This window comes from Rhodnius prolixus, unplaced genomic scaffold (genome assembly GCF_049639745.1).
Source record: "Rhodnius prolixus isolate KJV_2025 unplaced genomic scaffold, Rpr scaffold_1, whole genome shotgun sequence".
NCBI classification, from domain to species: domain Eukaryota; kingdom Metazoa; phylum Arthropoda; class Insecta; order Hemiptera; family Reduviidae; genus Rhodnius; species Rhodnius prolixus.
In genome coordinates, this window is record NW_027411581.1 from 19,903,882 (window position 1) to 20,430,273 (window position 526,392).

At 32.5% G+C, this 526,392-nt stretch overlaps 8 protein-coding genes, 7 long non-coding RNA genes and 1 other non-coding gene across 43 annotated transcripts; 8 read left to right on the forward strand and 8 right to left on the reverse strand.

Moving 5' to 3' along the window:
* The first annotated feature begins 3,102 nt into the window (after positions 1-3,102).
* Positions 3,103-84,626, forward strand: LOC141447237 (cardioacceleratory peptide receptor-like). The gene is made up of 11 exons (XM_074114557.1): positions 3,103-3,374; positions 69,648-69,746; positions 73,219-73,354; positions 73,445-73,548; positions 77,656-77,749; positions 77,899-77,994; positions 79,126-79,314; positions 83,191-83,298; positions 83,720-83,900; positions 83,972-84,137; positions 84,234-84,626. Exons 2-10 carry the CDS (start codon positions 69,657-69,659, stop codon positions 84,096-84,098), a joined length of 1,125 nt encoding a protein of 374 aa, XP_073970658.1. The 5' UTR covers positions 3,103-3,374; positions 69,648-69,656; the 3' UTR covers positions 84,099-84,137; positions 84,234-84,626.
* Positions 84,627-85,225: 599 nt separating this feature from the next.
* Positions 85,226-144,843, reverse strand: Zasp66 (PDZ_signaling and DUF4749 domain-containing protein Zasp66). 13 transcript variants are annotated; one of them, XM_074114582.1, is made up of 12 exons: positions 144,825-144,843; positions 121,853-122,007; positions 115,141-115,289; positions 113,451-113,667; positions 92,781-92,933; positions 91,147-91,197; positions 90,363-90,454; positions 89,609-89,653; positions 87,653-87,779; positions 86,770-86,793; positions 86,628-86,669; positions 85,226-86,016 (listed from the first exon to the last, which is right to left on the reverse strand). In XM_074114582.1, the coding sequence occupies exons 2-12, from the start codon at positions 121,964-121,966 to the stop codon at positions 85,924-85,926; spliced, it is 1,107 nt and encodes a 368-aa protein (XP_073970683.1). In that variant the 5' UTR covers positions 121,967-122,007; positions 144,825-144,843; the 3' UTR covers positions 85,226-85,923. The 13 variants fall into 13 exon arrangements, with proteins under 13 accessions (XP_073970683.1, XP_073970690.1, XP_073970668.1 ...); XM_074114589.1 differs by lacking the exon at positions 144,825-144,843 and adding an exon at positions 132,831-133,103; XM_074114567.1 differs by lacking the exon at positions 144,825-144,843 and adding an exon at positions 132,761-133,102.
* Positions 118,442-121,025, reverse strand: LOC141447282 (uncharacterized). The gene is made up of 3 exons (XR_012454244.1): positions 120,936-121,025; positions 120,778-120,862; positions 118,442-119,312 (listed from the first exon to the last, which is right to left on the reverse strand). It is a non-coding gene; the product is annotated as an uncharacterized lncRNA (long non-coding RNA).
* Positions 121,107-139,483, forward strand: LOC141447281 (uncharacterized). Its single transcript, XR_012454243.1, has 3 exons — positions 121,107-121,323; positions 138,119-138,298; positions 138,782-139,483. It is a non-coding gene; the product is annotated as an uncharacterized lncRNA (long non-coding RNA).
* On the reverse strand, positions 138,821-142,741 carry LOC141447231 (uncharacterized). The gene is made up of 2 exons (XM_074114546.1): positions 141,010-142,741; positions 138,821-139,483 (listed from the first exon to the last, which is right to left on the reverse strand). The coding sequence occupies exons 1-2, from the start codon at positions 142,504-142,506 to the stop codon at positions 138,917-138,919; spliced, it is 2,064 nt and encodes a 687-aa protein (XP_073970647.1). The 5' UTR covers positions 142,507-142,741; the 3' UTR covers positions 138,821-138,916.
* A 638-nt stretch (positions 144,844-145,481) lies between the features above and the next one.
* Positions 145,482-169,252, forward strand: MICU1 (Mitochondrial calcium uptake 1). 5 transcript variants are annotated; one of them, XM_074114832.1, is made up of 16 exons: positions 145,482-145,656; positions 145,795-145,858; positions 145,991-146,098; positions 147,709-147,863; positions 148,506-148,653; positions 152,953-153,124; positions 153,510-153,547; positions 159,127-159,241; positions 165,472-165,632; positions 165,710-165,739; positions 166,074-166,190; positions 166,263-166,387; positions 167,962-168,089; positions 168,271-168,360; positions 168,511-168,668; positions 168,801-169,252. In XM_074114832.1, the coding sequence occupies exons 2-15, from the start codon at positions 145,841-145,843 to the stop codon at positions 168,660-168,662; spliced, it is 1,557 nt and encodes a 518-aa protein (XP_073970933.1). In that variant the 5' UTR covers positions 145,482-145,656; positions 145,795-145,840; the 3' UTR covers positions 168,663-168,668; positions 168,801-169,252. The 5 variants fall into 5 exon arrangements, with proteins under 5 accessions (XP_073970933.1, XP_073970938.1, XP_073970923.1 ...); XM_074114837.1 differs by lacking the exons at positions 145,482-145,656; positions 152,953-153,124 and adding an exon at positions 149,351-149,510 and having other exon boundaries at positions 145,663-145,858; XM_074114822.1 differs by lacking the exon at positions 145,482-145,656 and having other exon boundaries at positions 145,663-145,858.
* On the reverse strand, positions 160,335-164,036 carry LOC141447385 (carbohydrate sulfotransferase 11-like). Its single transcript, XM_074114904.1, has 4 exons — positions 163,684-164,036; positions 161,995-162,211; positions 160,785-161,164; positions 160,335-160,699 (listed from the first exon to the last, which is right to left on the reverse strand). The coding sequence occupies exons 1-4, from the start codon at positions 163,861-163,863 to the stop codon at positions 160,451-160,453; spliced, it is 1,026 nt and encodes a 341-aa protein (XP_073971005.1). The 5' UTR covers positions 163,864-164,036; the 3' UTR covers positions 160,335-160,450.
* LOC141447436 (uncharacterized) lies at positions 168,802-173,459 on the reverse strand. The gene is made up of 2 exons (XR_012454320.1): positions 173,189-173,459; positions 168,802-169,438 (listed from the first exon to the last, which is right to left on the reverse strand). It is a non-coding gene; the product is annotated as an uncharacterized lncRNA (long non-coding RNA).
* On the forward strand, positions 172,672-320,751 carry LOC141447286 (protein FAM13B). Of its 8 annotated transcripts, none has more exons than XM_074114700.1 (18): positions 172,673-172,855; positions 287,222-287,881; positions 292,623-292,823; positions 296,396-296,515; positions 298,647-298,821; positions 298,917-299,129; positions 299,237-299,495; positions 302,566-302,694; positions 304,705-304,834; positions 306,189-306,398; positions 313,081-313,224; positions 313,913-314,050; positions 314,132-314,253; positions 314,843-314,982; positions 315,452-315,537; positions 316,168-316,383; positions 317,017-317,222; positions 318,431-320,751. In XM_074114700.1, the coding sequence occupies exons 3-18, from the start codon at positions 292,740-292,742 to the stop codon at positions 318,639-318,641; spliced, it is 2,583 nt and encodes an 860-aa protein (XP_073970801.1). In that variant the 5' UTR covers positions 172,673-172,855; positions 287,222-287,881; positions 292,623-292,739; the 3' UTR covers positions 318,642-320,751. The 8 variants fall into 8 exon arrangements, with proteins under 8 accessions (XP_073970847.1, XP_073970801.1, XP_073970829.1 ...); XM_074114728.1 differs by lacking the exon at positions 292,623-292,823 and adding an exon at positions 296,088-296,170; XM_074114708.1 differs by lacking the exon at positions 172,673-172,855 and adding an exon at positions 217,149-217,329.
* Positions 176,023-177,650, reverse strand: LOC141447438 (uncharacterized). The gene is made up of 2 exons (XR_012454323.1): positions 177,208-177,650; positions 176,023-177,107 (listed from the first exon to the last, which is right to left on the reverse strand). It is a non-coding gene; the product is annotated as an uncharacterized lncRNA (long non-coding RNA).
* LOC141446369 (U6 spliceosomal RNA) lies at positions 265,089-265,191 on the forward strand. The gene has a single exon (XR_012453666.1). It is a non-coding gene; the product is annotated as a U6 spliceosomal RNA (small nuclear RNA).
* On the reverse strand, positions 320,034-326,437 carry LOC141447431 (uncharacterized). Its single transcript, XR_012454319.1, has 4 exons — positions 326,306-326,437; positions 326,080-326,205; positions 323,309-323,444; positions 320,034-321,488 (listed from the first exon to the last, which is right to left on the reverse strand). It is a non-coding gene; the product is annotated as an uncharacterized lncRNA (long non-coding RNA).
* On the forward strand, positions 323,676-350,478 carry Papss (3'-phosphoadenosine 5'-phosphosulfate synthase). 2 transcript variants are annotated; one of them, XM_074114766.1, is made up of 11 exons: positions 323,676-323,834; positions 336,869-336,983; positions 342,437-342,672; positions 342,765-342,903; positions 342,996-343,114; positions 346,722-346,925; positions 347,009-347,236; positions 348,262-348,459; positions 348,531-348,737; positions 348,826-349,102; positions 349,835-350,478. In XM_074114766.1, exons 1-11 carry the CDS (start codon positions 323,793-323,795, stop codon positions 349,924-349,926), a joined length of 1,857 nt encoding a protein of 618 aa, XP_073970867.1. In that variant the 5' UTR covers positions 323,676-323,792; the 3' UTR covers positions 349,927-350,478. The 2 variants fall into 2 exon arrangements, with proteins under 2 accessions (XP_073970867.1, XP_073970859.1); XM_074114758.1 differs by lacking the exon at positions 323,676-323,834 and adding an exon at positions 332,170-332,466.
* LOC141447421 (uncharacterized) lies at positions 323,843-329,418 on the forward strand. 2 transcript variants are annotated; one of them, XR_012454310.1, is made up of 5 exons: positions 323,843-324,036; positions 324,196-324,396; positions 325,569-326,701; positions 326,772-327,045; positions 328,330-329,418. It is a non-coding gene; the product is annotated as an uncharacterized lncRNA (long non-coding RNA). The 2 variants fall into 2 exon arrangements; XR_012454312.1 differs by lacking the exons at positions 325,569-326,701; positions 326,772-327,045; positions 328,330-329,418 and adding an exon at positions 325,405-325,555 and having other exon boundaries at positions 323,869-324,036.
* LOC141447415 (uncharacterized) lies at positions 342,764-348,376 on the reverse strand. Its single transcript, XR_012454307.1, has 3 exons — positions 348,236-348,376; positions 345,705-348,126; positions 342,764-344,424 (listed from the first exon to the last, which is right to left on the reverse strand). It is a non-coding gene; the product is annotated as an uncharacterized lncRNA (long non-coding RNA).
* An 11,898-nt stretch (positions 350,479-362,376) lies between the features above and the next one.
* On the forward strand, positions 362,377-489,276 carry vg (transcription factor vestigial). 3 transcript variants are annotated; one of them, XM_074133701.1, is made up of 7 exons: positions 362,517-363,424; positions 389,038-389,121; positions 418,354-418,540; positions 426,760-426,933; positions 459,997-460,174; positions 472,592-472,770; positions 488,434-489,276. In XM_074133701.1, the coding sequence occupies exons 1-7, from the start codon at positions 363,299-363,301 to the stop codon at positions 488,481-488,483; spliced, it is 978 nt and encodes a 325-aa protein (XP_073989802.1). In that variant the 5' UTR covers positions 362,517-363,298; the 3' UTR covers positions 488,484-489,276. The 3 variants fall into 3 exon arrangements, with proteins under 3 accessions (XP_073989819.1, XP_073989811.1, XP_073989802.1); XM_074133718.1 differs by lacking the exon at positions 426,760-426,933 and having other exon boundaries at positions 362,377-363,424; XM_074133710.1 differs by lacking the exon at positions 389,038-389,121 and having other exon boundaries at positions 362,499-363,424.
* Positions 489,277-526,392: the final 37,116 nt, after the last annotated feature.

The window sequence follows — 526,392 nt, forward strand, 5'->3', positions numbered from 1 at the left end:
GTTCCGTTTCCCTCCACTGCCCCAGCACTTCGTGTAAAGTAGAATGATGAGTGAGGCTTTCTACGAAATCTTAGATTATGTCAGGGATCATTAGTATTGTAACTATTATTGTATTAAAACGATGGACACAAGATTAAGAATGTTTTATTTGTATTACCAGCTGAAATACAAATCATAGTTAATTAAACTAATTCAAAATATATGTTTTCTGTTTTATGAGTTAATGTACACTTTTGTTGCTATCTTTTCGCCATGTATAAGCTTTATGAAAGATTCACTAGAAAACTATTAAACAGAAATAGTGAACATACAATTGGCAGTAAGTGCAGTAAGAGTAATAACCTTTTTCTTGCTTCTGATTATTATTTGCAATTTCAGATCTATTTCAGAGCAATAAATTTAGAACTTTTCTCATTATTTCTTTCGACAATCTTTCTGTAGGAAATCTTTCAAACAATCTGTCTAATATGTACGATGAAAACAGATGTTAATTAAATAAATAAATAATGTTAATTTCAAACCAGCTGTAGACAATTTTCAACTAGATACTTGAATAGAATAAATTACATTACCCACTATTTCTGAATTTTCCTTGTATTAAAATCACTTCACTTTAAAACTCTTGACTAATCATCTTCTCAAAAAGTACATTTTAGTAGATATTGACTGGAATAATTTTTAATAACTAAATTTACGATGAAAAGTAAATGTAGTTAAGTGCAAATCAAGTTCCATGGAATTTTAGGAAATATTTAAGTTCCAAGTTTATCGTTTATGTACTTATTTCTCTTTATTTCTCTTGACATTTGTTTACTTATGAAAGAGAAAAGTTTTACAGCCTTGTTATAGAAGTTTGTTTTGTATTTTTAATGATTTGCTTTGCTAGGTTTACTTTTCTTATTAGAAGTTCAGTAAGTCGCTCCTTTCTAGACAAGTGAAACCTTAACATCTGCTACTAACAAATTACAATTACATTTTGGTCTAACTTGGGCGGAAAAATGGCGAAACACACAGGAGTGGCAGGATGCTGTCACATTTACACTCCAACGGTGATCCTGTTCTCCAGGCTTCTTGAATAACAATTATCTTCTTTTCACAGAACGCAACCTTAGGCTGTTCATTGAAAAAAACCACTCACGTGAAATCCACACCAAAAACTTAAAAGACAAGAAATGTATGACAAACTTCTTTATCGACTTCACGGAAGATTTTTTTAAATTATCAATGAAACTGAAGAGACTAATGTACAATACAAATTATCAAACCTATGTTGACTTACTAGAGCGATGAGTTACGGTCAAATCAACAAACATAAGAACTATTTATACCTGGCAATCTAAGTTACTGCTACAGATAGTTGATGCTGCTTTTTACGTCACAAAACTTATTCTTCGTAACTATTGAGTAGTTTTTCTCCTGAAATTCTTCACGTCTTATCCTGAATTATTCAATGATTGAATATTTGTTTTCATACTCATTTTAAATTTCCAAATAAAGAAAAGAAAAAAGTTCAGTAAAATTTAGTAATGATTAAATAGATAAATAAATAAATCTAAAGAAAATAGAACAAAGATAGTTACTTGATGTCTTTGGGCGCTAATTATTAAGACAACATGACTGAAGTTCGTCTGATTTATTTTTAACAATGCTATCTTTGAGAACGGAAGGAACTAAAGAGTCGCTATCAACTAACCCAGTTAAAATGTAAATATATGTGCAATTACTAAAACAAATTCATTGCTGTAAAGTTATATAAAGAAAATAGGAAGTTCCGCCTCTCTAATTTGTATTTTTAGAACGAAAGGAGCAATATTTAATGGATTCAAGTTCTCGCTATTTTACGTTTACTATAATTTTGTGAAATTCCAACACTAATTGTTTGTTCAGCTCAGTTTAGAGCGCATTAGCTAGCATTGAAGAGTTGGACTAACTTCCTAGTTTGTTAGTCACTTGTTTTCCAGTAACTCCTTGTTATGAGGTTATTCGTAAATTGTGCTAGGACTATTAAAGTCGCTTCTGAATATTTCTCTATATTATGCAAATGTCGATTCAGATGTCGCTTCGCAACTTGCATATTTCTAGCTGTTTTAACACCACATCGCATCTCAAATAGCTTTCTAACATGAAGTAGATTTCTTTTATACAAAATTTGGGGCATTTCTTATAGGCTTATTGAATTAGATTAGAGGGTTGGCGGATAAGCCTAGGCCACCGCGTCCCAAAAGTGTATTATGGCTACGGTTCGTCACAGCACCTCCGATACTGTCTGAAGAACTTAGAAATCTGATGAGAGGATAGAGTGCTGGGGCAACCATTTATGGATGAGCAGATTCGTTTTCAGATTAAGCAAAAGACGAAAGGAATATTGAATCTTATGGAGGATGCAGCGCAAGACTTTAGTTGGGAAGGAATGGATTCTTTGTAAATTGAATTCTTACTAAAAATGGAACAGTATTTTATAGATAAATTTGTACTTGAAAAATCATTTCGACATTAGAGGCACTCTTAAGATTTAATCCAAATAACTAGTTTTAAATGATTTTTTTAACTAGTGGTGCATGATTTTATGATAACTTCTTCAAAAGGATCGTCCACTCTGCTGGAGTGAAATGTGTGAATGACTGATAGTTTTAAAGTAAGCTTAACAATAATGAAATATGAAGCTTTTAACTTTTAATTTTTTTGGTATAAGGAGCTTTGGGGCCTTCTTTGTACGATACCGCCCTCAAGGGCTCCCAGAAAGAGAAAATCTAGAAGCAGCAAACTTAGGACTTGCTTAAATACACTAAATAATATAGTAATCGACGGCTAAGAAATTTGCATGTACGTGAAACAATGTCTCCACTTATTTTAAACCATGTTTCCAAAAAGGAAGAAATAAAGACCATTTTTCCACCAATGCATGAATATATAATTAGTGGGTAATCTTAAATTTTAATTTTGTTCATGCACATAGCGAAAATGAATGAAAAGAATGTTCCAGAAATTGCAGGAAACAATATTTTGAAAATAAATTCAAGAAAATGAAAGAACCAAATCTGAAACAGGAAATGTATCCTCCCTACCATCCTACAGCCCAGAAGACTATTCTTGAGCCTCCTCTTGTGTGGAGACGGTCATAGTGGTGGGGCATTTCACTGTGTTAGGTTGGCAGCACGCTGCGGCCCGCCAGCCCTTGTGGCAGGAAAATTCAAAATCAGTCTGCCACAAGAAGGAGTGTTGTTCGGTGTATCGAGCGAGTGCTTCATTCCATCGCGGCTCGGCTTTTTTTTTATTTTGTTTTTGTTTTATTTTTATTTATTGAAATAAATACACTCTTAAGGACGATGTCTTCGTTCTGAATAAAAGTGATTTCTTATTTTGTATCTGCTTAGGTAATTTAATTTTTATTATTAGTTTAATTAATGCTGTAAGTATGAATCTAATTATTTCTATGTAATTTATGGTCTTCAAATTTCAGGAAGATATGAATGAAAACATTAACTGACTAAGCTTATTTTAAATAATGTCCTTTAGAACATGCAAAACAAGCATATTTTATTTCGGCACCTCCAGAAGTAGATTTTTATTATAGTAATTATTTGAATGAATCAGGAGCTTTTTTTTTTCTTTTCTTGATCAATTTTATAAAATATTAACTATTAAAAAATTATGTTTAAGGATTTGTCGATGGAATCTCAAAAAACATTGTTTAATTAGACGTTTCTTAAAATATATTCGCCAATAAATGAAATTATATATTTTTTTTTTTAATGTTAAATTTACAGATATTTTATTGTTTTAATTTTTACCATTTTTGAAAACTTCGAAAATGTTTTCCATTATTGTTTATAATTATCCTTAAAAGTTCACTCCAAAAGGGGACATTTTCCAACAGTCACCTGCCAATTTTTATTCTTTTCACGCATTTTGACGAAAAATATCACACTTGAAAGATTTGTCATTGATGAAAGATATGCTGGCCAAAGCTATTTATTAAGTACTAAATAATATTTTCTTCAAAATAAAACATAAATTTTTTTTTTTTTTTTGCGCATCAACAGCTGAGGTTATTAGCGCCCGGAGCTTTTTCCAGTGCACTGCCGGCCTCCGGACAGTGTTCTCTCGTTACAGACAACACTGTCCATCACCGGACAGTGAGCTGTAAGAAGCTCCTAGGAAGAGAAAATCTAAGGGTCAGCTGCTGGATTCGAACCCGGGACCTCCGCGTGGGAGTCCAGTATGCTAACCTCATAGCTAATCCCTTCCCTCATAAAATTTATTATTATTATTCTTAATTTTAGGCGGGCTGAGGGCTAAACTTTACCGATTACAATAACGAGACGGTGGCAGTTAGCTTAACGTACACTCCTTTTAATTTTATATTAACTTGATTTAATAAAACCCAACGTCTTGTTTGGAAACCGTACCTATTCCAACAATACATCCAAGCTTTGCGAGACTTAGTACGACTAAGTTTGAACAAATTTAATGAAGTTACAGTTGGAAGTTATGTGAGCATTTCCCGTTTATCGTTAACTTTACTTCCGGGTTATTAAGTTTTTGATTAAAAAGATAAGATATTACTTGAGGAGTGTTTTCAAATTAATAAATAGATATTTTTGTTTAATAAATCGGCAGCTATGTCTCGGAGACCGGCTTTTAATGGTATCTTTTACAAATAATTTTGAATGATTTAAAACAATGAAGACAGTAATTGTTGCTTAAATAAGATACTTTCTATATTATTAGTAAATTTTGTAACCACTAATTTATAGTATAATTTTGGGGTTATTAGGCGCTTAATTTTTTTTGTGTGAAGCCACTCTATCTGTGAAAATATAGCATTACATTATTATACAGATTTAAACTGAACAAAAAATATGAAGGTCTATTTTTTTTGTTTTTTTTTTAACATATTTTTATTCCTAAACATAGAATCCGATCAGTTCTCTCAGGTATTATTCAGTTCCAAAAAGTACCACACAGAGTAATTTCCCTTGCAAGCTTTCAAATTATTTATTAAAAAAACTATTTTAGTGTATTTTTAAATATTTTTTTCCCTAGTTTTGTTTTGGATAAAAGTTATGAATAATTATGAACGTAAAATTATTACTTAGCTGTGCGGTGAATGGCCATCCAAAAAAAATCAAGATTTGAATAATTCAGCGATAATGGAATATAATTTATATTTTCTTATTTTCATAATCGATTATTTTATTTAAACATTTTATGAATAAATACATAATGAACTAAATATTAGGACATAAATACTTTCGATTTTTCTCAAAAAACTTGAAATTAATCAAAGGTTTTCTTGATGAGAAAGTTAAATTTTAAAATAGAATAACATTGCGTTTAAATTTATGAAATAGTTATTTTCTTTTAAATGATTATTAATGATATGAAATGCATTATTGAAAACAATTCAAAAAAATATTTTTTTTTTTGAAAACTGAGTGCTAGAAGGAAACTGCGATTGTTTTAAGATATTGGTGTAATTAGATCTTGACGTCGAGCTTCATCGAGCTGCTTAAAAAGAGTTAACACGATAGTAGTTCACAATAAACACGAACTTCAGCAAAATTGCTAATTTATTCAAATCAGGATCCGAACATTATCCACTTATTTATTTTCAAACAATATATGTTACGCTTCTGTTCGGCAGCCGAGCATTTAGTGGTGAGACTCGCAAAACTAAAATGTATTTTAGTACTGTATTCGATTCTCGGGATTAACCTCGGGATTTAATGTAAAGAATAAAAAGAAATTTATAGTAAAGGATTTTAGCCATCCGCCCACGACACCTGATCGGTAGTTGGACTTAAGACCTGCCTAAAATAATAGGCATTACTTTACTTTGGTCATGTACTTATACAGAATTCATTACTGAGAGCATCCAATTTTGTTTTAACAGGTATTTTAAAAGAATTGGCCATTCTCAATTTTTGTTTTCTTATTTAATAATTTTAACTTTTCCCCCTGGAAACGTGCGAACTGCCGCTTCTTTACCGAATACAAATCGTATCTGATCGATTCGTGTTAAAAATGCTAAGCACCAACATTAGAATTTACAACCACATCTGCCAATTTAACTCTACAGTTCTTACAAACAAACACTGGTCCAAGAAAAAAGCACCTCCTTACACAGAGGAGCTTCATAAGAATTTCGGCCTATAGAGAAGATCGTGTACATAGCTCATAACCATAAATTGCCCATGTTTACGATGAAGTACAAACATTTATTGAATAAAATAAGCGTTAATACCACATTCGAACTGAACAAAATACCTGAAGGAATGAGGGAGTTGGCGCTGACAGATTACATTTCTAATCATTATCCGAACGCATACTGTTTATAAACAGACGGATCGAAAATTGGTAACAAAGTCGAGAGTGCTGTATATGATCCTTGCCGCAACCGTTTTATAACCACTAAGTTATGTGACGAGGCATCTATTTATACGGCAGAATGTCACTGAAATATATGTGCTCCTAGTCAGAGAAAAAGTTTCTAATTCTAAGTGATAGCTTGAGTGCACTGCATAGATTAACAAACCCGCAAGGACTCTGTAAGATGAATCATATTATTGCGGAAATAGTAGAGCGTATAGCACTTCTTAAAGAGGAGAACTTTTACGTTCACTTTCTTTGGGTAAGAGGACATAGCGGTGATAAAGGGAATGAAGTAGTGGATTCACTCGCTAAAGATGCCACTGAAAATGGAGGATTTGAAGAGTACAAAGTTCCAATGTCGGATTTAAGAGGAAGAATAACCATCACCGCATTACAAATGTGGCAAACAGACTACAGTAATAGTACGAAGGGTCAATTTTACAAGCGTATGGTGAACCAATTGCCTAAAAGACCTTGGTATAAGGTCTTGGCATGAACAAAAGATTGGTTACTACAATTAGTAGATTGAGAGCGAACCATGCAGTCTGCGGGTCGTACCTACAGCGAATCGGTAAACGAGCTACTCCGTTGTGCGAAAAGTGTAAGGAGGAGGAAGATTTTAAACATGTCGTCTTGGAATGCCCACTTTATAAGAAAGAAAGAGATGAGCTGTTCAGCTCGCTGTACAAAAATTTGAGTGCGCCATTTAGATACGAAGACATGATCTTTTCTAATAATGTCTACGCCCTGAAACCTGTTGAAGATTTGATTAACAAAGATCTTATAGCAAATTTTCAGTTTTTTAAGTTCATCACTTTCAGAACCTTTGTGGAAACGATTGCAGACGATTTTCTTTTATAAGTTAGGAATCTCGGTCGCACGTAAACCTTCAAATTTTTTGCGACGTAAACTATCTCAGAAAAAAAAAGAGTTCTAATGATATCGTGTCTAATACGGCGGGCCGCTATTTGCCAATCTGATCTTGTTAATGCAAATCTTTTCTCGGAAAACGCCTTCGACTTTCTTCCACTTGCAAGTTTGCAACAATTTTAGATGCAAGCGACATATATTTCATTAGTGAATAGATCATTTTGCTGTTCTAAAGTTTGAGAACGTGTGGTTCTTATATGTACTTCATTTTAAGGACTATTTAACCTTCCAAGCAGACAACTTGATCTCTCTCTGTTTTACATTCCTCGTTATTATGATGAGTTTATTTTTTGCATTTATTTTTTTATTTATTAATGACCCAGATGCTTACAGTTAGAAAATAATTTTATTCTGATCATTAAGGTAGTCCGCGGTCGCCCCAGTTTGTCTTAAATGACGGTATACTAAGTTTTGGAAAGTAATACCACATAAAAAAAAGTATTTTTTATAATATTTCAGTACAAATCTTGCACTCTGCGCATCAAAAGAGTATAAACTGGCACTGAACGTATGGAAATGAAAAATGAATGCACATAATAACGGCAAAAATGAACGACAGGTTTCAAACTAACGTCAAACATGCATAAAAAAGAAAGAAACTGCATTTGCAAATCCGTATACTTGACATATTGAAAGTTGTTGAAGAATATGTAGATAAAAATAACTAGAAAATAAAGTACAAGATAAGGTGCACCAACATTCTACTGGCATGTAATTAGTTATTTCAAGGAAGTGGAAGGCGTAGACTACTGTGGTGTTTAAACTTATTGTAGTACATGTTACTGTTTTGACGTATTATTAACTTTAATTTTTAAGAATAAAATTTAATATCCCGCTGCAGTTATGGCATCTTTATGACAACAAAGTTAAGGTGGACAATTTAATACAACGCGTCCAGTTAGCCAAAAAGGATCACCTCGCCGGACGGAAATTAAAACAAAAAAAAAAGCAATTAATTTCGGATTTCTATAAAAAAAAAAAATAGAGCTACCTTCTGCGTACAATCTCAATTTTGTATTTTAGCTCTTGAGTGATATTCAATTATAACAGCATAGAAACCTAGCCAACGTTAAGATCTCTGCTTATTTCTTCAATACGGTCTTTATTAAAGATTTTAACAACTTGTCAAGTCCAGCCATACCTAATCTTCTTTTTTTATACTCAAGTGGCGATACTTGAAGACCAACAATCAATTCAGACTACACCGCTAATCGGATTCTCTTTTAATTATCTACTCGTATACTCATTTTATATAAAGTCAATTTATTTGTTCCTCTCTTTTCAACTAATTTATAAAAATATTACCTTTATTAAATAAATAATAAAACTTAATTTAATTTATTTATGCCTATTTATTTCTACAGTAAAACTGTGATCCTTTTCTTGCTTTTTTGTTTCTATTATGGTCACAAATATATAAATTACTCAGGAGAACTTGTTATCCTTCTGTAGTGGAGACAACGGAACTCTAATTGATGGAGCGAGGTGGGCGGACTGCTCTTGTATTCTGAACAGTTACAGTTTTTTTTTTATTTTTTTTTTTTTTTATAAATCAACGAGAGATTTAATGAGTTGTTTTTGGGCATTTGTAGGCGGAATTAACTTTAAATTTTTTTAAAAAAATCTGAAAAAATAAAGGTAAGTAATATTTTTTGAGGAGGAATAGTTTAAAGAGAAAAGTGAAATATTGTTCTAAATATCTTCTTTGGGTTCCTGTTGCTTCAAATCTGAAATAAATTATCTAATAACTTTAACAAATATTTCAAAACAAAACTTAATATGGATTTCAATTTACTTAGTTGCCACTTTAGTGCTGATATTTAAATTAAAATTAAAAAAAATTGTAATCCCAAAATAGAAACGCGCGCTTTGCATTCAAAAAATTTTCCCAATAGACCTAACCGGTCGTTTGCTATTTTCAAAGTTACGTTCTCGATAACACTTTTTCTGTGAAATCGTCCAAATAAATTTCTGTGCCTAATTCTGTGTTGGTAGGACAGCTTTTTATACCACTGTAAGACACAAGTTCACCAGTCTAAAGTGGGAAGAAATGGAAGGGATATCATTCGCCTTCATCTCTTACCTCTAAGTAAGCAAAGGGGGAGAACTCTAACGTCACGATAAATTACGAATCACCAATTCAGCGCGACAAAAGTTCACAACACTTCGCTATTCAGTATCCGCTCGAACAATCACGCTAAGTGTATCGCTTGCTTTACAATCATTAATTTATGTTTAGTATTATATTCATAATTAAGTCCTAAATTGGGTTAGCTCTGTATTTTTATTAATATATTAGAATATAGTATTGTTTAGTTACCATTTTAAGTGTTTAAAATTGTTTTAATTTCTTTACGAATCAAACATTAATGATTGCTAATCATTAATTATTGGGTTTATTAACGTTAACATAAAAAAATGATAACCGTCCTAAAATGAATTAGTGCAATTTGTATTAAGCAATGAATGGTAAGGTTAATTATCGTAACTTTATACCAATGATTGCATACAATTAAATCATTTAAAAATTATCCAATTTTTAATCATAGGTATAACAACTTCTAAGAAAGAACTATACTTCATGTAGTGTGTTCTTGAATTTCAATAATTTCTCTTTTCTCGATTAATGAATTGATTGTCTGACCCTGAGTGTATTGTGCCAATCTTTAGGGTGCAGAAGTTTTCGTAGTTAGACTGGGTTGTCCGCAGCAATGCCGATATCTTCATAAAGAAATGTAGAATGCAGTGCAAATAGTATTTGAGTTTATACAAACAAGTGCCCACTTGTCTATATTGAATGTTGAATAACTTCAAAATGGCTGGATATGATTGAATATTGTTCATGATTCTTTTTAACCTTTCGTAGTACTCATGGTCTCCTAAATAATGAATTTCCATGGACCACTCTACGTAGGTTTACATATAAGTGGTTACTTGATATCCATGATTATTTAGGGAGAGGTTGTAATAAAACTTTGCTGAGTGTTTCACCTGAAATTGTTATTTATTGAGATTGTTGTTGTATTGCAATTTCGAACTTATTCTCTCTGCGTTCAGTTTTGTTAAAGTGATCTCCATCTAGGGATCAATTCGAATAGAATTCACTGCCATGCAAATGTGTGGAAGTAAAATAATATAATTTTTACGCTCTATTCCACCCATTGCTTCCTCTTGAAAACGTATTTGACTTGAACTCTTTCAGCAGTGCTGACGGTGGGTGGATATCAATTTTTATATTCACGCTTTTCATACTAGAGATAATCGCATTGAGTTACACAGAAAGGATTTATTTGAGCTTCTAGCGCGTGCTTTGACATTCGTGAAAGCATAGTTACGTTGCAGCAATCTGATGGTGCCCAGGATGAAAAACATTGCTTAAAATTACTTTCAAGATTTTTTTTAAAAAAAATATTCTATATTTACAACGCACTAAAGCGCAAAAAGTATTCTAGATTAAATTATATATGCAGATACAGAATATACGAGGTGTGTTCAAAAAGTAACGGGAATTTTCGTTTTTTGAAAAAAATATTTATTTATTCATCTACATTAATATTGTCGCCTTCAAAGTAGTCCCCTTCGCATACAATACACTTGTGCCAGCGCTTTTTCCAATCCTCGAAACACTTCTGAAACTCGATCTTTGTGATAGCTTTCAGCTCTTTCAGCGATTTGCTTTTAATGTCATCTATGCTTGTAAAACGACGGCCTTTTAATGTTCTCTTTATGTTTGGAAATAGAAAAAAGTCACATGGAGCCATGTCTGGCGAATATGGAGGCTGGGGCATCGTTAAAGTTTTGTTTTTGGCCAAAAATTCACGAACAAGCAATGAAGTGTGAGCAGGTGCATTATCGTGGTGCAAAATCCATGAATTGTTTTGCCACAAATCCGGGCGTTTTTTTCGGATTGCTTCACGCAAACGGCGTTGAACTTGTAGGTAGTACTCCTTATTGATTGTTTGACCTTGTGGCAAGAATTCATGATGCACTATGCCATTAAAATCGAAGAACACAGTGAGCATAACCTTCACATTCGACCGCACTTGACGAGCCTTTTTCGGTCTTGGCGATCCAGAATGCCTCCACTGGGACGATTGAGCCTTAGTTTCGACATCATATCCGTAAACCCATGTTTCGTCACCTGTTATAAAACGTTTCAGTAGATCCGCATCGTTGTCGACTTCATTGAGTGACTCTTGAGCAACTTCCATTCTCCGCTGTTTTTGTTCGAAATTCAACAATTTTGGAACAAATTTTGCTGCCACACGTTTCATACCCAAAACATCCGAAAAAATTTCATGGCATGAGCCAATTGATATGGCAACATCATCAGCGACTTCTCTGATTGTGATTCGGCGATCGTTCATAACCATTTCTTTCACTTTTTTTACGTTTTCATCGGTTGTTGATGTGCTTGGACGTCCAGGTCGTTCGTCATCTTCAACGTTTTCGCGGCCATCTTGGAAACGCTTATACCACTCGTAAATCCTTGTTTTACTCATAGCAGACTCACCATATGCCTTTATTAACATTTCACACACTTTATTTCATTTTTTACGCAAAATTTAATACAAATTCTTTGATCCATTTTTTTTAACAAACAAAAATCGCCAAGCTCGAAAAACACGTCTAACCTTAACGGCTGCCACTTAAGAAGTAAACAATGAATATTACTGAAAATTTTATCGTACTTCAGGGGCATGTGTACCAACATAATAAAAAAAAAAATTTTACAATCAGACTCTCCAAACCCGCGAAATTTAAAAATTCCCGTTACTTTTTGAACACACCTCGTATATGCAAACACTTCTCACTGTACTTGTTGTAGGAGATCTCAAGGCCATTTAAGCTTGAGGTATTTGGAGGAGTGTCTGGGAGGGTTCGGTTTCTGGTTAAGGAGTATATGGAGATTTTTATGGAGTGAAATGAAATTGGATTTTTGGTTGCTGTGGATAGTAAGTTTTGAAACAAAATATGGAACTCTAACTGTGGTAAGAAGTTTTTTGGAATGAAAAGGTAGGAACACTTAGCTCAATGTTCAGGTGGGTTTTGAGACCGAGATGTAAACTAGTAAACTCAGTATAGAAATTTGAAAATTTTCAACTGCTAACGGAATCAGCAATCAGTTAATAATCAGACATAATATGACAGCGAAGGAGAAATCACGCACATCCTTCCGAGGAGCTGTAACTCCACATTATTTCAGAAAACTCTAGCAAAAACACTACCCGATTTCACTGTCGATAAGAGATGGCTTGGTCTCAGTCGTCGAGAGAGAGATTATCTCTAGGATGAATACTAAGAAAAGTTAGTGGATTCAAGAACTGTGATGAATTGCGAGATTGGATTTTGCGATAACATTAACAGCATTGGAGCTGGAGATCGGAAAGGATCATTATGATGGATACTTGAAAAAGAGAATTAGTTATAAGACAGAGTATTTTGGAATAATGGAATTAGATGAACACAATAATCTCAAGTTCATAAATCCAATTGGTTTTCAAAATAGATTAAATAGAAGCACTTTGTTCTAAATTTTTAGTTTCAAACAATTGCCTAGTATTCGCTTGGGTCCTTCATTTCGGATTTGTTGTCAAGAAGTCTGATTAACAGTTTAAAGCGTTTTTACAGCTCCTGACATTTCAGGCAGGTTTGAGAATCACACGCAGACGTATCGTAGAAATGATATGCGGAAGACGAACTCTTATGTTGGTAAATTGGAGCATTGGTTATTTTCCGAATTGGAAAAGAAATTGCTTCACAATTTGGTTCATCACTTATTCGCTATCTCTTAAACCATGTCTCCATTATCAAGAATTAATTTTATGAGCTCGCTGGCGTTTTTCTTTTTCTTTTTTCGTCATCCCTAATAAAACAATAGAATTGTTGTTCTAGTCAGATCGATTTGTCCTAAGCCAGAAAGGGCACATTTAAATTGGATTAATTTATTATTCTCTTCGCTTACTTACCCGTTGAGTCAGTATTGATGGAATCTAAACTTTTCATAATGAGACAATCTCACATTCAATGTCCTCCAGACGTTTGCTTGTTCCCTTTTCAGTAGCTCTAAGATAAGTAGCTGTTTTAAAGCAGAAATGATCAACTACAAAAAGAAAATTTGTTTAGAATTTAAAAAATAATGTTTGGAAAGTTAATCAAATAAAAAAATTGATTAAGTATAAAATCAGAAATTTATTTTTAAAAATTTTACGGTCATTTAGTAAATCCATTAAATACATAAATAGGTTATAAAATGTTTATTTAAAATAAAAATATAAAATACTCTGGCCAGATGGGGTGTTCACTCAGTCGTGACAACATCTTAATACATAAAACTGATTCCTATCTTTAAGAATATGCTACTACCTACATTCCAATACAACGTTATATATGCTTGTGTGTGTTTATAATATATATATATATATAAATACAATCCTTTATTGGTATAGTTCACTTCGTATATGTTACTTTTATCTCACCTATTTGGGTACATTTCCGTGACAGTTCTTAGTTTAGCTATAACTTTTAACTTTCTCATCTCCCGAAACAACTAGAAGAACAATGAACCTAGAAAACATCAAATAAAGTGATATTTACGCAAAATAATTATAAGTTAATTAAAAAAAATTATGTATTTGGAAAAGTACAAAAAATTAAAAAAAAAAAAAATCACACTAAAAAGAAGGTTTTGAAATTTCCTGTTTAAAAAAAGGAAGCGAGAGGATGGTTTGGCAGAGATGTTCTCTGAGAAAAGAGAAGAGAACAGACCAGAATGAAAGAAGACTGCGAAAATTTAACTTGACGCGGTTAAAAAAATAAGTGTGAATCATGTCTATTTATCAAATTATCATAAGACATTAAACAATTAGATTATTATTTTTAATTAGATAAATGGCTCTGTTTTATTTTAACTAAGAGAAATAGTATCATTTAAATCCAAAGAAAATTAGGGAGAGAAAGAGGTTAATCATAAAATAATTATTTAATTTTTGTTAGTATTGGCGAAAAGTGAATATTTATTTATTTTTTATAATTATATTTACACTTTGGTTTGAATATTTATTGTTAGAAAAATGCATCATAACAGCAATCATTATTCGACTTATTTCCTCTTTGTATATTTGTGCGAACAAGTCAATTCGAAAATTCGACTCGGTCCCAAGCTACTTTTACCTAAGGAAATATAATAACTTAAACTAAGATTGCCAAAGATAACAATTTCAAATACTATTGGTACTCCCAGTTGAAATATAATTTGGACTCGTTTTGGTGCTCAACATTTTCTTGAACCTGGTAGTAACTCCTGTCAGACTAAAGAAATTTCTAATGTTTTGGAAAAAGTAAGAAACCACAATCTCTCAGTTGACATATCTTCTGCTTTGAACTCTAGTATTCATCCTTTATATAGGAAAGTCAGTAACTTGGGTAAAAGAGAATGGTATTTAGAATATAGAGGTAGTATTTTGAAGCAGAGGGTTGTAAGTCAACTGATGCTAGGCCATCCTGATAACTGTCGTGTGATCTTTAAAGACAGTTTTTTCAGATTCAATGTGGACAATCACTGGTATCTGCTGCAATTTAGGTGCCCCAGACACTTTATATCATTTTCTGTTGGTATGCCCATCATTTAGATCTGCCAGGAACGAATATTTATCAGAATTTATTAAAGTTGAGCACGATAACGAGGAAAATTTTCTTAATTTATTAGCTATAGACAGTCTCACTAAATTTAATAACTTGTACTACTATGTGGTATCCGCTTTAAAAATTAGAGAATTCATTATTAGTATTGAAAATTAAAGAGCATTTTGTTATTTTTCTTTATAAATTTTAGTTCTTTTAGTTGTCTTTTATTTTGTTTATTTTGTCTTTAGTTTATGTATGAAATAATTTCATTTTTAGTTTTCTGTTATTTTGTACTAATACTCCATTTGTATAGGGTAGTACCCTAAGAACAAATAAAAAATTATTATTATTATTATAACTTAAACTCGACTCATATCAGCTGCTACCAAAAATAATTGATTCAAGTTTATCGTTACACAAGAAATAAATCTTTCAAACATGGCGATTAAGCCATCCAAGAAGTTTATAACTTCCCGAGAGACTGATTTAGTATTTCTGATAAATTTCTAGCACTTAAAGCTCACACACATCATTCACTTAAATTTTTTTTCCTTATCTTATTTTTTTGCGGTGGGAGAGAGAGAGGAGTCCGTATTTTTTTCGTAAATTGGTGCGAGTAGTTTCAAAATCTCGGTTTGAATACAATCAGTTGATAAAAGGTGACCGTTCTCTCCCTTTGAACTTGCTTTTCCAAACTTTAACACAAATAATCCGAACATTCGAAAAGCTTACTGTTTAAAGTTGGCAAAACTTTAATTGGTACTATGATGGACAGAGACAAAACTCAATTCTCTCTACCAATTTATGAATCGTACCGAACAGCGAGCTGGAAGGTGCGCCTAGGAAGTGAAAATACCAGGGCCAGCAGTTAGATTTGTACACTCTACCTAGCATTTTAACTAAATTTATAATTTGAATCATCGAACCATCAACTTTTCAAAATAGTAAAGTGAAAATAATTTATTACTTCTTATTAAAAATAGTTCAATATTTATGGTTTAAGGCGCCAACTTTAGTTTAAAGTTGCTTCGTAAATAGTAAAGTTATATTGTTGGTGTCCGTACTAAGTTGTTTATCGATTACAGAACTTTATTGTGGTGTAGAGATACTTTGTTAGATCAGAGATCTATGTGCCCATCACTAGACAACTTACTGACGATTAGATCATTTAACTAAGTTGAAAAAGTTATTTATTATGAAAAAAAAAACAACATCAAACTCTAAAAATTTTTACGGCAACTCGTTTTCTTTCATTAGAAATTTACCAATGAATTATGATTTTATAACCTACCAGATGATTTCTGATTTAGGAGCAATAGGCTATAAAAGCGGACCAACTTTAGAATTTTAACTTAACAGCTATATTCAGTTTTCAAACAATTTTTTATTTTTTTATTGGATGTGTTTCGAGGTACATGTTTTGAGGTCCTGAGTTTTGAATGTGTTTTTTCTCTCAATCGTTCTTCTCTCTCTAGATCGCATGCGCTCATTGGGTGGTGAATATTATACGAATATTATATCGTATTCTACTGGAAGATAGTCGGATCTCCGTTTTAAATTTTTCTGTTTTTTGTACTTATTCCGAAAAACGGCTCTGTGCTTCTTTTATTTCTAGCATGATACTGTCCAAAATATTTTCGAACATTTAGTTGAGTTTTAGTTGAAATTTGGCAGTTAATACGATGTTTTCGACTTATCTAATCTCTCGATTTCGAGACAAACGTTTCTTCCTTCCCGCAATGCTTGAGTATATCCGTTGAAACCTTTACTTTCGACTGAATCTTTTTCTTAAGTTCTGTTTCTTATTTTTGAAATTAATTACACACCCGGAACTTTAATTTTTTTTTTTTTTTTTATTTAAAATGATCATGCTTTTCGGCATATTTTACATTCCGCTTGAAGTTTGTCGGGTCACCGATTTATAGTTTTCTATTATTTTTTTTTTAACTTTTTACGAAAAACGGCTCGGTGTTTTTTCTTATTTAAAGCATGATCCTGTACCAATTATTTTAGAAATTTCTCATGAAGTTTTTATCCATTACTCCTCAAGTGAGAAAATCCTTGACGTAGTCTTGATGGAAACCGCCTAAATGGAGCCTGAAAGATCCAACTAGAAACCTAAATATAAGTTGGATTACCGATTAACATAAAACCACTACATTTTGTCGCACAATGCTGTTACATTGCAAAGTTACGTCAAAGTAAGTATATTAAAAGCTTTGCTTAATTCCATGTTCTGAATAGAGAAGTTTGTTTGTTGTAACATCTTTATTTTTGTATAATCAAAATAGGTGGTAAAATTATTTTATAACTGTACAATCTCCCGACATTTACTTTAAAAATATCTTAATAAATTTAATTTTAATTATAAACAAATGTAATGTTTACTTCTAAGATATTCTTACTGAATTATTATAGATATCACTTCTTTATTAACTGCTACCGGAGAATCTCAGTAACGCTCTCCCCAGACACATTCTGCATGAATTTTTTTGTCTTAGGTTTCCGTACTCAAATTTCCGTGTGTCTAATCATCCAGATTAAGAGACTTATATCGTAATATACCACCGAAACCAAATCTTCAGTTTCTTTCAGAATTTAATTAAATCTGAACATTCTATTGCAACACTTCACGGAAATTCTGTCAAAACTGTAAGAATAACTGCTTATCTATTGCATATCGTGGTTCTGTAATTATGGAGCAGTCGAGGATCCGGAATCATAGATAATTTAATTAAAATCAGCTTCATCATTCTTCCGCTTTTTCGAACTAATTCATCTACTTTATCATTGAGTCGTGAAATTTGACTAAACTGATGGTCAAATTAGGGAGGAAATTCGTTTTAGAATTAAACGAAAATATCTTATGCAACCAACATAATTTAAAAACAGATTCAAAGTACGTAAATAAATTTGAAAAAAAGAATCAAAGTTGGACATTAATGATTGTATTTTGCAATTATAAACTAAAAAAAACATGTTGCCTTGTCGATATGAACTTAAAGTAGACGAAAATCTTGTATAAAACACTAAATTTATAAAAATTATTAATTTAAATAAACAGAAATAAATAAGTAATATATGTATTTATTTATTCTTAATTTACAACTGCAGACCTATAATGCTCGGCAACTTTAAATGTGTAAAAGAATCCTCATCAGACTAGTGGTGAATCTCCAAATAGTATTTGGTTATTTATATCCATCGCCGAGGCAATCGTACGGCTTTATTTATTTCAGACGTCACACGGGGTTGTCGGAAAGTGAAAGAGATGAAAGCTGATGGATTAGTAGGTTAGACTGATCGGAGAGATGAGAATGAAAATGAAAAAAAATTAAATATATTTTTAAATAAATGCTATTAAATACAAAATTTAGATCATCAACTTTAGAATATTGACTTTCAAGAGTTCCTGTTACTTGATTTTCAAAGAACGCTGAGTAAAGCACAAAACGGTCATCATCAATGTCCTAGAAATTCCCCAAAGAATCAGATTATAGTATTAGATAACTCAGATAACTTGCTCCTAAATAAAATATCATTGAGCGAACTTATTTATTAATTGTCTTAATATTGAGACCACGACTGAATGATACCTTCCACAAAACATATAAGAAAAATAGAAAAAATCCAGCTTTAAATAAAAAAATATCGTCGCTACCACGCCAAAACCACCAATCTGGCCAATTTGGCCATTTTCACCTAAATACAGATTTTTGCTTAACTTTTGGTCAACTTCACTCTGCCAAAGACGCGAATCTGCAGCACTAGTCGATGTTGCTGGAATCGTAACGCATATTTTCACGAGTCTGTAGAAAACTACAGGATCACCACGCCAATTCACGAATATCCCACTTTCACGAATTTGTCAGAAAAAATTCGTTTTTTTCCCTGTAGACCGCGCTGGTCTTCAGCTTTAATAATAATATTATTAAGAACTCTTCCAAGTTTGAAAACAATAAGGCATGAGCCTGGCCATACAGATATGGAGTGTGATTCTATCCACTCTAAGGATGAAAGGAAAGCCAAACATGTGCCTGTGTATGTACCTCTGAGGGCTGAGCCCAAATAATAAGAGGTGCAAGATTTAAACCAGTGCCATTCTGCGTTCACATTATGCAGTTCAATGATTTTCATGATTGTTGTTCCATGGAGAAAAGTATGTTGTTTGGAATTCCGCAAAGAACAAGATGGAAAAATTGAATTGTTCTATAAAACTGATCATAAGGATGAATTTGTATCAGTTACCATGAAAAGACGCAAAGGAAGAGTTAACAACAAAGAACCGAATCTTCTCAAGGCCTATGATAGGCAGCTTTTTATCTCTAGTGCTAAATTGAAAGATCTGATGAAAAAGTGCCAGGATCTGACAATACCCAAAAAAGTACCACCAATTCTATACAAATTTGAAGGCATCAGATTTTCAGAGGGATAATTTGCCGGAACCTGATGCAAGTGAAGAGTCGGAATATGACGACTAACAATTAGTGTTTAGGTACTGTACATTAATCTTGATTTGAATAAACAACATTTTGAATTCTAACTAACAACAATGGTTTAAATAGTTAGTTCCATTTTACTTTATCAATTCCTTACGAATGTGTTTCCTTCTCAAAAATCACAATGCCAAAATCACGAAAGTGCATTTAAGCCCTAATATTTGTTGTTTTAAAGTAAACATTACGAACGAAAATAACATCATGAAAAGCTATTCTTTCGAATAAAAAATATATAAAAAAAATGACGTTTCAAATTTGAAACCCTGATTTTTCACAGATAAAAGAATCTTTAAATGTGTTTTACTCAAAACTTACTTTTTGCAGTTTCGTGGTTTTGGCGAGGTACCGACGATATGTTCATTATGCAAGAGAAATTACAGTAAGAGAAAACCCGTGAGAATGGTTCTCAGTAAATTTTGAAATGATGGCGAGAAGAATCTGATGAAAATAAAATTTACAATTATGTGGGTAATTATATTTTCATATAAATCATATTTAATGTTTAAAACACAACTTCATGACCCAGGGAAGGAAACAATTTAGAAAGTATTAAAATAAATAAAACATTTAAAAATTGAAGCCTTATTATTAGCGATCGTAAAACTTGTAATGAAATTATTATTTACTATATATACATATGTATAAAAAAAGAAGAAGATTATTTACTACATAAATTGTTAGATAAAGATTTTAAAGGAGGATGATCAGTTAAGGATTGAATTTTATGAGGGCAGTTCCAACAGTCAAAGAATGTTGAGCAAAAAAAAAAAATATTTACAATGAAATTCTGTTTGGTAAACTAGGGCCTGTCAGAATAAAATTTCTTTATTTCACACTGACAAATATTTATCTATATATTGGCACAACGCCAGATATATTATTATTATAAATTTAGTTTTTTCTACTTTATTATATTTATGGCTGTGAATATTACTTTCTATGAATTGCCTACTTGCTTATAAAATATTCACGATAAATTGCAATAATGTTTTGATTTTTAAATAAAATCTGTTCTTTATTTATTTTACAGAATGCATTTTTTTTTGCTAATTTATAATCTCTTGAAAATAAACAAAATAGTTTTATTTTCTAACGTATTTTAGGAATTTTCAAAAGAGATTTGAGAATAATGTTATGATCAGTTTTATACTTTTTTCTAATAGTTTTGGGGGCCTACCAATTTATGTTTCAAATTTAATCAGGTCACTTACATTTGCCACCAGAAACTTAGTTTATTTTTAGTCAGCTCAGAAATACTAATTAAGCATGTATCTGAGGAAGTGGAGAACATTCTATCGCTGTGGCAACTGACGACTATTTCTTAAGCAGAGGTCATGGCGATCTTAAAGTGTTGCTGGCTGGAGATAACTAGAGAACAAAACGTTTGCGAAGAAAGAATTTTCTTAGACTTTCAAGCTCCTTAGAAAGCCATAGAGGAACCAGTTTATTCATCAAAACTGGTACAGTAATGTACAAGAAGTAATTATTGATTTAAGTCAAAAGAAAGCAGTGAGCTTTTTCTGGGTTCCAGGACATCAAGGTAGCTTAAGTTAAGAAAAGGATTTTGAGCTGGCGAAGGTGGAGGTTCTTCTCAATCCTTTGAAGGGCCAGATCCAGTGTTCCTTGGCGCCTTGTTGGGTTGCCAGAATTAAAAAGTGGGAACTAGAAGAAGTGGACAGGAGATTTCACCAATTTAACTCTAGAGCCAAAACGAAGAGATGTATTTATAAAGATTGTTAGATCTAAGACAATTACTTGAGTTTGTCAAATGGCGCTGGAAAGATTTAAGATACATTGTGGCGCTGATTTCCGTACATACACCAGCACAGTGTCATCTGTCTGGAATTAATGAGGAGCACAGTAGAGCCGGTGGCGCACTCACTACCTGGAAGAATGCTGCATTTTTTTATTTTTTTATTTTTTTGCAATACAGACTAAGGATCTTCGGAATGTAGGAGATTTAGAGAACAAGTTTATGCATCTGTTTCTGACGAATCTGAGAAGGTACAGTAACGAGATTGGTAGATTTAAGAGAAACCATGAGAAGATTTAATGTGGGAGTTATGACTGCCAATCTGGTAGAAAGGAGTCCGGTCGTGGCCTAGCTTCTATTTCTAAGGGTAAATAATAATATGGAGACGGCATAGGGTTATAGAGTTTCGCAACGATTTGGTTACACTTCTAGATCTAGAAAGATATATCAATAATAGTAATACATCAATGAATTTAATTCAGTCACTACAGTGTTTTAATGAGCAAAATCATGTCCAGAAATCAGCGCCACAATGTAACTTAAATTTTTCCAGCGCTATTGGTTTCAGGGAACATTCAACAACGCGGCACAATGTTTTATAAGTAATTAATACAACTCGCATTAGATTTCTTCGAGAACATTCTTAAAATAAGAACAATTTCAAGATAAGGTTAGAGGACACCTGCAATTACATGATTCATAATTCGTAATAAGCCAATAATCTGCGGTAAGTATAAGTGATATAGATCGGTACAACCCTTCATTTTTGGTGTGATCTTGCAAAAAAAGGTCATTCTAAACAATTCAGACTTTATCTATCAACAATTGATAAATTGTATCAATGAATCTTCAAATGCTGAAAACCCGATGAAAGCTTGTAGACGACTATCTTTACCTGGTTTTCAATCTAACGAAGACAATACTTTAATGAGTCTGAGTCTCAGAGATCAGGTTTCACAGCTTCATCTCCTTGAAATGTTCATTAAATTATGAATCTAAATCGAGAAATGCCAATTTTTGAATCGAGCCACTTTTATTGGATTGGTAATGGTATGTGCTAGACACCATTAGTCTTCATCAATGTGTTTAAAAAACGCAAAGGGTCGACCTGAAATTAAATGGACATCTGATCACGTCGCTGCTACTTTTTAACGCAAAAACTTATCAACTCCACTAAAGCGTTATTCAGAACTCCATGCTACAGCGTATCACTTAGTGCTTTTTTTTTTGGAGATTGTTGGTATCCTTAAGAAAATGAATCATATAAAGATCCCTATCCTTTGGCAAGAATGGCCAACATCTGTTTTTTAGATTTTCCTTTTAAGTATCGAGTTATTTGCAAGCCCAGTGGAAAATCAAATGCTAAAAACAAACATTATTTTCATATACTTTCAATCGCGCATTTATGTTTTTCACTGTTAATAACTCGCATTTACAAACACCATGTTTTATATGTTTGATGACAACACTGTAGAAGGTTTTCGATCAATGACGATTCATTTGATTTTTTTTAACAATCTAAACACGATGCGTTTATACTAATAGAAGATCAGATAAGGAGTCATTTTTGTGTCAGATTGCCAAAACACTTCCCCATTAAACAAAGTGAACAGATCTTGCATGTGCAAATGATATTATCCTATACGCCATGAAATTGTGAGGATTGTGGAAAAGAAAATCGATACATGAGCTGAAAATAAAGCAGAATTGCGTAAGAACAGTCTGTAATTTGAAACTCATACTTCTATTGTGTTCTGTATCCTGTGTGGGTGAGTACTTGGGTTAGCGCAGTAACTACCCCAGATGTACGTATCACTTGTTTCCTGCAAGACCGCCACTCAAAGGAGACTAAATAATTATCTATGACGCTCAGAATTTTGGTTTTTGACCTTTCTCCAAAAAGTGTGCACATGATTTTGCAAGTTAATTATTTTGAACTGCTAATGCAGACATCTAAAAATCTAAATCAAATGCTATTTCAATCCAATCTTTTTAAGTTTTTGATTTAAGTAATAAAGCAACATCTTTAAACTAGAATTATAATAATTTCTATTACTGCTAATAAAGGTTATAAACATTAAAGTACAAGTTACAACAAAAGCTCTGAGTGTATATAGTGTATGTATAAGAAATAGTTGAATTTGGAAACTTATTCAGAGTTACTAAGTATATTCAAATATGAATTTATTATGGTAAGTTATATAATTTTTCTTTTCTTTTCTTTATAAAAGGGAACCATTGTGAATTTTATTTTAAAACTAGATTTTCAGCTAGAACCTTTGTATTTTTAATTTTTTTTTGTTTAAACCTTCATTATTTAAGAAAAAGTTGTAGTTTACCAAACAAGTTAAAAGCGTAAGTTTTTTTAATTAAATTTTATTGTTTGTTAACAACTCTGTTGTAACGACGCAATGTCTTATGCAATAAATAAATACTAAGTATCTTAGAGTATTACCTATCCTGTCTATTACCTATCCTAACAAAACTGAAGTGGCAGTGTCCCTGATTACTCATGGGTGTAGATCAGTATGTTAGCTAAATGTAGACACCTCCAAATAATGTTTCTATTGAGAATGAGTAGTTCATAATTGTTCTTTTCCGTCAGAACAAGAAAGTTATTTGGTGAAAAGCTGCAGGATTCTCAGGATAAAACTGAATGTAAATATTGACGAGTGGGTTTTATCGGCAAAGGCCAGAGTTTAATCGATTCACTAACCGAACTAAATGTAAATAATTTTCCGACTGTGTTAGCCAAAGAATGGTGTTTCATATATTTTTTGTTGCCTTTAGTCTTACTATTGAAATTTAACCAAGTGAAAAGAAAGAATGAAATAGTTGTTACAAATGGCCGATTGTAAAAATATATTGTTGTTGTCGTAAAGTTGGAGGCCAAGTAAAGAATTATTGTGGATCAGGAACCATTAGCGGCCAAGCATGTAAACATTAAAGAGAAAGACCAACCTTAACAAACATATAGTAGGGTGGCCATGCTGACCCTATAACCTGTTTCCCTCACAAACCACCGTTTTTGTGCTGGGAAGAAGAATAACCACAGTAACTACATTTATATCTGTCCACAGACAACTTTATCAATTCCTAAACTTTGTCCTGCACATATCATTACACATAACTTGCCAAAATTAGTTCTTTTTAGGTGAAGGCTATATACGATAGCAACTATATCCTTGTATTTTTACCTGCTCTCTCTAGCTAAGGAAATTATTGCGATCATTTTTGATTTCGGGTTACCGCCAGAAGTAACCATTTTGAGGTGCTCTGAGTAAGTGTAAGTGGTGTGTATTGTGTGGGTGAACAAAAGGCCTGACAGCAATCTAATTATCCCAATTGCCTAAATGGATGCTCCGCTTTACTGTGATCATTATTGATTTGTTGATATTTCCGTAAAAGTGGCTCCGTCAGTTTTCTTTAAACTATGTACAATCGTACTCAGGGAGGTCTAAAACCTTTTCACCAGGAAAATTCTATCAAGGGAGAAGGAAGTGATTAGGCTTTCCTCTTTCATTAGAATATATTGTACGGTTTTGGGTAACCATACGAGGGATGCTGCTTAGTAAATATATTGTATCTTGCTGACATTTTGAGTTTGTTTGAACATTTTTTAGCCACAAGTTTCATTTTACTGAATGCATTATTATTATTATTATTTTATTTTATTTTTTAAATGATTTAAGGCGCGTCAACATCTAAGGTTATTGGCGCCCGGGGCTTTTTTTTAGTTATTGGCGCTGACGGCCTCTGGACAGTGTTCTTTGGTTACAGACAACACTGTCCACCACCGGGCCGTGAGCTGTAAGAAGCACCTAGGAAGAGAAAATCTAAGGGCCAGCAGCTGGATTCGAACCCGGGACCTCCGCGTGGGAATCCAATACGCTAACTGCGTAGCTAATCCCTTCCCTTACTTTTATTATTATTATTATCATTATTATCATTTAGCTACAATTATTTTCTTTATTCTTGTGTCACTAGTGGTGGTCTACAACTTTTTTCTTATATAAGCATTTGCAATACAGTTCGAGTGAAGGGGGTCTCTTTTAAAAGGAAGTAGCTGTTATTTCCTCTAAATTACCATTTCAGTACATGTACCACTCTACGTGTTATACACTCAACAGCAAAAAAAACCGGACACTCAGATTTGGTCTCATAATTTTGTTAAATACGCTAATCTTTTTAATTTATGGTAAGAATTGGTTTATTTATAAGTTATTTACACAAAATCTGCCACAAATGACTAATTTTTATTAATTATTAAAACAATATTATAAAATAAAGAAAAAATAAGAAATTAACACATTTTTTTTAAAACTTTATTCTTCATTTTTATCAGGTTTTCTGACAAGGGATGTTCTTCTAATAGCGGGTATTTCTCCCGGTTTCTGTCTACGGTGAAGGGCCCTAATCCTGTCAGGCATAGAAATTAAATTTTGGACGTACTCCACCGGCAGAGCATCCCATTCTTCACGAAGAGCAATTTGGAGCTGATTTAAGTCACTAGGAGGAGGATGACGATGTCTAACACGCCTTCCTAAATTATCCCATAAATGTTCTATGGGATTCATATCGGGAGTTCGTGCAGGCCAGTCCAGAACTGTGATTCCCACTTGCTCCAAGTATTCGGTAACAATTCTGGCGGTATGTGGGCGAGCATTATCCTGAATCAAAATGAATTGGTCACCAATAAATGGAGCCAACGGGATCACAGCCTCTAGGAGCATTTCCTCAATGTACCTCCGAGCAGTCAGAGCCCCCATTAACAATGAAAATCAGTTCAGTACGGGCGTGGAAATTGATTCCACCCCAAACCATAACTGATCTCCTTTCGAAAGGTCGTGACTCGCGAAGAGTACATTGAGCAAATCGCTCCCTTGATCGTCTCCACACTCTGTCTCGATCGTCTGAGTGGTATAGACCAATGCGAGACTCATCTGTGAATAAAACTGTTCCCCATTGCTCTACAGTCCAATGAAAATGCTGGTCAGCAAATAATCGCCTTTCTCTACCATGCCTTTCCAGGAGTTGGGGCCCTGTCGCGGGGCGCCTTGCTTCCAGTCCACGCTCCCTCAGTCTCCGCCGTACTGTGTCCGAGCTAACACGCGTATTTCGCGCCACTAACAGCCTGTCCCGAACCTCAGGAGCAGTTAAATGGCGGTCTCTCAATACTGAGAGCGTGTTAAATCGATCGTCAACTTCAGTTGTGGCCCTTGGTCGGCCACTGCCAGCCCTCCGTTCATAACTGCCAGTCTCCCGGAAACGCCGGAGTGCATCATTAATGGCGGACTTCGCTACTCCAAGGGTTTCTGCGATAGATCGGACGCTCTGGCCTTCTCTTGCCAAGGCATCAGCTCGGGCTACGTCTACATTCGAAAGAACCATTATTTTGGACCAAAATAAAAAAAATCACGTCTATTAATGACAGAAAGGCGCGGTTAATAAATTGAAGATCTTTAAAGGTGCGAAAACCTGCTTACAGTTTAGAAGAGTTCCGTCAGGTAAAGCAGCCTCAAGACAAATAAGCCACATCTGAGTCTTATCTCATGCCCTACTAATTCTGAAGGGACTAAGACCCTACATTCTCTGTAATAACCAGATTACCCACAAAAACAAACACATCACTGATAATCAGCTTTTAATATAAAAAATATTAAGTGTCCGGTTTTTTTTGCTGTTGAGTGTATTATAAAGGTCTGGATTAAATTCTGAATTTACATTTAAAAAAAATCCAAAATTACCGAATGTATCGCGTTACTCAATGTATTTTTCGCTTTTCTCAGTTTTTTTTTTTAATTTCCTTAAAAAATTTCTCTAAATATTTAACATATATGAAAAGTTTTTATTTGAATATCTTTTCTGGCCAAATTCATTTTGGCCCTTTCAGGATGTGTTTAAATGTTTCTACAAGTCAATAACTCCAGCTTTATAGTCAAGAGATTGACTAGTGAGTGTTTATAGTAGAATCTTTCTTTAAGTAACAAACAATTGTCATTAAAATGATTCGCTTAGAAGATGCTTTTGAAATATGCATTTCTGAAGAGACGTGAGAGAGATATTTCTTGAGATAACACTACTACTTTGTTCCTGAAGTAGATGAATCATTGCAATCACAGGATTATAAATAGTTTGTTCTTTCTTTAGTAAAAAAATTCTGTATTTTTAAGACACCCACTTTGTCAGAGATCGCATGATACTTCCAACTCGTTCTGTTTAGCTACCGTTCTTGCATCCTGTATTTACATTTCTTTCAAATGAAAACACTGAATTGTTTGATCAATCTTTGAAAGCTAGAATCGAAAACCTTTTCAACAATTTTATTTATATTTCTTTCAATGTTACAATGAAATACATACTCGCTGGAAGACATGTTCAATTGAAACCTAATAGCCAGGATTTATTTGTGCAGGTTCTAACTGATTAAACCACCCTTTTTTCAACCACTTCAAGAGAAATTACTTCTCTAGTAGCTAGCCACCATAGAAGAAGCCCATCACTAAATAAATGGCAAGTTACAGGCGAATCGATTAAAAGGTACTGGAACTTTACACCAATAGGTTTCTGCGTTTGACGGGACGTATTCGACATGCCTTTCATCCAGGTCTTGCAGCTTTTACTATCAGAATCAGTTCCGAAGTAACCATTCTTATGGCATTGTCTCTAGAGGGCAAACGAAAACAAATTTATTATTTATTTTAACATGTTCATAAACCTAAGGACAAGATCTCTTATCGAACCCACTCTAACCAACTGCTCGGTTACTCGGCTGTGTATTTTCTATGTGCATTGATAGTTGAGCATATTCTGCGATACTTTTGGCTAAAACAGATTAAGAAAAACTACTTGTTCGTAAGTTATGCAGATCTAAAAGAAAATTAGTCTCTTGGTAGCTGGGAATGCAATGAATAAAGAAGTCAGGCATCCTTGTGGTAGACTGAGCTTTTATGTACATGACAGCATGAAAATAAACATCCATTTTTCAGCTTCTTTATCTTTTAAGTAAATTTATCATCTTTTCTTGGTCGGAAATTGAGCAAAAGGTTAAGGCTGAACTGTCCATGTACTCTTTACTACCTGTCGTTCTTTAAAACATGAAATTTTACTAACAAATGTTCTTAGAGATTTTATTGAAGAAATTCCAACAAAACCGCTGCTATGTTCATGGCTCATTCTGACTTCAGATCTCGTATTCAATATCAGCTGTATATTTCCTATGTTACAATATGCATACGTATAATCCGATTAACTAACAGAAAGTGCCTTTCTTTCATTAAATTTATATTGTACTATATCTGATGTCGTTGATAGATACTAAATATTGTTTTATATCTTTATGCATTATGCATGCGGTTGTTTTTATCTATCCAATAAAACTAGATAAAAAAAACCAAAAACTTATTTATAAATTTATCTCCTAATCCTTTGAAAAATTATTGGTTTTAAAAAATATCATAAGAAATTTTAAGAATATTTATTGTGATGTATAATTTTTGTTTTATAACAATATTGGCCAAACTCAATAGAAAACAAAACTTTTCCTTTTCACTATTAATTTTTTCTTTCTCTTTTAGGCGGCAGAAAATATGGTAATCATGTCAAATTTCCAGAATTAATGGTTAAATCTTTTTTTTGAGATTCCTGCGTAAAAAGAAGAAGAACAACAATGGTTTTTACAAATTGGACAATACGTGTGCTTACCTGTGGAGTTGTTTGCCAGCTAGACTCAAAAACAAAAACATAAAATTGCAGAAAGTACAAATTTGATATTTGATCCAGGGGTGTGCCACCATCGCATCGAACAATAAGCTTTTGTACAAAAGCCGTCAATCGATTTTACTGAGAGAACGATTGGCTTCCTTCCATTATGTAATTTTAATGAAATATATAACATCACCTGCTAAACATTATTAAAGATTAAATAAGGAACTGAGATCCCAATTTGGAAGAAAATTACTAGCTGATCGAAATTGCCGTTTCACTAAAGACTTTATTTTTGTTTTAATTTTTAGTTAGTTGTTTGAAAAATTGTTCCTTTCAAAGGAACATAATATCTTTAACAGAAGATGTATAATATTAAAGTTAACTTTTTTTGTTAATGCAAATTGTAAGTTTCAAAAAAATTAATTAAATAAACAACACGAGTGCGGACTACATGACGTCTAGTGTGTGCATCGGACACAGAGATTTGTTTTATTTCTGCTGATAGAACTCAGCAGAAGTCTCTCTAAAAGTCTCTTTGACTTTCTTAAAAAAAAAAAAGAAAAAATAAGAGTTATATTAAAATTCATAAAATATAGCGACACCTGAGTTGAAGTGAAAGTTATATTTTTGACAGATAACTTTTTCAATTATCTAACGTCACTTTTCTTCAAGTAGTGTCAGAGGGGCTTAAATCTTTAGTCTTCGAGGAAGATAAAATTAAGCTTAATCTGTATTAATTTTGGAACAGCCAATTATCGCGTCACGTACCTTTAGACCTCTATTTCCAGACTATTTATAAGAGTTTAAAATTCAAGTCTCCTCTTTCTTAAACCCCCTATTTCTATTCAACCCATTAATATACTGTTAACTAATATTTAAAGTTGAAGAAAATATTACTCGAATACCTTGTGGCTACTCAAGATCTTTCTCATCTCAAAAAAATGTTCGGATACTCCTTTGTACAGAAAATTCATTTAAGACATCATGCAACAAACTAAAGCAGACTTTCGTAACGCGATGTTTTCTCTTTAACAGTACAGGAAAAAAAACAGCATGCAGAATACTAGGAGACTGTTGGAATTAAGAAACATCAATTAAAAATATGTCCTAAAAAATGAGCTAATTCTTAGTTTAATCTACTCTTCAAAAATTAGTAGCGCTGAAAATGCGAACTAACTAGAGGTGCGTTCTGTTCGTATTATTTAAATATTTGTTGTTAAAATATTTGTTCCAAAATATAATTACCTGTAATCTAACACTTGTTGAGTATAACAGTAATTTAGAAGTTAATTTCGAATCTTAGATCTCTAAAATGGAACATATTACCATGTTTTTCGCCGATTTCCGTCTAACGGCTGCTTTCATCAATGATTTAATTGACTCTGTTCCAGAATGTACTTGGTCACTCTTAAAATGCGCACTTTAAGTTCATTTTAAAATTTGCTAACAAATTTCAGTTATGTTTGAAAAATAAGTGAGAAAAATAATGATAAAAAAAGGAATGTCTAAATTAATAATTTTTAATACTTCGATGGGTCTGATAAGCCCAAAATAAGCATCCATATTATTATTGTGAAATCTTAAAAGTATTTCCTTGTAACAAAGACCTTTATTTTTTCAATAACAATTACATTGTAAGGAGTACTTCAGAAGAGGAGAGATCGTTCTGTAGGATAGCAGTGAACTTTGGCAACTGCATTATTTCTACAGAAAAAAAAAAAAAATCATATTAAGACGAACCTACCCAAACTTTTTCTCATCTTTAAGAGACAGCTTTTTAAATTGTATAAAGGTAAACGTGAATATACACTTTCAAATATTGAAGTGGATTTTCATTTTTTATTAAGTTGAAAGAAGAAAGCTGTGAATTCAGTTTGGAATTTTCTGAATTAATGACGGGTAACTTCTTTGTTATTTATGTTTAGGATGGCTAGTAAATTTGTTTCTTACTATAAAAGATTTATTTCTGCAAAATTTTTATAAAACAAAAGAGTTATTGTATTCTACTAATGTTTTAATGATTGTTCTACTAAAATGATTTGACTTTTATTGTCAATTGAACTTATTGCATTATGAAAAAGAAGAAAACAAAGTACATGATTAGTCTCTCAATGTATGTCAGCTTAAAGATAGAATAAATCTTGTATTTTACCAGCTATGTACTTAATTAGTCTACTCAATACTCAGAACTTAAAGCACGAACCTCTTTATGTTAATGCTGTGTTAATCACCAAAAGAAGAAGTCTTATTGTCTTAATTTATTTATTTTTACTTGAAAGAAATAGCAGAATATTCGTATAACTAATTTTAAGATATTTTTGGAATAGTCTATTTTTACCGAGCCAAATAGGCTTTGCTAACTGGGAAATAGTAAAGTGGCAACAGTACGCCAATTTGTATTGATTTCTATTTGACCGCACAGGAAGTCAACACCCTTATTACTCTGTTTTATCTAAAAGGAATATCTCTTTCTTTCTGCTATCAGCAGTAGACAATGGTCGAACTTTCCTAAAAATAGTACTGTATCAAATAAAAGATACATTTAAACTGATAGGAAATAAATTTGTTTGGTAACCATGCCAATATCTTAAATTATTTTGTTTTCAACATTATTATCTCATCTTAGCTTAGCAATTATTAAGTTCCAGCAAAGTAAATTCAATTTTGCATTTCAGTAAAAACTCGAGTTATATTCTTGGAGAAGAGCCGAATGGAGATATTGTCACGCGGGTTTATCACATTCGACTGATTGTGCTGCTATCGGTTGCTCAGTTCTTGTACCAATATTTAATGATGCCGGTTTTAATTCTGGACAGATAAGTTGTAAAAATAACTGAATCACTACTTAAATTACTAAACGTAATACAACTAATTAAACGAGCAATTCAACTAAGTAAAAATCTATATGTTCTGTGAAATAATTATCTAGTACATGAGTAAGAAATAGTAGACTAAGTCTATCTAGAATCCGATTGATACTCTTGATAGATGAAAGGTCTGGGCATTGAATACTGCCTTCTTTAATAAACTTAATTAACGTCCAGCAGACCGTTTCACTTCACTAACCCACAAATAGTAAAAGGGAAGTCTACGGCATTACTGCGAATAACCAAGTATTCTTTGTGGAGATTTTACAGACGCTAGCTTTGAAAGGTTTATAGCACTTTAGTTGTGATTAGCTAATATTCTTTCACTGCTTTTAATACAAATTAAAAAAAAAATCTGGTGTGAAATCCACTCTCGCGGGATCTAACAATTTTATTCGTATTAACATTTTAAATTTTAACAAATTCACCAGTGTTACAGAGTAGTAGACGCCATAGCTTCCACTCTGGACCGGAAACAATATTGCTGAGGAGCCTTTCTCGACGTTGCTCAGGCCTTTGATCGAGTCTGGCACCCAGGACTATTGTGGAAGTTAAAGAAAGCTCTTCTATCACCTTATTACTTGATTATACTATCATTTCTTACCGACCGCTTCTTTAAGGTAAGTTGTGGATCTGCCTCTTCCGACTACTCTCTGGCACGGGCTGGTGTACCTCAAGGTAGTATTCTCGGACCGCTTCTCTATACTGTGTACACATCTGACCTGCCAACTGACTCAAACACACTGCTCTGCACTTACGCTGACGATACTGCTATTCTCTCTTCTAACTCAGACGCCACAACAGCTACCTCTCATCTACAATCTCACCTACACAAACTAGAACCCTGGGCCAAAAAGTGAAGAGTCAAACTCAATACTCGCGAACAGATAACTTTTACTCTGCATCGTAATTCTTGTCCCCCTGTAAGTTTTAACTCAATTCCTCTTCCTTCGACTAACTTAGTTCGCTACCTTGGGATGTACATCGACAAAAGACTAACGTGGAATCCGCACTCTAAACTGAAAAGACTTGAACTCAACCGACGAAACAAATTACTGTTACGACTAATTGGCAGACAATCTAAGCTACCACTGGAACATAAACGACTAATATACAATAGCGTACTTAAACCTATCTGGACTTACGGACTTGAACTGTGGGGTTCACCCAAACTTTCCAATTTACAAAAAATACAGTCCTTCCAATCAAAAATTCTCCGTTAGATTACGAATTCTCTATTTTATATCTCTAACTCTGCCCTCCACATAACTGACGAATCTAAATCTAAATATAGAAAATTCTCTCTTCCATTCTGTAAAAATCCTCTTGTTCAAAATCTTGCCTCTAAAACGATTTCAGATCGTCCTCCACGACGATTGAAGCGCTGTTGGCCTCGTGACCAGCTTCAGTAGTAGTAGTGTAACAAACTCCAGCAAGGGTGTTTTCGGTCGGCAGCTTCTCTCCTCAAGCTGATCCAGCCATGACGTCTTCTTTTATCATATTCACTAGTTACATTTTATTCTTTTTGTAGATTGTGAATAACAAATAAATTAAAAAAAAAAAAAGTAACATATTTTTAATAATTTTATATTTAATCTCTACCAACATTAGGCAGTATTTACAATCGTACCTTACCTGAAATCTAAAAACAGTACATCTTATTCCAACGCTGTCCTAAAACTAACTTTTCTGGAAAATTGATAAAAATGAAAACTATAACCTTGAATAAAGACGTATTTCCAACCAACTTTTCTTGTAAACTCGATTAGAAAAGCCATGCAATCTCCCTTCGCAGTAAACTAGAAATACGGTCTTACATTTCAGGAAAAATGACGTTTTTGAGGGAATCTAACACCATCTTTTTTAGAGTATCCTTAATAGAGTTTTACGGGGATACTGTATACATAAAAATGGTAGAGCTACGTGATATGCAAGTAGCAAAACTAGTTTTGGAACAAAATGGTTCCAGATAGTTTTGAGAAAATCTCAAAATACTGGAAAAAACTCTTCGTCAAGTTGTACTTTGGGTCAACGGATTTTCTTTAAATTTGGAAATCTAGTTCTGCATTATATTATTAATATAATTATACAGGTGGCAAAGAGGTACAATTTACAGAAATGGCACTTTATAAAAATGCAAGCCCAAGTTTTAATAGAAGTTATGGGTCTATGCAAATTTCAACGGTATTTCAGGTTTTTTAACCAGTAAATAGGTTCTTTCGGTTGAGACCAATTTTTACCGAAATCTTGTTCAATCATTTTTGGTGGTACCCAAAAGAAATGACGGATTTCGACTTTATAAGATCATAATGTTTTTGAGTTAAGCTGAATAAATATACTCACATGATGAAGTCTGCACGTTTATAAATCTTCTTTTTGTAGTGATGTGACAGTCATATTATTGTTTAGACATTTATCTTTCGAACAAATCGATTGATCTGTCTCCTTACTTTAAATTCATAATGTGTCCCGTCCCTTCATCCTTGCACATGGATATTTTTCTTATCAGGCTTTTGGTAAACTTATATGTAATCAGGGTAACATCGGATGACTTCTTTGTATCTATTTCGGCCAAACATAATCATGACAGTGAAAGTGTATCCTTTGTTTTTGAATATAGAATTACCAGATTAATCTTCATAAAACAACCACTTTAATTTTAACTCCAACTTTAATAATCGGTTCTGTTTACAGATAGTTATTGTGTTTCACGTTATTAGATAATGTTAAGAATAAAGAATTATGGATTATTGAGGGAAATCATTAAATCGTATTAAACATTTCAGTACCCCGGAGGTACACAACTCTAAGTCCAATTTTAAATTTTTTACAAGAGAGCAAATGAAAGAGTTTTTTCTTACTTGTAAGCCCACGGGAGTTATTTCGCTTAAATCTTTGGTCGATAATAAGTAACATAGATGCACCATAAGTGATGATGGTTGGGTAATACAAAAAGAAATATTGTATTAGAAACATAAAAAAAAAATTGAAAAAATGGATAGTGTTGTGTACCTCCGGGCTACTGATATAATGAAAGGTAGAAAAGGGTAGAAATATTTGCTAAACACATTTTAATATTCTATTTAAAGCAATAATTCCGAAAATCCATCATTCTATAAACTGTGCAAATCAAGTCCGCAAGGCGAGAATTTGGATCCCACGATATTAAAGTAATTGAGGGAAAAGTCTTTGAAATGTATGTAAACAATAATTAAATATGTAATCAATTTTATATAACATAACTTTGTAATTATTTATGTATTCCTGCCCCTCACCATTCATTCTTATTACACTATTTTAAAAGTATACCAAATTTTTGTACAGAATAATCGCATGAATGTTGCAAAACTAAAACGATGATGACGTAAGATAATGTCCACATAAATTCCTTAAAAGTTAAAACAATGGGTGGCCATAAGTTAAATCAGAAAATATTTATGAATAAAATATTCTATGTAAATTAGTTGTTTAGAACAAATCCTGGCAAGCGGCATTTCGTAAAGGAAAATCACTATTTATAGGTTTTTGGAGGAGAATTTTACTCTTTTATAGATTGAAATAAGAGTGCTTGTTGCAATATTTAAAAAATGTATATTAATTTTTTTATAAAAATACCAAACTTACTAAATAATTGTACTAATCCACTAGATATGTTAAATGGTTATTAGATTAAGGCTGCATTTTAAAAAAACGGCAGTCCAATTATTGTTCCTTTAATTCAGATTTTAATAAATTGTTGTTTCTAACTAACTTCCCATTTTTCTTTCTAACTGTGCAACGGACGAGGAAGTTAGTACTGATTCTTCCATTCCAACTAATTGAACACTTCCTTTAAAGCTAAATATTTCCTTTCTCTATCTATTATTGGCTTAGGCGATTTATTATTTTCAAAATAAATTACTTGGAAATAAAAAGAAGACAACAGAATAAAAAAATTGCTATTATAAAAGACATTGCATTTAACTGGCGATTCGTGTTGCATCAGATCCTCATAAGATAGGCTAGAAAGCCCAAAGGTACCAAATCTCATTGGAACAAAGTAAATCGGACAGTTAACAGACATTTAGTTAATAGTTTTCCTCCGACAGACTGCAATCTGACAACACCTAAAGAAGTCGACAGCTTCTCCATTCTCTATCTCTTTCTAGAAGAAACAAAACTACTTCTATACTTGACGGTATAACTAATGTACTGCTAGAACATCTACCTCGTGAAGGTTTAGTTCAGATAACTAAGTTTTTTAATAGAATGAATTAACAGAGCTATTTGACAGTGGACATTATCTAAGACTTTAGTTATCCGTTTACCTGGTTAACCTGCGTCCTCCCTTAGCAGCTACCTCGCAAAAGAAAATCCTCAAAGTCTAGAAACTCTGTCTTATCCTGTCTCCACCGAAGATTCTCAAAGCTCTGTTTACGTCTTGTTTTATTTGCTATTTACATTATATATCCACCTCTATAACCGAATATATCAACTTCTAATTCGCTGACGATCTCTCGCTATACTCTACCTCTTACAGGACTAAAACAATAGTCAACCAACTTCTTGAAGGACTTTTGAAAATTTCCAAATCCTGTCATAAATGGAAACTGCGCATCGTGAACGATAAAACTGATGTTCACTTGGTGCAGACCGAACATTACACGTTCCTAGAAAAGTGGAACTTATAATCTACCATTATCTTAAATACTAAAGCACGCTGCTTAAATCCAAATTCAACTTCATGGCACCCATAAATGACAGACCAGGCGCCGGTAAAAAGAAAAAAGGCTTTTTTAAAAAAAAAAAAAAAAAAAAAAATCTCTTCCAGAAGATCCAATATGTCTTCCTAAACTGAATTCAACCTTTTAAATCAGTCATCCGACCTTCGCCAGTCCTTCCTGGAGTTCCCTCTATAAATCGTACCTTTTTAAACCTCAAATTGCCCAAATTAAATTTCTCGTCTTGGCTAGAAACTTTTTTCGCTATGAACCTTCATGACATTACGGACACCACTAATTAAACTTAGTCTAATCGAATTGCACACCTAAGCCAGGGCAAATCTAAATCCTCTCATATCAATCCATCATCTATTATTATAAAAACATAATAAGAGCTTATCTCATAATACATAATTTTTATTTTTTTATCAATATAATGTTTTGTTTCTGTTACACATTTTTCCCTCGAATACTAACTGATTTATTGTAATAGTCAATTTAAATATCTGTCGGGAGCGAATAATTTATTTGTACTTCCAGACTTCAGTAAATATGCTTGAATAATTGAAATAAATCTTTATCTATCTGCCTGGTTAGAAAGTTAATATTTCCGGATTACAAAATTAATATTAATATTTCAACTTAAGTACGTGGACTTCCTAAAAGATCTAATTATATTACAAAATAAATAAATAATATTGCACAAGATCAGAGTAGATCTAATAGTGATAGATTCAAATCTTAATGAATAAATGTGCTACATTATATTTTTAGAAAAAGCTACAATTCAAGTAGTAGTAGTCGAACAGCAAACAACAAAATTTTGCCTATGTGAGGAATGATGATGGCAAAGATGAGTCTTTTTCTTACCTCATTTTACGCAATGAAAGTATCTTGAAATCGCTCAGAAAAATCGACAGAACATTTACGTAATAAAGTGGCATTTTCCTCATCTGATTTTTCTTCATTTTTATAACCTAAATATTTAAAAAAAAAGAAAGTCATCGACGATGTCGAGATTATCCGGTTCTTTCGTAACTCAATTTCTTTCGACTTTTTTTCCTGGATTTTTTTTTATGGAAAACTTAAACTTATATTGAACTAGAAGGAAAAAAAAAACATGAAAAACTGAACATTTCACTGATGTTGGATACAAAAATCTTCTATTTTAGAGCATTTTAAGCATCAAATTTCGTGATTGATGAGGAGTGGAGACTATCCATTGTGAGACAAGTCAGACCGGTTAAAGAGGAAGTGAAGCCCGTACCAGAGGTGATACTTGCGTGCTAACATTTAAACAGCTAACCTCACAGCATCCACAGATTGTACTGGAATCATTTATTTGTTTAACGTTTCTCTCAACAAGATAATAAACAAACTTGATATTTATATAGGCGGTACTGTTCCATAAATTTGTCGTTTGGCGTTTCTATTCCACCACCAAATATTCAATTAATTTACATTCACAGAGCTAAGTGAAAGTACTTAATTAAATAATCTCAACATAGTCAGCATCTTAAACTGAAGCAATCTAACCTAGAAGCCAAGTCATGTCATTAATACACGTACATTGTTATTTCTAAATAGTTCCGTTTCTAACAGTTAAATAAGAAAATTGTATTTATCTTTTACATTGTTGTATTTTCTGTCACAATTTTTTGTATTTTTATTTATTTATTTTTTGTATTTGACGCATTAACATCCTGATGCGCCCGGAGCTTTTTTTAGTGCACTGCCAGTCTCCGGACCGTTTTCTCTCATTAAAAACAACACTGTCCACCATTAGGGAGTGTGCTGTAAGAAGTTCTTCGGGAGAGAAAATCTAAGGGCCTGCAGCTGGTTTCGAACCCGGGAACTCCATTTTGGATTCGTATATGTTAATCACTGAGCTGATTACTACCGTAATTTCATATAATAAATAGGTATTAATAGGCGAAATAGGAAGAACCACATTACAGAAAAAATATCGCGGTTTCTGGCGAGTTTTCTGTAAAATGTTTAAAAGCATTTTTTAATTGCTTTATTGCGGTAAGTGAAAACCGGGAGTAATCGCACTCAACGTTTCCACATTCGCACAACGCCATCATACCTTACAAAGCCCAAATTATGATTTTATTTCACTACAATTGAGAAGTGACGTTTTTACTGATTACTGTTGGACCAATGTTGTTTCTAAATGGAGAAAAACATTTTGTGTCGAAATTGCCCGCAATACAGATCGCGCTACAAATAAATAAGTTGTATAGCCGTAATAACTTTTTGTCTGTAACGAGAGAACGCTATACATGTACAGTAACATGAAAATTAAAAAAGGCTACAAGCACTAATGAACTTACAATTATTATTATTTTTCGTTTTTAACCAGCCAAATTTATGGAATTATTTGTAAATATTTTCTAGGTTTTCTCTGCAAAGCAATTTAATAAAATTCCATTGCTCTATTTCATTACAATTATTTTACGAGAATTAAGGTGATTGAAAATGCACTTGTAGAATTAATTGGAATAAAAGAAGAATTTCAGAGTTCATCTATTCTAGGCACGTACTACTTGTTATGGACCAAGAGAGCTTTAAATTTGTCAATGAACTTACAAGTGCACAGAATATGCATCTAGAATGTTGACAGTCTTGGAAAGAAAAGTCATTTTTTGTATCAACACAATTTCTTCACAGCAATTTTGTTTGGTAAGATACAATGAATTCACGCACATCAATAAACTACCAGGAAATAGTTTGTTCCTTTCCTTAGCAAATAAAAAGTGTAAATATTGAATATTGTATTTTTTATTTGCTTAAAATATTCAATATTTCATTGAAAATATAAGGAAAGCAAATAAAAATTGAATCCTATGAATTTTCCTCATGATTATTTATATACTTATTATTTATTTACATCATAAACTCATTTTCCGCATGTTCGTTGATTACACGAATATATTGAGATTCCACTTGAAAATATGTTACATTTATCTGTCCAATCTGAATCATTTGGCTTATTTATTTCTAAACAAAAATTGGGTAATAATTTCAACAATGATAACAAGGAAGGGATTTAGCTGGTTTCGAGCCCAACCTGCCTTAGGATTTTTTCCTTCTAAAACCGCTACTATAAGCTTTATTACTTTAAAAAAAAAAACAATCATTCAACACAGAGCGCTGTATATAAAAAAAGAATTTTTCGTAAAAATTTGTCTCTTAAAATTGATATAAACGGCGTTTCTGGAAAAAGTAAACGGTGGAGCTATGATTTTAAAATGTTATAAATAATAAATCATCAAACATGAAGCTGTGCCGACTAATGTTAGATGCATTTATATCAATTTTAAGCCGCATTACAATGCCGAGTACCAACATTTATTTGCAATTTAGGAACAAATGTTTGAAAAATTATATTTTTCTAGAAACATTGTCCATTAGCATCCTTTCAAAGTCTTTATGAGAGTAAATCGCTAGTATGGCTTTCATCAGAAGTCTTGATGAGAAAATTTTACGCAAGAAACGTAAAATCTCTTCCAAAAGTAGAACGATTAGATCTGGTGGGAATCTTAGAAAATTAAAAAGAGATTGTGACCTCATCGACCGTCTTTTGCTCTAATAATCGTCAAATGAGTCACGGCTGAGTTAATTAAAGCAAAAGATAATCATTTCAACATGATGTATCAATTAAATTTTTTAAATAAAAATTTTTGAAATGCTAGAGTTGCATAATTAAAGAATCAAAATGACATTTTTTCCCCCAAGTTGAAAGATGCTACAAAAAAACTCTGTTCGTAGTTTAATCCTTTAATCCGTAGAGATGAGACTATATATGCGGATTAGGTTCTAAGGTAAGGACCCGCTGGAAACAATTTCATTTAAATTTTTTTCTTTCTCCCTCTGAGTCAAATTAACGTGAAAATAATTAAATTTGCCTAAATATTACACAAAAATGTATTATTCCATTTAGTTCGAGTATAAATTGCTTCAAATGGCCTTAGCAACCAAAATAACGTTCTTAACCTCTTTAAGCGATAAGTACTCCACACAGTAATAATATCTGGAGGTGACATTTGGGCATGTGCAGAAGGCTGCGAAAAGCGCTAGCCTTTGGCTTAATTCTTTTAAAAAAGCTTCGTTTATTCACAAAGCACGTTTTCTAAAATTATTATTATTATTATTATTATTACCAAAGATAAACTTGTAACCTGAAATATAGGTTGATCTAAAAGACTTTTAAAAGCATTTAACTATTTACAAAAAATATTTTAGGTAGGCCCAGCCTTGGAGTCTAAAAGTACGCTTATGCTTTTACTGCAGCAATTATTGACAAGTTTTACTTAATTTTCTGGATAATAAATAAGTTTTAACAAGTCAGAACTGTTTGTTACTTTCCTACTAATGCATCGTTTTACTGCACCATATAATAAACGCACAAATGCATTTTAAAAAGTTATTTTGGGGTTCATGGAGGAAAACCTTCGCTCAGCTTGGAGCTGATAGTTTTTGTTAAGAAATGAGCGAAACATTCATCTCTGTACACTTACAACTAAATCACTTCATTAAAACTTAGTAGTTTTTAGCGCTATCAGGATTAACTCATCTTTTCGTGGTTTAGCTCCACTGATTCCTCCACAGTGGACAAAATAGAATTATTAGAGTGTAAGTTGCTGATATCGAGAATAAAACCAGCAAACAAACCGATTCATCCTATTAAACTGGCTCATCCAAATAACTGTCACATTCAGCTATCTCTTTTCCTATAAATAGTTTTAACAATAAATAAACAGAACTAAAAAAAATATATCATTATGAAGATCAAATTTCTTCTATTTTCTAAATTGGAAACCAATAATTTTGTGGTGAAATAAATATGTTGCAATGGCCTGATATATTTTATTTACCTGCGATTTTGTTTATATTTAGAATTTATTAATGTTGTTGGCATTTATGCGTCTAGTTTCTCCAAAGTTGGAACTGATGGCTGAATATTTAGACGCCTCAAATTATCAGATAAGAATCCAATTAATATAAAGAGAAATGTGACCACCGAAACCTCCCTAATAGCAAGTTTAATAAGTAAAATGTTTATACATTTAACACTTAAAAGTTTTAATATTTCCTAAATTCAAGATAAAAATACATAACAATGGTAGATTTTAAAAAAATGTAATGTCCACGACAACGTTACTCCATTAACCCACTATTTTATGTTGACAGTAATTACTTGATGTAAAGGGATTTATTTGTTGATAAAATGCCAAGTGAATATCCTAAACTTTAAAAATCAAACAATGAAAGATCACAGATAACAGAACGTTTTATTTGAAGCGTTCAACTATTTTGAATGTGAAGATGTAGAATATGAAGATTTTACAACATTAAATGGGTAATTAGTGAAAGTTTTGAGTGGAAGAAAGAGAGACCAACCTACTCTTAGAGCTGGACAGCAGTTTTTCAGTCAATTAGTGTTTTTAAGTCCCAATCTTTGTCTAGAAAAGTACTTTAGTGTAGCTGTCATGAACAATTTTCGAAATAGAATTCCCAACAGCTAAATTAAACTTCATTGCTTAAAAAAGGAATATTTAAACATCTAATTAGATTTAAATTCAAACCACAATTATTTCTTTCTCTATTTGAATAATTCTCCAATTTAGTTTGCTCTTTTTAGATACTCTGATCATAAGTCACAAATAAGATTCAATGATGTTTGTATTGAAAGAACATAAACTGGCCGGTAAGCCAAAAATCCGGTAATAGTAACAAATGTTTCCGAAGGGTAAGGTAGTACTTAATAAATTTATAAAGCGACTATCAAATCATTTAATAGCAAATCTATTAGTTTCTTAACTAGCAGGAAGCGGCAAGTCGAAGAATTACGGACCTCATCAATAAAATCAATAGAACAGAGGAAAACGTTTGGACAAGATGTTACATTAATAAGTTAGTGCGATCTTTAACCAATGGATACTCTTCAACTTGTATTGATTGGAAAATAAATAATTCATATAATTATTACTTATTGATGTAAAAACTCATTCCAGTGAGAAACTTACCAATTTAAACTGTAATGAAGGCATTACCATCTTGTGCACTTGTTAAAATTGACATTTGCAAGTTTTGTTTTTTTTTAAGATACTTCGCAAACCTAATTTTGGCCACTTAATGGTCATATTAAGTTAATTTTCTTTTCGCCAATTTATGCTACAATCAGCGTATTGGTGCTGTTAGTAACAACGGTGAACAGTAGAAGGGAGTTAAATTTAAAAAGTTGTAAAAGACTGCGAGTGTATTGGTTAATGATGGGAGGATGTTAGACTAAACACAAGGCTTATTATACATTGTTTATTGCGCCTTTTTTTTATTTCTAGACATCCTAGTTCACGTTACTAATGGTAATAAATCAATCACAATTAAAGCTAACATGTACCACATAAGACCCGCATTAGTATACAACAGGTAAACAAACTATCATAGTTATAGGCACCGAAAATTATTTCCAAAGAGAAGCCACTTCTTAAGATTGGAAACGGGACGGGACCTGTGCCCCACGGCACCGCAGCCACTAGAGGCTTATTGTGCCTTCCCCTTTTGAGTCTAGTAGTTGAAACCTCCCCTTCTGAAAAGGTTGAGGACTTTCCCTACTAGTTCTTTTTGCGCTACAATCTCCTTTGGTCTCAACGTTCCAAAGGTTTCATAGCGCAACCGCTCGATTGCAACACAATCGAACAACAGGTGAGAGGCCGTCTCCTCCTCTACCTGACACAGTCTGCACAGCGGTTCCGAGCTAATAAGCCCCACCTTGTACAGGATGTTTCCTGAACCTACCATGCTCCGTGAATAGGCCTGTAATCAGAGTAATCTGATTCCTACCCAAACACAGACTCTCTTTGGCTCTTTGTTTACACAGCCAAGGCATCATAGTCTTGCTGTGTTTAACCCCAGGACACATCACCCAACTCTTCTCGTGCTCCCTCCAGATCCAATCTCTAAGAGCCACACGAGCCGAACCCTTGGTGATCCCCAGGACAGGCTCCGGGCCAATGAAAGGAGTGTTGGCTCCATTCCTGGCCAGTAGATCAGCTGTCTCATTCCCCTTAATCCCCACATGACCCGGCACCCATTCTAACCGAACTTTATTTCTAAGATCCATCCGCAGGTTTTCCTCAGCATGTCAAGGTAAGAGTTTTTTTTGCTTGCACAGATTTTACAATTTTGTTACTCATGAAGAGCAAATTTTATTATATTTTCAAAATTGGTAGAATAATTACAAATTACTAAATTTGGGAAGGAACCCTACTGAACGATATAAAAGCCATAAAGGTTGCATTTTAGTAACTTTAAGGGAAAGGGAATGCTAGAGTTTGCTCACGGGTGCACAAGTCCCAACTAGTTGCATACCTCAACTACCTTGGCAGGTCTTACGTGTATTGCAGTTTAAGTGTTTGCTGCGTTTTAGTAATGTTAGGCACGTGGGACAACCACAAGGAAATTGTAAAATTGAATAAAACCTTTGAAATAAGGAAGTCAATAAATCCATCCGTCCAAGATCTGCCAATGTGTTTTTATTTATAAAAACTTCCTTGGTGATAGTTGTACTATTTTTGTAAATAAATTAATGGAATTATTATTAAACGAGTTTATCTGGTTAATTTTTATCGAAGTGTAGTGATAACCGGATATCCTGTACAAGAGAACATTCTTTCCTGTTAATGTTAAATAAATAGTTCTTATCTTTGCAGAAACGAAAATAAAATATAATGGCTGTCACTAACAGATTGGACTGCTCCATTCAACCTTTACCTTGTCTGGCTGCATCTATTATTTCCAAATCCTTTGGGTCTTCAGTTTTCTCTGATTCTAACTCCAAGATTGCTCTTGACAATAGTGTAAATGAACGCTATTTTTGGATAGACAACTTAAACTTCATTGCTTCAGTACCCTTTTTTGGTTAATTCGATTTAGTTAATTGATTTTTATAAATAGAATACGATCCTTTTAAGTGGCCTTACTTTCTCTTGTTGAATTAATTAATTCAGCATCTCTGCTATTCGAACCTTGTAAGGAATATCCACAAATTAATTTCATCAACACTAGTTAATATATGGTTTGGCTGACCCAGTTTTCTGAAAAGATGATTTTATTCTCGATTAAGAGGAGCTTCCTTCTTTGTCACTTATTTTAAATAGCATAGACTGTAAGAGCTCTGAGCCAATTATTATTTATTTCCAAGATGAAAATTTGAGAGACAATGGAGTTTCCTCCTAAAACAACTGTCCTTTAAAGAAGTCGCAGTTTGAAAAGAAAAATTGTAGAACTCTTTTTTTTTTGGAAATAGATTGCTAAATCCCAAGGGACAAATGATTAGCAATTTTAGTCATAATTTTGAATATATCAGTAAACAGTCAGGAAAGAAGACACCAAAATTCAGCATTAAAGTAAAACAAATCATAATTGTTAATAAGCTCTTAAGATAAACTTCAGGTCTTTTAAAAGCTTGGCAATCAAAACCTACTGTACAAATAATAAATCTAAGCAGTTTTTATGATTATATTTGCAATATCCAGCATCAGTGTAAAAAATGTTTGGTATTTTAACTTGCCCTTTAGTAATCTCTTTTCTTCAAATACAATTTTTAGTAAAAATTATTTTAAATAGTTAATTTGATCCTTCATAACATGGTCAGTGCACTGCTGGCCTCCGGACAGTGTTCTCTCGATTCAGACATCACTGTCCATCACCGGACAGTGAGCTGTAAGAATAGATGCTAGATGCTTCAATTTTTTTTTAAATACTATAATTTATGTTTTTAGATAATTGCAACTGTTAAGGACACAGAAATATTCAGCCTTTACTCATCTTCAATTACATTTAATATAAACTTATAGCTAACCTTTTTTTTTCATCTAGGAACATCTCATAGTAAATTTCAAACTTGTGAGCAAGAAAAACGAAATTATTTGTTGAATAAGTTGGTTGAATAATATGCATAATTTTTAAATTTACGGCGCTCTATCTTGTAGTCTACATATTGTGCAACTTCAAATCTTAACGTACCACTTTGGGCGTGGTAATATTGGCACTACTACCTTCTGATTGGACAGGGCTTTATCCCAATCTCCATGCTGAACAGGTTACTGGTTTCTTTTTTACGTAACATTTAATAAGAGAGATATAGAATTACAATATGGCAGTGTAAACCATAGTACACCTAGATCCTTCATTAATACTTTTTTTAAGGGCTTATATCTGCTTACTGTTATTATCATAGATAGTAAATTAAAAAGGGAATGCAGAAAAACCAAAGTTATAACGTCCTAGAAGATCAGCTGTGGCACCCTTAATTGTAAAGTACAGACTGTAAAGCACAAAACTAATAATTACACTGGGATGATTTTTATTACTATTTTTCATTATTTATTTTATAGCAGCTGCTGATTGATTCAAGCTTTCCATCTTAGCAGCCAAGTTAAAGATGAAGAAACACAGGCTACCTCAGGCCGATTCTTTAATGTGCATCTGATAGCTCTGTAGCAAAATCTGATGTAAACTCTGAGTCGTCTTTCCATCACTTCCACACTGCCCTACACGTACAGTTTTTCACACTCCAATTTTTAAAACATATTTAGTTATTACTAAACATTATTTAGATAATAAAACGGAATTAATCTTCAGGAATAATTTAACATTTAACATTTCAGAATCTTCGAAAAGGAACTTTGTAAAAACATTTATTGATGTACATGTATTTTCGAAGTTAGGAGCAGAAAGAATTTTCGGAAAAACATCAGAGAAAGATTTTCTTTTAAGTGATGATTTCCCTAACTGTATTTTCTCAAACTTGAAATTTTAAAAACCCATTTAAACCCTCGTTTATAAAGTTTAAAAACTGAATTTTTGTAAAATTCCATTTTACTGAAATTGCAGAACAAATTTTTGTTTCTCCAAGAAGTGCTCTTATTACTAATTTCCGTGGAAAAGAATTACAAACAAAACCTTACTCTTAAAAACCTCCTTTTTTTGGACTCAGGGGACCGCAAAACGAATATTTGTAGCGAAAAACATGAGAAAGTCTAACATCAACCTTTTTTTATTGTGTATACAATTGTAATTAAAGTGTCGGTCATATCAACATAAAATATTATTTGGCTTCTCTTAGAAGTTGTAGTCAAAGAGGCCACAAAAACATCATCAAACATCATTTGTTTACCATTTTGTTTGCAAAATTAGCACACGAACGACCATTTCATAGAAAATATTGAATGTTGCATGTGATCTTGTAAAAGATAGTAGAATAACAGAATGAATGTAAAGTACAGTTGCAATACTTGGGAAATTTCAATTGGAGTTCTTTTCTATTTTCCATTGGATATACATTTTCTAGGTATTGTTTTCTGTTCTCTATGCAAATTACTAAAGTTTTACTTTCTAGACTTGTAGGTTGTTTGAAAGATATTCCATATCTATGCTGCCTTCCCTTTTTTTTTTTTTGTTCATTTTATATCGTTGTTCTATAATCAAATAACGTTTTATTTGAGCATACTTTGATCGCTTGAAACCTGAGTTTGTGTGCGCAATATCGTGCTGCAATCATCATTAGCCCACATTTTTTCTCGAGCCGAATGAATCGAGTAACCATCTGGCTTCCACCCGCAACAAGTTCATCAGCGAGGCAAGTTGCCATTTACAAGATTGTACCTGTACATCCTGTTTATCTAACACATCTAGCGGAAAACATCAATTAATTAATTTTATTTATAAGCTACAATGAGATTTAAGTCTTTTGTCTAACCTAACAGTTATAAATATTTTACATCGATGAAATATATCTAGTTAAATAATGATGATTATAGCATTATAATACTTTAAACCTCTTCTAGTTCATTGTATTATTTATAGACAGTTTTGCTGTAGCGAGGGTACACTATTCGGAGGCTAGCAGTGTACTCAAAAATTCTCTGTTCGCCAAAGACATCAAACTTTTTGTTTTTATACTTTAATCAGGAGGAATTTATTTACATCCAAGTGTTAACATTACAATTCTTAATAAAGCTGTAATTAAGAAAACAATATTTAACCCTTCAAGAGATTAAATTATTAAAACTTGGGATTAAGTTAATAACTAAAATCTATTTTCTTAATGAATTTAATGAAATCCGCAAATTTTTGTCTTGTCATTATTTTACATTATTTTTTTTATGGTGAATTTGTTTTCAGATAGGACAAAATTTCTGAAACCACTTTGAGTGCACATTTTTTAGCGAGATACAATCAAAAATTATGCTGCTTCTTTAGTTCTGTTACCGAATTTGAGGCGCGTCAATTGGCATTTTCTCGTTTCTACAACATTGCCCATCATTTATAAGTTATAAATTCATAAGTCCTTTAACATCCAAATCTCGTCTACACATGCTAAAGAAAAAGTCAAAAATAACGCCATAAATAGAAATATTGACCCACTATTGGGTTCTAGGTTAAACTTTTAAAATCAAGCATGAACTTTTAAACATTTGAGTAATTCCTTTCAACATATTAAAAGGGCGTCTGTTTGCCTGCCCAAAGAGAAACATTGGTTTGAAGCTGATATTGAATAAAATCACCAGGTTAATAAGGGTTTCATGTTTCTAAATACTTAATGCATCCTGACTTGAAGTCCCACAATCGCAGTCTCTCCGTGATTTAACAGAGAACATTAATTAATTGCATAGTACGTGACACGGCATCCATTTAAGATGGCATGAGACAATTGAGATGATAGTCAAGTATTAGACGATGCACTGCTGAAGCAAGTACTAAATTGGCGAGGTAAATTTAAAGCTTTCCAATTATTTGCCAATTCAAAGTAGAATTGTTTAATAGACTAATGTGTAAACTAAAATATTTGGAACAAAGTTATGTACATGTTTAGTTCAGAACAAATACAACTTCATATTTACTACTTGAAAATAAGAAAAGAAAATATTAATGATAAAGAGACTCAATGTTATATGCAGCAGTGTCTCAAAAATTACGTTTTTAAGAGTGGCTAATGCGTTAGTTCATTTGGGGCCAGAATGTAAACGTTACATCTAACAGCTTTGCTTTACTGGTTCGTGTTGTAACACATTTCACAGCTGAAACATTTAATTCAGCCAGTCATCTTTGATAAAACATTTTGTTAATATTTTTTAATAAAACGTGTTTTTTCCCTCATAATTGACGAATGTAAGAACATTAGTTTGTAACAACAATATCTATAAAGTTTAATCTCATTTTAATTATAAAACTGATTTAACTGCGATTTTTACTAGCAACAATTCCCTGACCACGCCTCGTTAACTAAAAGTACTTGTTACAGAACATAGATCGGGTGAACATGACGCCCTAGTTTTCCACAGCTGGTCAGGCTCTTTTTGCTGACACTCTCTGCCTTGCCACTCAAGGATTCCGTCGCTCTGAAGATTGGACCATAATGGAATCAAGTTAGGTGTTAACTCTTAGTAATTCCATTAGCCACCAGTTCTAGGTCATTTGTTGCTTTAAATGACCTGCCAGTATTTTCAGGACCACCAGTTTAATCGTTATTCGGCTCGTGAAATCGTTATTCAGCTCGTGAAATTGTTATTCAGATCGGAAAAAGTGAAAACAATAATCTGGTATGAACAATTACAATCATAAATTCTAATTCTATACTTTCAACAAACTCTTATATTTAAATAGTTTTACTAATGAAGTTCAATAGTTTGTAAAACCTACATTGATCGGAATATAGGGAAACCTATCGTTCCTCATCCACAAGTGTTCTGATCTGATTTCAAACGTAAATTATTTCATAGAAACTGTCGCTTTTAAAACTGTACAGTTGTATAAGGGTTGATCGTCAAAAACTGCACGAAAAAGCGTAATGTAGAAAAACACCCAACTTTGACAATTTTTTTTTCTTCTTTTCTATAAATGATAAAATTCTAAAATTTTTCTTTAAAATATTAGTAAAATCTTCGTTTATAAAAATTATTTTGTCGCCTCTATGCAGATTAACAAGTTATTTAGAAAAACTATGTCAAAAATGAGCAAAAACGGCATTTTCAAAAACTGCAGTACTTGTTCTTCTTCTTACTTTTTTTGTAATCAACGTAGTGCCTAAAAGCTTCAACCGATTTTCATGAATGAGGTGTCATTCGATTTGGAATTTTATGTGAAAGTGCCTTTTAGGGGTCTTGACGCTGTACATCGAATGGAAGAGGAGTTAGCCCCATGTATGTAAGGCCCCTTTTAACATTTATTACTAATAATGTAAATTTTCTCCCGTTTTTGATAAAATTTGGAAGGATAATGGGGTTAGGGTCCCCCTACGTTTTAACGTTTTAAAGTGCTGTCCTGCATTACTAATGGGAAGTATTGCAATCGTTCAAGTTACCGACGCGTGAACTGATTTTCATAAATGAATTGTGTTTTATTTATGTAAATATGGCTTTTTAGGGTCATAAATATACTTTAGGAACGGAGTTAGCCTCCACGTAAAAAGGACCCCTCTTAAACTATTAGTAAATAATAACTCTGTAAAGTTTCGCCATATTTTAATAAAATTTGGTATGATGCAGAAGTAGCAGGGGAATTATTGCAGTTGTAAATCAACCTAATTATTCTAGATATCCTAATATTTATTTATCATTAGATATATTCAAGGTTGTTCAAATCGTGGAACAAAAAGAAAAATCTATCCAAAAAGAACAAAGATCGTCTTAAGAAAAACTTCCAGTTTAAAAAGTTAAGTGTAAGTGTTGATTAATCTTGATTTAAAGATTGATTTCCTAATGATAAGCTAAAAATATATTAACTTTTGAGGGAGAAAAAATAGATTGATTCAGATGGATGAGAAAAAGTTATTATTTTATTTCGCTAAGAATTTGTGCTTTTTCATGGCGTTAATATAACGCTCAGAAAACGTGTCATTAAAATTCAGGTTATGAATTAACATTTTCTTATCAAAAGTAACATTTTAATACGGAATTGCAAAAAATTATAAGATAACCACCGAAAAATGGATTCATCCTTTTTAGCGGCATTTATTACAATTAGCCTCGAGGGAGAAAGAATTCTATTATATCATCTTGTTTACAATTTTTATTATATATTTGTAATCATTTCATATTTATTCATTAAAAAATCACTTTTTCATATATTTTCAATGTTTTAAATTACGAAAATATATAATTTTTTCACTTTTCGTTTAGTAAAATCAAGTATTTTGATTTGGATGTATTATGATGCATTTCCGCAGAATACTTGAGGAGATTTGAATAATATTAGAATTACTAAAATAGAACGACTTGGATAAATAGATGAACTATGTAATTTTAGATAAGCTGTCGGTTAGTAGTTAAGATTGATGCGTTATTCTTAGAAACACGAGCCACAAAATAGTGTGAGATTTCATTTGAGGCGTATAAAACTCGTCTTTAAGTTCTTATTTTGGACTTGATTAGAACCAATGTATTGGGGATGTTCATTACATCCGCTTCAAATAACTATGCGGGCATGTGGGCATTTTCTAGTTAAATTTGCATCACTTTATTCTGTCACAGTTGTGCACATAATGAGGCTTTTAGTGGTGAATGCTTTTTTACATTTCAATAAAAATATATATTTTTTTTTGAAACACTTTAAATGATGAGGGGATGATGATTAATGGCTGAAAGCTTTTCAAGGGCAGTTGTGAGCGTACTGTGTGGTCATGTGACACATCATTCACCCCACTGAAAGGGCTGAAAGATTTTAGTAGTCCATCTTCCCCGTAAAGAAACCAAGCTCCAAAAATATTTTATTTTAACCTCTCTAAAGTGTTAGTGCTGTCAATTTTTTGTTTTTTACTTTTTATTTGACATCCAAAAATACATTACCTTATTTCACAAAGACAATTTATCATTTAAAATAGAAACAATTTAGAATCGCTGCTAAAGGATTAGAGCTATTGAAGATTATAGATTACCATTAGTTTCTACAATTTGAACATTATGATTTTCACAATAGAACGCTAATGGTAAAATGATTAAACTTTTAAAATTAATGAATAATCATTTCTAAAAAATAATCTCATTATTTAAACCCAATTGGGAATAAATAATCTAATAATCTTCGTAAGAGAATATAATTAAAGATATAATATACGAGTAATAATTAGTTCCTTAATTGTATTGTTTAACTTTGAATAATGTTCACTACAAAGGAAATTTATTACATGAATCTGAAATTATGTGATGGCTTGCAGTGTTAAAATTTCCCACTTGCTAATATTTTAGATTAAGCTAGAAAGTAATTAAAGAGCTTTGCACAGATAGAATTTAGTCGCTACAAGTTTGATGGTGTCTTAAGTTATTTACCATTATAAGTGAAATCTTATTTTGAAACTGATCAGAAGTTGTTCATAGTAAATGCACTTATTTAAAGTACTTGAGGCATGGAAACAACGTTGATCGATGGCATCAAAAGTGTTCTGAATGCAATGCAATCTGCGAGCAGAGGTATTTTGTTGCAGATATCACCAAACATGTACTAAAGTCGTTCTCAGTTGAAGAAATTCTGTGGGTTCGAATCAGTGTCTTCTGCGTTGGATTGTTATATTTTCTATTTACTCACAAAGTTGCCTAATATGCCAGTTTTTGTGTTTTGAAATTGTTACTTTCTTAGAAAAAATGTTTTTAAACGCATGACCTTTTTTTTATATATGTATAAGTCTACTTCATGTTCTACATAGTTATGTACATAACAACTAACTTTATTTTCAATAACCAGAACAATTTGTAGTATCTTTGCACCATTATCTTATTCTCAGAAAAATAAATCTCTATTTGTGAGCGCCATCAATAACCTGTGAAGGCTATCAAAGATGTGCTTGAAATTGAACTTAAAGTGAGCACGCAATTCAGTAAACAGTAGAGGTAATCAATTCGGAATCTGGTGAAATTTCCCAAGAGGATTTTTAGGGAAGAATAGTAGAAGGTGACGTCGGCGAGGGTTCCGCATCAACCTCCAGGAAAACAGTTCGAGAATATTATCCCCAAGACCGCATTTCTGTTGTTCTATCATCTGTAATGATTCTATACCAGATGAATTTCGATGAAGGAGTAAAAAGATTGAATTATTTTTCATAAAATTGCTTCTGGTTTACTCGTCGTGAAATAGTATTCAGAACAAATAGTTAATAACTTAAAATTATTAATTCTCTTTTTAAATAAAATTTAATAAAGTAAAGAAAGCCTATTTCTTCAGGAGGGGCTTAACGTACAACTAGCAATTTCCAAAATTTAATATTATAGTGCATTAAGTAATGCTGAATAAATTTAATAGCAGCACAATGATGAATTGGATTGTAGGTACAACTCTACTAATAAAATATTTCAACATTTCTGAACATAATTAGTAAATTATGGGGTTTATTCAATTGGTTTTCCTTACTTCTTCTTTTCTCTGGTCGATAATTTAAATTCAAAATTTAAAAAATTGAAATATGGAACTAAAATGCTAATTACTTTATTTTCTTATTTGCTTATTATTTCTTATTATTTAATTTTTATTTTGTTTGACTATTTTATGTTGTTTATTTAAATACTTATTCTATTTTTTATATTATTGCCAGACGAACTCTCTACTGAGAATCTTTGATCAAATACAAAATTCTAAACTAAACACTAGGCATATTCTAAATTCTGGGTAATACACAAGGTTTTAGACTTTTGTGATTTCTTGATTCAATATTTAGTTACATTGATGGGTATTCTTGCAGGAAGAATTAATTTAACCTAAGTTCTTTTCTGCAAACATTTTACCAGCGCCAGCTTGTTCTTTCTAGTTTAAATCTCGTTTTAAGCAAGTAATAAGCTATGTACATGGACCGCTTGTGGCCGATAATCAGCTACAATTTAAATAGCCCAGTTTAAACCACTTTAAGTGCCTTCGGCGAGCCAAGTTTGAGAGATTACAAAAAAAAAAAAACAGCAGAGGTAATTTTTTGCTCACAATGAAATTATTTGAAAATTAAATCCTGCAAGTATTTTGCTGTTTGTAATACTTGAAAGTTTCTCATATTTACATTTTTATTAATCTTCACTCACATGAACATTGCAGCTAAAAATTCAGAATGCAGTAAGCGTAAACAAATTTAGGAAATTTCATTTATAATTTAACAGTTTTGAACGGCATTTCGTTGAATAGTTTTAGTGGATGGTGAAGCTAAAGCACCTACCACACGTGTATCCCAGCCCATCCTTATCATGGGACGGCCATCGTGACTGGCAAATTAGGACCCGAACGGAACTAACACTCAAAAATAGAAATAACCGGCCGTATGAGATTGTACAGTCACGATTTCATTTTTTATTTTCTAATTTTTATATTATTACTGAATGTGTTAAAAAGATATAATGATAAAAATAAAACATATAATTATAAATTTCGTCAAAATATAAAACAGAAATCAGGGTTTGAAAAACATTTACAACTGTCAAACTGGACGTTTTGAAGAGCTAAAAGATAATAATAAGAAAGGGCTTTAACATTCACAAAAGATTTGGTAGATTCATGGATCCAGCCACAAAGTCAAAGTTAAAGAACAAGACCTTATTCAATTTTTGGGAATTTCTCCAAAATAACAACTAGGATTTCTATAAACTTCATATATAGATACAAATAGATAAATTGCTTTAACTTTTATTTTAAAATCAGCTGGGTGCTAAAATAGTGAATATACGCGAATATTTTTGCTCCTCGTTAAATACTTATTTAAAGTAATTTTGATTGGATTTTAGTATATATTTTGTGTTATAAAACATTTGTTAACTATAGTTTTTTACTTCTGTGTTTATATATTTAGTTTATTAGTGTTATTGCCAGTTTACTTATTCCATTAACTTTACATGACTTTTCTTTTCTTTCCTCTGACTTCTCTTCTCTTTCCTTCTTTTCAATAAACTTAAAAAGATACTTTATTCTTCGTTATAATTATCTTTCGCCTAGATCTTTGCAAACAATTTGCTCAGTGAAGAGAGAAGTGATTCTTTAGAAAGGTTAGGTAATTATACAGTTTTTTACAAAATAATATAAACAATAAAATAAAGTGTAGAAATCCCATATTCGGCCAGCTTAGACAATGGCTCTAAGTGACACCGATATGGGGGGAGTTTTTACCTCAGGGGACGAATCTACTACCTCCTCAGTGAACAAACCAAAACGGTCTTCAGAGATGGCCAAGCTCTCACCTGGGAAAGGAAAACTAAAGAAGCAAAGTAAGAAGACTGTTCCGGTCCCCTCGCCGCCACTAACTCGTCAGAGAGGCGTATTGTCTCAGTCAACCTCCCTACAACAAATTTCATTTCCTCAACAGCAGCAGCAACAAAATGTACAGTATGTATCCGATTTTGCCACCCACAATAAATTTAGCGTCTTGCCAGAGATTAGCGATCCATCCACCAGTGATAATAAGCCACCCCCTATACACGTGTACAAAATCAATAATTTTGTGATGTTGAATGACCATCTGAAGAACTTAATAGGAGCCAATAATTATTCGTGCAAGTCTCGTTTGGACAATATACTGGTAACTACCCAAAATATTGAGGCCTACAGGAAAGTTGTCCACTATCTGAATGATCAAAAAATTGAGTATCACACTTATCAGCTCAAGAAAGATAAAGCATTCCGAGTGGTTCTGCGACACCTGCACTACACAGTTCCTCCAGAGATGATTAAAGAAGAACTTCAACAAATAGGGTTCAACGTAAGAAACGTAACAAACATCCGACACCCTGTCCACAAAAATCCGCTGCCTCTATTTTATGTTGACTTAGAGCCAGATACCCACAATAAAAATATATTCAACGTCACTGGGCTACTCAATACAATAATCAAGGTAGAAGAACCCTACAAAACTAAAGAAATAGCGCAGTGCAAGAGATGTCAGCAATACGGACACACGCGGGCTTACTGTCACGTAGCCCCGAGATGCGTTAAATGCGATGGTCCTCATCTATGGGAAAACTGCAGCAAATCTCCTGATACACCTCCCACATGCGCCCTATGCTCTGGAGCTCACTCATCTGCCTTCCAAGGCTGTGAAGTTCACAAAGAGCTTCAAAGAGTTCGTCGAGAAAGAGAGATTGCCCGAGGTCACCTACCTTCTAGAGGCCATCACCCTCAGCCTCCTCAAACGTCTGCTTTCAAGGATTTCCCGGCTCTCCCGCAAACAGCGCGCCAACGACCTCAGCAACCACATAATCGGCCTCAATTGCAACAGCAGTCACACCTTCAGCAGCAATCACAACCACAGCAGCAGCCCTTCAACCAACCAGCTACCAGAGGACTCTCTTATTCGGAGATCACGAGGTCTTATTCTCCGTACTCACCTCTTCCTTCTCAACCTCCATCTACACAACCCGACATAACGACAGTTCTCAACTCATTTTTCCAAAGGTTCGAATCCCTCCTTACTCCACTCGTTAATCTTCTAAACACTTTAGTTAGTCAACTACTTCCTCGTCTCAACCCTTGACTTCTCCAACTCAACAATCCTTAACCATCCTACTTTGGAACGCCAATGGGTTGAACTCCCACAGAGACGAACTTGACGCATTCTTACACGACAAACGTATTGACATAGCTTTACTTACTGAAACCCATTTTACTAGTAGATCAAACTTTTACATCACTGACTACAAAACATACAGGACTGACCATCCCGATGACACGGCCCACGGTGGTGCGGCAATCCTAATTCGCAATACTCTCTCACATCATAACCTTCCTCCATCATCTACTGACTATCTCCAATCATGCAGTATCTCCTTATCCGCTCATCCTCATAACTTTAATCTCGCAGCTGTCTATTGCCCTCCAAACAAATCCATATCTCAACAACAGTTTGTTTCATTTTTCAAAACACTTGGTCCCAGATTCCTGTCCGGTGGAGACTACAACGCCAAGCACCAACAATGGGGATGCCGCACAACAAATCCACGTGGCCATACTCTACTAAATGTTCTTCACGCCCGAAATTACAGCGTAATATCACCGGATCATCCTACGTACTGGCCTACATCTCTATCTAAGCTCCCTGATATCCTAGATATTTTTGTCACTTATCGGATGTCTCAATACTATGAAATCTCACTCTAACTGAACCTTCCTCAGATCATAGCCCCGTACTGATTACTCTCAACATAAATCCTTTTCTTAGTACTCCTAAACCATATGTGGCCCGGTCGACTGGAAGAAATTTCAATCTAAATTAGAGGACTCATTAAATCTACAAACTGTACTTAAAACAAGTGAAGACATAGACAACGCTGTACAACATTTCACAACATCAATACAAAATTCCATTTATCAATCTGCATCACATACCAGAAAACAACATAATCACACTACTAATTTACCACTATACATAAGACAACTCATCACAGATAAGAGACGAGCACGAGCCGTATGGCAGCGCTCCCGCTATCCCTCAGACAAACAAATCTTTAACAAACTTACTCATCTACTCAGGACTGAACTACAGCTCTTAAAAAATGAACGTTTTGAAAACTATACACTATCACTGACTACCGAAGACAAATCTCTCTGGACCGCTTCAAAAAGAATCCTCCGCTACAAACCAGTACCCTCCCCACTTCGACGTAGCGATGGATCATGGGCTACTTCCGATGGTGATAAAGCTGCTCTCTTTTCTTCTCATTTTTTAAATGCATTCACTCCACATTCTGACATTATCGACTCACAATTCCAAAAATCTCTCCTACAAGATCTGGACACACCTCTTCCTCTCTCACTCCCACCCAAACCATTTTCACCTTCTGAGGTTCAGTACGTCATAAATCATCTTTCACGTAAGAAAGCGCCTGGATTTGATCTCATTACACCAACCATTCTCTGCAATCTTCCCAAAAAAGCCATGGTATTTCTGACTTCCATATACAACGCAATTCTCCGAACAACCTACTTCCCCGTCTTGTGGAAGTATTCCGTAATCCGTCCTATCCCAAAACCTAAAAAACCTCATCAACATCCTTCGTCTTACCGTCCAGTTAGTTTATTACCTGTACTAGGAAAAATTTTCGAAAAACTTCTTCTCAAACAAATCCTTCCTATCCTCGAAAACTCTTATGTGATCCCAGATCATCAGTTTGGATTTAGACGTAACCACTCTACTATTCAGCAATGTCATCGAGTAGTGGACATAATTGCATCCTCTCTTGAAAAGAAAGAATGTTGTTCAGGGGCTTTCCTTGATGTGCAGCAGGCCTTCGATAGAGTATGGCACACTGGCCTCTTGTGGAAGCTTAAAAATATTTTACCTGCCACGTTTTATTTAATCATAAAATCTTACTTGTCCGACAGGTACTTCAGAGTGCAAATAGGATCTTCTTTCTCCCCACTTAAGCATATCGACGCTGGAGTTCCACAGGGCAGCATTCTGGGTCCTATTCTCTACTCCATTTACACTTCAGACATACCAACAGATACTAACACTACACTTCTCACATACGCAGATGACACCGCCTTACTGTCCACTAATCATGATCCTGTACTTGCTCACAGAAATCTGCAGTCACATCTCTCCTCCTTAGAACAGTGGTTCAAGAGATGGGCTATTAAACTTAATGAAACCAAGTCTCAAAATATCACCTTTACTCTTCGTCGCATTACTCTTCCTCCAGTCATCTATAACCTAACACCTCTACCAGTAGTAAACGTTGCCCGCTACCTTGGGCTTTACTTAGACCGAAGACTTTCTTGGAACCCCCACACTAGACTTAAAAGAACAGAACTGAACAGACGCTATCGACTACTTAAAAGACTCTTAGACAACAGATCAAAACTCTCTCTGGACAACAAAAGACTAATTTATACAGCTATTTTAAAACCCATCTGGGCGTATGGAATAGAGCTGTGGGGTTCAACCAAACGCTCCAATCTTCAAAGGATTCAATCTCTACAATCTAAAATTCTTCGAACTATTGTAAACGCTCCTTTTTATGTCTCCAACCTGACTATACACACTGACCTTAACATTCCTTTTGTCACACAAGTCGCTAAAACAAGATACAGAAAACTCCACTTCAGCCTGCAATCTCATATAAATCCTCTAGCTAAAAATCTTTCTTCTAGAACCCTTCCTGACAACCCGACAAGACGCCTTAAGAGACAGTGGCCTCGTGATCTCCTCTCAAGTGAAGAGAGCGACTAATAGCCTGTTTTGGAGTGTTACCACTGGGTAACTTCTCCACTCGTATTCTTCTGTTATTTGTTGTTACTGTTATCACTGTTACTTATAGCGCTAACGCGCTGATTGTAGCAAAAATAAACGCAAAAAAAAAAAAAACTTTTATTTTCTTTCTTCATAAAAATATATCTTGTTTTTTTGTAAATAAATTCATTCTAGGGCGTTTTGGAGAGAGAGATTGAAAAGACTGGGGAAGACTTACATTTCAGTGAATTAAAAGGTTTTATATCCTATTTAATGTTGGTGTGAATTTAAAATGTCTCAAACGTTCTCGAAACAGCTACCAGGTGTTTGAAGAAAATTTGTCACGCCAGTGTTCATATTTTTTGAATTTTAATCTCCTGAAATCGCTTCTTTGACACGACACGATGGTACTGGATAAATTAGAAACAAAAGAAGGGTCAATAAGTCCAAACCAATGGCGCTCTTTATAAACAACAGAAAAATTGCTTTAAGTCTTTCAACAACTCAGTACTGAGTAAATATTTCATCCAGAAAAGGCTTTGAAAAGTACAAATGTCAAAACCAGCTCAACTCTCCTTCCTCAAACTGAATCTAAATCTTACTTCCGCCAATCTATACGAGTATGTCTTTTAGAGATGCCGTGTTTGTAAAACATTTTCCTTCTAGATGTTAGATTTCTTACGTTATAATCTTGTAACGGATGAAATAAATTTTAGTTTTCAGATTCCCCCAACAAGTGGGGATTTCTGCAACTCAGAAATAATATGCTGCCTAATGTCCAACAAATTAAAAGTAAATAAATTGATTAAGAATTAATTAAATCATGAATGTTTAGAGTAATGCTGGCTCCGAATAGTTTTAGATTTAATTGAATTATATAAATATATAAATGTAATTTATCTACTTTAAAGGTCCCTTGAAGTTAACATTAGGACTTACAGAAAGTATTGTCGTCTTCAAGAACGTGTACTTAATAGTTGTTGCAAAATTTACCTTAAACTATAAAAAAAAACATTCTTGGCATCAAACAATAGGTTGTTTAAAAAAAAAAGTTTATTACTTATTTCCAAAAAAGGAATTATAAGTTATAACTAAAAAGTAAATGGAAAAGTGATTTATTAACTTACAAGAATCTAATAAAACGTAAGCTACGATTATATTGCATTCAATTTCTCTTTTTAAGGCTTTAGTAGGCTTCTTTCTAGATTTTTATAGCTCTAATAGTTCCCTAAATATGGAAACTTCCTGAGGCAAAAAGAAACAGCGTATTTCTTGAAAAGGCCTTGCCAATAGGTTTTATAGGCTTATAACCTAGCTACAAGACCTTATACATAAAATTCATATTTATTATATATTTATATATATAATCCCTGCTTCTGAACTATAATAAAACATGAATTGGTAACAACCAATTTATATCTGCTCAAATAGGCAACCTGAACTTACAAAAACTGTATACCAGTTTTCATTTATTTATATATTTTTGTTTAATAATTTTATTGTAACCTACAAATACAGTGCGATTGCCTCAGCAACAAGTAAAATCACGAAGAGACATGTGGCATGTGATTCTCATTGGCTATCATATTTGTCAACAATTTAAGTTAAATATAAAATATTTAGTTTTAAAATCTCAATTTTCTGAAAAATGCAATTTATCTGATCGTTGGGTAGGTACATCGCACGATTTAAAATACACTTACTTACTTATCTATCTAACTGTCCGACTTTTACCTCAAGAGGCAGTAGTTCCTAAATCATCAGTCAGTAAAATCTCTTTAGAACTTCCAATAGTAAGATAGCTTAAAAAGGTAGATGCTGCCTGTCAATCTACGGGCGAAGAATAAAGGAGAAATAAGCCGCTCAATCTCGGGTTTCACTAACCTGCCGGTAACTAGATCAAACTAACTTATTCTTCGTTAATCGCTGGCTAATTTTTAATGATTTCACTACCACTGCGAAATCGAAGAATTAATCCCATTGTCCTTTGGTAGGCTTTTAAGCTAACTCAATGAAAGCAAAGTAAAAATCTAAATTAATCTGTAATCAATGGTGGAGAATAAAAGGCATTTAGTTCTGAAAAAAAAAAACTAATTAAAAAATTGATTCATTACCCTAATTTGATGAATTTAAAAAATAAAATGTGAGAGAAAATTAACGGCTAGCTAATAAAGAAGTTTCATTAATTATTACTGGCTAAAGAACAAAAGCCTTTCAAAACTAGCCATCATTGTGATTAATAGCAACTTTAGATCGTCTTCTCATCATTAGGGCGATTATAGAAAAGAAGATAGATGTTTGTAACTTAAAAAGCTGTTGCCTAACTTCAAGACGAGGTTTCTTCTAATACTTTATGTTACTCATTACTCGACAACCTAGCTTTAACGGGTACAACTTTAAGCAAACAAATTTAGTACTTTTACTTATAGAAGCTCCTCCAGGATTCGAAAATTGTATTACATTTTGATTAGAGGAACTAAAGTTAATCGAACAAGTTCAGATTATAGGTATGATGTGTATTCGTGAATATATTCCTCTACTCGACCAATGCATTCATTGTAATAGTGATACTTTATCAGTTCAGCTCTTCTAAAATTGCATTAAATAAATTTCCAATCATAATGCATCAATTTGCTTCTTTTTCTATTATTTTTGTTCACGTCTGTTGTCTCATTCTTTTCTTTGAATTTTGTCTGTAATGTGGTTTTGCAATTGTTGCGGGTAATCTTATGTACATTTAGTTGGAATATTTATTGTGAGGGAACCAGTCTTTGATTCTCGTTTATACATTATTTTGTTGTTAATGTTCTGGAGAAAGTTATGTTTTTGACGATTCTAAAAGGTTAGTCAACATTGACCGAGAGAACGTTTAGTTATAGGATACATGCATGAATTTTTATGTTACGTCTGGACTCGTGGAAAATTGAGTGCCTCTGAAAGTGTATCGTAACTTACTATTACATTTTCCAAATGTAGTGTCCTGTGTAATTTTGGTTATAAGAATTCATGGGCAGCCGTTTTTAATAAACTCCATGTTTCTGCCTTACTGAATCTACGGTTACCAGTTTCGTTATTTGATGAATGAGGTTTTTATGCTATATTGTATTTGCGTGTTGGTTTACTTCTCTTTTGTTGTGGTTCAGCCGTAGCTACCAACAAACATTTTCATGGCTGATCTGATGGGGACAACTCAACGCTTTAAATTTGCACTTTTTTTTTTTTTTAATTTGGCATTATTTCAAAGAAAGCCTTTCAAAATCATTTCAAAAAATCTTCTTTTCTAGAATAATGTCAATATTCCTCTTACATTGTGTCTTTCTAACAATTTCACTGTGTTAGACAATGTTATGTATGACGAGAGGAGGCCAGATGCAGAGGCTACAGATGTTAATGACCTCGAGAACTGGCGTTGGTTAATCTAAAAGAACAAAAACGAAAGAAAATAGTAAATTCGTTTAAGATTGTCAGGATGAGTTAACAATTAAATTTTGACCTTTTAGCGGTTGCGGTTTTCCAAACCTGAAGTGATTGATGATGTTTAAAACCTACGACTTATAGCTACAGCAAGTGAACAAAAAAACACTTAAAGATTTAAATATGATTAAATCAAATAGAAAGAGTGCTCACTAAGTTTTATTTCCATCCCGAAGTGTTTAAGTACAATGGGAACTCGGATGACAGTCATTAGTATTCATATCGCCTTGCCGTCAATTGCTTCTTAGTAAATTCAAAGTTATTGACTCTATAACACCGACTATGAAGAGAAGACATTTACTACATGCTCATAACCACGTCAATTAAATTTATTACCTTCATAGTAAATAACTGAGGATTGTACTATAAATTCTTATACTTACAAATTATTATGTAATAAGAAGACAGAAAATAGTTTTTATAACATAGTAATAATAAATTAGTTTTATGACTAGTTTAAAATGTAATAAAATAGTACAAAAGATAGACAATAATGGCTTTAAGCAATAGTCATGGCAATTAAATTGCAATATTCTTTACTACTTACACATGTAGAACAAGTTTATCGCCTGTATCGTGTGCCCAAGTGATTAGAATCTGAAAAGATGTAATCCACTTGTTGCAAGTGAGAGTATTGTATCTTTGTTGCATGATACAAAATCAGGCAAAGCTATTCTTGATTTGTCGTATTTTACTGGGTATCTCTGTTGCCTGACATAGCCGGTGATACTGGAGAGTGATACTGATCTTTTGTCAAGTACAATTTTTTCACTTCATTTTCATAAAAACAGCTGTAATGTATGCAACTCAGCAATAGATGTAGTTGGTTATATGTTGAATATTATTCAACATTCCTTAGAAAACAAATTAATCGCAAGACACTTCGTTGGTGGACGTCAAAATCACATTTGATTAGAGAACAGCGGTTACAGTGTTACTGCTCGCTAGCAGATTTACATTTTCAGTCTATCAGTGAACTGTAAAAATAAATTCGCTAGAATATATACGAGTGACTTCTAATACTTATATTAATTGGAGCGCGAATTTCTCGGCAGGACACCACACTACATATCGAAAAACTGTTCCTGCCTAGGACAGATTGACGCTAATCCCCGTCCATGGTTTTTTGTTTGAAAATTGTTATTAAAATGTTCCGGATGAGAGAACACTGCACAGTTTCATGATGTTTGTGGATTTCAATTAACTCGATTCACTGATCATTCCTTTACTCCATACTTTAGAATTTCAAACTACTGAATGTTCTTATAAAAAGCAATAATTTCTAATAAAAAAATATGTTATTAAATGTTATGATAAGACAAAACAGTAACAGTAGTAGAAACAAATAATGTAATACTAAAATAATTATTAGTGACAATAAAAATAAAATTGTAAAGCAAAAATAAACATATTTATTTATTTAAATTAATTTGTTTTAATTTTTTCATTTTATTAACCGAGACTCAATAGATTGCAGATTATAGAGTTTAAATTAGGAATAATAATAGTATAGCATAATTTATGGAAAATTCTTAAAAACTTGTCCACACTAAAAATGCCTTGTTTGTATAAATTCTTTGATGTTTGGTAAAGTCATCTAAATGAACAGAATGCACTGATACGTAGGCTAACTTACAGAATAAATCACATGTACCGTATCCTCTTGTACATCTATTACAATGATAAATACTGTGATACAAGGAAGCAAAAAATTATCTAGGCTGCATCTGTAGTACACTTTCAAGTTCCCGTTGTGTAGATAGGAAACACTTGACCCATTTGGTGTGCTAAAGTATCAAGTGTAAGGGACATCTTTAAGAACTTAGGCTATCGTACAGATTTCCATTGTAATGGAACCTCTTTGGAAGTAGAAGCTATGTTTAAATCTAAACAGAAATTGCAAAACAATAAAATAAAAAGACAGAATAAGTAATATAAATAGTTGGAAGTTTATTCATCAAAATTTTGCCAGCTTTAATTTTAGGTTCATAGAACAAGAAAGAAAGAAGAGCTTTTGTTCACGTGGAGTAAATAAATTATATTTAAAGAATCACAACACACTTTAAAAAATCATCTTTAAAATCTTTTACTGTGGAGATCAAATTGGGTTTTGAAGTTGTTATTTGCGAGTTAATTTCTTTTAGAATATATTATTTCTAACCGAGAGGATAGAAATGCTTTTCTGCGTTCAGAAGGGTTTGACAAGGTCCAAATATGTTGCTATAAATAATTACTATTCTTTTCGAGTGAAACGATTTTCCTGATTTTTAAAAACGGATTCAATCGATAAATTGCTTCACATAGAAATAAATAATTACAGATATCGGCGAACAAGACTGTTCCAGAGCTACTTCCATTGGAAACAGATTTCCAAAAAAGTTTCCTTGGATCTAGAAAGTTTACAAGTTTGGAGAGTTTTAGTCCTTGAAGTGTTGCCCATCTCTTTCTCGCCGCCAGACACAAACTCTTGCATGCTAGTTTATCATATTTATGAGCTATTAAACTTAAACTGACTTAAAGTAAACCATGTTTTAGGGTGATATATAATACTGTAAGATGCTAGTAAATTGTTTTACGGTGTGTGCTATCCAGTATAAAGATAATGGTAAATCTAAATTGTTAATTTTTGAAGTTCAGCAAGATTCATTTTTTAAAACCCGTAACTGCTTACTTAGTTGTTGGACAAGAGGATTAGGATGGAGAGCTAGGAGGCTGTGAAAGTTGCAGAGTAATTTAAAAACAAAAACCTAGCTTGTTTTTTTTTTTTTCTATACTGGGCTATGTCGACCAAATCGAGAGTAGTGCAATGTAAAGTGAGTGGTTTTTATGGTTAGAGTGCTACCGCCAGATCTAAAAGGTTCCATAATGTATGGAAGACAGGGTACTATTCAGAATGCTTACCAGACTGCTGCAGAAGAACATAATTGCAAGTAGGGCTTTTCCTCGTGACAAAGTAATCACTACAAACAGACTACAACTGAAAGCCATTTGGAAGCTTACTTCAGCACTCCCGTTAGACTGCAGTAAATATCCCCGATTCAAAATTTCTGAAAGCTTTCTTGGGCCAATCAGTCAGCTTCTTCATTACTTAGCACGTCCGCATTTTCTAGGAAAACAACTGTATACTTAGCAACTTATTCCATGTGATTCACTGTACACTACAAGGTAACGCTGCTGTTCGCTGATTATTTGAGCGGTTAAGAAAGTACCTATAAAAAATAAAATAATTTCCCTGCATCAATGATCTTTTTTGGTAAGAACTGAACGATCATCAATTCAAGGTCTTTTGCAGCGCTGAGTTCTAATCCTGAAGACGAACTACGATTCTATTTCTGTCAATAGAAATTTAAAGTAAAGAATGTCCGTCCCTTCAAAACAAAACAATTACCATCATTGCACATTTTTTTTAAACTCCGAATTCATAAACTTATATTAGGGAAGGGATTAGCTATGAGGTTAGCATACTGGACTCCCACGCGGAGGTCCCGGGTTCGAATCCAGCAGCTGACCCTTAGATTTTCTCTTCCTAGGAGCTTCTTACAGCTCACTGTCCGGTGATGGACAGTGTTGTCTGTAACGAGAGAACACTGTCCGGAGGCCGGCAGTGCACTGGAAAAAGCTCCGGGCGCTAATGACCTCAGCTGTTGATGCGCCAAAAAAAAAAAAAAAAAAAAAAAAAAAAAAAAAAAAAAAAAAAAAAAAAACTTATATCCATTATTTAGAATAAATCTTTACTAAAAAAGTGAATTACAGAGTATAAAAAAAGTTTTAGGTAGTTCGTACAACATAAACTGGTTCTGTCTTTCCCGAACAGTAAAACTAGCATTTTCTTTGATCAACCATTTTAATCACCTTTAAATTAATTTTTCCTCTAAAAGATATGCGACCTTCACTCAAAGCAGATTAGATTTCGTGGAGGTTGGCCAGAAACTTGGCTCATTAAATGAGCTTACAACAAATAGTTCGCTTTTCATCACAAGATTTAATGATTAGGTAAATTTCCCATAACATTGATTAATTTCTAGAGTTAGAACTCGCTTTGGCGGTAAGTTTAGTAAAATTAGATCGATACAGAGTAAACTATGTGCATCTCCTGCTAAACTTAAATCGTTCCAGTTTTTGTACACAACCGCCAAAGAAGTGTTCCAATAAATACACCTTTATTCAAGAAAGGTCTTTTATCAATAAATATTGTAATTAAAAGCAATAATGTGACAAAAAATCCACTTACAGAACCTATTTTATCTATTTTATTTACATATCAATTTTTATAGATTGTTCTGAATTGCAATTGATACCCTAGGCTGAGTACAAACCTAGGAATCGCTGGTGGTATGAATTTTATCTTTTTTAGGCGCTTGTAGAGCATTTTTGATCCTTCCATTCTTATCAACAATGAAGCATATCCTTCCTTTCAATGTTAACTCTCTAACTTTATCTACAAAGTTGTTAGTACGTAACCAGCTCAGCCTTTGGGTACCCCATTGGGGTGTGTGTAAAAAAAAAAAAAATTATGACCTAATTATTGGAAAAAGAACAACCAATGAAGTACTACTTTAAATGTGAGTATCTGGGAGTAAATGACAGTGAAAAAAGGTGAAGAATATTCAACTACCGAATAGTCAAGAAGATTACTTGAAGGCAAACAAAAAAGTATTCATAAATAAAAAAGTAATAAGTACAGGCACTAAAGTAATTAACTTTATTAATAAATCTTATTTCCGATTTTAACTTACGCTGGTGAATCACTCGGCTTAACATAAAAATAACGTAGCCAACTCCAGACTTGTTGAGAGTTTCCTCTTCAAGCATTGAAACACTTGATAATCAAATCACAATTTATTAACTGAGGAAGTGATGTCATTGATACCTCAGACTCAATAACTGTGATCGCTTGGTCATTTGATAAGGATCGATGTAAACAGGTCTTCTGGACTGCTCAGAAGCGAGAATGGAGGACCAGTTAGAAACAGAGCAAGATCACGAGCAGACGGTAACACTATAAAAGAAGATTCTGTTAAAAAGTAGAGTGATAAAGATCGTTTGAAGATTGAAAAATTCGTGGAAGAAGACATCACGATAGCTTGATTTATTAAAGGTTAATATTAATAAGAAGATAATGAAAGAAAATACTGTAATGGTTATGGTGGTTAATGAAGTCGAACATTTAAAATGTTTGTTAACATCTGTCTTAACCTGACATTCCTCCGCAGCAAGTTAAACTGGATTAAAGCTAACATTGTTTTTTAATAATCTATTAACCACTAATGAAAAGTACAATTTCAAACTATACAGCTCAGATAATTATAAAATCTCTAAAAAGGGTTTGTCCAAAAGAATGAAAATTGAACAAAATGGAACATTAATCCATTTGGGCGACCGTAAATGTCGATGACAATCAGGAGGATGTAATTTTTAGAGAGAGTAGACAAAATAATAATAATGTAAATGGAATGTTATTTAATTTTTTAAAATAATAAATCTGCTCTTCATAAATTATGACATAAGTAGCAACATTTAAATGCGTGGCTCACTTTTGTTAGGTGCTATTTTAATAGGTGTTAACATGGGCCAGTGCACAGTTTATGCAGATTTAGTACAATTATACCAGTCACTCAAATACTAAAAACGCTTCATTTCATATTTCAAACTAAAATTACTTTATACAAAAAACATGTAGATCTTTCAATTGTTATTAATTGAAGGATTCAATCATTAAGAATCCATTCATCTTTGTTAAAATTTAAAACATTTTTATTTTTAAGTTGAACAACACATGGTTGGTTCTGCAAAGTTAGTGATTTCAATTGACATAGCATTCGTGTTTTTGATAATCTGATCGGATTTAATTAGTTTCATCCATCTTCAGGGATAAAATCATCAAATTTGAGTAGAGAAATTTTATTTCTACTTATAAAACTTCAGTAAAGAATATAATGTAAGCTAATTTTTCAAAAAGAAACTCCTAAGAAAAATTGCTGAGTCTGGTTGATTTTTCTTTCAAATCATTTTGATAAAGTGGTTATATGAAAGAAGCTTTTATTCGAAATCAAATGTCTTTATTTGTACTTGGATGATTCAAACACTGCAGATGTATGAATAAAAAGTAGTAGGAATATATTCCTAGAGTGGTAATTTTTCTGTTACATGTATTCAAGTATTTCTACTTTTTTTACCTGAAAATGCCCTCAGTACGAAAGTCATCAAAGTACGACTTTAATGGTTACAATCAGTGTCATAAGGCTTAGATTACAGAGACTCCTTAATTTGAAGATCCTTTTAAGGAAGATCGGATAAGAGGGCCCCCAGATCATTATCAGAAATAGATATTTCTAAATGCTACAAATTTTAGGATTCATAACTAGTAATGATAATGAGCTGGACAATCTGATTAATAAGCGAAAGAAATGCAGCATCTCAGTTTATAGGATCAGAGCTGCTCTTAAATTAGGAGGGCACTAAAATTTTGAATCTAAAATTTTACGCTAGAGAGGAATAAGAATATTGCCTATTGAGTATCATCTAATAAAATAACCATCCGATTTTGTCTTTTAATGTTATAAAGCAGAAATCTCCTAATTTGTTTATGCTCCATAGAAAACATGCTGCGTTTATAGTGCAGCTAAAATTTTAAAGAAACAATGCTCTCAAATTCTTAGCAAACCTTTTTTTTAATAAACAGCATTTCTCTAAAAATAGAAAATAATGACATAAAAATTCATTCAAAAGCTAATTAATTATTTAATGGCAATGTTTTTTGTTTTATTTATTTCAAATAAATTCATTATTTTCTCTTAAAAAAAAAAAAAACATACTTCAAAGTGATACCGCTCGAGAGCTCCTGCTATGTGAACAAATTGGTATAGCTGCTTTCTTACTTTTTTTTTTTTAGCTAATGATCCTTGTTAGCGTAGAATGTGCCATAGATCAAGTATTCTTTGTAGTGCGTCCCAGTTAATTACAGCAAAACTGCGCAGTATTTCGCTAATTATTACAGTTAATGATAAAATTGAAGTCATTAATGGTGTACAGAAATCTATTTAATAAAACAGAATAACAAGTTAGAATTATCTTTAATTTTTCTATTTTATGGTTATTTTGTTCGCATTCAGCAGGAACAAACATGTGTATAGACTGTGTGCTAAAAAATTTTAATCGCTTCTGGTGGAGACAGAGCTGGGACGAAAATTGCATATTTGGGGGAAGTATGCATTTAGGGGTCCATCTATACTACATAAATCACTAACTATTTTAAAATACAATCAAAAGCAATAATTGGACTTTTTTTTATTTTAAATTCAGCACGTTAAATTAAAGAATGATAAACTGACATCGCCTTAAATTGTCGCATAAGTTACAGTAAATTGTATCCATATTCAGCCTAGTCCTCAATTAATCTGTAAAAATAATTTCAAATCATTCTGCCATTTTTTTTGCTTGACTATCTAAGTTATTTTTATTTTATATTCTATTATTTTTTGTTCAGCGTGACTTCAATTAATATCTGTTTCTTAATTTCAGCACTGGATAATGGACTGGGTTATAAGAGATAATTACTCAAATCCAGCAGCTAACATTACTAACACTACAGATGAAATAAATTCCTTCTATTTTTACCAGGTAATTTAACTTTCTTTAAAATACTATTATATTACTGTTATTAATGGTTGCCTCTGTTCACAGTTTTTTGAAGTAGCAGTAGATTTAAAAACCCAGAAACTGTAATTATTTTACAAGCTTTGTAAGTAGGAAGTCTAAACTTCAAGAAAAAAAAGTGGGGAATCGATCTCTTGAGATAGATGAAAGCTAAAATCTCATCAGCATTAAAGAAAAAAAAATTGGTCGAAGTGACGTTTAAAATCAAGGACAAAACTCTAGGCTATTAAATTATTATAATGGCGGAGGATACGGGACAAAAAAGGCGTTTGTGGTCTTTAAGGACGTGTGTTTATCCACATGGTTTTGGAAAGATGAAATGTATAACGCAACATTCTTTTCATTAGAGTTTAGAAAATACAGATCCTTCTAAAACTAAACTAGAAAATCTTGTGTTTTTTCTTTGCCAAAGTTGACATTAAAATGATGTTATATTAAAAGCAGTTTGTGTTTTTTTTAATTCTTAAATCTAATTACTTTTGTCTCTGGTATTTTATTTGTGTTGACAAGATAATAGAGAGGGAGATTGTAATATTTTAAAATGGAAATAAGCTAACTTTGCTCCAGTCCAAAACTTTCTATCTGACATTCACAGAGATGTAATATGACAGTCTCTAATAAGCATTTTCTTATCAGAATTCACCAATTTTGTGAAAACACAATTATTATAAAAAAATAGGTTCTGGAGACGTAAGCAATTTTTTTATAACCTGCTTCTAATAAGTGGATCTCTCGTAATGCTGGTGTAAGCTTCATTCACTTTTTAATTACACCTGAAAAAAAACATTAATTCGACTTACGGCCTGTTTAAGTGTGCAAAAAAGAAAAAGAAGCTGTAGTTTAATAATAAATTCAATAAAAATCTCAAAAACACATTGCCCTTGGACATTTAGCAACTAACTTTTCTATGGGAACTCCATAAATAAAACGGACCTTCAAGATAAATCTTTTTTTTAAGGCATTATTTTAAAAAATAACTTGCGAGTTATTTCTCACAATATTTTGACAATATATTAATGGCATAAAATAAGATCTTTGCTTGCAATAAACGTTTGTTGATTTATAGAAAATTATTTATTTTTAGTATCATCCGTGCATACATTATATCTTGTTTGTCAGAATCTATTTTGCAGATTATGATTGACTTGTATGTTACTAGTGAATCTCCCCCATCATTGATTCTACTTCTGCCTCAACAGAATTTTAGTTATATCTTGCTTGCTTCTTATTCATGTCTTTGTTTTCAAACTCAGTTAAAGATGTTGACTCGGATAGTGACGCCAGCCTACTGTTGAATAAACCATATTAGATCCTCTTGCAGTAGGCTTTCTACATTTTATTGCATCTTTTTGTTGTCTTCTTAAAAGAGGAGGCAAATAACTAGTCCTTGTTACCTACTTATGAAGGAAATGAATAAAATTTTTAAAAAATAAATTGTTCTCCTTGTTTAGTTGGAGTATACCTTCCTATAATTTACAACTCAAATACATCTCGTGATCTTATCAGTTTACTATTAAAATAATTTAAACTGTTCGAAAAAATATTTTATGTGAAAATTTTATCTTGTAGAACCACCAAAACTGTGCCATGTTTCAGAAGTTTATATTTTGGTTTCCTGTTTGGAAATCTACTGTCACAAGTCGTTCTTCAAATCAATTTTTTGTGTAAGTTGAAATTCATGTTCATTGAAGTCCAATGCAATCACAATACACTACCCAACTCCGGACAGCGTTCTCGCTTTACAAATAATACAGTTGAAGGAAGAGAAAATTAAAGGAGAGAATTCGACATTGAGTTGGAATGAAGATATATCCACTTTCTGAAAGTACATCCAATTAGTTGGCCTATCTATTTTGATGATTTTACTGAAAGTTGTAGTTATCCTTAACCAAAATTAGCGAGGTCTACTTTAAATTAGATTCTAATTTTTATGATTTCTATATAGCAGAGTGTCATAAGTTATATTTTTCACTTCATATAACGCTATTCCACTTTTAAATTGTGGTTTCAATTTTAGCGCAATCTCCTGTTCTATAGACACTACTAAAATAAATGATTATTTATTCCAATCATTCCAATATATTGATAAATTTCCTAGACTTCAGTAGTAATGAAAAAGTTATCCAAACGAAAATAGTTATAGCAGTTATCAGCAGAACTTTAATCCTCCAACTGGTCCTTATGGTTTTCAAATTCTTTCTGAACTCGGAATTATAGAAATGTTATTAATATAATTAAACCTTTTTGCGTAAGAAGTAAGATGTAAATTCTAGTGAAGACATAGAATAACCTAAAAAGTCAGTTTTCCAGAGAAAATGTTTGATAGACTTTTTATGGGTCAGTAACATTATTAATTAAACAAGACAAAATCTTTGGAGTATTTTCTGTGCACTTGGCGCAAAAATGAAATTGTCTCAGGTGCTGAAATCAAAGTGTACCTTGTGATCGTGTAGAAAATAGAATTATTGATGTCCATTACCGAGATAACAGTGAAGTATTTATTAGTGCCCTTCAGATTTAAATAAAGATTCAACAAATAGTAATGAAGAGTAGTTATGAAGTGGAAAATACTTTGAATTGGCTTTTTGGATAGGTTTGAGAGCAAGAGGATGGGGTTATCAACTTGTCAAATACATATATAGAATGGCGTGCGAAATGGGAGGATAGTGCCATTCGGGTACAATTTTCTTCACTAATGAGTTGTTGGCCTTCAGCAGTTTCATCTACGCGAACTGTTCGCTGTTGTTTGGATGTGTAATGTAATACGCTTGTTAGCGAAAGAATAATTTTTATTTTTTTGATTGAACTAAAAAAAAAAGAATAATCTTTAGTGGAGCTTTCTGTGATTCCTTTTGTGAGATAGTGGTAGATTTGAAACTATTTTTGTATAACTAAACCGATGATGGCAAAGATGTAAGTGCAAGTAGAATTTCTTTGATTCTTATACAATCACAAATAGTTGAACATCGAAGGATCTAAAGTAGAACAGTATCACATATTTAATCCGGCTATGCAGGATATTTATAATACATTTTAAATAAAATACTTTTAAGAAAAAAATATAAGGAGTTAAGGTGAACGAACACCACGAACAATTTTTAAGAAGTCATGGAAAAGTTGTTTGTCTAATAAAATTTTCGCCGTTGAAAAAGAAGCATCACTTATTTTCATCTTGTATTTTCTTCACAACCTGGAGGGTCTGTTGCTGTTAAATGCTTAGGTTTACTGTCCTAACCTGGAGCGAAAGAGTTATTTGCAAAATCGAAGCTAGAGCCATTACTCCAATGGACCAATCGGGAAACTAAGATAGTCTCTAGTTAGCAAGAGTTAATCTAATAGAGCGTGCCTAAATGATAGTACTCAACTGTCAACGCTACAAATCTAATAATTACCTAACAAGGTGTTTAATGATTAACACAGTCAAATGTTGTTACAGACAGAACAATTTACAGTATTATGGCTACTGTTTGCAGCGATTGTTTTGGGAAATTCAGCCGTACTACTTGCTTTATTATTCAATAAAAGTAGCAAATCAAGAATGAACTTCTTTATAATGCACTTAGCATTTGCAGGTAATTAATCATTGATTAACATTGTTGGTAATCACCTAAATCTTTCAGTTACAGCTTCAAAAATATTATTAAACTAAATTTATTTTGTAGATTTATCAGTTGGACTGATCAGCGTATTGACAGATATTATCTGGAGGATCACGGTTGAATGGAAAGCTGGAAATGTTGTTTGCAAAGTTGTTAGATTTATGCAGGTAGTTCATTTATTTTCATTTTACTAATTATAAATTTCTCAGCTTTTTTTTTTTTTTAATTTCTGAAGTATCCCTACCAACTTAGATACTTCATATGTTATAATGGTCTAAATGACAAATTCATCACGGACTGAGCATGTTCTCCTTCAGAAATTCAAGTGTACACAAAAGGGAAAAATTAAAAATAAAATCTATATTAAATTAAATAATTTTGAGGAAGAGATCACTTACGAATTCGTTACGAACTCAATAGGATTGTTGACATTTTATCTGCTTGCAGGTTTTTTAGTTTGCACGTTATAACTTCAGGATGTAATGGGTTTGCCATTCTTTTTAAACTTTTAGTGGTTTTAAACCTTTAAATAAAGTTGCAGCTGAATAACAAATGACCAAAAATTTATTAAACTGAACTAAGCCCAACACGAATCCTTCAGTAAGCTTTAGATAACAAATTAAGGTTGAAATACAAGGAAACAATTATTAACTGATCAAATAATGAGTTAATGTCATCTTTTCATGAAGTTCGTATACTATGTACTCCAACCAAACCCACCATAGGCGAGGTTCTTTCTTCCGCAGCACTTATAGCAGAGAGCTTTTTTAATTTAGGAGAAATTTAGAGCTAGACTGTATTTTTCCTTAATAAAAATAGATGTGCGTGGCAGGACGCAGATCTATCCCTGGTAATACATTTCTCTTAGACTGATTTCTAATCAATAAAGAAGACGAACTCCTCAAATAAAATCTTCATGATCTAGGGTGTGGATTTGCCTTCATCACATTTGTCTGTTTCGACAGCCAGTAGGCTTTTTCCAGGCAAAATAGACTACAAGTAATTATTGTCGGAATGTAATCGAAAACCGCTCAATGGTTCATTCTTTGGCGAATGGTGGTTGCATTTATTATACCAAACTTGTCAGTATAATATGTGTTAATTAATATGTGTCAGTATAATGCTAATCAGCAGTCTCTAACTAAGACAAAATCGTCTTGCATGTTTGCAAGCAATCAATAGTAAAGATAGTCTTCCTCCACTTTTTATAAGTACTTAAGGGAAGAACATGAATGTATCCAGGAAAAGTAAAGGTCCTGTTACAAGGGCAAACCTGGATCATACCAAACTGTAAGAAAAGCTACTTAAAAGTGAGGCTTTCATTGTGGGCAGGTTGGTTGTTCTAACAACAACATGTTCTTAGATGATGACATACATTAATTAAAAAAATAAATTACACACTAAAAAATTATTTTGCTTTGCATAAGCACCAGTGTGAAATATCTCACCAATTGAAGCACTTTCAGTCGTAACCCAAAGAAGTGCGATATCTATAACCAATGGTCCTGCCACAGGCTATGAAAGACATTAAAACCGAATGGGGAATACAAAAGAGCAAAACATATGCAGTTCAATTATTATTTACAAAATAAATGTTAAAAAAAAAAATGACCGTGGCAAATGGTTAACATAAATCAGGAGCTCTACTTCAATACTTTTGTCAGCCGTTAAATTTTCCAATTATTTATAATTAAAATTATCTATTTCGTGAAGTTTTATTGTTGATATTATTTTAGGTGAGTTATTATGCATACAAAGATTTTTTTTTTTCTTCTTAACAGCAATAAATTCTAAGTTAATCTATTTTGGCTCCTCGACTGTAGGGTTATTAAATCCTTTCAAGTCAATAATTTACAAAATTTAATTTGTCTAAATTTCGATACATTGATATATGTATAATAGCGTTGCCATTAGATCCGAATGGACATAGTTTCGCATACATGGAAAGACGATTTTTTTAAGGCCTAACTCAGCAAAACAGATTCCCTAAAACTGCTGTTCAGCAACCCTGCCTAGTTTGAAATCTATCCTCTCATTTGATAAACCTTGAAATAAAAATCTACGGATTCAATTCATGGAGATCTTTAGAAACTTTAGAAACATTTCTTCCACTAAAAACGCTTTAGTTTTTTCAGTACAAATAAGTAATATGTATTTTATAACTTAATAGGTTCTTATGTGAAAATTTATTTATACTTATAGATAAAATTTTGGAAGCCTAAACAATTATTTGATTGTAAAAACAATTTAATAACTTCCAGTAAGTTTCGAAATTGAAGAATCCTTTAGGTGCTTTCAATTACTACAAAATATTATTTTCCTTTGTAGTCCTGTTTCTGTAATTTTTCTATTTTCACCACATTGTTTAGGATGTAACAACACACATTTAAAAACATTTTTTGCTAGGTCACTAGATATATATTTACATTTTCAATAAAAACGTTTTTAAAAAATTGAAGGCGAGTTAGTATTCGTGCTACAAGTAATTCTGTGTTCACACAGAAAGGAGTAGAAAAGAATGCATAGGTATCTAACTTTCTAATTAACGAGCTTCTTCTCGTACCAAGAAGACATTGCCATTAATCTGAGGTAAGATATTAATTTTACATGAGTCTCTAGATATAGAAAACGGTAACTATCTATATGAAGGTCCACTATATCCCTTATGAATGGAACAGAGTTGGTCGTGTTGTTGGTTGGGCTCTTTTAGGTAATTGGTCCATCTATTGTAGTTTTTTTACTCTTTCGGTTACTTAGCGTTAAACCATCACCATTTATAATATGTAAGATTAATCACTTAATTAGTGGTTACAATTTAATTTAAGGCTCAAACTAAAACACATCAATTTAGGTTGTAAAAAAATTACATTTGTGAACACAGTAAAAATGTTTTAATTTATTCTGGGGCCCAAAAATGTGGAACTATTCTTCAATATCAATCCCAAAATATAATTTCTTTTATTTGTCACTATAAATTCACAAAGAATGAATCTAATAGAGCATAGCTATCATTTACCAATGTCCCATAATAATTCTTTTTGACGAGCAATATACTTTGTATGTGATTTATTCATTGGAAACGTTGATGACTTTTTTAATCGGAGGGAGCAAAATTAAAAACTACCAACCATTTTTCTCCTTAATTTATACTTTTAAAAAACATAACAAAAAATATGAAATGAAAATGTGTAAAATTAAAAATAAATGTTCGAGAATCAGAAACACCTAAAGATTAGTTCGGGTTTATCCCGTTAGTCAGTTTATTTGATTTCGATAACTGAGCAAGTCCAGTTTTTTCTCTTTTTCTTTCTTTTTTAATTTATTTTTATACCTTGTTCTTTGTATAATTTTTTAATTTATCAAGAAATAAAAAAATTTAATCATTTTGAAATAAACTAAAATGGTAATGAATATTAATATATGAATGTTTGCAGAAATTAGGTGTGTTTCTGCTTTCAGTTTATGTGAGAATGCAAATTAGATAAAATAAAGCGACTGTCAGGCAAAAAAAAAAAACTGAAATAGACTTAGAATTTTACTTTGTTTTAATGCAATAAGAACTGCTTGAAAATGCTTTCTTGTAAATTTCTCTACAAGATCTAAATGGATTTTTTTTTTTTTTTTGCAGCCAGTATTTAATTTATTTAAGGATTTGATTTTGGATTAGATTCGAAAATGCTTATATTATTGTTTAGAAGGTGACTTTTAACACGATAGCTTAGAATTAGAGAACGGTACATTCAATTTTGATCATCAAATGACTTAATATTGCGTTTCTCTCATACGTGGGAGGTTGTACCGTTTTATAAAAGAACGTTATGGCATATTTTTCATTTTTTTTTTATTTGGAACTACAAAGTCTAAAACTTCTCCGATGTTATCCATATCATGCACTTGCTCCTAAATTAAGTAATCGCTCTTCAGCCTCTCACTCTCATTTTCAAAACTATCCCATTCTTTCTGCCGAGACTTTCCTCTTCGTGTAAGGCCCCCTCATAAGTAGCCCCGTAGTAGTACTCCACCTTTCACAGTGATCACACGTAGGCCACCCTTCGAACATGACTATTCCAAGTCTTTATATCGACTTCAAGTAAGTGTCTCCTTGGACAGATTTCTTTCCGAATTCATATTTTAACTTTGTCGAGATTGAAGAAGAGTCTTGATAAATAAGTAAATGTTTCTGAACTATCATTTTACACCACTTATACATATTTTTCAGCACATGTTTTAGCAAGTTATTCATGTAAATGCAAAATAATAGTAATAATTTCCAGGCAGTCGTCACATATTCGTCTACATATGTTTTGGTCGCACTGAGTTTAGATCGTCTGGATGCAATTACAAGGCCAATGAATTTCTCAGGCAGCTGTAAGTACATTATTTGAAACATTTATGAGAAAAGAATGCCAAAAAAAAAAATCTGATGCAGGACCACAAGTGAGAAGAAGTACTGTTTTTGAAATGATGTTATAGAAAAATAATTTTACCTTTACGTTTTCCCAGATTTCATTTTTCAGGGAGGCGTGCAAGATTATTAGTGGGATTCTCCTGGACTCTGAGTGCTTTCTTTTCATCTCCGATATTAATTTTGTACGAAGAACGATTGATACAAGGTAATAAAAATACGATGTTGAAATATGTTTAAATTTACTTTCCGCTGATTCTGGGAGCAGTGTAAACTTGTTTAATTCAACTTTTTGTTTGTAGCAAAAGAAAGGTGTGTAAATATTTCTGGATAAGTGTGCAAAAATAAATATTTTGGACTCCTACAACAATTAAGGATGTTTTAAAATTAATATCAAACATTTGCTGCATGTACTAATAAAACAGAATTTCTTGACAACCGCGTTTTGTTAGACTTCCATTTAAATTTGCTTTACGAAAATGCCGAAAATTCCACACAAATCTTTTTTGGTAAAATAGGTTACGCAGTAACTACAAAAACTGTTCATTAAAAATTCTTTTTTTTATCAGTGAAGCGTTGAAAGGAAGCCAACTCTATTGTTAGTCGTGATGTAAAAAAAAAGAAGCTTTTTCTGTTATCTCGGACATCTCAGTTAACTGAGGTAACTCAGTTCAGCCAAGTGCCAAAATCTTCTTGAGTCTGTCTGAGCTTTCGAAGCTTCATGTGATTCAGCAGTGGGAACGACGGTATTGGATACCTTCAAACTGTCTCTTAATATTTCTTGTTTTTAGTCCTAACTTGCATCTCTTACCAGTGAAGGTCAGCAATGCTAATAAAAACAAGGGTCTGTAGAAAATAGCGTCCCTAGTTTGTCGACAAACGATCCATTTGCTTTGTTTAAAATTTGTCCTCCGCCTTTTAGACTTTTTTTTGGTTGGCACTTATTTTGGAATTGTCACAGTATCCCTCAATAACAAAAAGATCTAGCTAGTTATTCGTTTCATAATATAAGTGAAAGTAGCGTTTGAATAGTGGACATGATACAATAAATTTGTAAAAGTTTTATATATATTTTAAAACAATCGTAATATATCCCAACAACTAATTTACCTTATTCGAAGGAATCCACTAATCGATGATTGCACATTTAGAAAAACTCCAGTAAATATTAGAAAAAAATACTAAATTATCTTTTTTGTCATAAAGAGTACTAGTTGGATTTGATTCCTGAAATAAATAAAAGTTCGTAAAAAGATTCAATTTTCAAATAGTTAAATCCTTATGTTTCAAAATGTTTATATCACAAATAAGTAGATTATTCAAATTTCTCTATGTACAGGGAGTTTCCAGTGTTGGATAGAACTAGGCTCGACACTGAAATGGCAAATTTACATGAGTCTTGTGGCAGTGTCATTGTTTCTAGTACCTGCATTAGTTATTACTGCTTGTTATACGGTGATTGTTTACACTATATGGACTAAGAGCATTCATATCTCTCGAGACAGCCAACAGTCAACGCCATTAAAAAGTAAGTGGTCAATTAGGTACCTTTCGCATTAATTTACTGAATCACACAATCCTTTATTTGAGAAATATTTGATGCTGTATAAAATAATTTAATTTAAAAAAAAAGAGACATCATTTAAAAAGAAAGAATCGCATTCAAAATGTAATTTGTGTATTTAGCCGCCGGCCAGTTACTGTTCTGATAGAAAGCTGATGTAAACTATTGATTTCGCTAAACTTATTGGTTCACATTGCTTTTAGTGTAGGCGCCGTTTTGATCGGGATGGTCCTATTTTGATTTTGTTCCGGTTACTTGACAAAAATAGAAAATTTGTCTTATACAAGGCTATACGCAAAACTGATAAAATAGAAATTATAGAATATATTTTCAGCCTGCCAAGCTCATGTAAGCTCTAATTGAAAGAATCATTCTCAGAAATGAATAGCATATGACTTGATGAATGAGGTGTGAATGTTTGGGTTCCATCCGTCGACGGTGAGTTATCACTTTGATAGGTGGTGTTTTCCAGCGTCGGTAACACTTTAGAAATTTGTGGTTTTCCTAGTCATGCCTTTTTTTATAGTTACTTCCAGCTTCCAGTGAATTCGTCCTTTCATTCCGTTTGGATCATGGTTCATTTCAAGGCGATGCACAGTTTTTAATTTTGTAAAAATTGTAGGTTATGCATTAAGTCTTACTAGTGCCCATGCATCAGAGATAAGGCGCCCATGCCAGCAATTATCTAAATGTAGACTTGTGAAACAGCCTAGAGCAATAAGTTTCATAGGTTTCCGACAGTTAATTAGAAGAGAGAATAGTCTGTGAGTTCCTGTCCTAATTTCAGTGTGGGTGCACTAGTCTACGTTAATCGCTTGTTAAATTTAAGAGGAAGTAAAAATTATTTAATACTTCGAAATTGTTGATTTTTTGGTAATAAGATCACTAATTTCAGTTATAGAATATAGTTAGGAGGCGTTCCTTTCTGTTTTGAATAAAACTCTTGAATTTTTTCCGGTTAATGTGACGAAGCAATAACTTGTTTTGAATGGGGATTTTCCTTTATATTTCATTTTATTATTTTTAGCTAAAACTATTGTGTAGAGTTCTTTTATTGGGTTTCTAATGATTATTAATACTTGCACCAGCCGAACTCACTTTTTTGATCTGTTGTTCTAATAACAAATAAACTGCTAGTATTGCAATGCGCTGAGTATTTGAAGCGCATTGAGTATTTGAAAAGTACGAGTTAGCTTAAGCACAATATTTTACGTTTTTAACTAAATCGCCTTCGCTAGTCGAGGAGACTACTATCGTTGCTGCTATTTTGTTTAGTGGCAGTTGTTCAGTAACTTCTGGACAGCATTCCGCAATCATTTTGCACTCGCAACACACTTTGTTGAAAACAAATGTTTGTTGTAGTAAGTACTACTTTCCGTTTGGCACACCACGAAGTTTTCAGTTTATTGTGGAACATGCATTTTCTTACTTACTTACTTAATCCCCTACCTTATCTAACCTTAAAGTGTAAGAGGTACTTGCATTTTTAAGGAACTTATTTTAACGTCTAGTGCAGTTATTTTTTGTTATAAAATTCTGAAGCAGTGGTTTTTGTCCTGTGCTTCGGTATTCACATTATTAGTGGTATTTTTTATAAAATTACATCTCGTAGTTGTAATGTATTACAACCGAAACAGATCTATTGAGCCCTACTCTAATAGGACCACTTATTCTATAAAATTTCCAAGTGATAAATCCACTCACCCAATTTCTCTTGGAATGATCTAGGAAAGGCGGCTGAAGCTAGCAATAATATCCAAAATTATCTGAAGAAAATTAAATTAAAAGAAACTTGCTGGATCTTGATAAGTTGTATTACTCTTTAACAACTGGTAACTACCAGGGCTGTCCAATAAATCCCAGAAAGAAACCGGCCATTGGGAATAACTGTTATCTGAAGCCTGTACACCCCTCTCCAAAGATTCTGTGATGGCTTCACCACATGTATGAAACCGCCACATTAACGAAGTTTTGGAAAAAAGGAGCTACTATTCAGGGGTCACTTCTCTACGGCAAAATAAAACTGGAGGGTGCTAATTCAAATCCAGCTTTTTAATGAGTTGACTATTTTTAAAATTCACAGCACCTATCAAGAAATAACATATCAGAGAGCCATGCCACCCTGGTTGCAGATTTCTGCGACTTCTTCATCACTGCAGTCATCTATGTATGGTTTTTTACCATCGATTTTTATCCTTAAGTTTCCTTGCTACTTCATTATTTTCTGCTTCTCTTTAAATATCATTAATTAATTCGCATCCCAAAGTTAAACTCTGTTCTTAATTCCCAACAAACTTAAAGGAGTAAATACTCTTTTCTAAACCCTTAAATCATAATTAAATATCTGTCTTTTATTTTGTAATTTTTCTTTATTTTTTCTTACAAACTCGAATTCTGATTTATTCTGATTCAACATCAATAATTGCCATCTGACGTCGGTAGTATAATAAAGGGTGCCTTATATTTTTTAGAACCTCTCTCTGTAAAATTTCAAGCTTTACAAAGCAATTTGTATACTGCTTGCCCTCAATTTTTGATTGCTTTCTTCTTGGTTATTACTAAAAAATGGTTCTTCCGTCTAGAAAACTATTTAAATCAGCAACTAAATATTTTGTGCTCCACGTGCACACTATTTAGGTCTTGTATGTCCAGTTAGTTCGAAAAGAGAGAATTAGTAACTATTAATAGAGTATTCTTTTTGAAAGTATCAAACGGAAGTTGAAAGTCATTTGGTAATTTTAACTAATCGTGTCCATATATCGTATAACCATTTCTTTTATGTTTTCGGTTTTTTTGTTCTCTCTGCCTTTGTACATCTTTTATTTAGTTTCCTTATGTTCGAGTCATTAAAGTTAATATAACCATCGGATGGTTTTAGAAAACTCAAAATAAATGCTATTCTATTTATCATTGCAGCTATTCTTATAAAATAATTTATTTTCTATTTGTATTAATGTTTTCCTAGTTTGCAACATTTTTAAATACCATAGCTTTACACTTTCTACGGAGTGAATTAGGTTAGCAAATTTTGACTGACTTTTAAACGTCAGTTCTTTCTGTCTGACAGTTTGGGGTCCAGTTTGATAAAGTGAAAGGTTGAAATATTTATCTAATAAACTGGTAAAATTGCGTTTCCGCTCATAAAATATTTAGAAGCAAATAAGTCTTTTTTTGTAAATTAATAATTAATTTTTGGTTAATCAATTTTGATTAACTATCTATGTGCGCTGCGGACTATTTCGTTTTTAAGAGTATTTCAATAAGTTCTGGTAACTCCTGTTTACAGTCCTCGTACTGAACCTAGGTTTTCACGGGAAGTTTATCTTTTGAAGTTCAAAAAAACACGGAATACAAGAATAAGAAGAAAGGCGAAATTAGTGGCTTGGTGGGAATGAAGTGTTCAAGAAAGTTATTTTGGAAAATGTAACTTAGTAACAATTGTTCACTCAAAAGCTAATGAACTGAAAATTCTATATTACGTTAAGATGTTACTTACGAGTATTAAAGAGATTAAAAAAAAAAGAGCTTAGCTTGGAATTCATCAACTAAAAACCTATAGCAAATTTGAAATGTTAACATATTGTATATATCACTTTAATGTGAAGCATGCCTTTGTAAAAGTAAAATTTACATGAACGGCAAGCAAACCTCTAAGTTGAATTTTATGGTTTTCTTCATACACAGGGGCAGACACCTTTTAGAGAATTTCCACTGAAATGAAATTTTTACAATTGAAAACTGCACTAATAAATAAACCTTTAACATTATTAAAGTTTTCAATAATTTCTATTTTATTTTTACGTTTGGTGTAAATTACTATTAATTCAAATTTAATTACAGATGGTGGAGATAAAGGAGATGACAATGATATCAGAAGAGCAAGTTCCAGAGGAATCATTCCGAGAGCTAAAATTAAAACTGTTAAAATGACCTTTGTTATAGTATTCGGTAAGAAATAACTGATACTTAATCAGGATCAAGCTAGCTAAGTTTGATGGCTTAAATTTAATTTAATTTATGTCAAATATAACTAAAAATATTCATATTATATAAGTTTATATGAACTCATAAATCATATTTAAATAAAGTACACCTTTTTTTAAAAATATCAAACCCTTTTAATTAGTTAGTTCTCTGCGAGACCCGAAAAGCTAAGATGTATTGTGGTACTGGGTTCGATTCCCGATCTAGGCTCTTGTCTTTATTTAATGGTTAATAATAGAAATTTACAGAAAAGTATGTTTGCCATGCAAACCCAAACCATGCATTTTTTAATTTATATCAATGAAGGACCACGAATTGTTCTGATTGCCCAAAACATTTTATTTTAAAATTAAACTGTTTAAAATTTAATTAATTTTTGTTACAGTATTCATTTTATGCTGGAGCCCATATATAGTTTTTGATTTGCTACAAGTATTTGGTTATGTTCCAAGAACTCAAACAAATATCGCAGTAGCCACGTTTATTCAAAGTCTTGCACCTCTCAATTCAGCAGCTAATCCAGTAATCTACTGTTTATTTTCAACCCATATTTGTAGGGCTCTAAGGTGAATTTTTGAAAGAATTTATTGTTTGGCGATCCATTATAAACTTTAGTAATTATGTTAATTGTTTACAGTAAATTACCTCCATTTTCTTGGATCTGTTGCTGTTTTGCTAACAGAGGAGCTGAATCAAGCAGTATAATTGACACCGTTACTTCAACGTTACGCAGAGCCACTATTCGTAACCAAGATAATCTCTAAATGGTTCAAAAATAAATAAATTGTTCAAATATGTTTCATGTAAGTAATAATTCTTAATAATAACTTAGAATTTGAGTTATTAAGGAGAAATTTAAGTTTCATCTCTGAACAAAACAAAAATCTTGAATTTTACAGCCCTTTCTTCAGGTGCTTATGATCCTCATACATTCTCTTTAAAATGCATTCAAGAGAATATTTCTGTGTAATTTTACGGTGAATGTTCCACATGTGTAATTTATTTATTAAAGAGAGAAAAAAAGCCAAACTTTTTGTATTGTAATTATATAAATATCATTGTACGTACCTTAATACATATGAATTAAAAAATTTTAATACCTACCTATTAAGGTAGTTATACATAATACCTATGTATTAAGGTAATTAATATATTTCTATTTTATTTATTAATAATTTATTTAAAGATTGATTGATCTTTTTTAATATATTTTTTTGATAAAAGACTTTATTTTGTTAAATGTAATAATAATTTATTTTATTGTATATGTCCTCTAGAATCATTAAAGGTAATTGTAAAAATTAATTGTATTAATATTTCCTAAAAATTTTTATTTCAGGGAAATAGTATTTTTTTATTATTATTATTTTTAAGATATCTTTGTCGCAATTATTTCATTTGTCTAAAAAGAAAATGTGTATTTTAAATATTTTCTGAGAGTTCATCTCAGAGTTTTTCTTGGATTTGGAATTTAGTAAAGTAGTAATACCGATCACCAATCTTAGGATCACTGAATAAATTCCATATTTATCGTTAAAAAATCTTTAACAAAAATATTTTTTGTATTTATAACTTACTAAGTGTCAAAGTAGAATTATAAGCACAAAGAACTTCACAATGATTTTCAATTCTACATTATATCTGATAGCTAAATCGGCTATCAACTTGCCTAATAATCCTAAAGATACTACTTATAGTCGCTAAACTGGCATAGTCCAGCGTTTGTCTGGGGCAATTAAAACCTCAAGAAAAGGTGGAAAAATCTCTAATTCATTCGGCCTACCCCTCAATGTCAGAGATTCCAAGAAATTAGGAATCTTAAAAAATAAGACTGTGCCTGAAACATAAACAACCATATAAGTCTTCTGGGAATGAACTATAATGACAAGGATGTTTCATAATATATTATTTATTAATTAAAATAAATATTTATATAATATACACAATGAACAATTTACAATTTTGAATGAAAGACGTGTCTGTGTTAAAACATTCCAGAATATCTCCGTATTTTCTTTTCACAAATACACCAAATGTTCCCTTATATACAGTTAATTAGTGAAGTAATGAAAATGAATCATTTAAAGTACCTTTAAAGGAAAATATTATATTTTAATAGTGCAAAAACGAGATTTTAAAAATTGTAAATATTTTAGCTTTTAATGATAAAAGACAAAAAAAAAAAAATTGCTTAAAAACAGTAATCTTTGAATAGAGATTTAAATATTTAATTTCACTTATGACTAGAATACGCACTCTCCTTAAATAAAATCTACCACTAAAAGAAACGTAAATTTAAGGCAGAACCTGTTAAATTTACATTAATATATTTTTTTTTATTAATAAAATTATTAAGACAATAAATAAATATTCGGAATAAATTAGATTTTGACCGCAACAATTTAATCGTTTTCAATTTCTTTAATTTCGAATTGATCGAAGTTTACTCAGAAAATGTTTCGAGTAATTATGGTAACTTAATTTACAGTAGACGCTTTTACATTATTAGTCTCCAATGAAGATGCACTTTTTGGAGTAATGACTCCAAATGAAATTTAAATCAAGTATCCAATGACTTAATTTCAGCATTTAGTAAACTCCTTCACTTTGTACCATGTGCATTAAACGCTTGAATGTGTTGCTCTGCTGAATATCTTCATGTGAAGTTCCAATAGAGTTTACCTAAATACAAAATAAAAAAAATGTATATATAGTTCCAGGGGCCTAACATTTAATTACAAGATTACATATTTTGTTATCCACTAGAACAAAATATTCAGGTGCAATCAAGTATTTATTTATGATCAAAATTTACCAATAAAGTAAAATACAAATTTAAGAGCCAAATAGAATTTTACTACAAAATGCACATTGGATTAAGATAATCCAAAGGAATCCTCAACCATCACTTGAGCATTCTGATCAAAGATCTTGCAAACTAATACATTATCTGTTATGAATGCACTTATTTATTAAAATTTTAAAAGTAGGGCCTGTTTGGACTACAGCTTTAAGTTTTGGCTACAGCTTGATTCTGTATAGCCATATTCCTTTTAGTATTTATTTAATTTAGACGAAATCGAATAAGGCATCCCAAAAAATATGATTACTAAAAAGAAATCTCAAGAAATTCAAATTTAATTCCATTAATAACAGCCTCTGGTGTGAAACTTAGTTTTGTCTCAAAAAATTAATAGCAACAATTCAGAAATCTGAAAATGGTTGTGTCAGTTTAAAAGAGGTCCGAATAAAGCTGATACCTTTTGTCATCACATATATTAACTATCACTTACATTATGTGATCCCGGAACTGGATGTGGTACTGCTTTCGGCTGCTGAAAAAAATACAGTTCAGGTATTAGTGACACAAATTTTCAATTCATACAATACAATGTTATAAGTTAACTGAGATTTGTCTGTCTATGTAAAACTTACGGGATTTGGTATGGGTATTATTCTCTGTAAAAAGAAGAAATAAAATAAAAAAAGGCAAAATAAAAATGTTAAGCAAAATAAAAAATTGAAACAAATGAACATGAAAAATACAAAAATAACTCTAGGATGAGGATATGGGTGGGATATGATGAAAAGATATGAAAAGGACAGTCTGTACTGTAGTTTGATTTTTAAAATACTATTTCAAACCCAAAGATGCTCAAAACCCATTGATATATGTATCTCACATTCACCACTTATGCAAATCAGTATAAGTTATTGTCGGAACAAGAACTCGCAACAGCAATTTTATATAGAGGCTCAGCTTATTTTAGAGCATAATTTTTTAGCAGCAAAGACTTCTTTTAATTATATAACTAAACACAAATTAAAAAGGTGTGTAGCATTTTAAGATTCCGAAAGAAGGATGAAACCGGGCGGTGACCACAATGAAGAAATGAAGCAGACCACTCACATACATAACAAAGACTATGGAATTATTTGTCTTAATTACTTCTCAAGTTAACGTTGTCATGAAGTAAAAATAGTTGCCAAAATTAAATTTGAATAAAATTTAATTGTTTTACCCTCCAGTAATTAGTGGAGGAAAATTTCGTATTTTCAAATTAGTCAATGGTCTTAAATTAGTTTGTATTAGTGTTGTAAACAATTTAGGTCAAACTCTTTTGAGAATTGACATTAACATAATGAAATTGCTGAATGCTAACATTAATAAAACATTTTTTGAAAACAGTTTTCAAATTCACAAAATTTTATTTAAAGTAAATATGAACCGGACAGAACATAAACGTGAAACAGCACAATTTATGGATAGAATAATCGCATAACAAATTTCACATTTGGTTAATACTCATTACTTTACCTTAACTGGTGCAAACACTTTAGATGGTACAGGTGTAACTTCTTGTACATAATCACCCAATTCCTGATCTTGAAGAGCTTTGTATGTTTCGGATTTTGCTGGATCGTAAACTACTGTCTTCTTATAACTATGAATGATAAAAACACAAAAGATATTTGAATGAAATAAAAATGTGTTTGCTGACATACGTCTTCATGTGCACCTAGAATAATGTTTGAAATTAAAATGGTATTCACGAATGAAGATTTGCTAATCTGAGCTAAGTTACATTTTTGGATAAAGTTTCGTTGTTAAATATGCATGCGAAAAGATATTTTTTAAGATTTGTTGTTGACTAATTCAGTTTTTTAAATTTTTTTTAGTAATGAATTAGCACCCACCAGCACTTACAACTTTGAATTATTACATGCCCTGAACACTAGAAACGATGCTAGATTAATACAATAAGAATAATATTCCAAAATAATTTCTTGTCTGTATTCATTAGGCAAGAGAAGTTTATAAATACAATGTTTATGTTAGGTAAAAGCAAAATATAAAAGAAAAAATAAGTGAATGGAATTAAATTAAAATAAAAATATCTCTGGTAACAGAAGTTTTTATTTCACTTTTTTCAATACAAATTCATATTTGCTTTTATTATTATTATTAAAATAATCAAGACAATCAATCACATGTCATTCATTTAATGGTTTCATGCACTTTGACTCCATGAACAATGCACATGCACATTCTTTGTCACTATTTTATAACATACTTCATCAGCTTCCAGTTTGATTAAAGATCAATTTACTATCGTATTTATGAAGTGATCAATAATAACTAAATACAATATAAATTACAGATATAAGTCCCCTAAATTGTTAGAAAGATTAATAAGCGCTCTTCCACAAGAAGTAGTAAGAGTAAAGAAAGATATACAAAATACAATTAGTTGAGTTATTATCTGCACTAAATTAATAAGCCCGAAAAGCATTAGACAAATGCATCTGTTTAAGTGGCTTCAACAATGCAAGAATAGAGCATACATTATTTAGCAACTATATTTTATATAATTACTTTTTAATGATATTTGTTGCGGTAAATAATATCTCAAGACCAAGTATAGCCTCTTCATATTGAATAAATTTTCAAATGAAAGTTTATCAGTTCTGTATGAAATTTTAGCATGAAGTATTTTCTTGGAACACTCAAATCGAATACAGACAATGCCAAATAAAAAATTATGCACATGAGCCAAGACTCCACGCAAAAAATCTCGTATCATTAATCATAAAGGAATCTAAACAATGTTTATCAAACTTAAAACTTCATTATTTTATCGGTACAAGAATTAAGACTGTCTTATATTCATTTTTACACTCTGTGTTCCAATTTTTATTAACATCTCTCTATATTTCCTATAATTTATAGGCAACGAAGTGTATAAAGGCATGATCAGAGGATCTTCTATTAAGCTAAAAATTCATGTGAGTAAGCTTCAAACCTACCAAAAATAAGAAGCAGGAATACACTATTCGAAAAACCGTGGTATTTATGGTAAATAGCAATAACCTTGAATAGACTGTCTATGTAATATTGAAATTCATTCCTTTACTTTGACTTGAATTTTAAACAAAACCAGAAAATAAAAGCGAGGAATGTGGCAAGTGAGTAACTGTTTAGACAGTAATTTTACTAATGAAATATGAAAGTAGGAATTTGACTTATTGTGTGTATAGTTTGCAATACTTCTGGGACTAAATTATGACAATATGATATTATATAACTAATAAAATTTTCATGCTTCGTTTCTCAAAAATGAATTCATAAATCAAGACGCCAAAAGCGTACTAGCTCTTTTACACTTCATAAGGATTCATTTTAGCTTAAATGACATGCATAACTGAAGAAAAATATTTGTTAAACTCGTATTTTTATCAGGCATTTGTTGAGTCTCAGCTTTATGGTACTTGCCTAAGTCTTATATTAGGTTGTACCAGAATTGGTGAAGGTGAAGGCCTTAAAAAATAAAAGAAAGCATAAAAAATAATGTTAGTTAAGAAAAAGAAAAACAAATTAATCTTAAGCGAAATACATTCTTCTATCTCCATAAACATCAAAGAAGACTCTGTGAAGAATTAAAGCAAGGAGTAATGTGCCCTAAATAAATGATAATTTCAATTTAACTTAGTCAATGGAGACAGAATAAATAATTATTATATTTATGTTAAAATTAAAAAGCATTAAGTATTAAGTAAAAAGCATGAAAAGTTGTTAGGGTTTACTCCCTAGTAATTAATTCATTTTAAGGATAACTTAAACTAATATTAATTTTGCTTCTGCTGAGATTGAATTTTGAAATGTTTATACAATTATTAATACTGAATCAAATTAAATAAATTGGAGTATGCCATTTAAAGGATAATTTAAACAAACTCTATTGCTAATTAGAAGAAGTATTTGGTTTATTTATTTTATACATTTAGGCCTTAAGTCTTTTTTATTTAATGCTGACCTTCAGTCAGTGCTCTCCATTACAACAATGTCTGTCTCTAAGACATAGTGAGTTGTAAGTGATTTTAAGAAGAAAAAAAAAGCAGATGGGATTGAATCCGTTACCTCCGCATGGTAGTCCAGTGCACTGTTACTGAACTAATTTCTATTCTAGTAATTTATCTAAATTATTAAAATTTAACTGATTTAATTCTCCATAATAAACATTACTTACGGTATTGCACTTCCTGTCTGAGCATTAATTGAGTCGACAATATTTTGTTCCGAATACATTCCAATTGGTGAATTGAACTGCTTGTGGACCACCTAAACATTGTTATACGTGTGTTATTTTTTATACTTAAATATTTATGTGTTACGTATTATTAAATTCCATATAACACTTTTTCACAGTCGGTTAAATATTTCATCAGTACAAAATAGTTGGGTCATTTGGATTAACTGCAAATTTCTCCCGTTTCAACCCCCAATTAAAATTCACTTCTGATCTGTAGAGGAATTTGTCATTAAATGTTAATGCCTGAGGTTATGTCAAAAATATAAATTATTAAATGTTAATAGTTAGAAAAATCACATTTTCTTCTCTATTTGTCTGAAAACCATAGATATAAGTGAACTGGGAAAAAAACACAAATGATTTACAATTTTCATCAATGCTCATGCTTTTGCATTAAAGAATTAGAGCTTTTGAAAACCAGCCAAAGTCTGTCAAAAAAAGAAATAGAGCTCATTTAATCATTATTCACTGTTAAATATAGTTTAGTGAGCAAGTTTCATCTTGCTATTAGTGGATTTTATTATTTTTACTTTTTTTTTTTTTTTTTTTTTACATTTCCAGAACGCAAAATGTTAAATCTCTTTTCCGAACGACTTAGTCCAGATAAGATTTCTCTTGACTTGTTTTTTTTTTTTTTACTTTCATGCAAAATAAACCTAAATTTTTAGGTATTTATTTCTAAAATCTTTTAATAATAGAAATTTCTTTTTCTCTTCATAACCTGCATGCCAGGTGTAGTTTCTTCAACTTTCTGCAAGACTGAATCTGCAACCTGTTAATTGAATCGATAATAATTATCTAAAATAATCTAAATTTGAATAAATAAAAAAATCAAAATAAAAGAACTAAAAGGAGAGAATATCTCTACAAAATAAATGGAGCAAACAGTGAAATGTTATGGAATGCTGAAGATATTCTTTTTACATTTTCTAACCACTGATACAGCCACATGGACTGGCTTGCTTAGTCAAACTTTCAGCACTTCTGCAATACAGCCCACTTCACTTTAATTTCTGGCAATAATAATGACAAGTTTATTCTGCCATTTCATGGCGATTTTATTTACATTTTAGGCCTTATCCTAAGATTGTATTTTAAATAATTTTAACACATTATGACGAGTGGTTAAAAATGTTGAGCCAATCGATTTAATTGGAAACTTTCAACTTTTTCAGAAATGGCTCTAAATCAGACAGTGGATTTGCAATCTTTTTAATAAAAAGAGCATGTTGTAGCGTGTTTTATTGAGAGTAGTACTTTTCGCTGGACGGAGAATAATTTTTCTCCACAGCATTTCCAGAAAACTGAGTGACATATTTATTTTGAACTGTTTCACGGTTTTAATATTTTGTATGAACTTAATTAGTTGCAACTGTTTAATGGCTACAGTTGGAATCGATAGTTGTAAGATTCATCATTGTCTTCAAGGCCCAAGAGATCTGGGAGCCATCGAACTAGTGATGTAATGTGCTAAGTGAAAAAGTTATTAAAGATTTTTGTGACTTTCACTATTCTCCATCAGGACATCCTAGGCCCTGATCTGTAACTCTTTCTTTTGCTGAGCCTCGGAATTTTTCAATTCTGTATTCTAAGTAAGTTTCCCAGTCACTGCTATTCAAGCAACTTTCTCAAGTTAAGGGTCCAAGTTTTAATTGACTTCTACAGTACTTTTGCATAGTTTTTTCTTTTATTCTTCTGTAGCTTGTCTTGCTTGCGAAGCATTTTGATGATTTTCCTGATGATGCTGCAGGGAAGAAAAGTACTCAACCTGTGCTGTTTCTGGACTAATTTACTTCTGATTTTTTTAGCGCAATTTTTGGCAGTGTAAAATAGTTGCTCTCCAAAAGCCTCCATTCTCCAATTTATTTATCCCAGTTGCATCCACTCTTCCTGAAGTGTCCCTTGCAAAAGTATGGATTTATTAGCTTTAGAAAATGTCTTTTCATGAATATAATCACTCTTGAAATACAACACATCTATGGAAGACACAGCTTAAAAAACATAGATGAAAGTTAAAGAATTGCTGGATGTAATTCTTTCTGCTGAAAAAAAGACAAAATTTGAGGGAAAACCTAAAATCTGCAGCTACCTCTAGAAGGTATCATTCAAGAAGAAATTAAAAACTTATAATAATCTTTTAACATTTATCATTCATACTATTACATTTTATACGTACGATCTGAGAAATGTTTTAAGTTTATATTTGTTGGAATTATTCTTGGCTGCCCACAGAATAAAGTGACGCTTTAAATCAAGCAAGCTAATGTAAGCGGTAAAAAGTTTGCTCTTCTTAATGAATGAATTCAAATCTGTCGCGAATGACAAGAAATTAGCTATTAAAAAATCTAAACTGACCTTCTGTTTCATGACAATATCCTGTGGAAGAAGTGGATGAGGAGGCGCCTGTCTAAACATTGGATTTGGATGATGTCTCAAATATGATTCAGTTGGCCCAAAATCTTTCTTGACTTTCGCTCCGGGTAGCACAAGCGGTGTCGTTCTGTAGGGCTGAAATTGCGTATTTTACTCATTACTAATTTCATTTTAAACTACTGTTTAAATAATAAAAATAAAAATAGTACTTCAAACGTATTTTTATATGTTTATTTATTCATTTACTCTGAAAAGATGAAAATTAATGACTTCTTGAGAAGCCATGGTCGACGTAGTAACTCCCGACTAGCTATAAATAAGTATCGTCCACATACAAACGGTTGACAGTGATTCCTTTCATTTGGATCGGATGTTTTTTGTAAGTTAAACTTTTTGTTTTTCTCTCTTTGGCAAAATTGAGTGGATTATTCAATCTATAAATAGTAAATAAATAAATGCAATGTTCACTTTTTTGGTATTGGTCAAGGCCAATACCCTTTGCACTCCTTATGGTCGAGCAGTTATAAAAAGAAATAAATAATAATTTACTTCGGTAACAAAATTACGTTCAAAGAGAAATATGTGCCACAATAAAGAAGAAAATTCAACAGAAAGATTTTTCTCTAGCTACGAGGCCACCACTATCCTTGGACTTTCTTAGTTCACTGATCAATCATGACAGTATTGTCTCTAATCGTAGAACATTGACCTGAGGGCAGAATGCACTGAAAAAGGCTTCTGGCGCTAATGGCCACAGCCAATATTCTCTGAATCTATAAAATATCGGCAAGGAGAAAGGGACTTTGTATACGACAAAAAAGAGGCGCTGCGCAGTTGAACTGAAAAGGCTCCAGTAAATCACCAAATGTTGATGTTTTGCAAAAAAATATTAGGGAAACCCAAGGTCAGGATCGATTGCCATATTGTTTCGATGAATCTCAATAAAACGGAAAATTGTTGCACAGATGCCTCGGTTCATCAGACGCAATTAGAATGTCTTCTAACATGGAAAAAGTAGGATCAGACGTCGTACATAATTTTTGGTGGAAAATTCGCCCATTAAGAGGTGTCTTCTGTTTTCTTAAATATTATAGAACACCTGGAGACATAAGCATAAATTTTCACGCTTGGCATCTCATATTCGAAGTTTAATGGCGGGCATTCAAAGCATCCGGGACAATGTCAACTGGACACATGCTTCTGTACACTTTATAAACAGCTCGACTTATGTATTGCGAATAGGATTTACAAACATGCAGAAAGGAATAATTTCATTTCAATGGTGGAGCAAGACAGCGAAAATGGCTTCAAGGAATTGCTTTTAACTGACGTAATCCGTGTGGAACATGCCTAAATGCTAGATCTCAACCACCACATGACTCTTAGATTATATCAGAAAGTTTACAATTCTGTCCCGCATTCTAGTTAGGTTCCACTCAGTAGCTAGGAAAGGCTGGAGGACTGGTTAAGCATTCATGAAGTATGTTCATTAAGTTATTTTTTATTTAAATATTATTTTAACGAATTTATACCTCCCATACTTTTGGCCGCAAGGTATAAGTTTGTTAATGATAATATAACAATAAATAGTCCAATCATTGCTTTGAACCGGTTGATTGTCCCAAGTTATAGGAACCACTTCGCAATCACCATTTCTTAAGTACTTAACTATTTGAAAACTAGAACACAGCCATTAAATATAATAGTTATTTTTTTATGTCTATCAGCAGTTAGAAATAATTTTAAATGAATAATCATTAAATCGCGAATTCAGCGATTACATAACTTAGAACAGATGCACTGTTCTAATTAAGATTTTTTCCATAAATGTTGGTCGCATTGTACCTTCAACACTGATTTTCAGAATACTGTTATTCTATCAATTTTTTTTTTATGCTTGAGGCCAGGCTCAGTTAATTCTGATTCTAAATAGAACAAGGTTTTTGAATTCAAAGTTAGGTACCACTTGTAGCATGGAAAAAAAATAATATTTATGATGGGACAAGCACTAAAAGAACTTCATCCATGTTCGGAGCGTTCTCAGAGCATATCTCACTTGCAGTTGTTTGAATATAATAGAAAAATAATTTTAAAAAAGTAATGGAAACGTTACAGAACTTATATTCTCCGGTAATCACTTTTGGTGAATAGATAGTGACGTTCTTTATGAACTACAATCAATATGGTGCACTTTGCATCTTTAAATAATAAATAATTTATGAGAAATTAATCTTGAGTTGATTAAAACTAAGTTCATCCCTAATTACTTAGATTTGTAAATATATTTGTCAAGTATTATTTATATCAGAAACTGGACATAAATTTAACAGCCCGCTAATAACTCAGCGCTGTAAAGTTTTGGAAGAAAAGACTAAAAATAATGTGATTGTTTTAAAAAATATTATTTCATCTTCAATAAAATAGGTAGAAAATCAAAACTAATATTAATATCTTAAAGATTGTTTCAAAATATGTTAACATCCGTGCCAAACTATAGGTTTCTTAATTAATGATTGTACAGGGCATAAAGGCATTTCTTTTTTTTTTTTAATTTTTACATAGTGCCATTGGCAAAGTTTATACACGATCTATCTATAGCTAGTGACGCCTACAGACCCACCTGGCCTACTAACCCTTTCTCAACATTACGCAAGTTCAACCCCCCTTTTGACTATAAATTCAATTTTTTTTTAAAAATAAATAAATCAATGGAGTATTCGATCAGTTTCTTATTTTGATTGATAGTGTTAGTGATGAATGGATAGATGTAAAGGTTGTTCAGTTCTTGAAAGACTATTTACTAACTTTTCATTTGAACAATGTTTATAATATCTCAACAAGAAGAGCAGCATATTTATCAAATATTGGCAAAAGCAAGAAAACTTTCTTAACTCGCACACTAAACAAAACAATCTGTTTTTAAAACGTATTCAGGTAAATTCTCACCCATAACAGAGTGGAATCCGATTCATCTTCTAGAAATTCCCTCCTAAACAGTGTAGCCATAGTAACTGGGTAATTCTTGCACTTGTCCGGCTAGTTAGGTTCACAAACTGCAATATATCTGAAGAGCAGCTACCGACATTCGGTACTACCCCACTCACAAAAACTTGGATCCCCACTACTTTTAACAAACATCATCCAATTTTGGACCATTCAGTTCTTTCTTTGAAATCACTATTCACTACCCCAAGTTCCTTCCACTCCCCTTACGTAGGCTGTTTTAATTTTGGTTAAATTTTATTTTTAGATATTCGAAAAACTTTCTGAGAAAGCGAAAAAAAATCAACGCTTTTAGCCAAATAATAGTAAGGTTATTAGGAAATTTAAGTTTGTCATTAATTCAAAAGAAAGATATTTATCAAAATAATTCTCCGAAGAATGGGGAAAATTTGTTTGATCGACTCAGTATGCTAGCAAAATACCTAGTATTAAATCAATTGAATGCACAAACATTTCATTGAAAAAGTTACCGCAGCAATCTACTTTGGAATGCGTAAAATAAATTAATTTAACAAGTATCTTAATGGAGAGAATTGCTGCGCAAACCAAATGTTTCCCATCAGATGTATTATTACACATAACAATCCAACCAACCTCAGAAGTGCTCCAACTATCATGTTTTGTCCTTGTAACATAGATTTAGTCGAGTTCAAAGACAAGATATTTGACTTAGACTAGTTACTAAAAATCACTTCTTTTTTTTGTTGAAAAAGGATATTTCAGTTGAAACCTCAATTTTAAAAAAGATCGAATACATCTTGTTACTAAGATTTGTAACTCTTAACACGTTTAATTATTACCAAGATCAACCAGCTTAATCTGAAAAACTGAAAAATTACCTTCCATTAAAGCCTAACCACAACCTTCGCCCATAGCTGCGCTAAAACGAAATTTTCTGAGAAAAAAAAAATCAAATAAAAATTAGAGATCTTATAAATCTATAAAATGTTACAGATCGTTTATGTAGAACATCGACGATAATTCTCAAAAATTTTATCAAGTAATCTACAAAAACTAAAATCTGGACCAAATGAACATAAGTTAAAATCCATTTTTTTTTTCTATTTAAAACAAAATTTGTTCTAACATCCATCAGTCATCTCTATGTCAGCATTCTTGCTCATTAATCATCGCCAAGTCTACAAACCGTAAAATAATTTTGTACAATTCTCTAGTTCTAAATATTAATCAAGTACACCTCGGCAACGTGCTCTATTTATAAAATATAGTACACTTCGTATGGATTGGTGTTCATATTTAGTTTTTACCTCACGATGATTGTCTCAAAGTCTTTCAATAAGTTTTCACTCTATCATTCTACTTCTCTAACACAAATTATATTCTTAGATCAACACAAAGTGCAGCAGCTTTATATAACGTATTACTGAGGTTTTAGTAATCTTTTTTTAAAAATATGTATTTAAATTTGTGAGGGATAATTGCACGTTAAATGCTCGACAATATAAACTCTTCTTTTTTTTAAGGTAGTCTTTCTTAGAGTTTCCAGAAAATATATGAGCTCTACTTTGAGTTGTTTATTGATGAAATGTTAGAAATAAAAGCTGTTTTACAATCTTACCACAAACCAGAACTTGGTTTCCCTCATCAATTTTCTCTTGTAATTTACATTTATGCTTTCATAAAACTGTCAAGGATTAAGAAAATTCTTCTTTCTGGATGAAAATAATGGTCAATTAACAGATTCAGTAACCAGAATTCATTAACCAGATCCGCATTGGGATCTTTTTATTCCCCAATAGTTAATAGAAACAAATTAAACCACTTCAACCTTCACTACCAACCTAAACTCCAGATTATAGCTTTGTAAACATAGCAGAAAATTGGGCCCGGAATGTGTTTTTTTTACAAACAACTCTTGATCAAATAAATAATTGATTGAATTAAAAATAACATTCTTAACAAACAAAACTAACATGATTATTAACATTTAAATCTAAAATAAAAATAAAACTTTCAAAATAAATCACTAAGAAACGTTTTTTAAAAAAAGTCCTAGATAGAAATACTGCCATGTATTTTTAACTCCGGCAAGGTTTGGAATTTACAAAAGAAAGTTTTCTTTAAAGATTTTATTTTATATATTTTGTTAGTTGCGTTACGGTAACTTCGTAATAGCTTAGTGACTCAGCTCGAAAGAAGACACTTCTTTTATCAACAGTTTAGGAAAATTGTATGATGTAAACACACTTTTTCTTGCAATGGATTTTTAATAACATACTTTCACTATTAATTCCTCTAGCTCCTAGTTCCTTGCTCTAGCCAGGGTGCAGAGACTGGCCTGCCTGTTGATTACGGGGGCCTTTAGATGTGACCCTACTGCCTGGGCATCACCAAAGGTGCAGTTCGTATGGCTCTCAGAAATTTGATCTGGATAGAACATGAAAAGAACTGAGTGATGTGACCTGGGTTCAATCACAGCAAGACTATGATGCCTTAGCTGTGTAAACAAAGAGCCAATGAGACACTGTGCTTGGGTAAAGATGGTAGGTTTAGGAAGCATTTGTACAAGGTGGGGCTTATTAGCTTGGAACCGTTGTGCAGACTGTTTCAGGAAGAGGAGGAGACACGCCCTCTCACCTGAGGTTCGATTTTGTTGCAATCGAGCGGTTGCACTATGAAACCTTTGGAACTTTGGGACCAAAAGAGATAGTAGCGCTAGAAAAGAACTAGTAGGGAAAGTCCTCAACCTCGTTGGAATGGGAGGTTTCATCTTCTAGATTCAAAGGGGAAGGTACAATAAGCCTTTTTTGGCTGCGGTGCCGTGGGGCATTGGACCCGTCTCGCTAAGTTTAATCTAATCTAATCTACTATTGAATAGCAAGCAGAATCACACTTCTGTTTTGACGTGTGAGTTGCTTGAGGTTGTAAATCCATAGGTACCTCTCAAAAAAAAAAAAAAAGAAAAAAAAATGCGTAAGAAAATGTGCCCATATTTAGTTGAGAAAATGATGTAGGGAAATTAAAGAACATTTTAAACCAGTTTTTCGAAAAAATCGAGAGAAAATTAATACAATTGCATCAGTAATCTCAAAATTTCAGGGGAAAAGATTTCGGTAGGAGTACTCGAAGTTTTCTGTTCTTTTACATTGGTTATTTGTCGTATGAAGATTAAAGACAGTCATCGAAAATTTAAAACTATTGCACAAAATAATAATACAGCCATTAACGATTAACCAGACTAGACGAAGTTCTATGTTTTAGACGGTAATAGTACAAACTTCTGCTTTTTGCGCTTTTATTATTGTAAAGGAATTCCAATTGTAGCCCAAAGAGAAAAAGCCAAGATTTTTCTTACAATACAAACAAACAAAGAAAGCAATAAAGGTTCAATTACTCAAGTACTGTTTTCTTTACTAGGAACAGATACAAACAATTTTGTTCCCATTACTCTCAAAAGAGCAATCAACAAAATCAAAGTATAATTCTTTATCATTTGAATATATTTTTTTCTTTAAATTTCTCTATGAAAATATCAGCAAATTAGAATATGTTTATTTGACTGCATGAACATACGAGGGTCATTCAATAAGTAACGAGACAAATTACTACTGCTCAAAAACAGCTAAATTGATCCGTATGAAACTTTCAGGACATAAAGTTGACAACCTGGCGATGACATCTGATCAGCTGTTCAATTATATTTTGTAAACATAACCTCAAATTTAACCAAAGTTTTGTACTGATTCAATAAACTGTTTTTGAGCAATAATAATTTGTCTCGTTACTTATTGAATGACCCTCGTAGTTTTGGTGGCCTAAGAAATGACTTTAAATTCCAAAAAATATCTTTTAACCCTCGTATTTTTTATTTTCTCTGTTTTATAGTAAAGTAAAGTAATTGCCTATTTTTTTCAGGCGGGCTTCATGTCCAGCTACCAATTAGGTATCGTGGACGGAGGCGACTAGCAAACATACTTTACTGTAAATTTCTTTTATTAACCATTAAATAAAATCCAAGGCCTAAGACCGGGAATCGAACCTAGTACCACAATACATATTAGCTTTACAGGTTTCGCCTCTAACCACTCGACCTACCCTGGCTCTGTTTTATATAAATATATGGTAACTTTTCAGTTGCATTGCAATATATGATTAGTCACAATAAGGACTAACTCTTGCCTCCAATGAGCGGTGGCTTGAAATATGCCACTGCAGGTTTTTAAAGGAGAGAACCTCCTCATGAGAGTGCAGTGAAGTAACTGAAGCGGACACCATTTCTCAGGAGCCGACTTGGCACTGAATTGTACTGAATCTTTTTTTGTTATAACAAATCCCGCTTACTTTAAATTAATAAGCAAATTTTCGACTGTTAGTCAGTTGTTCCAAACAAATACTACCAAGATTTGAACTGATTTTAGATCGGATAAATCAAGGGACCAAGGCTTGTCCTTGCAGTGCGCGGCCAATCTCAAACAATGATTGGTTCAAAGAAGGTTAAAGATTTAACAACAAATAATTAAATAGTGACTCGAAAAAATTTAAATTCACAGTAAAAGTGAAGTAATCGCCTATTGTTTTCAGGTGGGGCTTAATGTCAAACTACCAATTAGGTGTCGTGGACAGAGGTGGAAGGTCATACGTTACTATTAACATTTTTTCTAGCAAATAAAAAGTAGTCATACGCGGGATTCGAAATGGGGATCTCCCATTTACAAAGCCACACTCTTGACCACTAGACCAAAATCCACTCCTGAACGGACTGCACCAGCCAGGAGCTTACTTTTTAGCTACGAGGGATATTACTGCATTCTCTATGACGCTTTGCTAACACCGAAATCAGTGAAATCTACTGAACGGTTTGCGTAAATTTGGAAATCTATTTAACCGAACGGATACCGAAAACTTTATAATTGATCGATTACTTAGTGCACTCGAGTGGTGTATGTTTCTTAGGGTGGCGATCAAGTGCCTGCCTATTCCCGATATCAACAAGCTATCTGAAAAGACTTTAAAATCTGTTCCCAAAATCGGCTATCTGTTTTCACAAACTTCCCATATTGATTCAAACCAAATGTGCCTAAACGTGAGTTCAGGAGGTGGTCAGGTAGGGCAGCTGAATGGTTCTTGAAAAATTAATATTATAAAAACAAATAAAAGCAAAATGAAGAAGTTAAAAAAAATAATAATTTCTATCTGGAGCAAAACTGAAAAATCAATCATTTGTTGGCATTGAAGGAAGTAAAAAGAGTTACGAATTGAAATTACGATTCGATTCGTATCTGTAATTACACTAATTCGACCATAGACCTACCTTTTGCGCTGTCTTTATATTACATGTGAAAAGAATCGTACTACAAAACAAATTTACGAGCCTGAAATTTTCACAGTTTAATGCATTAACCTAATGAGGAAATTATTCAAGTTGTGAAAAAAAGATATCAACTAAAGGCGACGTTTTTGGTACAAAGGTAAAGTGATCATCAATGTGGTAAACAATCAAATTAAATTTTTGTGAAGATCTTTTTAAAAATAATTATCAATCTCTGTCTAGTCTAGATGAGGAAGTAGAGCATTGGACCTTCGCTAGAACTGCCAAAATTTACACCATAAGGTTAGAAAGATTTCGAAATAAGAAGTACTATTAGGTATCTGAAGCAGATAGCTTTAGAACAGAAACCTGACTTCTGTCCTTTGAGTACGGAGTTGCTGATGTAAAAAAAAGTACCCAGCATCCTTTGTAGAACTAGACGTTCTTAGGGAGCGATTACTGCGAAGATCGTAACCTGCGCTATAATCTTATTAGTCGTTGCTAAGTCCTGTTTTTACATGTAGAAATTGTCAAAGAATGTCGATGAGAAATTACTTGGGTGAATTTTGGCTGCTGAAGGACAAAAAGGTATGCCCTTAAAAAAGTTTTCTCCTCCCCTTAATATTGGAAGCTGGTGATGCCCATGCCAGAGTAGATAAATAAAGATATGATTCGGATTATTATTAGTTCTGTGTTACGTAAATTATCTTAAAAGAAAAAAAAATTGATGTAGAAGCAATGCCAAGGCTACCAACCATCGGTCTATAGCCGTCAGCTGACATTTCATAGACAGCCGACAATGGATCAACTGAGCTTATCCGAAACAGAGTTATTTGCAAATTATCTTCTTAACACAATAGTGGCCAAAAATATTGGCACCTTGCCAATCTGCTGCACATTCCTTACTCTGTTAAGTAATATTCTAGAATGAAAATCTTATGGAAATGGATAGCATGAAATGTGGCTGATATCTGCACATTTATTCTTAAATTTTTAAATAGCCTACTAAAAAATAAAAAAAAAAGAAAGAGTTGTTTAACTGTAACCAGAATTGTAAACATAAGACAGCTAATTTTGTAATAGTTCCTAAAATGCCAGATACGTCATCCTTATCCGATTATTCTCTGCACTGCATACTTGGGCGATACTAATTATACATAATTTCTTTGATGGCGGACCACTTAATTCATTTGTAGGCAATTGGTATATGTAAAGTAAAGGATGTCTATTTTCTCAACGGGCTTTACCAACCAACTACCAAATTTGGTGTCATGCACGGAGGCGGAGCTTATTTTACAATAAATCTCTACCGGAAATCGATCAAAGCTAAAATTTATTAATCTAATTTTGCAATTTTGCTTATTCCTATTAAGAAGGAAGTTAAGCAATCGGGTCCTATTGCAGAAATTGATGTTTCATAGAAAATATGTATTTTGAGGTCAACGAAAGACGGAAAAAAATTGTTTAGTCGAATTAATGGGTTATGTATGAGTGTGTAAACATTATTGGTGGAAAACTTGAAATTGAAGAAAGCTTAAACTTTCAAATCTGTTAGCTTCGCTCATAGGACCCACTGATACTTTACAATAAAAAAATTTCTTATTAAACACTTTTGACGAAAGTCTTCATGTCGAACCTTTCGAAGTACTTTTTGGTAAAAAATTCAGTGATTTAAAATTTTTCCAGTATTTATGAAGGCGGAGAAAACAGGAAGGAAGAAGGAAATATAATGTGAGCCATGGTTCCTGCAGTATTTTGTAAAATTAACACTCGTAAGAAATAGTAATAAAGCTAATAAAGAGAGTACATTAGGTTGTAACAAATTACTTCAGATTATGGTGTAGAGATTGGGTCAACTAAAAATAAAAATTATTCTCTGAATGATGAAACGTATTTAAAAACACAATTTGACGAAACGTTAGTTCTTAAGTAAGAAACTTTATTCTTTACAGTGATTTATTTATTTCTTGCCCAACAATAATGAGTGGTTGGATATCTCTAAGGAATACATTAATTTAGCTAATGCCTGTAGATTCATATTGATTGGGGTCAGCTTAAAAACCTGAAAAACTGAAAAAAGAAGACTGAAAAACAATTGCGATTTGCCAAAATATAGATACATTCCAAGAATCTTAGAAACACAAGGTAGATATGCTTCTCAGTTACCAGATTATCTCTTTTTATTGTTTGAAATGAATAATTAGAAAATCTTTTGCTATAAGCAAACTTTTGTAATCGTCCTGTGATAATTGATATTATAATTCGGGAAGCCGTCCTTCACTTTAAAGATCATGGTGGAGGGATTATTGTATAAGGGTCTAAGTCAAAGATTTCAACTCGTTAGGAGCTTACATGGATCCGCTGGTCGTAGTGGCGAAGATAGTAGTACTGTGAGGAGGCAACGTTGCCAAGATGGAAGTCAACTACATGCCAAAGAAGTTCAGCTTCAGGATGCTTAGTGATCATGCAGTTGGTTTTGTCATCTATTGATGGAAATTGGTTAAAAAAGAAAACCAAATAGATGACCGTCCATTAAGATTTTATACAATACATAATGAATGTGGATTAAACTTCTAAAGAATGATCAAGACAGACATTTGGAGCGATTGGAGCGAGAGTAATGAAACAACTTTGTGACTAATAAACATAAAATTTGAAAACATGGTTTGCTTCTTCGTTACTTGGAGTAAGGAGTGAGTAAGAGTTAATGCAGACAAGTAAGATGTATCCCGATTGCATCACGAACATTTCTTCACCAAATGTTTCTATTTTCTGAAGGTTCTTAATAAATGTTCATAATAAAACCTATTTAAATTCGTTGCAATAAGTTTATTAAAGGGAGAATTTAGAACGTAATTAGGACGATTTTTTTTATGAATTGTGAACGTATGCAATAAATTTACGAAAATTAGTTGAAAACTGAGTATATATTTAATAGAGCCATGTGTACGCAAGCAGCCAGCACATTGCTACTCTTATACCCTGTCCTAAAATAGCTTCACTGAACAGTGTTGATGCAATGATGTGGTGGGTGTGGTCTATAAATTTGTTTGCACTTTAAATATTAAATCTTTTAATTAACTAACTCTCTGAAAATAAATTTAGATGTTGCTCAAAATAATTCAATTAAAATCTCAACAAAACTATTAAATTGAAATAAACTGCTCCCAATTTTGTGGCAGGGTATCATTAATTCTGGTATTATTCAGATCGCATAATTGTGAAGAATAACATCTATATTAGTGTTACTATTTGAGGGTTAAAAGTTTTAAAACTTATTTGTGTAATTAATAATTCTTTTTAAAGTTACTGCAATGATTAAAATTAGCACTTTTTGAACAAATATATTATACTGTGATGTACACACTGCGGAATAGTGATACCTAGCGTTTTCTTTATCTTTATTTCTATCGCAGTTCTCTCAAATTCTATCACAAATTATAATTTCACATATCATTTTGTCCGATGAAAATTTTCTAAACAATCTACCTCTGCATTATTCGTCTCCTTATGCCTTGTTCTTGGAATAAACTTGTAAATACTAATGCATTTTTGTTATTCTAGATACAATAGTTGTTCATAGTGCTTTATTTGGACCCATCTGAACCCAGTTTTCAATGGTTGATGCAAGTACGTTATCAATGGAAGTGCTGCTATCATTTTCTTGAGTGGATAATTGCGATACAAGATCAGATTATTTAGAAGGTTTTTGCAATAGAAACATGCATAAATAGACCGTGTTTGTTCAATCTCACTAAATTCAAACAGTATTACGCGCTTTTTCTTCTTTATGCAGACTTTTAAGAACAAGTTTTTGAAAATTCCAGTCTGCTAGAATAGTTGTGTTTTTCTTTGCATTCTTCTCGATACACTGATGTAGATGTGATTAATCCAAACATTTGCTAATTTTAGTGGAACAATTACATATAATAAATAAAAAATTATAACAAACTTTTCATCTCATGTCTTTAAACAGCATTGAAAAATAAAAAACTTTTACCTGGGAACTTTTCAGAGAACAATCTGAAAACGAAATAAAAATCGCAGAATAGTAAACCAGTACTTGCAAGTTAGTACAAATTAGCAAAAAGTTGAACACGAGCGAAAAAGAATAACTCTAGACTAAATAAAATATGATTTATTGAATACAATAATTTACATAAAACGTAGTCGATTGGATGGAAAAGACCGAGGATATGCATTTTATAGTTAATAGAGAATGGAGAATTTTTATTTATTTCATGAAATAGAAATAAAAGAGTTTTGTTTAGGATTAATTATATTTGTTACTTTGGACTAGACTCGCACATTACGTGAGGCAAATTCAATTAACCTAAACGACCAAGAATAGTTCGTACATAAATAGTCCGACCAAAAGGCTGCTTTCGATTGTTTATAATTAACTTTTGATTCAGACAATTATTTCCTCAATGAAATATCTTGCAGATTTTTTTTATAAAGTAGGAAAATTTTTGCAAATTTATGTTAGTAGTAGTGTAAAGGCGAGCTCTGGAAATGTTAACAAATATTAAAGATTTAAAACCTGAGGAGCTTGTTTAGTATCACCCCATTGGTACAAATAAATGAGGCCAAAACTGACCACGTGACAACTTAACAATGAACTTTCTTTAATAGAATCCATTAAAAGTTCTTACAATCTTTAAATATTGTTCAAGGGAGTAGCCTATCCCAGCACCCTATACCTGAATATCCTTGCAATATACTTCTTTTAATATTCACATTAAATAAGAAAAAACCTTATACAAGTTATGAAGTTGTATTTCAATATTTAATTAATCAATTATCTTAAAGTCCTTAAAGAATTAGTTTTATCTTGGGTCAAAATTTAAAACCAAATTAGTTTGAAATGGGGCGTTCCTATTCGGCTAAACACAGTCTGCCAGATATAAACATCCTCAGTTAAGTCAAACACAAAATGTTACTAAATAAAACAAAAAATACAAGGCAACAGATTGTACACATTTTTTAACAAAGCATTAAACGCAAATAACGTTCAGTAAATAAAGAATCATAATTTAAATAAAATATATCTGTAATAAATGCTATTATAGTAAAAAATGGTCAAGGATTTTTAATTTAAAAAAATTTATAGTTTTCTTAATATTAGAATTGACACAGTTATTTCTTCACTAATTTGTCCTTTAAAATTTTGGCAATGAATTGTGAAACGTATCGTTTTATAGCAAAGAATTCAATTTTTTTGTTATAATAATACTAACAAACGGTTAAAATGAAAATTCTATTAAAACTTTATTTGATCTAGTCAGAGCCAATATTTACATTTGCTGAATAAATTTACAACCACCAGTTGCGGGAATAGTGAACGCGCATTCGAAGACCTAGTTTCTATTTCTAGATTCCAGAAACGGGTCAGCGTTCGTTCTCTTGATAGACTGATATATTTTTATGTTATGATTGTGACATGCATCTGTTTTTCACGCTCAGTAAACTGTTAGTTTTAACTCTTTTTTTTTATAGCTAACTAATGTTTTAGTGTAAACAATTGTAATATTTAAAAATAAGTGAATCTAAAATAATTAATGATTTTTGGAAATAGTTGCTTAAAATATTTTGTGTTCTGGAGCTTTTATTAAACATATTTATAAAGTGCGCCTCAACGCTTCCAAAGAGATTCCTGTATTTTTTATTTCATCACTTCATACTTACGTTTTCAGTGAAGTTATTCCCTAAAAGAGCTCAGCGTGTACGATTTTAATAGAAACTCAAGCAGTATGAATGGAGAAGCACAATTCAAATTGGCGAAGGTGGAAAATTTACATCAGCGTGTGCTTACTCAAAGGGAGTATATTTCAGTCAGTATTCAGGCCAACAAAAATAACATTATACAAAATAAGTACAATCAGGTTCTAAAAACTATTCTGCAATTACTTTGAACTTAAATTATTTTAAAAACGAATCTTACCTCAATAATTTTACTTCAAAATTGTTTTATTCACCACTCGTCAGATCTCTTTTTCTTAAACCTAAATCTAAAGAGTCGCCAGATTTAGTTTTTACGAATTTTCGGGCAAATCTTAACTCAAAAAGCAATGTAGGAATTTTTAAAATAGAGAAGTGCAATGTCCAGACTTTCTTTAGAAATCTTTTAAGTAATTAGGTATCAGATTTGTTTGCAATCTGCGAATAAATCCCTTACTTTCCTACTGAGAAGTCCAAAAAAGAAGTGCTGCAATGAATTTTCATCGCCTCTTTACTTGTTCAAACGAGACCGCACATATACCTACCCGGTCATGCATTGCACCTGTCTTTACTGAAGGCCATAATCACAAAGAATTTGGAAGAAAAATGTTCGATATGATAGGAAATCTTTAAACCTTGCTTTGTGCGCTCAAATGAGAGGGATTTTTTTTTTGTATTCAAATAACCAGATCTATCAGCACATGGACTGATTGTGTTTATCTATTTAAAATGCCGCTTTCTGCGGGGCCATCTGTACGCAACCAGCTTACATAGTTCTGGAAGATGTTAAGCAATTCCTAATTGATTTTATTTTGATAACAACCAATTTTTTCAAAAAAGTTGTAATTCCCATTTCTGACAAAGGAATTCCTTGCTTCGAGTTCAAATTATTTTTTTGCCTAATGATAAGAATTTCTCTTCTGAAACTTGTGCTTAAGATATTAACTAGCTTGAAAGCCCATTCAAGATAGCCAAAATTTTGAGTTTATAATTAGTCTACTAAAAATGGGCTTTATTAAAACTCCGATGGACAGTTGCTTAAAGGTAGATCGTCAAAAACTGAACGAAAAAGCGTAACGTTAAAAAACACCAAACTTGACACATTTTTCTCTTGTTCATAAAATATAAAATTCTCAAATTTTCTATAAAATATAGAGTATATCCTAGTTTTTAAGTTTGATTTTTTTTACAACAACGCAGATTCAATAGTTTTGAAGAAAAAAGATGCAAAAATTGAGGAAAAATGGCATTTAAAAAAATTGTTCTTCATGCTGTTGTTTCTTTTTTTTGTAAACAACGTAGCGCCTAAACGCGCGGACCGATTTTCATAAATGAGATGTCACGAGATGAAAAAAAAAATCCATAAGAAAGGTCTCATGCACAAAGCACAGATAAGAATTCTATCCCCAACATGGCAATCTGGGAACAGTACCTAGTTAAAGATTTTCATTTATTTCACTGTTTACTTATTGTCAGCAATATCTAACTGTTGCACTGCATAAAAAATAAAAGAAAAATACTAAACTAGGTAGAAAAGAAAAATCCATAAACGTAAAATCAAAAGTAAACACGTCAGGAAATGTTTACATTCCACGCAATCTCCTGTGGATGTGGTTAAAATTAAATTCATCGAATCTATTTCAAAAATAAATTCTATTTCTACTTGTTTATTGAACTTTGCCCTCTTACCTATGCCCACCACCGAACCTGAACGAGATTTTCAAACATGAGATTCCAGATATATTATTAATGATCTAGTCTGGGAATTTTTTATTTTAATGTAGATTTTTTGTTTTATTTATGCTATTTAACTGGTTAAAAAATGAAAAATAATCTCATTGTACAATACAAACAATAGAAAACAGTTAATTCTCTTTAATTAATTTAGTTAATAACTCTTTTCACATCACTAAACAAAATATAAACTGAATTTCATGAAGGTGGACACCATTAAGCGAGGAGATAGTTGCTGCTTCAATTTACTCCATAAGTTTGTTTTCAAATTAAGCCTCATTCGAGAACATTTCAAAATTTGGAAGACCAAAATTAATTAAATCTAATGTAAGCCCGAAACATTTACGGATCAGAGTGCGAACAATCTGACTGTCAACATCAACACAATCTTACCTCACTAAAGAGGTTAATGACAATCTCCTGTAACAGGCGGCTAGTAAGGAAAGCTCATATATAACGAAATCTGTTAGATAAGATTTAACTCCATGGAAAAGACATAAAAAGACCTCCATCTTAAAAGTTTACTCGACAGACATGTTTCACTTTTACTAAATATTATTGGAACAAGTTGGACTTTAACTCTTGGGAACTGAAGCATTAAAGTGACAGAACATTAAATGAACACAAGCCGCACAGAACTAAACATTTTCTGCAATCCACGGAATAACCCTATAATATTACAAACACTATTTTACACACTGCCCTAAACTTTCCAATCGTAAGAGTCTTTAACACAAAAACTATTTTAAATATTTCACAATAAATTGGCCATCTTTAAATCGTACTTACACACCATCCAGCCCACTCTAACCAACCCAAGGAATCCTACCAGACCTTTTAAAATGTCACTGGTAACGAGACCTCTTGTCGGGGGAAAAGGAATAACCTGATCATTCTGATCATGCAAATTATTCTGCATTAAGACAACGGTTTCCAATTAAATTAATTGGAATCGCCTAAATTATGCTTTATGTTAATAGATATTCCAATGAAACAGGCTTAAAATTCCAAGATTAACTGACTGAACTTTTAAACATATCAGTTGTGGCGCAAATATAAGGTCTACATCCTTCTTTGGTTCACAAGTTGGGATGTAAATAATGTTCACGATGCAGCCCTCAACTGATAGAACAAATTTAAGGAGAAGTAGGCAGAGAACCAGCCCAACGGTAAATACGCAATTTTAAATAAACACCACCATTAATGGCACTCGATGAAAAACTTATTTTCCAACTGTTACAGCTAAATTTGTAAGGAGGAAAAGTGAAGTACCAATGAGATAAAAAGGCAGAACCGAAAATAAAAATGAATAGATAAGATTTGAAGGCTACATGTTTTAAAAGATGGACGGTGAACACAAGATACGAGAGTAGAGTTTTTCTTTTAAAAATTTTGCTAAAATTTAGTTATTAAGACTAGAGAGAACAGTCAAAAATATTTAATTTATGATATTCACATTATATGTAGGTACTTTAGGGTTTGCACTCATGGGAACAGACAATGTTTGCACCAAGTCTAATGTAGGTACTTAAAATATTATTCTGGAAACCTTAAAAATTGTAGCCTTTAAACTACTCCTATTTATTAGCATGATTTGAATTAAAAAAATTCGTAATTTTGGCGATTCATAATAATTTAATTCGACTCATTGATTTTAATACAGTCATTCATTCTTCTGATTTCTCTCAAATTACTGTTAATCATGCCTAAACTGACTTCTAACTTTATGCTGTGCTTAATTTTGTTTATAGATTATTTGCAACAATTAAACTACAACTACAGTGAAGAAATTAAATCAATAGTTACGATCTTGCCAGAGCAAAGACCTCTAATAGAAGGATTCACTTTCTTTTTTTAAAAAATCAAATTCATAATTTTGTACACTAATGATAAATGAAAACTAATCAGTTATTTGTTAAATACTTACCAAAATATTATTTACTTCAACCTTTTACACTTTCACTTCATCTTTTAAACCCTGATCATATGCTTTAATATTAATTATCAAGGTAAAGGAAACGTTAGATAAATAATTGTAAATTCTCTCTCCAAAAAATGAAATAAAAAAAATCGCTTCGGAAAATACACACCCGAATGTAATATAAGCCCTACTTAAAAATTAGGTGAATAGTTAACGAACTAAGAAATACAAATTTTCAAAAATAGAAGAGTATTACAAATATTCCGATTTGTTCTCAAATGGGACTTTACTAAACTTTTTTCGACTGTTGTTAATGTCTATAAAAAACATTGATAAGTTTCTTTGTCTTTTAGAGCTAACACTTTTTGTTTTACACTCAGGTCCTTGGGTTAATGGTCACTCTTCCAAGCAAACATTAGTGATGCAATGTAAGTGCCAATTAGCGATTGAATAACAATTAGCCATTGCAGGAAGAAAGATCGAGTAATGATCAACAACCACTGTTTTTCTGGTTTTTTTCCCATCCTCTGAGATGAGTTTCATATGAAGAAAGTATTTTTGAGAGTAAAACCTAAAACATTGGTGTGTTATGTCACGTTCATATGCAGTTCATTTTATGGAAGATTAATTTTGTTCCATCTTGAATGAAATTTAGCTCATTAAAAATATAAGCCGCAAAAAACTTTTCAATTCTAAACTTGGGAGATTTGAAACTGAGATGAAATGAGAAGAATGTTGAAAAGAGACACCCTATTTTTATATTACTGAAAGCTGGGTATTTTGGGGAGGTTACTATACCCAATAATAGCACATACATCTAAACTAAATTGGCAAGCTACGCTACTGCCACTGCCTCGTCTCTACATATTAATATCTGCAAACTATTTTATAGTATTTGAGGGTGAGGCTATCTAGTAAAACCTGAGCGAAAATCTGTCAGAAATCCTTTAAATATTTTCATTAGGATATTATTAATTATTTAAAAAAAACGGAAACCCCAAAATTTTATTTACGCCTCTGTTACAGTGTTAAGCTTTATTTATTTATTATTTACAAAATTTTTTTTTTAAAAAAAACCCTGAGGACAAATATATTCTTGAATGTGGTATTAATCCTGAAGTGCTCCTCAAAAAGCAGGCTTTTTTATTTACTATTTTACAAGAATTTGGTAGTTTAGAGGTTACTTATTATTCAAATATGTTACTAGCTTTGATTTATTGAATTCTTTCATGCTCTTAAGAACGCAAGTTTTGTGTTTGCCAGTATTTGAGATAAGAATATTGTTTCTTTTATAACCGTCTCAGTTCCCTAACGTTACGTCCAACGTTTGTAACTGGCATGAATCTATGAAAATCCAAAATATTTTTGGCACAATACATTTGAGATAAAATCTATTTCGAAGGATTAGAGCGTTAAAATCTAAATTTATGAACTCCTAATAAGATTTGTGTATTAATAATCTATTCTCCATGTTCCCAGTCCCGCCGCCAATGTAAGGAAACCTGTGGTATTAAAGTCATTCCTGACTGAAAACTATCGCCCTCTGCATCTGCATTATGAGTCCTCTATCCTGCCTTAGTTCGCACAAGTCTTCTTCGCGAGAGCAAGGGATCACTCCGAACACCAACATCTCCATTGGCACTATTACCACTCTTATATTGAGAGGCAGTTTCTTGGATGAGCCCCAGGTACTTTCGCCACTTCTTCATGTAAACCGGTTTGTTATGCCATTTGTCTGTGTCACTTTTCTGACGATTAAGACAGTGCAATTCCAGCACACTTTCTTTCGGCCTCCACGATTCCGGGGCAGGAAAATTCTAATAATATTGCAGTCTATTTTCTAAAAGCTCCAGCTTTTTATAATTATTTATTATATTTTTGTTATTAACGCCTCGTCAACACCCGAGGTCATTGGCACCTAGAAATTTCTTAATTCATTTCCGGCCTTCAGATAGTATTACCCCGTTCCAGAAAACACTATCCATCACAGAAGAGTGGACTGTAACAAGCACCCAGGAAGAGAAAATCTAAGCTTAGTTCTGGTTTTCAGTACAAGGACTAACTGAATGAGTTTGGCCCAGGATGCCTGAGCATCTATTTACCTCATACAAGGTTGTGAGCAATGCCCATCCTTAAGTTAAAAAACGTCATAAATCAAGGTTTTCAATATGAAGTCCATTTTTCTAACATATGACTCTGCAACACCGATCTGATTTGTAAACAGTTTTTATACTTAAATGAGTACATTTAAATTTTACATGTTTCCTAAACATTTTATTTGAACTATTATTTAGTTCTAAATTTAATCATAATTTCTTTTGCTTGAAAAACAGAAGCAAAAATAATGTTATAGACTCCATTGTTCCCTTTGTACTTGTTATGGCACTACCCCAACTGTTTTGATTTTAAACATTGAACCTTTGCCAAATATTATTGCATAATATCAACAGCCAGGTAAATATAGGAAAACAAAGTTTATTTTCTAATTTACTTAACCTTAAAGAAGTAATAGTAAATACCGAAAAGAATTTGTTTACAAGCAACTTGATATTGATTTTAAATAAGCTGTTTTTGGTGTATAAGTTTACTGCTAATATCAACGTTAACTACCACAAAGTTGGGCTCAAAAACTTTGAATTTGTGACTATTAAACTTAAAAATATTGTAAGATGTTTTTAAAAAGATTCTTTTTTAATGAGAAACAACCATGTTTCGGTTAACTACAACCAGTTTTGACATCGTTTTGATGAATTTTATTTATTTTTTTTACTTATATTAACATAAAAGCTCACAAAAAATGGTATTATTATTTCTACAGAAGTGAGCAACGCTACAAACGGAGCCAAAGCATAGGTTTGTGGATTTGATATTGACAGATAAAATAATTTTACGGGTAATTGCAGAGTTCATGAAGAGGCGCAAGTACAGAAGCGCACTTTGTAGTAGATTTGGATCCTTCAGTAGTTTAAATATCAAACGAAAACAAACTTGCAAGAAGACTCACCTGTTCAGTAACGGCTACCAGCTCTTCTTCTAGCTCTTGTCTGTGAGGCGATACTACTGACGAACTGCGGGAATGAGGAGATAGAAGCGCTGAGTTTATAGAATTTGGACCAATTTGGTCATAATAGTGTTCTGACAATGACCCTATTGATCGAGGAAGTCCCATTGGATCTACACTGCTATCACGGCTAGAACGGGCACTGTATTCGCCTCCTTGCCTGAAACATGAAGAACGAATATTACGATAATGGTACCATGGCCGTCTGAAACTACACTTCAAAAAAAATCTATAGAAGGTTCTAACAGTTCGTTACGTTCCAGTTATAAATTATATTAGTATTTTTGTCACCATACTTGTTTTTTAATACCATAGAGGTCAGTTTCTCTATTTCCCTAAGAAGTACTGAAGATTCAAGCTGTGATGTATTACTAGAATAAACTGTTCCTCTCTCATTTCTAAACTCATTGAAATGAGTATCTCAAAAATTTGAAAAAAAAAAGTGGTAGTATTTTGTCTTAAATAACCTTGGACTTAAGACTGTCATTCGCAGACTACTAGGCAATCTGTTCATCTATAGTAGCATTGTGCAGGTTGCTGTACCTCGTAAAAATATGTATATTAACTCGAGTTAATGACAGTTCCAAACGAAATGAAAAATGCAACCATTTATCTCAAGAGTAATTAACATTTTTTAAATATTGACTCTTGTATAATTGACAAGATGAGCTGCAGTTAATTTTAACAACTTTCAAAGCTTACCTTTTTTAGTCAAGTCACGCAATATTTTTTAAACAAATTAAACCTATTTCTAGTCAAAAAAATTCTTTTAAACTGAATGAAAATAAGATTTAATAAGATAATTTATATAGGGTTAGCCTAACTTAATCTTTAGTGCATTATCTTTTTTTTTGCTTCGAATAATAAATGAGATTCAGAAAGCAAGATTCGCACTGTAAAAGAAATGCATATAAATAACAGATCTGATCTGCAACAGTTCTGTATCACTGTTTACATAACTTCTATAAATTGATTTGCAGTTTTCATTTCTGAATCTCATTCTCATCAGTGGAGGTGCTCTCAAAAGTGGCAATTTCAGCATCAACGACTTATCCAATCCGTTATAAGCCTCCAAAGGTTTGAAGGAAAATTCTAACGTAGGGAGTTCCCGCCGGTTGATTGAATGATCGTAAACTGTACCTTTTTCATGGCTAACCACCAGGTTGTTGTTGACCTGGTCAGAAAGATTGTAAAGAAATTAGACCATTAAGTGAGAAGTGAGTTAAAGATACAGGATTTTAAAACGAAAGATATGGCTTCCATAAAAAAAGGTACCTGAAGATTGATAGTGACATAAAAAAGAAGAAAGATTCTTTCAATGAAATTAGAGGATGAAGTTGGAAAAATGGTTAGAAGGGTTTTCCGAATAGAAGATTGGAACGTAGAGAACTCTACAGTCCTCACTTCATGTGAATCGAATACTGAATAAACATAAATGTGAACTATGTGCTTGTTGTGTACAAAGGCTGTTTGCACTGAAGGTGGCTGAAAATAAAACTTAACTGTGGCTACCAAATTGAAAAAGCCTCTCGCTGAAAAAAAAGCTCTGAATTTTTCTATTAAGCTAATATATTCAGGCAGAACTAAGCTTTCATCACAATTAAGTTTTGTAATCATTTTTCTACATAATAACCTATAAATGACGAGGCGAATTGTGTTTCCAGCATTCTTGAACATTGCCTGTGCATCTTGATGTCTGATATCTCTGGCATCATAATCACCTATCTGCAATATTTCATCCCCTGGTTTGACATTGCCCTCAGCTGGTGTACCAGCAACTGCCTGAAATTATACATCATCATTTATTTTTATGATACTGACAAAAACAAAAGGCTACGGGAGCCAATGATCTCAGATGTAGACGCACCTTAAATTTAAAAAAAAAATTGGCTTTTCTAAGAGCGATAGAAAAAGGGGAAACAGATGAAATTTGATTTGCCAATGTGTTTGAACTATACTTAATAGAGAATATATTAATATATGTAATTATATTTTCATTACAGGAATACCGTTGACAATAACTATTAATGTACGAGGGTCGTTTGAAAAGTCCGTGCAAAGTCAGAGAGATAGCACTACTGGCGCGTATCGAGGTTATGTTTAGTTAGTAGCATCTCTTGGAAGAACACACACCAAGTTTCAGCCAGATCGGTCTATTTCTTTGTGTTTGGCATTCGTTTGAATCGAGGAAGTCGAGTGATTTTCAAAAAATGGACGAAAAAGAATTTCGTGTGTTGATTAAACACTACTTTATGAAAGGCAAAACGCCTGAGGAGACTAAAGAGAAGCTTGATAAACATTATGGTGACTCTGCACCTTCGATTAGAACAGTTTATAAGTGGTTTCAAAATTTTCGGAGTGGCCATATGGGCACAAGTGACGCTGAACGTTCTGGACGCCCTGTTGAGGTTACTACTCCAGAAATCATTGATAAAATCCATGATATGGTGATGGATGACAGAAGAGTGAAGGTGCGTGAGATTGCTAGTGCTGTGGGCATCTCGAATGAACGGGTACATAATATTTTGCATCAACATTTGGACATGACAAAGCTATCCGCAAGATGGGTGCCGCGATTGCTCACGCTTGACCAAAAACGAAATCGTGTGAAGTGTTGCAAGGACGGTTTGCAGCTGTTCCAGAAGAATCCGCAGGACTTTAAGCGTCGTTTCGTCACTGTGGATGAAACATGGATACATCACTACACTCCTGAGATCAAAGAACAATCTAAACAATGTGTTACCAAGGGGGAATCTGCGCCAAAAGAGGCGAAGACCGTTCCTTCGGCCGAAAAGATTATGGCGACTGTCTTTTGGGATTCGCAAGGAATAATCCTCATCGACTATCTGGATAAGGGTAAAACTATTACAGGTGCATATTATTCATCGTTATTGGACCGTTTGAAAACCGAGCTGCAAGAAAAACGCCCACGATTGGCCCACAAAAAAGTCCTTTTCCATCACGACAACGCACCAGCTCACACCTCAGCAGTTGTGGTCGCAAAATTAATGGAAATAGGGTTCCAACTCGTTTCACATCCCCCCTATTCTCCAGACTTGGCTCCCTCGGACTACTATTTGTTCCCCAATATTAGGAAATGGCTGGCGGGAAAAAGATTTTATTCAAATGAGGAGGTGATTGCAGAAACGAATGGCTATTTTTCAGACTTGGACAAATCCTATTATTCGGAAGGGATCAACAAACTAGAGCAGCGTTGGACGAAGTGTATAAGCCTAAAAGGAGACTATGTGAAAAATAAAAAAGGTTTACCCCAAAATAGTTTTTATTTTTGCACGGACTTTTCAAACGACCCTCGTAACGTAAAAATAAATTTCTTCAGATAATTGGTTACATGAACAGCCTAACTAAGAACACCTTACTCCCATCAATTTAATCAAGAACAGGTCAATAACACAAATGGTGGCCACTTATAATACAAGGAAGTATGATAATCTGTGTCACTTTCGTAGGCCTACACATGTTCTAAAATTATACATACTTAACGTGCTTGTTCCAATTTGACTATAGTAATAGTGATGGAGTTTAGATTAATGAAATGCACAATGAACTTTTCACATTATCATGTAACTTAATTCAAGTGAACACATCCTTCATCATTAATATTCACACCCACTTTAGAAAATTTAACAAAAATATTCATGAAAACTGATACGTTTGTGTGTGTGTGAGTGTTGTCATCAAAATAGCTAATAATATTTTACTGGGATGCCCTATATTTAACATTGGATACTAAAACCAGTGAACACTCGTGTTTCTCTTTTCTTTTCTTTTTAATATAACCTAGAAGAAATATACTGAAGTTATTAATTAGGTTTTAGTTATTGATGGTGCACAAGTCAATTGTGCTTGTTCTTAAGATTTATTTCTGGTTCTGCCACTGGGTAGGCGCTCATAAATCAAGTATACATATATTTCTCTTGCCTAATGCATTCAAGTAATTTGTTCTATTCTTTATTTTCACTTATTTATATTAGACAGAAAAGTCAGTTACCAGTAAATTGATTCGAAAACGAATTCTTTTATGGTAAAACATTCGTGATACTTGTGTTTAAAATGTGGGTTCTATACTGAATGTAACCTTTTTGGCGGTGTGAAGAGAAGATATTAGAAAAGAGATTCGGGATAGTGAGCTATCGGAGGCTGGAAACAGAACTTTATTATAACTCATTGACAATAAGTGTGTGAAGGTTACTGTGAGCTGTGAACTATAATTAAATATTCTTAACATTATTTGGTGAAATATGGATTTTAAATTGGATTTAGGATTTTTAGTCATCCTAAAATTTTCAATTAACATGGTTTGAAAAATATTTTGTTAACATACCTTTGATTTGATTTAAAAACGGTGTTGGGTATTTTGATTTTCGTTCTTAGTATCAACTAGCAATCAACTGGTTTAACCACAAACGTCTTGCTACTGGGGAATAAATATACCGATAAAATACCATGTATGTTGAAAAATCTGCGGAATAAATGTGCACACAAATGTGTGTGAGAGATTCACATTTGTTTGTTTTTTATTTCTTTGTTGTCCAAAAGGGATTGTGTAGTGGTTTGAGCGTTGATTTGTAAGTGGGAGATTCCCTGTTGAAGTCCAGCATGTCATGTGTAAATTAGAAACTTTGTAAAGAGTAAAGTACAGATGTGAAACCATCACCGTCCAAGACAAAATTGGCAGCTGGGCGCGTTTAGCCTCATCGGAAAAAATGACTCACTTCCACCTAATTTTTTGTATTTCTTGAAACATGGCGTCTGTATCAAATTTATGTAATCCAGTTTTCACCAGAATAACCGTTTCAAGGTTCCAATGAGTTCGACATTTTCTAGAAAAAGGTCTGTCTGCACTTTGGTCAAGACTAAGGAATAACTCACAATCTAAAGGTACCAAATATTCAATTCAATTTTCTAAACTTCCATAAATATTGAGAAAAAAGAGAAAGCGTTCAAATGAAAGAATTTTATTTGCTAGTCACAAATTTTGGATTGAAGACAAAATATTTAGGCAGTATTACTCATCATGTAAACAGGGTCACAGTACAGAAATTCACCATTTTACACTTATTCAATCCCTTCTCATTAAATCTAGTGTGCCAACTAGTCAAAAAGTGTTTATAGTTTGTTTTATGTTGGCTGCCAAACTTTATGTTGCTTTTTTCTTTACACAAATACAGTTTGATGGCAGCTCTGATTATAAATATAATTAAATCAGAGAGATTAATCGGTATTCTTTAACTTTCAGTGTATTGTATCCCATCTTAAAATTGAAAAATAAACAAAGCGAGAAAATTTATTGCTTCAGTAAGTAGAGATCTGTGTTTGTTTAAAATGATAAAAGATGATTAAATCGCAGATTATTTTATAAAAAACTTTTTGAGTACGCTGGCCGTAGAGAGGCAGGTGGAAGTTTTAGTTAGAAAGAATTATTTGGATAAATAAAACTTAAAGTTGGTGCTCTACGAAATCGAGTCTATTCATAGCATTTGCGTGGCTCAATGGTACCGCACTTTTCTTTAGCCGGGATCCAACAATTTATGCCGGAGAGTTTCCAAGTTTGGAGAATCTCTCTTGGAGAATCAGTCCTGATAATCACATATTCCTTAAGAGATTTCATGCATACAACAAGTAAATTCCTTATTCTCCAGTAATATCTGCAAGACTCAAAACACGGTAGTAATGTCTCTTTATGGGAACATTAAGAGCAATAACTGATGCAATAGTTCATGCTGAAAATAATTGTTTTATCTTTAATATACTGATGGTTGGAGTTAATTTTGTGAAACCAATCTGAAAATGAAACATATTTTCGGTTACTTACTTTATTTAACAAAAGTTTGTTTTTAACAGACTTTGGTTCAATGAATTGAAATTCTTAGGTTCATTTGAAAATAAGAAGCACTTCATCAAAATTATGCCTACAGCGGACTCCAATGAACATGGTGATAATTTTTAACACCAAGACAGAAAAAAGAAGCATCGACTAGTTAACGAATGGCGCACTGTTCTTTCCAGCCTATTTAGCTTCCCGCTTGGTTTCTATTTATATTCTATTTTAGCTTCAGAAAGCTTTTTAACATGTTGCGAAATAGCACTTTACTTTTTTATTGTTTCAGCCAGCGAGTTTGTTATCGAAAGAGATTTTTTATTTCCATTTTTAATTTTTTGTGTTGAACTGAAATTTTACTGAATTCATCCCTTAAACGAAATGTTTGAAATTTATTTATTTACAAGTCCAAGTGTTTGATGTTAACTTCCTTTAATATAGTCTATATTATAGACTAAACAAAACAAAATAATAGAATTTGCCTGAAGTTAAATCTTAGGCTAAGATTCAAAGCATATTTACAAATTTAAAAAAAAAAAATTAAAACCTTAACGTGTAAGTTATAGCGAGCAAGACGTGCTTTAATCTTTAATGTTTATATCTTTCAAAGACACAGCATCGTGTCTTTGTTATATTCCAAATATATATTCTAATATGTAATATAAAATAATATCGGGCGTAAATTTAGGTATATATTAGTTTCTTTCCGCTGACGGTCTTTGACCGTGGCAGTTGTCTTTATAATTTATTTTGTATACCCAGAAGTGTATTTTATTTATAACTTTATTTTAATAAATAAAGACTATATAATAAAAAAAATATTAGTTTCTTACTGCAACAGTTAAGATATAAGTTTCTGTTCAGGAGAGGGAAAAGACTGCCTCACTGATCTATCGGAGACTGAGCTAATATACTCGTATTTAGTAAATGCTAGCATGCAATCAAGTAGTAACCCAAGGTATTAAATCATTTTTAAAATATTTAGAGCAGAGAACATTGAAAAATTTGAAAAGTAAACTACCATAAGACTTTTATGTTTGAGATTATTTCGAAAATGAATCCAACGAATTTCTTTAAATTTTAGTAGGTTTTCCTCTCTGTGATAAAATTCCACAACATGACGCATTTTACAGGTTGCATTTATTAATTGGTTAATTTTTTATTTTGTGGGCGTTTTATAAAATGTTTCCTATTATTATTACTTCATATTTCCTCTAAAGTTTGTAAATACTGCACATAACATACATATGGCTCTATATCTCTGACGAAAACATATTGCTAGAAAAATAGTTTTAGGGCACTTCCTTTAGGGAAGCGAGGATATCAGGCACAAATAACATTTATATTAATGGTCAAACATAGCTACAGTTTTTTTTAAATACAGTTTATTTAGGATATTCTAAAAAAATAAATAAAATCAATTCTTACACTGAACTGGTATATTTTCGCCAAATAGTGAACACAAACTACACTTCCCTTTCATTCATGAAGGAGGAATCAATAATAACATTTCCTATAAATAGCGGTAGCAATTATTATTATTTAAAAAGAAAAAAGTAACTTTAGTGTAATAACTGTTTATTTACCAGAAACACAAAAAGCCCGAAATCTGAGTCGCAAAAATTGGAACGAATCCAAATGTGTTTCCAGCATGACACATCGCCAAATGGACTAGTATATGAATTTATTTAAATAGAAAATTAAACAAATATAAATAGTAATGCTTACAAAATATACGGTTTTGTGTAAACATTTCTTAAATACATGAAAGAACTACGTAGTATATCTAAGTCAGAGAGATGCATCTGTTTCTATTTACTTTCAATTTCCAATCATAAAAATAAAAATTTCTTAGTGCAGATTTTAGATTTTTAACCGCAAACGAGCATTTTGAAAAGGAGAGAATGATTTTTACAGAGTATTTGGAGTGAGTGCAACAATGATTGAAGAAGCATCTGATGAAGGATATCAAAGGTAATTGAAACGTAGTTATATACTAAAATTTGGCTTTCACAAAAAAAGGCTTCTTGAGGCTATTACCAATAAAACATTTTTTTGAAAATAAAGGATAATCTTAAAAGGCGGATTCAATGGAACTGCTAAGAAGGTTAGGTAGCAAAGTGTTTTCATAAGTCGGAGGTTTAGAATTCAAAACCAGCTCCCCATTGAGTTTCTCTAATCTTGTTTCCAAATTAAGGAAAAGTCTGTTTTGAGATAATAAGAGAGATAGTGCATTTATGATAATACAGGCCTCCATTGACCTCAGACGTTGTTCCCTGTAATATAATAATAATAATATCTCTTGTAAGTGTCTCTTACAGCACAATGTTCAGTGTCGGACAGTGTTGCCTACAAGGAAACGTTGCAGGCAGTGCAATGTACGAAGGTTCCGCGCTCAAATGCCTTCAGAAGGCCAACGAGCTCAGTTGTTGACGCGACTTAAATAATAATAATAATATTTACAGAGAATTGCTAAAACTAAAAATAATTTAATACTACTTACCCTAGTTATGACAATTGGCTTGTCAAGATCGCAACCACCAACCAGTCTAATACCCCAGGGTTGGCTGGCGCCGTCCCGATGTAATGTCACCGAGTACCCTTGGCGAGCTGGCATCACAACTCACCTAGTGTAATGTGCCCTTAATAATTTTCTATCTGCAACAATAAACATACAGCTTAAGGCATGACTCAAACTCTAAATTCACCCGCATATACATTCTCTCATATACAAATAGATTTAAATATATTCTACATTACGCTGATTCATATTACCGAAATACGACTAAAAATTAATTGAGAAAGGCTGGTTAGTATAATATTCCGTCCAAAAAAAAAAAAAAACTTGTAGCCTAAGGTGGCTTTGAAAAAATGCCATTTTTTTTCATTCGCTTTTTTGATTTTAATTTACAAGAAAAAAATTTTCAACACAATGCTCAAAGTTTTTGAAATTAAGATATTATTAGTCAGAATATGTTATAATTACTGTCGAACTAAACAGCATCAAATAAATAAAACTAGAACAATATTATTCTGAAGTTTTAATATAATATTCTACTTTTTCAAGTGGTCAACCAACTAATGTAAAACTTTCAAACAAGCTTATAACTCTTGGATAACTAATTAATTATGAAGTGTCATAAGTTTGCGTTCTTCAGGTATTAAGTAACTTCTACACTTACAGGATGATTGAATGAAGAAATGAGCAATGAGTCAAGTTGTTAAGAATAAAAAAATTAAAACCACAAGATCAAAAATAAATTATACAACAATAAAAATAAAATCCATTCATCATCCATCATTAGAAATTGATCAATCAATTAGATAAGAGAACTAATCTTTGCTGATGTTTCCGTATCACCTTGCAGAATAATTTTCAGAAACAAAATCACTTAGAAACAGAAAGATGGAAATACCATTTTGAAATTAAAGCTTGGCATGAATTGAATTTCGTAGACGAAACAGTAAATTGTTATCACTTTATTTGTCATACTTCGATTGCCCTCTTTGTGTCTGACCGGTAATATGATTTTCGTCCATATTCAGAGATATATTTGTGAGGCTCTAAAAGCAGATTCGAAGCCAGAACTCCAGCGAGCTATAAATGTAGTTAGTTCATCATTGCCGATCCAACTACATCAAAAGAAAGGAAATATTTGAAAGTATAATTCTAAATAAAATTACTTTTTATATAATAAGCGTATCAATATTTGGAACAGCTGATAACTTTCTTGTTTACATTTAACGCGCATACCTTCTACAGCTGTAATTGACGCCCGTTGCCTTCTCTGCGAATTGAAGGTTACTAGAATGTTGTTTAATTTACAAATACTATTATTATTTGAACATCAAAATATTAAACATATTTATTCTCTTTAAAAGTTTTTTGTATTAGTCTCGGGTGATCTAACAGATCGCTGATCATTTTAAGTTATTATTCCAAAATAGAAAAGCAATTTGCTGCGTTCTCTTCTATCCGTTTAACCAGGGTTAAAAAGAGTAATAATGAAGTTACAATAATTTTACTGCCCGGAAATAGGCAGTGAACTAAAAATGTCTACTGGCACAATGACCTCTGATGTTTACACGCCTTAAATTAGAGAACTTAATAATAATTGAAAATTTATTGTTTGGCTATTAACTAACATTTAGCTTCGACCAAGATCGTAAGCATTCTTCTATACATACATACACTGGGCCAAAAAAGTCTGTGAACACTAACCTAAATTTTATTACTTTTATTATTATCTTATTAGAAACTTCTTTTATTTTCAAATGAAATATACTATTCGATAGAGAGAAACCAGAATTTTTCATTTTATATTCAATCTTTTATTTTTGTTCAACAGGAATATCACAATTAAATGTTTAACAAAACAACACCCCAAACGAATGCAAAAAAAGTCTGTGAACACTTTGCAGAAATAAATCATTCTTACACATTGTACGTGAATTATAAATTTTAAAAACTTGTAGGACCTCCTATGTTCCTAATCACTTCCAACAAGCGAGCTTTCATCGATCCTAATAATTTTGTGGTCGTCAATGTTGGAATTTTATCCCACTCTTCTAAAATAGCGTTTTTTAGTTGTTCACGGTTTCTTATTCCTCGTTTATTTATTTCGCGGCTGATTTCATCCCACAAATGTTCTATTGGGTTAAAGTCTGGCAATTGTGGAGGGGTGTTTAGGCGCCAGAGTGTATTATTTAAAAGCCATTCCCGAGTTTTTAGTGCGGTATGTTTCGGGTCATTGTCTTGTTGGAAGACAAACGTTCCCTCCAACCCTAATTTTTTTGAATTTTCTTTTAAATTGCGTCTTAATATATCCACATACACATATTGGTCCATCATACCATTAATTAGATCTAACTTGCCCACTCCTTTAGCACTCATGCACCCCACACCAGAATGTTGCCTCCCCCATGCTTAAAAGTAGGCTTCATATTTTTCATTTTCATAGCTTCATTTCTTTTTCGCCACACTTTTTGTCGTCAATCAGACCCACATACATTGAATTTCGACTCATCTGAAAAGATTACGGTTTCCCAGAAACTAGAAAGCTTAGAAACATATTCTTTCGCGAAATCCAATCGGCGGTTACTATTTATTTTATTGATTAAAGGTTTTTTCCTCGGGACTCGACCGCAATAATCGTATTCATGTAATTTATTTCTAATTGTCTGTGGTGTTACGCTTACACATAACCACTTGATAATTCTTGACTGATTTTTTGAGCGCTTGTCCTGGGTTCTTCTCGAACAGACTTCAGAATTTGCAGTTTATGAAAGGAATTAAGTTTTGGTGGCCGTCCACTGCGTGGCCTACTAATCACATTTCCGTACTTTTTAATTATATTATGCACCGTTGAAGGGTTTTTTTGAACTATCTTCCCTATTTCTCGAATACTTTTTCTTTCATTTCGCAACGTCACAATAAGTTCTCGAATTGGTCTGGGAACTTCCATATTAGTGGTTAAATATGTACTAATTAGATTATTTATTCACAAAACTGACTGTAGTGGTTTCTACAATACAATAGAGAACTTTGAAACTTTATTCAATCGTTTTTCTGTTTGTTATCTTAATGTTTTTACATATTTATACAGCTGTTCACAGACTTTTTTTGCATTCGTTTGGGGTGTTGTTTTGTTAAACATTTAATTGTGATATTCCTGCTGAACAAAAATAAAAGATTGAATATAAAATGAAAAACTCTGGTTTCTGTCTATCGAATAGTATATTTCATTTGAAAATAAAAGAAGTTTCTAATAAGATAATAATAAAAGTAATAAAATTTAGGTTAGTGTTCACAGACTTTTTTGGCCCAGTGTACATATATTCCACTTATGTTCCTTATTCGTTCCCAGGTTTTTGAAAAATATTAGTGATTTTCAAAATTTTATATATGTAAATCATTGAGGCTAAGCTAAATAAATTACTCAATCTTTTGCATTAGATTTCGTACCATAAGAGCTCTACCGTTCACATTCGACAATGGAAAATGTGTATCCAACCTCCCTTGAACTCATTATATTTTTATTCCTTGAATGTTATTTATATATTTCTATCAATGTAAATTTATATTGGTTTATTACCTCTTATTGGGCTATACAACTTTTTATTCTTTAAACGTTATTAAAGAAATCGACTGATTATAAAACAAGCGATCTGTGACATCTCAGAACTGGCTTAACTGTAGAAGTATATTGTTCGAGCTAATGAACAAGTAGTGAACAATAGAGTAGATTAATAAAGATTGTAACGAACATTGGATCTGTATTATGAACTTGTCGGCTGTTTGCAATGCTGAGAAATTTTCTTTATCTCCAATTTCTGAGAACTCGTATTGATCAAATCTATTTTCCTTGAACTTCTAATCATGTATTGATGTTAATTAATGAAGTAATTTTAAAGGTGCCAGGGGTATGAAAATAAGGAGTGGAAGATTGCGCAGTGTAGTTAAGTTTATTAATGATTAATGATTGATTAAAAAAGTAAAAGCAAATTTGTGAAAAGATTGATTTTCACTTCTAAGGTTTCCATTAGCCAAGGCTTTGTTTCGTGAGCTTTGATCATTTAATTAACTTTTTTTGCCTTTCCTTTCATTTATAATTAAACGAAAAGTTATTCTATTCTCTCTTCTGGCAAGTGTTTAGGGATGTTTACGATTCCAGTAGGATGCTCCAAAATACAAAAGAAAACACAACCGGTGAGCATTATATGCGAAATTTCTTTCCGCTTTATTGCACTTTGGTTTACTTAGCATTGTGACGGTGAGTGACTGATCACAGCGTGTACAGTTACACACTTCTAATATAGTACTTCTGGCGTCTTCAGTACACTACCTGTTTTTCGTAGTTCAGACTTTCCCAGATTTCTGGCACAATTTCTCTTCAGAGGAAACCTCTGTCTGAGTCTACATGACCCTCATATCTGTGATCAAAGTTTTGCCAACATTGTTATACCAGCTTTTTTGATGTAAGAGATGCTGCAATTCCTCGTTCGTTCTTTGCATCTATGTAGTACACCCTTTGCAAAGCCAGAAGTCTCCTTCACCTTGGAGACCATCCTTGTTTCTAAACTGTAGCTGAGTACAGGTTTGATCTTTTAGACGACAGCTTTAGTATTTTTGCGGGCCAGCTTATTCCTCAGCTGTCATCTTAATTTCATTATCACCTATTTCCCTGTATTACTCACCTTTTAATTTTCTGGGATACCTTATTATTCCTTGTAGCTAGCAATATCAAATGGATGAAAGCATCTACCTGTTATATATTTAGTACTCCCTCAGTAGTATTTCATCGTTGGACAGTTCTTGCTGCACGTAAGCGTTTGGTGTTACTTTCATTGAAGTACAATCCTACTTTCTCGGCTGTCTTCAACAGCCCAAGAAATACTCCCATCTTTTCCTTTAAATGGCCTCCTAATAATATCCGCCTCGAATGCGATTGTCATAACCTGAAAAGACCCATTAAATATTGTGCCGCTCCGCTGAATATTTGCTTCCTGCATTACCTGTTTTAGCACTGAAGAAGAGACCTTATACGTATATTTCCTTACCTCACTATTTATGATTTAAGGCAAAACTATTCTAATCCCCCTAAAATGTTACTAATCCCTAGGAAATAAATGTTTATCTAATAAAAAGGATTCAATGATAAATTTGATAAACTACTTTTCTTGCCGCAACTAATCCTGTCAAACTGTGTTCCATTGGAGTTTGAAAGGATGTAAATTTTTTCTTAGTAAAATTTGATACTTTTGAAAACAAATTCAACATCTTGTAGGGTTTCATTTGCAGCATTAACAAATCTTAATGATTAAATGAATAGAAAACAAAACATACGAGCAGAAATTAAAAAGTTAGCAAGCATTCGGTAAAAATTATTCGAAAACTTCATTTGTTATGGTTAATGAAAATCAATAATAAAATATTTCTAAAGAATATTGTATGTAAATAAGGGAAAAGAGAAAGTTGTTTTTGAATAATATTAGGAACTAAATATAAACTTTGGAAATGTGCCTCACGATTAATTGGATGTAAAAAACTATCAAGACTTGAATTGCTTGTAAGCACTGCAGAACTAATTATTAATAACAGATTAGGAATCAGAAAAATAGTATCATATTTGTTAGTCTAATAACTCAAATACTAAATATGATAGAGAAGTTAGATTTATTTTTTACCGAATATTATTTTAAAAAATTATTTAAAATGCTCTATTAGAAGATCATTTCAAATCGTAATGAAATGGATTTTGTAACATTCAAACAAAGTGTTTACTCGTTGAACTGATAAAGTCAATAATAATGAAATATTAGTTTCCTATTAATGGTACACCAATCTTGGCTCAAAACTCTTTTATTATTGGCACATATTATTTTCTCTGGCCGAATTTTATTTTAAGTTTGAGATATGTGGAAGTGAGTTATGGTACTAATTTCTCAATTTATCAAGAAACGGTTAAATTCAATGTGTTAATTTATTTAAATTCAATATTTTTTAACGGAAAAAAGTTCACATAAGTAAATAAAAATATAATTTTTATTTATAAACGTTTATCAAGGTCAATTCAGATGATTAAATTAGTTTCAGAGGAAGTATTTTTAATTATTTTAAGAATGGACTAGGTGTTAAGAAAAATATTGTTGTTATGTTGGCTGTTGTTGGCGGTCTTATTGTTCTTGTATGCGTTTGCTATGTGTGTTCTTCTGCTCATCTCTAATACACGTGTTCTGTGTAAAAACTGTTCTTATTAAACCCCATTAAATTCATAACAGGTTATGGGCCCAGTTATTCTAAATTAAAATGTATATTAGTGTTACGGTTTACGTGATTAATTTAATAATTTCAAATAGTGCAGGTTATAAAAATGTCAGTGCTTACTTTGCCTGTGCCTATACTCTCAGCGAATAATTTCACGAACTGGAAATTTAGAATGAATGCAATTCTTGAAAAAGAACAGTTAGTTGACGTTTTAGAAAGTGACCCTCCAACTGATGCAGTAGCAAAGAAAATTTTTCTCATTAACGATGCAAAAGCAAAAGCCATCATAATTCAAGGTATTTCCGATAAACATCTTGACATTATTCAAGATTCTAAAACATCAAAAGAAATGCTTCAAGCTTTAAAAGATGTATTTGCGAGGTCTAGTTCTTTTTCTAAACTAACCTTATGGAGGAAGCTAGTAAACTTAAAAAGTGAGAGGTTTGAAAATTTGGAAGACCATTTTCTTAATTTTGATAAAATTATCAGAGAACTGAGTGATTTAGGTTCCACGCTGAACGAAAGTGATAAAATATGTCATTTGCTTCTTTCACTTCCAGAAGATTATGATACTGTGGTCACTGCTTTGGAAACTGTTGAAAAAATAAAAATGGATTTTGTGAAGGCACGTCTGTTGGATCATGAACTAAAAATTAAGTCTCAAGATATTTCTGAGACAGGCCTTAAAGCTCAAAATAATGGCTGTTTTAGATGTGGGGATAGTTCACACTTCCAGGCGAACTGTCCAAAAATGGTCCAGGGAAGCAACCAAACAAGAGGACGTGGATCAAACAGTAGAGGGTACCAATCATACCACAGAGCCAGAAGGACCCGAGGTAGCAATTTTCCTTCACGGCAGAGTCAAGGAAGAAAATTTACAGAAAGGGATAGCCATGCAAATCATGCTCAAAGTGAGAGTGAAGTTGATTTATTTACAACTGAAAGTTGTAATTCAGGCATGATCTTCGAAGAAAAATCTTTTATCTATGACAGCGGCGCTTCAAATCATTTTGTCAGAGGAGAGTTAAAACGTTTCATGAAAAACATTACAGAATTAGAAAATACAGTAAAAATAGTTCAAGCGGATGGCCAGCTATTGACAGCAAATGAAAAAGGGAAGTTGAGCCTTTATTGCCAGGGACAAAAATTCGTTATCGAAGCATTAATCGTTCCTGGTATGAAGCACAATCTTTTGTCTTCTTCAAAAATTGCTAGCCGTGGGGCGAAAATAGTCACTGATAAATCAGGTACAACTGTTTTCATTAAAAATAAACCTGTACTCTTCTTCAAGCCCAAAAATGGTCTTTTCCTTTTTGAAGCGGATAAATTTAATGAAGAGTGCTTTGTTGCTGCCAATGAAGGAGATCTTTGGCATAAAAGAATGGGGCACATCTCAATTGATGGGCTAACACAATTGAATTTACCTACTCCGCACAAATTATGCGAATCTTGTATAGAAGGCAAGGCAAAGAGGCAACCCTTTTATGAGAACAAAAAGCGTGCAACAGAAATAGGAAGTCTTATTTCAAGCGATTTAGTTGGTCCCATCACACCGAGTACACTCAATGGCGAAAAATATTTCCAGGTAATATTAGATGATTATTCCCACTTTGTAGTTGTTAAATTGCTGAAAAATAAGAGCGAAGCAGCTAGAAACTTGATATCATACATTAAAGAAATAAAAACTCAGTTCGGTTTAAGCGTCTGGCGCATAAGATTAGACAATGGTGGGGAAGCGAAATCGAAGTATTTTTTAAACTTTGTGGAAAGAAATGGCATTCGAATGGAATATACTATAAGTCATTCTCCTCAAATGAATGGCAGATGTGAGAGAATGAATGGGGTTCTACTCTCAAAATTAAGAACTAAATTAATTGATTCTGGGGTTCCCAAATATTTGTGGGGAGAGGCACTAAAATGTACTGTTTATGAAACAAATAGGTCACCAACTTCAGTTTTGCCTAGAGGTAAAACTCCCTCGGATCTGTGGAATGGGCGAAATGATCTGTCCAAATTGAAAATATTCGGATGTAGAGCATGGCATACTGTGACACCTAAGCCTGGGAAATTGGAACCCCGAGCAGTTCGTGCGGTAATGGTCGGTTACTGTGGAGGTGGCTACAGATTGTGGTTACCAAAGGAAAGGAAAATAATAAAGTCAAGAGATGTCAAATTTGATGAGTCAATCATGGTATACAAAGATAATAATATGGTCAAGGAAAATGGACAAGACACTATCGTTCCAATTCAAGGGGTAGAAAATAATCCAGTAATAAAGATTAATGAAGAGGGTGAACAAGTAGTGCAGAATGACTTACAAATGGGTTCTATGGATAAAAATGCAGAAGATGAAATAGTTACTACAAACAGGAAAAAGAAAAAACCTGGATATCTGGATGACTATGAGCTGTACACAGCTTACTGTTTTCTATTGTCAACTAATGAAGAACCAAAAACGTTTGAAGAGGCCATGGAATCAGAAGAATGGAAAAGTGCAATACATTCAGAATTAGAGTCTCACGAGAAACTTGGAACTTGGACCCCCGGAAAATTACCTGAAGGAATGAAAGCTATTGAAACACGTTGGGTGTTTAAAATCAAAGAAGATGGAACCAAGAAGGCGAGACTTGTGGCTCGTGGATTTCAAGTTCCTCAAGAAGAATGGGAATTCTCCTACGCACCAGTATGTAGGATCCCAACTGTTCGACTCTTGTTATCAGTAGCAGTCCAGTATAGCTGGATTTTGACTCAAATTGATGTACCCACCGCCTTCCTGAATGGAGATTTAGATACAGAGGTCTATATTAAAACACCTAAAGGTTTAAAATGTCAAGAAAATACTCTCATTCTTAATAGATCTCTATATGGTCTCCGCTCCGCTCCAAAATGTTGGAACAATAAATTTTCATCCGTAATGAAAAATCTTGGATTTACACGATCTGATTATGATTATTGTCTTTACTATAAAGATAATATATACTTAGTTCTTTTCGTTGATGATGCGATACTGGCTGGGACGGAGGAGAATGTGAATTCATTATTGAAAGATCTACAGAAGAATTTTAATACAAAAAACTTAGGTTGTCCTAAATCGTTTTTAGGAATGGAAATTAATCATGTTAGAAATGGTTTACACTTGTCTCAAACTAAAATGATAGATCGTTTGACAAAAGAGTTTGGCATGGAGGTGTGTAGGACAATCTCAACACCTACAGGAGGCTTAGAAGGTATGAGTGATGCTGATTGGGGAGCTGATCAAAATGACTCTAGAAGAAGTGTCAGTGGATTCATATGCTTTCATGCTGGAAACCCTATCGCATGGTACTCAAAGAAGCAGAGATGTGTTGCTCAATCAACAATGGAGGCTGAATACATCGCGGCAGGGTTCGCTGCTCAAGAGTTAGTGAATCTTCGTGGTGTGTTAAGTGATTTGAGTCAAGTGAAAAGAGCAAGCAGTGAGGTGATATGTGAAAAAGTGTTAAAATCTGTTAAAGATGTGTTTAATGAGAAAGGACAAGAGCCTGATGAAATGAAAGCAGTTCTTAAAATAGATAACGCTAGTGCGATATCTTTAGCAAATACATTTTCAAATACCAAACGTGGCAAACACATAGAAATAAAATTTCATTTCATCAAACATCTGTGCCTAAATAATGTTATTAAAATTGACTATGTTTGTTCAAAAGAAAATATAGCTGATCTATTTACCAAAGCTCTAGGAGCCGAAAAATTTGAAACTCTTAGAAACTCTCTGCTCACTAATTGATTTTTTTTTAACATTTAATATCTTGTTAATTATTTTAGTTTATGTGGATGTTGTATTATTAGTATTCAATTCGATGTTTCTTATTGTAGTCATTAAGTAACTACATCTCATTGAGAGAGGGTGTTAAGAAAAATATTGTTGTTATGTTGGCTGTTGTTGGCGGTCTTATTGTTCTTGTATGCGTTTGCTATGTGTGTTCTTCTGCTCATCTCTAATACACGTGTTCTGTGTAAAAACTGTTCTTATTAAACCCCATTAAATTCATAACACTAGGTATATAACTAAAACATATTACGTTAAAATGTCTGCAACCATTAAACTGCCTAGGTCTGCCAGAATTAAAACTTTTGAGAAATAAAAGTAAACTAAAGTAAAGTAATGACTATTTTTTCAGGCAGGCTTTACGTCTATCTACCGATTAGGTGTCGCGGACGGAGGCTGATAGCATACATTTTTTACTACAAATTTCTTTTATTAAATATTAAATAAAATCCAAGGCCTAAGACCGGCGGGAATCGAACCCAGTACCACAAGACATATTAGCTTTGTAGGAGAAACATTTCAAGTTGTAGAAGTTCTCTTAATAATAGTGAGATAAGAATATTTGCAGCTCAAATTCGAGTAATTATGAAAGTGACAAGATCGCTTTATGATAGTATTGATGAACAGTAAAAGGTTAGTTTGGAAAGTGTCAAGCGGTTATTTTCTGGTTTTCCAATGCATTTTGTCAGTGCTGATTGGAAAAGATAAGACAATCAATTATTAATATTACATTAGAACAAGCAGTTAATGTAGTAAGTAGCACACAAGTAACATAATTTTGTAGGAAACAAAGCATTATAAAAATTGTATGGTTTCTTATTCAAAGAAATACTGACTGAATGAAGATTGTATAGTATAGAAAAAAATATATTCAAGTCGAATTTATGGTTGTTTGTTGCAATGCACCTTGGGTCCAAGAAGAGTCCACACTAAGCACTGAGAAACAAAACTGGCCAATCACGTAGTGGTCTAACCGTCAGGTCCTACATTCGTTCTACTACCCTCTATAAATAAACAAGTAACATTAAACCATCCCTCCAATAATTATAGTACATCCGATCCAAATAGACTAAATTTCATCAATTGTTACTTAAAATTGGTTAATAATATGCCTAATTTTTTTTTTTTTAATTAGGAAAACCCCATTAAATTCATAATCTTTTCAGAACGGACAGTATTTCGCAAGTCCAGACCTGGGTCGACAGAAATAGTGCTCCCCCTCCCACTGCACCAGCTGACCGTACCTAGACCCTCATAGAGGGGATATTGTTCATCTCTACAATGGGTCAACAGTTAGTAACACATTTATTAGCAAGCAAATTATCACACTTTTACCTTCCCATCATCCATCTAAAAATAAATGAACTGGCAAATCTGAAACATTGATGACAAATTAAAAATAGATATGAATTCTACTCTTAATCCTTGTAGCTTTTAGCAGACCCAATAGCAAGATTGCTGCATCCGTGAAAAAGGTCACTGACTATTGAATCGCTTTTGATTGCCCATTTTAAACAATAGTTGGATGTTATTTTGAAATAATTTTAAGTCTTCATGTTTGCAAAAATCTGTTTAAATTCTTCTTTTAGCCAGGAATCGTTGGCATATTAGTTACTCAGCTGGAGCAATATCCTAATCATCAATTTTGAAAATAAATCGATTAAGCATTGATTGGGTGAATAGATGTCGAATTAACATGAGTACATCTATTATCTTCGAACCGAAATAAATCACTTAAAGATGCTGACGGGGGACTATGTTCTGGAAGTGGAAAAGACAGGGGGGCAAATGTAGGGCTCTACGTTGTTGCGTTGAGTAGCTCTTGAAACTGGGAAACTGCATAATGTAGCAGGCACTTGCCAAAGAATGCAGAGATCCCCAAATTGGTTGAGCCTTACAAGAAAAGAATTAAATTCTGTGTGAGTGACTGGAGCAACGTTAGTTTAATTAGCGCGGGATTTGAGCAGGAGCCGCCAAAGAGTACTGCAAATACTTTTGTAACGATATTTTTTATTTAAGGCGCGTCAATATCGAGGTCAATGGCGCATGGAGACTTCTTTCAGTACACTGCCCGCCTTATGCACTTTCGTTGCACCTTACTGTTGCTACTAATAGATGGCCGTAAACTTATAGCTCAAATGGATGAGACAGCAAGTGTAAAGTAAGACGGTAGCGAAATTAAAATCGAAACCTGTACACCAAACTGATTAGTTTACCTCTGATATTGAATGAAAGTCCAAAACTGGTCAGGGATACATTAAACATGCTTAACTACGTATAAAATCAAAGATATTATCTAGCAAAGCAGACCTAACCACATTTTCAAAAGAAAAATGGTATTTTGGGTTATTGAAAATCCTTCAAACTCGGTAATTTAGTCACAATGATACCTCTTTTTTAATATTTAAGAAACAGGGTCTTAAATTGTACCTAAATAATACTTTAGAGGAAGCCTACCAACATTCTTCTTCTAGAAGTGCCCAAAATAGAATCGTTCTGGAAAAAATAGTCTACACGAAGTTATAGGTGTGTAAAATTTAAAAAGAAAATCGTTTGGACTTTTTTTTTAAAAAAAAGTGTAAAATCCCTAAATGAGATTGCTAAGTTGAATACCGTTATAGTCGTTTCTCCTAGTACAGGGGTCGGCTAATGCGAGCCGTCAAAATTGTGTGGCTCTTCAGTCTCTCCAAAATAAATTGTATATTTTAATTTTATTGAAACAAATAAAATTTTCATTTTTTAAATTAAAGATATCTTTTCAAAAAGAATTTTAAATTTGATAGGTTACAAACTGAAAAGAATAATATTAAAATTAAGTAAGGAGAAATGGCTCTCTACTTAAAATAGGTTGCCGACCCCTGCCACAGTATAAACAAACCTAAATGTTAAATATAATTCTCCTGCAATTTTTGTGGACTACACCAATTTTTTTCCAAAGTACACTTTTTTTTTTTTTTGGTCAGAGAGAACTTCAAAACTGATGTGTCTGGTGAAAACACGTTTTTGAAAATTTGGCAAATACAATACTATTCTCATCACCGAGAGTATTTATTATTCATAAATAATAAGAATCGTTAAATATAAAGAATAACTCGTTCACCAAGTGTTCCACTATCAACCTACCTGTTGCACTCTGAAAGAGTAAATATAGTTAGTGTAACTACGCAATTAAAAATTATCACTGCCAAATCTAATTCGCAAGAGACAACGTTAGATATGATTGCAGCCATAATCTAGTTATATTTACTTGTCATTCTTCTTATCATAACAATACCAGTTTTCTAATCATTTACTATTGCTATTTGAAGTGCCGTACAAACCTAGAACAATTTAGACTGACAAAAACATTTAACTAAACTGATTATTCATTTTATTTATTCCAAACAGGATATTATCTTACTTCTACTTGAATGAAATAAATCAATTTAATGCCAAACAAGTTCAACTTGTACACTTACTGCACATCATTTTCCTACGAACTGTCCTACCGGACAGTTTTAATAATAGATACAGCCATTTCAATCTAAACTATTAAGGCACATTCACATTATTGTCGCACGAATTCGTTCCAAATCTTACTCTATTAAACTACCCTACGTACACCGAAACTATTAAAAACCAAACATAAAGCGAATTTCAATTACAAAGAATAGGACCCTCCGGCGTTTGAGAAGCTAGGAGGAAATCTTATGATCGGAAGCTGGAGTTGAAACTAAAATCTTCGCGAAGGAATCTAGTATGTTAACACCGATTTAATCCTTTCTCTAGCAAAAGTTAATTGTCTGGTCCGTTATTGGAACACAAATTAAATATCAACATGTGAACAGTGATTTACTTTTTTATTTAGTTATGTTGATCACTTCAAAGATGGACTGAAAGATAGACAGTCTCTCTCGCTTATCCACACACGTATATATCTAAATAAAACTACTATTTTGGATTAAGAGTAATTACCTCAAAACGGACTTTTTCGGAGTGAACTCAATTTTGAAACTTTCGACTCAATCCAATACTTTCCTTATCTAATATAGTAACAGAAAGTAAAAATGAATTAACTACTTAGAGACAGGAAAACAAATTAATTAATTTCCTCCCTCAAATAAATGCGAAAGTGTATTAGTAGCGAGGCAAATTTTTGATGTGGATGTTGGTAATATGTTGAGATGGTACCTTATGAAAAAGAGATATATTACAGAAAACTAGTGATAAATTACAGAAAAAAGTGGGCTGTTTCCTTACAAGGCAGTGAGAAGTGAAAACTTCGTTAAAAATTTGGTAAACTAATCAGCTAAATGATGACATAGTATGTGGTGTTCAATCAGGTAAAGCTAAATAAAACACCTGAGAGCATTTAAAGTATTGCAATACTGCAAGATTTAATGATGATTTAAGGCGCCTATGTTGAAATGTTGCTACGGTTATTGGCGCCCGGAGCTTTTTCCAGTGCACTGCCGGCCTCCGGACAGTGTTCTCTCGTTACAGACAACACTGTCCATCACCGGACAGTGAGCTGTAAGAAGCTCCTAGGAAGAGAAAATCTAAGGGTCAGCAGCTAATCCCTTCCCTCAAGATTTAAGTAGCCCAGCCTCGCAGAGGATACCTATGTAGGTTCTGGAAAAGCACTGCACTTATTGCAAAAGGGATACTTAAGAGAAGTATCCATGTTAGTTGCCTCTCAGCAGACTCTTAAGTCCAATTAAACAAAAAGGGCTGGAAAAGATTCTCTAATTAGTGGTTGCCATAATAGGCCCTCTGGGTCACGTTGGCTGGACCTTTCTGTCAAACCTGTATGGAATTTAATTTTATCTTTATGCACATAGGTATTAATATTAATATCAATATATAAGATTTGAATTCCAAAGTTCAAATTAAAAAAAAATATATGCTTTGCTAAAAATAATTGCGATACAAAATTTATCGTATCATTATTACATACATTGCTTTGCTTTTCTAAATAATAACTATACATATTATTCGCTAAACGTTCTAGCGTTTTGCACATGTTGGCAACATAAGATGTCTTATGTCTAATACTTGGCACCTTCTATTGTCCTCTTAACACATAACTGGTTCAAAATGATTCCACTACAGCCCTGAACTTTAATAGTAATGCTATTAATAATATTTACAAAATAAATTACATAATTGGGAAAACACTATGATAAATAATTATATTAAGCTCCTCAGATGTTAAATCCTTATAAAAAGATAATAATTAAGAAATTACTATTATTAAAAGTCGTTTGTTTCATTTTTAATAAAGGACAAAAACTTTATGTACCGAAAAGAAAGAGAAATTATAGCCAGTTTCAGTCAATTAATTAGTATAAGGTAAAAACCTAATTTTTATAAACTTACTATTAAACAAATTATTCATTCAAAATAACCTTTGGCTTAAAATACTTTTTATTAAAATTTGAAAGATAAATGATCGCCATTTTTCGCAATAATACTATTTGCTAAGCCGAGCTTTCGACGCTCAGGACTAGTTCAACTTCAGGGCTTGAACTACAGTAACTAGAGTTGTAATTTTTTTAACAAGATGTATGATAAAGGTGTCTGTCTACTTCAGGATTAAATATCTACATAAAAACCAAAGTAAATTTTTACTTAGTGTATATTTTCAGAGACATGCACTTCTCCCTCAGTTATAATCATTGAAAATAAAATTTGGGAAAAATATGAAACTGAAATTGGAGTAGAGCAACAGAAGCCTGTAGACTTTATTAAATGTTATGATCATAAACTTCTAATAAATGAAGTTTTTCAGTTTAAAGAAGCCGAAATTAGGTACCATATCCTCTTTTTCTTAAATTAATTATATTTTATTCTGGAATAAATGTTGGGCAAGTTTTTTTTTTCTCATATTAGTTCATACTAAATTCAGGGCGAAAAGTATAGAAACCTTCTTAAGCTAAAAGGAAGAAAAATTGGGCTCTAATACGTTTTTTTATTTTTTTAGAAAAATAATAAAATAAATATAAAAAAATTGTAATAAAGACAAAATTAAAACATTTAGCTTAATCATGATCATAGTTAGATGGAATCTATTGAACGTTTATCACAAAACTATGTTTAAAAGGATAGTAGCTTATTAAATTAATTTTTTTTTTCCATTGTATGAGGTATTGTAAAAGAAATAATTATTTCTAACTTTTTAGACATTCAAAAGCCTTAAATTGTTTTTGTTTCAGTCCCGGTAGCTTAGGTAGCAGCACATACAAAATCAAAATAGCACTGAGGGCTCAATAGAGATATGTAATTTCATGATTAAAGAAATCAGTTCTTCAAAGATAAATTCTAGAGTAACATTTATTACATTAAATCAAGTATTCAGGAGCTTCATGAGCATGGGCATATGCATTGATTCCTATGTGAGTGTAATAGATAAAATATGAAATTAAAATTACTTTTTTGTAGGTGTGATACCTATATATCTTTCCGTGAAATCCAACACGAAATTGATGAGAACAATATTTTGATTACCTTTTCACTCTATAATCATAGATGCTCATACAAAAATACATTTTTCTTTTTTTTAAAAGATATTGGAACGTTTTCGTCAATTAGAATTCATCTTTTCATTCATCTCAACTTTGAATATTTGCTGCGAAACCAAGTTTCGAAAATTTGAACACGAACGATGATGATTTTGTTGTGAAAACTTATTTTAACGAGTTCTGGGTCCCAAATGAAATGAGACTATTCTTATTAAGTTACGAGTGTTTAGCTTAAACTATTAAGGGTAATCATAAGAACTGAACAAATATTATAAATATTATAAAATATTATATTCATTTTCCAAGATAGGTTTTCTAATTTTTTACAAATTGTTTTTAACAATTATTTTATTACAGGATTTCTTCCCCAATACTTGAAACAATAATCAAACAAAAAAGAATTGCAACAAAATTTATTTAATAAAAACATTTTAAAACATACAAGTGATGAATATGTTTTACTATAAATGACCAGTAAGTAGAAACATATTATTAAATTTTTTTCCACTGCGTTTGTGCATTGCTCTTTTCAGGCCGCTTAGATTGCTTGTACAGAGCAAAAGGTGTGGTATAATCAAATTCCATAGAGTCTTCAGTGATGGTACTGCTCTGTCCACTCATACTACCTGTGACAGAACTACCAAGTTCAAGTGTTTTACGATTAAATGATACTAATACACGCCCTTCATCTTCGTTCTTCTTCTCCTTATCCTCTGGCGTGTACATAGATATATAATATTGCCCTTTGGTTTTATGTAAATGTAATGTAGGTTTTGTAGCGTCTTCTTGTTCATCTTCTTTTGATAATGGTTTAGCGCGTTTTCGTTTATTTTTTACATCACCTTCCTCTTCAGATTCATCATCTTCATCCTCATCCAGGTCTGAATCATCTTCTTCATCTTCTTCATTATCATTTCCTGCTTCATCCTCTTCTTCCATTTCTTCATCAAGGCTTTCTTCCTCTTCAAACTGCTTGTTCTGTGTGTTCAGATTTCTACTCGCTTTCATAGTTGCGAATGTGTTAGCTCTGATAGCACCAGGCCTCCAACCAAGATCTGGCTGAAATAAATCATGTAATGGTGAGGTGTGGGATAAATGAGATTTTCAGGTAGCATTCATTAATCGTTAATTTCTTCTCACACATTAGCTGGGAAGACTCTAGGGAAGCCAGTAGGTGGTGTAATATCATTGAAAATACTGCTCGGATGACATCAAAAAGCAACTTGACAAAAATGAAATCCCCTGTTTTAATTTACAAATCTTACCTTGCTTTATATATACAGGGTGATCCATTTAAAACGCACCAACTTTTACAAAGTAAACTAATTTGTTTTTGTTTTTTTTTTTTGGTCCAGTTTTCAAATTTTCCAACTCCGATGCTGTATCTTCATTTTTGGCGGAGTTGCCAAATGACTGCAGATGTCTGCACAAGCGGGATTCAAACTGGGGATCTCCTACTTACAAAGCCATGCTCTTGACCACTAGACCAACACCCGCTCCTCCCTGGCAAGATATTCTTACCTTAATCATAGGTCAAGAAGTCTTTCATACGAAGTGCATTAAAATGATGTGATGATAGCTTTTATTTGATGATAAAACAAATTTATCCTGATTCTCCCTCAACCATTACATAACACTACATTCATTAAAATCTTAAATTATTATTATTTTAGTTTTTTGCGTCACAAATAACAGTTTTTGCAGTCAGAAGACTTTCCAAAACGTGTATTTCTGGTGGAAAATTAATATTGAAAACCGATCGCAAATAGGTAAAATTGTAAATTTGATCTTAAATATCTCGACAAATATTAGGGATATCGAAACACGTTCAACGTCATTTTTCACAATATTTTATGTAGTTTTCATAATCATTGTCAAAACCAGTGGTCTTTATGAAACCCCGATCAGTTTTTTGGCCGTAACTCCGCCATAAATGAAGTTACAGCATCGGGAGTGAACAATTTGAAAACTAGACAAAAAAAACATATAGTTTACTTCGTGGGTTTTTTCGGAATTCCGCTTTCCTAAAAAGTTATTAGCGATTGGTGCGTTTTAAATTGATCACCCTGTATATACAACTGCTGGTTTTTTGAAGCCTCTGGTTTATACCTTTAATTCCCCCAAAAAAACTTGAAATAGCAAAGTAAAGACCCAGCGTCTAGTGTAATGCTAGATCTAGGTTAAAGAAATTCTAAAGATCTTTTTGCGAAAATTTATGGAAACCCAGAAAAGATTAGGTCACAGTTTCAATTAAAGGATTTTCTTGAAATTTAGGATTTGGCAAACTTTTGTCTGAAAGAGTATTTATAATCTTCAATTTAATATAAAAATTGATACCCAGATTGTCAAAGAAATCGATATTTAAGAGATAGGAATGGAAACTCACTGTACAACAAAATGATTCTCTGACATCCATTTTTTAAGAACTGTTGGTAATTTACCTAACAAAATTAATATGTATACATTAATATCGGCCAGCACCCTCACATGCGTTCTATAACCATCTCCATTCTACATGCACATATTTTAAATTGCCAATATTTTAATGAAAAACTTGTAAATTTATATGTATTTAATATGTTTACCTTTATTTGGCCAGCACCCTCACATAAGTTCCATAACCATCCCATTCTACTTGGTACTCGTATAAAAGGTAAACAACAAGTTGCATGACCCACTGTCGTTCCAGGATACATTCCTTTTGTAAAATCACTTTCTATGAGGTTTGTTCCTTGTTTATTTACTAATTCGTCAATCTTTTTTAAGCTGTCCCTTTTTAATGACGGTTTTTCTATATATTCTTTCTTCTCACTCTTGCTTTTCTTTGATTGTTTATCACTTTTATACTTTTTACGTTCAGACTTTTCACTTTTAGACAATTTAGGTTTAGAAATTTCACGTTCAGTCTTTTTACTTTTAATATTTTTACTTTTTTCATCCTCGTCGACCAACGCAGTATCACGGGATTCTTGTTTACTTGACGAAGGTTTTTTGTCAACCACTAATTTATTCACATTTTTACTTTTTGATTTAGTAGATTCAAGTTTGGTATCTGAACTGACCTTTTTAGTAACTGAACCACTTTTCTGTAAAGAGTCTTTTCTATTACTATTATCCTTTTCTTTTTTCTTGCTTTCTACATTCTTTTTTTCTTTTTTTTTCTGGCCGCCCTTTATATTCTTGTCTTTGCTGTCTGTTTTCTTTTTTACTGTGATTGTTTCTGGTTTTTTATGTTTCTTCATTACTTTGTCATCACCACCTCTGGTTTCTACTTTACCACTTTTATCATCTGCTTTAATTTTCTCTTTCTTTTTTTCACTTTCTTGTTTGCTCTTACTTTCTACACAACAACAACACACTTCCTCTTTGGCCTTTACTCTTTCACTCGATTTAGTAGGTTTCTTTGGTGCTCTTGATTTACCCACTTCTTTTTCTTGTGCTTTAGAGCCGTCTTTCATATCTTCTTTGCTCAGAATTTGTGCCATTTTCACTTCTGTCGGCGGTTTTGGACATTTATAATTCGTGGGTGCTAAATTTTTCATTAACTCATTGCATTCACATTTTACGAAAAGCCTTGTAGTTTCGGGTTTGATTAATGGCAAAGGTACTTTTGGACAAGTACAAATAGTTTCTTCTTCATCTACTTTCCATAAGTTAGGCTGTATAAGTGGTGAAGGTTGTGTGATATTGCTTGTAGGCCCTAAAGGATGTGTGTAGCCTAAACACTGTTGGTTACCACCTATCTGGCCCATTGTGTTTGGTATTGTTTTACATTGGCAAGTACATGCACATTCTTTTTTATAATTTTCACTAAAAGGGGGTAGTTTTGGTTGGGTAAAATCCGGATTGGGTGTAAAAGAGATAGGCCCTATAGGTTGAATACTAGCCTTATATGGATGGTCGTCCTTCTTGCGCCATGGAACCGGCAATTGAAATATATTTTCTTTCTCAAGTGGGACATTGTAATCGTTCTTTTGCTGTGAATTTTCTTCAGCAGTTAATATTGGACATAGTTTGGATACATCATTATTTTCTAATGAGTTACCCCATTTTTTCAGTTGTTCCTGATTTTTCTCAATCATCTTCTCGCAATTAAGATTCTCTTACATTTAGATTGTTTTATTATATTACAACACTGGCGGACAATATATGTTTGATTAAATTCGTAAAAGTGCTAGATTTTTATTTGCCCTTTAAACACAATGAAGACAGTTTAGAAATATTTACTTTAATCTCATGAACATCACAGTTTTAGTTTTAAATTCTAAACGAAAATTTTGGTTAATCAAATAATTTTATAGTAAAAACATCTAATAAAAATTAATTTGATAAATGCGTCATATGTTTAATTAATCAGGTAAAAAAAAATACTCGTGCAGTAGTTTCATTCAACACTGTAGACAGAAGAGACTGTATAAACATCTAATACTACTAGTATGTCCTGAATAAAGAGTTAGGTACGATTTTTAAGAAGATTAACCAGTGTAGCTTAATTATGACGGTCGAGGCTCCAAATCTTCGTTGCATTATCTTTGTTGGTGTTTAATCTGTCTAAGATAAATCCCCGAAGGATAGAAACACAATAAAAAAGTTGAATCCAATCACAATTAGCCGCCAAAAAAAAAAAAAAACTCTGCTCTGAATGTTGTTTAATATCTTTCTGCTTGCAGCCTCAGGGGTTATGAGGAAGAAAAGGTTCAAAATGAAATGTAAACAGCGTTAGTGGTGAAAATCCGAGAATACTTGGTGGCCACATGGTTCTCTTTCCTCAGAGGTTTTTATTCGCCCACTTATTCGTTAATAAATGTGCCGTAGTTTAGTGGTGACATCTAGGCACTCAAGTTCCCCAATTCGCAACAAGATGTTGATGTTGAAATCAAGCTAGTTAAATTAGAAATTTATGATGCTATTTAACAGATCAGTGTTATTAAAAAAGTCTGATGAGTTATATGTACCAAAATGTGTAAAGCACTTAGTGAGCTGGTCCATATTTAATTTGTAAATATATTACATTACAATATCCTTTGTTTAATGTGCAGATATTCTAATACGTATATTTATCATTTTCAACACCACCATAGGGCAACTGCAGTTCTTTTGAACATCGTTTTCTTTCAGTACCTCAATCTATACCATGCTAGAGCATCTCTTTCTTGTTAAGAAAACACTTTTAGGTAGCATTCAATTATATTAGGAATTCTGAATTCAGTGAGAATTCAATTATAGCATGTTGAAACGTGATGAGAAACGCCTGAATAAAGCTAAAAATTTAGGGCAACAGAAAAGACACAGCAACAAGCACAAAGATCATACTGTGCATTACTATTCTAGTGCTAGTGACGTTTAGGACTCTTAGCAGAGCGACCAACTAATTGATGTGGTCCTGACGGAGCGTCAGACAAAAGTGATTTTCGCCATCCAAGTAAATACTAAACAATAGTTTAAACCCTGCAAATGGAGACCTAAGAAGGGCAAACAGCGCGTTTTAAACAGCCAGCTTGACCAGTACCCGATAAGCTTTAGTCATCTCGGTTCTGGTCTTTGGGTTGCTTAGTTTCCTTTATTTATCTAATAATTTTTTGTTATATTTTTTTGAAAAATACAATACATTATCTTTGTATATAATTAAATAAAAATTGTGACGTTGGTGAATCTAGTGTAGTATATTTTATTTTAAGAAATAGATAAGAAGATTTTTTTAGGATTTCATTTCAACACATAGTCTACAGAGGTCGTTAATACTAGTAATGAGGCACATCTAAATAAGATTCCAATATAATGGCACCTCATTCATGAAAATCGGTTCACGCGTTTAGGTGCTATGTAGTTTACAAAAAAGGTAACAACAACAAGAACAAAAACAAAAACATCTGAAAATGCCGTTTTTGCTCATTTTCGGCGTTTTTCTCGAAGTCTATTTAATCTACATTGTTGCAAAAAAATTACACTTATAAAAGAGGATTTGTCCTTTATTTTAAAGAAAATATTTGGGAATTTTATCTTTTACAGTAAAAGAGAAAAAAAAGTATCAAAGTTGGGTGTTTTTCAAAGGTACGCTTTTTTGTGCAGTTTTTGACGATCAACCCTTATACAACTGTCCTACGGAACAGTTTTAAATTCATGAACTTTATAAAAAAAGTTGTAACTTGTTTCCTACTTCACAACGCTTTTAGTTTTATAATTAGCTAAACCTAAATAGTACATACAAAATTATTTGATATAGTTTGTAAATTATTAGCTGATTAATGTAAACCACAAATTTCCATACTGAAAGTAATAACTGATTTCAACAATACATCAAAATATTTTAATTTTGTTAATTAGTACTGCACAATACATGTGACATACTCGTATATTTGAGGAATAATATGAAAAAACTTTTTAGACTTATAAAACTTACAAAAACAATTCAGTAGGTATGCTGCAGTCCTTAGGTATCTTCGTCAGCACCGCACCAGCTACATACGAACTCTTGAAGCAATTATGAAATATGGAGCATTATAAAAAATAGTTATCTTTTAAAGTACTCACATCATTATAAGAAGTCTAAACTTCAAAATTTTCATTTGTCTTAATTAAAATTTGGAAGATATTGACGTAGAAGTTTATTTAATTTGAACTGACCAACCTAAAGAATTAAAACTTGTTTTATGTTATTTATTAGACGACCTTTCTATCTCAGAACGTTCATGAACAAAAGAAAAAGAGAGGGCGCGAGAAAAGATTTATTTTAGAAAAGTGCATACTAATGCGACCTAGCGGCAATACTTAGAACTACGTTAAACTAGTTTAATAAATTGCTGCTAGATAGCATGCAATTTGCTTAATGTTTCGTGGCCTGTAGAACAAGATTATCGCAAATTAAAAGTTATATTAAATAAAACTTAAGCTAAATATATTCCAGTTTTAGTTAATATGGAGCATTATAAAAAGTTATCTTTTTACATTTTTAATGACTTTAACCTACGAATTAGCCGTATGTCTACCGTAGTATTATTAACTTGGACAGGTAGACTGGCCATCTCTCTCTCAGGTATTGCTCTTTTTCACATTTCCTCCTTCGACGGGAAAAGATATCCATACCATCTCAAAAGTATCGGTACCCACTAATGTATAATGTATAAAGTTTCTTGTATACGATACCTGGTATAGAAAGATGGTTATCGATACTGGTATCGTATTGGAAGTTTTGGATCTTCCCTACCTTTTACCCTTCACCAATACCTAACCAAGTAAGAAACCCGTCAAGAGAGTATTCGTTAAGAATTCTGTAATCAGTAAACTGCTTCTCCTTAGTTCTTTTATATTGTTTCCATCAGGCGGTAAGGTTAGAAGTACCTAATCAAAACATAATTTCTTTTCCTATACAGTGTATTATTCTTTGCGTTTGGAAAGATGCCAGTAATTTTATATTGAATGTTGAAGCCACAAAAGGTATGTTTAACAATATATCTTGATGTTCTGCTATACTTAGAGTAAACTTTTGTTTATTCCATAGTGCGCAAACAAAACTAATTGAAAGGTAATTTTTTCTGTCTTATTACTAAAGTATATATTTCTTTCAAGCATAAAATGATCCTCAAAACAATATTTCCTTTGGCGATTAGCAGATATTTAAGGAGAAATTTACACGGAGTAAGAAATTGTTCTGTGTTAGCGCCATCTTATACAATAGTTAGTATCTATTAAGCTATTTATTGCTGTTACTAATTGTAGTAGTAAATTTAGACCTTCAAAAAAATTAGTTCATGGTTAGGTGAAGTGATTAGGATTGTATGCAGTATACTACGTATTAGGTAAATTCTCTAACCTTGGTTAGCTTCATTGCTTGAAAAGTTTTTAAATATCCACCTTTATTTCAATACATTAATTCTTGAAGAGAGAGTTGTCTCCTCTGTTTTGAAAGAAGATATTAAGAAGTTGAGATAAAGTTTGATAACACCCTTTTTCTTTAGTTAGTAGATGAAGTATATCTTTTTGTGTACTGTTCTTTTATTGGTGGAGGGGAAAAAAAATACGTTAAAGAATGGCCCAATGCATGTGGGTATATGAATTTATAATCATAATGCTCACTAAAGAAAGAAGCTTTAAACCAACCACATTAAATTTCACAGTACCCTTAATCAGGAACTTTATTAAATATTTTTGTAAAGTTACGGTCGTCTAAAAAAATCCAACGTTCACGAGAATGTGTAAACAATAGTTATAATAAATTGGATTAATTTGTTTCATACGATTTTCTCCCGCATACCTCCTGGCTTTGTACATTTAAAAAGCTTAAGGTAAGAGTGAACCGATTTGGACCCTCCTTTTAGGGATATCACGATCTTCGACGATGAACCTTCAAAACCTAAGTCATCCAGAGACATAGCAGAGCTGGCTCAACCTCCTGTGTGGCCTTCCGCATAAGCCTAAATTTCAGGAGTACGCTTCCCCTACCAGTCCAAACTCAAAACTGGATCTTGTTACCTCATTTCCTTGACACCAATATCGCCATGAAAATGAAGGAAGTTGCTTGGGCGAAGTGAGTTGAATTGCTCGGCGTTCTTCTAGATCTATAGCGCCCTACTACATTCCCTTCAATCCAAGATATCAAAGAAATCTCTTTTCATAAAAGAGAGTAGTCCATTCTGTTAAGTGTATTTCCCGTTGAGAAATTTTCTTAAAACTAAATATATAAGATGAAAATGGGTTAGGCCCGCAGTGTTGAATAATATTTTTGTTTTTATTAGTGGAAGCACGCATATTTCTTGTATCCCTGAACTGTTTTGGACTTTCATCCATTATCATAATTGGTATATAAGTGGTAAACCATTCACAGCAATGTGGTTATGGTTAAGAGAAATGCTGCATCACAACCAATCTTAGAATATATTTGAACGCATTTATGGAGAAATGTTTGATAAAAAAAACTTCATTTAGTAAAGTAATACTTCTGATCCAAGAGTTAGGTAACCTGGGGGTTGTAAGCAATGTTTTTCCTGCGATCAATGTTTTTTCTCTTTTGAAATACTAAACACTTCTTCGAAATCAGAATCCTCAGAACATACGTTTCCAGTGAGGGTACAATATAAAAGTTTAACACGGTCACAATACTTCCTCTTGCTCAGTAGATTAGAAAGGGAAAAAATGATATTTAATGCATATATTTCTCTGTCCATAAATGAATTACTACGAACTACGTAGTCGATTCTTCATAAAGTTTTAGTAAAACGCTTAAAAAAAAGAGAGAGAAAAAAAAGTTATTTTATTTAGTTAATTTATAAATTGTCCACTTTTTTCAGCTTTTTTCTAGTTTAAATAACAGAGCAGATCAGAAACATCAAATTCGTACCTACAAAAATATTAGCCATGGGCGTCCCGATGATCCAAAAGGTACCAAAATTTGGATGGTAGTTATTGGGACTCTGTTTTTAGGCTGCTTCATAAATTGGAAAGAGTAAGTAATGGCTAATAGAAATTATAAATGATATTTGAAAATAATTTATCCTAATTTTTTTTTTAATTTATCGTCTATTCATTTTGTAAATTAAAAGTACTTGTTCGCTACATGTGGTTTTGCTGGGATTGGATGGACAAACCTTTTTCGGTGCCCACCCTTTTTCAAGACTCTCTGCAAAAATTATTTGTTATGTTTCACTGATTGTCAAAACATGTGCGATAATGAAGGAACGCATGTACATAACACAAGGCTTGGGCTCCATGAAATTATTATGCTGGCTTGACGGAAAAATTCTCAAGTATATTCTCTTATTTAAAAAATCTCTAGATGTTCAAAGCTATAAAGCTTGGAACGTACGATCATTAATGATCGATTTTGTTTCTAATAGGCGCCACGGTAGCCGAGAGGTTAGAGGCGAGACCTGCGATGCTAATATGTATTGTGGTACTGGGTTCGATTCCCGGTCTGTAGGCCTTGGATTTTATTTAATGGTTAATAAAAGAAATTTACAGTAAATGTTTGCTAGTCGCCTCCGTCTACGACATCTGACTGGTAGATGGACGTTAAGCCCCGCCTGAAAAAATAGGCGATTACTTTACTTACTACTTTACTTGTTTCTAATATAAATTTTATTTATAGAATTAAAGATGATCTTTTTCCCCCTGTGAAAGCAGCTGAAATAATTGAAAGACCAGAAGTTAGGGTGGATGGTAATGATCTAGACGAAGAGAATGCTAAGAAAAAGAAAAAGAAGGAAAAAGACAAAGTGGGGTTTAGAGACAGGAAGGTAATTTTTTGCTATCTAAATCAATGAATTGGTTAAGAGTTTCAAATTTATTTTGCTGCAGAATGACCCAACACAGTATATAGTAATAAAAAGATTTATCGTTAAAAACCATATTTGATAATGTGCACATTGAGTTTAAATTGTCACCACTCACTTTTAAAAATTAAAATAAAAAATGTTATGTTCAGATACTTCTTTTTTTTTCATTGTGATTAGTGTTAGTATAATGATTTTAAAAAATTAAAGGAAATTGCCATTTCTAAATTTTCTTTAAAGGAGGTGGTGAAGGATCCGAAACTTATAATCGTAAAAAAAAAAATATTAGAAAAAAAAGAACGTACCGTTTTAATCTCAGTCGTTTTAAGGCTGTTCTTATGTAAATTGCTTTGGAAGATATCCATGAAACAAAAAATTAATAGGTAGACGTTTTGTGAATGTAAACGAATGTCTTTCATCACAGTTTACAAAAAATAATAATAATAAATAAATAAATAAATAAAATTGTGTCGCCTCAATGGTTAAAAAATTATCGAATATTTATTTCAGCATTTGAAGTCCGAATAAGAGTCAAACTCTTATCTCCCAAGTGATTTTTTTTTTTTAATAGCTTTAATTTTTGTTATTAATGCATTAATCACAACTTTTCATTAATCATACTGGTAAGAAAAGAAACATTTATTGGTTATTTGAATTGTAGATAATTGAATATGAAAATAGAATCAGGATGTTTTCTACTCCCGATAAAATATTCAGATATTTCGCAACAGTAAAAATAATAACACCTCAAGGGACTGAAATTTATATGACGCCATTTGACTTATTAAGATCTATAACACCAGGTGTTAAACAACCAGACGGTAATGTAAACTGGTTTTTATTTTTTCATTATGACGGAATTAAATATTTCTGGTACTAAGATCTCTTTCATTCAATTAATACTTCTAACTTGATTTTTTGAATGAGGTAAATTAACAAATTTTCTAATCAACGCTTATTACAAACGGTGGCTGTTTTGAAAACACTCGTTTTATAAAAATATCCTTGAGGATTAATCTATGGTATTACTTTTTTTAAGCATATGATTGTTTATTTAGTGGTAAAGTGTTGCTCACATTTTTAAATTAACTGTATTTACAACAGACCTTTTATTATGGCTCAGTTCTTTATGAAAATTTTGCAACCTCTCCCCAAAGATATAACAATGCACCGCCATCTTTTAAGATCTTACTTGTTCCAGTTTCAGCATCCTCTTCAGTCCAAATATCTAAGAAATCTCTGGGCACAAATGGGTTTCTGGGAGCGTATGCCCTCCTGCACATGGTAACTTCACAAGTTTCTAACTTTCCCTTGATAATGTATCGCAGTCAGTTAGTACCTCTTGAAGAAGAAACAAGTCATTTGCAGAATTGTCTTTACTCAAGCTGTGGCACAGGTCTGTTTCGGTAACAATTCTCAAACCAGGTTGGCTAGTCTAGAGCGTAGCTATTCAAACCTTCTTTTCCCACTTCATAACCATCGCTTAACCCGAATAAGATTTGGTCTCCATGAAATGGGGTTTTGAGCCTTGCCTTGCCTTGACGTCAGTCACCTCATATCTCTCTAAGTGCCCTGACACTTGATAAGGTAACAGTGCTATCTCTGGCCAAGACTTTGAGTTTATTAAGGCATTCCCAAACTATCCTCTAGCTGATAACACAGGAGTTTAGCGCTTTGATGGTAGCTTGGCTGTCGGAGATGATTATAAAGATTTAATTCTTAATTTTATGCTATATTAGGAAATCTAGTTGCATTACTTTATTATAATTCTCAGATTCTGTTCAGCTTGGACGTATTGCTCTTGAATAATTTTTCCTCTTGTGTGGGGTATGTGAACATATCGAACAGGCGATAGAAGACTCTAAATCGTTACGTTTGCCAGTAGATGGTGTAAAATATCATTGAAAATACTGCTCGGATATGGCACCAATAAGCTATTTCCCCTTTTTTACAAGTTTACAAATCTTATCTTGCCGTAAGATATAAACATTTAATTGCTGGTTTTTTGAAGCCTCTAGTATATACCTTTGATACTCTCAAAAATGTAGCCGATCAGTTGTAGGCAGGGCCCGTAAAACTAACATGTACGTATTTTGATTCTGGTTCAATTCTCATTCTAGGGCCTAGATTTTATTTAATGGTTAATAAAAGGATTTATAGTGAAGAAAGTTTGTACATTTCCATCCACGACACTGAATCAGCAGTTGGACGTAAAGCCCACCCGAAATGATATAGCATAGCTGTACCTTCTTTTTACTTCATTATAATTTGTTATAGCTATAACCTTTGTTATAGAGGCATTCACAAAATGTGTCTAAACGCAGTAGTGTGTCCATAAAACCAACAAAAACCTATGATGAGAATCAGAATATTAATTTGCCTTTTGAAATGGGAAACTGTTGCTATTTACTAATTCAAAATTAAAATTCAATTATTGCACTAGAACTAATTTTCAGAACTAATCTGATTGAACTTAATGCTAAGGCACCAGTTTTATCTAAGGCAGCGGTTCCCAACCTGGGGTACGCGAAAGATTGTTTAGAGGTACGCAAAAAAAAAGTTATTATGGCGGAAGATATAAAAATTGTACAGATATATTATAATGAGAAAAAAATTATACAATAAATGATTCCTTCAACTTAATTACAAAATTATTATAATAAAACTGAATAACATATAAATTGACAAGAATTAAGTACTCATTCGATACTGCAGAATTTTTTTAAAAGTAAATATATTTGTATATCAAAAATTATTAAATGATTTCTTGAAAATGTAAAAATTCAAAAAAATGTTACTTTAGTTTTGACTAATATTACACATGGCCCGCATATAATTTACTTCTCCTTTATTAACGTTTTGCTGTTTCAATTTACGACCCCTGCTATAGTTATTGGTTTGAAATGTTCACCTATTCATAAATGATTTTTTTAATGGGAACATATCATAAGTATACGAGTATGTTATTTACAAAACACATTATATTCACATTGTTTTGCTGTTAATTTAAAGTTACAATACGTAAAATCAAGAATACGATTATTTATTTTACATACATATAAGTTAGGGGTACACACTAAGGAAACAATCAGGTAAAGGGGTACACTAATGAAAAAAGATTGGGAACCGCTGATCTAAGGTAAAAAATAACAGACCTCCATGATGCAAATTGTAGGCAAAATTTTTGATTGTGAATAGAGATACTTGCAAGCTTTGATATTGAAGCATGATTGATAGAATAACATGCAATTAAATTGAATGTAACATTTTCTTGCATTCGAAGTTATAATTCAATCAGTTTAATCAAATTAATTATTCTTCTATAATCGAACTGAAGATATTTCGGTTCAGTGTACCCTAAAGTACGATTGACAAACAATGAATGCAACCAATGAATTTACTAGATGGATAGATAATATATACACATTGACGTGAAAAAAGTGTTTAAACTTTTTTAAAATTAGTTTAAATTAGGCATTTAAACAAAATAAAATTTCCGGTGTGAAGTCTGTTTGTTTCATCTATTTCACAAAAGGAATTATTTCGCTATTTCCTATAAGAGAATTATAATTAGATTAAAAGAGCTGCCAAGACGGTCGAGCGGTTTGAGCAGAGGCTTGCAAAACTAAGAAGTATTATGGTCGATTCCATACGTGGAAATAATCAGTAGAGAACAAAAAAAAGGGTGTTTTTAATTTTTATTTTTTCTAATTTTGTGATTTTTTTTTTATTCATTTACTCAAAAATTGTTTTTAAGAATTAGGTAATTAAAAATTATTTTGTATGTCTTATTTTTACAACCAAACCTATTTTGGGTATGCACAACAATAATTAACCTATTTACATTAAAAATGTGCTTTCTTTTTTTTTTTTTTTTTTAATGAGACATGGTCTTTCTCAGAGACGATTAAACTGCAGTAAGACAGTAACACCACAATCAGTTTTGGCAATCAGCGCCTAGCTTCCTTTAAGAGGAATTGTATTTGTTGTCACACAATTTGTTTGCTCAGATACTCATATTAATCGTTGCCTTGGATAGGTCGTTTCAGTTCCTCTTTTTATGCATTTTCATATTTAATAGAATCTAATTTCACAGTGATTGTTTAATCATTATTTTTTCTTATTTACGTTTTTAGTTTTTATTTGTTAGAAAATGAAGTTATTTCACTAGTCGGTTATGTGACAGTATTTAAATAAAATGGTACATGCAATACCGTTAAAGAAAAAAAAAAAAATGGACATTTTTTTCTTCTTTTGTAACAGATAATTGAATATGAGAATCGAATCAGGCACTTTTCAACTCCTGATAAGGTGTTTCGCTACTTTGCCACTCTTCAAGTTACCCATACTCATGGGTCAAGTGAATCCCATGAGGTTTTTATGACTCCAGATGATTTTCTGCGATCTATGACCCCTGGAATTAAACAGCCAGATGGTAAATTCTTAAACTGAATAATCTATTTTCGATACTTTTTTTTTTTTTGTTAGATTGTTTGTTCACTTTTTATAAATTAATTCGTTGGTTCCTTTGTTCATTTTCTTAAAGTTTATGTAAATATTGTGTATGATTTTTCAATCCAATTCCACCTTAAAAGCCAGTTTTGCTCGAAATTCCTGATTGATAATCCTTTTTTATGGTTCCTCTTATATTTCTTTTTACATTATTATAGCAAAAATTTTATACAAGAATGTCCTTTAGCTTTATTTTGCATGAATCGTTTAGATTGCAATATATGTATGTATATAATGTACTCGTATTTTATTTAGATTTTTAAGTTACTATATAATAATTTCTTTTAAAGCAAAATTTCTATTTTCAGGTTTGGGATTAGATCAATACAAGAGGTATGACCCAAAGGTGAGTGGGAAAGTAACTAGTCACAATAACGAAATAAAGTATTCCTTTTGTTGTAACTTAGGCACCTTCTTAACCATTTTTTGCATTCCCTCACGAAAGTTCATTGTTTTATTCTTAACATCAATTTAACCATTAGTGAATAACAGTGTATATATATTAATAAATTTAAATCTAAAATTTAGAAATAACAATCCTGCTTTTTAATAAAAAATATGTTCTTTTCACATTTCTCTTTTTTTCACGATTTCTATTATTTGAAAAATAAAATTAATAAGAAAATGGGAATTTCTTATTTGCTATAATAAGGTAATTTACAATTTTTTCTGTACTTTGCATTTTTCTCAGTTGTTTATTTTTCTGGAGTTTTGGTTCAGATTATTGCACTAACTGTAAAGATAGCCTTTCTTGAATGTTTTTTTTTATTATTAATATTTAATTCATAAGTTCAACTAGAGTTCCATTAGATCTGCCCCAAAAGAATTAGTGACAAATTGTAGACTGCAGACAGGGCAAGAATAATTTTCAAGCAAGATCCGGTGTAAACTATACACTTATGTTATTGCCCCCTTTGGAAACCAAAGCCATTATGAGCTGAGCGTTGGATACCTTGTGGTGTGTTCAAAATTTCTTACACATTTTTACGTTATTGCTAAGTGAGCAAGGCATTTCATTTTATATTGGGCTGCCGTGAAGGAAAAATGTTTTAATTTTTTTCTCTTTTTTTTGTATAGTGAATCTGCAGATTGTATTAAAGAAATCAGATTGTATTAGACGAATGCTGGGTACATTGCATAACGGATTGATTTATAAAATGTTGTAAATTCAACAAATAGAAATCTGTACATGTATTACCTAAATAAATAGATGAATACTTGATTATTGGAGCATAATATTGTTTTAGGGATAAAATAAAAAAGTAGTGCTATTAAGAACTAACTATTGTCAGGCACAAGCATTCTTTGTTTTCTTCATTCAAACTCAAGCAATTTACAGATCGTATTGGCTTAGTTTTAATTGCAATACGTCAGTATCTTTGTAATAATAACTTCATATTTTTATGTACATTATTTTATTATATTTAATTTATGAACAACCTTCGAAATTATAGCCCAGGCAAGATCAACTGATGTTTGCTGAAATCTTGTTTTAATATAAGATTAGTAAATATCTACTTTCAAATTCGCGTACTTAGCTTTTGGGTTTGCTAATTACAACGTTCAGGGAAAGATATGAAGAATAGAAAGAAGTAGGTTCGCATCCTCAATAAAACAAATCACTGAGTATTATATCCACAAACTCTTATAAAATCTTTAAAGAACAATTTTCGAGTTATGTGGTGGTGTTTATGTTTTAGTGTCTTGCGATTGGTAGGATTTCTCATTAAAACATCGCTGTAAGATCGGCATTCTGTTATTTTTATGGTGCTCTTTTTTTATATATAGATACTTTTTCAACTTATTTCCAAGCAAAGATTAAATAATTCATGCTCTTAGCGAATTTTAATTATTTGAGCCACGTAAATGATGTTTGCTACAAGTAAAAAATAAATTTAAATCAAAATATATATATATTTTTTTTAAAAATAGTTGTTGAACGATCTACTGGCTCAACCTAATCTAAACGAATGTACCGATTAAGAATGTTGCTATCGTTTTCGCAGTACAAAAAAAAAGAAAAGATATTTAAATACAATTTGATAACTTCCACTCTAACGAGTTTTTTTGTTGTAGTGCCAACTTAATTCCACTGTTTGTTAAAATTGTCAGCTAAATGTTTGTAAATTTAGTCAAGCTCAGAAATTGCAAAAACTATTTGTGTGACAATGTTACAACAGTTTTAGCTGTATTTTATAATTTTGTTCAGTCTCTTTTCTCCTAACATTATTCGCAAATTTTTACAACAATTTCATTAGTTTTTTGTTATTATTTTGTTTTTTCGATTCGAATTTTTTAATCAGCTATTTTACATATTTTCAAAAATGTGCAGAAATTATTCTGAGAAGCAGACTAAAGGTTACTTAAAGAACAGCAAAGGCTTCAATCCAAAATCTTGTAGTCAAAGTATATGGAATAATGGGAGGTTTTTCTATTGGCATATTTTTATTAAGAGTGAAATGAGATTAGGCTCATGTCATCTTTTTAGAACACTTTTTTCTATTTTGTTTTTTTTATTCTCTCATTTTTTTACGAATGTTCGTAGAGTAAATAGCAAAAAAAAAGTCGAAGGTACTTTTTTTAAATTCCCTATAATCTAACTCATGTCAAGTGCATTTCAGAAGTTCCCTTCTCCTACACTTCTGTTTTTCTTCTTCTTGTGTGACGCCATTCATTTTTTGTCTCTTGTTACAGAACCATGCTGAGGTATTTATTTCATTATAATTTGAATTCAAAGGAAAAAACACTTTTTTTCTTGTTCTATCTGCATGTTTTATAATTATTTTTGCATGTTTCAATTCCATTTATTTAAAATTCTATTAAAACTATTCTTTACCAAAATATTCCAATTTAGTTGATCTTGTTTTTATGTTTATGTTTTTTGTAGACCATTAGGTTGTTAGGAATTGAAAAATTTAGCAGCAAATTATTCCTTCACTAAGCAGAATTTTGCTTCGAAGCTTTTAAACTGCCACTTGGAATAGCGTAGCTATGTGATGATAAGGCGATTCTGTCAGTTTGCTATAGCTCTTACTAGATTTATTATTTTCATTTTAAATTTAGGTTCGTGTAATGATGGCCATGCCTGCTCTCCATTAATATAAAAATTTAATTTGGAAATATTTTTTTTATGATGTAAAATGCTTAGAAGTCATGTATGATTGCTGTAAACGTCAGAATTCTTAATGGGATAAATCACAAACAAACCGAAAGTGGGGGGGATTAATAGCATTTAGAAAGAAAGGGGTTAGTTAAATCATGGTGCAATGGATGCAGGTCGAGGAAGTCTTGGTTTCTGTTGATTTTTACTTCTTAGGAGCTTGTTGAATAGCCTGCAGCCATGTAGTGTCTGTAACGAGCGGAGTACATCTGAAGGCCAGACATGCTCCAGACACAATGACCTAAGATGTTAACGTGTCTTAATTGTTTTATTTCTATTTAAGAAAAAAAAAAGAGCACTCAGTTTTGATTATGGGCTTACAGACGATTTTAAATAAATTTAATATAAGAAGGGAATCACTACAAAGTTTGTCCAAACATATATGTTATATTTTGAAAATAATTTATATAATAAAATATTTTGAGGAGATCTTAAGTTGAACATACAGTATTCGTTGTCAGTTTTAGATGGTCACTTCTTTTTTACCGACTTCTGATTTTGTGATGAACAAAGTAAACATTTAAAAAAAAGAGCTAAAAAAAGTAAAACCATTTAAGCACTCAGGATTTAAAAAAATTCAAAACATACGTCATCATTATTTTATTTTTCTTCGTAATTTTTTAACCCCAAATTTAGGAATTTTATCACCCTGAAAAATAAGGATGTTGACGCCAACCCTTGGTAACTTTGAAGCACTATCCTTTTTTTTTCAATACAGATCTACCATCTATTGATAAAATTAAAATATTCATATAAAAATATTTTGGGATTTAATGTAATTTAAAAGCTGAATCGTAATCGAGTCCTCTTTTATTTTATTTTATTTTTATTCCTCAAACAATAGAACTGTTTTGACAAAATAATGAGAGTTTTCTTATGAGTTAAGATCTATAACATTTTATATGCTTCAATTTGTACTAGCTGGATAACTAGGCACAATATTTTAAGACAAGTTGTTTTTAAATTATATATTATATTTCGATACATATGTTTACCATAGTTGTAGATCCTTGCTTCAAAATTAAGCAACAATATATTCACAAAAGTATTTTAATAATAGAATGAGAGTAAGTTTGTCCGAAATTTTTTAATTAATATAAGAAAAAATAAAATATTTAAAGTTGCATGAAATAGAAACACTTAAATAAATAAATCATAGATGGAGAGGGCTAAAACAATCACATAGAAAATTTATACATATATATAATTGTTTTTATTTTGCATGGTATTCCTTTTGAACTTGCACCTAATTTTTTTTTTACTTAAAAATTCTGAACGAGTTATACTCTTTCTGCTACAACATGAAGACATTTTAATATTCTTATCAGATTAGTGTGTTAAAAAACATAAGTTAAAAAGCCGCACTATTGGTAAATATTTTTAAATATTGTGCATTTTAGAAAATTAAATTTCAGTATTGCAATAAAAATATGGACAGTTTGATAGCTACCAGCTTTAGCTTATATGGGATCACAAGGTGCTAAAATCCTTCACAATTCATAAATTCAGCTTGCTTACGATGTGATGCTCGGTTGTTTGTGTTGGGAATCATTTTAATGATTCTTTACATAACTAGATAACGATGTTTAAAAAGTCTTGTATTATTTGAAGAAGCTATCATTAGATTTTATACTATAGCATCTCTGTTAAATAAGTTGTTATTATTGTTTATCATCTACGGTGTTATTCATCGTCCTCGATTTTTGCCGGAATTTTGAAACTCACTGATTATAAATTTATCATAATGAGATGATATTATAATGACAGTTCATGCTTCTTGTACTAAAGTGTTCGAAATTAACGTATCAATTTTTAAATGTTGGCTTTATTTTAGTAATTTTTTGCTAATTTGCTGCAGTGATTAAATTAGATCTCGTTAGAAGGAAGGGCTGCACTACTGCGTAGTCAGTAACAATCAAATAGTGGAGGCACAAACAGTGCTAATATTTTGTATTAATTTTTTTTTTATGTATAAGTATTTTTTAAATATAAAAAATATATTTTAAAAATAGATAATTTTCTAAAATAGTTCCAATGTTCTTCCAGTTACCTACACTTATTTATGGGCACAACGGGCTGAGTTTTCATTTCCTTAAAAACCCCACATTTATAAGTATTAAATTAACTTTTGCTTTCAAAACCCTATTTGTAAATGGTTAATTTTTTGATATTTGACTGTTTTAAAGGAATGTTCCGACCTCATAGATTACTACCGCTTGTCTCATCTTAACGAAAAGACAGGATTATCTAACTATGTTTTAAGAAAAGCAACCATCTTTGCATATTCGTTATTGATTTCGATTTTGTCTTTAAATTTTGCATTTTGGAGAGATGAGAGTTGAATAAACAAAATATAGACTGCAAAGTAGTTGCTATTTTTTTGTTTTATTTTTAAATCAGGACATCCTGCATAGTTAAAACGCTCGAAATATGTTAAAAGAAATCAATGTGCCACGAGATTAAGAATTAAAAAGAACTTAGCGGCGAATCGCCAAGTAATTTTCGATATATATGTAAATGCATTCTTTTTCTCATTAACCTTTACATTACTTCTTGCCTATTTGTTTATAAAACCATTAAATTTCTATCTATTATTATCTGTTTCCATTGTTTGTCATCATCTTTAATTATACTAAAACTTATTATTCCGTTTTCTAGATGTTATAATGTTTATAATTTCAATACCTATTACATTAGATGTCAGATTTTTTTTTTTACTTTCAATATTTTATTTATTTTTGGTAATTATTATTCTAATTTTACAGAATGTTCACATGAAGTTGGAATTGGCACTAGATGAAGATAGTATCTTCTACAAATTGGGAAGTTCAGGCTTAATCACTTTTTCTGACTATATATTTCTACTTACAGTTCTCTCAAGTAAGTGAATATATTTATTCTTTTTTATTGTTTAAGATTACCTTATTTTTCTAAGGAGGTAGTTATCAGGCTTATCTTCTCTGGGGTCTGGGGCATTAAAAAAAACTTTTTATGTTTAAAATACTGACATAAAATCAATCATTCCATTTTAAAGGAGGTATTCTTGAATTACATCAGTAACTTAATGGTCAGCCCATTTCGATTCTGAAGTTTACCTATTTATTTCTCTAGATTTTTATTAACAGAATGTAAAATCTTACTTCTAACATGATCACGTTAAAATTATAAATTTTGCTTCTAAGTTATTATAATTAGACATCGAGAATAATACTTATTACGTTGCCTAATGACAAGTGTCTTTTAGAATGACCAAAAGTTTAATTTGATAGGAAAAGAAAGTAAAGCAAACTTTCAAAAGTTAATTTGAGTTGCTTTACTTAATTCATTGCCAAGCTTGCTTGCTTCCTTAATTTAATCGTTGATTGATATCATCAAATTTATTATTCGCACTTAAATGCACCATGTTAGGAAGGTGAATGAACATTCGAAATCAGAAGAAACATGTTTCACCGATAAAATCAACTTTATTGTTCAGTATTATTCAAAACAATTCAAATTTTCGCATTCTTCGCTTAAAGCAAAAAAAAAAAAATTCTGTAAAAAGTGGCAAAATGTTACTATAAAAAATAGAATAATATGAAAAAATACAAAATTTGTGAAACAATTTAAGCTTAAAACTTTATTCTTTTCAAAATTTTAGAATTTATTCATTCATACTTATTTCTATCTTTCTCATGTTGAGCCTCTTGATGCCTAAAGTTTTGCTTAAGTTAGACGTTTTACACTACTATTTTATTGTTAATAAGTATTAAATATTAAATTTCAATTAATAATTTACAATTTATATATTCATATTTAAATATGTGTTTAAGTTCGGTTTGTATCAAGCGTTAAGCCACAGGCCAGCTGTGAAAGGTTAACGATTAAAATTGTTTATATTTAAATAAAATTCTCATTAGATTCAATCGTCCGATGCAGTGTGAAATTAATTTTTATTTGGAGATTGAAATTTCATTTCTATCTGGTGCATAAATTGTTCTTATCAAATTTCATTCTCTACTCCAAGCACTTAACCGAAATAAATGTCAGTAGAATAAACTTTGCTTGCTTTCATTTGTTTTCAATAACTTTTAGTTAAATTAACAATTTTTAGTAACGAATGTAGTTGTAGTATTTTGTAGCATTATATTGGAACATTTCGTAGTCAACACTGTAAATTTCTACTAATTTGTTAAGCAATTTAAAATCTAATTCTGAATAATATAATTCCAAATAATCGCTAGTATGTTCAACTTTTTTATGTGCTAAATATTGTAACTTTACTTTAGCAGTATTTAGTATATCTTCAATTCCTGCTCTTTTTATTATATATTCTTGGTCTTCTAGTAACGTTTCCAGCTAAAAACATACATTTAAAAAAATAATAATAATTTATACATATGAAATGATAAAAAAAAAAAGACATTGAAACTTACCAACCTACCTTGGCTATTACAGTGAAGTTCACTGTACATGGAGCGCAACATTTATATAATGGAGTCCATGGTTTTTCATCTATATTCGATTCAATAACATATTTTACAAACTGTTTAAATGTCAAGTCATTTATTGACAGATTTCCATCATCAAAAGTGTGCTTTTTAATTTTATTAATTAACTCGGAATTATATTTATCTTTTAGTGATGATTTTAAACTTTGATAAATTGATAGCAATCTTTCTAAAGGTTCTCTTACGATTAGAAATGATAGAGAAGAGTGTAAAACTGCATTTAACTGCGATAGTGTTGGCCTTGGAAAACGTGATCGTAACAGTTTTAATGGATTATACGTGCCTTTTCTTAAATAACTTTCTTCATAGCCACCTACAATGAACGTTTTCAAATGAAAAATATTTTGTTAACTATTGGATTGTTTAAATATTAGATTTTCTGTTCCTAGAGGCCTCTGTAGCATTTCATTGTGGGGGACGGTAAGCAGATGTCTGTAACGAGATACTCAAAAAGTAGACTTTACATTTTCAATGCTTGCAGAATAACTTACAAGCCTCTAAACTTAACCTAATACACTGGTTATAACCTAAATGTATCATTATCATTCCATACTTAGCGATCCTATTTGACCAGCCTAATATAGTTATCTAGTTAACCTTATTTTGAGTCTACTGATGGTTGACTTCCTTCAGTATGACTGAACTGAATTCTGCTTAAGGATTTCTCTATAAAATCTCTTTTCTATACACTGATTCTAGAAAAACATTCTTCCTTTAGATAAAGTTTTGATGCAGGAGAGTAAGTTGAATAATATTTAATTCACAGATTTATAAGCTCTAAATAGCTACTCTGTCCAATAACTTCAATAACAATTTGTTTTTAATGCTGACGGGACATATTTTCCAATTTGTACAGTTTATACTGAAATTAGAATTTAAAATGTACAGTCATATCGAAAATTGCAGGCTCTGTCTGGCACTGGCATCTGCCTGCATTTTTTTTTGCGACCAAACTTGGGATACATACATTTGGGTATATTGAAAAACGGAGTAGAACCGTTTTTCTTACTTTTAAGAGAAATTATTACGATCATTAAGTGATCAAAAATTGAATTAATCATTTTTGAGCTCTACCTTTAGGTACTTATCAATCATATTCATGGACTCAAAATAAAAACAAAATTAACGCTAGAATATGGATACCTAAAATATTAAAATAATAAATCCATGTAGAACTTGCCGCTTTAAACACTTTACACCAAACTAACGAATGATGAGCGTCGACTACAAATTCCCATGTATTTGGTAATATGTTTTCATATTTATATGTTTGACATGTGGTATAGATTTGTTCTCTTCTAAGTGCCATCTCTTCCTCTATTGCATATAAGTCTACGCCATTTTCTTCTATTTGCCTCATCTGGAAAGTAAAAGGTAATATTATAAAACATGGACTATTCATGTCAAATTTACTTTTAAATTTAGCTCCCCAAAACTTTCAATAACTGCAATTAAACAAAATCTCCGGGATATGTTTCAAATGAAATTAATAGATCAACATATATTAAAAGTCTATTCAAATTATTTTACAATTCTTCAAATTTGTAATTTTTGTTACATATAACTCCTGTTAATATTAAGTAAAAAAAGAAGTTATCGCCTATTTTGTCAGACAGAGCTTAACTTCAAAGTTCCAAATTAAATGTCGGATGTCTGGAAGCTCTTAATTAACTATTAACATTTTTGTAACGATTAAGGAAGTAGCCGTACGCAGGATTCGCACTGGGAATCTCCTTCAAACTAGTCTTCTCCCCATCTATTATTTTGTTTTTGTTTTGGCGCATCGACAGCAACGGTCTTCAGCGCCCTAGATCTAGTTGATCCTTGTTCTAGAGCCACTCTAGCTACTATCTCATGAAACTTCTACCCGCAATATCTTATCCAACAAGGCAGGGTGAAGCATAAGGTGATAGGGTATTTTCCTGACATCCCCTCTTAATTTATCGCATTAGTCGATGAGAGGGGTCTTGGAATCTGCGAAGGCGCTAATGACCTGAGAAGCTGTTGCGCCCCAAAAAAAATTAACTCTATGATTTAACGATGTCCTGTGAAGACATGACACATTTACATACAGACCTATCCGTGCACTTTTTTTTTACTAAGTGGTTTTCAAAATGGATATTTTCGATTAGCTCTTAAAATCTCCAAACATTACCGGATTTTGTTCTTATGAGGGGTAAAAATAAGCTAACAAATTAGCTTACGAACATATTTTGTTAACAGAAATTCACGTAAGAGGGATGCAATAATTTTTTGTTTGCAGTATGCTCAAAAATATCGCTAAAACCATTTTTAAAGTTTTTCTTCTTTACAGATTTAATCTTAGCTAATTTTGTGCCTCACATTCCCTCAAAATTGCCATTTCATGCTGCATAGTACAGATTCTCCAACCAATCAGAGAAAGTTTCAAGAAAACCCGAACCATTTTTTCTGGTTCAATAATTTTCTTCGAACTTTGAACACTTATATTACCGTACGTTATAAATATTAGAAGAAGGTCGGTCGTGCGTTACATTTTTTTGATCGGATTCACTATCACGCACGCACAGGATTAAAAGATTGCTGTACAGACTAATGTGTGTTAAGTAATACCCACAAATAATCTGCCTTTCAGCCTTGATAGTGTACCACGCTTATTAAATAATCAAAGACATATTTTAAAGCCTTAACATAACTTAATCATAACTTAATTTTATAAATGTAACACAATCTTCTCTACGTAAAACCACTATCAGTAACTACATTGATTACCGCTAATCTACTATGAAATTAAATGTATGTGGAGATTTTGTTTACAAAAGCGTAGAATATAATAGTAAAAACTTTACTTACAATTTTTGAAGTAATATTACGATTCTTGCTAGTAGTCGGCCTTTTAACATTTCGAGAAGGCATAGAGTGTATTGCAACGTAAATATATATTGCAGTAAATAACATAAATAACAAAAATTTCGTCAATGAACCCAGTCGTGAAAGATAATTCGAATAGATTTGTGATAATGAATAGTACATTTTGTGTAATATTCGTGGACAATTTTTTTTTTTTAAGGGGAATTATCAAAAAACAAAATAATAAAGAACGAAAACAACTATTTTTTACAATATTCTGCTAAATAGCATTTTTGATTTTTTTTTCTTTTAGGTAAGTTCAACCCATGTTTCGAAAGGGCGTAGGCTAGGTTATATCCTAAAATGCAGTGGATCAATAAGTTCCAGTTGTGGCATCTAAATGTTAAAAGTTCATACTCTGATAACAAACATTTATTTAGAATTTTGATACCCCTTTACTTTTTTTGATTATTATTATTTTTTTTTATAGATCATTTACTAATTGTTGAAAGTTTTCTGACTCAGAAAAAAATAGTAGCAATTTACTATTTTTTTAATTTAGCCTCATTTATTTTAAATCATCTCTTTCTGAAAGATTCAATCACTTCGCCACTTATCCTCAAAGGTGTTATTTAGTAATAGGCATGGATAGATTTATTTTTATTTATTTATCATTTTATAAATTTCAATCACAACGGCTTAATATGTTTTAAAATTGTATGATTAAGAACACCGAGGTGAAGAACCGTGTCTTCATTTTAGGTATATTTTAGGGATCTGGCAGAATATGCGTTTTAAATATTTTTGTTTTTTTCCTCAGAAAAAGACATAAAAATAAAGTGTCTCTGTGGCCTCCAGCAAAGCTGGGAAGTAACTGGATTTGCAACCGCGATCTGCTCCTCTCCCAATAAATAGGATTTAGTAACAAACTTGGTTTTTTGTTTTAATTTTTTAATTCAAAGAACATAATTATTTGATTTTAACGCGATCTCACAGTTTTAGCGAAATTGATAAGGTTCTATTAGCCTAGTAAATATTATGGTTTTGATACAATTATACAGAACACTTGAACTTCAATTTCGCTGAACTATTGAATGTCGCTACACTCCGCTACCATTATTGAATGGTTTTGTATGAGAAGACAATTCAATGTCATTCCATGTATTAATGGTGTGGAACTATTTTGTACAAATTGGAGGCGTGTATTTTTTGTGTAAATTTTATTTTATATTAATTGTCTATAAAGAACTTCTTTTTTTTGTAAGCTTTGAACGCGCCTTTGCTTTTATGAATTAAATAAGAGTAAATAAATTATGCAGACCACAACAGATTGAGTAGCATCATATTATTGTATTTGGGACACTAGTGCTCAGCATTATGAACAGAGCGTTTTCATACCAATTTCGTAATGCTTCTCCGGACAGATGAACGATTCCTAATTAATTTCAGTAATATTCAGGTAAAGCATGTTAAATCCTAAGAATTCAGCTTTAAAGCTGTTTCAAAACATTTGCTGGTAATTAACATGTAATTACATTGTAGTAAAAAGAATTTCGTTGAGAAATCTATATTTTTATCTTGCAAATTGCTAATGAATTTGTGATTTTTTATTTCTTTAATTTTCCTCTTCACTTTATTTTAATTTTATTTTAATAAGCATTGCAATCAGTCTATAGAAAAGTTTTTTAAAGACGAATGAATGTATGGTAACTTCTCATCTTTTAAGAAATCTTATTGTTTCCCTTTTTTAAAACTACTTTTCGTAAAAAAAATAATAATAATAATTTTCAGCTTCAAGAAGGCATTTTGAAATAGCCTTTCGTATGTTCGATTTGAATGGAGATGGTGATGTGGATTGTGAAGAATTTGAAAAAGTGGCTACGCTAATTAGACTGCAGACAAGTATAGGCAGTAGGCATAGAGATCATGCTAACACCGGGAACACGTTTAAGGTGAATTTTTAAGCGATAGTAGAGCTGTATTTTAAATTATTTCTAGGATTTATAGCTAATACTGAATTTTAAATTAGCTAAAACAAAATTCTGCAGGAAAGTTGTCTGTAAGTAATTCTATCCAGTAGAGGCTACAAAGCTTTCTCATCTATTTTAATAAATCATAGCATCTCTCATACATTTTAATTGTTAACGGATAATGTTAAACTTTAATTGATTGTCCTTTGTTACCGTTACAAATAATTTTCAATTCAGCTACTTGCGGCTTTCTTTAGGATGTAGAGGAAATGGATGAACTGTATAAATGACAAATTAATTTAAATAAGAAACATAATTCCTATCGATATTATGTTTCTTAAATGGTTTGGAAGTGATTGTGATTACCAATATAATAATGTTTTGTATCGCATTTTGGTACAATTAATACGGTAATGTCTTTAGGGCGTCAATTCAGCTCTCACAACTTATTTCTTTGGCCCTAAGTTGGATCAAAAACTGACAATTGAAAAATTTCTTGAATTTCAAAATCAATTACAAACGGAAATACTAAGTTTGGAGGTAATTTATACATTCTTAATTTTTATAATCTATTATTTTAAAAATTTATTGACTATAATTTCTAAATTACAGTTCATGAGGAAAAATCCTGACGAAAATGGTAACATTTCAGAAGCTGATTTTACTGAACTTCTGTTAGCGTATGCTGGCTATCCACCCAAGAAAAAGTCAAAAATGCTTAAACGTGTTAAGAAAATGTAAGTTTGTTATAAATTGTTTAAATTTAAATTGGAATACGGAAAATGAATAGTATTGGCTGGCCCTGCATTCACTCAATACGATAATAAGATCTCCAAATATTTGTATTAGATAACATGCAAGGTTTATGAGGTTTAAGATCATAAGAACCTTTATCACTTAAACATTTTTGTACCTTTATAATCTAAGCATGTCTTTGAAAAAAAAAAAAAACAATAAGCCAATTGCTCTGCTGATTAGCAATAAACTGTTTAAATTACCGTTTGGACGAAGAATATTACTTCTACAATCCGTTTCACTAACATTATGCGAAATTTAAAATTAAAAAAGTTAATAGTTTCTTATGCATCAGCATGAGCTTTCGACATCAACCGTGATGTTTATATTAGTAGCTTATTTAGTAACAATGATTGTGAAGTTTACGAATTGCTGGGGAAAATTTTGATATTTAATTTTCCGCAAATATCTAGCTAAATGCGGTTTTTAAAGTGCGCATATTTAGTATTTGCATCTCACTTACTTACACTTTTTTAACCGGTATCTAGTTTCTCTAACTTATAGTTCATCTTTCGTTGATTGGTAAAGATTGCAGTGAATGCATGTGTTTCTAATACTCGACCTCCCCATAGGTAAAGTAATGCCTACTTTTTCAGGCGGCCTTTACGTTCAATTACCAAATTAGGTGTCGTGGACGGAGGCGATTAGCAAACCTACTTTTATGTAAATTCTTTTATTAACCATTAAATAAAATCCAAGGCCTAAGACCGGGAATCGAACCCAGTACCACTATACATATTAGCTTTGCAGGTCTCGCCTCTAACCGCTCGGCGCCTCCCCATAGTTGTACTAGCTAAACAACGTTTTGCCAACCTTATGCAAGTACTCCCTGCATATTCCATGATTAGACCTCATAATATGTATCTAATATATACATTATGTTAATATGCATTGCGTTCAATTTTTGCACACTATTTCCTTTATACCATTGTTTATGTGCTGCAACTGGAAATAATTATTTATTGAATCCATCTTTTTATGAGTCTCCGTCTATTTATTCTGCCTCGCAATCACTCCTTCTAGGTTAAGGTGCACCAAACTTTTGAAGGCTGAATTTGGATTTTTAAAATTACTTTATTGAAAGCTGCTTTGGCTAATGAAGCTATCATCACTGCGTTTCCTCGAGTCCCACAATGATCCTTAATGCAAAAAAAAAAAAATAAATACGCTCTTTGGTCTTGCATCCCTAATTTAAAAAAATAATTGGATTGTATTTGTAATTAGATTATTTTTTCATCACGTAGGTTCCAATTTTCAATAAAAGAAAGTGCGTTTTTGGTATCATTGATATCGGTAAAATTATTCTGCTTCGTCTTTTTTTACTGCTAATCCCTCAGTATTGAAGATTATAAAAGAGGAACTATCTAGCGCTTGCTGTTGACATTTGCTCTAGTGCTCGATTAAAATTGGAAAGAGTGGTCATTGGCAGTGCAGTACAGAACAGTTAGAATTCTAATAGGTAACAAGAGCTATCTGCCATATTTATGAATCACGAATCTGTCGACCTTTATTTCAGGTTTAAAGAAAGTAGCAAAGGTGTGAGCAAAGAAGATTATTTGAAATTTTTTCACTTTCTCAATAATATCAATGATGTTGATACTGCTCTAACGTTTTATCATATTGCTGGAGCTTCTATTGACAGAGGTAATCAAACTAATTCATTCATCTGCCCACGTGAACCGCACATTTAAAGTTTTTAATTCAAGAGCTTTTCTGTTATTACTTAGCTACAGTAATTTTATAAGTACCACGTGTATTACCAGTTTTTCTTATAAATAAAATTGGTTTATAATGGAAGTAAATTTGTTTCACTATTTTGTTTCAGCAACCTTGAAACATGTGGCAAAAACTGTTGCCCACGTAGATCTCAGTGACCATGTGATTGCTGTAGTTTTCACCATATTCGACGAAAATTGTTAGTATCAAGTAAATCATTCCCAAATGCAACGAAAGTTACCTTTACTACTCTTATACTTCTGTCTTTATTGGATTCCTCTCTGAAATATTAATTTTACTTTTATTGATATTTATTTTATATTTGATTTATATCTTTTAATTTTTTTAGTGGATGATCAGTTGAGCAACAGAGAATTTATAGCAGTTATGAAAAACAGATTGCTACGTGGCCTAGAAAAGCCTAAGGATACAGGCTTTGTAAAACTTATACAATCATTAGCTAAATGCGCTAGAGAAAATAGACCAACTTTATTCGATTAAAGTTTAGTAAGTATTGTTTTATTTGGTAATTAACTGTTTATTGTTGTTTTATAAACATTATGCGCAAAAATCATTGTCAGAAAATAATTTTATTTTAGTAAACACAGATAAAAATATATGACCTCCAATTCTTTACAGGATTACTATACATTTTTATAGAATTTTCTCTCTGAGTTCAAAAAAAAAAAAGAACGGCAGTAAATAAACATGAAGCTACAAATTATGACCTTCCCTCGTTAATAAACAAATTTTACTAGCTCCTTAGTTTGTACTATTGTACTTAAATGGGTTTTTGTTGCCAAATAACATCAGTTAATTTAATTATTTATCATTGTTATGTACATAAAACATTGTTATGTTATTATATATTTAATTTTACTAAGTGTATTATTTATTTTGGTTATAATTTTTTTGTTTGTAAATTATATGTAGAAATTAAGCCTTCCTAAAATAGAAATAATAAATTAATTATCAATTAGCTATTTTTACTTTTTAAACAATTGTTAGCTGATAATTTCATAATCTTTCGATACCTATTTATCCATAACTTGTAATAATCAAAATACTTATTAAACACTTAAATACCAAAATGGTCATTTTTATTTTTTAAAATATCCTAATTCATAATTGAGTGATGATGAAATGTGTTTATGTTTTATGGTTTTTTCATTGAGGTCCAACATCTAAGCTATTGGCATCTAGAAATCCTTTTCGGCGCACTGCCGATCTCCGGGCAATATTCGTTACAGACGTTATCAACTTGGTGTAAGAGGTTCCTGGGAAGAGAATTAATATTTTTAAGTTCGAAATTATAAATCAACTCCAAGACTTTTTTAAATTCAACTATTATTATAATCCTAATTTCAAAATTATTTGGGTAGATAGTTAACAAACTAATGCCTTTTATCATCACTTGTCCAGCAATTAAACTTAAAGTACTAATTTACGAATTCCACAGAATTCAAAAATATTTTTCTATGTGTAAATAAAGATTATAGATTTACAACTGTGCATTTTATCTTTGTCTGAACGAAAGCAGTGGAACCATTTTCCAGAAAATTTCAAATTCTCGAAATCTATTCTATTATTAAATTGGAAAATTTCCTGCCAACTTACCTGTTTTCCTTATCATAGATTTTGTTTTAATTATTTTAATGTACCTTAAAAAGCTATCGGAACCGAACATTGTCTGATATGTCACTTTAGAGGAATGCTAATGATTGTATTTCTTTGAAAATAATTTACTGCGGAAGGTTTCCAATAAAAGTTATTATCCCTTAATTGTAAAACTTGTGTACAAAAAAAAAAAAATCCGAGAAATTCGGAAAAAACTGATAAATCCATTCTGAAAAGTTGCTTTTCTGTTGTTGGGTTTAACTTCAACCAAAATCCTGGGGAATGTTTTCAAAATTGAAGCCTTGGAGAGGAAGTAATATAACCTTTTTTTAATGCGGAAATAATTATAGTATTTTTAAAGTCGTATGTTTTGTGAATAATTCGCGCTCAACTAGAATTCGTTTTCCGAACACTTCATGTCTTAATATTAAAAATTATCAAAAATTATTTTACGTTAATACTCTTCTCTGTTTTATGAATTTTAATTTTTTGGTAATGTTACTTGAATGCCTTAATCACTGCCATAATAACCATTGTGATTGCAATCTTACTATATTGTTCATTGGGTACTTTGCCTTACGTTTTATAAATTTATAAATATGATTCGTTTTTTGAAAAGTATTTCATAAAAAGTATTTCTGGTTATAAGCATTTATTGTTCGCTTAGATATTTTATGAGCTGAGATAATAGTATTTGAAAAGCAACTATTGTGCAAGGTAAAAATGATAACACCCAAGTGCTTTTATCAATAGGAAAAAAAACCTAAACTAACTGTATTCAACTTTTTATAGATAAAATCCGAGATGCAAATTCTCAAATAAAATCAAACTTTATTTTTTAATAAAGATCAATTATAAATATTTGTAATGTATTTATGAAATACGTTTTAAGAAAAGTAAGGTGATGTGGCTGGAAGTATGTGTGCAGAAAGGAGGTAACGCTTTATTACTTTACTACGTGTATTTTGAGATTGTTTTTTGAAGATATAAGAAAGAATCGTGTGAAAGTAGTTTAAAAAAAGCTAAGTAAAGCAGTTTAATGATGGTAATACCGAATACGGTATTTCCATTTAATGCTTGTTGTCCTATTTGTATATTTTCTAGTTATAGAAGTCTCTTCTCCCATTGCCTACTCCGTATTTTTATTTCTCTCAGTACTAACTATTTAAATCCTACTACTTTCAGCCGAAAGCACTTTCTTTCTGTGATAATAATATTGTTTATTTTGCTTCATTATAGTTACGTCCAGGACTCTGATGAGAGGCTAAACACCGCCTGGTAAAGGCCACATTACTTGAATTTCTCACACAAATTTTAAAGTGTCCATAGAATCTAGTTACAATTACAAAATGCTTAGTATATATTAAACCTGTTGATTTTATGAATAATTAGGCGGCGGCTGATAAGAACAAGGACCAGTATTTTATCCTAGACTAACCTTAGTTTGACACATTGGCTGGGGTAAGGCTGACGAAAGGTTCAACTAAAACCACACCAAATCGTACTTACACAAAAGTTTACAGATAGTTCTAAATGTAACTATGGTTGCAGAGAAAAATGGCTATGTCATACACTCCTTAACTGCAACAATGTAGTAAACACACATAAAAGTTCTGTTTCCAATTTCCAAATTCGACGATTTCCTCCTAGTGACAAAACTACATTAGTTAGCATGAGAACGGAGGCGCTACTTTGCATGCATAAATTCGTCTAAGGGATTAAAATAAAATAGAGGCAGCTAGTGGAATGCATTTTGGTTTTCCCGTTGTCTTAATTTTTTTTATCTACCAGGATCACATACAAACTTAGTGCTGTTTTTACTTAAATAGAAAATAATGTTAAAGCTATAAAAATAATTCACTAGCAAGATCATCAGCTCTCAAGACGCATTTATTCTGCTAGGGAGTTCAAAAAGTTGTAGAGATTTTCGAATAAATGAAGGACCATGAAACATTAAAGGTTTGACCAATTCAGGCTGGTATTCTACCAAACAATTAATGGTTCGTCGCAAAGAAACTGAAGGATAATTTACTGCCTATATATTAGTTTTTTCCAGCCCTACAAAAAAAGTATTTGTTTGTGTTAAGACAAATAAAGATAGGAAATCATTTATTAAACAACAGTATTAGTGTCTCATTTTTTAGAGAACAAACTGTTCTCTCGTTATAGTCCACTGAGACAGCGCTGTCTATCACCGGTCATTGAGGTGAAGCGGCGACCCTTAGAAAGATCGATAATTTTTTTTTTTTATGCGCTTATGGTCAAATCTTTATTGGTACCTTAAACTTGCATAGCTAAAGATTTTTGAAACAACAAGGGAATATTTTTCTGCAATATGGACATAGCCAATTACAAGAGAATTAGTGTCGTCAGTGAGATTTACATGAATCTTGTTGCTTGCTTACTGAAGTTTTTCATTTTTGCAGGTTTAGTGAAGTGGTTATGAGCGCGTACTAGGAAGATAGAAATCCCTATTCGTGGTCCGAGTGTCATTACTTTTTTATATTGGAAAAATCTCCATAGCAAAGTTCGAGGTTCCTCCCCCCTGTACCCTACATCTAATTAGGTAGATAGACTTTTCAAGCCTCGCTTGAAATAATGAACGGTCTCTTTAGTAACGTAATTTTTAAAGAAACAAATATTAATATTATATTTTTTGGAGTATAATATTGTTCATACAATTACAAATTGACAGTCTAATTGTCACTCTCTCAATGGGCCTAAAAATCATTCCGGTAATTTGAATATCCTACTTTTGTATAATTTCTGTTTTGTTTTTAATGTTTTTTCGGCAAATTTTATTTTTACGTTAATGCTCAATTAGATTTTTCTATATTATTTTTCGGGGAAATTTATTGCTAACTGACACATTGTTGGTAACTCTCATTCCTATGTAACCCGGCTGACTAGGCTAGAAGATTCTTTCGGGAAGCAGTAAGATTTTACTGATTACAACTGTAAATGTCGTGTACTTTAAGAAGTTCAATAATTTGCTGATCGTCATGTATAAGTCTAATTAACTATTAATTTTGAAACACTATTAAATCGTTAGGTTAATTGTGTAACTTGTTTTTGAGGTAAGTCATCTGAACCTTTCACTTTTTCCTTCACTCTATTTTAATTTTTTTTATTTGTCACTTTGAATATGTGTTGAATAATATTAATTTGATAACTGTATTATTCCTAATTTCTCCATTTTATTAGTGCATGAAACCTTGTTTCTTGAAACTTAAGAAATCATTCTGGCCTTTTTTTTTTGGAAACCCTGAACAAAATATCGGAAGAATACTAGGCAGCTAGAACAAAGTTCAAATAGTTATTGAATTAAAAAAAAAAAATAGCTAACGGTTCAATTCAACTTCCAAGTAGCTACATTAATATTTTTTTAAACAAATACGAATGCACTTTACTTCAGAAGAATTGCTGCCATCAGATTATTGTGCGCATGTTTCTGAATATATCTTTGGTTTGCCTTTTGATTTTAGATGTCTATTTCAAATTTTATCTTTATTTCCATAAGAGCACTTATCTTTTTGTTTTTTTCAATGATGTAAAAACGATTTATTGTAGGTTACCTTTCTAATTGTTGATTAAGGCACCCTCTACTCAAAAGGTGCTTGAGATGAATCTATTTCTAGATTTTTTTTTATTATAAAACAAAACAAATCCCATGATAAAGCTTTTCTTTTCAATTATAAACTTGAGATAAGCCTTATAAATAATTATTAATGTTCCCTTGTTTTTGTTGTGATATTTTTTTTAATTGCATATTTATATGTAGAGTACTTATTCTTTTTCATTTTTTTTTTTAAATATTGATTAAATAAAAGGTATATATATATTATAGATTCTTTTTTGTGCTAAGTATTGAAATTTACTGTAAGAAAACTTCTAAGTCCCTAGTTTTACATTGATTTCAATCTAAAAATTGATAAGCTTAAAAAAATTTTTCACTTTCTCTTTTCCTTAGAAAAAAAATATATTTACTTTCTTAAACAAATTGATTTCCTTTGCTGCCCACTGAAATTCAGACTTCAAAGATCTCAGACATTGAGATTGCATGCATACCCTTCAAAAAATTGTAATCAACTAAGAAATTTAAGAAAAATGGTGGCAACCTTAACACAACATTTCTGATGAGGTTATTGATCCTACTGAAATCCTATGCTAATTTAATATATTTTTGTTTAGAGGGTCAGAAATAGTTTTATTTTTATAAAATATACTAAAATTATATTCATAATTCGCCAAGTTCTCAAAAAAATTAACTGCAATAAAAATTGTTTTTTTTTTTGTAAATGGCCTGGAGTATTAGATGCTTTTTCTTTAGTAAAAAGGCTCAAATCAGTATTGATAAATTTAAGGAGAAACATTTTTTAATATTCCTGCCTGATATTTTATCGCAATGAATGTAATTATCTCAATTATTTCTTTTAAATGGGCGGTAACTTTCAGGGTAATTTTACAATCGTTTGATGAACTTTCATATTCGCCAAGTTACAGAATTCAATATATTCATCATGTTAACATTAATTGATATCTTTTAAATTACTATACTGGTAAAATCATTTTTCTAAATATTTATTATTAATGGACTGTATTGTTCCATTCACCTTCAGAAAAATGCAGATAGTTTTACTTTTGTAAAAGAAATTCAATTACAGTTAGCTTTTATTGAAACTCTTATCGTTACTGATCAGTATTGGTTGATCATGCCTCCTGCATCGGTTGGTTTGCTCTTATTTTTCCGTAATTTATTTCATTTCTATAGCTTGGTGTGAATTTGTCCTCTCATGATTGGTGGGTCTATTTCTGTAAATATTCTATTATAATAATTAAATTGAAGTTAAAATAATAGTTAAAAATGATATTAAGTAAATTATTTCACCGCCTTATTTGTAACTTTATGATCAGCATTTTAATTAAAGCTGTATGTAGTCTTACAACAGTTAATTATATTTATGATTCAGGTTTCTTATGACCGTATTAATAGATAAGAAAAAAGGTTTTGAAAATATTTATAATGAATTTTGTTGATCGCAGTGTTCAAGAAGAGGTTAGGCAATAATTCAATGTTAAATCTAATCATTTAAGTTTTTTAAGGAAATTTCTTGAACGAGATCTTTTTCTTGGCCTTTTAGAGGTATTTTGAATATCGCACACCGCTCTAAGAGAGAGCACACGTGCTTGCCACGTTTGCTGCTTTCAAGGAATATGCTACTTCTTTCACATGAAGGAATTTTGTATAGAATGTTTTGTATATTGGGATGTATTTTTTTTAAAAAATAACTGCGAGAGAAAATGTTTTGAAAGTTTATCTCTGGATTCCATTTCGGATTTAGGTGTACACATTTCAGTTAAAATTAGCTAAACTAAAGTTAGGTACAAAAGTTACATCTAAATTTTAAATTGTTACCTTATATTGATATATGTATATGAAGGATAGGTAGACATTTTTTGTCTTCAGCGTTATTTATGGTTCTACCAATTACATACATGAAGGAGGGTTTTGTGTTGCTAAGAAGATTCTGTGTTTGAGTACCTCCATCTGAATGTAACTCTAATAAATTGATGTTTAAAAAAAAATTAATATTTACATTTGTAAATCAACCTTTATTTGAAAAAAGTGACTTAGAAAATTTGATTAAGAATATTTCTCGTTGGCTTCTCTAGACTGGGAATCGAACCAATACCATAATACATGGTAGTTTTAAAAATAAGTCGTATGTTTGTTTGCTTTCTATTTTTCCAATCGTAAGGATTATTTGGATTTTCAATTGAATAAAATTGTAAAAGTACAGGAAGTAACAACATCAATAATATCTCTACTATTACAAGAAAGAACTCTAGAATTATTCCATTGTTATTTCCATTATTAGTGTTTTTTACAATTTTGAATTTCCACTCAACTCAACATACGTTATTTTTATCACATGGCAATTAATATCAGTAATTAAACAACAATATAACAATCCTCTGAATTTCGCTTGCTATCTCTCACCCCTCAGTCTTTTCTAAATCGACGTCCCGAACGAGTGACACTTACTGTCTCTCTGGCAAATCTCCCTGTGCCACTTCCGCATCTTCTCCTCCTCTCGTTCGGTCGACTTGCCGATGATGCTCAAAACCATCTGAACCTGCCTTTAGTATCTGATCTACGTGCCGCTTCAAAAGCCGATCACCTTCCATTTCCTTTAACAAGTATACCCTATCGCCTAATTTTTCTTCTATTTGTGTTTTTCTCCCAACTCCAGTGAGCTGGATCGCTGAAGTCGCGGGCATACACTATGTCCCCTATCGCAAACTCCGTGCTGCAATGTCCTTTATAATTTTTGATTTTTCTTGTACTGGGATGCTTATTGTTTGTGTGCTTGTAAAGCATTCCAACGCGTACGAAGCTCTCTTCCAAACATTAGTTTTGCCAGGGTTTCTCCCGTAGTGGAATGCTCCGACGTTCTGTAGTGGTACAAGTACCGAGAAGTCTCTAAGTTTGTCTTTCCTTTGCTCCCGATCATTAGTTTCTTTATTCCGAGTTTGAAAGATTTTACAGAATTTTCTTGATCGTACGTGCCTTATTCCATTAATCGAGCAAAAATCTTGAAATGCCTGACTAGTGAATTGTGGGCCATTATCAGTAACTAAAACTTTTGGAATACCAAACCTAGCCATAGTTTCTCGTATCTTTTGAATGGTAGCGTTTGAATCAATGCTGCCACCCATAAGGAACACTTCGGGCCATTAATATCAAAAACATCTTCCCATAATCGACAGAGGATATGACCCATCTAGTCTTAAGCATTTATTTTGGACTCTTTGTTACTTCCCGTAGTTGGTACGACAAGTTTTGGACCACACAGTGATTGCATATAAGAGTATTGGGACGGATTTGTGTAGTATTTGGATGTAATTAACTTTTTAGTTGTACCTAAATATTAGATTTTGTTCTCAGGTGTTGGCTTCACTCATGAACACTTCTAATCTTGTGATCTTATATCTTATCACTCATTATTTTACAAAAACTTAGAGGTTTTCGCCTATTGGACTTGGAGTTTGAATTGTCTATCGGTCAATTGATATTGACTTGATTATAGAGAAAATGATTTCTATGCCTAGTAACCAATCTATCGGTTAGGTAAACACATCCACTAACTAGAGTTTTAGTTTCAGTATCTTTTCTTGAAAACAGAATATCCCAGGTAAGACTTAACGTACAGCACTAGAGGACACATTCTCGCAGTATTTCCCCTAGGGGCAATCAGAGTCCCCCTAACTTCACAATCTTGATATTCCAGAACCTTACTCTTCAGCTAAGTTCAATGATAGCTTCCTCTAACAAAGTTAATGACCAGTGTATTACTGATTTGAAAACAAACTGTAGAAGTACTATTATCAAACTGGTTCCAAAAATGGAAACTAAAGTTATACGTACCCTTCTAAAACCGAAATAACCAGGAACTCCCTGGAAACAATAGGCTCAAGGAGTGTGCTACCTTGGCGTTATCCTTGATCACAATTCACCTGGAGGCTGCACTACAGCACAAAACTTCAACTAGCATACAACGCGACTGAAACAATAATACCCATTAATTAGTCTAGATTACAGCTAGCAACACGCTGCCGAAAAGGCAATAAACTTTTCAGAATAATGCACGACAAATCGCACTGAATGCCCCCTTGGTTTACCAGGAACACACAGGTACCCTGAGGACTCGACATTCAAGGCCATTCGCACTCTCATGACCAAACTAACTGACAACTTCTTCCTTTACCCTTCACACACGGCATCTCATTACCACCTTGGCGAGCCTACAGTTACAAGAAAACAGAATCCAAGTCCGTCTTAAAGCCTACGAAGAAGTGAACTCCATTTAGAATATGTAACAATATACAAGGTGATCCATTTAAAACGCACCAATCGTTAATAACTTTTTAGGAAAGTGGAATTTCAAGAAAATTCCGGAAGTAAACTATGTTTTTTTTGTTCAGTTTTCTAATTTTCTACCCCCGATGCTGTATCTTTATTTTTGGCGGAGTTACGGCCAAAAACCTGATTGGGTTTTCATAAGGACCACTGATTTTGACAATGATGGTCCAAACTATACAAAAAGCTGTGAAAAATGACGTTGACCCCGTTTCGAAATCCCTAATATTAGTCGAGACATTTAAGATCAAAGTTACAATTTTATCTATTCGTGAAAGGTTTTCGATATTAATTTTCCACCAGAGATACACGTTTTGGGAGGTCCTCTGACTTCAAAAAATGTTATTTGTGACGAAAAGTAAAAAAAAAATAATAATAATAATTTAAAGAGGGAAAGGATTAGCTATGTGGTTAGCATACTGGACTCCCACGCGGAGGTCCCGGGTTCGAATCCAGCAGTTGACCCTTAGATTTTCTCTTCCTAGGAGCTTCTTACAGCTCACTGTCTGGTGATGGACAGTGTTGTCTGTAACGAGAGAACACTGTCCGGAGGCCGGCAGTGCACTGGAAAAAGCTCCGGGCGCTAATAACCTCAGCTGTTGATGCGCCAAAAAAAAAAAAAAAAAACAGTCAGAGCACCTCCCAAAACGTGTATCACTGGTGGAAAATTAATATCGAAAACCGTTCACGAATAGATAAAATTGTAACTTTGATCTTAAATGTCTCGACTAATATTAGGGATATCGAAACGGGGTTAACATCATTTTTCATAGTTTGGATAATCATTGTCAAAACCAGTGGTCTTTATGAAAACCCAATCGGGTTTTTGGCCGTAAATCCGCCAGAAATAATGATACAGCATCGGGGGTGGAAAATTTGAAAACTAGACCCAAAAAAAACATATAGTTTACTTTGTGGATTTTTTTGTAATTCCGCTTTCCTAAAAAGTAATTAGCGATTGGTGCGTTTTAAATGGATCACCCGTATAAGTATAGCTCTTATTTAATGTTGCTCACTTAATTGTTGTCAGTGGTGGCTCAAAGAGTACTGTAAAGTGAACAATCTGTGGCTGAGAATGAGAATGTGATGATGAGTTTTAGCTATGGTTACCTCTAAACCCATACACTGCCATTTTTGCACTTCCCCTGTGTAATGTTAACTCTTACGAGGTGTGTTCAAAAAGTAACGGGAATTTTCGTTTTTTGAAAAAAATATTTATTTATTCATCTACATTAATATTGTCGCCTTCAAAGTAGTCCCCTTCGCATACAATACACTTGTGCCAGCGCTTTTTCCAATCCTCGAAACACTTCTGAAACTCGATCTTTGTGATAGCTTTCAGCTCTTTCAGCGATTCGCTTTTAATGTCATCTACGCTTGTAAAACGACGGCCTTTTAATGTTCTCTTTATGTTTGGAAATAGAAAAAAGTCACATGGAGCCATGTCTGGCGAATATGGAGGCTGGGGCATCGTTAAAGTTTTGTTTTTGGCCAAAAATTCACGAACAAGCAATGAAGTGTGAGCAGGTGCATTATCGTGGTGCAAAATCCATGAATTGTTTTGCCACAAATCCGGGCGTTTTTTTCGGATTGCTTCACGCAAACGGCGTTGAACTTGTAGGTAGTACTCCTTATTGATTGTTTGACCTTGTGGCAAGAATTCATGATGCACTATGCCATTAAAATCGAAGAACACAGTGAGCATAACCTTCACATTCGACCGCACTTGTCGAGCCTTTTTCGGTCTTGGCGATCCAGAATGCCTCCACTGGGACGATTGAGCCTTAGTTTCGACATCATATCCGTAAACCCATGTTTCGTCACCTGTTATAACACGTTTCAGTAGATCCGCATCGTTGTCGACTTCATTGAGTGACTCTTGAGCAACTCCATTCTCCGCTGTTTTTGTTCGAAATTCAACAATTTTGGAACAAATTTTGCTGCCACACGTTTCATACCCAAAACATCCGAAAAAATTTCATGGCATGAGCCAATTGATATGGCAACATCATCAGCGACTTCTCTGATTGTGATTCGGCGATCGTTCATAACCATTTCTTTCACTTTTTTCACGTTTTCATCGGTTGTTGATGTGCTTGGACGTCCAAGTCGTTCGTCATCTTCAACGTTTTCGCGGCCATCTTGGAAACGCTTATACCACTCGTAAATCCTTGTTTTACTCATAGCAGACTCACCATATGCCTTTATTAACATTTCACACACTTTATTACACTTTATTTCATTTTTTACGCAAAATTTAATACAAATTCTTTGATCCATTTTTTTTAACAAACAAAAATCGCCAAGCTCGAAAAACACGTCTAACCTTAACGGCTGCCACTTAAGAAGTAAACAATGAATATTACTGAAAATTTTATCGTACTTCAGGGGCATGTGTACCAACATAATAAAAAAAAATTTTTACAATCAGACTCTCCAAACCCGCGAAATTTAAAAATTCCCGTTACTTTTTGAACACACCTCGTATAATGTAATATTGGCAGGCGTGTTGTTTGACCATGGTTTTTGTCGGTAGGTTTTGTTTGTTTGTTTCGCTAGAACGCTAAGATCCTTAAATAATTGGCTAGTCCACTTCCGCTGTAGGTTTTCATGAACAGTTAGAGAAAATATTAACTAAAAATACAAATAAAATACTGCAACTAAAATGTAGGGTGTACAATTTTTTGTTTGCATTAGTGTGTCCATTTTGTTAAATTTATTTAGCAAAATTTTACAAAAAAATACAAATGTTGAAACTAATAAACAAGAATTGTTTTTCATACGTTACGTTTGTTTATTATTTTTATCTTTTTCAGTTTATAGCTGGTTAGTTTAGTTTGGTTAGTGGAGAAAGATACACAATTAGTGGAGAATACTATTGTTTATGATAACGACTTGGAGTGGGAGAAGAGCACTGTTGTAGGCAGAGCCCACCATCCTTTTTTGTTATTATTTCTGCAGAGAGAAGTTTCAGCCTTGAGTTAGGTTGGCCTTGACCATGACTCTTTGCAACTTTCCTCCACACTTCCTCTGCATCCTCCATTGAATGCTCTTCACTATGTCCTTATATTCCTTTTTTTATGCTAACATACCCACATACCACCTTTCCGCCTTTTATATCGCCCCATCTTTATGCCCTCACCCTTCTCCTCTCCTTGGTAAAGAGTTGTGCCTTTAACCAGAACCAATTCAGCTATAACTATTGAATTTCTCTTTTACAAAGAATAAATTATGTTTTGAGCAATGTAATTATTAGTATCGTTACATTTTTTGTTCTTTTGTGCTCTGCCCGTATATGCTATAGCAACTATGTCTTCTGATTAAGATTAAATCTTCTTATCACCCTCTTAATTAGTATTGCGATTGGGTCATTTAATTATCTGTTCGTAACTCAAAGACTAAAAATGGTAGGAAAAGTTGGTATTAAAGATTCACTTAGATGCTACCCGAGTGTATCAGGACAAGGTAATAGTTAAAATGAGCCAACAGAAAGTATCAATTCCTGATTTTTTGTTGAAAATGGCTCCAACAAATTTTAAAGTAGATCTATTTCTTTTATTCATACATTTTTCCAGTTCAATTCAATTAGTGGCACTTCCGGGAAGATGGTGTCTGTTGGGCTTCCTGTAAAGTATCATTTTTGCTTATTCTACTTACTCTCTAGTCAACAGTGTAATAATAAGAATCGAATGTGATAGCAATTTTTCAAATTTTAAATAAATGACTCAACCGAAGTACCACTCAAGGAATAAATGTTTCACTATTTTGAGATATTATCGGAAACTCTTCTAATTAGATATACACTGTGTTCATTTTAAGACGGCTCAAATGCATTTCATGCTTAAACGGTTGATCTGAGCAAAAAAAATGGTAGAGGTAAAATTTGTTGCCCGTCACCTCTAGTTTCAGAATATGTGACTTGATTTTAGATTGCTGCCCGCATACGCGGTTGACGCGCGACCAAAAGTGAGGGTTCGCAGTTGACCCCCCATTTTCATATACACACTTTTAAAGAGTATAAAATGTTATGAAAGAAACCGGAAACCGCTTTAAAATTCTTTAAAATTAAAGGTGCTAGGCCCATTTCAAAATCTGGTATTTATTAATCATATTTCAATTTTTTAACTTGTTATCAAAGAGAAAGAAGAGCACGCGATAGGTCATTTTTATGTATTTTTTCATCCCCATTCTACTAAGAATATTGCCAAGGCAGTAAAGCTAGTATTTTTCTTAATATAGGGGGAAATAAGTCGTTTTCCGAGTGATTTTTCTAAGAAAAATCAAATGTAAGAGCTTTAGATGTTCTCAAACATACACAAAATGGCTAAAAATTAATTTTACATCTGTTACAAACAAGAAGGTTTAATAATTATTTGGTAATTTTGGGAGAGTTGCGTTTAATTGCTAAAGAAATTGGAAACCTCCTGCCACATATTTAAGTGATCAATTATCTTTCATGTAAAGGATTATACTTGTTCCTTAATTTATCAAATAATGCACTTTACTCAACTTGTGAAGCATGTACTGTGCCTTCAAAGGTGCTTCCTCAGATACAGAGAGCAGTTGATAATCTCCTGGCCTAACCTGGCTTGCGAGCCAGAGGACTCATTACTCTTTAAAAGTGTGTATATAAAAATGGGGGGGTCAACTGCGAATTCTCACTTTTGGTCGCGCGTCAGCCGCGTATGCGCGCTGGAATCTAAAATCAAGTCACATATTCTGAAACTAGAGGTGATGGGCAACAAATTTTTCCTTGCTCAGATCAACCGTTTAAGCATGAAATGCATTTGAGCCGTCTTATAATGAACACCCTGTATATATATTTTAAATTAAGCAATTTCCCGGAAAATTCAATTAAGGTTGAATGTGATAAAAGTGCTGGTTCGGTCCCCTTTTAATGTTCGTTAACAACTCTTGTGCACTAACTGCTAACGGAAGTTAAATCGACTTTTAAGGGAACCGGAAGAATGTCTTTCTACTCAATGGATTGTTCAATTTCTCAGAAATTCTTCTAATTTCCTTTAAAAAATTTCCTTCACATTTTTACGTACATAAATTTATACATTTTTATCATTTTTGTGATAAAGTTCGAAGGTCATACTTGACCGAAAGTGTCAAATGTAATTTCTTTTTTTCTTCTTGCAAATTATTATTATTTTTTTGATGGTATACTGGTGACGTCAATGTTTCTTTTCACATTATTTTTGGTAGATGTTTGGTTTTCTGTTAATTAAATAAGTCATTTTAATTTCTGTGAACATAAAATAATTTTGAACTTTTTAATTTTGTGTACGTAAATATTAAAATCATTACTGTAGTATTTCATTATACTTAGTTGTTGAACTGAATATGATAGTAATTGAATTCTTGTTTTCATTTTGTTTTATACAGATAGAGTGAGTCTTGAAATCACGTTTTTCATTTTAACTTTTATTGCTGTCCCACTTGTGGGGGAATAATTTAATAAAAGCTTCATGCTAGAGAAGGCCGCTGTCTAGAGATGCCATTGCTTATAATGATATTTGTATATTAATCTCTTTTAACTCTTTTGTTTAAAATTCTCAGAGATTCGCAGTTATGACTTTTTTTGGGTAGGGGGTGGAGAAAGAGAACTGTTTATTAATTTTGAAGATTTTGTAATCCTGTGATCCTGCTTTTTAAAATATTTTTGATATTCCACCCAATTATTTTGTGTATGAGGGGCTAAAAGAAATTTCATTTTAATGAGTATAAGTTTAAAAATTCAATTTTTTTAAACTAACTTTCCTGAATCAGGAAGAATTTCTGAGGGTTATTTTGCTTATTAATCTTTTAATTCATAGTTAAATTCGCTTGCGTTTTGAATGTAAGCAGAAAATTTCTTTTTATTGACATTAACCTAGAAAGGAAATCACGTATTGCGCTGGGCAATCGTGATTTATAGACACATAGTAAGGCACATATTGCCACAATGTCTCCGTATAATGTAAATCTATTTGAATTTCTAGAATATTTAGACGTTAAGACAAAAGTTAATATTCTTTTCCAACCGGAAGAAACAGTTGAATCCTTACGACTATATTCAGTTTCCTGATTTTGCTCAATTCAATATGATTTAAATAGATTTTTTTTTTTCTTATACTGATGCCACGATGAATTCACCCTGTATCACAATGTGTGATTGGCTCTTGCTCTTGGGGGTTGATGTCGAGGAGTACAGCTGCGAAAAGAATCACTTTTCTAAGACTTTAGTGGCTAGCGCTAAACTAACCTTGAAAATTACAGTAACTAACTACGGTAAACTAAATTTAGACCTTTTCTATACCTCCTCCCTGTACTTTCTCCTCACATTGATTCGGTAACTTCACACAGAAACCTTCAAACTCATCTCTTTTCTCTTGAGGAATAGTTTTGAAAAATGGAAAATCAAGTTAAATGAAACAAAATCTCAAAATATTACTTTTACTCTCCGCCGCATCACTCTTCCTCCGGATCTTCTATGACTCAGTTCCAATTCCTCCTGCCAATGTTGTCCGTTATCTTGGGCTGTATTTAGACAAAAGACTGACTTGGAACCCTCACACACGACTTAAACGAACTGAAGTTAACAGGCGTTATCGGCTGCTTAAGAGACTACTAGACCAACGTTCAAAACTTTCACTTAATAACAAACGACTGATTTATAATTCTATACTAAAACCCGCCTGGACGTACGGTATTGGAACTGTGGGGTTCAACGAAACGCTCCAATCTTCAACGAATTCATTCTCTTCAGTCTAAAAATTCTACGCACTATCGTTAAACAGCTTTATTTTACGTTTCAAATCTAACCATCCACACAGACCTGGAAATTCCGTTTGTAGGTCAGGTTGCACGAACTCGCTATAAAAGTTTTCATCCAGAACTTGCACTCTCATTCCAATCCTCTTGTCCGCCATTTATCATCTCATCACCATCCAGATCATCCTTCCAGACGATTAAAACGCCATTGGCCTCGCTATTTTCTCTCTTCTGAAGAGAGTAGCTAATCCTGGAGACGACTTAGGGAGTTTTATCACTGCGGTAACTTTTCCCCTCAATTACTGAGTTTGTAGTGGTCAGTTATTGTCATTGTTACTTATGGCGTATCTAGGCGCTGGTGTAACATAACAAATATATTAAAAAAAGAAGACCTTTTCTAAAAGAATTTGCTAAACAGATGTAAGAATGCGTCCTCAGTGAGTGAATGCAATGCCTGGTTGACCATTCACTCTAATGCCTTGGACATCTTCTATTGTTGTGAGTCTAACCTGGCTTTTACCTTTTAAAAAACCACTGTTTCCCCAATTTTTTTGAATTTCCTACTTCTGTGACACTACAGCTGGCTAATGATAATCATTTTTGTACTCCGTTCAAAGATCCAGAAAGTGTCATTTTAGGTCTCGTGCTTTCAAGCTATAGATTTGGAGTGAGCATTGCAAATTTTGCTGTATTTGATTCTCTAGAATCTGACCCAATTTGGTACAAATAAAGATATGATCGTGATAAATTATTTAATTTTTTACCTACCTACATCGGATTTATGGGAACGGTAACAATAATATATCACCTTATAGCGTTGTTAATGCATTACCCACAAAATATAATTCCTCTCCATCTAACATTTACCTTTTTAGTGCAAAAAGAGCACATGCTAGCTTCAGCTGCGCAGTTATGGGGCCGAACCGGCCGGCCGGCGAGTCCCCCTCCGAACTGGAACTAGCGCCCTTTCCTAAATCTACCTCCTCCTTTTCCCCTTCAATCAACCTTACACTAACCTATCGCTTTTATACGTCATTTTCTGACCTTGAGTGTAGCTGTACTGTACACACTTGATTATTTTTTATTTCTTATGCTTTTTTTTTTATTGCTTCTTTTTTTTTAATATTTGTTTACTAAAATAATTTATGAATGATAAAACATTCTGCGCAAAAGTTATTTTTGGGATGATAAATATTTTTGATATTTTTATATTTTTTGATGAAAATAAAAGTTAAAAGAAGTTGAAACTTCGAATTTAACAATTAAAACTACTGATCGTTTTGACAATCTAATTTGGTAGTTAAAACTTCATTTAAAAATGGCTCGAGTTTAAGGGCTGTAAAAAATGTTTAAGCTGTTTACTGCTCGTTTTTTTTAATGACCTGATTTTAGATGGCTTCAAATATTTCTTGGCAACAAAAACTAAATGTCCATCCTTAAAATAAAGATTAGTTAATATAACATCTCAGTGTTAGTTTATAATGTGAATGAATTTATTCAATAAAACATTAGTTGTTAGGACATTTTAGTTGATTTAAACATGCACGAATATTCTGGATTTGTCGACGATCTTCCTCTTCACGACACGCGTGAGACTTCAATTGTGTGCGTATGTGAAAGAAATTTGAGATTTATTGCAAATCATTAGAAACGTTTAGCTGATACTTAATTTTTTTGAATTTTATTTATTATTTATATTACAATTTAAATTGAATCTTTTTACGATCTCAGATTTGGTGGTTTTCTTTAAACAAGGATAGTTAATTTTTAAATAAGTTAAGTATTCAAAATTGGCGAGGAATCGGTCCAAATAAAAAACAACAACTCATCTTTTTGCCAGTAACCAGTGTTCTGTGAACCTACTAACTCAACCAACCCGCATAGACACGCCCTGAAGAAGGCAATATATTTGTCTAAACTTTAGCAAAAAGACGAGTTGTTGTTGTTTTTATTTGGACCGATTCCTCGCCAATTTTGAATCCTTAATTCAATAATTTACGGTCACGAAACCAATATACGAGGGTCGTTTGAAAAGTCCGTACAAAGTCAGAGAGATAGCACCACTGGCGCGTATCGAGGTTATGTTTAGTTAGTAGCATCTCTTGGAAGAACACCCACCAAGTTTCAGCCAGATCGGTCTATTTCTTTGTGTTTGGCATTCGTTTGAATCGAGGAAGTAGAGTGATTTTCAAAAAATGGACGAAAAAGAATTTCGTGTGTTGGTTAAACACTACTTTATGAAAGGCAAAACGCCTCAGGAGACTAAAGAGAAGCTTGATAAACATTATGGTGACTCTGCACCTTCGATTAGAACAGTTTATAAGTGGTTTCAAAATTTTCGGAGTGGCCATATGGGCACAAGTGACGCTGAACGTTCTGGACGCCCTGTTGAGGTTACTACTCCAGAAATCATTGATAAAATCCATGATATGGTGATGGATGACAGAAGAGTGAAGGTGCGTGAGATTGCTAGTGCTGTGGGCATCTCGAATAAACGGGTACATAATATTTTGCATCAACATTTGGACATGACAAAGCTATCCGCAAGATGGGTGCCGCGATTGCTCACGCTTGACCAAAAACGAAATCGTGTGAAGTGTTGCAAGGACAGTTTGCAGCTGTTTCAGAAGAATCCGCATGACCTTAAGCGTCGTTTCGTCACTGTGGATGAAATATGGATACATCACTACACTCCTGAGACCAAAGAACAATCTAAACAATGGGTTACCAAGGGGGAATCTGCGCCAAAAAAGGTGAAGACCGTTCCTTCGGCCGGAAAGATTATGACGACTGTCTTTTGGGATTCGCAAGGAATAATCCTCATCGACTATCTGGAAAAGGGTAAAACTATTACAGGTGCATATTATTCATCGTTATTGGACCGTTTGAAAACCGAGCTGCAAGAAAAACGCCCACAATTGGCCCACAAAAAAGTCCTTTTCCATCACGACAACGCACCAGCTCACACCTCAGCAGTTGTGGTCGCAAAATTAATGGAAATAGGGTTCCAACTCGTTTCACATCCCCCCTATTCTCCAGACTTGGCTCCCTCGGACTACTATTTGTTCCCCAATATGAAGAAATGGCTGGCGGGAAAAAGATTTTATTCAAACGAGGAGGTGATTTCAGAAACGAATGGCTATTTTTCAGACTTGGACAAATCCTATTATTCGGAAGGGATCAACAAACTAGAGCAGCGTTGGACGAAGTGTATAAGCCTAAAAGGAGACTATGTTGAAAAATAAAAAAGGTTTACCCCAAAAAATTAAGTAGTGTTTATTTTTGCTTTTTTGACTTTTCAAACGACCCTCGTATACAGGGTGTATGCGGAGGAGTGGTCGAGACTTCGGGAGGTGATTCAGCAGCTCCAATACAACAAAAAATATTCTATTCACTCTGGCCCGATTCTCAATAGTGTCCCAAGATATTTGCATTTTTAACTTTTCCGTCGATATTTACGTTTTTCACCATAAAAATGGCCGTAGCTTTTCTATCATTTATCCTATAACAAATCTGCTTATTCCAAACGAAAGAGCATTAAATTTCCTACAAAATTTTGCTCAATACAGAGCCTCGAAACGTTTCTTATAAACCACGAAATTTTTTCTTTAATGTCTAAAAAATTCTTTCTCGATGATTTTTGTTAAAATTTTCAACCGCATTTTTTCAATGATTAATGAATCAAGGAGTCACATAATTTCAGAAAAAGTTTCGTATTTATTGAGGTTCAAGACCATATGGATTGTTTTGGTTTTTAATAAAACTCTACCCCGAACAGAGGGGTGTAAATGCAGAAAACTGGGATTTTACGTAACTGACTTTTCACTACTAATTTACTCAAATGTCAATTTTTTTGGCGAAGGAACAATGATAGAATAGGATAGAATAGTTATAGGATAAAGGATAGAAAAGTTACGGCCGTTTTTATGGTGAAAAACGCAAATATCGACGGAAAAGTTAAAAATGCAAATATCTTGGACACTATTGAGAATCGCTTCCGAAGTTTCGACCACTCCCCCGTATACACCCTGTATATTCATATATTTAAATACGCTTTAAGTAGAATCTGAATAATAAAAGGCGTTGAATGGCCGGAGGTTACTTTACAAAATTACCTCGCCAAAATACTGGGTTCGAATCCAGCTACCGGCTTTTTCTAGTAGCATTCCTACATCTCATTTTTAATTGATAACCGTAAAAAAGGCTGTGAAAGCCAATTACCTCAGATGTTGATGTGCCATAAATTAAATAAATAAACTGATATTTGTAATTGTTAATACAAATACTAATCGAAGGCCTTATTCAAAATGAATAGTACAATTTAGAATGAACTAATTTATTCAGACTTCATGTTTATTAATCGAATAAAAGTTTCACTTATAGTTTGGCTTCATTATTTAACAACAACTGGTCAGAACTGGTTTTAATGAAAATTCCAATATTGATTAGTTGAGGCTAGAGCTAATAATAAATTGATTACTACTTGAAAGTATTATCTCACAATTGTTACTATTTGTTCTTATCTTTATTACAGGACAATGTTTACAACAATCCTAATTTCCGTAATGAAACTATAATGGAAAGGATTTATAAAAAGTTTCTTTTTAAATTCACTCATTTTTCAGTTCATTACAACTTCTGAAGTAGCGGTAAAGTAGCGTTCGAATTGGCTAATGTTTAATGTATTATTTACTAGATACTGTTGCCAACAGGGTTGGCAAGTGCTTTTATACAGATATATATATGATTTCTTTTCTTTTTGACTAATTTAAGGCGCTACTATATCTGTGGTCCAATGGCGCCCGAAGTCTTCTCTTTCCGCACACTGTCTGCCTCTAGAAAATATATCAGCAAAGTTTAAAAAGTCATTATATAAACATAATGAAGAAAATTTATTCGGTTATTATGCAATATTCTTTATCATTCAGTCATTAAATTTCTGTAACTTGTTGTTGTAGTAATGTTTGGAAAAAGAATAAGAAAAGATTACTACAATTATTACTCATAGTTTATAAATGAAACAAGATAGAAAACATGTTTGGTATACGTACATATAGTTTTCTAGGTTTAGATTTGTTTACACTATGTATGGTCATCGTAATGTGACTCAATAAATCTTATTTAATTTCTACTTCTTGGAAATTAGCATTTGGCACAGAGCTCCTCTACTCCTAGCATAAAAAAACATAGCTTATCTATGAATCATTCAACTCATAATATCTGGTTACAGATATGAAAGCAAGTTGATATTCATTTTTATAATCATTATGCGATATTTACTAACATTGATTTTGATATTTTATTGTTTACTGTGTTGTTAATTATGTTTTGTTTGATTATAAATATCACTTTATTTATTAATGAGGATTACTTTAGAAAACTTTATACTGTTAACCTCTTTTAATTAGATTATGGAGCCTAGAGATATGATTTTGATTTTATTTCAGTAAAATTTAATTTTTAATTTATTGAACTTAATTTAAAAAAAGCAAACAAAATCAATTTAAATGGTTTCTATTCTATTATACAGACTTCACTTCTTTTAAAGGCAACATTACAATCTACAATTTGAGGCTTCTCAGTGGTATCAACATTTACAATCGCCTCAAGATATTTCTGACCAGATATTTGCTTGATGTTTGTAAACCGATTATAATTAATTTAACTACAAGCATTTCTTAAAATGCCGTTTTTGTTTTTTTTTGCACATTTTTAGCTCTTTTTGTCCACGATATGTTTTAACTGCGTCGATGCTAAAAATTTCACTTATAAATGAGGATATATTTTCTTGATCTTAAAGTTAATTTTGGAATTTTATGTTTTATAGGGAATGAGGAACAAAAGATCAAAGTTGGGCGTTTTTCAGCATTACGCTTTTTCGTGCAGCAATTTGGACGATCAGCATTTTTTAAAACTGTCTTACCGGACAGTTCTAATATTTATGTAATTTTATAGAATTAATGGAGTAATGGAAATGTTATTTGCAAAACTCCTTTTGGTTGACTTGGAATGTTTTTGAAAAATCCAACGGTGGCTAGAGGGAATTTTTAATATTAAATTTTCTGAACCTGATGGTTAATTTTTGTATAAATTTCCTCAGAAAGTAAACAGTGATGGTGGTTAACTTCAGAAAGTTTTACGTAAGAAAGGAATTGATATCGAAAGAAAAATTATAGTAAAAATGATTTTATTGTAGAATAGTCTGGTTACATATTTAGAAAACCTGTGAAATAGAACATACAGTAGATATTACTGTATGAAGATGGAAACTGCGAACTGTCTGGTGAAAGCTGAGGAAGATGCGCGCGCAGTAATATAAATGGAAAAAAGTTTCGCATTTTTTAAAATCTACGGTGAAAAACTATCAACAACCAATTTTTGCTGCTGAATTTCCACAGTTTTAACGGAAACGATTTTGTTAACAATCAGAATTATGACTAAATTCCCCAATTTCTTCGATTTATGTTACATTATTTGGTTGTGGAAATTCAAGAAATTTGAAATGAGACTATTTTTTTGCAATCTCTCGAAACTGCTTAAATGAATTACTGTTTGAATTTGGAGCAATTAGTGTGAAATATTGTTGTAACCGAAATCTTAGTAACCTTTTTTTCTAGCCTAAAGGCTTTTAAAGAGAAATTTTCCTATTATTATTTGGGGAAAGGATTGGCTGAATGGTTAGCAGACTGGATTCTCAACGCAGAGATTGCTGGTTCGAATCCAGCTGCCGGTCTTTAGATTTTTTTCTTCTTAGGAGTTCCTTACAGCTCATTTGGTCCGATGATGGGCATTGTTCTTTGGTACTGAGGAACACTTCTTGAGGCTGGTAGTGCACTGAAAAAAAAAAGCTCTGAGCTTCAGTTTCTTCAGTTGATGCGCTTAAAAAATTAAACAAAAAATAAATAGAAAAACTGAGTAATACATTGGAGTAATTGGAGTACATTGGAGTTTAGTGTAAAGTGGTTTTACTTATTATTGTAAAGTGTTTAAAGTATGCACATATTTCACACCGTTCTCTTCCATTAATTTGATGTATACACAGGGTATGTAGTATGGGAGGTAATAAAAAGGCTATTGGATATACAGCGAGTAGTTTTGTGCCAATCTTTAGGTCATTCAACTTGTAAACCTCGCCAAGATATGTATATTTCGTAATGTGTGTTGTATGCTAGGCGTTCAGCGAGTGAATGTATAGTTGTGTCCATGTGTGAGTGTGTGTAAGAACATCGTCCTTAGAAGTGAAAATCATACTAGTTCCCCCACCTGCTCCGTCTATGTTACATAGATAACAGGCCCAATCCTAATTACTTTACCTTCACTTCTAAGTCACAGCCTATCTTACTTATTTTATTATTTACAAGTCGAATGTATTATTGCTATTTTAATGTATTTATGATCAGTTTAATTCCGGCAGCATTTATTAATTTTGTTGGATATGTTTTATAGTTTTAAGTATCCATTTTGATGGAAACTTTATTGAAAACTGTTCCTATGGTATTCGAAATACCCTCCATCAGTTCTATTTCATATCATAACTTCTACTAGTTGATAAAATAAGGATTTAATTTACTCATTCAATATTGTATAATTACTATTATATATATATATATTTTTTTAATGGTTTAAGGCGCGTCAACATCTAAGGTTATTGGTGCCTGGAGCTTTTTTCAGTGCACTGCCGGCCTCCGGACAACACTGTCCATCATTGGAGCTGTAAGAAGCTCCTAGGAAGAGAAAAATCTAAGGGGCCAGCAGCTGGATTCGAACCCGGGACCTCCGCGTGGGAGTCCAGTACGCTAACCGCATAGCTAATCCCTTCCCCCTACTATTATAATTATTATTATTTGTGTCCAATATCATTAATAAAACTCCGTACGATATCCAAGCCCGCGGCAGTAGAGGTTGGTTGAAGGAAGGAGTGGAGAGAACTCACTAGCACAGGGAGCATCGTGACTCTCATTCACTGGATGGGTGAAGCGCATCGGTTACAAACCTTATGGCGATCCCCAAAGAGGAATTTGGCCATCGTAGCTCTGCAGAAGGAGGCTGACTGGCCAGTGATATGACTTTAATGACTCAATCCTTGTTCTCTACTCACCATAATAGGAGGGAGTAGGAAACGAAAAGGCAAAAAACTCGAGGACGTGATTTAGTTGCGGACTCTTATAATATCGGGTAGGGATTGATAGCTATCTTCGTGGATACAGTTCTTAGTCATATAAAAGCAGGAGCTAGATCGGTTAATAAAATGAAAGGAGACGTGTATTAGAGGTACCACCCTGATGCTGAATTCAAATCTTTACTTTATAGGATGAAAAAATAAATGACAATTTTCATCTGCCGAGGCTGGTAGGGATTAGGTCATCTTCAGGGCTAGTTTACAAAGTAGGTAATATCTTTACATTACAGGGTTGGTGTGTCTTCTGTCTTGTCTGTTCATTGACTCTATCTGTCTGTCCATGAATAGACTAGATAGAAGACAACACCAATCCTGTAATGTAAAAATATTACTTTGTAAACTAGCCCTGAAGATTACCTTGTCCCTAGGTCAAAAGCTCGGCAGGATAAATGTATCACGACTGAAAAGTGGCATTTATTTTTTCTCCCTACTGAAACTATGGATCAGTCACCAAAAATAATAAACAGCTTAACATTATATCTAATAAGGCGCCACGGTAGCCGAGCGGTTAGAGGCGAGACCTGTAAAGCTAAATATGTATTGTGGTACTGGGTTCGATTCCCGGTCTTATGCCTTGGATTTAATTTAATGGTTATTAAAAAAAGAAATTTACAGTAAAGTATGTTTGCTAGTCGCCTCCGCCCACGATACCTAATTGGTAGATGGACGTTAAGCCCCGCCTGAAAAAAATAGGCAATACTTTACTTTTTCTTTTTTACTTAACATTATCTCTAATAATTCTAGTGTAATCTGATATAAACCCTTTCTATCATTCACAGTTCAATACCTTACTCTAAACTCAGTTGTAAATAAAAACGGGCGAAAGGGAACCATTCTGCTTACGTAAGAGACATATTGAATTTAAGAACATGCCTGTCCTAACTCTCAAACTGTTCTGAAATGACCTTCGTTACAAAAGAACAATTACTCACCGGTTGCTGATAATTGCTTCAAATAATAGGTAGTTAAAAGCTTGTTTTTATTGAGTTAATTACAGGTCATTGTTCCTATTCGCTCACGACCTTCCCAATAAAATATAGACAAAAACTTATCTGATGTTAAATTATTTAAAACTTTTTTATTTTACATTCAAATAGAAGTACTAGAAGTTCCAGTTTCCTTGTAGTGCACCATCATGGTTAGAGGGGACTTGTAGTTCTGCAGTTCAATGTGTTGACAGTTGTTGAGAAGTATGTTGTCTCCAACCCCAAAACTGTGGTGAGATCAAAAAAACATGGCCAGCTCCTAGTTAGCAATGTCGTTGAGATAGTTCCGAAATAATTACAAAAAAAGCGTACCGTCAGTTAAGGCAATACGGAATCAAATCATAAGATGATTCCCTAGGAGTGAATGAAAGCGCTAGTTCACTATCAGTGAACAAGTTCATCCGAGTCATCTGAAATGGTCAGTTCTCTTTCTTAATTTTGCCATAAACTAACCAAAACCAAAAAACAAACTATCAGTTCTACCTTCCACTTAAATAGTTGAAAATAATAAGATATTTTTGTTTTGTTTTCCAAGTAAAATTAAAATAAGTGCTGAAAAGAGGTGACAATCTCAGCCATATTGATATTAATCTAGGATTCACTTTAGTTTTATTTTGGGTGAATCATCGTAGTGAACATGAGAAGTGAACAAAAGTTGAACAGTTTCTCCAGCATCACTTCATACTGGATGTACACTTTCGACTATTTACGAAATACGCCTGCTTGGGCTAGAATAGATTAAGATATTATTTACTAAGTTCAGCTCACTGCAGCAGATGTTTTAGGCCACCTGCTTATTTGTATTAAACAAAAAATAAAATAATGTCTCTTAAATGAATGTTTTAAAGTTTAGACAAGAAATATTTACAATTAAATGATTTTTTTTGCTTTTTTTGCTTTTATTTGTGCTACAATCAGCGCGTTGGCTCTATAAGTAATAATGATAACAGAGGAAGAAATGAAGCAAACGAGTGGAGAAGTTACCCAGTGGTAACACTCCAAAACATTAGACTGTTAGTCACTCTCTTCACTAGAGATGAGAATATGAGGCCACTGTTTTTTAATGCGTCTTGTCGGGTTATCAGTAGGAGTTCTAGAAGAAAGATTTTGAGCTAGAGGATTTATATGAGATTGCAGGTTGAAGTGGAATTTTCTGTATCGTGTTTTAGCGACTTGTGTGTCAAAAGGAATGTTAAGGTCAGTGTGTATAGTCAGGTTGGAGACATAAAATGGAGCGTTTACAATAGTTCGAAGTATTTTAGATTGAAGGGATTGAATCTTTGGAGATTGGAGCGTTTGGTTGAACCTCACAGCTCTATTCCATACGCTGGTTGGTTTTTAAAATATTAGTATAAATCAATATTTTGTTGTCTAGAGATAGTTTAGATCTATCGTCTAAGAGTCTTTTAAGTAGTCGATAGCGTCTGTTTTCTTCTGTTCTTTATGTCTTTTAAGGGGTTAATGAAAAAATCAATTAAAAAAAAAAGAACAACGAATCACCCGTAGTGAACGCCAAAATGAAGAATCAAAAGTTGCATAATGTTAGCAGAATTCCAGAATCAATAGTTTGGAAAAATACATACAATTATTGTCTGATAGAACAAGAGATTTTTGTAACAGTCACAATAAAATGCATTGTTTAAGAACTTATAAGAATGTAAGCTTTGACAAAAAACATATTTGTTCTGTTTACATTTTTATTAAATTCACTGCGAATGTAATCTGATACGAACAGCCTAAAACTTTCTATTCTTGCTTGAGTTATGCGGGCTAGTCTAACCAGTTTCTAGTTTACTAGTCGACTCTAAACGGTCACCAAACTGTCGGAACAAAACATGGCAATACGGTCCATCTCTTTCTACTGTTTTGTTCTTTCATCATAAAACAGTAGTTTTCTTATAAAGTTAACGCAAGATTTATTATCTATGATTTCTTGCCGAAAAGGAGATTGAGTCTTCTGGGCGGATTACAGATGAAGTCATATCTGACATAACAGTTTCCTATGTACATTTTTTTGGGTTTTCTGATTTCTTTTTTAAAATATAAGACATTTACTTTACTTTATTTTAAAATATAGACATTTAAGTTTACTTTTTTATTATTTTATATATCAATTTAATTAATTTTATAAATCTTTCTTTTTCGTTTCTTAAATTACGCAATTAATATTTCAAAATATTTAACATTGTTATTTTAGAAATTATTTTTTCGTGATATTCATTTGTTTCCGGTTTCTCTTTATATTTAACTGAATTCCATCATAAGTGATTTATTCTGGGAATATTACTTTAGCCCAGTCATATTAGGTAAAAAAAGGAGTAAATCTCGGAATGAAAGAGCTATTTAATATTTATAATATTTTTGTAACTGTATAAAACGCACGATGTTCTGAATTACACAGTTGACCTAACGTTACTATACATACGGTTATGCGACTCCCACTCTTTGCGCTGTATCTCAAGAACGGTTGATTGTATGAAAAATTGCATAGAACCAAATTTGTAGAGAATTTTATGTTCTACAACTTTTGTAATAACTTTAAATATCATTTAGAGCAAAGAAAACAAGATATTTACAAAAAAAACTGATTTTAGTGACCTTTGGCTACTGATTTCCGGTGACACGGCCACCTAGATTCTAAACCAATTCATAAAATTCTAAAACAAAGATTTGTACAAGTTTATAGCTTATTATCTTCCATTGCGAGATTAAATTTTAATTTGATTGGGTTAATTAACGAAGGGTTGTTTCAAAAGTACGGAAATTTCTATTTAAAAAAGTAGATTGTCAGGTGTTTAATTACAGAGGAAGATACTTCGGCAATGGCTAGCGAAAGTCATAATTATAATTTTTTTTTTTAAATTAGTGCTCTACATTTCGGATACTGTTGGTGCCCCTCATCAGGAGCTTCTTAAACTCTCTGAACGATTAAAATAACTCAGTAACTTTAACTTGAATCATTCTTCAAGGAAAGTTCTATTAAGCTTAATCATTTCCGGAATGAAAGTATAATTTCAGCGTAATTATAACTTTACAAACTAATATAGCGGTGAACATATTTCTATTCTGTATCAGTTGGTAGCTTTGAGTTTTTTAGAGAGCAAAAATCGTGTAAGTTGTTACACCTGATCATGTTTAGCTCATTCTTTTGCACAGTAAATGTTATTTTCAATAGCATTATCAATATTGTTTTAAAGTTTTGAAGATTAGTTCGTTAATGTGAGTAGAATAGGCTCGTAAATATATCGAATGGTAAATCGAAGGCGTAAGTTCACAATGAATGCTACTGTATTGTCATTAATTCTAACTGGGATGTATATTTGCAAACTAGTGGGCGTTTCAAGTATTTCGACATTCCACAAAACATCATGTTCTCTATACGTGTTTTGTTTTTTTAATTCTTCGACTTCATAAAATTCAGTACAATTCGCCTTTTAAGTTAATTGCAGCTAATAATTTTCTTTTATTAATTTTCTAGGTGAGAATGATTTTGACTGTTTTTTTTTTTATATATTTTTTAAAGACCTTAAATATCTTCTCTCTTATTTGTGTGTTTGGGAACATTATTTTACCCATTTTATGAGTTTAAAGGAAATGATTTTGAAGTTATTTCGCTATGAGAGTGGGAATTATAAAGTAAATTCTAATTATTTTATTTATTGTGTTGAGTTTCAAGTTTTTTACTGCGGTGCATTTCCAATATTGCAATTCTTGAAATTATCTATTAATTCAATAGATGTATGTTTTAAATACTGTTCATTTGCTGACAAGTTTGAAGAAGCTTTGACAATAATTTTTGTTTACCATAAAAATTATTTGAAAATAAATAACCTTTAAAAGAATACCAGTTTGATATTTTTAAAGAAATATGGGAGATCATTTGCTCATAAAAAAAAATGAAATAAAAAACCTATTATAAATAAAATAGGTAATAAAATGCAGTGTGACGTATTAATGAAGCCGGTGGCAACATTGCAACGAGAGAAAGTTTTACAAATTCCATATTTAGACTTCGGCATTTATCCAATTTATTTTATTTCTTAGTGTTTTTATTATTCCGCTCGGCATCTTCCAGCTGTTTTATCATCACATTGTGTCTGTTGGTAGGACTGTTTTATATTATACTCGTACTTTGATAGCCGGCCATGTTCTTGTTTGTGTATTTGAAATACTTGATTTTTTTTTGTAAACGTTGATTGATTGGTTAATTGTTGGTTGTTAATTGATTGTTGTGACGTTAATTGATTGTTAGATTCAGAATTACTAACTACATTCTTTTTTTTTCTCATTTATTTGTCATTAACAGCTCTAAAATAATTGGACATAGTAAAAAGCGTGTAGAATTAGCCTCCATAGACGAGAGTTACTCCATTTGAAGTCCATTAGCGTTTCCGTCGGCTCCGTGGATTATGATTAGAGGGTAAAAGTATAGTTCTGGTAGCTTTAAGTAAATCAATCGTTTCTATTGTAGAGCTAGTCATGATCGTCTTTTGTGCTTTATAGCGAGTTATTTGTCTATAAATAACCCTTAGTAGCCTACGCTGTCAGAAATGTTTTAGATATTTCATCAGTTTTTATTCGCCACTTTTTAATCAGCCTTCTAGATCCTGCAATACCACAAATTTAAATTTTTAATTATAAGTTAATTTCGTTTAAATATTATATACAGTTTGTGACTTCCCTTTTCTGCCACTTTACTTATAAACCTTTACTTATTCTGGTGTTAATTTAAGGGATAATTTTTTCTGAAATTAGTTTTCAGAAAACTATCAGATAACTTACTGAATCTCAAATCCGCGAGAATGGTGAGCGATATAGAGATCAACATTCAGCTACGTAATTATAAAAGTGTTTGGAAATAAGCCCTTTTCACCTGATGAAGTTATTAACCAGTAAGGAGTGTTTGACGTGTATACACGTCAAACCAAATCTCTATATTGTGGTGCGTTCGACGTTTATACTCGTTGTGAAAAATATAAAATTGCTATAACTATAAAAATTCGAAATTTTAATAAAATAAAATGTGGTTTTTTTTTAAAAACTAAATTCCACGCTTAACTGGTTATAATTGTAATTGGCAAAAAATTATAATTTGAATTTTAACTCCACTCAAATCTATACAGTCATTACAACCCTCTGATCCACAACATGTCTATTGCAAAAAAATAAAAAAAAGAAAGTTATTTTTCTCATTTATAATTAATATGAATTAGTTTTTAAATATTGTCTTTTTAGTTATTTAAACCAACCCCACAATGAAGTGTGTGACCCGGACTTTAGGGAGATTATTTTTATTATTTTCTACATTTGTTGTAGCCCACCCATCAGAACATTCTCCCAGTGATGTAAAACATTAAAATACACCTCTTTAAGACTGAAAATTATTGATAATGGATAAAATCAGCGATCGCAAACGTTTAACATTGAATTCATTTTAGGCCATTACTTTTACTTTTACTCAATGATCATCGCGAAAACATTTCTGAAGAAAGGAATAAGTGATATGTATTCAAAGGAAATGAAAATAATAATACGTTTCATGCAGAATGTATTTCCGTGCAGTTATGCATCATTCAATAACAACAGCGTTCATGGACTTCGATTAAAATGTCTACGTGACTACTTCAAAATGCTCTGTTCATATAAGTAAATATTTTAGATTTGTTTTCTTCCGCTGTAGGAATTTAATTATTTCTTTACTAAGAAGTAATTAGAGGCTCGTTCATGCATCTTAACCAGCTATCTCTTTTTATTTCTTGTTGTAATTGACTATCTTGTAAATAGTAGCTTAAGGCAAATCCTTGAAAATCTTTATTAATTTTTTTTAATAAATAAAAAATACTTCCTGATTTAAATATAATTTTAGTTTTATTAGAGATATATTTCAGCCGCAAGGAGTAATAAAAGTAAAACAATCCTCCATTTTTCAGACGCTCTGAATGTCCTCCTCTACGAAATTATGTTATAAATTCGAGGACGGTGGGCACATGAAGCTCATTATTGTTAATAAATGAATAAAATATAGCCGTAAGCTGGATCTACCTTTTTGTTCCTTCTCCAAAAATTGACATACGAGTAAATTAATAGTTTGAAATCAGCGAAAAGTCGGTTAAGCAACATCCTAGTTTTCTGCATTTACACTTACACCCCTCTGTTCGGGGTAGGGTTTTATTAAAAACTAAACAAAAAATCCAAATAACCTTGAAGCTCAAATAAATACACAACTTTTTTCTGGAATTGGGTGACACCTTGATTCATTAATCATTGAAATAGTCATCGAGTACGAATTTTTCAGGCATTAAAGTAAAAATTTCATTGTTTATAAGAAACGTTTTGAGGTTCTGGGTTTAGCAGATTTATAGGAAATTTAATGCTCTTTCGTTTGGAATAAGCAGATTTGTTGTAGGATAAAGGATAGAAAAGTTACGGCCGTTTTTAGGGTGAAAAAACAAGAATATCGACGGAAAAGTTAAAAATGCAAATATCTTGGACACTATTAAGAATCGGGCCAAAGTGAATAGAATATTTTTTGTTGCATTTGAGCTGCTGAATCACCTCCCGAAGTTTCGACCACTCCTTCGTGTACATAGATATAAACAAATTATCTTTCTCCTCTATATCTTTAAGGAGGTACATTTTGAATTTATATACACAATAAGCGCGACTCGTTGAATAGTTTTATTCATAGTAAAGTGATACAATTAAAAAAAAAATAGTTGATGACTCTAAAGAGTTTGCCAATTATACAAAGTTTTAGAACACTTGGTACAGCAAAAATTATAGCTGAGTTATTAAAGGGAGAGAACATCCGGCGGATGTTCCAGCCTGATGCTCAATAGCTTCAAGTTCTGATGATGCAGCATTGCCAAGCTTCAATTCATTTCCTCAATTCTCTCTTTCAACTAATCATTTACACTCCTGATAGTTTACTTTCGCATATATTTTGGTGGATACGACTTGAATTCTCCATCAAGAGAGCCGAGGTAATTCTGTTCCTGCGCTAGTCAGATTGATAATGGTACCTATTCCGGGTTACCTTTTATTTAACCAGTTAAGCGCGTTACACATCAAACCAAATCTCTATTACGGTGCGTTCGACGTGTATACTCGTTGTGAAAAATATAAAATTGCCATTAACTACAAATACTAGAAATTTTAATAAAATACAATAAGAATATTATTTGGTGGGATGTTTCCTTTATCTTACCAATAGAACTGCTAAGTATTTTATACGGAGGGGGATGGTGGGAGTCAGCCAAATAATAAGTGGTTAGTACTTTTTTGGTCTCCGCATTAGAGATTGGGAATTACGCACACAAATAGAAGCTCTCAACCCTTGTGCAATGCTGTTATTACCTTAGATAGAGGTTCAGATCTCAGTTCGAGCATGATTTCATTTTGCACAGAATTCAAAGCTCTTTTCTTCCTTGTAAAAGCTCTTGCGTCCCTAGTTGACAAAGCAATGTATACACGTGAAGAGGGGCAAGATTTTGAAATGCACAGAATGCTCTGTAATCAGAAGCCTCAGAGATTGCAGAAAAAGTGCTTGCAGTGACTAACGTTTGGTTGTTTTGCCCTGCGTTCGACGTGTATACCACGTCATTGTCTGATTTTAATTCCGCACACTGTGGGGGTTTTTAAAATTAAATTCCACACTTAACTGGTTGAATACAAGCTCTTCAACATGTGAGGTTATCTCTCTGACTTTGAAGCTTTCCGCAGCAGAGTACACGGCTCAACATGGTGCTGGTAAGAGAATACTCTAATGCCAGAAGAAGCTGGATTTAACCCTGTCTTGCTAGGTTCCTGAAGCTACTAATTTAGCCTGTTCCATCCTTCTTGTCCAAGTTAATTCTTTTTCCGCCAAATTTCTTTTAAGTCTAACAATTTTTCTTTGGAGTTCCTTGGAAATACTAATCCTCCCCACCTTGCTGATGGACCGTTAGTTACCTTGGACTCCTTCTATACTTAAGTTCAGTCTGTAATTAGCCATTAGTTGTTCTACATTTGTGTTTCATTTTTAAACAATCTCCTAACCTAATTCGTTTGGTTGTTTTGGATCTTTGCCTGGCAAATCGAAACACTTTTTTTATTATTCGCTTCATTGCCTTAGTAATTTTACTTGCTAGTACTGTAATGCAGCGTTCCACAATCTTTCTCCAACCCGCACTATGATATTTATAAGACTTCTTTAAATTTAAAAATATGGAATGGAACCAAATTTCTAAAGACAATTTCTAAATAGATTTCTGAAGACTTCCAAGAAGGCAGCCAGCAGCAGTTAGAGATAATCACTTCCCTCACCCCTCTTCAATTCCCGAACAGAGGATATGTCCCCCTCAAAGCAGCGGTTATAGAGTCGGTCAGGTAGGCAATTTGAAGAGAGACAAGGAATGAAAAATCATCTGTAAAGTCTATTATTTTTCGCATTTTAATTTTTTTTTTTTAATATCCTTTTTAATGTGATTTACACCTGTACCTTCAGGGTACAATAAGTAAATGTGATGAATGTATATGTAGATAACGTGGCAGACGTGAATGACGGTCATCCAGTGATGGCCGCCATTAGTCACCCAGTTGGTCACGGGGCCAACGGCGCCTCAGCCGTCTTCGAGGATTGGAGGGTAGCGTAGTTGAAGACAAGTTTGCAGCTAAGGGTTGGGCTAAAATGAGAGTTTTTGATGAAAATTTTTATATCGAATTTTGGCAAGTTCGGAGATGAGTGGAATTTGGAGTTCTGTATGTATTGTGTGGTTGCTAACATAGAATGGAGCGTCTACTACACGGCGGAGTATTTTGGATTGGAGTGTTTGCAGTCTATTGATGTTGGATTTTTTAGCTGTTATTTTAAAAATTGAAAATATATTTTTTCATTTTATTAAATTAATTATTTTAATTTCCGTCGGTAGGTCCAGGTTGCAGGAACTCGCTATAAAAGTTTTCATCAGAACTTGCACTCTCATTCCAATCCTCTTGTCCGCCATTTATCATCTCATCACCACCCAGATTATCCTCCCAGACGATTGAAACGACAGTGGCCTCGCGATTTTCTCTCTTCTGAAGGGATTGCCCGTCAATTAGTGAGTTTGTAGTGGTGTCAGTTATTGTCATTGTTACTTATGGCGTATCTAGCGCTGGTGTAACTTATTAAATAAATTTTGAAAAAAAAAAATTATTTTAAAAACCAAGAAAGTGACAAATGGATTACGTTACTCCGCTAAGCTCTATGATAAAATTACTTTTATTAGTACGACCTTTCTATACCACAAAGCAGGCGAGTAATGCGTGATAGCTGCTCGTGAAAATCAGGCGTATGTTTACTAAAAGTAAATTTCTAATTATTTCCTCCAAAATTATTTCAAATACCAACTTTATAAATATGCTTGTAGTTATGTAGTAATTGCCGGAAATTGGTCGTCAAAGTTATTTTACGCTGGAGTTATTTACTCAATGCGATTTATAGTGCAAATAATTACAGATTGACCTATATTTTTTGTTTTATCAATTACTAGTTAAGTAAACAAATTGAAGGACAATATTGATGGGCTGTTTGTGAGTTGGAATATTGATGACAAGTTGGCTAGACGAATGGGACAGACGAACAAACAATATTGTGTTGACAGTTTGTACACCTCCTGAAACTTCCGGCTGGTTGCACTACAGTTAATCAATACTAACCAAAGATTCAGTCGGTTTTCCTTCCTCACCCTTCTGGCTCCCTTACAGTCCTGTCTAACTCCCCCAGTTAACTTATTGCCTACCAACTTTTGTTTTCTTAATTCTCCAGGGTATAAGATCAGATAACCATTTCACTTTCTCGTACCGTAGCCGTTAAGAGGGAGTCGTTGCGATGGTGTCAGATTTTTGATTTCAACTCTCCCCCTCCCCAAAATGTGTTAAATTGTCCTGTATTGTGTCCGTGCAAGTGAATGCTAGTCTGTCTACTTGGAGTACGGAGTAAGCATTACTAAAAAATTAAAAAAAAGTAATAGCTGGAAGTTGATATTTGATTGCTGGTTTTGCTGCCATTATTAGAACCCGGCTAAATAAACTTTTCCGAAAGAGAATTGCATAAACGGAAGTTACACTTAACTGAACGGATGTTACACTATTGTTAGATATTCCGAAAGTGGGCCAAGACGCTTTTCTCTATACTGGATTACTTACGTTGATCTAGAATTAGGGGAGAGGGGGCACATTTGAACAGAATTTACATTTTCCGTTGCAGAGTGCACAGAATCGTATTATTGAACCTTTTTATTTTGTTTTCTACAACTTTCAAGTCTTCTTAACAGATCTATATCAATAAATAGTTGGTACTTTACATACATGTCTATATTTTTTTAATTTATTAAAATTGTTGTGTCAAATGTTAATATCTGCCCCACTGGTGGGGTAGCTTTGAACACAATATAAAGTAGAAATCTAACTTCTATCAGTTATTTCTCTCACTACTACATTACTTTCTCTTTTAAACCACTGAAATCTAGTTCAAAAATCAAGAATGACTCAGTTCGGGATGTTGTATCCGAAGTAATGGGTTTAGGAAGTTTGAACAAAATATTCAGTTTTCTTGCGCTTCTTAATGTAGGTTCAGGGACCACTTTCCCCTTCTCTGCGATTAAACAAAAAAAAAAAGTCACAAACTTACAGGTCGGTAGGGCACATTTTAGCTGTGAAGTTGAAATGTGGCCCCTCTCCTTCCATAAAAGATAATATAATATCCAACACTTTTTGCAAGCAAATAGACTTTTGTAAATACTAGATTTAAAAATACGACTTCCAAATGGTAATATGGACTGACAATACTTACACCTTGTCCACTTCAATCTTCACAATACACTTCCAAAGCTGTAACAAAAAATTTTACTCCCACTTTACAAAATATAACAATTCTGACTTTACAAACAATGAAAACGGAAGGGAAACTCTGTCAATTATACAACAGGTCTACCACAACATATGGAGAAAATTACCAATCATAAATGTTTTAAATATTTGGCGAGAAATTAAAACTGTTCAAAGGTGCCTCCCTCTCTTCTATAAAGAAATGCCTATTTTTTTCAGGCTAGCTTTACATCCAACCACAATATTAGATGTCGTGGACAGACTTACATCTATAAGTTTCGTTTTAATCATATTTCTATAGAAAGATCTGTATGTAGCAGTTCCGGAAGTGGTTGAAGAAACGGCGCTCTCTGGTTACACTTTAATGCAATCATGTACGGTTTTAGTTACAGCGTAATCGGATCATATAAATTCAAATTTAGAACATTAAGATTTTTATCAAGAGAAAAACGTCGTGGTGCATACACCAAATTTTTCAACCCAAATTTTAAGTCTAAATTAATATTACTGGAAATATTCATGAATTAAAGAAAGTTTAAAATAGAATCTAAATTTGTTTATTATAACTATTTAAATCTAGAATTTGGGTATCCTATAGTTGCAGAAGTTTCAATGTGATTGATTGACATAGAAGATAAATTTACATCTTCAAAGATAACAAAACTATGAGTTCGTGCCAACATTTCTGTTCATTATTTGTGGTGTCCTCATTTTTCTATTTGTTTCTTTCTTATTTGAAATCCCTCATATCGCACACAGAATCTACAGCCATCATTCATCCATTTTTTTTGGCGCTCGTTCCTCACGATTATGTGATCTCTGACAGTAATTATAATTTATGAGAATTATGAACAATTTAAGCATTTATTGCATTAGTCCTTAAAGCTTAGAGCATTAATCACATAGTATTATTTAGATTTAGTATTTATTTATTTAGTCTTATTTGGTCTAAAATTCTGCGCAAAATCTGTTCAAGGGAGCTAGTTGTTGATTTTATCTACAATTTCTTTGAAATATTTTAAATTTAAAGCGGTGTTTTGTATTTATTTGTTGTATTTTTATTTCAAATATTAAAAATTTGTTACACATTTAATTATAATTAATATAAGAAAACTTGCAAAAACTGTAAAGTCGATTTTGAAAAATGATATTTCCGGTTGATCAATTTGATTATTTTATTCAAATATAGAATTTTCGGATCATATTTAATCTTAATTAATATTTAATGGTAAGTCCATAACAAAGAGTAAACTGACATTCTACCGGACTGACCCACCACCCCCCTCCCCCAAAAGTACCCTTAATCGAAGTATTTCAGAAAAATGTTTCCTTTAAAAGTTATAGAACTATTTGTGAGCTATAATTATACCAAGTTTAAAGAAAATCGAACCATCAGTTTTTTTGAAAAAGTTAAAAAAGTGAAAAATCTATTCAGTACAGTGGTACATCCGGTGGCCCTATTTTGACCAAAAATTTATTGTCGCTTCCGCAGGTCTAACTTGAACGAAATATCAAATTTGACCTTTCTACGATTTTCCGTTCTTGAGATATAGCGGAAAAACTCTGTACGGAGCTGTAAATTCAATCCAAACCTATGCCATCAAGGCACGATGGGTTAGACGGGCCAAAATTCTAAGAATTACTGGATCTCTAACCCATCCAGCCTTAGCCGTGATTTTTTATATCGCAATTCTCTCTCTTCTCTTTAACAAGCCGAGTGCCATCGGTTTTTGTCGGCTATTTTCGGCTCTGTTGGCCATAACTTTATTTCCAATTTAATTTTTAACATCTAAAGGGCACACTCACACGACTTTCTCTTACCACTACCTGTTTTAGAAGGGTTTTCTGGTTAACCAGAATTTTTACCGGAAGTAGTCTCTTTAAATTAGACAATACATTCTAACGGAACTGTTTTAGAATAAATTCATTAAGCACACTCACACGACTTTCTCTTACCACTACCTGTTTTAGTAGGGTTTTCTTGTTAACCAGAATTTTTACCGGAAGTAGTCTCTTTAAATTAGACAATACATTCTAATGGAATTTTTTTAGAATAAATTCATTAAGCACACTCACACGACTTTCTCTTACCACTACCTGTTTTAGTAGGGTTTTCTGGTTAACCAGAATTTTTACCGGAAGTAGTCTCTTTAAATTACACTATACATTCTAACGGAACTGTTTTAGAATAAATTCATTAAGCACACTCACACGACTTTCTCTTACCACTACCTGTTTTGGTAGGGTTTTCTTGTTAACCAGAATTTTTACCGGAAGTAGTCTCTTTAAATTAGACAATACATTCTAATGGAATTTTTTTAGAATAAATTCATTATGCACACTCACACGACTTTCTCTTACCATTACATATTTTAGTAGGGTTTTCTTGTTAACCAGAATTTTTACCGGAAGTAGTCTCTTTAAATTACACAATACATTCAAACGGAACTATTTTAGAATAAATCTAATGAGCACACTCATACGACTTTCTCTTACCACTACCTGTTTTAGTTGGGTTTTCTTGTAGTAAAATTGATACCAGAAGTGCTATTGCCTATTAGCATTTCTTGACGTTTTTAACTCTCATTTTCGGGGGAAGTACAAATTAATTGATATTTTGTATAAATGTCAATCAAATGGCAATGTGGAAGGTAAATTGGTGTTATATTTTATAAGATTTAATCAGTGATAATTGTGTTCGTTTCCAACGTTAAGTGTTTATGTAAAATATTGAAAACACAAATGTATTGCTTAATTCTTGAATTTGATGAGATAGTCACTTGACTTAAAGTGAGTGACACCATTACTGAAGTATCCACTTTCAAAAATTTCAAATAATTACTCTTATTACCATTACTTCTTCTTCTCTTTTTTTTTAAGTAGCCATTATATTTTGCACTGCTTCTGTTATAAGGTATTCGGGATAGTGAATGTTCTTTGTGGAGAACTTTCCAGATTCAATGTCTGTAGCGTAGGCGTTTTGCTATTTAGTAACCTACTGCTTCTGTTTGCGAATCGTGGAGTCGTCTGTGTTGTTTATAAAGTTATCAGAACTTATTTCTATTTCCTTAGTTGCCTTTTAAGGAAGAAGTTTACATTCAAATCACGCGGGAACGAATGGGAAGTACAAATATTTTGCTGCAACAAATATCTATATTTTCGTATTAAATAAGAATAAATAACTCCTTTTTGCCCATTTCTGGCAAATTCCCTTAACTTGAATTGAATATTGCTGATAAACTTAAGCTTGATCCCATGTTTAATGCAAAATATAGTGTACTTATTTCCAAACAACACATTATTAGAAATCTTGAAGCATAAGGTAAATCAAAGTGCTTCAAACAGATTTTGACTAAAAATAGATGATAATTTTTCTATCAACTTGGATTGTTGAAACTGTCATGAAAAAAGATAACAGTACTTTAAACATAACCTTCTTTTTATATTGGTAATATTATAATGTTAACATTCACCAATAGATTTTACTAACTTTTCAGGCCAATTAACCATGGCAACCAGATTAGGTGCGCCATTGCTGTTATGATTTTTTTTGCGTTAAATATTTTAATTCAGCAGCAGCCATGTTTATAAGGTTTATTGACTATAACACATGTGTTTTTGACTAGGTCACAGGAATACACACGTGTGTCCTAGGATGACCTTGGCCTAATTTCGGCCAAGCTTTCCTTCCTTGTTTCAGTTCCACTATTGCAAACTATTTCTTGTCCTTCCTCTGTATCCTTTTATCTTAAAACCAGTGACCTTTAACTTTATTAATAATTAGTCTAAACGCTCTGATTGCCAGTATCATTTTTACCTTCCCATTAAAATTATTAAAGTAAATAGTTAATAATAATTTTAATAATTAACATTATTTCTTGTTTTTTTCTAAGAAAATTGAACGTTTCTATTTTACGCCGTAATCCTTTTTTACTGTTTCATTAATCCTGGCGCTTACATCTTGATCTTTCCTTTTTTGTCTTGACTACGTTCACAAATCCAAGTAGTTCTGATTGAAATGTTTGTCTCTCAGTACTTTTGAACACTTTTTCAGGATTTCGATCGCCTCTTGAATTTATTATCTCTCTCTCCTTACACTTTTTACCGTCCTTTGTGCATTCTCTACTTCTTTCCCAGTTCGTGAAGGTATATCCCAGGGATGTATGTCTCCTTGGCCTGTATACTTCCCTATACGCACACTGATTAAATTTTTGTGTTATCTTTTTGTTATTTTTTAATTACTTTTTCTTTTTTTTGCTGCAGTATGTTTTTCTAATTTGATCATGTTTTTATTTTAGCCCAAAATGTTTAGTGAGAAATTTTATTTATTTGTATGATTCGAGTTTTGTGAGTTTTCCCTTCTGTTTAACCTTTAGTATTATCTTTTTTCTTATGTTTTCTCTTTCACGCCTATTTTCTTTGGCAGTAAATTAATTAATTTCAGTTAGTGAATTACAGAATCAATCTATAACTTAATTGAAGACCTACTGTATCGGGTTCAACGGGTTGTTTTCTCTACTGAATATTTTTCATATTTCTTTGTTTCACTAGGATCAATATACACTATATTTCTTTGCGGCTAGGTGGGTTAATAACTGTCCCACCTTTTGCTTAGCTTTTGCTGCATGGTGGGATATATTTTAACCCACCTCGAAAAGTTGAAGTTATTCATACATACAGCTTAATACGAAAGTTTTTCATTCAGTTGGTAGTGCTATGCACCAATGGTAAATGCGAAAATAAGTGAAATAATTTTTATATTTATTATAAACTTGACCGATAGTAAAAAATGGTGGCACCGCATACTTACTGTTCTATTATTTGGATGCAGCTGTTGTTAATTCATATATTGTTTATAAAAAATTGGGTCAAAACATGGAACTTAAACATTTCAAGGAACAGTACGCTGAAGGACAGTGCTGTACTGTCTGCAAAGTTCCGCTTTGTTTTGGTAAAAAGTTGTGTTTGAATGAACATCATATAAAGTATTAGCTGCATAGTGGTATTATACAATACCAGTGTCCCTCACTAAAAAAGGACTATTGAAATGTTATTAATTTTTTCTTTTCTTTTTTTCTGTATTTTGAGAGTAATGATTATTTGAGAGGGATGATTACATGTGTAAGATAATGGAAATGAATGTTTATTTCCATTTTTTTATAATAAAAGAAATTCTGTGCAACTAGGGCTTTTATTTTCTTTAAAATCGTGTGCCTCAAAGAGACATTATAGTTATATATGATGTACGTCTGTAATTATATATTTTATTGTTTAATTAGTGATAAGGTTCTGATAAGACCAAATTGGGGCACTCAAAATTTTGCAGTGATAGTAATCACCACATAGAAAATATACCGACACTCACTGGGAAGTAAAAATCAGATCTTGAATCTGACTCGTCTTTTAAGTGAAGATAAATATAAAGATGGAAAATAAAATGGCTAACTGAAAAACTGTGTTTTATTAAAGGCTACTGACCAATTGGTGTGGAGAGAAAATTGCTAGTGCATAGAATACGTTAGCGCTGAGCGTTAGTGGCCACTACCCGCAAAACAGCGATGTATTGCGGTACTAGGTTCCATTAGCGGTCTTGGCCAAGCATTTTATTTAAGGTGATTTGGGTAATATTGTAAGTTGTTATGTTGGGAATCTCCGACCTCTGTCTCTAATCGATAGTTGGACGTAAGTAAAGTCTGCCTGAAGTTAGAATACATCGATAGTTTACTTTTTCCTACTTTTTTTTTACTTTTTTGCCTTTTTTTCTCTTATTCCATTTTCATCAATCACCGTCCCTTATGAGTAGCTCAGTTTTTATACTTCTGTAACGGATTTTCATAGAATAATAAAGCTAATTGTAAATTATATTCAAAGTTTTATTATCTGTAATAAGTTCAATAAAATAAGATACATAAACAATAATATATCGTAACGAATTTGCTTGCCATCTTGATAGCAGTCTTAATTAAGTTTGATTGTTACGGTTTGGTACTGTTAACACAGTGATTATCCATTGCACTCTTTGTTTTGATTATTAATTGGTGTCAGATGGAAATTGCAGATAATTGAGTGTTCTAAGAAAGAGTTCAAGATCGCCAGCTTATAAAGTAGAATACAAATTTCTTTGAAGGTTATTTCTTTGAACTTTTACCGAACTATTTTAAAGCATTAGCGTCTCATATTTAGAACATATATTACAGGGGTGGCCAAGCTCCTTTGATAGTCCGAGCCATTTTTTTTTCAAAATTTGAAATTTTTCGCGAGCCGCAATTAAGTACGTATTTAAAAGGTATGCAAAAAAGGTATTAATTTTTTTTTTTTAATTTATTTTGTAATTTACAATCTGTATAAATATATACAATAAGTAAATATGAAGAGTATGATGAACTGGTGCGGGAAGAGCAGGAGGAAAGAAGCAACACAACGGTAGCACTCTCTACAGGAGAGAGGAGAATGTGAGGAAGAGAGAGGAGAGATAGGAGAATAATTACGTTTAGTTCTTCAAACTGTAAGGAAGTCGCAGGGCCACTGGCGATTCAGTCGTCGAGGAGTATTGTTAGGGATGTCAGAGGAGGCGAGAGACTGCACAAGAGGATTTGAGCAAGTAGAGAGATCCTTATACAGATCTGGTTTCTGGTTTCGCTACCTTGGGCTCTACATAGACAAAAGACTCACGTGGAACCCACATAATAGACTTAAAAGGACGAGCAATGACGAAACGTGCGAAACTGTTTTACAGTCTACTTGGACGACGCTCCAAATTACCCATTGAACTCAAACGCTTAATATACAGTACTATTCTCACACCTATGTGGACTTACGGACTAGAGCTGTGGGGTTCAGCCAAACCTACAAACGTGCGGAATTTAAATATTAAAAATTAAACACATTTATTTTATTTCTCTTGATAATTTTTTAAAATTTGGACGATCACGCCACTATTTATGTCCGTTCGCGCAGTTTTCGATGAGTCATATCATTCTTAACTTGGACTGAAATGAAATTTGTTACAACGTTGCGCTTAGTCTTTCATATTTTGTTGTCTAGTAATTTAAAAGACATTTTGAAACACATACGGAACGATAATAATTTTTTAAAATATATAATAACACAAAAATGAAAAGGGAACTCGGGTACATTTATCGAGAGCCACAAATAATCCTTCAAAGAGCCGCATGTGACTTGCGAGCCGCAGGTTGGCCCCCCCTGATATATTATCTCAGCGGGTTGTGGCTCGGATATGTCTCGGCAATCAAGTAATTTTTTTTTTTTTTTAAGTAGTTTGAGTAGACCAAATATTTGACTACCCTCGCATAATCAAATAGATTTTATTGGAATTTCGAATTTTCATTTATATTGGCAAGAACGTGTGCAGTTAACCAGTTAACCTTTTAATTTATTTTTACCATATCTGCTTTTAATTTAATATTGAATATTTTTATGTACAGTCTTTTACATTTTATTACCTAATTTTAAGTGACCAAGCTTATTTGGCCGCTGAAACTTATATTAATTTTTTGTTTTAAAGAATATCTGTAAGACTGATCACCTTGCTGCGTTTACGTAAGCAGGACGATGTAGTTGTAAACATTTAGTTTCAACGTGCAAACTGATTTTTATTTGTGTACACAGCAAATCATACTAAATTAATCATTAGGATAGCTTACACCTGATGTTAACAGCTCTTTGTCAGGATTCTTTGGGCGATAGAAAAGGAATGTCAAAAAATAACAATAAACGTTTCCGGTCCTGCTATTTCCGCCTTTGATTCATTCTACGTACAATCTTTTCTATTTAGTTTGTTAAATTTATTCATCTAAAAAAAGGTGAATTGGTTTAATAATTAGTTATCTGATATTTAACATGAAAATATGAGTGCTCTCGAGTAAATATAACCTCTTACAATGTGTCATTATGTTTAGAGAAAAACCTGCAATTATCGTTCTCACTCGAGACAGACTTCTCCAGTATTTTTTTTTTTTTGGCGCATCAACAGCTGAGGTTATTAGCGCCCGGAGCTTTTTCCAGTGCACTGCCGGCCTCCGGACAGTGTTCTCTCGTTACAGACAACACTTTCCATCACCGGACAGTGAGCTGTAAGAAGCTCATAGGAAGAGAAAATCTAAGGGTCAGCTGCTGGATTCGAACCCGGGACCTCCGCGTGGGAGTCCAGTATGCTAACCTCATAGCTAATCCCTTCCCTACTTCTCCAGTATTAAATAAAATCGGATTTATCATCATCGGAAAGCCATGAATTTTGAGAAATATTTATTATTAACAAATTCAATAATGAAATCTTTATTATATTATTTTATTATCTGTATTTAAATTTGTACAAACCGTTACAGAGGAGTTCACAGAATAACATGATTTTAAAACTTTAAAACAAAAATTTCTTAAAATGTAGTAGAAAATACAAAAAAGAAATAACAAAAATTTATTTTTAAAATACGCAGTGTAATGGATTTAAACTTAAAGTAAATAATGAAACTAAGTAAGCAAACTCGTACTTGAGGCATTACAGGAAATGAAGGAAATAGTAAACAATTTTAAAAATAAGGAAAAATAGAGAACTTGAATACTGTTAAACTCTGAGAAGGTGAGAGAAAACAGAGCTAAACATTTACAATAATAATAAAGAAAAAGATCTAGACATTCAAAAGATAACCTACAAAACATTGAAGGTTATAACAGCTCTAAAAGACAATAATGATATTTATGCTAAATTAAATCAAATTTTTCAATGAATATTTTAAAGTGTCTAATTGAGAATTTTTCTTTTAATTGCATTTATTGTGTTATGAAATCTGTGATATTGTACCAAAGTTGTAAACAAACAATCCAGTCCAAAGTTCTATGGAAGTTGTAATCGTCTTATTTTTGTGAAGAGCAAAGCCCGGGCACTATGATGTAGACTTCATGAATTCTGTGAAATAATAATTGTTAACTATAGTAAATATTTATTGTAAAATAAGTTATTGATTATTTAATGTAAATGTTATTTATTTCTACATTTTATTTATTCTTTTTTTTTTATTCTACAAAAATAAATTTATCAGGCCTAACGGCCTAACCTAGGATTTTCATAACGAGACACAAGCAGCTTAATCGCGGAATAGGTGGTATTCAAGTAAAAACTAGTTCTTAAGAATTTTTGCGTACAAAATAAAAATAAAATTAATAAGACAGGAAACGGAAAACAATGTTGTTTTTATACTATTTGTTTAGTTCTTGTTTTTATTTACTTAGTCTAACTAAGTTGTTAAACATTCCAGTAAACTTGTTTTCACAATTTTAAGAGGCTAAATATAAGCATTCACTTTCATTCAATATACTATTTAAGGTGGGCCTTTTTATTCATCACCAATCGCTGACATTAACACGTGTGACATCGCACTTAAATGTAACTTATTAATAATCAACAAAGATGTCGTTGTAATCTATTTAAACATTTCATAGAATGTGACAAACTGACACTATTTTTATAGACTGTCTGAATTTACTAATTTTGATAATGTTTAATTTTATCCCTTCCCTTTCATTACTCTGTTTGATTATTGTATATTTAAGTAAAGTAATTGCCAATTTTTTGAGGCGGGCTTTACGTCCAACTACCCAATTAGGTGTCGTGAGTTACAGCATTGTTCACACGAGCCTGACACCTCAAGCTGACTCCGCAGAATAACACTTATTTTTCCTACATTACTCTCTCCTACAATTTTATTCATGTCGAACATTCCGAGCTGTTGAAATGTAATTTTTCGGCCATAGATCTGGCTTCTGGCTTTCACCAGATTGAAGAAGAACTAGAATCGGTCCCAAAAAAACCGCCTTCTCCACTGAAACTGGTCACTACGAATTTTGTCGCTTGCCCTTTGGATAAAAAAACGGACCACCAACCTTCTAAAGAGCAATGAACATAGTTTTCTCTAGACTACCAAATGTTTTAGTTTATATGGACGACATAATCATTTTCTCGGACAGCTTAGACGAACATTTAAAAACAGAATTCCATAAACTCAAACAACACAATTTGAAAATACATCTCGACAAGACAGAATTCTTCAAACGTGAGCTTTTATACTTAGGCCATCTCATTTCTGAGGATGGAATCCGACCAAATCCTCTAAAGTTAGAAGCAATTAAAATTTTTCCAATCCCAAAGACGACCAAATAAATCAAACAGTTTTTAGGTTTAACAGGTTATTACAGAAAGATGATAAAAAAATTATGCAAAAATCTGTAAACCTCTTACTTCGGCACTGAGAAAAGACGCCAAAATAGACCCAGAAAACAAAGAATACAAACATGCATTTGAAAAACTTAAACTTTTACTCCAATATAGTCCAATACTTCAACTCCCAGACTTCACCTATAATTGTATTCATGTCGAACACTCCGAGCTCTTACAATCTAATTTTCCAGTTAAATAATTTTTTTTAAAAGCTCTTTGGCTCTTTCAAATATCATAACTGTGGACGGAAGCGACTAGCGAACATACTTGACTGTAAATTTCTTTTATTAACCATTAAATAAAATCCAAGGCCTAAGACCGGGAATCGAACCCAGTACCACCAATACATATTAGCTTCACAGATCTTGCCTCTATCCGCTCGGCTACCTTATTGTAGATATAATTTTAGCCGGTTATGTAGTGTAAAAGTGTTATTCAGTTGTTAACTGTATAATTTTTGGAATATTTTTGGGTGCAGTAATTAATTATTTGAAGTACTAAAAGTTTACTTTTTGAGGTCTTTGATAATATTAGGCCATAATTTACTCAAAACCAGTCGTAAGTTGGTAACATGCAAACGATTTCTTTTTCTAGTTACCAGTGTTGCCACAACACTTAATCCACGTTTACACGAATACGATGATGAGAATGCTGTCAAAAATTGTTAAACAATCAATCACAATCCAGGGTACAATTATTGCAGTATTGGCTGTAGTAGCCCCAAATTAACGAAAAAACGAAGTGAAAACCAACGAAATAATCGATATAGTGCAGTTGTTAGGTTTTAACTTTAGCTTAAAATATTAGGAGAACACAAATCAGCTATCTCGCCTTCCTAAAACCGCTTCAACACCCCCTAATTTTTCCTGGGCCCTTTACCGCCCCTCTGTAGTCCTCCAGAGCCCATTAGGGGGGGCTTTATCACCCACTTTCAGAAAGACTGGTCTAGTCGTTTGGGAAAATAGATCAATTTTTAGGATATACAGGGTGTCCCAAGCTATATGGATAACGACTTTTTCTCGGAAACTAAGATAGCTAGAAAAAAAAAACTAAAAAATACGTGTCCCCTTAGTTTTTTGTTAGACATCCAAATTTAATTTGTAAATTTTTTTCGGTGCTTCCAGAAGCGAGATACAGACACCAACTTCATTTTTTCAAATGGGAAGGTGTGGTTTTTATTTCAGAAATAGATTCCTCTATTTTTTTTAAGAAAAATTTACTTGAACGGTTTTTTTCTGTGAGCGATATTTTACAAGTTATGAATGAAAACATGATTCTTATAAGAAATTTCAAAATGATATTATAACGGTTTTTTGAATGAATAAGATAAAAAGTACTATTTTATTATAAATTTTACTCCTCATTAATATTACAGATCATGCTCGAAATGGCCTCCACCGTTAGAGATGCTAGACATGCTCTTTCCTGCCAATTGTCCCTTACTGCCAAAGAAATAGATTCGGCTTTAACCGAATTACAGACATCTTTGCTTTATTTCATCTACAGATGCAATCCCGACTTGATTCTGATACACCTAGATTTAGAAATGCTTTTAGATAAGCAGAAATAAGGAAAGAAAGAAAAAAAGTTATGAATAATCACCTTGTTTTTCAGGTATCCCCAAAGGAAATAGTCCATAGGTGTCAAATCCGGTGAACGAGGTGGCGACTGAATCGCCCCCCGTGTCGATATAACACCATCAGGCATGTAAAGAGATATCTCGATAGGCAATTTGATGGGCATGTTAGATCGACACGGGGGACGATTCAGTGGCCACCTCGTACACCGGATTTGACACCTACTTTTTTAGTTTTTTTTCTAGCTATCTTAGTTTCCGAGAAAAAGTCGTTATCCATATAGCTTGGGACACCCTGTATATAAAAAACGCTGGGGGGTTTGAGCTAACGCTCGAGGACCGCCCATAAAAGAAAAATAAATATAAAAATATATAAAAACGCCTTTTTATAAAAAATTATTTACCATTATTAGGTGTGTGCTTCAAGTTTAGAAATTAATTTTCTTATTGAAGAATAAATAGTAAATTTAATGAATTTTGATTGTACCAAGATGATCTATGATTTCGCATTTATTTAGTCAAGTGAATATTATAAATATGTATCGCAGCCTAATGTATGATCATGCAGAAAATAAGGATTACGAAATCGTTTAGTTCAAAAAGATTCAAATTAATCTTTTAAAATATTTTTGAATTTGAAAATTATTATCATGTATGGAAAAAGAAATGCACTATTTTAGACTTACGCTGTTAGTTTATTGTTATTGCTTTTTTCTTTTTTTTACGTAACTTTAGCAGATGGGAATTGTGCGTAGTATAGTTGGCTCCCTTCACCACCTCTCTCGGCCTCCAGTTCAGCGGAGAAGCCCCGCCTCCTGGTAGCCTAGTGTTGGTTACCAAAGCCGGGACGCTTGCCTGTCTTCTTTTAACAAGTTTAGTTAGTGCGAGCTCGCCGGCTTGTATTTAACAACACTGTGTGTATTTATTTGGTTCTTGTGTTGCTCTACTATTCCACCGAATATGGCAAATTAAAAGTGCTCTATTTTTAATTTTATTAAAACAGTTTTCTACTCTTTAATTAATTTTATAATTTTTTGGGGGAATTATTAAGGTAAAATATAGTTTTATTATATTTTAATTTCATGTTTTGTTGTCGCATATTTTGAGGCTTATTCTTTATTTTAAGTGGCTTAAATGGCTTTGTCAAGGTTCATTTGTTGCAGGTAAAAAACAATTAATTAACAAAAAAGAAATAACCATTAAATAAAGTACTAAGAGAAACATGGCGAAATTGAATAAAAAATTGCATATCTATAGTAGTAAGAAAAACTTACTCTTATCGCTATTTACCTAATAACTTTATTTGAAAGTAATAATAATAAGGAAAAGGATAATAATAATAATAAAGTTCAATGCTTTTAAAAGTGTGGAACTTATGAGCAAGGAGTTGTGTTTAAATACGAGTACACATAAAAAAATAATATAGAGCGTACAAAACTAAAATTAATTAATATATCATAAATAAGTAGTCTTAAAGAAAATTAATGATTTTTTTTTTTTTTAAAGAGCCACAAAATATATATTTTGTAAATTAATTTTCTTAAAAATAGGAGATTGAAGTGAAGATGACCTACTGTCATAAGTGCATACATATGTCCAAGATAATGGAGTGACACTGCTGGGTGCTCCTCCAATCGTATATTTTCATCGTTATTTTTTTAATCATTTATCACATTTACTTGTTGCAACAATCTTGTTGCAGTTGTAAATTCAGTAAAAGATTAAAAAAATTGGGAATTTTAATTCCCTAATTATTTAATTAATATTTATATTATACAGGTAATAAGTTAGCACATTACACTTGGAAGTCTACAGGAAATCTAAACCTGCCTTCTCTCTCCTAAAACTGCCTTTTTTAAGGAACTAGTTTCGAATAATAGTTCTAGGCCTACAAGTGTGCAAAGGAGCTTACAATGTTTCTAAACAAAAATACGTTCGAACCATATTTGAGAATACATAATTAGAAAAAGAAGAAACTGAAAAATTGGCATTTTCGATTGGCTAATTAGGTTCTAGAAGCTAATTTTGACTGGGTCTCATTGTGGTACCTGATCTTGTGTATCTTTTTCGACCCAGGGTATCTCAAAATAGATAATTTTTTGGGAAAACTCAAAAATCTGTGTAATATCTGCAAGATTGCTTCTTTTTTTTTTTGAGTTTCTTAATACTGAGATTTTCTTTAACCAAATATTTATATTAATTTCAGCTTCCAACTGGATTTATCCCGGATATCCGTTCAGTCCGTAACCGTGGAGGCTTTCTCGGACGCCATCTATCCACTTTTCCTGGGGTCTGCCTTTTTCTTCCTCTTCCTTCGGCTTCCCAGTCTAGGATTTCTTCCAGCCATTCTTTTTATATGGCCGTTACCATCAAAGTTACTTTCCCTCCAACTTCAGTCGTACATTATTTTTGAAATGTTAATTTTCTTTATTATTTCATGGTTTCAAGCCTTGATACACTCGCTGCCCTTCTCCAGTAAACCATTTCGGTGCCTAGAAGCTTTCTTCTTTAAAGCCTTATTCAAGGTCAAAGTTTCAGCAGCATACAGATTATTGTAATACGGGGTTCAATATGTGCCGATTACTCTTTTTTGCAAAACATCATTTTTGCTTGAAGCATTCTTATTGATGACAGTGCCCAAGTATTTGAATTGCTCTAACCTTGCTTGGTTTTCTCCATTTGTTGTCGACACATACTCAGTTTTTACTAAATTTATACCTCATTTACTCTATTAATATGCCCATCATGTATTCCACGTCCTCTTGATCTTGGTCTATTATCACTTGGTCACCTGCAAACTGCAAGCTAAGGAGATTTAGTTCGTATATAAAAAGTAAAGTAATTGATACCTCATTATTTTTTTTTATAGTTTTACTCTTAACATACGCACGCATTCATTCACCCATGCACAGCCATTAAATAGCAAAAAACATAATAATTGAAGTGTATCAAATTACATCCATGTATAGCTCAATTAAAGCGTGCGAACGTGTACATAGGAACGTACCGCTTTTGCTCCGTCATTGGGAAAGATGTAGCTCGTACAATCTAGTTTTTTTATTAATTTTGTTTTATGTTCAAAACCTTATCATTCTTTTATGATGATTAATGAAAAAGTATTTGGCACTAAAGGGAAAAGAGAACAAACAATAAAAACCCAAGACATAAAAAATCAAATTTACGGTTTATTGACAATATTGTCAATGAAGCGTGTTGAGGTACCACATGTCCAAGTAACTTGTTAGCAGGTGAATTACTGGACCCATAAATTTCAGCTCCATTCAGTTTGCATAGGTTTTACCGCAAGGATCCTGTATTATATAAGATAATATTTGATACATTTTAAGTATTTTTATTGCTTAAAAACGCAATGAATTTGAGGGTCATTTCAATTGATTAAAATAATACTAAAAAAAAAAGAAGCTATTTTAAAAGCGAGGAAAGTAGAAGTTAAAAAAATTATGTCCAATAATTTTCTATTAAATTGTCCTCACTACCACACTGTGCAATCCATTTAGCTCTTGTTAAACTTAATAAATACTGAGCTGGCTTTGTGGCCATTGTTTCATTAATTTAGCTAAATAGAACTTTAGCTAGTTAAATAATGATTAATTAATAATTTTAGTTATTTACGATTGTGGGAAGATGGAGTTTTTCACTCATCGAGTCCCTGGTTTAGCCAACCAATAAGAGCGTACGTAAGAGAGGGTAAATGGACGAAGAATTAAAAAAAAAAAATACCCTTAATGTGCAACATTAAATTTTTGTCGCAATCATTTCAAGAAATTTGGAAGTAAAACTCTAAACTTCAATGGAAAAGAATAACCGCTGAATATTAGATAGGTTAAACTAAGGATTCAAGATTGGCGAGGAATCGGTCAAATAAAACAACTCGTCTTTTTGCCAACGTTACGACAAATATATTGTCTTCTTCAGGGGCTGGATATTACAAATACAAAAATACAAACAATTTAGAGAATCAGTAACATAGAAAATCAGTAAAAAAACAGTAATATAAAAATAAAATACAATAATTATAAAGAATTTATTGTATTTTACTCTGTATTTTATTACTGTTCTTTTACTGTTTTTCTGTGTTACTGATTCTCTAAATTGTATATATTTTTGTATTTGTAATATCCAGCCCCTGAAAAAGACAATATATTGTCGAAACGTTGGCAAAAAGACGAATTGTTTTTTATTTGACCGATTTCTCGCCAATCTTGAATTCTTAGTTTAATAATTTACGGTTTTTATTTATGTTATTCATATTAGATAGGTTATTTAGAATTTTGGATTAACTTTTGCTTTAGAAGTGTCAAAATCCGGAAATAAATTCAAAATTGCTAAGCTTTATTGCAATAATAATAAAGCCATTAATTTCCAAAAAAATAAAATCAATAAATACTATAATAAATTGCTTTCTATAAATATGAAAAATAAAAGACAAATACATCGGGTCCAAAAGACCCATCCATGGGATTGTTGCCTACAATAATATACTTAAACATCTAAAAAATTGTTTTTAACTTTTTTTTAAGGTATATTTATATTTTAATCGAAATTTATAGAATTTTAATTATACGAGGTGTGTTCAAAAAATAAGGTGAATTTTCATTTTTCTCAAAAAATATTTATTTATTCATCGATTTTTATTTGGTCTCCTTCAAAGTAGTCCCCCTCAGATATAATACATTTGTGCCAGCGTTTTTTCCAATCCTCGAAACAGTTCTGATATGCACTTTTTGGTATGTCCTTGAGCTCTCTCAGCGATTCGGTTTTTATCTCCTCAATCGTCGCAAAACGCCGTCCTTTCATGGGTCTCTTCAATCTTGGGAACAGGAAAAAGTCACAGGGCGCCAAATCTGGTGAATACGGTGGCTGAGGCATGATAATGTCATTCAACAATTCCTGAGCGATGCTCATGCGACGGTTTTTTTTTTTTATCAAAATTCAGCAATTTTGGAACGAACTTCGCTGCCACACGCTTCATGCCCAAAATTTCAGAAAAAATTGCATGACATGTGCCAACCGATATGCCGACATCCTCAGCAACTTCTCTAATTGTGATTCGACGAGTCTTCATAACAATTTTCTTTACTTTCTTAACATTTTCATCGGTTGTTGATGTACTGGGGCGTCCAGGGCGAGCGTCGTCATTCGCATCTTCTCGACCTTCTGTGAAAAGCTTGTAACACTTGTAAACCTTTTTTTGACCCAGAGTACTCTCACCGTACGCCACTGTCAACATTTCAAGTGTTTTTGAGCACTTAATTCCATTTTTTACACAAAATTTGATGCAAATTCGTTGATCCATTTTTGTCGACAGAAGAAAATCGCCGAACTCGCAAAACACTTGCCTTATTTATGCCTCTCACAAACAAACTAAACATGCTATAGAGCTACAACTTTGAAAATATGTTCGAGACAAGTGTACCAACATAAAAAAAAAAAACATTCGTAATTCGAATGTACGTAGCCCGCGAAATTTGAAAATTCACCTTATTTATTGAACACACCTCGTAATTAAAAAAATCATGGTGTTTGTTGTAATTAAAATAGAAAATTGTTCTAATTACTATCGTGTCAAATGTTCCAAATTTAAATTCTTTAGCAGTGTTCTGCTAGATGGCTCTGATTCAAAAAATTTAGCATTTTCGAATTTACGAATTTGTTACGGGTCCAATCGATCTGGTTAAATTCCCTCTTTGAAATCTCCTCCTATACTTGCTGAATACGAAATTACAAAGTTGCGTTCATTTACTATATTTGAGTTTTATGTTAATATAAACGTGTAGTGGAATTGTTTTAGACAATAATAAAGATAAGAATTTTATTTTTTAATATAAAATAATGATAAATGATTGTGTGTCTGAATGCAAAATTGTTTTTTGTAATAGGATCTATTGAAATTGAAGAAGCAAATATTTTTGATGAATCAGCAGCGTCCACTCCCCAGTTTTCTGTATTGTAATCAATTCCTTAAAATGTTTAGTTTCTGTTTACAATACAAACAAGTTGAAGTTGTTTATATTAGATTAAAAGGGCAGTTTAGCGCATTTTGAATTGAACTTTTCGAAGCGTTTTCTTCATTCATTACATTTTAAGAAAACCATATTGTATTTTTTTTTTAATTAATTTTTTATTGTTTAATGACAATAAGAAACGTTCTGGATTAGAACTCGGACGTTCACATTTCATGTTAAAAATGGCATTCGTTGAATCCCATCAATGCCGAGGACACTAGTGGTTTGGTAATCCTTATACTACAAGCTTGCACTATTTCGGGTAACCTCCTTACTTTCGTAACGACGTAAAGCTCTCTTTACAAATTCATTTTTACGATCGCTTCGTGGTGTTTTCTGTGACCTAAAGTGCAGTTCGTAAAAGCTTACTATTAATGTTAATCCAATTAGAAGAGTCTAAAAATAAAAAAAAACATTGTCAGGTGTCCGCATCTAAGTCGTATTTAAATGACAAAATATCTAACGGTCTGACTTCAAAACTTAATTTTTTTTTTTAATAAAACTTGAAAATCGAGCCGCCTTATGCTAATTTAGTTGCCTTAACCTTATTTATCATTTGATTTAATTATAAAATCATATTGCGAGTTGGAGATTTTTACTATTCTGAATTTTAGAAAAAACAGGAATAAATATAAATATTTTTAGTCCAAAAGCGTAGATCAACAATCAGAATAAATCATTTTTGATAATTTTGTATTCTTACAAGAAAGTTATAAAAAAACGATAATAATAAATAGAGTTCATTAATAACAAAATAAGTAGAATCATTTCAAGCTTTGTTTTGTGAGTAAATACGCAGATTGTTATACGATGGAAGTAATAATTCACTCAGGGAATCGATATTCTGACTCACAGTGTTCTTATCAAATCGTTTCAATGATTGTGTCTCACCATTTCTCATAGTAGTTTTCACTTGGCAATTAATTAGATAGACAATTATTCTTGTGATGGTCTTTTCTTTATGCAATTTATTAATGTGAATGAGAAAAGTTATTCTCCTTGATTGGTTTATAATCCCTGGGTGCATTGCTGGTGTAATTTAGAATCCATTGTTTGCGTCTTTTTTTTTTTTTTTACGCAACCAAAACGTGTTCCTATTGGCTCGCATATATTTCTCTTGATTCCTTATTTAATTAATTTAAGGTGCACCAATATTGGGAGGCCAATGGTGCCTGAAGATCTTATTGTGCACTGCCTGCCTTTGGACGGTGTACAATTTATGGTTTACAACCTATTTAGTATCATATCAAGTGTTATTGAAAACCTAACTGCACATCACTTCCAATATTGGCGATTGTTAACCACATTTGGTTGGCTATAAAAATAATTTAGGGTAAATCCATTCAGTTACAGAGAACTAATCCCATCTGGAACTACTAGATTATAGTTAAATTACAGTTAAAAGTAAAAGTAACAATTTTTTCTAACAAATAAAAAGTTGTCATATGTGGGATTCGAACTGGGGATCTCTCAATTACAAAGCCACTCTCTTGACCACTAGACCAACACTCGCCCCTTTTTAATTGGAATATAATCAGATGAAAGCTGATAAATATAAAATAGGAATTCAGAAATTTAAAAAACTAAATACTGAAGTTAAACGGAGATTGTTAAGTAGAAGATAGAAAAAAGTTTTAGTGGATTTGTATTTTAATTTCCCTTGGGGGATTTTTGCCCTAGCAGATAAGCCAAACAAAGAAAGCAAAGCATGGACAAAGCAATACATGGACACCAGAGTCCTAAAGTTCAATCGGTAACCGCGCTATATCTATGAAAGTGTGTCTAACCATTATAATTGTTCATTTAGTTCTTTGTTTTATGAAATTCGTCTTATTCTAGTCCATTAAATTGGTCATTTGAAATTTCTTAAAATTTATATTGTGAGTTCTTAGGTGTTATAATTCTAATTCTTTTAATAGATTCCGCTCAGGTCTAACTAGAGTCTTAAAAGGAGCCTCTTTGTCAGAACTCCTAAAAACACTTACATGTTAATGTTTGCAATCAGGCTAAGAATGTGGGAGTTGCCCTCACAAAAAATTCTTGTATTCTCCGTGCAAACTCAAATTCCAAAAATTTACAAGACCCATAGTTACTTCTAACTGAGAGAATACCGAAAGGAATAACAATAGAGACAATATTTAGTGAGCGGTAGATTTCGCCATTAGTGGTAACCACCATCAAAAACAGCGAGCTAGAACTCCACCGGCATTGTACATATGTGGGGCCGGCCGGTGGGATAGCCTTGGTCCACAGTAGAAATGTCCTTCAACGAGCCTCCTGTTTGTAAACACCTACCACCTCCACCACTTTTTACTTTCCTTCTATTATTTATTTTTATTCAAATGTTATCTTTTGTTGTATTCATTTTTCAAACAATTGTTATTAATTTAAGTTGTAATTCTCAATGAATTCAATTTTTTTTTTTTTTTTTTTTTTTTTATATTGCTTCTCTCAGAAAAAACTCATTTATAGTGAATGTCCGTCTATCCCTTATAGCCGTGATAAGTAACTAATTAAAAATTATTCAAGTATTCTATAAACATTTACTCAGTTCTTGCTTAAAAATATTCCTTTTATGATAACTCTTCCCTTTGTTTTATTTATAACAATATTATGTAATACCTTCGACAAAACTCCAATTAGCTATTTTTTCTTTCTAACTGTATGCATACAAAACGAGAATGTGGCTATTTTAGTCAGAACGTTTGCAGCGGTGACATCATGAAATCATTAAAAAGAGAGGCCGCTCCTCGTATCCATTCGTGCTGAATTGCGGAAGTTTTTCCATTTCCATTTTTTTGTTTTCCATTTTTGGATTTGCTGTCTATAGCTTTCTTTTTTTGTTTTAACAATAGTGGTTAAAGTATACAATTCAACAGATATTATAGTATAAAAAGTTTATTGTACTATGTACTTCTTTATATCGGAATCTCATGTTCGATGGCTATACCTCTGCTATCTGTTTACCAGATCAATGATTCTCCTAGTGAATCCCACATTGCTCAGTTTAATTAATGACTTCTATTTGTACAAATTTGTGACAATAATTCCCTTACGAGTTTCATTTAATGAGTTACTGATCCTATAAAACTGTGACAAAATTTAAAAAAAGGTTCCAGGCTGGGATTAAAGAAGATTCATGCTCCACAAGTAGGAAAAGAACATGGTTGAATATGGATTAGAGTCATCACTAAGGAACGGATTTTTATGTATTTAAAAATGCCAAATATTTAACTAAAATATGCATTTATTTTCGTCAATTATGTGGAAAATATGTGATTTTCTTAAAATATTTTCTGGAATATTTAAGTAAAATGGACATTTTTTTTATGAAAATGGATTTTTTTTGGGGGGGGGGGGCAAGTTATAATTATTTATACAAGAAAAGAATATTTTTACAATTTATAATAATTTATTAGGAACAAAATAATTTGTTTTTACAACTTATAATGATTTATACAACAAAGAACATTTTTACTATTTATAAAAAGATGTGTTAAATTTTCAATTTTGAAAACTTCACTCTTCGAAATTGTTTGCAACCACATGAAATTTCAAATGTTGGAACGTAAAGTGACGACGATCTGGGCGTAAGATGGACTTGTAACGACTAAAAGATCGTTCAACATCTACAGATGTTATAGGTGCCTTGCTGAAAGAAGTTATCTCGTTGGCTGTAAAGGGTACACGATGTTCTGAGGTGACTTCTGTTCCACTGATAATATCAGAAATCTGTCAGATGGTCTCCCACCCTTTGTTCTTGCTCAGTACTTCTACCAGTTTTGATCTGATCAGATCTCCCTTACTCCCTGGTATTCCTTCCACCTTTTCGATGACTTTTTTAACGTTGGACACGTTTTCTGTCAGTCGAACATTTTGGGACTCAAGTTGGGTAATGGCTTGTGCAAGAAATACGCAATTGTCAGAAATGAATGCAAGGTCGTTCCTTAAATTAGGTTTCTCGAATAAAGACTTGGCTGTATTTATCGCTACTGCTTCGTCTTCGAGATGTGAAAGGACATTCTTGATTTTATTGTAGTTTTCATAGTAATACTGAGCTGCTTCCAGCCAAGTACCCCATCTTGTCAATATTGGTTCTGGTGGAAGGCACAAGTCTGGATAGAGATCTTTTAGCATTTTAATGCGACTTGGTGCTTTTAAAAACACTTTTTTAACCACTGTGATTCACAGTCTGTGGTTCACAGTTCCTGTCAACCACCTCCCAATTATGAAAATATGCCCAAAATGAAAAATACGTACATATTTTGATTAAATATGTAGAAATATTTATTTATTTTAATCAAATATGTATAAATATGCGATAACATCCAAATATGTGGAAATATGTGAAATAAAAGTAGACTCAAACGGCTTAAAAAGTGTCAGTATGAATACTTCTAGTTGAAAAACGTCTGTAAATTGCCTAGAAAAAAATATGTAAATACATACGAATCCGTTCCCTAGTCATCACAATCAACTTACCTGGTAAAAATTTCAATTAAAGTGATTTGTGTGTCTAAAAGTGAAATAAATGTCAGCTATTACACCAAAAAAGCTGAAAAACCGCTGTAATTAAAGCCATATTTCTGGTTGTTTTTATTTAGGAAACCCTAATTTTCTAAGGCGACAAATCGAAAAATCATAATACGAAATTTAAATTTTTCTGAGACACTCTTGACGCACGCGCACCATTTAAGCTAAGAGTATATCTTGAATTAATTATTATTTTAATACATTATCCACTTCTTATGAAACAATTTCTTTATTAATAAAATTAAATGTGTAATAGGTATTTTATTTATCCCGAATGGTATACATAATTTCGTACTATTTCATGTTACAATTTACTTGATCAAATTCTATTCAACTTGTTTTGTTATAATAGGCTGAAAATTATTACGTCAGGTGTTTCCGTATGACGTAACAATACAATACAATGTACGTTAAGCTTTAACATTATCTGTTTAGTCTTCTGTTAGACAGGCAAGAGTTTGATTCTTTTACTATGTTGCAAGACCAACCAATTATATCGATACCAGTTTTGCTTTTGTTTTTTCAATTTAAGGCGCGTCTATATCATTTTTGTTAAGTCTCGTCATATGTTATTAACCACCTTAAGTGCTTTCTGTGGTGATGTCAACTCTTTACTGAAGTATATTCTTTGAAACTTCAGATGAATTGCGGAGTTTCGTATTCAGGGGACCTCAGAAAGTTTTTATTTTTGCTCAGAAGTCAAATTCGCAAATCTGCAAACAGAGAACTTTTCCTCAAGAAATTATGGAGAAAAAGCAGACATAGAAGATATAAGAATATTTACAAAAATTAAGAAGTTCTAATGAAATACACATTATAGACATCATAAAACAGTTTAGGGACGTTTAGGATGGGACAAGAGTATGCAGGATAAAAGGACGAAAATACCTGAAGCTGGAGAAGAAAGTTGGAGCAGGATATGTTTAATTATTTTGTGTTTGTCGGGAATGAATGGGAGGCTATATCGTGGCAGAGTCAGGATGACAATCTAGACTGGAAAGTAGTTTCTACAGCCTGGTTTTTGGATAAAGAATTGTACGGGGATTATATAAGCTATCTTATGGAGTGAGTTGATGCTAGTACTTCAAGAAGGTCACTCGCAAATCTAAGAAATTCTTTCTGTGTTGTCTGAAGGTTGTCGATGTTACTATTCAAGGTGCGTAGAAATCGGGCGGCAAACTTGGTAATGCCAATGCATAGGGAAGGGATTAGCTATGAGGTTAGCATACTGGACTCCCACGCGGAGGTCCCGGGTTCGAATCCAGCAGCTGACCCTTAGATTTTCTCTTCCTAGGAGCTTCTTACAGCTCACTGTCCGGTGATGGACAGTGTTGTCTGTAACGAGAGAACACTGTCCGGAGGCCGGCAGTGCACTGGAAAAAGCTCCGGGCGCTAATGACCTCAGCTGTTGATGCGCCAAAAAAAAAAAAAAAAAAAAAAAAAAAAAAAAAAAAAAAAAAAAAAAATGCCAATGCATGGAAATAATCTTGATTTGTCAGTATAATATTTCTAAACTTATTCATCTTCAGATATTTTGGAATATTCGTGACTCAAAGACCAGAATCACTACTTTTCTCTACAAGTCAGTCGTATTTACGATTAAAACACCTGGTTTAAGGAAAAAAAAAGGCTACTGAAAATGTATATGTCGCAGTTGGTATGCGAATCCATACATACATACTTGGGTAAGAGATAGTTTTAGTCACGGCTTGGCTGAAGTATAGCCGGCCGGTGAGAGACTTCGTGTCTGTTTAATATCTCCCCACCACTGGGTGCTGCACCCCCTACAGACTGATATAACAGGCCTGCCGAATCTCTCCTCTCGTGACCTTATTTGGTCGGCCAAGGTCATCCCCACATACTTCATTTTTTTTTACTTGACATATTCATGCTGTTAGTAGAAAGATGATTTGTAAAGTAGTATCTTTTTTATTTTTATTACTTTTTTTTTGTGTATACAGAGAAATTTTGTAATACTTTTTATTCAGTTTCCATCACAACAGCCATTTATATTGCTAGAGCTCAGTTATTGATTGAATTAGGGCATGTGATACAGTGGGCAGTGGGCTGTGTGAACGCACATGAATTTCTTTGTCTACTATCCTAAAAATCCTAACTGTTAGATTTCCTTTCAACTCCTAAGTTTGGGTCCTATTTTGATTTTGACGGAAACCTTGATGTGGCAACCTCAGCGAAATATCTACGAAATTCGTACTGTCTGCGATTTTCGATTTGGACTTTGAAGTGGCTCCCATCCCACACACACACACACAAACAAAAAATTCGTAAAAAATCACTTTTTTGGGCTCCAGGCTTCTCAAAATGGAAATTCTCGGTAAAAATTCACTTTCGAAAATTTGGTTCAGTCGAAATACTTGACGTTACTAGAAAAGGAAGTTCAAAGAACTTATCGTTGATTTTTCAACAATCATATTAGGTGTGTTATCTTTACATTGAGATGCTTCATGATTATTCCCACATTTTTGACTTCTTACATTCCCTTTACGTTTGTCTTTAAAGTGACCAAATCGTAAACACTGTTTGCATTGTATGACATTCTGAATGTAATTGTGGACCTCGCATCGTACGTAATGTATGTTATATACACGTATTGTGGTTACTGCTGCCCCCTAACCGAGAACAAAAGCGACTGAGTGGGTACAATTTTGTCTCTTTCTTATCTCTGTCTACTACTTTTCGCTTTAATCGTCTGATTTCTATTAGCTGGTATTCAACCCCTAATGGACCTCTTATCCTTTATCTCCTCTTCTGTCAGATCCGTATCTACACCCTTTCTCTGCAATAAATATCTGGGTATGTAGACTTTGAAACCCTTTCTCTTTAGAATCGCGGAACTCAATAATCTGTTGGCAGAAACACCATTGTTCATCTCTACTCTCAATCTGTTTATGCCAAGCTTTTTAATTCCGTCGATACTTTTGGAAATGTCTACGTGTTTTTTCGTGAAGTAATTTTCCAACTGACATTGAGTGCACCCTCGAAATCCCTTTTTTATCCTTATTAGTGCTTTCCACAATAACGTAAAAGGGTCCCAAATCCGTACTTTGGTATTCCATATTTATATGGTACGCATTTGTACTTTTGTTAGTCACATTTGTGTAAATTTGTCCATCACTTACCTTGCTTCCTTCTTGGTTGGAGCTTACCTGAGCCAGTTTCATAGCTACCTCCATATCCGGCGGTTCGCCCAACATGTTTCTACTGAGACCAATCCGCTGTCCGTCCCTTTACGTTTTCCAGTCATGTTTACCACCTTCTTGACTGACTTATAAGGCATAATTGTGATTTTTAATGATATTTTTGAATTTCCAAAAAAAATGCTTTCTTATGGTTGCTAGTGTTACCACAGTAACTGTTGTTCCTATTTCTGTTCAGTTTCTGGTTTTCATCTAACATGCAGATATAGAAAGTTTCTATCATGCAGTAGTGCCATCGAGGAGTAAAAAGTAGAACCAACCACATTTTCAGAAAAAAGAGAGAGAAAAAAGAGCATTTCAACACTTAATTTCATGAGTTGACCCCAGCGCATTCTCCCAGTTGAATGAGATGGAAAAATACCTGCGGTTACATTTTTTCTACATCCTAACTTATTATGTGAACATGAATATGGCATAAGTACTGATATTGAACATTTCTAGTTTCTATCTAAATGAAAAAGTACAATAAGTTTTTAAAAATATTTTTATTTTAGTCACTTAAAGTCCCTTAAAAAAATATTGTTGATTTTATCCGTCATAGCGCGTACGTAGACATTTATTGGTTTATGGAAATCTGAAACCGGTCAGGGATCGAATAAATTTGCAGGCTACAATCGATAAAATCAAACGATATCCTCCACTGCGGACCTAACCTAACCTAACCACATTTCCCCAAAAGTAATGTTATAGTTATTGGACCGATTCAAAAGAACTCAAGGTCCATTTTTTTGCTTTTTGCACTGTGATGCATTTTTATTTTTTTTGTTAGTTTAACCAATGAAACCGCAAACTTGGAAATATTATTGGCCATCTCCGTTGAATTTTGAATTTTATATTAACAGAAAGGAAGTGAGTTAACGTGACTCTAAGATGACACAAAAGGAAGTCACGCAATTCTCAATTATATCCATGCTCCCAATTTTGCGTTATTAATCAGACATTAATAAAGTCAATCATATAGAATTTCTCAGCCGATCAATTTTTATATTTCTTTTCCTAAGGTTAAGGTAAGGGAGCATTATATCTGGGGATTTCCAGCTGTTACCAGACATGGCTACATGTGCTGAACCAATTAGTGTTATCTTGGTTAAAGAGAGCTGTGTACATAGTTTAATCTTGTCTGATTATCAAAGGGTGTAGGCGTTGTTCCACCTATCATATGTGGAGTTTATTTCTATTGCTGATAATTGTGGTTTGACACAGAGCCTTTAAGAAGTGGCCAAGATTAGATAAGAGAGCAATAAATCGTACAGATTTAGAACACGTCCAAAAAAAAAAAAATGGTCTATCTTAATTTGTGAGATTAATCTGTGTGCATTACACAAATCATTTGGTTCGTCAACATTATTATAGAGAGGTGTAGATTTCCTTAAGGCTTCCAAGGCTAAGCCTACCAAGTCTATCTAAATATTTTTTTTTGGAAAAAAATTCTTACACTATCTGCAGCATCCGAATGCAGCTTTGATAAAAAAAATCTCATTTTGGATTACGTACTTTACGTATAACAAAATCCTGAATGTTCAAGAATTATGCCAAAGGCTGGCGTTTTCGCAGCCTCTTGCAGTTACGCTATTGTCCAATTTAGTTTTGATTACTGCCTGTGTTGAGAGCCGAAGTCCAGCAAAGCAAATTAGTTCTTATTTAATTGTATGACGCAGATCTTGGAATTAATTTTAAACAAATATTTAACAGATTACTTTTAACCGGTTGGATAAATTATGGCTCGAAACGAGAGTTTGGCCTTCTCTATACTCGCAAACGTCTGCCATCACTCGATAAACAGAATCTTGACTCGTCACTGAACAATACAAACTCCCAGTTTTGGACTCCCTCAGCCTAGTGCTTACCCACTCCAATATCTTGCTCTTCTGTGCTAGAGTCCAAAGTGGGCCTTCTAACAGGGAGAAACCAAACTTTCTCAATAGATTTCTCAATCGTTAATCAGATACTTTTTTAATTACATATTCTGATAATTCATCAAATACCTACGGGAGAAAAATTAAAAAAAATTAAAACATAAGCATAAATAACAAGTGATGGATAGTAAGAAATTGATCAATCAGAATGTAGAATCGAAAATGTAAAATGTAGGCGGTTTTTATAGAGCCAATAAGAAGCCTTGCCAATGTTAGCTAGCCACGCCCATATGAAAATAGGCCACACCTGTGTTAATGATTTCATCGCTGGACAACTTTTATAAAAATGGGGGCCATATGTAGTTTTTTTTTTTCTTTCAGAATTCGTAGTTTGTCAAAAAGTATTGTTAAAAATAGCGAGCGTGATGAATTGCTAAATTGATAAATTTTATCGTTTATTTCTTTTGGTTAATTATTTGGGGTCTGTATTTTGATTTACCAAGATAAAACTCAGTTTAAATTATAAACATTTTAGGTGTATATATCTGTAACTATTATTTCTAATAATTTTTCAAAAAAACCATAAAAAATTAGTTTTAGGCCAGTTTTCTTAGAAGATGCGGCTTAATTTCCCTCTAAAGTATAATTTCGGGGTAACTAACGGTTTTACAAACCATTTCATTTTACTAATAATTAAAATTTTAATTATTAAACAATTAAGAAAATGCGTAAGTTAGAAACATGAGAATGTTATGGAAACTGTCTGGCCAAATTTTTATATTTTTCCTCCCTTTAATTTTTATTGATGAATTTGACAAATCCTATTTCTGGCAAAATCAAGGGGAATCGTGAATACTGATTGGGTAATGATGAAATGGGTAAAGTAATGGAGAATTGAACAGATTTCCAGTTTGTTTGAAACAGCCTCTAACAAACACTTTTACTGCCGTTAATGACGTCCTTTCAGCCCAGCCAATAGAATAAATTTATAAGATTGGAATTGGATACAGAAATAACTTGCGCTACCGCTTCATGGAGCTCTCCGGCTGTTTATCGCGGGCGCTGATTATTTATAACTTTGTATCTGTTTATTTTTAGACTTGAGAGAATTATAAATGTTTTTGTTGATTTTAAATGAGTTTGGGAAATTGAAACTAGGTTAATGGTGTACTAAAGAGAAGAAAAATTACGAGTCAGCAGTATATTCTCTTGATGTACATTAGAATGTCGTTTTGACGGGGTGTTAGGGTGGGGTGAAATAGGTGTCAAATCATTGGATCTAGTCGGGAGGGCCAATATTGATCCCAATAGAATATAGGTCTTCGTTGCATAATTTGTTTAACTTATAATTTCCTAGCGAGGAAATAATTTATGCTGGGACGATCTCTTTTGCCTCTGATTTATCCTTTAGCTTTTTGATTTTGAGCTTATTCATTTTTTTGCTTCCTCCTTCTAGGTAAGAATGTACTGCGAACGTTCAGAAAAATACGAAAAAATGACCTATCGCGTGCACTTCTTTCTCTTTGATAACAAATTAAAAAATTGAAATATGATTAATAAATACCAGATTTTGAAATGGCCTAGCACCTTTAATTTTTAAGGATATCGAATTGCGGTTTCCGGTTTTTTTTCATAACTTTGTATACTCTTTAAAACTATGTATATGAAAATGGGGGTCAACTGCGAACCCTCACTTTTGGTCGCGCGTCAGCCGCGTATGCGGGCAGAAATTTAAAATCAAGTCACATATTCTGAAACTAGAGGTGACAGGCAACAAATTTTTCTTCTTCCATTTTTTGCTCAGATCAACCGTTTAAGCATGAAATGCATTTGAGCCGTCTTAAAATGAACACCCTGTATGTTACAAAAGAGAATTAAATCATTTGGTGTAAACTTTGGAATGTAAAGGAATCTGTATGCATCACTTTGTTTTTTTTTTCACTTTTTTGAGATGGTTCAAAAAAAAGATGGCTTCCTTTATTTTTTTTAAACCTTACAATTTACATTTATGATTTATGGTTTCTTTAATGTTTTATTCTGGTATAATGTTCATTTTTACTTATCCATCTGGATAATGTTATAAAAATCATAACTTGAAATCATATACGTAAGTTAGAACCTTGTCAACTATAGTACAGGGAGCGTTTAAGCTAAATGTAATTTAATTTCTTGTTTTTTGAAGAATAACAGTTATATTCTGGTGTTAGGATAGATGCTATTGATTTGAGATACTGTAAACAAGGCGCTCTACTTCTCTTGTTTAGTACAAAATGTATGCTATCTATTGCGAAATCACTGAGCAGTTAAAGTGATCGTAAAGTTGTCCATGTATAAATACTTAAGTGTTAAATATAGGTTAAGCTTTAAATTTTTAACTACTTAAATGCCTTGGTAGTACTGGAAAGATAATTAGAAACAAATTTAAGTAAAAAACATAGGTTTTCACATAGTACTATGGATAATTTGTTGTTTAACGATAGACAGGACCAGTTGTCTAATATTCTTTTATATAGCCGCTTATCTCTGTTGTTAAGCTTCATTCTTTTTAGTTAAATATGAGGTACCATTTCAGTTATTTTGTTGGTAAATAAGAATCCAAGGTGGGCGGAGAACATTGTTTGGAAGAATAGATTAAAGAAAAGAATGAAACGTTAGGAACATGACGATTTTTTTGAAACTTAGTCGTTTAATAAACCTTCACATTCAATTTTTTTTTTTAAAATGAAAGTCTTAATTGAGGAGATTGAGTTCTTTTAGAAAGATTTTTATTTATGATCTCTTGGTCGCATTCATGGACTCTACACATCACGCACATCTATGGATTTTAAATATTAAATTTTCGGATTGTGGGAATAAAGTAGAATGATTTCAGTTCTCGTTAAAGGGAAAATAGAATGTTTTCATGAATGCTCAGTAGTTCAGCAAATTGGCATTACTGTCAAAGATTATCCCAGAATCACAAATCCTCCAATTAATTTTTTACATGATGAGCTACTAAAAATGGAAATATTAGCAATAATTACTGCTAGGAATTCGTGGTTGAAAACCTACGATTAGAAGTTATGGTTTTAGTTAAATGAATGTCACCAAATTTTAACTAAAATTAATTTACTTATGTATTTTTCTGTTTCAGGTTAGAAAAGTGCATTATAAACTTTAGTACAAAAAAAATATTACGTAAGTCTGTCATTTCTGTAAATTACTTGATAATCCAGTTAGCCAAATTTTACATATTTCTAAATTATATAAGTTTCTTTTTTGTTGATTCTCTCTTAAGGTTTTGTTGTTTTCATCGAGTAATGAAACTTTTTAACTGGGATTCGAATCTTCTTCTGGCTCTTTGATAATAGAATATTTCTTTATGTATTATCATTTGTATATAATTACATTCTGTAAAAAAACAGTATTTTTATTTTGTTGCTCTAATTATATAAAAACACAATAAACAATCAATATTATGTAATATTAATAATTATTGTTCACGGTCGAATTAATAATATTAAATGAAAGCATTTGTTATTCCGTATACTTTCGTTAACTAAATAATATTGATTTATTTCGAATACAGTTAAAAAAATAATAATAATTCAGAAGAATTGGAACAAAATGAATTGTCAATTGTTATCTAATCATAGTTGGCTATCTTGACATTATCTTTATTCTCAATAACAAGTTCATTCAGGTTTTATTGTTATGAGAATGGCCTACAGTTTATTTATTTATTTTTTCTTTTTTTTAACCATAAACTTATCTCTATCTAATTTACTGACACGCCGTCTTGGGAGAAATCGATGTCATCCTATTTGTGTGATTGTTTTAAATCTGAAGAAGAAGAAGAAGAAGAAGAATCAAAGTTATAGCTAGAAGAGCTAAAGGCAATGCTATGCATTCTCGGTACCAGTTACGGTGTAGCTTGGTGTTAGGCCGCTCAATGTGTCACACAGGTTTCTGTGTAAACCGTATTGGCTGCCAAGGTTAGAAAATGCCATTTCTTTGCGTGACTCTTTGTTATATCATTCCCCAGTTCATTTTCGTGTTTTATTTCTTTTCCATTATCATTTCTTTTCTCTTTACATGCAACTATATGCAAGATTAGCTTGTTCAATGCAAATACCATTAAGTTTTATAATTATTTGTTTAATCAAATGAACCTTTCATTTAATCAATTTTGAAATGATGATCAGATTTGTTCTTTAAGTTTACCTCATTATTTCCATTAGCAAAAGATGAAATACATGTATTGTCCTTTAATAAGTAGTTGTGGGACGTTTAAGATGAAACAAGGAATGATATTCTCGGAAAAGGAGATAAAAATCCTGCAGCTAGTGGAGAAAATTTGAATAGGATGTATTTAATTCTTTTGTGCCTATAGGGAATGTAAAGATCGTAGGAGGCTTCTTTATTGCGACATATTTAGGATTGGTTAGGATGACAATCTAGAATTGAAAGGAGCTTCAGCAGATAGTTTTGGATATGGGAGGGTACGTGAATTATGGAAGATATCTCATAGAGGGTGTCGATTCTAGTACGTCGAAGAGAGTCAGTCACAAGTCAGAATTTGGTCCTGTGTTGTCTGGAGTTTCTTGTTGTTACCACTTCTAGTCATGCTCCGTCGGATCAGAAGTAGAATAACTCTGTAGAGGAGAAGTTTGTCCCGTACATTCCATCTTCCAGTCTCGTGAAAGTAAAGGAAATAGTAGTCTTGTAGTCTTTTTCCAGAATTCGCTTTGTCCTGAACGTGATTAATGAGGGTCAGTTCGTTGTTCAATTGTTAAGCCAAGTTGCTTGACCAAAGGATCGGAGTATGTTGTGTCTAATTTGTCTGTTGAGAAAGGGTCTGCATTTAGTAAAGAGTATGGCGTTAGTCTTCTCATGGTTTATTTTGATTTACCATTTTAGTTTGTCTCATGGTAAAGTAAGTCTGTTAGTGATGGTATCGATTCCCGATAATGTCGTGTATAAGCCACATCATTAATATGAGCAAAGTTAGGGAGAGGATTTATGTAGGATAACCTTGCGAGTTTTAAAGAGTTTAAGGCTTACAAATTATTTAGAAGTTGTCATTGAAGATAACTCAGGATGATGAAGAAATGAAACGAAGAATTAACGGTACCAATTCTGTTAATTAAGGACACGAAACTCCTTTTATGCCTACAGCGTGCCCAGACCATCTCTATTATATCCTTCATTTCCTGCTCCTACTACATTTCTACTTGATTCCGCAGTTAGAGCACCATTGATGTAGAAGAATGACATTTCTTAGTCATATTGCGCCTTGAATCATTTAATACACTTCTTGGTTGGTTGGAGAGGTCTCTAATGTTGAATTTGCTCGAATGGAGGTAGTGTAGTAAAAAATTTATAGTTTTATCACTTTATTTTAATTGCATTAAAAGCCAAGCAATTTAATTTATCATATCACGCTATGTTTGAAATTATCTTCCTTTGCATAGTTCTGTATTTGCGTCGTTAAATTTAAGGAACATTCTGGATGGAAAGGAGTTACGAAATATCGATAAGTGAAACCTTATCATCCACAAATAGCTGTTCCACTGGAAGGAGTTGCAAACTTATTGACTCCTAACAATTGAAGTGAGTTCTTTCTCTCGTTTTACAACATATCTTGCCAAGGTCATCTTACCATTAAATATTTTCTAAACTAAATAAACGCCATGTTATATAAATAATAATTGTGCGGTTACGATGTATTATCTTATCGAATGTAGTTTCCTTCACGCTAGATAGTTGTTTAAACGGCTGTAATATTTTTACAATTTTTATTATTGAAGTAATGTTTACATTATTACATTTTACAAAACACGAATAATTAGTAAAATATTTGTTTTTTATCATTATTTATTTTATTTTTATTTAAAGATGCCCTGACCAGAAGTGAGAAGCACCTGGAGTTTTGTTTCCAGTGCACTGTTGACCTACAATTATTCTCTAAGCTAAAGATAACTCTGTACATCTCCGGATAATAAGAAGTTGTAAGCTGTTCCTACGAGAACAGAAAATCTAAAGATTCATTTGAACTCCAACTAGGGATCCGTGTTTTAGGGTTTGGGAAACGCCGGGAAAAGGGAGAAGTAGAAAAATAATTTTTTAACAATTTTGCCAAATTTCCAACCACTTTCGTAATATTGGAAAGTCAAAATTTATTTCATCTTAAACAATATTAGTAAAATTTAACAAAGATTCCAAGGTACCACCTTAGTAACATTGAATTTTAATTTTGGGCAATTTTACCAGTTTTATGATGGGTTTGTGATAAGATTAGAAGAAAAATACCAGCTAAATTAAAATAATTTTTTTAATAAATTAATTAGATTCATATTTTCTGCAATGAAACTGCTATTCCAATAAAACTAACAAATTTATGATCTTTGCTGAACTATTAATTGTTGAATAAATGCCTTTTTTCCAAGGTTATGAACGTCGTTAGAACTTAGCAGAATTAATTGTTCTTTTCAACATCATTGCTTAAAAATGTGTTCACTTCCTAATTTTCCGTATTTCTGAACAAAAATTAAATAAATAACATTCTTGTGCCTTCTAGATTTGCACGTTTCTGCGTAGGAATTTTGCATTTTTGTCCAAACAGTTGCAACTTGAATTTTTTGTTTTGCTATACAGTTCTAAACAGTTAGCTCAATTGGAAAACAAAGTAAGAACAAAAAAAAAGATATATATTTTCATTTTTATTATATATAGTAAAAGTATGTGAATTATAGGTTGGCAAATAAGTCCGTTCGGTTTTTGAGGGTGGAAAAAGTAACAATTTTTTTGATACACGGATTAAATTTTAATCAATTATATATTGACCATTCTTATTGATTACTTCTTGCCATCTTTCCATCAACTTCATTATACCACGTTCGTAGAACGTCTGTGACTTATCGTCGAAAAACCAATCAAAATGTTTTTTGACAGTCTTCTCATTATCGAAAGTTCATGGAGTTCTGCAACTATCAGAATAAATGATAATCAGAAGGTGCTAGGCTCGGTGAATACGAAGGATGAGGCAAAACATCCCAGCAGTTTATTCCGAGTGGTCAATGACGTATGCGGTCTGGCGTTGTCGTGGTGGGAGACGACACCTTTGCGATTTGCCAATTCTGGACGTTTTGTGCAGATTGTATGGTCCAATTTGGTTAACTGTCAATTGTTTTGCCTGACGGTAACAGCTCGTAATAGATGATACCTTTATAATCCCACCATACGGAGAGCATACTCTTCTTCGGATGCAATTCCACCTTCGAGCTTGTTTGCGGCGGCTCGCTGCAGTGATTCCATGATCTTTGACGCACTAAATTACCAGTAGACGATCCATTTTTCATCTCCTGTTACCATCCGCTTTAAAAATGGGTCGTTTTCTTGACGTTTCCGCAGCGAAAACGAAAATGGATATGCGAGTGGCTAAGTTGGCCTCAGTTAATTCAGCGGTACCCAAACATTGAGCCGAGAAACGTATCCCAGCCGGCGCAAATGATTTTCGGCGCTTGTATGGGATATATTAAGTGCACTTGCTATCTCTCTCACCGATATGCATGGATCTTTATCGATTACGCTCTTGACATCATCTGAATTAATCTCGGTCGAGTGACCGGAGCGGGGCATCATTAATGGCGAAATCTCCAGAACGGAATTTGGCAAACCATTTTTGGCATACGCGTTCTGTTAAGGCATCATCACCATAAACACAACATATCTTTTTATGAGCCTCTGCAGCTCGTTTAAGCAAAATATAACGAAAATGCACTTTATTTTCATCCATCTTTACAGCTACGCAGCAAGCACAATAGTAATTTTTGTTAAACCGAAATCCATAGAAAGGTTAAGCTTAACATAATCTTTCAAATGAACAATCGAGTTGTGCGCTTGCGCCGAAAATAAAAAAAGAAAATCGGAATGAATCTGTACCAAAATAAAAACCGAACGAACTTATTTGCCAACTCGATAGATTTAATGTGCATTGTCTTTCTGACGGAAATCACAAAACTATTAGATGACCTGTATTCACACTGCCTTATTGAACTGGCTATTTTCAAACTAAATATTTCTTATGAGAAATAGATAGCGTAGAGAAAAAAACAACAACTTGTGCTTTTAGACAGAGAATTTACTTAAGTTATTTGTAAACAGTTCCATCAAGATAAATCATCCCGGCTAAAAACAGATTTTTCTCTTTGACCTTCATCTCGCTGCTCTATTTAATTCACCTTTTTTTATTTATTTTTATCTTTCCCATTTAATGCAGAAAAAAGATACTTAGCACAAACCAGTCTTCTAAGCTGCTATTATAAACTGTAACGTCTTATTTTTGCTTTGATCGAGATATTCTTAATAAATTTAATTCTCTTCATATTTTCTATTCTTAATTTTCGTTATCAAGAAGTATTGGAATAAAGGATTGCCAACATTACCTTTATTTGTTTGGCCATTTGATGACGTAACGTATATTCTCCTCTCTACTCTCTCTTTCTGTTCCAAACATTAATGATGAATAACTTCGACTTGACATTGTACTCAATAAATTAATCTCATACTGTTTGACAAATACTCGAGTCTATAGTACAGTACTCTGGAATTATATTTTTTTATTTATACTTTTATTTGAGATCCATTCTCTAATTTGCCTCCACTTTTCATCATTTTGAAACATCATTGAATGGTGGTCTGAGGCTACTGAAGATAGAATAATTAAATATTATTTTAAATGTTGCTTTGTATAAATGATTCCTGATAAGATTGTCCCTTTAGCAGAGAGTACAGAGGTAATTTACTTGAAACATTTCACAGATCTTAATGACTCAAAATCCAAATTAGTCCAGCACAAAGAGAAGTTCAGTTTACATGAAGATTTACCTTTTTTTTTATTTTCACATGAAAACCCCCCCCAAAAAAAGCGAACAAGCTTTATATTCTTCTAAACTTTATTGTTATTCCAATTGTTTGTCGAGGATTGCCATTAATAACCAACAAATAACAATTGTTTAATATACTCGTAAATTAACTTCACTCTGAATTCATAATAAGAGTTACGTGTTAAAAATAAATTGGGTTTAAATAAGCGCAAATTTTAATGAGATGGGTTTAAAAATAACTTTTACAATGTTTTAATCTATTAAGATTTTTTTACAAGATTCATTCTAATTTTATACTTTTTATTATCTTGTTTTGTCTGTAGTGATATTAAAAAAGGCCTTGTAATGTGTGGTACCTGTAGTAAAATGGAGCTTAATCATTATCATGTTTTCTTGATGCGGTATTATATAACATTTCTTTAGTGATGGACTACACTTTTTTTCTAAAGTTTTAAAACTTTTTTTGCAGTTAAGTTCTTGTTTAAAACATTTTTATGGTCACCTAAACATTTTTAAAGGTAGTTTAATAAGTGTAATTGTATTATTGTATCAGGTAGATTCTTGTATTTTTTTATTAGTTTAATAATAAATAAATACAAAAACAGTGGCAACAGTAAAACTGAGATTGGTTGGGAACCTTTAATTTAAAGATTTAGGCTGCAATCACTAATTGAAGTGGTCCGCTTAATTTTTTTCACAAAATTTTTCAGGAAAGAATACGAGGTGTGGCTATTAAATAACGAGACTATTGCTGTAAAACATTTTATTTTAAATTTATACATATTTAGTTATTATCACCTTCAATATACACCCCTCCTCTATCCCTACAACGCTCCATGCGAATTTACCATTGTTCGAAACGGTGCTAGAAGTCTGAGCTCCTGCATGACGCGTGCCACTTTTTCTTTCGAAGCTTCAACGGACTGAAATCGTGTTCCCCTTTTAATGCCGATTTGACTTTGGGGCACAGATAAAAGTCACATGGGGCCAGATCAGGCGAATAAGGCGGATGGCCTAAAACGGGGATGTTGTACTTGGCTAGAAACGTCTTGACAGACCAATGCAGTGTGAGCCGGCGCGTTGTCTTGATGGAGAACTCATGACTTGTTCTTCCACAAATCGGGTCGTTTTTTCCTTACTCTTTCACGGAGTTGAGCAAGCACTTCACGGTAGTAATGTTGCATTATTATAATCGATATTTTCAACCGTTTTGGACGTGGAAGGGCGACCTGGGTGGTCATCATCTCCGACGTCTTCTCGGCCATCTTGGAAACGCTTGAACCACTCAAAAATTTGCGCACGTGATTAACATTCATCGCCATAAACTTCTTTATATAATGAAAGATAAGTTTCAGTAGCGGTTCTACCTAGTTTCATGTGAAATTTCGCGACAATTCGTTGCTCTACTACATGTGTAGTATCATGTTTGCAGTAAAACGAAACTAACACCTCTTACAGAAACGACGGTTCCGGTCAGACAGATTTCTCTACAAGCACGTGAGACGCTGCATTCGAAAGAGAAGGCTTTACGCTGCACAGCTGTCGGTCGTTAGGATTTGGCGTATGCATAGTTCTTCTGTAGCAGCATCAGCCTCGTTATTTAATAGCCACACCTCGTGCTTATAATATATATATCTGTATGTTTATACGAAAGAAAACTGCGAGCCTCCAGTAGAACTCTGAAGTCTGAACTAGTAAATACCATTCCTTTACTATAACTTATATCCCGCAGTTTTGAAAATTGCAATTGATATCTTGAGCACCAACTTTTACCCAAGCAGTACGATTTCTGAATATACTTATCAAGATTTGGGGCAAAGCCTTGACGCAAGGATTCTTGGTCTTCGGTCCCATGAGATAGGCCGTTCTCAACAATTTGCGTAGAAGTTGTTGCTCCATGTTTCTTTCTTTCTTTTAAAGAAGATATTGGAATTTTCGAATACTACCTGTAATGATTCTTCTGAATCTATTTCTCGTATAATGTGATGGTGTAAATCAATAAACTGCTTAGTTCGAGAATTGAATGTTTAGAGTTAGAAATACTACGAGTATGACTATAAAAGTATGCAAATGAATGCAAATATATATGTGACGGTCAGCAATTCATTGACTATGACGCACTTGTAACAGAAAACTTTTCTGGATTCCTCAACTCCATTCCTGGTGTTTGCTTAAACTCAGAGACATGTGCTTGTAATATTTTTTTCTCTAGCCTGAGGAACCTATTGCAATCTTATAGAATTTTGTATTTTGATTTTCTACCGGAAAATATATGGTTTTAAGGAAATTCTCTCTTTCCCTATGCGGAAGCGGAATAAAATATCGACAACTAGGGGACTCATTTGTAACTTAGCGATCAAGACCCTTTAACTGGAATTACAATTTCAATGAGTACAATTTAACATTATGAATTTTGTTAGTAAAAAGAATTAAATATGTTTTAAATTGTTGGGGTTTGTAAAAATGTTTACGTTATAACCTTGAGAATTGTGAGAGTATAACAGCAATTTTGTTTCTGCTACAATAAAGTGTTGAAGTTTATTTTTGTTATTGCCATTGTCTCTTGGGTAAACATACGATATTTTAGGCCCACTGTTGGTAGTAAACAGAAACGAAATCAGGTCAGCCTACTTTCTTAAAAGGGTCGACTGTAAGTGGGATGGTACATTGTCGAATATATATCGGACTTTATGTAACAACCCTAAGCTTCTTAACAAAACTTCCACTTCACAAAATTGTTGTTTGGCAATTACTGATATTGAAGAATCTTGTCCTTTTTTGTTTTTATTACAACGGAGACATTTTTTCATTATACTTAAACCTACATTTTCATGTACAATAAGAGTTGTTTATTAAAATATGCATCTTTTTTTGGTAATTAAGGGAGAAAGAAAAATTACAAAATCAATACGCACATTACTGGGCAGAGTCACGCCACTCGTAGTCCGCCATATTGCTGTCATTATTACTAACTGATTTTTAAACTAAAACAATTTTGGTGAACTTGGTATGTTTCCACGGTCTATGATGGTAGCTATTCAAAGAAGCTATTAGCTTCCTAAATTACTGCAAAATACTGTCCAAAGTTTACAAATGACTTTTTTCTTTGTCTTTCTTCTTCTTTAATTTAAACTGCGACAACATTTAAGGTCATTGGCGCCTAGAACTTATTTTAGTGCACTGCCAGACCCTGGACTGTGTTCTCTAGTTACAAGGAAATCTTTCCATCACCGAATAATGAACTGTAAAAGATTCGAATCTCTGGAATCTCCACATGGGATTCCAGTTTCGATTTAATTGAGCTAAATCATTCCCTACAAATGGCTCCTAAACTAGAGCTCAGCTTCATAAAGTTTATAAACTGTTCTATACACAGTTTTTGAGAATGGTCTATCTTTCATTGGATCCACATCAGGTTGCGAAATAGTGCAATAATAATAAATGGTAGCGCTAGATCTGTATTTCAACAAGTTACTTATCATGGCCACGACATGCGATCAAAACATCTACTCAAATTGGCACTAAAAACAGACGAACATTGACAATTTAGTAGATCAGAAGTTATTTTTAAGATTATTACAATATGAGAAGCAATGCAAACAGACATGTCTCTGTTCAAATCTGAACTTACTCCCAGTACAGCTTCAGCTGGAATTTATAATGAAAATGCTGGAAATATATAAAGTATGAGACATTACTGACTTCAAGAGAACTATAAATAATTTTCTAATTGAAAACTGGTTTTATCATTTAATTAAATACTTCATAAATAAATGGCGCATTGAACATTTTAAAGCAGAAGTGTCCTGTTAAGTAAACTAAGTTAAGATGATGTTGTGGAAGTTTGCGTATATATAGAATAATATCTCGTCTTAATTATTCAATTATTTAGTTGTTTGTATGACAAGCCTATTTATAGTATTCCATAAGGCTATCTAGTCCATAAAGACAAATAAGTCGATAAAATAAGGGAACAGTCGAGTTCAAAAACGAAAAATCGCAAGAAGTATCATGCTTGCCATGCTTGTGAGTTATAATACTATTGTTATTATTTTGTAATTTTCATTATTCTTGAATAGAGGAGAAGGTGGTAATATGGGACGGGGTTGGAATTTAGGACACCCCTGTTTTTGTGAAACCAGTAGTGCTATCTGTTAGTTTTTGGGTGGTGCCCAAACTAGCAAACTGGTGCCTTTGGTGACTCTTTGGGGTAGGCTTTGTCTGCTGCAGAAGGCAGCGCGTCAATAGAGTGACAACTTTGTCCGAGAGAGGACCGTGTTGATTTTGTCAATGCTAAAAAGTTCTCTTAAGGTTGATTTTCCTCTGCTTTTGGTTATTACCGAGGAAAGTTAGAATAATGTCCCTTAGACATTCAAAATGTAGAAAGTAGAGAGTTTTAAATGCTGGTATTATGGATTTCAAATATGAATGTATATTGGAAAGAAAATGAGGTTATATTGTACGCGGTGTATGGTGGTATTATGGGACAGCGTTGTCCCATGTAACAACCTCGTTAATCGTCTGCCGAACAAGTGTGAAAAGTGGCACTGAGAACGATACTAGGGTCTTATAAATTTGTTTTTTTATCTATAGGGTACTTACTATAAAGGGCCTAAAAAGATCATTTCAAAGATGTCTTGATCTTTCTCTAAGAAAACTGATTACATCTTAATTTTTGTACTAATGTACGATAATTGTGTAAAATATAGTTTTGTGGCGTATTTAAGGCTTATTTTTACAATTCATGGAGAAACGAGAACATTAACTATAATTATTATGTGTGTCCCATATTACGACCACACTTTCTGAAAACCCAATATGGCACTACGACAGACTTTTTCAGTGTAACTACAGACTCCTTGCTGTAATCCACTCAGGACTCTAAATTTACCAAGACAAATAATGTATGTCTATGATTTTACTTCAGAGTACAGTAGTGTTCAAAGTATGCAAGGTAAAAAAAAAGACTGTCCAATATTACCATCTTCTTCTCTATATATATTTTTATAAATGAAAACAAATTTCTTTAAAAGGATTTGCAACGATTTGTAAATCCATGTAACTGTGCATTTACATTGCAAAGTTTTTAGTCACTCTTTCATTTCTTTCTTTTAACTTTTGTATCTGTTAGTATGTTTCAAGGATTGTTGGTAAGATGAAGCGCGCATTGAGTCTATCAATTTAATCAAGCAAAACAGAGCGTAATTTCTACTTACGAGTAAGATTTAAATTTAAAAATTACACTCTGGTTGTAAAATGAAAATTAGTTCTTATTAAATAGTTTTAGACAGATATTAAGGCTTTAAATAAAAACGAAATTTTAACAGGTTCATAAGCGACCTACCCCGATAAAGATTACCAAATTGCGCTAATTGATTCCTGGATAGTGTAAATTCAATTTTGTCTTTTAAAAGTCCCATTGAAATTAGAGATATTTTAAATTCTTTTTAACTGATACCATAGCCTTTAATTTTCTAAATTACTTTTAGGTAAATTCATTTATTATCCTTGGATTTCAAAGAAGTCAAAAAGATTGAGTTAACAACAATAAAATTTGCTTCTGGTATAAAATATATTTGAAATTAAATGAAGGACGACAATTTGAAATGCTAATCTGAACAATCGTAATAAAACATAAATAACTCTGATATTTGATTAACATTCATTTCACGTTCGATTCATTGTTGTGGTTGAATAGGTCTTATCTGTGATATATGTTATACCTACGTAAAAATTTTACATTTCAGAAATTAAATTATAATTAGAAAAGTTCTTGTCACTTTTCCAGAAAAATTTGTTTTAATATCAACTTTAACTGTATTTAATATTTGTAAATAGTCAGTAAATTTATCGCCAATTTTGAATTCTTTTATTATTATTACTATTTTTTCTTTTAACAAGGTCGCACTTTGTTCCTGCCTATTACTAATAACTAAACATGTACCTGCCTTCTACAGAACATAATAATAAAAACTTTCTTACCTAATGTAAATAATGTATGCTTTTGGTACAAATGTTTACATTAATTTATGTAATTTCCTTGAATTATTATATTTCCGCGATGCTTGTAACTTATAATACTATTGTTATGATTTTGTAATTTTCCTTATTTCTTGAATATATTTATATTTGTAAATGAAAACAAATTTCTTTAAAAGGATTTGCAACGATTTGTAAATCTATGTAACTGTGCATTATGAACGTTGCATTACATTGCAAAGTTTTTAGTCACTCTTTTCCTTCCTTTAATTATATTATATAGTTCATTGAAGAGAAAAAGAAATATTTCTCAAACTTCTCTTCAAATAAAAATAGAATTAAATAATACTACTTATTCAATTATTTGTTGAGCAATGGCCAACCACTTGAATCAAGTACATTAATTTATCTCAAGATCGATTTCTAAGAAAAATAACGTGAAAGTAATTCTGTTAGACTGTGAATTCATTTTACTTTAAAAATCTCCATTACGAGTCATTCCATGTCAAATCAACACAAAAAAGACCATTTTTGACCTCACCAAATTTGGCACATGTGTACTATTGGTATAGACTTGGAAAAATATGAAATTTTACTGAGATATGTCAACGGGTTTATGAGTTACAGGGCTGGCTGTAAAGTTGCCATAAATGGGCTGAAAAACAGGGAACACCGGTTGTTTGAGTTACTGTAGAAGCTTTCCTAATTGAGCTACAGACTTGGGATTGGTGTCATTTTACAGCATATATAATGCCCTTTCCTGTGATATGAGACACCATATGGGTTAGGATAAAGTTTGTTAAATTTAAATTTTAAATTTTTTAAAAAGTACATATTTTAAAATTTTAAAATTAATTTCATGAATAGCTAGTAGTGTTATGAATCACTGGGCAAAATATTAATTAGGGACGACAATGGCTTCATTGTTAAAAAAATTTAAGACTGATGCTCCTTTTCATGGAAAATATATTTTAATAAAATTAAAGTAATAAATAAATTGAAAATAGTAATAATGAATCAATGAATCATAATTAATAATTATTAAGATTTAAAATATTGATTTTGAAATCATTTTTAGAATTAATAATTATGATTACAGTAATTATTCATATTAATTAGAATATATTATTTTAATGAAATTATGCAGTTAATCACATTATACAAAAATAATTCAATTCAATATCTTTGTTCAAGAACAGTCTTCTTTGGCTGAGATAACAGCCTCTTTAAGTTGGTTTAAGTCGGCAAAGGGCCTTGTGATGGCGTAGGGGGTTCGGTAAAGAGACTGGCAGCTCGTGCCAGTTTGCAACGATTCTATGGAAATCAAATCCAAACTTCACTACAACTTTTTGAGTGGGAGTAGAAAACATCACCAACATAGACATTGCATATTCAACCCAGGAAGACTATGTTGAATCTGAGTGTTTTTTTAAAAAATCGGTTTGCTCAAGCATTGGCTAGTAAAGGAACACAGCAATACCATGCTTCCATTCCCAGAAGTAAATCCAAAATATTGGTTAAAAACTTTTCTATGAACTCAGAAGCTTGCGAAAGGGAAGTTTCAAAATTCCCTGATAAACTAAAATTAGCCGACATATCAGGTTATATCAGTGTAGTCTATAAAGAAACTGGATATGTTTTAGAGAAAAATGAAGAACTTGATGAAGTAAATGTAACTTTTCTTCATCCAGCTGGACCCTCTAAATCATCTCGTATCCAAGAAATGCTGATATTCTTTGGGTCTCAGTAGTGGATGTTTTGATAAAAATTGATCCTGTGACTCTGACTGAAAGAACTTACATATGTCCTTCTAGAAAGTGATGCATGTCAAACAAATGAAGCCTTTTCAAGCTTAAAATAATAAAGAGATCCTATTACTTAACAGTATGTTTTACTTTGGACTTATTAGTGGAATTATTTTTTATTAACATGAATTCAGAGTTGAATTAATCGGATTGGAGCTTTAGTCTTAATTTTTTTTTAACAATGAAGCCATTGTCGTCCCAAATTAATATTTTGCCCAGTGATTCATAACACTACTAGCTATTCATGGAATTAATTTTAAAATATGTACTTTTTAAAAAATTTAAAATTTAAATTTTAAATTTAACAAACTTTATTTATCCTAACCCATATGGTGTCGCATATCGCAGGAAAGGGCATTATATATGCTGTAAAATGACACCAATCCCAAGTCTGTGGCTCAATTAGGAAAGCTTCTACAGTAATTAAAAAACACGGGGTTCCCTGTTTTTCAGCCCATTTTTGGCAACTTTACAGCCCTGTAACTCATAAACAAGTTGACATATCACAGTAAAATTTCATATTTTTCCAAGTCTATACCAATAGTACACATGAGCCAAATTTCAAGAAAATCCGAGATGGTGAGGTTCAGACTCCGTGTTGATTTGACATGGGTCCATTTTATTAAACACCTAGTTGCATCCGCAATGATTTCATCTGCACATCATGATGTTCTCTTTCATTCTGATCAGTGTAGCAGTTTCATTCAAATTTAGAGAATGGTTCCATCAAGTTGGTGTTAAAAAAAAAAAAATGACATTTACTGATATAAAACGTCTGTTACTTTTGACATTTACATGAGTTGTGGTGACAAAATGATTGAGAGGTGCTTTAAAAGGAAATTCTCCACATAAACCTGAAGTTGAATGTAAATACGACACAGGTCAAAATAAATAAATAATAAGACTATAATAAATAAGAGTGTTAGTGAATTTTTTAAAATCAACCAAATTAGGATTGTCCAACCAGGAGCTTAAGCAGCTAAAATGACTTGTCTTGTAGTGGTATCGTTAAAATGATTTTAAAAAAATTCTTATTTATATTTAATGAGTTAATATTGATTTTGATACCGTAATTTAATTGTAGTTTTTTTCTTAAATGTTCTGTTAAACTTCAATGAACCAGGTACTCCAAATTTCACAGGCAATGGGGAAAAAAGCTCAGATCAGAAATGTTTGGAGAACCATTACTGTGGAGGTTAAGCCCATACCATGGGCTCTGGTACCTAGTTAAAAAAAAATTGTCATATATTTATTTACTTCTACTAAAATACTCAAAAACTTATTGTCTAGTACAAGGGTAGGACAGAAGTATAATGAAAAGGATGTTTGCCTGGTCCCAGAACCTACCCTATGGTGCTTCCCGAAGAGCGTAGGAAAATGCCCCAGTGAAGACAACAAAGCGTTCGATTTAGAAGTCGTATCTGTTGATAGGTAAAAATCTCAAGCTAGAGGTGGAAAAGTTCATTAGTTTGCAATGACATCACTCCAGCAAGTCTTGGAGGATCGAGGACTCTAGAAGGACCAAGCTAAAATGAATAAACATGCATCTCTTGGGCAACGCGATTACCGTATGTAGAATTGATAGCAAGAAAAAGGAACTGCACTAAACGTCTCCTCTTATCAGAGAGTAGGGTGGGTTTGGCTGGGAGATTAGCCCTTTAACCTCCTTTACTCTATGTCCCTTTAACCTTCACCCTTGAATCCCTTTCCATACGCCTACTCAAACAGATGGGACAGGAGAAGGGCTTCAACTAGGGGGGGCGCAGAACAAATCTCAGGGTTGCGGTGAAATAGGCTAACTAGCCAACCTCCATAAAATCTTACATTAAAACTATATGGTAGTGTAGATCGTTTAGAACAGCGGTTCCCAATCTTTTTTCATTAGTGTACCCCTATACCTGATTGTTTCCTTAGTGTGTACCCCTAACTTATATGTATGTAAAATAAATAATCGTATTCTTGATTTTACGTATTGTAACTTTAAATTAACAGCAAAACAATCTGAATATAATGTGTCTTGTAAAGAACATATACATATGATATGTTCCTATTAAAAAATCATTTATGAATAGGTGAACATTTCAAACCAATAACTATAGCAGGGGTCGTAAATTGAAAAGCAAAACGTTAATAAAGGAGAAGTAAATTATATGCGGGCCATGTGTAATATTAGTCAAAACTAAAGTAACATTTTTTCAAATTTTTACATTTTCAAGAAATCATTCAATAATTTTTGATATACAAATATATTTATTTAAAAAAAAAAAAATACTGCAGTATCGAATGAGTACTTAATTCTTGTCAATTTATATGTTATTCAGTTTTATTATAATAACTTTGTAATTAAGTTGTAGGAATCATTTATTATATAATTTTTTCCTCATTAATAATATATCTGTACAATTTTTATATCTTCCGCCATAATAACTTTTTTTTTGCGTGCCCCTGAACAATCTTTCGCGCACCCCTAGGGGTACGCGTACCCCAGGTTGGGAACCGCTGGTCTAGAGTCTAGACCTACCATTGTATCATATTTACGAGGATTAAATGAATTGATAATATTCCGATTTTGCCATAATTCCGAAGAATATTCCCCACTGTGAGTATGAAAAAGTCTTATCGAGTTTATCTCCAGATCTTTTTAGTCTTTTAAACGACCGCTTTATTATGTAATATCAGTGAAATTAACGATCATGCGTAGATAATTTTGAAAATGGTTTCTTGAATTATCCTCACGTTCAGTAATGTAATGATTTTAATCTATAGCCAATTTGTGCCTTATCAACAATGTGGCTGTAATAGGCATTAGCCTTGTACAAAACTAGAACTTTTCTTCATTTTATCTTCTAACCATTTACTATAATTGATAGTTAAATTTTGAGCCAATTATTTTAATAGTGAGCGAAATAAAATAGTTTACATTGACCCTTTCTAACATCCATTTAACCTTTAAATTATTACTTTAATATATTTCTGTTGACAAGTGTCCATTGTCTCGCGCCACCGTCATATTGATCCATGAGTTCTATAAATCTATCAGTTTATATTGATTATAATTTAAGAAACTATTTTAGAATAAACAAAACAGTACTAGCGTGTTAGGGGCAAATAGAGTTCATTCCAAATCCGTGGGTAGTTGACAAAATGGCTAACAAAATTGTTCGAGATAATCACTTTTTCCAAGCTGCTTTCTTTAAAATTTCTACTTATCCAAATTCTCAAGACAAATATTTAACACTTTCAAATAAATTTATGATAAATATTATCCTGCCTACACAATTTGATTATTCCAGAAAAATTATTAACCTTTGTTAATTTTTTATAATTATATTTAAATATAGGTAGGTTTATATTTAAAAAAATTATATAGGTAGATTGAATTATTCAGTCAGAAGACAAATTTAGATTGTAATTTTACTGAACATAGCTAGCCACAAATGATTATTAACCAATCATAGTTGAGAATTCAGGTGTGGCATTTATAGGTGGTTTGTTTTACCAATCAAAAGCTAGGATGTATTAAGACCACGCCTACTTCAAATAAACCACTCCCCTTTCAGTAAAAACTTAGTAAAGTGATTGCATAATAAATAATCACATCAAAATTAACTTTTAAAAGGGGTGGAAGGAAATGAAATAGAATATAATGTTAAATATTTTAAGTTTGTGTGAACTTCATCTGACTTCCTCTTACTAACGATTTCGAAAATGAGTTTTCTGAATTAGAATTGTAATAATGGCGGCATGACAAAGTCATGTGTGTTCACGCCATATTTTTATTTATTTTTGCAAAGAGACTTTTGCTCTAATGATGACATTAAGACAATAATTGTATGCTACCATCACGTTACTAGCCCTGTTATTTTTTATTTCTTACTAGCGGTTACATTCTCTCTTAAATTATAGTGCTAGACAATAATTACGATGTTTAACACTTGGATATCTTTCAGCGGAAGAAGGCAAGTTAATTTCCTTCCAATAGCTTCCTTTCTCCGTACTAATCTGTGCGTACAACAGTGAATTCACATTGCTCACCGCAAAACTTGTTCGTGCAGGTTCAAGGACGTTCTGTTGCTTTCTCCTTGTACAGGAAGTAAAAACAGTTAGCCAATATTTTCTTCGTAACGGTGAAAATTGAATTTAATCATTTTATTAGCAATTATTTTGTCATTGTTTTTAATGAATGCTGTCGTTCAAAAACTTTTTATTAATAAAACTTCATTTATTTATTTTTTTTTTATTATAACTTTTACTTTCTTTTGGTTGGATGAAAGTTGAAGATCGTATAGATCAGCGATTCCCCAACCTTTTTTGGCTCGCGTACCACTTGGTAGTACATCATGCTAAATTGTACCACTTCGTAAAGATGATTGTATTTCGTGAAATTTGTTATTCCGAGTGTGCAATTTTATTATCATCTTTATTTGTATAGAGATACAATGTACGAGTATCTATTACAAAGGAGTTCAAGTTCATGTTCACTTTATAAATTCTGTAATGTGTAAGATCTTAGTTTTAAAACTTTTTTAAATAATTAAAAATTGCGTACATTTTTTCTCTTCAAAATTATTAATTAATTTACAGAATTCTTCTTTAGGATTATTATATTTGTACCCAAATCTTCTAAATTAATTTCTTTCAAGCATTCAACTACCTGTAAGTACCAATTAAATTTAATGTTACTTGGATAGAGCTTACTCATTACAATCAAGTCTCTTTAAGCAGATATTTACACAGATATAATTTAAGTTCAGTCACATAATAATTCTATTAAATTTTCTTAAACTTTTCTTGATAATGATGTAGCTTTTCCTAAATTTTCTTTATAGAAGGGGATTTAAAATCCAATTATCATTTGTGTTTTCGTGTTTAGGAAAATACTCCATGACATTTTAATCCTGTTAAATGTGCTAATTATATTTTCTCGTAAATCTTGAGATAGACCATTCTTATTACTGTACATATTAACAACTTTACTGTATAATATTATTAATTAAAATAATTTTTATGTATTGTAGGAAAAAACGTTTCAATGATATTTTTATGCTTGAATTTTTTTTTCCAATTTTTAATGTCCGTCATTATTGATTATTTTTCGCGTACCATAGGTTAGGAAAACGCTGGTATAGAACAATGCATTCGAGTTGTATCCGAAGTCTCTCCATCTCTTTTCCTTGTGAATGTGTTTTGCAAAACGTTTTTCAAGTGCATCTAAATTATTGTACCTCAAGTGAAGAAAAAGTGGGGTGTAGAGGTAATTTTAAGTTCCATGGCCTCATCTCCCACTCACATTCCTCCCACGTCACATGTTTTATTAATATGATCTTGTATTGAATGATTAGATTCTGTGGAGTTATCCAAACTACTCAGCTCCATTACAACTGTGAGCAGAATCATAGCGCGCCTAGACCCAAAGCCGGGATGAATATTCAATTTTATATCAGTAAAACTTCTCCTAACGAACCTCTCCGAATAGCGTATCTATCAGTCTTCAAGTACAGTTCAAGAGAACATGGCTAACCAATAAAATTTTAAATTAAGCTGAAAAGTTTAACCAACATTTTTCAAGTTCTTGATATAAATGCAGTGTTATGGCATAGGAAACTGTTTTTGGATATGATTTGTTAATTTCTCGTCAAGTATTCTTCTTAGAAATGTAAAGCATCGTTGAATGATAGTTTATACGAGGAGCTGGAGGCCTACCCAATTCCTGGGCCTGCCTTCGGACTTTATGTGTCCCAAATATAACTTTGACAAGCCTTTCAAAGTCTGTATTGGAGACCGGGAGGCTTGGAGACGTGGACCCCCCAGTTGCGGGAGATTCGATGTGGTACATGGATGGCTCCAAGGCCGAAGAGGGTGAGGGAGCGGGAGTGTACGGGGCGAAGCCGAAATGTAACTTTTCGGTTAGCCTAGGAAAACTAGCTACAGTTTTTCAGGCTGAGCTAGCTGCAATTAGGTTCGAGATTAAAGGGCGAGGAATTATGAATTCTAAGGCCGTAATTTTCTCGGATAGTCAGGCTGCTCTTCGAGCTATTAGTTCCTACCAGGTCAATTCAAGGCTGGTTTGGGACTGTCTGGGTGCCCTGAAGCAAATTAGTGACAAGAATAAGGTCTTTCTGGTTTGAGTACTTGGTCATTCAGGACATAAGGAAAACGAAGTGGCAGATTTATTGGCCCGGGAAGCTCTGCGGCACAATTCGTTGGCCTGGAGCCCTGTTTTGGGGTTTCGAAATGTGTTAAGTCTGCAGTCATTAACTTATGGGTGCAGAGTAGGGCCAGGAGTGGTGGCTTGCCATTGTTCATTAACGGCTATTCGCCGAGGCCGTGGGGCTAAAAGGATGATTGTAGGCCTATTAACTGGCCACTACAGGCTCAGAAAACACATGCATCGCATGGGCCTGGCAGATGATAGCCTTTGTAGGTTCTGTCAGGAAGAAGAGGAAACGTCACTGCACGTGTTGTGTCAGTGTGAGGGGCTTCTATGGCTAAGGATGTTACTTCTCTGGGAGGAAAAACCAAGGCCCGTGAGCTTTACCCAGGAGCCGCTCTCCAGCATTAAGAGTTTGATTAAAAGGACAGGTCTGGAGGGCTAGTTCTAAAGTCGGGGAGCCACAATAGATCCGAAGTGGTCACAGTGGCGTAGGCCTTGAGGCCGCTCTAATTTAATCCATTCTATCCGTGAAAGATTCGATTTCAATTAAAGCCAAGTTCCTGTCATACCCAAATAATGTCAAAATTCTGGAAGAACTACCACCTTGACCATATTTCACACCCAAAAATCAAAGAATCACATTTATAAAGCAAGAAAGTGAAACACTTATAAAGCATATTGGCGAACTGTTCGCTGATAAGTAAAGAGAACTATTCTTGCTGACTAATCTAAAAACATATCTTTTTCAACCAATAATTGAAATCCAATTCTCATTTAAATTTAGCGTTGTAGACCTTGAGAGAGTACAGTTCCACTTTTTCCGGCCATCTATGAAGACCATTTTACAAAATCCTGTTTTTAATGTTACTATTTCCGTTTACAATCAGCGTAGGTTATTTATGCAGTGTAATTACATTTCTAAGAATTCCAATTTTTTTTTTTTTTTAAATAAAATTGCTAGTTGCCGGTAATTTTGTCGCAGTGCGCCACGTTTCCATTCAAGTATATTATAGTTTCCTACTGGGGCAAAGGGTCATCAACCTCGTTGCATTGCATACTCATATTGTGAGGTTTCCTTTTCATTTAACCTTCTTCTTAATTTATTCTCTCGTTTTGATTGCCATTATTTACTAAATTGTAAAAAAGTTAATAGTTTCATTTTCTTTAGCTGTGATTTTCTTTTAGTGAAGTCCAGACCTCTTTAGATAATTAACTGTCTCCCGTTAATAGCTAGTAAATTTTGTTATAATTACTTGATTAGTTCCTTAATTTCTTTTTATGATAAAAATGTTAATTATTTCTACTAGATCTAATTACTAGAGAGTTAATTTTTTTCTGAAAAAAAGTGTTTTTGTTACCTTCAAAATAATCGTTACTACTTTTTGATCTTCCATAATCAATCAATTTGTCAATAGACTTTCTCTTGAAGAAAAGATCAGACCACATCGAGTTGGAAATTTTTAATTTGAACAAATTTTATTTAATTCATTGTCCACCTAAAAACAGGTCTACTTAGACAAAACCGGCTACTACAATAAGTGTTTTCTAGATTATGATCGATTGCTAGTTCTTTCGCTAGTATGTAACTATGAATTTAAGCTGTGATCACATTTCAAATCATTAAAAATACTGGTAGTCCTCGGGTTTCGACGGTTTTGAGTTACGACATTTCGTGGTTACGACTCCCATTTACAGTACAGTATGTACTATGAAAAGCCCGTGAACTGCTATAGAGTTTTGGTGTGCAGCGGCTTGGGACCGTCATTAACATCGTTGTCAAGATCACTTTTTGCCCTTCATTATGGCTCCCAAACGTAAGACAGACTCTTCTGATGGCAGTGCATTGAAGAAAAGGGAGGCCATCACCATGGAAGTGAAATTAGATATCGTAAAGTACACTACTGTTTTTTTATTACTGTCTCATTTCATTATTAAACGTAAAGTATTTTATATGTGTTTTTTGATAATCATGTAGGGTACTGTGTTAGGATAGGCTAAGTGCTTACAGCCCTGTACTGTTATTATGGTAGTACAGTACTGTACTGTACGTATATGGTACAGTAAACGGTTTACGATGTCGCATAGGAACGGATCAACATCGTAAGTCGAGGACTACCTGTATACCATTTCTTTTGTAACTAATAGATGGACTGCATCTATTTTCTTTCGGAAGTCCGTGAAATTGGTGCTAAGATGGATTACATTGTCAAAATAACATAATTGGGAAGACAATGTGTACAGGTTTTTTTTGTGAGTCTTATTGCCGGAACAACAATTCTAGTAATTTCCTTAACTTTTTTATCTCGCCAAATGCGGTTTCAGAAAAATGATCCTATAACTTCTGCCACTTCTCTAGAGGTCTCTACCCATCTCCTCGCCATATCCTCAGCCTGTCCATCATTGTTTCCTGACCATCTTAACTTTCTTCTTCCTTTAGGCGTCCTGTGTACGTAGAGTTTGGATTTATCTTTTATCTTCCAACGTTCTGATAACTAAATATTTTCTTTTCTTGTGCTCATTTCTTCTGTAGTATACAGTTCTTCCTGCCATTATTTGGACGATCTCGTTTCTTCTTATCTTCTATCGAAAATAAGTCTTTCCAGTATTAGAAATATACTTTCTCCCCAAATGAGTACTCTACACATAGTAAGGGTGGATTATGAAAAAGAGAATTTTTGTTATAAAAAATTTAATTATACAAACGATAAACTAGAGCATGTAATTATCGAAACGATAAACTAGTAGTAATATCTGAATTCGACCTTGATTACTTTATTTCAATTAGTGTTGAATAATTTTTTTTTCTTTTTATTAATTTTATCAATATTTCATATCGAATGAATAAAAAAAAAAAATCAATATTGCATATTAAATGAAGACTGAACAGAAAATTAAAGTAATAACCCTCGATAGAACTAGAATTTATAACCAAATTTTGATTAAATCTAAATTGATACAAACAGTCTCCTCTTACTTTCTTGTACTTTGTACTACCTGAGTAATGGTTTTAAATTTTCGATTTTGAATTAATACCGAAAAGATCCGCTTTAAGGACAGCTAAGTTAGAAAAAGTTGTGTTTACCAAAATCGAGTGTAATCAAGTGAATGTGAAATCTAGTTCAAAAAACAATAAATCGCTATATTTCGAAAATTAGCGATGAAAATTGTTAAATGAGTAGCACTTTACTGAAAGGAGTTGTTCATTTTTTATTTTTTTTTTTGAAGATTTTTCTTAAAAATATCCACCACGATTATGTCTAATGTTTTTATGTTATAAATTCAGGACGTACATGTCACCGAAAATTTGCTCTTAGAGAAAATACAAGAAATTCCTCGGCTGAAAGTTCCCTTAATTGAACTAGTTTGCAAAAATTACAAATATTAGATCTACTTTTGAGGAGGGGTGATGAATATACCAGCTTAAAAGCAAATCTTAGAGGCCTTTTTCGAGAAATCCTGAAAATACGTATTGCTGACAATTACGAGTCAGTTTTCTGCCATTTGTTGATCTCTTGTCAGACTTGTTCAAATCCCTTTAAAGGCTAACTAGTAAATGAAGAAGGCTCCACCCACGGATATTTCTTTATTTACCTCAACTCATCACTTAGCCCCCTGACCTCATCCACCTTAGCGGTATAGAAGTCTTTACTTCCGATAAACAAGTTCGTTTATCTAAATTTAGAATTTTAGATTTCCCCAAGCTTGGTGTAATTTATCTGTAATTATCTCCTTGACTACCAAGTTATTGTTTTATTGTAATTATTAACTTCCTTGATCTGTGAAGTTCTTGGTGTTATTGGCCTCATTACATACGTTTTATTCATTATTGTTCTTTATATATTCATTATTTATCGATAATTTTTTTGTCGATTCTATCTTAGATTTACCTTGGAGTAGAATGAAACAATTTTATTAAATATAAATACTTTTTTTTTATATGACTACATTTTTTTTTGCCTCTTATTATTTATCTATATTATTTATTTGTTTTGTTTGTAGGCTGATGTAAAATTAGAAATATATAATCATTCTGTCTAAACAAATTACATTAAACATTGAACGTCATCGATATTCTTTTACCACAATTTAGCGTAATCTCAGTATTACTGAAATATCTCAGGTTAATATAATAGTTATCTCAGAAGCGTTTATTCACAAATTATTCGTAAGATCCATCGCTGTTAAGTCCTACTTCTCTAGTACACACTTAACTTCACGGTCTGCTCAGTGGCAGAAGACTTGGGATCTTATTATTTATATTGCGATAGCAGAGAACTCACTGCTCTTTTGGCTTAGTACAATGGAATTCTCCAGCGCAAAAGGAAGTTCGTAACTACACTGCTTCCGGCTGATGACCGGTTCAATTTTTGAAGGGATGCTAGTCTGTTATATTGAGAGCAGTCGTCAATGAAGACTCAGTGGTTGTCTGTTTTTTGATTTCTCTTCATTTGCCGTCCTTGGAGCTAAGATCTAGCAGAAGTGGCTCTGGAACATCCTATCCGTCTGGCCTCTGCTGTTACCGGGGTACTTTTGTCCAGGTAACCTCTACTGTGGTTCTGCTGGTCATGAATTCTTGTATCTACCTGTTCTTGACCGAGTACACATGCTACCTTTTTTCAGTATTTTTTTTTGGTAGCAAATTCTACTCTTAAAGAATGTGTGAATTAATAAATAAGCAAGTGATCAATTTTGTGGAGAGTTGTAGAGGAGCTGCATCTTTGATGTATCTCGAAAGTGCTCTTTAGTAATTGTAAGATCACATTAACGTTAAGTACCAATTAACGTCAAGAAGTGATAGTTGAGAGGGTTTTTTCTTGTTTGGAAGAAATCGCCAATCAAATGTTTTAGAATCACGGTGAGAAAAAGTGATTTGTACCTCTATTATTTAGTAAACCACTCCAAAGTTGTCAAAAATGGTTTTAGAAATTTAATTTGGGAATTTGAAGTGACAATTACTTTTTTTTGGCCTTGCACTCCCTGATGCGGCTCCCCAATTGAATGATGTCATATCTAGATTCTCAGATAAGATGTAATTCAAATTAATAGTTAGCTAAATTAAAGTGGATAGCCCACAAAAGTAATTTAAAAAAATAAAATTTGTCACTTCACCATACTAAGCAAAATATCACGTCACATTTATCAAAATTTTTGGATTTCATTACCTGACTACTTGATCAAACATTATTCTTGGAAGCCTTTATTCCATTTTATTATCGTTATGCTTGTTTACTTAAAAAGAAACTAAGAAGTTTCAAAGCAGAAAATTTGGCCAAACAACTTTAAATGGCTACGAAAGGAAGGCATTGAAGTGCGGAGTTTTGCTTTTCATAAAAACAGATTAAATTAATCTAATATTCAAATTATTCTTTACCATTTTTGCAATACAATACTTTTTACAATTTTCTAAGTATTAAACTAATTTGTAAAACAAACAAAAATTGCCATTTAATATAAGTGAATCACTTTTTATCCTTTCGCTGAGAACAGATTGTCTTTACCCGTGTCTTAAAATCCATTATTTTCATTTCTGGGGAAATTTTGCAAATTATTTATTCTTTAAGTATTAACAGAAGTTAAAAGAAAACTCGTGAAGCCAATTTGTATAATGGTTTAAAGGTTTTCATTCGAACTTTTGTGCGTTAGATGGACATAGAATTATTTCTAAATGGTATATCAATTTAAGCAGCCCGCGCGGTTCTTCTAAAAGGAAAACACAGATATGCAGTGGTAAAACCAAGGGGTTTTCTTTGCATTGAGCCTCAAAAGCATGCATTTCCGAGAAAACTCATTTTCAAAATGCGCCTTAAAAAAAGAGTAAAATTAAAAAACTAGAGTGAACATTTTGATCTTTTTTTAATTCAATTTTAGTGGTTTCCAAACTTGTCTCATAAAAACGGTGTAAAACCAATTTTCCAAGTCCGTACATTACATTGAAATTGAACTTTAGAGTGAAGAATTACACATCCAAGGGAACCCCTGAATCAAATTCCAGAATAAATTCTCTAGTGAGTTCCAAAAATCCATTCAATAAAATGATACTCGTTCGTGGAATTTTCCCCTAAACTCGAAATTTTGAACATTTAAACTTCCCTTTACAATAAATAAAAATGGTAAGAGTATTTAAACCAGTGGTTGATTGGTAATACCGGTTGAAGAATTATGATCGCTGTGTTAACGTCATGTCCGCTTGTGGTGGTTCCTAATCCAAATAATATAAATTGACCAGTTAGTACAAATTAAAAAATAACACGCGAAAGGGGAGGGATTAGCTATGTGGTTAGCGTACTCGATTCCCACGCTGAGGTCCCGGGTTCGAATCCAGCTGCTAACCCTTAGATTTTCTCTTCCTAGGAGCTTCTTACAGCTCACTGTCCGGTGATGGACAGTGTTGTCTGTAACGAGAGAACACTGTCCGGAGGCCGGCAGTGCACTGGAAAAAGCTCCGGGCGCTAATGACCTCAGCTGTTGATGCGCCAAAAAAAAAAAAAAAACGCGAAATAGCTTTTCCAATTAATTTAAACGTCCCCACATGTGTTTAAAAGGGTTCCATTAAAGTTGATTAATGGTTATATTGGAACAGTTTTTTAATTAATCTCTTTCTACAAATTACAATTTACAAAATTTGTTTGAGGCCATATTTTACACGTATTACATCAGAAGGGTCAGAATTTTATATTTTAATTCATTCATTTTTTAGTTAATTTATTGCTACAAAGTTAAAATTTGGATTCGGGAAATTTGAGAACATGGAGTGGTATTACTGACTTAGAAATTAAAATTAACCACAGTAATCAATTATTTACCTTTAATTTTGTTTCAGCATTAAATAATATCAGTGACGTAACATTTGTATTTGGTTTCTTTCGTTCATAAAGTAAGGTTATCTATGTTCGTGTAGTTGTGATAAATCACGCCTGTCTAGGCATAGTTGTCTTATGATTAAATTTGCAGTCCCAGTCCATTCGGGCCCTGTGATCTTTAGCATGTCTTTAGCCAGAGTGGTTTCCTAACGAAGCCTTAAAAAGTGAATTATTTTATACAAAACGTGTAAAACTTGTAAACTTTTACTGGAACAACTCTCATATAAAACAACGGTAAGTAACTACAGTAAATTGAAGTTAACATGTAAAAGTTTTAATTGTTGCTAAGAACAGAAACATGGAATTTTATGAACAAATTAATTTCCTGTATTTTTTGGAAATGTACATGAAGAAACAACAACGAAATTGTTAATAAAAACTGTTGTAGCTGATTTCTTGATAAAACTGAAGGGCCGGATCCACTCTTGTCGCGCTATAATAAGTTTGACTTTCAGTTTCTCGTTACCTCGAGTCATGATTTAAAAAAACAGTAATATTTTGTTTTATATTTTAAAATTAATTGTCTATCTATTTTTCCTTTCACTGTATTGAGAGGCACCAATTCTCGCATGGATAACTTAAAGCCACATTTTTTCAAAGTTGGATAAGATATTAATTTATCGATAAAAAAAAAAAAAAAAAAATCTACCAATAAACCCGCATGTAATTATTAATTTGAATACCTTTTCATTAGAAGCCAGTCAGTGTGAACAGTGTTTCTAATTCAAGGTCTGTTGAGATAACATTCCATTGAGGAATGTTTAAATAAACACGCTCTGGGAAATTAAATGAATTTTAATCATTGATCTAAGCCGTTATAAATGTTTCTGGGAACTTTGAATTTAATACTAAAAAAGAAGTTATTTTTAATTTTATTAATGTTCATTATAATAAATGAGACTCTTCAAGTGACGCCACAGCCCCTTAAAACCGCGTTACCCCTAAGAAAAACGTTCAGTAACAATAGGGATAACAAGTCTAAAAGAAAACCTTCCAAACTATTATCTAGACAAGTACGAAATCTCGACAAAAAGTAGTCTACTGTAAAGGGCATTTTCCTATTTCCAACTTCCAAGGCGATTGTGATCCTTCCTGATTAAAGAAGGTTCTCCGTTACTGACGATGTCTGAATTCCTGGGTGGTGAAGGTCCTAAAGACTTTCTGATTAAATCTACATTAGGTTACTATTATTAGACTACCTACGAGGTCTGTAAATTAAGTAATGAGACTGATTTTTTAAAAAAAAAAATTATTCAAAAAGAATTACAATTCTATATTGTCACCTTCAAAATAACTTCCTTCTGAAGCCACACAGCGCAGGAGACGTTTCTTCCACTCCTCATAGCAGTGCTCGAACTCCGATACTGGAATAGCCTTCAGCTGGTCGGTTACAGCCGTTTAAATGTTTTCGACTGTCCCAAAATGAGTTCCCTTGAGGTGATTTTTCAACTTCGGCAAGAGAAAAAAAGTCACAAGGACTCAAGTCAGGGCGAATAAGGAGGCTGAGGAGCCACAGGAATGTTTTTACTGGCCAAAAACTCGTTTATTGAAATTGCTGTGTGACAAGAAGCATTATCGTCATGCAACACCCACTTGTTCTTGATGTTTGGTCTCACACGAATGACCCTTTTTCAAAGATTTTCAAGAACCTCACAGTAAAAGTTTTGATTGACCGTTTGACCTTGAGGTAGAAACTCTTTGTGGACGATTCCGTGGATATCGAAAAGTGGGTGTTGCATCACGGTGTTGCTCCTTGTCACACAGCAATTTCAATAAACGAGTTTTTGGCCAGTAAAAATATTCCTGTGGCTCCTCAGCCTCCTTATTCGCCTGACTTGAGTCCTTGTGAATTTTTTCTCTTCCCGAAGTTGAAATATCACCTCAAGGGAACTCATTTTGGGACAGTCGAAAACATTGGGACTGTAACCGACCAGCTGAAGGCTATTCCAGTATCGGAGTTCGAGCACTGCTATGTGGAGTGGAAGAAACGTCTCCAGCGCTGTGTGGCTTTAGAAGGAAGTTATTTTGAAGGTGACAATTTAGAATTGTAATTCTTTTTGAATAAAAAAATCAGTCTCATTACTTAATTTACAGACCTCGTATGCTAGTAGAATTAGCTCGTAAATGTCGAATAAAGCCAGAAATTAGTGATTTTTTTAAAAATATTGATGAAATGACAATGCTTTGGACATCCTAATACTTAAAGGAATAAAGATATAATTTAACAAGCTAGTTTTTATCTAAATTGTGTGACTGCCGTTATCGTTTATGTCATACCTTTTATTTTTATTTTTACATTTATGATTTATTATCCTATTATATCATATAAATGTGTGAATCAAATACATCATTTCTGACAGATAGTCACTTAGGAAAACATTATCCTTCGAAATTACCAATAAAGGTTCAGCCAGAATTATGTATAATTAGTCTAAATAATTAACTAACTGGAAAAGCAAATAGAAAATTTTGAACCAATAATATTTAGGTACATATCTTTTGATCTCTGGCCATTTGTTTTCAAGTGTTTGCAATGGGAACAGATAGCAGGATGTTACGTACTGGTTATCGACAGTTTTTAGTAACTTTAACATTCCAAGTTTATGGCTGGCCTTCAAACAAATTAGTGTGAATTGACCAAATTTTTTTTAAGGAATTCACTTGTTTGTTTAGTCGTATTAAAAAAAAGGTAGGGGGTTTTGAGAATGACTGGTTACACTCTAGCGGAAACAGTACCCTTTAAATGTTCTAAATCCATTCGAAACATGAAGTAATTGGCCTGAAATTGTTATTTGAGTAGTTTTTATAAAAATTTTGTAATTTTTTTTGTTGGTATCCTAGTAAAGTTTTTTGAACTTTATTATTTTGAAAATCTTCAATCGGAATATATTTGCATGTTTTTTTTATTTTTCCACAAACTACATTGATTGCACCTTATCTTCTTTAGAATGGCAGCATTCCAGGAAAAAGTTGCACTTCATTTTCTAGTAGAAAATCTCTTATAAACTAGGAAAAGAGGCTTTACATTCACGCCATCATGCGCATTGAGCTTGAAAATTTACTTAAACCGCCTCCGCATTAGTTGACGAAATCTTACCGAGAACTCTGGATGTCAAAGAAGAATTTGCGCTTTTCTGGACGTCCCAGAAAGTTATCTAGCCTTTTGATAATACCTTCCATTAGACGGGAATAAAAGTGATTAACGCAACATCCAGGTGAATGAATGCATTGCTATCCATTGGAGTTATCGAAGAATTGCTGGGCCGACGAACCATCAGACTCGGTATAACTAAAGACTTTATCACCCCTAAAGAGGAGTCTCAAAGTTTACGAAGGCCTTTTCTAATTGATAGATCTCTATGTATTCGGTGAGGCGTCAGCGAATGATATTGTCACTTCTGCTAGGTGTAAGTTGAAAGGAACCCTCTAAGAAATGATACAGCATGGGCTAGATTTACTAGTAAATGTGTTCTTCCGTGGGATTGAAGGTTAATTCATCTAAAACCAAAGTATTGTACCGTTTACTAGGAATTTATTATTGTAACGATTCAGAGAAGATTAGCACAGTCTCTGCGCAAGGATGACCATCCATTAGCTCAGTGGCAACTGTCTTTCCATAAGCATTTCCACCGCAAATACCAATTACGAAATGGTTTGACTTGTTGACCAGCGCAGTTGTACCATGTTGGTCTACCAGCTGTATAAATTGTCCTTCTGTTTGATCAAAGTGCTGATTCTGAAGAAGTTACCACAGATGTTGCACTGTTGAAACATAGAAGCCAGACGCGGGCTCTTGCAGGTGACTACTTAGCCCCACATGACTAGGGGCTGTTTCAACTCTTTGCAAACGATGTTAACTCATATCTGCAACCATAACGGGTTGAGTTGTTACAATTTGAAATCAGTGAAGGTAGATAGGTTAATGAGTCCCGTACAAGTCCAATCTTTCCAGCTTCGTCTTTTTCTTTGACGCTTGATCTGTACTAGCAAGTGTTTCCATTAGAATCGTTTCTTCCCTCTGGCACAGATAGCCGTGGCGAATCAATATGGGAAACAGATCGCTTTCCCAAACAAATTCTAATCAATAATATTGGCAATAAAAAGCACCTGAAACTTGACACAATTTTAAGGTAAATCAGATATCTTTATTAATTTTCCATTATTTTTTAAGTTATTCCAAACTTGAAATCTTATCTTTTTCTTAAAAATGGGAATCACAAGACGCTTAACGGATAATATTCTCTTCCACTTGAAGAAAAGTCATCTTATTTTCCTTTTAGTTACTTAGCTAAAAAAGTTTTTAAAAACAATTATTCCAATTTTAACATTTTATTAAGTTGACGCAATATACGATGCGAAATTCATTGTTTGATTGATTAAAAGCTTATTACTGGATTCGAAATAAACTTGCTTCGTATCGGTCCCATGGTAGCATCGATTCGAATTGTCAAAATAAAATTTTCCTCTCGTACACTTCACTATGTACAATTGGTGAAAACCGCTTTTCCTGACTCTGGGAACCTTCTTTTGTAATAGAGGAATAAGAAAATAAACCTTTCCTCATGTATTTTATTGTAATTATATTCAGTGTTTATTGCAAACAAACAAACAAAAATATCCGTTATTTCGATTAGTTTATAATATACGCCATTAGAAATGTCTGCCATTCTAGACCTTGACCTACGTATAATCAATCGTTATCAATTAAAATTTTATAACGTTACAGTTTAATGCTACAAACGGAACGTGTATAGTATAGAGCAATTATTGTAAAAGCTTTTCTTAACAAGAATATCGATCGTAACTGTTGAACTTTCTAGATAATTGATGAAAGAAAATGCTTAAAACATTTTATTTTTTTTTAAATTCAAACAAAAGCAGTGTTACTCGTAAGCACACTGCTCATCTCCATTAAAGTAAAGAAATTAATTTAAAAAGAGAAACAGGCATCAAAAAATCATACAATTTTTCCCTAATAACAATCATCTAGGTTGTTTTTTAAAAATATTTTCTTCAAATTCTGAACAAAACATTTTACCTTCCTTAATATTTATTAAAGGTAAGGCTGTTCATTCGACTGAAATTGCTCATTCAAATTTAGCGATACAGTTCCGGTCTCTCGGAAGAATTATTATTTTTTTGAATGTTAGACATCGGCTGTCCAGAGAGGCTGTCGCACCACCGTTTACGAAATCAAGCTAGTTGTGGCTTAAACCAACGTACATACTTCACACACATTTCTTCTATTTTTAATTATATTACCAAAGATTTACTGTTGTAAAAATTCTTAAATTAATATAAATTTTTAAAAACCTGTAGTAGATTGCCAGCACAATGTTCATTTATTTTATGACAACGATCATTGTCTGCTCTAAAAATGTTCAGAATTTTTTTCATTTGTTTGAAGATGGTTGGGAATATAATTATTGCGCAGTTGACTCCATTATTACGGCTGATAAGAACAGACAGATAGTCTCTTGACATTGAAGGACAAAGCCAAATTTAATATAAAACAATAGTTATTATTATTTTGTCTGTGACTATAAATAAATCAGCATTATTTAAATATTTGTTTTTTTGTTTTGTCTTTTTAACTTGTCAACACCTCATTAATGTTAACAACGTACAGGGGCCCAACATTCTTTTTATTTTTATTATAGACTTGTTGGGCGCTAATGACTAAAGACGTCGATGCGCCGGAAAAAAAATAAAGAATTATAGACTTCTTAATTAAATCTTATTTAATGTTATTCGATTTTACTTTTATTGTAATTTATTTGTATATCCTTTGAAAATTAAAATAACTTTTTTAATTTCTCTTACATTATTCTATTGTAATTGTTTGACGAAACTTTGTGACTTAAAACAATGAGTAAGAGAAGTCATTCGAGGGTCTACACCAGATTTAATTTTATCAAAGAAAATTTACTATATTTTAGCTGAAATTTATTAGTTGCAAACCTTAAAATGCTTAGTAAATGCAGCAGTACGCAAAATTTGTATATACTGAAATTTGAGGGAAGTGTTTTTTTTAAGACAAGCGCATCCTAAGACTTTAGAAACCCTCGGTCAAGAAACTAGGAAAAACAGAGAAAGTGACGCTTTTTAAACTGGTAGATGAAGAGGTTTGACAGGAGAACAGCTTAATAGGTATTTATTTAGTGGAGGCAAAAAAAAGGAATGTTTAGGCGTGTCCCAGTAATGGCCAAGGGCATGAAGTACTGAGATTAAGGCCAAAGTAATGCTTTCACTTATTTCATGAATATGATCAATTCAGCTGCTGTACCAAAGAAAAAAGATTACCTGACACCATATTGTGTATGAGTTGGTGCCAAGCTCCAAGAAGCGGAAGGTATTTCCATTAACATGAGCATACTAGAGGTTAAACTAGATATTAACTATTTATTCGGTCCAGAAGCCAAAGCTCTCCCAGAGTTTTGGCTCTATTAATTGAGCAAAATGAGAAAGCGCCTTAGGATGCATAATAAAGGATGATGTGCCTATGAGTTGCGTAGTTAAGCACTCAGAGCAAGTATAGTGTGCAGTATAGTTGGCTTGATTAGTATTTGATTTTAGTACAGCTAGATAGCTAGGTAAGAGCGGTTACTTTAAATGCATGTGAATTGAAATTTTCATTAAAAACATCAGAATTTATGAACACTTAGCAATAACTAATTGTATGTCTGGAATAAATGGACTAAGGGGTCCACAAAATCGATATTTCCTGTGACAATCCGAAATGGACTATTTGATGATCACTAGAGTTATATAGAAATATATAGTTAGAATGAAATAGACAACTTACAGCCTAAACAAACTGGTAGAGTAACATCGCAGAAACGGTGTTCACTATATATTTCTCCGTAGACCCAGCTGGGTTTTAATTAATTTCCTCCATTATGTTCTTTGTATAGCTAAGAAGTAAAACGGTTGTTAGTTAGTAATCTTTGATCTTTTTCCTGCTTGTTGTGCACGAAACTTCCTTTTACTAAGTTTGTACATTGTATTTCGCAGTTTCCAATTTCTGATTTCCTTTTTTGAATTCTGTACTTTTCATCTTATTTCTGCCGCCATTACATGAGCTACATGCACGCCTCTTTCTTAGACAAAAATTATTTTTCTCTTTTACTGACATTTGGCCAAAATTTATAATTTTAAATTCAGTATATCAATTAAAAGCATATTGGTCAGAAGGTTAGGTGAACTCTGGCTTCTCTAAATGTTCTTCAAACTATCTTAAGATACTTATTTATTATTTTTGGATTTGTAAGCGAGTGGTATTAAAAGATAAATGGCTAATTGGTCTCTAATTGTTTTCAATTGCGAGTGTATTTGTGGAAAAGAACCATCTATCTTTTTAATGTTCTTTTTATAACCTGATATCTTCTCGGAGGCCCCGCAGCCTCTGCCATATGTTTTCCTTCGTATTGCCAGCGAGATAAGTGAGCCCTAAAGTGCTGCCGCATGCCCTTTTTATTCACTCTATTGGTGATTCTCTTTGCTTCTGGTCACTGAAACGTGCAGGATCATCTCTGTAGAGTTCATAATATGTACTTATCTAGCACATAGGAGGCCAATTAATTAAGTTTAAAAAAAACTAGTTAGCGCAGAATGCCTGCCATACATTATTAAGTAGCTACAACTGAATGTTACTCTCGTTATTTATACTGTCGACTACATGTCAACGCCCTGCTAGTTTCGTACTGTTAGTTCTGTCCGTCATAGTTTGCATATTTTACTTATTTCTGCAAGGCTTGGAATTACTTGATTATTTCATAAGTTTACTAAAGAGAATTGGACTTGCTTTTAAAATGTTTCTTAATGTTTCCCTATGTAGGGAATGTATGCAGTAAGCACATCAAATTTTGTGTAAATCGTTGCGTTTAGTATGCTATAAAATCGTGCTTTCATCCAATATATTTTTCAAAAGATTTCAAATCCTTATATTCCTTGATATTTGGAGTATTTCTGGGAAATAGTTTCAAATTAAAGTGATAGAGATTTTTAGAATTTATCTGTAATTTGTTGACATATTTTGGCTGACATAGTGCCAAAAGTGACTACAATATTAAAACAAGTTTGTACTCTTTTTGGTTTTTGATGAGCTCAAAAATTTTATATTCAGTGTAACTGAATTTCGAAAATTTATCACATGCCAATAATTTCTCCTGATAGTAATGAAAGGAAGTAATTATAATAGATAGGTAACTGCATGTACGACTATATTATCTACCCATGTAGTAATTTAGTCAACATGTTAGTTTTCCTGTAACTCGGAACTATATTGTTGCATAAGAATATCTAAGATAGCTTCAAAACAGCTGTTAGGAACAATTCATTTTAATATATAATGTCCTCCCGGTATCAAATACAGATGTGGGAGGCTAAAGATTACGGAGATTCTTTAGTTTACATGTGGTAGACACTAAGTAGTGCACATTTGAGAGCCTTCAAAGACATTAAACTGGTGTCCTCTTCTGAAATCATCCCTCAGACGTTCTCGGATTATCTTAAAAAAGAAATTAAATAAATTAAAAAATGAAATTATGGCCACACTCTATTAACTTTTTGAGAAAGATTAGAGATAATTAGGAATAACGGATAAAGGAGCTTAGAATATTCAACAACAATTAGGCTGCTTTAAAGTCACTGTACTCTGGAAGGTTCGTCAAAGCTTGAAAGGGAATGCAAACGGAGATTTAAATAGGACAAGCCAGGATATGAAAGCTCTTTTGGGAAGAATATGAGGGAATACTGGTAAATAAGATTCTTCAATTCTTTTTTAATAAATTCTTTTTTATTTGAGCTGATTAATTTGAGCAGTATTGACTTGAGGAATATGGTGGAGCTGATTACTTCACAGAGTGGAAGGTTATCTGTTCAACATGGGAGTGCTTGGAGTAGCGTAGTGTCCCTTGTCTGTAGAAGTCAGCCCGAATTTTTGTTCTTGATGGCAATTGTGAGCCGCATGTCCAGGGATTTGCCTCTAATTGATTTTAAAAGAACGTTAAGTATACCAGCAGTTTTTTCATGTTAATGAGAGCGCAGTATGAAGGTGTAGGTTATGATTAGTGTTTAGGTTCCGTTTAAGTGGATTAGGATTATATTGCTGTGCTTTTTTTGCCGCCTGAGTTGAGTTTTGGGTTTGTTAGGGAAAATGTCAAAGACGGAAACTAGTCTGGAGAGATTTTGGGAAGCAAGTTTATCGTTTAAGGTAACTTTTAGATTTGAATGAATAGCTCTGTAAGAGAAGAAGTGTGTAACATTTCTTAATTTTTTTCAGTAACCCATTTAGTTTATTGTAGTTGGATTTTTTAAAATACAAATAAGATAAGGAATCACATAATGTTAAAGTCGCCACGGTAGCCGTGCGGTTAGAGGCGAGATCTGCTAAGCTAATATGTATGGTGCTGGGTTCGATTCCCGGTCTTAGGCCTTGGATTTTATTAAAAGGTTAATAAATGAAATTCACAGTAAAGTATGTTTGCTAGTCGCCTCCGTCCACAACACCTAATTGGTAGCTGGACGTAAAGCCCGCCTGAAAAATTGGGCAAAATTACTTTACTTTACTATTAAAGTTATTTATCAACGGAAGTTAAAAAATTTAAATGTCCTCAATTCGGCGATGGGCGTAATTAACTCGACAATTAGAAATGTTACTCACTGATTAATCTTCAGAATTTCCCATGGTATGTTTTAATAACGTCTTAATAAATAACGTTAGGCTAAGAGTTAACTATAAGATTCATAGCCTTCATAAATAAATATTTTTCAAATAATTTATATAAATCATAGAAATTAATGCCTAAAAAACAAAATAAATAAAAACCTAAATACCGATATGTATTTAAAATGTAGCCCACTTATTAGAGAGCTAACCTCTTGAGACAGTGAAAGCTGAAATATTTATTCCTTTATAAATACAAATTACACTCCTAAAGGAATTCTTTGAGCTAGGTTAGTCCTCGCTGTTGGCCAAGTGTAGGCTGTTGAATGTATTACACTTCACATCTTCTAGGTTGACACATACCACATTATTGTCACTTCTCATTGTACATAATTCAACCAAGATCTTTATTTAAAAATGCATCTTTCACTTAGACAACGTTTATTACAGCTAAAGGAGGAGCATATTTATTACATTTACAGTACAGTCCCTAGTACTGGAATTACTGGTGTAACATTTAGTTTTTGCCCAGGTAAATCATGAATAAAAAGTTATCTTATTAACCCAGCGAATTAGAACAATACAGCGTCCCCTATTTGAGCATTAGTTGCCTTTTTCTACTCCTTGCTAACAATGTTAGACTGCCTGGGTTACACGCATGTAACGAGGAGTCAGGCTTGATTACGTGCATGTTAGGTCTGCTAGTTTTTTGGAGATATAGCCAATTGCATGCAGTCTCCACACAGCGTACATTTCCGTTCATTGCAGCAATTTCCAAATATAACATTTGAGGCAGTTGCTGGCGATTCTCTTCTACTTCTAATAATAGAATAGAACTTACAGCGTTCTTCTTTACTTTAGTAGAAAATATTTCAGTTAGATTTAAATTATTAAGGAGATGGAAAAACATCACTTTTTACAGAATATAATTTAGATTTTGTTTCTATTTTTATTTTTATTTTTAAATTGAGGTCTGTTTTTTATAATTTATAATTAATGTTTCTAAAATATGATATCTTTTTCAAGGCAGTTATCAAAGTTTATTATGAGTCATTGCAATTATATATTTTTTCTCTCTCTTTAATTATATTGTCTGAAACGAATTTAGTTTATGGTTATGGCAAGGAACAACCGTGAGATGAATTTAAAGGTTATCTCAAATTTCGACCAAATAACTGTAGGTGTGGAGCATATAATATTTGATTATTAAATGTTTAATTTTTATTTTTATTTTGGCGCATCGACGGTTATGGTCATTAGCGCCTGTAAACAGCACATTGTTTTCAATAATATAAAGATATACTTTTTTTTTGATGAATTTTAATAAATTATATTTTTAATAGGCTAATAAACATTTTTTTACTTGTAATCGCGTACCCTTAACCACAGAATCCTAATTCTTATTGACAATAAATTTATCTTTGAGGCTAGCATTCGTTTTATTCCATCTAATACTTCTTAAAAAAATCAAACTGTTTTGAAAATCAATAAAATTCTTGCGTTGCGGTGGCGCGACCTTTTGACAAGCCTTCCATATCAAGCACTCACTTAGTACGGGCGCATCACTTTAGTGCACCGTATTTAGCTAAAACATATGGTTCGTCTTGTCGGTTGAATACATGCTTGTAGCTCTTACTTACAAAACAGTTGATTGACAAGCTCCCGTCTAAGTAAATCTCTGACGTAACAAAAAAAAAAGTCTGCAGACTTTTGTAACGTCACTTTAGTAACTGCAAGAAATACTAAGTTTATATCTGTTATTATTGGAAAAGTATTGACAAAATAGAGAGTACGAATGCTTTACCCTCATCCTCGCTATGTATCTCATTTGTTGGTAGGGCATTCAATTCTCCATAGAAATAAGATGACTAAAAGTGATTAGGCTACTTATGTGGATTAGAAGTATTATTTATTATTTTAGCCTCTTTTGAATTGCAATTATTGTTTGTAGCCAATAATCTGTAACATCATAAAATATACTAACAGCATCATAATTTTGAGGTATTTGAAAATTAAAGATAATCGATATTAGCAATCGAAGCAATCCAGTAAATAATTCATCTTAAACTTTATTTCCATATTTAAATTATTTAAAATATTAAAAAAACAAAACAATTATAAAAAAAAAAATAAGATACAAAATAGCAAAAGACCAGAAAATAAATGTAAAAGAATGCGTTAAGAAATTTGAAAGTTACATATAATTTTTTATTTTTTATATTTATTTACTAGCGGGTTCAATGTACTATAAGGGGCGGCCTAAGGAACAAAACTAGGACACTTTCGCTGTGGATTTGGTGTAAGGACGCTTGTTCCTTCATTGTGAGGACGTTGAACCTATCCAAGGATGCCAGGCTCTCGACCTACAATACCATATTACATTTACTGTGCTTTTTTATTTTATATCTTTAGAAAAAAGAATTGTTTTTTCGATTTTACAATTTTAAATTTAATGTAATTTTGTTTTGTGTTGTTCATTTATCTGTTTTAATAGACTAGGGAACATAACTAGTCTGACAGGAGTTATTATCTATTATAAGAGGTGTTTTTCCTATTCAAAAACATATGATCTGATCGCTATAATTATTTTCTTCCTAATTTCAAATTTACTACGATATTTTTACCTTCTGATCTTCTTTACATTCCAACAGAATCAAAAATAAAATCTAAATATAGAATAGAATATAAATGGTTAAATTTGTAGACTATAATTTTGAAAAAGAAACATATGAACGGTTATGTTGCCACACAAGTTAAGAGTTGGCCAACAACTTAGGAGCTTGCCGTGCCACTTTTTGATGTAGCCGGAACATAATATCGCACTGGTTGCATGATAAGTCTGTAAACAAGTCAACATGTTCTTTATAGCCACATAATTTTAATATTGAAAAATTAGCGATTCTTCTCTTTCTAGTTCCCTCTTTATTATGGTTTTATTAAACAATAATTTTTACCATTTTGCGCTTTCAATTATTATTTATGGCCTCTTTTGGCTTCAGCTCTAACACATGAAAGGTTCTGCTTACCTGGAAAACCTATCTCGAACTTCGGATTTCCTCTTATCTTAGAACTTAAATTTGACCAAATTTGACAATTATTCTCTCTTTTCCTACAAAAGATTAAATTCCCAAATTTTATTCAAAATATAGAGCAAATCCTCCTTTTTAATTGTAATATTTTTATGCAACAACTCAAATCTAATAGATTTTCCTTTAAAAAAAAGTTGTTGAAAAAGAGTAAAAACGGCTTTTCCAGAAAATGTTCTTGTTCTTCCACATTTTCTTCTTATTATTCTTGTTGTTACCTTTTTTTGTGAACATCGTGGCTATTAATACCAGTTATAACTTTTCTCTACAATTCGGTGAAGAATTAATTAAAATTTGAATAATACGGAGAGAGATAATACGTGGTTTCAAATCTGAGGAATTTAAAACCACCAAAATTTAACCTTCTGTAACTAATTACCTATTATAACTAGAACATTACAATTTATACCAGTTATAGTGCTAACTATTCCGTACAATTGGGTGAAAAATTCATTGAAATCTGAACAATAGGAAAAGAGATACAACGGTTTGAAATTTGAACGAATTTGAAAACCTCCAAAATGAACATGGATGAAATGTTTCTAGCTGATTTGTGTACCTTTTGGCATTTAATCAACCCTTATATTCAACTTTTTAAACTGTTTTTGATACTCCTCGAAGTCTTGTATATTGTGTAATATTTTAGAATGAGTGTGTGTCAACCAGCTACAGTTAATCTATTATTTCTCTACTAGTTTTACAGCTGCCTTTGCTGGTCATATGTTTTTATTGTGCGAACATGAAGGGTTACAGTAAGAGTTTGTTACGCTGGGTTCGTTGCAGTGAAGTTCTTTAAAGTAATGGCTAGTTCCTTCCTGCAGAATATTAAATACAAATGGCAACGCCATCTGCCCAAGTTTTTCAATATTTTAATTTTATTCAATTTTTCTGTGTATAAATATACATTTATTTTGCATGTAATCCATGTCTGTTGGTTTTTGAATCCTAAAAGTTGCCTTGCTCATGAAGGGCCCTAAGGGCCTTAAAAAAAAAGAAGGTTTTAACTATTTTCCATTGCCCTTTCTCTTGTTACTTTTAACTACGTAATTATGATTTCATTACAACGGAATTATCTGAATCTATTGAATTCATTTTAATTAATAATGATAATGACCAATTTGTAAACCGCAACCTGCGTGAAGCCGTTTGAAAAAATAAAATAGGAAAGAGTTTTTCCATTTTTGATGTTTTAAGTTACTTTAATAAGTCTCCCAGTTTGTAAACCGTTTACATGTCTGCACGTTAACAATGTTGCAAAGAAATTTGATATTAAAAAAAAAAAAAAAAAAAAAAAAAAATGTAGAAAAAGTTAAGATATAAACAGAATTTAGAACTACTTAGAAGAAGTAGTTGCCTTCAAGAACATTAAACAAGTTTGCTATTAACTGCAGACTTTATTGGAATATTGGCCAGTTTGAAATAACTTAAACTCCTGTTGTGTAAACTATGTCAAGTTATAGTGTAAGAAGTGAATAGAACTCCTAGAGAGCATTGAAGTCACTGCTTCTAGGAATAATGGAGCTAGAAGTAGGATCAGTCTTTTTATATACTATACAACAGATCTTAGAGAAGCTAGCACAGTTATTATTACTCTAATAACCTTTATTATAGATTTTAGATTTTATTTATTATAGAAATTATATTATTAAAACAGCGATTGACAATAACATTTATTTGAAAAGCAAAAAGTGTACTTTATAACTTGTTTTTAACCAAAATCTGTTCTACCCTGTTGTCTTCGTTCGTTGGCTTATTTTAAGTCTTTAAGAGTTTTTTTTAGGAAATTATCTATCTGAACGGGATTGATCGGTTAAGCTTTGTGTTTTTGCAGATTAAAAAAAAAAATTAAGCAGACATGTTTGTCATTCCTTAAATGACAAAAATTTTCCCTTAATAAGTTGTGAGAGTATGAACGGTGTTCGAGCATACTCAGTAATAACACAGAAAGCTCAAATTCTCTGTATCCTTTTAGATATCATCTATGATTTGGATACTACATATGTTTCGAATGAAATGCACCACTCAGGAGTCACAGTTTTATGAGTTTTTTACGCGCGGTTTAATAATTTTTTTTTTTTTTTTTGGCGATCTTTTTACCAAGTTTGTAAATTAAGCGAACAATAAAGCTCTTAAAGGATACCAAAATTGAGTATAATTTACCAAGAATACTGAAAAGGGGTTTTTTGTATCCCTGACTGGTTCGGACTTTAATCCATCATCAGTGGTTGTTTAATCCGTTTGGTTTAGAGAATTTAACTTTAACTTTGTTTCCGCCTCACACTACACCAGCCGACTGAGGCAGGAAGGTCACATTGCTTTTTTAGAATACGTTCATTAATATTTTCCCCCTAAAATTAATTTCCGAGATTGAAATATGTATAAAATTAGAATATTGAAAATTTTAATAAGATAAAAGTGTGAGTAATCACGTTAAATGTTTTTAGATTATGTTTGAAATTCTTAGTAGAAACAGTGGCGAACTGTGGGTGGGTGGACCTGTGATCGATATGAGTAAAGCTAGTATACAATATGTTGCAATATGTGGGAGCAAGTGCATGCTAGCGAGACTGCACTGAGAGAGATAGAACCCACGTACACTGCACTGACCAACCGCATCACCATTTAAGTAAGCAGGTCCTCCGCTACTAAATTGAGCACATGACTCTTATCATCTGACATTATTAGAGTTTAGACGATATTATATTTTTAACTCAATGGGTCTATGTTGGTCTAAGTTAATAAGAACCTAAATTTATTGTCATTTAATTGAATTAATAAAGAATGTAGTTACTTTAATAAATAAATAACTTGATTGTTACGGATTATTTATATTTAAAATTGAGGGACCTTCTTCCTCATATAGGCCTTAAATTCAGTGACGTTTCAAGTGGACCTAAAGGTTTAAAGACATCTCTAAAGTGAAGCAAAAAAAAAAAAGTTGAAATAATTTGAAGCTCTATAAATAGAATAATAAAAATTAAAATTAAATAAAACCGTCTCATACTATCATTACTGTGCTCTAATTAAAATGATAATGACTTTATTTAAACTTAGGCGCTACAGTAGCCGAGCGGTTAAGAGGCGAGACCTGCAAAACTAATATGCATTGTGGTACTGGATTCGATTCCCGGTCTTTAGGCCTTGGATTTTATTTAATGGTTAATAAAAGAAATTTACATTAAAGTATGTTTGCTAGACGCCTCTGTCCACGACACCTAATTGGTAGTTGGATGTAAAGCCCGCCTGAAGAAATAGGCGATTACTTTACTACTACTATATTCAAACTTGGTATTTATTCTAAGCATTATCAGGGTCGTTTTCTTTAAGGCGCTACGGAGATTTTCGAATTTAGCATTTTTCTTACGCCGGATTTAAAAAACGTAGTACTTTTTGCTCACAGAAGTTTTTTTAATGATCGACTTGATATTAGGGAATACAACGAGCTTATCGCAAAATCCCATTTCTGGCAACTAAATATCTCCTTTGAAGAATAGCGTTAGGTATATAGTTATCCTCCTAGAGTAACAACCTGAAGATTCTTAACTAACTCTAACATAAACCTTGGTCTTAGCTAGATTTTGTTGGTTCACTCAACATGTTGAGACGAATTATTGATATTTTCAGATGGCTTTCTTTAAACCAGTGGTTTTTAATTTTGGATCCTATGCCCCCACCCCAAGGGGGCTTCCATCCAAGATCCCTTCCTTAGGGGTTTGAGTAGAACTGTCACATTATTGAATAAATTTTATGTTTTTTTTTAGCGATTGTGTTTCATGTAGAATAGTACAAGAAAATTTTATTACGTATTTATTCATTTTATATTGAATTATTAATTTTAAATAATTCTTTTCTAACCAGCATTCGTATTTTTGATGATTTAAAACAGTGCAAGATTCTAAAGATTCACATATTTAAGGTTTGGAAAAATTAAGCGTGTGTTAAAAGCAGTTGAATTTTAGAGTTGAGTTACTGGAACAGTTCGAAATTGGAAGTAACAAAATTTGAAGGGGAAACAATTGGCTATGCGGTTAGCGTATTGGTTTCCCACGCGGAGATCCCGGGTTCGGTGTTGTCTGTAACGAGAGAGAACTGTCCGGAAGCCGGCAGTGCATTGAAAAAAGCTCCGGGTGCCAACCGCCTCAGATGTTTGACGCGCCATAAGTCATAAAAAAAATTAAATTAATAAAACATTTAATAAATAGTGAATAGCTTACATCAATGTTTCTTCGCCAAACTGGAAATTGTGTCAAAATTAAGTTTAGAGAAGAGAAGTCGGCCAAAATGTTGTAATTAATTGACTATTAATGGTAGAAGCGAGGAGTTGTTAATGAATGGAAAATGGAGTAGGCTATTATAGAAAATAGAACAGTGAGGCTAGTCCTCTATTATTGGAGGAGTGTCCGCAGAGGTATGTCACAGTATAGTGCGCGTTGACACATGTTGCCAGTGCCAATTTAATGGTAGAAACTGATGCCCTGACTGTTGGCCTTTTCATCATCCTTCATGTTCATCTCACCACTACACTCTCTTCGTCCTCAATATTACACTACCACTAATAAATTGAATTTATTTCTGCCTTTGAATGTTAACAAAAAAACAAAAAAATGGTTTTCGGCTCCAATTTAACAATGTCTAATTTATTTCTCATTTATTATTTTCTAACTTGAAATTTTGAATAATTAGTTACTATTTTTACTTCTATTTGAGACAATGGACAATTCAAATCAATTTATCTTGAACAAGACTGAGTCATAATAAATTAACGATTTAATTTAACTTGCAAGTAGCTACTCATAGTGGTCACTACTTGAATTGGCGGTTCAAGGTCAAATCATTTCAGTTAAGTGCTCAATGCTTATATGCGCACGATTAATTATCTTATTTTAAATGAAAAGCTAGAGATAGGGTCAACTATGGAAGGCACTGAACAGAAAAAAATAGAGAAGCTGTCTATGACTTTGATGTGCCTATTCGATAGCGACTACTATAGTAATTCATGAAACGATTTATAATTGAGTGTCGGCAAACCTGTTCAAGAAAACTTGTCTTAGCGTTTCATGAAGTGGACAAGTCACTATTTTATTATGCTCCATACTTTCAATTTCTGATGGGGGACTGTTGGGTGCATTTTATATGCCTAACATTCCTTCTGATTATTGCTGCACATTATTCTACATATTTCTTAATCTACTGCATTTTAAGTTTACTGAATCTAGGTTTTTACCCTACTTTTGGATGCTGACTCATCTAGGAATTTACTCTATGGGCCATTTTGCAATAATTTCTGCTTGGATCGTTGTAAATCTAAATTAACTCTAACAAGGAGAAAACAGAGGTATAGATGCTGCCTCATACAATGTAGGATTAAATTGCTCTTTTGAAGCTTTCATTAAAGTGGATTTGTTGTGCAATGTCTTTTTGAATAGAATTTAGTAGCTAGCTTCCTATAATTATTTCCAATTATACTTTATAGCAGTGATTTCCAAACTTTCTGTACTGACGCCTCATTCTTGTGCATAATAAATTGTTGCGCCCCTTTGATTTTTGACAAGTTTAATTTTACATTACTGTAAGAAAATAGCAGCTATTATTCAACTCAAAGGTGGCGTTAATTGCGATCACTGGCAATTACCAACTGCCGAACCTTTGCAGAGTTTTTAGATTTTTAGATGCTGGTGAGGAAATGATTTTGCTGTAGGCCGTTTAGAACTGTTGCGGATTAGTACTGTCCAGCCCTAACTCGAATCACCTACATCATTCTGAAGGACTTAACAGTGATGTTATTGCAAGGCAAATTCCTTTGAGGAAATCAAGAGACACCTTTAGGAGAAGCGTTAGGCTATCCTTCATGATCCAAACAAAGGCTCCCATTAAACCTACCAAGCATCTTAGCAGTAGCATGCGTTAGGCTCATCACTAGCCATTTTGTTCTTCTGATTCTACTACATAGAACAGATGATTTGCTTAAATATCCGTTGTGGAAGAGGGAGAAAATAACAGGGGAACATTTCAATTTTAAAAGTTTGAATTATTATCCGCTCAAGAATGAAATTTTAAATTATTCTAATCATATTATTAAGTTGCACTACATTTTATTAATTATAAATAAATGATAGAATAGAACGTCTATTATGTATATTGTGAGTTCTCTAAGGCGCCACAGGAGGCGAGCGGTTAGAGGCGAGACTTGCGAAGCTAATATGTATTGTGGTACTGGGTTCGATTCCCGGTCTTAGGCCTTGGATTTTATTTAATGGTTAATAAAAGAACTTTACAGTAAAGTATGTTTGCTAGTCGCCTCCGTCCACGACACCTAATTGGTAGTTGGACGTGAAGCCCGCCTTAAAAAGTAGCCAATTACTTTACTTTTACTTTACTTGTGAGTTCTCTGCAGTCAATAATCTATAATTAGAATGCTAATCATTTACAAATTTAACAATCAACATGTAAACTAACCAGTTAGTTTGAAACCTGTTTCAAAATTACATTGAATTGAAAGCAGTTTTTTTTTAATACCAATCAAATCAACATTTTATAATGTGAACTTAAGTTTACTTTAAAGCTTGTATTTTATTTAACGATTACCATAATGACTTTTTTCTAATGAGCCATTAGCAAGGTCAGTAAATTGGATTTATCTAGTTCATTGCTTGAAGGTAATCCATAATATAGGCACTGTTTATTTTCAATTTATGGGACCAATAATAGAATACTAAACAGATTGAAGTATCAATAATTCGTTATTCATTTTTTAAAGGCGCCTTAACTTCTGAGATCATCATTATTCAATGCACTGGTTGTTTTCTGTGCTCTCGTTTTTCTATAGTTTATAGATACAAAGTTAACCAAGAGCTCCTAAGCGGTGAAAAAAGATTTTGATGAGAATCCAGGCTTTCGATTAGAGTTTCCTAGAGATAAATAAATAGCGTATTAACCACCCTTCAATAAGTAAAATTGCCCTTCTACATTTGAAAAATTATTCAAAAAGATTTGTCGACCACCAAGTATGTATATTGGAAGTTTAAATATCTTATAATAAAAAAAAATCTATTTTTTAAGAAGTACTCCATTTATACAAATTATAATCGACAAGTTAAAGAAACGTCTCTTGAAGGGATTAAATCGAATTATGAAGTTTCAATTTTGACTTGGGTGAATTGAAAATGAAACTGAATCGTAGTAAGATTACTACCTCTGGTGAGTGAAATTAAGAAGTTAGTGTAATCCTAAATTTTATAAAATCAGACAAATTTTAAATTTAAACATCCTGTTCTTAGTGTTACTTGTTATAAAGAAAATAAATCATAAAGGCTGTGGAGAATAGGGTATACATGACGTAGAGGGAGGTTTGGCATGCTGTTTGTTTATTACATTTATTTAAATTTTGTAAAAAAATTAGCTTTAATTTTATTATGCTAGAAGGGTTGAAGTTTGAATGACAGTATTTATCGTACATCCTACGGACGCAAAGCCCGACTGGTGGGGGCAAAAAAAAAAAAAAGACCATCTACTTTGCTTTACTAAGTGCCACGGATCCAAAGAAGTAATAGGGGTCGGCCAGTTTGTTGAAGATGGAAGAGAAAGAGAAAACAATGAGAGGAGAAATGTTACTGGGCGCATGCCCTAGTGTAGTGGAATGTATCGACCAACCTAGTTGGAAACGCGAACACACCAGCCCTTGCTGCCCCCCTAGGGATCAATGTGTAACTGCCTCCAACGCGCGCCGCCAACTTCTCCAGCTAGGCCCCACTAGTTGCCTTGCCCAGCAGGTCACTACCGCCTCTCTACTTCGAGTAAATATCAACAAACCCATGCTCCTCTCACCTAAGTGAGTACTAACCAGTTTCTTTCTTTTAGCTCCTTTATTTTCTACATTATATTTTCCTCATTTATTTCTATATTCTATAATTGGCATTATTTGGTATTATAATTAGGCTAGTATCAATTTTTAGAATCTGCTGTAAAGTTTATTCTTCACTAAAACAGAAATAAGGTTAAAATTTCACGTTAAGTTTTTACGCATTAATTAAATCGAAACTATATTTTTATTTGTTTTACCATATTAGTAGCAGCAAGTAGTATTGTGATTTTTTTAGTGAAAATTTGCATACAATACTTTTTCCTATTAAATTAATTTAAAGTAATACTCCAGCTTTTCTGGAAATAATTTACTTATACATTTAGTGTAAAAATGAACGTAAGGAGCGGCCTTCAATATCGCTTAGAGGGGTCACACTTTAAGGGGTCAGTACCATGTCTCACAATACCACGACCTACTTAATAATCTAGTAAGTCAGCTTTAGCTGATTTTGTTTGAATAGCTGATTTTTTTATTTGTTTATTAATTAATTATTAACCCAAAAAATCTAGTGCGGAAACACAGATAGAAGACGCACGAAATTCTCTTTCCGCAATTTATGTAAAAACATTTTCTTGAATGTATGTGCGAAACAGAACAAAAACTAAATCTCTAACGTATTCCATTCGTATTAATATTGCACAGGTAATGGAGACTACCGTACTTTAAACTTAAATAGCACGTTAGAGAAGGCTTAATCCAATCTCTTCCATTCCCTCCAAGTACGGCCTTAATAAGCTTTTGGCTGAGAAAATATTATCAATACAAATTATAGGTTTACTTAGTTGCTAATGAGCGCGTTTTGTTGAAAGAAAGTCAAACTAGCCATTTTTAGGAAATCTGGAAAAATCTTTTGTGGTAACTGGTAGGATGTCCCCCCCAATTATTACTTTTCTTTTTTACTTTATTATAGGTAATATTACAACTACAATTTTAGTTATAACTGGTAAATACGAAATGTGAAGGATACAAGCTCATCTAATTAGCTTGTGAAAGCAATCACTCAATGGTGAAAAATCTCTTGTTGAATTTCAGAATCATTAACAGTAGTCTCTAAGACTACTTCCGCTTGAAGCGATAAGGGACATTGTCTAGTTCAGGGGTGTCAAACTGGCGGCCAGCGGACCACATGCGGTCCCCGAGGTAATTTTTTGTGGCCCACAATGTTCTGAAATAAAATGAAAAAAAGAAAAAATTGTTATGAAGAAAATATCGCTTAGGGGACATCAAGGCACTATTGTACACATTATTCCCTCCTTCGTTAACCCTTTAGCTTCTGAAGATGGCCCAGTACCTTACCTGAAGGCCTACGGGCTTCGCTGACTCAGTTCTGGTGACGCTTGGAAGACAAAAAGAAATAGGAATTCCCAAAATATATTCTTATGTTCTCCAGTCTTTGAATCCAGATATAGCAAAACTTGTACGAGGAAATCGCTGGCCAAGTTTTGGGTAAAAAAAAATTAATTTTCGTTTTATTAAAACAGTTATATATATTATTTTAATTACCCTATCCATATTCTTGAATCCTCACTTCAGAATATAAATTAATTTAATAAAATTTGTAAATGTGATATAACCCGCTTGAATCTTGCCTGTGGCACCAATTGGCACGTGTTTTAATTGAGTTTGACAACCCTGGTCTAGTTTTTGAGAGGAGAGATTTTGTTGGTACTATAGGATTAAGAAGTAGAGCTAGGATTTCTATTGAACTTGCGGCAAAAACGGGATTTTACAAAATCAGTGACCAAAGGAATGCTTAAAGGATTTTTTTTTAATATAGTATTTTGAATGCAGTATTTGTATCTGCAATGTATTTGCATTAAATAATATCAAAATAGAACTTGCCATTTTTCCGTGTTTAATTTATGATTACGCTTTTACACAGACCGACTTTTTCGGATTCAGAGGACCTGAAAACGAATATTTTGGGTGAATATTCAAAATTTGGAAATCTGCATGAATCTATTAAGAGAAAGTGAAAATTAATTTGATAATTATTTTTATTAAATTCTAAAAATCTTAAAAGAGCTGGAAGAGTCAATTTTGTTTGATTTTTCTTAATCTTTTATTCGTACATATTTTTATGAAATCAAATTACGCATTAAGCATTAAATCTGCAAGCTGCGCAATTAAAAAAAAGAAAAGAATAAAGAAAGCATATTGGACTTTGAATACCCTACTATAGTGAGTAATCACAGTGATTCCTGAGCTTTATGCGCTTTGAGAAGGCAGTGAGGCTAAGTTGTAGCTTTCAGGAGGGTTGCTGTTGAGGGGTGAAGTAGGGGAGGTTACTATGCGGTTTGAGTAATCTGTAATCACTATCACATTTGGGCCATGCTGGATTTTTTCTCATTCGTTTAATGTTATTTGAAACAATCAGTGGATTAAGTATTGGGTTCTGGTTTTGTTTGTACTATAAGTTATATTCTCTAGTTAGGTATACTTTTTTCTCTCGTTTATTTGTGCTATAATCAGTGCAAAACAATGTTAACAGTATGAGTAGAAGTAAACGAATGGTAACACTCCAAAGCGCTGAATTATTAGTCACTCTCTTCATTAGAGGCCACTTGTCTTTTTAAGACGTCTTGTTGGGTTATCAGAAGAGTTTTAGAAGAAAAATTTTTAGCTAGAAGATTTGAGTGTGATTGCAGATTGAAATGAAGTTTTCTGTATCTTGTTTTAGCAAGTTGTGTGACAAAAAGAACGTTAAGATCAGTATGTATAGTTCGATTAGAGGCATAAAATGGAACGTTTAATATGGTTCGAAGTATTTTAGATTGTAAAGATTAAATACTTTGGAGATTGGTGCGTTTGGTTGAACCTCACAGCTCTAATCTGTGTGCTCAGATAGGTATTGTGCCCAGTATAAATTAGTCTTTTGTTGTCTAGAGACAGTTTAAGTCTTTTAAGTTGTCAATAATGTCTGATTAGTTCGGTTCTTTTTAGTCTAGTTTGGAATACTTAAAAAATAATAATACAACATTTTGTTTTATCTAATTTTGCTAAAATCTATACGAACAAATTTGCATCACTTATTAAATAGAAATTTATAAATTCAAAGCAATCAATATATTGACTGATTGATTTCTGTTCGTTCATTTATTATTTATTTGATAAAAATGTGGTTTTTTTCCTTTATCTTATTTAATTTTTTGTTTTATTTCTCTTATAATATATATTTTTCAATAATTTTTTCAGCTTTTTTTTTTTATTACACGAAAATTTTGATGGATTGCCGTTTAAATAGATAAATTTTTCTTTCAGTCTTTAAAAATTCACTCTAGAGAATTAATATTACATTTCAGCCAAAGTTTTAATTATTACCTTCTAGCTTGGCATTTGGGATTATGAATAGCAAATCATAGAGCCGTAAATTATACTGAAATGGTGTTAAAAAAGAATGCTACACAACCGCATATCCCTGAAGCACTCTCCACAATTATAATGGCTGCACAAAATTTAAAGAAGAGAATGAGCAGTTTTTGAGGGAGGGAAATAAATAAAAAGATAAATCCAATAAATGAAAAGGTACATCTTAAGAAATTTTGACCGCTAAGTTACCGACAGATCTCCGAGTGGGACCCAATCAAAATATCTAGTTAGAGCTGCAGAAATTTTTCATTTTGGTAACACCTACACTCATCTCTTACTCTTCAATATTTTTATATAAAACTCAGACTCAGGACCACAAAACGGATAATACTGATCCTACAATTTGCCAAAATCGCAATGCTTATCGTACTTAATTAGAAAAAAGTAATTAATAATTATAAAAATTTTAGAAAGCAACCAAAAGTGGGTAAATCTTCTTAATAAAGCTTCCCGTTAATGAGTTTACGGAATGATATCAGCGGTCTTAATAAATTATCAAATTGATATAATATCATGGATTAAGGCCTTATTAAAGAATGCGTTGAGCTCATTCGCTATAAATTGTACGTAATAAGATACTATATTTGATTGATATAAATTCCCAAATTGATAACATTATTTGTCTCTCGGCGTAAAATCCCAATTTAATAAGTGTTACCACTTACTTCTCTGCGTTCCTCTCTGCAGTTTGTGAGTTTGTGTTTGTGAGAAAATAACAGAATATTCAAACTTTTTATTTCATATTTGTGCAACCAAGTAGAGATTGGCTCCTTCTGAATTTGATTTGGGGAAAAAATTCATCAAAGGCTGAACCTCCTATTAAATCAAAGAATTTAAGTTCCCCAATTTGTATAAAACAAATAATAAAATTTCAAATATTTATTCTATTAGATTATGGTGGTGATTGTGAGCGGGAAAGCAAACAATTCTCACCACTTTTGCAGCAGTTTGTGTAACCCATTTCTTGAAGGCAACACTTTATGGTGGGGCATTTTTAAAATGCTGAGGAAACTCTATAGGTTCCGTTAACCGTAAAACGCTACACCATTTCCTGGGTCCTTCCGACGTCCAATTTTCGTCAAGAAAAGGAAGTTTCTAAGCAGTGACTTACATTCCGACTCTCGCCACATCTCTGCAAAGTGTACCTCAAACGCTTTCAAACTTCTGTGTCCTAACTTTGGCAGAACTTTCGTGAATAATAATAATGACCGTCGCTTCCCACGCTAAACATGTTTGTCCTCTACTATGCTTTGCTCTAACATTCTCTGCCATTTTTCATGGCTGAGCATCCATTCTCAGGCATCCAAGCTCCCTTCCTGTAGACATAAAAACCATGTATACTTTAATCCACAGACAAAAAATTAAAACTGGTTATCTTGTGTGGACTGAGCTAGAGCTAGAGCAGTGCATTCGATAGGATAAAAAAGGACAATCCTCTTAAATCCAGTCTCAATCTCAAAAATATTATTTAACGTTTTGAGACTGAAATCCTTACTTCCATAGGTAAGGAGATTGTCAAATCAATCCTTGGTTGACTGGTTGACTCAACGATTATAACGTGTCAAATTCACTACTTCCGTTTTCAGAATAGTTGAATTATCCAGAAAAGTAAAAAAAAATATCATAATTATTGATAGTATTGTTTGCTTTTTTTTGTTGCAGGTTTTAAAAGTGAAGTGGACAGTTAGCCAAAAAACGACTACATCTTAGGTCGTGGGGTCTGCGTAGATGCTAACCTTACGACTTGTATCGACTCACTTTTTGAAGCAGCCATAAGTATACAATATGTGTCGTGACAGAGATATGAACCCATCGCGTGCGCACCGATAAACCAATTTTAACTGTGAGATATTAAAAAAATTGAAAAACGACGCGCTAACGTTTAATTAGATTATTTTAATATTAACCAAATGCAAAAGTTTCTTATAAAAGAATGTTTCTATTTTTACATTTGTAACAGAATATAAAAAGGAATAATAGAAGCATTTATTATACTTAATGTCTTCGAGTTTCGGTTAAATATTTATTATAAACTAATTTGTTTATTTTTTTTTTAAGAAAAAATAAATAAATAAAAAGAAAAGTTATTAACTTGTATGATGAGTGTCAGTTTATATAGATTATTGGACGTTAAAGTTAAATTGAATGCGTACTTCACGAGTGCGACTGAATTTACCCTATCGTTCAACTAAGTGAAACATCCCGTTATATATTGTATAGAGAAAACTGCAGCAAAATAGTGTGATTGTAAGAGAGCAAGGTGACTGCGTTGACCAGCCGAACACAGTTGGCAATCTGTGGAACATAGCTAAGGAGTGTATTGTAAGTAATCTTCAAAATGTTCTTCATTTAGTCATTTATTTCATATTAGTTCATATTTTCTTTCTTTAAACTCTTTAACCATAATTATATTGTGCATTTGAATTGTTACAATCATTCGTAGGAAATCCTTTATCATTTTATTTAAACACAAACCAAAAATATTGTATTTGATCAAACTTCACTTTCCAATTATTTCAGCATCCATTTAAATTAGTTTTAAAACAAAAAAATATTGTAATTGTTTCACAACATCAGTTCGTGCATGTTGTTTTTTTAGACCGACCATTAAATAAAAAGCTTTTAGCAAATGGCTCTCTCGAAAAATCCCAACAAATTCTACTCGATATTTAATTTGATTTAGCTTAGGACATCTACAAGCTTAGATACACACTCTTTGGACATTTATCCAATAAAATACATCAGGGGCTACTAATTTACCTTATTTTACTACAGAAATATTACAGGGCAGTTCAAGGAGGGGTAGATATGGTGTTTAAAAATTATGTAATTTCAATATTCTGTACAATTTTAATGACTTAATTCTCATTAAGAAGAATTTATAGTAGTGTTTTAGTAATCTCAGAATTTGTCCGTTTGGACATATTGCTGTGATAGTTTTCGAAATACTGATTTTTTTATCCATTGTAGTTCCTGATGGCTGTTGAGTCTTCAGTTTAAGTGTAGTACGAAAGATACATAGCAAAAGTAAAGTTCACCAGATAGATATTTCTTTCTAATGATGGATAGAAATTCGAAACCTTAGATTATTCGTAAGGAAAGAGAAATTATTGCCAATTTTAGTGTTTTTTATGTAATTCTTAATAATAAAGTGTTTTCTAAAAAAAACATTAAAAATATAAAAGTGAACAGAAATAAGAGGTGTGGCTATTAAATAATGAGACTGATGCTGCTACAGAAGAACTATGCATGCGCCAAATCCTAACGACCGATAGCTGTGCAGTGTAAAGTCTTCTCTTTCGATTGCAGCGTCTCACGGTGTTTGTAGAGAAATCAGTCTGACCGGAACCGTCGTTTATGTAAGAGGTGTTAGTTTCGTTTTGCCGAAAACATGATACTACATATGTAGTAGAGCAACGATTTGTCGTGAAATATCACATCAAAACTTGATAGAACCGCTACTGAAACTTATCTATTATTAAAAGAAGTTTATGGCGATGAACGTTTATCACGTGCGCGAGTTTTTGAGTGTTTCAAGCGTTTCCAAGATGGCCGAGAAGAGGTCGGAGATGATGACCGCCCGGGTCACCCTTCCACGTCCAAAACGGATGAAAATATCTATTATAATTGAATCAACATTACTACCGTGAGGTGCTTGCTCAACTCCGTGAAAGAGTAAGGAAAAAAACGACCCGATTTGTGGAAAAATAAGTCACGGGGTACTCCATCAAGACAACGCGCCAGCTCACACTGCATTGTCTGTCAAGGACGTTTCTAGCATAAGTACAACATCCCAGTTTTAGGCCATCCGCCTTATTCGCCTGACCTGGCCCCATGTAACTTATATCTGTTCCCCAAAGTCAAATCTGCATTAAAAGGTGCACGATTTCAGTCCGTTGAAGCTGCGTCATGCAGGAGCTCACAGAAAAAGACTTCCAGCACTGTTTCGAACAATGCTAAATTCGCATGGAGCGTTGTAGGGATAGGGGAGGGGTGTATATTGAAGGTGATAATAAATAAATATGTATAAATTTAAAGTAAAATGTTTTACAGCAATAGTCTCGTTTTTTAATAGCCACACCTCGAATTCACGGAGTTGAACTCCGTTTGCAAAGTTGCTTTATAGTTATGAATAATATTTATACTTTTAAAATGTACCGACACAGTTAATTAAATCTATACAAACATCTTTGTTACTAATTGTTCATCCATTTTTACGGCTACAACTAATTTGGTGGAAACAAAATAATCTAAACTTGAATATTTATTTATTTTTGGATGAAATGAACGCATTACATAATGCAATTAATCTGAATTTAATTATTATGAATGCAGCGAATGGAAAACTGAATAATTTTAGTGCATGTTTTATTTATTTGTAATGATAATTGAATTCATTAACTGGAAACAATCCAAAATTAAGTACATTCATTAAATAAGAAAGTAAATTTTGCCAATTAATACCGTTCAAGCGTTGACTAAGCTCGTCAATTTAAAAGGGGACCAGATAGACCGGACAGCACAGTTAGGTGTACTGTATCTTCCACACATTTTAAATCGTACAATGAGCAAAGTTACTGGTGCCAAGCATTCCACCTAGTGAGACTAGTTTTTTATTCAGGGTCCACGCTGACTAGTTTGACATTGTACGTTAATTTTGATCACAAATTCAACTAGTATTTTTTAATTTATTTTTTACATAAAATTTATGTTAAAAAATGTCTTAAAAACTGTGTTAATCTCAAATGTTGTGTAACCGAAACAAAATCTCTCTCTATCTCTGTGTAAAAAAAAAAACAGTCCTCAGTTATCCTTTCAGCTAAATACTGAGTTTTTTTTTAAAATAAAGTTCCTCCTTATAAAATTTAAAAAAAGAAATTAAAATGTTGAAATTATTATAGTCACGATTAGTGTGCAGCATCAGTTAGTGAGCATAAAACCATGAAGATGACCCTAGGGTCGAATATTTGGCACAAATAAAATGAAAGACTGAAATTGGCAATAATCTCTCCTTCCATATTATACTTAATGTTTTGGCAGCCCGAGTTATTCCTGTCTAAAAGCAAAACAAAAGAGCTGGTTACATACAGCACTCGTCTTGTTGGCTGCAGGCTCTTTAAAAATATTGTTTAACGCCATGTACATCTTATGAATATTATTGTTAATGGTTAAATATCCAAAAGTGGTTCATATTAATTTATTTTTGTAAAAATTACAATTTCCCGGAAGGAGGCGGTGAAAAGGAGCCTGATTAGATCATGTTTGTACGAACCTTTCTGTTGCAAATCAGGTTTTCCATAAATACATCCGTATTTATAATTTTTGTAATATTCTCCCTTTACTTAAAAATATAGATCTGGCAAGGTAATAGGCTAATTCAGAGGACACAGCATATAAGCTCCAAGATTTTTGGAATCGATCTAGGCTCAGAAAACGTATTGCGTTGGTGTCAGTAGTGATAACTGCCATTTTTATATTCATCAGCCCTAAGAGATGCCTCCAGGCAGTGGTCAGAGCACTGGATTCCCACTTTCCTGGGTTCGAAATCCAGCTACCTGATCTTAGATTTTCTCTTCTTTGGGGCCAATTTAACAAGCTCACTGCCCGGAGTTTTGTACAACGAGAGAACTTCGTCGAGAAGCTGGAAGTGCTCTGAAAAAAGAAGAAGTTAATTATCAAAGCCTAACTTGTTTACACACACATTTAGCATTTAGATATCTGTATCTCAGGTAGCCCTCTGTTTTCCAAAATATAATTCATTTCTTTAAATTTGAACTTTTTATGGTCTGGGATTTAAATTTGTGCATTTTTTATAGAAGGTGTACTTTTTAACTATACAAAATTTCAACCTATAGTAGATAAACCTGTTTTTTTGAACCGCGTTACACGGGCACTCGTACAATATATATTTCAAAGCTGAGGAGATAGTTGTTGTACATAGGTACTTGGGTTTAGTGAAAACACAGGAAAACCCGTTTGTTAGGAAACCGTGGTAACTCAGGAACTCAGGCTCACCTTTATACTAACCCACAAAGCACTCCATACTCTTTCAGTGTAACTTCAAGAGATCTTTTAGGTCACTTTAGGTAAGCCACTGACCTTACTGTTGATATTATTACTGTTCAAAATCAAAATAAACTCAATTTTTTTTTTTTTTTTTTTTTTCAAGATATAATAATTAGCCGAGTAAAATGGAAACCTTTTGAGGCATAAAAATAAGTAAATATCCAGTGGAGGACATCTTGCCCCATTAAACCTCGCCAAATTGTAAAAGCGTGCCAAATTTCTTTCTTTCCTTTTTTTTTGTTTTTAACACCACAAAAAACCTGTTTTGGTATTTTTAAAAAAATCGTCCAACAGATATTGCGCATTGGTTTTACTTACTTTTTGGCAGCAGATCTGTTTATTATGGCTCTTGTCTGAAATGAGTGCCAAAATGAAATTGTGGGCAAATACTAAAATCAAGTAATCAACAAATTAGATTATGTGAATAAAACTTGAATTAATTTTGAAAATTCTATTTTGACCGTTTAAGATCTATTCAAAATAAATACGAGTACTCAATTCCATCACTTCAATTGCCATTGGTTATTAATAATGCATACATCTTTCTAAAAGCGTTGATACAGACAAACTGAAATTATTGCAATAGTGAGCACATAATCATAGTTTTGTTTCTGTTATCTTTTTTTGTGTAATCAAATTCTGTTCGTGGGAATATTATCAAGTTTAATTTCACATAAAAATATGAATAACAAATATATTGAGTATTTGGGAAGCATAGGACAAACTGCCATGTTTGTTTAATACAAATCAAAATGGTTCAAGGTTTTAAGATTGTTTAATGATTTAGCCAAGTTTAAGATCACTTCGGCTTAATATTGATTAAATTTTAGTAAAATCATTTGTGCAGAAAGAAAATATAACATATTCTCAATCGGCTTATTAAGTTGATTTTTTAATAATTTGTGTTTAGAAATGAACAGCTCCAGGATGCGCATAAATCAGCTTGTCAACTTTAGGAAAATGGAAAAAATGTAATTTAGCTGATTTAAATTTTCAGTAACGGAGAGAGAGTGCTGTTGTTCCAATGGTTCCAGACAGGAGGAAACTGGCCTGTCTGGAGCTTGAGCGTGGTTGCTAGGGCTGAAATAAAGGGAGCTCTGTGGCTCTTGGAAGTATGGCCACAGTTTTCCAAGCTGAGATCCTTGGAATCATTGAAAGTTGCTGCCTTTTGGAGGAGTGGCAGAGACATTACAAAGAGGTGAGAATATTTTCGGATAGTTAGGGTGTGTACAAGGGCTTCTAGCAGACTATGAAAGAGCAGTATGATAAGACCTTGCTCAGAGGAGTAGTGGCCTTGCTTGGAAGATGAGACCAGAATCTTTAGACACTGTTCTAAAGTCTCGAGCCAGTGGTTGTCATCATGAAAATGACCAAATTAAAAATTGAAGATTTTTAGAACTGCAGAAGCATTGGAGAAGCTCTAGAAACGTTTAATGTGTTGTATAAAGATTGGCAGGTGCGTACGAAGTATCCTTTTAATTCTTGGATCAGGAAACAATTCAGATTTTTGGTACTTGTGGACTAAGTGTGTTTGAATATCCAGTCATTCAGTTTCACTAAAAAGGAAGAAGAGTCATCCCTAAACATCTTAGCATGGGTTATGATGAGAGATTTTTGGGAATACGAATGTCTTCCCTGTTGAATGAACTCCCAGTGTCTGTTCCGCTAAAACTAGGTATAATAATGGGAAGGTTATACTCCTCAAGGCTATACTTGGACGATTTAAACACAGGTAGCCATTGCTTCAAGCGTACTGTCTTTCTCCCAAAATTTAGAAACAACTTTTTCTAAACAGACATTACTGTATACTATAAACTGATTTTAATTGTGAGAGAGCCATTTCTAAAAGCTTCTTTTTTTTAGATTCAGATGTCTTCAAAAGTTTATCTATTTTTTCCATTGAGTAAAGTATCCAAGTTTTCTAACTGTTGAAACCTCTAAAATTACTTTTATTAATTTAAGTGAAAAGCAAGAAATGAAATCAAATCAGTCTCTATGTGAAACCACATTTACATTATTATGGATATAAATAATTTTGATTAATTAATCTACAAATTCGGGAAATCCTGTTGAAAAGCTGCGAGCCAAAGCTAGGGTAACGTTTCTTATCTTGTGTTATCACTTTAAATAAAATATTCCCAGTGCAATAAACATTTAACAATGAATTTAAAATATTTGAATTCAGTACAAAATTATTGCTTTTCCTTTTTAAAGTCATATTTCTTTAAAGCTAATTTTTACAGTTGAATTCATTGCACAGGTAAGGTATTTGTTATGTTAATAACTCACCATCTGTTTTATGTTTAACATATTTTGAGAGGTATCTTTGCATATTAAATATATTTTAAATTTATAAGTAAACGCCTAACCTTTTTTGTTATTTACGAAAATTTGATTTAACAAAAACTACTGTTAGAAAAAAAAATTATATTTTAAGTTCGCAATTCCCTCAGTCATAACTATCAATGATTTGCTTTGATAGGCCTTTTGAAGTGAAGAGTTAATAGTATAAGTGAAGTTTTTATTGTTAGAATCTTTGTGAATTGTGTAGAGTTAAGACAGTATAAGTGAGTTTCTATGGTTATCCTCCGCCTTATCCACAGGATCTTCAATTTTTTGGTTTTTAAGGTAGAGGAATGTTGTTATTAGGTGCATTTATGATAAATAAAGGCACGTCAATTACTTATAAACTTTTAAAATTATTTAGGGAACTATCGGCAACACTGTTGATTTAATGATTAGTAAAAAAAAGAAAATGAAGGGCAGAAGGGCTGAGCTAAGGACCCTTGTCTTTTATGTCCTTGGGCTTCTTCGTCCCTTTTATTATTATTAATATTTTTAAATTCAAGGCGCGTCAACATCTAAGGTTATTAGCGCCAGGAGTGTTTTCAATGCACTGTCGGACTTTGAAAAAGTAATTCTTTCTTTTTAAATACAATACTGTTCATCAGCATAGAGTCGGCTACTTAAAAGAGAAAAAATCTAAGGACCAGCAAGATCGTTTCGAACCCGGGAATGACGCGTGAAAGTCCTGAACGCTTACCACTTGTACTTTGTTATTATTATTTTACTCAACATATACTCCAGTCAAAGAGAGATAGGTGACCTCCTGATTGACGACTGGGAGACTACAATGTGGCAGGAGCGAGTTCTTGTGGCGCTCTAGACTGATCTAGACTTAAGCAACGTTCAATTACTGTCTAGGATTGCAGTTAGCTCCGCAATCCTACCCGTAGAAGGCGTGCTTTGAGGATAGTTTCATGCAGAGAAAGTTATAAATTTCGTGCATAAAGCACTCCTCCACGAAAACTATGTAATAGAATGAAGTAATAAGTACCAAACTAATAATTGCTGGAAATTTAGTCTTTTACTTTCCTAACTGCCTGGATATTGTTATTTGCAAAGTAACAACCACAATTTAACCTTATTTTCTATTGTGTGAAATGCAGAAACGTTTTGTATAATGGCGCTAACAATTATAATTCCAATTTTCTCTTCTTAAAAGTTTCTTACAGCTCATTGTCCAGTGATGGAAGAATTGTCTATAACGAGAGAACTGTCCGGAGATTGAGAAAAAGCTCCGTGTGCTAATGACCTTGATTGTTTACTAATTAATTTTTATAAAATAATATTTCCGAGAGAGATTTTATAAAAATGAATCTTTCCACAAAGTTACATTTTATGGCAATGTGATGTTTAAAAAAATATTTCCAATCATGGTTTGAAAGAATGGTAGTAAAGAGGTTGTTTACTCCATCAAGTTTAAGCAGAAACTAAAACAGCAAATCGTAATCTTATTTGTTTTAATGTCCAAACAGTATATCCATTTTTTTGAGTAATTCAGAATGGAATCTGATTTTCCTCCATTCACCAATTTAGTTCTTCTAGTTCGTCTGGGAATATCTTCCACTCTATAAGGCAGCGACACTAACATTAGCTAGAAAATTTAACTTGAATCTGATTTTGACGAATTCTTTGACGAGATCTTCACTTAGGGGATAGTTTTTCTTAAAAAAGAGAGAGTAGTGGACGGACATCTTTTGTCTTACTCTAGAAAGTTTCCAAAACCTGTCTTGAATTGTTTGAGATGTTCTGCTGATTGTTGTAAACCAGTTTAAATTGATATACTTCATTATGTTGATCTCGATTTTCATATATTTTTTTTGTTTCCAGTAAATTGAAAATAATTTCCTGTGTTAAAAGATAGATTATTTTTTCTTGATTAATTTCTTATTCGTAATTTTTCGTACCCTTATTTAGCATGATGTACTTATTTATTGTTTTTTTATAAACATTTTAGCCTAAACCAATTCAATTCCTTTTTAATAACACTCAATTCATTCATTCGTATCTTAGCATTATTTTAATTTTATGTAAATCATTTTATTTTGTATTTCATTATGGCTGTTGCTTATTTGTTTGTAATTACGAACTACCTTTTTTTTTTCTTTTTTCTTTGCAGTAAATCATCTTTATTTTTTGGCTTACGGTCATCGCTTTTTCTTAACTTCTCGCCTCTTCCATCACTACCTCTCTAAAAAAAAGGTACATTTTTCGCTTGCTTTTCATTCACTAGAAAAGGGGGACTTATAACTCCTTCCTAAGCATATCATCACATTTTTTAATCATTTTTTCTTATTTATTTTTTATTTAACTATGATGTCATATAAATCTTTTAAATTGAAAGTGTTAAATAATTTGAAATAAACTTTTAGTTATATATATATAAAATATTGGGAATTAATTCACGCTCTTCTATTTCTGCTTCAGTGTGGGTGGGGCGGGGGTTTGGGTTGCTGTGAAATCATGAGGAGGCCAAATCTGTGCAATAACTCTATCGGGGTAGCAGACGATGCCTACAAACCAACCAATAATACTGCTACCCAAAAGGTATGCAATCTTTTTTCTCATTTTAAATATATTTGAATATGAATGGAATGTTAATTATCAACAATTTATTGAAGTATTCTAAGGATTTTATTTTAATATATTGACCTAACAAACTGCAAATTACAGCAGTATTATCATCCATTTTGAACAATTTATAGGATCGGTTTTTATTGATTTTACATCAAAACAAGCGTTTTTGAGAACAAACCAAGAACACAATCTTGAAAATAGATTTTTTAATGATCTCAATGAACTACAATGAACAAATTTTTCATTAGAAGATATAGCAATAAAAAGAAGACATCTACTGGAGCCGCTCCGCTTTGAGACTGATTGAAATGGATGCTGAAACTGTGTAATCCAAAATACGAGTAATTATGACACTCCAAACCATTCCCCATGGTTTGAATCATATAGTCTCACAACTTTTTTGGAGTTTCTGTGAATTTTGATCCATTTTAGTAAACCTAAAATTGGATTCTGATTTTTCGGTACTAATTTTTGCGATTCTACGGCAATGGGGAATGTTCATATGAGAACTCACAAATCTGCTTTTGTGCTTATTACTTTTTCGGAATTCGATTTTTAGATGATAGATTTGATTTGATTTAATTCTCTTTTTATTTCACAAAATGTTAATTTAAATCTAATCACAAGTAAAATGGTATTAAAGACATTAATATCCTTAATCATTAAGTTACTTCATAAATCAGAGGTAAAGCAAGGCGCCTAATGTCGTCTGCACTATTTAAGATAACTGCTGGGTACGGAACATGAAAAATCGGCTCCATTGCGGAAAACGAACATATGCCTAGTTGTTGTTTGTTGATGACCAGGCTATCGTTGGGCATGACTCAGAAAGTAGTAAAGTGTTCCTTTGCAATTGAATTTCAAGAAAATAATCTGTTCTTAAGAAGCGATTAAGATTATCTGATCGTAAAGGTAGTACTAATATGTAGGATCCAGTATTAAAGTTGATAACAGCTTAATAAATAAAAGAGAATTTGATAAGAGAGTGTTAGGGAATGCTTAATTCTATCCTGTGGAGCCGTTATGTACTCAAAAAAGAGAAGAAAATGATAAATATTTGTGTCATTGAGAATGTAACGCTATATTCAGTAGGAACATGAATAGTAACTGAGAGAAGAAACATTTCAGTGGGAGAAGAACAGCAGGAGTATCCAGATTGGTGAGGAGGAGGAATGATGACATAGGGGGAAAAAATAGACGCGCAAGTTTAAGAAGGATTGAGAAGAAGAGATCGGATTTGTTCGGGCATATTCCTTAGTCAGATCAGGAAAGAGTATCTGGAGTAGATTTGGATTTTGGAAGAAGAGAGAAAGATAAAAAAAAAAATTGGATGGATTTTGGGAGGCAGGTTTACGCGGGAATGGTCTTTGAGTGTGGCAGGGATTTATGGAGAGAATCCTCTAGAAGGATGTTCCTTAAAGGAAACTCTAACGCGAAGAAAATTCTAAAAATAATATAAAAAAGCCTATATAATTTCCAAAAGCATTTAGCTAGCTTTGCACTTAATGTATTTCATGTTTAATTTGCCAAAATAAGCAGTAGATATTTGTTGGTTATTAGTCATCTAAGCAAAATTTATCTAGAAGATAAAATCGTGGGACTTTTACGCTTACATAAATTAAAAAATGACTAGTTTAAAAATAATATTAAATTAGACTTTACATTCAGACATATTTAGAAGTACATTATGTACAAAGATATTTGGCAAGTGTAGCTGGTCATTGGCGTCATGGGCCTATTTCAGACTACCTGCAAATGAGGCCTTTGGCACAGTAAATAGTCTTGAGATAGCTTCTAATAAAATTTATAGTAAAATTAATATGACGTCAGTAAGAATCACGGAAGCTACCTTGTTGAATTAAAAATTGATCCCACCTTCATCTCGTGTCTTTTATAGATGATAGTATTAAAGCAAACATATTAAATTGCCAGCCAGAGTGTTTATAGAATAATAATAACAAAAAAGTAATCAATTACAAGATTAAAAATTATCTTAGTTACGAGTTACTAATTTAGATATGATTTATATTAATATGTTTTCCTTTTTAATATTTATTGATGATTACAATCTTTATCAAATTTATTTATATTGGGTGCTCAGGATGAAGGAAGGCTCAGTATAGTTCGGAGAGTGCTCGGTGGAAGCAGAAAGAAAGATGATAATTGCTCTACAGCTAGGATTAAACTATTTGGCGTACCTTTAGTTGATTTACCGCTAAATAATAATTCTGTTCCAAAAGTTCTTCAACGTTTATGTGTTTTTATCGAGGTCCATGGTTAGTTTGATTTTAATTTAAAAATCTTTTATTTTTTTCCTAAATAACTAAATATGTTCGGAAACAATTCTTATGTAAATTTAATGACGTTTCAGGAATGAAAGTAGAAGGACTTTTTCGATTGTCTGGTGGAAATACAACATTGATCGATAGTCTTAAAAATCAATTCAACACTGAAGGTGACGCTGAACTGGAAGTGTGTAACGATATCGCGTCTGTAGCTCTACTGCTAGTTGTCTGGTTAAAAGAGCTACCACAACCTCTTCTATCTCAGGAGATTACTACGGAACTTGTATCACTCATGCATAGTTAGTAATTGATTTCAACTTTTAAATTTAATAAGATTATATTTTTATACCTGAACATTTATCACATAAGAATTGCCCTAAAAATGAACATTTTCTTCTCTTTCTAGAATACGAAGGAGATACTTGGTGGGGACCTGTTTGTCATGAAAGTATTCTCACAGCTGGAACCCTACCAGCAAATGCATTGGATACTATTTTACATTTATTGCATAATTATTCTGCTAAACAGCCTACATCAATGACCTATTTGCCAAGTGTATTTTCTCCTTTATTAACTTGTGCAGAAATTAAAGATCTTGCAGGTCCTGAAGTTGTACAATTAACATCAAAACTTATTCAAGATTATGGAGTTATATTTCATAAAAGGTTAGTTTTGATACTTGTACATTATCCACTTTAGATTTGTTAATTATTTTTTTTACTTTTCTTCAATTAGAATTCTTAAATTTTGTCATTTACTCTTGTTTTCTTTTAATTTGAATTAGCTTTTAATTAGCTAGTTGCAAGAAATTCAAGAGTTCAAAAAAATTGTTTTGTAATAAATGAAAAAAACCGCATTGCGTCTTTTGATTACTGCGAATATTAGATCAAATTCATGCAAACGACAAAGTTCGCTCACCCCCGTCAAAAATATTTCATCTCATTTTTCTGCTAGCTAACTCATTTTAAGCGGATTAATATTTTAAGTTTAATTGTTTATATATATATATAATCAGCCCCTTGGACCTTGAATCATTTTGGGAGGAAATATCTCTTATATTTTTAATTTTAAGATAAACATTCCGTGGCATAACAATCGTCAAATAATTGTATAATCTATCGGTCGGTGATTTGTGGAAAAAGATAGTCTGTGAGAGAAAATTCTACCATCAATGTAAATGATATATTGCACTCAGCTAGGTGATAGCACTTCGTGTAGGATGGGTTCATGTTCTTTAATTCGAGAATCGAAGTAACAACTCCTTACCCAAATTGCCAGGCATTATTATTATTATTTTTAATAATTTAAGGCGCGTCAACATTCAAGGTTATTAGCGCCCGGAGCTTTTTCCAGTGCACTGCCGGCCTCCGGACAGTGTTCTCTCGTTACAGACAACACTGTCCATCACCGGACAGTGTTGTCTGTAAGAAGCTCCTAGGAAGAGAAAATCTAAGGGTCAGCTGCTGGATTCGAACCCGGGACCTCCGCGTGGGAGTCCAGTATGCTAACCTCATAGCTAATCCCTTCCCTCATTATTATTATTATTATTATTTTTAATAATTTAAGGCGCGTCAACATCTAAGGTTATTAGCGCCCGGAGCTTTTTTCAGTGCACTGCCGGCCTCCGGACTGTGTTCTCTCGTTACAGACAACACTGTCCATCGCCGGACAGTGAGCTGTAAGAAGTTCCTAGGAAGAGAAAATCTATGGGGCAGCAGCTAGATTCGAACCCGGGACCTCCGCGTGGGAGTCCAGTACGCTGACCTCATAGCTAAACCCTTCCCTTTCCCTTTGCCAGGCATTATTATTATTCTAAGATCCTAGAGCGAGAATTAAATTAGTCTTATATTCGCTGATTACTTACATTAAAATTAAGCACATTTCGATTGAAAGATTTTGTATTGCCCTCGTAATTGAACATAGATTGAATTTGTGTAAACTACCGACGGGTTTTGATAGATTTTTCATGATCAGTACTCGGTTCCAAATGGAAATAATTCCATTGTATTTTTTATAAGTAAAATTTTTTACCGTTCAAATTGCAACAGTCAGTGTACCATTAATTTTATTCATCTTCAAAGATTAAATAATATGTCAATTTATAAAAGCAAATAGATTTTCACATTAAGGTGACGAAACTTTAAGAGTAAATATTAGGAAGAGAATATTTTCTTTTCTTTTTTATTTTATTGTATTTTATTTTATTTTATTTTTTTTTTTTGGCGCATCAACAGCTGAGGTCATTAGCGCCCGGAGCTTTTTCCAGTGCACTGCCGGCCTCCGGACAGTGTTCTCTCGTTACAGACAACACTGTCCATCGCCGGACAGTGATCTGTAAGAAGCTCCTAGGAAGAGAAAATCTAAGGGTCAGCAGCTGGATTCGAACCCGGGACCTCCGCGTGGGAGTCCAGTATGCTAACCTCATAGCTAATCCCTTCCCTTATTATTATTATTATTTTAAATCCCAGTTGGAGAATCATATAGCCTGTGATGATACTACTAGTAGAGGGTTAGCTCAGGACTAGTTGCCTTCTTCCAACATTATCATGTTTTCCTTTTATCTGAAATGTTATCTGTTGAAACGTGTTGATATCAAAATTTGAATGTAATTAGTCTTATTCAAATAAGAGCTACCGGTACTCTAGGGTCTCAGTAATTACTTCGCTGTTAATTGCATGAAAGTTGCTCTCATTTAATGTTCTTGTTATTTTAGTTTCAAATTAAAAAAGAAAAAAAAGAAAAGTAATATCAGAAATAATACTTCATTCTATATTTTTACCAATGCCTCTCTAATTTTCTATTTTTCCCCCTTTCCGCTACCATTCTAGAAATAGAAATACGCTTAGATGTTAAAGAATTTTGTTGACGTGCATTGATCTGGCGATAGTCCCAAGTTATTTGCAGAACTTTACATGACCCCAACCTTCTAACAAATAATTTGTTCATTTATTTATTATTTTTGTTGTAACACTGGAGACTTTATGCCATAAATCTGCTCAAGAATCAAATTTAAATTCACTGCCTTTAAGTGGATAGGAGTAATTGCAGTATTTCTTAATTCCATTGCACATATTTTATGTTGTGCTTCTTTTATGGGTAAACTAAATTTTTTAGAGAATAAATAATCTTTTATTGTAACATTAATCCTGATTTTTTTTTTTTTTTTTGCCATGTTACCGCTGGAAAGCCAAATTATAAAGACTAGTCACGTATTTTAAGATTAGATAATCACATTTAATAAATAATAGCACTAATTAAACTTCTTCTTTTAATTTTGTCCTCTAAAAGGTTTATAATGCTGACCGACCTCCTATTTTTAAATATATGTTTCATGAGGTTCTTGTTGTTTTAAAATGGTATATAATAGTTTGGAATTCGGCCCAATTTCGAGGCAAAATGCTTTAATGCCTTAGTAACGAAAACCATTTATTTAAAGTTGGCAAAACAGGTGTTTTTAAAAAGAAGGGGCTTTGGCAAACTTCTAATATAGCTTTCAGTTACTGTGTGTTTGCGTTCATTTTAACAGAAGTCACTAACAGTGAGACATTTCAAGGTTCTGTTGATCAACATTGTCATCTTGCTGGTTTAGTTTTGAATTAATTAGTGTTACAATTTATTAATATATATTTTAAAATTCTTATTTCAGTAAGTAGTTGATAAAGGAATAAATTCAAAAATACTTAGTGAAATTAATTTATTCCATTAGTTTTTTATTTTATTTTGTTTTGATTACAGAAATTTTGATTTGGACGCCATCAATAAACAAGGCGCCGTATTCATATCTGATTCAGTTTCTAATCACAAGCAAAGGAAACGCAAGGAAAAACGTGACACTTGTCTTAAATTGGATCGCAAATTTGTTCGGTAATTTTTATTTCTTTATTATCTATTATTGAATTTTTTTTACAGTTTGATATTTAGAAGGCTGTGCAAACAATCTTTCGTTATTTGCCACTTCAATCAATCTTTTGCCTTCACAGTTTTAAATCTAACTGAAAACTTGAAATGTTCACATTTTTATCAAAATTATTTCATTTTCAAAATTGGAAATTTTGCAAGAAGTAAATAATTTAGACATTTCGTTTCATTTTAGAGGACAATTTTACTTACTCCTTTAAATAGATATATTGTATTAAAGAGATTGTAGTAGCGGCTAATTCCGAAAACAACCCCAAAATCAATGTACCAAACAGTCTGCCCGCACTTGGTTGTTCCTCTACTTCTTCTTAAAAGTCCTTTATAGCTCACTGTCTGTTGATCGTCAATAATGTCTTTAAACAGAAGAATACGGGGGTTGGCAGTGCACGGAACAAGTCACCGAGTACCTCTGAAAAATTATACCATTTTATCTTTTTAAATTGATTTGAGTCTTTCTCGATTTTCTTGCAGCCATGTTTGCTAAACATTTAGATTTTGAGCTGAAAATTTCATTAAATCATAAATTCATGGTCGTGTGGAGAGTGTTAAAGAATTCCACTAAAGTGCTGTTTTATTTTCTACCTTTCTCATTCTTTTTCCAATTATGTCTGCACATGTAACGCCGCTTATTTAACTAATTAACAAAGAGGTTATTTATTTGGCTTTCTTATCGATGGAATAGTTTGATTTATAAAATACAAACTAAAAATAGTATAAAAATTTAGAGGCTTTCCAGGTTACTGTTTTCTAATTTGATGTAATCAGTAAAAAAGCTATTGTTTAATATTTGGAGTTAGATGTTTTAGTGTTCAATGTAAACAATTTGGGATTTTATCAAATGTCAAAAACCATAGTAAATACTTTCTTCCCTGGCCTGCCTCTTGCCTGAACAATTAATGTTTTATTCTGTTTATCAGTAATAATTATTTCTTTTTTTTATAATCGCTTACATTTTTTCGTTTTCTGTTGAAATTTGAGTTAAAATTTTTAATAAACAATTCAATAAATTTATTATAAACATTATAACACTATAAATAAGCTAGAGGAATCACTGCATATCGTAGATAACAAAATTGTATTCACCAAACATAACTTATTTTGTTTCATTTATGAAATGTTTAAAAATTATATTGTTTTGTGACTGTCCAACATTGCACTCAAATTTCACTCTGTTTGGTGGTACAGATTTGGAGATTATTTTCTATTAAACAACTTACTCCTGTAAGTAAGTATCTATCGTTGAAGCCCAATTGATTTTAAGTTATGAAAGAAAGATAACGGTGGTCAGCAAGCTTTTTATTCCCTCCTTTAGTATACTAGAAAGAGAATCAGTCAGTCGTTTATTTATTTATTTATTTTTTTGTCTTACATTTACCATAATTTGGCAAAATTGATCTTATTTTAAATTATTATTATTAAGGATTCAAATAACGAGGAATCTGTCCAGAATAAAAAACAACAACTCCGTCTTTTTGTGTCAACGTCTCGACAAATTTATTGTTTTTTTCAGGGCCTGGTTATTACAAATAAACAGTACACCAATTAGAATATTGAATATTTGTAATATCTAGGCCATGAAGAAGACAATAAATTTGTCGTAACGTTGGCAAAAAGGCGGATTTGTTGTTTTTTTGTTCTGGACTGATTCCTCGCTATTTGAATCCCTAATATAATATTTTACTGCCAATAAAATCTAATACAATGTGTTATTCTTTTAATTATTTATTCGTAAATGATAAGTTAATATTTTCTTTGCTGTGTTGAGGCTTTGTTTTTTTTGCTAGACACTTATTCTTCCAATAGTATTGCATAATTAAATGTTAATAACTTGAAATGGTGGCCATTAACAACTTTCCTGTTTATTAGCTATTACGAATACATTATTTTATTGATTTTTTGTTTGTTAGTTTGTTTTTTTATTCGTTGAAACTCTCTAAACTTTGAAAATGTTTACAGTTCAAATTCAGAAGAAAGACCAGCCTTAAATACAGCATGTGCAACAACCCGAGCAGAAACTATGAGACGTGTTAGTAGCCACGAAGATTTTTCAAAAACTCACAACAATAATAAAATTGAACCTAATCAGGTATAGTTTATTTTTTAGTTTTCTACAAATAAATTCAGAGTTTACATTTATATTCGGTTATATGAAAAGATTGATTCTGACAGTATGTTGAAGTCAAAACACTACTCCAAAAGGAAGAATAGTGTTAATAAACACTTAAAACCTAAGCTCCACTCCTATCTTGTTGAGTAAGTCAATTTGATTGGATGTGAGCAAGGTTGGATGTGATTGGATGTGAGTCAGCTTAACTGAAAAATGAAAAATCGCTGTGAGTTCAAATTTGATGCATCAAATCGGTGCCACGATGGGGCTAGATTACTTAGGGCTACACGTGTCATCCCAGCTCAAGTGGGAAAGAGAAAAGAAAATTGATTGATTGATTGATTGATTGATTGATTGGCATTGACAAAGGCAGTCAATGTCCCCCCCAAAAAAAACAAAAAAAAAACAATTAAATAAAATCTATAAACTTTTGTTCAGTTAGGATTTCACAAATTGATCCCAAATGGTTATGATAAAAATCCACTTCATTAAAACTTGATAACAATGTCCTTTCACTGAGAACCGGTCAATAGATCTCTATTCCAGAAAGTAGTAACGATAAATTAGGTGCAAACTGTTACATAACTTTCATCACTATTTAAGTAATAAAATTTTATTGAAACAATTATTACTGATAAACCGTAAAAGTCTGTCCAAGTGAAGTGGCAATTTGATAGGCTAATTTTGTCTACAGCTTACTCCATTATAACACCGATTCGACGTAACAAATTTAACTCCCAGCGATTTTTTCTTTTTTTTTTAGTTATGCTGAAACACATTCACCAATTTTTAAAACCATTGTTTCGGACTTTGAAACAGATTATTTGCTGCGAAAGCTCCAAATCTAAAGTCTGCAAGATCGCCATACCTTCTCCTTGCTAGTAGTAAAAGAATGTAAATCATCAACCTCCATATCTTTTATACATTTTTATAAAATAAATTTACCCTTATTATAATAATATTTAGCTTGCAAAGGATGTATTTAGTATTTAGATAATGCCGCCAATATCTCAAGATTTTTTACAATATCATTCAAATATAAAATAAAATTCTTTATTGATGTTCCTTGTTAACTATTTAAATATTTTATATTAGCACAAAACATTTTTCCAAAAATATTTGATATACAGTTTTTAACTTTCGCCGTGAGTCTGTGGTGTATTAATTTCTATTTGACTTACGATAAAAATAAGAAGCTTATCTCTTCCTGTACATATATATATGTGTGTTGAAGGATTAGCTATATAAAATGAAAATATAAGTAATAGCATGATCATTATTACATTGGTTTATCCTTAACATGTTCTTATTTTATTTTATTCATTAATTTTAGCTGAAAAAAATGGCTTTGCCGTTACACGAAAGGAACTCCTGCTCGCCGCAACGTCAGCATACACAAGATTCGGTTGGATATGCTAGTGATTTGTATGATGAAAATGAACATGAAAGAAGACGTAATAGTGAAAGATTTGCCCCACAACATCCACGAACTAATGGTGGCCGCAGAAGAAGAACAAAACATCATCATTCAGTGCAAGCTAAAGTAATTTTTTAAATTATTTAATTTAAAAAAAATAAATATTTATTTGCAAGAAAACCCATCTACATCAGTAGTGGTAAGAGAAAGTCGTGTGAGTGTGCTAAATTAATTTATTTTAAAATAGTTGCATTAGAATGTATAGTGTAATTTAAAGAGACTACTTCCGGTATAAATTCTGGTTAACCAGAAAATCCAACTAAATAGGTAGTGGTGAGAGAAAGTCGTGTGAGTGTGCTCAATAGATTTATTCTAAAATAGTTCCATTAGAATGTATAGCGTAATTTAAAGAGACTACTTCCGGTATAAATTCTGGTTAACCAGAAAATCCAACTAAATTAGTGGTAAGAGAAAGTCGTGTGAGTGTGCTCAATAGATTTATTCTAAAATAGTTCCGTTAGAATATATTGTGTAATTTAAAGAGACTACTTCCGGTAAAAATTCTGGCTAACCAGAAAATCCAACTAAACAGGTAGTGGTAAGAGAAAGTCGTGTGAGTGTGCTCAATAGATTTATTCTAAAATAGTTCCGTTAGAATATATTGTGTAATTTAAAGAGACTACTTCCGGTAAAAATTCAACTAAAACAAGAAAACCCAACTAAAACAGGTAGTGGTAAGAGAAAGTCGTGTGAGTGTGCTAATTCGATGTTAAATAATTAATTGGAAATTTTATTGCCAACTGAGCCGAAAATTGCCGACAAAAACCGATGGCATTCGGCTTGTTAAAGAGAAGAGAGAGAATTGCGATATAAAAATCACGGCTAAGGCTGGATGGGTTAGAGATCCAGTAATTCCTAGAATTTTGTCCTGTCTAACCCATCGTGCCTTGATGACATAGGTTTGGACTGACTTTACTGCTTTGTACTGAGTTTTTCCACCATATCTCGGGAACGGAAAATAGCAGAAAGTTCAAATTTGATATTTCATTTAAGTGTCACCATGGGAAGCGACAATAAATTTTTGGTCAAAATAGGTTCACCGGAAGTACCACTTTACTGAATAGATTTTTCACTTTTTTAACTTTTTTTAAAAAACCGCTACTTGGATTTTCTTTAAACTTGGTATAATTATAGCTCACAAGTAGCTCTATAACTTTTATAGGAAACATTTTTCTGGAATAAGTCGATTAAGGGCATGTTTGGGGGAGGGGGGTGGTTAGGCAGTCCGGTAGTATGATAGTTCATACTATGTGGACTTACTCTTTATGTTAGGCTACTCTTTAATGAACAATTATTTTGTATAATGAAAATGGAGAGCATAAGGGTCTGTCTGTTATACCTAATAAATTATAAACAAAATTAATGAAAATTGATTCACTACTTACCTAAGCCTGCGTCTCATAGTTGGACAGCTGATGATATCACTTCGGTCCGTCCCGGTTGAAGCTAAAAGCATTTTTCTACTAATAATAATAATCTTTATTTATAATAACATAAATTTGACAAAAAATTACTTCTTGTAATGAATGTACATAAAGGCACTATGTTGGTTGTACAACCGTTACAGAGTGGGAAAAAAAACAAACATATACTTATATTCAAAATAAATAAAAATACAAACTAAAAGATGAAATAAGTAAATTGTACGAACAAAAAATAAAATAAACCAACTTATGGTGATAATAAACTAAAATACACACTTTAATGAACAACAACACAAAAACAAACAAAATCAAAATTTCTTCTTCTTGGTTACTATTCAATAAATGTAACATCTATACAATATTCACATTTCTTCGTAAATATGCAGATTTACAATAATTGACTAGTGCCATCCAGTCTTTTCCATTCAGTAAACCGACCATCTCTATGGTGGACAAATTGGTTCTTTTATAACATTTATATCTTAGATCACCATACGCTGGACATTCAATCAAAAAGTGATGCAAATCTTCCACAACCTCCATATTACACATTGGACACACATCGAATTCATCTTTAAATGGACAGTTGTTTAATTTTATTGTACCACTTCTTACTCCAATGATCCATCTTATATGGTCCAAGGACATATTACTAGTCAGGTAATGACCATCCTCCAAATTGAATTGAAGCACTCTATAATGCCTATAATATTCATTGTCAGCTACACCCTCAACGAATTTGTTTTGGAACCGTGCCTCTAAACGTATTCGAATATTCCGGAATACACCATCCCACTCAGAAACATTACTAAGTGACAGGACAGTTTCCATATTTATACTTTTCATTACTTTTTTAATATGGTTAAACCAAGATAAGTCCTGCTTAATCACTTGCACCGCCAGTTTCCTAGTGAGACAATCCTCAGGAAGGTTCATGATCTTAATAATATAGTTGTGGTGCAGTTTTAATGTAAACAAAAATAGGGGTTGTATTCCGGTCTCTAAGTGCAAGAAGGCTGTTGGTGTGTAATTGGGCAACCTGAAGAGTTTTTTCAAGAAGAACCTCAATAGTTTTTCGACTTCGACATATTCCGTTCCCCCCCAAATCTGTGCCCCATAGCACAGGACAGATCGACTAACACTATTGAATATCCGACTTTTAGAATCAAATGATACACATTTATTTTCAATCAATTCGTGCCAGACAGAATTTAACCCTAACTTTGCTTTATTAACTTTTCCAATTAGGTGTTTTTTAAACGATAATTTTGGGGTAAGAGTAAGCCCGAGATATTTATAGTTATTTACAACTTCAATTTCTTTATTATCAAAGTACCACTTTTCTTTTCGCGATCTTTTACAACCATTACCAAAAATAACTATTTTAGACTTACTTAGATTGATATTTAAATTCCAAGTGCTGAGATATTTATTGAGACAATTAATCAGCCTTTGCAGGGATTGCGTTTCCGAGGCCAGTAATACAATATCATCAGCATAAGCCATGATATTTATCCTCTCACCCTCAATCAGTACACCCCCACCATCTAGGTAGTCCTCAATGTCGTTCAAGAATAGTGAAAACAAAGTAGGGCTTAAAACACAGCCCTGCTTGACGCCTGTAGTCGTTTCAAATGCATCGGTTAAACCGTTTTCATACCATATTTGAGAGTAAGTATCACTCAACAAGCCCTTAATAGCATTCACCATCCTTGTTGACAAACCTAAGTTATGTAGTTTATAAAATAGAGCCGCTCTATCCACATTGTCAAATGCAGAAGACAAATCGACAAAGAACGCATATACTTTTTGTCGCTTCTTACTTAATTTTAAATTTACAATATTAGCTAAATTAAATATATTGTCAATTGTCGAACAATTCTTCCTGAATCCTGCCTGAAAGTCCCTCAAGATCCCCCTCTCTGCCCAATCAGTTATCCTTTGTAACATAAGCCCAGTGTATAATTTACTAATTGCATTGTTGAAGGAGATACCTCTATAATTGGAAACATTGTTTATATTACCTTTTTTATAAAGAGGGAAGATTATGGAATTCTTAAATGCCGAGGGAGTATCACCACAAATGAATATTTCATTATAAATTTCCAAAAGATGATATTGAAATTCTGGTGTAGCATTTTTAAAAAATTCGAAGGGAATGCGGTCTAGACCAGGTGCTTTACCATCCTTAGCTTTCATAAGAACATTTTCAAGTTCCACTAGAGTAAACGATTTGTCTAGTTCATCATTAAACACATAAGGTTCGGCATACTGAACACTAAAAGCGCCAATCTCATGAGTGTATAAATTTGAAAAGTACTCTACCCACTGTTTTGCAGTAATATTTCCCGTAAAGCGGTTGTCCTTCTTTCTGAATCTCCGAACTGAAGCCCAAAAAACTTTCGTATTCGAAATATTATTAATTTTATTTACTATTTCCGCGTAATATTCAGCCTTCTTGGACACACAAACATTTTTATACAATTTATTATGATGCAAATACCCTAACTTATCTTCCTCTAGATTTGTTTTTTGATATTTTTTTAGAAATTTAAAAGAATTGGTTCGAGAGTGATGGCAATCTTTATCAAACCAACCTTCCTTAAATTTTGACTTTTTCGGATTCGGGTTATATTGCGATGACCGTTTTATAATTTTACAAAAAAAAATTATTTTCTGTTCAGTGCTCTCAGTTAGATAATTGATAGAGTTAAGAAAAAATTGCAATCTTTCTTGATAGTTTACCTTATTTTGTTTTTTCCAATCTAGTTTGGGGCAAAGAGGGAGGATATGGTTATTGTCAGCATAATTATGAAAAAGTATGGAGGTCACAATAGGCATATGATCCGAATATATTAAAGAGTCTACCCTAAAGTCTGTTATTAAAGGTAACAATTCTGCATCCACCAAGGAATAGTCGATCACTGAACTGCCATTTGCATTTACAAACGTCCACTCGCCGCTAAGGTCGTTTTTGGTTCTCCCGTTCAAAATGAATAATTTAAAATCGCTACACAACTCCAATAGTTTCAAGCCATTGTTATTTACTATACAATCTTTAGAATTTCTTTTATAATTTTCAATCACATCACAGTTAACAAAACAATTTTTTGATATTTTCTGATTATTCCCAACTCTACCATTGAAATCACCAATTAGAAGAAATTTCATATTATTATTTTCTAAGACCAAATTATACAATAGATTAAAATCATTTAACCAGTTATTACAATTTAGGTATATCGGAACAATGTGAACAGTTTTATTAATATTTATCTCTACTAAACTAAAACCAGAAATTTTTATAAACTTAACATACCTCGATAAATTTATTTTAAAACCATAAACATGTCCTCCAGAAGCTCTTCCTTTCACTGAATGCCTTTTAGCTGGTATCCAAATTGTTTGAAATCCATTAAATTTATGTTCGAATAGACCAATTTCTTCTTCAGTAACAAATGTTTCGAATAAAAAGAATATATCAAAATTTCTAATATAATCAAAAAATCCAGTTGCATCCGCTTTACCCTTGAGACCTGCCACGTTGTAAGCCAATGTATTCAGGGAATTCTCAGAAAATTGTAACTGCTAAGAAGTTGCATCTCCCTTCTTTCTACTACCTGATTGACTGTCTTTTCCACCACAAATATTACTTTCTGAAGTTGACCGACTTCTGAATGAAAAACGTTCTAAATTTTGTTTTGCCTTATTCTTATCCATTTCAGATTTGTTTTTCTTAAGGCCGAGGTCGGAGTCACATTTTGCTGGAGACATAGATAAGAGCCGTTTTTTATTTTCTGTATGATTATCCTTCATTCTGTAGTTATTATCTTGCATTATAAGGCGGTCATATTTAAGAACAGCGTATTTGCCACTTCTACGAGCCTCCATCATTTCTGTTTTAAGAAGTTTCCTTTTTTGCTGAACATCTTGGGGAAAATCATGGTCAATGTATAACTTTGTACCTTTCAATTTCCTTGCATTTTGGAGAATAAGTAGCTTAGTACGATATGTTCGCAGGCCCAGAAGTATAGGACGTGATTTATTGCCTCTATTACCCAATCTTCTAACAAAATCTATATCTTCTGGAATCAATTTTTGGTTTAATTTATCATCAACAAAATAACAAACAAAATTTTCCAACTCCCAATAATCATTAAACTCTTCATCAACTCCAAATATAATAATGTTTCTTTTGCGAATCTCTCGTTCAGTATGCCCAATTCGCGTATTTAAGGATTCTACTTTATTTTCAATGAAAGTTATATTCTCTTTTAAATCCGACACTGTTAACTTTCTTTTCTCCTCCATATCTTCGTTTAACTCAGCTCTTAGCTGCATCAACATATTTTTCATTTCATTCATCATATCCACATTAGACAGCATTTTAATAAATGAAAACAAATTTAAAAAATTGGGAGAGAAAAAAGAGAAATGCTTATTAATTTTGTTAATTAAAAAAAAAAATTCAGAATAACTGTGGTAGTATAGTTGTAAAGAGCGTCTGTAAAGCGATAGTATTATTTAAAGTTCTGGGTGCATAAGTCTAACTCATGCACGTCTGTTTGTACACAGCCTCACTGCCTAGTACTCCCACCACACTGCACTTTATCTTCAACTAATTACTCACTTATTTAATGTACAATTATTTCTTCAATAAATATTTCAAAACCTATTCATATGATTGTATTAAAACTATACAGTAACAACAACTATAACATTAACTACTTCTCTGCCAAATTTCACAGAAAAATCACTAATCAAACCACCAAAAAAATTGAAATTTTATAGAGACGATGTTCACTTGTTAAAAGCTGGATCCCCACTCCATTTTTCTACTAAATAACAAAACAAAACATAAATAAATAAAAATTCTGGACTAGATAAACTAAAATTTCCAAATCTACGTCCATTAATTTGTGCAACTGTTTGTGTAACAAGGCAGTCATTTGTAGAATCTACAAAGTACCGCTGATGTTTAACATATTTAATATAACTTTTAGCATTTTGGAACTATTTTCTCTATGGTCTGAATATTTTACGTCATCCCAAACCCAAAAATAAATTTTTTTTCCAAAGGAAGAAAGAAAGAAACGAGTTAGAAATGATATTTTCGCATTAAATCATAACCTGGAATTAGTATACCTCTCTCTCTTTGTTTTGTTTTTGTTTTTAATAATGTTTTTTAGTAAGTGTAATGTCTATCAAACGGGTTAAGATTGAAAAGATGAATTCATTTATTTTTCAAACTTAAACCTTGTGCTGTAATTCCTTTCAAAACTTAATTTACAATATATTACTAACAAAAAATATTTTTATTTTAGGAAAACAAATCATTTGAAAAGCGTAAAGTTCCCACAGTTCAGAAGGGTGACATTTTAGCTTTGACTCCTACAAAATGTCAGGCAGAAAGCTCGCCCAATGCCCAATTTGAATTACCCTCTGGACCTCCTCAGGAACAAATTAAGGTATTAAATATATTATTAATTGAGACTTTTTGAAAGTTTTATTACTTCTAAAACTGTCGAAAATGTCTAAAGAAGATATTATTTTCTATTCAGTTTATTATAAATAAATTACTTATATTTTCTCTTACTTCAAGTAAATTTCTTTCTTAAGCAACTTTCATTACTGACATAAATGGCATTAAGAAAAAATTATTCACACCAGTTTTTTTTTCTCTTTGACGATTAAAACTTTGAAAAATGTTTTATTTTATACTGTACTTTACCTTTCTTCTTTCAAGGCGTCCAGAAATTGTTACATTTAAGATTTTTTCCTTTTATCAAGGTGAATACAAATAATATTAGGAATGTATAAAAAAAAATTACTAATTTTTTTAAATAATTTTACTAATCTTGAAAAAGTTTTTTAATTATCCAATTTGGCTGAGCGCAATTACATTTGCCCAGAAATCGATGCCCCCCAAAAAGTTACCTTTTAAATCATTAAATTAAATTAATTTTTATTTTTAAACTTTTAATGTAAATATTTTTTTTTATTTTGAATAACGCAGTGAAAGAGAAAATAAATTATTGCTATTACTTAATATAATAATTATTGGTGAAAATGTGATAATTCTTGTTACTGTTGCCATTATACTTATATTTATTACATTGGATACTTCATTTCTCTAATAGAATGCTCTAAATTTAGGAAGAAGATGAAGATTTGGAAGAGGACAGATCTCCTTCGCCTATTTCTGGTGTAGGAAGTCCAACGCTTGATCTAAACGTATTACAAGGGCCAATTTCTGGCTCCGAACCAGTTCCTAGTATTCCTTGGGTACCGCCGGTAAGTTTTAATTCCACAGATTCTTTACTCATATTTTGATGATATTAATAATAATTCTATATTTTCTTTCAAATTTATTAGTGTGAGGAAAGACTAATTTCTCCTCGCAATTCATTAGTAATCAGCAGAAGGACTTATACTGGTGGTCGAGCTTCATTTGAAGATGAACCATCTGTTTTAGATCTGGCAACTCAAATAAATAAGTAAGTAAAAACATATTTTATTGTTTTTAAATAATAATTTCTTGTAATAGTATTGCTATAACTGAACAATTATGAGACATTTTACAATAAGAATTTGTGACATACTTATTTGAACAAAAAATTGCAAATACTTAAATTTATATGTTAAACTGCTGAGAGAATTTATATTAAAAAAATAGATTTACTATTTTTAATTACCTGACTTAGTTAGGCTGACTATAATTAACATCCAGACATAGAGCTAGCCGAACAAATATATCTTTTTGGAACTTTAGTTAGAGTTCGGTTACACTTTGTCATAATAATCTCCGCCTTATTAGGTTAAGGAATTAGTCAAATTACCCAGAATTACATTTAGTGTTTATATAATTGACCTCTACAAATTCTTATTTAAACGATTTCTGTCAATCGCTCTATCGCTAATAACGCCTTTACAAGCCACTCCTGCCCGATACTCAAGAAGCCCTGATTCAAACGGTCATCTTCACTAGACTGAAAAATTAAACCTCACATTCCTGTGATACATTTTAGCAATGCAAACATTTTGTTGTGTTCATGCAAAATATTAATAAATTTTAATTATTTTAAGTTTCAAACGGAAACTTAAAAAGTATGACGAAGGTTTCGAAAGAGAATTTGGCTACAAACCTTCCCACGCTGATAAAATGGCTAATCCTGATACTAAGAAGATGTGTGCAACGCTGAATAAATTGAGGAAGCAATTAAAAAGTAAGTGCATACACTTAAAATATTAATATATGTGCCTGGAAAGTATTTATTCCATTATGATTTTTCTTGGAATTTTCGTAAAATTTATTTTCTATTAAAATAATAATATGTAATAACATCCCATTTATTTATAAAATATTAACGATTAATAAAGTCAATTACAAAACATTAATGGATCAAAATGAATACCTTCGGAATACCTGGTTTCGATCTGAAGTCATTAACATATAATATTATCTTCCAAACAGGCTTTTTTCAGTGGTTACTACTTTGATTCTAGAAAATAATATCCCCTAAGTATTCAGCATTCAAAATTAAATTATTCATGTTTTTATATTCTTAGCAATTTTAAATTATTATATAAAAAAGAAATTTTTCCCGCGATAGAAAAGTGTGTTAGTAGACCTGCTTTGTTAGCAATTAAGGAACAGTTATTCAATAAAAATTCATTAAAATTTGTTCCATCTAGATACAAAAGAAGAATGTATGAAGGCATCAGCATCCGCCCCTGAAAAAAAATCTCTTAAAGAAGAAGTAATTCAAGAAATAGAGAAAGTGAGTTGAACTTTTTGAAAATTATCTAAACATTTTGAAATTCCTAATTTTGTTCTAATTGTAAGTTCTGTTTTGATATTATTTATTGATTAATGTTGAACAAAGATATTTTTCTAAATGTAAGGTTAGAATAGAATTGCTTTAGTCTCAAAATTGCAACCTCTGTCAAAATCAGAACCAAGAGGCTCATATTTCTTACTCCATATGGATCAACAGACCCACTATGACTCCTACAGCCCCTCGGCTTTCTTTAACCGAAGGCGGTACGCAACCAGGTCTCAAATTTGTTTTGTATCTCGGACTTAACTGATTAAATCACAGTTCTAAGCAAGCCGCTGATAAGTTCCGACCAAGAAAGATTTAAACTTTTCTAGTCACGACGGACCGCTCCATTACCCATACATCTTGGTTCACTAGCATCTACAAGCAAGTGAGAATGTTGAAATAAAAGATTAATAAGAGGATTTAACGATAGCAAACTCTCCCTGTGCAAGACCGCAAAATTTTGTACTCTCTTAGGACATTTTTTTTTTTTTTTTTAAGTAATCTTTTCATCACTTTCAGAGAAGTAAGCTTGCGTAAAGGTAGCTTTTCCACAAAGATAACTTATGTTACAACTTAATGTTTCAGCGCTTGAGCGAGAAGAGGATAGCAAGCGGGAGAAGTGAATCACTCGACAATATGAGTCATAATGAATTAGTTGAGGAAAAAGTTGCTATGCAAAAAGCTCTACTTCAGTTGGAAGCTTCATTTGGAAGGCCAACAAGTAAAGAAGAACGTGATATGGTTCGAGATCTCTATGACCGTTACAGAACCATTAAGAGAATGATCCTTCGACTTGCTCCTGTAAGTTAAGTTATTTATTATGTTTGTTATTGGGAGGGGTTCCCGAAAGTAACCAACCTTTTTTTTCATGAAAACTACTTTTTAGTTGCAAACAGCAACTTTTTAACTAATCCCTAATATACATTTCGATCGTTTGAGATGTACAAGAGTCACTTTGTCGAGCCTGTAAAAATCTGAACCAGCAGAGGCCAGTATTTCCTCATAGCTAAATTGACAGCATCTATGTTATGTAAAGGGGATGTAAATTTGATCGATCATCCTACTTGTAAAGATGCCGATGCTGTTCAAGTAAATTTCAGATTATAAATATTTATCAGGACTATCAGACCACAGATTTCGCAGACATATCTTGCACAAACTTTGCGTAAACCCTAGCTAACGTTAAATAGCTAGGCACTTCTTTTGTCAGATACCTATGATGGCGCAGCTATCTGTCGAATTCAAAATTGGAATGTTATAGGAGCCATTGCTTTCAGATTTTACCTCGTATTTCTATCTATCAGTAACTTCTTAGTTTGGCCAATTTTGTTAAAATCCATTTATGTGTTATGTTTATTTCTAAGCAATTAGACATTAGCTATAATACTTTTTGTTACTTAAGAGTTGTTAATAAAATTATTATTTCGTTTTTAGTCAAAAATGAAGGATAGTGTTTCGGAATTGGGCACTATATTAGAACATGAGACGATGGATTTTGCATCATCTCCACCACCTTCTTCTTCACCTCCAAGAGCATATTCTCCCAACGTTAACAGAACCAATCCTGTTGACACTGAAGTTGCAGCTGCTAGATGCAAAACGCCAGAACTTGTCCTTGATAACTTGCATTCACTTCCTCCGTAAGTATTTTAATTATATATTTAGACTTTTGATTCATTTGGAAATATTTGTCTTGTAACATCAGTCGTGGATAAAATGTTGGAATATAAAATTTCGGACAATAGTATGTTCTTTTGATGTCACAACAGTCTAAAAATCTCCTCAAGGTTTCTACTAATTTCCCAATCGTAAATCACAAAACTTATAATTATTTTTAAGTCCTTCCAAGTCATCCTTATGGATCAAGCCACTCAGGCGATAACAACATTGATGACGACTAAGACTACCGATTTCTCCTGTGACACTAAAGAAGCTTTACAAGCAAAAGTTTCTTTTAGTATCTGCTTTTTTCCTGTTTAAAACTCAAACCTCCCATTTTCCCCTTTGTTTGTTTATTTGTTAGGATAATTAAAAGTTACCTTTCCTATGTTTCAAGATAATCCAAGCTCTAGAATTTCTTGAGAATTTACCTTCACTAGAAACCGGTAGTGTACACACACTTTAAGCTTTTTAATTGCATTCTTAAAAAACGTTTCTTTTTTCACAACTATCCAGAAAATCAGCCAATACAATTTTTGTGAGAATAATGGTACATTTTTCTGCGATTGTTATGTTATGTATAACTTTATTTCTACAGTAATTTCAATAAATTGGTTTGTTCTTAAATTAATTTTAAAAGCAAATGAATGAGTTAGAAAGAAAATATAAATTCTTTATTAACTTAAAAATATTTATAAAGAAACAAATAATTTTTAATAATTTATTAAATGGTTTTAAGTTTTCCAATTCTATTTAAAAATATGTGTGATTTTGTAATTTATTAATAATGAAATTATCCTTTGACATTTTTTTAAGAATAAAATCAGACCTGAAAATATCCTCACATCCTCCTCAGTTTTACCCATATACTGCTTAGTTCTGTCTTGGTTCTGTGCTGTGAAACTAATTTCTCTGTTAACATAGGCTTGCCAAAGACTCCAGTTTTTTTCCGGCATTCATTTGAGACTCGTCTCTTTTGTCTGTCTTAACAATTAGTTTAGATTAATTAGGAGCTTGGTTGTATCTGGAAATCCATTTTTTCTCTGGGAAAAATTACATCTAGGGGCTTGTTGTCTTCCAAGGACTGTTGCGTCTAGGAATTCATTTTAAAGTTTAAATGGACTTATGTATATGTGTTTCATGTTAGGTATCAGGTATATCGCAGTTACAGTTACTTATATTGTTTTAGTGAAGAGTTATTCGAAATGCAGAGAACAACCAGAGAAGAAAAGAAGAGATTAAGAAGAAGTCTTCGTGAATTTGAACAGGAATATCAAGCAAAAACTGGACGTCGTCTTCAAAAGGAAGATAGATATCCAAACGAGTCAACATATTTGGATTACAAACAAGCAAAAGCAAAACTTAGATTTATTGATGCATTGATTACTAAAATGAAATAAAATAACAACCATATTTTAATTGCACTAACATTAACAGGTTTAAAATTTCTTACTTTTTTTTTTATTAAATTAAGCAATTAAAAAAAATGTTACTTTTTAAATGACAGTATTCACTTCGTTACACTTTTTTAAATTTATTTAATTAATCTAATAGAAAAAAGATCTGTTTAGGAATTAAGATTAGTCGAACTGTGTAAGGAACACTATTTACTTTTTATCACTTGAGTAGCCATGTAATGTGGATCAAGAATTTCTTATGGAATGCTGTCAGAAACTGAAAATCAATAATAAATGACCTTTTTATGGACAAGGAGTTCCAGTATAGAGTTAAAATCTGGAAAAGATAGAACTTCGTCATTTATATATGCCTCAAAGTAGGCTTTTTTAAAATACATATATTTTCTTATTTGTTTAGTTGATAATAAAAATTTTGTAAGTTTTGAGTGTTTCTACTTATATTTTCATACGCTATTTTTCTAAAAATAGTTTAATTATATAAGTTTTGATTTAACGTAACTTTAAAAATTTTTGTTTAGACGCTAACTTCCTAGTAAAGCCTTTTTTTCTTCTTCTTTTATTAGTTCTTAGGCTTTTTAATGCCAGTATTATTTTGTTTCATTTTACAAATATCATTTAAATATTTTTTTACTTAATTCACCTTTTTTTTGTGCTCATATTTTTTTTATTGCTACTGATTGTTCATATCTGTGAACAGTTGGATTTAAATCTTCCATTTCATTCTTCCATCGATATCTTACATTTTCAGTTCTCGTGCAACTGCCTATCGATCAAAATAATAAAGAAGACTTAATTATTTTGCATTTTTGTACTTAAAAACAAAAATAATAAAACAAGTAATTGCGAACGTAGTGCGGTGGCTTTCTCTTATAAATTTGCATTTGACACCAAAGTTTTTAAACTTTAAATTTTTAAGAAAATCTTACAAAAATCAGAAAGTGTCGTCTAATAACGGATATATATTGATGTTTTATTAAATGGCATCTTGGAACTTAGGGGTATTTTTTTACTTTAATTTTACTTTTATTTTTGGAATTAACAATTAATTGGAATGTCTAGTCTGATATAGCATTGTTAGTGGCCTACAAATGATGTAGCATTTTAAATTTAAAAAAAGAAAAAAAATGTTTACATTGTTATAAACATTTATAAATAATATATTCGTTGTTAATTATTGAATTAAATTTTGTTTAAAATTAAACTAAAAATTATATTATCTCTTGTAGGAGATTAAATTATGTTCAAACTTTATTTAATTTAATTATTATTTTTTAAGAAATGCTTTGTTATATAAAACAAAAATTTACTTGCCCTTGGGGAAACGTTTTTAAATTATTTTCCGTGGTTTTGATAACCCCTATCAGATTAAATACATTTTTAAATATTTTTTTTATGTATTAAGAAAAAACAAAGAATGAACGAAATTGTGCATGACAGTAGAAAAGTATTTTAGACTGAATTTTAGTTTTATATAAATAATAAAAAATATTTACAATGTAATAAGATGCTTATTTTCGTTATATCAAGACTTGTTAATATTATTTTTTTTTAATATTATATATATTTATATACATACATATGAATAATATAAACGAAAATTATACATCTATTAATATATGTTTAAAAATGAGTTTTATACATATTCGTAACTACAATAATATAATGAAATTTGTAAATTTCTTAGAGAATATGGGGAACACTATACTGATCATATTAAAATAAAAGTACATATTTTAGATGTTAGGAGTATGGCGCATATATTTTAAATATATCTATTTCTCACTTTAAAAATACATAAGTAAATAAACGTAAATAAAAATAAAAGGAGTGTTCAAAAATATGCAATTGTTACAAATAATAATTTTAATGTTTATAAATTGTTATATATTATATACCATTTTTGCTAAAGTTTCAAAATGTAGAATTAGATTTGTCCATGTCATTTCCTTACCTTTTTATTATTATTATTTTCTGTTAAAATTAATTTGTTTGTGGCATACACCCTCTATTTCATAATTTGAATTATATCAATTTAAAGGTGCCACAAATTGGCACCCACAAAAAGTATTAATAAAAGTTTAATTTTCTTGGATATTTTTATTTCCTTGATTGTGTTAATGGAGCGGAAATATGTCAATGACAAGAGATTATTTTTTCTCAATATTTATTAATATTTAATTTGTATAGTTACAGCTAGAATGAAAGATTCAGCGTCGGATAAAAAACATAAAAACTACAGTGTAAATAATATACATAATCTAGCATTTTGAAGTATTTAATACAATTTTAGGATATGCAACAGAATTACAAATTTTGTTTAAAGGAGAAAATTGTCAAGCCCTTATTCAGGACGTCACTCCTTTGATTAAGTGAATTTACTTTTTGTTATACTAGATTTTGGAGGAAAAAATATTAGATTGGGTACCGAGGGGTTAGCGTAAGTACGTATATCATAGAACTTATTACCGGACAGTGAGCTGTGAGAAGCTCCTAGGAAGAGAAAATCCAAGACCAGCTGCCGGATAGTTAGCAAATAGATCTACCCTTTTGTTGCCTTCTGCAGTGATAATGTGCAATGCCCTAACAGGACACCTACAGCATGTTCTGGGTTTCCCGAATGCAGTACGCAACTGGCCACTATAGACCATTACCATAATTTAGTCCATTGCAGAGTAAGATCGCTGGAACTCCCTAAAGGTCAATCCACTTTCTGTCGAAATTGAGTAGAAAAACGTCTTTATCCACAGCGATTTTTTTCTTGAACATATTTTATATTCAATACTGTAGCCTTCAGTTCAATGTCTATAGCAATTCTTTTGCTGAACAAATCTGAAATTTGTAAGGGAATGTTGGATAAGTGGTTGTGGCCACAGTGCTGCATATAACAATGAAATTCACGCGCAATAGCACACTTTTAAATTAGTATTTCACATTCTTTGCCCTATTTTTTTCACTTAACTAATTGTGAGATATGTATAATAAATACATATTCTTTTATTGAATCATTTGAAATTTTCAGCTGCAGGTTATCAATTCTGTATAATTCATAAGCAGACTGGAAATAGTAACAAGAGAGAAGTCTTCACCTAATGATTGGTTATTTTCCGAATTATAGCGTATAATGGAAAGCTACACGTAAAATACTCACGAACTTAGTTTATAGATTATTTTACTTTACCACCCACAGATTTGCATAATGCTAATTTCTTACCATGAACACTATCAATTTGTTTCTATTCAATTTGATCTATGTACATACCACCCAGCCATAGAATTTCTACATAACTAATATTTCTACATAGTGTTGCCAAGCTAAGTTTAAGGATTTCAATTTATCTCAATTCGTTTTTAAAAATTTAATGACTCAAGGTTTCTAAACTAATTGGCATTACGATTTCCTCACTTTCATTGGAATGAGACAAGATTGCATAGTGTTCTGAATCTACTAAATTTAATTTTTAAGAACCCAATGTAAAACGTAAATAAGAATAGACTACTCTGATTTTCTCAATGGAGTATAGACATCGCACATGAATGATGATAAAAGCTTTTGGCATAATCCACCCGAAAGGGTAATAAATAATCAGACTGTTGTAATGAAGATCATCAGAGATAAACTACGTTCCTCGGGCCAAATGCGACCCGTTGCAGATTTTTACAATGGAATAGAAATTTTCAATTTTACCAGTTCGAACCAGAGGCTTGAAAAAGAAGAAATGTTTACTTCGACAATGTAACGCACTCAAAAAAATCAGTTTTTTCACTGTTGCAGTCGTTCTTAAATTATTTCAAATTATAACTCTGTTGAGGGGCCATCTTATTAAGCAATTATTTAAAATAATGAATCGGAAATTACAGGTAATTTAAATAAAATAAATATTGTCAAATATCCAGTGCAGCCTATTTCAAAATCAACTTTCACGATTAGGTACAGTTATTTTTTTAAATCAAATTGAATTAAACAGAACAAACAGCGCTATAGAATTGATATTCTCTTTTATGACCATACCTCTAATACAACATCTAAAACCTGTAGAATGTAGGAAGGATTAATAAGTACTAAACATTTTAAAAATATTTGTACTCTAAAATTCTTATTTTGCAATATAGTCCGATCTCATCTTGAATTCTCCAAACCCATGCAGGAAACTTACTTGAGTGATAAAATAAGGTGATATAGTTGAGAATGCCAAAAATGGAGAATTCTAAAATCGAAATAGATTATAGTTATTCCCTTTAACGTTAAATTTATTAACTTGATCCGGTAGGGAATGTTTGAGATGCAATTGAATTATATTTGATCCGTACATGACGAAAATTTTGTCATATTTTGTTGCTATATTTTGATATTCTGCAATAACATAAAATTCCAAATTGTTCTCCTTTAGTTTTGCAAACATCTTCATTCCTACAACTCTTCTATTTCGATATCTCTCTTATTTGTAAATATTTTTTCCAACGAAATAGATGTTTCAGCTCAATAGGAACCGCTTAAAAATAATTAAATTATTTAGCTCTAAACGTGTATACTTTTTAATATTTATTTCTTTTTATTATATACAACAACAAATTATATTTATTCAATCATAACATAATTTTATTAGATTTAAGTTTATTTATTTGCTAGTCTTTATAAAAATATGTAATACCTGTGTTTAGTTTGAATGTTGTATAAGGCTGAAGCCCTAAAGATTCTTGCTCTTTGGGCGTTGCCACTAACGCTAAAACAAAATCTGGGGGGGCGCCATTGCATTTGACTGTTAAATTATCTATCCATAATAATCCCTAAAATAATGTAAGTAATGAAAAACTTTGTTGTAAGTTTAGAAGAAATTTCCAGTAAAATTCATTCCCCCTCACAACTCCAATCATCTATTATTTTTTTAAATTCTACTTTTAGAAACTTGTGAATGAAACCTAGACGAATGGCTTGATAATCTTCCAAAAAACTTCAAGGAAATGGCTGTCCAAAAATAAAATTATTCAAAGAAATACTATTTGTAATGTTTGCTACCTCCCCACCTATTATATGTTAGTTCAGACTAATACACAAGATGGTTTATTATGGGTGTGCATTAAAGTGTAGTAGGATTGCACCTCTAGTCATAGAGTTTTGCGAAAAAACATTTGAAAATGGACAGGGAATCGACGGAAAAAGTAAAACGCCAAAAAACTGTAAGTAATAGTCGCATACTAGGACAATAAGCAAATTTGGGGAAGGTTATATCTTGTAACAAACTGTTTGTTTGAATGTGAACAATACTAGGAAAATTAATGTTTAACTTTCTATTTCCGCTATAAATAACAAATTTTTAACCTACTATTTGGTAGCCCTCGTCACTTATTTTTATTTACTTAGTACTTGTGAGATTAACAGGTGAGAGAAATGTTGTGGATTTCAGAAATTATTTGAATTTGGTTAAATGTAGCGAAGTGATTAATAATTGTAGGAAAAAATCTGTTTTTGAAGTTAAATTAACTATAGATTTTTTCTGTTTTTGATGAAAACAACTTATTGATTGTCGTAACATTTCAGAATTTTTTCTTGAACAAATATTACTCAAGTACCTGTTTTACGCGAAAGTTGTAACAAATGATATTCAAGTTCATATCCTCAAGACTGCGCATGCATCCGAAGTTTTTTATTAAAATTTTATAGCGAAGAGTAAGTGGTAACTTTCGAGAGCAGTTTATAACTAGGATTCAAGATAATGTCAATTTATTATTAAAACCATTTGTAAGTTATATGTTTTATGTTTTATTCTTGTTCTTATTCAATTCCATGATGTGACATGGGAAATCAAAATACGCGTTTTCAGCTGTACCAAGCTGGAATGGTTGTTAGGCAGAAAAGCATTAATTCAAACAAAAAGTAGCAACATTACTGTCAGTTAGGACGAGCAAAGATTTTTGCGGACTTTTTTGTAGTTGACGCACAATCATAGTTGTCCCTTCGAAATATCTAATCGGTAATCAGCCAGATTATGAAGCAGGTCTCCTGAAGTTGACATTTTTCTAGATTTTTTTTTTTTTTGTTACTGTACACAAGAAATGCACAACTCAGACGCATAGTTATGACGATTGTAATTAACAGGTGCAGGTGCAGCTGTATGAGGATTAATGCTCTCAAAGTTCTATAAAGTACCAATTTCAATTGGCAATGAAGTCAGTTTCATCTCTCAGGTCACTTAAATTCCTCTGAAAATCTAGACGGTTAATTCTGCTCTTCTAAATAGAAGAGTATAAAAATAGATTTGAAACATTCTAACTCTTTATTTACTTATTTCCTACTTTTACGTTTTGTGACTGTAATTTGATGGAGCATAAGAGAATGCTTCTTTTTTTTTATTTGAAGGATAAAGTTAAAGTAAACTAGTTACAGACTTGGGCAAAAATCATTTTTCAACTTAGTTTTTCTGACTACTTATATCTATTCCTTCTAAAATATTTACTCTTTTATTTAAACTCGACATGTCAGATGAAGATAAAGTAATTTTAAAAGTTTTATGCACTATGAGTGCTACAAGGTCGACTATTTTAATTTATAATCTCTGCTCTATTTAGTCCCATTAACAGTTAAATATTGGATTGTAACTAATTCTGAGCTTGAATAAGAGAGGGAACTTTAACAATTGAATTTAAAATAAACTTTAGTTTGAAAAGTATCATTAAACTAAACTGAGTAAAGTCGAATCAGTACCTGCAAACCACGAAATAAATTTAACATATGAAAAACCTTTTACAGAGCTTTCAAACATTGATAATCAATCCATGGACTCTTGCAAATAGATCTAATAATCTTACTGGAATTTACCCGAGCTAGAGAGGATTTCTTTATAGAAGGGACAGAAAGATTTATATTGTCTGTCGATCTGAAGAAAACTTACTGATCCCAGAATTTATTTTTAGTTAATGAACTCTGTTGCGGTAAGGAAGGCGTAAAGTAAGAAAAGAAGTGGAGATTTCAGAGGAAATATTAATAAACTGCAAGTTGATGGAGGAAAATTCAGAAAGTAATTTAATTTCGTGAATAAATGTAATGCTTGCGAAAGAAATACTCGTACAGTAAAGATCTATGACCTGAAATGTCGCATTTTGAATGCTTGCGCCTGATTCATTTATATGGTCCCGTTTGGTCTCCATATCACGCCATTTTATAATACATTATCATGGACAAAAATCATTCTTCAGAAGACAAGAATTACCTATCTCTAATGTTCACAATCCAGGAACAAGGCGGATGTTGGTTCAGTGGTCGATGAGCGTTGCTTTATAAGTGAGAGGTCCTTAGTTCGAATCCCGAGTGTGGCTACTTTTTGTCAGCAAAAGTTGTTTATGGTAAAGTATAAGCGTGTCCACGATACTTAATTATAGGTGGACGTAAAGCCTTGCCTGCAAAAAATTCGATTACTTTACTTACCAAGTTCTTTCCCTGCTACCTGTATTCGGTTTAAATCCCACAAGGTCTCTCCAATATGACATATTTTCGTAATTTAATAGTTGCAGTAAAATATCTTGCCATTCTTTTCGGTTACATCTGTAGATACTAGAAAAGATTTATTAAAAAAATGGTAAAAGGATTTCTAAGATTATTGGAATTATCTCACAAATAACTTTTAAGATTTTATTTAACATTGGCCACTTACGTTCCGTGCATAATTCCATTGCGTTCATTTGAGAATGGGTTCATAAAGTTTAGTTTTAGAACTGTTGATGTTAGTAATGCTGAATGTTAAAAAAATCAGTTACCCATTTTTGCACATTTAAATTCTTACATATGTTTTATAAATGTATAGCCCGATTATATCTGGTTAAAAAGAAATTTAGTTACATTACAGAGTCGGGTGTAATATGAAAGAGAACATTTAACCTAGTTTATGTAAAAATGACTTGTCCTGTGCTACAAAGTAGAGAAACCGAATTCCGGGATTTTTATATACTTACCTACACTGAGGTGCTACAGGTCTACAAGGACCTAGACCGCCTTCACTATTTTTTTGCAATTCTTACCTATAATGGGCTTTCCTTTTTTTCATTAGCTCGTGAGTAAAACTTATTGTATACATCTTGAAATAATTACAGATTCTAAAACTAAAGACCATTTCTTTTTAGACTTACACATGATGGCAGAGATAAGTAATCAGGGCGCACCAAGAAATGAGCTTGTATTTATGAATCTCATCGCTTGAGAAATTCCTAATTGTGTGATAGAATCCCGCTGGTTACCACGCTCAATCACCAGAAAGCTATTTTGTCCCTGTGACAAACCGAAGTATAGACAGGAATGTTTTATTATAGTGAATACAAGATACAAAAACCTCTCAATAACGGACACTGGCGGGGGAAAGCCAAGTGGCCGCTGTTTGGAGGTGATCGTTAGAAGGAGGTAGGCAAGTTTCATAATGAAAAAATATAGGTTTTTTTTTTCAAACATCTATTTAAAATAAAAATTGTTTATTATTCATAGATTTAAAAACGTGCATAATTGCATAATTATTTAGCTATATGATATGCATCAAATTTTTCTTAATTATTCCAAAAATTTAACAAAAAAACTACATATTATTGACTTGTTTAATAATTATTACAACAATTTTTATAATAATCACATTTATTCATAACAATAATAATTTATGGTAAAATACTAAAAAATAATATTTTATTTAAACATTTCTCTGATAATTACCATCAAAAAAATCATAAATACGAATAGCAATATTTTACATTGCATTTTTTATCCACATTTAACTTTTTTTATTACTTTATGAACGGTAAATTTTTGCTAAACTTATTGGACAGACGCACTATTACTCTATCACTCCTCAACTTGTAAAAATAATCACTAATTTTTTTTTTGCAAGCCGTTTTGTTTTTCCAACGCGTAGATTCCATCTCGGTCCTTCAAAATATTGGTAATCTGCGTTTTTCCAACTCCAAACCTAATTATACATAATTATCTTTTTGTTAGAAATTATGCAAACTCACAGAATAATTGAATTTCTTAGAAAAATAGAACAAACTTTTCGGCAAGTTGACGATGGCTCGATTTGGTTTTTGTAAAATCTTCCAACACATTTATTTTCTCATCTAGAGTTAACCACTTTCGTTTGGGACACTTATCGGAAAAAGTAATATTGTTCGTCCAAAGTAATATTGAAAAATGATTAAAATGTTACAAGTTGTATGAGCTTATTTAGGAAACTTTAGGAAAAACCAGAAAAAAAAAACAAAAACTTGAGAGGAGATAATTATTTTTATCACCGCGTCAAACGTACTTTTAATTATAAGGTGGTCGTGGGTGGGAGGTGAAACATTTAATCCGTTCCCTAAAATCAATGTCTGCGGTCGCTATGTAGAGTGTCCGTTAGACGGAGGTTCTTTTATATATATAGAAAGTGTATAGGGGTAAAACGGGGAAATCCAAAAACTGTCCGTAAATGGAGTTGGTCCTTTGTGGTAGGCTCGAGTATATACGGAAAAAAGATCATCTGGCAAAGAGTAAAGCAGTAGCTGACGAATATACCAAGTGTTAAACAAAAGTAATAAACATCCTTTTTCATCATCGCAATGCTTCTTCTACAAAGGGGCTTTGACAATGCGAAAACTGGAAGATTGTTAATGAGAAAAGTAAGACTATATAACCTTTTTTCCATTGATTGATGCTTTACAGACTTCCATCAATTCGGAAAACTAAAGGAATTTTTCCAGAAGTGATGTAAAGTAACGAGACTTGGGCATTGACGCAAGAAAGCGAAAATCTGCTTAGAACAAGGGTACGAAAAGTGTTGCGGAAGATCTGCGGCTCGCTGAATGGAGGATCCGAATAAATGAAGGAACTAAAGAGACGATCGGGAGAACCTCACATAGTTGCTTGTATCAAAAAGACACAAAGATGGCTAGGCCTTGTTGATCGGATGCCTCATAACCGAGTAACAAGGAAAGTTTTATTCGGACAACTGGGGGTTCTCTGGACTAAGAGATTGTCTAAAAATAAGATGGTTTGATGAAAGTGATCTGCAGAAGCGAGGCAAAAAGTCGAAGATTGGGAAGAATGATAGTATCTCTCTTGAATGAGGTCCAGGTCCTATTATAGGACTGTAGTACCATAGTAAAATAAATTGCATAAGTAGCTGGAGAACTTTTGAGTGAAATGAGGACGTGATAGCAGCTTTAGAAGGGTATTTTTTGCACATCTGAGTAGTTCCAGTGAATGGAATCTACTTGTTGGAAAGTGCATTGATTACAAACGGACTGCATAGAAAAACAAAAAACAAAACAGCATTTCAGTGTTAGGTCGACAACTTTTCACCTTTTTTCGAACGGTGGCATCCACTGATTACAGCACTTCCACCAATCTTGCATATCTATTTAGTCTTAAGAGTCTGGTGACTGCATGAGGGCGTCAGTTTTTATTTCCCCTGAAGTGCTAATACTGCAAGTTCCTCTCTCTGACACAATGCAGGCAAAAGTTTCACAAGTTATCCACTACCAGGCGCGTGCGATACATGAGTACCCGAAGGAAGGTCTAAGATCATCTCTCTCCTATGATATTATTTTCTATTTATTACTATTTTCAAGAGGTCGTACAAGTTTGGCTGGGTATTGTTTCATCATAAGGAAGAGTAAGAAAGACAAAGAGAAAACAAACATTACATTACTTAATTTTATACAAAGTGAAACATAAGTATGAAATAAATGCAATTTCAGAATAACTAAATATTATGCACTCATAATATAAATTTAGATTCTTCATTTAAACAAAACTTTTAATTTTCAGTTCTTCTGGAAGATAATTATATTAATCTTATATTTGAGTAAGGAGGTAGTTAAAAGATAGATTTTGGTACACGCCAACATGAGATGTTTGTGTAAGTAAAATATTGCGTATTTAATTTTTTAAACACGAGACAATGAAATAAAAGTTGAATTAATGAATCTGAACTAAAATCACAACGGATACTATATTATTTTTTTCGTTACATTAAAGTAATAGCCTATTTTTTTAGACGAGGCTTAACGTCCATCTATAATTAGGTATCGTGGACAAGAACGGAAGCTTATACTTTACTATAAACAATTTTTTCTAACACATAAAAAGTAGTCATACGCGGAATTCGAACTGGGGATCTCCCATGAACAAAGCCACGCTCATGACCACAAGACCAACACCCGCCCCCTGCCATTATAAGGAGGCAATTGTAATTTCTTAGGGATCTGACAGACTAGGCTTTTGAGCTAATCTGTCCGGGACTAAGCTATTTGAAAGGAATTAGGAGCCAAAACCGAATCCACCTCCAACCCCTCTATGTAGCTTTGATATGCTTCAGTATGTTTTGAGGAAACGGGAGCTTAGCTCTTCAGCAGCTGAGTTGTCATCTCAGAAGGCCGAAGTAAATGTGGACCTCATGGCTTTCTGAAAGCTTTCGGGCGCCGAAGTGTGGCTCTGACCACATCCATGAGTTCATCTTCCACTGACCGACCACTTCTCCATAGGAGACCTATTGGTCTTACACTTAATTATTTCCACAGGGTCTTCCTTTGGTTTAATTCTTATCTTTTCGCCTCCGCCGGCCACATCTTTAAAGATAACTCTTATTTAAAACATTATTCAACTGAAGATGTAACAATTTAAGGAAAATGATTTTTATTTAAATTGGTTTATCTAACGTATTTTACCAGTGGAGATCAAATAATTTCTTAACTTAAAACCAGATAGTATAACTCAGAAACCGGTTGGACCCAGCAGCTTTAATCATGATCGAATTATCCACTTTGTGGACATCAGAGCAAAAATACTCGAACCTTTGCTCCGTTGCTTTCAATCAAATCATTTCCACAAGCGATTAGTAATTTTTAGTATTAATACTTCATGAATTTGGAAAGTTGGCCGTTGGAAGTTAGTACATATCTCCGGAGGGTTTCATTGAACTAACTGTACAGAAGGACAAAAGGCAATAATTTTATCGCTGCATTTAAGCGAAAAAAGAAATAATTGTGCCTGACTTTATTAAGCGAATTAAAACTTATATAACGCAGTTTATAGGTTCGCAAAAAATAATTCTTAGAATATTGTACATTACACAACCATTTACTCAGAATAGCTAGTAAAGAACTAAATACAATAGTTTCTGTGAACCTATTAATTTTTTAAATGGTTAAACTTCAATTCATTGCGTTTGCTAGAAAAAAAAAAATGTCCCATGAAGGAGGAGTGTGTGTATTGAATATTATTTTTTGGGATATTGATAACCTTATGATATTGGTCTCATTTAATTTTTATTAATTATTTTGCCAACGATTCAGCCATCCAGGGCTAACTTCACAGGCTAATTATACTTATTCCATTAATTTACACATTCATTTACATATATTAATTAAAATTAATTATTATTAGTATAAAATTTAAGTATTTTTGTTGCCATCAAAACATCTTACAAGGGAATATATTATTAATTTAATTATTCATAAATCGTAATTTTTCATGAAGCATACTTCCTGTCATTTTGTAGTATTTTTCCTTTCTCTTATTCCACTATAGTAAGAGAATGTAGTCGTGCAGATTTTCAATTTTCAGTTTTAACTTGAAATATCCATTTGACAGTCCCCTGGGTCTGATTTTCTTTAAAAAAAGACGTCTCCTACGATTTTCTGTGGACTTAAATTTGCTAATTTCATGTAAGTAGATACATACTAAGTTTTATTTAAAACATTTTTCCAGGAAAATTCTATTAAGGGCACTTCTGGGGGGAATGTTGTTAGATATTCCTCTAACGTTTCATTTCTGTTTAATGTACAGACTTGCCTACCTGTATAATATTTATAAGAAACAATTTTGAGATTATATTTCCGAATTTTAGATGAAAATTCAGTTTACCGAATGGAGTTTTCTGTAATTTAAGATTATCTCTCAAGAGGCCTCTACAATTCATTTAAATATTGTTTAGTGATTACACACACAGAAATCTATAATTTTTACGGAATCATTTTTCCTGCAAATTCGATTAAGGGGACTTCTGTGAGGAGAGGTTTTTATTAATAATAATAATAATAATAATTGGAGAAAAAAACCCAAACGTTCTGAGTTTGAAAAAAATTTGTGGTTTAGAACTTGGAGAACTTGGGGGAGTAAGGGAAATTATTAACTCATTCCTTTAGCTAAAAATTTTTCGCACTATTTATTTAGGACTCTAGGACAATTAATTTTAATTGTGTGATTTTATAAAATGTGTCATGTAATTTAATTACCTTTGTGTACTTAAAAAATTGTGCAATTTAGCTTCTACTCTATTTGATTCCATAATTTATAGTTTTTCCTCAAAATTTATCTATGTTTAATGTTCCAAATACATTAAATAAACAGGAGAATTAGGTGAAAGCTATTATATAAATTGTAAAACCAACTGAATAGCTTTCTATAGAGTTAAAAGTTGTGGAGCACATTCTGGTGACTTTCATCTTTCATTAACCTAGTGCAGGATCCAATATTTTGTACTAGTTATCATACTGATATTAGCGGCGATCTTAGATTAATTAATGTTTGTGAATAGTAGTTTTTTTTCTTTTCTTTTTAATTTGTATTGAGGAGATAAGATAAATTCTAAATGACCTAAATGTGTAGGGAATAGAGAAAGAGTGAGGGTAACATTACTGAGTACTGTCAGGGTCGTTCATAATCATTCATACAGAAAGACCTTGCCGGTTAGCAATATTACAGTGCTATTACTTGAAATAAGTTCAGTGTTTGTGTAAACGTTTACAGTTAAACATGTCTCACAACGACAAGTTGATTAGTTACATTAATAATCATGTAAGTTTTTTAATGAAGTAAAAATATTTTTATTTTCAATAAATGTTGCATTTTTTTTTTCAATTGTTTTCTTTGTAATCTAATTTTTTGTTTTTGTTCGTTCTGGAATTAATATGAGTCAATTTTTTGATTAATTTCGATTAATTAACTGCAATTTAAGGCAATTGTTGACTACTCATAAATGCACTATTTTCTCTTTTTATGATCATTCATATTTAATGGTACCAAGTTAACTATTTTAAAATATTTGAACAATTTACTGATAAATAATGTTGTTTACATGTTACCAATTTTGTTTTTCAAGATAGTAGAAAATATTTTTAATCTGTTAAATACAGGTACTGGAGCAGTTTACACATTCCCCCTGCCACAAGTACTTCCTGGGGTAATAGTTTGTTCCTTTGCGGATCCTTTGCTTGTATTCCGCACCCCGAATGTTCTCGTGACCTGGTTTTTGTGCTAATCTGCCATAAGTATCTCTACCTTATACTCAAAAAGCATTCTTAATTCCTGCTTCCAAAATTTTACGACTTCAACTTCGTCCGACTTGTACTCTTTTTCATCTTTGGTGTACAATCCTTCTTTCATTCATTCTGCCTCCCTCTTGTCCCAATTTCGTCTTTTCAGTAATTTCGTTTGTATTTCTTGTCTCATCTTGTTCATCGACTTCTTACTTATTGCTTCCATAGGTTTCAATTTTTATTATTATTTTCATAATCATTTTTTATTATGTCCACTATCCGTTTCTTCGATCTCCTTCTTTCTAAACTTTTATTTCATTATTATCGTTTGCCTTCGCTTTTGCTTTACCTATTAGCTTTTCTTTTAATATACCTATAATTTTTTACCGCTAAATATCTTGATACTCATACGTTTCACTAACTCTTTTCCTAAAGCGCATTCACTTGAGGTAGCGTCTTTCCCATCGCTTAATGTTTTGTACCGGATTGATGCAACTTGGAATATAAGGAAAGTAATGAAGGTATTATTAAATTTCAAATGATCATTCCATTTTTATTTTCCACGAAAAATCATCTAGCTGATAGCTAAGGACTGTACACAAACGTCGCTTCGATTTTCATACAATTAATCTGGAAGCTTCGTAGAACTCCGACATCGCTAGTGTACTCCGACATCGGGTTAGGGATAGTGGTTTCCTTCCTCACAGACGAATAACAACAGTAATATCAGAATAGTATTAAAACCATCGACTTCCACTTTAACTTGTAAAATTCCATGTCATGTTTTGGGCAAAATACGATTAGTTGTTTAACATTGTTAGTTGTGAAGTGTGTTAATAATCCTCTGTTGATGTTTTAGATCATTTTCCGTAGGAAGGTTTTTAACCTAACCTCACGGCGAAACTTTGTAGCACTTTCTTTTTTTGAATATTATCTTGCAAAATTATGGGCTGAATTTACCAGCAAGTTTTAAGTCCTTCTCTAATGATATCTGCATGGTTATCTTGATCACTCTCTTTTTTAGGGTCACTGAAACAACATCCCATATTTTGATCTTTGCTAAGAGGTTTATTCATTAATTTTTAATTAACGTCGGTTGAGATATTTCATCATCAAATTATTGTTTACGAATTTCACTTGCTAAAATTATAATTTAGGATCAGAAACTTGGTGCAACAGTGAATTAAGTAAATTTGCAGGAATAATATTTGGAATTTTCCTAATTAAAACGAGAATACAATTCTACAAAATTCTCAGAATTGCCTTGAATTTTTTCTCCTTAGTATCCGGTTGATCGAGTATAACTCGTTTAAAAAAAACAGTCGCATTGAAAGAGATTTATGTGTATCACATAAATAAAAATAAACTTGAGGTTCTTTGAATTTGGTAAAAGTTTTTCTTTTTTTTTTCCACTAAATTATTTACTTTAAAATAAATAACAAACATAAAGATGTAAATTGCAAATATTTTACTTAGCCTACAGAAATGTATAAATAATAATGTATATAAATAATATTTTTGTTTTATTCTTTGTTGTTACTTTTATTTTTCGTAGGATTTGCTACTTCTTTAATTAATTCATTAATTTAACTTAAAGTGCCTTAAATATGCGATTTATTCATTTTTAATAAACTTTCAATAGATGTTAATTATTTGATTTATTTATTAAATTCACTGTGGGCCACAATATGGAGGCGGGCTGTCAGGATACGAAGTATGATAACAATTTTATTGAAATAAATTTTCTGTTTTTTTGTTGTTTTTCTTGCTATGTCTCCAATATTGCGCAGACCAACTTTTTGATTTAGGGGAACGCAAAACGATAGTTTTTGGAGAAAGCTCAAACTGAAAAATCTGCACGGAAACGTTTAAGTAGGATAAGTTGAAATAAAATATAAAGTAAAGAATGGTAATAATGGTAGTATGAATGAAAATAAACGTCACTTAACAGATGGACTGTTGCCTATGCTAAGGTGTGTACTACCAATATATCTATGATCAATGTAACAACAAATAAAACTTATTTGTGAATTGAATAGGAGAAAGCAATAGTTCCACTTTAGTAATTAGTTCAGTTAATTTGTGTAAGCATGGTATGTAATTTAAGCATAAAATATCTCGTAAACAAAAAATTGCTGGAAGCACAAATCATTCTATTTTTTTCTCTTAGTCCATTTGACGGAAGAGCGGCTTAACTGAATCTTTAAATTCAGTTTCTCTAAGTTTGATGGCGACCCAATGATTTCCTTCAAAGCTCTCAGTATAAGAGTTTTGTAAATAAAATAATATGACTAATTCGGTTATTCCTTTTATTCAAAATAAATCAATTGTATTTTATCCCATTCCAAATAGTTCCCTTTGGAAGCATCTCATCGTTCCCAGTCTACACAGTTCCATTCATAACCTGGAATCTCTTTTAGTTGGTCAATTACAGCTTGATTTTGATGGATTAAAGTAATCCTAAATGTTTATCAAAATATTACTGGAGAGAAATCGCGTGAATCTTTGAGTATCATCTGGAATCAAAACGACAAAAGCAAGTCACACCGCCAAACACATACGATACGTAACCTCGATACGCGCCAGTAGTGCTATCTCTCTGACTTTGCACGGACTTTTCAAACGACCCTCGTACATCATATCTCAAATAACTGAGGATGAGTTGAGCCAAAATAATGCAATGCTTATTTGTTTTTTCGCGAGCAATGGCATTGTACTTTTTAACGAGTTTTTGCTGAAGAAACTATTAGTCAATCAGCCATTCTTGAATGGTTTTCGTCATTGATTTGCTTGAGTGAGGCTAGCCATCATGTACCCACCTGGTTACTGAATCCTAAAAATGCACCTTGTCGCACTACAATCGTAAGTGTTGTTGAACTTTCGATAAGAAAAAAATTGATGAAAGAAGATAAGAAAAATTTTTTAAACTCACACCTCAACTATTACTACAAAATTTGAACAAAAGTTGTACATTATGTACATAAAGTTTAATTTGAATTTATCTTTTTTTACAATCTCTATTTTTAATTTTTACGGTCATCAACTGCAAGATTATAATCGCCAACTATCTTTACTGAAATGTATAATGAAGATTCCCTTTTACATAATAGTTCACTTATCACAAACATGATATTGCGTAACTGTGGCATGTATTAAATAATTTATATTATAGATACCAATATTATTTAGTATATAATATATTCTAACGTTTTCAACTAGAAACGCAACCAGTTAATAATTGGGATATAATTTGATAAAACACGCCATACTCTCACACCGATTTATTATGCAGAATTAAAAGTTACAAAAGAATCCCTAATCAAAATAAAATTTGTATTTGATCTGTACAATCTGAACAAATCAGAAATATTCTATCAATTATAACATTTGTTTTCTCATTTATAACTATACGCTAACAGCTCATCATTACCATTACCTTTGCATAACTAATAAAATTGCATTACCCTTTTTTAAATTCACATCAGAATGTTCTGGGTCAGTTGAAAATGGATCCGCCCTCAGTTCTCCCTAATAGACAATTGAAGAACTATTGCTAGAAGTACCTGACCTTTCTCAAGAATGATACCATTTTAACTACGTTGAAGCATATTTTATATACTATCCGCTATTAGTACATTACATATGGCACTGCTTTTAAGAAGATAGAAGAAGATTACTTAGTGATAGGTGTCAGCATGTAAAAGAATTATAATAATTGTTCTTGTTTAATAGTGGTTATGTTTTTTACAATCTGCAATCTTGAGTAAATGTTCAATTTGATTAAGAAATGAAGTGGCCACGTTTCTCTTTATATTTTCTCTTTTTGCTTTGAATGATTAAGTGGGAACGATTTGGGGATAATAAATTAAATTTACAAGTAAATTGTAAATTAAAACAGATTAAAGAAAATATTTAATTAATAAAATTACTTTTATGTTTAGTGTGCACAAGTAGCGACAAATGTAACCGAACAAAGGCATCAAGTATCTAGAGATAAAAGAGGACAAGTTTTAGGAAATGTCAGAGGATTCAGAGGGTGTACCGTCTGGTTTACAGGTAATTCAGATTTGTATTTCATACGTTATTTCTTCTAAATTGGTAATTACCTTAAATTAGCAAATTTAAGTTTCCTGGTAAAATTTGTAGAAAATACAATAACCCGACTCAAGGTTTTGTACCATAACAGCTTAAGCTCTTTGTTCTTATAAACTTGTTTTTTGTTTTTGTTTTGGTGACAGTCACAATCGATTTTCTTAAAATTGTGCGTCAATTCTTAATACAACGCTACAATGGCCCGCAGTTTTATTTTTTATATTTTAAATGTTTAAAAGTATGAATTTTGGTAGGTTTTGTGAACGCATTAGAATTTAGTTTTGTAGATAATTTCATTATACTTCATAATCAAATGTAACCTATTCAAAACTAACATAATTAAATGTTAAGCCTTTGAGTTTTATTTCTTAATGAGCACAAGGTTTTTCAAGGTCCAGTATCCAACTATCCTGAAACGGCTTTTTAGAGGTAAGCCTAATTTCACAGATCTTCTGAGTTATTTATTTTCTCTCTCTCTCTCTCTCCCTCTCTCTCTCTCTCTCTGCAATGACATCTTTATTGTCACATGCAACTTTGATGAGAAATAGAATATGCAAAAAGAAGTATAATAAAAAAGCCAAGGTGAGAAACCACTTTAGTAATTACAGCCTATATTTATGTATAGAGATCGCGAGTGAACATTCGTGTAAATTCGTCTAGGAGGATTATCAAGGACACGGGATGAGAGATTATAATCTAGAGGATTATGGTTAGAAGATATAGTTTTGTGAAATTTTAAAGAAAGGGATGTTGAGAACTTGGTAAATCGTTTGTTTGTTACATGCCAGGAAAAGTTAACTGTGGTCTAAGGATTTTTTTTTTTAGGGATTTAGTACGCTGTAGATTAAAACGTTTAGTTGAATTCGATTTTACAACTCCTTATGGTTTGAGAATTGAAGTGTCTGTTAGTCTTTAGTTTTCTAGTGAAAGTCGTCATCTGGTGTCTAGTAGTATTTTAACAAGATTTTAACAAGTATCGTTATCGTGTCATCTTTCGTCTTTTAAGTCGTATTTAGCAGTTACATGTCAACTTGTCAACAACATTAGACAAGAAAACCGAGTCACTAAAATCAATTTTTCAAAATGTTGAACCGTTTTAAAAGCGAGCCAAGCATTTCAATTTGGAGGACCAAAGTTTCGGGAACCATCTGAACCACATAGCCATTATAAAGAATTGATGTGAGACAATTGAGAAGTCGTTGAAGCAAGTACAAAATGGTTAAAAGTTTAGCCTTGAAAAAGCTACTGAAAGAACTTCGAGACAGTTCAAGGTAGACATTCTGAGTACAATAACGGATGGTTGAACACAGTTCACCAATCAAGAGATTCAAAAGTTTTACAAGATATATGGTATAATGCGTTTTCTTTCAACATCAATATGTTACACTCGGACAATCGAGCTTGAAAAGTCTAAAGTCGTCTGGGAAAAACAAAAGGGGTATGTACTGTTGACATTCCTCAAGTCCCCTTGTAGTAGATGCATTTCAATTTTAAATTTTTACGCCATCGATTTTGGAGTCTTTTTGACGATCTGAAATCTGTAAATGCTGCAAACTCGAAATGTGACGACGTAACAAAAGAGCTTAATCGAAAAGCTTAATATAGGAACTTTGATGTCAGCTTAGATTGCAAAAGGTATGCTAGTAAAAATCTTGATAAATACAGGCATACTATTCTAATACAGTTTCAATCGGCAATCCAGATTTTGGGAACTTTTAGAATTAATTAACTGTAATTGGGAATAGTCAGAATCGTTTGGTATTATACGCCACAGCTAACTAAATTAATTAAAAATAAAAAATAAATGATACCGTTTAGGTAACTATCCAGTATCCAGGTATTACGCTGAAGACTTAATAATCACTGCGAATTTATTCAATTTTCTAGAAATAATTTTCTATTATACATAAATTTCAAACTTCGTTATAAAGAGCTGACAGGAACGGATTAATCAGTGGCTTAGCAAATGCTAACTAGTGAACTCTGGATTCCAACACGGAGATCATGGGTTCAAATCAGCTGCTTACTCTTTGATTGCCTCTTCCTAGAAGCTTCTTACAGCTCATTGTTCGGCCACAGATGAAAATTAACGAATATATGAGTATAAATTTGTAGCTGAAATTTGAAATCATTGTCACAGAAAGAGGCCAAATTTGTTTGGCTCCTTGGCCATCGACCAATGCAATGGTTTGAATAGTTAATTGGAACGTTTTCAAAAATATTCTGAATAGAGTCATATAAACGCTTTCAGCTAATGAGAAGAGGGAAAATGTTCTTATTTATTACGATCGGACACCTTCTGGTTTAGTCTTAATTAACTTGAGTTAATAAAATACTGTATAGCCACTTGCTCTACACTGGATTTCGTAAATCAATTCTTAAAATCTTTTTAAAGAAATAATAATATCATAAAACACAATAAATGTGTTATATATATGTTCATTTATAGATCATTACATACAATCTTTAGAAGTTTTGCAAATATCTTACATTGGATTGAAACGTCATAGCCTAGAAGAAAAAGTTTTACAAAATTATTACTTTGTTTTGTTTAGAGAAAAATAGGTAACCATCATGTTTACCTTGAACTATCTAAAATGAGGAAGGAGATTTAGTAGTGTGATTATTACAAATAATTATCTATAATAGGTAAAAAAATAAAAATAAAAAGAGATTATTTGAAAATGTGGTTGCTCTTATTAGGTAACAGAATATAATTTTTATAATTTACTCTATGATTATAAGTTAAGACTAAAAAACAAAATTATCAGTAGTCATTATTTCATTTTTTATTTTTGTAATTTTTAAAAGGCGAGTGGAAACCAGATAATATTGTAGTATTCGCACTTTTCGTAATATATTTTTCACACTAATGTACACATTAGTAAGAATGATGTGTCAGTATTGCTTAGAAGCATACTGAGATCATAAATAGATAAAAGGCTTGAAATGTATATATTATTTTAGCATTTAGTTTTGATTTATGAGGCAATATATATACATAATTCATTATGTTTTAAGGAGCCTCCCAGGCTTTGATGACTTTTTTCTTTTTTTTGAAGTTGTCTGTCCAATATCTGTATTTTATTAGGACCGCTTTTTGCCAATTTCATATCTTTCCGTCCCTAGGAAACAAACTAACTTGCTTTTTAACAAATATATCCTATTTAAAAAATTCTTCCTCTTTGGGTCATCGTCTTCATAAAATTATTTTTGTTTCTGAAGATTTCGCAGATTCCGTTTGGAATTATTTTTTTTAAATCTGAATAGAGAGAACTATTGCTTTTGCCCATGTTCGATACTTCAAATTAGTTTTTGATTAGAGTCTTTATGATGTATGCTTTTCATATGTTCTGTTTGAAATTTTTTTTTCAGCCATTTCATTTGGTGGAAGTCTTATTTTTTCTTAATAAAAATGCATTTTTAAGGACTTGTAAATTTGCGGGTCTATTTGGAAGATATTGATTTTGAACGGTAAATGGAAACCACATAAATAGGTTCTTTTTAATTTTTGTATATTATAAAGTAAGACAACTAAACATTTTACATATATTATTTTCCTTCCTGGAGCACACCTTGCATATTGACCGATAGGAAAAGTAATTATGATAATTATATTAGGAAATATATTTTTACTGTAAAAAGGTATTATTTATTTGATAAGAAGCACTTTAGTGAAACTTTACATTCATTATTTTTATCAAAATGGAAAAAATTGTATAAAAGATAACTTCTTTAAACAATTACAAAAACGTTAAAAAAACTATAATTTGTTATGTAATATTTTTTTTATTGTTCTAGGTTCACTTTGAACTATTCCTAACATAAAACTACACTGTCATATTTCATTATTTCATTTGTACACCAAGGTCAAAATGAGAATCACATATAAATGATTTTTTTTTTTTATTACATAACATACTGGCAGTTGTTAAATTATTAATTTTACACTAACACACATCCATTATAGTGTTGTAAATGATTCTGCATAAATTTGCTCTCTATTTTTCTATTAAACAATGATTATGAGAATGTGGTTTGAATTTGTAATTGTAAATTACTTCTCGGATCTTGGGAAAGAAATAATTTAAAATAATAGCTAGAGGCGCTAATGACTGTAACAGTCGATGCGCCCGTTAAAAAATAAATAACAAAATAATGGCTATTATTATAAAATAATAATAGCTGTTATTTAACAATTTCCTGTTATTTAGTTATTTTTGTGAAGATCTTATAACTGGAGATTTTTCTTGTAAACTGGTTTATCCCCTTTTTGACCTTTGTAATCAGTATATTCTTACTTGGCCTTCCATATATTTTACAAGAACCTTTTCTTGTTTCTTATTATTTTTCTAGTAGGATTGTCACTTTTTAGAATTAGAGAAATAAGCGTGGTCAGTGATATCTTAGTCTTATCAAAAATAGCTGTGCTAGATAGAACTTATTTGTCAATTTTTTTTCCCTACTGTGTTTTACTTAGAAACGTTTTAAATGTTCGCTTAAATGTTCACTCTTCTGTCCATTTATAAAAAATTATTTTGAATTCATTTCTTGCAATAAACAACATCAGATTTAGATAATTTTTTAAGGACTTTTGTTTTGTATTCGGAGATTTAAAGCCAAATTTGGTCTCTATACCTACGAAACATATTGTACGTTAGACAATAATATTATGTTGAGGATGTATGCAACTCTTTATCCTCTAAGTTGTAGAAGAGGTTTGGGGCTCCTTTTTTAGTAGCGTATCTTAAAAATGTACGGTTTGTTAACTCTGGAAAATCTCTGCAATAGTGAGGTAAAGCAAACTAATTATCTAACTCAGAAAACTCAGAACGTGTATATGTACTGCAAGTGTATTATTCGATGAAATAGGCAGGGACGTAAATTTTCTGAATGTGGTAAAATTTTTTGTAATATTGGCATTTGCTTGTTTTTTTCCCGTACTTAAATATTTATATCGAAATCATATTGATTTTTGTATTCTATTTTCTTGAGTGCTCGACTAATGTTTACTTTTATCTCTAATGTCGTTTACTTTAACATTTTATCCAAAATCTCCCAAAGTTGTTATATCATTGAATTTTATCTACATGTAAATAGTGATTTTATTGTTATTTATTTAATGCACTACAAGTTGACTCTTTTAAATTAAAAGTTACCCGCAAAACGAGATGCAAGATTATCTGGTGGATTGATATGTAAGCTGTGTTTTAGCAACCTCACGGAGTTAGGCAGCACCGTTTGTTGTTCTTGCAACGAATTGTTTCTCTACATGAGTACTTCATATTACATTACATTATACGAGTACATTACTTACGGTTGCTCATTCATGTTACTGGTCGATTATCTTCATAAAAATAAAAAAATTATTACTAAACACTTCACTGTCCAATAACTTGTACTTCATTTGTTGATAGGTTTATCTGGTGCTGGTAAAACGTCAATATCATTTTGTTTGGAAGCATTCTTAGTTTCAAAAGGAATTCCAGCTTACGGTCTTGATGGAGATAACATAAGAACTGGATTGAACAAAAATTTAGGTTTCAGTCCCGAAGAAAGGGAAGAAAATATAAGAAGGGTGGCAGAAGTTGCAAAACTTTTCGCAGATAGTGGTGTTATAGCTCTATGCAGCTTTGTATCTCCTTTTGCTTTGGTATGTTTATATATATATTTCTAATTGCGAGTGAATAGATAATACTTTTTTTAAATTATTATTATTTTAATGGGCCTTGTACTGTTTTTAAGGATAGAGAAATGGCCAGAAAAATTCATATAGAAAGTGATTTACCGTTTTTTGAAATATTTATTGACACTCCATTGAATGTTTGTGAGAAAAGAGATGTGAAAGGCCTTTATAAGAAAGCTAGACAAGGAATTATTAAAGGTATGTATTTAACAGTTAAGTTACATAGAAATACATTTTCTATCACTTAAAGAATTTAGTTCTGATAAAATTATTTATTTATATCAAATTAGGATTTACTGGTATCGATCAGCCTTATGAAAACCCCGACGCTCCAGAATTAGTATTGAAAACAGTCGAATGTACTATTGAAGAATGCAGCATGCAAGTTGTGAAACTGCTTCAGCAACAGGTAAATCTTTCTTTTTTGTTTTGTTTTTTTACCCTCCAGTCGCAAACAACTTATACAAGAGATCTAGGGAGACAAAAGTAATATTTACTGGTGAAATCAAAGTTTAATATGGTTTTTAGAGCCATATGAAACCAAAACATTTTTTTTAAGTCTTTGAGTCTAATAAACTGGCTAAATTACCATCAGTTCATTACTAGAGCCACCCTCAGACTTCAGCTAGGTTACAACCCCTTTATTCCCAGAGTGCATTAGAAGACGACGAATTTAACAAACAAAGGAGGATTTGGATGTGGCACTGAAATTCGGCTAGTACGGTCTGGAATAGAATTGATTTAGTAAAGGAATAAAAGTATTTTATGCTCCAATATGCATTATTTTATTATTTTGAACTCTAAAGTTATAGTATTAAAAAGTCTTATTCTTGCTGTAGAATGTTTCAGTGAACTTCCAACTATATTATTCCCGTGAAAATCGAGTTTCAGCTCCATTTCATATCAGTTCTAGTTACTAAGGCATTGGCAGTTCATGTAGCTTTTCTAATTTAGAATTGATAAAAAATGAACTCTCTATTGCGGGGAACTCGCCTAGAAAGATTATATAATTTAACCGAAATTATTTTCACTAAATCAGAAATTATGTGACTTTAACAATTTTACTGAGAATAAAATAAAGAATTTTAAAATAAGGATGTTACGCTGGCCCCGCGGAGGTTTGGGAGGCCCGTACATCACATTACCTTCTCTCTTCACGTTCCCACTGATTTGCAGCCCTACGTGATCTTAATGTGATCTGTGACCCAGAGATGAAACACGCTGATCATATCCATTACCTCTAAATATCTTAACCTTCACTGACTTTTACAAAATTAAGTAATCACATGTTGTGGAATTAAATTCACTCGCTTCTCAGGTAAAAAATACTATTTTTTTCATTACTCGTGTTTGCTAATTTTATCTAAGTCAAGGGTATTTTATTGTAAATTAGCATGACAATAGTTTTTCTGATTCATGAATTTCTTAAAAACAGTCAACAAATTTTAATTAGTTTCATTAATAATAGACATGGGAAATTAATAAATTTTGTTTTGTTTTGTTCTAATGACTTTTAACATTTTATAATTAAGTTATAAGATTATTATATAATTGTAATAACACCAAATTTAATTTTAGTAATAATAATACAATTTATGCATTAATTTCTTTAAAATTATACATCTTGCTGTCAGGATCATTGTGTGTAACGAGAGGGCACTGTCCGGAGGCAGGCAGTGCACTGAAAAAAGCTCGGGGCGCCAATGACCTCGCTATGACCTATGAAAAAACAAAAACAAAACCTTTATGGTCCTGCATAGCATTGAATCCCAATTAGTGCCTAGTAAACAGGACAGAAATATGTTATTATATAAAATACTTTAGCGAAAAGCATTTTGTGTCACATTTGCTTTACATATTTGGATAGCAATAGTTAATCAAGCCGGTTGAGTAATTTCCTCGACTTAGGGATGAGTGTAAGGTTGCTATCGTTATGGTAGGAAAGTGTGAATTAGTAGGATTTGAGACTGAGGAGAGTGGTTTTAGATATTTCAGGATTACTTATAAAGGACCTGGGAGTATAATAAATTAATATAGTCCAGTTATACGCTTGAGTTATTATATCTGATCTTTTAATACAGATGCGTAGATTTCAAATAATAGAACGAATGTGATGTTGCGAGATAAGTGGATAAAGTTGATGTATCTGATCGATATTGCAGTTCCTGGCGGTCCCAAAATTTAGAATACCCCAGTGGGAGTACCAGAACCAAGAGTAACTAAAAGAAGAAGTTACCAAAATTTATAGAAAGTGGCAAAGTTTATTTTTAGCTGAGAGTCTATACACTATCTAGGATAACTACCGCAAGCCCTATTTAAGACCATTAACCTCCTTAAGAATATGAAGTAAATTTGTATCGAATTGCAGAAAACTTGTGTAGGATAGTGAGGAAGTTTTTGGGTTAAAAATGTGAGGGTGCTTGATTTGAACCCGTATCTCATTTTAAATAACAGCGAATACCTGAGGTTGTTTGAGAATACTAGATCAATGGCCTACATAAAATGCCCTTTACATACTACATAGGAGAAATGTACATTTCTTGATTAAGCAGTTCATGATTGTTGTCGTTATTTCTTACTTTTATAATAGTTAGTATTGCTATTTAAAAACAAAATCTTATCGGAGCGTATTCAGGACAAGGGCAAGCACATGATACAGATCTCTTTTTAATAAATAACTTTATCTAACTGAAATTCAGATCGTTTAGGGAAGACATATTTTTAAAATGGAAGTTCAGAGATAGTTTATCAATAGTTATCAACTATCCTTTGTTGTATTATATGGTAATGAAAGTTGCAAATAGTGATGGGGTTAATTATAGTTATTGTTGTTCTGGTATCGGTTTACTTAAGTTTTGCAATCAAAACTTCTTTCTTTTTTTCTTGTTGCTAAAAAATAAATTAATAATAGCAAATATAGTTTCAGTTTCAAAATGTTTACAGTATAAATTGTTTTAATTAATTAATGAAATAAAATCTATTTTAAAATAATACTTTACATTCAGAGTTTTGAAATAGAGTTTTCATTAAGATTTTATAAAACAAGCCAAGCCCTTCATTGAAAAACATTTTCTGAAATCCGAGCTCGATGGTTGGATCTGAAAATAAAACTTTAAATCAAATAAAAAATTGCTATCTTTTTTTTAATTTGTTTTTAAAAAAATAAATACAATTTTATTTGAAAACAGGCTTATTAAAACAAAAATTTTCACTGCACAATATTTTTACAGCAGAGAGAGAAAAAAATGTTAAAAACAAATTCAATACATTTCTTACTCCATTGTCATTTCTGATGTCAATGTGAAGTATAAAGTTAGTTTTTCTTATCGGTTTTCATTTTTTAAACTTATAAAATAAACAATTAGGTAATCTAGGCGACACTATGATAATATTATCACTCATATAATGTAGACCAAAAAATTGCTGTACAAATATATAGGAAAATATTATCAACATTATTAAAAACAGGACTCCAATTTTCTCAACAAATATTAATATTTAAAATATTATATTTAGTCAAAGTTTTTGAAAAAAGTTTTTTTTTCTTTAATTTTGTCCAACTTAAAAAGTAGTGGCTCTGGAGTTCTTGACACTTGAGTTCCTCAACTCAAGCCTTCGCTTCTACTCTGTAAATAAATGAACAGTATTATTATAAGGTCGAATGAACTTTTCCATTGGAAACATTTTTTGACTCTTTAATGCATACAATTTAAGCGAATAGAATCGGCATTAATGTATTTATAGCGGACTATGTAGTAATACATGGAAGTAGGCATATTCTTCCTTCAAGATGTGGAATTATTGCTATCTATATTCCTGATTAGCATTTTCTGTAAATTGCATCTGCCTAGAAAAAAATTAATATTAGCTATTTGACCCCAGGGTAAACCTATAAAATTTTTTTCACTTTTAGAATTTGTGTCTGATTCATTGCTCCAAGGCTTCTTTTTTCTTTTCTAAACTGGAATTATAACTTTTCTCAATTTCTGTCTTACTAAATTCAAAAAAAATTTCAGGGTATAATCCCAACATCTACTACAGAAAATTCCCATATTAAAGAGCTTTATATACCTGACAATAGATTAGAAAGTGCTCTGGCAGAAGCTAAGAAATATCCAACTTTAGAAATTGGAGAAGTTGATCTTCAGTGGGTACAGGTATTGGCGGAAGGTTGGGCAGCACCTTTAACTGGATTTATGACAGAGGATCAATTTCTAAAAGCGAGTGATTTATTTTAATTATATTTGTTTTATTATTACATATGAATATCTGCAGTTCATAACATTACTATATTTGTATTTAGGTAATCCACTTCAATTGCTTAAGAGATAATGTAAATCAATCAGTGCCAATCGTCTTGCCAGTAAGTACGCAGGATAAAGAACGATTAATGGGTCGTCCAGTAATTTCTTTACAATTTAAAGGAAAAATTGTAGCAGTACTTCGAGATCCACAGTTCTATCCACATCGAAAGGAAGAAAGAATTTGTAGACAATTTGGAACTTCGCATCCAGACCACCCTTATATAAAGGTAAATTTTTACTTTCTCTTTCGTTAAAAAAATTAACTTTAAAGAAAAGGTATTGCTGTCTTGTTGATTCGTTGATTTTGAGATTTCATTGGAAATATCGGTTTTTGAGGTGGTCCCCTGAGTCCGAAAAAGTTTTTTTTTTTAATCTGTAATTGATCTGTATGAGGTCTGTGTTGTGTGGATGTATACATCGCAACGCAAAAACGAAAAATGGCTTAGTTACCAAAAGGAAACGGCACAATAACGTTTTGGTCAAAATCAGTCAACCATAAGTATCACTTTGTTGAATAGATTTTTCAGTTTTTAAGGATTTAAGGCACTTCTGAGAGAGAGTGGTTAGACTTTTCCCTAAAGTAACATTACTGTTGATTGAACTGCCTTACCACTTGTATATTAAGTATGAATAAGAATCAAATGTGAGACAGAATTTCTAAAGTTAATCAATACAAATTTACATTTTAGTCATTAACTGAATATATGAAAATAAAAATTAATTCCAATTTTCGACGACAGTGTATTATGAAACGAATTACGAACTTTCACTAGACCTTGAGCAGTGGTTAACCCGAGGTTAGAGCTGTATTTCAAGCTTTGCTAAACACTAAATTAAAGATCAGTATTGTCATTTATAAAATAGCCCACATTTGAAAAACAATTTGCGATCACGCTCCAATGAAGACTGTGACTAATTTCTTGAAAGTTATAATTGTGAAAAAATATGAAAGCTCCTAATTTACCTTCCTTTCTAAGCAATTTACCTCCTCATTATTGAAGATCCTCTCTTTGACCTGAAATGTACTATAGCATAGAAGGATTTTGGCAAATTCTCTAGAATTTTTGATAGTTTGGAAGGGAAGGCAAATTTAAATATTGATTGTACTTGCAATGATCTGTAAATAAATGAAGGATCCTTTTATACATTTATTTATTTTTGAATGTTCGAAGATTAACTTTTACATTAAGTAATATTTTGATTAAATAGTTTTAAATAATAATTACATTTTAATATTGAATCTTTATGAAAGATGATTAACGCAAGTGGCGATTTCTTGGTCGGAGGAACATTGGAAGTTCTTGGCAGAATAAGGTGGAATGATGGATTAGATGAGTACAGATTAACTCCTAGTGAATTAAAAGCAAAATTTAAACAAATGGGAGCAGATGCTGTCTTTGCTTTTCAATTAAGAAATCCAATTCACAATGGCCACGCTTTACTCATGCAGGTAGTACTTTATTCCGTCTAAAAAAATTCCAATTTAATTTTATAAGTGTAACAAATGTATTTATTACATAGGATACCCGTAAAAAACTATTAAGTAGAGGGTATAAGAAACCAGTATTATTACTACACCCTCTAGGGGGATGGACTAAAGAAGATGATGTGCCTCTTCCTATTCGAATGAAACAGCACGAAGCAGTACTTAATGAAGGTGTACTAGATCCAGCAAACACTGTAATTGCAATTTTTCCATCGCCAATGATGTATGCTGGACCTACTGAGGTATTTTTATTTAAGTTTATAGTTAATAAATTAGCTTTTTTCTTAAAAAAAAAAGAAACTAATCCTAAAATTTAATTTTCATTTACAGGTACAGTGGCACGCTAAAGCACGTATGACAGCTGGAGCACAATTTTATATTGTGGGGCGTGATCCAGCTGGCCTTCCTCATCCTGATAAATCCAAAAATTGTGATTTGTATGATCCAACTCATGGTGCACGTGTCCTCTCATCAGCTCCTGGGCTTCCAGCTCTAGAAATTATACCATTTAGGGTTGCTGCATTTGATAAATCTAAGAGCAAAATGGACTTTTTTGATCCTTCAAGAAAAGATGATTTTGAATTCATTTCTGGTACAAAAATGAGATGTAAGATAGTTTCTCTTGGCTAAATACATAAAAATATCTTAATAATATAAAAATTTCATAATATTTATTATGAAAAAATTAATTGGTCAACGAATATGAACGTCCACAAAATACTTAATTTCCTTGCAAAATTGGCCATTTTTTTCATCACGATCGATTGTGATTGCACTCATTGTCCTCTAGGAGGCTCACAGATCCCACAGGGTGTAGCGGAAGATTCTTTCAAAAGAATTTTGTTTTGTTGCTTTTCTTTACCATGACTTCTTTAAGGTATCCCGAGATGGCTTGCTCTTGCAAGGTACTGTTTTGTTTAGTTGTCACTTTTTTTCGCTCCTTACTCATCATTTTTGACACCTTATATCTTTTAAAGGTTACTGTTATTTTATTTTTTTACAATCCTAAATTAGCTTAAAAAAAGAAAGAAAAAGTTTGTGAAGTTAATGCCATCCTCAGGAGGTAGAAGTATAGAATCCAACCTTTCAAAATTATTTAATCAATAATGACCCAACCTGTCAATATTATTTAACATTCGTCCCCTGTTCTACTGACTGAGGAAAAATATCAGCAAACATATTAAGCACAAGTCCTATTTCGCGTGGCGTAAGGTGGCGCGTTTAAGCGGTAATAAACACGTAGGAGAATATTTTTGGCCGCGTGGATTAGATTTTATCTCCAGACTCCTTTCTATCCAATCTTGGATTTTTATTAAAAAGCGCATTTTTTTTTTTGCAGCTCTTGCTCGCACAGGTTCACTTCCACCTGACGGTTTCATGGCACCCACAGCATGGCAAGTTCTATCAGAATATTATCAGAGTTTGCAATAGAATCTGTTTTAAAGTTATATGTACAAGTATTTATACAAAATTGGTTTCTATAAACAAAACAAAACAAAAATCAAATTTACTTGACATATCAGTATAAACCTTTGCTCTTTTGCAGTGTGACAAATTATAGTTTATACTTTTTAATTTTATTTACGAATAGTTGATAAATTGTTTTATTTTGTTTTTTTTTCTAATTGTTTGTTTTATTATGAGATATTTTATTTATTAATGTTTTCAAATTAAATTACTAATAAAAATAGAACCAAAAAATTTTTTATTTTTTTGGCATTGGCTTTTCACCATACAGCCAACTTCAAAGTTCATTCCTTCCCAGGATGAAAAATTTTTAAATGTGCAATCTCTTTCTGAAACCAAAGAAATATTGTTTATAACTCTTATCAAAATTTCATGCCATTATTTAGTGTTCTTAATTTTCAATTGAAATATGTGATAATAATAATAATAATAAAAACAATTTATAAGGTGAAATAAGTTTTACCTTCATTATATTTGTTATATAAAAATTGTATTAATAAAAATAAGATTATTAATTATTGTTGCAATTTCTTTGCCCTCTTGCGGAGAACAGCTTTATACATATATTTTTACTTTCTCTTACAAGTTTGAAGTTTATTACTTTCTTCAAAAATCAGTGCATATTTTAAAGACAAAATTATTTTAGCTAATTTTGCATACTGATATTTTGGTCTCGGTTTTATCAATTTTTCTTCCATAAAACTCAATGTTATATGTATGCTACAACTATCAGTTTTAATTAACCAGGATGCTAAAATCTGCTACATCTATCAATTATCTATCTAACACGTACGACTGACAGCATTATTTAACTAAGTCACTACGCATTAGGCAAAAGTTAATGCCTTTATAAAGTATTGCTCATCGTTTTTGGTAATGATTCAATAATGCGAAAGGCTGGAAGAATATTGCCAATTTCAGTCATTATTTTTTATTTTTGTCAAGCTTACGACCTAGGAACTAGGTCTTTGTGGAAGTAGTCTATTTTATTTTAGAATGTAATTCAGAGTTTATAAATGTCATTGTGTTTGATTTTGATGGGAATATTCAGTATATGTTTGCAAGTATAGCGATAAGAGTAGGTAGTAACTAATTGTATAGATAGCTGCCATGTTTAGCAAGGTTTTTATTGTATAATTACTTCTATAAAATTACGAAAAATATTATTGTTTTATTATGATTATTTGTTTAGGAATGTTAGGTCTTCTTTTCCAGTGGGTGAGTTTCTTCTAAGTACCTTCCTTTGCTTTCTTGTTTGATGAATCCAAAGATGTGATCCATTTCAGTGAAAATGTTGTCGTTTGGCTTCCGTCTTACATTGTGGAGAACCTATTGTTCATAGTTTTTGACGACTTAATCATTAATCCGAAAGGAACCAAGAATATTCCCAATTTCAGTCATTATTATTTATTTTTGCCGTGCTTTCGATGTAGGGGACTAGGTCACCTTCAGGGCGTATGCTATTGACGATTATAATTTTTTGTTTTACATTGTTATTTCTAAGGTTAGTGTATCTTCTTCTGTCCTGTTTGTTTACGTATAGTACACAAAAATAGCTACACAACACTACCAATGTAAATATTCATAACTTCCGTATAACAAAGTATTTTTTTTTTTTTTTTTATGGCTTCCTGCTGACACAGATTAGCCAGAGGCTACCCATGCTCTAATGGACAACACCTATTCCTACCGTTCTGGTGTCCTTATTGTTATCATTGTAATTATTATTAGTTCAATTGTTGGGATTGCCTCTCTTGAGCTCTTAAACAGGTATGTCATTTTTGATTATGAAATCATAAATAGCCAGATACAGGTCTTGGTTTGGTGTAGTGAGGATAGTGTGCAGGTTGGCGGGAAGTGGACATTTTGTTCTAATTATTGCATTCCATAATTTATTTCTATCTTTTTGGTGGCTCTTGCAGTCCAGGATCAGATGGTTGGCATCAACTACTGATTCAGAAGAACATGAACAGTTACTATGTGCAGAAATACCAATACGTGACAAGTGATGAGGGGAGAAGTTGTGATTGAATCGGAGTCTGAACATTGTTGTAAAAAATCTATTTTCGCAGTATTCTTTAAACCATGGTATTTTTGGTATTGTTGGTTGGAGGGAGGTGTAAAATTTTCCTTTGAGGACTTTAGAACTCTCGTATTCTAAGGACCATTCCTTATAATGGGAGATCTTTGCAAAAATTTTTATGTCTGAGGGTAACAGATTTTCAGATTGGAGGCACTGCAGGTTTATCGCCTCCTTTGCTCTAGAATCTGCGATCTCATTGCCGGGAATTCCTGAATGACCCTTTATCCAGATCAACCGAACCATTTTACCATCACGGATCGCCATATGTACTAGGTGTACGGTTTCGAGCATAATGAACGCGGAGTTGAGGCCGGGGTTTTTTAGTTTGGTCAGGACACTTTTGCTGTCAGAGAGTATTATTATAGATTGAGCTGCTATTGACGGAAGTGAGTGTAGGCATTTGTTTATGGCAGTGAGTTCTGCAGTGAAAACTGAGGCATTACAGTGGAGCTTATACAACATGCTGGAATTGCTTTGCGGATCATAGACAGAGCAACCAACCCCCTCCGAGGATTTTGACCCATCAGTATATAAATAGTAAGCACCAGGGAAACATAGCTGCAATTTTAACATTAAGCTTTCATTATTGGCCGACTCAGGAATTTCTTTGTTGTAACGGTAAAAATTAGTGAGAACATATTCCGGTATACCCAGAGTACATTCCAACTCGAAAGAAAAGGTAGGAAGGTTTTCAGTCCTGTGGAGGGATACCATGAAGTGCGACAGTGTACAGAATCGATCTACTAGGATTGGTGTTCTCTTTCTTTTCCAATAACTTTCAATAAGGATTCTGAGAGCGAGTCTACTTATCCTTTCGATGACGGGTTGATTTATCAAGAACAATCTATCAGCTAGGAATCGGGAGGCTAACAAATTCCTTCTAACTTTCAATGGAGCCTCTTTCGCCTCCGTTAACAGCGCGTTTGTGGGAGTAGAGTTCAGAGCGCCCAGGCATGTTCGCAGGGCTCTGTATTGTATGCGGTCTACTTTTTTGAGGTGTGTAGGTGAGGAGTCCCCGTATAACAAAGTAAACAAATATGATAACTGCTATTAGTTACGCTCTAAGGACGAACTAGTCCCTAGGTCGAAAGCAGGGCAAAAATAAATAATAATGACTGAAATTTTGGATTAAAGTGTTAAATCGTATGTAACGTTCTAAAACTATAGGTTTTCCAGAAAAACAGTGAATTAAAACTAGATATTTATGAACCAAACCACTGTCCAAATATATTTATTCAATAATAAGAGAACATCGTAAATGAAATATCCGTACCATTATTATTTATTTTATTCACCAACGTTGTCTTCATCAAATTTTTTTCGCTTATTACTTGTTTCAGGTTTCTCTTTGGGATCCCAAAGTCCATGTTTTACGAATCTGTTCGCTGCTGCTTTTTGAAGTTGGGGAGCTTTCTTTCGTTCTTTTACGCGATTATATTTTTTTACATATTGTTGTATTCGTTCTATCTCTGCTTTTACCACGTGGGAAGTCGGATTTATACCTTGAGTTCTCAAACACATCCAAAATAAAGATGATAACGAATATGAAACAAAAAGGTCATGTTTTACTTTTTCCTCAACAGTTAATTTGTCATAAATATTTCCTTCCACAAGAAGATCTATAACTGTCTCTATATCACGTTTCGCATCCTTAAAACTAGTTAAATTTTTAAAGAAATCACTTTTGTGGGTAAGTTCTCCACCACTAACACTTTGGTTCATCTTTGTTCGTGATAATGCAAAACAATGTATGGAATAAATACTATTAAAATTTAACGAAAAATTAGTGCTGTCATATTAGTTCAAAATAAATTTCTGGCCAAAATCTATAAATCCGTGAAATTTAACAACAATGCACCGTTAACTAGTATAACCTTCTAATACAAGTAAGCATCACTATAACCTACAAAATTAAGTTGCTTAGTTTGTGTACTTACTACTTATATGTAAATGTAGAAGAGAAACATCAGTTGCAAAAAATTAATCTTTTTTAGATAAGTTGGTCCTAAAAGCGGCGAATAGATCTCCAACATATTTCTTAATGGGAAATAAAAACTCATGTGCACTTTGGTGGACTGGTCGTATACGAATTTTTATGTTGCATTTGCCAATTCGTCTGAAAATTTTATGCGTTTGACTAGTATTAAAAATTGCACTTAGTAAGGAAGGGTAGTCTCTGTCTAAATTAAATAGACATCTAATCGTCAGGCGAAAGTGAAGATTTTTCACTAAATTTCAGTGTCCACCAATATCAAAACAACTCGATAAGCGATTCAATTTTTAATAATCGATAACGCAAGCAAGCAGCAAATTATTCAGAATTTTGCCCACAAAATCAGCAACGATTTTATCAACCTATGAACATTAAAATTACGCTGGACGTCAATCTCAAGTGGCTGAGGCATCTGCGGGTCGCCAAGCGTCGCAGTCGCCCTTTAGATGCGGAACCCAAGCATTACCAGTGCTTCTGCCGCCTCATAATCCTCCCATTGCATTCTTGATCTGCTTGCCCGCCTGGAAGCTGGTACAATGCCCTCCATAATTTTCTTTGCGATTTCAATAGACATCCTCACTAAGAAGCAATTTAACGAGTTTTTTTATTTCGACTCCTTAACAAAGTATGAATTTTTCGATTACGCCTAATTCTCCAATTCTGCCAATCGCATATGGGTCCATAGATTCTACGAAGCACGTTTTGATCGCTATGACCTGTTCATCTGTTTTCATCATAGTCACACGTCGGAGACGTAAGACAGCACTGGTCGTATTAGCGTTTTGTACAACTGTTTTCGTGTTACGAGAGATAAGTTTATTTTACTAGGCCCCAAATAACAATTGTTCTCTTCTCATAATCTCTTTTTTTTAATTTCTAGGTTTCCCTTATTTTCACTACATACTAGAGGATTCATTGTGGTACTGGGTTCGATTCCCGGTCTTAGGCCTCGGATTTTATTTAATGGTTAATAAAAGAAATTAATAGTAAAGTATGTTTGCTAGTCGCCTCCGTCCACGACACCTAATTGGTAGTTGGACGTTAAGCCCCGCCTGAAAAAATAGGTGATTACTTTACTTTACTTTACTAGAGGATCCTAGGTAAACAAACTCATGTACCCTCTCAATCTTTAATTTGTAGTGGTCAATTGCTGCTCTTTGTTAATAGAACCACATACCGTGCGCATATACTTAGTTTTTGCTTCATGGATACCCAGCCGACTGCTTGCTGCTTCTAGGGACAAAAATCTTCTCTCATGGCATCCATCGATATTATATCTCCCATAATATTATCGATGTCATTAGCATTAATTTTCTTTCATTGTTTGTTTTTGTTTAATTGCGTCATAAAATTCAGTTTACAGTTAAGTTTTCAACGAAATAAAGCTTTTACTGGTTGATTCAGTCAATCTTCCTATTTCTTAAGACCCCACAACATTTAATTCATTATTGACAATATATTTATTGGTGTTGCCCCGTTAACCGTCTGGTGCATACTTGCAATAGTATTTGCAAATTTATTTTTCAAATATCTGGGACCAAATGGTACACCATTATGGACCAGGATAATGGGTTCATACTTTTGAAAAGTGACGTCCCGAATCGTTTACAACTACGATTCTAAATTGTTCATTTTTAAATTAAATAAGAGAATGGAGGTGAGATATAATTTCCTTAAGCTCATAACATATTAATATGTTAATAATATACATAAAATATACATTCTAGGATTCCTTATTCCTTTCATCGATTGTTACATCAAAGTTTAAATTTGTGAACATTTGAATACTTTCTTTGTAAACTGCAAAGATATTAAAGATTTTTGAGATAGGATTTTTCTTTTTAACCCTTCAGAAAGTGAAAAATCTTACATGAAAGCACAATAGATAAAGTAGAATTTGATTTTGCTTGATATTACTTTACTGAAATGTCTATCAAGCAGTGCAACCTAGCGGTCTTTTAAAGAAATAAATAGAATAAAGTACACTTTTTTTTTCCTTTTAATTTTTTTATCAGGTTTAATTAGACGGAATCTTAGTATTCATAAATAAAGGTAAACCAACTGATTTTTACTCTTTATTCAATTTAAATGTCGACGACAATGAGAATGATAGCTTCAGGTAATGTGATTGAAAGAAGCCTGTGTACTTGGAATAATCTTATTAGAAAGGAGGAATATTCTTACTAAAAACACAATTTTATCAGAACACAACCAATAGGTGAAATATGTATTTATATATATAAAATAAGAAACTTAAACGTTGAACAAAAGGTGCATAAAAGCTTAAGGAATAATTTAATAATTCTCCTATTTTTCTAACTACTCTTTCCCTGAAAATGCAAAATTTTATTTCAGTTAAACTTCTCTTGACGAATATCGGATTTACCTAAGTAGTAGTCATGAAACATAGATCACGTTAGAAGGTACCTCACTGTAAAGGAACTAGTTCAGCAAAGAAAAATACAAATGACATTTATATCTTCATCTTAGATGCTCGAAGAATTCATTGGGTCAATCGTACTATCTGAGAAGTACGCTTATGATCAAAGTAATTCTCATTAGAGTGAATTTCTCGCAATTATCTCTGAAGTTTACTGGTATGATGTAGTGGTTATGAGCGTGGACTTTTAAGTATGAGATTCCTCGTGTAAGAAACGTTTTATTTGTTAGATAAATATTAATAAGTTCGAGCCTTCGTCCACGATATCTAATTTGGAAGTTTAGAAGTTACATGCCAGAAGAAATAGATTACTACTTTACTTGTTTTTGTTTTCTATTAGCTTTTTCGCTCAATAAGGCGATTTCAACACTCCACTAGGTTTCAACAATCTGCTGTAAAGATCAGAGTCTGGCGGAACTCACTCTATACTAGACAACGTAGAACTAACTACACGAAAAAACAAACTTCTCTAAACTACTCCATCTACCTAAATGCTAACCCTGAGATTATGAATTGTCATTGGGAAGCAGACCTTAAGGAAACCACCTCTATCTATTAAATTAAAAGAAAAAAGAAATTGAATACAAAAAAAAATTAAAGATAAATCAGGTAGAAACCAGAAAAGAAAATTTGAGCAGGAAATTATATCTATAGAATTCAAAAATAAATACTGAAGAAAAAAGCTCAGATTTTATAGCAAAATTACTAGTAAAAGTAGTATAGATCACACCCCAAAAAATGATATTTAAATGAAAAAGCAGAACGAATTTGCTACTTCAAGTAACTTAAGTTCGACGGATTTGGGTTACCGCAAAATTAAATTCCACTATTACAAATACTGTTTTCTGTGCGTATTAGTTACGATTTTTTAAAATTTATTTAGCAATTTACTATCTGTGTATAAATATAAACAATAAGTAAATCTGTATAAAGTGAAGGAGAAGAGAAACTACCCAGAGATAGTATTCTCTGCCGGATATCGATGTGATTGATGATCTTCAGACCTCAAGGAAGTTTCGGGGCCACTGGTGATTCAGTCGACGTGGTTGATTGTTAGGAATAACAGGCTCTGCGAGAGGCTAAACTAAAGGATTAGAGCAATTAGGGAGAGCAGAATGGAACTTTTGATATTTTGTCATGGCAAGTTGTGCGAATGGGATGTTGAGATCGTTGTAAGGTTAGCGCACATTGAAAGGAGCATCAACTCTCTGTCGGCAGTAGTTTTGATTGGAATGTCTAGTTGCGATTTAAATAAGGGTTTAATTATTAATTTTACTCTTCTAATCGCATATGATATTTTCTTTTTCCAAACGGATTCCGACACTACTGCTTTCAACGCCTTAGGGGTCGAATTTCAACCATCGGTGCAGTTCTTATTTAATTACATTACGTACTTAGTAGATTCTTTTCATCATGTTTTAGTTTCAGGTTATTAAGCATGTTTTATTTATTAAAAAAAATAATAATAAAAAATTGACATCTTATTCAGCTCTTAAGGTTTGATTTCGGTCCAATTTCGACATTACGTTTGCTTTTCATTTTATTTTTTAACATTTCCCCATACAAATAAAGTTTGGCATATAACATATTCTGTGGTTGTATAAATTTATATATAATTCATTGATAAATATCGTATACAATATCACATTAAAAAATGAAACCACGCTGTTTATATGATCTCAAAAGGAATGATTGGCTGAAAGATTCTTGGTATTGCTAAGCCAGAAGTGGCCGTGATTCTTTTACATCCCGAACTTTTGCATAATGGATACGTTTTTCATTTGTTTTTGCTTTTTGCTTAAGTGTATAGAGCCAAATACTCGTAATTGCTAAGAATCTTATAAGAGTGAATTCAGTATTGATTTAGCAACAGAAGAAGTAAGGTATGGTAATCCCTTTTTAATCGGGTCATGGAATCAGATTTTTTGAGAAATTTACTGACAGGGTCGAGACAGAATCATTAACTATAGAAAATAGTGTGACATTTCTTTCGAGTTATACATTTTTCTCGAGAATAAAGCGACAAGTAAAAAATATTTCCAAAGAAATCAAACTCCTAGTGTCTTTCTGAGACTTTTCAGAGAAAATAAAAAAATATTTTTATTAGGGAAGGTTAGAGCATTTTTTGAATTCACCAGTGGCGTGGTCCGCCAACACTAAATAAATGGTGAAAATGGGTTTAACAGCAATAAGAAACTCAGAAAAAACATACAACTTATTATTTATTTAAGTAAATTCTTTATGCTTTGTTCCATGTTAAGATTTATATTACTTTTTCCTTGCAAACTTTGACACTTCCTTTGAGATTTAATTTCAAAAAATCTACTTTTCTTGAATGTCTAGAAGACTAAACCAATCTAGTAGCGAAATTTCAAGTTTCTAGAGGCAGTAGTTTTGGTTCTGTTTTATTAGTGAATTATTTCTTTGAAGTTAACAATTTTAAGAGCAGATCTCGTGCAACAAGTAAACAACGCCGAAAATCGGAGTCTAGCAACGCTTTATTCGTCGAATGGGGTTATTACAAAGAGATTAATAAGAGAGCTTGAACAAACTTCAGAGGGACTGAACAAAGATGTGAAAATGCAATTTTTTTTGTGACAAGCAGAGATGTAGTTGTTGAATGGTATGTTGAGGTCATTATTAAAGGTATTAACGGAGACGTTAGTTGATTATTCACTTAGAATATTGTAAATATATATGTATATATTCCGTTTCAGAACTAAATATATACCTTTACATATAATTTAGTAAATCAATAACTGTTAGTCCGTCTAGTAGTCAAGCTAGCAAATAGTAATTTTTTTGATTTCTTGTCTTTTGATTCTTGGATGGGGGATTCCACGTCAGTCAACTGTCAATATAGAGACCAAAGTATCATACTGTATCTAGAAAATCATTGGTATTAACACAAAAATGTTTGGGGTTGAGTGACGTCTTTGTGTAGTCGTTGAGTTGTGTACATTGGAATGAGGTTGAGTGTTATGTTTAGTTCAATCAAGTATGAGGTAGTAAAGGGGGTGTAGAGAAAGAGCATGTCGGACTTTGTGGATCATACCAATGGCTCCCTTTGAACTAACTGCTATGTACACACAGCTACATTAGTTCTCTTAACCTGGCCTCTTGCTACCTTTGTTGTTTGGTGCATTCCATACCAACATACCACGGTTTGCTGCTACTATCTTCACTGATCAAACTGACAAGGTTAATAAAGTTTCATTCACTAGTTATCTATCAACGTACTTGTTATTACTCGCTTACCATTCGCAGAGATAATCTAGAATTTGCGAAATCTTCTGCAAAAAGAATTACCTAAAATTTTAGGACAATTTGATCTTCATTAGGGAGAAAAATTTTAGCCAGAAACATTTTTATTACCGTCAAAAAAATAATTCCATCAAAATTACAATAAGACATTTCTGGCTACATCAGGAAACGATTTATGATACAGGAAACGATTTATGAGACAGGCATTCAGCTTTTTGAAACAATGAAATAGAAATATTTCTAAATTTGTGAAGTTTTATGTTATGAGAAGCTTCGAATTCAGAAAGCTTTCTCAAATAATTGTTCGATTATATCTTCTTCGGCCACACTTTTCAACGAAAGACACTACTGTAAAATAAATCAGCGATCTATCGCTCTGTGTTAATTTGGAGCAAGAACACAGAAATCGTATTTTAAAACAGAAAACTGCTGACGTTGTGTGCTATGGACTCGTATTGCTCTCTTGAGATCTGCACTTGAAAGATTGTTGTATGGCAAGTGAATTTGAAGTTTCGTACAATTATTACATAGCTCTACATCATCCCAGCAGGTGGGCCCTGGCTTCCTTCATCGCTCATCCCGGCTCTTTGGCATTTCTTCATCACAAAGAGTCCATATTTCCGCTGTAGGTAAGATCAAAATCTTAGGCAGTTTTATTTTTGTTGCTCGAGACAATTGAAAGGATCGGAAGAACTTTAGGTCAGAGAAAATGGCGCCGTTTTTTCGCCTGAATTCTTTGGTCTCTGTTACAATTTCATTTTCTCTATTTAGCTCTGCCCACAAGAAGGTGTAGGAGGTAAAATTTTAGATGGATGAAAATTCTACATGGATCCTTCGAACTAAATGCACATGTTCATGGAGCTTTTGTTTATTGGATGCAGCCTGAGACTAGTTGGCGTCACATCAGCTGCAGGCTATACAGAAGCTTTACACGTTTTTGTTAATTATCATTGAAGAACTCCTATCAAATCATCTACAGAACATTTTGAACTTGTAGACATGGGGAAACGAATTGTTTCAGAGACGTGAATACATTGACTAATTTTGTCTAAAATAGAAACAAAATAAAACATTGGATTTAAGGCATTCCGCGCGTGCCTTGCGGTCATGCACGCCACTGTGTTACTCATTATCGAATTTCCTTCAACATTCTGCACTAAATGATTGACTCTTGCACAATATGAAAATAGAAAGTAAATACAAAAAGTATTATTTCGTATTATTTTTTATTCCAAATAAGCCCCTTTGACGTCAATACACTTTTTACAGCAATTTAATAAGGTTTCGACTGCCTGTTTCAGTTCACTTAGGTAGTTGGAAGTAAAGCAATAGGCAATTACTATTTTACTTTACTTTTACTACTTTACTTTATAGGATAGATATGATTGATTTTATTAAAACATGTACACATACTTCAGCAGAGTAACATTTCTTTTCAAGGGTAAAGAGTATCTTAACTATTGGAATTTCTTGTGCTAAAGTATCACTCTGATTGCTAATCCAAGAACTAATATAGCATAAGTTCTTATCTTTGGACACTTCGATTGTCTGACCATTTTCTACATTCTTCAGGATTTTTGAGAGTGGGATAGTTTTTACTAAATTCTATATTTGATTCTTCTTTATCGAACATAATTGAGTAATCGATGCCTTTATGCCCGAATGCATTCCGTATAATAATAATTATTTTTATTATATTAATAAATGGATAGTTAAATAAAATTATGTCCATAAAAAAAATGCCATCGGATTTTTATTATTCTCGAAACCTAGTGCGATTCTAAAAAAAAGGTAGTAAAACAAGTCCTATTTTATTAGGCAGGCTATAACTATCAATCAGGAACTAGTGGAAGTTGGCGGATAGCCTGAAGATATGTAACCTTCTCGTATTAAGAAAATAAGACCATTACAAGAAACGAATCCAATAATCATTAACTTACATACATACATCTGAGCTTTGCGTGTCTAGTATGCTTCTACACCACAACTTAGAGGACCAACTTAATTGATGGAGAGTTTGCCGTAGTTAGAACTTTACATACTTAAGGTTAGCGATTATCAAAATACAAAATTTCTTAAATTAAAAAAAAAAAAGAAAAAGAAACAAAATAGCTTGATTAGTTTGGAAACTGAAGATAAAAGTTGTGGTTTTTATGAAGATGTTGGTAAAGGACAAATTTCATAGTTTCCAAAAATTCTGGCGGCGGATTGTATCTTCCCTGTACCTCCCCTCTGTCATCGTCCTCATCCTTCTGGTCAAAACGTTTTAGATGTAAGTGACAAAAGTAAAATTTGAATAAATTGCAGTATAGAGTAAATACATTCTTATTACGTAAATACATTTAGTTACTGTTCGTGTTCATGACCTGTATTATTACACGTTTTGTAAGAGTAGCAGTTTTATTTATTTTAGAACGGTTGTGCCTGTATCCTTTTTCAAAGTACTGTAGAGCCGTTGTTCTCTCGTTACTCTGCACTTTACTGCATGTGAGCTCGTAAGAAGTAAAAACATAAGAGAAGATTGGGCTCACAACTGGGAACTGGAAGGTATATCATTTTAATTTGCCTTTTTAGTACAAAAATATTCAAATTAAGATTAATAGTCGTAGCTGTTAGAAAATTCTTCAATTTCTATTGAAACCAGTCCTGACATTATTTAACTACTCTACGTCTTCTAATTTCGTACATTCTTGCATTTGCATTTTTGTAATCATGCCAAAATTCCAAGAAAATATAATTAATCTATTGTTGCGGTATTTTTACTTTACATTTTTATACAGTTTTATCAAACAATTTAAATTATTATTTAATAATTGTACGCTCTCATATCCAGAAATAGATTTATTTCATGTTAAAGCCATGAAATAAATTCACTTCTGGCTGAAAGAGAGAGATAATAAATGATTTCAGTAAGCAGGGGAATTTTGATTTGTCTCGTAATCAGTGACAATATTGTTATAATTAATGGGAATGCAGGAAGAGTCATATTGTATGGGCGGTCAGAAGTCAGTATATAATAAAGGTTGTATCATGCGCTCAACTGCAATCGATTATAGATATTGTGATTAAATGAACTGACAGGGGTTGGTGTATATATCTGTCATGATTTATACCTCCGGCTAGTGGATTCTGGACGAGAGGGTGTGGAATATGCAGTGAGAGAGAGGGAGGGACATTTATTAATGTTGCAGTAACTGTGAGTCGCCGGGCGATGATGTTGAAGCTGTAGAATAACAGGCGTGGATTAGGCATACACACACAAAGCGGAGTGGACGATACTGAAGTTCTACTGTGTAACCCGGGTGGGGCGGTGGTATGGTGTGGGTCGATGATGAAGTTAGACCAATGAGGGTTTAGATAGGCGTGGCAAGATGGCGTTTCACTCACAGACACACTTTTACTCTATGTAGGCGTGGTCCCAATCTAGAAAAGTCTGTTAGGATTTTGTTGTAAAAGAGGTGGCTAAAGTGTGTTCAGTTCGCGAGTGTCAGTGCAGGTGTCATGTTGTGTCGTCTCATACATCTACGCCAAGATTGATCGTCTAGGAGGTGGAGGCATGAGCTGTCCGGAGGTCGTCTATCAGGCCTACTATCCATATTTATATCAGAGGCCTTCCACTTCTTCGGCCAGGCCACCGCCGCCTCCATTCCCGCCGTTCGCTCATCATCCTCACTATGACAGGGTCAGTATTTAGTTTCCGTTATTCTCTAGGATTAATGTAAAATCGCTCGCAGCATAATTGAAGAATTCCATGCACATTCCAAAGATTCGCGAACATTAACTTTTTTGGGGGGGAAATTCTTCTTATTTTTTTAAATAACTCTGAAGAGCCAATTCAGAACCGAAAGGTTAATCGCGCGTTTCAATACAAAACTGGATAAGTTACCTATTTCTATCAATGCAGAATGTTTTGTGTTATAATTATAACACAATATGCAAGTTATATTGTCTTATTAACGTGATAAATTATCTTTATGGAACAAAACTGTGGGCACCTGACTCATTGAAGTTTCTCAAATTCAGATTAAATTGCATCTATTCGTGGGGGTATTAATTAAAACCTGACAAATTGTGGGCACATCAATATTTATTTTTGTGCACATTAGTTATTTCTTTTTTTTTAGTGATAATATATTTTAGAACTACAATAGCGTACCTTAAATATTGTAAATAAATAATAGAGTCTTGATTCTGTATTCCGTTAACAGTCGGTACCCAAAATTCAGATATTAAATGCCCGCTTTCCTTTGAAAAATAAATTATATCGCCTAAATTAATTTATTAGATATTTATTTCATATTTCACAATTCCTGGGATAAAGTGAGATATTCTAAAACTATAAACAAGTATTATTTATTTATTGAATTTATTCAATTTCAATTGCCAAGTTGTAGAACGTCATTGGAATTTTTCTGTGAAAATAGCAAAGAATTGGAAAAACCATTTAATTAAGTCTTTTCCGCATTTAAATTTGTTCATTTCAATTAAAACCTTCGTATACTTGAGGGTTAATGTCAATGTTTTAACTTACGCAATTGGTATGTTGTTTTTCTTTTTTTTGTGCATTCATTAAACGTGCTGAGTTGATGTAAATTCAAGTATTAATTCTAATTAAGTATTATAAAACCGCTTTCAGTGGATTTTGCAAATGCAAGGTAGAACTACTGACCTTCCTTAATTTGAACATAGTATATCCGATATAAAAGTACAGGTACATATCAGAGGCGCATCATACAACCATCTTTATTACATTTTAGCAGTTTAGGGCATCACTAAAGAAACAGTTAAATTTATACAGAACTTAAAAATGATGTTTCCTTTGGTCTCTGCTTCTAACTTTTGAGTATACATTTTCAAAGCATTTCTGAGTTTCTGAACGCTAATTGTGAAAGGAAAGTTCCTCAGGGAATCGATGCTGTAACATAGAATCCTGTTTCAACTACAATTAGGCCTACTATCCATATTTATATCAGAGGCCTTCCACTTCTTCGGCCAGGCCATCGCCGCCTCTATTCCCGATAACACAAAGAAATGTACGACAAAGTCGATTAATAATGGGATCAACCTTTATCCCTTAACCTTGATAATTTTTAAATCAGCTGTTAAAACGAACAAACACCAAAAAATAGTATTTAACTCGTTCCCACTTTTTAAGCTAGCCCAGTGATTTTCAGAATGAGTCTTTTCGTAACAATAAGTTTATTTCCGGAACGGTACGCCTAGAGAGTTTACAGCTATCTACTCCTCATTTGTTAAACTACTAAAACTATTTTAAGCAAACGTTCATTTGTTTCAAAATCAGGTAAAACAAGAAGAATGGCTTTACTCCGTGTAGTAGCCCAGTTTCTATCCGCGACCAAAATAGATACACTGCAGCAGCTAGTTTAATTTCTCTAAATAGAGAAATTACGTTTTTCGGGGGATCGATTAAATGCATTTTCCTGCAAAGAAATTCCTCCTAATTTTCACAAATACAACCATAACATTTTTTTTAGGCCTACGGGTTCTCCATTTCTCAATTTTTTTTTAAAATAAAATAGTAACTTTATTCAAATTTAGAGTGAATGTTGGTGTAGTGGATTCATAAATGAGAGATTCCCAGACCGTACGTATGGCAAGTTTAAAAAATAAATAATGTTAATTGTAAAATATCCACTATTGGATAGTTAGAAGTTAAGCTCCGCTTGAAAAAATTGGCAATTACTTTAGTTGCTGTAATTTACAACTGCAGATACGCTTGATTCTGTAACAAATAAATCTTAATGAAACTATAAAATGAGAGGAGTTACCATCCTTTCCTTGTTAATAATAATTAATATTTTTGATAAAAGATGGTTTTGCGAGTCATTCATCTGCTACATTACCGAACAGAGCAGGAAATCCTGACCTTTTTAAAGTTATTTACCTATTGATTTGTCAAGAACAAGAATTGGAGTTGATCTTAAATGGTTGTAGGAATAATTTAGAATGTAGGTATGTTATTCTTTAAATCCTTTTTATAGAAATGAACGCATTTTTGTTTACCTACGAGGGTTTTTGTCAGCTCTGTTCGGTTGAGGAAAGATGTTGTCTGTAACGAGCGAATACTATCCGGAGTTCTGCTGGGCGCTGATAAGTCTGGGGACGCTTTTTTGTATTTAAGTGTTGAAGCGATTTTAATTCGAAGAAATTACAGATTCAGGAAAAGTGTACAATGTTTTACTTCTTGTTTAGGAAGAAAATTTTGGTTCTGAAGTTTGTCTGTACGCTTTTACCGCGGTAACTCATTTTGTTTCAAGAAAAACTATATTCATTGTTTCTATTTATGGGAAATAATTAAATCCTGTTGTAGAATAAAACTAATTCTTTGTTTTTTAGTTATAAAATAAAAAGAATTAGTCCTTAAGAAATATTTTAAAAAAGTAACTTGAAAACTTAAAATAATACATATTTATCTAAGAAAGAAGTCCGTAAACAAATTTATTTTATTTTTACAAATACAGCAAGATAATGATATACTTAAAGTTGAATATAATCTTGTATCAGGTAATTCTTTTAAAAATTCCTGTTTTCTGGGAACCAATCGATTAAAATCGAATCGAAATCGAATGCAATCGCAACTCACTATATGCAATGAAAGATGATGATATGTAGTATAATAAATTGTTTATACTATTAGTATAATAAATTGGTTTGAATTTAAATTTTGCCTATCTTTTTTATGAAATTGGCAAGTTATAGCAGCCTTAGTACTCGGGTTGGTTCGCCCGGTTAACATGTTCCGTCTAGTTTTTCTCTAAACAATAGCTTATTTCCGATACCATTCAATTTAAATGCTTTTCTGCGTGGTAATTTAAAATATATTGAACTAAGTAATCTCTCTGGAGCTACTGCCAACTATTTCTTAGTGCCAAGCATTCTTCTCATTCTACCTCTTACTCAAACGCCGAATTAGATATTCAGCGATTAAAACAGACTGCAGATTTTGGTCAATTATTATTATTTCAATTTCAAGACTACGGAAATTCGTCTATCAAATCTAAATTGAAAATTTACCAGGCTATAACAGATAACAAGAGTCAATGGAATCTGGGTAAACATTTTTAGAATTTGGAATAGGAAAAGGCACCGAAAATTACTCACCTGAGCCCAATTGGTGACCCGGAGTTAGATGGAGTTATGAAGATTGTTCCAAGATGTTATGTCACAGGTTGCTAGATGCAGAGACGGCGTCCAGCAGGTTCAGCTAAAGCTCAGAAGGATGTTCAGAGATGACGCTCAAGAATTTAGATCGCTAAATGTTAATTGAGGAGGAAAAAGTTTTCTTGTTTTATTAGAGCTGTGATTATAATAGTAGCTATAATCATTTATACAAAACGAATAAAATTTATTTCTATCATAATTATATTTGGAATTCGAGGCAAGTCAACATCTGATGGAGCCCTGAGTTTTTCAGTCCACTACCGGCTTCGGTGTTTAATTTTCTCATTACAGTCTATTGGCCATTGTAATCGAACGCGGGATCGCCGCTTGGGTGTCCAGGGCATTAACCACAAAGCTAATTTCTGAACTTATTATGGTTTTGTAAAGTTCAGAAGCAAAAAATATTATTAATACGAATGTTATTAACTTTTTTCACCAAAACTTAGGCGGTAACATAAATTAACTGTCTAAAACATTTATAAAGGAAAATTGAGCCAAAACAAAGATGTTTCATTTTTATAAAACTTTTGCAACCTGAGTTACAGATAGATTATATCTACAAATTTAAATGAGGAACGGGGATTTGAATCACAATTTACAATCCTTTAATTTCAAGTCGTTTATAAGTTCAAAAATGGGTATATACTTTTAGAATATACAGCTATACTGTTAAAATATTTTTAGAGAGAGAGTGTTGTTTTTAATTTTAGGATCTTAGCTTGACAAGTTTCTTGAATTAAGTCGACATTATTTTCTTGTTTTGCCAAAATTGAATTGAAACTTGACGTTAGTAATTTATACATTTCAAATCACCCAAACAAAGATCAGTTTTGTGAAATAACTTATAAATCGAGCTACAAAGAACAGCAGTCTTTTAAAAGGATATCTGTCTTCCTGAAGTAACCTTTTTACTTAAATACTAACGATTCCTCCGATGAATTCTGGGCATTAATTAATTTAACATTCTTCTTAATTAAATGTAATTCTTTTTTTTTTCTAACTGTAATTTAATATGACTAGAGCGAATAATAGTTTAAAAATTGAACTTTAAGATATTTACCTATAATTTCTGCAATGGCATGCACGTTACTGATAATACACCTTCAGCAAGGTGACGGACACCTAATATATAAATACAATGCCAACTTGAATCAGAAGTTATTTATTGTAATTTGGATTAATGCCAAACTTTACTTCGCTCAATTTGATATTGTCCTCAACATTTTCGGTAAAGCTTGTTAGCCTTAATGCTAATAGATACACATTAACAATGGAGTTACATTAACTTAATTATGAATATTTGTAACTGTTCTGTGTAGAACTAATTTTGATTTAAAGAGATTTATTTAGATAATTCTAAATTTTTCCATAAACCTCGGTAAATCAGATATTTTTAAATTAATTATTTTGATTTAGCTCAATAATTTAGTTAAATATAGTCTTAGTTTTTTGAATTTAGTTTCATATTATCAACTCCTTTTGCAGAACTAATATCTTTTTACCAAAGTACCTGTTAAAGGGGCTTTTTACTTTACGGGTAGCCAGTTAATCGTGATAAAATCAGTAGCCAAAATAGATTTTGTTAGTTGAAGAAATATTATCGCAAGGTAGTTCAGAAAAGCTAAAGAAGATAATTTTGCCAAGTGATAACTGCTCTTCACCAGTTTTTGAGCTCACTGCGAACTCGGAGATGTTCTCTTCCGCGTTAAACTTTACTAAAATGGCAGTGTTTGCTTTAAATGTTATAATTACTATTAGTGTATATATATAAGTTACTTCAGAGCGTTTACTCTTATAAGTGGAGATACTTTTATGAGAAAAACGCTTGGAAGTAAAGAAGTCTTTACAAAAGTTGTCGGTGGCCGGCTAGGTTCTACAAAACTACTTTATGAAGAATATTATATTTGAGAAGTAATAATAATAATAATAATAATTTTCTCTTCCTAGGAGCTTCTTACAGCTCACTGTCCGGTGATGGACAGTGTTGTCTGTAACGAGAGAACACTGTCCGGAGGCCGGCAGTGCACTGGAAAAAGCTCCGGGTGCCAATAACCTTAGATGTTGACGCGCCTTAAATCATTAAAAAATAATAATAATAATAATAATAACCAAAAAAAAAATAATACTAATTCGTCTTTATTCAAAAACGCTTACAAAATAAATGAAAAAAAAAAATACATTCTTTATTGTAGGCATAACTCATTGGTCCATGACCGTCAGTGGGATATTTGAGGAGTATTCAAAACTAATTTGACAGCAAAATACAAAAATATACAATATTAATGCCATTTGTCGAAAGGCGTCTTTAATTTTTGATGTTGGATAGCTGTTCTTCACAGCCACTGCACTATGTCTAAAACAGATCGGGCATTAGTAAAAGATTTGAAGAAGGATTTTGAAACTCGAAACTCAATGTTACTTCTTTAACAAATACAGTTCCATCAGTTGGCTCAATTCCCATATAAATGTTTAATTAGTTGAAGTAGAGCATTTTTTATTTTAATCTTTTCTTATTGTTTTCTACTTCAGCTTTGATAGAAATGGATATGAATTTAATTATTGAAAAATTAATTAATGGGATAAATATCGAACACACTTTTTTTTTTGTTTTTATGGTGATTGCATTCATAAATACCCTTAAGATGAAGTAGATTAAATGCCTTATTTGAAATAGATTTTAATTGTTTCTTATTATGAAATTGTCCATATCTTGCATGTGCATTTAATTTATTCATTGTATATATGTATATTATATAAGTACACTATGTAATTAGTACCTTTAACATATCATATGGCACAAATCGATGTTTCCATGGTGCATGCTTGCATTACACAATCTATTAAGAAAAATGTCATCGTTTTGTACATATAATACAGTTCATTTAATTTATTTCGCGCGCAATTTTATTAGCCGATTAGATTTTGTATTTGTACAGTTTCCAACTAATCTACCATTTTCTGTGGTAAAGCTGATCTTTTTTTTTAATTAAAATCGAAATGAAAAAGCAATAAATTTGTCTTAAGTTAAGACCATAAATTTGACCCCAAAATTATTTTGTTGTAACACTATACCTAAATGACGACAAAAAAGAAAGAAGAAAAAAGTAAAAGAACTGAAAGGTTGAAATTTCTTCCAAAAAAAGGCAGGAATGGCAAAAGTAAGATGCCAAATTTGTTAGCTTACCAATACTGTCCAACAACTCGTCAAAAGGAGCCTTAAGAGACATCGTTTCGGGATGATTGAGGAGGTCTAAGCGGTTTCAACTTGCGGTTGACGACTTCGAGCGGGCTTAAGACTGGTAAAACAACTGGCAATGTTGTGCTGAAACAGGAGGTTGTTAATTTGAAGAATAATTAGTGTAATATGACTTCAGACACGGCACCTACTGGACAAACCAGAAGTGGCATTATATTATTTGGGATATTAGAAACAGGATGATCTATGCAGCCGATAAGATCTAGAAGTCTGAGAGAGGTCGGCAGTGTGTTACCATTTTTTACATCGTCTTTAGTTCTCTGGAATATTTTGTGAAATATCAGTTACTTTGTGATATAAACATTCTGCCAGCACTAGCCAGCGCTTCCTAAAAAAGAAATCCGTTGGTCAGAAGTGGTTGAAATATACCAAAATGGGTTATTCCTAATGGAGGAGATTCGTGGTTCCCTAGGAAATTCGTAGGACTTTACCATCGGAAGATCTTCTTCAAAGTTGTTGCTGATGAGTTGCTTGGATTCCACTCTCATAAACTTTCCTCAGCCCTCTATTTGGCTATCACCGTATCAGGAGCGCAATCTAATGTGGTGACATCATCTGTGAATGCAATAACCATTTTTAGAACATCAATACAAGTGATGAACAAAATGGCGCCCAAAGCTGAGTCTTGAGGAACTTTTAACTCGAAAGTAAAGGAAGCCATACCTACCTAACAAACCTAACAGTCTACAATCTGGCTTCTTCCTTTTAAATAGGATACCAGAATGAAATCGTCTCATCAGTGATGCCCAGCTTTCCTAATTGGCCAATTAGAATGTATTATGAAAGGGATGTTATTGATAAAGCCTTTGAGATGTTACAAATTGCGGCTGTAGGAAACTATTCAACAGATCTGTCTATAAAAAATTATTTAACACTCCTTTAATAAGCCTAATAAAGTAAAGTAATGCCTATTTTTTCAGGCGTACTTCACTACAAAGTTCTCACATTAACCATTAAATAATATCCCAATAATACATCTTAGTTTTGCCATTAAAATTTTAAAACCATTAAAGTTGAGTTCAAGCTGAAAATTGAAAATACATATTTAAAAACTGAAATAAAATTAAAAAATAGTTGAAATGTCAGTAGCAAAATTGTTCTTTAAGCAGAACAGTAGGGTTGAATCCAAGGCAGGCGCCCAGTGAATATAGATGAGACCTCTCTCTAGTAGAGGTACATAACCGTTAGTAGTAATGCCAGTAATCTTCACCAAAGAGCACAATTCCACCTGTATCCTCCCCAGTAGTGCCCCTAAAAACAGTTTTTGTCCTTTTGTTCTCCACAATAAAGTCTGTCGGCTGCATTGATCTAGTTAGTAAAACAAAGGATTCCTCAACTTATTCCTTTGCCACACACATATATTTACACTAACATCGAATTTTTCTTAGTTCTCAAGCACCTGTATATCTTCTTTTTGTTTTTTTTTTATTACCAGTTGTTTAGTTCAGTTTCTGTCTTCAACAACCTGGGCTTAAAGAGGAATTACGTAGGGTTTATCTTACATTAAAAGTCTAACGTAGCTTCATAGTTGCCATATTTTTTTTTAATTACTTACTAATTTTATTTAAAGGAAGATTTCTCTTTGGATCAAACGATGTTTATCAGAAAAGCTGCAGCAATAAATAAGGTTAAGGCTCCGAATGGTTTAACAGGGAGTGAAGAAGCCGAAAGTTTGACTTAGGAGGTCTCTTCCAAAGAATGTTTCGAAATAAGATTCATTAGGTGCTCTACAACAGTCATTAAAAGATGGATTAGTTTCTTAACTCGGTTGCCACTGAAAATAAGTAGCAGTTGACCCTGAAAGGAGCCCAAACAAAGAAATATTTTTGGTTGGGTTGAAGATAGAACAAAAGCAATCATACATTTACCTCACTGAAAGGAGATATCAGAAAATTGAGTTATGAGAGAAAACTTGCAAAAGCTAAATGTAATAGCTAAAAGTAGCTTTTTCATACTTTAAGACTTTAAACAGATATTTGTGATGCAAACTTGGTACTAAAAAGTTACTATCTACGATTACGAGAATTTAATAATTAATTTTAATTTACAACATAAGCAAGCATTTGAAGAGGGGATTTTGGTGTTAAGCAGTATTACGTGGGATATGAGGGCTATGGATGGATAGATAGATAGACAGATTAGACTAGGGCGGCCTCAAGGCCTACGCCACTGCGATCTCTTTGGATCTATTGTGGCTCCCCTCACTCTAAAGCTCATCCTCCAGAGATCTGGAGAGCGACTCTTAGGTAAAGCTCACAGGCCTTGGTTTTTCCTCCCCAAGAAGTAACATCCTTAGCCACACGAGCCCCTCACACTGACACAACTCGTGCAGTGCCGTTTCCTTCTCTTCCTGACAGAACCTACAGAGGCTATCATCTGCCAGGCCCATGCGATGCATGTGTTTCCTGAGCCTGCAGTGGTCGGTTAATAGACCTACAATTATCCTTATAGCCCCACGGCCTTGACAGATTAATTCTGCAGTCAGCCTTGGCGAATAGCCTTTAATGAACTCCTTCGCTGGTCTCTGCCCAACCGTGGCAAGCCACCACTCCTGAGACCTACTCTGCACCCATAAGTTAATGGTCGCAGTCTTCTCACACTTCGGAACCCCAAAACAGGGCTCCGGGCCAACGAAGTGTCCCGCAGAGCCTTCCCGGGCCAACACATCTGCCGGAGGGCTGTGGATTCTTTAAGTATAATGCCAAGCAGAAGGCGTGCAATAGAAAGTATGAAGTCCGCTTGGTTTGTTGCTATGATTACACGAAGTATCATTCAGGATACTCTTGAGCGTACATAGTAATCTCTCATGCCATTTTTCTGATCATGGTTCTGCTCTTTCTCGCGTAATGGTTCCCCCATTCAAAATACTGCTTAACCACTGCCATAGAAAATTATCTTGACTAGAAGACTAGAAAGAAAAATTAATTCACTTTTAAAATGAGTGGACATCCACTCAATAGCAGCAAAAAGATGTTTTTTGCCGCTGATTTAAGTAAACCTGAGGCTTGATTTAGAAAAAAACAAAAATTATTTTCTTCAAGAAATGCGCTAACCACCTATTTTCATTCACCAACACTAATTTCAATTCCTTGTTCACTCTTAATTCTAATAAGAGAAGAGTCTGTATAAATCTTGGAAAGATCCTTGAATAGTTTTGTACTTGATACATTTAAAAGTGTTTTTCTTTGCAAATAATGTCAATTATTTCTGGGAAGATAATCATTTCAGTAATGTTTAGGTATTATCAGTTCTCATTTTGGGGTTGCCAATATTAAAACTCGCCGAAAGGGGGTGCAAAAGCAGGCCTGACAGGTAAAAGTTGCCTGTAAATGGAAGGATAAGCTGAAATTGCGCCCTTATCTCACAACAATCAGTGATCTGAGTTTGAGTACCAGTTTAAACCAATTGCATATTGTTATTTAAAAAAAGGAATTGTTTTGAAGAACTAGTGGAGAAAAAGAGTCTTATTAATTTGATTTTTTTCAAAGTTTGTTTTGAAAAGCTGACTTCAAGACGGGCGTGTTAAGAGACATGTTAAGTTTATTAGATGTAAAATGTAACAGTTGTCTAAAAAGTAAAGAAGTGTAAATTTTAACATAAAGTACTATAGGAAAGCGTAGGGTCTGTGTAAAGCTAAGTTCGAGTGCGCGCGGGGCGCGGTGAAGACCAGTTGGCGGTGAAGAGCGAATAGTCGGCTTCAGCGTAAAGCATTCCAGTTCTCTTAGCTACTGTCCCGCCTAATATAAATCACCTTGTCCTCTTCTGGCGCGCTCTCCCGTCCATTTGATCTCTCCCTTCCACCCCATCACAATCCTTCCTCAGCATTCTTTACACATTTATGATCATATATATTTTAGGTGGAAGACGTAACTACTACTTTGGTAGGCGCCCATATAACACCGCTAACCTCAACTTACACGGCTAAGATTTTCACTTTGAGACTAAGGGGTGTCCCGATATTAGGAGAGCAAACTTAATACAAGCTAAATCCATTTGAGGCAAAGTTTATTTATTTGGTTAAATACATTTCTTGCTTCTGGAAATAATGGCATTGCCCACTACTTCGTCTTCTAGTAGTTTTTGTTTTCGTTTTGACAAATTAAAATGCAATTATGAAAAACTCTGTTTTGTTATTAAAGTGTACAAAATCTAGATATGAAGCTGAAGCCTTTAATAAAATAAAAATTACAATTGCAAATAAAAAGAACCTTAGAATAAACAAAATACTAAAATACGTCAGTGTTCAACAGTGGAACTTGCTAGCATTTGCACAAACATAAACGAAATGAATATTTTCAAGAACATTACAAAAAAATTTTAATAATGAAACATCATTTGGTAGGGATATCCTATACATAACCTTAACCACAGAAATGTTTTCTCGTACAAAGATTCAAAAAGCTTTGACATTCTTTTTAATTATCTACATTAAATAAACCAATCAAAAATTATAAAACAATTATTTTAAATGGAATATTTAAATTAGAAATTTACTTTTGTAAAAGTAAATTAAAATATTTAAGAATTATTATGACATTGAATAAATTATTGGGTAAATCGTGTACCAGAAGGAAGACGTGACCCCAATCAAAATTTCAAAAAATAACAAAATTAGTAACTGCCTTGCAATCAATTGATACTAATTATTAAAAAAAAAATCGCTTCACCCCAATTTAACTGCGGCTCGAAACAATTAGTAATCACTTGAGTTATAGGAGTGCTAAAGAAGATCCAAGTTCTTCTTCAACTTATTCTTTCGAAAGACGAGAGGTTAAAAAAAAACAAAAAGGACAAACGTTGCTGGAATAAAATTTTTGTTTGGCATTGACCTAAGCTGGATAAAGTCGGGTCATTTTTGAATACATCCTGTTTATTAGTTGCGAATAAAAGTTGTTTGGGAAGTCCATTGGGCAAGAATTCTGTTGAATTACTGTGTCACAGACCACAAACATACAACTTCCACTTTTTCTCTTGTACCAACTTACTTTATGGTGCATGCCATTTTTTTTTTCTACTTATTAATGCCAGATTAATTAATCCTAATTAATTCGCTAAAAAAGTGTTCCTGGTCGGAGTAATTCCATACCTTCCCGTTGTGGCTTTAAGTAGAAAAATTTTTCCCTTCTAATGTGTTTCTTCAGAATTTGGTTTGCACGCCTATTGCTTCATTAGCCACTTAATGGACCTGTTTAGTCGAACAATCGCGTAAGTGACAAGCTGTAAATTGGCCTCTTTTCTCAAATTTACTATAGTAAATTTAAATTTAATACAATATTAGAGGAAAGCTTTTTACAGCTGCTTATCAAGAAAATAAAATTTATTTTTTAAAAAAGTTTTTTATTTTTTCATTTGAGGCGCGGTAACATCTAAGGTTATTGGCGCCCGGAGTTTTTTTCAGTGCACTGCCTGCTTCCAGACAGCGTTCTCTTGTTACAGACAAAACTGTCCATCACCGGAGAGTGAGCTGTAAGAAGCTACTAGGAAGAAAAAATCTAAGGGTTGTTAAATGAGCTGTACAATTCTCAAAAACTGTTCTTAACAAACTAACATTTTCCAAATACGAATTCCATTATATTGAGCAATATATTTGATATAAAAATTGAAGACGAAATTTTCCGTCAAAGGTAATTCCATCTTTAAAAATTCTGTACAGTCAAATTCAGATTCGATCGATTTTGTGGAAAAAGTAGACCTTAAATCTAGCTTAAGCAAGAAATCAAAGATCAAATTTATGCGATTTTTATAGTTTCTTCTCTTAAGATACCGCCAATTTTTTTTAAAAGTAGTGCTTCTACCTGTACATGACTTTTCGAGCATACATCTTCTGAAAGAAACGCAATATTTCAATTCAGTTTTCAACGAATGTTATAATTCTTTCAATAAAAGATAGTCGAACTTTTTGAATTATTTAGTAATAATTAAAAAATGAAAAATGAAGGAAAAAATAGCTTGGTAAACACTTTACAAGAAATAAGTAACCATATGTTTATTACTAAGGTTAGAGATGTGAGAACAATACTAGTTTCAGGTTTTGTTAGTTTACCACATTGATGTAAATTAAATACAAGAAACGGTACTTAGCTACATAACTACATCCATTTTAAATAGACAATACAACAGATAATCGTTTATCTAGTAATTTTAGAATTTAAGTAAGCTTTTACTACTAGTTAAAAACAACTGTTACTAATTTGCAAATATGTTAAATTAAAGTAATTAATTTAATTTGCTATAAAATCTAAGCCGCACTTGCGAAGTTCTGCTGCTGTCCCTAAGGGAAGTAAGTAAAGTTTGATTAAGGACTTCAGCGGTACGGGAAGTAAGTTCCCTATTAGATTTTTTAATGAAACTGTGAAAGGAAGGATTTTGGTTCGCGTTTGTGATTACTTTTCTAAATTTCTGAGCAATAATCTCACCAAGATTAGAACTGAAATGTATTGGCTAAAGGAATATCATTTAGTCAACCATTAAATGTTATATTTAAATTCCTTTTATTAACTATTAAATAAAATCTAAGATGTAAGAATTTACCTCAGTTTGATATTAGCTTTGTGAATCCACCTTTAACCACTCTGCTACCGTGGCGCCTTGACACTAAAGGTACATATACCTGTTTACGACATTCAAAACTTCCTATTTTATACCACTCTTGTAATTCCCTGAAGATGACAGACAAAGCTTGCTGAAATTTGCGAAAAATTTATTTTACCAAAAAACTCGAGAGCCGACTAATTATTTTGAGTTTTAAGTTCAATGTCCAACAACATACGAGGTGTGGCTATTAAATAACGAGACTATTGCTGCAAAACATTTTATTTTAAATTTATTCATATTTAGTTATTATCACCTTCAATATACACCCCTCCCCTATCCCTACAACGCTCCATGCGAATTTACCATTGTTCGAAACAGTGCTGGAAGTCTTTTTCTGTGAGCTCCTGCATGACGCGTGCCGCTTTTTCTTTCACAGCTTCAACGGACTGAAATCGTATACCTTTCAAGGCGAATTTGACTTTGGGGAACAGATAAAAGTCACATGGGGCCAGGTCAGGCGAATAAGGCGGATGGCCTAAAACTGGGATGTTGTACTTATGCTAGAAACGTCTTGACAGACAATGCAGTGTGAGCGAGCCGGCGCGTTGTCTTGATGGAGAACCCCGTGACTTGTTCTTCCACAAATCGGGTCGTTTTTTCCTTACTCTTTCACGGAGTTGAGCAAGCACCTCACGGTAGTAATGTTGATTAATTATAATCAATATTTTCATCCGTTTTGGACGTGGAAGGGTGACCCGGGCGGTCATCATTTCCGACGTCTTCTCGGCCATCTTGGAAACGCTTGAGCCACTCAAAAACTTGCGCACGTGATAAACATTCATCACCATAAACTTCTTTTAATAAAAGATAAGTTTCAGAAGCGGTTTTACCCAGTTTCATGTGAAATTTCACGACTATTCTTTGCTCTACTACATTGTGTAGTATCATGTTTTCGGCAAAACAAAACTAACAGCTCTTACACAAACGGTGGTTCTGGTCAGACAGATTTCTCTACAAACAAGTGAGACGCTGCAATCGAAAGAGAAGGCTTTACGCTGCACAGCTGTCGGTCGTTAGGATTTGGCGCATGCATAGGCATAGTTCTTCTGTAGCAGCATCAGTCTCGTTAGCTACACCTTGTACAGTCTCGCACATTGACGATGAGGTTTTATGTAATTTGAGCTGTTATTGATAGGTTTTTGTTTTCGGAGAATTAAGACCGCTTTAAAATGATATCGCTAAAGAAGTTAATTTTTTGATAGAAACTTGATAGTTTCAAGTACAGGCTGTTCTACAGCATTCCATTGTACTGAAAAGATACTGCTGGCTAATGTATATAACAAGCAGAATTTCAATAAAAGAAGTATCGAACTGAGAAACATGTTCTCACGAGTAGGTAGGCAGCGCGTTAGGTCGGGAACAGAGTATTATAAAAGTGAGAAGTTATCTAATTCAACAATACCGTTTTATAAAGCTCTATCTATAATAAGCTCCATAAAGTAAGATAGCTTGCACTTCTCTAATCCTTTATGCATCGCAATTTATCTAAATGTTTAATTAAAACATATGAGGAAACAAATAGACTACATGGACTATTCGGAGATAAAGAATTGTTTTGTTGGACACAAGCCTTCTGTTACTGTTGTTAAAAATATCACAGAAGTAACTTGAAGGAATGTTCGCCCCACTCTGAGACATACCCCTTTTGCGGGATTCTCATTCAATCACTGATCTACATAAATAGTATTTCCAACAAAACACTGAGTTCATTTTAGAATCAATAATCAAATTAGTTAACCAAATATAAATACCAAATAACGTTTTTTCTTTTAAATAGCTTTTTTAAGTTAATTACATTTTAATATTTTGGAGAAAACACTATTTTTTAATTAAAAAAACAAAATGTAGTAGATAAATAATAAATAAAAATCAATAAAGATAATCAGAATGCCCTAGATAATCATGTAACCCATTATTTAGATCGACAGTTGACTACATTTTAAAAATTCTTTAACTTCTATCACAATTCCGTGTGACATTGTTTAAATTCTTTCTCGTAAATCTGACTCACTGCCGAACCATTCTCCTTATTGGCACAGTTGGACGTTCTCTACCCCCGGATTTGCTTGATTCTCTCAGCACCAATAGTATTTATTAGAGTAGTATTTTAAAATAAATTGTGATTTTTTTTTCTTTGCAGTAAACATTACTTTTAGTTTTCAAAAATAAGGCCATTTTTCTAGCGAATTTGTCTAACACAAATTAGTTGAGACTTCTCGGACAATAACTATTTGCGGGGCCTCAACAAAAGAATTAAAGTTTAAATTCTGCGGAAAAGATAGAAAACTTTTAGGGTTTTTAAAAAGAATACATTGTGAATGAAAGATATGGAAAGATGGGATGCAGGAAGGCTCGGACTGGCCTGCAGTTTGGAATGGATTTCCTTCACTCTGGAAAGTGAGAATGCTGATACAAACAGAAATTCTGAATACTACAAGCTCTGGGAGTTGATTCGGTTGATGTGAGCTCCGAGATCATTTCCTGGAGAGAGAGGCAATTACTCTTAGAACGTTGACAATACTCGAGAGGTAATTTAAGGGTTCCAGGTTTCCTAAAACAAATAGAAGAAATCCCTTGCAGGCTGCTAAACGGGATTTTATCCCTACATTGGCATTCTTGTTAAAGTCGCAATTCAGGCGGAATATATTGGCAGGAACTTCAAATCGTATCCATTTGATTCTTTCAGATGCTAAGCAAAGTATTCTTCAGTTACATTTCATTTTCTCACAAATGAACAAAACTAATGAATTTATATACAAATTTAATGTATTCAACATTATTAAAATTATTTTTTACACTAAATAAAAATTATATTAAAATGTAAAATCCATTGTGAAATAAAACGTATTCACAAAATACCAGTAACCAATATATCCAGAGTGTATTTAGACTATCATAAAATTTAAATTATGTTTGCGTTAAATGTATTGTAAAAGAACGAACTCAATTTTGAAGCAGAAAATAAAATATTACGCATATTTTTATCAACTAACTTAGCAATGAAAACAATTTACCCAAAACTCACAGCATTAAGTGTTGAGGTGCGAGGATAACATACTGCAGTTTAACTAAAAAGTCTATTATAAGTAGTTTTTTATTTTTGAAATATGGTGCAGAAACCTGGAAATGCAAATTTTGTGCTTTACCAAACACATACAGAGAACTACTAGCGAAACTGACAGACCAATTGCATTGTAGACAAAGGAAACAATATCATCCAAGATGATATACTTTTCGTTTGCAACAAATCGGCGCATGACATAATGTGATGTCTAAATGAAAGGACACTGTCTACTTTAAGTGACAGCTCTTAAGAAAAAGAATTGAAAATAAGTAAGCATGAAGATGCAGCAGTGAAAACCATTTTAAAAGTAAAGCTAAATGGTGAATTCAAAATAAACACAAAAGTTATCGATGCGAAGAATGTTAAAAAGGGAGAAAAAGAAGCAAAAGAAATGATAAACCTTGAGAATGCAGTTGATGACAAAAATGGAGTGAAATCGTATATAGATGATAAATTGTTGAAAATGTAGTTTGGTCCGTTGTATATTATCCGTTGGATAAAATCAAAGATACAGATGATCCAGAAGCTGGAGTAGCGGTGGAAGGAGTCCGCGAAGGAGATGGCAGAGAGGATCAGAAATCGCACTTCCGAATCCTCACTGTCCATTGGCAAAGAAATTATTATATATAATTTAGTTTTCAAATCTGTTAAGAATGGTACGAGTTTAGTTTCGCCGGGAGCTCGTGAGGTTCGAAAATGAGGGCTTCCATTTGCTGGAGATTTCGCTCAACTTATTTTTGTGTATTTGGCTACAATTATTCCACTTTAAGAAAAGCAATGTCGCCAAACTTAAGGGAACTTAAAGCGATAGGAACAAGTGAACTGTCATTCTATTTCATCTTCGTCATTACCTTTATTACCTTCCAATAATGATTAATTCCTCATTTTTTCTAGGTTATTCTTTTTTATTTATTATAAATGAGCTGCTACCAAGGTGCAGACAATGCCAATCAAAATTACTTTCACATAAACTTGAATTTGAATATTTTGAATGTTGTGGTTTCCTTCTCTCAGTATGATTGCATAAATTTATTTCTTCAATTGATGTCCAATGATTACGAATATTTGCCTGACTGATGAGCATATTGTTGTTTTCTTAAAACTTTGAGAAAGATTCTTTAAAATTTAAGTAGTCCCAGTAAAATTGAAATTTGGAAATTTGAAATATGTCTTTTAATTTTGATTTTTGGTAAAACTTAAAGGTAATAAATTTGTGAGAACAATTTTTAGATAATTTTTTTCCTCTTCTTCAACCGCAATGTCGCTTTGTTGAACTCTCCAGACTTATGATATAATCTTTTTAGGAGACTGAGTAGTTCGTTAGATACTGTGGAGCCAGTCACAAGCCTCTCTAAAGCGCCTGGTTACTTCCATCATGAACATTACGGTTTAAGGGCACACCTCTACTCAATGGGGTTAACTCTCGATCGTTTTTGTAAAGTGTGTGAGACAGAGGAGGAAACACCCGTCCGTCTAAAGATGTATTGTTTGGCGATGAGGAGGTAGTTTAGGGGATCTTTGGACTAGATGACGGTAAAGGAGTTCAGGATGTAGAACCTTAAGGTTGTTGCTCGTTTTGTTCTGGCTCTTATCCTTGACTGTTTGTTGCTGTTATTGTTTTTCTTTGGGATAGCTATGCGGGTCCAAAGTGGTTTTCGATTTCGATGGTTATTCGCTCCCCATTAGCGAATAATTTAATGTCGATATTAACTCTTTGAGGCACACGATTTTAAAGAAAATAAAAGCCCTAGTTACACAGAATTTCTTTTATTATAAAAAAATGGAAATAAACATTCATTTCCATTATTTTACATATGTAATCATCCCTCTCAAATAATCATTACTCTCAAAATACGAAAAAAAGAAAAGAAAAAATTAATAACATTTCAATAGTCCTTTTTTAGTGTGGGACTGGTATTGTATAATACCACTATGCAACTAATGCTTTATATGATGTTCATTCAAACACAACTTTTTACCAAAACAAAGCGGAACTTTGCAGACAGTACAGCACTGTCCTTCAGCGCACTGTTCCTTGAAATGTTTAAGTTCCATGTTTTGACCCAATTTTTTATAAACAATATATGAATTAACAACAGCTGCATCCAAATAATAGAACAGTATGCGGTGCCACCATTTTTTACTATCGGTCAAGTTTATAATAAATATAAAAATTATTTCACTTATTTTCGCATTTACCATTGGTGCATAGCACTGCCAACTGAATGAAAAACTTTCGTAATAAGCTGTATGTATGAATAACTTTAACTTTTCGAGGTGGGTTAAAATATGTCCCACCATGCAGCAAAAGCTAAGCAAAAGGTGGGACAGTTTTTAACCCACCTAGCCGCAAAGAGTTAAGATTAGTTAAAAATTTAACCAATTAAAAAATCAGCAATATTAATTAAAATATCGGATGCTGTGGATTTTAATAAAACATATCAGCGGCTATTAAGCTGAATAAGCGGAAGAATGACGTACGTTGCGCAAGAATTTTGTTATATTGCAGATGTTTGGTAATATAAGAAGTGGACCAACACATCTGCTCTTGTTTTATTTAATGAGTAATTAGGTGATTACTCCGTGAACTGCTTTAAGTTTATTAATTAAATCGAATTGGACGATTTTATATGAGAGAAGAAAAAATGGAAAGATTTTAATATTCAGTTTATCGGCCAACTTACAAATATTTATCATATTATTGAAATGGTATATACGTGGAAGGGTAATTGGTACTGTTTGGGGAGGAAGATAAGAATTGTAGGATGATGTAGAGGGGAGATATACTGTGGGAACCACTTCTGATATAAAAATCGAATTTAAATGTGTCCCGCTCGGTCTGTTCACTAAACACCGAGCTGGGTATGTGGTAATTTTGTGGTGGGGGCAGCGGGACCAATGAAGGAATTCCAACTTGTAGATAAAAAACTGCGGCTCCTCTTCTTTCGGCCCCTTTGAAGTATCGCCGCCCTTTGGGGACACTCGGCCTCGCTAACCCATCTCCTCCATCTCGCTTCTCTTCGCTCTCTCGTCTAGTTGTTAAGTATTGCATTAATTAATTGCCATTCCCCCTCTCTCTCTCTATACTACAAAACTTCTACCGCAGGCAATCACACGCAAAACATCACCACCTAAATATGGCCGCTGATTTTAATTAATATTAGTCTCCTTTTTGAAATATATTTGATAATTTTTCTATTCCAGGAAGTGAATGGTAGCAGCTTTTCCAGCACAACCCGAATTAAGTTATTACCACATTTTTGTTTATTTATTAATATTTGTAAAGAATTAATGACGCTATTCTTTAAGAGATAAATTGCAAGGGACTGTCGATGGAAAACTTGCTTTAAAAAAAACATCAAAGTAAATCAAGAGAAAATATTTGCCGGCTAACAATAATGTACAATTATGCTGGAGTTAACAGAACAATGAAAAAAACATTTTAAAAGCTTAGCTTATTTTAATATATGTACTTCCATCTGCATCGTAAAAAACAAAGTTTCATTTTAAAAAGCTTGAAAAACTTGGAAAAAAACATTACTGCAATCAATTGGTTAAAAAAAACTAAGTACCCATGTTGTTAGTCAGGAATCTAAAAGTTTCATCACGCAAATTTATGATCGCTCACAAACAAGCAAATGTACGGACACAAGTAGCTCGTATGTTTTTTTTTAAACTGTTCTGTGCAGAACTCAATTCGTAGTTTTATTAATGAAGGAAAATATAATGGTATTTACATGGCCTTTATAGGTTATATTTTAATTGAAAATGGTTTGTTTATATCATTTCTAAAGTCGTTAAAGTTAATCCTATCAGCAGATTTCAAAAAATAACTTGGAGGGACAGTGACCGTTTTTTCTTTTTTTCCCCTCTTTTGGCATTGGCTTTCGCCATACAGCCAGCATCGTCTAGGTGCTTATCACTAGAATATCACTCACTCTCCATGCTTACTTATAAATACATTCATCCCTCTACTATGTACAACTATTTACAAACAAACTTACAACTAATGGATAGATCAGTACTCTGTGCTCCTGCCATCCTTATAGCTTAACCGAAATTAAAATCACGTAATCTTTCTCTAATCATTTAGTGACCGTTAGCGATTGAGTTCGAGTAGGAAACTAACTGAAAACTCGGTTGGGTCCGTATTGCTCGATAATATAGTTGATTTTATTCTGTGCCTGAAGAGTTTTACTTTAAAGAATGGTAAAAAGAGAAAGTCGAATGAATGATTTTCATCAGATTGCATTTCTAGATAAATAGCTGATAGATTTCTGTGAACGTGTCTAAATGGGATGAATGGCAGTTAGAGAAAGGTTTCGAGTGGCAAACAACCAGATTTGTTTTGTTAAATGATGGCCATATGCAAACAATCTTAGACAATATGTAGGATTTACAAGTAAACAATATAGTTGGTTTCGTTTTTTACTTTTTAAATAAAATATACCATATATCTGAACTTTTCGATTTTAGATTCCATTAATAATATAAAAAAATAAATTATAACATGAGAAAAATCTCGATTTTTGGTATTCATTTTGATTTTGATTTTCATTACATATTCTGATAGTTCGTCAAATACCTACGGGAGAAAAATTGTTGAAGAAATTTTAAGATGTATTCTTCTGAGAAATAATTGGCAATAAAAAATTGACTAATCAGAATGGAGAATTGTTGATGTGAAATGTAGGCGGTTCGTGAAGCCAATAGGAAGCGTCGGTAGTGTTAGCTGGCCTCGCCCACATCAAATCCTACACTTACGATCTCTTCACTCAACAACATAATATACAACATGGTGGTCTGCATTTTATTTTATATTTTTTAAATCTGTAGTTTCTATTACAATTTGCGTCAGTATTGCTAAAACTTAAAGCAAAAAATTAAAAGAGAGTATTTAATCAAAGATAAAACACGTATGAATGATCAAATGATTGGAATTAATAGAAATTTACTACTAGAATTACTACTCGTAGAATCATTCCTCAAAATAAATAAAATTGACTTAAATAAAGCTTTCTTTGAAATTCATTGTTCTGCCACTGCTAGCCAATTGGGTTATTTGTGAATCCAACTAGCAGGGAGGGAGTACTTCTCCCAATCCTGTTTGTTTAATTAGACTTAAGAATCTGGAAAGGAGCTCTCAAATATGCTTGAAGGGGTGTGTTTTTTCTCTCCGAAAGGCCAAACGCTTAGCCATGGATGCCTCTCTATGGGTGATATATTACAGGGTGAGCTGTATTGGCCCGTCTGCTCGTCTCAGTTATCCGAATGGATCGCTTCCTTGTACGAGTCTTCTGTCTTGTCTGTCCATCAGAGTCCATGAACAGACAAGACAGAAGACACACAAACCCTGTAATGTAAAGTATTACTTTGTAAACTAGCCCTGAAGATGACCTAGTCCCTAGGTCGAAAGCTCGGCAGAATAAATGTATAACGACTAAAACTGGCATTTATTTTTCATCCTATTGAAATCAGTTAACTTTTTGTCGCAATAAACATAAGTTTTAAAAGGCGTAATAAGCTTAGCGAATCTAAGAGTATGTTAGCTCTGTTTAGAGTCCAGGGAGAGGTTCAGAAAGTCAATATTTGAGAGCCTCTAAAACTCACTAACTGCTAATGATCAGAGAGAAAAATATATGAAGTCAATCAACACAATGAGATTTTCACCAATAATGTGCTTAAAAAAATGTTTTGCAGATCCACTTTTATCATTGGCTCTGTTGATTTCAAGCGTAGAACGTCGCAAAAGCCATCTCTAGTAGAGTTGATTTCCGTTTTCGCTCCAAGAACTAGATATGAGAAAACGCACTCTACCTTTGCGAAAAAACTGACAGGTACGCCTAAACGCTGTCTTTCTCAAGTGAAAGTGACTTACAGCCAGAGTTGGCTCTCTTACGTCACAAGGTCTGTTGTAGGGTTATGCCAAATGAATAATGTGTAAAAACAGAATTTCAAATGGTAATTAATAGTTAAGTTCACAACGAAAACTAATTGTGCAAAGTACTTATTTATCGATACATCTTCCTTTCGTGATTATTTTTTGCTTACTGAATTGGATGAATCAATTAGTCTTAAATAGCTTTTTTAGTGCCCCGTCCGGACAGGTTTGTCACGTTACAGGCAACACTATCCATTGCCTTAAAGTGAGCTTTAAAAGCTCTTAAGGGCAGGAAGATCAATTCTAAGGGCAGGCAGCACTCGAACTCCCCATTTGGAAGTCCATTGCACTAACTAATCATCTAATTTCTTCGCTGAACTTATATGTACTTAAAATATAATACAATCAAGCTATCACAATGTTGAGAAGAGATTGAAATACGGAAATATCCTTGTGTCTCAAAACTTTAAAGAACTTAAAAGATTGAAAATTCAATAAATTAGACCAAGTTTCAACACAACTAGAAGCTTTTAAACCACTATTTAATTGTAGCCCATCCATTAGCTGACCCACAACAAACTGACTGTTATCTTTTGAAGTGAAGGTAGAAACAGAGATTGGGGAATTTTATCAAAACACTTTCAAAATGAAACGGATGAAACAAGTCTGAGCCCACACAGATCTTTGCATCTGTCCGCTGCATATATAAAAAATATAAATATAACTTCCAAGTTATACCTAAGTAAAATATGTTTTCTTGTAATAGTAGAAGCTACGGGCTACGGACGTGGAAGGGAAGTTACGAAAGGAGTTCGAATTCACCCGGATTCATTGGTTGAAAAAACAATACTAATTGAAAAAATATTTTTTTAAAATGATTTATTGGAAATTTACAATTAAAAAATTATAATCAGTAAATATGTTGGTGTGATTTCACTGGCTTGATGACGATACTTTCGTTTATTCGAGGAGACACCAATCGTCTTCGGGAGAGGGAATGAACTAAAATATTTTAGTGAGATAAATGGTCAGAATGGATTCTGAGATGAACATTTTTTATCTTTAGAAGATAAATGGAATATTGACATGTGTGTAGAGTTGGATATGTAGAGCAATATGGCTCAGTATTTGGAACTAAATGATTGAATGCGTTAGGATTAGAGTAAGGAGTTCAGTAATTTAAAAACGGATTTTGGATTGAATGTTTTGAATTTAGTTAAATTCCGAAAACAGTCCCATACAAGTGCGTTCACACAGTGGTCCACAGTATGAAATTGCAGAACAGTCTTTCGTTAATAAGTGTCAATATACGTAGTGGTTAGCTTACTAAAAGAAATTTGAAAACGGTTTGACATTAGTAAGTTTAAGACGATTCTGAAGTGATTTTTGGTCAGGGTGTAGTTCATGATAAGGTGCATAACCAGCTGGAGAAATGTAAATTTTTTGAAATAAATTGAAGGAACATTTTACGATTTTAACTGCATTTAAATGCTGTCAGTTTTGAAGGTCCATTTCTTATAATCTCAACCGAAACATCTCAAAGATTTCTTACCTTACGAGATCAATTTAAAAATAAGAACAAAAAGAAATCTTTATGCCATTTTTTTAATGTATAAATAAATAGTTAAATAAACTTTTTAAAAAAAGGAACATTACAAAACTATAAGATTCATATTTTAAAAACGAAACAAAATCAATATTATAAATACGAACTCAAGGCATTCTTGAGGTATCTGGGAACTTTTCTTTTTAAGAAAAAAACACACTTTTGGTTAATTCTCGAGGAAAGGATATCTGGAGGAATTTACTCGTCATTAGAAGCTTTATTACAGGAGAAGACTAGAAAGAAATACATATATTGGTGTTGTTAAGGATTTTTAGGGAAATTGTCCAATGAAAACTGTGTTAAATCTGGGTGTGTGGGGGGGGGGACTAGAGGAAGGAAAAGTCACTTTTTCGTATTATTTCGACTCCTTGAAGAACCTGAACTGATCCTGTTTCGATTGTTCCATATTGTTGATCCAGGCAGCCATTTCGTTATTTCACTTTGTATACTTTAGTGCTACGTCATTTTACAAAAACCAGCAGGTTTTGGCAGTTAAAAACGTAATGTTCTTGTCGTGGTCCTAAAAGAGATCAATGGCAATTACCATCTTCACCATTTTCTTCTTTACTTAAAATAATATTTTAAAAAACAGGGTGATATTTAAGCCAGCGTTGTAATAATTTAATATGTACAAATTGCACAACATTTTTCTTGAATAACTTTTTTTTGGATCCATAAGATAATTAAGACATCTATTTGTTAAAGCGGAAAAAGATCACAAATTAGCAATTAGACGTGAAATAAGGAAGTAGAGGCGGTCTTACTCCAAGGTTTTCCATCTTAAGATAAGATCGTAAGATGGCGGCGTTTCTTAAGAAAGACACCGTCCGAGCATTGCCGTAGCTCGTAAAATATTTATTTATGTTTGTTTTTAGCATAATGCCTCTTTGATATTAACTTAATTACGATTCCCTTCCATGTTCAAAATGTTTCTGGAAGAGGAAATACAAATGGTAATGATATTCAACTTATTACAAGTTGTTTAACTTCTTGTGCTCACTAGATAGCGGGGAATTCTTTAATTTTTGCGTTTTCAAGTTTTTACCAGGAGTTTAACGAGAGTAAACTAGTTTATTTCTATTTGCTTTTTTTCAGTAAAGATAAAGTTATTGTTAAAGGCTTCTCAATATACTGGCAACCCTGGAACATTGTGTTCTCTCGTTGCTGTCCATCATCAAAAAGCTGCTGTAGTTGCTCCTTTAAACTGCTTTCATTGCATTTCTAACTCAAATCTGTTCTTTCTATTGTGATAGGAAACATTGCAGCATTTCAAATAGCAATCTTCACCAAAATCACCTAATTTTCAATATTTGAAACGAATGCATTTTTCTGTGTTTTATGTGGTTATTTTTTGGGGTTTAATTAAATTATTACAATAAATATTGATCGGATTAATGAACAAATATTATTTTTTGGGTGTTTGCTCTGGTTGTTTTTAAGAATATTTCAAGTTCTGCTTAGAATACTTAGTTTTCGCACGAAAGTATTTTAAAGCAGGGTTGCAGTCTTAACTATATTCACATAAAGGTTACGCTAGGTGTCCCAAGCAATTAAAACTTATACCCGAATTGAAAATTATTCATTTAATTCATATTAGCCACGGTTTGGGTTTTCTTCAAAACTTGTAATTTATGGATATTTCACATTCTATTTCAATTGAAGAACAAAATTCTTCCAGTTTTATCTAATCTAAAATTTGTGTTGCCCGCTAGCAAGTTGCAGCCGATGCCTCAGAAAGTCATCATGGGTTCACATTAGCGAGTGCCAAACAAGTCCATCACAGTCTCTATAAAAAAGTAAGTGAAAATCGTTTAATATTTATATTTTAGGCCCAAAATGTGCCCGATTTTGCAGAATTAAACTTATGAAAACGTATTACCTATTTTGACCCAACATTAAAACAAATCTTTCTTTCAATTACTCATACATTTTGAACTAGAAATATCTTTCGAGCCGAATTGGTGTTAAAGGTGTCTCTAAAAATTTACAAAAATGTGGAGTTTAGAAGCAATTCTTGAACAATTTCTTTCAACTAACATTACAAATTATTTTTAACTTTTACAAATTACTCACAACATACCTTAGGTTTTTCCAGCCCTATATAAACCCGCTTTTCCCTGAATCCTTAACAGTTATATACTCGTAGCTCTACATTGAACTTCACAAACTTTTTTTATAATATAAGTCTTTCCAAATTATATTTATCTATCTATTTAATTTTATTTTTTAGAAATAATCTTTATTTATTTATTTTATGGTCTTCAAGTTAAATCTATATTAGTGTAATATTCCTTTTGTACAGACCCTGGAGAAGGTAGTAAAGATTATCCGAAACGTTGGTATAAAGCAAACAAGTTTTTTTAATTTAAGACCGCACCTCGATATTCACCAAAAATCAACAACGGTCGAATAAACCAAAACTATCATTCTTAGATTGATCATTTAACAAAATAATGAACCCAACTGATTTAGTTCTTATTTTACTTACATTATTTTATTGGAACATCTCTGACTAGAAAAAGTAAGTAACAATCAGACAATTAAGACAATAGGCCAATAGACAATTAAGACAATAGACAATAACGGGCTGCTTCTGCATTTTTGTCACTGAATAAATGATGAGTTCCGGTGATTTATAGTGAGAGATGTCGCCGTACGTTCGATGACCAAGTCCATCTTAAGCAACCTTACTAAGCTAAGAATACAGAATACTGAGGTATTCTGTAAAGGAACCTCGAGTTTTCTTATTACAGTCATAATTAACAAATGGAAACAATTACCTGAATAAATTACTAAAATCTATCGTTTTTTTTTAAAAAAAAAAATAGCTAATTGTAACTAAACTTTTCATGAAAAAATTATTGCTACTAAAAATATATAAGTAACTTCTTTGTGGCTATGTCTTGATCATTCAAAATTATTCAGTGGCCTCTCTAAATTTACATGTGGCACCATAGCTAAATCAAGTAAACTCACTGATCTATCATTACAAAAAATGAGCGTAAGTTTTTTTTTTCGCTGTTTAACCAAAGCGTAATTATATCATATAGATGCAATAAATCACTACTCAACTTAAACAATAATCGGAAATCCGTTAAAATAAGTTATTATTGTGAAATAAAGTAAACAGCAAGGGTAAGGTTATTAAATAACAAGGTAGATTTCTGACTGTCAAAAACGCATCCTGAAATGACGAGCTAATTTCCAAGTCGAAAGTCCGTGAAAGAATCTCTATTTTACGTCTCTAATTACAACTTTTATACATGTTTATTATTAAGAAATTCAATAGGTAACTTTTCTAAAACGAAATGATCAGATTCTACTTCAAACGATATCCATGTTTTTATGAATAACATGCCTTAATGAAAGAAAACTAATAATGTAACAAAGAATGAGAGCACGTTCTTAAATCAATCGAATGTAAAGTTACATCATGTAAAACATTGTGTACTCTCGAATTATATACAAGAATTGATAGGAAAGGTCAATTAATCTTTGAACATAATGTAGAAACCATAAATTATGAATTCAGCAACAGCCGATCGTCCATTAGTAAACACTTAACATTCTACAATATTTGAAACATTTTTTTTTTTTTTTAGATTGTAAAGTTTTTTGCAGAAGCTCGTGTAAAAATAACTAAAAAGATGAAGGCAAATACTGAAATAAAAGAGTGTGATAAGATAATAGTTTTATTTATATATGTATTAAAAACATAATACAAGAATAAAGTATCCATTCTTAAGAAGCCGTAATTGGTGGTCGAGGCAATCATTTTAGTGGCAGACGATGCGGGGGTGGATGTGGCCGCTAGAGTTTAGTGTTTACCAGCGTTACCGAGGAGCCGTCTGAATTATAAAACTGTTAGTGTTTGGCCCAGTTCCAGGTAAAGTGACTAGTTGTGTACGACACTAGGAGCAAAGATAGGAGGCGCTTAGTCAAAGTCACAATAAAACAAAGCCGTCCACTGATTTACATTGAAACCAAAAGGAATACGAGAAGAATTGGGATACACTAGTGCCACAATCTCTTTTACTCTTTCAATTCTACAAAATTTACTGTATCTATACTTTACTTGTTTTTATAACCGCAACAAAACAGATGCCATAAATCTGTAACAAAGTACAAAGGATGGACTTTGTGAAAATATTCCCCTTTTTATTTGTTACCATTTACAATATCAATTAATTCTATTAATAAGTTACATTTGAACAGTCACCACTGAACTGTTCTCAGTTAAGTTTTTAACTTAAGGCGGGGAAACATTTCTATTTAGTGGTCATTGAACTATAATTATGCTGTTCCTCTGGTATTTTGTGCTATTTGAAACATACTACAAAGAAGTAACTCTCATCTGTGTCGTACATCGTTAATATATTACATATCTTTATTACGTGCTTTGTAATCTTACTTAGAACAACATATTCATTTTGTTTACATTTTTAGCAAAGCTTGAATTTTACTGCTATGTGTTCGCTTCAACAATTTTTATCTGATTCAAGTAAAATGATAAAGATTCTGAGTTGAAAATGTGGTTAATCAGCAAGTGTAATGTGAAACGGAAACTTAAGGTTAAGTTTTATTCTCTACACCAAACTGATCTACCTCTGGACGAAAGCTCGAAACTGGTTAGGGATCTATAAACAGGCGGTACAACTAAACTTCTAGAGTAGAAACTAGACCATGGCGAACCATTTGAGCTCGGTGTGTCAAAATTTTGAAAAATCGAAACATAATTTTCGTGGCGTGTCACACATCACAAAAGTCAAGACTCACGTGTCATAGGTTCGCCATCACTGAACTAGACTTATGTTATAACTAACGTTAACCTCCATGCTACCTATATAATAACTCCACCGAGTATGACCTGTAAAATTTGGTTTTAATACGACGCGAGGTTTCTCAGAAATGAAGAACTACTTTTCCTCCATTTCAATCTGGTCTTGGTTTCGCTATATTCATTCAATTCACATAATAAAGGAACTCTATAACCATTTAAGTGTCTATCATTTATCTGTCACGGTAATTTAACAAGCATGGCTACTTCCAAATTAGAAAAATCGTACACCCTGGGCGGAAAAGCGCTATTTTAAAATTGATTTTCTTTAAGTAAATAACATACTTATTCACTTTTGTCTGTGATAATGCATTCTTTATTGGCACTTGAAGGTGCCTTAAAAATGATTGATCTGTTACTGTCTCCAACTTCTTGATTGAATCTGATAAAGAAACGCGAACGGAAACAGAAAATCTCATTATTATGGAAGTTAATTAAAGTTAAGTTAAGAATTACTAAGTAATAAATTGTAAAAACAACTTTGAGTACATTCACCTTTCCAATAGTATAATAATTTCAGAACTTGTTTCTCATTAAGAGCCTCGATAAGTTCATTGTGTTCTTCGACTGTTTCTTTACTTCTGATCAGTTGCCTGTAATATTCTACAAGATTAATTAAAAATTAATTCATTAAAATAGAGCTTCATAATGAATTATTTCCAAGATACCAAACCGTGTAGATCTCATTTTGAAAATTCTAATCCTTAATTTTTAAACTTAGTTGTTTTTACTTTCACCAAATTTCTTGTTTATACAATTTAAGAATGAGGGTAACAGAGAAGAGAATAATTTAGAAATTATCTAATGATCTTGTACGATAAAGAGGATGAGATGATCTACAAAGATGTCAGAATGTTGAAAATTCCATCTATTTCTTTTCTTGTACGTTCAAAACTACCTGAGCTAGATATTAGATAAACTACCAGCTGCAGATCTTCCTTTGACAACTGCGACAATTTCCCGTATATTTTAGAAATAAAGGATGTTTTTAGTTTAATTAATTCTGTGAAGAATTAGGTACAATTTAATTTTCTTCTGTAGTTGTAAAAGAAAGGGAGGAGGAATAGTTAGGAAAAATACTTTTCTATCTTCTTGTTTTAACGTTTAATTTCCATCTCTCAATGCTTCTTCTTATTTAAATCCCTCGGCCCCTGGTGGCTATTTCGAGGCGAAACACCCCTTTGTTGGGTAACAGGTGGCAAACTCACGTGAAAGTCTCCTTCACCAAATTGTTAATTCCTAAAATTATTCCTTTCTCGCTTCTGACGATCCTAAATATCGGCGTTTTGATCAAAACGGTATCCCATATCTCATAGATTTTTCTTTGGTGTCTGCCACTTGCTTTATCTTTTTATCAATTCAGAGCCTAAATGAATTGTTTTCTGATCATCCTCCAGTTCTATTTACTCTCAGAATTAGTCCTATCTGTAATCTTCTTAACATTCATTAACCCCCAAGTCCTATCAACTGGGTTCAATGACCAAACATTTTCTTAGTAACTCCATCAATCTCCAAATTTCTTTAAAAATAGCAGAAGAATTTAAAAAAACACTGTAGACAAATCTAACGTGCTGCTTATTTCTCATGTGTTACAACTATCCTCAATAAAACACAGTTCCTTCTAAGCAATATCCGAAGACCAAACATACAGTTCAATCACGCTGGCAGCAAATCCGTTATCCATCAGATAAAAATGATAATTTCAAGCAGCTCACCCCGCGCAGTTCAAGCTGAATTATCCAATTATCGTTCCTTACAATATACTTTTAGTAAAGATAGGCTTTACTGAACATTTTCATCTCAGTGCAATGAATGTTTTTTTTTACAATGTTGGCAACAAAGTAATGTCTAAAATGTTTGGATTTTTAAGAAAGTTTGCTAGACCCTTGAGAGCGCACCAGATTTTTCTATTAATAATTCCTTAGCATTATTTACTCCAATTTTGAATGGAAACTAGTTTTTTGGTTATAAAATAATTTTAGATTAGGTTTCCATTACAAAATCGGTAACCGCTTATTATCTTGAGTTTGATTGGAGGAGAGACGGTTGTGGTTTTAATACTCTTCACTAATAGATTCTTTACAGGCCATATTTTTTAAGAAAATCATCTTGATTGGGATCTTGGATTTGAGAAGATCAGATAATATTCGGATAATTTGGATGGATTAGGGTATTGGAGTGAATTTTCAACCTGCTTATTCGAATGTGAACAAAAATTATGCTCGCACTGCATTCCGAACTAAACCCAATTACAACAGGAATACTTCAGCCTATCTGAAGATGGCTGCCAACTTAGAATGACTCTGCGTTAAGGCCCTTTCACACCAATAAATGTACAGCACACATACTTGGTTTTGCAATAATGAATACAGTTAAGAGGAATGTATTGAAAAATGTTTGCTCTTTATTCAAGAATTGATTTATTTATATAACTTTATATTTATTTGTTTAACTTTATTTATTCGCTTAATTTTATTCAGGAATTGTACCCATTTATTTAATGGGGCTTGAGATTGCCTCGTCAGGGTAGTTTCTTAATTACTTTTTATTATAAAATATATCAATGTATAAAATATATAAAATTAGAAGCAGAAATACGGAGGGTTGAGCAAACATAAGAGTCAACTTAAATGAACCTAGTTAATTGCTTCCAAGAGTGGCTTTTTGCTTGTCCAACCCAGGACTGGTTTTCTATGTTTCCTTGAAAAGAATGGTCACCTGTACTAACTAGTGTGTTCGTGACGGCGAGCCACACTGGCTCAATCTGCAACTCTTAGTGCTCAGTTAAATCAAATTGAGATAAGTACATGTATGAAAATTCAATATTCAGCTATTTCCTGTAGCGTATTCTCCTGGTGCTAGTGGGTTTTCTGTCATTTACGTTGGCATTTATCTGACAAAATATTAACGATAGTGTTTGTTGTTTAGACAATTTTACTTGAGCCCTCCTATTTTACCTGAATTTGACATTTCGTTAGTGATTAGAGGAGTATTAATATTACTGTGGATGTGGGTCGAATTGAGCTCTTGGAATGCTGAGTTTTAGTCTCTTCTTACTTAGGACCAAACTAAAGCAAAACTGCATTTCTATGTCCATCAAACCCTGTATTTATTCTTGAAGTATTTCTAAACTTACATTAGAAATACATAAAATAGGAAGAGATTGCTATTAAAAAGTTGAACAAAAAAAGAGTTTCTTGAAGGTAACTAAAAGAAATAATTAAATGTATTCCACTTATTAATGTAAAAAAAATAAATGCTTAAAATTTAATAAATAATAAAATATACGGCGTTGGATTTGTAAAGATTAGAACCTCCCTACTGCTGAATTGTAGAATAGATTGTCAGATTCGATTCTGTATGATTTTATTTAATGGTTAATTAATAAAATTTATTGTTAAGTTTGTTTGATAGTCGCGTCCTTCCGCAACTTAATTAGGCAGTTAATTCCAAAGCCTGCCTGAAAAATCTTGCATTATTCTAATAGAAAAGTATCAAGCGTAGACATATGTTTATTGGGAATAGAAGTTATCGTCACAGTTGAGGTTGTATTTTTACAAAACCGTTGACTTTCATCTGTCAATTATGATACGGGTATTGAAATATTTATTATATTCTTCCTGAATTTATTTTAATTTAGTTCAGATAGATTCTTTCAAGTCAGCACTGGCTCAGCAATCTCTTCTTTCTCGACAGTGGGGGCGGGAGTGCCGCTGGGGAGTATACTTAACCCCGTTCTCTACACAGTATACACATCAGACATACCTGTACAACCCTCTACACTACTCTGTACATATACAGATGATACAGCCATACTAACTACAGATACACATCTTCATCAGCTTCATACAAGTTACAGACACACCTACATAAAATAGAATCCTATAGAAAATAGAAATAGAAAGAAGTGGCGGATTAAAATGAACCCACAGAAATGCCAGCATGCCACGTTTACTCTCCGGCAAGGCTCCTGTCCACCTGTCCTCTTCAACAGCAATCATCTTCCTTGAACAGATCTGGTGCGCTACCTTGGGCTCTACATAGACAAACGACTCACGTGGAACCCACACACTAGACTTATAAGGACGAACAATGACAAAACGAGCGAAACTTCTTTACAGTCTACTTGGACGACGCTCCAAATTGCCCTTAGAACTCAAACGCTTAATATACAACACTATCCTCAAACCTATGTGGACCTACGGACTAGAGCTGTGAGGTTCAGCCAAACCTACAAACATACGGACAGTACAAACATTTCAGTCAAAACTCCTCCGACAGATAGCTGACGCTCCTTTCTACGTGACTAACCTTACTCTTCACAACGACCTCAACATTCCCTTCATAGACCAACTCGCCAAGACTAAATACCAAAAATTCCACACTACTCTCTCGACTAGCTCTAATCCTCTTGTACTGTCTCTCGCTTCCTCTGACATCCCTAATGCTCCTCGCCGACTGAATCGCCAGCGGCTCCGCGACTTCCTTGTAGTCTGAAGACCTAAATTATCACTCTCCTCCTCATATTCTCCTTCTCACACTCTCCTCTTCACATTCTCCTCTCTCCTATAGAGAGTGCTACCTCTGGTTAGCTTCTCTCCTCCTGCTCTCCTCCCGCACCAGTTCATCATACTCTTCATATTTACTTATTGTATACTGTATACAGATTGTAAATTACAAAATAAATTAAAAAAAATAAATAATTTAGTGAGGTATCTGTTATCCTTAAAGTTGGCATTGATAATATTAAAACAGAATACCAAGAAATCGCATCAATTGATGAAGTTTCAGTCAATGATTGCAATTGAAGATGTTGAAGTAAAACACCCACTCCTGATCTATTTCATACAATGTTTCAACCACTTAACAAAAATATTCTGATTTAGTCCACACTTCTTTTTTCAAACAAGAGAATTTAGTTCCTGAGAGTTCACAATAAATCGTAGTTTATTTGCATTCAACGATGAATATTAATTTTAGAGGTTGAATATTAACTGCAGCATTCGCAAAAACAATATGCAGATTTTTTTCAAACCTTTTTCTGCGCTGATGATTGCGTCCCTACAAGTTTGCCTTTTGAGCAATTACTGCAAATGATTTATGAAATGTTGGCTGGCCAGATTCTTCAAAAAATGTTTATATTTGCTTGTCTACAAACTTGTACACATAACAAAGAATTCATGGACTTGTACATTATTGAAACCTCTGGCTGTTGTGTATACTAAGTCAAGGAGGCCACTGTAGACATGTTTCATATTAAAAAATAAAATAAAAAAGAAAGAAGAAAATAAGTGAAAATGAATTCATTGTCCATAAAGTTATCTCTTAGTTCTCTTTGTTCACATTTAGCTAGTATTGCAAACAATAAATTATTGAGAAGGCAATGCTATCACATTGTCCATTTCCTTAATGTACATTTAAGTCTTGTAGTTCGTGCTAAGAATCATTACGATCATTTTAAAAAAGAAATATTAATACCTTTTGTTTCTAATAGAAATTATTTATTATTTCAACAGCATTGTTAAACGTGTAATTAAATATTTTCCAACTGTTTCAGTTTTTTTTAATTTATTAATTAATTTATTTTTTTTAATTTTTACACATCAAATTTGTTATTCTCTCCTAGTAATATTGTAATTTTTTTCCTATCGAATAAATTAAGCATTAAATAACAAGGTAATTAAATTCTATTAATTACTTTTTAATGAAAATTAATGTAGAGCTATTTTATTTAATTAAATGAAACCTAAAACAAGAGTTATTGAGTTTTTTCAATTTGTTGCATAATAATGTAATTATAAATTTATCATTTATTAAGTAGAAAAGGCCATTCAGTTTCTTGGAACTTGATTGAATTGGTTAATATTTAAACAATAAATTATTAAACAAAAATGTTTATCGCAAATTACTGAATATCGCAGTTTATCTTGGAATTATAAAGATTATTTATCAGTAATTTTAGTAATTCTAAGATGTGATCTATTTCAAAACTGTCTCTTATAAACTTTGTTTTTCTCAGTTATAAGCTATAGTGTATTTGTGTACAGATCCACTAATAGAGAAGATATGAAGGGTTGAAAATTTTTTGGGTCATGACATTCTGTAAAATTGCGACTTCTCTATATCTTCCTCTGTAATCAATATATTCGTATACTATTTTGTTCTCTTATAAACTTTGTTTTTCTCAGTTATAAGCTAGAGTGTATTTGTGTACAGATCCATAAATCGAGAAGATATGAAGGGTTGAAAATTTTTTGGGTCATGACATTCTGTAAAATTGCGACTGCCCTATATCTTCCTCTGTAATCAATATATTCGTATGCAATTTTGTTCTCTTATACACTTTGTTTTTCTCAGTTATAAGCTATAGTGTATTTGTGTACAGATCCACAAATAAAGAAGATATGAAGGGTTGAAAATTTTTTGGGTCATGACATTCTGTAAAATTGCGACTTCTCTATATCTTCCTCTGTAATCAATATATTCGTATGCAATTTTGTTCTTTTTTACACTTTGTTTTTCTCAGTTATGAGCTATAGTGTATTTGTGTACAGATCCACAAATAGAGAAGATATGAAGGGTTGAAAATTTTTAGGGTCATGATGACATTCTGTAAAATTGCGACTTCTCTATATCTTCCTCTGTAATCAATATATTCGTATGCAATTTTGTTCACTTATACACTTTGTTTTTCTCAGTTATGAGCTATAGTGTATTTGTGTACAGATCCACAAATAGAGAAGATATGAAAGGTTGAAAATTTTTTGGGTCATGATGACATTCTGTAACATTGCGACTTCTCTATATCTTCCTCTGTAATCAATATATTCGTATGCAATTTTGTTCTCTTATACACTTTGTTTTTCTCAGTTATAAGCTATAGGGTATTTGTGTACAGATCCACAAGTAGAGAAGATATGAAGGGTTGAAAATTTTTTGGGTCATGACATTCTGTAAAATTGCGACTGCCCTATATCTTCCTCTGTAATCAATATATTCGTATGCAATTTTGTTCTCTTATACACTTTGTTTTTCTCAGTTATAAGCTATAGTGTATTTGTGTACAGATCCACAAATAAAGAAGATATGAAGGGTTGAAAATTTTTTGGGTCATGACATTCTGTAAAATTGCGACTTCTCTATATCTTCCTCTGTAATCAATATATTCGTATGCAATTTTGTTCTCTTTTACACTTTGTTTTTCTCAGTTATGAGCTATAGTGTATTTGTGTACAGATCCACAAATAGAGAAGATATGAAAGGTTGAAAATTTTTTGGGTCATGATGACATTCTGTAACATTGCGACTTCTCTATATCTTCCTCTGTAATCAATATATTCGTATGCAATTTTGTTCTCTTATACACTTTGTTTTTCTCAGTTATAAGCTATAGGGTATTTGTGTACAGATCCACAAGTAGAGAAGATATGAAGAGTTGAAAATTTTTTGGGTCATGACATTCTGTAAAATTGCGACTTCTCTATATCTTCCTCTGTAATCAATATATTCGTATGCAATTTTGTTCTCTTATACACTTTGTTTTTCTCAGTTATAAGCTATAGTGTATTTGTGTACAGATCCACAAATAAAGAAGATATGAAGGGTTGAAAATTTTTTGGGTCATGACATTCTGTAAAATTGCGACTTCTCTATATCTTCCTCTGTAATCAATATATTCGTATGCAATTTTGTTCTCTTTTACACTTTGTTTTTCTCAGTTATGAGCTATAGTGTATTTGTGTACAGATCCACAAATAGAGAAGATATGAAGGGTTGAAAATTTTTAGGGTCATGATGACATTCTGTAAAATTGCGACTTCTCTATATCTTCCTCTGTAATCAATATATTCGTATGCAATTTTGTTCTCTTATACACTTTGTTTTTCTCAGTTATGAGCTATAGTGTATTTGTGTACAGATCCACAAATAGAGAAGATATGAAAGGTTGAAAATTTTTTGGGTCATGATGACATTCTGTAAAATTGCGACTTCTCTATATCTTCCTCTGTAATCAATATATTCGTATGCAATTTTGTTCTCTTATACACTTTGTTTTTCTCAGTTATGAGCTATAGTGTATTTGTGTACAGATCCACAAATAGAGAAGATATGAAAGGTTGAAAATTTTTTGGGTCATGATGACATTCTGTAACATTGCGACTTCTCTATATCTTCCTCTGTAATCAATATATTCGTATGCAATTTTGTTCTCTTATACACTTTGTTTTTCTCAGTTATAAGCTATAGGGTATTTGTGTACAGATCCACAAGTAGAGAAGATATGAAGGGTTGAAAATTTTTTGGGTCATGACATTCTGTAAAATTGCGACTTCTCTATATCTTCCTCTGTAATCAATATATTCGTATGCAATTTTGTTCTCTTATACACTTTGTTTTTCTCAGTTATAAGCTATAGTGTATTTGTGTACAGATCCACAAATAGAGAAGATATGAAGGGTTGAAAATTTTTTGGGTCATGACATTCTGTAAAATTGCGACTGCCCTATATCTTCCTCTGTAATCAATATATTCGTATGCAATTTTGTTCTCTTATACACTTTGTTTTTCTCAGTTATAAGCTATAGTGTATTTGTGTACAGATCCACAAATAAAGAAGATATGAAGGGTTGAAAATTTTTTGGGTCATGACATTCTGTAAAATGGCGACTTCTCTATATCTTCCTCTGTAATCAATATATTCGTATGCAATTTTGTTCTCTTTTACACTTTGTTTTTCTCAGTTATGAGCTATAGTGTATTTGTGTACAGATCCACAAATAGAGAAGATATGAAGGGTTGAAAATTTTTAGGGTCATGATGACATTCTGTAAAATTGCGACTTCTCTATATCTTCCTCTGTAATCAATATATTCGTATGCAATTTTGTTCTCTTATACACTTTGTTTTTCTCAGTTATGAGCTATAGTGTATTTGTGTACAGATCCACAAATAGAGAAGATATGAAAGGTTGAAAATTTTTTGGGTCATGATGACATTCTGTAACATTGCGACTTCTCTATATCTTCCTCTGTAATCAATATATTCGTATGCAATTTTGTTCTCTTATACACTTTGTTTTTCTCAGTTATAAGCTATAGGGTATTTGTGTACAGATCCACAAGTAGAGAAGATATGAAGGGTTGAAAATTTTTTGGGTCATGACATTCTGTAAAATTGCGACTTCTCTATATCTTCCTCTGTAATCAATATATTCGTATGCAATTTTGTTCTCTTATACACTTTGTTTTTCTCAGTTATAAGCTATAGTGTATTTGTGTACAGATCCACAAATAGAGAAGATATGAAGGGTTGAAAATTTTTTGGGTCATGACATTCTGTAAAATTGCGACTGCCCTATATCTTCCTCTGTAATCAATATATTCGTATGCAATTTTGTTCTCTTATACACTTTGTTTTTCTCAGTTATAAGCTATAGTGTATTTGTGTACAGATCCACAAATAAAGAAGATATGAAGGGTTGAAAATTTTTTGGGTCATGACATTCTGTAAAATTGCGACTTCTCTATATCTTCCTCTGTAATCAATATATTCGTATGCAATTTTGTTCTCTTTTACACTTTGTTTTTCTCAGTTATGAGCTATAGTGTATTTGTGTACAGATCCACAAATAGAGAAGATATGAAGGGTTGAAAATTTTTAGGGTCATGATGACATTCTGTAAAATTGCGACTTCTCTATATCTTCCTCTGTAATCAATATATTCGTATGCAATTTTGTTCTCTTATACACTTTGTTTTTCTCAGTTATGAGCTATAGTGTATTTGTGTACAGATCCACAAATAGAGAAGATATGAAAGGTTGAAAAATTTTGGGTCATGATGACATTCTGTAACATTGCGACTTCTCTATATCTTCCTCTGTAATCAATATATTCGTATGCAATTTTGTTCTCTTATACACTTTGTTTTTCTCAGTTATAAGCTATAGGGTATTTGTGTACAGATCCACAAGTAGAGAAGATATGAAGGGTTGAAAATTTTTTGGGTCATGACATTCTGTAAAATTGCGACTTCTCTATATCTTCCTCTGTAATCAATATATTCGTATGCAATTTTGTTCTCTTATACACTTTGTTTTTCTCAGTTATAAGCTATAGTGTATTTGTGTACAGATCCACAAATAGAGAAGATATGAAGGGTTGAAAATTTTTTGGGTCATGACATTCTGTAAAATTGCGACTGCCCTATATCTTCCTCTGTAATCAATATATTCGTATGCAATTTTGTTCTCTTATACACTTTGTTTTTCTCAGTTATAAGCTATAGTGTATTTGTGTACAGATCCACAAATAAAGAAGATATGAAGGGTTGAAAATTTTTTGGGTCATGACATTCTGTAAAATTGCGACTTCTCTATATCTTCCTCTGTAATCAATATATTCGTATGCAATTTTGTTCTCTTTTACACTTTGTTTTTCTCAGTTATGAGCTATAGTGTATTTGTGTACAGATCCACAAATAGAGAAGATATGAAGGGTTGAAAATTTTTAGGGTCATGATGACATTCTGTAAAATTGCGACTTCTCTATATCTTCCTCTTTAATCAATATATTCGTATGCAATTTTGTTCTCTTATACACTTTGTTTTTCTCAGTTATGAGCTATAGTGTATTTGTGTACAGATCCACAAATAGAGAAGATATGAAGGGTTGAAAATTTTTTGGGTCATGATGACATTCTGTAACATTGCGACTTCTCTATATCTTCCTCTGTAATCAATATATTCGTATGCAATTTTGTTCTCTTATACACTTTGTTTTTCTCAGTTATAAGCTATAGGGTATTTGTGTACAGATCCACAAATAGAGAAGATATGAAGGGTTGAAAATTTTTTGGGTCATGACATTCTATAAAATTGCGACTTCTCTATATCTTCCTCTGTAATCAATATATTCGTATACTATTTTGTTCTCTTATAAACTTTGTTTTTCTCAGTTATAAGCTATAGTGTATTTGTGTACAGATCCACAAATAGAGAAGATATGAAGGGTTGAAAATTTTTTGGGTCATGACATTCTGTAAAATTGCGACTTCTCTATATCTTCCTCTGTAATCAATATATTCGTATGCAATTTTGTTCTCTTATACACTTTGTTTTTCTCAGTTATGAGCTATAGTGTATTTGTGTACAGATCCACAAATAGAGAAGATATGAAGGGATGAAAATTTTTTGGGTCATGATGACATTCTGTAAAATTGCGACTTCTCTATATCTTCCTCTTTAATCAATATATTCGTATGCAATTTTGTTCTCTTATACACTTTGTTTTTCTCAGTTATGAGCTATAGTGTATTTGTGTACAGATCCACAAATAGAGAAGATATGAAAGGTTGAAAATTTTTTGGGTCATGACATTCTGTAAAATTGCGACTTCTCTATATCTTCCTCTACAATCGATATATTCGTATGCAATTTTGTTCTCTTATAAACTTTGTTTTTCTCAGTTATAAGCTAGAGTGTATTTGTGTGCAGATCCATAAATCGAGAAGATATGAAGGGTTGACAATTTTTTGGGTCATGACATTCTGTAAAATTGCGACTTCTCTATATCTTCCTCTGTAATCAATATATTCGTATGCAATTTTGTTCTCTTATACACTTTGTTTTTCTCAGTTATAAGCTATAGTGTATTTGTGTACAGATCCACTAATAGAGAAGATATGAAGGGTTGAAAATTTTTTGTGTCATGACATTCTGTAAAATTGCGACTTCTCTATATCTTCCTCTGTAATCAATATATTCGTATACTATTTTGTTCTCTTATAAACTTTGTTTTTCTCAGTTATAAGCTAGAGTGTATTTGTGTACAGATCCATAAATCGAGAAGATATGAAAGGTTGAAAATTTTTTGGGTCATGACATTCTGTAAAATTGCGACTTCTCTATATCTTCCTCTACAATCGATATATTCGTATGCAATTTTGTTCTCTTATAAACTTTTTTTTTCTCAGTTATAAGCTAGAGTGTATTTGTGTACAGATCCATAAATCGAGAAGATATGAAAGGTAGAAAATTTTTTGGGTCATGACATTCTGTAAAATTGCGACTTCTCTATATCTTCCTCTGTAATCAATATATTCGTATATTATTTTGTTCTCTTATAAACTTTGTTTTTCTCAGTTATAAGCTAGAGAGTATTTGTGTACAGATCCATAAATCGAGAAGATATGAAAGGTTGAAAATTTTTTGGGTCATGACATTCTGTAAAATTGCGACTGCTCTATATCTTCCTCTATAATCGATATATTCGTATATTATTTTGTTCTCTTATAAACTTTGTTTTTCTCAGTTATAAGCTAGAGAGTATTTGTGTACAGATCCATAAATCGAGAAGATATGAAAGGTTGAAAATTTTTTGGGTCATGACATTCTGTAAAATTGCGACTGCTCTATATCTTCCTCTATAATCGATATATTCGTATGCAATTTTGTTCTCTTATAAACTTTGTTTTTCTCAGTTATAAGCTATAGTGTATTTGTGTACAGATCCACAAATAGAGAAGATATGAAGGGTTGAAAATTTTTTGGGTCATGACATTCTGTAAAATTGCGACTTCTCTATATCTTCCTCTGTAATCAATATATTCGTGTGCAATTTTGTTCTCTTATACACTTTGTTTTTCTCAGTTATAAGCTATAGTGTATTTGTGTACAGATCCACAAATAGAGAAGATATGAAGGGTAGAAAATTTGTTAGGTCATGACATTCTGTAAAATTGCGACTTCTCTATATCTTCCTCTGTAATCAATATATTCGTATGCAATTTTGTTCTCTTATACACTTTGTTTTTCTCAGTTATGAGCTATAGTGTATTTGTGTACAGATCCACAAAGAGAGAAGATATGAAGGGTTGAAAATTTTTTGGGTCATGACATTCTGTAAAATTGCGACTTCTCTATATCTTCCTCTGTAATCAATATATTCGTATGCAATTTTGTTCTCTTATACACTTTGTTTTTCTCAGTTATAAGCTATAGTGTATTTGTGTACAGATCCACAAATAGAGAAGATATGAACGGTTGAAAATTTTTTGGGTTATGACATTCTGTAAAATTGCGACTTCTCTATATCTTCCTCTGTAATCAATATATTCGTATGCAATTTTGTTCTCTTATACACTTTGTTTTTTTCTGTTATGAGCTATAGTGTATTTGTGTACAGATCCACAAATAGAAAAGATATGAAGGGTTGAAATTTTTTTGGGTCATGACATTCTGTAAAATTGCGACTTCTCTATATCTTCCTCTGTACTCAATATATTCGTATATTATTTTGTTCTCTTATAAACTTTGTTTTTCTCAGTTATAAGCTAGAGAGTATTTGTGTACAGATCCACAAATAGAGAAGATATGAAGGGTTGAAAATTTTTTGGGTCATGACATTCTGTAAAATTGCGACTTCTCTATATCTTCCTCTGTAATCAATATATTCGTATGCAATTTTGTTCTCTTATACACTTTGTTTTTCTCAGTTATGAGCTATAGTGTATTTGTGTACAGATCCACAAATAGAGAAGATATGAAGGGATGAAAATTTTTTGGGTCATGATGACATTCTGTAAAATTGCGACTTCTCTATATCTTCCTCTTTAATCAATATATTCGTATGTTATTTTGTTCTCTTATACACTTTGTTTTTCTCAGTTATGAGCTATAGTGTATTTGTGTACAGATCCACAAATAGAGAAGATATGAAGGGTTGAAAATTTTTTGGGTCATGATGACATTCTGTAACATTGCGACTTCTCTATATCTTCCTCTGTAATCAATATATTCGTATGCAATTTTGTTCTCTTATACACTTTGTTTTTCTCAGTTATAAGCTATAGGGTATTTGTGTACAGATCCACAAGTAGAGAAGATATGAAGGGTTGATAATTTTTTGGGTCATGACATTCTGTAAAATTGCGACTTCTCTATATCTTCCTCTGTAATCAATATATTCGTATGCAATTTTGTTCTCATATACACTTTGTTTTTCTCAGTTATAAGCTATAGTGTATTTGTGTACAGATCCACAAATAGAGAAGATATGAAGGGTTGAAAATTTTTTGGGTCATGACATTCTGTAAAATTGCGACTGCCCTATATCTTCCTCTGTAATCAATATATTCGTATGCAATTTTGTTCTCTTATACACTTTGTTTTTCTCAGTTATGAGCTATAGTGTATTTGTGTACAGATCCACAAATAGAGAAGATATGAAAGGTTGAAAATTTTTTGGGTCATGATGACATTCTGTAACATTGCGACTTCTCTATATCTTCCTCTGTAATCAATATATTCGTATGCAATTTTGTTCTCTTATACACTTTGTTTTTCTCAGTTATAAGCTATAGGGTATTTGTGTACAGATCCACAAGTAGAGAAGATATGAAGGGTTGAAAATTTTTTGGGTCATGACATTCTGTAAAATTGCGACTTCTCTATATCTTCCTCTGTAATCAATATATTCGTATGCAATTTTGTTCTCTTATACACTTTGTTTTTCTCAGTTATAAGCTATAGTGTATTTGTGTACAGATCCACAAATAGAGAAGATATGAAGGGTTGAAAATTTTTTGGGTCATGACATTCTGTAAAATTGCGACTGCCCTATATCTTCCTCTGTAATCAATATATTCGTATGCAATTTTGTTCTCTTATACACTTTGTTTTTCTCAGTTATAAGCTATAGTGTATTTGTGTACAGATCCACAAATAAAGAAGATATGAAGGGTTGAAAATTTTTTGGGTCATGACATTCTGTAAAATTGCGACTTCTCTATATCTTCCTCTGTAATCAATATATTCGTATGCAATTTTGTTCTCTTTTACACTTTGTTTTTCTCAGTTATGAGCTATAGTGTATTTGTGTACAGATCCACAAATAGAGAAGATATGAAGGGTTGAAAATTTTTTGGGTCATGATGACATTCTGTAACATTGCGACTTCTCTATATCTTCCTCTGTAATCAATATATTCGTATGCAATTTTGTTCTCTTATACACTTTGTTTTTCTCAGTTATAAGCTATAGGGTATTTGTGTACAGATCCACAAATAGAGAAGATATGAAGGGTTGAAAATTTTTTGGGTCATGACATTCTGTAAAATTGCGACTTCTCTATATCTTCCTCTGTAATCAATATATTCGTATACTATTTTGTTCTCTTATAAACTTTGTTTTTCTCAGTTATAAGCTATAGTGTATTTGTGTACAGATCCACAAATAGAGAAGATATGAAGGGTTGAAAATTTTTTGGGTCATGACATTCTGTAAAATTGCGACTTCTCTATATCTTCCTCTGTAATCAATATATTCGTATGCAATTTTGTTCTCTTATACACTTTGTTTTTCTCAGTTATGAGCTATAGTGTATTTGTGTACAGATCCACAAATAGAGAAGATATGAAGGGATGAAAATTTTTTGGGTCATGATGACATTCTGTAAAATTGCGACTTCTCTATATCTTCCTCTTTAATCAATATATTCGTATGCAATTTTGTTCTCTTATACACTTTGTTTTTCTCAGTTATGAGCTATAGTGTATTTGTGTACAGATCCACAAATAGAGAAGATATGAAGGGTTGAAAATTTTTTGGGTCATGACATTCTGTAAAATTGCGACTTCTCTATATCTTCCTCTGTAATCAATATATTCGTATGCAATTTTGTTCTCTTATACACTTTGTTTTTCTCAGTTATGAGCTATAGTGTATTTGTGTACAGATCCACAAATAGAGAAGATATGAAAGGTTGAAAATTTTTTGGGTCATGATGACATTCTGTAACATTGCGACTTCTCTATATCTTCCTCTGTAATCAATATATTCGTATGCAATTTTGTTCTCTTATACACTTTGTTTTTCTCAGTTATAAGCTATAGGGTATTTGTGTACAGATCCACAAGTAGAGAAGATATGAAGGGTTGAAAATTTTTTGGGTCATGACATTCTGTAAAATTGCGACTTCTCTATATCTTCCTCTGTAATCAATATACTCGTATGCAATTTTGTTCTCTTATACACTTTGTTTTTCTCAGTTATAAGCTATAGTGTATTTGTGTACAGATCCACAAATAGAGAAGATATGAAGGGTTGAAAATTTTTTGGGTCATGACATTCTGTAAAATTGCGACTGCCCTATATCTTCCTCTGTAATCAATATATTCGTATGCAATTTTGTTCTCTTATACACTTTGTTTTTCTCAGTTATAAGCTAGAGAGTATTTGTGTACAGATCCATAAATCGAGAAGATATGAAAGGTTGAAAATTTTTTGGGTCATGACATTCTGTAAAATTGCGACTGCTCTATATCTTCCTCTATAATCGATATATTCGTATATTATTTTGTTCTCTTATAAACTTTGTTTTTCTCAGTTATAAGCTAGAGAGTATTTGTGTACAGATCCATAAATCGAGAAGATATGAAAGGTTGAAAATTTTTTGGGTCATGACATTCTGTAAAATTGCGACTGCTCTATATCTTCCTCTATAATCGATATATTCGTATGCAATTTTGTTCTCTTATAAACTTTGTTTTTCTCAGTTATAAGCTATAGTGTATTTGTGTACAGATCCACAAATAGAGAAGATATGAAGGGTTGAAAATTTTTTGGGTCATGACATTCTGTAAAATTGCGACTTCTCTATATCTTCCTCTGTAATCAATATATTCGTGTGCAATTTTGTTCTCTTATACACTTTGTTTTTCTCAGTTATAAGCTATAGTGTATTTGTGTACAGATCCACAAATAGAGAAGATATGAAGGGTTGAAAATTTGTTAGGTCATGACATTCTGTAAAATTGCGACTTCTCTATATCTTCCTCTGTAATCAATATATTCGTATGCAATTTTGTTCTCTTATACACTTTGTTTTTCTCAGTTATGAGCTATAGTGTATTTGTGTACAGATCCACAAATAGAGAAGATATGAAGGGTTGAAAATTTTTTGGGTAATGACATTCTGTAAAATTGCGACTTCTCTATATCTTCCTCTGTAATCAATATATTCGTATGCAATTTTGTTCTCTTATACACTTTGTTTTTCTCAGTTATGAGCTATAGTGTATTTGTGTACAGATCCACAAAGAGAGAAGATATGAAGGGTTGAAAATTTTTTGGGTCATGACATTCTGTAAAATTGCGACTTCTCTATATCTTCCTCTGTAATCAATATATTCGTATGCAATTTTGTTCTCTTATACACTTTGTTTTTCTCAGTTATAAGCTATAGTGTATTTGTGTACAGATCCACAAATAGAGAAGATATGAACGGTTGAAAATTTTTTGGGTTATGACATTCTGTAAAATTGCGACTTCTCTATATCTTCCTCTGTAATCAATATATTCGTATGCAATTTTGTTCTCTTATACACTTTGTTTTTTTCTGTTATGAGCTATAGTGTATTTGTGTACAGATCCACAAATAGAAAAGATATGAAGGGTTGAAAATTTTTTGGGTCATGACATTCTGTAAAATTGCGACTTCTCTATATCTTCCTCTGTACTCAATATATTCGTATATTATTTTGTTCTCTTATAAACTTTGTTTTTCTCAGTTATAAGCTAGAGAGTATTTGTGTACAGATCCACAAATAGAGAAGATATGAAGGGTTGAAAATTTTTTGGGTCATGACATTCTGTAAAATTGCGACTTCTCTATATCTTCCTCTGTAATCAATATATTCGTATGCAATTTTGTTCTCTTATACACTTTGTTTTTCTCAGTTATGAGCTATAGTGTATTTGTGTACAGATCCACAAATAGAGAAGATATGAAGGGATGAAAATTTTTTGGGTCATGATGACATTCTGTAAAATTGCGACTTCTCTATATCTTCCTCTTTAATCAATATATTCGTATGTTATTTTGTTCTCTTATACACTTTGTTTTTCTCAGTTATGAGCTATATTGTATTTGTGTACAGATCCACAAATAGAGAAGATATGAAGGGTTGAAAATTTTTTGGGTCATGATGACATTCTGTAACATTGCGACTTCTCTATATCTTCCTCTGTAATCAATATATTCGTATGCAATTTTGTTCTCTTATACACTTTGTTTTTCTCAGTTATAAGCTATAGGGTATTTGTGTACAGATCCACAAGTAGAGAAGATATGAAGGGTTGAAAATTTTTTGGGTCATGACATTCTGTAAAATTGCGACTTCTCTATATCTTCCTCTGTAATCAATATATTCGTATGCAATTTTGTTCTCATATACACTTTGTTTTTCTCAGTTATAAGCTATAGTGTATTTGTGTACAGATCCACAAATAGAGAAGATATGAAGGGTTGAAAATTTTTTGGGTCATGACATTCTGTAAAATTGCGACTGCCCTATATCTTCCTCTGTAATCAATATATTCGTATGCAATTTTGTTCTCTTATACACTTTGTTTTTCTCAGTTATGAGCTATAGTGTATTTGTGTACAGATCCACAAATAGAGAAGATATGAAAGGTTGAAAATTTTTTGGGTCATGATGACATTCTGTAACATTGCGACTTCTCTATATCTTCCTCTGTAATCAATATATTCGTATGCAATTTTGTTCTCTTATACACTTTGTTTTTCTCAGTTATAAGCTATAGGGTATTTGTGTACAGATCCACAAGTAGAGAAGATATGAAGGGTTGAAAATTTTTTGGGTCATGACATTCTGTAAAATTGCGACTTCTCTATATCTTCCTCTGTAATCAATATATTCGTATGCAATTTTGTTCTCTTATACACTTTGTTTTTCTTAGTTATAAGCTATAGTGTATTTGTGTACAGATCCACAAATAGAGAAGATATGAAGGGTTGAAAATTTTTTGGGTCATGACATTCTGTAAAATTGCGACTGCCCTATATCTTCCTCTGTAATCAATATATTCGTATGCAATTTTGTTCTCTTATACACTTTGTTTTTCTCAGTTATAAGCTATAGTGTATTTGTGTACAGATCCACAAATAAAGAAGATATGAAGGGTTGAAAATTTTTTGGGTCATGACATTCTGTAAAATTGCGACTTCTCTATATCTTCCTCTGTAATCAATATATTCGTATGCAATTTTGTTCTCTTTTACACTTTGTTTTTCTCAGTTATGAGCTATAGTGTATTTGTGTACAGATCCACAAATAGAGAAGATATGAAGGGTTGAAAATTTTTAGGGTCATGATGACATTCTGTAAAATTGCGACTTCTCTATATCTTCCTCTTTAATCAATATATTCGTATGCAATTTTGTTCTCTTATACACTTTGTTTTTCTCAGTTATGAGCTATAGTGTATTTGTGTACAGATCCACAAATAGAGAAGATATGAAGGGTTGAAAATTTTTTGGGTCATGATGACATTCTGTAACATTGCGACTTCTCTATATCTTCCTCTGTAATCAATATATTCGTATGCAATTTTGTTCTCTTATACACTTTGTTTTTCTCAGTTATAAGCTATAGGGTATTTGTGTACAGATCCACAAATAGAGAAGATATGAAGGGTTGAAAATTTTTTGGGTCATGACATTCTGTAAAATTGCGACTTCTCTATATCTTCCTCTGTAATCAATATATTCGTATACTATTTTGTTCTCTTATAAACTTTGTTTTTCTCAGTTATAAGCTATAGTGTATTTGTGTACAGATCCACAAATAGAGAAGATATGAAGGGTTGAAAATTTTTTGGGTCATGACATTCTGTAAAATTGCGACTTCTCTATATCTTCCTCTGTAATCAATATATTCGTATGCAATTTTGTTCTCTTATACACTTTGTTTTTCTCAGTTATGAGCTATAGTGTATTTGTGTACAGATCCACAAATAGAGAAGATATGAAGGGATGAAAATTTTTTGGGTCATGATGACATTCTGTAAAATTGCGACTTCTCTATATCTTCCTCTTTAATCAATATATTCGTATGCAATTTTGTTCTCTTATACACTTTGTTTTTCTCAGTTATGAGCTATAGTGTATTTGTGTACAGATCCACAAATAGAGAAGATATGAAGGGTTGAAAATTTTTTGGGTCATGACATTCTGTAAAATTGCGACTTCTCTATATCTTCCTCTGTAATCAATATATTCGTATGCAATTTTGTTCTCTTATACACTTTGTTTTTCTCAGTTATAAGCTATAGTGTATTTGTGTACAGATCCACTAATAGAGAAGATATGAAGGGTTGAAAATTTTTTGGGTCATGACATTCTGTAAAATTGCGACTTCTCTATATCTTCCTCTGTAATCAATATATTCGTATACTATTTTGTTCTCTTATAAACTTTGTTTTTCTCAGTTATAAGCTAGAGTGTATTTGTGTACAGATCCATAAATCGAGAAGATATGAAAGGTTGAAAATTTTTTGGGTCATGACATTCTGTAAAATTGCGACTTCTCTATATCTTCCTCTACAATCGATATATTCGTATGCAATTTTGTTCTCTTATAAACTTTGTTTTTCTCAGTTATAAGCTAGAGTGTATTTGTGTACAGATCCATAAATCGAGAAGATATGAAAGGTTGAAAATTTTTTGGGTCATGACATTCTGTAAAATTGCGACTGCTCTATATCTTCCTCTATAATCGATATATTCGTATGCAATTTTGTTCTCTTATAAACTTTGTTTTTCTCAGTTATAAGCTAGAGTGTATTTGTGTACAGATCCATAAATCGAGAAGATATGAAAGGTTGAAAATTTTTTGGGTCATGACATTCTGTAAAATTGCGACTTCTCTATATCTTCCTCTGTAATCAATATATTCGTATGCAATTTTGTTCTCTTATACACTTTGTTTTTCTCAGTTATAAGCTATAGTGTATTTGTGTACAGATCCACAAATAAAGAAGATATGAAGGGTTGAAAATTTTTTGGGTCATGACATTCTGTAAAATTGCGACTTCTCTATATCTTCCTCTGTAATCAATATATTCGTATACTATTTTGTTCTCTTATAAACTTTTTTTTTCTCAGTTATAAGCTAGAGTGTATTTGTGTACAGATCCATAAATCGAGAAGATATGAAAGGTAGAAAATTTTTTGGGTCATGACATTCTGTAAAATTGCGACTTCTCTATATCTTCCTCTGTAATCAATATATTCGTATATTATTTTGTTCTCTTATAAACTTTGTTTTTCTCAGTTATAAGCTAGAGAGTATTTGTGTACAGATCCATAAATCGAGAAGATATGAAAGGTTGAAAATTTTTTGGGTCATGACATTCTGTAAAATTGCGACTGCTCTATATCTTCCTCTATAATCGATATATTCGTATATTATTTTGTTCTCTTATAAACTTTGTTTTTCTCAGTTATAAGCTAGAGAGTATTTGTGTACAGATCCATAAATCGAGAAGATATGAAAGGTTGAAAATTTTTTGGGTCATGACATTCTGTAAAATTGCGACTGCTCTATATCTTCCTCTATAATCGATATATTCGTATGCAATTTTGTTCTCTTATAAACTTTGTTTTTCTCAGTTATAAGCTATAGTGTATTTGTGTACAGATCCACAAATAGAGAAGATATGAAGGGTTGAAAATTTTTTGGGTCATGACATTCTGTAAAATTGCGACTTCTCTATATCTTCCTCTGTAATCAATATATTCGTATGCAATTTTGTTCTCTTATACACTTTGTTTTTCTCAGTTATAAGCTATAGTGTATTTGTGTACAGATCCACAAATAGAGAAGATATGAAGGGTTGAAAATTTGTTAGGTCATGACATTCTGTAAAATTGCGACTTCTCTATATCTTCCTCTGTAATCAATATATTCGTATGCAATTTTGTTCTCTTATACACTTTGTTTTTCTCAGTTATGAGCTATAGTGTATTTGTGTACAGATCCACAAATAGAGAAGATATGAAGGGTTGAAAATTTTTTGGGTAATGACATTCTGTAAAATTGCGACTTCTCTATATCTTCCTCTGTAATCAATATATTCGTATGCAATTTTGTTCTCTTATACACTTTGTTTTTCTCAGTTATGAGCTATAGTGTATTTGTGTACAGATCCACAAAGAGAGAAGATATGAAGGGTTGAAAATTTTTTGGGTCATGACATTCTGTAAAATTGCGACTTCTCTATATCTTCCTCTGTAATCAATATATTCGTATGCAATTTTGTTCTCTTATACACTTTGTTTTTCTCAGTTATAAGCTATAGTGTATTTGTGTACAGATCCACAAATAGAGAAGATATGAACGGTTGAAAATTTTTTGGGTTATGACATTCTGTAAAATTGCGACTTCTCTATATCTTCCTCTGTAATCAATATATTCGTATGCAATTTTGTTCTCTTATACACTTTGTTTTTCTCAGTTATAAGCTATAGTGTATTTGTGTACAGATCCACAAAGAGAGAAGATATGAAGGGTTGAAAATTTTTTGGGTAATGACATTCTGTAAAATTGCGACTTCTCTATATCTTCCTCTGTAATCAATATATTCGTATGCAATTTTGTTCTCTTATACACTTTGTTTTTCTCAGTTATAAGCTATAGTGTATTTGTGTACAGATCCACAAATAGAGAAGATATGAAGGGTTGCAAATTTTTTGGGTCATGACATTCTGTAAAATTGCGACTGCTCTATATCTTCCTCTATAATCGATATATTCGTATGCAATTTTGTTCTCTTATACACTTTGTTTTTCTCAGTTATAAGCTATAGTGTATTTGTGTACAGATCCACTAATAGAGAAGATATGAAGGGTTGAAAATTTTTTGGGTCATGACATTCTGTAAAATTGCGTCTTCTCTATATCTTCCTCTGTAATCAATATATTCGTATGCAATTTTGTTCTCTTATACAGTTTGTTTTTCTCAGTTATAAGCTATAGTGTATTTGTGTACAGATCTACAAATAGAGAAGATATTTAAGGTTGAAATTTTTTTGGGCCATTACTTCCTCTAAAATGGTTCCACTTGTATCTCTCTTTTCGTAAATAGCATATTAGTGTGAAATTTTGTTCTCTTAACACACTAAACGGTGATGACAAACCATGTTTATCAGTGCTGACGTGCGAACAAATTTGTGGTGACACGCATTGTTTTAGACAAAATGTATTAAATGATTTTAAAAAATACTTGAGCGATTTGTAGAGTGCTTTGAACAAAATATGTTACTTATTGAGAATAAGTATCTGGCAAACCTTCCTCAGATCAATGACCATGTTGGGGTTCATTTAATGTTTTTTTTTTTCCTTAATGGTTTCAAATATATAAAAAAAATATGAATATAATCTTTATGTGGCACAGTATTAGTGTTGAGTTTTTCAAAATTTTGACATTCCGAGGTTATAGAGTTCGCTATCACTGACCTTTACCAATAGAGGCTAAACTTGTTTGAATAAATAAACTTGTATTGCATGTGTTAAGTAATTCCTCTCTAACTATTTCGTGGACGCGGATGGAAGGCTGAAAAAGGCGCGAGACCTTCCCAACAAGCTCGATAATGGTCTCATCACTAATATAACCTAGATAATTAATTGAGTTGTTAAAATTCTTGTTTTATAAAAATAGAATGGCAAGAAATGCTATTTTTTAAAATACCGCTTGAAAGAATTGATGATGTAAAGGCTAAGCTTTCGGCTACTTCCGGGAGTTGTTGGCGTGTTTAAATCTAAACCTCATTGCGAATAGAAAGACGATTAAATTGTTATAAATGCTCCGTCTATCTCTGCTTTTTAGCTTTATTAGTGTGCAAGTTTTGATTTGTTATTACTTGTGAGATATGGTCAAGTGGAAAACTTAAATTAGAACTTACTGAATTATTATTTATTAAGTATGACAGAGATCTTGGCATTAATTAAAAATGAAAAACGTCCATTTTAATCATAGAATACGTATGCTCACTGATTTCAAAAAAATAAAGTGTTGGTAATCGCTCGGGAAGGAGATTTGAAGGGAAATTCTACTTCTAAAAATAATTTCTTCTGAACAAACATCTCTATTAGTTTTTCTGTCTAGAAATTGAAAAAAGTCATTAATATGTCTCTGCTCGATTAAAATCTTAAATGTAGTGAGCCCTTTTACGGCGAGACATCTTCTGCATGTTCTCATGGTCTGTATTTTCTGTTCACGTCAGAAGTAAATCTGATTTTCCAAGTTGTTGAAATAAAATTCACGCTGGTAACACCCAACCTAGATAAAATACGAGTAAGTGGATAAGAATAACGCTTATTATGTTCAATACAAACAAAACTAGAATTAACTACCTACATATCATTAACCTGAATGAAAAATATTTTAAGAGTGCTTGCTAAGGAGATATCAGCGCCCAGGATGGCCCGAGCCATAAATGGTTTAAGAAAGAGGCTAGAAGGAAATGGACAGCAGTTTCCGCGGTCTTTTCCTAGTGGAGTACAAGTCTACAAAAGTAGATATTTAATAAACTGAGTCGAATTTTAGATACAGCACTAACACGTAATGCTATTTTGTTTTATATCTACCTTAATGGCGGTTGTAATTTCTTTTTTCGTTTCTTTTTTTTTTTTTATATAAATTAATTATGAAGCCTTTTTAATTCAATTTCTTCTTTTTTATATTCATTTTGCTTGATATGTAAAATTAATGAAGTTATTTTAAAAGAGCTCAATTATTAAAGTTTAATTATGCAAAAATAAGATTATAATTAATTTAATTCGGTTTAATTTTATTTTTCTTAAAATTAATGTTATAAAAATAATAAAGTAAACAAAATAAATATAAATTAAAATTTAGCGAGCAAGATACAAAAAAAAAATAAATACAGGATTACTTTTTTGTTGTTCCCACCGCCTTATTAATAATGACAGTTAGGTCGTTGAATAAAAGATGTATTCCTCATTTCATTAATGAATAAATTACACCTGTCACTAGAAAAAGTTACTTCATTTGATACTTTTTTTAATGTCTGTATCTTGTGAAACAACATCTTTAAAATTCATCGTGAGAATTTATAGATAAATAATTTGTTATGTAAATAAACAAAAGAGAGAATTTAATTTATAAAAATGACATTTTTAAAGTGATACTAAATATTTTGAGGAAAAATAAAAAATTGTGAATTTGGAGGATACATTTAATTCTCCCTATCAAAAGGGCCGTCCAATGTAATATACATTAGGAGGAAGGTTACTCAAAAGTGCCCTGAATCAAAGCGTGCTGGAAAAGTCGGTCGAATAAAAGTTTGCGAATCATCAATAAGCATTAATGCAGAAAATTGGTTTCCATGGTTTTCTCTCAACTTCTTTCTTTACTATTTGAATTCATGTTATTTTCATTTGTAACATTTCTGCATGATTAACCTCATCAGAGGTTATTAATCAAGTTCAATTTACTGCCTGTAAATCAACAAGTGTAGTGTGATATGGAATCATTAGTTAAAGTCGATTTCTCGATTAATCAACTGATGAAAGTCCGAATACAATAAACACACGTGCTGCGACCAAAATTCCAACTTGGCATCATTTCATTCTATGTTAAGAAGTCCATTTTTAGTACAAAATAGTTGTTTTGATGTTCCTTTTTGTAAATTTTCTAAGCACTCGTCCAATGGTTTCCTTTCAACGTAACTCATAGGTCTATTACTTGATTTGAAACCTTTTCCTAGAGGATATTGTTGAATTCTGGGTTCACTAACGTCCGATTTCCGGGTAGCTTCAGATCATCTAACGTGCAACCTTCATACAAATCTTAAGAGAAAACAACTTGACAGACATTACAGAATCCTAAGAAGGTTACTTGGACAATATCTTACCATAAAAGTACATAAAAAAAACTCACCCTCAACAAAAAACACAACTCCAACTGACGTATAAAAAAAGCGGACCATGATTGTGGTGCAAGTTAAACCTCCAACATGTAATACATTCCAGCCGAAAGGCATTGCACCAACTGCACTCTTCATGAAGACCTTAATCTTCTTTTTCTTACTGAATTAATCCACTCATGACACTAAAATCGTCATTAAACCTATACCAGCTTATCCTTCTCGCACAATTCTAGGAATACCATTCCATCCCCACATGACCTTAAGTGAGTTTCAAAATACATCTGTCCATATGACCTCTTTATTTGTCTATCTTCTATACCAACTTAAGGTATTGTAGTTGAGGCTAGCTCAGCGGCGGAATCTTAATGTATAATTGTACCCTTTTGGCATAAGCATATTTGAAATAAACAAATTAATGTATATTGTTCTTGCTGTGCAGGTAATTGGAGCCGGAGGGAGTAGTGGCGGAGGCAGCAGTTCGTCGTCCAGTGTCCGGCTGTCCGGAAGTATTGTAGGAGGACACGATGAAACTTCCACGGGTGCGGAGCCTGCGCCTCCTGAGCCGAGACAGTTCTACAGTCAGCGAGCCAGCAGTGCTAGCCCGCCCAGTCCGCCTCAAGCTCACAGTCTGTATACTATTGCTTCAGTAATTTTTGTCCATTTTACTATATCTGTGGGAACTATCCGCAGCGATTTAATAAACAAAAGATTTTGTTAAGAAGGTTTTTTCTCTTGCTATTTCACTAGATTAAGAGAGTTTAAACTGTTAAGTTTATAGAAATATAGATTAGTTGAAATATAAAGCTTGCAGGGAAGTGAAGAGATCAATAATAAGCTTAAGCTAGAGGTACCTTAAAACTCTTGCCCTACAAGCAAATATCGCTGCGACATAATAAAGCAAAATGCTTTAACTCTCTGATAGAAGAGTATTGCTTGGCTTTTGCAGCCAAATTCATTTCATGAAACCAAATCTTTTCAAGTGCAAATAAAGTTTTATACGCCATCTTTTACCTCAGAATGAGGCGTTTTTAATGATGTTAGTAAATTAATTTTGAATTACTTCTCCATTATTCCAGAATATACACAACATCGACTTTATTTCAAAGTGCTCTCTTGAACCAAGCAGAAATACTGTTAGACCGAGATTTAACCATTCACCACTTGCCTATTTAATAGTTTTTCTGATCATTTGAGCCATATTAAATTGTTTCCAAAATTATACAATTTGTTAAATAGTAAATTACGGTGTAGTGTAATTAATTATACAATATTTAGCATCTTGCGTTATATTTGTAAGTTTCAATTTTATGTGTAACAGTCACAAAAAGTGTACTTATGTTGGGGCGCAAAAAAAAAAAGTTTGTAACCACATTCCTAGTGAATTAAGTTATGAAACTTTAATTGAAATTTTGTTACATGAAAGAGAAAAAATCTTTGAAATAGTTCTTTAAAATATCTTTCTAAGAACAGCCTAAAAAAAGAATTCCTTGCTGGTAATATTCTAAAGAGTACGGAGATACTTCAATGAACTTCACCAACTTAGCAGCTTCCTTCTTGTTTAATAAATGATAATTAAAACAAGAGCGATTGGTTTTTCTCCTAATCATGGCTTTTTTGTTTTCGCTACTTGTTAAGTAAAGTGAACATTGTTACACTGCAGTTTTTATATTAATTGTTAATTATTTAATCAAGTTACGTCCTGGTGTTAAGTAAATATATAAAATTACTAAGATAGGTTTCGCTTATGTAAAATTAACTTATATGTTCCGTTAATCTTAAACGCTAGAAAAACAAGCTCTGTATAACCTAACATTTAAAGAAGTTGTTTGGGCAACCTTTTTCACCAATTCTTTCAAGTTTGCAAATAAGTATCTTTCTTTATTTATGGCAGGGATTCGATTACTTTAATTTATGATTTAAGATTATGATTAAGGTTTTTAATTCATGATTAAGATCGGAAACGCACAGTCGAAGGTGTAAAAATGGCAGAAATTAAACGTTTTTTTTTTTAGGAAATGGTAAAAAGTCCAATAAGATAGAGAAACAAATACTTTTTTGGGGATTTATTGTTAACATACTTTTGGTAACTGGCATTAACTCTCTAGCCTAACTTTCTTCACAACTTGGCAAAGCAAACTTGAGGAATAACATCACACTTCTTTAGAGCAACACATTCCTTCCGGTCTCTTGGAATGTCTGAGTGCTTTTCCTAAAGAAATGGCGATCATCTTACCTGGTTACACTGGCTCTATCTCTCTTATAGTCACAGTACTAACAGCTAAATTAAATATATTTTCCGTTTTAACAAGTCAGTTAATAGTACGGCTTTGAGGGGAAGGTCATTAAATTTTTAGTAATTATGTAAAGAACTTTAATTTTATCTTTTAAGTAATCTCATTTGGAAAGGATACACGAGTTTAAGGTACAAAAATAATTTATCCATCAATATTCCGCCATATGTACTTAGAAAATAGCGGATTTATGTTGAACTACTAGCTCTATATTCTATTACACTTTTTCAATAAATTAACTACTATTCCAAACCTTTCTGCTCCTGGATTACATTGAAAAATATATTGTAGGAAACACCTTTATTTTTGGTTTCGTAGAAATTAAAATTGTTTATTGCATAATTTATGGAATATCTATGGGGGAAAAATTAGTAAGACAAATTGTAATAGTATATTTCATAGAACTTCTATGATAGAAGTAATTATAATTAAAGAATTGACCAATAATATTATTATTATTATTTATTTATTGCTTTTAAATTTTGTACAATTCATAGCAAGGGTTGGTCTCGGTTACACATTATTATATATCTATATACAACACACAATTAAATAACTATGAGAGAGAGTATACAAATCAAAAGAAAGAAAAAGTAAACAAATCTGCGTTTAAAAAACAAACAAATACGAAATATCAAGCCACAAGTATAGCTCTTAGCCTTAATGCATTATAAACATAAAAATATATACTTTTTAATTTACTCAAGTTATCAACAAAAAGGAGATCTTCCACTTGGTCTTGAAAATTTACATTCGATCGCACATAACTTCTTAAATAAGTGTCCCTAAAGAAAGATAATACAGTACACTCTAACAAAAAATGTGCAAATTCATCTTTAGAACATTTACATAAAGAACAAACATTGTCAGGATTGAAGCTATGAACAGTTCCCTTTAGATAAATTCTAGGTTTGATTTTGCTCATTAGGCGGATTTGTGACAAAGTCCGAATAAATTCAGGATCACATCTGAAGTAGATGTATGGTTCAGGCAAACCAAGAAGGCTTATGCTTCTAAAATAGTTATTAAAGGAAGCATGAGTCACAGAAAGTACATCCTTACTCAACAAATTATTATTAAAACTTTCTATCAAGGAGTTTTTCCTTTTTCTAAATTCCTCCGAACTTTGCGCTAGCCACACATCGTCGCCACCTATAGACAATAAGAGTCTTCTAAATTCCATTACCCAGTTATAAGGCAATTGAATAGTATCTGACTGTTCAAACAAACCATTATAGCAGACTCTTGGTAGACTATCATGAGGTAGATTTAAGATTTTTGACCAGAATCCCAACATTCGTTTAAAAATTAGAGCTTTAATATGCAGCCGATTACTTTCCAAACGGACAAAAGCGTCAGGCGTATTGCGAGAAAGATGCAGTAACGATTTTAGGAATTTTAAATGCACTCTTTCCAGAAGGTCGAAATAATTAGGGCTCCAAATTTCCGAAGCATAGAGTAAAACACTCGAAACCATACTGTCAAAGATGTACATCTTATCCCTCCAAGAGTTGCACCCGGATCTGGCTATGAGACTCAACACGGAAGCCATAGCGACAGAACTTTTTTTTACAAAGTGCTTGGCCGCTAAGATAAACTTGGCGGAGGCGGAAAAAGGGACCCCCAAGTACGAAACGCTGTTTACTAAACTTAGCTTACTTCCTTCATATAAAAAATCCCTTACTTTCTTCGTTCTACCTCCTTTGTGACAGTGTAGCACTACCGTTTTTTGTGGGTTCACTTTAATTTGATTAATTTCACAGTAATCCGACAGCAATTTCAATTTATTTTGTGCATCATACCAAGAATAAGAGGTTATTGCCACGTCATCTGCATACATTAAGATCGTGACATCCTTACCACCCTTAAGGTGAATACCCTCCACACCTCTTTCCCTAAAAAAACCTACAAAATCACTCAGGTAAAAATTAAAAAGCAGCGGACTGAGCTTTTCCCCCTGCAGAACCCCCTGCGACACTTCTATTTCATTAGAAAGACGGTAATTGACCAATAATAGTGAAGTATTGAAAGTAAGAAATGTAGGCGGAATGTTGGGCCAATAGTAAGCCGGTATGTTAGCTGGTCACGCCTTGTTCAAACAGGCCACGTTCAGACCAATGAGAGCTTTTAGGTAGTCAGGAAACAAAATGGTGTATTCTTTTTTTTGCCAGAATTTTACTTCTACTTATGTTTGGAAATTAGATCATGTTTAATGCATAGGTAACAAATATGAGGGAAATTCTAATTAGCAATTTAAAAATTTATTATTAAATAAAATATTAGTGAGAAAATTGTACCTTAAAAAGAAAATTTATTGGAATAAGCCTTTATTATACCGTCCTTCTTTTGCTGATCTACTTGCAAAAAATAAAAAAAAAAAATAAAGTAAAATACACAAATAGCGCGTGTGTATAAATATGAGCGTTTGTGTGTTATTTTTGTTTCCAAAAAAATTTAATACTAAATGACTTGAAGTGTTAATGTGAAACCGGAGTTATCATTTAAGATTTGTGTTACAGTACAGGTGTTGGGGAAATCGAGCTGTCATAATCTTAATTTTGTAATTGAAAAGTGGCCTGAAGAAGTATCGTTGAAGGACGCGAAGTTTTCAAGATGGTCGTATATTCCTTTTTTACTCAAGTCCAACCCGCTGCGAGACGCTGGCCACTTGATGTGTTGATTTATTAGATTCAGCCCACTTCCCCTGCTTTCCACCATGCTACTTCCAAACACATAATTGCTGGCATTTAAAGTGGTTAGTTTCTGTGTAGAAGCATTAAATTACTTAGTTTCGCTTTTACGTTATTTTACTTATTCTATATCATTAAAAGATACATTTGACAAATGTTCTACAGCGTGCTTTAGCTAGAAGATTATAGCAAAGAATTACGCATCAACTGATGTCTAGTATTTAAACAAAGTGTGACTAATGTTATTATTTTTAATGGATATTTTCTAATTGAAGGAACTTTGAAAACTTGTAAATTGTATCCGTAAATATTATTCTCTGAATAAACTGAAATTTACATAAATAAACCTTAAATACCTGATTGTTTGTATAACTGCATAAATTGGGTATTTAATACATATGTACATACCATACTTATTCCATTTCCTCCAACTAAACCATGCCATCGTAGAGAAATGTAGACACCCAATTTGGACACGTCTTAGAATGAATATTATTTATATACTCAACTGGCTCGGCAGTCCAAGTTGACCTTGACAATATCTCCAAGTATCTTGAACTGCGGGTCTTGTAACATATTGTAACGAAGTTGACCTGGGCGGAGAAGAAAGGCCTAGAGGTTGAACGACCAAAGTCAGTAACAGGCCGCCACTGCATAAACAAAAGGGGCGGTATCTACTTGTGGCAGAAAAGAAAGGCCTAGATTGTTCTAGGGGTTAAGCGACTAAAGCCGGTAACAGGCCACCACTGTGTAGACAAAAGGGCCGGTCTTTACTTGAACTAGAAAGGAAAGGGCTAGATTGTTCAAGGAGTTAGTGACCTGTGTAAAAGCCAGCTAAGAGAAAGGCCTCAGTTGGGGTGGTGGCATATGTGTTTCCCAGCCAGTGATTGACAGGTGAGAGTGAGACAGACGGAGTTGGAGAGAGACGGAGAATGGGAGGAGGCGGCTCACAGCTGAGGTGGTGGCAGTATGTTTTCTCCAGCCAATGAACGTCAGGAGGGCGTGGAAACTTATGCTCAGAGAGTTGGAGGAGGGCAGTCCCAGTTGGAGGGAGGCACGCAGTTAAAAGGAGGCAGACACAGCTGGAGAAGTCAGTTTAGAGTTTTTAATCAAGTTTTAAGGAGTTCTTAACGAGTTGTTAATCAGTTAGTTTTGGAGTTAGTCTTGGAGAGTCAGTGTTGAGACATAGAGAGAGTCAGTGTTGGGGAGTGCTTCAGTGGTAGCTAGTTGGGAAATTAGTCAGTTGATGAGTAGAGCTGTTTTAGTGCAGCTGAGACTAGTGCAATTCGGTGCAGTGCGGACCAGTGGTCAGTCGGGGAACAGTTTTGTGGCGTTACGAAGTGAGTAAGTAACAGTAAACTGTTGTGACTGTTATAAATGGTGACTGTAATGAATAGCGTTAGTTGCTTGTAAATGTTAATGTGAGTAATGTTAACGTGTTAATAAATCAGGTTATTACTTACAACTTTAGCGAGTTTTATTAGTTAAACAAACCCACATATTATTAAAATAACTAGTGGCAGGCACTAGTTGTGTAAGTAAAGTTTTTTTTTTGGGAAAACTTTACAATATGTATGTTTTTTTGTTACAAGTTGAAGAAGTAAATGTCATGTGCTTACCACTATCCTCGGAGAACCAATGGCTTTGATTTTTGGGTGCCCTCCTCCAAGAAGTTGTATTCACCAAGGCTGTAGATCCTTTTGAAGTAGATATCCTAACTTATCCAGGAGATTTCTGTTGATTCCACTGTCGTTCACGTCCGCCACCATTTTCTAGATGTAAACACTACAACAAGTTTACACCATCCTGGCGGAAACTGAACAGAAACTTCGTCTCTCGTTCGTTTGCTGACCCAGATTTCAGAAAGGATACCGCAACTTTGGTCAGGATTGCTCAGCTTAACAGGGTCAATTGCGTGAAGGTGAGTGTGGAGTTGGGTGGAGAGATGTCTTCTGCGAGACGCATAATCCATTCCTGGACCCTTATACATATTCACCAGAGACACCTGGCGAAATTAAGAAAATTAGCTTAAAATTCTTGTCTTAGCTAGAACTGGTAGGAAAAGGTGGGGTCAGCAAAAGGCTATCGATCTATGGCGGGCGACTATAGTAATAGATTGCAACTAGAAAAGGAAGCTAACTAAAGTAAATAATGTCAGAGGTTCCTAGATCGTTTGAACACGATGAGAAGTTACGCAAAAATTTGATGGGGTTCCAATAAGTTCTGTAATAGAAAATAAACGTTGAAAAACTCTTAGACATTTTATTTATGTTATGTGCAGACATCATTTTGGATTACAATGAAAACAGAAGTCAAGACAAACTAACATATGTTTTCGATATAAAGAAATGTGTTAGTCTCGTGCAACTAAAATTAGTGCACAAGACATACGAGACACAGATCGGACATGTTGTATATACTCAACACAGCTTACTTGATTAATGTAATTTTTAAAAATAGTGAAACCACATTGCGCTATACAATTAAAAAATATTGTTTAAAATAATGTACTCCCAGTAAAATATATATTTCAGTTGTAATAGGAAAAGTAAAGGGACGGTGGAGATGACAAAGCGTGTCTGGTAAGCAGGTGCTTTGTTATGTGCAGCCCGTGTACCCACACATTCAAGGCGCCCCCAAGTACCCACAGACACATATAACAGTGTGTGTGTGTGAGTCCTCCACACCTCACTTCCCCAATACTACACATGATTGCCAGTGATTTACGGTACAAAAATAGGTTAACAATAGATATACTCGAGGGATGTAAGCCAAAATATCTCCTTACCATATAATATTTTATATATTTATTTACTGCCTTCTTAAATTAACCTTTAACGCCGAGTAATTAATTTAAACTTTTTATTTTACACGCCTTATTGACTACTCTCAACTGGTAACCAACTCATTTTTTCTTCTTAATTTATTCATTTAGTTTTTTATATATTTTATAAAAAAGAAATTTATAACTTATTAAATGGGTTGTTTGAAATATGATTGCGTGAAATAAGATGGAGATATATTTTTTTAGCATATTATTATTATTGTTTGAATAAAAAATATGACAAGTTATCAAATGTAAATATGGCTTTAGTAAAGTCGATAGAGACGGTCAGGTTCAAATTTGTTCTAAAATGGTTTCTCAGTACTACTAACTGTGAAAATAACATTTTATGTGTTTTTAAATGGTTGCACTTCAGTGCCAATCATCTTGCTGGGAAAATATAGAGAAAGATTTGATTAATGTATCAGAGGAACTTTGAATCGAAATGGGTTAAATGGAAAAATCTAGCTACCAATACTCTCTTTTAGAAGTATGAACCTTAACAGGCAAGTTGGTCCTAAAGCCGATTTAACCAAACCTTATTAGTTACGTCTCCTATTAATTAATTAATTTGAGTTTTCGTTTTTGTGTTGATGATGTATCACTTCGAAATAATTGAAAACCTAATTCCGAACTTATAAGCCGAACTCTTAAGATGGATGAAAATCCAGAAACTGAACGATAAAAATCAAGTAAACCATACGAATGAAACCAATGATTTTCCCAACATTTTTGTTCCATCCGTGTATTCTATTATTTAAATATTTATACGAATAAATTGTCAGATTTGGTATTTTCACTGATAAAAGTTGATCTACCTCTCTTTCTATTTTTTAATGGCACAATTTGGATGCTCTGAATAACTTTGGAGTTGATATAGATTCTCAAATTTGAAATATCCAGAGAACTTACCTCATAAAATGTTCGGGACTTAATTGCAATTAATAATTTAAAAAGATGTATGATATGATAAAATATGATAAAAAGATATATTGTAATGTATTGTAACTATGATCTAGTAATAGATTGTATGGCTACAGGATCCGTGTACACGGACGACGACGAAGAAAGTGGAGGCAGCAGTCGGGCGCAGTATGTCTCGGCCAACTGCGTGGTGTTCACGCACTACACGGGCGACGTGGCCGCCGTCGTAGATGAACACTTCACCAGAGCTCTAGCCACTGATACCAAGCCTATAACGGCCAACAGCAAAGGTCAGCTTCTTTCCTCTACAACTCTTCTTATTTCTCATCCTTTACTCTTTTTTTCTATTTTTTATTACAAACTACCTTAGTCCACCGTTATTATGTGTTTATGTACTTACTCTACTGCAGCTTTTTTACTATCTTCCTGTTAGTTATGCTGAATTTTACTTTTATCTTCTAAATAACGGTTTAATATACATACAAGAATTCTTTTCAATTGAGAATTGTAACTCATAAGCTATAAAAGAAAAAGGAATATCAAAGCATTATGTGTAAACAGGTTATTGCACACGTCAGTTAATTGTCGGCTAAAATTCAACTATTAGGATTGGGCAGAAATACTTTTTAAGATTTATTTTGCAGAAAGCAGTTGTGAGAATTGCTGATTTTGTTTGAAGAATGATGGCAGGAATAGAATTAAGAATATAGAGAACTTAGTAAATATAACGCAGTAAAAGCCCTCTCTCTCCTAAAATTGATGACTTCGACCAGCTTCCTGCCACATTCTCGCTTCCGTTTGTCGTCTAACCTTTGAAGGAAATTCATTTAACAATGTTTGGGTAAAGACGCGAGCAAACATAACTAGCGACTTTGCGGGCTTAAAATTTCGTAAAAATTATTTTACTAGGGGAGTGATTATCAACGGCTCAGAAACATGGACTCTTACGGCAGCTGATGAACGTGCTCTCCGATGCTGGGAAAGGAAAGTATTAAGAATAATTTATGGCCCAGTAGTGGAGAATGGCACGTACAGAAGTAGAAAAAATGCAGAGTTGATGGCGTTGTACGAGGAGGCAGATGTGGTCAAAGGTATAAAGATCGGAAGACTACGTTGGCTGGGACACCTACACCGGATGGAGGAAGGAAGAGCTCCGCGAAAGGCCTATGAGGGTCATCCCGGTGGGCGTAGACCTAGAGGGAGGCCGAGATTGAAATGGCTGGAGAAAGTGGAGGAGGACTTGGATAAGCTACGCGTCAGACAGTGGCGAAGGAAAGCAATGGATAGATCCGACTGGGATAAAGTGTTGAGTGAGGCCAAGGCCCTACAAGGGCTGTAGCGCCGAAGAGTGAGTGAGTGATTATCAACACAAAAATAACTAAAAATGATTTAGCTCACAGAAAATTAGTGGATCACCTGGCAAAAAGATTTAGACCATTCGTTAATATGTAAGATGATTTCATAAATCTTTTAATTCGGAAGTTAGCCTTGGAATTTGTTAGTCTTGTTTCTTGGGCGAATCCTTAATAAAATAAGCGTAACAATTTTTTGCCAAACAAGTACAAAACTGTGGTTTATATAATGCATACTCCTTCTACGGAACTGTGTATAATGTAACAGTGTATATTAGGAATGAAAGGAACTTGATGTTTGATAATATTTCGATTCTTATCGCTTCTCCTTTCAAAATAGATCGATACTTCAAGCAGCAATCTTGGAAATAAGTTTACTGTTTACAAACTTCTCACTAAAAGGTGAGTATAAAGTTTAGCTGTTATATTACTATAAAAATCTTAACTGTGACTACTAAAGTCCATCCAAATTACGCTATGGTTTCTGTATCCATCATTGGATGCCAATTTATGAAAGGAAGAAAAGAGGAGATAAATAGTTACGTTCACAGAAGGAGAGGTGGTTAAATGCTTGAGTTGTACATTTGTTGTGGAAGAATAGAATAACTCTTTATTACAAATAAATATGTTCAAAAAAATAAATCAGTACCCCAGAGGTACACAACACTAAGTCCATTTTTTCAAAATTTATTTTTTTAATCTTTCTAATACAATATTTCTTTTTTTATTACCCAACCATCACTTATGGTGCATCTATGTTACTTATTATCCACCAAAGATTTAAGCGAAATAACTCCCAAGGGCTTATAAGTTAGAAAAACCCGCGAAAAAACTCTTTCATTTGCTCTCCTGTAAAAAATTTAAAATTGGACGAAGTGTTGTGTACCTCTGGGGTTCTGAAATATACGAAGTACCAATGTACAAAACATTGTAACCTTCATAATAAGTGAGGATAACAAGAAAGGTTAAGGTGTAGGATAAGAATGCAGGGAGTTGTGGAAGTGTTCTTTTATAAAAAAAAATGCATTTACTAAGTTATGACACAATTTTGGTAAACTTACCATTATACAATTAATTGAAGCCAGATCAAATACTTAATTTAGTAAATCCATATGTCTTCCATTCAATGACTTATTTCTTCTAGATCGATTCTCTTGTAGATAGCGTCTCATCTGAAAGGTTACGATGTTACATACTCTTCCGAGCATTGGCCTTTTAATTTTTAAATTTGCTACATGATTACAACTGCATGTGTTTAGATTCCTGATGTATTTTGACAGCGCCTAGTTTATTTTTGTATCATCACAAATACAATTTTTTTTTTTCCTACCTAAATTAGTGACATTGAATCAATGACAACAGACTCTATCTAAAGACTGCTTATCTGCAGAGAATCACACGCCGTATTGTCAATAATCTCTCTTTATTTTCAAATTTCTTCTCACGCTCAGCAAGCACAGCTTGGAAATAAGACTCTCTTTAGACTATTACGATTAAAAAAAAAAAAACATTTCATCCTTGAACATTAAATGTATACGATGACATTTAATATATCCATAATATATTAAAAATGGCCAGAAACAGATAAACACTTACAGTTTGAAACCAGGTCGGTGATTTCAGTTCTTGCTTCTAGCTAATCTAACCTCTGCGAAGGTAAATTTATTTAAGAACGCATTTTACCAGCTTGTTGGCTCACGCATCCATACAGTTGAAAAATTACAAAATTAATGTTAGTTAAAAAAAAAATAAAAAAGACTAAGAAATTAAACGTGATGAGGTTAAAAAATAAAATGATCTACAGAGAAGTTAAAACTTGCTTAGTTATTTCCAAGACTACTGTAATTTGTAGAGTCCTAATTTGTTAATGCATTCAGTCAAGCATATTATTTATTAATTAAAGAATTCTACCACAAAATAGCTTATTTCAAAAATATTTCATTTTTCTCGCATATTTATATGTAAAGTCTATCTCAGTTGGTTAATGGTAAAGCTGTTGTGGCTATGGGGTTATTAACTCTTCACGTACATCCTTCAAAATACTTTTTGCTTCTGTTTATTTGATTAACTCATTATCGTAATATAGACTGGAAATGTTTAAATGTAGGCTTTCAATTATTTGCTTATAATTTTGCAGAAAACAATTCCCTGCTTAATTATATGTATCTGTGGATATTTTAAAATTTTATTCTCCAAAGTTTGTTAAAAATTAATTGAACCATCGTAGAATCCATCATGGCTTGACTGTGTGAGATTCTAGATTTAACCAGTGCTTTTAAAGCCATGAAATCACAAATTGTAAGCGTTTGTTAGCTGGAAGAATAACAAAGAATTAAGTTGAGTGCTAGACTAAAAGTGGACGGTTCACATTTAGAAGCAGATAAATATTACAAGTAAAACAGGCAACTGAAAGCTGAGCTAGTGTTAATTCCATGACCTCCTACTGCCATTTGAGGTTGTGGATAAACGTTCTGTTTAGTACAAGGAATACACTGGTGTCTGGTAATAATGTTAGCAAGTCAGTCTGTCACTCAGTCGCCGCTACCAAGATGTGTCTGTCAATGTGCTTGTGAATTACTTTAGTTAGATTGTTGTATTAGTTGAAGAAGGACACTGTAGCTTTCACATCACTTTAACTATACATCCCAGTTTATAGTAATGTCAGTAAATCACTGCTAAAGATAACCAATAATACTTATATCCGTTATATTGTTAAGAAGTGTGCTTCCTTACACGAGCATAATCTATTGCATTTTATGAAATAAAGACTCTTTTAATTACGTCGCTCTTTCTTCCGCTAATAAAATTGGTGAAGATCTTTCTATCCTTCTACTATTCAATATAAATAATTCCAGTAAGTGGAAAATATAGATAATATAGGGAGAGTAAATCGATCGCTCTGTAAGAACTCTTAAGGTGATATTAAAGTGATCAATACACCTGTGAGCAGTGAATTATACAGAGTTTAAATTAAGTATTGGAACAAAAACAAGCAAATCCTGGTAGGAACAATCACAGACATTGCCTTCAAAGTTCCTGAATCTTTGATACATTTTAATACTTCAGAAGAAAATCTACCCATGCTGTTCCTTAGAAGTGCTCTTTGAAAAAATCTTCGTGATAAAAGTTTTAAGTAAATGTTACAGATTTATGTGTTTAAAATCTCTGAGAATACAAAGTTCAGATAAAACCTTAGGAGCTACATATTTGCGAGAAAATGCTAAAATACGGGATAATCTTTGCGGTAATGTGGTACTCCCGGTCCGTCAGATTTTTTTCATCAGATTTAGAAATTTAGTCCTTAATTTGCTGTTTATTAATATTTTACAGTTTGCAACTCTGTAAAATGTGCAACACTGGCCACTGTACAACACTGGAAGCCTAATTATCCCTCACTTAATCGAATTTTAGGAGAACAATGTTTCAAATAAAAAGTTTTAGACTTGCATACCTACAAGTAAAGTCAAAGAACAGTAAAGTAATGCCTACTTTTCACACGGGTTATTCTGTACAACTTCCTAATTAGGTGTCGTAGACATACTAGAGCCAACTAGTAAAAATACTTGACTATAAATTTCTCATAAAATCAAATGCATAGACCGGCAATCGAATCCTTTACCGCAATACATCTTAGCTTTGCGAGATTCAACTCTAACTGCTCGTCTAACTTGGCGTAATCTACTTACATCTAGTTTTTTTAAAAAAATCTTAGGAGTCTTTTTCGAAAAAATTCTAAAAAAAAACTGGAAAATTGATTCGGACATATTTTGTCCAAATCTTATTATGGCATCCTTATACTGCCATCTAAATATCGAGTTATCTGAGCTAATTTTTGAATTTGAACTTTCTATGGTATTCACTCTCACTCTCAGAGACAAACAGACCAATTTTAAAAACCCAAGGAATTATAAAAGGGAAATTGACAGAGAAAAGACATCGAAAATCTGTTCGATTGCTAATCTTCCTTTTCACGAAGTTTAGAGAAAATTAAAAAACATCTTATAGCATTTCTTAACTTCCTTTAATTGATCTTGTAATCCCAAATTGTGGCAAAAAATAAATGAACATTGCCAAGCATTATACGAGTATAATGTATATATGGTAAAACCACACTATTTCCTGAAATGAAATGTAGAGGGAAGCACAAATTCAAGGCGAAGAGTTTACTCACAAAATTTTTTCTGGTGAAAAGTTGTCAACAAAAATTTGAGAATATGCTGTTCCCACTTTTGGGAACAGCCCAGAGGATTGCATGCTGGCTGTTCACCGCGACTGTCATAACCATCGAAACTTAATAGTGTTATGTAGTAAACTATATCAAAAACCTACTCCATTAATAAGCGAATACTACGTGAAGATGTATTATATAATCACGCAAGATCGCAGCCGAGTCCAAACTCAAAAATTCTGATTCGCAAACTAGCAATGATGTTCATCAATGAACAATCCGTAAATACAGAGATGGATGGCGGCATCTAAGGGTAACTGAACCCCCTAACCAGCTAAAGATCTTCTAATTGCCCCAAATTAGTCCGCCTTTTTGTACCTTTTTGAGGCATTATTCTTTTTATCAGGTCGAATTGTCCATCCTATGTTCAACCACCATGACTTAGATGGACCTAGAATTTTCGTACCGGGTTTTCTGTGGTAGCCAAAGCGTTCTAGCTTAAGAAAGCTGCATAATGTAAATGCTTTTATGTGTAGGTTAGCTGCAAAGTGGTTGAAGTGGGCTTGTTGTTTGGTAAAAAATTTGGACAGTGGTAAACAGCAGATGTTATACATAACTAGATATTTTGCTTACTTCTCATATTTCTTCCATATTATCGAAGAAAAAAGAAATGTAGAAAAATAAATTAAATGTGGCTTTATTATTTTTTCAAACTAGCTAATTACTGAGTAATCTTGTATGGCAAACCAAATATGGCAGCTATGTGCCTTCTGACGCTGGTTTCACACTTTAATTATTATTAATTTAGAAAAAAAAAAATGAAAGAAAGCAAAAGCTACCAACTCAAACACTTTAATGATTTATAATTTAATTTGTTATAAAAATATTTAATTGGAATTCAAAAAGAAGTGGACTTCAGATATGAGCAGTGGTGTCAGGCTGGTTTGGGAAGGGTTCTGCGGGGAGTTGAAGCTTACAGCTGACTCCAACCTTGACTCATATGTATGGTATCAATATAATAAATTCTAAACACGTACAGTACATTATTAAATTGTGATATTATTAAAATTTACTTTATGTTAGGTATTTCATCAGACATTATAAGATCTATGTAACTTCTGTTTTTACGTATTTTTTTAATTTCATAATTTCCCCTTTATCATATTATATAGTCCATATGACATATTTCTTATCTAAAAGCTCTTTATTTATTCTTCTATGCAATAGTACATAAAATACTTCTATATCCCTAATCTTCTTCAAGAGTATGTATATGTAGTCACATATACGAGTACTACAGTACAGGTCGCTAATATTCTACACTGTTTATTACTGTTAAAAAATCGTAAAATTTCCGTTCTTGTTTTATCCGCCTTAATCTACAAATTAGACTTAGACGACTAGTGGCGAGGTGTAGTTTATTAAATTTTTAATTTTACTTAAAAGTTAGAGTGACCATAATATTGATGGCAAGTTTTTATATCATAAATGAAATATAATCCTCTATTAAATAGAATATATATGCGGGGATTGATCTAAAATATAAATACTTTTTGCTATAGATAAAGAGCTATTATGATTGTATTTACTTTGGAATGTAAGGTAGTCACCTTAAAAAATAGTTTTATTAAATTGTAAAATAGATATTTTTGAAATAACAAACTGTGGATTGAAAAACTTACTAAAAGTAATAAAAACTAATATGAATTATATTACTGCGTCAATCAAGTCTAAATATTTATAGCCATCTTTCGTTTATTGAATTACTTCAATTATTTAGTACTTAAAAATAAAAAGTATATTTGTTGAAGATAGATAATAACACTGTGTTTCAGTTCGATAGTAAAGTTTTACGAGTGGTGAATTATTTTAAACAAAGTTTCAAGGGGCAATTTGATAGGTCGGTTTGTCTTGATAAGAAATAGATTCTTCTGAATCTAATAGTTTTTATACCTTGCATGGGAAAGAGCACTACCTCCCAAGAAGTTCTTACTGCCAATATTTGCCTTTCCATAGACAAAAACGAAACTCAGTATGGCGGTAGAAGGAGTTAAAAACCGACAGTTCGCTAGGACACCACAATCTTATGCTGCTGTTCCAAGGCTCAATGTCATCTAAAAAGCAAACCTAAACTCTCCTGTCAATGGTGATGATGTTAACGTGAATTACTTTTGAATAATGTTCACTTGCAGAACAAAACAATGTGGGATGCCTTCCATAGACGAAAACCTCCATTTTCGAAACATGGATGAATGGTTTCGATGTTTAATTTCTCGGAAGCAGTTGCTTCATACAAAACTCTCAATTCTTGTCTTAACGGAAGTGAAACTCTACTTCGCAATAAAATTCTAGTCTAAAAAAAGTTTGATTATTTTAATGAATAATGTTTTCACTGAAATTTAATTTGATTTTTTACCAATAGAACCTTGATACCAAAAATTTTGCCCTTGTTACAATTTTTTCTCAAATTAAAATCATCCGCTACTTAACTTAATGTAAAAACTGAATATCTCATGACTGTACATTTACTTCTTAGGTCTTATCACATGTAGTTTAGGTTCATTGCAAATCGTGTGTATATCGCTGCAAGAACGTGTTCCAGGTATGAGTTTAAATGTATACTCAAGTAACTGCCTGGTTGTCTTCTCTCAACCACGTAGTACTGAGTCTAAACGATCGTCTTCCTACCTTTTCTACCTGTTGTTTGGTACATGAAACACCTTATTGTGTACTCTATTTCTGCTACTGCTTAGTTGCCCGAAAAAACAACACCATCTACAGTGTAACATTGTCGGCATAATTAGCTTGAGCATCATCTCCTTCCAGATAGTTTTTCACTATAGTGATAGAGTTAACAGTCGCAGGATGAGGCCATTGCTTAAACGTGAATGTGAAAAAAATATCTCTAAAACGGGAATTCAAAAATAGCTGAATTGATTCACACTAGGAACTGTCAATTTCATTTTAGAGATCACTATCGTTTAACCGGAAATAACACTCACTGATTGGATTTTCCTCTAAATTCCTCTTCCGGAATAATTTGCATTTAACTTTTTGCACTCATTTGGTCTACAAATTCATTTACAACATTTTCCCAGGTAAAAGGTTTTTTTGGATGGATAACGTGGTTTTGCTTACCTTTAAAAAAAGAAGCTCAAACTTTTAATGAAAATTTAATTTCGAAATTTGTCGTGGAGAAGATTAAGCATTTAGAGAATAAAGAAGCACATTCACCTGTTATTTTAATATTCCTAGTTGTGATTAATGGTTAGAAATGTCAGCTAGAGGCACTAGCTGGGAAGGGGAGATGAAGGATGTGCAGAAGGTGATATAAACAGTAGTGCGGCGCTAGTAAAGGTCATCGGGAGAAGGGAACCTTGATTGCACTGCAGCTGCTGCTGCACACACTGTGCGTACGTCGTTGGATCGGAAGGAGAACTACCTATTTATTATTAAGCTGCTGGTTAATTACTGGGAGCGTAAGTTATGAAGATTGAGTAGAGCGGGCTGCAAGTGGAGGCAGTTCTGCGACGATACTGTGCCACGTTTAGCCGCAGTAGTCACCGCATTCCTCTTTCAGCTACTATCACTCTTCTATCTACCAACCATCGATTAACGATCTGCCAATGATTTCCACCTAGGTTTTATTTTAGTTCAGAGAGTCCAAATGAAAAGTGTACCTTCCAAATGTAGATCTGCTAAATTCTCTGAGTAATCTAAATCCTGAATATAAATCTTCTTACTTGCTCATATTTAAGATTTACTTAGATTTTACACTTAAGTTTTTTACTTAATTCGATTCAGGTTGTATTAATTGTAATTTATTATCCAGAATTAAATCTTTATAATAATAATTTACTTACTTCACACTGCAACCAAATGGATGTATTAGACTACCATTGGAGCCACTAAGAACTTCATCAACTCCAGATGATAAAATGAAACTCACTCACATTCTCAAAGGAAGTCTTGGAATTTTGGTAGGAATCAAAAGTTACAGATACCACTAAAATTCTCCTCATATTCTGGAGAAGACTCTTCCAAACTAGAAGTGGCAGAGGATTTTAGGTTTTTTTACACAACCTTCTAACAGCTGGTTCTTCCCCAGGAAAAGTAGAGATCCTGCGGCTAGGGATAACTATCGTGGTGCTATTTAAGCGACTTTCTAGCGCTCTCTGCTTGTTCTGAGGTTGGCTGCCCCCAAAATACAATCTACAAATTGCTTTAAAACAAAATAAATCGGGGCGATGTCCAAATATATAAATTAAATGAGTTAAAAAGTAGTTATTTGTTACTAATTAATAAAACTACACCAGTGATACATATTAATATAAATATGAGAATGTCGTGGCGGTAGGTGAAAGTGTATTTGTGTGAGTGTATACATGTTAGAGGGTGTCCACGACATGGACCAGGAGATGCGGAGGAAGGCCTACATTCCAGTGCGTGTACCTAGAATACTTTCAAGGAAGAAGTCCTGCAGAAGGCGACCCATTAACTACATATATTTATATATGTCACATTGTAACACCACACATGAGACTAATTAGAGGACATTACTCGAACTGGACGACATTTAACTTCAACTATCATATTTAATGGTGCGCTAAGGTTGCCTCTAATTTAACATTTCACAAATTATTCCTTTCTCTTAGATTTTTATTTCTATACGGAGCGGTTTAATGAATTATCTAATGTAAAAACTATAATATTAATCTACATCATTTGTAATAAACATACAAAATGTTTGTACATTTGTCACAGTATTATTTAAGTCGATTTAAGTGAACAAAGGAGAGGTAAATAGGCGATCCTAAATTCTCCTGCAGCCGTTGGGAGGTCAAGTAGCCAATCGTTCTTAAGAAATAAACTGTTGTTATGATTCACTCACAAAAGATACACTTTTGGTAACAAAGTTCTAATAAAAAATTCACTTAGAAAAATTGGACATTTTTAAGCCTATAAATGCACGATTACCAAAAACGTAAAACGATCGTATCTTTCCAGAAACAGTATTTCGGTATTTCAGTAATAAATCCTCGGATCTGCTTATGAACGGCCTCTTCTGTTTCTTTGTTTTGTGGTAGTTTGTTCAGTTTTGAAGTGAAGACAACGTTAAAGCTGACATAATCCACATAATCACCAAATTCTTTTATTCATCAGCAAAATAATACAGATAAAAGTCTATCATTTCATAGCAATTTGTCCAAAGCTAGCCGGTGTTAGATCTAAATGGTTCAACCAGCAGTATTTAGAAGGGTATCAGTTTATGAACTATGTTAACGGAGATGACTGGTATAGGCTTATCGGCTACTGTAAAGAGGCATGGATGTTAAGGCAGAGTTTATTGTAAAGTCTTCATCATGCATAACATTGTTTTCTGAGTATACTGTTGATTTCGTTAGGTTTTGGTTTAAAAAAAAAAAAAAAAAAAAAAGTTATATTAAGTTGATGTGATTTAGAAGATTGTTTATTTGTTTATATTAATTTGATGTTATTTGGAAGATTGTTTATTTATTTATATTAATTTGATGTTATTTGGAGGATTGTTTATTTTCTTATTTATTTGATTTTATTTTTATTTTTTGCAATTTATTTATCGTTTGCTTTTTCCTACATCATAGAGTTGCAACTCCCTTGAACCCCTCGGACGGTCATTTGACCATGTAGTATATTGTCTTGTTTTATGTATTAAATTGAGATTGTAAATTCTTTTAAATAAAGACAATTTATTATTATTAATACAGATAAAAATTGTCATGCTGTGCAGCTGAACTTCTAGAGCTTAATAAAAACATTGTTACCTTTTTGAACAATTCCGGAAAAAATTACTAATCTATCGCTTAAAATGTCAAAAAAAAGGTGAAAAATCCATCATTAGTGGTATTCCGGTTTTGATCGCAAAGTTTCTCTATTGAGAGCGAAACAAAATGAAAAGTTTCATTTTCCTGTTTCATTTGTTTGATGATTTACCGTATACGAGTATCTTACCCAAACACGCCCACTAGATGAATCGGGAATTGCAGAAAAAGATTGTAATTTATGTTTCAATGCTCTATTAATACTGATGAATAATCTATTAGAGAATACCAATCACAAAAACCTTAAATGGAGAGAAGGCAGTAAATATTTGGTGATCAAGTTCCGATTAGTAAACGAAATATTTAACAGCTGATTTGTCTCTACGGTCGCAATAAACCAGGTAATGTATTAAACGGATCTAAATAAGATAAACAATGTTAAATGTCTGTTGATTTTAATCGATCGTTCTTGAATTACAAATTAATTTATTACGTCATCAAGGTCGGAAGGCAAGTCGGAGTAACTTAACAAACCAGAATCTGACGTTTCTCTGTGTGTAGATCTTTGATACCTGACTCCATCTCTCCAATCTGACTTTACGCACTTCAAATAACTTCTATTTCATTTATCTTGGAAATGAAAATATTCAAAATTCCATTACTTTTGCTTCGCCTACATTTACATAAATTTGGCCTTATACTGAAACAGAGACATTTCTCTGCGCAGAGAACATTTGTATTTGGGAAGTTGTTTGAACCCCTAATCAAATATTTCGAAACAAAAAACATTCAGTCACAAAATCTTGTCCAAGTTCGAAGCAGCTCTAAGAAATTGAGCTACTTATTAAAGCTTCTTATTTTTATAAAAATTAGGAAAGATGTGGGCGAGTAGGCAACATTTTCCCACTTGGAATAGTCTGAAAGAATCAAAATTTAACAATGAGGCTAGTTTTGGTAATTATTAGATAATGGTGACTTGGAAATTTCAATTCAAAATAGTTTTCACTTAACTACGCCATTCCTAAGGAAATTTCCAATAAGTCTTTGATTATATTTTCCTCATTGCGAACATTACTTTCATTGTGATTAAGTCAGCCATTATAAATAACTTCAGACTCCTCCTTATCGGTGACAGAAATCCGAGGGGTTTTCAAAGTAAAGTGAATTTCACCATGCAACAACTTTGATGCATCAAATAATATAGATAATAACAATGGATAATCAGATAGAGTTAAGTGCTCTTCTGTAACACAATGGAATTTTAAAATATATATATATATATATACTAAAGTATCAAAAGCAGTTACTTTTAAAAAAATAACAAAACATTTAAAGTAATTGTTAATCTGAAGAAGTATGAATCTGGTTAGTTGTTTCAATTAGAAATATATTTAAAAATATCTCTTTAGTACTAATTCTTAATTTATTTTTGGTTTCTTAGCTTAATTTTCAGTATGAATAATGTTTATAAAATTACTGCTGCATCCATGATACTCTTTGCAAATGTACGTAGATTCCTTCTTTTTTAAATATTGCCATTAAAAATAGTTATATTCGCACATCAATTCCACAATGGATTGTTCAGCTCATTTCATTTATTCTTGACGTAAATTTTATTAGACATTTATTGGTGAACTTAATGTTACTTATCTGTTACATAAACATCTCACAGAAAATAAATACATAGTTGTTGCAATCAATATAATTCACACTCTTCCTTGTCACCTAGTTTGACGGTATAAGAAGGAAAATATGCTTGAAAACGAGTTCCTTGCCTTGATCGGCAGAAACTGGTGATTCTGATCAGTACGCCATTTGCCCACAATTCAGTTCGCTTTGCCTCCAGACTAACGAGATATAGTTAACAGAGAAGTTAAAATCCTAAAAGTAACACAGTTCCCCATATATTCATTTTTTTATTTTTTATTTTTCATAAATGTGAAAATAATTCTATCGAATTAAAACGCTTATGATGTGAATTCTGTTCGGCAACTTAACAGAGCTTAGGTTCTAAAGATGTTGATGAATCTATAGGAACTGGTACAACACTATTCTCCAATTTCTTTTCTCAGAAGTGAAGCTAACATTCATTTACGCTTACCTCGCTATCTATCCTCCATATTGGCTACCTCTCCTGCTGAAACATTGTTTCAAGAGTGAATTGGTTTTGCGCAGAAATTTGGAGAAACTGCAACGCTAAACATTCCATTAATTTTTGTTTCAATTAGATGCCTAGAACAGAAATCCAGCTGAACAAGAACATTCTAAAAACAACTAAAGAAATTCCTTTTACAGCAACAAACCAACATGAATCGCTCTTATTTTAGGCTCCAGTTCGTTTGATTTTAACGAAGCTTAAAATCAGGTAGTGGTATTACTAGCTATTGTTTTGATAGAAAACGATATTAACCGATGTTTGGCGGTAGTGACCGAAGAGTGGCTCTTTAATTAGCACCCTTAATGTCAATCGGGCCAGCCAGTCGTAAATAGACCGACTATTTGTACCGTAGCCGCTGATTTGTATAAATTACATAAACGAGAGACTCACTTCTGCTCTCACATACATACGCGCGCACTTTACTACTCTAGTGCGGGTGTACCTTTAGCACTAAGAGCCTCTGTGGTCTGTAGCACACTATTTACACGTGAATTCCCTAAGAGTTCTAGTTCTCTCACCTGTGGCGATCGGACACCACTTCTATAAAATATTTCTCACCATAAATTAAAACTCTTTCTACTACCTTTTTCTAAACTACATTTGTGCATCGTTTAGCCACCGCCGTTTAAGACACCTCTTTTTGTTTGACTCCTTTAATGGGCTAAGCCACCCATTACACTAGGACAGTGCCTCCAGCTCTCTCATGGGGGACAGAATAAAAATAAAAAGCATGTAATTCCTCGACTCACACAGTATAACTTTTACAGGCTTCTTATTAGACGATGGTGTCTGTGTTGCACTTCTTCCAAAAGGTCGTCTTCTCCATCATTAATACAATTTTAACTTCGACCTAATTAAAGACGTTTGACTTTACCGCATAAAATAAATATTTTTTAAACTGAAACATTAAGAACTGCTCAATTGTAATAAATGAAGTAGATAAGATTTTTAAGCACGGTTACCAAAAAATAAAGCTTTTTATCCCCTCAATCACTAAAAGGGCGACCTCAGTACGCCAAACTTCTTCCTCGGTTACTTCTGCTTCTAATATTTATTTCAATATCTTCCAGCTATTTGTTTCCAAGGACATGAAGTTCACAATGATGAAAAATGTAAAAAAATTAAGCGAATTATTTTCTTAGAAGCACCAAAAACTTGTGCCGTTGGTCGGAGATGTACTACGAAAAATGATAAGTCCCTCACTCTAATGTTGACTGAAACTATTTTTCATCTAATTTAAATGTTATTTTATTCAAGACACACATGAAATCCAAGTCTAGACGCAATATCATTTAAATTTTATCGTCGCATACAAGAATTTGACGCCATCGTTAAATTGAACAGCTCCTTTATTCTTAACAAATGATTATTAATTAATAAAGAGATAAAGATCAGATGCAGTCGAGTGTTTATTTGTAAGAGTGAAGTACTGAATTTACCATATTCATGATGGCTAAGTTGCACTTATTTTCACTTAATGTGGCGCATAGAAAAAACGAGTCAAATTAATATAAATAATAAAGCAAGTTTTGCATGAAGCAAATTCGTATTACGATTTTATAATTACATTCATCTTTTGCACTGTAACAATAAATGTGTTATTTTAGTACCTAACAACCACCATGTTGCTTCCTATGTCTATGAAATTGTAATATTTTTCTTTATAATATCTCTTAGTGAACTCCATTTTATGGAAAGTTAAAATAGTAATGCTAATGGCCAAATATCACGGGTTAAAGTGAAAGGAGACAATAAAACAGCCTAGTGAGTTACAAAATTCCTCCAGAGCTATTGTGCAGCGCGGCAGCAAATTCTACTCATAAAAACCTGGAGCTTTAACAGGAAATGAAATCGAGGAAATGGTGTATACTGGCAGCTTAATTGCTTATCACTCAAGTAGAAATTTAATCTATTGAATATTACAATTGGCTTTCTCCTAGTCCAAGAATAAGGGCAGGAAAACATAATTTCACCTTCTAATGTAACAGAGGAATTCATTGTGATGCAAAATTGTTAATATTATAAAACTGCTTTGCGCAACTAAAATGATGAGAAATTCAATCAACGTTTCGCTTTTTACTCGGTTAAGTAAAATCGATCGATTTATAGTGGTTTAGCGTTTGAACTTCTTCACATCAACTGTTTGCAGTTCATCCGTTCGCAATTAATCGCTTAAAAACAATCATTCTAGCATTTTTATTGTAATCAATAAAAAATCTCGAGTTGTGCCAAAATTGAAATTAAAAGAAGCTACTATGATGATTTGGTAATGCTTGTCACTAATTTGTCAGTTTGTACTTATGACTTTGCATTCAAGATCTAGCCATTTTTAACATAATTTTAGGCTAGATTGAGCCCAGTTACCGACCACTAGCTCTTTTGACAACGTTCATCCAAAGATCGAGACCAATAAACAACAATCTGCCCTAATAATAGAATTTGTTTACGAAGTTTACCCAAATAAGAGCTTCCTAAAGAAGTTAAACTGGATTCAGACAAAAATTGGTCAGCAAAAGAAACGACGGATAAATCAGTCAGTTGAAGAAGATTTCTTATCTTAATGGAAGCAAGTTTTCTGTCAAGATAGTATTAAAAAAATAAACTGGCAGGATCCAAGAATTCTCGATTATAATCAATGATCTTGCCCATCTAATATGCTACTGTTCTGCGCCATCAGCGGCACCTGATGTTAGCTCTTAATCTTCTTATTTAAATGTTCGCCTCCCAAAATGTCCAAATATTGAAATAGAGCTTATTTTCAACAACGTATTCAATATTTTTATAATTGCAATTTGGGAGTTGCCCTTCTAGTTGATAATCAAAACCAAATCTTTTCATAATCACAGACAAGAAAGTGATTGCGCTTCGACGACGATACGGAGGACAATATGAGTAAATTATGGTTTTCTTAATTAAACTAGGAGCAAGTTTATATTTGCAACATTATTAATGTGATACCTATTCATTGAATTATTGATTGTAAATGAATTTAACAGTTAATTAAAATAGTATAAAATAAATTCCCAATTACAGTTTAATGTTGATTACTTATAGGAGTATTCAGGGTGCTGTGAATTTCCCACGGATATAAAAGTTAAATGTGACAAAGTGTATTCTGAAGTGATGGTGGTGTTCCTGTGGAAGAGGCGGCCGCACCACATCAGCGGTCTGCTAACACAATAAAAAGTAAAAAATAAAAAAAAAAAACAGAAAACCTTATCCTGGTCGTAAAGTTGGAGCATCATGGCTTTCATTACAGATTTATGTAAACAAATAGTCGTACAAACTACGCAAGTGTGTCTCTGTGTGCGGTGCATCCAGTCCGGGGACTCAGACGCTGATATAACCTGGTGATATCCTCCGTCTTGTCTCGCAGTCTCCCTCCATCTCAAACACACATCATCACTATTAAAACACTGTTAAATTTGAATTTAACCATTCCAGTTTAGTATCGTAACATCGCTTTGAAAGAGGCCGTTTGAGTTGTAATAAAAATTCTATTGCTTACGAATGCCCCTTCTCCCTATTATATTTAAATGAGAGTAATTTGTTTTTGACATAGCTAAGTGCAAACAGTGTATTATTTGAAAAATTAACAACCAACAAAAAATCTTTTATTACCTTTTACGTATTTTCAGTGCTAATTAGTCTACCTTTAAGACTAAATGTACACATTTAAGACAGTAATAAGAATAAGTACAATTTCCTAAACTTAATTCTTATATTATTGAAATCTTTGTATATAAATAAGGTATGAGGCCTTCTAGCGGAGATAATGAATGATAAGCGAACATTCCGGAAACCACAGACAAAGTTCTATTAATCTTACTTGTCAGCACTTCCTCCCCAAAATGGTTCAGTTAGCTGACCGACTTCTGGGCCATTTAAATATCTTTACCGAAACTGCATCCTTCATTTTAAGAAGAACGCTTTGAATACTCAACAAATCGATGCCAAACACGTCTCATCATAATATCAACTATTTTTCTATTCTATTGGTTCGTAGGCTCTAGATGCAAAGCAGCTTTGAATCATTTATAGCAAAGTGGCTTCTAATAAATTTCTTCAAGTTCCGGAGTAGTGTCTTCAAAGTGACTCAACAGGAGGTCCATCACAAGATAAAGCCTTACTTTTTTATAAACAACTCGATTCTGGACATCTCTAAACCCAGCTTCAGTACGAACCGAAGTTTACTCGCACATTGCTCTTTCATGTTAGACACAAACTTTGGATACAATATCTCTTCTTTAATGCGTATGATGTTCTCGTATTAAAGCTAGTCATTCAGGCCTGACTGTTGTCTAGTCTAAAATCAGCAACAAACGTGGAGAGGTATAGCTAATGAGGCACATTACAAAACAGAGTACTAATTATTTATTTATAAGTAGGCAATTTTCACTTAAAATTGGTAACATTATATTCATTATTTTTCTTCTGTTAAAGAAATTTAACTTAATACAAACGGTGAAACCAACATTAATTAATGTTTGAATTAATGACTAGAAACAATTAATTTTTATTTACTTATTTAGTGCTTATAAAGATTTGGTCTCATAGCAAATTAAAAACAAAAATTAGATACAATAAACATAGTACAAACTACAGACTGTACAAAAAATAAACTAAGTTCTAATCACAAAATAAAAATAAAGAACTCTTTTGTCCAAAACTGAAAATTTTATAAACTTATCACAACGCAAATCATTATGTTATTCTTATGTTGAACATTATTATTAATTTATTTGCTTTATAGGACTCACGTCCTGTCTCAAATACAGTTGGGTACAGCATAAATTAATATTTTATTTATTTATTTATTTATTGTATTAGACATTAAGTCGTTACAATGGAATTGTGTTTACAAACAAAAACATAAAATAAAAGTACACTTTTAACTTAAACATATAAAGAATAACTAAAAATCGTTCTTTAAGAAATAAAATACTTAATATAAAAAACAAAACAAAAAAATAAAATAAAAGTAATACATTTTGCAATAACCATATTTATTTATTTATTTATTTTTTAAATTATATTTTTAATAACAAAAAAAACGCACAACTACTAATAATGAATACACTACTAAAATATAAATAAAATAAACAAAAATATAAGGTTAAGAAATAGAAAATAATAATAGAAATTCTCTTAATTTTAGGGAAAAATTCGTGTATTTGTACAACAGGAAAAGGCTTTCTTTGTTCTGATTCGTAACTACTCTCTCCATGCTAAGCTGGCCATCAAAAGCTTCCCTATAAAAATATCCTCTTGCCTCTGAAAACACAGGGCAAACGGCCACCATATGGGTGCCATCTTCCACCTCTTTGTTGCACAGCTTACAAACATTTTGACCACTAATTTTAAAACTTACATTGTCTATAGTAAATTTTGAAAAATGTTTGCCATTTAATCTTAGCTGAGCAAATAGGCGTTTATATTTTAGAGGAATATCCAACAGGAGATAAGGTTGGCACAATATTTCTTTAGGAATTATTGCATGCAAATGTTTACTATAATTAGAATTTCTTGCTCTGGCAAGATCTTCATTAAATAAATAAGCCCTATATCTATCAACGATAGAGTCTAGATCAGATTTACTAAAATTATTTGGCCACACAAAGGATGGAATGAATTTATTAATTAAAGTTCGCAATTGTGAGTACCAGTTGAATTTATGATTCATCCTTTCACTGTGAAGGTTCACCAATGTTGAAAAACAGATTTTTGGATACCTGGATCTGTCCATTTTTTCTATTTTTAACAACCAATTTAACGTCAATTTCAGAACAAACAGGCTTAAATGGACAACACCAGTTTCTAATCTTATTAGAAAATGAGGAGTACATTGGTTAACATTTAAGGTTCTTTTAATAAATCTACATTGTACAGCATAAATTAATACAAATATATACAAACACGGGCAAAAATAAAAGAAACACTTTGAATTGTCATTGAAATAAGCTCAAAGGAATTGCTCCTTTGTGGTATTTCATGGTATTTTTTAGGTCCTTGAAAATAAGTATAAAGATAAATAAAGCCAAAATAATTAAAAAATAAATAAAATACGAAACATAAATTAATTTTTTAACTTATTAACTCCTCTCTTAAACTGAAACATTCACACAGATAACAGAATACAGTTTTCATTACAGCTCTGAGTTAACACAAAAGGTAAATTGAAAGATGTTCTGTCCTTATAATTTACATGGATGCTAAAATATGTAGGACAAGCCATGAATATATGGTACAAATCCTCTTTTAGAACATTGCCGCATAAAAGGCAGTTACTGTTTAAATCTATTCTGTACGTGGTATTATGTTGAACATATTTATGTAGATAAATAATAGAGAAGCATTGTAATTACCGAGATAATCGATTACCAAAAATCTTAGATAATCGATTAAGAATTTCCTTAATTTAAGACAATTAATGAAAAATATCTGTATAAACTGTTCAATTTAGTTTCATCATTGATCACTAGCAAAGATTCGATTTTGTTTTGAGTGAGATATGTAACGATATATTTTGGTCTAAATGAGGGACAAAGAGGGCAAGTGATCAGGAAGCGCTGACAGGCAGACTAGAAACAATAAGACTCTGTTACTACTAAAAATCATTGAGCCTAATCTTGGGTCCAACAAATATTACTTGGTTTCAATGTTTGTCCTACTGTCCTTATTTAGTTCTTGATGGATAATAATTTAAAAGTGGTCTGTAATGAGAGAACGTTGCCTGCAGATCATTCCGCTAATTATCCAATGAACGCAGTAGTTTATAGTTAATTATAAAACATAAATTAATAATTACTTTGTGATCCTTTTGTCTAATTCCTTTCTTAACACCATTGTAAGTATAATTTTCTTTATTAATGAAATAGCAAGTGGAGTGGCCAAATCTCATAAGGTTACAAAAGTTTCTGCCCTATAAAAAAAGTGTTTGTGAATGAAATAAAATTTCTCAAGAATTGATTGATAATTTATTATCATTGAACCAAAGGATTGCTGGAATAGCTCCCTCTTTATGAACAGATATGGTGAAATCAGGTGTAAACGTCTATTTACGTGTTAATTATACTTACGTTTATGAACCGGTACACCTTTAACGACAGCTTTCAAACTGGGTATCAACTCGAGTGTTTTTTTTTCTTTTGCTCAACATTAACATCAAGTACAATTACTTTCAAATGTTGCTTGTCTTTCTTTGTTAGTTTCACTTAAAATGGGAGTTACTTTTCAGTTAAAAGATATAATTATTGATACATTTAAGAGGAATAACATTTAATGTTGCTTACAAACCTAACTAGCAGCGCCAGGAATGTTTACTTATTTATCTTAGTTAAATTCTGTAATACTTCTGTCTTTAAAAGAGAAACAATTGCAGAAGAAATGGTATTAAAGTATACTTGAACTAGTAAGACAACATTATTGTGTTTGATCAATGTTTAGCGGTTCTGTTTGAAGTAGATTTCATGTTTCAATGTCTAGTGAGCACAGGAAGGTTCTTATATTTTGAGTTTTAGGGACAGAGTACTACCACAGCCCTTTTTTTTTGTATTTCAGGATTTAATGATAATATCTTCGATCAAATCCAAAAATCACATTCTTAGCCATTTTGAAGTCTTTTGTGGCTGCGGTGCCGTGGGGCGTAGGTCCCGTCCCATCTATTATCTTATTTTATCTAGCCATTTTCTCACGGAGGAATACTTCGAGAAAATAGTCGCAAAGTGAAAAGATAATTTAGTACGTTAGCCAAAAGATCAATAAATTGATTTATTTGTTTATTTGATTGTATTTTTTGTGAAATGCATAACTATTTAATATTAACATGATGAAAAACTTGAATTGCTCATTCAACAATATCATTATAAAAGGCTCTAACAATATTTAAGGGACTTGAATGAATAGCCTTATTTCTAGATTTCTCATTTAAAATGAGTAACTCATTACATGAGAGTCTAAACTAAACAATATTTCCAACTCAACCAGCACACTCGCCTTCTATTTTAAATAAACGCCCTGACTTTCTGTACTTCTATAACGGTTTCCAGATGTAATCCTTCCCAAAAGAAGCAGTCATCTTGGACAAATTATTATATTATCTTATTCCTGTTACACATCTACCCAAAACCTCATCCTCAAATTCCTACATTAAGCAATGAACTAAAAGACTAGCGGATCATTTCTCCCAATTTGGGAACTAATACGATATCACTCTTACACTAATATAATCAGCTAACTCAATAACTAAATAATTATTGTAAATTATTGCTCAGTTATTTTCCTTGATTTTTAGTTAAGTATCTAATGTTGTTTGATTCTTAAAAACGTTAACTTAAATTGACATTAACGTTAACGTTAAATTCTTAACGTTAGCCAAAAGCTTCTTAGCGTCGATTAATTATTGTTTTCCCTTTTTGGCACAGGAACTCAAAGTTAATTGACTGTTCAAGCATTTTAATTATTGATTTGGATATAACTTGGATTGATTCTTAAATAAATAAAATATCGAGTTCTTATGTGGGATTATACACATAATTACTATAAAATACATGACAGTACTAGATACTTCTCTAACAATTTCTCTACTTTAAATCACTTAAACTACTGCAATATTGCGGAAAAGAACAAAAAATAAAAATAACTAGGATAGAAAAACGTTTGCTAATATGGTGTACAGTTATTTTTTATTATTTTGTCTTTGTAACTGTTATTGATGCACACTGCAAAACTTCTAACTTCCAACTAGGTGGTTCTCACATTTGCAATGAAAGTATTGTGAATTTCTTTTATTAGATCTTGTAGTTATTAAGTTTCCGTTTCATCGTGTAACTTTTTTATTAAGTTGTTTTATGAGCACATCAATGCTGCAGTTTGAAACTTCTTCATCTTCAACTTCTTCAACACTACATCGTGAAGCGGCGTAAGTTATTACAAATCTGAGTATAACCTTATATAAAAATATTTAATTGCTAACACTCAGGATTGACGGTCTATTGAATAGCGGAATTAGTCGTACAGTTAGGCGTTTTCATTTTCTAACCGTAAATGCTGCAATTTTAAATGGTTACCATTACTCCGTTTAACTTTAAAGGGTTGCAGTGGGTTAAGGTGCACTGAAGCGATGAGATTGGATGAGAAATTCGTTTGCATCTGCACAAATATTTATATCTGAGTTATGAGGAAGATCCGTAGTAAAGGTTGGTGAGGAGGGATTGCTGCTAGATGCGTTACACCGGCTTTCGATGTACGAGTGGTAGATAGTTTACTATAACAGCGATTACCTTGTTACCAGCGATTATCATGTTTGTAAAATGTTAACAGTAACTAAATAGTGATTTTTTAATATTTTTTATTAGGAACTGAAAAAATATTTTATACCAAGAACCCGTTTCATTTAGCGAAGTGGCTGATCGTGAGCGCAGTAAACGAGAATTTTTGTACCAAATTAAATGAATTTACCTAAAGAATTTTTTTTGTATTTTTTTGGCATTTGCTTTCGCCAAACAGCCAGCATCGTCTATGTATACAGCCAGTATCGTCTAGAACAGGTGTGGGCAATCTTTTTCTGTAAAGGGCCACATAGGGGTATTGGTTTATTACCGAGGGCCGCAAAAGGTTATTGGTTTATTACCGAGGGCCGCAGTATATATACTCGTATATATGTTTCTTTTTATATATATTTCTTTTTATATTTATTTCGGGTTTTTATTTATTAATTATAATACAGATTATTAATTAAAATGAAATTTATTAACAAATCAACAAAAAAACGGCATTAGTGACTTCTATGAAATTGCTTCATCATTTTTTCTATTAAAAGCCAGACGAAATGAAAATAATGCGATTGCAATCACATTTGTACATCAGTATAAAATAAATAACTAGAGAAGAAGGGAAAACACGCTTTGTGTCGGTGTAAAAATGGCGTACTAAAAGTCGAGTGATCATACAAAGAAAGAGCGCGGATTACGAATATAAGATTTGAACGCAGAGACAATAATTGTACTAGCAAAAATTACCTTTATTAACATAAAATTTGAAATATTTTAAGATTTAAATTTTTATTATTTGCCGTTTTGTGCCGCGGGCCGCAGGAAAATGTTAAAAGGGCCGCAAGCGACCCGCGGGCCGCACTTTGTCCACCCCTGGTCTAGAAACACTAGAATATCACTCACTCTCCATTCTTGCTTATAAATACATTCGCTTTACACATTCATCCCTCTACTACGTATATACAACTATTTACATAAACTACAACTAATGGATGGACCAGTAGGTACTCAATATTCCTGCCATCCTTATAGCTTAACCGAAATTAAAATCACGTAATCCTTCTCTAAACATTTTCTACCATTCATTCTAATCGGCTATAACTTTTAAATACATTCATATTTCTTTGCTAGCTATGCTAAAGATTTAAGCATATAGATGTTGGTGAAGAATATTATGTATTCGTAGCGAAATGGTGCATCTAAATACCTGTACAAGTCGACAAACATTCGTTTCCTTTCTACTTCAATATCATTGTTATATGTTTGAAATCCTCCTCCTCATTGCAATCTACGCAAAGAGGAGAGGACCTTTTGTTGATCGTGTGAAGATACGATCCGCACACCGCGTGGTTCGCTCTCAGCCTGCTTATTGTCGTAAGCCTAAAGATATTGTTCAATAAAAACTTTTGAGAATTAATTAATAACTAATGAACAATTCTGGTTGCAAATTTCGTAGAATACTAAAAATCCGCCATTCTCCCTGTTGAACTTAAACCAGTTTTTTGTACATTACTGTGTGTTGCGTTTATTTCTTGTATATCTCTTTTTCTGTCTCTATATGTATTTTGAACTTCTGTTAGTTAATGAAGATCTTAAAAAAGCGTTATCATCTAATAATTTGCCATGAGTGTTGATAAGAATAGACAAGTTCTTCGTTGGCTCAGATATCTGCCGTCCTAGATACTTTACTAGCGTCCTAGATTTACGCCATTAGCTGCTAGTTTAATCCTAAATATGATAAACTATGTGAGTTCATGTCTGCCACGCGAAGTCTTGGAATCTAGTCGACCTGGCTACCGTTAGATTTTCATCTAGAAGCTGGCGGTCAATTGATGGATACATTTTTTGATGGAGTGCGTATTGGTTCAACAACATTGGCCTGTAATAGTTTTATTATTGCTGACCATGATTGTAAATTTGTGATTATGTAATTATCATAAATGTTTAAACTTGTTTTTTAAAAGTCATTGTTAAATTAAACCACCTTGTTGCTAAGTTAACTAAGCTCATAAATTTGGTTCAGTGCTACATACTCTAATTAGCTCTCACCGATATAATATAACCTCCTTACATTTAACTCTAACACAAGTATAATATTTGTCTCTACAATCTTACTGTAAACACAGTGTCACTTTACTTATTATTTATCAATTTATTGTCTTGTTGCCATAGTAATAGCAGTTACAATATTTCTTTGCTTAAATATTAGACCGGTTTAATGCAAGTTCACTTTAATAAATAACTGCCGCCTATGTCTTGTACTTAGCACGGTTTTCTGGAATAAGTCAATGTTTGCTTCGATAGGGAAAAGAAATAAAAAAAACAGGATTGGAATCTGGACCCAAAGAAGAGAAAATATAAAGGCAGTATTGCGAGGACCCGAATTTATACCTCTTTGCCTGAGCCCAAAGTGTTATCACTGAATTTATGCAAAAACAAAATTGTATTTAATATTAAGAAGAAACTAATTTATTCTCAAAATTCCGCGATAATGAAAGCTCACTTTTCAAATCGAGCTCAAACTCAAGAAATGTAAATCATTCAAGTTTTAATCATTGAATTTGTTGATTTTCTGTTAAATTTGTTGAACTTATAAAGAAGGGATGAAGTTGACGATAGCTAACTATAAAGTCACCGTTCTAACCAACCGTTTCATAGATCTACGACCAACAAAAAAGAACAACATTTAATTACTGATTCCACCTGCTACTTGGTACTCTAGGAGGACTAAGAGTAACGACAGGGTTGATAACAGGGTCCGCTGGTAGTTTTGTGGTAGAGGACAGCCAGCACCAAGCCCCAGGTATTGTGTCCTTATAGATGCTAATCTCAGATCTCAAATCAATTACCTGGCCAAGCTTTCCCACGAGCCTAGCCTCTTTTATTGTTTTTAGACTGGTTAGACAGAGTAGCAAACCAATGTTTTATTCTTATCCAACCATTGGACTATCTATTTATCTAGTTTGGATCGCTTAAGAAATATATAACCAAAGATCAAGTTTGCCGGTAGCATGATATACAACTTCTGGTATTTCTATTCTATTGTCATTATGCACGCCCACTCGCAATGATGCTATTAATTTCTACGGAACTGTCAGGGTATTCTTTAATATCTCAATCTCTTTCTGGTAAATAAACATTTTCCTATTTTACTTTCCAAATATTTTTCTGCCTTAATTTAAGTGATGACTTCAACCAAGCGTTCTCCTGCTGATCCTTATTTGTCGGGTATTTAAATGATCTGTTTGATGGACTAGATGGCGAGCAATTATATGCTTGCATATTCCGATGACGTGGTCATGCTATCTGACTATATCAGATGATTCAGAACTTCGACAATGATATAAAATTTGAAATTTATATGTAAATTTGAAGAAGTTAACGTTCACACTAGAAAGAAAAATCCTCACCATTTTGAATTCTTCGCTTTCCTACGCCAAAAGCAAACTTACGCCACTTATAGCTCTTCTCACCACATTTATCAATACAATTCTTCCCCACTTGTTCTAAATTCCTCTAATTTTGCTTTCGTGGAGTGCATCGGACTAAATAACTAGCAGTAACTCAATATCCTTCTTGAAAACGATTCGATATTGCTTCTCAGAGAAACTCTGCGCAGAAAGAACACGTTATCACATCAATGAATAGATAATTTGCTGTCCAGCAAACTCTATTCACTCAACTGCTAACATCTACATAGAGAACAATTTAAAAACACTATAGCAGTGTCTACTTCTCTGCAAATCCAACAGTAGAAGAAAATCTACTCCTGAAATACCGTCTTTAGACTACCGATTTATTAGCGGTTAGGCTTATCCACCACGGGACTCGTCATTAATACAAAAAACTTCTTCCCCAAACGATTCAATCCTAATGCTTTGTTAATCAAAACTCAAATATGTCGGGACTAATTTCGAAACTTACTTCTATTTAAAAACAGTTAAGGAACAGGCGATAGTATGAACACAACATTACTTAATAATGCCTTTTCGAAGTGCGCGTCATGATACAACTTCATGGACTGTACGATTGCCGAACAACTTGCCTATAGCTACCATCTTTCTTACACCATTTAAAACTCAACCTCAAGAACAACATTCTATTTTGCGCAATCAAATGATACGTATCTATTACCCAAGTACATATACCACCTGAACGAAACAAATCAACGTCTTTTTATCTACCCAACCTCGCATAATGAAATGTTCTGGTGCCATCAAACTATTTCTGATCTTTATTTTTGACTTGGTAGCTCTCTGCTAACTACCTGGGCGATCCATTTTGTTGTGGGCACTACTACAATAGATCTTGAACCTCAAATTTTGCTTAAGCTGGCAGTCGGTGTATGATGTGTAGGTCTCTTTTGGAGGCTGTTCTACCTAGCTCTTACTACGTTACTCTAAAATCTTACCTAACTGTTATACAATTTCCGATCTTGCAAGGGATTTCTCAATATTCTATCTGCCCTGAAGATGCAGGAGAACCGCATGGAAGTGTGTACAAAAATATTTCAATGCATTGACAAACTGCTAAAATCCCGAGGGGATCTGGGATCTTTGGTTCCCTACGAGTAACAGTTTTGCTGTCACACCAATCCACAAAATATTCAGAGGGGGCTGCAGCCATAGTTTACATGCGTGCAACTGTTTGAGTTCAGCATACTCCCTGGAGACTTGAGGATATGTCACACAACCAAGCCACCACACAACAAATACGTGATGCCCACTTAAACAGGATGACCTTTTAGGCAGCTCGCTTGTTAGACCAAATCCACGGAATCTTAGCGATATTCGAGCAAAAGAAAAGATAATATTCTGACCTGAACTAGAGACTTGAAATAATTCCAGCTAAAACTGATGAGTATTTTACAAAGAAATACTCGCATTCAAGGTTTGTGGTGCACGTGTGTTCTCGTATTGCACAATAACAGACTAAACTTGGACAACTATAATACAGGAAAAAGGAAGACAGACTCTTTTTTCCTTTCTGTTTGAAGGAGAAACAGAACATTATTGTGAATGATATTTCTTTCTCAAACACTTTACTTGATTGCCTTAACGTCATTAATGAGTTCAACGTAAATACTTTATTGCAATTCCTTTATCTTTTACACCTGCAATGATATTAATTAAGCGCAAGTATTTTAACAATGATTGGGAAATTATTTTGTATTGTTAATTTCAAACTTAGGCAAACAGAAGCCTACTTTGGATCAGTCCGCTTCACGATTTTTTAATTATTCAAATTATCTACATTTTTTATTATCCTCCATATCGGCGGTGATATTAATGAACTTTAGAGTTAAATTCATCTTTACTGAAATAAAATCTGTTCCATTTCTAATTAAATCAATGCTTATTAATATATCAAATATATTAATCTTATATTTATCATTTTTTCAATTAATACAGCCAAAACAATTTATCTGTTTCACTGGAAAGCTACTTCTCAGGATGATAAAATATTTAAGTGAACTCTGGTTTTAGTTGAAATGAATATAGATATTCATAAGCGCATTAAGAGAAACTAAACTTGCTTCTGCTTAGAAATTAACAATTATTAGCTACTCTGAAAGATGTAGTCAATTCGAGGGCTCACTAGAAAATGGAACATCCCTATTACAGGCTAATTTACTGTATTTATCAGATAATGTTAATAGTTAAGTTTAAGATACATCCCACGTCCACGAACCTTAATTTGGTAGTGGATGTTAAGTCCTGCCTCTAATGAATAGGCGATTAATTTAATTTTAAATAAAAGCCTTGCAGCGCTGAATCATGATGAGAAATATTTTTGATTTTTAATGATTCTAACCAAAATTGACGTCTCGGAGAGAGGATTGTGTCACAGACAAGCCGCGTGTTTCCTTCGGGTTAGCGCCTAGTTTTCCCATCCGTTCTGGGAGGACCGTAAATGTGCGCTTCCTTAGCTTAGCACTTATAGCACCCTTTCATTGAGGTGTTACTTTCCCTGTTTTCCCAGTATATTCATGTATATATAATTAATTGCCTAAAATTAAGGATATTCTTAATCGAAAATTGAAGTTCTAAGATTTTTGTTACTGGATTATCAAGGTAATTGCGATGCTTCTCTATTATTTATGAACATAAATATGTTCAACATAAGAATACATGATGATTGCAAGGTGTATAAGTTTATAAACTTTACAATAGTGCCAATATTAAAGTAAAACCATGGCAGTTTTTTTCGAAAGTCATCTTTGTCTTTTACATGAGAATGTCAGCATAGTTGTCGATTTTAATTCCATTGAAGACGTTCACCAGCTCTGAACTTGGCCGCTATCTTCTATCCCCGGTTTGAGTTCTTCAATGCTTTTTGTTTTACAATCCGAAGCTCGTATTGCTTTGCACATCTTCAAATTTATGCGCAGATAATTGCAGGTGTTCTTCATATCTGCGCCCAGTTAAATTCTGGCCTTAGAAAAATAGGAAGTTATTAATATTGGCGCCATTGCAAAGAAAGTCTGTTCTATGTTTGTCACTTTTATAGATAGATCATTCCATATAAAATGGGCTCAAATGAAATAAATTAAACAAAGTGCATCACAGAACTCATTTATATTCAGTAAGACTGGCTTTAAAAAACTTAATTCACTTAAATTAAAAGCAGTTCTCGATATAACAATAAATTGGCAAACCCTTAACTAATCTTTGCCCAACCATTACACGGCTTTGCCGTATTCAAACGAACTTTTCTGTTTACTTTTCAAGTATTTTACTAAAAAATTTGCATTATATACTTAAGATTCAAAATATTTGGTATCCACTGACTAGAAAGAAAATAAAGCATGTTTATTTTGGTAAGAACAGTTCAAGCTAGAATCAATAAACGTGATTATTATTTTTAGTATTGAGGTTTTAAATCTACATTATGCGTAAACATACATGTATGTGTATAGGCAAACAATAGTATAAAAAGATATTTTTATTGATAATAATAGTGGCTGATTAATAAATAGAGGTGATAACGGTAGAATCAGGGCAGTAGCTGGTTAGTCGGTAGCAAGGTCGCCGTCCTCCTCCATCTGAATCCCAACGCCTCCAAGAATTCAAACAATGGCTGCAGGAATTCCCTGGTATTGAACACCACTATCCACTGTTGATATAGTTTATTGCCCTGGACTTCACTCTATTGCATTTCTATGTTAGTGAAATTCATTTCCCTGATTGTCTATTTCAATTTTACTATAACTAACTCACAACAAACACAAAAATAATCATTAGACTTTGTCACAATTTTTTGTTAAAACAAATGGACTAAGTAAAAAAAAACATAAGATTTCGATTACTTTTTCTTATCTCTGTTTAGTCTAACAATTTAAGTACAACTAAATCAAAATTTGTTTAAATCCATAATTAGAAAAAACAAAAACTCCTGCCTTTTATTTCAGTAACTATTAATCAAAAAACATATCTCAGAATCTTACAATAAATAAAAATCAATCGAACAAACTAAATTCACCTATTTTTCATGTAAAGTTACTTTATTATTTCATTTTACAAAGTACCTCCCAGCCTTCGAACATTTTCCAATAGACCTAAAGGGAAGTTTTTAATATCAGTTGCTAAAAGTGTCAGATTGTTTATAATTTCAATATCCTGAATAAGATTATTAAGTTCAAGCGATTACTTCCTCTTCTGTTCAAATAGTGCAGCTAAAGTTATCGTCATGCTTTAGCAATTGCAGCAGATCTTTGAAGTAAGGTCATGTTAATTGTAAGATTTGTTGCTGTTATCGCAGTCCAAAAGCCAGCCTGCCAATAAAGCACCGAAGTTCACGATTTTTCAGCTCAAAAGTACTTTTGGAATTCTTCAGATTCTTCGAGGATTGGACGGAAGGCCGACGCCACCTAGATCCAGAGGGTCTATTGTACTTTGGCCTTCTTATCTAAGTAAGAGTAATAAAGTCACGTTTTGATCGGCGCCAGGATATGTTGGCGTTGCTGGAAATGATGAGCTCTACATCCTGGCAAGCCAAGACACTCCATTCCACTTATCAGGCCCGGACACTGTGGTGGGATAACCAAAGGCTACTCCACGAGAAGCTCAGAAAGTAGAAGCTAGGCTCTGAAGTGTTTACCTAGCTCGGAGACAATCGAAATTCAGCCTGGGCAAATGCTTCAATTTAAACAAAAATAGGCGGATTTTTGATGTCTGAGTTTCTCTAAGGATTCCTTATTGTCCTTTCGAAAGACAATACAAACAGCTGGTCTTCAAACTTGCTGGTGCTTGCAGATTCTGCTCCAAGATAAAGGAGACTCCAATACACCTTTTAAAACCAACTATGAAGTCATCATTCAAGAAATGCTACATTACTTTATGCTATATCAGCATTATTTACAAACTGTTTAGGTGTTATTAAGAAGAATTCGAAGTTATTCGAAATTCTGAGCTTAAAGGAAATTATGTTTGAACTTTGTAAATGATAGAATGAGGAAGTTGCTCACGCCAGATGTTTATATTGATTTCAAAATTCTAATTGATTTGAAGCAAAATATCTCTTCATTAAAATATTTCCTTCAAAATTGGGTCCCAACCGAAGAAATTAAGAAGAAAAAAACGAATACAAGAAGAGTGAAGTTTGTTACTTAGTATATAATATATACTATGGTGTATATGAAGGCAGTGTTAGTGGTTGGTAAAAGTATTTGTATGGTTGCAGCGGCGGTCTACAATTTTCGTTCTCCAGCGGGTCGACTGCAATTATTTTGGAATGTGGACTTTTTCTTCTTCTTTTTCTTTTCTTCCAAGAGAGCGAATGTCCGCCATTGCTGTGGAGAACAATTTACCCTTCTGCGCAGCGGTGAGAGGGGAACGAGGCAGTTGTGCAGGATATATAGCCAACAGTTGCTTCTCATGGGGCATTAAACTAACAACTGTAGGCAATGCGAGCCGCTCGATATTACATTAGAGTGCATCTCTGCTCCAGAGAGAGAGATCTGGCTCGGCATATCCCTAAAGATCCCGCCGATAGAACTCCCTCAACCTACAATCACACACTTGTATAATATAGAATTTCTTTTTTATAATCTTATTCTAGTTTAACTCATTTGATTTTATCGATATAATAAAATACATTTTAAATACATATTTGCTCCAATGTCATCTAAGTGACATCGTGTACATTATGGTCCTAAATTGTAAGCCTTCGCATTCCATCTCTACTACATTGCAATTAATAAAAATTTGTGCGTACATTGCTCAATAAATTTAATAAACTGCTCACTTCCATTTCTACATCAAGATCTTAAAGCAAAGTTGCGGAAAAGTTAAGCTTTTTTAGTTTTTGTTTACAACAAGGGAATTTAGGCGCCAGAATTGAAAGCCGTCTCAGAGCTACGGGACCGAGAATAACAATCCTTCACTCTTTCAGGATTCAACTAAGACTCAACTGATCTTTAGAGAGGTTATTAGATTTCCTAGGAAAGACCATTCTGTGACGAGGGCGCTTTCGGGTTCAAAATAAATGTATAATTTTTTTTCATTTAAGAACTACTGATTTCATTTAGTCGAATTTTTAGTAAGATCGTTTCTGAAGATATGTAAGCTGCCACAATAATTTAGACAAAATGGCTGTTTTTAAGTTATTTAACGCTCCTCTCTTCAGACTAATTGATGAGGTTTTTTTTCTGGTGTTTTCAAACGCTAAACCGATTGCACATTATATTGATTTAGTTACAAGAAATTTCTTTGAGGAAAACGAAGACGAAAATGGTTCATTTTCTCAGATGCAAAGTTATGCTGCTAACGATTAGTATGTGCATAGAAGAATACAAATTAAAATAAGTAAATAGTACTGCTGCAGTTCGCTATTATTTTATTTTAATGGTAATTTTTTCCGGATTTGAATGATCCTAGGAAGTTCTCGTCCTCCTTAATGTACCGTCGCCATTCTGCTCTATTTTGTGCAGCCACTGTCCAATTCCAGCAAGCTTCTTGCAACTGCCATAATACCATCTGCCTATCTCTACCTTGGTCGCCGGCTCATCCGTTACCGAAGAGTATTCCTTCTAAATACCTTTCTTGGTACTCAGTCTCTTGTCATTTTGGCCGGCGAACACAAGCTTGCCTCGCTAATAGAACAGTGTTTTGGGGAGCTAGCATCTCGTTTGACAATAAATTAGATTCTTCAACAAGCCGGAATAGCATTTATTGCCTGCTGCTACTGTTGTCCGTCGAATATCTGCAATGACGGATCAGACTTGTTTCATTGTGGCCGGCCTTCGTGTACACATTTACTAAGTCTTTTCTTTATTTATGACTAAGCCCATTGCTGAAGGGGGCTGTTAGCCGATCTACTAACAAAGGAGTATCTACAAAGGCGTAGCCGTGCACCTGAACAAACTCAAAAAGAAAACTGCCCTTAGCTCATAGCTTGCCTCTCTAATTACTTTTTCAAAGGTCAAACTGAAAGCAAGCTTGCTATGAAATCCTCTTGCCTTGATCCTTTTGTAGAAGTATTCTTGTAATTCTGTTCTAAGTTGAATAAATTTTTAGTATTAAATTGCTACATGTTTTACAAATAAATTATAATGAATTTTTCACAACTATTACAATGTATTTTTATTCTATTATTTTCCAGACTGGTCACCAATGACTTCGCGCAATTTCCCGCCCTCATTCTGGAACAGCAACTCTAGCAGCAGTTCGAGTAGTGCGGGCGAGCCAACAGGGTACCATGGAGCGGAGCCCAGTATGTACCACTGTGCCACGACCTCAGAACCCTGGCACTCACATTATCAACAGTACCATCACCACAGGTAATTAACTGAAAGAATTATTTATTATTATTTATTAATTATTTCTTTATTCAAAGTGCATGAAAAAATTCACTGCTTATTTGAGGCTTCTGTGAAATTTTTGAAGAAGCTATAAAGAGTTTCTAAAAGAAACTATTACGCTGAAATCCCTCATAATTATAGCTAATCGAGTAATTATACCAAACAAGATACGTCGACTGGAGTCGACTGGAGTGGATGGTTGACGAGGGAAGATATGCTCCAGTGTCCCTTGGCTCCATACTACTTCCCGATGGAAGCAGTAAAGGATATAACGAGGGAGGAGGAGGTGCCACCCGAGTACGAGGGGCTTTAAAGTGATGAGATGGCGCTAATGACCAAGTTGTCGGTACGCCGGATAGTGTCATTATTATTAGAAGAGCATCATCATAGCCATAACGGAGTGGATTTTTTTTTCCTTTTTGTTTTATGAATGGAAACTAATACCCAGAATCTCAAGTCTTTTCTTCACCAGATCAAGAGGGTTAGCTATCATTATCTGCAGGTATCTAAGCTGCTGCTTAAAAAAATGTACGCTGGAGAAGAAAGCTTGCGTTGCGTTGTTAGATCGTTTCAACACCCCAAGAGGAAATATAGTGTCGGCGACACAAAGGCTAGTGGAAAGAATTTAAAACCATTAGTTCCTTGTTCACCCACAAAACTAATGTCAAAAACAATAGAAAAACTACTCAGATAAAGGGAAAAACTCCTCACGCAGAATTTGAGGTAGAAGAAAAAGTGATATGGAGAAAGAAATTGAAGCCCAGGTCATAGTAAAATGAGCATCATCACCATCTCTGAGACATTGGCCAGCAGAAATTGTGGTCCAATACCCTAAAATACATAAAACCTCAGGATAGGCAACTTACTCCAGAAATTTATGGTTTCTTCGACAAAAGCGCGGTAATGGAAGTTGAAAGCAAGCAACCAAGTATAGAAAAACCAGGTCAGACGAACCAGGACTCTTATCGTTGACAGAAGGCGGCGTCGGGGGCAGCTCCTACAGCTACATGCGCAGGTTGTTATTAAAGCATTAAAATGTAGTAATAATTAGTTGTTGTTCTCTTAAAATAACTCCTACAACAAAGAAGCTCTCAGACTATTCATATTTATGACATACCTTGATAGAAAATACTATTTATACCAGGGAAGAAGAGGTAATTAATTAATCAATTTTAATGAAGTTGGTAAAAGAAGTTCAACAAGTCCAAAGAGCCAGGAAGTGATTAGATCCTGATATTCATAATAAAAAAAAAGAAGTAAAATACTAACTATTAATCTCAATATCTTTTAATTATTAAAATATATAATGAGAATATTTAAACAAAAAAACTATCGTAAAAAACATTAAATAAAAAAGTTCACAATAGTTTTTCCACTATTCATTAACTTCTAAAGTTGTGTGTTTGTAATTTAAAACTAAATTGGATGTCAATTGATCATTAAGTTAAAATAGTTGAGTTTCCATATAAGTTCTCTAAGATAGTTGCAAGTAGATATATTGCTGATTGCAGGTTGAATAAAGTTGTCCCTCTCAGCTTCCAATTTATAATAATTACTAATGTAAAAAGATGGTTCATTAACTTCTGATTGCAGAATTGAATTGATTCCTTTTTCATTAATATGTTTAAAATACATTGGAGTTGCTGCTTTTGGTTGAATTTTCTCTAAAATTACTCTTTTTCAATTAAACACCTGAACTCATGAGAGTAAATAAATATTTTTTTTAATAATTTGGGACTTTAGGGTGTCGCGAAGTTAAAAATTCTCTAATTGCCTCTAATACCTGAAGGAAGTGCGCCATGTCCACTTGTATATTCTTTGTACAAAGCAGACATCCCAGTTCATCTCAGCAACATTTGCATACGACTCAGAAATCTTATCATCGCATTCTCACACACAATCTAACATACATTCATTTACACCTAAATTCACAAGTTGCCTAACCCTGGCAAGTTTATCTAAATGCGTAAAGAGTACATACGACATTTACTCTAAGAGAAGATTCGAATCTAACTACGAGGTGTGGCTATTAAATAACGAGACTGATGCTGCTACAGAAGAACTATGCATGCGCCAAATCCTAACGACCGATAGCTGTGCAGCGTAAAGCCTTCTCTTACGATTGCAGCGTCTCACGGTGTTTGTAGAGAAATCTGTCTGACCGGAATCGTCGTTTGTGTAAGAGGTATTAGTTTCGTTTTGCCGAAAACATGATACTACACATATAGTAGTCGTGAAATTTCACATGAATCTTGGTAAAACCGCTACTGAAACTTATCTTTTATTAAAAGAAGTTTATGGCGATGAATGTTGATCAAGTGCTCGAGTTTTTGAGTGGTTCAAGCGCTTCCAAGATGGCCGAGAAGACGTTGGAGATGATGAACGCCCAGATAGCCCTTCCACGTCCAAAACGGATGAAAATATCGATTATAATTAATCAACATTACTACCGTGAGGTACTTGCTCAACTCCGTGAAAGAGTAAGAAAAAAAACGACCCGATTTCTGGAAGAACCAGTCATGGGTTCTCCATCAAGACAACGCGCCGGCTCACACTGCATTGTCTGTCAAGATGTTTCTAGCCAAGTACATTATCCCAGTTTTAGGCCATCCGCCTTATTCGCCTGATTTGGCCCCATAAGACTTTTATCCCCAAAGTCAAATCTGCGTTAAAAGGAACTCAATTTCAGTCCGTTGAAGTTGCGAAAGAAAAAGCGGTACGCGTCATGCAGGAGCTCACAGAAAAAGACTTCCAGCACTGTTTCGAACAATGGTAAATTCGCATGGAGAGATGTAGGGATAGGGGAGGGGTGTATATTGAAGGTGATAGTAACTAAATTTAAAATAAAATGTTTTATAGCAATAGTCGCGTTATTTAATAGCCACACCTCGTATATCGTTAAATAGTGAACTACTAATGTACACAAATACTGTACCGCTAACCAGGGGATGACACTGGACCTTTGTTTAACTCGGAAGAAACCTATACACAACAAACAACGAGAATTGAAACGATTTAGAAGACTGAAGGATGAAGATCAATTATTTTCCTTTACTAAAAAAATTAATAATCTACAAGATACAACAATATATAAGATAAAAGATACATGATTTTGGGGAATGTTGAGGTGCGGTCAATAAATTCACAAACATATTCCTTTCTACATTCCAACGTTTCGGTAAATAGATTACCTTCTTCAGGGTATTGTAAAATTTGTGGAGTTTAATGTTAAGCTATACGATATTATCATAATTGTTATGATAATGTGATATGAGATAATTGGTTGAGTTGAACCTAGCGAGGAATAGCCTCTTGTTCCAAAAATTCTATGATCCTATTCTAAACACAAGACTCAAGACAATAATCTTTCTCTCTCAAGAGGGACTCCCACCTTCTAAGATGTAAAGAAAATTCAGTAGAATAGAATCCTTAAAACGGGGAATAAGCTCAGAGTCACTGCGACCCACAAAGACCTTCCTTAGTTTAGAGCTCAGAAACACCAATGGTTCAAACCAAATACGCAAGCCCAAAGCACATAAAGCTATCTGACAGCATTGCTCAACGTCGTAGGTATTTCACAGGCTTAAGCAGAAGATCTCCTCTAATTTCTTCCAGGCATCAAGGACAACTTGAAAACTTATCCTTCATATAATCATGACTACCTCAAAAAATTCGCAAAGTTGTTCACCCTGTGAAGTAGTTTAAAATAGTTATCTACTTCACGCTGCTGGCAGGTGGTTATTTAATTTTCTTAAGAGTAACTCATAACTGAATTCTTTACGTTATCAGCTGAATATTCCGAGTACTTTCACCTTCTCAACTACAAAAGAATATTAATGAAAATTAAAAATTTCTTATATTTAAGTAGAGAATAATATTACAATTATTCTAAAGATAAGGTATAGTGGGCACGATACATGCAAACTATGAATGAACTTAAACACGCCACGATTTATAATTATTTTATGCATAAAATATTTTATCACATTTTTTGTTTCATTTGTTTAAAAATATTATTGCTTTGTTTCTGTGGTCTTGTTCATGAATATCATTATATTTTTGCTATAATTAATGAGAGTTACTCTTAAGAAGCTAATTTACCACTAACATTTGAGATGTATTGACCAATAATAAGTAGGCACCCCTAAGTAGGCACCGCTATTGAGATGCAGCTTCACAAAAAGTGCCGCAACATGGAGAGATAGCTGGCTACAAACAATTCGGCTTCTTTCTAACAGAGTTAAACAAATGACGTGCGAAACCACGTTTTGTTTTCGTTTTTTTATTTCTTTTTTCTTTTTTACTGTCGATTGTTTGTTACTTGTGCTCGCTTCTCTACAAAGACTTCAAAACAATACAATTACTTCAGTCCTTTGTATCATTTAATTTCAGACTATTAATTTCTATCAATCGTTTACAAAACTTGAATTAAATTTTAATGAAGCTTTTAAATATACGAGTATATTATGTATATTTAATAAACAATATACAATATCGTACAATACAATAATTGCCATCAAACAAAAGTTAGTACGGTCAAGCTAACTACGCTGTAACACTTGTATCAAGAAGAGGTCCAGTGATGACACTTCCGGTGTAGTTCTGGAATTCAATCTCTTTAAATTATTTGTGTGACACTTCCTTTTTAGTATCCATATAGTTCTAAGTTTGAGTTGAAAGTATTGTGGATTATCTATCGCGGTACTACCTGAATTTAGTTTCGATTGTGTCGGACACAAACGATAAGTCTTGGTAAATTTTATAAGGTGAGTTTTGAGATACAGAATCGTATGTTAGTTATGTGCTATAGTAGGTTTTGGGAACATTGTATAATCTGATCAGTTACGGTGGTTTTGACTAGAAAAACAATCTCTCTAGTCGAAACTACATAGATCAAATTATTGTGTAAATCTGTACCAAATTGTAAAAGTGTCCCTTGTCTATTCCATCCTTAAAATCTTAGAGGTCTAGCTCGAGGTTCCAGTCGACGTTCTAAATGAGGCCTAAGTGACAGTTTTTGTGCGGGGAAAGAGTATGTTCGGTCAGAGTAGACTGTTGGGTAAGGCAAAGGAACAGACCAACAGAGTAATTGTCTCTAGTTGGCCTTCAACCAATTATTTCTATTGTTTTATTTATTTTTTTTATAATTTGCTATAAACCAAATTATCGTCAAGGTATTTTTGTAAGATAGTAGTTAGAATAATGTACCTACTTTGCTCGTTGCGTAAGGATATCAATATCTACTGCAACTATTGTTAAATTATGAGAGTCATTGAGCAACATAAGTTGATATTTCTTAAAAGAAGGCTGTGGAAAGCCTTAAGTATTGCCGATATTTGGGAAGATCTCTGATGATGGCCCAATAAAATAGAATACTCGAGAGTAAATGCTGTTTTTTACTAGGACATACAATCTAATTCAAGTATTTAAACGTATTTGGAACTCTACATTAATTGAATATAATAATTACTTTCGGAAACTTCTAAACCAATTAAACTGGGAAGCCATGCCTCCTTGTCTTCTGCTACTTCTTTCACTCTCCATCTCGGTCTTTCATTTAATTTAATATTCGTCAATACTGGAGGTCATTGGCACCCGGAGAGACTTTTCCAAGCCTGCTGGCCTCCGGACCGTAAACTCTCGCTACACTCGTAACTAATTACCGGTCAATGAGATGTAAGTTCCTCGGTAGGAAAGAAATGTAAGGTCCAGCAGCTGGATTCGAACTCTGGATCTCCGCAAAGGGAATCCAGTGCGTTAACCATTGAGCTATTTCCTGATTTATTATCATTACTAATATCCTTACTCTTCGATTATCCAGACCCTACTGATGTAAGAGCTATTAAACTAAAGAAAATACTAAAATTACTTGTAAATAACAGTGAGTCGCTGTTTCGTTAGTTTGATTAATCAAAAACCTAGCAATCAAGGCAATATACAATTCCAACCTCAACAAATATTTGTTAAAAGTTGTAACGAATATTTTTCATCTGTTTTTTATACAATTGTAGCATCACTAAACATGAACAAATACATCTCCCACAACCTCCACCAATTTTAAAAATACACTTTTGCGTTCTTAAGATAAAAACTAATTCGATAACCGTTTCAACCAGCTCGTTTACAACCAGTTTCAGTCAGCTCAGTCTAAGTATTAGATTATCCTGTTTGTTGGGCCTATAATTAAGGATAATAGAATATAGAATATTTAATCGGCTAAAATTTAGGGAAAATTAGTTTTTTCTGAATTTTTTTTTCTTTGTTATTGGTTTCTTGAGCTAGCAAATCAGCCCTTTACATTCTTCTTTAGTATATTGAATGTTTTAGAATTATCTTGTTGTTTGTTATGATTTCAAAGAGCTCTGTGTAAATGCTGCCATCATCAGCTGCCAGAATAGTATTTAAATTGGCAGGTAACGGACATCCAGTCGCTATCACAGCCCTCCACAAACGTTTCAAATTAGGTTTATAAATTAAATTATAATTTTTAAAAATTACTAGCCAAGAATGAGCAAAAATCTTTCTTTAAACTAGTATAATTCTTATAAGACCTTTTGTTATGAGAATATTTCTTGTGTTAGTCATAATGTTTAGTTAAAAAAAGTAATAATATATGGCAGAATAATACTACGTCCAGTTAATGATCTTTATGTGTCCCAAGTTCCATAATAATAGGGCGATATTCCTTCATGTTTATATAGATACCCCTTTTAGATTTATTTTTCCCACACTTCAACACAGGTTTTATTGGAAATTTACTATACTTCTAGAGTGGGTGAGAGGAGGGGTGGGAGAAAAAAAAGAAGGTTGGAGGTAGTATCAAGAAGGCAGTGGATTTATGTAGAGGGTCAAGTAATATTTTGTTGTAGCCGCAGTCACCCAGAATACGATCTACAATCTCTAGTTTAAAATCTTTGTTTCTCTTTTCTACAACCAAAATCTCTAACCTTTATGTTGAAAGGACATTTAACATTAAGTTAATTGGACCTCGCAGTGACGGACAGACTTCAATCTGATAAAAAAGGGAAAAATTAAAAATTAAAGTAAATGCTAGAATTCGGTAGATTTGTCATTGATGAATTTAATGCTGAACGTTTTATGCGTTCTATAATATCTGTATGTCCTCCAAAGAAAGCGGAAAAATAACTATGAAGTGTTTCTAAAATTATTGTGCTTTAATTAATAGATTTTATATTAATATCGATGGAGTAATTTAACGAAAATATTTTAAACGTTGACCTTCCTTATCCTTTTTAGTCTAAAGTTCTAGTTCCGCTTACACAATGACAACAGCATTCCACGGACGTTGTGTCAAGCTCAGGAATTTTTATACGTGATATGACAAAACTGTTTGACGGTCAGCTACACTTCTTGTGTTGTATAGGATATGAACTTGAGTTACATCGTCTCTTCTAGTTGTGTATTTTATATCACTCAATAAAGACTTGTCATACATCGCTCTCCTAATGACTGTATAAAAAGTCAGCTGCTCGATGGTTTTCGCAATTAGTCAGCCATCTCTGTACAGGTTACATGGAAACGTAACTATAGCAATTTCAAAGATACTAAATGCAATTAATTTGCTCCTATCATTCCTTCGCCATAAAGAAGTGCAGTAAATGGCAGTTTAAAAATGTATTATAACTTAAAATCATTCTATTTAATTTCACTTATGGTCACTAAAAAATGAAATATTGAACATTTATTAAATGCAACAGTTCTTTTTTATTTTTTCTAAAGCCTTTATTTCAAATTGAAGGGTAGAATTCTTCCGCTTTGTGCTTTCGGCTTTCGGCACAACTGCTAGTCAAATGGTAGCGCTCAGGTTGTGAGCTAATTTTCTTTCTAAACCATAAAAGTGTACCAGATTTAATTGAGAACGTTTTGAGTTTTGAGATGGTTCTGTTGAGATTATTATTAGAGGCCATTAAGAATTTTTACTAATAACGAAGAAATAAACTAATAAAGTAAGGAGTTGATTTTCAATTTCAATTTTAAACTTAGGCGAACTGAGCCACAAAGTGCAATAGTAAGGAGATAGAAGATGCATTTCATTTCGTGGCGATCATGAAATAAAAGAAAGGTATTTCGGGACGAAAGTTTTACAAAGATTTAATTTTACTGATTAACTAAACGGGGAAAAAAGATAAAATAAAATCAGTCCAGTATTACTACATGTAAACGCAGTTGCACGCTTTTAGACCATTTTATTCACTAATTAAAATTGTCAAAGTTGGATGTTTTTCAACGTTACGCTTTTTCTGGTGCAGTTTTTGGCGATCAACCCTTTTATTATAATTTACCTTTTTGTTTTAATGCATTCAATGCAGTCACTATTCCAACGTAAGCGCAATCAGATAAAGAAACCTTAAAAAAATAAAATCAATAAAAAATCTACGCAGAGTCACTCTTTTAAGAAGTCTCATCCTTGAGAAGTAGTTACTCATTCCAGAATTCCATAAATCGACCAAGTAGTGAAACAATTTTGTTAACTTGTTTTGGAATCCAGAGTATTTAAACTCATTGTTGTGTATGATCTCTTGGGAGCTCTTTAATGTCTACAGGAACTTCTACTTCTGCTAGCATATTTGGCTATTTTTTTTAAAAAAAAAAAGTCTACATTGTTTAATATCTATACTTCTGGTCATTAATAGTATACAGAAATTTCAGAATAAGATATTTTATTGTTGCAGGGACGGTAGATGTAGTAAAAATTATGTGAACAAATTAAAACTAGCTGTACAGCTATTAAAGTAAACTCTTGAGGAGATTCCATAAATGGCAGTATAATTTATATATGGAGGTATATTTACCCATAAAGGTAACCAGAAAGAGCAAGTAATAGTCACAAATCATAATTATAGCAAGGAGACTCTGTTAGGCAATTAACCGTTTATAAGAGGAGATTACCTGCCTATTAACTTACTGTTTAAATAATATCTGAAATTAAACCTTTATAATTGAATTTAATAAATATTATAGGGGCTACCTTGAGTTCCAGATTTGTGAACTTCGTGGGACGCCAGCTGTCAGCTGGAAATCACTGAGTGTACAATATGGAGGATCACTAAGTCTTGGCTGTTTTTACTTTTAAAAATCTATCGTGAACTCTTGCAAGACTATTTCCTCCTCTAGTTTACTTAATACAATTTCTTGTTCTAAAAAGTTAGTTGATTTCGACATTATTGTTCCCTTTACCAATGTTTCTTTACGAAAAGGTACTTGCTAAAAACTACAAAAATCTATCTAGAAGTCCTGGTTGTGAGAAACAATTTTGTACTTTTGGAAGATAAGTTGAAATGTAACCACATTCAATGGTTGCTTTAAAAAACAAATTCGTACAATAATTTAGGGAACAAGCCCTAAATGCCCATTCGGAGTCAAAAACTCATCTTCTTCCACTATGTTACAATGAACAACTTGCAGTTTCTACAGTCAATTTCTAACCTCGGTAACTAATTGAAGTGAGAACCTTTAAGAAAGGATGGCCATTTCTCTTTTAATCTAAAAACAATTAAAGACACACTCAATTTGGCTGGAATATGCTCTGTCTTGAAAGAATTTAGAATGTGATTTCTAGCTGGCACTTTCTTTGCTTGACGGGAAAAATTGGTTTACTTTGTATGGGAGTTATTATTGGTTAATTAATTCAAACTAGATTATTAATCGCGCAATATTTGCTTAATGGAGCATCAGTTTTTGCAATAGTACAAACAAAAATTATTATTAATAAGCTCATTTTCACTTATCTTACTAGTTAGTAAGGAAAGTTATTCCGATCATGCTGATTTTTTACTTTTCACTGAAAAATATCCCTTTTTAGATTCTTTGAGTCCGAAAAAGTAGTTTTTACATATTGGTCAGTTCATGTACAACTCAACAGCGCAACTCAATTATAGAAAAATCGTAAATAGAAATAGAAAATTAGTGCTACCATGGCACTAGATAGCTTTTTAACAAAATCAGCTCTAGGAAATAAACTGCTCCACAAAAAAAGTGGCGCACTTTGAAAAAAAGCGTTTATTTTTTGTTTTGTCACATTTTGGGGAAAGATTATTAGTTTTAATTGTTTTCATAAAATGTCAGGGAACAATTAATCGAAACTAGGTCCAAAGTTTCTTGAAAATAGTGAAGCAATTCCTCGTTTAATCCCCTTCGGTCTTTTTTTGTAAACAACAACGTGAACTTTACCTCAACAGTAAATAAATTTATTGACCTCTACAGTTGCGTTTAGACTTTTTTCAAGCTGAAAGCATTGCAAACTCAATTACAGCAGAGCAAGTGGCCCGTATTATTGCATTAGTTGAGGATGGACGGAGTCAGCGGTACGCAGCACGAACGTTAGGGTTGCCTGAGACCACCGTCTGTAGAGCCATCCATCGTTACCGGGAGACAGGCCTCTGCACTCGTAGACAAGGTTCGGGTCGACCAAGAGCCACAGAAGCACTAGATGACCGATTTATTAGAATTCACACTCTAAGAAATCGTACATCAACTGCTTCTGAAACAGCTCAAACACTGCTTACTGTTCGTGGAGTTTCACTCAGTGCCGAAACCGTACGAAGAAGGCTTGCTGAAATGAATTCACGCTCTAGGAAGCAAGCCACAGGACCATTGCTCACCGTAGACCATCGGAGAGCCCGTCTAGAGTTCGCTAGGGAACACCGCAACTGGTCTGAGAACGATTGGAGAAACGTTCTCTCTTTAGACGAGTCCCGTTTTGCTCTCTATGCATCTGATGGGAGGCGACGAGTTTACCAAAGGCCTGGGAAGCGCTACGCTCCGTGCAATATTTCTGGTAGACTACCATTCTGAGGTGGTTCAGTGCTGTGTGGGCTGGGATTTCTATGGAGGCTAAGACTGAGCTCCACGTGTTCAACAGGGCAATCTTGAATGCAGATTTGTATGTGAGGGAAATTTTGCAGCAATATGTGATACCCTATGCACCATTTATTGGGGAGAATTTTATTTTTATGCAAGATAATGCCAGACCACACACTGCCGCCTGTGTTGTTCAATATCTACAGGATACTAGCATTCGTGTTTTGAGGTGGCCAGCACGCAGCCCGGATTTAAATCCAATTGAACATCTTTGGAATGAGCTGGGTAGGCGATTAAGATGGAGAAATAATCCTCCCAGCAGCTTAGAAGAGTTGCGAGGTGCTCTGGTGGAGATATGGGAGGAATTTAACAAGGAGTATGCCGAGGAGATTGGATGCAATAAGCCGAGCAATACAGTTACTAAAATTCTTTTTCTCTTTTTTAATCGGAAGAAATACATTTTTCTTTCAAACTCATTTTTTGCCGAGAAGTACTTTTTTGTTAAATTAAAGGTTTTCATTTCTTTTAGATCATTTTTTATTTTATTTTAGCCTTCCCGTAACTTTATACTTCTTATATTTGCTAACTAAAATAAAATGTAGAATAAAAAAGTTACAGAGAAAAAAAAAATAACGCATTTTTAAAGTGCGCCACTTTTTTTGTGGAGCAGTGTACTTTAAAACAGGTTGTCTACTTTATTGAATCAGCTATTCAATTTTTGGAGGTTATCTATGATTCCAATTATTTTCTTTAATCTTCAAAGCTCTTTACCGTCATATAGGTCTATCACTTTTTATTTTAAAACGATTCTCCAGAAAAAAATGCTCCCTAAGGCAGAGGAAAAGGTTGGTGAAGGTTCCCTAATCTATAGAAGATCGTATACCATTCTAGAGGGGAATTAGCAACTACCAACATGATCTCCTCCAGGCTCTTACCCAAATCTTCCTGCGCTCAACTCCACGGCCTTCTTGCACATCAAGACATAATGTTGATATACAGTACCCATACAATATAACCATACTGAAGTTAAGTCTACAATTGATTAACACACAGCTTATTAACCACCTTTGTCAATGACGCCATAGTATTAGGCACGACGATTCAGCGTCATCCATTTTCAGAGCTCGTTGCCTCCAATTCGTTACGTCTAAAAATCCAAATTTAAAGAAAATAGGATGAACGGAAGTGCCTCATTACCGAAAAAATTTTGAGTTTTCCGTACCAAAAAGAAATGTAACTCGGTTGAAGGCCAGATAACCAGCTTCAAATTGGCGTAAGTAAGATAAACCCCTACTGGAGCCTTTAACGTCTAACTACGGAACACGTGTCGTACACAGATGCGGATAGCTAACAAATTTAGCTCAAATCTCTCATTTAATATATTAAGTAAAATCCAAAATCAATCCGAGGATCTTAGCTTTGCGGGCTGCGCTTTCAACTCCTACGCTACTGTGACAACTCAAATAGACATTTAAATTTAAATTTCTGATTGTAACAATAAATATATTCATGTGTTACCTACATAAGTACCGCTTATATGTACAGCTAGATTACCAAATTGAATACCAATTTCAGAGCGGTGCATGAGTATCATCAGCACAATATGCAATATGGAGGCGGTCTACTGTTACCTGCTCACCAGTACAAAGAGGCGGCTGGCTGGCACCCCCAGCACAGGCTGCACGATCCTACCACGGCACACCACCTGGATGCTGCAGCGGCGGCCGCCTATTCCGCCTACCCTTCCATCTCAGGTAATCTCATTTCTTTTATTACAACATTTTGAAAATATACTTTTCACTATTTGACCAACTGAAACAGTTATTGCCATATATTTTTTAGAATTAACTTTATCCATTTTGTGCAAAATATTTTACGTTTGCAAAATGGATAATCATACCCTCTTCAAATTTCTTTTGATGATTCAATGGGCTAATACAAATATTACATAAAATTGTGATCAAGGTTGTCCAGTTTGTACTAAAGAATGTTTATTCTTTTCCAACATAGAATAATAGAAAATTAAATTTCGGGGTTCTCTTCATAGACAGATTGTCATGGTTAGAAGACAGGATAGAATAACGTCTTGTACACAAAACTATGTTTTGAACTTGAAGTAGCTTACATAGAATAATTTTGTCCCCATTATTGCAACATTTAGTGATGGTGTTGGCTTCTTCGCTCAATTATTTAACCCATTTTTCACTTTATTAAAAAGAGATTTTTTTTCAACAGTGATATTCGGACCACAAATTTGTTTTACAATATGCTTCATGGAGAGCTATAAATAGACCAACAATCTATTTTATTCGTCAATTCCGCCATGTAGTAGGTCTGTATTCACTTGGACACAAGAATATCATCATAACTTGCCTTTTTTATTCAATCATCCAAACATTTAGGTCATTTTCTATTCGCTGTAAGTTTCTAGATTAGCCTCATTAATAGCAACACGTAAATGTAAACTCAGCGAATATTATGTCATAATGAAACTTCTGGAATGAACTCGAAGCTCAGTCAGGCTAAATACTAACATCTTCGATAGTTAAAACATCAAAAAAAGAAAGTCCTCTTTCACAGGACCGTGAGGAGTGCTTTTTGCTGCATTGATGAGTGACCAATGCTTGGTTGGTAAGAAATGTTATACTCATTCAGAGCGTCTGTCTGGTCTGTCTCTAACTTTTGAGAACAAACCGACCTTAATGAAGGCGAATTCATTGAACCTCTTCAGTTCTCTGTTCTTGAAGTAGCCTTGTTGGCAAAACTTTTGTGATAACATAATGATATCATGAACTATTTTACCTGAAGTGGAGCTAGCTTTAAGAGCCAAAGTAAACGAAGTTCTGAGACTGTAAGGATGGGCCATAATTTCTACTGAGTTTAAAGAGTCGTTGAAGTTGCAGCATGTTATGGGGGAACAGAGGTGAGAACATTTTAGGACAGTCGAGTTACATTTCCAGACTTTAAGTCTGCAAATGAATAGATGAGTGTCAAAAAAAAAAACTATTCTTGCTCAGAGCAGTTAACTCCAGGCCTCTTGAGAACCACAGTTATAGTTAAATATTTGTGTATAATATACTTTAGCAGGCAAGCGATTAGCTCTGTGGTTACTGTATGCTGGATTCCAACGCGTAGATCAAGAGTTCAAATCCAGCTGCTGGCCCTTAGATTTTCTCTACCTAGGAGCTTCTTACAGCTCATAGTCCGGTGATGGACAGTGTCTATAATAAGAAAACACTATCCAGAGGCCAGAAGTGCGCTGAAAATGGCACCGGACGCCAATAACCTTGGTTGTTGGCGCACCTTAAAAAATATATACATATTTTGGCAATTTGATAAAAAAAACGAAGAAATTTTGCAATGATGTTTTACTCTTTCCCTTACAAAACAAATCGATTGCTTATTCTAGTCTTTCCACAGCTTCAGAAAACTACCAAACTTAGCTGTTAATTCTACGCCTTTTACATTAGAAAACTCTCAAAAGTAGTTATAAAAGTATCAAAGTGATAGTTTGAATTAATTGACAATTTTATTTTTATGTAATTACATAAAAACGAATGTCATCAATAAAATTGAATAAATGAAAATACTATTAATCTACCTTGACTTCTTTAAGCTAACAGCTGATAGTTTTATCCTCTTTTAGGTGACTTTTTCAAGTCATTTCTTCCCGCATATCGCTAAATAGTGTAATAATTATCTACTAGATAGGTTGTCCTCATAAACTCAGACCATCCATTATTCCGCTTAGTACGTCATTCTTCCAGTTATAACAATTTAAATAATGAAAAAAATTACAATCAACTTATTTTCTGAGCCAATTATTTTTAATATTCTAAGAGAAAGTTAAATGAACTAACAAGCTAGCATTGTTTAAAAAATTAATAAATAAAAATTGAATTTATTGTTACAAGTTCTGAGCTTAAGAAAACAGAGCCGTGCTATTTACTCAGACCTGTTCTAATTACATATTTTCCAAATACTTACGGTTTTAGAAGTACATGAAGTTTTAAAAAATTTCAGTTTATAGTAGTCATTGATGGAACAGAAAATGTTTCAAGTTAGAATTTTTAGCTTTTCCTTATTTTCCAGAAACTTTATTTATTTTATGTTCAACCTTCCGAAGTATTTTGCAACATATAGGGTACGAGACACTTTCTATTTTCAAAGCTGGTAATATTAAATTTGTGAAATTTTTGAAGCACTGGCTTCAAACTTCCCTCTAAAGTGCTCTTGCACAGAAATGCAAATTTGTTGCAGCAAATAAGGTGTATTTTTATTTTTCTCAATTTTCACTTCAAGAACTTAACTGTGTTTTACTTAAATCGTGAGCACTTGTATAATTACTTTGTATGTTTAGTTTGTTATGTCCCTATTTAACACGAACTTTGATATTAATTAGATACGTATTTTGCATTTTTTGTAGATCGTATAAGCATTAATCACAGACAACAAATTTAACCATTATATATTTTATACAAGTCCCAAAGAAAAAAAGAATTAGTCAATGTCACTTCCATTTAATTTGGAAACTTTGAAGTTTAAAGATAAAAAAAAAAAACTTGAGCAACCTCGAGTAACTCACGTTTTCAAAAGCCTTTTTTTTTAGATTGAGAAAATTAAAGTTGGTCTGCAGTGTTCTTATATCGAATACCGCAACAGGCAGTAGATCCATGGGCAGCGACTGCAGAATAATAATTTCTAGACAGCGCGCTGGCCTCTAAGCTCGCATACCCTGTCTTCGGGTGCATGATGGGAAATGAAGTATTCGCTTGCCATTTATAAAATAATATATCGCCTCGTTACATTATTTATTACTTATCTAATTCTAGTGGTAAACCTAGTTTTATTCTTTCTTTACGAACAGCTTAATAGCAAGGCACTTTTGGAAAACATTACTTCTTTTTTTTTTCTTTTAAGATGGAGTAACAAGAATGTTCATTCTCAATAATTTTAATCGAACATTAATCAGGGTAGTATAGTATATCTGTTATTCTTGCAAACTTATTCCAAATATATATTTCCTTTATCAGGAATAATTTAATGACCAACGTTTTAAAACCTTATAAAATTTTTATGTTGATTTGGCCCAGCTTGGGTTTAGATGAACGTTTAGAAAATCTTCAAAATGGATGACCAGAAAAACTAAAGTTCACAAAAGTTTCTGTAAAAATCTGTGGTTTTAATTAAAATTCAATAAATTAAAACTATGCTCGTGCAGGCATTTAACCGCAATGAATTTACAAGCGTCCTAGCGCTGCGAACGCCTGCTAGAATATTACAGAAGCCAGTATACGAGTATAATACTCGTAGTACAGCTAAAAACCTTATGCGCACGGTAAGTCGATGTATGGATCATTTGTCAGATGACTGCTTCTCAAGAATGTCCTGCGGCTTAGTTAAAGACTCTCGTCTTCAGAGTGCTTCTCTTTCATGTTACCCAGACCAACTTAGGCTCACTAACAACATCTAAGTTGGTATGCACAAAATTTCACCACAAAAGCCTACCTTACGCGCTGCTTCACCATTCTTCAGATTGGGGCTCTTGACTGTGTGTTGCTGTTCCCTACGCTACAACTCTTCACCTCACTAGAATATTTAAAATCATTCTATGTTATCGATATTATCTAATTCATGATATCTCGTACTTTATGTATGCTTTAATCATATTCATATATATTCAATAGCTTCATGCTGTTGATAATAAAGCTATGGAAGATAATAATTAGATCTCGTTTTACTACGTTTTCTTATTTGAAGCTTATTTTTGTTAAACTAGTAGGAACCTCAATTCTTCTTAAAAATTAAGAAATAGTCGTTGGTTCCAAAAGATTTATGTATACAGAAATAAATGCAGGATTATTCACATTTTTTCGTAACTTGTTTACCTATTTTTAGAAAACTCTTAAGCCTCTCCAGGGAGGTGCACTGAGCAGTCTGGTAAGCTCTGGTAGTAATCAGATTCTTAAATAATCAACAAATTTTTAACAACAGGGTCTTGGATAATTGTAGGATCACGAAGATCTTTGCAGAAATGCTAGGCTAGGTTAGTTTTTTTAACTACGAGAAGTTTTGCAACAGCTATGAAACAAAATTTGGGGCGTAATGCAGGAATGAGTTCCTCTTTCTAGCCTAGGCTTAGTTGCTGCACGCATTTATTTCGCACAACTTACTTATCTTTAAAAAATTAAAGATAATTAGTTTATGACGATCTCCGATCTGAATATGACTTTCCAAAATACGTCTTTGAAACAATGTAACAGATGTAAACCATCTTTATGTACTGTACATTTTAAAAAATGACCAATTCTGATTTTAAAAAGAATTTCGACCACACTCGTACGATTTACACTTATAATTCTCAATATTCTAACTCATCCATTTTCTACAAACTCTTGATTTCAAAGAATTACCTTCAAACTCGGAATTTAGTCAAAATAATTAGCCCTTCCTAATAATATAAAATGATCGTAATGAATCGTAAATTACATTGAAATGATGTCCCTTCTGAGAGAGGTGCATATTGTTCCGTCTAATGTTTTACGGGTTATTTATGTTAATTAAATAAAAGAAATGTATGCAAGTTTTGAAGTAGGTACCCTACATAGTTTGAATCTCTGGGAAATTTGGTTTTTGGAATTTAAGTATCACATCTCACGTCAGTATTGTGAGAGAGAATGTACTTTAGAAGTGAATTTGGAATAATTTCAACATCGTAGAACTGTTTCATACAGTAATATCAAATAGTAGAAACAATGCCTTCCAAATTGATCAATTAAACAAGATATTTTAAAAATAATCGATTCCGAAAAATATAGAATGTTATGCCCAACTTTTTCTCGTTTTTTATACAGCAAATATCACATTAAAGCAAAGATTAATGCAAAGAGAAATAAAGAAGATAAATTTTCTTAAATAGTCGTTTTTATTAAAAAACGCACCAAAACAGTGCAATTCAAACTGTGTCGGATGCAGCACTTTCTAATGCAATATTATATTAATAAAATAGCAGCAAAATGCCAAAAATGGAAAGAACCAGTTAATGAATAAAATATAAGATAAATGGACAGTTTGGCCAAATATTTTGAATTTTTTTATAACACTTCATTTATTTTGTTTTTGTAATTAAATTTATTTTTGCTAATTATTTACTAATTATATTATCATAATATTTAAAATGTTATAAAGTGCAATTTATTTATTGTGCATCGGAAGTAATTAGAGGTTCCAAATTATGAAAGATCAAGTTAATATTTGCATAGTATGGTTCTTTCAAAAGATGCAATTTCCGGCTGTTGTTCTGATAGGCTGTAATATTTTACTTGTGAGTGAAGCAATAATTTCCAAATAAAATCTTTAATCAACTTCAAAATTATCTGTACAAAAGTTTCTTTAATATTATAATTTGTTCTTATTATGAAAAAAAAAAAAAAAAAAACCTTAAGGAAGAACTGTGTAATATTAATATTAATTATAATATCATTATTAATCGATAGTTAAATAATTTTAAGATTCCTGAAATGTTTTTTATTTCGCTAAAAAGAAAAGATCCTGTCGATACCTTTATAATTTATTACGAATTAGGTACTCTTTATATCAATATTATTAATTTCATCATTGACTGAGAAAATGAAAAATAAAGCTACACTTTCTTTTCTTTTTTGAACACATTGCGCAGATGGAGTTTTTCCAAAATTATTTATATACGAATTTAATAATAAATTACTAAAACAAAAATTCTTAAACTGCATCAGTTAGTTAGAATGCAAATAAATTATTCCGTTACTTTCATTTATTCCACAGGAGAAGTAATTACGCGTTCTTCAGTTTAAATTTAATATTTATTCTTTATTTATTCTTAAATCAATTTATATAAATAAAAGAGACATTTGTCTGTATGTTTTAATGAAGATTAATAGGTGGGAAAGTTTTAAAAGTAGTGGGAATAAGTAAAATGAAAAGACGTTTAGTAACGGATTGTTTGTCTGCAATTATGCGCTACGAAGGGAATTTAAATTATTGTATTCTAGCCTTGCGTTAAAATAAAAAAAGTAACATTATTTGGATAATAAAGTAGACTTATTACTTCCTTATTTTTATGAAAAACACAATCATTTTTACTTAAAGTTATTTACAGATATTTACTTACAAATCATCTTAATTTGTTGGTAACATTTCGTTGTTAATTATTTTTGTAATTTCTGAAAGAATTATAGACAGAGGTAGGGTAATTAAGGCGCTGAGCGGCCAGTTTAAAATCGGGCGCTTGCAGCGACTACTATTTCTCTCGAACGCATCCATCATTGTGAGGAATTTCGTTCATGTTGAGGGCTCTTACAGACAAATAGCTCCGTCAGTGTGCACGATTGTTGTTTTGCTCCTTCAAAGTATAAAATTGTTTGAACTCTTCAAAATCTAACTTCCTGATGAAAAAATTAATGAATTTTTGTCGTTCGTTTAATCATTTTCTCAAGAAATTTTTTTGACTGTTCACAGTGTTAATTAAAAACAGCAGACTTTTAATCTATCTAAGAGAGAGAGAGAGAGATAAAGTGTAAATGCATTTTGAAAATTTCTTTCTTTTTCAAAATTTTGAAATGAAAATTCCATTTCAACTATTTACGTCAGCTATAATTCCGTTTATCTTGAAGAAACCAATCCTCTTTCTACGCCCTTAGTCCTGTTGCTGTCCTTGGAATAATTTTTAAACTCCGGATACTTTCTACCTTTGACATTATCGCTAAACGTCGGTTAGAGTTTAGGTTACATCTCTCTCATCTTCAGTATGGTAGCCGCCATAGTTTCCTCCCTTAATCGGAAAGAATGCTGATAAAATGTTTTCTTAACTGCGAAGTGTGCTTCCGTCCGCTTGGCTAGCTCCTTGAGAAAGTACTCAGTCTAAAAAAATCATCTGATTCTCAATGGATTGAAGAAATGGATGCCCCTCTCTCCCACTGTCACTTTTCAAATTTCCAGAGTAAGAATACCTCAATAGAGTTTCATAGGGCATAATCGTTAATGTCCACTGTAAATCCGGCGATATCCCATTAATTAAAACCCATTCTTTAAATCTTCTCTACATTCTCTTCGATTACGATACTTCCTAAAATTTCGATCGTGACGTATCGCTAAAAATATGTGCAGGTTGGCATTTTCTTTTTAGGAAGAGAGTTAAAAACCAAAATGGACGTGAAAAAATTGGAAAAGAGCAATTAGATATCTGCGTGTTACTCTACAGCAGGGGAGTCGAATTGACGGCCCGCGGGCCGCATCTGGCCTTCGAGGTAATTTCTTATGGCCCACGATGTACTGAAATAAAATGAAAAAAGAAAAAGTTTTTATGAAGGAAATAGCGCTTAGGGGAAATGGAGGCAATATCATACACATAATTCCCAGTTTCCGTTAACTACTGAAGACGAGTATACTCGTGGCCCAGGGCCTTTCCTGCGGGTCTGTGGGCTTGTATAAACACGCTGATTTACTTCCAGAGACGTTTGGAAGTCATAAGCCACTCTCAGTGGAATTCCAGAATCATTCGGTTTTAAAATACGAAGTAGGGATTCCTAAAACATATTCTTATTTAATTGAGAAATATCCAAAAATGTTTGCTGTACAATTTTTATGTTATTTTTGGAGTATGTCCTTGTGTGAGCAACTATTTCCGTCTATGAAATTAAATAAAACGGCATACAGATAAAGATTGACCGATAAACATCCATCTTAATGAAGATTGTCTGTCCATTTTCAAATTTTGAATCAAAGTAAAGTAATTGCCTTTTTTTCAGGAGGGCTTTACGTCCAACTACCAATTAGTGTCGTGGACGGAGGCGACTAGCAAACATACTTTACTGTAAATTTCTTTTATTAATTAACCATTAAATAAAATCCAAGGCCTAAGAGCGGGAATCGAACCCAGTACCACAATGCATATAGCTTTACAGGTCTCGCCTCTAACCGCTCGGCTACCGTGGCGCCTCAGTCTTTGAATCCAGATATTGAGAAACTAGAAACAAATTAGTAAATATGTTGTGGCCAGCGTGAATCTTGCCTGTTGCACCAAGTGGCCCGTGGTTTAATTCAGTTTGCCACCCCTGCTCTACAGAATAACTTCCATAGCTTCAATCAAATTCATCTTGTAGTTTATAAAGCCAACCTATACCTTAGGTAGACGTACTGTACCAAGAAGACTTCCCTTGAACTCCAATTAACGACAATTAAAAGATCTAATAGCAGAAGACCTAAAATACTAAACTTGCCATTGCTAAACTAACATCCAATATACACTTCACCGAGCAAGCCTACAATTGGACTTAGGCAAGAACTGTCGGCATTAACCAAGCATTCCAATCTTTCAGTCCTGCAATCCGAAAACCTCAGAACAATAGTAAACGCTCTTAGTTATGTTTCCAATTAATCCAGCCACTGTACCTTCCTACCTTCCTTCTGCCAGAAGAAAACAGTCTCATTAATAGAACCTTGACTTCACATTCTAATACCTCTGGCCCGTCGCCTTTTATCTGCTTCTTTTAAATACCCTCCTAGATCGCTTTGAACGTCTTAGTCTCTAGTCAGGATAAGCACGCATCTGAATGGTAAATTTATTAGGAGCGCTACATACTGCTGACTGTACTAAATACACTGAATTACACTTTTCTTAGAAGCAACTATTACGAAAACTAAGTGAAAAACAGTTACATACATTCGGTTTTTGAGGCCAACTAAAATGTTTCAAAATCTCTGGTCCGCGTATGTATGATGACGAGACTGAGGAGGCGAAGTAGTTGGTTTTTATTCTGCATGAGTTATTGCATAATTGTTTTCCTTAGAATTAAAATGCAAAAATTGCACTACTTTACTGAATGGTTAACCATGTTTTATGCAAAAAAAAGTCTGGCAAAAATGCCAAAGCCGACATGACCACCACGTGATCAGCATTAGGTGTGATCAAAAAATTTTCAAATAATAATTTGGTGGTTGAAAACCAAAATTATGTTTTACTTCTTGAACGGTTTTTTATGTTATTTTAATTTCTAATTAAATTTTTGAATTTTAATGTTGCAACTTGTTTAACTTTAAAATATTATTTTTGCATTTTCATAACGAAAAAGCTTTGAATCACAAGAATTACAGTATTGCTATTAGGAATCCAAATCACTGCGGCATAAAGCACATCATTTTTACCAGTCTCTCAAAGATCCAGTATAAGATGTTATAAGGATGTTGATACGATTCAATTTAATATTATCTACAGCTCTCAGATATTTGAATTCTTTTCATTAACTCAAATCCTTCAACGGTCTTCTGAGCCCTTTCAGCTTCTCTTCTTGGATATCCCTTCGAAAATGCGCTGTCCGGATTCACGGAAAAACAGTGCTTTGACACTAATTTATCCATGTTATAAATTTATAATAAAATTGATGTATAATATAGTATATTTCATCTAGATAAGGGTGCCGCACTTGTTCCAGAAAAGGCTCCGAAGCCGCCGGGATGAGTATCTTACTTAAGTATTCTAGAGTTAAATGCATGATTGGTTAATTTCAATTTTTCATGAAGGAGAATGAAAAATAAGTTGCATTTACCAGTTAAAATTAAAATGAAATAAATAAATACTTGTGGTATCCCTATTTGATTCTAGATATAATATTTTGTTTTCCCGTTAAGGTATACCTTGTTGAAAATATGTGGTAGACCCAACTAGAAGTTTGGAGTATGCATAGTGTGTATATATGGTACATGTACGTATGTGTTGTGGGGGATAGTTGTCTACAGAGGTAGAGGGGTAGAGTCCACCAATGGCGAGCCACTGACCACATTGATCCGACCAACTAGCGCCATTGAAGCTCTCCTCTCTTCGTGTGAGGAAGAGCAAGGTATGGCTCTCTGAGAGCGCTCTCCTCCCAACCAGCAGCCACAACCCTCTCTCTACTTTTTAACAAATCCACGAAAAACTTCCCAAGACCTCCCTTGTATATTATTACTATTTTTCTTTTTGTCTTCTCCTTAAACAAACGCAAACAACTTCTTTTTCAGATTCTACCGAACTTCATTTATACTCTTGACTCTACAATCTCTTCTTGTTTCATCTTCATTTATTTTCGGCTTAACAATTACTTTTTCCTTTGTTTGTTCAAAGAAAAAGTAGAGCAGATGTATTTCTGTTTGTATTCTTTTTAATTGTTTAACTCGAATATAAATTTATACTGCACCAATACTGAACTAGAATGTACATTTCTTATTCTATCTGTTTAGCCCTTTCAGAGACCAAGAATCTAATGAGAAAAAAAAGTTCTTGTTTACCATGTTTTCGAATCGCTTAATAAAAAAAAATCTCAGTAATGTGTAAGAATTAACGAGTTGCTCTTAAGCCACTGTAAGGCGAATAGCAGATAGAGAAATTAATAGGATAATGGACGTTACAATTGTATCAAACTAAAGCACGGATATAGAACGCTAGATTCATATTTATACCAACAACAGTAGCGAGCCAAATGGATAATGTAATGAATGATTTGTATTTGAAATCAAATACAATAAAGAGTTTAGTTGCGGTTTTGAGCAGTGAGGCCAACTGAAAAGTCCTTTTTCCTCCAAAATCCCTCATCTCCAGCCTTTCTGGTTAGCTATTTCTATCGTAGCTCGTCAGCAGGTTTATGGCAAAATTGAGCTATTCCCATAAGTTTTGGATAGTAAAGGTGATTATTGCAAGGGCTGAACCTTTTCCTTCATAGGCAACTTTTGCATAGGTTCTCCTTTTTATAGATTTTAGGGCCCACAATTATTCTCTTAAACATGAGTAACAAGTTATGATTGGAAAACCTTCTACGAACATACATCCTGCAAAAGAATTCATAATTTGATTAGTGTTCTTTTCTGAGATTGAAGTTTGCCAAGAGTTTTCTGTGGACAGATCATCATTTACAGTAACTAAGATTTGAAACGATGCAAGACAAGAAAGAATCTTTGAACCTCTTTTTTGATAAAATTATGAACAATTCATACTTTCAACTTTCTGCATTTTCTATTGGCTAGCTTTGTTCAGCCGGATATTATTCCTGCTGATGAACTTTCAATAAAAGGTTTATAAATGATTTTTTCCACTTTTAATTTCTTTAAAGGAAATAATGGGCGGTTGAATTTATTAAAGATCTTCTAGAAAACTATAAAAATGGCAGGAATTAGGGCAGCAGCCCTCTGAGAATATTGTTGCCCAAAATTTTGTTCTTAATGAGCACCTGTAATCAAGATCTAAATATAATATTGCTGGAGAAAAGACCATATTCTGCCCTAATGTTAGTGCCACAACTTTTTATTTAAAACAAATCATGTTACAGAAAGATAACGCTTTCCAATGGACTGAAAGCGCTAGGATTTCTTTTAAATACACACATTGAAAAAGTACATTTCCCGGTTTCAAATTATTCGCTTTTTAAATGAAAGTAGTTTATTTCTTTAAATAAACTGATATTGATCAATTTCAGAATAAAAGATGAGGTGTTTGTGGGCGGATGTAAATATAGGCAGTAGAATATGGAAGTGTGACCGTACAGTACGAGGGAGCGTTTGATGATGATGCAGAAAGCAGTGTGATGCTGCGCAGTCTCTGTGTCTCGCTTGCTCTCAGTAATTTGACGGAAGATTTCCCCCAGTAATAAGGGTGCATAGCCGGCATACTTGGGCAACTTCTCTTCTAAAACTTCCACTCACACAACTCTGAAACGTTCATCATGCCCGCGCCTCTCAGTAAGCTACTACCACTTCTGAGTCTATCTAGCAAATTGAAAGGTACTCCCTCTTAATATGTTTTATTCTTGACGTGGATAACCCTCGAGAGGAGTTAGAAAAGACTTTTTGTATGAGATATAAGTGAAGAGATGTCGATTTTCTCTCCAATCTATCTTGCTATTCTTGCTCTTATGTGACTTTGTTCTGTCTGTTATCATCTTTTTTTTTAAATAGTTAACAAATTTTAATAAATTGTTATGGGAAAAACATCGCAGCAATTTCTTTTTAGTAAAATATACTTCGTGCCGTTTTAGCGAAGGTATCAGAAGAAAATTTTGATGTATAGACTCTTTGCTATATACAGTCGACTCTCGATAATTCGAAACTCGATAATTCGAATTTTTCGATAATTCGAACTCTACAGCTGCTAACTTCGGTAAATCGAAAAAATGCAGTGTATTTAGATACGCTCGATAATTCGAAATCCTTTTCTTAACAACAGGGGGAGAGGAGGCTCTATAATTCGAACGAGGCCGCTTCCCCTCTTTATAATTCGAATTTTTCCTAGTAATGTTTACTTCTCATTTTCCGCTTATTGTTCATTTCCTGCGTAAGTTTCCCTCCTTCCAGCCCAGTTTAACTTTACAATTCTCTTTCTTAGTTTGTCACGATAGGAAGTACGTCTCCCTTACTGTGTCCCACAAAGAAAACAGTATCGTGGCCGTGAAAAGTGGTTCGAAAAAAAGAAGATATCGCCAAAACTTTCAATATTCCACCATCAACGCTTTCTACAATTCTAAGTCACTGACTAAGTCAAGCCACATTGTAACAAAAAAACTGTTCATTTTTTAAATTAGGTACATATGTATATTATTATTTATTGAAATGTAAATACATATGTAATTTTTTTGTTCTTTTTTGTCGTTTTCATTATTTTTACTTTTTTACTTGAGGCTATATATGTCTAAAACTTAGGTAAGCTCATACGTATTTTCAATATACGTATGTACATACATATACTTATACATAATAAAAACTCTTAATAATTCGAATTTTTTTCCCCCTTCTTGATAATTCGAAGGCTCGATAATTCGAATTTTTCTTGTAGTCCCTTGGATTTCGATTTATCGAGAGTCGACTGTAGTTATTTTCATCACCACATTTGCTGCTCTTCATGGTTTGGCGCACATAGCCTACTCTAATTAAATAATTAATTCTGGCACATTGCACTTTAGAGTGTTAAATAATTCGTAGAAAGTTACCATAAATGCGTGATAAACATTTTCACAATGAAATTAATAGTTGAATATTTTCTGTATTACTTTTCTTTTATTTATTAAATAATAATAATATTAAACTTTATTTTCTTTTTCTGTACAACTACAATTGATATATTTTAAGATATTACTAAATATTAATGAAGGCGATAGTTTAGAAGAAAAGAACTCTTGCGCTTAAATATATAAAAGGATTCTATCACTTATTTCAGACAAATATTTTAACCAATTGATTTTGAAACTGATTTTGTAAACTGATGGTAAATAGGTCCACATTTTGGCACTTCAAATTTGGTTTACTTTTCAATCGTTTTCATAAAGGACCAATAATTTTTTCATTTGGTCCTCTCAACGGGTCTTTCTCACCTCTTCTAAGAAATTTGGAGCTGCATTTAGTTTATTATTTTGGCTAAGTCATCCTTGCACAATATGACTAGCCCAATGATTTGTTATTAAATAAGGTCAACAAAATTTTGGCTTGTAAACATTTTTCCCCCTACAAAGGCCCAAAATCAAATTGAAATTAAGCTTACAGCTGAAATTGTCTGAACATTCTGCTAAAATTCTAAAACTTTAAGTAAATCAGATTTTTGATGCATGAGTTTTACGAATGTTTACGAAAATAGAAGCAACCATTTCCTCTGATAAAGTTAACAACAATTAAATGTATATCTAACTTAAAATATTTTTACAGCAAAATATATTTTAAGAAGCTTCTGGGATCCTTCAATATCTTATACTTAATTACCAGTAAATTATTACAGTAATTAGTAGAAGCAGTCCCTGTTAAGCTGCAGCGGTACCTTAAGTCTGTTGCAATTAACCACGAAAAATATATATATTTTTAAAAAGTCACTTGAAGCATATTTAAAGTCTAATTAGTGAACATTATTATATTTATAGCAATAAATAATATATCTTAATTAAACTTATATATAATTCTATTATAATTAATGGAGTTTGAAAAATTTATGTAAGACTTTCATTTCAGTGATTTCATTTTAGTAATTCAGATCAGCGTTTGGATCATTTTGTTATAATTATTGAAATAATTCAATTACTTTTAGACTATCTATTGAGTTGTGGAAACTCACTTCAATTTCAGAAATCTATGAACACTTTTGGAAGTCCATTTAGCTTTGTTACTATGTTTCTAAAAATTCCTACATTCGGTTCAATGAAAAATATTTCTCTTCCATAAAACGCTGGGAAAACTTTTAAACACTAATATTTCTACAGAATAAGGTAAATCCAAAGAGATAAGTTCTAAAGGAAAGTTGGTGAAAAGTAACAGCTAAATTCAAGATTCTCTTTGTAAGCTTAGAGTTCACTAATTGAACAGTCCACATCGCCTGGAAACTAAAAAATACTTTTTCTTTTTTTCATTAACTCTCGTAAACTTTTTTCCAATTGCATCTAACTTGCAATTATTTCGTCCAGAACAAGGTTTTAATTTGTTTGCTTGGTTTTTTGTTTTATACCTTTAAGTGATGCTTTAGATTTGCTTACGGAAATAATGTTTTTTTTTTCGTCAAATCCGTTGCCAGACAAGCTATTTCAAAGACAGTACGAGTGCAGTAACTTTACTTCTTTCATTTACCTAAAGAGGTTCCTCTTACACTTACCAAGTCAGTGGTATCCTGAAAGATTACTGTGGATTTCCCCGAAAACTCTCTTCTTATTACGTTTCAAGAGATCTGGATTTTGAGTCGGCCGCATACAGTCCTTCATTCTTTAAGTATAAATATTTGATGACAATTGTTGTTCATTCTTTTTGGTGATTGATTTATAGTTTCAATAGGTTGAAAAAATAAATGCCATTTCCGTCGAGTAAAATTTATTTTGCCGAGCTTTCGACATAGGGACTAGGTCATCTTCAGGGCTAGTTTAAAAAGTAATACTTTTACATTTCAGGGTTGGTGTGTCTTCTGTCTTGTCTGTTCATGGACTGAACCTAGCTAGCCGCAAAGAGTTAAGTGATGCTGAGATAATAGGTTTGCTTACAGAAATAATGTTTTTTTCGTCAAATCCGTCCATGAACAGACAAGACAGAAGACACACCAACCCTGAAATGTAAAAGTATTACTTTCTAAACTAGCCCTGAAGATGACCTAGTCCCTAGGTCGAAAGCTCGGCAAAATAAATTTTACTCGACTGAAATGGCATTTATTTTTTCAACCTTTGATGACAATGTTCATGATGCCCCTTAGCCTTTTGCAGTGTTCTCCGCCCAACCGACAATGTGCTGGACAACATTCACATAAAGGGAAAAATGCACTAACAACTGCTTTAGTGATCTCCATGACCCTGAGATCGTTGAATTGTTTCTATTTAGCGTAACCTGCAAACTAACAACCTTCCACACAAAATAACTTATATTTTAAAAAATATATTAACAAAGTAATTACTTTTCAGATCTGGAATCACAAGTGCAAGAAAGTTCAAAGGATCTTTACTGGTTTTGAGAGCAGAATATGGAGATTGCCTCAAGTGATATAAAAGACATTCGCGTGATGAAATTCCTTCCCTAAATAAAAAGAAAAGAATTCTCTCATGACTAAACAGCTGGTAAAATTCTTGTAATAAACAGCCTGCACCCCCAGTCCACGAAGTGTTCATCAGTAATACCTCATCCTTTTTGGGTACACTTCCTGCCTACCCTAAACCGAGCTCCTCTCCCAAGTTTTAAGAAGCGATCTTCCGAATAATAATGATGATGATGATGTATATTTCGAGCTATTTGTAGCCAATGTACCATGAACATAGATATTTGTGTATACTTTTTTTGATATATATATATATATATATATATAATATAGTCGGGATACTGTTTTTTGTAGTCCTAATTAGTAAATTAAAAAAGTTATATAAAATCTAATGGTCTGCGTCTTGCTATTATATTTAATAAAAAAAAATTTAAACTAAATTTTTTTAAAAAAGCTATTTAAATGTAAAATATCGAAACATGTATGTTTAAATTAAAAAACAAAAAAAATGCTTCATATGTTTCTTTTGAAATCGATGAGGGTGTTTTTCTGTTTGCAAACAGTTTAGGGAGGGACCAAGAAATTTAAATGAATCAAAATAAAAGAAAAACAAATCGAAAATAGCAAGTAAACGAATGACCCACATTTAACCCTTCAAGGTTATATGATGTATATTATGTTTAATGTTTAGCTTAGTGTAGCTGAAAACAAAGTGCAATGTATAAAGATAGTTTAAGTATAAATTAAAAGAAAATTACTGTTATCACTTTTATTTAATTTATTTGTCTATTATTTTTTTATTCCTTTCAATTCATTTCACTCTTTTCCTTTGGTATAAAAAAAAAATAATGTTTACATTATCTTAACCCGGCATTTTACGTAAAGTTTTAACAAAATAATTTTACGCTGTGATAGACACCATTTGCAATAAGTGTGGCTGATTGGTGCGGTATCAGCACTATACTTTTCTAAGACAAAATGCTCATGCTGTTTAACCTTAATGAGTGCCCAAAAGAAGTAGATGACCTAAAAATGAAGCAGATTTGAAGAAAAAAGCTCTGTTGTAAGCCAGCAACTAAGCACTATGCTTTACATTTACCAGAATGCAGTATAACCATAGATTCTATTAGGGACTATTCGTTCCAGCGCACCAGGTAAGTAACTACAATAGCTTTGAGTATATACCCACATAAAATTTAATTCAACTGAAGCGGCTAATCATGCACAAATTTAATTTGAGAGTCTACTTTTAGCTTCATGTTTCAGGGATTAATTTTGTAGATCTGCAACAAGAAAAATACATTTAGCTAATTCCAAAAATTGGCCAAATATTATTGATCTCCTGAAACTTTACCAATGAGATCGTAATTTGTGCTTGTTTTTTTTATGTATTTTGAAAATAAGAGCTGTTTCGAAATTTCAAACATTATTCTAGGCTCACATTTAGACTTACAAAAGAGACAACTATAAACAATTAGATAAAACGTATTTTTGAGGAAGGCAAGAAATTTAAAGGCTAACAACAAAAGCTTCAAAGAAGGAGGCTTATTTTATTATTACTTAATAATATTACTTCGCTAAAACAGTTTACTTTTAAACTTTTTTTATTTAAGTAGTTAAAGTAACATTCTAAGAATTGTTTGTTACACTTTCGAATCTACGATATACTCGTGAGTTGGCAGTTAATTTAATCTTTTCTTTTCGCGTTTTTGTTGGCCGCCTTCAATTAATATTTTTAATTAGTGGGTATATTTGAGCGAGAATAACTTCAATATGTTTTATTAAGGTGTGTTGTAATTTACGATAGCCAAAAAGACGAGGTAAATCGTAGAAATATAATGTGTTGATGAATATGGAACTATTTCTAACACACAAGAAAAACTACCGTGCTAACTTAATTTATACCTTAATTGTAACTATTAAATTAATCATAATAAACAAGAGGTAAACATAGCATGACAATTTGAACTGATGCTGAAGTTACTGGTGGAGTTCTTCCAGGTAAGTGCTCTTTTAAAACTGCAGTGGTTAGGTCGAAAAATGCATTCAGAAGAGCTTTATTCTTCTCCTCTCATTCGCCCGGTTTTATCAGCAGAATCAGATTCTGTAAGTTAGGGTAGATACATTCTATTTTGTAATGTCGATGCCTTTAGAGTTCTGTATCTTAGTATTTTATGCCGTAATACTACAATAGTACCAATCATAAAGGAGGATTTGCCCTATATTTTAAAGAAAATTTGGGAATCTTATCTTTTATAGAAAAAGAGAAAAAAAATGTCAAAGTTGGGTGTTTTTCAACGTTACGCTTTTTCGTGCACTTTTTGATGATCAACCCTTATACAACTGTCCTACCGGACAGTTTTAATAACATAATGGTTATCAAGCGAAAGAAGAATTTCGACCTTCTACTGCCGCTACATTTTGTTACCATTAGACTAAATAATTGACCAAATTATACAACTATTATATTGGGGCCAGACTAGTGATCGCTTTGCAATTGGGAAAGACTTTTCAAAACATCCTTATCGTTGAAGACTCCGAAGCAGTTAATCTAGAAGAGCTGGGTTAGACATTTCTGCCGTCATCTTCGCCGTTTTATTAAAACTATTAAGTTAATTGGAAAAGCTATACTGTTGATTACGCAAAAAACTCACTAGCATTTCACTAATTCACTAATAATGTTTTACGCTGAGCCAGCTTTCTTGCCAAATCAGTAGCCTAATGGGACAAAAATTATATTTATTTGAAGCAATATGTTATTTGCATCACGTGTAACTCTCATTTAAATAATTTACTCGTAAAATTTATCATTTTTTAAATTACATAATTGGCAACGCAAATTAGCTTCAATTTTGTGATTTAAACGTATAATATTGACTATATAATGGAGAGAGAGAATGCAAGATCTCTAACTGCCTCCAATGTGAAGCCTTTAATGTTTGCCGCCCCGCACACGTACACTTACATTCTAAGTTCTAATTAAAGTTGAGAGATACTGCTAACCGTTGCCCACATCGCCGACTTACGTCTAGCTTCAGAGAAGTAGAAATTCTTTTAATTGGTACACCACTTCCTTCTTCAAGTGATATGCACTACCTCTCCCATACCTCGCTTCCTCTTCATAAACTCACTTACCATCTTCATATCTTTCATCTTCCTACTTAGTTAGTCTTTGTTATTATTTTCATTAGATCTACTCCTTCCTTAAACATAACAACTCCAAAATATATTAATGTTGGAACAGAATTCTAATTTTTATTTAATAAAATCACTGGTTAATTAAAGCCCGTAATTGTAACTCAAGCCTCATGTATCATCCAGTTTACTTATATTTCTTGGTAATAATTTAAAGGAATTACACATACAATGTATGTTAAACTATGCAAAGAACAATGTAATTTATACACAATTTAGAATAATGTTTATTAATAAATTAAACAGTTGCATAGTTTGTGAGCGTGATGGTAATTAAGTTGGGAAGATGAAGGTAAGGAAGAGGCTAGGGGGACACCATGTTCTCCTTTAGTTGACATCTAGGGTGAACAGATGCCCGAAGATAACGTGAGATAAACTTGGCCATTCTAAAATGTTTTCTCCAGGTTATTTATTATCACATCATCAGAACATGTTTCCCAGTCATTTATCACCTCGTAGACGAACTAAATAAGATTAATAAAACAAAAACAACAGAAGCCGATAGATAACAAAATTTAGGGAAAGGTTTAAAGGAAACAGTTATGACGAAGTGTTATTTCAACATATTAAGCTGTGCTATTAATGATCGAGGGAGTTCAATTGTTTTTATTCCTTAAATAAACTGCGGAAGGGTGATTACATAGTCATAGATAAAGGTACAACCCCTTTCAGCCAATCATTAAAATTACTTTTTTCATAAAATACTTTCCAGAACTCAATTCTTCGTAAAAACAAAATCTGTTACGATGTAAGAGCTCTCTGTGCCTTATTTAAGGGCAGTGTCTGTTCGTGTAAAGTGATGAGTGTGTGGACATATGAAGGCTACCACAATGCACTTACTAGTCAACAAACCACTGCAGGATCTATGTAGGGTGGTAAAAAAAATGATGTAAATTGTTATTCATTGTAAGGATGGAATATCGGTAAGGAGCTCAAGATCCATTCAAGAGGTGGCACTTTCTACGTCCACCAAAGGATAAAGAAGAGTTAGCTATGCAGCTTTTATTTTAATGTCTTATGAGGGTCGTTAAATAAGTCGTTGGAAAATCCAAAAGATGGCGCTCTGAGTATCGAAAATGGTTTTTTTTAAGTAAGTATCATCACTCAATAGACAGTTCTTAAAGTTTTAGTTATATCTATCACATGGTTTCAGTTTTATGTTCGATTGAAGCAAAAAACTTTTGTTGATTCAGAAAAATGGAAATTTTTTTAAACATTTATATTTAAAAGGCTTAACACCGAAAGAGATCAAAGCTGAATTAGATGAAGTTCATGGCACATCAGCTCCTCTACTAGTAAACAATTTGCAATTGGGTAAAGGAGTTTAAACGTGGCCGTACATCCACAAAAGATGAACATCGTTCGGACGACCTGTGAAGGACACTACCTCCGAAATGTTTGATAAAATCCACGATTTGGTTTTGAGTGTTCGAGGAATCAAAGTTCAGGAAATAGTTGAGGTTACAGTATGTACGTGTTATGTGACTTCCGTCTAAAAGAATGTCAGTTAGGGTGAGGAGAGGGAGAGAGACGATGTGACTGGAAATCAAACTCATGAAGCTCACAATGCTGGGTAATTGTAGTTGCCTTTGAAGCCTGTGATTGGGAGGGAACACCTAGAAAAAAATAAACAAAGCGGAAGGAAACTTAATACACTAGTACACATACAGTTCTCGAACGAAGTCAATACCACCTCAGACTAGAATTTTGAGAACGAATTTCGTTTTACATTAAAGAAACTAGTTCTGTTTGGCTAATTCAAATTAGAATCCTGGTACTTTACCTGGAAACTGGACAGGGAGAAGATGAACTCGTACTAACCGGACACTACAGAGATATGACTATAAGGTAGGGTACGCGGTTAAGATGTTTATGGTAAGCAAGCTTTTTTCCAAAAGAGAGGAGCGCACATCCTTATATTATAGAGAGATTTACGTTCAGTTTCTATTTACAGGTTTTAGACAGTTGCGTCTACTTTACTTCTCTTTTTAAAATGGTTAATTCAATCCGAATCCAAACCGTGTGATTCACGGTTCATTATTTCCAAATTCTGTAATTTTTGGTAATGGGCATTGCTGACCCAGATTTACAACTAAAATTAAATTTATAACTTTCTTTGATGCTTTCATACTGCCATTCGTACTGGCAAACGCATGTGTACAATCAAATAAGCAATAAAAATAAAATAATGAAGCCATTGTCAACATATTGACCACGTTGGCAATGCCGCAGATAGCATGCATGAGGTTGCTTCATCACCCTCCATATTATAACCTCACCCTTTTGCAGAAGGTAATGGACATTTCAGGGTTCAATACAGTTCATCATCCATACAATTCATATCAAACCCATATATATTACTACCAATCATACATCAAACATCATCAAACTATAAATCATTCCAAATCTAATTTCATATTTTTCAAATGTTAACTCCATTTAATGGCTGGAATACAACTCATAGCTCATAAATCAATTATTATTATTCATTTCGTAATAATGGCTTTATGTAGCCCGCCAAAGGAGTTTAGAATTCCTCTTACCAAGGAGTATAACTTTTGATGGAGTTTTTTTTAACCTGAAGCAAACACGCCACTATCATCTCCTTAACAGTATAATTGTCGCTCGCCCTTAGTAAGTACAAAAGGCACAGGAGCCACAGAAATTAAAGCAATTACTTAATTATAATTAACAGTCAAACATAAATGGTTAGTTTATAGCCTAAAGAGATCATAATGCCTAAATTATTGCATTAAAATTAGTGTATCTACTTCTTTCTTCAAAACCTCTAAGGAAGAATGATTAGATCAAATTTTAACATGGAAAAATAAGGCAGGCTGATTTGGATCTTTAATATTGAAGATATGGATGGTAGAAATACGAAAAAATATGTTGGGGCCGCTGAGAGACAAACCTGATTCAGACTTTAGCAGCGGCAATGAGAAGCAACTACCTCCTGCAGAAAAAATGTTGAATTGGTAGTTAGGAAGGAAGGTAATTCTACAATTATATTAATGGTAAAATTCGTCACTTATAAAATGTAGAGCTATCTTGTCAGGAAACCTTTTTTCCAAGCTTTCCAATTATTATTTCTTTTGTAACATTTGAGAAGGAGACACTGCGGAAAAAATATAAGTAAATTTAGGAAGAACGAGGTAACTAACACTAATTAGAGTGTTAGATTTGTGTAAAAGTTAATCACGAATTTGGAATAGAGACGAAAAGCAAAGTTGGATGCTTGAAGCCACAACAAAGAGCTGGTACCATACTCTTCATTACAGTAAGCCACTACTTATTAAATTAACAGAGGCGCCAACTCCTCCACACTGTCTGCGCTGCCACATTACGGCTAATGAAAATGGAAGACAAAGGAAGTAGAGTATTGTGTATCTCCTTCCCTTCTACAACCACTTCTTCTTGTACTTGTTGTTCTGCAATATTACCGCGGAGTCTCCTACACTTTCAAGATCTACCTCACCACTTCCACAAACCTATCTCCCAATTTCCTACCCTATTTCCTTGATTATGTCTCTACTAATAGAGTTCTTATTACTAATTTACATATTAACTTAGATATTTAATTTTGTTGGTAAGCATTTTTTCAGATGTACCAAAATTTAACATTCAATTCAGTTACAGTCACTCACTACTGTAAACTAGCAGCAAAGGTCAGTTCAAATTTTAAGTTTATATTAATAATAATTTTCTTTATGAAATAATTATCAAAATGTGTATAAAATGTTTCCTTCAACTTCATCTGTGATATCCAAGAACTCACCAGTCTCTGATTTTTCACTCATCGATCGCGAATTGTGAATAATTTACAATTTTTATCGTCGTTTTAATTATAACTTACCACAATTATGATAAAGGTGGTCCTGCAGCGACCTTAGTGAGCGAAGATAAGGTATTTAATTCAATAGATAGTGGCAAATATTAGGGTGAAGGGACCAGTAATTGACTGCTTAAGAAAAAATTCGAGTTTAAGATAGAATAACTTCCGTTATTTTGGCTCCAGGTGAAGGTTGTAAAATTGTACCGCTCCAGTAGGATGTATTTTATTTTATTAATATTTTAAAAGCAGTAAATTCGATCTTTATGTCAACCAAAAATGATTTTTTTTGGAAGTATGTCAGTGACCCAGTAATTGACATACCGAATTTTCGGTGGAACCAGTGTTTGACATGGGGTGGGACCAGTAATTGACATACAAATATATTCATGAAACGACATAAGGTATGCATTCAAAATCACTTTTAAATCTAAATAAATCACTTTTTCAATTGGATTTATAACAAAAATTAGTCTTATTCATAATTAATTACAATCAGTTTTTAAATAGGCAAACCTAAATAATCTAATATTTTTTCAACATTGCCCTTTTTTATGCAGTTTTTGACGATCAACCCTTACACAACTGTCCTACCGGACAATTTTAATTAAGTTTAAACCAAGACAGGTAATTTGAAGAACAGTCCTTACTTTCAATAGTACCAAGGAGATATTAGCTAAAATGCTTGTTAGATCGTACACAATGTCTGTCGGCTCGCTTTTATCTCTTTCTCTCAACTCTTCCGCTCTCTTATCCTTTCAAGTTTTCGCTAAATATTTTGTTACTTAAACCCTTTTTTGGGAACTTTTTTGGTTCTCACTTTACCAAACTACCCTCTCTACTTCCGATTAGACTATGTGGTCACATCCTTGTTTCATTCATTCCGCCTATAACGCTGCTACCGATGGCATCTACGCGTCTTTGGGTTCGAGTTGTTGGTGCTTTCTAGTGAACCAAATTTCTCCTAGCTTCCCTTCTTTTGGAGCGCTTCGCTAATATTTTCCACAATCTGTGCTGCCAGTGTCATTTGCTTCGAAACCAAACTATCTGAATGTAATTCATTCTTACTTTCTGCATCTATTCAGTATTTTATTGTTTATTATTACTGAGTTACCTCTTGGGCACATGTATATATACATTGTGTGCACGTTCATCGCGTCCCGCCACAGGTTGTAAGCATTCGCACTTATAACAGTAATAAATAAATGAAACGTCAATGAAGAAACAACTAGATTAAAAAATATATATCTGTTATTGACTCTTTAACTTGGAAAGGATAGGTATTAATATACACATACCTACAAATAAACCACTGATATTCACATAACTAGGTAACCAATTGACAAAAATATGTGTTACTAAAATAGGCACACCGTAAAAGAAAAAATGAATGAAAAAACAAAATATTCTTTCGGAATACATAGGAAATGAACATCATAATATATCTTACGTAATTGATAATTAGCCACTTGAAATCACAAGCCATTTGAAAACCTCACACATCAACGGTTTTATTAAATTGGTAACGTTCTCCATAAAGTAGTAAAGGGCGATCCAACCTTCACCTATTTAGGAATTAAAAATGGTTTTCATACCGATTTCATTTTTTTTAAATACAGTTTAGCCTATTTAGCCTATGGGATGCTATATATTCGTCTTCGGTCAACATGTCTGTTAATTGGTAAATACAATAGATCTTACAATCTTTTTTATGTTATTAATGTGTAACATCACAAAGTCACCAACTCTCCACGTATGTTTGATTTCGCACCTGGTACTTCTCTTGAGGAAGCTTCACTTTTCCTCTGGCCGTTTCCTTTGATGGAATTCTATGGTTCAGCCATTTCCTCCCTTTCTTCTTTGTCATGTGGCTAGGACCCAAAACTGAGGGAGAATGAGAGATTTTCCAACTCCGATAAGTGGGCGTCGTTTTTATCAATCACGTAGGTCTCGTGAAGCTGTTCGGCGATCACGATTATTTCAGTTTGTTGTCCATACATTGTTGTTCTCTACAGAATAATCATTCTGCATGCCCTCTTGAAATAAGGCGTACATTTGCTAATTCATTAATTTAAACATATTTTGTTGGAAGTTTTACTATTTATTTTATGTTGCCGATATTTTTTATCAATGATTTTATTTTACAATGTATTGAATTTTTAATTATAATAAAATTTACCAACCTATCTTATCATTTTCCCAGGAAGTCAATCACTGGTCTCAAACAAAAAAGCTGTAGGACTAGTAATTGACATACATGTCAATTACTGGGCAGATTGCCGTTTCAAGGACCAGTGATTGACAGCCCCATTTTAATGCTCAATGCTTCTTATAATTAAAAAAAAAACTACATAAATGAAATCTACAAGTAATACTAATTATAACAGAACATTGATAACCACACAAATATATGAACAAATAAGCGAAAAATAAGAAAAAAGAAAAATTATTTTCTTATCAATCCTCCTTAGCAACGGCTTGTTTTTTCCTTGATTTTGAACTTTTAACACAAATAACCTTCCACTGATACCAAGGAACCTTCCAATAATTAATATTTTTCTGGAACTGCTGCCCAAAGGCTTCTCAATAACGAAATTGAAAGAATCACCACTAAAAACGGCTCATATCCCTTATAATACCAGTTTATTTCTGGTATGTCAATTACTGGTGCCCGGTCAATTACTGGTCCCTTCACCCTAAATTTTAGGCTTGTGCACCCAGATGTCATTAAAGAATCGTATTTTTTTAAATATACAGGTAATACACCTGAACAACTCTTAAGTGAGAGCGAAGTGTATTAAGTGGTGAGCTCGAGTTCGAGTGTAGGTTCGTTAAACTCTAATACTTGCACACATCAACGACCTCTGCAAGGGCTGAAGATATTGTGTGAGCGTTCAGGGTCTCAGTGTAAAGAGATATAAGGCAGAGTTAACCGCAGGAACGCTAAGATTCCAGAAGAAGTGGCTAGTACTCACCCTACAGGACATCAAACTTTTGAATGTTTCGAAATCCGATAGTAAACCACCCGTAGGTAATTTTTATGTCCAGAATTGATTTTTTACCAGCTTGTCGCCGTAAATTTTCGATCTGGGCACCCATTAATGAATGAAATGCCCAGTCCATAAAATTATGTTATTTATCACTTTAGTTCCATTCATTTCGAAGTATTGCCTAGTTTGTAACCCGCATTGCACCTGTCACAACAATATTGTGAACATTCAATACACCCTAAGAATTAGGTTCTCCAAAAATGGCAAAGCTTGAATACGATGGAAGCAAATAAAACGTCTTCTATTAGTTAAAAGTAGAAACATCAATATTTAGCTCACAATTATCCTAGAAAATATTTACTTTTATGTCTCTCCAAAAATAACCAAAACCTTTAGATACTTTATTTTATAATTTGCATCATGACATATTAGATTTTCATTTATTATTAAAAATTTACTACACATATATTTACAAACTCTTTTTGTTCCTAGATTACTAAATAAAGTAAAGTAATTGCCTATTTTTTCAGGTGGGCTTTACGTCTAACTACCAATTAGGTGTCGTGGACGGAGCGACTACTAGCGAACGTACTTTACTGTAAATTTCTTTTATTAACCTTTAAATAAAATCCAAGGTTTAAGACCGGGAATCGAACCCAGTACCACAATGCATATTAGCATAACAGGTCTCGCGTCTAACCGCTCGGCTACCGTGGCGCCTAGATTACCAAATATAAATCTTAATTTCATAATAATTAAAATTATACTACATACAATTAATTATATAAAAATACTTTTGTCTGTTTGAATATTGTAAATCTTATTTCTTTGAATCGCTTAGTTTTAGCCAATTCATTGAATTTGATTGGATTGTTTAATACTTTAAGTATAGAGACGCCACGGTAGCCGAGCGGTTAGAGGCGAAATCTGTGAAGCTAATATGTATTGTGGTACTGGGTTCGATTACCGGTCTTAGGCCTTGGATTTTATTACTGATTAATGAAAGAAATTTACCGTAAAGTATGTTTGCTATTCGCCTCCGTCCACGACACCTAACTGGTAGTTGGACGTAAAGCCCCGCCTGAAAAAATAGGCAATCACTTTAGTTTAAGTATAGTAATTTTATACTATTGTTTCTTATTGATTATTGTATTACTAGTGTGTGAAGGATGATTTTTGTACTTCTGCTTTGGTATTAAGAAATTTGGATCGATTGTTTATATTTATACATTCCTTCTTCTTTTATTTTTAATTTACTGAAGGCTGTTTTATTTTTGGCTTCTTTAATTAGAAAATTTGTCTTTTTTCTATAATAAATACAGTCTAGTATTTAGCCTTGTAGCATGTCCTTAGCCAAATCAAGAAAGGCAAAAACAAATTGATCCTTGAGGGTCAATTTCATACGGTGAGCCGTCTCTTGGCCAATAACTCCTAAGTATCTATTACCGAACAGGGACAAAACTAACTTCATGAGTGAATTACTGACTGGGGTTACTAAGGTACCAGTTCAATGTTCTTAATTAATATTTAAACGACTCTAAATTTTTCTAAATAATTTTGAAAATAAAAATTAATAACCTGGAAAACTTTATTTTATCTCAAAATTTTATAGTACAATATGATTGGTTGACAAAAGCTAAAACATTATATTTTTTATTACATATTATTTACTTAAAATAAGTATCAGAGGTATTAATAATCGTATTTAAACAAAAGAAAGAATACATTTTAAATTCACTAACTAATTGCATAACACTATCTGATTGCGTCACTGTGCTCCCCTTACGAATGCAAGTTAGAGATATACTAACAATAGAACCTGGGCAGTCATCAACATCCTTAACTTTCATTAATCTGTCAGGATAAGGGGCAGACAGATATTTCTTGCAGTCTCTCACGCTCTAAAATTAGAGTTTACTCCCTTGGTGTTTAAAAAGAGAATTGTCTGCGTAGTAATGCATTCTAAACTAAACCCCTCCACTTCACTTAGTAGTGCAGTAATGCAACTATGCAAGAATTTCAAATTAGCGCATACTATTCAAACTAGAATTTTATAGTTTGGAGAATCCTAAATCCTAAAACTAATTTTCTAAGCTAACTATTAAATCAAAACAAATTATTGATTTTCAACAATGTTTATTTAATAAATTTTACTCCAGTAACTTTTCTAAAATTATATTCCAAGTGAGAATGCATTTTATATAAGAAATTAGAAAAGTAAATTATTTTGCTTACCGACATCAAAATAATTTAAGAGGTCTAAATAATGGAATTACACTTTACAAAAGCAACAGATTTAGATTTGAGGATAGGAATTTTTTGATTTTTAGTAGATCTTCCATCTTGCCTTTCTTGTTTAAATGAGTTTTAATTTGCTCTGAATCACGTAGTATTCCTTTAATTATGAAATTTCAATTAATTTTCACTGTTAAAAATTTTAGTTATTCAAAAATTGTTAAATCTTAATGTGTGAAGTAGTTGTACAAAAAGTTGACGAACAGTTGAAGCAGCCACACTTAAATCTATTGTTTAAAAAATTATGTTGAAAAATGTGGCGAATATAGGTGAACTCGCGTAATTCTGGAGCTTAACTTTTCGCCAGAGGTTTCGCTGAAACCAGGAGGTTCCAGACGAGAACTACCTACTTTTGGTGCTAAGCACAGCAGTATTTTAGAGAGTTGAAATGTCATTCTTCCTGATTGTACTGTAAGTCGAGTATCGATGCTGGCAGCTAAGATCCCTGAAGAAGTCCACTTCCATAGGGGGTAATAGCAACATCTTCAAATTTAAGTTAATTATAACTCTTGGCGATTGGCCAATATAAAACATTCGCCCACTTTTTTGTTTATTTTCTCCACAAATGTTACGAATTTTTTTCTTTTACCATATAATTAAACAATCAATCCAATTGAAAAATGTTTATATGTAAATTAAATGTCACAAACCAGGTTCTTGCGAGAATGGTTTGCACACGGCCTCTTCAATAATAATCGATTAATCAGCCAAAAAAATACCAAGAACCATACTCAGTCTTCCAAAATTTTGGGCAACTTACCAGCTTCCGAGGTCATCAAATAAGAATAAAATCTGAGGTTAGATCAAGAACAGAGGAAAGTTATATTTAGATTGTAATAGGTCCCTTTAACGATGCGTTGAATGAGATGGCACATCCTACCTAAATAAAGCTTTTACTAAAATATTTACATTTATCTAACTGCGACCCCCTTTTGGGACAAATGTACACCGCACTGTGTATAAAAGCGATATAGGCATTCCAGAACGCCACTGAATGTAAAAATACTAAAATATTTCATTCAATTCCATTAAAAATAAATTAATGAAACTATAAAACAAGTTGTTCTAATTTAAGGCAGCCTAAAAGAAATGGTTCTGAGATTTGTGAAATTTTGTGAATTATGTTATATTATTACCTTCCTCTCTGCTACTAAAGACTTTTCAATATTTGGATATTAAAAAAATAGCTATTCAACACTTTTTCTTTGAGCAGTCTTTACGTTCAGTTTCAACTATATAAAGGAGGAAGCTAGACCGCATGGTAACGATATCGTTCAATGCGCCCAGTTACCCAAAACTGAAGAATTATTAGTAAGATTAATAATTAATTGAATTGCGGTCAAGAAATGCATATGTGAGAGAGAGGATTTGTTCTAGGCATCTGAAACTGTCACTAAACAGAAGAATTGTACTTGAAGGTATAAACTTTTTAAATTGATGAAGAAGCATAATGAAGTGTAAAGTTTGGACCAGCAAGAGAAATCTGTACCTAATTTAAAGTTGATGCGACATTTCCTTCAAAAGTGCTGTAAAATTAACTCTGCCATGGATCAGCGTAAAGACAATGCAAAAATAACATTATTTAATTGTTGTAAATATCTAAGTAACCAAACCAAATAAGTAATATACTTTGAAATTTGATTCAAAGAATATCGGAGACCTGCAAGTGATTTTAGCGAAGCGTTTCATCTTTATCTTCAACTTTTTGGAGTTAGTCTAAAGTAGGCCCAAGGAACTTAAGAGAAAAGTATTCACGAAACCTGAAACAAACCCATCAAGAACCAGTTGTTTTGGAAAAATGTTTAAAAAAAAACAAAAACGAATTATTTATTTTTTTTTACGGAGTGCCTTATAATGACGCCTCGTACAGATTCAAATGCAAACAAATCTAGGGCGAAGACGAACACATCTTTCTCTTTAGACGTAATTAAATTTTGTTGAAACATAGAATTGTAAGTTGGTGAAAACCCTGGAAAATACAATCAGTAAACTGCCCCTACCAACATATTCTACCATTCGGACTTAACTAACAAATCGAATTCCCATTGAAACTGAAAATGTAGTGAGCAATGACAATATACCGAATTTACCCACCACCTCGAAATCGAATTTCCTGAGAGGATTTTCAAGTAAAAAAGATTAGATCTACATGAAAGCAACGAAAGTTTACAAAAAAATCTTTGGAACGATTTTCGACGAGAAAATGTTGAAAAAAAAACTGTTCTCTCAGTAAAAATGCACTTCCGTCGCTCGACGGATTCTTAATAAATTTTTATTGTCTCAGATGTCGAAATATACCATTTGGGCTTACCATAATTTTCCGTTTTTGAGATAGTGTTGGTCACAAAGAGTTACGAAGGGTAGGAGATAGTAAAAATGAAGTAAACGTTTACTTATGGCATAAAAAATTAAATATACGCAATAAACCGTTCTATTACACCTTTTAACACGGAGTATTATGATCGTGTATGACTCAGAATTGAGTTCTATCTTTGCAGAATACTCAGTTTGTGTGTGTATGTTTTGGTGTTTGGACTTAATTTTTCAAAAACTGAAAACAGAGTCACAGTTACCCCAAAAATTGGTATTCACTTTATAGATTATCCATTCACCAGAATTTCGTCTTTAAAAATCTTATTGTCACAAAAATTGCGCTACGTTTGTTTTTGACTCTGCATTCTGGAACATGCATAAAAGCTTAAAACTCTTATTCAAAATTTCTTATCCTGGTTCTCATTGGATGGCAGGTTATTATAATTTTTTTTGTAAAGTCCCAACAGTGTTTTTTTTATAAATTTGTAATGATTTACTTCCAATTAAACTGTTTTTAAGTAGCCTCGGAAAAATTAGTACAAGATTAACAAGAAGAAATTTAGTGTCACTGGGTTACCTTTAAATTGAAACCAAACATAATGATAAAAACATTTATTTTATGGTAGAGCTGAAATTAACTCAAAAGTAACTAACCTGTTAAAAATACGCAATTCTGATTGTCTGGTTTTAGTGAAAATCATCAAATCGGTGGATGTAGCGATAACAAAAGAAATATCAAGGTGATTTTTCCGGTTTTTTTCGTCATTTTTGGCATATTTTGTTTGCACACACTCGAGCGAATAAACATATACATGTTGATTTCAAAATTCTTTTCATTCATTTGGGATATCAAAAAGTCACAGATTATAATAATAAATTTATTAATATAAGATTATTATTTGTCTTTAAAGTTGTGTAACTGTTCACCTTAAAGAAAGAGGAATGCCGCAGACGCCATATAAAATTACCAAAGGAAAAAACAAAAATTAAATTCTGCTGACCTTTTTTACAATCATAGTTCTCCGTTGTTTACAGGGTTGGAACAATATTTAATCATGTCTGTTACTAACTAGCTTGCCACAAGTTTATATATTGCAAACGTTTAATATTGTGGGAAGCAAGTTGTGAGATCGGGTTGTCGTGGGATCCGAATAGGACTTCCCATCGTGGAGGTCGAATGATAAGTTGTAAATAATGAAAATAGTGGCCATACAGAAGGGACGCAGTGGTAGAATAAAGTGAGTGTTGGCTGTGTTCGTGTGAGAGATGAGGAAGAGGGAGTCGCGATGTCTAATGGCGAGCGGCAAATGATACCTTTGTGAAAAACAAGAACCGGACCGCAGATCAAAAGCAGCCGGCGATGCTGTTTGGAGCCCCGTCGGAGCCTCCATTCCGCCAACCATTCCTCACCTTCCACCTCGCGCTGTTCCGGGCCACTCACCTTCATTTATCCTTTATGCAAATTTTATTATTATATTATCTATTTTTATTTATTTATTTTTATTTTTTGTTTAGTTATTAACTAATTCTCATCATGTTTAGATCAAAAGAAATCTTTTTGCAACTTCAAAAGATGAAAATATGGTGAGCCAGACCAATCATATTGGTTGATAACTTTAAAGTGCTTTTTAAAGCTTTAATTATACACAAGTATTTACATACCACATTTTAAAACCTGTTCATTTTAATAGAAATCTACAACTGTGACTTTCTTATTGGTAATTTCTAGTATTTACTTGCTTCTGCACTTCAAATTCCAATCAACTACCTATCGGCTGAGTCAGATTAGTCCGTCAGTAAATATCCACAGCGAAACACGACTACATACGAATATCAGTCCCTGCAATACTATAAATTGTATTCAAAACTTAATATATTTGCTCCACCCGTTGCGGAGTAAACTATCTTCGCTGAATCCTGCTGTTATCTGAAGCAGAATAAACCAAAACCATTTTAGTTAAGTCGTACTTCTTTTAAGATAAAAATTATATTCAATTTTGAAACTGTTGCAATGTTTTTACAGTTAAATTTTATATTAGATAATTAATAAAAAAAAGTTACTAGAATAATTTTACTGAAAATGAATCTTTGACGGCGGGAGTAACTCTGTGGTTATGGAGAGATTACCATGACATGTTTTTTGTAGAAGTACATTGCCAAGCCAAATCTTAGTTGACGATAGTACCTGGAAGGTATCAGATTTTTTTTTTTAATTTTAAATATCTTCAATTTCTCATAATTCATTTCTTAGATTTAAATCTTATTAGTTTCAAAAACAAACTTTTAAAATAAAGAAATAAAGGAGTTATTGTGACTTGTAACATAGGTTTATTTTTAACTGCGATTAAAAGTTTAAAAGTATTGAAGATTGTCAGATAACACTGTTTTGCAAAGTGGTTGCAAGCAAGCAAGTTGCATTTCCTACATTTAGATAATTAACCTCTATTTTATTGTGCATTAAAGGTAAAACCAACTATAATTGCTCTTTAAAACAAGTGACATAAATTAGTAATAATTTAGGATTTGTGAATCATTTAATTATCTAGCGTTATTAAAAATTTCAATTCAAATTAAGTTAAATTTGTTTCAAAAATACTTATACTTACTTAAAAATGTCCTTTAACAATTTATTTGTTGAAAATAGAAAGTACAAAGACAGAGACTCCAAAAGAAGGTGCCCATTATTCCGCTCAAAATTACTTTATCTAGCCAAGACATTCCTGAAAACTTTACTTGCATAACTTAACTTCTTTAAATATTTTTTAATTAAAACAAGGAAGAGTAAAATAATTTTAAGAAAGTGGTATTTTTTTTTGGCGAAAATAGTAGAAGAAGGAAAACACTTCAAACGTCTTGTTTTCTCTTTAGTCTCTCTCTATTATTTCATTAAAATAATAATTTTTTTTTTAAAAAGTCGCAGACTTGTTTGTTTTGAGGGTGAATCAAATATAAACGAGACTTCTCGCCCTTCAGGCACAATAGTATAGGGAGAACGTTCCCGCTTTGTTTGTTATTGGGTAGGTTTGTCAGGAGTGGGGGAAGCACGTGGGCTCGCCTCCTCGACCCTCTCAGTGTCCACCGTAACGATGTCGGAGCAAGAGGTACCTTCGTCAATTGCGCAACGTGTTATAATCAAGTTTCTCGCCGCAGAAGGCGTAAAACCGGCCGAAATCTTGAGGAGATTGACTGCCCAGTTCGGGGAAGAGACACTGTCACGAGCCAGAGTGTTTGCATGGCATAAACAGTTCGTGGAGGGTCGTGATCGTGTTGAAAATGAGAGCCATGACCGCAGACCTCGCACCAGCATTACAGCGAACAACATCAGCAGTGTTCGACGGCTTATTGAAGATGACAGACGTCGTACCACTTCTGAAATTGCAAGTGAGGTCGGGATAAGTTATGGAAGCGCTTACTCCATAGTCACAGAGGAACTAGGGTACCGTAAGGTGTGCGCCAGGTGGGTTCCTCGCCTTCTCACAGCTGACCAGAAATTGCAACGTCTTCAGGTGTGTGGGCGTCTTCTTGCACGATTCCAGAAACAAGGAGACCAATTTCTCACTCACATTATCACCTGTGATGAAACATGGGTGCACCACTACACCCCAGAATCTAAACAAGCGAGTATGGAGTGGAGAAAACAAGGAGAACCTGGACCAGTGAAAGCCAAGTCACGTTTGTCGGCTGGCAAGGTTTTGGCTACCATTTTTTTTGACCAGCGTGGATTGCTGCACTTCGATTTTTTGCACGAGCGCAGGACAATTAATGCGGCCTACTACTGCGATATTTTGAGTGAGGTCCGACTTGCATATCGCCGCAAAAGACGAGACCTATCGATCAGGCAAGTGGTTCTTCTCCATGACAATGCTCGCCCCCATACAGCAGCCTTGACTAGGGAAAAATTGGAGCAACTGGGGTGGGAAACATTGGAACACCCTCCTTACAGTCCTGACCTGTCACCCTGTGACTTTCATGTGTTTGGCCCTCTCAAGGAAGCTTTGGGAGGCCAAAGATTCGATAGTGATGCTGAGGTTGAAGCCTACGTGCGCAATTGGCTGCAAACACGACCTGCATCTTTCTACGAGGAAGGAATTGGAAAGCTGCCTATCCGCTGGGAAAAATGTGTTTCCAAATCAGGAGATTATGTAGAAAAATAAACTATATTCTTTTTTGCGTTTAAAATAAAAATAAATTACAGAAAAAAAAAGTCTCGTTTATATTTGATTCACCCTCGTAGAACGTACTGAACGATGGTATGTATCTCAGCGAGAATTACTCTGTACTTTACCACACAATATATTTTAACTTGACCCTATTAATTACCTAAAGGAATTTCTCTTAGTTTTGGAAATATCAAAGGAAGAATAAAACGTCATTTGACACTTTATGTGAGAAATTATAAGTGCGAATTCCATTTTATGCGAAAGAGTTAAGATATGTAATCTATCAAAAGTACGCTATGTAGATCAGACAATATGCCCAAAGAAATCATGCAAACAATCGTTTTGAGAGCTGCACTCATGCTACTCAGATAATGCAGAAGTACAGAAAATCTGAAGTTTTCTCAGTAAAAACTAATTTTTCAATTGTTTTTAATGTTGTATTTTTTTTTTTTTTTTTTTTTTTGGCGCATCAACAGCTGAGGTTATTAGCGCCCGGAGCTTTTTCCAGTGCACTGCCGGCCTCCGGACAGTGTTCTCTTGTTACAGACAACACTGTCCATCACCGGACAGTGAGCTGTAAGAAGCTCCTAGGAAGAGAAAATCTAATGTTGTAGTGGCAGTGCAGTTTCAATTGATTGCCGTCAATATTGCTAATACTCAAGTATAAAACCAATTAATCGCAAATTGACAAATAAGTGAGACTAATAATTAGTGACATTTATATATACTTAATAATTATTACTAATTTATTAGAAAATTATATAAAATAAAGAAAAAAAGAAACATGAAACTGAAAAGAAACTATTTATGAAGAGTTCAAACGGGCGTAAAAAACCGTTCAACAACAAAATCAGAGTAGAACGCACAATTACCTTACAAAGTGGTCCATTAGAATTCAAAATACGTTTACACCATTTACTAACCATTTACATGTTAATTCTCCATCCAATTAGCCAGTTATCTATCGTTATCTGTAAAAATACAGATATATTGAAAGATAAATTACCTTGTCACTTTTTATTCCAAGTTATCTCATGTTTTATTGAGTTTTTATTTTCTAATAAATTTAATATTGTAAAAGTAATTAGATAATAAAACTACTGTAAGTAATAAAAAAGAATTCCCTTCAAAACTTTACAAATCATCCTCTCACTTTATTAACACAGCGTTCTCAATCAAAAAAGAGAAAATGCTAAGCTATCTAAAGTGCAAACCACTAGAGTGTCTAAAGCGCATAACTAATAAGAACATTACATGGAAAGAGAAACACCGTGCATTCTTACCAATGTAAGTTTTAAAGCTGTAAGAATAGCTTACAATGAAGAAACAACTCGCATGATGAGTTTCAGCGTATGCGAATATTGCTACTCTTGTAAAAGCCAAACATGTTACATGATTATAGCATCTTTAAAATTATACCAGGAGGAATCTTGGTGGAAGTTAATTTGTGTAAATTGGGAGAGTTTAAATACAATACAAATTACTGATGTTCCCGAACAGAAAGCTAGTATTATTGGGGAAAAACATTCAGTTCTTCCAAAGAAAACACTCAAGATAAAGGATGAATTTACCCAGAAAATTGTGTAAAATGTTTTTCTTCACTCAGTAACTGTAATAAACATTTCAATTTTTCCCTCCGACAATCTTTCCAAAACGCATGGCACATTGAACGGCAGATAAAAACTAAGTGTAAGAACTATCGATTTAGCCCGAAAACCGGAAAATGTTTATAACTATTATTAATAATTTGAGACTGTAAATGTATTTTATTGTTTTTTTCAAGTCCTACTAGTTTCAATATCTATTTTTCGCAACATCAAATGAGTGACACATCCGAAACTGTAAGAAAAAAGGTATAGTTAAAAAATAATTGAGCAATAAGGTAGGGAGTTAAATGATGATTTGTGAATGACGGCGCCATTTCCATTGAGTTAAAGGTACCAAGTGAACGACGATCTTTTCTTAAACAATAAAACAAAAGTACCTAAAGTTTGTTAACAATAATGTAAATTAAAACAAAGCCAAAAACTCATCTTGCTTCAAAATAAGTAAATGAAAGATTCTCTTTGACAAATGCATATTTATGTAATTACAGGCAAAAAGTAAATTATAAAAAATACTGATCTTACAAATTATTACTATAGTATCATTAAAATATAATCAATTACACTGATCTAATAAGAAATATTTAGTAATCCTTTTATTATAAAGAAAGCTCTCAAACGACAGGCACTGATTGCATAATAATATCATCATTTAGTTTAACTAGAATAATAGTTATTAGTTAGTGATAATTATCCTTGTTTTTGCAAATGAAATTACGCAAAAAGTTAGATTCAATGAAACCGGAAAATTCAAAATTAATTATTCATTCCTTTCTGTTGCCAATTATGACAACAATGACACAATTATTTTGGACAACCAATCATATACCTGAAGAATTCAGACATAAAGTGAGTTCAAAGGCTAATCTTCCCTAGCTTACAACCTGTTTCTTTTAAATAAGGTTCTGAATGCACAGTGCTATATGAATAAATGGAATGGGAGATACTGCTTATACTGCTTACATCCTGCGAAAGCATTAATATTCATGTTATGCTCAAAGTAATTCTAGGATTAGAAATGAGAGCTCTATAATGGATGTAACAAATCTTTGATTATTTATCTTTAGGCATAGATATCAGCTTAATGCACCACTTCAGTACCTTTTTTAAAAACTTCAACATGAAACATCTTTTCATATCCATCCATATTCATAATTTGGAACTTTTTTTGCCATCTGAATACAGTTTAAAAAAAAATCTACTGCAGTGATTCTATTAAGTCCAAAGTGGTTAAAGCCTTATATCGGAGTGGTAATAATTGAGCAATGAAAGTTATTAATTAAGAAAAATTATCTCTTAACAGTTTGCCCTGTAGCCCTTTTTATTTATAAATGTTATAAAATAATATACTTATATATATTGTATAATAAAGGCAGGAAAGCGGGCGGGTAAACATTGTTCAGTAAATGGTTTATTGAGTTGTAACTTACCTAAAAAATGTAGTGCACTTCATTGATAAGAGATTATGGAAAAAGAAGTAGAAGCAAAAAATAAAAAATAAAGCATAAAGAACTTGTAACATGATAGGCATTCTCTTTAAGAAATTCCACTTGGTACTTGATTTTTGTTAAATGCTTCAATTTGTAGAGAAAATTTGGTAGTGGTTTTGAAGGGCGCCTGTGTGCCTGTGTGAGTTTGTATGAAGAAGTAGAAGAAAGAATACAGGGTGAGGTGAGAGAAAGAGAGGGTGAACAGGAAGAAGAGAGAGGCGCAAGATCTGTCTGGGAAGGGAAAGACTGGAGTACCGCGCACTCAGTAGGGAGTGATTAAGTCCTACAGCGGGGAAAGCGCATGCCTGAGGCTGGCCCTCGCAACATCACTCTGATCAATACCATCATATAACTAACTTTACTGCCATTAATGTTATCACCACCGCAGCAATTATAAACAATTTATGCTTAGTTATTATAAGGGAAGTTTTAATAATATCAATTAAAATATAGCGCTACTCATTATCTTATTTGAAAGTAATTTGTTTACCTAACTTTCAGTTGTTTACATCAAACAAGAATATATCATATACTCATTATCATGCAGAAAGTTTAAGAAAACATCAGATTATTTCTTGATTCTTCGGCAAATTGGAATTCTTCTAGTTGAATAAAGAAGATTTGTTTCAGTGGTTTAATTTCTCTTTTTTCTTGCCACTTTATAGTTTTGGTCCAATAGACTAGAAAATATTATTATAAAATAGAAAACCTCAGAGCCAAGAAAGAAATTATTCTCAACAACAAAGGAACTATTGCCATGATGGTGGACTTGAGAAGGTTAATTTGCTTAATTTCAAATAGTGTACAATAGATAATTTTGATAAACCAAGTCTAACAGATCAGGGAAGTAACCTTCGATTATAAAAATAGTCCGCGTTTGAAATATTTCCTAACATTTTCTCAAATATTTCAGTGAGATCAGAAGTAAATGTTTAAAAAAGGCAATTCATTACCTTTGACTTCCTTATTTTAAGATAATCTACTTAAAAATTTGACTATTGGTCCATCTAAAAGAGTTTTCAATGAATTAAACAACTTGATAAACTAACACTGTTGAGTGCTCGTGAACACATTTTCTTGCAAAACAAACGTAATTTCTCATACGAAGATAAAAGGAATCCTGGAAAATGATATACCGTTTGAAAGCCCATTGAACAAGGAAACTTTTAGTGCCAGCACCTAGGTCTGATAATGATCACATAAGGGCCTAATGAGTATTCTTGAAAATTTCAATTTATTCAGAGGAAGATCGAGGCTGTTTGGAGAATGACTTATGCTTCAAAATGGTGTCAATTTTTAGGAATTGATTTGTCTTTCTAACCGTGTCATTAGAATCGAATTCGGACTAAAACTTTCTGAGTAATAACATTTTTATTGCAAAAAAGTAATGATTTTAGAAAAAAAAATTAAAGTGACGTCACTCAAGAACAGTGGAAAATATGAAGTTAGCCAATACGTCATTGAAGTCCACTTCAGTTCACTCATTAGGCCTATGGACATTACTTACTAGTTCACCCTGTACAAATCAGTGTCTCTTCAGGTGGCTCCAAAGCTGAGGGTACCCAACTTTTTTGGAAAAAGTAAACATGGTTTTTATTAGTCATTTATCTACATTTCATTCAACTTTGATTTTTAAAAAGAAACATTATTGCATAACGTTTATTCGAATAAACGAAACTTGAAAAATTATACCAAATACTGGCACTTTTTTCAGCCTTCTTCTCTTGCACAGTTGTCCTCGTGAATGTGAATTCTTTTTGGTTGTAGGCTAGTCTTTCGGCTATCTTTGGAAGCTGTCAAAGAGATCAGGTACGCATTAATCACATTTAATTGTTCAATAATCATCAACTCGTAAATCTTATTCTCTCAACTTTTGAACAGAGTGTGGTCGGTTTCAAATGTTTGATTTGGATATTCCACAAGCCGACATGACAGAAGACATACCAAATCTTCCTTGCATTGTAACAATGTAAAAGAATGTTATAATTGTCAATAGCATAAGCCCTGAAAATGATCTTGCTTCTAAGCCGAAAACTTGGCAAAAATGAAAAATAATTACTGAAATTGGCAATATTCTTTCTTCCCTTCTAGAATTTTCTATTAACTGGTTGTTAAACTTAAACAAAATCAAAATTCTAAAAATAAAAAATCTGTTATAAAGAGAGTTTATTTATCACAAAGTTAAAAAGAATTTAGTTAAATAAATTTAATGAAAAGTTTGGCAACGAAAAGGTAAATAAATGATGAAAATGGCATCTCTTTGTAAAGGGTGTGGCTTGTGAGGAATGTTCGCTTCAAAATGTTTATTAATATTAAAAGAAGGGTAGAAAGAGTTAGGAAGTTGGAATTAAAGTAGAAGCGGGTAAGAAGTAATGTAGACAGGGTGTAATTAAGAGAAGTTGGCACTGAGAGATATAAGAAGAAGAATGAAGAGAAAGCAATGAAGAAGAATGGAAATGAAGGGTGACGAGGAGGGACGGCCAGCCTCGTCAGCTCCAGTAGAAAGCGTCTTCATTATTATCAGCCTCTCTTAAGCACGCTTAGTGTAATTACTAAAACTTTGCCTTGAAAAACACCACAAATAACCTCAAGTTTTTTTAGTTTAGTTCCAAAAAAATTTTAAATCGTAAACGAAGAAATGTATTTTTATATAGCTTATGATTTTTAATTTTATTATTTATTTAAAGATATTTAACTTACCTATATCCCATTTTAATTGGTTGGGGTTTTGAAACAGTAATATAAAACAGATGTTATTGGAATAAGAATTGACTGAATCAGTCAATCAGTCAATATAGCGAGGTATCAATCCCATAAGAAATAATTTGGGGTCTAATTACTAGAAAATTATTTGCCCCTGGGCCCAGGTTAAGTAATCTCCGAGTAATTACAACAAATATTCGATTATAAACTCTCATACGTTATAGACTTCTTGCATTTCTATCTTTCCTTAGAGCAATAAGAAAAAGTTCACCACTTTTTTCCATCGATATCGGCCTTCTCATTTCCATCCCAACTCGCAGTGTCCTTTCATCATACCAAATACACAAATCTTCCATTAGAATTGATTTTCTGTAGTAGGCCTATCTTGTCGCAAGATCAAAAAAGAAGGGTAACAGAGTTGTTTTAATTTTTGAGAGGGTTCATATTGTTGCTCATAATAACCGAGTGCTGAAGGTTCACTGAAAAACTGTGAAATAGACATTTATTAATACTAATACTACTAAAACTAATTCGGAAAAAAAAATGTAGTGTTTTACGGACTAAGTGGGACACCAAGAATTTCCTGGAGGTTTGGGATGAAAAAATTCAAAGATGTGGACGTTGGTGTCTTTTTTTTACGTTTCCTTACTCCAAAGAAAAGCTATGCGATGGTTTCAACGTTTCTACATAGAGATTTGGTTTTTGGAACAAAAAATGAAAAATCGCTGAAATCCTAATTTCTTCATAACTCGTTTGCGTTCTTCTCAGGATATTAGATACTAAAGTAGCGATGGAAATCTTTCAGTCATTTATTTCTCTCTACGAAATAAAGATTTCTTGGAATTTAATGGCTCTAGCGATATTACAAACTTTTTTTTTTTCCTTTGTTATTGGCCTCTTGAGCAAGCAAATCAGCCATTATTTAATTTCTTCTTTAGCATCTTGAATATTTACAGAGTTATCCTGTTGTTTGTTATAAACTTAAAGAGCTCTGTGTAAATTCTGCCATCATCAGCTGCCAGAATAGTATATTACAAACTTGTAAGACTAAAACTTTTTTTTGCAACATATTACAAGAGAAATTCACTTCTAAGGTTAGCGATGGTTAGGGTTCCTTTCAAAGTCTCCATTTTAGTGTAAGGGATGTATAATTCTGTCACTTATTTAATGAGTTGTAAATGAGTAGATAAAATTTCAAGTAGTTGTTGAGTACTTATCAGTTTAGCTTGTAATTTTTATTTGAGGGGGAATCGATTTAAGGCGGTTTTCCGGGTTTTCTTAGTTTTTTAGCAATTTTTTCTTCAAATCTAATTTCCAATGCGAAAATTGACGTAAAAAAACAGGTGTTACTTATCACACCAGGTTTTTTATGTTAAGTAAAAATAGAATTCTGTACATCAACATCATTAACCTGATTAATGCTTTAAAAAAATTAAAAAAAAAATATTCTATGAAACTTATTTAAGCACCCTGAGAGGCACGGCTTTCTTTAATATACTACGCAACATTCTTCTGGAACTCATTTTCTCTGATTTGAAACGATCACAAAAAAGAAAGCAGAGAAAATAAAACAAAAAATCTCCTCTTTACTGCAAGGTTTACCTTTTAAGACAATATTGATAGGATGAAAAAAAAAAATAGTGCCAATGGGACTAGGTCATTTTCAGGGCTTATTGACAATATAACAATTGTTTATTTTCCATTCTATAAGGTTGGTGTATCTTCTGTCATGACTCTAGGTGGGAAGCTCGGCAAAATAATAAAAAAATTCATGACAGAAATTTGCAATATTTTTTTCATCCTATTGGATTAATAAATCAGTCACTAAAAAATATAAATTGCAAATAAATTGTAGTCAATAAAATTAATAGAAAGATTATATTTTAAATTAGAAAAGTCTTCATAGTACATTTATTACAATAAGAATAAGCAATATGAGTAAATAGTGTGGTCGTCAGAATGTTCCGAGATTGACCAAGTTATTATTATCTATTTAGTGCATATAGAAGTGTAAGGGTGCGGCCAAATTAGCAGAAAGTATTTTCTATTTTGTAGTCCATCGATATTGTTAGTAATAAGCATGCGCGGTAATCAGTCTGGAATGTTCATTATGTAAATCACCACCTGTACTACATAACTCACCAAATTAACTGCATTAGGAACATAGATTACTGGATGGATCCATGAAACGAAAAATATAAAGAATTTTTTATTTTAAACAATTACAACTATAAAAAATAGAGGTATATCTACCGAAACAAAATTTCAATTGCTGAGAAAATGTAATGCACTTTGGTCCATTTTTAACTCTGAAGATTCTTTAGGCTTTAAGTTGCGAAGAATTTTTCTCTTCTCTCAGAGGCTAGCTTCTGGAGCTTCTGGTGCATTAAAGTGAGTGATCAGGATTCAATTCCAAATCCCCAATAGCTGGTTGTCAATGCATAGGATCTGACCATTAAAAGTTCTCTTTAGCTAAATTAGTCCTTGATTTTTCATGAGTTATTACCACAGGACTTAGTTTGGTTCTTTAGTTTACCCGCTATCTTTGTATTTGTTAAACTGGCTTATCTATTATTACAACTCTAACTCAGATTACAGTATCAACAAGTAATTAAAACTGATTTGGGTGCCATCAAAAAGTTTTTATAAACTACAAAAGCGTGCTCTCAAATCACTTGAGTTCAGCTACTTCTAGCTAGGCAACAGAGAGTTTGAAAATCTAGCGGTAACGTTCGAGATTTTGGCTATTCAATGTTAAAAACTAATTTTATTGATTTTCGAAAATATATAATTCTCTGTGAAGGTATTGATCTTCCAGCCTTTTTTGTTGACCTTCACCAATTATGAGGAAACCTTGATAACAAGCATTTGCTGAATGAAAAATGAAAACTTTGTTCTCTGCTCTACCTCTCAAAAAAAATTGCTAGAGGTTTATTATTCCGGTTAGAGAACATCATGGATCTGATTGTTCAATGTTCTTCATACGTCCTAATTTATTAATAACTTAAGAGGCCTCTCAGTTTATCGGAATATAATTCTGGAATAGGTTCAAGGATGCGATGCCGACGAACTTTTTTTAAAGCTCTATTTACAGTTTTTATATTTCAAAACATATCTTTCTATAAAATATACACAGTGCACTGAAGTATAAATATATTTTTACAAATAAATCAATTTGAAGGATCAATTACTCTAAGTAGGGTTTTAATTATTTAATTAGCAAGTGGCACTAAAGATTTTCCAAAAAGTTATTTATTTATTTTATTTTTTTCTAAAATTCATACCCATGTAATACAGACTTTTTTTATAACAGGTTGGAGAAAATAAAAGTTATAAACAAAATTACTAAATTGTTTTAAGAAAATCTTTCGAAATAGAAAACTAAAAGAAAGTTTCTAGTAAGAGTTTTTAACAAATTATTGCTAGTTAGTTATTATTAGTATTAATTAAAAATATAATTACCTTTAAAGATATTCTTCACAAAGAAAACACTCCAATTCTTGAAGTGACCTATAGATGTTGTATCAGTTCCAACTATGTGGACTGAGTGCCAACACTATTTGGACTATCGCAACCTTTTAAACGTTCATTTCAACCATACATCGCGACTTCATTCATTTCAATTGAACATTCCGCTGTTTTGTTTCTAATTGAATACATTTTTTACTTCTATTGAAGTATTTTAAATATCAAAAATTAATTATAATTACTTTTGGCAAGGAATAAAAATTCAGAATATTAGGGGAGAAAAAGAATTATTGAAGGCATTTAGGTCAGCAATCAGCATTTCTTTCATCATTCTCAACAGTACTATTTTATTTTGTTAATACTGAAACTGTACTTCTTTACTCTTAACAGAACAAAACTACGCTTTTTTCTATTCACCTGTCTTTTTAGATAAATATTTCAAAAAAGTAAAATAAGTATAAATTGTTTGAATTAACTCTTTAGCGCTACATTCCATTCCATCGTGAATGTTCTGGGTATTCCAATAGCATTTCAATAAATAATAACATTATTGTATATTTATTTTTTAGAGAAGCTTCTCATGCCAATTGCGTTGGAATAAATAAATTCTTTAAATATATACGCACGGCAAACAAAATAAGAGTATTCATTTTTAAAAAATAAAATAAAATAGTACAATGAAAATTATGTTACTAATCATCCAAAACTTTGTTTATAAATTAAATTCAATAATTCAATAAATTCATTTGAGATATCACAAATGTAAAATAATATTTAAGAACAGAAACAGTTTGAAATCCAGTTTTAATGTTTCGAGACAATGTTTCTTTTATGATTATTATTTAAATATGCACAGTAATTAGGCTGCTATTCATTTAAACATATTTATATTTTAATGCAGATTTAATATAAAAATATAGATTATTCATTTTTGTAATATCCTCAATATTGAGTGAATTCGAATAATTCCCATTCAGCTTATTGTTAATTTATTGTTGTAAAAAAGTTATTTCTTTAATTTTTAAATATAGAGAATGTTAGTAAAAGATGTGCCCATATAATCATACATTTCACCATGCATTAATTCTTCTTTCTTAAATGGTTCAGAATTTTATCTTCTAAAATGTGTATTCTGAATTCTACAGTTTTCTCTGTATCCTTGTTTACTGACATTTCTTTCTATAAGCACTTAAGTGGCAATTAAATACCGAATTAAAGCCTTTTCCAACGAGATTGTTCTTACTTTTTCCTCAGTTTATCAATATTACTTCTTTATTTTATCAATATTTGTGATTTGTAATAATTCAATGGCCAATGAAAAATTAGAGTAAAGATAAATTAATATAAATAATTAAATCTTAACTGATTATAATTTAGTTTATCTTTTATTTTACTAAGAAAAACAAAATTTCTGGAGAGGCTTAAAGCTGGATTTCTAATTATTGTGATTGATGCTACAAATCAAACTGATGAAATAAATAAATATTTTATGCGATTCGGCAGCCAAAAAGAGCTGTATTTGTCCTTCTATACATTTAGATTAGATATTAAAAAGGCTTAAATAAGATAGTCATTAGATTCTCCGAACTCTGAGCACGTGTCTACTTCAATATCCAGTCGAACATACATTTCTATTGTATGTGTATTCATTTAGTCTGCTGGATGTGAAGAACCCTTTTGTCCAGAGATCATATCAGTGGATCAATGATCACTTGAATGAGTAACGGACCCGAATTGCCCTTAATAAAAAACTTATAGCAGTAAATGAGTAATACACACTGATTTTTATTACTATTCCAACAAAGAATTTTTTATTTAGTTTAAATGTAACCTCTCCCTCTTGGAGCGAGAGGTAATTCCGATGAAAATCTGACAACGTTTGATCTTGCACTCAATATCCTGAATAGAATTAAGCTAATTTTATTACTCCATATAAAGTTCTCTTCGTTCTCTTGGAAGTTATGGTAAAAACACCTAATTTCGTTGTTGGAAGTAAAGCCCGCCTGAAAAAATAGACATTACTTTACTTATGCTAAAACATTCAATTGGCCTTGATTATTGAAATATATTTTACTTTATGGTTACGAGGAACAAATTGTGAATACCAAATACCCGTATCTAACCTCAAATCAATCCCCAATCAAACATTTTTGATATTGTATGTTGGGTAAGTTAATGCTAAAATTAATGTATATAGCTTTTTTGTTTTCTAAATTCATTTTACACAAAAATTTTAAGTTTTTGGTTTAGGTATTAAACGTTTATGTACGAATTTGTAATTAGTTTAACTCTATCTTTTTTTAAAAAAAAAAGTACACTGTGTCCATCTTTTAGCCTCTAAGAGCTATCGGAAAGGTATTCTGCTTTATTTTGACACAGAACTAATGACTTTATAAAAATCAAATTCTATTAAATAGTGTTTTTGTTAGTCTCTTAAGCGATTGAAACTTCTGCACAAAATTCAGAAAGAAATAAAGTACTCTCTGGATGATTAAGTTAAGTTTGGGTTTGATAAATTTAATGTAAAAGAAATACTAATTAAAGCGCCAATTAGATCGAACTTCTTTGATATTCAATGAATAGTTAATAAGTAGAAAGTGTAATGTATGAGAATTTTTTAAAAAAAATATTAGTTTATGTCCCACATTAATTTAAGACAAATGAAACAGTAAATTTAAAAAAAAAGGAAGGGAGGAAAATTGACAAAACGATAAATTTGTAGTCAAAAATTAAAATAAAACAAATAGAAATGGAGCCCTCCAGCACATTAGGCGTTCTTTTAGCACAAAGTACGAGAAGGGGGAAGAAAAGCACAATTATAGCATGTACACAGTTCAGCGGAGGCGTATCAAGATCAATTAGGTGACCAATATTAGAAGTTAGACGAGCAGGGGGTATTCGAAGCGAAGAGCAGATCCCCCCCTGGCCGCTCTTATTAATATAAAGCGAAGAAGGGCCACGACGACCCCTATTTATTGGAGACAACCCTCAACTGTACAAGAGGAAGTTTAGAGATGTTCCTGGTAATAGATGATGTGGCTTATTGCTTCAGCATATTGTATTATACGGTACTAGTAGCAAGCTAATAAATTATATCAAGTGTTCTATATGAAATATCAATTTCATGCAAATGTATAATATATTGTTAGAACTTTCAGCATTATTAGAATTAACAAACAATCAGCTGCTTTGGACGTCCAGCTGTTATACATTATTGAAGCTATAACAGCAATTTTGAGGAGTAAACAACAGTAACTGTGGATATTGTAATTTATCTGTCACACCAGCTAAATAAACCTTCTCAATAAACTATCTCTGGTTTTAGGAGTAAACAATAGATATTCCTATAAATATTTTAAAGATCATCTAGAATTTTTCTAGTGCAACCAACTTTTTGATTCGCCTGTTTACTGAGTACAAAATCGGTCAAAGCTCTAAGCAAATTCCAGATGTATGTATGTATTTTGAAACCAGATGCAGCATTCTAACCTTTCTCATAATTAAGGATTTTTATTTTTTAATTACTTTCTTTTTTGTTTTATTAAGCAATCGCATCTCTCCATACAGTCAGCGATGACATTAAGTGTTGTTACCACTTTGAATAAAAGAGATGAAAACTCATTTCAATTGCAGTCTTATTTTTTGTTTGTTTTCCCTGAGTATTCGACCAACGGGTAGATCATCTCAAGGCCATGAAACATATTAAAAGTAACTAAAATACTTGACTAATTGGGATAGTTTCACCGTCTTGCAAGAGTTAATGGTAATACTAAATAAAAATATCTTATAAATAATAATGTAGGTGATTTGAGAAGTCATCTATTACCGATTTCCTAACATTGTTTTGTCACGTTTCCTCCGATTTGATACGGTCCAGATACGTCTTTATTACAAGAGAAAAGTAAAGTAAAGTAATTGCCTATTTTTTCAGGCGAGCTTTACGTCCAACTACCAAATTAGGTGTCTTGGAAGGAGGCGACTAGCAAACATACTTTACTGTAAATTTCTCATATTAACCATTAAATAAAATCCAAAGCCTAAGACCGGGAATCGAACCCAGTACCACTTTACATAGCTTCGCAGGTCTCGCCTCTAACCGCTCGGCTACTGTGGCGCCTTTATTACAAGAGAAAGAATAAGAACTTTAGAAATGCTCCCTGTTTCTAAACCAAAGTTCCCAGGAACTGCAACTAAATCTTCAAAGATGTGTAGTTTTATGCAGACTTTTTGGCTAAAAGCGGAGACCTTGGTTCTTTTAAAGAAACAGAGCCATTGAAGAAGAACCTTTGTAGATATTATCTAATATAATTTGGTTGGAGAGTTGGTCCGCTCTAAGAGTGAAAATCATTCTGCATTGACTGTGGACTATCACAAGCAGTCATGGTTCTGTACCGAAATTATTTCTCTGGAAGTACCTCTCGCCGTTTCATGCTTGATTCCAACACTTCCATTAACTATTTTAAATAAAATTATTTTATAAACCCCGAAATTTGCTATTGTATTAAACACTTGGAATACTAATAATTGTAACCAATTTTGTTTCTACTACTATTGAGACGGAATTGGAACAAAATGTTGAGAATTTTATGTTCTGGTTTTAAGAAATAATTAATTGGTAGTTAAACATAAGATATTAGTTCACGTTTTGTAATGAAAATTATATTTTAAACAGCTCATACTTTACATTACTGTAAAACAAAAAAATTGAAATACTACAACGAAGTAGATGGTTCTGAAATGTAGTTATAAATGACAAAACTTCTTAGAAAGAAGAAAGGTCTGTGGGAAACCATGCAATTAAAAAAATCTTCTAAGCCGAATGTTCTATCCTTTGTGAGATGATCAAAAAATACCAGCGCGTCAAATCATTAAATTAATGGCGCTTCCAACAATCTAGATGAAATGCTTAAAACAAAAACAAAAAATCTCCTTGGTTATTATGAAACTGATATAATTTCTGAGGGGACTGTGATTTCTTCTGTGTGACAAACTTATCTTGAAATAACAAAACTATCGATGGAAGAATGTCTCTCACAAGGTCACCAAAGCTGTTCAGACTTTTAATTGTTAGAGCGATATTTTTTAAATTTACTGAATTTTTCAAAATTTATTGCAGAACATTATCAATTTAATTACTTTAGATAAACTTGGATGATAAATAGTTTTTCAATACAAAAACCAAAATAATTAAACATTGGCATTGCTCGAATTAGTATTCATCAATTTTCATAGAGATATATTTTCTTTCACCCTCAAACTTTGGATCACTGATTAGTTGTCATAAAATGGTGGCGAAAGAAATAATTGAACTCTTATCGAGCGGTCCATCCAGGGGATGTTTTAAGGGTTGAAGTATTTATTTATTGATGGCTACTAAAGCCTTTTAGAAAGAAAAAATGAAAATGAATTTATGTAACACATAAATAATAAATACAAAAAGTAATACCCTTCAAGGCACACGAAGTACATCACAGTGAGTATAAACATTTTTGTTAAGAATACAAACGAATTCAATATTTGTAAAAAGAATATCAACCATAATTGAATGTAAAAAATAAAAACTTAGGATTAACAATTAACAGGTAAAAGATAATAATAAATTAATATATAACGAGTAAATCTTAAGACTATAAGTAATTAATAAACTGTTGAATAAATATTTCACGCTGAATAAATTATTTTCAAGTAACAAAATGCCCAGTCTTGCTGGAGTAATGCCGAGTTAAACTAAGGCGTGCAGCTAATATTAAAATTTTTCGCCTGTCTTTAGTTTCCACCTCATGGATATCTTAGCCACTTATGCGTCCACAAGTACTTCTGGCATCTTGCTATACTTAAATGGCTGAGGCAGTTTGGGAGTTACCTGGGAACTCTCCCGTCCCAGCAAGCTCCCGTCATATTACGCTTTGTCCTAGATCCCAGGCATCTGCACCAATCCTCATCATAAAGTCGAGGCATTCTTTACATCTTGAATTCACTTTATCGGACTTGATAACCCATGAGAGTCACCTGGATGTCCTACCAAATTACGAGACTCGAAAAAATGTATTAGTCTTCTCTTCGAAAGATTATGTCCAAGTTTTTCCAGGCATATCGAGTTATAATATTTTTTTGCCTAACCAAACAATATAAAAATCATAAAGTAGAAAAAAACTGTTCAAGAACTTGTACTAAACTCGAAATAAAACCAAACTTTTCACATTCTTCTTAGGGGTCGCATTAAAAATATTTAGATACTAGTCATACAGAATGGAATTAGTTGTAGCTTCAAACTTATTTTTATTTATATATTTCTACTTTATACAATAGTTAACCCATAAGTTGCTTCATGTACATTTCTTTCTGAGTTGTAAAGTTGGTGGGACATAAAATATAAAAGTGATATTCTTTGCATCTTTGGTACATTCAAAAATATATTTGCAGACTGTTAATATTTGTGTTGTTTACAGCCACAACAGTTTTTTAACAATTTGAAATAGCTTTCTGTTCTTATCTTTGATTGATACATTCATTACTTTACATTGCCTACGATCCCTTTTAATCTTACAAAATGCTACGATACAGAAGTCAATTTCAAACGCATTTACCCTACTACCCATGATTATGCAATGAGTAGGGGAATAAATAACAAAGATCACGATAAATTGGGGAATACAAGTAAGGATATTCGATTAGCCCGGGTACAGACAATGAGCTGACAGCACCTGCCGCACCCTACTACTATGGTAGCTTCCTCTCTTTCTTGAGTGTAACAAAAGCCAACATTCAATATTTGAAGTTCAATAAAACAGATATAGAGGGGTTGTAGGAAGAAAAAGGGACCAGGGGTGACAAAGGCTTGACTATTTATTTGACAAGATGATATTGGTTTGACCGCTTCCAATCCTCCAGCCTGTTGTTAACTCCCTGTCCTTCTACGCCACTTCTAGTTCTAGAACACTTATTGCTTTCCATGGCACATTACCCTCTCGAGTGGTGGCTCTGCTGCACGTCCTATATTACCCTACAAACTACATACAACAACCCTCTTACACACCCACTCAATAAGTTTTTATTGCCGTGTAAACTTCCCCAGTGTGGTGGACAGCTGCTCTTCACACTAACATAGTGTGCCCTTCTTATTTAAATATCTAATCTCATACAGGATTGTGTAATAAATCATCAAATCAAATAATTTATATATTATAGTGAAGGAGAACAAATAAGTAGATCCACACATGCCTTCGCGATGAAGTGACATTCAGTTAAGATAGTTTCAATTTTAAGATTTCTCCTGAGTAAAAAAAAAACAAAAAAAACACTGTTTTTACATACAGGTTATGAGTGTGTGAAGGTTTAGCACAGTATAAGCAAAAAAAAAACCCTTAAGGTTTAAAGTATAATTTTGATTCAAGTGCCACCATTAAACCTAAATCAATAAGGTTATAGCTTTAAGGCACTTTAAGAGGGTAGGGATTAGCACAGCAGTCAGCGTCAGCGTATACTGAATTCCAAAGCGGAGATTACGGGTTCGATTGCAGCGGCTGGCCCTTAGATTTTCATCTTCCATCTGTTAAAATAACTATAACTAATTTAACTCAGGAGCATCATTAACTTTTAACTTAATGTTCAAATCTAATAATGACTACGTAAAATAAATCTGTCAATATGTTTGACTGCCCACATTATCCGAAAAGTTAGGGAAGGAAGATGTAATTATACTTTCGGAACGGTAAATTGAACGAGAAGAATTTCGTGAACAGAGAGAAGGGATATGTAAAGAGTAACATCCAGTATATGCTAATGACTAAGCTAATCCACTCCCTTATTAAATTATTATTATTACTAATTCAAACATATGCCATCCAAACATTTATCCTGAAAATGATGCACAATTTGTGACGATGATATAGAGAAGGTTGAATTTGCACAGTTTTTCATGCAGTTAGCTGCCTTCTTAGTCTTTTGGGCCCAAAAACCTCATCCGAGTGCGTATGAATGTAAATAAGTTTAGTAAAGAGCTGAAGGTACCTGCGTACGACAGTAAGCTAGACCCGAATACCCTGACAAAATAGGTTGACAAAAGATAATAATTGGGTTGAAAAACCCAAAATAACTCTTAAGCCACACCTAAGAAAAATATCATCTCTGTAACATATTGTAGCGATCATTACAACCAGAAAAAGGGTTATGCAATTTTAGAAAAACATCTAAATTCTCCCACCTATTTCTTAAATCAATTTATTTTCCTTTTATAAAAATTAATAGCATAATACTTATTTTTATCTGGTTATTTAATTTATTTATTTTAATTTACATTTAAGGTAGTGGACCACTTCATTAAAATCGTCAGAACTTTTTGATTATAAATAATGCTTATAGATTAGGGTAGTAAAAATCTGTCTTACAGTTTTAAACATTACGCGCTCACTATTTTGTTTATGCACACAAAAAGTTATAAAGATAAAAAAATCTCCGTTACCTGCTATCTTGTGAGAGATGTTTTAACTATTGTTTGATGCACTTTTCTTTAAAATTAATATATAATTTAATGAAAATATTTGAATCACTTTAAAAAGAAAAGTTTCGAAAAAATTACGTTGTATATAATATTTTTTAAACTGCTTGCAAAACAACAACCAGTAGATTACAGCTAACTGCATAAAAAATACTGGCCCTCAACCTCCTGAGCATACGATTTCAACATGATATGTTTATCATAGTTGTTCAGGGTGGAAACGTTAAGTACCAGTCTAATAGAATATCTTAGGACTTTAAAATTATAATAGATAGTTACGAAATTGTTGCCAAAAAAAAGTGGAGAAAATAATGATAAGGTTACTAAGCAATGATAGTTGAATGAAAAATAACTTTTCAGCCTTTGTTACATAAAACGAGAGAGGAAAAATCGATCACTCGTCCCCCATTCTAACAAGAATTCTCAAATGTTCAGGAAATTACGAAGGTCTAACATCTTTCCAAATCTGACTTTCACATTATATAATTTTATAAGTGCGTTTCAATGCATTCTGCTCATAGCAAAAAATCTCTTATTGAATCTATACAGATACAAGCCGCAACTGAATGATATAAACCTACTAATAATCTTAAAAACTCTTCTACGAAGGAAGGGATTAGCTCAGTAATCGTGTATACTGGATTCCAACGCGGAGAATCCAGGATCGAAACCAGCTGCTGGCCCCTAAATGTTCTCTTCCTAAGAGCTTCTTGCAGCTCACTAATCGGAGACAGACCCGTAGCGAGAGAACACTGTCGGAATACCCGCAGTGCTCTGAAAGCTGCGGACGCCAATCACCTCACACGTTGATGGGCCTTAAATATAAGATATTAATCTCTTCTGCTTATCCTTTAAAACTTCGGTAGTTTGGGTCCAGAACAATAAAAAGCAGTGCCCCACTTAGTTCATGAGATCATTAAAAGTAGAAAAATACTTCAAAAAATTGAATGGCCTTTTTGAGTACTTCGTTCTGAGTGGACCTAAGAAATTCGGGAACTTTCAACACGAAAATATAAAGTTCAAAACGAAAAAATATAAAGAAAATTTTCTCTACTGAACTGACACTGGCTGATGTGAATTCTATTAACCACAATCCAATTGAACGATTCCTGTTGTTAGCTTTCTGTCATGCTTTCAAGCGGTTTTCTACACTCCTCTAACAAATGCTTTGAATTTATGCACACATCACTGACATATTGAAGCATTTCAATTCGTGAATCAGAACTAATTTTGGATCAGCTACATAGTACAATAAGTTGAACATATTATCATAATGCTCTTACAACCAACCTAAATTACTTGTGGGCCTACAAGCTCAAGTAACTCAACGGATCTGTACAG

Coding starts and splice junctions, on each gene's coding strand:
- Zasp66 (XM_074114582.1), bottom strand. CDS start 121,966: ATGCCAGCTCGCCAAGGGTACTCGGTGACATTACATCGGGACGGCGCC. Junction 90,455..91,146: donor AAACTACACCTGGCATGCAG/GTTATGAAGAGA, acceptor AACAATGTTTAG/GTGGTCCACAAGCAGTTCAA. Junction 86,794..87,652: donor AAGTGTTTGCACCAGTTAAG/GTAAAGTAATGA, acceptor TTCTTTTTACAG/AGAATAATACCCATACCAAA.
- vg (XM_074133701.1), top strand. CDS start 363,299: ATGAGCTGTCCGGAGGTCGTCTATCAGGCCTACTATCCATATTTATAT. Junction 426,934..459,996: donor TATAACGGCCAACAGCAAAG/GTCAGCTTCTTT, acceptor ATTATTTTCCAG/ACTGGTCACCAATGACTTCG. Junction 460,175..472,591: donor CAACAGTACCATCACCACAG/GTAATTAACTGA, acceptor TACCAATTTCAG/AGCGGTGCATGAGTATCATC.
- LOC141447231 (XM_074114546.1), bottom strand. CDS start 142,506: ATGATTGAGAAAAATCAGGAACAACTGAAAAAATGGGGTAACTCATTA. Junction 139,484..141,009: donor AGGGTGCTGGCCAAATAAAG/GTAAACATATTA, acceptor GATTTATTTCAG/CCAGATCTTGGTTGGAGGCC.
- LOC141447385 (XM_074114904.1), bottom strand. CDS start 163,863: ATGTACTATTCATTATCACAAATCTATTCGAATTATCTTTCACGACTG. Junction 162,212..163,683: donor GTAATATTACTTCAAAAATT/GTAAGTAAAGTT, acceptor TTTACTTTCCAG/ATGAGGCAAATAGAAGAAAA. Junction 161,165..161,994: donor TTATTATTTTAATATTTTAG/GTATCCATATTC, acceptor CGTTCATTGTAG/GTGGCTATGAAGAAAGTTAT.
- LOC141447237 (XM_074114557.1), top strand. CDS start 69,657: ATGGACTGGGTTATAAGAGATAATTACTCAAATCCAGCAGCTAACATT. Junction 83,299..83,719: donor GACCTTTGTTATAGTATTCG/GTAAGAAATAAC, acceptor TTTTTGTTACAG/TATTCATTTTATGCTGGAGC. Junction 83,901..83,971: donor CATATTTGTAGGGCTCTAAG/GTGAATTTTTGA, acceptor AATTGTTTACAG/TAAATTACCTCCATTTTCTT.
- MICU1 (XM_074114832.1), top strand. Junction 153,125..153,509: donor TGGAATTAAACAGCCAGATG/GTAAATTCTTAA, acceptor TTCTATTTTCAG/GTTTGGGATTAGATCAATAC. Junction 153,548..159,126: donor ACAAGAGGTATGACCCAAAG/GTGAGTGGGAAA, acceptor CTAATTTTACAG/AATGTTCACATGAAGTTGGA.
- LOC141447286 (XM_074114700.1), top strand. CDS start 292,740: ATGGCCACAGTTTTCCAAGCTGAGATCCTTGGAATCATTGAAAGTTGC. Junction 306,399..313,080: donor ATCATTCAGTGCAAGCTAAA/GTAATTTTTTAA, acceptor TTTTTATTTTAG/GAAAACAAATCATTTGAAAA. Junction 317,223..318,430: donor AACTTGCATTCACTTCCTCC/GTAAGTATTTTA, acceptor ATATTGTTTTAG/TGAAGAGTTATTCGAAATGC.
- Papss (XM_074114766.1), top strand. CDS start 323,793: ATGGACAGGGAATCGACGGAAAAAGTAAAACGCCAAAAAACT. Junction 342,673..342,764: donor TTGTATCTCCTTTTGCTTTG/GTATGTTTATAT, acceptor ACTGTTTTTAAG/GATAGAGAAATGGCCAGAAA. Junction 343,115..346,721: donor TGAAACTGCTTCAGCAACAG/GTAAATCTTTCT, acceptor AAAAAATTTCAG/GGTATAATCCCAACATCTAC.